Here is a 475,836-nt window from a genome sequence, read left to right on the forward strand (position 1 = left end):
ATATCTCCATTAGCAATTACTAAATCCTATAGAAAGAGGTAATCTTTAGGAAGTATTCATCGTGTTAAGTCTCATTTTTATAACACAATTTTACAGAAAGAAGGATTATGTATTCAGCTTATTAGTGATCTGTCATTCATAAGTTGGTGATAGTTACCTAGAAATAAGAAAATGAAATGGTATATACATACCATTCTTAATTCACCATCCGTTGGTGAATTAAGAACATCAAGAAGAAATCTTGTTGCACAGAATATATTCATTTTCTTATTTTTACAAAGTGCATTGTGATCAATTTTATTTTTCATCTGCAACATTACAATGTCAACATGTTAGCGGGTTCAGGAAAGCAAAGCACATGGGCATATACTTTTTTGTGTTCTTACAATTTTAGTAACTTAGAAATTTAATTCCAATGTAGCATTTGCTTTACATGTCACTTCTGCAGCGACAAAATGAATTTTGCAAATAGAGAAAAGTTACTGAAGATAGGTTTTCTCAACAACTTTATATTTTAACTTTCTTGCACGGAGGCTGAGCAATATAAACTGATACTATTATTCTTCTGAATTTATGACTAGTCTGCCTTCAGTGAGAGCAGTTGACAGAAAACTGGACTTTCCCTTTCTCAAATGACTTATTTAAATAATGTAATTGCTCTTCACATTTGTTAACTCACTGTGCTTATAGCACAGTCATAGCAGGGTACTTCCTTATGATAATGGCTACATTAATACAACTTTGAAGGATTTTGTCGTTGTTGTTATTTTTTAATGGTTTTTGGTTGGTTGGTTAGTTGGTTGCTTTGGTTTGGCTTTTGTTTGTTTTAAGCTAAAGAATGTTGCTTGGAAAAGAGAAGAAAAAAAAGAACACTGACATTAAATCAAATGATCGGGAGTATTCTTTTGTATTTCTGTAGAACTATTGTGAAGCAATAATAAATTAAACTACAATTTTCACAAATTAAAAGAAGAATGGAAATAAGTATTTCCCTTTAAAAATAATTTTGATGTTGACTTTCTGTTAAACTATTGTCTTTGATCATCAACAATAAATAGTTCAGAGAAGAAATTTAACTAATTTTGTTTGCTTTTCTGTAGTTTGTCTTTCTGTAACTGTTATGGAGCAAACAAACTTAAAATATTCTACTTATATTATTATCATGAAGCTTTAGTGAAAAGATCACATTCTGTCTTTGCAAAAGAAGAATACATTCTAGACACATTTGTAGACAATTCTATATAAAATGTTGAATGCATTTGTTTCCTGTTACTTTTCAAGTAAATGTTTAATTTATTAATAAATGACTTTTTAAAAACATCTTCTAATTAGTATTTCAAATATTTAGGACTAATTCTTAAGAAATAACCATTGGTCTAGTGTGTCTTGTAGAAAATTTCCCATGTGCTTAGCCATGAAATTTCAACTGCATCTTTTATGTTTCTGTATTTCATTACAGAACTGGCTCTCCAAACGTCCTTGAGATTTCTGTTTCTGTTCTCATTAACGAAGTATAAACTCTTCAGAATTTGAAAGAAGGTAGAATGTTACAAGAATTCTAAGCACACAGCTTGTCAGTGGTCTAGACACTGGGGATAATCTCAATCAGCAGCACTCTCTTTTCAATTACTAGTCAACTATTCCCCTCAGTTGCTGAGTAAACTATGTCCTATCACCACATCGAGACACATGTGATGCCTGATAAATAAAATATTTTAAGGCTTTCAGATTTTCAGTACTATCTTTCCCTCTGAGATCCAAGAAAGATTTTTCTAATCATTCATTTCATGGTGCTTTCCTATGTTTATCTGTGAGAAATGAATAAATAAAGCTAATAGCAACAAATTCATACCTACCTGTATACTTAATTTGTCTTTAGGGTGACAAAATCTCCCTACTCATTCTACCTCCAGGTAAAAGGAATGCACTGTAGTCACTGAAACACTCTGTTGTTCTAAGGGCTTCCAAACTGAACTGGAATACCACCAATATTATCTGGGGACATTACTATAATAATACTCAGTCTTCTGAAAACAAGCGTCTTTTAGCCTTCACTCCTTCATTTCAAAGCTTTCACTACTGTTTGACTCTTGGAGGATGGATTATGCGCTGATAAAGAGCTCACCAGCAGTGAAATTTCAAGTTAACAAAAGGCACAGCTAGTAACTACCCACTTCTGGTGCTTTCTAGCCTTTTCTTTAGTCTTTTCTTTCTGGAATGCTTTTCTCTGACTGTATGCAAAAGCACATAAGACACAAGAAAAATCCAGTTCTCTCTTTTTTCAAGACAAAACATTCTAGTTTTCCATTACAGCTCCATTAAACTAGTTGCAAGAGTTTACTGTTTCAGGTGTCTGCCACCCTTTTTTAGAAATTTCTGTACCAGTAGCAGAGAGAGCAGAGTAAAATGTACACACTTTAGTGGTTCAGGTTCCTGGGCTAGGACACCTGCTTAAAGCACTATTGCAGATGGATTTACAGAAGTTTATAGGCACATGCATACATTTTGTTCTTCATAAGGTAAATGCAGGCACTTAGCAGGGAGGTCAGGCAAACCATGGGAAATGACAGCATCTCAAAACACTACCACTCAATCTGTCGAACACATCTGACAGAACTTGTGTAATGGCTGTGTTGTAAGTACTGTTTCATGACTTACAGGAACACAAAGCCCAATTGGTCATGTTGTTTTGTATGTGACTGACAAAAACTGACTTCATATTGATTCTAGGTAGATATTTTGAAACTTTCCAGGGGGGGAGAGGGGGATACATGTAATGGAAACATTAATTTTCCCTTGGAAAGGAATGGGCGTTGTCTGTGTTAAATCAACGTGAACACAGAACTCTTTGTTCAAGTACTGCTTATATTAAAGAAGAACATCTTAGCCATTGATGTTTTCTGATTAAACAAGGACAGTTTCCCTTGGAAAACAGGCAATGGAAGAACAGTTGAGTTTGTTCTTAGGTGATCATATGAGGATAAAAAGAGTAAGGAGACCATTCCCCAAATGACTACCAAGCGTCACATAAGACCCCCAAGCAATGCAATGAAAGCACAGATGGCCAGGAAAGCCAAAAGGAGTCAGACTGCCATGACTGCTTAGCCTTGTGAATATGTAGGTAGTAGATGTTTCTTCTGTATTAGAAAGGCAGAATACTTGAGAATTTAATGTTTAAAATGTGGTGTAGAAACTTGTATTATTGTGCTTGTTTTTTTGGAAACTTCCTCTGGCACCTGGGCTCAAATAAATAGCAGCATTTCTCCTGCTGGGAACGCGTGGGAATTTGCTCATTGCGCACTTGGTAATGAATCTACTTTTCAGACAATGGTATTTAGCATACTCTTGAAGCAGATATGTCAGGATGCCATTTTTCAGTGTCTGTTTCGTATGTTCAGTAGGAACGATGGCAGTGTTATGGTGTTAACAAAGAGGAAATGGAATACTCCATTGCAGTTAGCAGGTGACTAATACTTGAGTCTCCACACTAGATTAGCACAGGCAGTATGTAAGCATTTATTATGAAAACACTCGATGTTTTATGACATCCTTGTACCTATCTGAGGATAGAGCCACCATTTTTTCTGCCAGAACTGAAGAGTGCCTTGAGGGACAGATGAGCTATCGACAACAGTCATTTCTGCCGTTAGCTACAGCACAAAACGTGCCAAGTCATAGCTCAGGTAAAAGTATGTTCCAAGCCTTCCTTCCCTCCCGTCCACAGCCCTCAGCTAGAAAGGGAGGGCAGGTGGGAAATGGAAATGGCCGCTTATACTTTTGACCCATGTATTACCTCAGATATTCTGTGTGCCTTAGACCTGCTCAAAGTACAGCCAAACAGTTTGGTTTCTTGGCACACTGGAAACACAAAGTTAGTTACACACACACACACACACACAAAAGCCAACAGCCTCTATCATTTCTTGAGGTGCTGCCTGTCATAGAGAAAGCTCGAAGTTGCTCTGCTGACAACCCAGTAACTGGACAGGAGGAGCTGTAGGGAACACACACATACAGAGCTGATAACGCAGGTTATTTTCAGAGTTGCCCAGCAAGCTTCAGAAAAGACTTCTCAGGTGCCAGAGTGCACTGTACAGCCCATGGCTGCCCGAGGCAGGAAGCCAAAAGAAGGACGAAGGAGAGAGAAGGCGGGAGGAGAAGGGAGAAGAAGGGGAAAGGAGAAAAGGGGGGAAAGGTGAGCGCTGAGGCCGTTGCCCTCAGCTTCACCACACCGACCCCTGGCGGCAACGGCTGCGGGGCGCCCCTCATTCCAGAGCACGACCGCGAAATAACCGTCTGCCACTACCCAGGGGGCGGAGCCACGCGCTCATTTAAATATATCGGAGACTCATTTGCATGCTGCGAGGATGACCGGCCCCGGGATTGGCCGGCTCCGTGGCAGCCCCACTGCCGGCCACGGAAGGGGCGGGGCCAACAGAGAGAGGGGAGGGGACACGAGAGCGATTTGCATAACGGCCCGGCGCGTGCGAGGGGAGGAGGCGGCGCTGGTGCCGGGAGCGGGTTCCGATTTTGAATCTACGGCGGCAGCACGGAAGAGGCGGGAGCGGCGGCTGCCTGGCGCTGAGGGAAGAGTTGGGCGGGCACGGCGAGTCAGGTACTGAGAGAGCCCGGCGGGCGGCGTTCGGTATTCGGCATTCCACCGCTGCCGGGCAGTGGCAGCGCTCTATGTGGAGCGCTGCCCTGCGCGGCGGCGGCGGCAGTGCGCATGCTCCGGGGCTGCAGCTTTGCACACGCGCCGCGCGCGCACACACGCAGTAGCGCAGCTACGCACATACTGCATGGGAGCACGTGACTCGGCTCCAGTGCAGGCGGCGGCGCGCATGCGTGGTGCTGTTTTCGTCCAGAGGTGGCAGCAGGTGGGGAGCGTGGCGCGGGGACGCGCGTTCCTCCCTCCCTCACGCGTGGAGGACCCCCTACGGCGGCAGTCCCGGCTTACAGGTAGGTCTGTGTGGCACAGGGGGCACGTGGGCGCCGTGCGGGGTCCTGGAGGCGCAGAGTGCCCTTCAGCGCCCGGCGGGCGTCCGTGTGACCGTCGAGGGTTGAGGTGAGGCGCGGGCACTGTGGCACACAGGCGCCACGCGGCTGTGAGGGTGGGATGGCAGCACCCGAGCGCTTTGCTGGGTGCTGTGTGGGGCTGGGAATGGCTGCCTGCGTGCTGCTGGCTGCTGCTTGGGAATTTTCTGCACAGTATAGAGAGCGCCAGGCCTGAGTGCTGCACTGCTTGCGTTGAGGGGGCAGCAAGGAGAAAAACGCTTGTTATTTTTTGCGCTGTTATGTGCTGGTGGGACTTCAGATGGAAGTTCTTGAAGCGCACGGGCTTGTGCGCTGAGCTAAGGAAGAAAAGGAAGAAAAGGCCCGGTTGTCCTCAGTAAGCAGTAGGCACATGAGGCTGACAGGGAGACCTGCGTCGAACATAACGAGGGATGCGTTGGTCAGGTGTTCCTGTCAAAAATACGCATGCACATTGGTACTGCTCTTTAAGTAACTAAAATATTGAAATCAAATGGTAGTTGAGCGCTACGTTTTAATTTAGGTGTACATTAGGGCCTGTCAGAGGTGGATCATTCCTCATTTCTTAACCCTCAACAGATATTCAGTGGAAATGCCTACGTGACAATGTTCTGTTGCATAACAGTGATGTTGTAATAACTCTGATGTTGTAATGACAGTGTGACCATTATCGCGAGGAGGGTTTTTGGATGGAAAAATTGAGTAGAATTGTTGAGAGAAGAGATGAGATGGGCAATGCCCAGCCCAAATGTTTTTGGCAATAAGCATTGAGATTAAAATGGTAGTCCCTGCGCAATCGCAAACAAAGAACACTTTGTGCGTCTGGCTGTCTTACTAAACAAGGTTTCTAAATAGCAGAGCTAGAACACTTAATAGCATGCTCCTGTTTGGTGAATATCCTAGATCATACAAGCAAATATAATATTGTTACAAAAAATTCATTGGGATCTGCATCTATAAGATCAGAGTACTGTGCAAGCATGCTGTTTGGCTTTCTCTTGTAAGTTGAATATATTTCGGGACATTATCTAGCATACTTTTTTTATCCGAGTTACATTTATTACCGCTACTAATTTTATATTCTTAAGAATATTGAAAGTGTGGTTAGTGTCTGATTAAGTATGAAATGAAAAAATTTGTATATGAACTTTCTACACAGGTGAGTTTACATGAACGTAAAAAATAAGTATCATGTTCTGCTTATTTACTGTGTTTTGCAGTCCCAAGGGAAGATATGAGAGTATTACTTTGAACATTAAGAATTCTTTGGGTGAATTAAGGGGAAATGCACAGAGAAAGGTACTCTTTGGTATGTGGTCATGGGTAGGTAATTTCTCAGTTTTCAGACCACTGAAGTGGGACTAATAGTGGTTGTCAGAACTAGCATAAAATGAATTCCCTAATGCGGGGACTTACACAATTCATGAATAATGGCAATTAAACCCACTATTTGTTTCTCATATCTGGTGGTTTTGCTACTATTTTATGTGCTTCACAAACACGAAGTCTAGTTTTTATGTACCTATAATGCAGAAAAGAATGTCTCTACTTATTTTGGATAGCAGTACATTTTTATAATTAATAACTGACTAAATATAGGAATTTTTTTTGTTGCTGTTTATAATTAACTGTTCATTGTGTGTTCTTTTCAAAGAATCTTGATGTTCATGTTCTCATTATTCTATTTCTAGCTTAGTAGACCTACTACATTGCTCAGAGTAAAAGTTTCCTTATCAGTTGCAACCTTGCCACCAAGTGTAGCAGTGCTGAATTGATGTTCTTGTGATTATGTGGCACAGTTCTGTATTTTGCTGTATGAATTAATTTGGCAAGATTATCTTGGCTGTTGTACAGACTTGAAATTGATCATACTTAACAGAATTGATTTGTAGTAGGATATAGGATTACATGGATCAATTAAAACAGTCATTCCAATGCTGTTTTTGAGGAACCTCTTAAAAAAAAATTGTAGTGCCATGCTAATGTAGTAATTCAACATTAATATGAGTTCGCTTTAGTGGTTTCTGGACCAAGGTATTCACAGATGAGTTATTTAAATACCAATTCTGTGTTTAATTAAACATCTGGTTTTATGTTGATATTTAGTTAATGTTAAATTATTAACACAACTGTGCAGTTGAATATATGGAAGTGAAGTCTGAGTATGTTCCTCTGATGTCTTAGCACTCTGATGGAGTTTTTTTGAGACTAGATGGCTGTATTAACACATCATTCCCTCTGTGTTCATGATGTTTTGTGATTAGGTGATTTACCGCTGCAGTCAGAGTGTGATATTGTTTCTATTCTGTCTGGGCTGATGGAAGTGATTTTTTTTATTTTTTTTTTTTCCAAATATATTATTTTTATTTAAACTAAGTAGTGACAGCTATTTAACTTACAGAATTTTCATCTACAGAGCTCTAAGACCAAATGCTAGAGAATGCAGTATTGTACAAGCGCAATTCTTGGGTTCCAGATGAAAACGTTCCAGGTTTAGGTTGAACATCTAGGACTGCAGATCAGAATTCAGGTTTTGATATAGTATTTTTGTAGGTATGGTAAATACAGATTTCTCTTCCACTTAAAATATTGTTACTACAGAAATTGAAATGAGTACTTACTTGTAGATGAAACAGCAAATCCAAGTTTAAGGGTGTTGCAAGCTACTGTAAGTTCCTGTAAGCTTGAAGGCATTTTATATATGAAGTTTAAGCTTAAGTTTAAGTTGAGGCAAAATGGAGTTTTAAGTGGTTATTCAGAAATATTTCTTTATTTTCTTGAATTTGTTGCAAAGTTGATTTTGATGGAGTAATACATTTTCACAAAGAAAAGCTTCAGTGTAGTGGGTAATTTTAAAGCATCTTGCGTGTACTGAAATCATTGTCTACTCCTCAAAAATTTCCTTAAGAGACTTGTCTTTGGGACATCTGAACTTTAAGTGTGCTTTATTGAATGCTTTGGCTACAATAATTTTTGTAGTAGTTGATTACATGTGTGACTGTTCTTTCCCTTGTTTTTGCAAACTATGCTTTTTTCCTTGTTCTTGTATTAGGCAAGTAGTCCATTTAAACATTTTAAATTTCCAGTACTAGAGCTGGTGAGTACACCAAAAATCTCTGCTGGCACGAATAATCAGTCCTGAAATAACCATCTACAACTGGCGACAGATATGTGCAGTTACGTAAGCTTAGATGCTTTCGTAAAAGAATGGATGGAGGGCATGTTCTACTTCTTTGGTAAAGGTTAGGAATAATTCAATGTTAATTTCTTTCAAAATAGCTCCATCTGTTCTTGCAGTTATTTAAAAATAGCTATATTTGGACTTTCTAGGAGGGTTACATGATGAAGCAAGGCAGATATGGCAGTGCTCCCTCCAGATCTCATGTACTGTTGCCTGGATGAGAGCAGATGATTGATGTTAATGAACAGATCTTAACGGGAACTTGTATTATATTCTATTTACATTAAAGTCATGTATTTGTGTAAGACTCCCCTGCCTGTAACCTCTCCCTCACTTCATTGCTCCTCCCTCCCCTGAATTCTTAAATCAGTTACATCTTCAGGAGCAAACTTAAAAACCAAAAACAACAGCAGCACTAATAACATGTTTGAAGGGACTCTAGATGTATCTGGAAGGGAAAAAAAAAAAATCTGTAACAGTGGTGCAGTATATTATGTAAGAATTAGGTATGTGAATTCTGGGTTTTACTGAAGTTCTTCAGTGTTCTTGATTTGTGGTTGTTTTGTTGTTGTTGTTAGCAGCTTCCTCATTTCTATCTTCCTTTTTTTTTTTTTCCTCAAGTGAAACTGTTTTATTGATCAACTAATGTTTTGAAACAGCTGGTATTGTAAAAAGATACAGATATGTTAAAAAAAAAAAAAAAAGAAAAAGAAAAAAAAGAAAAAATGAAGCTGCTCTTCAAAATTAATTCCTAATCCTTGTCAGTTCTAGCCATGATTTGGCTCTGTCTCTGGCTGTTAATGTGTGACATGGATTCTGAACTGCCTGGAGTAAGAAAGAATTTGGAGAATGTGATACAAATTCTGGATTGCAGACCTAGCAAGGCTGCACCTTTTAACATCCAGCAGATCTTCATTTATTTTTGTTTTCTTTTTGTAGCACCAGAACACCACTGGTAATGTTGCAGCCATGCATTAACCATTTTCTGCCTCAGAAACCTTTTATCTGGCCCCCCTCTGCCTTTGCAGTTTGTTGCAGTGTAGCAAACAGGGAGGTGCTCTGCTGTATAAAAGCTTTATCCACTGCTGAGTTGCCACTGAATGGCTGGTCTTGAGTGCACATTGCAGCCATCTTAATCATATTTTCAGTGTAGCTGAGACAGTGCAGTTTCAAAATGGCTGACAAAGTGTTCATTGCAGCAGTTTAGCTTGATTGTGTGCAAATGAGCAGAGCTGTTGTCATCACATGCTTCGGACCTTGGAGGTAAGCACCAGCTCTGCTTTGCTGGGAAGCAATTCTATCATTTTTGGCTGAACAAAATTTGGAATTTTAAGCTATAGAAAATACTCTGAAGAACTGTAACTTTTTTCTTGTCAGCAGGAGAGTGGTTGTCATGTTGTTGGTTTTACCCCTCTCACTGAATTAATTCATAGATCTCTATCCTTTCTCAGTTACAGGGTAGGTTGGGTAGGGCAAAAATGTCAAAGGTCATACTCATACGTATTGTTTGACAAGTGATTTAATTGTGGTTCACTTCTTTACCAGGCCAGAAGAGCTCTTACTTTATGCTGCTCATTTTTCAAAATCTTGCCTCATATTTTAACTAATATTTAAAATAAACTCTTTATCAAGTGACTAGAGTTACATTTGATATCGTATTTTCAACAAGTTATTTTTTTCCAATGTTAAAATAAAATTTCAAAACCTGCATAAATACATTGGAATAGCAACAATTATATAAGTATTAAACTATTTTGCTGGTAGCAGTTAGTTATTATTCAAGAATAACAGCAGTATAAATCTTGCAGAACTACTACAAATAATAAAATGAAAGATTCAAAGTAAATTGTTCTTTTATTATATGAAATCTGAATAGAAGTGCTAGTGGCTTCATATGACCTAGGTATTTACTGCATGTTACTTGTTGAAGGTTGCCTGGGTATCTGTCATACTTGAAACTCATTTAAATGTAGTTGATAGGTGTTGGTGTCCAAGGCCATGAAAACAGGAGAAAAGCAGTGCTCTGATTGAAGGAGTAAGAGAAAGAAGATGCTTTTCTACATTAGTACTTTATTTTCTTCTTTGCGTCTGTCTAAATTACCTAATTAAGGTCTTTATGGGGTCTTAAGCTAGATGTTAGTTAATTTTAGAGTAATTAAATGGGAAATTACTTGAAGTTCTCATGAGGCATCTCAGAAGCAGCAGAAGAGCTGAGTAACTCATCGGTACTTGAGTAACATCATGGTATTTTTCCTGTCTGAAGGTGAACTTAATGCAAAAATTGTGAAAGTCCATATTAAATGCTTAAACGTTTATTCCTTCAGTATTTTTGCATGTTGATTCATGGTGGTTTTTACATATCCTGTTCCAAAGTACTTCATGGTTAAATTAGTTTTGAGTTATCTGCTTACGTAAATGATCTTCTAGTATTAGTGGCAGTGCACCATTTTGAAAATATGAAGTATTTTGAGCAGACAGTGCATGTCAGAGACAGACAGAGACTATTTTAGAACATCACTGAAACACAGGAATTTAAGGGCAGATTGATTCTTGACTTCAACTAATTGTAAATTTTGTAAATCTAGTTATTGTAAGATTTTCCTGCTTTAAGATAACAGGTCAGTGATAAGAATAATATCAATGTATGATTGCAGGTGAAGCTGTTAGGTAGTCTTATTACTTGTTTTCGTAACTGGTGCAGGTTTTTTTCAGTCATTCTTGACTTAAATAACTGTTTAGTTTGTAGTGATCTTTCTTGATTGGATAAGGTAGTTAAAGAGACAGAAACCACTTGGGCACTTCGGAATGTCTGAGAATTTGGACAGTAAGGCTTATTTAAATCTTGCTAAGATGTGCCTTATTTATAATAAGTACATGTTAGTAGTGTAACAAGACTTGAAAATACGTGAAAATTGTCAAGCAGTATTGGCTCTGTTTTCTGCTGTTTTGTAAACCTCTCTTTCAGGGGAACATGAAAAGGGTAGGTAGTATATATATATTTTTTTTACTTTCATTTAAGGGTTGTTTCTTAATACTTGTTAGACTTTAGTACAGCAATGTATATTCACATCAGTTCTCTCATACAGTCCTTTTTGTGCTTTTTTTTTTTTTTTTTTTGGTGCTTGAAAACCAAATCTTTGTCAGTTAAGTAAGTAAGTTAACTTCTATTTTACAAAAAAAACCATGATGTACGGAGATTGCCAGGGCTTATAGGAAAGCTCTCCCTGTCTCCACAGTGTTTTCTGTTTCCTTTGTTCTTTGATTTACTTTATAACAGAATGTTTTGAAAAACATAATCATTTTTGGAATTGCTGTAGGAAATAACTGCTTCAGAAGGGAGCTACAGAGTGTTTCTGTTATAGTAAAATGTGTGATGTAGATGGATGTTTTTTTCTTCAGTAAAATGGACCTTGGAATGCATGCGATATGTTAGGTCCTGAAATCAGTGTTAACGCGGAACACATCTTCTGTTTTCAGAAGTCCAAGTATACAGTAATTGAAAAGATGACCCTTTTTCCCTTCTTCCCACATTTTCAGTATTTTTGTTTGTTCTTTAGTGGGTTAGTGGAAAAACATTGATTACCTACATGGAAGCATGGCACTCTAATGGATGCAAAGAGATACTTTTATTAAATATATAAATATATAATATAATATTTTATATTTATATAAATATAAATTAGTTGTGCATTACTTGATTTAGAAGTGGTTGTGTATAATGAATTATCAACTTCAACTTTGTTTTTAATGTGAGATAGATGTATTGTCAGACTGGGCTCTGTGTTCTTGTTTGCATTTTCTCTACTTTTGAGACCTGCTGCATTCTGGAATGATTAGTTTTGTACTTCTGGATAGGTGAGCTTGGAGGGGTAGGCTTCCAGAAGCAAATAAGTCCCTAATGGGGTAACAGTACTGCATACATATAAATTTCTAAGAGAAAAATATCCAACAATATTTCACTCTGAAGGAGCGAGTAGATTCTTATTTTTTTCTTTCTTTTTGAAAGCTGCATTTAAGAAAACACTTCTACTTTTTACTTGTTCTTCATGGAAGTGCTCATTACATTTGTTCTTTACTAAATTGTAAATGATTAGCATGGCTCGATTATTTTTATATTCCTTTTAAAACTAAGAATTGTCTCAGTTTGCACAGCTGCATCTTCTATTTCAGAAGATACACTAGGACCAAACAATTTCAGGTAGGATTCAAAACAAACTGGAATGGATTGCTCAATTAATGCAGTACTCTTTAATCCATGCAACTAATTTTCAAGCAGCTGATTTGATTGGAAATGGTAAAACTAAATGATTATGAAGCACTTAAAACTGCTTTGCATCTTGAATATTTAATCATGTTATAGTTATTTTAAAACAGTTAGTTAGTTGTAAACTTTACAATGGTTTTATCAAGAATATATTTTCAAAAGAGTTACCAGTGAAGCAAGTTAATATTTTTTTTCTTACATTGTTTTCATTTATAGGCTTAGGTCTTTCCATTTTTCAGTATTTGTTCGCTAAATAAATTCACCTCCAACAGTGTCTGATAAAGATGTTAAAGAGCACTGGTCCCAAGACTGACCCCTGAGGGATGCTGCTCGTTACCTGCTTCCACCTGGAAGTAGAGCCATTGATGACCACCCTCTTGTCTGCGGCTTTTCAACCAATTTCTTATCCATCAACTGGTCCACCCATCAAATCCACACCCCTCCTATTTGGAGATAAGGATGTAGTGGGGGACCATGACATCAGTTGCCTTTCCCTTGTCCACCGATGCCTTCACTCCATCATAGAAGGCCACCATATTGGTCAAGCATGACCTTCCTCTGGTGAAGCTGTGCTGCCTGTCTCAAATCACACGTTTATTCCTCATGTGATCAAGCATGTCATCCAGGAGGATCTGTTCCATGATCTTCCCAGGCACAGAAGTGAGACTCACTGGTCTGTAATTCCTGGAGTCCTCCTTGCTCCCTTTCTTGTAAATGGGAGTGACGTGACCCTTCTTCCAGTCATCCAGGACCTCAACTGACAGCCACGACTTTTCAAATATGATGGAGAGCAGCTCGGCAGTCATCTCAGACGGCTCCTTCAGAACCCTGGGATGCACGCCATCCAGCCCCATAGACTTGTACACATTCAGTCTTATGAGGCGGTCTCGGACCTGCTCTGTCCTCACAGTGTGGGGGAGGATTTACCACCCTGGTCCCCACCTAGAGGGATGCAGGGCTCAGGGACGTGAGAAGTACTGGAATCCTGGCAACCAGTGAAGACCGAGGCAAAGAACTTCAGTACCTCAGCCTTCTCTTCGTCCATTGAAGCAAGTTCTCCTTTTCCATTTACCAAAGGAGGTACACTCGCTTTGGCCTGTCTCTTCTGGCCAGTGCACCTGTAGAAAGTCTTCCTGTTGTTTTTCAAGTCCCTCACCAAGTTCAGTTCCGCCTGCACCTTGGAGTTCGTGATCCCACGTCTGCAAGTCCAGATGGCATCCCTGTTTTCTTCCCAGGTGACACGGCCTTGTTTCCAGAGCTTGTACGCACCTTTCTTTGCCCTCAGCATGCCCAGCAGGTCCTTACCGAGCCACGCTGGCTTCCTATCTTCTCTGCCCACTTTCTTAGTCAGAGGGACAGAGAGCTCTTGCATTCTCCTCAACATCTTTGTTTTTAAAGACAGCGTCCCAGGGGATCTTAGCCAGTAGTCCATTGAACAGCTTAAAGTTTGCTCTTCCAAAGTTCAAGCTCCTGACACTCCTCTTTGCCAGGTCCACATCCCTTAAGATCACAAACTCGACCAGGGCGTGGTCACTGCAACCCAGGCTGCCTCCAGCCATAATGCCTTTAATGATCTCAACAGGCCTCCACTAGGATGTCTGATTTGTTGGCCTTTCCCTTGATCGTACCCATAGAGACTCTACCTTACCATTCCCAGCCCCAAGCACTCTAACATAGAGAGCCATGCCACCAACCTTTCTTTCTTGCCTGCCCTTTCTGAAGATCTTACAGCTATCCATTGCAGCACTCCAGTCATGGGTGCAGACCCACCATGTTTTTGTAATTGGGAGCTACCAAGCTTGTGGCTGTTACATGAATAATTTGCTATGTTTTGTGCTTTGGAAAAGAAGCAAAGACAGAGGAGAAGGGAATGTTTGGGGCTGTATTTGTATGTATCGCCTAAAGGGGGCCCAGGGCCATAAGATTTTCTCTTGTGATTTTTTTGGGGGGGGGGGGGGGTTATTTTTCTTTTGAGCTATAAAAGACAGATTTCATCATGATTTACTTGTGAGACGAACTTTGCTGATGAAATGTTTGTGCAAATTATAAAGTTGCAGATTTTTTTGTACCTTCCTATTTTGAGATAAATCAACTGTGACATTTAAAATTTGAGGATATTTTCTACCATATGTACCAATTGAAACCATATAGCTAATAATAATTATTTGGAGTACAATTGGCCCCATTACTTTTAACTGTAACATCTGCTCTTTGAGGTCCTTTCTGATCACAGACTAGAAAATTGCATTCATGTTTGAAGGCAAAGTCCTCCCGTGGTTGCTTTGTTTTGTGTGGGATGTTTTTTTTGTTGTTGTTGTTGTCTGTATGGTTGTCTTTAACTGACAGTACTGAGTGTGGGAAATAAAGGCAGCCATTTCAGACTTTGTTTTTGGTAATGCTGCTCCCTGAAGGATAGAAAGGAATATGCTAGTGGTTGTTTGTTTGTTTACCATGTTACTCTCCCAGATAAAAAATAAATAATAACAAAAAACCCACCACCTTTTGGAAGCATTTAAAATGGTCAGTGCTAGTTTTCAGGATGGGTAAGTCTGCTTAGGCTGCAGTGCACAGATGTTGCTGCAGCTGATCTGGTGCTTAGCAAGTCCTCTCATTAATTCTCCTGTTCTTTATAATTTAATTCATGTGTTCTTGAATACTAAACGAACAACTCCTCCCGTACAGGAAAGTATTTTGCATTTGAAAACTAGCTCTGTCATAACTAAGCTGTGTACATGCTGTGACATGCAACAAGGAATGGAAAGGAACATAAAACTAAGGGAGTGTGGCTGACTTTGCAGAGAATGTTCTGGAAGCAGTGTGGTGCCTCCCCCAGACAGTCTCTGGAGAGCTCATCCTCAGGGCTGGCTGCAAACTCTGGCCTGGATTTCCCTGAGCTAGGAAATCAAATGAGTTACAGATCTTGTTTTAACTAGTACTGCTTTCTGTGATAAGAATTGTACTGCTATGCTGGTATTCGTGTACTAAGCTGTAGAGCTCGGGTGGGAGATGGGGGAACAGGTGTTTATAGGGAATGCAAAGGGCAGGGAGGGAGGGTTGTGTTTGTGCTTTTTTAAAAGCAGAATTGGTGGCCTTTATTTTCCAGTTCTGAGCATGTTCATCAAATGACTCATTCTGCAAACAACAAAAGCATCACTAAAGGGTGTATTCTGCACAGTGCTTAAATGTGTAACATACATACATCTATGTGAAAGTAAGATAAATCAAAAGATGCACATGAAATAATGGTGGAGTCCTATCAGATCACTTAAATGGTTAACGATTGTCATTCTACTGTGACAGTCGTTCTGGAAAAATTATAGTATTTGCCTTGCACGTCTCTTCAGGCTTTTGGATACAACTTTTGAGCTTGAATTGTAACAACTAATGAAAAATAATTTGCGTTGTTAAATACTTTCAGATGCAAAATCAGTATCTTTGTGACGGTGTGATAAGTAAACTGTATTATTCTTAAATAACCTAGAACCAGCCCTACAGCAAATTGTACTTCCACAGTGGAAAGGGGACATTAAAAGTAATCCAGCTATATATAGCTCTGATATTGTTAACATTTTAAAGAAAAACAGTGTAGAGAGCAAGAAGAGGTCAGGACTGCAAAGTAGGATTCTCTAATCCTGAGGTGGCTATGCTTTTGCCTGACTGGAATTGGCAAGCACTTCTGTGTCCATCACTTCTTTCTGTGTTCTGCTAAATGGTGTGATAGCATACCTAAAACAGTGCTGCAAGATGTGCAGCGCAACATTATTGTGGGCTTAGCTTTTCTTCAGGGTTCACAAATACATGTTTATATATAAATAGTGTATTTAGCTTGAGTTGTATCATACTGTAAGAGATTCTCATAAGGCTGAAAATGGAGAGGATTGCGGAAAGGTAATGCACAACTACTCACCCTTTATATAAACAGATTTAATAGTAAGCAAAGCCTGGTTTATTTTTTCTCCATCAAAATACAGTGACTGTTAGAATAGGCATCTATAAAATATCATTTATTTGTTAATGTAACAGGGCTTTGTCTGTGATGTAGGTTGTCTGATGGCAATTGGAAGAAAAAGCAAGAATTAAAACATTAACTATTTGAAGTCCGAATGAGGGCTTCTCTCTTTACCTGTCACTATATCCTTTTAGGTATTTGAAAAAAACAGCCCACAGCTCTATCTACATGATGAGGGCAGAAGAGGGGAGGGGGGAAAAAAGGAAATAGTAAATTAAACAAACTGGCCAAACATGTTACATGTCACCAGTAGGTTAAAAATGGAGCTGCTCTACTTTGATATTTATTATTGGTAGGTTGGAAATATCAGTTATATAATAGCTGATGGTATGAGCATCGAGCTACGCATTTATTCAGTGTTACTTAATTTATTACAGAATGCTTCCCAAAATTGTTCTGAACAATGCAATGTTCAGCATTCCTGCTTCAAGGTGGCATTTTTTTTTTTTGTGGAGACCATTGTCAGGTTTAATTTATATAAACAGTAGGAGCCACACTTTTGACAGGGGTCTGGATTATTAGTAAGCAGATAGGTAGCTATATATTCTAGAACCTGTAGTTGTCTCAGGTGTGGGGGTGGGGAGCTTTGCTTGGCAATATTCTGCTGCAATTTTGTCTTGAAATGAGGCCCCCTTTATGTAAATTTTTACTGGCGCCAGCTAGCTGTAACTGCAGTCTGGCTCAGCCTCGGCAGCAAGTAACATGTGTTGTGGACTTGCCTTTGCATGGATTGCAGAAGCATTCTGGTGTCTGAGTAGGAAGAGCCACGCTGATGAATTCAAAAAGGATGTACAAGAGAACCTAGGTGTAGTTAGATTGCTGGTGTCTGAAAACGTGGATGATTTTTTTTTTTTTTTTTTTTTTGCCTGCTTCTTTATTTTAAGTATGCTGTCTTCTGCTGAGCTGTAGTAAATTTATGCTTGTTGGTACTACTGTGTGGTATGTGGGAGGTACCTCACTGCACATAGTTGCTGCAGTGCTAATAGTTGGCAGCACAGAAAGCAGCACAAAGAGTTCCGGCTGTGGACACTTGTAGTTGCAACATTCAGTTGGAGGCTGTGGCATGCTCACTGAGCTGCAGTGACACATTGATTCACTTGTGTGAATAAGTGGCAGTTCCAGCGTGCTTTAACAAGCGGATGTAGGTTACTAGCAGAGAGGTACAATAGCATAGCTCAGTTTGGATAGAAAATAATACGCTGCTATATAAACAAAATAAGATCTTAGTATCAAGATGGCTGACCTGGAAGTCTACTTGTAGCTCTTGTTTCTTATGCAAATGAGCTAAATGTCAGTGGCTTATTCAGAGGAGGAAGTTCATTTTGCACGTGTCAAGTTCTCCACAGGTAAGATGAGCTACTGATTTTCTGCATTAATGTTTCAGAGGCTTTTGAAGCTATTTTTCCACTTAGGTGCCCATCCCCCCACATTGGCAAAATGCCAGCTGTATTACATTTAAATCAGGAATTTTTCTGTGAAGCCTGGAAGTCAGTTGTGCTTGCTGTAGATAATTTTGGGCCACTGTCATTACAGAGAGTGCTAACTAGAAATTATTGTAAAATGTTTGCATAAGTTAAACTGAAGACTTCTGAAAAATAATAAAATTTCTAGGAAGTACTTTTTTATTGTTGATAGTGTTTTTTGCTTGGTTCCAACCCCAACTGTCTCACTAGTGTTCTGACTCCATAGTGACACCAGTTGATGCACACAGAGCCATAGCCCTACTGTGAGCCTATCCCTGAACAGGGTGCAGAATTAAGAAGGTTGAATTGAAAGAACTAGATCTTAGTGGTCTTTTCCAACTTTAGTGATTCTATGAACATATCAGTGGTGTGAGTTTCTTTGTTTTTTTGGGGGGTGGGAGGGAGGGCAAGGGGGAGAGGGATTTTTGGCTTCATGTCTTAAGTGGTCTTAAACCACTCGCTGTGGTTTAATTATCATCTTTGTGAGGCGGTAAAGCTTATCAAACCACAGGATGCTGAATTGAGATTTATCTTTCAGTATAAATGCGCATTCACAAGTGTTATGTGAATTTTAAAAAGATGTATTTGTAAATAGCAAACGGGTCAAAATATGATATTTATCTGATCTGCCCCATCAGATGGTACCGAAAAAGACAGTAAGCTCATGTTAAAGCAGCCAATTTTAACTAAATGACAGTACTCTTAATTTCTTAAAGTACTGTGCTATAGTTAGGCACGCAGTGCATGAAAATACTGCTTTGAGCAGATGTGCTAGTTCTGCTTAAATGCATTTGTACTGTTGCCATTTTACAATTAGAAAATAGACAGGATGGGAGACAGGAAAGGGGAGAAGGTAGAAGAAAGTAACTCAATTTGAAAGTCTCTGAGGTGAAGAAGATATATATTGGAGATGCATGAAAAGGCCAAAGAAAATATGGAAAGAGTTGATTACTTATAGGTAGATGGAAGCTTAAGGTAAGGATATGGAAGTGACAGTAGACAGTTGTGTGGTCCAGATGGAAAAATATGATGACTTAAAGGAAGTGAAAAGTAGAGGGGCAAAGTAGGTGGGCAGAGTATCTGAACTTGAAATGAGGCACTGATAGAGACCAAAACTGCTAGAACTGTTCTGAAGTTGTGAATTAAGACCAAGAGAGTTGTGCGTGCTAGAAAAGAGCTACAGCTGGCTGATATTGAGAAGAATTGAATGATAATAGAAAAAGGTATACGTTTGTGTTGATATGATAATGTAAAACAAATACTGCATGTCAGCAACTTGTGCCACGTGATTTTTTTTCCTTGTATCTCATTTCATTTTAAACCTTTAATGCTTACTTTTTTAGTGAGAGAGAGAAAAATAAGTGGTAGATTTTCTGAAGTTCCCAAATTATAGTTAACCATTATTTAGGTTCTCAATGAAGGGCAAATTCTGTTAAAATCTGTCTGGATTTCATTTCAATGTGAAAGGGACAATTCAAGGGCCTTCGCTTTTTTTATCCCTTTCCCCCCCCCCCCCCCCCCTTTGTAAAGCGTAAGTGTGAGAATAGTAGAGAAAAATGGCATTGAGTAGGACATGAAAAAAATGTAGGAAATTCACACTAGTAGAGGTGACCCCGCTGATTCACAGTTGCTATAACAGTGCTGTTGCTAGGAAAATGTTCCCCACACAGTCCACTGTTTATCGACCTGAACAAATGGAAGTGAGAATGCTCCAAATGTGGACTATAGGGTAGCTATGGTAGCACAGTCCACCCAAGATTGGCAGTGTGTTCCACTGTCTTAAACTGGTGTGGGGCCTGGTGTTACCATGTTGCAAGAGAAAGATGGCTGTCTTCTCCGGGCTCAAATTTTCAGACTAATACTTTAGCTTAGTGGTTGGAACTAATGATTTGTCTTCATTCCAGGAAATCCAGAAGGATCACTCCTTTCCTATCCCAAAAGACAATGCACATCACTTTACCTGCTGAGGGCTGCATCTTGAGCTTGTTCTTCGATGGGGAATTCACGTGTTACCATTCCATGGACTCTTGTTTTGACTCTGGCTCATGATGGTGACACCACATCTAGTCACCAGTAATTATGTCAGTCCAGTGAACTGTCACCTTCAGTCTCATGTTGGTTCTGACAAACTTGCATACAGTATTCCTTCTGTTCCTTGAGTGTTTGTGAGACACAGCTTTGCAGTATTCCAACACTGCCGCCGTCAAAACATAAAGCTGTTGCAGTCTTTCCAGTGCACTGAAGCCAATAAGCTGTTAGTACACCATTCCTTGGTCATAATTTATGAGTTTGTGAGGATAAATGGATTGAGGTACTCTTCATTTCCTGATGTGACAGCTGTTCATGGTCATCTGAAATGTTGTTTGTCTTTCATTGTCTTTCATATTGTTGACATTGCTGAAAAGCACTATGGACTGCACTGCTGTGCTCACATGCACATAAATGTTAAACGAGTATTGGTCAGTCTCCATGGGTGCCATTTTTTTTTGCATGGAGGAGTTCTGTGACACACCTTTGCTTCATACGTGCTTCCACATCAGACATCGTTTTGTTAGACCACCTCTCTGCTGCCATCTGTCACATGGCAACAAAACTGAATGCAATACTGTTGGAAAGGTAAATCCTCTACTGCCATACCACCACTATTTGCCTCTCTGTGTCTATCTGGGGTTTCCTCTGTTGCAGGTTGTATCTGTTGTCAGTGTGCTATGAATTTCTGAAGAGTCTGGATTTTATCTTCTGTATAAATGCGGATTTGTCTATTGAGGAGAGCAATTAGTTCTCTTTTAGCGGTCTATTCTTCATGCTACACAAATTCAGCTCTCTACTTTAACCTTATTTGCCATGTTCTCCCGCCCTTAACCATCTTGGTGCTCCTCCAGGTTTTCGATATCTGTTGTGTTAGGGGTTTCCTTCCTCCAAAAAGACATTCCAATTTTGATTTGAAGGCAGACTGAATAGGATTGCTAACTTATGGCACTTAGATGACATAGTGCCTTGAAGCAGCTAACGTATGACGTGATTGCTCTGGCAACTCGCCATCTGCGGGATGGCACTGGCATGACATCTTTCATATAGTCTAAATTTTTCATTATTGTATGAATAAAGTTTTCCACTTGGAACCATTACAACGTTTTACTAGCCTGACTGAGACCTGGCTACCTATTTAACCAAACCTTACCATACTAATGTGGTACTTCCCAAGCTAACTGCAAAGTGAAAAAGCGCTAGTATTGCATCTGCTTTCTTCTATTGGGCAGCATCAGTCATGTACCATACTTGCCACCACAAGAGCTACATATGTATTCGAAGAAGTCTTGCTGACAATCTAAGGCAAATCTGGTAAAAGATTAAAAATTAAAAATTTTCCAGTCTAGGAGACAATCAGTCAACTCAGAAATGAAGGAGGCACTGCGAAACCACTTCAGAGTCTCTTCATTTGTCGCAGAAAATCCAGCTATCATAGAAACTCTCCAGTTAAAACTTGTCTAGCTTAAGTGGTACTACAGTTGATACAGGCTCTCAGTTGGTTTGGACATGCCATAACTATTTCTAATTTAGTAAGAAATGAACTTTCTCTAGGGAAAGATTTTGTTTCTGCCAGAAAAATGATTTTATCCAACACAAAATTAGCACTCATTTAGCAAGGGTGTTGGAACAGCCTGTGGAATAATGAAAGCACTTTAACATCTACAAACCTGGTAAAAGACTGACTAATACTTGAGCAGACAAGAGCTAAAAGTATTTCTCTCCTAGTAGATAGTGTCACTTGCACGTATGCAGAATCCTGAGTGGTTTTTGATTTTTATCACAGGGATGTTTTTTGTTTGATTATTTATTTATTTATTTATTAATCTTAAGTCTGTGAATGAGCACTATGCATTCCTGACATTAATCCCTGTTTACTGCTGACTTTCCTTAGAGGAAGATAGAAGCACTTTGGTGATCAGTACTCCACTTAAGATAAAGCAGAAAACAAACTTTTCTTCCCAAAAAGCTGTGGTAGTTAATTATTCTGTTCTAGTGCAACATATGTAGTAGTTTGAAAATTGTTGATAGCATTTTATTTTTACCCACTAAAGGCCATCTGTGATAGTGCTGTAGCCCCTGCATCCCTTCAGAATACTGTTAGCAGCAGCCTTCTTATAGAGAACTGTGCATCTTGAGAAAATGATGGAAATTTTCAAAATTCATTTACTATTTAAAAATAAATATGTATATTAGTACTTGTGCTTAAACTAGTAACTTCAGTCAGTTCTGAATTATAAAGTTAGCTTAGAATGGTGTATGGGGCTGCTGAATCATGGCCTGAACCTCTGATTAATCACCTGAGGCGAGCAATGAGTCAGCCATAGAGCACAGGTGAAGGCAATTCACCTATGCTGCAGGAAGGGGTGGAGCTTGGCTCCACCTCTCCTAGACCCATTTAAGAGCTGACTGCCAGTGGGGAAGGATCTCTCCTGGAGATCTGTTCCACTGGAGTCTTGTTACGCGAGCCCAGGTTACGGGTGAGTGTCCTTTTTTTTTTTTTCTACTTCAGTATAATAACTGTATCAGCCAAACTTCTGAATATAGTATGTCATCTGTATATTCATTGATTGTACAAATGGTTTGATTTTCTTGAGAGGAAACCATTTGGGTGCCCCCTACATGTGTCATGACGGTAAAGAAGGTTGTTCCAGACAAGATATTTGCGTAAACATTGTGTTCTCATTATTCTGAACCTGAGTGAGTACTATGAACTTGAACACACAATGCTATTGTGTTAAGCTGTGGACCTGATAGTTTGAAAATTTAGCATAAATGGTCTAGGTCTGCCCAAAAATACTACAAAATAATATTACTCAAAATTACAAGAAATCCATAAAATGAACAGATGACTTGTATACAAGAAGGCAACAGATGCTTCCCAGACCTCTTACATATTATGCTGTGCCATGAGACTAGTCAAATGCTTGTACAGAAATATGTCGTGTTCTCAGTATAATATTATTAAGAGATTTAACTAAACTCTTCACCTGGGGGCTGAAGGTTCCTGTTGGCACCAAGCCAAGATAGAAAGATACTTTATAACCCTATAGTTAGCTTATAGAATTGCTTCTTTCTTTATTTATTTTTTTACTGCGCAATTTAAAACCTAAAAAATATTTTCTTTAACTATAGAGCATTTTCAGGCTAATGTTAACTTATAGGTGGATTTCTGATACCCTTCTGCATTTATGAGTAGACTGTCATGTTATGACAAATAATGATAATGTTGTGTATTTTGAAAATGGTGAAAAGCAGCTTTTTTTTTACCCATGAAGCAGATGTTTTATTTCATGAATCATTATTACTGTTAATAAAATCATTTGTTTGGGTGAACAGTCATCAGACAGAAAGAAAAAATGTTAGGTAACTGGAGTTGGAAGTACAATATTCCAGGCAAGTCATTTCTCAATGTCAGTCAATAGGTGAAGTGATTTCTATTTTGTTTATTTTCCTTAGAAATTCTATGAAATTCCTTTAAGCCTGTTTTGGAAAAGTAGGGGATATTAACACATTCAGGATCTTTAATACAAAGTCATTTTGTAAGCTTTTGTGAGCTACTGTTGTGGTAATTAAACAGAACAACCATAGTGGTGAAGTTCATTGTCTGTGTAATCTGGACTTCCCACTTGAGACCCTAGCTGAAGCTTCCAAGAAGATGAACATGGACTTCATATTTGAGTCAAAACTGGGAAATAGTGTTGATTTGCCATCCCTCTCTGTCCTTTCAAAGGGGTTAATGAAACCTTTCCTTATGTACCTGTTTGGTTGGCCGCTGTTTGGTTGGCCGCTGTTTGGTTGGCCGCTGTTTGGTTGGCCGCTGTTTGGTTGGCCGCTGTTTGGTTGGCCGCTGTTTGGTTGGCCGCTGTTTGGTTGGCCGCTGTTTGGTTGGCCGCTGTTTGGTTGGCCGCTGTTTGGTTGGCCGCTGTTTGGTTGGCCGCTGTTTGGTTGGCCGCTGTTTGGTTGGCCGCTGTTTGGTTGGCCGCTGTTTGGTTGGCCGCTGTTTGGTTGGCCGCTGTTTGGTTGGCCGCTGTTTGGTTGGCCGCTGTTTGGTTGGCCGCTGTTTGGTTGGCCGCTGTTTGGTTGGCCGCTGTTTGGTTGGCCGCTGTTTGGTTGGCCGCTGTTTGGTTGGCCGCTGTTTGGTTGGCCGCTGTTTGGTTGGCCGCTGTTTGGTTGGCCGCTGTTTGGTTGGCCGCTGTTTGGTTGGCCGCTGTTTGGTTGGCCGCTGTTTGGTTGGCCGCTGTTTGGTTGGCCGCTGTTTGGTTGGCCGCTGTTTGGTTGGCCGCTGTTTGGTTGGCCGCTGTTTGGTTGGCCGCTGTTTGGTTGGCCGCTGTTTGGTTGGCCGCTGTTTGGTTGGCCGCTGTTTGGTTGGCCGCTGTTTGGTTGGCCGCTGTTTGGTTGGCCGCTGTTTGGTTGGCCGCTGTTTGGTTGGCCGCTGTTTGGTTGGCCGCTGTTTGGTTGGCCGCTGTTTGGTTGGCCGCTGTTTGGTTGGCCGCTGTTTGGTTGGCCGCTGTTTGGTTGGCCGCTGTTTGGTTGGCCGCTGTTTGGTTGGCCGCTGTTTGGTTGGCCGCTGTTTGGTTGGCCGCTGTTTGGTTGGCCGCTGTTTGGTTGGCCGCTGTTTGGTTGGCCGCTGTTTGGTTGGCCGCTGTTTGGTTGGCCGCTGTTTGGTTGGCCGCTGTTTGGTTGGCCGCTGTTTGGTTGGCCGCTGTTTGGTTGGCCGCTGTTTGGTTGGCCGCTGTTTGGTTGGCCGCTGTTTGGTTGGCCGCTGTTTGGTTGGCCGCTGTTTGGTTGGCCGCTGTTTGGTTGGCCGCTGTTTGGTTGGCCGCTGTTTGGTTGGCCGCTGTTTGGTTGGCCGCTGTTTGGTTGGCCGCTGTTTGGTTGGCCGCTGTTTGGTTGGCCGCTGTTTGGTTGGCCGCTGTTTGGTTGGCCGCTGTTTGGTTGGCCGCTGTTTGGTTGGCCGCTGTTTGGTTGGCCGCTGTTTGGTTGGCCGCTGTTTGGTTGGCCGCTGTTTGGTTGGCCGCTGTTTGGTTGGCCGCTGTTTGGTTGGCCGCTGTTTGGTTGGCCGCTGTTTGGTTGGCCGCTGTTTGGTTGGCCGCTGTTTGGTTGGCCGCTGTTTGGTTGGCCGCTGTTTGGTTGGCCGCTGTTTGGTTGGCCGCTGTTTGGTTGGCCGCTGTTTGGTTGGCCGCTGTTTGGTTGGCCGCTGTTTGGTTGGCCGCTGTTTGGTTGGCCGCTGTTTGGTTGGCCGCTGTTTGGTTGGCCGCTGTTTGGTTGGCCGCTGTTTGGTTGGCCGCTGTTTGGTTGGCCGCTGTTTGGTTGGCCGCTGTTTGGTTGGCCGCTGTTTGGTTGGCCGCTGTTTGGTTGGCCGCTGTTTGTCCGGTTTCCTTAACTGTTCAGCATTATTTTTCAGGTGCCATTTTTTCTGCATGGAGGAATTCAGTTCCACACTTTTGCTTCATACACACTCCCATGTCAGAGGCCATTTTGTTAGATTGCCTCTCTCTCTGCTGCCATCTGTTACACGACAACAACATGTAATGTAATGTTGTCAAGAAGGTTTAGTCTCTGCTGCCTTACCACCGCCATCCACCTGGCGGTGTGGGCCAATACAATAAAATAGGAGGCATTATTTCTGAGTAGCCCTTGTTCTTTGAGTAATACACTATTTCTGTAGTACTTTCAAAGGTGTACTTCCAATATTTTGTATCAATGTTGCTCAAGCAGTCCTTTTAACTTGCTGGTTCTAGCTACTTTTTCCTAGTCTTTGCTATTATGTTTATTATGTTGATGCACTAAGAGGCTGAATGAGAAAACTGGTCTGAAGGGTGAGCTGACAAGAAGGGGATGGGGGAAAAAATGCAAGGGGAAGGGAGTACATACTGCTGTGTTTTACGGATTTCTACTAACCGAAATGCCAGAGGGTAGAAATGAGGGACTGAGGAACATGGGTCTGGGATTTATAACTGGAAAAAAACTGTACAGGGATCCTTTACTTTCAGTGTCACTTGAATCCTGTAGTTACATACAGCAATTTTAATAGTGTAGAGGAAAGGTAGTATTTTAAAAGGATAAGGAAATATGAAAACTGTGTAGGGATGGGGTCAGGAAGGCCAAGACTCAAATGGAACTGGACTTGGTAAGGTCTGCAAAGAAGAACAGATACATCAACAAGAAAAGGAAAGTCCAGAAGGGCGTGCTCTCCCTAGTGAGCAATACAGGCAGGCAATACCTGGACAAGACTCAGGTATTGAACTTGTTTGCTTCTGTCTTCGCTAGTGACCTCTCTTCATACAGCCCTCGAGCAGATGGTTCAGAACGTGCGAACTGGGAGGATGCTCCCACTATAAGTGAATATCAGAATTGCAACCACCTGAGGAACTCGGGCATCTGTAAGTCTATGAGTCCCAGTGAGATGCATCCCAGATTCCTGAGGCAACTAGTTGATGTAGCTGCCAAGCCACTCTCATTGATATTTGAAAAATCATGGCAGTCAGGTGGTGGTGACTGGAAAAAAGGTAATGTCACATTCATTTTTAAGAAGGGTAGAAATGATGACCCAGAGAACTGCAGACATGTCAGCATCACCTTCTGGGGAAGATCACGGAGCTTGGACCATGGAGATCCTCCTGAATGCTAAGACATGTTAAGACACATGAAAGAAAAGGAGGTGATAACCACAAGCACTTCACCAAGGGCAGGTCCTGCCTGACCAACCTAGTGGACTTTATGATGGCATAACCGCATAAATGGACAAGGGAAGAACCACTGATGTCATCTGGGCTTCAGTAAGGCCTTTGACGCGGTCCCCTGTAATGTCCTCCCCTCCAAACTGAAAAGATACAGATTTGATGAGCGGACTTTTAGATGGATGAAGAACTGGCTATGAGAACATAGCCAGAAAGCGGTGGTCACTGGCTCAATGTTCTATACTGGGACCAATGCCATTTAATATCTTCATCAATGATGTTGACATTGGGATGAAGTTTACCTTCAGCAAGTTTGCAGATGGCACCAAGCTGTCTGGCGCAGTCAACACGCCTGAGGGACAGGATATCAGTACAGACCTAGGCATGCTTGCAGTGGGCCCAAGTGAGCATCATGAGATTCGGCAAAGACAAGTAGAGGGTCTGCACCTGGGTCATGGCAAACCCCATTATCAACACAAGCTTGGGGATGTAAGGATGGAGCACAGCCCTATTGAAAAGGACTTGGGGGTAGTAGTGGGATGGGAAGCTGGTAGCGTGTCCTCATATCTCAGAAAGCTGACTTGAGTTACATCAAAAGGAGAGTAGTGAACAGGGAGAGGGAAGTGATCCTGCACCCCTGCTCTGCACTGGTGAGACTTCACCAGAGTACTGTGTCCAGGTGTGGAGTCCTCAGTAGAGGAGAGACATGGACCTCTTGGAGCGTGTCCAGAGGAGAGCCACAGAAATGATCTGAGGGATGGGTCATCTCCCTAAGAGGACAGGCAGAGAGCTGGCAGTGTTCAGCGTGGAGAAGGCTCTGGGGAGGAATGGTAGTGGCCTTTCAGCATCTAAAGAGGGACTATAAGAAGAAAAGGGACAGACACTTTAGCAGACTGTTGTGACAAGACAGAGAAAATTGTTTCGAACTAAAAGAGGGGAGATTTAGGTTGGATATGAAGTTTTTGTTTTTGTTTTTTTTACAGTGAGGGTATTGAAGCACTGGAACAGGTGGTCCAGAGAGGAGGTGGAATCCTCATCCATTCACAATCAGGCCGGAGGGGCTCTGAGCAATGTGATTTAGTTGTAGGTCTCCCTGTTCGTTGTAGGGGAGCTGGACTAGGTGACTTTTAAAGGTCCCTTCCAACTCAAATGATTCTATGAAAATGAAAAATATTTTTAAGGACATTATATCCTTTTTCTTGAAGTTTTGGTTTGGTTTGATGGGGTTTGGATTCTAAGAATATTTCTTACTGATTTGCAAACTATTTTTTTTCTTATGTTGACTTGTAGAAAGCTATGTTTCCATAAAATATAAAAATGAGAAAGATGGGTAAATGCATGGAAGTCATGTCATAGTGTGAGGTGGTTCTTTATCGCACTGTTTTTTAGTCTTTCTAAACACCCTTGTATTTTTTTTCCAAGTTGAACGTCTGTTAAAATGCTTTCCTGCCTTTGGTTTCTTCCTTTCTGTTTCCTCAGCATACTCAAATACAACACAGAACGCAGCCACAGAAGGAGAGACAAACTAAATTTTATTTTTTCTTAAATTTGAACATATGTATGGTCTCTTTTTCCCCTGGAGAAATATGAAGTCATCTTAAAAAGTTCAAACTGGAGCAAAATTTTCTGCCTTTTTAAGGAAGATAGCCAGAAATGCTGGGAGATCCCTCCCTCTGTTGGAAAAACCTGTTCTACTTAAAAGAAGCAATTTTTCTTTGTGTGAGTAGGAGTTGAAATAGAAGAATTTGAACCAACTGAAACAATTTCTCAGCTCTCCTGAAGCCACCATAGCAGTGAGGCATTGCCACCACAATGTTGAGAGTAACAGGATATAGTAAGGGTTCATTGCTCACTGTTCATCAGCTTTGTGTACTTCCAAATGGAACTATAGCTATATCATGCCACCAATATCAGCAGTATTTCCTGGAGAAAGAAATCTGGTGGTGGGTTTTGGATTTCATGGTTTAGAGTCTGGTTGAGTATGCTCTTAATGTGATGGAGGACCTCCAGTAAATAAAGCAGAAGAGTCCAGGAGACCCCTTGTGAAATCAGTATTTCAGATATGAATAAAACACTCAAGTTGAAAACAAGCAAACAACTACTTCAGAGAATAAGCCCAGAGTCTTGCCATACAGGGACTTCTACCCCAAATGTTGCTCTACATATTAAGGAATATCAGGAAAGATTAATTTTTTTTATCTTGGGTGAATAAAAAAAAGTGCATCCTTAGCAAAAAGGATACACAACTGGATTGTCTGTTTCATGACCTACTCTGCAGTGAAGAATGAAAAAATCCATCAGGGTTCTGGCTGAAATTCAAAGAAGGAAGAACAGCAGAGAAAGCAGCTTTCTGTCATTCTTACGTGAGAATTTTGCTAAAACGTGCAAAGCAGAATCCTTTTCTCTTGATTAATAGTTTCGAGAGAATATCCCATGCTGTCCATCAGAAAGCGTACGTATATCTGCAATTTTTGATGTAGTTCTAGAGAGAAAAGAGAAAGGAACAACACTACTCTCCTGACCTATATGTCTTCTTCCCTTTTACTCCCATAACTTTCAGTATCCAAAAAAAATCCCAAACAAACAAAAAGCCCATAACATGGAAATCCCTTTAAAAAAAAAAAAAAAGAGAGAAAAGAAAAGAAAAAAAAAAAAAAAAGGAAAAAAACAACCTACGAAACTTTAGGTAGAATCCTTCTTTAGTCATATCACTCTTTTTAGAACAAGAACTTCATAATTAGGCTGAAAGCTTCCTTCAGGCATAACTGAAAGACTGCTGGTGTTACACTGTTGACCTAAAATTATATTCTTTATCTCTCTGTAAGGCTGATATGCTGATAAATTAATAAAGCTTATTACCAAACTACACCACAAATAGAATTAAAAAAAAAAAAATTTTTTGTATCCTTTTCTTCTCCAGTGGTTACCTGTGAATTTACTCTATTGTAGCTACTTATACTAGTGTAGCTACTTCATTTACTTCATTGGACAAATGCTAGCATACATTAGTAATCCATCCTCTGCTAGAAGACAATAAGAATCTTAAATGTTAATCTGATCTCAGAGCCAGGAAATCCTCATTTATAGTTGATGCAACACCAGTTTATTGTCATTACAATGCATGCAAATTCTTGCTATTTGAGGAAAAATATTTATGAGTATTTTAGAAAGCTGGTAGTATTTCAGTTTGATGTTTTCTTGTCATCATGTCATCCTTTGGATAGCTTACTTTTCTATGCGTCTTTAGGTTTTTTTTAAATCAAATGTCACATCTTGAAAGTAGTGTTTTTTTAATCCATTTTCTCATAAGTGGAGGGTAGGATTTTAGTGCTATATTGACACATTCAGAGTCTTAACTGCTCACAGAAAACTGTAGAAATTTGTATTCTTTCAGGGGAGAGAAAAAAATTTTTAGGAGCATCTGTCCTCTTAAAACAGTAAAGACTGATCCTTTGAGGAAATCATCCTATCTAGTGACCTTGCAAGATATGCATTTTTTTTCCGTATAATTTTTTGTGGAGTTTAGAAGGACAATCTATCTAAAATAGCTGGGATTCATGTCTGTTTTTTGAAAAGAATATTCCATAGGAGGGAAAAGAAAAAAAAAAAAAAAAAAACACCACTATTTTAAGTTTACCATGAGTGGTGTCTTTCAGAGTATTTATTGTACATATCGCATAATTGTGTCACTGCGATCCTTAGTGGAGAGCCTCTGGATTCAACAGACAACTTACAGTTCCAGAATTCTTTCTTGACCTTGATCTCATTTGAGGTTTAAAGTGCCTTTATCTAAAAGGTGTCTTTATTTGTCAGGAAGTACACCTGTGTGTTCTTCTGTTTTATTTTAAAATTCTGTCTGAGAATGCCTACACCAAAACATGTTAAGACTGTGTCAGTAGTACACACTGCATATAACTTTCTCAAAGATATATCTGTAGTGTTCTGCAGAAACACAAAGGCGAGTTTTTTCTTTATCATGCAGAAAATATGCATTTAGAGTACATGTACACACAAATTATGTATATTTAATGTGTGTATATTTGTTCAATACATATAAATTCATATACCTTTGTAATATCAGCTATAAGTCTATAATTAACAGAATCTAATTCAGGTTTTTTGAACTGTTTTACTACACTTGTGTATGCTAGGATTTGTTCTTCCCGCAACACAAAAATTGAAAGCCCTCAGCAGATAATGTGTGTTAACTCTGCAATGGCTAGTCTCGGTGAATAATCCAAGCGGCATCACTCTTGTAAGTGACCAGATTTCTTTGAATGATCTTAATGTTCTTTATGTCTTACTAGTGACATAAACCCAATCTTCGAGAGAATCTATGCCAGTAAGAATTTACAAGAAAAATGATTGGCTTGAAGTGCTTTTTAACTATGATACTACCAAAAGTATACTTCTGGTTCAGTACAGCTGGAGGAGACTACAGGACTTCAGGATCACTTTGCAGAAGTACCTACATGCAAAAATTTCTAGAGTAGATTGTATGTAGACCAGGGACACTATTAGACTATGTAAAGGGTGAACGTAACGTGAGACCCTCTCTGACCAAGAGTGAAAAAATGATGCATGTAATATCTATCAGTTAACAAGATGTATGGGAAGGATACTTCCTACTTCCATCATCTTTTAAAGTCATGGATTTTTTTTTTTCCTTGAAAATGCTTTAAAATGTTCTGGGAAGTAAAGCCATCTAATTGATCTGCTATGTAATTGTACCTTCACACGAGTGATCAGGTACTGACAACATAACACCAGTGTCTTTTAGATTCAAATAAATGGAAGAAGCGAGTCTTTGTTCTTCCAGAGAGCTGTTATGTTTAGATTCTGAAGCAAGTCAGTGTCTTCAGGTTGGTATTTTCTTAGCAGGGGATATCTAGCAATATTTTTAAAACATCTTTCCTTAAAGGCTCCAGTTCACGTGTATCTCTTTTGACAGAGAAAATCATAAGACAAAAGAAAGGTTGTAACAGAGTAGATGATGCAGTTTTTGCACACACAAACTCAGTTTGCTCCTAATTTCTCCATGTTGATACAATCTGGCAGTGTATCTCTCAGAAAGTTCTACTGTAAATCAGAAAGCCCTCAACTAGATGGGCTTATGCAAGAATTTAAAAAATAATAATTTAAAAAAAAAAATCTATTTCACTGCAGTTTTTCCTTTGGCAATTCGATACTGCTCTGAAATCTCCCTAAAAGCCCAGAGCTTTTATTTCTGATAGTGATTTGAAGCTCTCCAGTTGTCTCGTTTCACAAGGCAAGACAGTTGCAACAGCTGTGTTGCTTTTAAGTAAAAATTTTATTACTCTGCATCCTTGAGACGTCTGTGCAACATTAGGTTCATCATTTTCCACTTCAAATGTGTTACCTAAGCACTTGCTTTGTGTCCCTGATGAATTTCTAGTTATGATTTGAAGAGCTACTGCCTGTAGTGCATGCCTGATTTCACTTACTTAGTATTCATAAAAGTATAACTATTCATTGTTCTCATTCCAGAAGCCTACCCCTAATTATTACAAATTCATACCTTCCTCTCTCCCTTCCTTAATACTTAACCCAAAGAGATGTGATACAGCATATAGGTCATGTAACAGAGACCATGTTATAAGGCAATCTGGAATGCTTCTTAATGCTTACATGCTGCTTAATAATGTTAGGAGAAAGTTTATCAGAGTGGGTCTCTGTGTAAATATATTGTCTATGCTATTTAAAATTGTGCCGCAGGGCAGCGGTGGTGCTAATTCTGCTGGAGTACTAAAAGCCTCGCTGCCTTTTTTGAAGACTAACTGTATTCAATGTATGCCAGGTACCACATGGAGTACAGGGTGTTGTACTGTAAAGCAGTTTTTTTAGTGAGTCTCTCTATGTTAGATGGTAATCTGTGTGGGCAGTCAATCACAATAACAATTACCTCACGGCAATCTTATTTGCGAGTATAAATTCTCTGCATGGATTTTTGCAGTTTATTTTCCTGCCACTGTGGAATCACCTGTTTGATGACTGCATATTGGTGAAGTCACTGAAGGTTGATTAAGTCAGTACTTTTTTAGCAAGATAGAAACTGCTTATAGGCTTATGTATAGCATTTGTAGAATCTTCTCAATTTCACACATGGAGTGTATGTCTCCCAAGAGCAGAGTAAATTTAGGCAGATAATAAGGTCACAATCCTGTGGTTTGAATTTGCGTTTTTGCTCTCAAAGTCTCTTCTCTCTGTTCTTGCTTCTTGCATGGTATGTTTATTTGTCACCTTCCTTGTCTAGATTATGTGGGATATTCCTAATTAAAAACAAATTGTCTTTTCATTACTTATGCTTCGCTCTTGTGTTTTGAAATGACTGTTTTTGTTTGCATCTGAAGTATGTCAGACAACTTGAAGAATTTAAGGTCCTGCTAAATTTAGGACCTATTTTTTTTATTTTATCCGCAGCATTCACTGAAGAAATTGTTTATCTAACTGTGTCAGAATGATAAATAGTCAAAAAATGAATTCAAGATGATGATATAAACTAAACCTTTAATTTTATCAGTTAAAGAAGTGCAAGTTAAATACCTGGAATCCATATATCAGATTTGATAGAAGTCTCTGTCTTGTATCATAGAAATTACATGTTATGTCTCAGAAGCAGAAATCTCAACTTCAAGTGTATCAATTTTGTTAGCATATCTGAATAGAGACACCAAAGAAGCAGACTTTTTTTGTCTCAGAAGGAAGATGACTAAAGATAAGCTTTATCTCAGTCTGATCTTGTACTGTATGTATTTTTCAATTTAGACAAGAATTATATTAGAAAATATGTATGAAAATTTTATTTTCCATAGTTCATAATCTAATTATTAGAATGAGAAATAATAAGAAGCTAGTTGATCATATGTTTTCTAAGCATATATAAACAAAATATATAAGAAAATATAATCATATATATAATCTTACTTTATGTTATAGGTACATACATATAAGTAAGTTTATAATAGAGGACTATCTTTTGTTTGTTTTACATAGCTTAGCTTATTGATAGCAAATCATTTAGCTTGATAAGTATCTTCTCAATTCTGCAACTACAGCTTCCTTTCTTAAGATAAGCTTATACAAATCTGGAAGAATCTCTTATATTTTCTTACTGTTACTTTTTTTCATATGAAAATGTATAGAAAAAGCTTGCTGATTTTGTGTGTATGCATGTTTTTTCTGTCATCACCTTGGTTTTTTTCTTACTCGTAGAGACTTTTTAAAACTAGCCTGCAATGGTATCAATAGAAGTAAAGTGCTTTCATTTTGCCATTTATTTATCTATTTATCTATCTATCTATTTATGTAGTATTGGTACCAAAGAATGGAAGTGTTCATGATTGTGTTGCATCTTTGAGTCACCACAGTCATCTTCATACTGCTCCTCTTTGGAACTACTTAGCACTGACTTGTCCCAGAGAAGATGCTGCAAGTAGTGAAAATTAAATCTGAGCATTGGTCACATTTGCACAGATTTCTTTCCATTCTGCTAAATACGAAATTTGTTTGAAAGATAAAAGGCTATTTAGTTACCTGGATATATAATGGGAAAAAATGGACATCAATTGTTCAGGTACTTTCTACAACAGGTTTTACTCTATGAGAAACTTGTCTAGAAATGTAGTGATGATCACATACTGATCTTTTTGAATTTTATGCATTTAGTGTAGTTTGGTGGGGTGTCAGTTTTCCTTTCAATTGGAAGTTAGCTTGATCCTTCTGAAAGAGTTGCAAATATAAACAGATTTGATGTGTTGATATTACCAATTGCCATGTTGAATAATTACGAATCTTTCATCATTGTAGGGTAGTCTAGGATCTAGGCTCAAAAAAAAAAAAAAAGCCCTAACTGTAGGAATACACCTGCAGAAGTAAAAACTCCAGCAGCCATTAAAACGTTCTGGAAAGATTTTGTTCATCGCTAGTCTTCTATTGTATGTAGCTACAATCTCACAAATGTTTACAAATCAACAAATGGCACAGGAGTGTAGCCAAATGCAGTCCTTGCTGGTGCACTTAGGTTAGCTTGTTTAAGAATCATAGAATCCTTAGAGTTGGAAGGAACTTCTGAAGGCCATTTAGTCCAACTCCCCTGCAATGAACAGGGACAAGACAGCGAGATCAGGTTGCCCAGGGCCTTAACCAGCCTCACTTTGAAAGTCTCTAGGGATGCAGCATCAACCACAACACTAGGTAACCTGTTCCAATGCCTCACCACCCTCGCTGTAAAAGATTTTTTCCTCATATCTAACCTTAATCTATCCTCCCTGGACTTGAAGCTATTTCCTCTTGTTGTATCACCACAGACCCTGCTCAAAAGTCCCCTTCTTTCCTGTAGCTTCCCGTTAGATACTGAAAGGCTGCTTATCAGGTCAATTCGCAGCCTTCTCGTCTCCATCCTGAAGAACCCAGCTCTCTTAGTCTGTCCTTGTAGGAGACGTGTTCCATTTTTCTCTGGGTATGCTTCAACAGGTCCATGTCTGTTCTGTATTGAGGACTCCACATCTGGATTCAGTACTTCTGGTGAGGCCTCACTAGTGCAGAGGTGGGGGGCAGGATCACCTCCATTGACCTGCTGGTCTCGCATGTTTTGATGCAGCCCAGGATACAGATGGCTCATGTCCAGCTTTCCATCCATCTCCAGGTACCTCCAGGTTTTTTTTGGCAGGGCTGCTTTCAGTCCTTTCATCTCTGTATTGGTAACGGGGGATGCTTTGACACAGGACGTTTTTTCCTGTGTTTTTTTTTTTTTCTTCCCAATTATTTCAGAAATTATAGATGCCAGAATTAATTTTATTCTCTGAATTCATACTCCTACTTTTAAGTTTTGGAATAAACTGACTCTGTAAGAGGTTATTTCTCCCTTGTCAAAAATTAGCATTTTCATGGTTATCAACTGCAGATAATATTAATCTTCCAGATGATACTTATCTCAGATGTAATTAGTTTTCAGCTAACCACAAGCTTCATAGTTACATTTTTTTTAAGGATTCTCTTACACACCAGACATAGATGTCTCTCAGCAGTCTGAGTTTTTTTATTGATGCAGTACTCAAGTTTGTAATGATGATGCTTAGTGTCTGTTTGGGATAACTTAAGTAAAGCCATTCAAACCAGCCATGGCTCCTTAATTCTTTTTTCCTTCTATGTTTAAAATATACACCAATTCATTAAATCTTAATGAATCATCCGAGCAGATCAGTGAGTAAAGAATTTCCTCTAAAAAATAATGTTATGGGATTAAGTTTGTCACGCAATTTAAAGCACCAGAGTAATTTGTTTGGTAAAAACATACTTGACTACTAGTAGTTCAGTTGGCACAGAGCTTCATGTTGTGTGTATATTTATATGAGCTACCGAAAATCATTGTTTTTTTTTAAACAGAGAATAAAATGTTTATGCATAGTGGTGAATGTTCACTGAAATATTTTTAAAGGGATGGGATAGTACGGGTTTCCAAATTTTATGTAATAATAATCTCAGTACTGAATTCATAATATGGAGTGTAATAAACATTTGATGTTTGTAACCGAATATCTGGAAATACTTAAGTAGAATTTCACATTAGGAGCTCGGTTTTGTGAATAGAGCAGAGGCAGATATTCTCTCCATTTTTAATAATATGTGTAAAAGCTGTTATGTGTTTCAGGGCCCACTTATTGCTGTAAAATTTGGTACAATCTAAACCAGAAGTTACATCTTTAATCTGTGTATTTACACTACTTCATCTTTGAAGCTTTCAAAAAATAACTATATATTATATATGTAATTAATATTGCACACAATGCTTTTACATCTGAGATATAGTTATAAACATTTTAAAATAAATAAGACAACATCTATGTGAAGATATCCAATATATTTTTTTGTGGGAACAACCTCCATGCAGTGGCCCTAGAAAGCACAGGTAATCAGATGAAGCTGACTTAATGGGACAGCTGTAGTGCTTTTTCAACCTCCGGAAGTTTTCCCTGTCTGTCACAGTAATCCTTGATTCATACATTTACAGCCAGAAAACCCAAGGCTGTTCTGTTGCATGTTCCAGTTTGGCAGCTCTGGTGTTTCTGTGATTGTTTTGTTAGCCAGTTCAAGAAGCCGGTGAAGTACTGATCCTCCCAAATGTATAGCTGGATGTTAAGCTTCCTGACCTAGCTTGGTGCTATTTGTACAGATAATATAAATTGTGTTCAAAGGCTTTTATGTGACAAGGTCACCTTAAATCAGTTCTCTGTTCCCACTTCTGCCCACTGTCTTGTTCTGGCTTAAGCATTAAGAGTAGCCTCATGGTTATAGCATCAAACAATTGATCTGGGCTAAGACTTCTTTTACTTGCTGGGTTACTTTGTACTCGGTTAAAATAGCATCAAAAAGGTTTTAATGTGCCTGAAATCCCTAATCTGAGTTCATATGCAACCTCATGATCTCAAGTGCTTGCATCATGTTCTTGCTTCATTTCTTCATCCTTCATACAGAATTGAATACTGTGTAATGTAATATCAACAGTTTATGTGGGGTGGACATAATTTTGTTATTAAGGTTCAGTCAATAACATGGATAGGAAGAATAAATACACGTATATTTTGAAGAACCAAATCCAAAATTATTTTCATCCAACTGCAGGTGATAACTTTCCATGAAAATCGTCTCATCCTCCTCTGCTTTTGATCAGGTATTTTTGTTTCTCGGAGTATATAAATGAGTTGATATGAGTATACTAGCATTACATGCAAGTCAGCACCTCAGAAATCATAAAGTGTTGCCCATGCAGATGCATACAATTGTGCCGCTTAGGACCAACCTTATTTCAAAATTTATATGTACTCACATTGAGTTTCAGCTGTCTCAAGGAGATAGTACTAGGAGATCAGATTATTTTATACATTAAGAATGAAATGTAAGATACTCTTTGATCTCGAAAGAGCTCTAACAAATTGTATATAATGAGATTGTGAGGCTGACTGTGTAGCAACTGTGGTGAGAAAAGAAGGGGCATGGTTGAAAGCTCTAGAAAGGAAGGATGCAGCTAGAATCACTACTGTTTCAGGATACTTTTTTGCTATTAAAAATCCTTTTGAAAGTAGTTGTATTGTGCTTGACCTCTTGTTTCCATTAGTGGAATTACATAAAGAAACCACATTGTGTTTGTCTACTTTCTGCTTCCGGTTCCTTGTTCAATTTAGCAAAGTATTAATTTAAGTCAGACAACTTGTGTCTGCAGAGCTTGTTCTGAGTTAAGTTGAAGAATCACCAATGCTATGATTGCTTATATGTTTGATTATAAAACATTTGAAGTGCACTTTGTGTAATATCTTGGGTAATTTTTCTTCCAAACTCTTACAGTTTCAGGCAGAGGCCTAGCAGCAAATACAGAAAAATAATTGTCTGCCCATTGACACAAGAGAATTTAATCAATTACTGCCCACTTATACTACAACATCTTATTTTATTGCATTCTTTATTATAACAAGAAATTGTCATAGAAACTTTTGTGACTACTTATTACAAAAACTTCCATTACCTGCATTACCTGGTGTTCTTAGCATATTAATGCACTAGGTTACCAGCACTGAACACGTTTGTTTTTTTCTTCTTGAATCTAGTAGCGAATAGATTATTAGGCTGTCAGCTTTTCTTTCAGTTCCTGTCCTTCCTCAGCTTGTGGAAAAAGTTTAGCTTCTGTTGATCAATGAATGATTGTCTTGTGGTCACGACTGCCAATAAATATTATTAGCAGAGGCCAGCTAACATCTACTGAGTGAGCGACCTTTCCTGAAAGCAGGATGCTTGTGACAGATAGTTCTAACAGATGATAAGGATAGTAAAGGTTTTGTAACTTGTCGCTTTTACATGAAAAGTGATTAATTTTTCCCTCTTTTCTTTCTTCTAGTAATTTGAAGATTTATTCTATTTCATTTCCTCTTGTGACTTTTCATTAATTTTGTGATTTCATTTCATTGAATCATTCAAAAGCTGTCAGCTGTTGTCAGTGGTCAGTGTGACTGTCTGCACTGGCTACCTTTCTTTCATGTCCCTTTATTTACTACAACCTTGTAAAAAATACAGATGTTTTTATGTACCAGATATAGTCAGATGGTGCCTTTCAGGCTGCAGAAGACCATGATGAGGCAGCTGTGTTTGCACTGGGTGCATTCTAATCCTTTAAATGTGTTGCATTTGACCTGCCAGCAATCAGTTCCATGAAATAGAAACCTGCAGGCAGATGTGGTTGATAGGACAGTTCAGAAACTTCAGGAATTTCTCCTGAGTTTATGCTTACAGCTCAGCTGTGCTGAAAACTGAAGCTGTGTAGATTATACCTGTTACCTGAGTAGAAAACAATGTTTTACAGATTGATGAACATTTAAGTTACTTGTAGGATATTTATTTAGATAGCATTTTTTGTGAGTTTTACTAACCCTGTTGTTTTTTTTTTTCTTTTTTTTTTAACAAGATGATTCCTATTTATAGTTTCATTTCTCAGTTCAGCCTTCTCACCTTTCCAAGTCCAGTACTGTCCTTAGTTTGAGAGCATAAACTTTTGTGATGTACCTCTCATGATGTGTGGCACACCAAGGGATAGCACAGGAGTCCACTAAGGTCTAACTTCAGGGGTAAGAGTCCACATTTGATGAAGATTCAGATACATCCACTGCTGTGGAGTAAATGACTCAATTTCCATTTACATCACCAAAGTGACATAGCATATAAACCACAATGAGTAAGAATGAGTTTCTGTTAATGCTTGCTTTAAAAAATGAAGAATCATAAATGGTTTGGGTTAGAAGAGACCTTTAAGACCATCTCGTTGCAACCCCCCGGGTACAGGCAGGGACACTTCCCATTAGATGAGGTTGCTGAAAGCCCCATCCCGCCTGGCTTTGAACGCCTCCAGGAAAGGGGCATCCATAACCTCTCTGGGCAGTATGTTCTAGTGTGTTCCCACCCTCACAATTAAGAATTTTTTCCTAATATCTAGTTTAAATGTACTCTCAGTTTAAAATCATTCCCCCTTGTCCTATCTCTACATGCCCGTCTAAAACGTACCTCCTCAGCTTTCCTGTAGGCCCCCTTCAGGTATGGGAAGTCTGCTGTAAGGTCCCCCAGAACTTTCTCTTCTCAGGATTGAAAACCCCCCGCTCTCTCAGCCTGTCCTCATAGGGGAGGTGCTCAAGCCCTCAAGAAGAAGAAAATATGCAGACTGTAATAATTTGTTTTAATTTAAAAAGATAATGACTGCAGTACTTCTAGACTAACATTTTCTATTTAAAACGAGCAAACGAGACAAATGAACCCGAGAAGGTAAGTGTATGATATCCTCACCTAATGTCTCTGTTTTGGGCATAAGATTTTGTTGGAAATAACCAAATAATTTTCTAGGACGGTTTCTCTGATAAAGCAGATTTTATTTGCGATTGCAATGGCGGGCCTCCTGCAAGCAGGAGCGCCCCGAGAAAACAGTGCTATGTCTTTTATCCCCTATTGCCCAACGCTTAGCTCTTTCTGACCTGGTTCCTTATTGGCTGAGTACTGCAGGTTCACAACTCTTTGGCAACGCTTCTCTAATCATACAAATACCAAGTAAACGCAAATCTTTGCCGCCCAGACACAAATGTCTTAATTGATTAATTGCCTTCTAACAATTGCTTTCTTAACAAACATTTGGTCGTAACTTTCGGATGTAAATTTCGGATATGATACACATATACATAGCCTCTCAATTGTTTTATTACGCCCCCTAACACTTGTGCCCCTTTACACTGGGTCATTGTTCTAGTCATCCATCTGTCCTTGCATAGAGATAAGCTTGGAAGGAGGATGGAGGGGAGTATCTTGAAGCCTGTCTATGGCATCCTCACATTCCCACAGAGTGGGACAGCTGTGCTTTGTGTAAAGGCCCTGACTCCTTGAAAGTTTGTTAAATGTATTTCGCTTCTGCCGGTCTAATGAACAACCTTACAATATGTTTCCTAGGTCAGAATACTATACCCACATTGTTTAGAACATTTAAAATCTATTGCAGCTTTGTGAGAAAGAATTTGTTAGGTAAATTCGGAACTATGTTTCTAAAATATGTTACTAATATGTATATGGTATTCTTACTTTCCACATCAGCTAATTCTAAGGATATGTTACAGCTTAATTCTTTAGGTCAACTGCCCTTTTCAATGTTCAATGCAGAAGCAACACTTTCACTTTCCACAATTTGAAGACCATTCTCCCTTATTTCGTGTGCTTTCAGTAAGGTCATGCTTTGTCTCCCTGTGACAGTAACATCGCAGTGTAACGATTGTGAAGCGAGGCTTTCTGCACATTGTGTTTATATGTATATGATGTCACAGGCAAGAAGGCATCGCGTCACACCCAGTCTTGGTGACGTACCTTGGTTCCGGCTCTATTTTCAGCCGGTTGCCGGGCAGATTTGCACAGGCCTCCTGGTGGTGACTCAGCTACACGGTTACAGATTGGTTGATGCAAAGCGACTGTTCCGCAGCCAATCTCGAGCGGGTATGCAAATTTTCTGCTGTCAGCTGCCATCAGCTTGAGGAAGGCAAGGCTCCGCTCCTTGCTGAGCTGGTGCAGAGCAGCGCGGTTGCGGGGGTTCCGTTCTGGGTGCTTCCGGCATTGAAAGGACAGCCCATCGTTCCATGTGAAAATGAGCAAGCAGCCTTCCAGCTCCCCCAGATGGAAACATTATGGACAGTCCTTACCACTTTTTAATTAGCTGAAACTATGGAAGCTGGATCCTTCACATCTTGAAGACTTCTTCCCCTCAGTTGGATGTGATGAATTTGAGAGTTCAGCAGTGACTTCTGTTTGTAGAAGCTGTGGTTTAAATAAGTCCGTGAAGAAAACAAACAAACAAAAAAAGGCAGCACACCCATTCCTGAGAAACTATATCTTCCCTAGAGGTCATATTGATAATACTTTTTAATAACCACCAAGTTCCCACAAAGAACTGACCAGCTGTTTTTTTTTAGGTGTGTTTTATAGTATTGTTCTTTGCCACTGAGAAAAAAGAGTCTTTGCAAAGAACTTCTAAATAATGTTTGTATGTATGGAAAGCATTTAATGTCTTTTAAAATCAGCATCACTTTTTTTGTTGCTAGTTCCCTTATAGCATTTGGTAAATGACCTTTGATGTCACTTAACAGTGGTGCCCTGATTTCAGAGGATGAGACTGATGCTAAATTGCAAACTTTGAAAGCCAGGTGTATCACGTAGTTGCATATCCTTAGTCTGTCAAATTAGCACTTGAAAATTCATCTATGAAAGGACAAAAGACTGGATTAGACTGGATTTTATAATATATATAAAAACTTAAATGTAAATTGAACATTTTGCATTACTTTTATAATTTTCCCGTTTTCCTTTTTCTTCAGCCTACATGTATATGAATAATTAATCCAGATTCTTCAGGATTTCATTTTGCACTATCAGAAGTTGTGTAGATTTTACATTGTAAATGTCTTGTTGCAATTAGGGTCACTTCTGTGGAATTACTAGTTCTGCCTCGTATTTAGAATATTGTAATTGTTAGTTCTCTGCCAAAGATAACTGCTGTGTAGAGCCAGGAATTGGACTTGATGATCCTTATGGGTCCGTTTTAGCTCAGGATGTTCTCTGATTCTGTGATATATAATCAAATATTTCACAAATGTATGTGAAAATGCACAAATTAAACTTAGTATAAAATTTGAGTTCATTTTTAGAGAAACATACTTAGTGCTTTATCTTGTGCTAAAAATCAGCTCTCTTGAGAATGTTAAATTTTGATGTTACAGAAATTGAAACAGATGTACTTCTTTTGCATATGAAGTTCACACAGCTGAATCGAAAGCTGATGTTTTGAGTTGTTGATAAAAGTTGAAATCTGTAACACCTTGGTAAGAAGACAGACAGCATCTACCATTGTTGCTCTGGCTGAGTACTCAAGCAGTTTTAGTCTTAGAGAGTAATGATCAAAGTGACTCTTATAATTAGTGAAGACAACAAAATCTGTTTGTTCAGATCAGATGTTTGTCAATCTTCTTGTAGAACAAGGTTCAGAGCTTAAATTTAATGTCTTTTAAAGACTGGTGATTCTGACATAGCGAAGTCATTTGTATGAGGCTAACTGGAATATTTAACTAAAGTATTGTCTAAAAATATTCTTGTTTTTCTTTTTTTCCATTATCTAAAGTATCTACTTTTTGTGTAATAGCCATAAACTAATGAACAATATAAGGACAATTCTGAAAAATCATTTGCAATTGAAAGACTTTAGATGTGTGACCTAAGAGGGAGTTGCTCCCATGCCCAGTGGGAAAAGGGCTCTAAAAATTAATGTTAGGATGAGAAATGGGTTTATGAGCCAAAGTCAGAGGTAATGTCAATCTCTTGGATATGAAGAATGGCATAGGACAACTTTGTCCTTCATTATGGCACCAAAGTGATAAGAATGTAATTCAAGTTTGCATATGAAGCTGTCGATTTTTAAGTACATAAGACCATTCAGCTTGTCAGAAATGATACTATAGAAGGCCAAAAGTATCCTGGGTTGTATCAAGAGAAGTGTGACCAGCAAGTCAAGGGAGGTGATTCTGCCCCTCTGCTCTTGTAAGATCCCACTTGGAGTACTGTGTCCAGTTCTGGAGCTCCCAACACAAGAAGGACATCAAGCTGTGGGAGTGGGTCCAGAGGAGAGCCACAGAGATGAACAGAGGACTGGAGCACCTCCCCTATGAAGACAGGCTGAGGGGGCTGGGGCATTTCAGCCTGGAGAAGGCTCCAAGGAGACCTTATAGAGTGGCCTTCCAGTACCTGAAGGGGTCCTACAGGAAAGCTGGGGAGGGACTTTTTAGAAGGGCACATAGCAACAGGATGAGGGGAAGTGGTTTTAAACTGGAAGAGGTTAGATGTAATACTAGGAATAAATTATTTTGAGTGTAGTGAGACACTGGAACAGTGTCCAGAGGTTGCCTTGAGAAGTTGTGAATGTCCCTTCCCAATAGATATCCAAGGCTAGGCGGGGAGAGGCTTTGGGCAACCTGGTCTAGAGGGAAGTGCCCCTTCCTATAGCAGCGAGGTTGGAGCTACACGGTCTTAAAGGTCTCTTCTAACCCAAACCATTCTGTGATTCTATGATTTACTCTGGTTTACTAGACCCATAGCCTTGTTTGGGTATTTCTCTGAGTAAGCATAGATCGGTATGAACGTCACGTTTTACTGAGCTGGTTCTTCAAAGGGCAGAGTGCAAGTGCAGTCCCCAGTGCTTCCAAGGCAGAGGTCACATTAGTCATAAGGAAGAACTCCATTTTGATGCTTCTATTGGAATAATAGAGAAGTGCGAGCACTGCCCAGTGATGGAGAAGAGGTTAAAAAACTGCTAAGCTTAAAGCCAGATGGATTCCCAGCCGTTTTATGATCCAGCGCTTGGATCAGAAACTCAGCTGTCTTGTCTGAAGAAATGGACATGTTGCCCAGTGTGCAGTAGGTCAATAAGCACGTGCTCAGGAGAAACATTGCTTGTTTGTTTCAGGCCTAGGCATTCTGTGGTTTTCCGCATCATCCACTTAAAGAGCCCTTATGCATTAAAAATACCCTCTGACTCTACTCAAGGGCTAACGCTGTTGTAAACTCTAGCTCTTAAGTAGAAACTCCCTAATTTCCTATCCTGGAGTTAGTGCGCGTGGCCTCATGGGCTTTTGTTGCTGGGTAGAATGTGAAGAGTCGCTGTCTGATTGGCTGCTCCATCCAGCCAATCAGAGGCTGGTGCTCTGTCCGCGGGCTGGGCCGAGGCTGCCGCCTGGCTTCCTGTGAGGGAGGTGAGGGCGGCTGCGCGGGCGTCTCCCTCTGCGGTGTGCTGGAAAAACTACAGCTGCTGCGGTGGGAAGCGCTTCTCGGTGTCGAGACGGCCACTGATAGTCCCCTCTCTAAATACGGCTAGAAATAAGCTAGAGCCTTAATTAAAGTGAAACTCGGCTTGCTGTATGTAGACTAGGTGAAATAGGACACGGGGTGATGTCATTTCTCTCAGAAAATGGCACATTTTTCTTTAGCTCTGTTCAGCCAACACTCATGCTAGCCTAAAAGGCACAGAAATTCATTACATGTGGTGAGCAAGAAAAAATACTGCTTTCACTTACTGTATGTCCTCAGCTGCGTTTATTATGTCTTTTATATGTTAAGATACAGCTGTTTATGGATCGTAAGTGTCGTATTGTGCCTACAGTGTGATAAGCAGGCAAGCGTTAGTGGCATCAAAAGATACCATTGATGTTCTATTTCAGCACATGTTCTGGAAAAATACCAGTTTATTTTTTCTTCTTTGAAAATGGTTCTTAGATTTATGACAACTTGCATTCACTTATATTGCTAGAGATGATTTCAACTGAGAACTGCTTCTTATGAGCTGCTTTTTAAAAGGTAGGTTTTGTGCATTGCTTTGATTCTCGGGGACTCTTCCATCTAGAACAGCGTAGTCCTGATCATGAGCTGTCTCCATTTCACTGATTTTCTGTGCTACATTTTAAGTAGACTTGCATATTGAGGCACTGCTTTTCCTGATAAAAGGCTTTTCACTGCCTTTTTATATTTTTTGTGTTTTTGCAAATGTTTTATAGTTGCAGTGTTTTTGGCCAGCATTGCATAAACTAGGAATCTTGTGTAAATGCTGTTCTAGACTGATGATCTTATGCAAAGCCCATTGAGCACATCTTCAGCTTTCTTCCCCCCAGTATGTTTCCATGACCTTCTCTTTGTCCGCTGCCTGTTGCCAGGCAGGATTCAGGCAGCTGTTTGCTGATTGGCTGATATTGAGCATATCCTGTGCTGCTCCTATGAGCACTCTATTATAGGCTGGTCCATTGCGGCTAAGCTAATTCCTTTGTTGTTGTAGAACTGCAATCTCTTTGCAGACTAATAATAATAAGGTATATATAGGAGGAAGTGGGGGGAAGGCTTTCTGGTTGGCTGAAAGAGAGGCCCTTTGTGTATTAACTACTCTGGCATATTCTGGTTTTACTATGTATTGCATATTTGGTAATGGGAAATACTTGCAGATTTATTATTGGAAGGAGGTGCCTGATGGTGTGTTTTCTTGTAATCCTGAAGTACATATGACTTTCAGGATTAAAGTGAAGAATTCTTAGAGAACCAAATATTTGCGGTATTTTGTGTTTCAAAATTGATTATTTTTCTGGTGAACTTTATTTAAAAACAAAAACAAACATGCAAATTCTACCAATCTATTTACAGAATTTAACCCTTACACGCTTAGCTCTACACGCAGGACTCTTTGTGTACTGCACTAAACAAATGCCTTTTCTTGAAATAAAAGGTACCCCACCATTGGTTTGTGTCCCTCATGACAAAGTCACAAATGTGATGAGTAAAACCTGAGATTACCCAAATATTATATAAGAGAAATGTATAGCAAATATAGCTAAATTTTTAAATTGTTGAGTTTAAAGTTAAACGCAATCATTTTTTAAACAGTCAGAGTTTGAAGTGTATTTGTGCAAGTCTGAATTCATGTAACCTGCTCTGAAAAGCAACCACTTTACCACTTTGAATGGAAGGCAAGTATTTATAAAGTGATTGCTTATTGGCTTGCACATATGCAACCAAACCTGTCTGAACTGGTTACTGATTTATTTGTATCTTATTTTATTCAGCTCTCACATGAGATCTGTTATTTGGCTGCAGTGTGCTCCCTTGTGGGTACGGCTGGAAACATTTTAAGTCTGGTCTGCAGTGATACGTGATACTTAACCAGCATTTAGTTTTTATCTTTTAATCTCAGCTATGTTTATATTGTGTAGCTTTTTTGGAGTATTCTTTGGTTGCAAAAGATTGTGAGATTGAGCTGAAAATATACATGAGTTACTCAAATAATTGTCTGACAGTGGAATTTTGTAAGACTTTTTTTTTTCTACAGTGAATTTGTAAATTGTATTACAGCTTTGTCTTTTTTTTAAATGTCATTAGCTGTAAATAAAACTTTTTTTTTTTTTTTTTTTTTTGAAATGTATTAGAAACTTAAGCTTATTACCTTGGTATTTTTGTTCTAAGAGAAAAGATGCATCGATATAAAAAGGTATTGTGATGTTTGAATTTAAACTGTTACTTTTGGGAAATTTAAAAAGGAAGTGTAATTCATTATACTTTATTTTATGTTATATATATGAATGAAAGATAATTTAGATAATTAAGGAAACTATAGAGAATGGAAATACTATTTTCCTTTAAGTAACATTTTATGATTATACAAATGATGCATTTATGAACTTGATTTTAAGTTTTGTGTGAGAATTTTTATTAATCTGTTAAAATATCTTTTGATCACAGCAAGATTGTAAATTCTGTGATATGTCAAGTTTCAAAGACTTAAGATGTGTGTAGTGCTCATAAAATAAAGCATTGTATTTAGGGAAATCATATACTTCTCTCTCTTAATTTTGAGTGTGAGGCCCTATATCTTTGTAATAGATTGGCATAAGGCTTACTAGTAAGTTCACCTATCGCGAGTCCTAAGAAATGTTCAAGGCTAGCCAAGCCTGGGCATTCTTCTCCCCCCCAAATTGACTCTATGTATCTGTAACAGCATGCATCATAGAACCGCGAGTATGATGATCAGTGCTGTATTATGTGGCAGCCTGATGCATGCTTTTAAAGAGATGTCAAAAAAAAAGCTTCCTTCTGATGTTCTCGAGAAGGAAGGACATATGCCTTCAAAAATGTCATGCTTCTGAAATACGTGCTTCTGAAGCATGCATGCATCTGGAATAGGTTTTTCTACGCTTGTCCTCACTTCAAGACTGTGCTAAATTACTATTTTACTTGTATTCTCTTCTTGAGGAATATGAAGATATTGTATTAGCATGTAGGCAGCCTTGAAAAGCTCCTAACAACTTACCTGGAGGTTTTTTTTTTTGGTGTGGTAGGAAGTGGTTATGGGATGAGAGCATTTTCTAAGAATGAGTAAATTGATTTTTCAGTGTTGCATTTTGCTCCCACTAGTGGCAATAAAAGTAATAGTCATGTCCAGGAACTTGCTCAGACATGCAGAAATGCATACTTTCAAGGTATTGTTGTGAGTCTATAAGTAGCTGATAAAATTTTGAAGGTCTGTTTGATCTGTTGCCAAGGTGTGAATTCATCTGTTATTTAAGCACATCAGTTATACGAATACAAGAATTCTGGATCATCAAGAAAAGAAAAAAAATTGAAATAATGTGATAGGAGATCTCAATGCTCATAAGAAATGGAAAACAGAGGAAAAAAATACAACTTATATGTCTTATCATTTTGCCTGTGGTTTTTGACAAGTTATGGTAACTGAGGGTGATAGAAGCCCTTGCTCATATAGTACGATATGTTGTGGTTGTAAAGTCTAGAATTTTATCTTGATAGTTGAACTTTTACCTTAGACTATATATTCATCTTACATCTTAAAATATCCTAGTTTAACAACATAGAAATACTAAATAATTTCATTCATTAAAAAAAAAAAAATAAAAAAAGTTGGTTGGAGTATATAGGGAAATATGTTATGGAGGAGTACCGAAAAGATAGAAGCTGAAAGAACCTAAGAAAACATGCAGAGATTGACAACTCTTATCTGCTGAAGAGAAGGCTGAAGGCCAATCGTACAGCTATTTAATAGTTATAGACAAGCCTGCTTATAAAGAGAGCGGATCCAAACTGTTCTTGTAATGCTGTAGAATGGTACCATGGTGCAGTGGCTAAGAGTTTTATACAGCACGGGAGGTTCAGGCTGGAAAAAAATTCCCAAGAGGGATTAGTGCAACACTGGAACAGGTTACTTTTCAGCCATTACTCCTTGTGTTATCACTACTCACCACTGAGAAGAGCCTGATCTCATCCATTTGTCTCTCACCTTCCTTTATATGTTTATAAATATTTATCAGATCCCCCCTCAATCTTCCTTTCCCCGGGCTGAGCAGACCTAGGTCACTCAGTCTTTTCTCATATGGGAAATGCTTCAGGCCCTTTATTATCTTTGTGGCCCTCCGCTGGACTCCTAGGAGATGCCTGCCTTTTCAGAACCCGAAAGTAGACCCAGTAGTCTAATTGTGATCTCACCAGGGCAAAGTAGAGGAGGAGGATCACCTCCTTCAACGTTCTGGCCGCACTCTTGTTAATGTACCCCCAGGATACCATTGGCCTTCTTGGCTGCAAGAGCACAGTACTGGCTTATGGCCAACAAGATTAATCAATTAATGCTAAAGCAATATACAATCTGTTACGACTATCGCAACTGATGCAGCTTAATCTGACCCAAACACATAAGCGCTTGATTCTCAGAGGTGAAATGGTTGACTAGCTGATCTTGAGAGGTCCTTTGTAAAATAATAATAATAATAATTTATTCCATTACAAATTCTTTTAACATATTGAAATTTTCTTAGTTATTTGATATAATTATTTTTGTCAGTTATTCCAGTTATGATTGGTTTTGTTTTTAAGTTTGTCTGAAACTTCTGACATTACGTACATTTATAAAGGTAAAATAATTATCAACCAATAGGGCAAGACAGTATCTGTTTTGAAAGAAGAGTGTGCTTGCTTTTACATAGGCTCAATACCCTTTCTAGCTAGAAACTTAATTGTATCCCTGGTGTTCTGATACTGAATTGGTTAGTCTGTGTTACTATGCGTCATTAAAGTGATTGTGTCATCTCAGTGAGTTTTACATGCTTGTATTTGTTTAACATACGTAGAAATCTGCACTTGCTTTTCATGAGGAGAAACAAAATTTAATTGTTTTGTCAGTTGTTTTGGATTTTGTAGATATTATACCAGTTTGCTTCAAAGTGCACAAAAAGCAAATTTCAGCTATAGTCTTTCTTTAAAACCCCTGAAATAGTAATAATAATAAAATAATAATGGCCTTCACAAGTCTTATGGAACTTTTTTTTTTTAAGGGTCAAGATGGATATCACAGATGAACCTCAGAAAAAAGTCTTCAAAGCACGAAAAACAATGAGAGCAAGTGATCGACAACAACTTGAGGCTGTCTATAAGGCTAAGGAAGACCTGCTGAAGACAGCTGAAGTTAAACTGTTAAATGGAAAGCACGAGAATGGAGATTCTGATTTAAATTCTCCTTTAACCAGTACAGACTGTACGGAGGACAAGAGGGAAGTTAATGGCCTAGTGGATTCTAATGAAATTAGTGAAATCAGAAGACCTGAAAGTAGGGCAGAAAGTATAGTCAGTGACCTAGAACCTAAACCTCTCTCTCCAGAGAGTGTTACTCGTGAACAAGATATTGATATTACATTAGTTTGTGAGGCTGAGAATAGAGTGCTTGGTAGCAATAAAGTTAACTTCCATGAAGAAAATAACATAAAAGATCATTTGGACCAAAGACAGAGTGACACTTCATCAGAAGGTGACAATAAATCAAACTGTGATAATAGCTCCTCCGCTGAGGAGAAAGGAAAAACAAGTGACTTAACTATTATTTCTAGTTCACCTGTTGAAGAGAAAAAGAAGGCTGGAGAAGTAATTGTTGAAGATTCTGTTGGGGAAGAGGCTATCTCTAGCAGTATGGAAACTGATCAAGACCCAAAAAATCAAGGAGATGGCACTGCAGGTCTTTCAGAAACCATAGTTGAGAAGGCAGTAGATGAGTCAAGTGAAAATATCCTGGAGAATACTGACTCTATGGAAGCAGATGAAATTATTCCAATTTTGGAAAAACTAGCTCCTGCTGAGGACGAGATGAGCTGTTTTTCTAAAAGTTCTCTGCTTCCAGTGGATGACACAGCTCCAGATTTAGAAGAGAAGATAGACAACTGTTTGGGTTCACCACTGAAGCAGGAAAGCAATGAAAGTCTGCCAAAAGAGGCTTTCTTAGTGCTGTCTGATGAAGAGGATCCTTGCGATGAGAGGGAGCACACTGAAGTGGTACCACCAAATAAGTCAGGTCTTCCAGGTAGGAGTTTTTTTAATTGGTAGCTTTGATTCATCTGGAATTTTGTTCATTTCTTAAAATGACATACGTTTGACGTGTTTGTAAGTCAATTTTTAAGAACTTCAGTCTTTTGGGTATATACAGGGGGAAGTAATGAATTTTAGGAGCATGTGAAAATCATATCAGCGTCTTTGTAATTGAAGCTGATAAACCATATTTAGTGAAGTAATGAGCTTTTTAATTTTTACTAGTATTCTTCGGCATTGCTGGTGTGAGCATTTGTTCTCCCATTAGTATTGTGAGCAGCAAATGAAGAACTTGAAAGGCATTAAAATGATACTTTATCATAGAGAAACTCTTAAAAGCAAGGAAGAAGGTCTAGCCAAAACCTAACCAAAGATCAGTATTAATTTTTGCCATGTTTATGGTATTTTTCTTCCCTGTTGCCGTTTCTGAAAAGAAAGAAAAAGAAGTGTTAAGTTTGGTTATTGTCACATTCAATAAATCAAACAGTATTCCAGTTTATACCTTTTTCTCTCTCTTGTTTTTTGCATAACTATTTTTGTTAAAGGAATCTATTCTGGCAGTGTATATTCTGGTAGTGATTTTAACTCAGGCATATTCTGAATGTAGAAAACTTTCAAACTCTGCATCCAGACTTTAAATATATCAATCATATATATCATATCTACAGCTAAAAGCAGCATTTTTATATCAGAATATCGTTCTTATTTTTTCTGGAACGCGCATTCTCAAGTAATTGCAGGAAAAAGTAGATCCTATTCATCAGGTTTTTTTTTGTTTGCATGCTCATATAGGCATATTCAGAGGCCTAACAAAAGACAGTCTTAGCCACTACTTTTATGTAGTCTTGCGATTTCAGGGATGGAATTTGTGGCTGAGAAAGACTGAAATTAGCACCAAAAATTATCAGAGTCCCCCCATCACTCTTCATAAACGGGTGGGAGGAGTGGAAGAATATAAAAGGGAGTAATTGTCAGATGTGGTACAGGATTTATTGGAAAAGAAATGTACTAATATATTGTTCCTAAGGAGAAGAAGGGATTTCAACTTTCTTCAACATGCTCATAAATTTTAAGGATGAAAACATGCTTAAACCCCCATTTGTTTCAAATTTCTTTCTCCAAATACTATTAGAGAGGTTTCAGAAAAAAAACACAAATCATGTAGATTATTTTCATTCCATTTAACTTTAACTCATGGTGGTTTTATCCAACTTATATCTGGTGACTGTGGCAACTGGTTGACAATCAAAAGCATTAAGTATATGAAACTGGTACTTCAGTCTTTTCATGCAGTTAGCAGAACCAGCAGATAAATTCTTGATGTTAAACTGATGTTCTCTGCTCTCTTGTTGCTATCATTTTGGGGACATGGAGCAGTCTGTCTTACTGTCTCACTTCTGACAAATTAAAATCAATAAATAATTTATGGATATATTGTTGTTGCTCTCTACTTGTAGTTAAAGAAAGCTATAGCTTCAAGCTGCACTGTGTTAGCATTTCATGAAACAATGACCACACTAAGTCAAATCTATTCGTTCATGCTTGACTGAGTAAGATTTCAAGAGATTTATCAAGATCAAGTTGTCTTTGTTTATGGGAAGTTAGCACCCATAGTTTCTTAGCTCTGTTTTACTGACGATGAAACTGTCTTTCACTAACTTGTAATAGCAGTTTGGGTCTTGAGTAAATAACTGGAGACAGGGAAATGAGAATGAAACATGGCTAGAAAGACAGACTTTTCCTCCTTTTCTGGTACTAACCTGTGGGTTTATACCATTTAAAAGAAGAATTAATGGGTTGCATAGTCTTCTTAGAGAATTTTATTTGGGTATTAAAATCCACGTTTCTCTGGAATTGCAAAAGTGATACCACTGTTTAAGTAAGATCTTCCAGAAGATATCTGTGGGTGGGAAAGGGAAAAGAATACTGGGTGTACTTGTGTAGAAGTTGTAGTGCATTATGTGTCCCTTCTTTAAAATGCATGTAACAAATCAGTGATTGTTGTTCTTATCACAGTTTAAGGCTTCTCTCTTTGGATATGAATGAACTTAGGATAACAGAGTGGCTTTTTTTTTTTCTTCTCAATCTGAAAGAAGCACACTGTGGTCACAGAGAAATTTCAGCTCTGAAGCAAAAGGCTATAAGTGAATATTGGACTGCTATTTGCAGAAGCCTAAAATGATTGTATCCAGCAATATTTTTTTATGTTCTGGACAGAATAATTTCTTGGCTAGTAATTTTTTTTTTCTATCAACCGTATTAGTTGGAAACTTTTATAGTTGCATGAATGTAATTGCAACTATTCCTAAAAGGAATACTGGCCAGTGAAATGTATTCTGTTGTTATTGGTAACATGTTAATTTCTGCATGCTGGCTTCTTAAAGCTTCCCATTAAGTTGCCAAGAAGGGAGCTCAAATTTTTCCAAATAATAGATTCTACATTAAATATATTGAGGAAATCTTCTGGGGTCCCATTTTGTGCCAAATGTAACAGGATTTTAATACAAAAATTCAGCAGTCCTTTTATGAATTTATATGTATCAGTAATAAATATCAGAGAGGCTGTCAGGACCAGAAACAATATTGTATGAGAAACCAGGTGGATAAAGTAAATGCCCTGTAATATAGTTAATAACTTTCAGAAGGGCTCTGTTAAAATTGTATCTGTGGAGATGGCATAGAAATTATTTAAGAATACCGTCTTGGGAATATGTGGCAGCTGTTCAGTTAAGTAGTAAATCCTTTGACAGGATGCAGAGGAAAACTAGTGTGACTAAGCAGTAACGTAAAGAATGGTTTTCCTTAAAGGGAAAGATAAGTAGCGTTTCTTTTTCAAGTTGAATTAGTATATATAGTACTTAAATGACGCTTAAGATTTCTATAATGGGAGGTCATACCTTCAAAAACCTGGCAATGCAGATCTGATTGAAATATATGGACTATTTCTGATATCCAAACACAATGACTTCTTACCAAGAATGTACAGAAACTGAATTGTTTGGGGACAGGATGGAAAGTACTCATGGAGGAAATAATCTGTTGAAGGACGGAAAGTAAATCCACCGAGATCTGTTCTGAAGACTGCCTTGAGCAACAGATTGAAAATGAAGGGTCACTAATGAAGTGACAGTTTGCTGATGATATTATGAAAAGCTGCAGAGGAATTTTGCAGTAACTTGAATATAAAAATGCAAGGATCTCACTGAGGTTAACTACCAAGTGATATGTGAGTACAAAAGCGTTCATAACTTGGCAGAAAGAGCTAGCCACTCAAGAATGATTGTCCAAGATTATATTAGGTAGTTTTAGGAAGTCATTGATTTAGTAGAAGTAAATGAAAGCAAATGAAGAAATAGAGGAAAACACCAAGCGTTAATGTTTTTTGTGACTGGGCAATGTCCCTGTATTTTTTCTTACTCCACTGCAATTCTTTTCCATTGAAGCTTTATTAGAAGGTCCTTGCTTACCCACGATGGTGTTCATCCACACCGATTCTATGTTTTGCATGTTAAAATGGACTATTTGCATGCTTTGAGTTGGCTGTTCTTGAAGAACAACTAGTTCTCCTGAGCCCCTTTTCTCTTCAGGGCAGTCCTCCACTGGATACAACGAAGTACAATCTGAACAAGGTAGGAACTGCTCTCCTGAAGGCAAAGGCTAGACTTATTTCTTCTTGTGACTTCCTGCAAGATAATAAATTCCACGATCACATGGTTCTTGCAGCTGAACTTATTATTGACTTTGCTGCCCTCAACCAGTTCTTCCTTGTTTGTGAATAACAAACCTACCAGAGCATCTCCCCTAGTTTTCTCAGTAATTGCCTACATCAGTAAATTGCCTTCAGTGCACTCTAGAAAGCACCTGGATTGTGCTCAGTCTTACAGCCCTTCCAGTTAAAAGTACATCTGTGAGTCTCCAGGCCTGGTATTATGTGAGATAGCACCATTGACTTGTTCTCCTTGAACAAGTAGTTCTTGAAGTAGTTTGTGATGAGTGGCTACCACAATCCTGCATGCATTACTTTGCCATTTGTGGTCCTGAAATGCTCAACTGTCCTATTGCCTGGCCCCATGGTAAAATTCTGAGCATATGCTGCATAAAGCATTACCACTGCTAAGCCTTTACAGCCTGTCCTTCATGAAAAACATGTGTTCATCTGTTCTAACGCTGTAGTCAGCTGTTATCCCACTATGTCTCCAGTTCAATGAAATCGTGACTCTGCAACTATGTAGAGGACTAGTAATTCCTTGTGGTTTTTTCCTATGCTGCTTGTGTTACCGTAGTGTACAGATACTTTAAATGAACCCGGAGTCATGGTGTTTTTACAAGGAAAATGCAAGCGCCTTCCCTGTGATGCTGGAACATCTGTTCCCCAGATGTTTCCTTACTACCTCCCATACCTTAATTTCAGGCTATGGTAATTGTTCTCTATCATACCTGGTTTCCTTATTAGGTTAGCATGTCTGCTTGCAGAACTGTTTTACTCTGTTAAATCAATTTAGTCTATGTTCAGAAATTATGGATCCTCAAATTACCACAGTTATAGATGTGAACAGCTTTTCTGCAGCACCTGTCAGTGAAGGCAGGTGTTGATCTACTGAATGCATGCACTCTTTCCTCCCTTCCTCACCTCACTGTTCATTTGGAGGATTGGTGATCATTCTACTTGGAGATATGTGTCTCACACCTTTTCTTGAAAAGCTTTATTGTCACTCTTGTTATGCTTAGAATTAGTTCTGGTACTATCAAGGGTGCCTGTGTGGATGGGCAGTAGTAGGTAATAATTAGCTGAGTGTTGTTAGCCTCTTTACAACACTGAGGATGTGGGCTCTCAGTGAATGTAAGTCATCTGGACAGTTGTTAGATGGGTGCCTCCTGAAAGAGGGAGTTCCTGAAAACTGTCTATCATTGGTCTTTTGTTTGTGTAGGTAGTTTCATACTAGGTTGGCTCTGGTGCCAACCTTGATATAGCATGTTCGTCTTCATGTGTTCCGAAGGTACTGTAACTGCTCAGTAACTGCATTTTTGCAGGTGGAGAGGGGGGGTCTTTGTTTTGTTGCTTGACTCATAGAATCACTCAGGTTGGAAAAGACCTTAAAGATCATCAAGTCCAACCACGACCTAACCATACTACCCTAACTCTAACAACCCTCCGCTAAATCATGTCCCTGAGCACCACATCTGAGTGGTCTTTAAACACATCCAGGGATGGTGACTCAACCACCTCCCTGGGGAGCCCATTCCAGTGCTTCACAACCCTTTCTGTAAATAAATGTTTCCTAATATCCAACCTAAACTTACCCTGGCGCAACTTAAGGCCATTTCCCCTTGTTCTGTCACCAGTGAGAAGAGGTCAGCTCCCGCTCTCTCTGTAAGCACCTTTCAGATATTGGAAGAGAGTGATAAGGTTTCCCCTCAGTCCCCTTTTCCCCAGCTCCTTCAGTCTCTCCTCACAGGGCATGTTCTCCAAGCCCTTCACAAGCCTTGTTGCCCTTCTTTGCACCTGCTCCAGCATCTCAATGTCTTTTCTGTACTGAGGTGCCCAAAACTGAACGTAATACTTGAGGTGAGACCTCACCAATGCCGAGTACAGGGGCAAGATTACTTCCTTACTCCTGCTTACCACATCATTCAAGGCAGTGATACAAGGCAAGATGCCATTGGCCTTCTCGGCCATCTGGGCACATTGCTGGCTCATATTCAGCTAACTGTCCATCAGGACACCAAGGTCCCTTTCCATCAGGCAGCTTTCCAGCCACTCCTCTCCCAGCCTGTAGGTTTGCCTGGGCTTGTTGTGACCAAAATGCAGGACCCGACACTTGGCCCTATTGAAACTCACACAGTTTGCTTTGGCCCATCAATCCAGTCTATCCATGTCCCTCTGTAGTGCCCTTCTCCACTCAGGCACATCAGCACTCCCTCCCAACTTGGTGTTGTCTGCAAACTTACTGAGAGTGCACTCAATCCCCTCATCAAGATCATTAATAAATATGTTAAATAGAAGCGGCCCCAGTACGGAGCCCTGGGGGACACCACTTGTGACTGGCCACCAACTGGATTTAACTCCATTGACCACAACTCTTTTGGCTCGGCTATCCAGCCAGTGTTTCACTCAGTGGAGCATATACCCATCCAAACCATGGGCAGCCAGTTTCTCCACGAGAATGTTGTGGGTGACAGTGTCAAAGGCTGTACTGAAGTCCAGGTAGACCACATTGACAGCCTTACCTTCCACTAAGCAGGTCACCTTGTCGTAGAATTAAATCAGGTTTTGTCAGACAGGATATCCAGTCGTAAACCCATACTGTCTGGGCCTGATCCCCTGGTTGACCTTTAACTGGTCCACGAAGGCTCCCGAGATTATCCATTCAATAACCTTCCTGGGCACTGAGGTGAGACTGATGGGTCTGTAGCTACCAGGATCATCTTTCTGGCCCTTTTTGAAGATGAGTGTTACATTTGCCTGTCTCCAGTCCACCAGGACATCAATGGTTAGCCAGGACTAGCCGAAGAATGATGGAGAATGGCTTGGCAACATCCACCAACTCCTTCAGCACCCTAGGGTGCAATTCATCCAGCCCCATGGACTTGTGAGCATCCAGCTTTTGGAGCAGGTCCAAAACCATCTCATCATGGATCATGCAGGGCTTATTCTGTTTCCCATCCCTATCTACCAGCGCAGGGAGCTGTGTTCCGAGGGACTAACAAGTCTTACTATTAAAGACTGAGGCAAAGAAGGCATTAAGCACCTCAGCCTTATCCTGATCCTTGGTCACCAAGTTACCCTCAGCATCCAACAAGGGATGGAGAAGTCACAAGCTTCTGACTTCTTCTGTTTTGAAAATTTGTATTAATTACTGCTTTGAATATAGCCCCTAGCTGTCCTTATTTTGTTGCACTGTGGGGCTTGGGTTTTTATCTGTAGGGTATCCCAGTTTATCCCCTCTTTGTCCGTTCTATATAGTCAACTCTTTCTAAATGTTCTTTGCTTACTTGCTAACGGCAGATCAAAGAGACAACTTCTAGACAAGGATAAACTGTATAAAAGAGTAGGATTTTTCAGCTTGAAAGAAGAGGTGGAGGAAAAGATGGTGAAATCTTGGGTAGTATGAAAAGTATTTGCTGCCTTTTCCTCCAAAAGAAGTTTGTGTATAAAAACAGGAGAAAGGAAAAAAGTCAGGTGGGATCAAAACATGGGAAGAGAGGCACTTCTCCAATACGGAGCTTACTACTCACAGCATTGTGACTGCTAGAAGTTTACTTTTTTTTTTTTTTTGAGGGCTGCCGAACAAAAAAACCTGAAGATATGGAGGTCTTCCAGCAGCAATTTTTCAGAAATCTAACGAACCTTTCTGGGATTTGCAACTATGTTCTTTTCTCCTCCTTAGATCCTTCCTTACTTGGGCATCTGCTGTTGTCAGGAGAGGGTTGGAGGTAGCATTTTGGACTAGATAAGCTGTTATACCTAGTGCAGTTGTTGCTATGTTCCTATCTTATTTCTTGACTTTCACATTTGACTGGGTGAGGATGTTCACTAACGAAAACCCAAAGTCTTAAAATTGTTATCATTGACTACATTCTAGACACCTTCACTTATGGCTTCTCTATAGCAGTACTTTTTTGTGTCTTCTAGGGCTAGTTTGAAAGAGAGTTTACTTACTGATTTTTTATCGTTGCTAATAGTCTTAAGTAAAGCAGGGCACCCAAGTACAACTTGTTAGAAATAGAGAATGCAGTTAACATTTAGAAGAATACAGTTTATCTTCTAGAAAGTAGTATTTGAGAGAATTTCAGAGCATATGAGAGGCAGATAAACAACTAAAAATGATCCTCTGTTCCTGTATTGTAATATATATAGCTCTCAAAATTCTTGAATGTACAAACAGGAAAGTAAGTTATGCTTAGATAGCAGTTATGAAACCAATTTTTTCTTTATTTTTTTGTATTTCCAGTTCTAGTGTCTAATCCTAAAAGGGATAAAGGGATAGCAGGAAGCTTTCAGACAGCTGGTGCAATGGTAATTCAGTATTTGGCAAATGTAATACTGGAAGGCTTAAGAAACATGAGTTTCGTTCATCCAGTAGAAGATACTGGAAGTCTGTAGTATCTGCAATTGAGTATATAGTGCAGAGAGATTTCTTAAATTTGGCAGACAAAGGTACAAGTGGGATTTTACTAACCAGAAATGAGATACACTTCTGTCTGACAGACTTTGGAGGGACTGGATCAGGGATGTTGGATTTATCAGTTATAATTTTAAATCGTTCATGCATTTTTTTTCCTATTAAAAATATGTTCATAAGTAACCAAATAAAACAATATTGTGTTTTGTGCTGGAATCACTTAATAGATTTCTTCCGTGCAGGAGGAGTGATGAAATAATAGAATAGTTTTGGTTGGAAAATTCCTCAATAGGTTTCTAGTTCAAACTCCTTCTCAAAGCAAGGTCAATTGTGAGATTGGATCAGGCTGCTCAGGACTTGACCCAATTAGGTGAACCTTTCTCAGTAACCTCCTCTAGTAAATGTCTACTTGTTGGAATTCCTTCTATCACTTGGAGTATCTTTACGCTTGCAGATGTTCTCTCTTCCTTTGCCATGAACCTTTACACGGAGACTGACTCTGTCTTCTTAGAAGTCACCTTATAGGTACTGAAAAGCTATAATGGCCCACTAAGCTTTGTTTTTTGCTGAACAAGCACAGCTCTCTCAAGCTCCCTCAGCTTCCTTCCTAGACCTCAGCCCTTTCACCATCTCTTGCTCCTTGCTGAGAGCAATGGCACAATGAGTGCAAAGTAAAGGATAAAATCACTTCCGACAATATGGTGCCTATGTGTCCTGGTTTTAGGTGAGACAAATTGTTTTTATTAATAGTGTCTGATACGATGCTATGCTTTGGCTTTGGGAGAGAAGCAGTGTTGATGAATATTTTAGTTATTGCTCATCAGTGGCTGCAGAGAGCCAAGAATGTTTGAACAACTTCTACTGCCCTGCCAGCAAAGGGAAGTTGAGGGGTCACAAAAAGCTGGGAGGGGACAGAATCAGGATAGCTGATCTAAATTGGCCAAAGGGATTTTCTATACCATATAACATCATGAGGAGAGACTTCAAAAACTGTGGGGAGTCGGCTGGAGTGGCTGCCATTGCTTGAGTACTGTCTGGGCATTAGTTGGTGAGCAATAGGCAATTTCATTGTGCATCACTTGTTTTGTAAATGAAAATAGTAATGATAATAATATATCTTTTCTCTTTCTGTTCTACCTTAGTAAATAGTTTTTTATCTCAATTACTTCATGTTTTTTTTTCCTGTGATTCTCTTCTCTCCCTCATACCACTATAAGGGGAGGAATTGAATAAATGACTGTGTGGTACTTAGCTGCCTTCTGGGTAAACCACAGCGCAGTGTTTCTGTGAATACAGCTCAGGAGCTGTTGGCTTCCTTTGGTGCCAGGGCATGCTGCTGTGTCACGTTTGGCTTGCTGCCTGTGCAAATCCTCAAAGCAGAACTGTTGCCTAGCCCTGTGGGCCTCAGCCTTCATGTGCCATTGCAAGTGCTCTCCCTTCCGAGACACGTGACTTAGTAGTTGTTGAATATCATAGCGCATTTGTCAGCCCATTTCTCCAGCTTGTTTAGGTCAGTGCAGTTCCTTTGAAAATAAATAGAAAACACTCAATACAAATAACTTTTTAAAATGTACGAAAACAGTTATACTTGACGATCTTGCAGGTCTTTTCTAACCTAGATTCTGTGAATCTGAGAACACTTTGACTGTGTAAAAGGAATTGAAAGAACCTCTTGACTGTACCTTTGCTTGGAATGATGCTTTGGTTGAGGAATGTGTCATGGCGATGTGGATTTTTTGGATACTGAAACTTCTAACTTGGGAATGTACTTAGGCACATAATCACTCGTTCAGTGTGTGTGCAGCTCTGCCTTAGGAAGAGCAATGCTGATTTTCTGTGTATTAGGCAGTATTTATGATATATCCTGTAAATTAAAGTGTAAATTACTTTGTAATGAGCTTAATATTGTTGTTGGATCAAGATAGGGGTCTGACAGGCATACTGTATTAATCTGGAAGATTTCTGTGCATAAAAAATTATGTGCAGAGGGTGATGCTATGCTTAGTTTTGTGTCTTAGGAAGATATGGAATAGGAAACATAAAAATCAATATAAATTTTTTTAGTCTGTGTAATCAGGAGTTCAATAATGTTCATGCAGCACACCATTTTGAGAAGTAAATACCTAGAAACCACACTGAATGCATTTAATATACCATCAGTGTTCTTGCAGTAGCAATATGAGCTAGAGGTCCTTAGCAGTTATATAAGAGCTCACACAAACAAAACTGTACTATCTACAGTGGATCTGAGGTGGTGATTGCTGGAGAACTGTTGTGTTGACACAGTACTCTGTGTGATACAAAGCAGATAAATATCAGCAGACCTCTACCTAATATACTTCCTGCTTAAAATTCCTTTTTAAATCAGGCTTGTATCTTGCTGCCTTTAGAGATGCATGTTTTCATATGTTTTCACATTCACTGTTTCATTCACAGGTGTTGTTAAAAAGTTTGTATGGCTGTCAGATTTTTCCTTTGCATTGTAGGGAAAAACTTTCACATTTTATTTGCTAGATTCAAGACTACATGGCATACGTTAGCCAAACTCTTCATATAATGATAGTACAATCCAGGCTAGAAAGGACCTTGAAAGATCATCAGGCTTAACTTTTTGTGGGAAATGAAAACCTAGATGAGATAATCCAGTCCGGATGCATCGCAGAAACCTCCAGTGATGAGAATTCTATTATATCCTTGGTGATGTGGTACTAGTGATGAATCTCATTTAAAAAAAAACGTAATTCTTAAACCAAGTCAAAACTTCTCGCAGAACAACTTGTACCTATCTCCCTATGTCTTTTCCATGTGGCTGCTTGTGAAGAAAGAGCTGCTATTCCCTTTAGGTTACTAGAATATTGTTATGAGGTCCTCTCGTAGCATTCTCTTCTCTAGAGTGAAAAGACCTAACATCTCTACCCTTTCCTGACATGGCAGGTTTTGCAGCCCTTTGATCGTCTTTGTGGCCTTCATTTGGACCCTTTCCAATCTGGAAATTTTTTGAATTGTTGGGGCCAGAACTAGATGATACTCCACGTACAGCCTGACAAACGTTGACTAGAGTGGGTAGATGACATTTCTATCTGTGTTAGTAAATCTCCTGTGGATACTGCCCAGAATCTGACTTCCCCTGATTGCTGCAGCAGTGTACTACTGACACGTTCAGCTTGCTCACCAGTACCCCCAAGTCTTTGTCAGCAAGGCTACTCTACAGTCATACAGATCCTTGTTTGTAGTGGACTCTTGGTGAACTTCCATGCAGACCTACTCTAACCTGTCATGTCCTCATGAGTATGAAAAGTGCTGTTCTGCAAATGTATCATACTAGTAGGAGTATGTAGCATTTGGTAATTAGAATATCATTTAAAACGGTATTTCCTTTGTGTAAGAGGATTTCATCAAGGATTACCACTCCATACAAGAGGTAGATTTTTGTGCTTTCTTGTGGTTATTGTCTGAGCACATCAGTTACAGCCAGTCTGTAAGGAGAACATTTTGGTTAGAGGATTATGGCTTAGTTAGACTAGTACTATGCATTGCGGAGTATTTGCAAATACTAAGTATTTTCCTAAGCTTAAACCTACTCATTATTTTTATTTCTGTTAAGACACGGATTAGCAGAACTGGCATCCAAACATGCACTCACTCAGCTACTACAGAGATCTGAATGTTTGTAGTTGTAGGAGTTCTTAAAAGGTATTTTCAGCTGTTCGGTGACAGGAAAACATGTAGTCAGAAAAAAAAAATGAAAAACAAAAACAAAACAAACAAACAAAAAAAATCAAAGCTGTAATATTCAGTTCCACAGCAGATAAAGTCAGTTATTAAGGTGACTGTGGAAAATACGGTGATAACATGATTCTATTATCTATTTTATTTTATATTATTTTATTTTTAAGGTTTGCATTCATTACTTCTACTTGTCTACTTGTCATGATGATGAATTCTTGGCTTGACAGCAAAAAATAAACTATGATCCATTTTTAAAATTGTCCATATGAATGATTCCTAACTGTAAGAGTTTAGCTGGAATTGTGTTTAAACCACTTTTAGTCTGTGTATAGAGAGAGTGATGGAAATTCGTAAGCAGTGAGCTTTCTCAGCCTTGAAATAGCTTTGTAAAACAAAAACAACAACAAATCAAAAACAATCATAGAATCATAAAATCACAGAATGGCCTGGGTAGAAAAGGACCACAATGATCATCTAGTTTCAACCCCCCTGCTATGTGCAGGGTCGCCAACCACCAGACCAGGCTGCCCAGAGCCACATCCAGCTTGGCCTTGAATGCCTCCAGGGATGGGGCATCCACAGCCTCCTTGGGCAACCTGTTCCAGTGCATCACTGCCCTCTGTGTGAAAAACTTCCTCCTGATATCTAACCTAAACCTTTCCTGTCTCAGTTTAAGACCATTTCCCCTTGTCCTATCACTCTCCACCCTTGTAAACAGGTGTTCTCTTTCCTGTTCGTATGCTCTCTTCAAGTACTGGAAGGCCACAATGAGGTCTCCCTGGAGCCTTCTCTTCTTCAAGCTAAACAAGCCCAGTTCCCTCAACCTTTCCTCATAGGAGGGCTGCTCCAGCCCTCTGATCATTTTAGTGGCCCTCTTCTGGACCCACTCCAAGAGCTCCACGTCCTTCCTGTACTGGGAGCCCCAGTCCTGGACGCAGTACTGCAGATGGAGCCTCACAAGAGCTGAGTAGAGGGGGACAATCACTCCCTCTCCCTGCTGGCCACCCCTTCTTTAATGCAGCTCAGAACACAGTTGGCCTTCCAGGTTGCAACTGCACACTGCTGGCTCATATCCAACTTCTCATCCACCAGGGCCCGCAAGTCCTGCTTCACAGGGCTGCTCTTGAGGAGATCTTCCCCCAGTTTGTATAAAAACCTGGGATTGCCCCAACCCGAGTGCAGCACCCTGCTCTTGGCCTTATTGAACCTCATTAGGTTTTCATGGGCCCACTTCTCCAGCCTGTCCAGGTCCCTCTGGATAGCTTCCCTTCCTTCCAGTGTATTGGCTGCACCACTCAGCTTTGTGTCTTTCGCAAACTTGCTGAGGATGCACTCAATGCCATCATCTGTGTCGTTGATAAAGATGTTGAAAAGCACCAGACCCAAGACCGACCCCTGAGGGACACCGCTTGTGACTGGCCTCTACCCGACATAGAACCACTGATCACAACCCTTTGGCTGTGTCCAGCCAGCCAATTCCTAATCCACTGAACAGTCCATCCTTCAAATCCACACCTTTCCAATTGAGAGAGAAGGATGTGGTGAGGGACCATGTCAAAGGCCTTGCAGAAGTCCAGGTAGATGACATCCACTGCCCTTCCCCCATCCACCGAAGCCATCACTCTGTCATAGAAGGCCACCAGATTGGTCAGGCACAATCTGCCCTTGGTGAAGCCATGCTGGCTGTCTTGAATCACCTCTATCTCATATGTGCCTTAACACAGTTTCTAGGAGGATCTGCTCCATGATCTTTGCAGGCACTGAGGTGAAGCTCATCGGCCTGTAGTTCCCCGGGTCTTCCTTTCTCCCTTTCTTAAAAATTGGAGTAACGTTTCCCTTTTTCCAATCACCGGGGACTTCACCAGACAGCCATGATTTTTCAAATACGATGGAGAGAGGTTCGGCAACCACATCAGCCATCTCTTTCAGAACTCTACGATGGATATCGTCTGGCCCCATGGACTTATGCACGTTCAGTTTCATGAGGAGGACTTGGACTTGTTCCACCATTACAGTGGGACAGAAACCACTCCCCACATCCTCACCTACAGGCTCAAAGTCCTGGCAGACACAGGAAGACTGACCACTCATGAAGACTGAGGCAAAGCACTCATTGAGTACCTCAGCTTTTTCTATGTCTGAGAAAGCCAGCTCCCCATTATTTTTCATAAGAGGGGGAACACTGTCCTTGGCCTGTCTCTTCCTGCCTGTGTACCTGTATAACTCCTTCTTGTTCTGTTTCACATCCCTCGCCAAGTTCAGCTCCATCTGTGCTTTGGCTTTCCTAATCCTATCTGTACACACACGGACAATCAAAATCCACACATATGAAAAAAAAAAATAACCCTTCAGCTTTGAAACTAGGACGCTACTAAAAATCCTGGATATGTGAATCTTTCAATGAAATATCTGGTTTTTTGGTTGAACATTAAAAATCTGCAACTTATGGAAAAAGTACTCTTGAACTTTGAGAGTCTCCTTTATATTCTTTTGTGAATGAGTCTTGTCTCATGAATAACAATTATGTGCATGGAATTTATCTGTAGGTCTTTAAAAAGTGAGTGGTATAGCTGCTGTGATGCTTTGTTACCTTGAAAGTAAGTCATATTGGTTTTGAGAAAATTTTGTGGTTTGAATCATTATTATTTCTTCCATAGATTAATAACGTGGAAAAAAAAAAAACCCTCATAATTTCCATTTGTGGGTTTCTGATTCCTTTTGCTGATTTATTATGTAACTTTATTTTAAATCATCCAAAGAGTGTTCACAATACAAGTAGAATTTATTGTTAAAAGACTATCAGTATTATCTTTGCAGCCACAGCTTCCTCTAAAGAAGCCTACATAAGCTGTGCTGTAATAACTGAATGAAAATAGAAATTGAAGAAGTGTAGCAATCAAGTGTTGCATAACAGAGTTGACTTGTTTTGTTATATTCTGGATCTATTTTAATGTAATGCTAATAGGCAGTGTAACTTAATAGTTTTATGTTGTATCTAGCAAGCAAAGAAGGCAGCAATACAGCCTATATGAAACACTGGAAGAAGTGATGGAACATGGAGTAAAAGTTGATAGAAATTTCTCCCTTTGTGCAGCTTTTAGAAAGTACTTCCTTGTGAGCTGTGTGGATTTGAGATGTGGTTGATTTTTTTTGTTTGTCCATTGTTTAACAAACTTTCTGCAATGTAGGTTTTAAGTGAACGTTGGAAGGGACTTTATGGGTCGTTAAAGATCCTCTAGTTCTAAGCCCCTTGTCATGAGTAAGGTAGATAATTGGATTTAAATTAGGATGCTTTCTTTTAGTAACAAACATTAAAATCAATACTTAGTAAGAAAAAAGGATCTTAACTTTATCCTACCATAAATACTGTGGTTGAATTTGCCAAAGGTAAATAAACATGTTAATAATTTCCTACTTAATTTTTATATTTTTTTTCCTAAGTGTAGATTTCAGATGTAACTTTCAGGCACTGTGTTGGTTTTAAAGATAAACAAATCCAGAAGTGGACCTATGTTGTACAGTAGTTCAGACATTTTGCTCTGAAGGTATCTTCTGTTTCTTTCATCTCTTCATACTTCTCCCTCTCTCACGTTTCTTTCTCTTCCGTTTTGTAAGCATCCTAAGCTCACAAGTCAGAAGAGGATTCTGTGTGTAACTTTCTGTAAGTCAATGTAAATAACACATTTTTTTCTTGTGTTTGTAGAAGAGGTGGGAAAAAGTGAGGAAGAGGACAAAGAAAAAGAAGCGGTCCACAAAGAAGAAGAAAAACTCACAGAGAGAGGTATGTAATATCAACACTATTCTGCACTGATGACACATATTAGAAAAACGGAATCATTGAAGTGTCGAGGATAGCTGAAGAAAAGGTTTCTCGTTAAGGTCTGAACCAAAATAGCCATCAGAGATTTTTTCTATTGTATCATTTGCTACCCTGTCAGCAGTAGGGGGCATACTTTCCCTAGTTAACCTTATGCTGCTAATATACTGGTAGAAAGCCCTTACTGCTTATTGTTCATGTTCTTCACCAGGTTGAGCTGAAGGTGGCCTTTAACTTTCTTAACCCCATCCCTGCATACTTTTTAGATTTTTATGAGGTCATTCTGTCCATTGCAGATGGGAATCTCTGTTCCCTGCAGGTAGGGAATTATCCACAGTTACTGCTCTTGATTTCTGCATCATGCTGCTGAATGGCTCAGGCTCAGATAGTTCAGGCGTTTCCCTAGGCAGAACTTCCAGCAATCTGAAATGACAAGATCCAAATCTTTAGTTATCATGTGCACTTGCAGGCATATTGGGAGCCACTGTCCTGGTGCTTCCTACCTTTGTCATTGTTGGAGGAAAGATAGGAAAGAACTGTATGCTAACAGAGGCAGAGTGAAGTAGAAGTTTTAATTGGCTAATAAGTTACTGAGAAAAACATACTTTTTTCAGAAGGAGGCTTTATTTTGCTTCTGAGAAGCCATGTTACATTGCAGCATGGTGCTGGTAGGAAGAGGAAGAAATGGAGGCAGGCAAGAGGGGAATGGCTGTGTGGTCTTGCATTTGAGGTAGTAGTTTGGTGAATCACAAAGTGGAACTCTTGGCAGCAATGTATGGAGACAGAGGGACTTGTTCTCTTTTGATGTTGTCAAATACATTGTTTTTCTGAAGGCATTCTTACTGTTCTGAATGAAAAACCTTAAACGGATAAAAAATGAAACTTCATAATATTCATGCTATTCTGCAGCTATCTGTTTGAGGTCAGTTCTTCTGGTTGTTCTTATTTTGCTTTGATTTGGTTTCTGTTTGTTTGTTTGTTAAGATTCGTCATCAGCAGTTGTACCTAATTGTTTCAGGTGAAGTGTCAAGAAGAAAGCGTTCAAAATCTGAGGACATGGACAGTGTACATTCTAAACGGCGTCGATATGTTGGAGAAGAAGATTATGAAGCAGAATTCCAAGTGAAAATTACAGCCAGAAGAGATGTTGACCAAAAGTTAGAAAAGGTAAAGTGGAAATGAAGAATGAAGATGGCAAAACCGTATCTCATATCTTTATTTTCTCTTGCCACTTTACCTGTCTTTTCCCACACACTCACTAGTAACGTACACACAAGCTTTCTCTTATTTTTTGGTTTAAAATTATACATAATTAAAATAACAACAGAGGTTCAATTTACAAAGTCCTAGGTAGCCTTACTTAGACTAAATGCCATTTGGAAAGCATGTCACAAGAATTATATTTGAAATGTGTCAAGCGTTTAAATTCTTAAGTGAAATGTGACTGTAGATGGAGAATAAAAGAATCTCAGCGAAGGTGGCATTTTAGTGTGATAAATGTTTACGTGTGGTTTGCTTTTTGTACTCAGCTTTAAAGAAAGAGTGCAGTAATGAGTTATCAAACATAGTGTTTTGCAGATTTTTGTAGAGCTGTGGTGGTGCATATTGTAACTTCAGTGTAGGATTCCAGACAACTACTTTTACTGCTTGTTTATTTCTTTTTCTTATGGAGATTTTTACTTTGCAGTAGTAAAGATTTAGGAGCAGAAGGGGAAAAGATAAACGTAGTAAGTAGACTTTGCAGAAATTAGTCTCCTGCTATTTTTATCTTCTGCAACTAAAGCAACAGAGGGCATTTCTGCTTAGGGAAAAGTGTGTATCAAAAACTAAAGTTTCATTAAACATTTTTAGTTTCTGTTCTTCAAATGCTATTGTTCCTATCAAGAGTAGAAAAGAAAGGAAAAATTTAACCTGTGGAAACACAACTGTACAAAAATGTCTTCTGTTAAGATTCTTTTTATCAATTTTTAACCTGTATATATTTATCATACTACAGTGAAATTAATGTATTGAGTTAATGGCAGAAAGGGATATATGTATTTGTCAAAACAGACATAAACACCTTGTTTAGCAACGTAACCACATTCTTATTGTTGACTATGATAAATTTAATTGATTGACAAGGCACAACCAGTGTCATTCATGGCAAAATTCTTTTTGAGTTGAGAATATTTTTATAACAATCTCCCAGGTTTTAGGATTAATTTTCTTTTCCTTTTTTTTCCTGTCCTAATTTGAATAACAATTTGGCAGGTTATCCAGAGAGTGTTAGAAGAAAAACTTGCTGCTTTACAGTGTGCTGTATTTGACAAGACTCTGGCAGACTTGAAAATGCGAATAGAGAAAGTAGAATGTAACAAGAGGCATAAAACCGTGCTTACTGAACTACAGGTGAGTGTGTATTGAATTGCATACAAGAGTCAAATTTACCAAGTTCCTCAGCATTTAGTAATAAGTTTCATGTTGATGCTGTTTGGGAAGGCAATTTGATTCCACAAGGGGAGGAGAGGAGAAAAAAAAAGTGAATAAATAGATTATCTTTGTGCAGTTGTGGATAGCAGTGAAAAGTCATGCATAATGTAGAATTGCGATACACTGGTGTCTTTTTGCTGCTCCAAAGTCATACAGTAATACTGTCTTTCATGGAAAGAATATTTTCATAGAATCATAGAATCACAGAATGGCCTGGGTGGAAAAGGACCACAGTGATTCAACCCCCCTGCTATGTGCAGGGTCGCCAACCACCAGACCAGGCTGCCCAGAGCCACATCCAGCCTGGCCTTGAATGCCTCCAGGGATGGGGCATCCACAGCCTCCTTGGGCAACCTGTTCCAGTGCATCACTGCCCTCTGTGTGAAAAACTTCCTCCTGATATCTAACCTAAACCTTTCCTGTCTCAGTTTAAGACCATTTCCCCTTGTCCTATCGCTCTCCACCCTTGTAAACAGGTGTTCCCTTTCCTGTTCGTATGCTCTCTTCAAGTACTGGAAGGCCACAATGAGGTCTCCCTGGAGCCTTCTCTTCTTCAAGCTAAACAAGCCCAGTTCCCTCAACCTTTCCTCATAGGAGGGCTGCTCCAGCCCTCTGATCATTTTAGTGGCCCTCCTCTGGACCCACTCCAAGAGCTCCACGTCCTTCCTGTACTGGGAGCCCCAGTCCTGGACACAGTACTGCAGATGGGGCCTCACAAGAGCTGAGTAGAGGGGAACAATCACCTCCCTCTCCCTGCTGGCCACCCCTTCTTTAATGCAGCTCAGAACACAGTTGGCCTTCCAGAGTGTATAAACTTTTGGTTTGTGTAATTTATTTAATTGTTCTTGTGTTTGTGGTTTTGTTTACTTGTTTTTCTCTTCTTTCCATTTAGGCTAAAATCTCTCGATTGACAAAGCGGTTTGGAGCTGCCAAGGAGGACATGAAGAAAAAACAGGAAGTAAGAACTGCGTTTGCTGTATTTGTATTTCTGAGCTAACCAAAACCTTGTATTGAGGAAATTTTGTATGCAGGAATATGTGACCTGTTTCAGTGGTGTTCACAAAGTAGGTTTGTCTTATTTGACTAAAAGTGAGTTGTTCTTACAGATAGATTCTTCAACGTCTATTGAGTAGTTTTCATTTGCACAGAAGGTCCTTTATACATTGTTAGTGTGAAAGCACCTTAAATTATATGTAAGAAAAAGTAATTTACTTCAGTGTGAAGAGTAAGGATGAATATCAGCTTTTAGGGAGGGAAGGAGGGGAAGAGAGGAATGAATACAAACAAAAGCATTCCTCTGTCTAGAATAAGTATTTTGGGTTAGTTACTGTGATGAAGTGGGAGCTAAAAATTCATAATAGTTCAAAAAGAAATATTGATTTTTATGCTATAAAATCCTAAAGAGATGAGGCTTAGAGAAAGAGAGTATGTAGGATTGAGGCAGGTAGGACCAAATAGTTTCTAGAGATTTGTAAAACATCTAGTTTTGGCTCCTGAAACCTCATATAGAAAGGAATCTATATGGACTACAGTTAATCCGCAAGCTGATGTAGTTGTTTTGTTTTTCTTTGTATTTTTGTTTCTTTTCTAGAATACACCAAACCCCTCTCTGTCCTCAGGAAAAGCTGCAAGTAGCACTGCGAATGCAAACAATCTGACATACCGGTAAGCAAAGCACGTCACTACAATCATGTTAAAATTCAGAGTAGGACACTTGCAACACCTCATGTAATGGATTTGATTGTTTGTTTTTTAATTAAACTGTTCTTCCTTCATTGCTATTCAACTGTAAAATTCAATTTTTGTTCACAGAATTCACAATGGACAGTATTGAATCTATTCCTAGATAAACGATGTGTTAACAGTTGAAGGTGATAGAAGTCTTACGAGAAATTTCTCTTGACAAAAGGCAAACTCAGTGCAAACACTTGAAAATTTGTAAATAAGTAATTCTCAGAGGGTTTTTTTTGTTTCTTTGTTTTTGTTTTTTAGTAGACGAATGTACGGTGTTAATTTGTTTGTGGGGCAGAAGATAAATCAGATTATAAAATTAATGAAACTAATAGCTATGCAATATTGTTTCCCCATCATCACTATACCTGTTGAGAAGTGCTAACTGAATCTTCTTTCTATAGAAATATTACCACGGTGAGGCAGATGCTGGAATCAAAGAGGAATGTAGGAGATAGTAAACCAGCAACTCTTCAAGCCCCTGTGAATCCAGGTGGGAAACTGCCTATGGACTTTATAACTCAACTTCATGAAAGTTTTATTGCTTTACATTAATTAGGTAACTAAACAGACCAAAACTATTTTGTGGAAATTCTTTATTCCTGACATCATTACTCTTAGCTGCCTACCACATTCCCAGTTTAGAATGGAATGGAATCATTCAATTAGAAAGGACCTTTGGAAATCATCTAGGCCAACTGCCTGACCTCTTGAGGGCTAACCAAAGATTAAAGCATATTATTTAGGATGTTGTTGAAATATTTAACACTGACAGGCAAGGGACATCAACCACCTCTGCAGGTAGACTCTTCCAGTGTTTGACCACCTTCACAATGAATGCATTTTTCCTTATTTGTAGCCTGAACCTCTTCGATACAGCTTTACACCATTCCCGTACATCCTGTCCTCAGTTACCATGAAGAAGAGAGCAGCACCTTCCTCTTCACTTTTTCTTCTCAGGAAGTCTTTAAGAGCAATGAGATCACCTATTAGCCTTTTTTTCCCCAGTCTAGAGTCCCAAGTGTCCTCAGCCTCTCCTCATAGCTCATTCCTTCCAGCCTTTTTATCATCGTTGTTGCTCTCTTCTGGATGGCATTTATGTTTGTGTAATGTGCTTACTAGGCAAGGTAAAAAATATATTGACATGGCCAACCAGAACATGTGGGCAAATTAAATGCTACAGCAGACTGCTTGCCTGGGTAAGGGAGAAAAACATGAAGTTTCTCCACTGCTGAGAAGTGAAGCACATGGCTCACAGGCCATTTTTTTGCACTTGATTGTAGTAGGATGTTGATTATCATGCCCTCTGACTAGTGGCTATAAAAATTGAGTGGGGAATTAAGGGAAGTCACAAGCCTTATTTCTTAAAGGAATCACTGACAAGTGGAATTCCAATACTGGAATTTTATAAGGAATTTAGAACCAAAACCACAATTAATTATATTCGTATATCAACACTATCTTCAGTTTTAAAATTCTGTTTACTTAAAACTGATTTTTTTCTTTTTTTCGGAACCAGCGCATAATAGGAATGTAATGGCTATATTTAGTATATTATACTCCCGATCTTTAGATTTAATCCCAAAATTTTGTTGCATAAAAAGCGAATACTTTCTTTGGCACATTAATCCTTATTTCAGTAGCACCTTCTGAATACAATGTCATACCCATACAGAGCAACTTAGTCAAGTTGATTTAGTTTTTCTCTTCTTCTGTTTTCTGAAGGACTAGTTGTTCTACTATTTCTGTAGCAAGTGTTTAAAGTGATATACTTCATGTATTTTCATCATTTGAATCTCAGCTTCTCAAGCCTCTGCGTCTTTATTGTTTGTAATTTTTGTCATTTGTATTTAGTTCTTTCAAATAGAAATACAGTATACACTATCTTAAACTGGACCACTGAATTTCACAGTGTACAACAGAAAAAAGAGCACACATGGCCTTTCTTTGAAAATAAAAGTAATTATTTTTTCATTTGTTGTGTTGGAGTGGATCTACCCTCTTGGTTCAAATTCTGTTTTTGTGTTTTTGTGTAGCACCACCTTCCAGTCTTGCTGCTCCTCAGACACCTACCAGTGGACATCCTAAACCTCAGACTCCAGTGACCTCTAGCCCTTTGACAACAGCAGTTATTTCGACAGCTAACACAGCTACAGTTGTAGGCACAAGCCAAGTGCCCAGTGGCAGCACTCAGCCAATGTCTGTTTCATTGCAGTCTTTGCCTGTAATCTTGCACGTGCCTGTTGCAGTATCATCCCAGCCTCAGCTCCTTCAAGGCCCCACGGGAACTTTGGTCACTAACCAGCAGTCAGGCAGCGTTGAATTTATATCTGTACAGAGCTCATCTACAGTTGGTAGCCTTACCAAAACTGCAGTATCTTTGGCATCTACTAACACAACTAAACCAAATAACAGCCCATCTGTGTCCAGTCCTGGTGTTCAGAGAAACTCTCCAGCCAGTGCTGGGTCTGTACGGACAACATTGGCTGTACAAGCAGTTTCAACTACACATCCTGTTGCACAAACCACAAGGACTTCTTTGCCCACAGTGGGTACTTCTGGACTTCATAATTCTACCAGCAGTCGAGGTCCCATACATATGAAGATTCCCCTCTCCGCATTTAATAGTACAGCTCCTACCGAACCACCTACCATTACAGCGCCCAGAGTTGGTAAGTTATGCTTGAATGTTGACACTAGGAAAAGCGGAGAAAACCATTGTTAAAAGAAAACATAAAATTCTAGTCCTGTGGAAGTTTTGTTTTACTGAAATGTATCTTCTGGGTGGCCTTACTGTTGAAATTATCAGGATCAGAATCATCTGTCACAAATGTTTTAGCCATTGTTGAAAATCATATCTCATTAGGAGTTAACAGTTTGACTCTTTAAGCTTTGTTTTATTTAGAACTTGATTTATATTATTCCTAGCATGAAATCAGATACTTCTGTCCTAATACTAACAGTTTCATATTTATATTTTTTAATGTAGCTTCCTGAAGTAATCTGATTGTCTTTCCTAAGAAAAGAAAGTATGTTCATTGACTTAATTGTCAAAACACTTAAACAAAATGGGAGAAAAAAATCTTAATTTAAAGCACAGGAAAAGTTTAGCTATGCTATTTAGCTGAGATATTTTAAAATGCTTTCTCTCCATCTTCTGCCATGTCATGACAATTCTCTGCGCTTCTGATATTAAGTATGTTGAAATTTTTATTTGAGGTCAAGATTTACTTAGCGGTCTTGAGTGAGTTGAAATCATAGCCAAGACTTTCTAGTTGGCACAATATAATGTTAGGATTAATTGAAGTAAGGCTCAACATCACAAATGATTTTATTTCATTTCTCATTTCTAAGATACGTATGTCCGAATATGTTTTCCATCAAAGTGACAATTATACACTTTGCATTATTGTTTATCTCTAAGGCTAGTATAATATATAATACATTAGAAAAAGAGCTATGAAATTCTCTGTGCCCAGAAATATATATTGTTTTCTACAGTTCACATTGCATTTGTGTATACCAAGTGGTTTTCTCACCAGAATTGAAACACTGCTTTGGGCCAGCACAGTTGCTGCTAAGCTCTGGTTAAAATGTAAGGGAGTATGAAGGAAGAATTTTGATTTAAATGTTTATATCAAATATTCAAGCAACTTCTGCTTAAGTTGCTAGAGTAGGTATGTGTTTAGTTGAGCAAATAAGAATACTGTCCTTGCTCTGCTTGCTTCATTTACATATTTTCTACTCTAACCTTAGTTTATTTTCATGTGAATATGTTGAACAACTTTTTTTTTTTTTCAGCTTAATATCTTGTCTGTTAACATTTAGGGGCAGGAGAGATTGGAATTATGTTTTCTCCTCAGACAACTGAGGGAATTACCCATAAAATATTTGGAATACATGGTCAGACATTCAAAGAAGGGAATGAATACTACTTCTAGATTGAAAAGTGCCATTTTGCTTTTTTTTCCGTTTCCTCTGAAAAATGGTAGTAATGAAGCTTGGATACTTGCACTTGGAAATGAGGACTGAAAAATAAGGAACATTTAGTATCAAACAACTTCAAATGTTGCCTTTAAATTTGTAGAGTGAGTGGACAAGCTGTATTTAGTTTAGTATTGACTAGATACTGCAAATGAACCAATTTCTTGACCCTTCAGAAAACCAGACAAGCAGGCCACCAACAGATTCTTCAGCGAACAAGAGAACAGCTGAGGGAACAACACAGGTAGGTTGTTGATTATATTTTTGTTTAAACTTCTGAAGTTACAATCCACAGGAGATAAGTTCTTTACCCTGATTGCTCATAATGAAACAACTTCAGGCTGTGGGTGTTTTTTTGTTGTCGTGGGTTTTTTTCTGGTTTGTGTGTTTCTTCGTTGTGTTTTTTTTTTTTTTTCCCCATTCTTTTTGTTTGTGTCTATTTGTATTTCTCTTCTTCTGATCTAGAGTATTACTGGGAGCGTGAGCTCCTCATAATCTCTGCAGAAGTTTTCCAGTGTGTTTTCTATAAGTAGGTGAGTTAGTAATTCTGGAGAACACTAAAAACTGTCTGATGCAACAGAGCCAACATATGAAAGAAAACTCTACTTAGTTTTTGCCTAAAGGTCTTAAACTTGAAGCTAAAAGTATTTTGCAAACTATTGCAGCTCTCATTTTTACACTAATTCAAAAGTTTTTAAGAATAGTTCTATTTTATTGCCATGTACTTTTAAGGAAAAAAAAGAGAAAAAGAAACTTCCTTCAGGAATAACTACTTCATAATTAAGGATAACTTGCAGTACTTCTGGATTCTTCTAAAATTTGTTAGACTTTGCAATTTTAAGGTTAAATTTAAGGTATTCGAAATCATTTGTAATGAAGTTTCTATGTACAGATATTTCACAAAGCAGTTCACATGTACATTTCTGTTAACTGGAAGGTATTTTACTAAGGGGAATAAAATTAATTTTTTCTACCCAAAATTTCCACATTTAATGGTTTTTCAAGGTGCAGATAAATCTGAATTGTGTTTCAAAGCGAGAAGAAAGTATACTGGACAAGATTCTGTTTTTCACTTGCTGTATAAATAGTCTAGGAAAGATGATCAGTGTTACAGATTATAATCCATGCCTTACTCTACCTTTTATTAAAGCATTTCATAAAAAATGGTTGTCATTTTTAAAAGATACCTGTGGATTATAGCTATATAAATCTATCAGTAATTGATACGGAGGAAAAGCAATACCAGAATGATTGAGATTTATGGTTTTAAGATATATTTTCAGTGTAAGATGTATATTTAGGAATTTTTCATCTTTGGTAGAGTCTGAAACCCGGAAAAGATTTTAGCAAAAAAGTTTGTGTGTGTGAGTTAGCAATTGAAGGTGAGCAAAAAGGAAGGAATTGTAAGGAAACAAGATACAAGACGCTTTCCGGTTTTCAGTCTTTTAGTGTATGTCTCTAGGTTTACTTTCAGTTGAATCAGTTAAAGCATGTATAATGCCATGGTTAATTTAAAATAAGACCAGATGCATTCTAATTGACTAGCAGGATATGAAACTGACATGCGATGTCATTTGAAAAATCCAGTTAATGCCACCTGCTTTTTGTTACGTAACATCCAAAATATTATGTATTACTCTGCACTTCACAGCTCTCAGAACAAAAAGTAGTTCGCTGTGTGCCGTATACCTGTGGCATATTTGATGGTACAACTTTGATCAATTGTTTCGAAAAGCAATTGAAACAGGAAGAGACTTCATCAGAAAATAAAGAAGCAGTAGAAGCAGCACAGATGAATTTTAACTTCCCCGAGGATGTACTCTTTGGCTTGGAGGAAGAGGAAGAGGATGCTAAGAGCATCAAAAACACCCACAAGCAGACTGGCTGGGCAGCTAACCTATTAAAGCAATGGCTGGCCAAAAATGGCAAGGATCCTAGCTTTGAATTGGTTCCAGTAAGTGAACTCAATGATATTTTAAGAGAGTTTTATTGCAAAATAAGGAATCATGATGGAAATACCTACAGTGTGGCAAGCTACAAGTCAATGCGTGCTGGCTTAAACCGGCATCTCAAAATGCCACCTTATAATCGTCAGATTTGCTTAATGAAGGACAAAGAGTTTGCTAGTGCAAATATGGTATTTGTGAGTATGCTGAGGATGCTGCGCATCCAGGGAAAGGATGAGACTCACCACCATCCTCCTATAGCTGCTGACGACTTGCGTAAGATAAAACTGTCTGGTGTACTGGGATTGCACAGTCCTGTGGCACTCGTCAACAAGGTGTGGTTTGATTTGCAGTTGCATTTTACCAAACGAGGGAGGGAAATTTTGAGAGATCTGGCTCCAGATGCTTTTGTTGTTGAGAAGGACAAGAACGGGCGTCGTTATGCTATGTTTAGGTATCCTGGCAAAGGAAAAAATGGAGAAGATCCTCATAAAATGGGTAAAATGTATGATATGCCAGGGGACCCAAACTGTCCTGTTTTTTCCTTGGAGCTTTATTTATCTAAGTTGCCTCCGGAGCCTCCAGCCTTTTACCTGCATCCTTTAAAGCTAACAGCAGAGCAAATGAAAGAACAGCCTGTATGGTACAAAAGAGAACCAATGGGTGTGAACTACTTGGGTGCAATGATGCCCAGGATAAGTGTGGCAGCCAGGCTTTCTCAGCGATACACCAATCATTCTCTCCGAACTACCACCATCCAACTACTGTGTGAAGCAGGACTGGGGCCTGGAGAAAATTATGGCATTGGCAGGCCATCACTCTGAGTCTGCTATTCGACACTACTGGGGAGCTGCAGAAGTTCACTACAGGGCTTGGTCAGATATAATGGAGAATAACACGATCAATTACCTATACAGCAAGATTCCAAATCATAAATGAATCATTATCTGGTGTCTCCACCTCTTCGAGAAACCATGTTGTTGTAAAACAAAGCAAAATCTTATTTCCTAAGAAGTCTAGCATGCCATCTGGCACTAGTTTGGTGACTTTAGTCCCTGAGGTACATACTGCTCTCAAATCTAAAAGCTTTATTGATCCTTTTGAACTGCAATCCTTCCAGCATGTTTCCTCCCCAAGAACGTAGCCAGTGTGAGCCTAACTGCCAGTCCTCACCAAGGCTGTTGTTATTAACCTTCATAAGCACTTGATAAAAGAAGAACCAACATCTTTATGCTTTTTGTAACAGAACTGATTTCAAGTAAATCACTAAAATGGAAAAAAATATATCAAATTTGTTTTATCAGTTGGTTTACTAAGGAAATTTCTTATGATGTAGTTCAGCAAGAAGTATCTTGTTCACAGTCCTGAAGTGAGCTATGGAACAGAAACTTAGTGCAGGTCTTGCAGTTTCTGTGACTTTCATTAGCAACTGGGACTCTAAATGACTGAGCTGAGCTATTTAAATAAAAGAAATAATAATAAAAATGGGGGGATATTGGTTGCTCCTTAGCTGAAGAGCTATGCTTTGTACACTAAGTGCATGGCTTCTATATTTTGTGAAGAGTGTATTTATTACACCACTCTGTGACTATTGGCACTACTGTAGCATCTTACTAAACAAATACTTGATTGATGAGGATCTCAGAGAAAAGTACAAGCTGAGTGAAACAGACACTTGCAGTTCAAATACATACATATGCATGAAAACGGCTGGAATCACCTGATCACTGTCACATTCTTTGTTCCAGTCTTGTTAGCAGTGATTGTTACCAGTCTTTCCAAAGGATTATGCTGTGCAGCTTCTTGTTTTATTGTTTTGCTTTTGGTTTTGCTTTTGGTTTTGCTTTCGATTTTTTTTTTTTTGTTGAACATACTTTTAAATTAATTTAATCCACAAGCTACAGATTTCTGCTGCAGGTCTTTCGTTTTCCTCTTTTGTGTTTTTGACTAAGATTTCAGTCACTCCCGTCTCCAAAGACACTATCTGATACAAATGGTGCAAAAATTTCTGTGTCTTCAGTTGTTCGTGAAATGAAGAAAATGTTCTCAATAGAATTGAGAGCAGATCTGTTGTTTAAATGTAATTAAAGTTGAAGTGTTACCTGTGGAAACATTCAAGGTCAGGCTGGAGGAGCTCAGAGCAGCCTCATCCAGCTGTAGATTCCCAGTTCATTGCAGGGGATTTGGACTAGGTGAACTTTAAAAGTCTTTTCCAGCTCAGTCGGTTCTATGACTGTGTGACTTGATGTCTGATCTTTGGAGTTCTTATTGTGGCTGATGATGATTACATTTTCAAGTCTGGGTTAGGTTAGTCGTATTTACTACTTCACTTTTTCTTACTGTAGGCTAACATAGAATGTTCTATTTTCTGATCGGTTGTGTTAATGATTTAAGAGATTTCAAAATCTCTGTATGCATCTTATATACTGTTTATAGTCACTTTTCATATTACAAAGATCAAACAAGTTAATGAGACACAATCTTTAATATAAAAATTATTTCTGCCACATAATCCTATTTTGACTTAGTTGTAGCATTAACTTACGACTTTCTTGGCCATGGGAAATCACAGATTCAGTATTATTATTTTATCAAATCTAAAGTAAATCAAATGGAAATAACAAAGAGAAAGGCCTTTCTAGTGGCCATACATAAAAAATAGGGGAAAAAAATATACAAAAACAGGTGGCAGTATCTTATTCTAGGATTTTTTAGCATAGCAAATTTCCAAACTTTGTCTTCATAGAATTCATAATTGAGGTAAACTGGCAAATTTCATTTCTTGTTCAAAGAGTCTTGCTCTAAATCTTCACCAAGATGGATACGTGTTGGGTTTTTACACCTTCTCCCCCATTTCCTGTTGTTGTCTCAGATAATTCCTTGTTCTGGTGTACAAGAGTTGAACAAAGGAAACATTGAGAGAACATTGACAGGAGTTCATTCTTTTTTGTTCATCCTTGTTATATACTGTGGTCATACCAGCCACAAACCCTGCTCTGGTCCTAACTGCATCTGTGTAATTTTCTGTAACAGCATATTGCTAACAGTTTGATTCCTCAAAAATCTAGATGGTGATTTAAACTGAAAAAAAAAAAAAAGGACACTTGTGGCAAAGCTGAGCATGTCTGATTTTTTTTTTTTTTTAATTTAACTTCTAATTTGACTTTTATCTGTTGACTGCTAATTGGACATTTTTAATTTCTCATTTGTTAAATTCTAATTTTATTGACACCAACTGTGTTCTAAGTCTTCATTTTCAACCTGGTACTTCTAAGCTGCTACTAACTGCAGTATTACTAGGTGCATTCTTGGCTTGGGCTAGAAGTAGTATTATTTTAAAAGAGCTGGAGATGGTGTTAAATATTAGTGGAAAGATTAATAGAGTTAGTTATAACTAATAGAGTACATTTCTTGCCTTCTACAATTTAAAATCTTCCCTGTTTCTCCTCCCACCCAAAGTTTTATATTGATCTTCCTGCACGTGTTTCCTTTCTACAAAAGCTGAAGTAGGCAAACAGAATGTGTGTTTGGTTGCTTCTGTAAATTCAGCTTCGGCTATGTGTGTAGTAGTGTGGGGAAAGAAGTCTTTCCTTTTCCTCTGAGGAAATATCAAATAAATCCCATTTTTTATAGAACAGACTATGAACTGTGATCATGAAATCTGTTCAAAAAATTGGCATGAATTGCCACTCAGTGGCAGTGGCAGCAGAGAATCACAGCATGAGGGTTTTTTTTCCTTTCCCCTATATATGTTTATCATTATTTGTAAGACACCATTGGCTCATCATTTACATTTCAGTTAAAAAAAAAAACAATATAGCAAATTTACATTGAAATTAATGTATCATCTGTCATTCTTGACTTTTCTAATTAGATCTTCTCATAAAATTCATTTTTCATTTCAGTTGCAGAAAAATTGTACTTTGCCTTAACAAAGTCAACTAAGCTTGTATTTTCAACAAGAGCTACTCTGTGATTGATTAAATTCTGTTTTCCATATTGAAGCTGATTCTGAAAACAGTGGGAAATGACTGTGACATTTCATAAATATTTTAGTTTTACATCTCATTTTTATAGTGAGGCTTCAGTACATGTACTGGGAATGTAGAACTTCTGTACTCTGTGGGTTTTTTTTGTAAGTTTGGAAATTTCTATTTTTTAAGTAGTACCCTCATTTTTTATTTTATTATGTTAGTGCAGTATCTTTCTGACAGTGTGTTGTGGTGGTTTTTTTTTCTTTCATTGTTGTGTAAGTTATTCATCCCTGCTTTAAGATATTGTTATCTGCAATGTGGGAGATTGTAAAAGGTAAATATTCATCACTATATGCACTTCTCCTGTGTCCACACCTCTGAAGAGCTCAGTTGTGTAGAATGTCAGATATTTGAAGACAGTCCTGAACTGCAAGATTTTGATAATTACGTACTGCCTGGGTTAGTATAGTCAAGTTAGCAGGAAGCAGCTTGGATGTATAGTTTTGCTGTGCTACTACTTCTCCCTTTTCAGCCTTCCTCTCCTTATTGCTCCAAAAGGAATGGCTGCAGTGATGTAGGAGAGGGAGCATCTTACTGCGTTTGTGGTAGTCTCTGAACTTCCAACTTTCTCCTGTTTACTCAAATAAAAAGATTGTGACTTGGTCCCAGTCATTTTGCCAAAGGCCATTCCAGTGCCTCAGGTCATAGAATTGTACTTCTGAAGACATGACAAGCACTTTTAATTTATTACAGCACATGTTAGGGGCAAAAGGATTTTTAATTATATAACAAATCTTTATAATAGTTATAAAATATTTTATTATGAATCCCAATTATAGATACAGGAATTAAAAATATTCTATATCATAAATAATATAGCGCAGCATACTGAGGGAATCTATTAAAGTGACTTATTAACATTGTGATATAACAAAACAGTGAGTAAGCTTGAATGATGTTGGGTATGTTAAAAATGGTGAACATAGAATCAGTCTTTTGAGTTATATTTATTAAATCACCAAGTTGGGCACATAGTCTTTTCTTCCCTGCTCCATGCCCTGGAGTATCTTTATCCTTTTGTGGAGTACATCTTTTTTCAGTTTAAATTTAATCTGTGCATTTCACTTTTTCAGCTAACATTATAATAAATAAAAAATCCACCAGTGTCCAATCTATTGTTTGTGACATACCTTGATTTGTTTGGTTCTCTACAGTTGAAGGTATTTCTGTGACTATTGGAAATGTATCTGGTAAAATGCTATTGAAGTGCATTTATAACTTTTTTTTCCCTTTATTTGCAATGTGTAACAAACTTTGTGAAAGTCTATTGGGAAACAGTGTGAACAATGGGGACATACCAGCTTAAAAGTATTAGCAGCTATTAATTCTATGTTGTTGAACCGTTATTGATGAAAATGCATTTCATAGTTTGGTCACTGAAAATAAATGTGTAATTATATATGTAAAATGGGATACTTGATTTTTGTCTCTGAACGTACGATGATGTTTCTGCTATTTAAAATGCAACTAGCTCTCATCTATAAGGTGGAACCTTTACCTTAGACTAATTTGAACTCTAAATTCTTAAGATGTTAGAAGTTTAAAGGTCATACAAGAATGAATTAGCTAGATTTTTTTTTTCCTTAAAACAGCCATTCAGTTCAGCTATATGATGCTCTCTTGGGAATTTTTCAGATGATTTTTAAAATTAATGATTACAGAGATTGTCTTTCCTTGAGATTGTACCTGTGTTATTTAAAACAACCCCTAGCTGCTGAGAACAGCTTTCATTAAGGACTTGTAGTTGTGTTTTATAGGCTCCAATTTGTCCGTTTGGGCCAAAAAAATCAAGAAGTTTATTAAACGTTAAACTGTTGGTGTCATTGCACTGTGCACAAATAATAGCTATAAAAAGTTTTATTAAACTGAAACATGCTATAATTAAAATACATTTAATGATTAGTAATATGACTGCTATCCAAGGTGATCTTCCCACGTGATATTGTTGTGAAACTTTCAGTGGGCTTTGGGAAAAGAGGGTAGATGTTTCACCTTAAGAGAGTAAGAGCCAGTAAAGAAACGTGTGTGCAAGTATATGTTTACTATATACCCTTTAACTGTTTGATTAAAAAAGAAATCACAGGAGTACACAGATGCTTTAAGCATTACGGCAAATGGTCCTTTATAGTTTTTATTTTGGAATTATGATAACCACTAAAAAAATCTTTCTACCAAAGAGTGTTTCAGTTATGCGTCCTGATTTCTGTTTCTTACTGATGGACATAGCAGAGCTGATGTCTGATCTTTGCAAGAAAGAGTATATAACATATAGAGATTACTAAAACAGATTCCTCAGTTTTTCCATATTTGATTTGTTATGCTGTAGAAAGCATCGCACAGTACTGAATTAGAGTAAGGGGAATGGTCTGGTAAATGCAATATGTAAAATGTATACTGAGAGTATTTGAGTTACACACAATTGAGCAACCGCACACTATCAAAACAAGTATTGCAGCCCTGTGAAATTTGGTTTGTGCAAAATACAAACTAGGTAAACTGTTAGCTTATTGCATTATCACTTATATTGTGGTAAGAGATGACAAATGCATTGGACAAATAAATTTTCATGAAGTTTTGCGAGGATTGCTTAATTATTTTAATGTTGTGAGAGCTACTATACTGGAATTGATAAGTGTTAAGGGGTGAGAAGTTTGAAGCAGTCTGTAACAGAGTTGTGCTCATGAATGTATAAAAAAAAAAGTTTTCCATAGCTACTTAGCCTGTGCTTGAAATCTGTGGGTTTGTACATGGATGTGAGCTTTGTTTTTATCATACAAACTCAGTATCACCACTACACACATGCTATTTCCAGAACATATTTTTGACATCACTTTCCATAATTTCAAATCTGTTTTGCTATTATATAATGCCTTGGCGCGTCATGTACAACTGTAGTGGTGTGATGGTTCATGATACGTTAGTTCTACAACTCCCAGAATTTTTTTCAGTTTTGTTGATCTAGAAAGTATTAATGATAAAATTTTCTGCACTTTGTCAGTGTGCCACAAATAATCTTCAGGATTTTAAGTTTTACTATCCTAGAGTTGGTTTTTGTTGTTTGATAATTTTTTTCTGTTTTTCACTTTTACTTGCTGAAATGTTCCTTTATGAAAAGCAGGTGGCATTACAATATACAGCATTGTTATTTCAGTGTGATGAATTGACCCATGGCGTTATATAATATCAAAATTTTAAAAAAAAAGATCACGCATATACTGTATTTGAATAGAGAAGTTCATATGCAGAGTACCAGAATCCACATTTTGGTATGTGCATGTTTGCCTGTGTATGTGTGGTGTTATGTAAAATGATGTAACAGATAACATTTTTTGTTCAGAGATTTTCTGTTCAGAGATCTTTGTCAGTAGTTTGCTATTTACATGTATACTGTGATGTTCTAGCCACTTCTGTTTTGGTTAAATTTTATAATTGTAGTTATGATAGAAAATGTTCCATTCTTTTCTCAACATCATCTGCCATATATGCTTTGGTCTTTGACCTTTAAATTCAGGGCTCCATTCTTGTATTTGTTTTCTTTGTGGAAATGGAGTAACTTTTTTTTTCCTCTCATGATTTAACTCAGCAGGCAGCTAAGCACCCCATAGCCATTTGCTCACTCTCCCTGAAGTGGGACGGGAGAGAGAACTGGGGGAAAAAATAAAAACTACTTCTTAAGGCACAAAAGTAAGAAAGGAAAAAAAAAATTGCAGTGATGACTGTATGTATGTAGTATGTAGTGTGGCCTGTACTCTGCTGCCAGAGGAACTGAGAAAAATGCATTGGTGATACCAGTTGTGGCGTACCACTTAGCTGCTTTTCATTCCAGTTTGTGTTGAAGTTCTGGCATGTCGAGCATGGCAGCACTCAGCAGTGGTGTGACTTCATTTGGGCTGCGATAGTCCAACTGTTAGCTTCCACTTCTCCATTAGACTTTTGCTCTGGCTATATGGGCTATTAGGGGGTGAGTAAGTCTTGCAGATTACTCCTTGGTAAATTAGTTTATGGATGGGAATCAAAGAGTACTGATTAGTGCCATATTGCCACTGGTGTACTGTTGTGGTACTGATTGGCACCTGGTGTTCTACTCTTAGCAACCCAACAACAGAAGGGTCCTCTGAGAGACCAGACAAGGCAGACAGCTGCTTCATGTTCTCTGTCTCCAAGGCAGCTATACTGAAAGCCCACTATTATTCATTTGGGTCCGTGAAGTACCTTTTATAGATAATCCATACCAACGATGTACGTAGCCTCTGGGCCAGTCACAACTGGGGGCTTTTGCCACTCATTCCCAATGAAGCTAATTTGGCCTTCCAGTAATTAGCTTCTGGGATGTGCTTCTCACTCCAGAGATACAGATGCATTCTGCCCCGTTATAACTTGATGGCCTTAAGATATGCTGTGCACCAGCATCCACTTGAGCAATATGCTCTCCAGTTCTGATATGCCAGACCATCAAATCCAGTCTGATAAACCCAATTGTCCCTTTTCTCCACCTGTCTGAAGGCAGGGCCCCTCTTCTTCTGGTTATTTTGTTACTCGCTTCTTGTGAATGCAAACTTAAAGGCTCATTATCAAACTCAGAAATGAGATCAGACTATCTTCTCTGTCTGGGAAACTGCCTGCTGAAAACTGGAGTGGCCATTTTCCTGGAAAAGCAGGCTTTTTCAGTTGTTTTACTTGCAACTCACATACCCGTACCTCTAGGGTCAAAGTGGATTTTCCATTCCTCTTATATCCTCTCCATGGTCACAAAGATAAAACCACAGAGTGGCACATGGTGAGTATATACTATATTTCCTCCCCGGAACAGAACGCTTACTTCTAATAGCAGTGACACTAGTCCATACAGGTGAGGAGTAGGACATAATGTCTGAATTGCCGGTATTCCTGGGACAGTTTCTTCACAACTGAAACACTTGCCCATGGAAAGAAGAGAAATTTTCTTTATGTCATCAGAGTAGGTTGGCCACTTCATCCATTCTTGGCTTTTTGTCGTCTTTTCAGGTCAATACTGCCAGTGTGTTGGCTTGTGGTGATGGTGCACTCTGTACACATTTCTGCCACGTTAGTCATGAGCGCTTAATGTCATCTAGATCTTGGTGTAACTGTTCATTGTCTAGGTTAACAGTATAGCTCATCTTCAGCACAACTAACACCCTTGGGTACTGATTTTCTCCATGCTGGTCCACTTGCCCAGGTAACATACCAGATCTTTCTTGAAAGGGATATCTTTCATGGCTGACAGAAGTCACCTCCATAGATGAAGGCTTGTCCCCCTTTTCCAATCACTTTGACAAGCAGTATTGAGAGGTATGACAACCTCTGATTCAGGACTTAAAATGTTTAGCTAGACATTTGAAAGAAAATTTACGCTTTTGTTTTCACAAATTGTATGAAAGAGCTGCTCAGTATTAAAATAATTATCCTCCATACCTGCCAAGGAAGATGCTTGGGTGGATTATTTGGCATACAACCAAAGCTGAAGGTAATTCCATATTGTTAAATGTTGGTATAGACATAATTGCGAATTGAAGAAACCACAGCAGAGGATGTGGAATTTGAAAGATATTCTTTGAAGAACACACTTTTCAAAATGTGAGATTCCTTCTGCTTGGCTAGCTTTTTGAGGAAAAATGCACGACATTGAATAGTCATTACAGAAGACTCACACAGTCTAGTATTTGAAGCGGTTCATGCTTAGCTGCTCCTTGGCTTGTAATTCTCATTTCCTGTATTTTTTCTTCCTTCTGCTTTCTTTTTTCACCTTTGTTTCTGCTCTTAATCATACCTTGCAACCCTTTGTCATTCATTTCACCTCGTGTTTTGCTTTTGAACTCCAACGTACATTAATTTGCATGAATCTTCTTAGACAGATCTACATTGTACTGATCTATGAAGTGTTCAGTTACAGGATACATTGCTTTTATGCAAAACAGTTGCAAATGAAAGTTCAGTGACAGATGAAGAATAAAGATGTGACTATATTAAAATTACAAAGTCAGTAAGAGATGAAGTCTTGTATTTTTCTTGTTGTCTTTCTAAATTTTTGTCACATTTATCTGTGAAATCTGACATTTGATAGCAGGATTTCCTCACCTCTCCTCCCCCAAGAAATAAATTGTTGAATAATATGTTTTAAATGAAAATTCTGTTCACTTTCTAGTTACTTTTTTAGAAGTAGAGTTCCATATTTTAGTAATTGCAGAAAGATAACTGCAGAAATAAATGTATAAGAAGTATTTCAAATGTAATCAGAAAACAAATTATTGATGCAGATTTGTTACAGGTCATATAAAATCTGATTTTAAACAGACGCAAATGCTATTATTAGTTAGTTTATATTTTTATTTAAAGTTTGAAAACCATATTTGCACCTTTGAAACATACGAGTGCCAACAAATTTCTTTCACTAATTGTTTTTTCAGGCTTAATCATTTAATGTGTTGCCTGCAAACACCCACTTACTTCCATCAGTTATTATTCTACGTTTTGTTAAATTTATGTTCCTGTTTCATTGTCACTGGAAACTTAGATGGGAACTTGGTCAGTGCAGGTCTTGCAGGTCTTTGGTGTTCCGACAGCAAGCACATGGAATTAACGCTTACTGTCTTGAGGCATATAATGTTAACTTGCTTTGTGTAAAATTGCTACACTCCCAGCTGATACATATGAGCAGAAAAAGATTAAAACTAAGGCAGGTGAGATGCAGTTGTGGTTAACTGGATGTTCAGGTCTCACTCTTGGCCATTTGTGCTTGTCTTGTCAGCTCTGGATAAAACAGGTCCAAAACAGATGTGTGAATGACAGCTTTTTGGAGCACTTCCTCTTATTCACACATGAATGGCATATGTGTTAACATGCATAAACTGGTACAGATGATGGAAAAGGCAGTATGGCAATTTAAGTTTATTTTAAACCTCAGTATAAATTTCTTATGTCATGATTTCTGGAAACTACACAGATACTATTGTAAACAGATTTCTGTGCAGCTGATTTCTGTCACTTGGGAGACTAATGCTCTAGTTCTGACAAATGAGAAAAGGTGGCTTCAGAGGTTTTGGTATTGTTGGCTGTGGTTTTGTTTGCTTTAATAAAATAAAATTGTTAGTTTTACTAACATGTTCCAAGTAGATATGGATCACTTCATCTTACCTCAGTTATTTAGTTTCAGTTCCAGTTCATTCTAGGCCACTGACTGTTCTGTTACTCAGATTTGATTTGCTGTTACTCAGCAAAATGTGAAATAAGGCACAATGCATATGTTTTGGGTTCCCATTAAATGCTTTGAACTTACTACTGTGGTTGTCCTGAGGGAAAAGATGTCATAGTTGTGTCATCTTGTTCTTCTATTGAGATCAGGTGGAGCATGTTCAGGAATTCTTGATATTCCTGTGTTTGGAGAAAGCTGAAATGTCACAGCAGATCAAAATACTTTTCTGTGTTACTAGTTTCTGCCTCAGTGCTTGCTGAAGTATAGTATAAGGAGATGAAAAACTTATTTTTTTATTTCAGATTTTTACCTAAATGAGAAGGTGGTTCATACATTTTTGGAAGTGCATTGTTACACTTCCTTTCACTTCACAAGTGCCACAAACCTTATTAAGCTGGTTCATGGTTTTGCTTTGAGTGGTTTGTACAACCTTCCTTTTCTCATGTACAACAGGGCAGTCCCTTCCTCAGAATCCCCTTCCCTTCATTTTGCAGGAGTAAGAGCAGTTTTGTTTCTAGCCTTTCTTCAGATGTGGTTCTATTATAAAATAGAGCTTTTGCAAGTCCTTGTAGGAAAAAGAAAAAAAAAAATCCTGAGATAATTTCTGACTAAAAGAGTCATAATATTCAAGATTGTTACCTTTTTGGTAATTGGGCACAGGACATTATTACTTGCTTCTGGCAGGAATGATTCCAAGTGGTTCCATTCATAGCTCTTAACCATTCATGTGGTAAGCAACAGCACTCCAGAAACACCTCATAAACATAACTATGTCTGGTCATGGAGATGTCTAACTTCCCTATGAGGAAGTGTAAACCAGTCTTCCAATCCCTAATTTCCCATTCTTCCTAAATCTCTTACTGTTCTCTTTCCTGGATATGAGAGATCTACAAGAATCTGAAAACTATGTGAATCCTACAGAATGTAGAAATGGTGCCTGCTCCTCCTCTTAAATGTTGGCTGGTACTTTGAATAGCCAGAATTCTGACCTCTATGACAGGCATAATCAGCAGTCTATTCTGTGAAGGAATATCCCTGACAACCCCATACCCTTCTGCATACTTTTATTATGCGACACAACATGCATCATTTTCAGCATTTCAGGTTACCTTGCAATTTTCCCATAGCCCTAAATTACTTTCACAGGAGAGGCATGGCAGGTAAATTAGAGGAATCTAACTCTGAGGAGTGAAGTGTGGTGTGCTGTGTGTGAACTGCAACTTTCTCTTATTTTATCTTGAGTGTGTGCTCTGGAAGTGGAAGTAGGGGTTGTATAAGAGAGCACCATGCAAAACTGCCCTTTAGGTCCACAATTTTAGTACACGTTGTGGAAGGAAATGTAACAACTTTAAGATATTTCTTACTGAGGAGATTTCTGCAAGGGTTGTTCAGTAGAAAAACTTGAATAGTGTGGTTAACTCAAAGGTCTTTTCTTCTGAAAACTGCGTTCTTGAGACGGAATTGGCTGATTGGATTATTTGTTTAGCACTGCGTAACTCGAGATTCTGGCCTCCCAGACACATCAAAATCAAAGTTTCATGCAATATTGGAAATTCAAAGAACTTTCTCAGCTGACACAGATAAGTAGGACTTCAAAACACTTTCATAGAGAGTATTTTTCTCCAGGGATTTGAATTTCTTTGTAGAAGAAGAAGTGAAGGATATTACTTCAGACAAATAGATTCTGTGGTGGGGGAAGAATGAATTGTTTAGTGTTAGTTTCTTCTTTCTCCAGTTCCCCGTAGATCTCCCTCCTTTTTCAGTTTGCTTTCTCCTAGTGAAGAAAACCATCATTTAAAGTCACATCACTGACTGGGAAGATTATCAAGTTGGAATGAAATTCCTCTTGATTTTATGCTAATCAAGTAGCTATTGGTTATTTGAATGTGACGTTTATCCTAAGCTTCAAGAGGTTAAATCAGGTCATCACGTGAAGAAAACTGAAGCTGGAAGGTCTTTGAAATAGAAATCTCTCAGCAGAAGAATTCCATGATTAGATTTGAAAGATGTTTCTCTATGTAGAACAAAGACAGAATCCCTGCAGAAGTCACTTCTGTCATCTTGGAACTTAAGTACTTCACTGTTCTTCATGTTTTATATCATCCAAGTTATTAGCAGAATTTCATCAGAAAGCGTCAGAACTTCAGCAGAAATTTTATTATAATCTAAATGCATAATGATCATTCATGTCAGGCCCTCCAAATCCAATGACCACTAATCCAGAGACTGCTTTCATTTGTATTTAGTGATATCAGCCCCTCCTCAAAGCTTTACCAGTATGAGAATTGTCTTTAAGACTTCATTAAAGGCTAAATAAAGACTTCATTTACGCTAAATAAAGTTCATAGAGCAGATGATCTCAATCCTTGGGCTGTTTGCATTTGTCCCTATTAGACTACACAGTAACATCTGAATCTTCTTAGACTTTATCATGCTGGCTGTGTGTGGCTGATAACTTACACTGTTTTTCATATTAATTATTCAGTGATTTTGGTAATTGTTTTCCTAACCCCTTGTTTGTCCCAAGGAATCTGCTTTACTGCAATCCGTAAATCAGTAACAGTTCAGTCCAACAACAACAAATGATCATCTCTTCTACAAAACCAAATTCTGCATCAAGTTTAAGAAATTAGATATTCATGTCATTCCACATCTGTTCTAGAAAGCTTTTTTAAAAACCAAGACAAACCTAGGATTTTTCTTCCATTATTTATTCCTTCAGCTAGATAAAAAGTTTGGTGGTTCCTGTAAAAAGTCTAAACAGTCAAAGGATCTGTAGATCCAGAAGATAAATCTTGTTTGATGGCCCGCTGAGTTTTTGTAACATTTAGCCTTCAGAAACTACTTAATCTTCTCTGAAGACATAGACACAAATAGCTTTATATGTAGGATGACAGAATATTGAAATTTATGATGATGGATAAAATACTATAAAGAAGTTAAAAGCTGGAAACCATTGGAATTTTCTAATGGCTTTCGATGACCTGATTTATTAACATAGGGGTTGCATAAGAGGCTTTCGTACTCTGAAGTCAGTGTTACTGTAGGCATGCAGGCTGAACTATGTCAAGATGAGTAATACATTGTCCTACATTGTCCCAGTGACTATTGTGTCAAAAGATTATACTACCATAAATGAAAGCACAGATCACAATTGGATTAAAATATCACAAGGGTCATAATTGAAAGATACTCAATAATACCATTTTGTTAATGTATTTACCTGTAAAATAACAATATACTACTGGTCATTAAGTTAAGAGATAGTTCAGTATTTGATACTGAAATCCATATATTTGGTTTTTGCCTGTTTTTCCAAGTCCAGAGAAGTTTGTTTGAAATCTCCTCCTACTGCTCAATGCATCAGTTTCTTTATAATAAGTGCTTCAGTTCTGAGATCTCACTTACTCAGTGTTCAGTTCATATCCCTTTTCCATCTTTGTTCCCTGGATTTGCTTTTGCAAAATGAAGGAGTTTTGTCTTTCAGAGCGGGAAGGTCACAGGAAGCGATTCAGGAGGTGTCATTGACCTTACACTGGATGATGAGGATGATGTCTCTTCTCAAGGTAAGTGTAAAAGATTTTCCTAACAGCTGGGGCAGTTGAGCTGCAAGTATTATTTCATGCCCTTGAATGATAGAAAGGAGTTTCAGTTCGGTGTTTTTTATTCCCTGCTGTTTCTGTAAAGCAGAGCAGTTACTGGAGAATTCTGATAGGCCTTAAACAAAAGGAGTTCTGCTTAGTATCAAATACTGTCTTTAAGGTTTTTCCTTTTTCCTTTAATCTAAGAGATGTTGCTTTCTGTGCTTAAGTCTGTTAGAAATAAATAATCTGAAGTAATTTGAGAAGTTTAAATTCTTTATTACATTTTTGAAACTTCCTGTAGGCAGATTTTGTCTTTGTTGACTGAGTAATTAAAGACCTTTCTACAGTTGGTATTCAGGCATTAGATTATTAGAGCTTCTAATCCTTTTTTTCCTCCTAAATAAACAACTTTGTGTAAATACCAAATGAAGATCTGATCTGTTCTCTGCTTTGGGTCTGTGTGCCAACATTAGAGTAAATATAGTTGTGCTTTTATGTCCTTTGACAGTGTGGTTGCACCTCACTGTAGATTGCACTGCTTGGACTGCAGTGTTGCAAGCCCATTTTTTTGCATGGAAATTAGCCCCTCTTCTTTTCCATGTTGTGGTTTAGATTTTTAGTTTTGCTCTATGCCTCAGTAGTAATGATTTTCATTTTATGTTCATTTCCAGAAATCAAATTGTCCTTTCTCTCGAGTTCCACACTTTTTGTGAAGATGATATTTTGTTCATTTTGCATTGGAATAGTTCCTACATTACTTCTAACCTTAATTCTGTGCTTACTGTGTACCTAGTCTTTGTTTTTCCTTGCTGATTTTTTATTTACACCGCTAAATAACCTTTTTGCTAGTGATACCTGAATCGGTTATCTTTCATCGTTTCTGGCTGGTAGAATCCTGACCTAGTTTCCACAGCTGAAATCTCAGCAGGACTTTTGATTTGTTAGGGACAAATGATCTTGCTTCCATGTGAGATAAAAACAAAACAAGTCATGTTAGCCCAGACTGTCCTTGTTATCTAAATGACCCTTTTATGGCAGTAGTATGTCTAGATTCCTACTGGTTGGATCATGAGCACATCTCCTCTAGATCATGATGAAGAATGCACTCATTCAAATTATGCATCATTTAAATGATGCAGTGGCATTTATAATGTGTAGAAATCTGTAAGTATTCAAAGTGACTATGTGTGTACATCCCTATAGTAATCTCATCAAGGAATTTGCTGGACACTGGGAAGTCTCTCATACCGATAGGAAATACAAGAAGATTGAACAAATCGCAAGACCTGTTACTTTATGAAACAGCAGGAAATATCTCACTTTGTATTTTCAAAACAAGGATCTCTTTACTGCTTCTATATGCTGCTTTGTTCACTGAAAGAAAATTGCTTTTGTCAAATGACTTCAGCAAAGTAGCTCAACTTCAGTCCACAAACGGGACAATGCAGAAAGTCTGCAATTTATTTTGTATTACTTTTGAGGTCATGAATTGTGTTAGGTTTATCATATAAGAGTTTGTGAAGGGTACTGCTACTTTAAGCTATCAGTAGCTGGTGTTAAAGACAGTGTGATCATCAAAATACTTTCCACTTCCTCATAAATAAATAAACATCTTGAGCCACACTGCCATTAGTCCTGTTCTTGTATGTAACTTCATTAGCATACTTGATTGATAGTTTGCAAACATGTTCTTCAGTATATTGCTGTATTCTCAAGAGTGTAATATTTTTTATTTCTACATTGTGTACTCTTTTTCTGAACTAATGGTTGTTGCGTGTGCAGTTTTGTCAGGGCAAATCATTTTTGAATGTCTGCTCTTAAAACTTACTCTCTTAACTTTGTGTTTTCTAGTTTTTTGGTGGTGCCTTATCTGCCCACTGTTACTCTAATCTAGCTTAAAAATACAGCTTCTCAGTTCTCCTTGTGGACAAAAGGTCTGTTTACATACAGATTTGCACTCAAATTATTTTACGATGCCACAAATAAACTAAAGCAGGAAAAATATTGCTCTAGTGAAATGCAAATACAGGTGCTGTATTTCTCAGTTCTCCCAATCAGTGGGTAAGTCACGTTGACAATGTGAGAAAACAAAATTTGAAATCTTCTAAATTTTTTTAATAATAAAGCTATTTTCCTTCATTAAGAAAATAGTATGAAAATTCAAAACAGCAAAAAAATGGGTGACTAACATACCAAACAAAGGAAAGAGTCAGCAAAAAATAGGATATAGGCACCAGAAGAAGACAAGAACTATTACTTAAAACACGATGTTTAAGCCTTTTTTAAGGTTTAGGCCACTACTTTCTTGGTAGAAAAAATCAGGTTTTCAAATTATGCAGAAATACAAAAACTTCATAATGATAGAAGGAAACATTAGGAAGTATAGGGTGGAAAACAATTGACATGATGAAGGTGAGGAACTGAATGAAATTTTAACAGTTTGGTGTGCAGAATGAAAAGATGAAAGAAATGTTGTGCTAGAAAATATTCTTTGATAATCTGAATGACAGGAAATGAATAGATCTGTGATGTTCTAGTTTCTGTTTGCAGTTGTCATTGTTATTGTTATTGCTGTTTTAAAGCAGAGGCCAAGAAGCAGAATCAGACACCTCCTACAGCACAGAGCATTCCTGCCCAGCCTTTGTCTCGCCCCCTACAAACTTTGCAACCAAACCCTCTGCAGCAAACAGGCGTGCCAACAAGTGGACCTTCCCAGACCACTATACATGTATTACCTACAGGTAACTTCATCTTTGTTATTTTGTCTGTTAGTTTGTTATGGGTTTTTTTTCTGTAGATAATTGTTGGGCATTACAATCGTCTTACAACTGATGAGTTCTGTGGACTCTTAATTGCTTGTGTTCAGTTGTGATTTTTATCTTCTCCACAGCTATCCTTACACTCAGAACTACTTTTATTTACACAGATCAGAATATTGGACTTATTAGCAATAGAGGATTTGGGTTTGTTTCTTTTTATTCAGTCTGATTCTTTGGGATATTATTTTTATCTTTTCTGTTTGGAATTTGGATAGATGCTGACATTTTTACTGTTTCAGCTGAAAATTACCGTTACCATTTGTTTATGCTATTTGCTCCTTTCTTGCACTGTCAGAAGCAGATGGAATTTTGTGGCAGTAGCTTTTATTTTGCATGTTCTGGGATTACATTCTAGGTTTTGTTTTGTCTCTTTTTCCAGCTCCGACAACAGTGAATGTAACTCATCGACCAGTGACTCAAACAGCTGCAAAACTTCCTATACCACGAACCCCATCTAACCATCAGGTGGTCTATACTACTATTCCTGCACCACCAGCTCAGAATTCTGTAAGAGGAGCTGTCATGCCAAGTCCAAGTTTAAGGCCAGTCAACCCACAGACTGGAGGTAAGGAATTCTTTCTCCCAGGCACATTCTAGCACAGCAGAGCTTCATACATTCTGCCTAACGGATGTAGATTGTTTTGTGTTGTTGTTTTTTGTTTTGTTTTGTTTTACAATACTAGTCCAAATTAGAGGTTATTTTTTTGCCAGCCTAAAGACTTGAGAAAACTTCCAGCTATTAAGAAATATTTCACACTACAACTATTTAAGTGAGGAAAAAGTGCAATTAAGTTATTTCATACATTGCTTCTGCCAACTCTGTATCTCTGGGTGGCATTTCCAGTGCTTCACAAGGTATCAGAAAGTAATGTCATGAGCACAGCTGTTCTGGAGAATATTTTGTTATTAAGCTTGCAAGATTAAAATCTGTATCTATGTAGTAAATCATGTTTGATTTCCCATCTAAAATTCCATCATGATCTCTTATGTCCTGTGCCCAGTAAGTTTTCTTATTTCAAGTCTAGACAGGTAGAATTTCTCACCAATTCTGATGCATGATTGTTTCTTTGTCTAGGGATGTCAGCAAGTTCATCTCAACTTTGCTAGTGTAACTAGTGTGTTCCCAAAGCAGAAAAATATATGAATTGAGAACTCTGTCTTCACAATAAAAACCTTGAAGTTAAATAGTAGTTTATATTTTGCTATTAAGTGGGGGATTTTAACTGCTTTTTTAGCTCCCCACAATTTCTCTATTATGCTTTTTCAACATGTTTTAACATAAGTTTCGCTGTTCTGTTGTACAGACTGAGGTTACATTTATGTGACATCCAAGTAGAGAATTTTCTTAGACACCATCTGTATAAGTCAGACTCAGAATACTGTGCTTGAACAGTGTGAGATTATACCTCCATAAAATCCTCCAGATTTATGGTTCTGAAATACTAGTTTTTGGAAAAAAGAACGTCCATGCATATTTGTAGCCATTTAATTCTAAGCGTCTCTTACAACTAGGTTCACTTGCATTGCCTTGGGTTGTGAAAAATCAGCAGTGCTAGCTAAGCAGAACTTGATCAGACAGTTCTTGAGGTACATCTATGAAATGTCAGGGTGTGAGGAAATCAGTGTTTCTTTCAGAGTATTTGTTTGTATTTCTTAAACTCATGATACTGCTGCTCCACACGCACTTGAGTTCATATTCTTCTTTTCAGAGGTACGTCTACATCTTGTGTTCCTGGTGGCAGAAGACCATAAGAGGCAGGATAATAACCTCAATCCACCTTAGTTTTTGTCATTGTTACCCTTAGCTGCAAGTCAAGCCTGTGCAATCTATCTGCTGTTTTGGAAGGAGTTTTGAGTACTTAACAGTCTATTAATTTAATTATTTTTAGTTGCAATTTCTACTTTGTGTCAAATTTGTAATGGGCATGCAAGATTGTTAAGGTGTTGCCGAAGAACTTAGAATAGATAATATGCTATTTTAAAGCTTTCTATAGGAGAACTTTAATGAGAGGGAATTCATGTGTTTTTCAGGTGAGATCATCCAACAACAGATCTCTCTGTAGTGTTGTTCTGACCTGCTGGTCCACTGATAGAATTATCTGCTCAAAAATTCTCCAAAAGGTTTCCAATAAAAATAAATAAGATTCAGGTTGACAGAACCGTGAATAACCTAATCAAAGAGCATTCTTCCAGCTGGAGATTGGGCCAGATCATCTTCAGAGATCCCTTCAAACCTAGATCTCTTTGTAATTCTGTTACTGTTAAAGGCATTTATATGAACATGTTTTTCAAGTCAGAGTATTATACAGTATCATTGCCTGACAAGCCAAATAATACATAAGAAACTGACAGTTCTTCCCTAATATCGTGATTTCCATGTACCACAGGACAAGGGCACCTGGTGGTTGGCCTGAGCAGGTTGAAGATCAGTTTATATTGAATACGGATTATTTCAAAGCTTCACATTTGCATATCAGATATAGATGTTTCGCTTAAGTTGTAGCAAAAAAGCTATTACATTCTTTGATCTCTTTTAGCTGTCAGCAGTGTCCATCTTCTAGCCCATTCTGGATTTTTAACCATCCTTATTATACGGCGTTTTAATACAGAAATGCTCGTGATAATCCGTTTTGGTTTTTACTATAGTTGAAATTGTTTTTAGGGTCAGTAGCAGATGCTTAAGTAGTAAGATCTCTGCACTCTTTTTTCAGAAGATTGACTCATCCAGTGTGTTTTGCAGAGTTGTAGGTTTGTACTGCTACTTTAACCGAGTAGTTAGGTGTACCTGATCTTCACAAAGATGCACAGAAGCAATACTAACTGTGTACTTTATATGTTCTTAAAGTACTTCTGTCCATCTCTCTTCAGATTATTGTAATTTCTTGTGACAGAATCACGTCATGCTAAAGCAGCGTACTCGGTTAAATTTTCATACGTAAGGAATAGCTAGTTTTTGTTTATCCTGTAAGAGTTTCCAGTTTCATTAGCTTCTTAGATAGCTGTGCTAATAGGAAAAAGAGATGAAACAGCTACACTACTTATACTGCTTAATAAAAACAGTAAGATTTAGCGCTGTATTTGAGTTCACTGTCTCAGTCCTACAGTTTACCTGGATGTCTGACTCTCATCACCTCTGTTAAAGCTGGATAACTGTTTATAGAAAGAAATTATCAAAGAATCTGTAGTTTTCTGAAATGTATCACTCTGTGAGCTACTCTTTCTATTGTGAAGAATTGGAATGCTTGGATATCATACGTTTGGGAATCTGTAAAGAAGATACTGCCCAAGATCTGCTATTTCTAGATAGAAATAGAAGAATCACAGAGTCACAGAATATCAGGGGTTGGAAGGGAGCTCAAAAGGACATCTAGTCCAATCTCCCTGCCAGAGTGGGAACACCTAGATTAGGTCACACAGGAACACGTCCAGGTGGGTTTGAATGGCTCCAGAGAAGGAGACCCCACAACCTCTCTGGGCAGCGTGTTCCAGTGTTCTGTTACCCTCACCGTGAAGGAAGCTTTTTCTCATATTTATGTGGAACTTCCTATGTTTCAGCTTGTCCCATTGCCCCTTGTCCCATCATTGGATGTCACTAAGTAGAGCCTGGTTCCATCCTCCTGACACTCACCCTTCACATATTTATAAACATTAATGAAGTTACCCCTTATTCTTCTCCTCTCCAAGCTAAAAAGACCCAGCTTCGTCAGCGTTTCACTCCCTTAATCATCTTTGTGGCTATGCACTGGACTCTTTCAAGCAGTTCTCTGTCCTTCTTGAACTGAGGGGCCCAGAACTGTACACAGTATCCCAGATGCAGTCTTGCCAAGGCAGAATAGAGGGGGAGAAGAACCTCTCTCAACCTTCTAACCACACCCTTTCTAATACACTCCAAGATGCCATTAGCCCTCTCCTAGTCATCCTGCTGTCCACCAGAAGCCCTAGATCCCTTTCCCCTACGTTACTCTCCAACAGGGCAGTCCCCGACCTATACTGGTATGTGGGATTGTTCTTGCTCAGATGCAAGACTCTACGCTTACCCTTGTTATATGTCATTAAATTTCTCCCCACCCAACTCTCCAGTCTGTCTAGTCTCACTGTATGGCAGCACTGCCTTCTGGTGTGTCAGCCACTCCTCCCAGTTTTGTGTTATCAGCAAACTTTGCTGACAGTGCACTCTATTCTCTCTTCCAAGTCATTGATGAATATATTGAATAGTACTGATCCCAGTACCAAGCCTTGAGGGGCTCCGCTAGATACTGGCCTCCAAATAGACTCTGTCCCATTGGTCACAACTCTCTGGTTTCTTTCCTTTAGCCAGTTCACAATTTACCTCGCTACCCGATTGTTCAGACCATGCTACGCCAAAATAGACCACATCCACTGCTTTACTATCATCTACCCACCTGGCTAGGCAACCAATAACGAGTAGAAAAGCACTGAGCGCATAAAACCTGTATTTCCCACCAGTAAATGGGCAAAATGTTACTTAAGAGAGAGAAATGTAGTATAAAATGCGTAACTGCATGGTATTTTGCAAGAGTTCTGGATATTAGATATGAAGCTATAAAATTACCTAGTTTACTCCTGCAGACTGGTCAGTTTGCTATGGAACGCAAGGAAATGGCAATTCCTGTGAGTACATATTCATAACGGTGTCCATTCTGTGAGGGAAGACAAGCTTCTTGGACAATGACGTAATCTTTTCTGGTTTTCATGCCATCCACTACACAGCCTCCTAGCATTTGAATGCGGACTGGGTGTTATTCTGCTGCTGCAGCATTTATGTTCTCCTTGAATCCCAAAGTGATTTGATTTATTTATTTATTTTTGTAAAGCTCAAGCTGCCTGAATCTCCCCCACTTCCCCTCCCCCATTTCTTTCATATTACAAATGACAAAAACATCATTCTGTCTCTTCTGCAGACATTAGCACGTGTTTTCTTTTACAGCTTAGAGGAATGGAAAGTGGTTTTGGTTTAGTACAGTAATTAGTCTGATGGCAGTTTGAGAAGGATATGTCAGTTTCAAATTTGGTGTCGGCCAGCTGAATGAAGGAGTTTGGTTTCCAGTGTTCTATTTTGCTGATTTAAAATATTCAGTATTCAAAAATATTCATCGTGCTTCTTACAGGCATGACAGTACGAATGCCTCAAACAACTGCATATGTTGTGAACAATGGACTAACTCTTGGATCTGGAGCACCTCAGCTTACAGTGCATCATCGACCACCACAAGTGCATGCAGTGAGTATTGTCATTTTGAAATTACTTAAGGCGATTTACAGACTTGTCTCTGCAGTAGTATGTCTCAGATTGCTTCTCTGTGAACTGAAGAATAGTGAAATATCTTGTAGACACTTTCCAGTCACATGTACAACACCATAATATCACCTTCAGAAAGTTCTACCAGGAACAATGAAAACTGTGCTATCATGTTAGCTTACACAAGAGTTCTTCAAATGAGCAGTGTTGCATATTGAAAAATGATGTGAATTATCTGCAGGTGACTTGTGGAGTCAGGAGTACAAAAGAACTGCCACAAGAAGTTTTATTATGATTTGAAACTATAATTCATGGGATTGCCTATGAATTGGATGATAATACTTCTCTGTTGGGTGGGTGAGAGAACACTGGAATAGGCTGCCCAGTGGGGTTGTGGAGTCTCCTCCGTGGAGATCTTCAGAAGCTACCTTTACATGGTCCTGAGCAATCTGCCTGCAGGTGGCCCTTGCTTCAGTAGGGGTTGGACCAGATGGCCTTCAGACCATCCAACCTCAACCATCTGGTCATTTTGTGATGAGGTCTAAAGCCTTTTACATGGTATCCCACAACATCATTTTCTCCAAATTGGAAAGATATGGATTTGGTGGGCAAATTGATCAATGGATAAAGAACTGGCTGCAGGATTGAGTCTAGAGGGTGGTGGCCAGTGGCTCAATGTGTGGATGGAAATCAGTGACAAGTGGTGTCCCACAGGAGTCGATGCTGGGACCGATACTCTTTAATATCTTAGTGACCCTGCCAGTGGGATTGAGTGCACCCTCATCAAGTATGCTGATGACACCAAGCTGTGGGTTGCGGTTGACTCACCTGAGGGACAGGATGCCATCCAGAAGGACCTGGACAGGCTTGAGCAGTGGACCCAGGAGGACCTTATGAGGTTCAACAAATCCAAATGCAAGATCTTGTACCTGGGTCACAGCAATCCTCACTACCAATACAAGCTGGGGAAAGAAAGGATTGAGCACAGACCTGCTGAAAAAGACCTGGGAGTACTGGTGGATGGGAAGCTGGACGTGAGCCAGCAGTGTGCCCTTGCAGCCCAGAAAGTCAATCATATCCTGGGCTGCATCAAAAGATGCGTGGCCAGCAGGGTGGAGGAGGTGATCTTGCCCCACTGCACTGGCGAGGCATTACTTGGAGTGCTGCATCCTGATGTGGTGTCCTCAGTATAGGAGAACATGGACCTGTTGGATTGCATCCAGAGGAGGGCCACAGAAATGATCCAAGGAATGGAACACCTCTCCTACGAGGACAGGCTGAAAGAGCTAGGGCTATTCAGCTTGGAGAAGGATCTGAGGTGACCCGATAGCAACTTTTCACCATCTAAAGGGGAGCTACAGGAAAGAAGAGGACAGACTTTTTAGCAGGACCTGTGGTGATAGAACAAGGGGAAATAGCTTCAAGTTCAGGGAGGGTAGACCTAGGTTGGACATAAAGAAAAAGTCTTTTGCAGTGAGTAATGAGGCACTAGAACTGGTTGCCTAGAGATGTGGTTGTTGCTCTGTCCCTGGAGACTTTCAGGGTGAGTCTGGATCAAGCCCTGAGCAACTTGATTTAGCTGTGTGTGTCCATGTTCACTGCAGGGGAGTTGGACTAGATGACCTTTAAAGGTCCCTTCCAACTCTAAGGATTCTGTAATTTTATGATCAGTTTTTCAGTACAGATGCTTGCAAAGGTTAGGTAGAAGAAAACAGTACAGACAACATCCTTAATTGCCAAGTCTGAATTTTTGAGGTTTGGGGTCTTTGGGGATTTTTTGTTTTAATCCCTGCTTGAGTTGATTCTTTACGCCTCACCTCAAACTCTTTTTAGTAAGACAAAATTTACTTTTGACTAATTTTATATCGTTCTGTTGTTGAGACTGAAGTATGTTGCCTGCATACTCAGTTGTTACACAGTCACCTCATTTCCAATCTCCTGATTTGGTAAATATATTACCAAAGTGGCTAACAATTCTCTGAATCTAGACATCATTCAACTTTCACTGATAAATAATGAGAAGAAAGCAAGCCAATATCATGCACGCAAAACTTCAACAACAAAAACTAGATGATTCCACCATGAAAAAGTCCTTGGCATTACAATAACAAAATGTTGTGCCCATTGTAACCACATTCCTAAATTGAAATTAACTAACAAATAATAGACCTAGAAAAGTTTCTGTGATCGAAATATTTCAATGTAAAGTCACATTTTTGCCCTTATTTCCGGAAACTGAGGCTGAGGTTTGTCTTCAATTTAAGGTGATAAATATGCATGTTGTTCCATTACCAGTTCTTCCTCTTGTGACTGAAAGAGCTGCCTATTGAAAAGATGATGTTGAGTTGCCAGCTCAGTCCACTGTCTAGGATGTTTTGGGTAATGTGGGAGAAGCAGCTCAGACACAGATTAGCTCACACTCATTGTGAACCTGCCCACTCAGTCTTGGTAAATGGCCAGGTGCTCACAGTCCATTATCTCATGGGTAGGAGGCAAGCAGGATATAGAGAAGTAGCTGTGGTGACAACCTTAAGTACAGTAGTGATTTATATGTGAATAATAACTTCTGACATCCTTGGTTTGACTCCTTCTCACCCTTTGCTTCTGTTTATGCCTGGTGCTCTCTGTACACAGGACTTTGAGTTGTGATGGTTGAGTGTTTGCAGGCTGATTTCTTTCCATTTGCCTTGGGAATGATGAATTAAAACCTCTTTCCACTGCTGTAGACTTATCTTTCCCTGATTGCTCTTATATTGCATAGGAGCCACCACGCCCTGTACATCCTGCCCCACTCCCAGAGGCACCACAGCCACCACGCCTGCCCCCTGAAGCTGCCAACACTTCTCTGCCTCAAAAACCACAGCTGAAGCTGGCACGGGTACAGAGCCAGAATGGTATTGTGCTGTCATGGAGTGTCATAGAAGTGGACCGGAGTTGTGCCAGTGTGGACAGTTACCATCTCTACGCGTACCACGAGGACCCGAGTGCTACTGTGCCTTCCCAATGGAAGAAGATAGGGGAGGTGAAGGCCCTTCCACTACCTATGGCATGCACTCTTACTCAGTTTGTGTCTGGCAGTAAATACTACTTCGCAGTCCGAGCTAAGGACATTTATGGCCGTTTCGGACCATTCTGTGACCCCCAGTCTACAGATGTGATCTCCTCCCAGAGCAGTTAAACTGGAGTTCTTTGGAGCCTTTAAACCCATCCTACTTCCAAGGGTTACCCTGGTTTTGAGGGGGTTGATCCCATGCATGAAGTTCACTTTTAAAGCCACTCTCTGCAGGATTAATTTAGACGGCTGTGCGATACACTACATACATTCAGAACCAAAAGAAAAATAAAGTCTCACTTTCAGCAAGAGAACTTGTTTTTCTGGATAGGTCAAGTCATGGGCCATTCGAAAATTTCATTTTCCTTCTCATGACAGCTGTTCCACCTAGACATCTACCTACTCTTTATTCAAGGGCATGTTGGATGCCTGGGATTCTGCTTCAGAGTGGGAGCAAAAATATAAATTGCAGTTTTTTTCTGAAGCTGACCTACACCTGTAGTGCCTATCAGGGCACTAACATGAAGGCAGGAACAGATTTGCCTCTTGTACCTAGCTCTCTCTGAGCAGGCTGTGATACTAAAGGTGATTCACGGTCTTACTTGTGTGCTGGAAGATTGAGTGTTCCGTTCTTAAATTACCAACAGTAATCAGCTGTCTGAGGAGACAGAAGGGAACTTTAGTCTGGCCAGGGAACCAATGCTTGTGAATTCGGTGGTGGTGTGGTGGGAAAAAAAAATAAATCACCCCACTACTTCCTACCTCTCCTAAATAAGAGCTCTCCTCTACTGTCACCGTCCACCTTCATTCACACTTGGAGCATTCCTAGGACAGATCTGAAACTGGATTGTAGAAATCACACTCACACCTCTGTAGCTCAAATAATTTTTCTGCCTTTCCCCTTATACATCCAGCCCTGATTTTTAGATTTATTTTGTGCCTTAAACAGTAATTTCAGAAATAAATGTAGCCAGATACCTTGTGGTGTTCATTTGCTTGGAGTTACTTCTCCTTTTACCCTCCTAGCCTTTCATTACTGCTCCTCATTTTCCTGGCCCACAGTGATTGTTTCTTTCTACAAAGACCAGGAAGTATACATCTACTGATGCTGGACTCATTTTTGTCTGTACTTTCAATTAACCCTTCCCTCACTGCAATTAATGAGTTGTTGTTTCTGTCCTGTGAAGAATACTGGAGTGTACAGACAATATTTTCCACCTTTCCCTCCTGTTCTTTTGGGAAAGCTGTATGCTGCATTTCAGCCAAAGAAACCTATGTGGTGTAGCACCATGAAAGCTTCTACTTGTTTACACTCAGTTTAGATGTTCAGTTGGTAGAAAAATGTACAAAGTTGGCTTCTTAGTCCTCTATTCCAGTCACCTGCCTGCCTCTGCAGAAAAATAACACTCCCAGAGTAGTTTATCGGCCCAAAATTTGTGAGCAACTGCAGATGTTCCTAGAAGCTTTCATGATGCTTCTGAGCTGAGAAATCAAAACAGTGCATCTGCCCCACTATCTTGTTGACATGTTCTTAAACTTTTTTTTGTGCATAACCAAATTGTAACACCTGAACAAGAAAGGATATGTAAGATTTTTATTTTGGCATTTTTAAGAACAAGGACAGCATTTTGTTTCTGTCCAGCAGAACCAAATACTGGATCTAGAAGGGAAAATGTTTGGGCTTTTTTTAGATTTACTTCACCATCTGACAAAGCTGTAGATGTTACATATGTCTTAATTGCAATACTGGCTGTCTTGAAAAATTGAAATACTAAGCAAGGTTGAAAAAGTCACAGAATATGGCTAGTGAAATAATCTATGTGATAATGGATTCTTAAGTTATGTTTCCTTCAAGAAAATTATGTGAAAGAAACTCAGTTGTAGACTTTTGTCCATACTACTTTACTGCACTCCTTCATACAGCTGGGATTGTTGCTTCCGTCAGGTGAGTAACAAATACTGTCAGTATGGGAGTTCTATTGATTTGGGTAAGCAAAAATTCTGTCTAAATCCATGTATCATGAGAGAAGGTTTGCACTGAATCTCATGTATGAAAACTGTTTAACTTTTCCTTTGAATACCAGTTGTCCCCCTATTGCTGGTGCCAATGATCAATAATGCCTTGATTTTTTCTATGTGGAATTAAATGTTTTCTCTGTCTATTTCAAGGAATAATTAATAATTCATTTACACTACTTATAAAAAGTTGAGTCCTTATAAAGGAAGTTCTTTAGTAGAGGTTTAGAGCAATTTCTTCCAGTTGATGGCTGTTAAAGCATCAGTTTACTTTAATGTCTTTGAGGTGGTACCAAAGGGCTGTTGGCCATATCAGTACAATGGGGTTTTATAGTTTGAAAATTAAAATAAATATTAGAATCGAATCTGGAATTTATGCTGCTTATTGAATTTTGATTCCAGCCTCAGTTATACATGAGTTTTTCTATAGTTTGTGCTTGCTTTTAGTTCACAGTTGTTACTAGCTTTGTCTTGCTTGGGATAGGCGGGTGGTGAGAGTCCTGTGTCACAATTTGTTTTCCTTTCTCCAGTGGAGGTAATAGTTGGGATGGCCTGATACTGTTTGGAGGTTTTGTGGACTGCATCTTTAGAGAGAAGACTCATCTTTATTTAGTAAAGAAAGATGTTCTCAACAGAGTTGACACTGGATTCTTGCTTAATAGTTGTTTCTGTTATGTATGGCAGAGCACAGCTCATTTTTGTGAATATAAGCAAGTTAGCTACTGTTTGCTAAGTGAGGCCATCACAGTTGTAGAGTGAAAGCAGACATCTCTTTCATTGTAGCAGAGATGTTAAGATCCAATTTCAGGATCTTAAGCAAGTGCTGGTGGCTAAGTACATGATAAAGCATAGCTTGATTTTTCAGATGCCTTGCTCAGCTTAGAGACATTGCAGGTAGCGGTTCTTAACACTGATGTGCAGAGAACTGTGCCACTTCTGTAAAACTGTTTCACTGTGGAACAGATATCTGCAGTGAGTACTTACCCCTTATGTTAATGAATGGGAGTTTTGCTTAACTCAGATGGCACTTTTCCCAGTGTTTTTGAGTGGCTGTTTTTTATTTATCATTTAACCTCCCAGAAACAATAAAAATATTGAGAAACTGAATTTCCTCCACTAACACGTTCAGAAATAACTGGTTTCATTTAATAAAATTTATTTGAAAGTATTACCAAAATAGCTGGGAACATTCAGGACAGGTCTGTTAATACTGTGCTTTAGACTGGAGTCATCGTAAAAGTGTTGGTTACCGGAGGATTCTGGTATTTCATTTTTAAATATGCAACAAGTCCCTACACAGCTTTCAACTGGTACACTAGACTAGAACAGTTCAGTTGGAAGGGATCTACAGAGATCATGAAGTCCAAATGGCTGACCACCTCAGGGCCACAACCGAGTTAAAGCATGTTATTGGGGACATTATCTAAATGCCTCACTGTACCTAAAGCAAGTTTTTCCATATCTATTTTCAGTACCCTAGTATAAATTGTACCTGGCTAATGAGTTGTGCTGGTACCACTGGGTACATGATATATTAGCTGCACCACCTCAGATCTAGTTCTTCATGTTTTGGCAAACACTGCACTGATTCTACTACAGTTTTTATTTTCATCATGTTTCTGGTTTGGTTTAGGTTTGATTTGTGCCCACAGGCAAGAAGTAACTTAAGTTAGTTCTGTTGGAAGGAAGCCCTCCTGTGGAGTGCTGATGGCAAAATGCCATTCTTTTCCACTGAGTTCCTCCTAGTTAAAGCTTCACTGACCTTCTTTATTTCAATACAAGTCTTAAAAAGCTTTACTGGATTCAAATAGCTAAACCTTAGGAAGGGTGTAGACTGTAGATATAGCATGTGTACTGCAGCTGCAGTAACAACTCAAGAAGATGTAAGGGTGCAGAAGCAAGTTCCTTTCAGCCTATGTTTACTTTTGTACTCCAGCCTAGCTTCCCTGAGAGTGGCAGTTGTTCTCAGCTCTGCTTCTCTCAGTGTGCTTGCTACCCTTTAACATGTTAGATCACTGAGCACTAGTAGTGATGCACTCACACACCCAACATTTTTAGCACAAGGCTGGAAATGCCCATGGTGTCTTCCCTGTAAAAATAAGGGGTCTTATCCTGCTTCCTTTGAAAATAATGGCAAAACCCCCTCGTGCCTTCAGTGGGAGCTTGATTGGGCCCAATAGTAGGATCTGAGCACTGTTTTATACTATAACAAAATATCCATACACTTCTTTTATGCTATTTGTCTTAAGAGTCCACTAAATCAGAATCTGTATTATATGTAGGGACCACGTCAGATGTGTTCTTGGTCCCCAAACAGCCATTCCCCAGTTCTAGACTATTGTATACAGTGTACAAAATCAAGCTGTGATTCTGCCTTCTTACAAACTTCAGTATTTTCATTTGGTCAAAAATATCTATTCAGATTTTTTAAAATAGAAGCTTGATATATTAAATATATATTTTTTTAATTTGTTAGTTGGGGTAGGGGTGGGCATTGTATGAAAACACTGGAGAGTGGAGTTCAAATGACAGTGACTGTGCCAGCCCTGCCACCAGATCTGTGTTCCCTTCTGAATAACTTCTGAGGGGCTAAGAAATTGCTAAGAAAAAGCAAATGAATTGATCTTTTCTTTTCCTCCCTTCTGCCCACCTGTTAGAATGCATCTTTATTTCTCATTGTCATTGCACAGGCTGAGCATTCCTTTTTGTTTTGTTTTGTTCTAATATATATTATATGCACACACACACATATATTTATATATATTTGAAGTGCTGTCTTAATTTAATGGGGTGTATCTGTAAATAAGACAACTGGGTAGTAACTGTTTGGGGAGTCCTGTTCAGCTGTAGTAAGTTCTTTGCTATTGAGTCAAACATGCAAAATCCTTTGCAAGTAGCTCCATTCGACTTCTTGTTTTGCTTTGCAGCTGGACTTGTAAATACAAAAGGACTGCTTTTATGTCCAATTTAAACTGGGCAGTTGCAAGTTCTCCCCATTTTTGTATGTACTGTAGATTAGTGTGTGTGTACGTGTTAACTGTAGTGGGGTTTTGTCTGACAAGCCTGAAATTTATACTTTGAAATAAACTACTGGGTTTTTAACGTTTTGAGTCATCTGTGATTAGTTCCAGACATCTCAGGTGACAAAGCACCACGTGTGTGCTCATGCTCTCCAGCCACGCTGCCTCGTGGAGGATGGGGCAGTGCCAGCTTTTCAGTTCTGCAGTCACAGTGCAACTTTGGTCAAGTAATGTCAGCAGTGATTTGGCTCCAGGTCATTCCTAGAAAGCCAGCTCTGCGTGATGCTGCTCCTCCAGGCTTCCCACCAGAGCAGAAATTAAAGCAATATGCTAAGTTCTAGAAAACTGCAAAGCAAAGAGGGGCTACTAGACATTCCTGAGAGTTGGACATACTTACCCTGACTGAATGCCGAGCCTACACTTGAAGGGCAGCATCATTAACTTATGGTGGTAATAGTTGCCTGGCACTCAGTAAAACTTGCTTCAAGTCACTGACTGAAAGACTGTGTATGGACTCATGTTAAGTGATGGCTGAATACAATCACACTTGGAAGTCCAGACTTTCTGCCTGTTTAGAACTGACTGTTTAGAATACTGGTCTACTTTCTGCCTGTAGTTTAAACCATTAATTTCATTTTAAAATGTTAGCTTAAGCACTTTGCTCAAGCAGTGTTACAATCGCAGCTTGTGCGAGTGCTGTGCTGGGGATAGGAGCTGTATCCCAGTCACTGTGGCAGCATTCAACCTGAGCCGGGCTGTTCATGGAGGAAGAACAGGGTGCAGTACAGCAAGCATGTGGTGATCTTGAACCCAGCACACCCATTAACAGCAAAAGAGTCACATGGGTTAGTTTTATGGCTTACAAGGTCCCATTTATGTAAATACTTAATCAGAGAAAAGGGCTCTTCAAAGTAGAATTCTGTTTTCCCACCGAGTTGAAAAGCACAAGGCCATTGTTATAGGGTAGGAGGCTCATGGTGTGAGAAGGGCTCATATCCCCTTCCTTGGGAGCTTACAAAGGGGCATCTCAGCTGCTGACTGCATCCATGTCCAGCACAGGGAAGCATCAACATGTGCCCCAGCTAAAAACAGTCCAACACAGGAAGCTATGGCCAGTTCACTGGTCCCTATGGACTGACATTGAAACAATGCACTTCTATTCATGCTTTTTGTTTTTAAATATAAAAACGGGAAAAGTTGGCAGTAAATACAATCTCTCCTGTTGCTTAGGAGTAACAGAATTCCTCCAGCTGCTCTGTGCTTCCCTCCAGCACCAGCTACTTCCTCTCCTGCAGGTGGGGTCCTCTATGAGGTACAGAGCCAGTCCGGTTCCACCTGTGCTAGCTGCTTGCAGCAACCTTTGCCCACTTACAGAAGTTGGAAACGCATCTCAAGGCAGCAATCAGGAGCAAACATCTGAAGGCTGCACAGTGTTCATATTTGGTGTTTATTCTGAAAGCACCGAGCCCGCTGCCCTGTAAGGATGGAGCCTGCCCTTGTCACAGCAAGGGCTCACAGCACTGACCAACCAGGCAGAGGCTGTTGCCCTTGATCAAGGACCAGCAGGAACTACATCCAGACACTTCAAGCAAAGACAAGCTGAGTAGCACATAAGGGCATAGCATTCTCCCCAAATTGTCAATAGGGCCATCTCCTCCCCCGCCACCTCGGGGGAAAGACACCTGTACAGCACTATCTCTTGGCTCATACGTGGCATCAAGGGAACATCATGTTTATTCTCTGTCCAACAGCAGAACAGCTGAATGTACAGCAATTTTATGTGTACCCCTGCAGCCACTCAGTCCTCATGCAGTACAGATGCCCTCTGTAGCCTCAGACATACTTCCTCCTGCTCCGGCAAACAAATTATTTCATTCTCTGCACTGATTTTGAGCCTCAGCAAAATCTGCCATATTAATTTCTGGTCTCCCTTGCCCCCTGGCAGAAATCAAGCACAATGTGACAGCCAGATACTTAGGGCAAAGTGTCAGTCAAACTACAGTAACCTACTTCCTCCCTCAGCCCTTGCCAAAACTTCACACGCTTCTGCCTACACTATTTGGGGTGGTACTGTGCTCTGTTTAAATTGGACTGTCGAGGCCAAGAGGAAAGAACTGTTTATTTGTTGTGTATGTAATTAAGAAGGCTCAGTTACCTGCTATGGAGAACATGGCTGTGACTTTGACAGTAACATTCCCCGCTGATAAGCAACTTGCAGCACGTTGCCAGCACTGCTCAGACTAAAGGCAGCCATGAAGCCAGCACAGAGGTAAAGCCACGTGGCTTAGACCAGTCCTGGAGACAGCTCCTATGTCTAGACACAGATCACTTCTATGACTGCACAGCAGTTCATTCGTGCTCTGGGAACAGCTGAGATGATGCTCAGATTGACAAAGGGCAGCACGGCGCCTGTTGCTTCCCATCCATCCCAGCTGAAGGGCCACCCAGACAGCCCAGAGGAGCAGAGCACATGCTGTGCCACACAGAGGGGCAGGCAAGGTGTGGGGATGCGTACATCCAACTGGATTTATTACACACAGGAATGAAAGTTTCCATGAAAAAAAGTAAAATCCCATTTTGGAATATCAATGCTGATTTTACAAGATTGGCCTCATGGTGACAAATTTGAAGTTGTACGATTCAGGCAGGCCCTGATGGCGTGTGTTGTTGAACTGCCTCCAAGTGAAGACCGGGAGACCGCCCTGCACTGGGGGACCATTGATGGCGGCGGCTGTGAATGCTGAGGCCAGGCGGAAATCTGACACCTGCAATAAAGGACAGAAAGGTTGGCTGGTGTTTGACATGTACCCATCCCATAGCAGAAACAGCTCAGAGAGATTTGGTAACAAACACTACAGCAAAGAAACGGAGCAAGGGGAAACGTATGCTGGTCAGGCAGAATTCCTTCCCTGCACAAAGATATCTTCAGCCACAAAGGCAGTACTGAAGGGGTAGCAGAAAGCACACACAGCCCTTCACACTATCCAGGGTGAGAGCAGCACAACCACCTTCACAGCAGTCCTCTCTGTGCCTGGGCACCTCCAAAAGGCCACGAGGGCAGCCTAACATGGTCTAGCGTAAGCTCTGCTGTGTTAAGCACTTTGTCCATCCCTTGGAAACTGTCAGACAAGGGCAGCACAGTTACTGCAACTGCCTGGAGCCCCCCACCCTGTTCTTTCATTACCTCCCAGTACAGCCCAGCCCATTCCCCTTGTCTAAATGCTGTCAAAGGCACCTGCTCCCTTGCCAGACACCTCTATACAGCAGTTCTCTGGTTTCACAACCGTAACAACAGGGCGCTCCTGCTGGCCACCACAGCAAGCAGGCAGGCTAGCCTGGGCTTGAGCAAGCTGAGAGGTGACACTCAGCACTGGCAGTGCTCAAAGGGGCTCCCATTCCAGTCTTCAAACTCAACCCAGAGAAGATGGCTGGACCCCACAGGACCTATCAGAATGCCAGGGCTGGACAGCTGTACACACAGGTGTTGCCCCTCATAGTGAAAACACCACACAGGCTGCCCAGAAGAACTACAGCTTTCTCCAACACAGTGGGTCCGAGGATTTCCCCACGTTTTCTTCCTTAAAAAAAAAAAAAAGGTGACCCTTGGCAAACTTTGCTCAAAGCAGTTTTACGGAGACATGGAGCAGGGTGATTCACTGGAGAGCAAGGCTTTTATAAAGGTAAAATTAAAAGGAGGATAAAGACACATTCTTGTGGGCTCTGGAGACGCAACCAAATAGGCTCCATGACCAGGAGGCCCAGAGTGTGCAGCAGTCATTTTCTCTACCTTCCTCCAAGCAATGTAAGGACTCATTTCAACCTTCACTCAGGCTCCTCCTGCTGCAAAGCTTCAGGGCTTAACCCCTAAACAACACAGGTTCCCACGGACAACATTCTTCTGCGTATTTCCTTGTGCATCCTCTGCAACATCACTGACCAGGACTGGTGTCAGCATCAGGAGCAGTACTTGGACAGAGTGAATAGATGAAGCAGGCCTGGCCATGCCCACCCCAATGCAAGAAAATGCACCACAGGTGTGAGAAGAGCACAAAGAGACTGCAGCAAACATTCAGCAGAGACAGATATTGGCGTTATTTACCTTGGAGTCATAGCAGCCTGCAGGCACTGGGAAGGAAGGATTCAGGTCTTCTCGGCAGCAAATGGTGTTGCAGGGATTGTGTTCAGCATAGGGATCGTGCTGGTAGTCTGGGGAGAAATGGTGCAAGCAGGGAAGAAAAGGAAACAAATGAGTCCCTTTACCCAAAGTCCTCTACTTCTCAAGTCCCCAAAACCTTAGCAGGTACGCAGTTTATCACACTGCTTTCATGCTCCTCTCCAAGTTTCAGAGAGAAACCAGTGTAAGGCAAGTTCCAAATCCAAGTCAATTTAGCTATTTCTACATCCCAGGGGCACCACTGCCCACTTCTAACCACAAATACCCCTAATTCCATAGGACAAAAGCTTGCAGGAACTTTATGACTCCTCAAAAGAGCAGAACAGAAAGGGGTGGGAGGCAAGAAACGAAGAGTGCAGCAGTGAGAGCCTTCATATTCCTGTTCTGGAACAAAGTAAGCAGAAGGAGCAAAGCCTTCAAATACCCACTGCAGTAGCTGCAAGCTAAGAGGGAAGAAGGACAAGTCTCAACACTTGCGAGCATGCTGCTTGCTGCTACTCATAGACCAATCAGTAGCAATACCACACCCTGGGAGAGGCCTCTCAGTGCCCAAGCGCAGTAATCAGTGTGCTCCCTGTAATTGGGAATCAAAATATAGCATCTAAAACTATTTGTACTGAGAGACGGGCTTAGGCAGAAGTTAATTATGCTGGTTTTAATCCAGTAACAAGAACCCTGTCAGACAAAAACAGAGCAGAGCACTATCTACTGAAGACCATCCTTCCTGGACTGCGGGAGCTGAAAGGGTGGGCAGAAGCCAAACTGACTTCAAGTTTCTGCACTTACAGCAGTGTAACTAATCTCTAAGTAACACTTTTCACTACAATAAAAGTAAATTGACACTGCTCTTTTAAGATCGGCTCCAAAACACAAGAATATATTTCTTACTGTTATATCTCATGATGTACTTCATGCTTTCTAAGTTGGTCACCTTGCCCTGGTCTCGACGGAAGATTTTTGCTCGTGGTGCAAGCTCATACGAGAAATCCAGCCCATACTTCTCAACATATGACGCATAACCACTGAGATTGTAAATCTTCTGATGGAAAGGAATATTGTATGAAGGCCAGTAACCTGCAAGAGAAGCAAATAACCTGTTAGACACTTGGAAAAGCTGAACATTCTTGCTTGAATGAAAACAAAACAAAACAAAAACACATATTCCATGGTGTGTTGCCTTAACAGCATTTCGAGGAACAACATGTCAAACTGGTTTGAAAGAAACAAAATAAGGCAACAGTCAACTGGAATGACTGGGTTTGACTCCCTGCATAACACACACACAGGCAACCCGCCCCCAGACTTCCACCCTGAGGACTCATCCTGCAGAGCAGCTGAGATCAGACTTGCAGGAGCCTGAGGTAAAGACACAGATCAGCTACAGCCCTCCTGTAGAGGTTACACTCCTCTGGGGCTTTGCAAGGAAAGGTCTTATCCTGCCACCAAGCTTTGCTGCATGAGACTTCAGTGAATGTGCTCCCTTTTCTCCCTCCTTCCCAACTCACCGAGATGCAATAATGCACCGTGCAATGAAGACAGATGGCAATTAAAAAGAATAAATAAAAACTAAACAAACACACATTCGTAACAGAGCATGGGTCCCAAAACAGCAGTTAGAAAGAGAGACCTGGGGAGAAACAAACAAAACCTGGAGATGAACAGATAAATAGGAACCATGAAGCAAGCAGGGGTGAACAGGAGACAAGCCTGCAAAGAACACACAGATGTGCTACTGAGCAGTGGAGACTGGAAATCTGTGGTTGCGCAGAGGGTAAGGAGATGCAGGGGTAGATGCACACTTGCCACTTGAGAGCTAAGAAGCAGCTGACCTAAGCATAGTGAAAAGTTCTTTTGCACGCCACGCTCTGCAAGACTACAAAATCCATGTAGACAGTGCAGTATTCAGCCTAAGACAGGCTTAACCTAGGGCTGACAGTGTGGGAACGGAGGGATGCTCACACAAGGCCTTCTAACTTGAACCTCAGTACTAGTTTTCAGCAAGCCCTTTCCATGCACAAAGCACACTCAGCTAGCACCAGCTACCACAAAGACTTGGTTTTCCTAAGCCAGCAAACACTACAGGAGCTATTACCTTTCCGGAGAACATTTGTTTGATCAGAATATTCCACAAGGGTTGGGATCTGCTCAACAATGTACAACGCACCATCATCGAGGCTCTTCTGTAGCTTGACCTTCTTCAGGTCCAGCACCATGTACTGATTGTTGTAGGTCCCTAGGTACGAGAACAAAGAGTTACATGCCCTGTCTGGGAAAGAAAAGGGGTGCGAGGGGCGGAAGGAACACATTTTTTCTCTTAAGTTTCACATGAAAGTGTACTTACCAGAGTTGCATTTTGAGAAGGTTTCTGCCCAAGCTTTGCCATTGTCTGCCATCATGTTAGCAATGCGGACCCTCTGCCAAGCAAACAGGGATTCAGGCACCACTTGCTTGATGAGGGTTTGGTTGAACACACTGTTGGTGGTCTGCAACATTATCAAGCCACTGCCTAGTATGTAAAAGTCGTCCAGGGACACTAAAAAGCCTTAAATAACAATTACACAAAAATTGTTACCTCTGAACCCTTGTATTCACAGAACAAAGCAATCCAAGACAAAATGACATGAAGGAGAGTGTATGTGCAACTTTTAAATAAAGCCATAAAAATATTGGAGATGGCAATTTCTGCTAGCACTATACACCCACCGTCAGCACAGTTTCTCCCTTGTCATACTTTCAACACACACAACTTGCTTTGTTTGGAGCATTTGTTTCAGGTTTGTTTCTCATGCTTTCCCACTTGTTTCCCTTTCACATGTCAAGCAATGGCTATTTCCAGGAATTACATAGTGTACAAGTGTTTGTTTCTAACAAAGAAGTTTCTTCAAAAAAAGAAAAAAAAAAAAAAAAAAAAAAAACAACCATAACACAACTCCACAAACAAATCTTCATCAACCAGTTTTCAGAGGTTTTTGTTTGTTTTGAATGAATCTTCTCTGGACTAAATGAGCTAAGTAGAAAAGTATTTTTTCTTAATCTTTTCCAATCTAACTATTCTAAAAAATGTCTCCAAGAAACGGGGGCAACTCAAATTACAAGGCACCTCCTGCATGTGAGAGAAAGTTCTACCTACTCTTCTCTGCGATGTGTCACCATTCAACAGCTATGCCAAACTCAATGCCGCCATGACTCTCTGAGCAGGATCCCTTCCCAGGCTACATGCCAATAGAAGCATTAGGCCCAACTGCAGCAGAATTGCAAATGTCAGCTGTAAAGCCACGGGTATCATGGCAACTATTTACAAAGCAGAAATAATCTGAAATTCTCCAGAGGATACAGAGCTGGCAGTCACCAGGCTGGGAAAATGCAGTTAACTGAGCTACTGATGGAAAAGTCATCCAGAACCTGGTCTCCTGCTAGTCAGCTTTTAATGACATCACTCTTTTTCAAAGAGTACGAAATGCTAAAATTGTCTTTGTGTAATAGCCTAATACTTACGCTCCACTGCGACATCTACAGAAGGCCTCATTAATACACTCTGCAAACAAAGCAAGGCCAGTAAACTATGAGAGCCAGAAAAACAACTCAGTCCTGCCTCTTGTCCTTGGCTCTCACCAAAAGGCAGATCTCCTTCCAGCAATGTTTAAGGGCTTCACTTCAGCAAAAATTTTTTTTTAAGTCCCAAGACCTCAAATCAGAACAGGTCCAGGAAAATATACTTTATAGTCACCTGTTCTCTAAAGACACATTGGTATAGAACAGGCAGAGCACCCTGGCAGACTGTGGGTCCTAGTACTTTAATCTCAGAAACAGCGGCAAGTAAATAAAGCATACAAATAGCAAAACTATCTCAAGTAAATAAGGACAAGAAAGGAAACACTCTAAATCTGGCTCTGTCGGACTATTTTATACCAAGACACTATCTACCCCAAAGATAAGCTGTTGCATAATAAGTCATGTGCTTTTCCAAAGAGAGCAGAAATGGGAACTCGTAAACAACTGATTCCAACAGAGCACCAATGCCCATGTGGGTACCAGTGCTAAGTGACCCACTTCAAAATAAACTGAATAACTTTTTCATCTTTTTCAAACCAAATTAAACCGAGAATTTGAATCTTGAATTAACAAGTTCACTGAAGTGTGAACTCTAATGTAGACCTCTCCCAGGCATTAAGCAACAGTACATCCCACATGACCTACCTACCGTAGGTCCCATGTGAGCTACATGGGTAGGGCCCTTCCAACCCCTACAATTCTGAGATTCTGTAAATTGCAAAGCTAAACTGAGCTGAAAACAAGTGGATTTTTTTTCTAGGCCTTACTATTTACCAAGTTTCATCCTGCATTGCTTTTATAATACTATGTGCTGTCCGTGATGCATCATTACTAGTTCAATTATCCAGAGACAACGCATGTCATTATGACTTAAGGTACAGGCATTCCTGAGGCATTCCCAGGCATTCCCAGGCAACGGGAAGTTAAACACGTATGACAGATTTACTATGGACAGAGATAGCCACAAAAATAAACCCAGGTGAAGTCTACAGATATCAAGAGATATTTGATATCCTCATGTCCTTCTCATTTTTTTTCACTGTGTACAAGAATCTGCTGTAATTGAAACTGTCTTCCAGGTAAACTGTGCAAAGAGATAACAGTGACATATTTTCTCTGTAAACCCATCTCTCATTTTTATCAGCTACTCTCAATCTTAATTTTTTTTTTTCCCTCTCTCTTCCTCTTTCAATGAACCTGACTCTTCCTACACAAAAACAAATAAAAGCACTTCTGATTGCATTTTCAGGGCCCTAGTCATTTAGATGCAGTTTCTGGAATACTTAAGTTTTCTAGAGTCTGGAGCTTCATTCACAATACTATTAATTAGCAAAGCAAAACAACACTTTTTGAAATCTGAGCCATAGTGTTCCCTGGGGAGCACACTGCATAGCATGCAGGGGTGCCATGCTCCTGATAGCTATTGTTCTGAAAGAGGTAGCAGCTGCTTTGTCAACCAGATGGCATCCCTCTTTTCTGGTATTTTAAAAGGTCGTTGTGCTCATTGGTGTACAGAAAGATGCAGTATTATAGTCTGAAAGTCAGAGACAGGATGTCTAGACATCACCTCCCAGGGATGAGAGTAGCTCCTGGCCACAATGCCCACTGCTCTGCGCTACAGGCACCTTTAACAGTGGGAAAGGAGCTGCCTTCTCTGTCTGAACTTTCTTAATCCCACCAGCAGCTGCTTTTCATGCCAAGACTGCACAGCCAGTTTCATTTCACTTGAAAACTCTTCCAGGCACTAAGCAATAGTACAATACCATGCCAGAGATAACAGAGACATAAAGTGGAATAAGATACTTTTCCCTGCTCATCCCCAGGTTTTAGGTACATCTTGAAGGGAGCTGGTAAGCAAGAAATAGTTTGGCAAAATTCATGAGCAGAGGAGAATTTGCCAGTCCACTGAATACAAGGCCTACTGTCCTTTCCATGTATTGTTCCTCCTCAAAACAAGGACATCTTTCCTCTTCATCCTGCCTCAACAGCACAAAGCCATGCATCAGAATGACCTTGTCCTATCTCATGCCTGTCTCAACCAAGCAAGATCCTGACAGCAGGCCAAAGGAGCAAAGTTGCTATAAAGTTCTTCTTAATTGTTTTCTTTGAGCAGCTAGAAACAGAACAAGACTGCAGCTCATCTAGAAAAAGGGGGTCATTATCCAACCCATCGTGCTTGGGTCCAAATGGTAGGTTCCCTTTTCTAAATGGGGCTCAAGACCAACAACAAGCAGATGGGGATTTTGGAAACCTATCTTCTCTTGCTTCCCAAGGAAACCAACAACTTTCAATAGCTAATAGGGCTCATTTCTTCCTATGGCTCAGTGAGGCAGTACAGAACAGTGACTGCACAGTTGGGGCATTTTGTTTGGTCTTAGCTCTGCTGTTTTATTAGACTTGTTCTGAACATATCTACTCCGTGCCATTCCATTTGTTATTCCTCCAAATGAGCACAGTTTCACTAACAGCTGTGAACAACCATAACATGGCCTGTATCTTTCTGCTGTGCAGAAACTCACTAGCTACGTTGCGCACATATACTCAAAGTCTCAACAGGACACTGATGTCAGAGCTGAGTCATTCCTCCCTTCCAGAGGTTCACAGAGCTGTTCTGCATGTAGCTCTGTACACATGCTTTCAACAGAAAAGAAAGTTAAAAGTATGAGCAAGGGTTCAAGTGAGGTTTAGGATTAGCATGGAAATGAGCCGCAGGTAGATGAATCCTTCTCCAAAAGCAGGGATTACTACTCCCATTCCCATGTGATAGTTCCCCCCCCCAGTGCTACCGTTGCTCTGCAAGGGAGAGAGCAGCAAGGAAACAAACTGAAGCAGCACGGTTTGAGCATGCTGGCAAGAATTGCTGGGGCAGAAGGGATGGACTCTGCAGTTCGAGGCTGTTCTCCTATCTACTGTCTCAACAAAAGCAAGGAAGCACAAGGCCTTACAGCTGTAGCATAATGCATAAGTTGTTCTACATCATGTTTAGTTAATAGGTTTAGATCCTCAAAACTGAGTAATAACAAATAGATTTTTACTGTGTAATTTCACAATCTTGCCTGTCTTTTGAAAATCAGTAAGTAAACTGAAAAATTTTACTCCATGATTCCAGGAGAAATCAGGGAGTTGGCACATTCCTTCTCAGAATACAAGCATCTCCTTGAAGTGTTTCTGACACAGCTTTTGGACAGTTCTACTTCATAACCAGGCTACCAGATGACAGAAATTTATGAATTACTCAGTTGTCATTGAAAGCCCAGAAAGAAACCTGCCTCTTAACACTTTGTCTCCCTCAAAAGTCAATACTTCTGTGTTCAAGAGGATCAGGTAGAGTATTATTCAGCTGAGCTTACCAAGAACTAGTAAAAATGTCCCAAATAGTATCTGTCAGGACAGAGAAGAAGAGCAGGAACTTGCATTCAAGGAGAAGTTACAATGGCCAAGCTGAGCCATGGCCAGGGCCTGTGGATTCCATGGTCAGATGCCCTGAAAATCTACAGCTTCATCTGATTATAACATAGAGAATAGGAACCTCTCAGTCCCCTCCTTCCTGCATGATGTCCTGAGGTCACTACCAGGCCAGTGGCTTCACAGCTTGCTCACCATCTGTAGAACTGCAAGTTTGTGAGCTACACCCACAGCTAACATGATTTGCTGCAGTCAGTGGATGGTGCTCGCCTAGCTTGCGGTGCTACCTTGTAATTAGGCGGCTAGCAAGTGCACTTGTCCTACCACAGCTCTCTCAAACTCCACTGCAGCCATGGAAACTATGTTTTGCAACAGCTCTCACTAAATTCTGTTGGTAGAAGTAAACTTCACCGTATCACTGAGTCAGAGTCCAGCTGGAATAGGCAAGCTTTAAAATAAGCCCTCTCTTACAAGTCCCTGCAGATTCCAGGCTCGGGGAAGCACACTGGGATTCTGTACAGTAGCAAACAGACTCGGATCATTTTAGCACAGCAGCAGCTGATTTTCAGGTACCTTCCATACAGTGTGGTTTATTTGTCCTGTCAAAACATAAGTATTTCACTCTGCATTAAGAATCCACAAAAGGAATAATCCAATAGCATATACACCACTAACAAAACAGTAATATTAAATAATAATAAAAGTCACTCTGCATGGCTGATCCTGATCCCAATCTTGAATCTACAGCACAGCACAGTATGCTAGAAAACACAGTTACACTCTCTAGAAGAACAGCACTATGCACAGCAGTATTTTTTCTGAGAGGTACGAGATCCAGAATGACCTCTGATACTATCAGATGATGAAGAGAGCTCAGGCAGAAGCCTTTACTTCCTACCAGGTTACACATGCTCCGCAAAATTCCTTCTGAAAAGCACTGGAATTCCTCAGACACTCCATGCTTCTGAAAGGTTGTTTGTTATACAAACGTTTGCCAAAATCCTTCTAACTCCTTCCTTAAAGTGAAAATCACAGAACAAGTTATATTCCTGTGGATCAGTCAAGGAAGGTCAGAACCCCACAGGAAAAAAAAAAAAAAAAAAAAAAAAAAATCAGTATTGCTCTCACCACAAAATGAATGCAACCATTTTTCCAGTCTAAGGTGTCTGTTCTGTGAAGTATCCCTTTCCTCCACATGAAGGCAAGTACAATAATTAATCAAAGCACAATCTCAAACCATCAGCTAATACAATTTCATCAGAATCAGATAACCCCCTACTGCACACGCTTTGCTTTAAAAAGTTGAAGACTGAGTACTTGGCAATTTTTTATTTTGAAATTCTACCTTTAAAAACATATGCAGTGCTTACACATACAAAGAGTCCTAAATTTGCTCTTTTTTTTCCCCCCATGTTTCTCAGTACTATGCTAAGCTGCTTAGAGTACACGTTATACCACTCAAATATTCAGTGCTGGCAATTCCTTCAGGAAACTTGAGAATACTATTTCCTACCTATTCTTCCCAAAAGGGATTGAAAGTGTTCTTGCTGCATATATTTCTAACACGTGAAATAAGCATAAATACACTCTCTTTTGCCACAGTTAATAAAGAAGCTGAAAGAGGAGAACAAAATGACTGGAGATTTGCTCACCCAACATTAAAGAAGTCTCTACAATTCCTAACAGCTACTGTTTAATAATCTCCAAGCAACAGTCGTGCTACAGTGCTACACAGAACTGTTCAAAACTTGCACTATCACCAGACACGTGAATGCCATTGACAAGGTTAGAAGTTCAATAGTTGAAATGATTTTGCACTACACAAAGCAGGATCTAAAGTAGCTTGTCTGTGCTGCAAGTAGTAGAATATTCAACTAGTACTACTCTGACTGCTGAATGTGATTAACCAATAGCAAAAAACCAAGATGTTCCAAACAGAAAATTGGATAAGACATTTTGTCCTCTCAGTGGCTTGTGAGGTGTCTTTTTTTTGACATTACCTGGGTAACTGCTGAATGAGACACGGTTGGTGCTAGTGTATGGATCAACTATATTGAAGTTCCAATGCTTATATATTCTCAGTGTGGCTGCATATGTAAACCAGCTGGAATGGGCAAAATATATGTTCTCATATCCAGGTAAAACCTGGAAAACAAACAGAACGATGAACCATTTCAGGTCCTATTATACTTTCAGTGTTTTGTATTTGAAAGAAACTGGGAGAACAACTTGTTTTAAGTAGCTTAACAAATTGCATTGTTCAAGAAGAAGCAGATTCTTGTGCCTTTTAACTGTGCACTAAACAATGAATTTTTGACAACTTTGGAAATAATTCTTGTTCATGTGTTGTTTTCAAATAATTAGTTGCCATTGTTCAAAATTAAACAATTCAGGTCTTTTTAGGACACCTGTGTCACAAGACGTGTTTTCTTTCCCCAGTTTACTCTTGAATACTTGTGTTGATGCATTCAAATCAGCTCTCTGCAAACATATCAAATATTAACTTAGAACATTCTCCTTCTCTGCAAATACCTCTGGGAAACTTTGAAGTACAGAACGAAATGCAAGTACATTTATTTTGAAAAGGTAAATGCATATTGATAGTACATCTTAAACAGTTTCCCCGATTCTAAGATTTACTGCTAGTTCAAACCTCTTGCTATAGGCAAGTTGAATAAATGCTCCACAATTTAAGATGTATATTTTTGCTCTGGGTTACGGATCTCCATACACTGCCCAGGTTATTGATAGTTTTAGCTGAATAAATTAATTGCAGCCAAGATGTATCAGACATTTATATTCAAAGCATTTTTATCCGTCACTACTCTCATTGGAAAGCTATTCAAGAACATCACTGCTAACACTAAGAAAACTTCTTTCATGAGGGCTGTTGTGAAAGCAATGCCTCCTATTTTATCATGGTGGCCCTTAGCTTCAGGGACGGATGGTGGTGGTATGGCAGTAGAGGCTGAACCTTCCCCCAGTATTGTTACATTTTGCTGCAGTGCGACAGATGGCAGCAGAGGGGCAGTCTGACAAAATAGTGTCTAACATGGAAGTGCGTGTGAAGCAAAGGTGTGTCACTGAATTCCTCCGTGTGGAAAAATGGCATTCACTGACATTTATCACTGATTGCTGAACGGCTATAGAGACCAAACAGTGGATGTAAGCACATCAAATCAGTGGGTGGCGCATTTCAGCACTGGCAACAGTGTAGAGAAAGACAAGATGCATTCCAGATGGCCACACACAGATCTCACACCACAAAATGAAGAGAGTCTTGATCAGCTCATCTGCACAAATTAGCAGATTTCAACCAGAGAACTTGGTATGGAGCTGAATACTGGCTTCAGTGTGTCGGAAACAATGGCGGCAATGTTGGAATACCAGAAAGTTTGCACCAGGTGGGTCCCATAAATGCTCATCCAGGAACAGAAAAAACACCATGTGCAAGTTTGTCAGGACCTATTAAAACAATATGAGGCTGATGGTGACAGTTTCCTAGATCACATCACTACTGTTGATGAGACACAGTGTCACCACTGTGAGCCAGAATCAAAACAGCCCATGGAGTGTTGACGTGAATTCCCCATCTAATAAGTTCCAAGATACAGCCCTCAGCACGTAAAGTGATGTGCACTGTCTTTTGGGATAGGAAAGAGGTGGTCCTTCTGAATTTCCTTGAACAAACCATCAACTCTGAATGCTACATTGCAATGCTGACACTCAAACTTACAGAGTCAGGCCAGAGGACAACCTTCCTCTTGCAACACAGTAATGCCAGGCTCTATACCAGTTTTAAGACCATGGAGCATATAACCAGTTTGGCTGGACTGTTCTACCAGACCCACCACATAATCCAGATTTGGTGCCTTCTGACTTCCATCTGTTTGTGCCACGGAAATATTGACTGCATGGGCAACACTCTCCTAGCAATGACGCTGTTGTAGCAGCTGTCAAACAGCGGGTCACCTCTGCTGATGCTGATTTTTAAAAGCATAGCATGCAGGCTCTTGTTCATTGCTGGTGAAAATGCATAGCTAATGGCAGTGACTATGTTGAAAAATAGTGTTTCATAGCTGAGAATTTGCTCTATCATACAGTGTTACTGTGCTCTTCTTATCTGTTGTAGTTTCCATGAAAATAAATAGGAGACATTACTTTCAGAGCAACCTATATAATTTCAAGACCGTATTTACCGACCAGCACTGTCTCCCTCCCTGCTTAAAATCGCCAAGGTATTTGTAGACATTCATGGTATCCCCTTTTTGGACTTTGCTTGGCTATATAAAACAAGTTACTCTTCCAGTTTCTTCCCACTGGTAGCTCCCTATGCCCAGTAATCATACAACTTTTTACTATCAGTCTCTGGAGCTTTGAGTTCATTTGTTTTTCTTGTTTTCCTCTCCCCAAACAAAAGTGAGCAAAAGAGGACCCAAAATGCTATGCAAGTACATACCGTAACTTCATAAAAGCGGTTTAATTGACAAGGGTGTCTATTCACACACAGCGTAAACAGCGAAGATACAGAAGCACAGACTCATAACACTGTGAATCAACATAATCACTAGAAATGAAACTCTCAGTGCTCACCTTGATGAGAGCAGAGCAGTGACCCATATCCCATTGGTATTTCCCATGGCCTCCAGCTTCGACATTGCACTGTCCGCTTCGTGCAGAATACTCAAATAATGCAGGAATGAGATCCAACAGGTCTCCAACTGCGTTCAGAAACTGGACATCAAAGACACTCAGTGGCTGAAGAAAAAAGAAACCATAACAAAAGCTTTCAGATAGAAAAGTGTCAACACAATCTCACCTGTTAAGCATTTTTTCCTTTGTCAAAGGAATCTCTTATAGTTTCTACAAAATATCTTCCGTCAAGGCCCACAAGCTAAGTCTGGAATGAAGCACTCAAATATCTTTAAGGGCTTAGCCTTTTTAGTGAAAATACCAATTCTAGCATTTCCAAGGAAAAAAAAAAAGAGAAAGAAAGTAACAGTAATTTAGAAAACCTCGTGTATCTTTGTGAACAGCATATTAATTAGTCTGCTGTAACTCCAGCATAAGACTTTTTTTTTTTTTTAATGTATTTATTAAAAGCCTTTGAAAACCTTTATATTAGCACACACTCGGGTGAGCTCTGGGATTTTTCTAAAGACTGCAATTAAAAACAACTTCAGGACTGAGAAGGAGAAAACAAATGAAGGAAGTGAAATAAATTAACACTGCTAATAAACCATGGAACTAGCTGAAAAGAGGAAGTCAGTCAAAAGGCACTCCAATATTAGGCTTTCAAAAAACCCATATAGCTAGAAACAGCCATGGTTAACTATACACACCTCAATGAGCAACATGTTCCATTGCCTATTCAAAAATAAAATCTTAAGTCTGCTCTCAGCCTTCAAAGACCATTTTCTAACTCTTTCCTATTCTTTCTTGCACTGTCTTTAGTTTTCTTGCACTGTCTTTAGTTAAGGCAAGGCCTAAGGAAAAGAACATAACACAAATCAGCGTAGGGCTATGACTACTAACTGTAGAATCATATAGCAAGGAAGTATATTGCTTGCAGTATAAATCACTAATACTAAACCATGAAACTGAACTCTCTACAAATCCCAGTAAAGAAAAGGAAAGGGCAACAAAAACAACCAACCGAAAAAAAAATAATGCCAAATTCAGAGAATACTTACTTTTTATTGAGAAGGCTGAATTCTGTGTTATCCATCTATTGCTTTGGCACAGCAAATAACCAACAGGAAAACCAAAAATAATGTAAACCCGAGTGTATATATCCGGGGGGAAGGAATTAAACCTTCCCACACGCTTACCAAGACTATAATAGAAATGAGCCATTCTCACCAATAAAATCATGTACCGCTAAAGGTCCTAATAGCAGCTATAGTGTGTGAGAAAAAAAATCCAAAGCAAAATTGAAAGGATGTTACATTTCTCTAGCTCGTCATACTTTTGCTGTAAGGTCATAAACAGGGAGCAGCAGAGGTCATGACTGATAAAAATCAAGAGATGTACCTTTGGATAGTTTTAAGCAACTCAGTAGTGTGAATCATTTACAGACAAGTCCCAACAACTGCTATTTCACTGAAATCCACACAGACAGACTTGCCACAGTTCAGCACATTTTCCCCCATCCAGCCGTACTTAAAGTACAGCAAGTTAAACATGCTGTGAGAAGAAGCTGTTTTCTCATGTCCAATTTGCAACCATTACTGTAAGAGAAAAGTCAGGCAGCAAACTGATGAGCTGACATTATCACCAGGAGGCAGGAACAGGATTGCATGTAAGAGTACCACCAGCCTTCAGACTTTTGAATTGTTCTTTTCTTCCTCCTGCTACCCCCTCCATATACTCTCTTATAAAACCTGTCTTCCTTATGACATCTACTGACACTGCAACATCACTTGTAATTGCTTGTATACTTAAAAAAAAAAAAAAATCACATTTATGTGCTATCTCATGGCCATTGCAAATGAGAAATTCATTAAGTACTAGGAAGCCCATTCAAACTAGAACAAAGGTGCTACAGAAGGAAGCTATCAGCACTATGATCACAGAAAAGTGGCCAGGAAGGTAGTAGGAAAGATTCCTTTGAATAAAACAGCAAAGAATATGTAAATTCATTATGTTCCACTGAGTGAGATTGCCATCTCTCAAATTCAGCCAAAACAGAGAAGAGGAACTAGGTCATTAAGTACCCACTGGAGTTCTGTTTTCATTTCCCTTTTGAAGTGCAAGCAAGCTTCATTCCAACTTATTTCAAAGAACTCATGCCATAGCTTTGCTAGGAAAAAAATGGTTTTGTGTTTTAGACTGATGCTAGCCAGGTGAATTAGGGAAGTCTGACATGCTCAGTGCAAGAGCTTCTCATGAAAACAATGCATTCAAACAGGATACTCAGGCATCTGTGATGCATGCCAGTTGTGGGAATTTCAGGAGCAGACTGATGCAACTCTCACCAAGCTGAAAGCCCGAGCTGGGGAAGAACTAGAACTGAGTTTCCAAGCCATGTGGAGAAGTCTTCTCACTAAGATGCTAATCCAAGCCCACCAACAAGAATTAGATAAGCATACTTCGTAACAAGTGCATAATATAAGGCATACTATAACCTCTTTTCATCACCTTCTCCCATCTCTCATAGCACTGTCAGGAAAACTCCTCATATGCATCCTGAATAAGAGTGAATGAATGTGCTAAATTGATAAGCAGTGAGATGATATAGCAATGACAAGAGAAAAAGTTCTTTACCTAAAATATATTGGACATATTCTTGGTTACCATCCAGAAAAGTGAAAAAAAGTCAAATTGATTTTTCTTTCCCAATGTGAAGTTACTACCAACTGTAAGGAGGCAAACTTTGAAAAGGCAGCACACGAGAACAAGCCTTAAGTGTTTGTCTACAAGAAACAATAAATAGACTAGATATTCTGTAACAATTGCCTTTCAATGACCTCCCCATGCATGAGCATTCTCCATAATAAGTGAGCAAGTACAAATAGGGACCTGTCGCGGAGTCACTGCAGTATTTAAAACTCTTACACCTTCTTATTCAAAAATAATTTCCCTGTGTAGACCAGCCCAAGATTAATCACAGCGTTGGTAGAGCATTAGGCAGATGAAAAGGCTTAATGTTCTTTGAGTGCCCCTCCTTCAGAAATTGTCCTGACAAAAGGGTTGGGTTTGTTTACTGAATAGAAAATGTTGTCAAACCAGATGGAATAATTTCACACTTTAACATGAAAATGTATTCAGATTTTGACACAATTCTTAATGATACTGGTGAACATCAAATTCAAGATACAGAAGTTTCCAACAAGCATTGCTCTCATGCAGGTTTCAATAAAGTGCCTACCTAGAATAACCCTACAGGACACCAGGCTTTTTATGAGAGAAAACTCAAAAATTAAACAGTCCACTACAAAACTTTCTGTATGCTCCATACAGAAAGAAATAAAAACTATGTATTAGCACTACTACTAAGCAGCTCAGTGTCCAAACCAATTTTCTCTCTGAGGTAAGGTTTGGTTATCTGGGACAGATATAATGGTGCTTCACTTGGATACTGTAAAAATATTGAATTTGGGGAGAAGGGGCAGGCAGTAGAATGCTCCAGATAAATGTTATTTATCTGTACTTATAAAATCCAGCTCTCATTTATGCACAGCTATCCAAACTGTACTCAGAAGGTGGAGACCGATGTTAACGTATTGGCTCTGGCAAACAGAGGAAACTGAAGTACTGTCTGAAGTGACACACAATATTTTTGTTTTGGGAAAGAGAAGAAAGATATGGATCCCAACTTAGGTGATACTGCCTAAAGCCAAAATTGTGAGAGCAGCAAGAAGGACTGGAAATAATTCCCACCATCTGTTCCCGGCATATCTGGGAAAATAAATATATATATGCACATACCTATACATAAAATACATACACACGTAGATACATGTGTGCCTATACACACACAACATACAGCTCAAGCATAAAGGACAGTTATTTCAGACCGAGCCACATGTTTGAATTACACTTGAATGCACCATTTTATATAGGTAATGTTGATGAGATGTGCCCTGTCTGAAAGAGGATCAGAATGATTTGGTTACTTCAGAGGTCAGTGCTTTTAATACCAACTACGCAGACAAAAACAATCAATGAAAATATGCTGCAAAGTAGGATATGCCTGTTTTAAGGAATTAGCTCAGACACAAACTAACAGTTTTCTCACCCAGCTGAACCTAAAGCACTCCAAAGCAGCAAAAAAAAAATTGATAAGATTTGCAGGGCTCTGCAGCTAGTATTGTAAAAAGGAATTATTTTCCTAGAAAGTCATGGCTTCTCAATATCTTCCCTATAATCCAGACACGCCAGGATGGATATTTGCATTATTGCCAAGAATCTTTTCTTTTAGTTTGAACTGGTTCCTACTCAAGAAAGCCACTCAAGAAAGCAAGAACCATGCAAAGAAGAGATGACATGCATTTTACTAAAATCCAATTGCTTATGATTCCTTACTGTTATCTTCCCTAAATTCTCATTATGAATGAACCAAGGCAAAAGGTCAACTGTAATTACTAAGGTCCTCCTCTCACACTTAGGAACCTATTAGACACACTAGACTTAAGAAGACATTTGTAATTACTACAGCTCTATTGAATTTAAAGGAGCTCTGGTACTGCATACAAGTTTATGACCTGGAACACAATTCTAGCCAATCTTGAAAAAATAATATTAATTAAAGAAAACCCCCCATTTGCCCTGCCACAACACTGACCATACAGTTTGAAACAAGAGCCGTGGAAAACAGAAAGCAAGATGCCATCTAGCAAAAAAAAATATCCTTTAAAATCTAGAAACTTTGAGGCTTGGAAATAAAAATAAAAGTTTTTAACATGCTCCCTATTTGCTGCTTCATGCTGTTGCAGCTACTCTTCATACCGAGAGGGTCATTTGCTCAGTAACAATTGCTCAGCAAACATCTTAGAGAAGTGTCTATCTTTCCAACATTCACACTTGAGTACAAAAGCCATTCCCAACCTAATCAGCATGTGAGAGGACAGAGTTCTAAGTGCAAAGGTCTGTGGTGACACGACAGGAGAGCTCAGTAACAACCTATAGTGAGCAGTGACTGAAGCTTTTGTAGAATCACATGCAGAATGAATGCTTTTCACTAGTCTTCATATACACTTTTTCTTTTATAATATCAGATTCCCTTTTCACATCTTCATCTTCTGACATCCCAACCCCAACTACTAAAAAAGAGATGCAGTAATCTTACTGTTTGTTTGTGTAGTTTAGCCCACTCGAGGGCTCCCATGTACAGACCATCCAACTGTGCAATAATATAGCCAGCATGCCTCCAAAAGGGGTCATCCTTATTATTTCTGATTTGTTGTCTTGTCCATTGATCTTGTTTCCTGCAGAGGAACAAACAGGTTGGGGTTTTCTTGCTTTTGCTTTAGAGTATAATTGATATTGCAGGGAAGGGACAAATGCAGGCCTGCATTACAACCCAGATATCAAAACTTTCCTAGTGTTTTGAGCCAAATCGTATTTTGGAAATCCAGAGGTTGAATCCTTTGGGTGCAAGTATCCATGTAACGTACCCAACAGTTATTAGCATACACTGCTTCAGAGCTAAAGGAAGAGATGGATTCCATCTCTGTGTGGGACTCACCTATGTCAGATCCAGCATACTCTCGTAATCAGTAAAGAAAAACAAGCATTTGACACATAAGGCAAACAATTCCCTTTCAGATGCCTACTTGAGGATAAAATATGTGGATCTTTGAAGTCCCCTCATTTCTCTCCCTTGGGAATAAGTGCAATGAAGGCTTTCTGGTGGCAGTGTTTAAACACTGCTTAAGAACCACCATAATCCTCCTCATGATGAAAAGGTGGGAGGCCAAACAATCATTCCCTATGCTAAATCCAACTAAGAAGTCACTAGCCAAATAACCTAGGTTTACAGCATGACAAACAGAAGCTGAACAGACCCGAGGACAAGAGCAGTCAACACTATGCGCATTTTCCAGAGTTCCCTCTTTCACTGTGCACAAAGGGCCACAGAAAAACCTGAGTTATCAGAATAAGCCAGGACCAGAGCGGACTTCTGGGCCTCTCTCTATCCATCTGTGTATAGCCAGAAAAAAAGGGACTAAATCTGGCAAGGAAGTAAACTCTTCCAGCAGTATATGGCTGACAAAATCACCCAAGTTTAGTTGTCTGTAAATAAGAAGATGCAAGAACTATGTCAAAGGAAATGGGAATATGTTTATCAGTGCATCCTGGGGGATACAACTGCTATTCTGAGTTACACAGGCAAAACAACTTGGATATGGTACCTACGTCATCTTTCTGTCAGAGAGGATACAATTATAGGAAGGGAGTGGTAAAACTTTTTTTTCTGTTCTATTTACATACGCCAAAAACAACAAACTTGATGTAAGTGCAACAATAACAGAATTATTCAGATATGTAACCCCTTGCATCAGAAAAAAATAAATAATTAAAAAAAAAACCATAACAAGGTGAAACATAACTAATCTGCAGAAGTGACTCAAGTTTCACAGAAGTACTGTAGTACATGGAAGAAAACACAATGACGAGGAGATGCTAATCACAGTTGAGCCTTCTAGTACCTAGTGTGGCATTTCTCCCACTTCTGGTTTCCAAGCAGTGTAGCCGCATTATTATTTGAGCAGAATTACTTTCGATTTATACAGCTGAAGAGAGAAGGGAATTAGGACTTTCTTGATTAGAGGACAATTTACTTCAGTGGTAGAATATAAAAAAATCTAATCTCACAGCGGAATGAAAGAATATACAATGCTAGAAAGACTAAGGTACCAGAAGACCACACTGTTCAGTGAAGAATTCAAAATACCAGCTTTTAGGAAAGAATTTTGACTAAACTTTGGAATCAGTTGGCATTACGTACACTCGTGGTTAGAGCTTTAAATATTTCCTTGAAAGAATTAGAAAAGGGCATACGCCCTTCTTCATTTCTGTTGAGAATATTTTATTCCCCCCACACACGAATGCCACACAGTCAGAAGTAAGCATGTATTTTCTTTACCTTTTAAGAAAGAATTTTTAAAAACTCAAAAATTCACTCATACTCCAACCTTAAATCTTGATTATTGCCTTTTATGATAGCTAAATACATACGCCATGAAATTCTGAACTCCACTTCGAACTGTGGGATTTTTAATTAATTGTGGGTACATGTTTGCAGCATGGTCATACATATGCCTGAAAGAAAAAAATAAAAAACAGTTACTCTTTTCCATCTTCCTTCTCTCTTCCACACCATCCCACTTATCACCAAACGTTGGCAGACAAGCACCACAGTCCACAAAGTCAGCTTTTTTGAATTACAGAAATGACTTCATACACTCAATCCACGTTAAACAGCAAAGTTAACACAAAGGGATTGTTGAAATTTGAATCAAAATAAAAGACCTTGCCAATGCTTGCTCAAACAGCTCTATAACGGAAAAAAAAAGCAAAAATGAGAAGCAAACCTTCAGATTCGGGAAATGTTTGTAGACCAGAACCATCTTTGAGGTTCTGGCACATTAACATAAAGCACAACAGAAATGGTTTATTAGAGAGCTGTTCTATTTGGAATCAAGAAAGCCAGAGAGATCAGGAGAATATTATTTGCTGATTGAATTGAAAGAATTTCAATTGAATTGAAAGAACTTCAGCTGATATCTAGCAGAGTTTTCACTTACCGTTAATCACATTCTACCACGTAACAAGCTAAGTATCTCTATTTTAAGGTGTAAGTTGATCCTGAGCATTCCCAAACAGCAGGCTCATGCCAGCTCTAAACAAATTCATGTTTATGGAAAACAAAATTACTGTAGTGGGTTTTTTTTGTTTTTTTTTGTTTGTTTGTTTGTTTGGTTTGGCTTTTTTTTTTGTGGGGAGGTGGGGGAAGAAAAGGGGTTAAATTTGTTTTTTTGTTGTTTTTAAATTGAGTTCAGTTAGCTGTCTCATCCCTATTAACAGGCAGGAACAAAAGGTGTTTTTTTATGCTCGCTACTGTTTGTTTAGTTATTGAAGTGAAGCACTTTACACTTCCAGACAAAATTAACTGCCAAAAAGAATTCAGGAGTCCATGAGTTAAAAGTCACACTTCAAGTTTAGGTCAAGTGTAGTTGCCCAGTTCATGCATCTGATCCTTTGAATCTTTTCATTCCTTTAATTTTTCTCCCATCAACATTTCTTCATGTTGTGCAGACTGAACTAACGCTTTCTCAGCCACTGAGATAAAAAAAAAAAAAAAAGTGTAAAAAGTGTAGGGAGGAATATTTAGTTCTAAGTATAAGTCAACAGGAAATTATTTTGCTGAAGTCTGGAGTTGGTGGAACTACATTAGTCATCAGTAGAATGATGAACTTAGCTCCTACTAAGATCCAAGAGAAAACAGAACTAAGAAACAGGCACTAGCCTCAAGGAAAGCACATGCCAGCACAACAATATTCTCTGTACTAAAACTCTGAAGGGCAACTCCCTCTGGAAGCTGTGCAGACAGGTACTCTTTTTCTCCAATTTCTCTCACAGCATAATTAGAGGCCATAATTAGAGAATGCAGCCAGAGATGACTGAATGGTTTGTTGATAATTAAAGATATGATTTACTGACCTTCTTTTTGTCCCTTGCCCCATTCTCAGCTGCTTTTGACTGCATGACCCTGCTGTTTATGTCACTTCTGGTACCCTTCTGATCACTCAATCTAATTGTTCTGCACACATTCAGGTAAAACACTCACCCAGCAAAAAAATGTAAATTGATTTTCTAGCTTTTATGTAGACCGAAGTGGTACGATAAGAAAGCTTGAGGGGACTGAGCATACCCTCAGTAAGTTTGCAGAAGACAACTAAGTTGGAAGGAAGTGTCGATCTGCCTGACGTTAGGAAGGCCCTACAGAGGGACCTGGAAGGCTGGATCTCTGGGCTGAGTCAGCGGGATGAAGTTCAACATGACCAAGTGCCGGGTGCTGCACTTTGGTCACAACAGCCCCATGCAGCACTACAAACTTGGGGCAGAGTGGCTGAAAAGCTGCACCAAGGAAAAGGACCTGGGGTTGTTAGCTGACAGCTGGGTGACCATGAGGCAATTGTTTGTCCAGGTGGCCAAGAAGGCCAAACGCATCCTGGCTTGTATCAGAAATAATGCAGCCAGCTGGAGCAGGGAGGTAAGCCCCTGTACCAGGCTCTTTTGAGGCCACACCTCAAGTGCTGTGTTCACTTTTGGGCCCCTCACTACAAGAAAGACATTGAAAGCCTGGGAGCACATCCAGAGAAGGCAACAAAGCTGTGAAGGGTCTGGAGCACACATCTGATGGGGAGCAGCTGACGGAACTAGGACTGTCCAGTCTGGAGGAGACTCAGGGGAGGCTTTATTGCTCTCTACAACCTGAAGGGAGGTTGTGATGAGTTGGAGGTCAGCTTCTTCATGCAGGTAACAGGGATATGATGAGAGGTGATGGCCTCAAGTTGCCCCAGAGGAGGTTCAGGTTGGATACTAGGAAAAATTTATTTGAAAGAGCGGTGATGCATTGAAACAGGCTGCCCAGAGAAGGTGGCATCCATGGAGGCTTCCAAGAAAAGGGTGTATGTGGCATTAAGTGACGTGTTTTAGAAGCATGGTGGTGATGAGTTGACAGTTGGACTAGAAGATTTTAGTAGTCTTTCCAACCTTAATGGTTCTATGATTCTATCTTAGTAAATGAATCAATATGAAAAAGCTTGAATGTCTGGGTAGGTGCAAGTGAGAGGAGTTGGATATGCGGAAGGAGTTAAGATGAAATAAAGAAGTACTCAGCAGCCTTATACCATCACACTTTCTACGGAACTCCAGCTGTAGTATCAATTTTAGTTCTAGAGCTCTCTGTTCTCCTCCCAGACTACACGCCCTAATTCCTACCCCTTTCTTGAAGCGGACAAGAAAGTTGTAGAGCCAGATTAATATTCTGTATCTCTGCAGTCCCAACAAATTAGGCAAATAAAAATCCCAAGCAAGTTTAGTAAGGAAATCATTGCATAACATATGCCATGCAAACCTGATCCCTGATGGCACTAGAAAAGGGAAACATAGCAGGAGACAATCCATCTAACAGATAGTCTTAGGGACAAGAACCAGATTAAGAGGACAGAAACAACAAGGATGTTGCTCTGACCACTGCCTGGGCCAGGATAGATGACCAGGCTTCCAGGCTCAACCATGAGCCATAACTCTCCTTCATTTGGAGCTCTCAAAAGTTATGCAACACAAGGCAGATTTTACAGCAGTAGTATTGTTAGGCTGTGATAATTGATACAGAGTGGATTTGTTCAGAACCAGAGGAGTAAAACCAGCTTCCTTAACGGGCCTCCTTCTTGCATATACTAAGAGGCCAGATGATTCCTGGGATAATTTATTTATTTTTTATTAATGCACAAGGTTTTTGAGACTCTTTTCCCCTTAGATGCCCTGTGTTATCGTTTGGGGTTTTTTTTGTTTGGTTGTTTTTTTGCATTTTTTATTCCCTTCTAACAAAGCTTCTATACGCAAGGCCTGAAAGTTTTGTAAGAGAATTACCTTCTGAAGCAAATTGGATCGTTACAATAACATAAGGCTTTGCAGCTGTATCTAAGTCAAAAACAAGGCAATTATAAAGCTGGGACAAGAATTCAAAGTCCAAAAACAGCAAAGCAGAGCTATACTTCCTCAAATTAGAGAGGAAGATGACAGGACTCAGGTCAGCTGAGGTTATATCAGAAAAGAGTACAATTAATGTTGCTTCAAATTTAAATACTGCTCTGAGACAGCTGGCATGTCTCAGTTGGAACTGAGTAATAGCATGCACTGAATGTAACTGATCTGGATGTGCTCTGCCATTGCTTGAGTAAAGCATGCCTCAGTAACATCTCTGTAATGGGGGAAGAGAATTCATATCCAAGAAAACCACAGCAAAAAACTTTAGCTGGACAATAGGACTGGATCTTACAGAGAGACCTGAGACTAGGGATAAAAACAAATGTCTGGCTCTCCAGATACAAGAATTAGATTTATCCTGCCCCTAACTATTTTCAAAATGGACAGTCACTATCTGAATCAGGTGACTATTCTAGAAAGATGAATCATGTTCACTGGTAGATGGTATAGCTTAGCTATTGTTTTTATACCACAGACCTACAAAACAAGAGCTGAGTTGAATTCCTCCCCAGTAATTTGAGATCATACCATCCCAGCATGTCTTTTTTTTTTTTTTTTTTTTTTAAATCCATTTTTATTACATTCTCCTTGGGTTCCTAAAAAAGACAAAACATACACTTGAGAGAAATTTTTGTCACTCTTAGGCATACATAAGGCCCAGCTGAGTCTAGAAACCTTCCTTCATACCCTAAGTGTAATGAAAGAACTGGGCTAGCTGAGAATTCCTGAAGGTTTCCAAACTGCAGCCACTGTCAAACTGGAGCTGACAGCTTCTGCAGGAACCTGTACTTCAACCTGGATTAGGCTTGCAATGTATCCTTCCTATTAATACAACACAATGAGATCAGAGTGCTTCCTGGTAGGACTTCAGGGCTCCCACAAAGACGCACCTTGGGTCATTTCTGCTTTGTGGAGTCACTGCCATAAATGGATGTGTGACAGATGAGACCTTGGAGTTAGTTGTCCAGACTAAAGAAACAATATGCTACAGGACACTTCAATTAGCAAGCATACCTCATATACTCACCTTGGAGGGCTGTACCAGAGCCACCCACAGCAGTGGTGCCATAAGGCTCTTCACTCTGGCAGCTAAGTGGTAGTTGATAGAAATAAAGTCTTCAACACTGTCAAACACTTTGTTACACTCTTCCTTGCTGTAAGCAGGACAGAAAAGGCCTTCAGAGGGAAGGCTGAGCTGTGTGCAGCTACTGTGGACACAAATGCGTGCAAAAGCAGAATGACAGTGTTTAGAGACTCGTTATTTTATGAGAAGTAATGATGGTGCTAGAAAAAGCTACCTAAAAGCTGGATGCCAGGCTGTGTGATGGAACAGGGATACAGTCTGAGAGATCCTGTTTCCTAGTTCCACTGTAAAAGACTTGTGTAACCGCCCCAAGGAAAGAACATCTGCCTGCATGTCAGTTAGGATTCCAACACTTTCCAAGTAAGATAAAGAAGGAGGAATGGAGTTGTGAGAGTAAGCTTTTAACACACATCCAGTTTTGCATTTTAACTCACTGCCACACCTGTTTTAAAACTGTTCAAGTTCCCCAGTTCACTTAGAAGCCCAAGCCTCAAACCCTACTTCTTCAGTCTCTTCCTTGACGCAAACCCTCAAGCTCATTTCCACAGACTCTAAGACCTCTGTTCAGTAAAACTTCTGCTTATCTACCTCTCTATAGTCATTGGTGGAGCTCATAGCCTTGCAGTAAAAATGGTTGAGGCTGGAAAACAGTGGTAGTAAGCATCTGGTCTGGAGAAAGCAGAGGCCTTGAGCAGAGTAACTGGTGAGCACCTTCACTTCAGTGAAGCTTCCCTTAACATCTGTAGCCAAGAGGAAGGGGACGTGGAACACCACTCCCTCCCCTAAACCTAAGCATAGACTGAAACATCAGATAAAGACTTTGCAGATGCTGTTTCACACTCAATCCATTTTTAAAGGAACGGGCATATACTTAAGTCTGTTTAAAAGGACAGCCAGGAAGACTTGCAGATCTATGGATGCAGAAGGAGACCAGGAAGTGGGTTGTTGCTCCTAAAACATTTCTTGCCATCTAATTAGGCTTAGCACAGATTGGGTCGTCTATGTAGTATGACAAAACTTAAGCTTAAGGACTTAAAAATGAGTACACAAGGCCTTAGAGAAAAATCTACTGAGTAAATTCTCATATAATGCTACGATTCCCCCACATCCACATGTAGTTTATATAAACTAAGTAGTGCAAAGCTGTAACTTCTTATGCAAAATAATCTAAACAGCATATAACCAAATCTCTCATGTACTTCATTCTCTTTCCTGCCTGGGTTAAATGCTGTGCACTTAGTACTCTAGGTCTCCTTTCTTCTTTCCCTCAGAAGTGCTTTCTTAATTGACAAACACTGTTTAACTGAGTTTCCTTCATACTGTAAATCTTGTTCAGAGACCATCTAATGGATGTCCCTCCATGAGAGGGACCCTACTAGAGAGTTATAATAACATATGATATGATCAGAGAACTATCCACAAAGTCTAAAGTGATCTTAAAGTGTCTTACTACTCATTACACTAATATCTTGTTCAAAAGTCATACCAGACATTTGTTTTTCAGAAAAGCCTACTATGCTGACCTGTTAAATGCAGCTAATGGATAATTGTTTTAGAGTTGCGGAAGCCAGCACCTGTCATAAGCATCTCCCAGCTAATCCCCAGGCACACAACAGAACTTGGGAATTTTTCTTTTACCGTGACTAAGATCATAGAGGAAAAAACAAAAGAAAAAAAAAAACAACAAGCTTGTTCAGCAAGCCATGTGTCATATGCTTAATATAGTTGTATCTCCAGCTATCTCCCATCAATTCTGTCTTCCTGCTTAGTAAGGAAAAAAACTTCTCTTCTGAATTAAAAAAAAAAAAAAAAAAAAAAAAAGCTATTCTGGATTCACTGAATTTGTAACAAGCACAAAACACTGTTTCACAGATCTACACTGGGGGAGAGATTCAGTCCCTCATTTTCTCTCCACAGGGTTTTCAATGACCCTTCTAGACACACATCTGTCTATCGGTATATCAACATATTTTACTTTGACCAAGAGAGACCAAACTTCCCACATTGTAAAGTTTCAGCACCTGTTTCTCAGTAGATTTTTTGACAGTGTTTGCTGAAAAACCTCCTTACAGAAGCCCTGCAGTCTTTGTCTCTCTCTGCCTGATCATTGTCTCATCTGTTCATCAGTCACCTACCTGTATGCTGAGGAAATAACCATTCTTTCTACTGCCTCTTTTGTAATTAGTTATAACATAGTGCTTACACATTTCATTATACACGTGCTATTCTGTGATTACATTATTTAAGCAGTAACAGAGATGCAGTACTCATCGATCTCACTGACGTGTCAAGAGAGCCTGCAGGAGGAGGAGAGGGTGCAGAGCCATAACTTGACACTGTGATGATGATGCTTTACTTCATACTTGCTACTAATTAAAAAAACAGCACACTACCACAAAAATGTATGGTTAGTTTAAATTGAAAGGATATAAGGGAAAGGACAAAAATGAATAAAAAACTCACTAGCACATAAATCCACTGAAAGACTCGTAAGTTGAGAAGCTTCCTGAGGTACTTACGGAGCTGTGAGATAGCCTTCCAAAAATCCAGCTGCATACATGATATCTTCATTGCTTAAGGTCTGATGGCCATAGCCTGCTTTGATCTCCAGAACTCCCCAACCTGTTTTCTGTACAGTGTTGTTGTAGAAACCATATGCATCTCCACTCCTGTCCAGTATATTCTTGACCTGAAGTATTTTTTGAGCTTTATTCCAGTACAAAGTTGCATAGCGCATTTCTGTGGCCAAGAAGAAAGAAGGCAATGAAAACAAAAACAAGGGAAATTAGTGATGCAACACATCTGAAAAGCAACAAGCATTATAGGAACATCATTTTACTTCAATATCACTGACTCTTAAAGAGGTCTAGGAGGGTCAGAGAACTAGTTACAACACACATAAACCTATGTCTCCAGAGTCCCAAGCAGCTGTTATTAAACAATAGAGTGGAATGGGTTGGTCTACCACCTTTTCAGAAGTCTCTCACAGTATTCGTAGACTGAGAACTACTGAAGTAGCTGCTGCAAAGTAAGACTAAAACAAGGAAAGCATGTGTAAGTATTTCCTATCCAACTGTGGATTGCTGAGGCAATTTTAAAGTTCTTTGATAGCTTTCCAACAGGTTTGATTCCACTATGAAGACCAACACTAAGGTTAACATACTGAGGAGCAGTATGAGAACCAACTAGAGTTTTACAAGGACAGCAGTTTACAGATAAATATTTTCATGTTACTTGCTCAGAAATTATCAACAGCTCTTTTAGTATAAAGCTCCAACCAGCTGAGTCTTGACAAAAATAAATCATAAAAATATTTCCTTATCTGGCCCAAGAGAAAAACTATACAAATCTTATTGAAAGCAACTTTAAAAATGTCATGCCTTATCCACTGCAAATGATTATAGCTACTGCTGACCTTGTTTTCTATCTAAAGATTCAAACAGCTGCAAAAGTTGGTTTTGCCTTTTTTTTTTTTTTTCTCTCCAAACTTTCTGGGCAGCTAACCTTGGAGATGCTACTACCCAACCTGCAGAGCTCAATGGATCACAGGCTGAAAAATCAAAGCACCACACATATGCAACCCATTTTAAGGCACAAAACACCTACCACGCAACCAGAATAGAATGGACCCAAGCATTAAAAGAACACGAAAGGTGGATAAGGAGGGTGTCAGGTTGCTCCAGAATTTTTCCAGGAATTTTGTTCAGGGAACATTATTAATTAATTTGAGTTTTAATCCTGTTTCACTGAAGAACGAACAGCAAGGTAATGAGCTTTCAGAAAAACCTCTAAATGTTCAGCCTTCTCTAAAATCAGACCTGGTTACACCAGAGCAATGCAAGTGAAGAGAGTTGAGAGGCAGAAGGACAGAGTGGGAAAATCAGAGTTTCTAGAACTATTTTAAGTGATCATAAAAACAACGGGGAAATTGGTGATGTTTTTATTCTTCTGACCACTGCTGCCAGTTGATAGCAACAAATTGCTATTTGGTTACTACGTCTCACAACAATTCATTTTGTGCATCACACCCACAATACCTGCAAACAGAGAGCTAGAAGTAATTGTGGATAATTTTACACAAAATATTTAGTATGCATGTTTCGTACTGGAACCGCTAAAAAATGAAAAAAAGCAATAGGGCCAACACAATACCTAATGCTCTCCAAAAAGTTTTAAGTAAAATGCCTGTGATTAAGTAGCTCATCTGACTTCAAACTAAGTGCACCCACTTCATTCAGTACTCTTCATTAGAAAGCTGTTTTTATGAAGAGCCATGAACTGCCTGAACAAAACAGGTTTCCAAGAACTAAATTCTTTCTCCAACTAATTACTTTTGGACATAGCAGTTAATCAGCTTCTTTAAGACATTTTTAATCTATTTCACTAGATTGCTGAATAGTCAGTCTCATTCCCAGGGTTCCAGCAAGAAGAGTAAAAAGTGTTCGTAATAAGAAAGCTTGGAAGGGGACCCCTGGAAATCATCTGGACCAATACACTTGCTTAAGCAAGGTCAATTAGAGCTAGATATCCAGGCCCACAGGCAGGTGGCTTCTGAATGTCCCCAAGGAGGAGACACCACTTTGCCTGGAGTCCCCAGTACAAGAAAGATGCAGAGTTCTTGGAACAAGTCCAGAGGAGAACCACTGAGATGATCAGAGGGCTGGAGCACCTCTCCTATGAAGAAAGATTGAGGGAACTGGGATTGTTTAGCTTGGAAAAGAGAAAGCTCCACATGGACCTCTCTGTGGCTTTCCAATACCTGAAGGGAGCATATAAACAGGAGGGGGAACGGCTGTTTATGAGGGTGGATTGTGATAAGACAAGGGGGAATGGTTTTAAACTGAGACAGGGGAGGTCTAGGTTAGATATTAGGAGGAAGTTTTTCACACAGAGGGTGGTGATACACTGAACAGGTTGCCCAAGGCGGTTATGGATGCCTCATCCCTGGAGGCATTGAAGGCCAGGCTGGATGTGGCTCTGGGCAGCCTGGTCTGGTGGTTGGTGACCCTGCACTTAGCAGGGGGTTGAAACTAGATGATCACTGTGGTCCTTTTCAACCCAGGCCATTCTGTGATTCTATGATTCACTACCTCTCTGGGAAACCTGTGCCAAAGCTTCAGCACCTGTAAAGAAGATAAGCTCTTCCTGGTGTTCAGAAGGAACCTCCAGTGTTCTAGTTTGTGCACACTGCCTCTTGTCCCAGCCCTGGGCACCACTGAAAATAGCTTGATTTGTCCTTCTTGCACCCTCCATTCAGATATCTAGAGACGTTAATGAGATCCTCCTTTGACCTTCTCTAGGCTGAACAGTCCCAGCTGGCATGGCCTCTCCTCACAGGAGAGGAGCTCCAGTCCTTTCATTATGACCCCTCACCAGACTCTGCAGTACATCCAGGTCTCCCTTGGACTGGGAGACCCAGAACTGGACAAAGTATTTAAGGTGCATCCTCTCCAGGTGCTAAGGTGCTAAGAAGGGAAGAATCACATTCCTCAACCTGATGGCAATACTTGCCAAATGTCCAGGATACTATTAGCCTTCTTTGCAGGACTTTGCACTTCCTTTTGTTGAAGCTCATGACGTTCTTGTCACATCATTTCTACATCTTGCTAAGGTCCCTAAGGATGAAGAAAATCCCTCTGATCTATCAATCACCCCTCCTGGTTTTGTATCATCGGGAAACTTGCTGAGGGTAGTGTGTCCCATCATCCAGAGCATTAATGAAGACACTGAACAGTACACGGCCTTCAGCTATGGATTTGTACCACCAAGTACTCTGTCAGTATTCATAATGTACCAGACACATGCAAACAGGGGAGTGTAAACCAAAACAGCATTTTAGTACTGAAGAAAGTCTTCCCCTCCCCCCATTCTATGAATAGGAGATTTTATGTGAACTAATTTAGAGATTAATTCACTTCAGGGACTGGGCACACTATGTTTAAAAACATGCTTTTCATCTGCCAGGTACTGATGCTATTTAAAGGACTGAGACATCACAGACCTTGGATACCTTTTCAAGCAGCCATCATCAGTTTTCTGTTTTCACCTTACCTCATGTATTACTAAAAGATAGTTAATTGCTGCTTTAGTTTAAGGATAAACACAGGAATAACTCAGACTGAAAAAATCTATGAAAAGCAGTGCAGGCTAATGAAGCTGATCAGTACAGACTGCCAAAGACCATTCATAAAACTAAAGCTCACAAAAGCAAAGGGAATGGAGAAAGCTGGGTCCTGAACAGTCTGAACAGAGACAGACACGTGCCTTGAACACACATACTCTAATGTGGCAGGCCGTGTTTCTTTGTTTTACTCCCTGTCAGAGCATGAAGATTCAGAATTGTTTTAAAAAGTCAGAATGAACTTTTAAATTATCCTTGAGTTTGCCCTGCCCTTAACTTCTCAATATGAAAGTTTAACTGGAGAAAACCAGGACTGGAAGAGGAGAGAAGTGAAAGCATAACATCCTGTAGCTTCACGAAGCTGCAGAGGCGTTCAGGGGAACAGCACTGAGCCACGTGCCATAGATGTGGTTTAACAACAATGCTGGAAAGCACCATTTCCCATTACTGATTTTTGGGGTTTTCTGGCAGCTCAGATACACATTACCTGATGTCAGCTCATTCATTTTTATATCAGTTTCTGCAACTCTAATAGGCCTGGTCTAGTGTGTCAAAATACCCTCAGATTAAGTTGTTATGCCTCCTTCAGGGAACAGATATTTATGTATAATCATACAGTAACTGTTATAATTTACAAGATAAGGGTTTATGTTGCCGAAGATGGATCTAAAATCATATCTTTGAACTTTGTGTGCACTTAAGCTTGCACTTCTATGTAATTGAAGCATTTCCTATCACTCACTCTGTCACAACTGTAACTTATTCATCTGAACAAGCAGTTCTACCTTTAGCAAGAAAACCATCCAGAAACAAAACCTATCAGCAGAACACAGATATCTAAGAACAGTCTACAGAATTCCAAACAATCCCTTATGTGTCCTCTAACACCATGAACCTCGCCCTAGTATAATGCCAACATTTTTATTTTGGGAGGGTGAGGCAGAGACCTTAATATATCCCACCAGTTGTGTTGGTAATGCCTTATGTATGAATCAAGTGCAATATCTCCATGAATCTAGAAATCATCCCTTTATCATAGAACTCACTGCGTAGCAGAGAACACTGACAAGTGTCAACTTACTGCCTTCTCTCAGAGCTCTGAAGAGCAGAAATGACTCATAACTCATGGCAATTCCATATCAGTACTGCTTAGTAGGGTGAACCCAAGAAAAAAAAAACAAAAACAGACACTATTTACTGCAACAAATGACTCAATGTCACTAGAAGGGCAGGTCAACTGAGCCAGAACTGTCTGTGTAACATCAGCAACACGCAGCCCCACCACAGCTTCCAGTGCACTGCAAAATGAGGGACAGAAGTGCAGAAGAGCAGTGACAGAACAAATATGTAAATAAGTAAGTGTTCCTTCTCCTGTCTGCAGGCAGCAGGAACTGGGAAGAACCCTTCCTGAAGCTGCCTGTTCTTATAGACATATTGATGCTTTTGACAAATAAAGATCCAAAAACAGGACTACAGTTGGCAGAGAACTGGAATTTCTTCACCATGTGAGAAGTATCTGCCTTTTGCCAAGATTATACCCTGAAAAATGGACAAGATGGAAGAAAAGTGGAATATATTTCAAGTGTGGCTAGGAAACAATGGTACCTAGCAGTAATGTGTAGTGAAAGAACAGGATGGACAGACAAAAAAAAGAACAATACAGCAAGATGGCCCAAGAGCATCTAACATGCACTATTTAATAACTATCTCTTATATTTACTAAATAAATTAGTACTACAGAAATAGCACCTGACATACCTTAAGAATAGCAATAGAGTTTTTTAAGAAATAAATATTCAATAGATGTTTTTTCTTATGCTTTTGTTTTTAAAACATAGATACATCCGGACAGCCTACTGGACTGAAAATAAGAGAACTCCCTCTTTCCTGCAAGTGGAACAGCTACAAGGTTTGGAGGTCAGATTTAACATTCACGTTTGTCCTTAGTTTAAGCAACAAGCCCACTCACAAGCAACAGAGGAAGCACTGGGAATATTTTCAACCATTTCATGCATTTCAGGTTAATCTAACTAAACAAGTCAGAGTAGGAAAAGCAGTGGGTTCCTCAGCTATTAATTTTTATCTCTATTTCACAAGCTGCTTTGTTTTTTTTTCCTGCTTTTGAAAGGTGAGGAATTTTTTTTTTTTTTTTTTTTTTGGTAGAAGTATTAAGATGTACTTACTAGATTCCACCCATTCACTTTCCTTTTTCTGCTTCACTGAAAACAATTTTTGCACAACCTGGAGCCATTAAAATAAAGCAGAGTTTCACATCTCCCCTTTATTAATACAGCCTGTCCTACAACTAATGTTCAGTTCATTGTTCATCCCATGTATCAGGTCAACCATAATAAGAAGCATCTGATATTTCAGTTCAACTTTGTAATTTGATAGAATTTGCCCTATTTTCCCAAAGAAATTTTAGAACCAGCTCCTAACTGTTTAGAAAGGTTGTACACCTCTGAAGTATAAGTGAGATTTCACACTACAGTTACGACCAGAATTCATTACAAAATGAACATTAAGTACTTCAGGATTTCTTTAGAGATTAGCTTAAACCACACAGGCACTTAACATGAAAGCCAGTAATTTTCAATTAAAGAACTAAATGCATTCTTGTTCCTCTTGAACAGAAGTTATTTGTGTTTTCTATTCTACCAGACTTAATTAATCCTATTTCCTTATACATTTTAAGTAATTTTTCAATTTGCCTCCAACAAGCCTATCATTATTTGAAGCCTAATCCCCCATTTTTTGCTTTCTGGAGAAAAACAGGCAATGCTGAAATGTGTCAATCGTGATTTAGGAGTTTCAATTTTGTGTGGTTTTCACATTCACAAGCATGCTACTTGCCAAAACTGTAGGTCCCCAGCATACATCATCCACAGAAGAAGCAAAGGCAGCTGCTTCACAAGTAGTTTACTAATGTTAGTCCCTAATTTTCAGTGATTTTTACCGGAGAACATTCTCCCAAAACATTTTCCAAATTGCACAATAAGAATCCTCAAGGAGTTCAAAATACTAATGAACAACGAACAAATTTAGGGAAAAAAAAAAAAAACACAGAAAATTCACAATGTTGAAATATAAATTAGCTCTATTAAATAGCCCAAAGGCACTTCCAAATACTGCTTAACAGTCTTCTATTTGTCTACTTCAACTATGATGTGAGGAATCAGTAAGCTATTAGCTTAAACTACTTTATACCCTAAACTTCCTTTCACTTCTTTCTGCATGCTCCATGGTTGATTCTTCGTTAAGTCCTGCTAATACAGTAATGAAAGTTTTTGCAATTTCACAGAATCATAAAATAGTTTAGGTCAGAAGGGACCACAAAGCCCACCGAGTCCCAGCCAATGCCATAGGCAGGGCTGCCACCCCCAAGCTCAAGCTGCCCCATCCAACCTGGCCTTGAATCTCCAGGGACTCAGACTGAGCTTTTCTGGGCAGCCTGTGCCAGCACTTCACCACTCTCTGGGTAAATAATTTCCTCCTCTCTCCTCCTATAGCCTAAAACTGTCTCCCCCATGTCTTATCACTATCTGCCCATGTAAAAAGTCAGTCCTCCCATTAATAAGCTCCCTTCAAGTACTGGAAGGCCACAGTGAGGTCTCCCTGCAGCCTTCTCTTCTCCATACTGAATAAGCCCAGCTCCCTCAGCCTGTCTTCATAGGAAAGGTGCTCCAGCCCTCTGAGCATCTTCGTGACCTCTTCTCAACCCACTCCAACAGCTCCACATCTTTCCTGTGCTGTACTCCAGATGAGGCCTTACAAAGACAGAGCAGATGGGAACAATCCCCTCTCTCTCCCTGCTGGTGGCCTTCCAGGTCACAAGCACGCACTTCTGGCTCGTGTCCAGCTTTTCACCCATCCAGACCCCCAATTCCTTCTCTGCACCACTATCCCTGATGAGTTCTCTTCAGTCTGCATATGTATCAGGGATTACCCCAACCCAAGTGCAACACGTTGCACTTGGCCCAGTTAATCGTTAGGTTCAACATTAAGGTTTGAAAAGGTTTGAAAAACAAGTTTGCAAGATGAGATAGGACTGTCCACAAAATGAGACGCTTGTAACAACGCAGGTATGTTAAAACAACTGTCACCTGAATTTTCCCTTGTTCTGTAAGCAATTAATAAGTGAACCAGGAACCTCGTAGAAGACTTCACAGTATCACAGAATGGCTTAGATCAGAAAGGATCTCAAAGCCCACCCAGCCCCAACCCCGTGCCGTGAGCAGGGCTGCCACCCCCAGCTCAGGCTGCCCAGGGCCCCATCCAACCTAGCCTCGAACCTCCAGGGATGGGGCACCCACAGCACTCTGGACAGCTGTGCCATCGTCTCACCGCCTTCTGAGCAAAGCATTTACCCTCGCAGCCGCCTCCCGGGCGTCACGGCCGTCCCTCACAACCACACGAGGCGCGGCGGCTGCTCGGTAGACGGGCTGGGACAGCGCCCCCGGCCGCCAGGCAGCCCCGCAGTACCCCGCCCGCCCCGACGCGAAGGCTCCGGGGCGAGACCCCTCCGCCGCCCCTCGAGAGCCGCCCGCCTCACCTGCTCGGCCCCCCGCCACCGCCCATAGGAGGACGAGCCCCCAGCAGCAGCACAGCGGGCCGCCGCCGAGCCGGGCCATGCTGCTCACTCCCACGACTCTCCTCTGGGCACTAGGAGGCGGCGGGACTTTAAGAAGTTCCCTCGCTCGGGGCAGGTCTCGCCGCTGCCCCCGCCTCCTCCGGTGCCCGCCCCAGCGCCCCCGTGCTGGGGGTGGCCCCACCGGGACGATGGTAACCCCCGCAGCTCGCCGTCCTCTCCTCTCCCAGGAAGCGACGGTTGCTCGTCGCCCTGCTCTGCCCCCTCCTAAGTCGACTCGTGGTGGTCCCGGGGCTCGCGGGGGTCGCAGGGACTCCCCTTGTCCAGCTGCCTCGAGGCCTTGGCACCTACGCTGCCCTCCAGGCCCGCTGTCCCGCAGCCCGCTGGAGGGGACGGTGGAAGGTGTCGGGCTGAGACCTGGATGTCTCTCTCTGTGCCTTTCAGGGCACAGAATTTGTTTACAGAAACCCCAAAGCCAAGCCGGGAGCTGGGGTTCACTGCAAGGCAAGCTCAGGCCTCCTTTCCACACTGACCAGCCTCGAGTGGCACAATGCCATGGTGGGGCAGCCCCAGGCTGGACCCTGTCAGGCCCCCGCGCTGACCGAGCATGACTGACCTCCGGGATTTGCCAGAGAAAGCTCCAGTAAAGCAACAGGAGTTACATCGTGTCTTGTCAAACCACATCTTCTACAAAGAAGAAGGGCATCTTTTAGCCCTGTTAAGGCAAACTACTGTGCATTTCCCTGCAGAAAAAGAACAAGAGAGAATACTTTCCTTAGGGTTTACAACTATAGCCATTCCCTGTGGGTGCCCCATCCCTGGAGGTTCAAGGCCAGGTTGGATAGGGCCCTGGGCAGCCTGAGCTGATGGGGGGCAGCCCTGCCCACATTACGGGGTGGGACAGCCTGGGCAGCAGGTCACCTCCAACCCAACCATTGTATGTTTCGGTGACAGATTTCTGATGGCAGAGGGCTCTTTAATCCAACATTAAATAACAAAATGCAATGATAAGATATCAAATCTAAGACAGATTCAAACTAGAAAGTAGGTGAAAAATTTTTTAAAGAGTAGTTGTGATGTATGGGTGACAGAAATACACAAGAACCACGTGGAAAACAAACATGCCAAAAAAGTCAGTTATTTATCTGCAAAGAATTACATGGGATTTATGATCTGAAGAGTGCAGGAAAGACCTACTGAAAACTAGATAGTGTCTAAATGAACTATCCCAGTGTCTGCAGATACTTGCTAAATAATTCATATCTCAGGAGCATCATGGATGGAACCCATGTAGCTCGTCTTTAAAAACAGACTTACAAAGAGCAGAACAACTCCGCTTAAGAAATCAGGAGTTGTCTTCATGCTGGAAGAGTCCAATATTTGTCGCTGCAGTATAGCTGCATTTGCTGAGTGTATCAGATATAGCAACCAGAATAGACTTGTGGTGCCAAGTATCACCTCACCAAGGAATGTAGACATGGAGACGAAGCTTCTTGATTGGCATCTTGGGCCAGGAAATAGCAGGCATGCTGGCTTCATGGTTTTCTACTGTACTGATATTCTTTTCAGTGCATACCAGTTTTAGAATACCATTCATTTTTTTCTGTCTTCATCCCAATGAGCTATTCCATTAGTACAAAAATGGGAAAGGTAGTGGTATGTTGTTAGTGCCAGCCCAAGTTAAAGACTGCTAACACAGAATCTGAAATTGGTAGCTGTTGGTTACAGGCTGTCTGCTATTTCTGCCTATAATGTATCCCCGTCTGTAGAAATTTACATTCATCAAGCAACATTAGAAGCCCTACAGCATAACCTGATTTAATTTTATAGTTTGTACATTTACACTTTGGTTGTTCTGTTGAGTTTTATTTTTGGTGTGGAGCTTTTTGTGAGTTTGCAAAAAGCAAACTGAGGTTGACAAAGGCAAAACACAGGCGACTGGCTTGCTCTTTTGAAGATTGTTTCCTTGGACAAAATTGCTGTTCAAAACCATAAAATGGTTTGGGGGAAAATTATATACTGAAGTGTACAGTTTGAATACTGACCAGTATTTGACAGCTGTTGAAAGAAGTAGCTCTGCTTTGAAAGCCATCAGTGCGCAAAAACCTTTTGCAAAAATTCTGCTCACTACTTTGTGGGAATGTTGATTTTCTTCTACATGCACCCCCTGTTCTTTGGCTACTTTTAAAATGTGATTATTAATAAATGCCATGTTTCAGTTCATGAGTGAGTCATCTCAGCAAAATGTGAGATCTGCCTGGTTGTGAAACTTCATCCAAAAGTTGAATTGAAACTTCCAGAGGTTTAAAAAACATGGAGAAGTTTGTTTTCTTCATTTCTGTTGCACTTCTGGTTTGGAGGCATAAACAGAAGTGGAGGAAAGATATGAAAGGGTCTGCTATGCAAGATTTGCAGTTTGATTTTTCAGAATTAAGACATTCAGATAAGCTTTAGAAACCATACAGATTCTAGAGTTATCTCCCAAGGTGAAAAATGGAAATGCTTAAGAAAGACAACTTGGTTAACAAAATGTGGGAGACAGGGGAAAACTGCAGGGAAAAAAAAAAAAAAAAGGCAAAAATCCAGGACTTACACAGTATGTTTAATGTTATATTCAAATATATTACAGCAAAGCTTTCTTGAAATAAAAATTACAAATTAAATACAACATTTGAAAATCATAAGAAATTAAGGCTATGCTGTGAATATTTCAGAAGTGAATTATTGAACAGGCTATCACCTTTAAAAAACAAACCAGAACAGATAAGGTATCCTCAGGTCTCATTCCTCTCGAATCAGATTGCATGCCCCCTGCTGAAGTCATCTAACAATTTGGACATGACAGTGAAGAGAGGTTTGATGTACTACTAGCAAGTTGACTGGTAGAAAGATTGCCTTGAAAGGTATTTTCTTTCTCCTCCAGCTGAGAACATAAACTTCCAGCCTTTATATGAGGTACTCCTGGGAGCCGCTGTAGGTTTTTGACTCATCCAGTCTTAAAGATATGTAGCAGAATTCTCTGTGCTGGCCAGCTGCAAGTATTCCAGGGTACCTGTTCTATAGCTTGCTACTCGTTTAATCTCTCTGCTCCTGAAACCCTCGGTTTCTCTTTTCTGAAGAATTTTGGTTATCATATCTGCTATGTCATCTTTTAACTGCTGCTGATTCTCCCTGAAAGCAAAAGGACATAAAAAAAAAAGGTCACAGACTGACATGCTTTTAGTGATCCCTCGATCTCCAATGTTTTTTGAACATTTCTATCCCACACTTAATTGATGTCATTCACACACTTCTGAGATAAAGGTTTTAGATCCAGGTTTTTGCTTTGGGAATATAACTGAGGAATCACATGCAATTTTTCTGTATAGCACTGATTACAGAGATTTGTAGAAGTGTCATTAGCTAAAATAAATTTAGCGTCACTTGCACGAAAAAGAAAACATCAATTAAATCAGCTCCCAATTAAATCAGATTCTATTTCTCAACACCATTATTTGTACCAGTACTTCCACTACTCAGCTTCAGGTGATCTTCAGTAACAGAACTGCTACTTTTTCATAAACTTTTGCAGTCTGCCTGGTTTTTACTATAGTACCCTTCATATGAGACTTTTTAAGGGGCAATTCTGTGAGACAGCCTATCATGCGGAAGAGAAAACAAAAACATCACTGAGTACAGTGATCCAGCTCAAGAGGTATTTTCAATAGTTGAATTTCAGAACAACTGCCAATTCAATCATTCTCATAGTCTCAACTGATCATTTTAATTCAGAAAAGGAGTTCTGAGATAACAAAGAGTTGTACGAGGTAAACAGGCCTGACAGTGTTTCCTGCTGAGCACAGCAACAAACACTTGAAATGCCATTAAATAAAGCTAAGTTTATGAGATTCTGTAGTAGATTAAAAGCTTGATTATTTCTGTTTTGAAAATGTCTTGGAAAAAACTTTCTTTTTCTCTTAGTTATCTCTTTTCTTTTAGGTAGATAGGAATAAATGGGCAGGAGATAAGGTTATGTACTTATGCCTTTCACCACTAATAGATCCCAGTGTATTCAGCAAAGTACAGCAAAGTACAATTTGCAATATAATTGCTTCAAGTTGTACTAAAACACTGTTATTTCAAAGCAAATAGCAGCAAGTCCCTGTTTGGTGAAGTGACTGTACACAAGAATAGAAAGTGGAGAAATTCCATCTTCTAGTGAGTTAACAGGAAAAAATGCAGTACTCATATGCCAAATATTGATGAAATGAAGATAGTCATCCTGACTTCAATTTTGCAATATTTCTCAAAAACAATATTCCCACTATTATTATATTTTATTTAGTATTAATGCAAATTGCAGCTCAGTTCCAATACATCAGCCTCTTCTTTTTCTCTTGCTAGATATACTATAACATGTTAAGAAGTAAAATTTTGTTCAATTTCTAAACAATTTGTGCCTGTGCAATACTACAGTTGCTTTGTCTGCCTCTTCTAACAGGATACTATTCAAAATCCTGCTCAAAATAACATGATATTAGAGAGTTGCAGTTATCCTCTAGCTGTAGTGTGTAGTGTGGCACGCAGGTACAATTAAGGTTAAAGTTTTGGGGAATTGTCCTGGTTTCAGCTGGGACAGAGTTGATTTTCTTCATTCTGTCTGCTATGATACTGTGTTTTGACTTCGGGAAAAAAAACAATATTGATAACACACTGACTTTAGTTGTTGCTGTGCAGTGCCATACAGAGACAAGGACATTCCAGTTTTTCAGCTTCTCATACTGCCCTGTCAGCAAGGGGACTGAGGAGGCACAAGATGCTGAGAGGAGACAGAACCAGGACAGCTGCCCTAAACTGTCCAAAGGGATATCCCATACTACATAGTGTTACGTGAAAACTCTAAAACTATGGGAAGTAAGCCATGAGGGCAATCGCTGCTCAGGATATCAGTCAGCAAGTGGTGAGTAATTGCATTGTGCATCACTTGTATACATATATCTACAAAACAAATGCTGTCATATTGTAGGAAATACTAGTATTTTTAATTTGTATGTCCATCTCCAACATTTATCACATCAGCAAGTTGTCCTATAAGTCTTATTACCCTTCCAATGAAATGAACCTGTTAAGCATACAAACAACTTGCAGCACATGCATAGTCCCAAACCTAATACTGTCATGAATATTTACATGCTTATATCCTCAAACTCTGAAGAAGAATGGTTAAGTCTAAAGTTCAAAGACTGCAAATTTCTCTTTCCTTTCCATGTATAAAAAACAGCTTACACTGAAGGAGGTGTTGGGAGATTATATTCCTTGTCTTCAGTACCCGTCAGCCAATATGTAATCTCAGTCCCTCTGCCCTAAACGGTCATCACAAAGAAGAGAAAGCACAATTTAGGGATTAGACTGCAATTTCCTATCGTTCATTTACTTAAATAATTCTATATTGCACATTGCTGTGTTTGCCTTTGCTTACAGCAAAGGATTAAAAATCGGATGTGGAAAAAAAAATAATGGGTGAGATACAGCCGAACATTCGCTTGTTCTATGACCTGAAACCATGAGAGAGGTGAGCTGTGCTACCTGCTATCAGCTCCCAAGTACAGACATCAGTACCAACTTACATAGACTGAAATAAATACGTATGTAGGTGGACAGTCAGATATCAGAGCAAGAGCAAATTAACAATAGATTCAGCTTCTCTTCCATCAGCCCAATTCAGCATTACTATTACTCTATAACTTTCAGTCATATGTTTCATTTATTCTCTTCATCTTTATGTTATTTATTTTTTCACTTGGGCAGCTTTTGATTGCCTTCATCAACGTTATGGAAGTGTCTTCAACAACTAGAGATTATGGTTGATCTGTGACCCTTGTTTCCTTGCTGTTAATTAAGCTGCAGGGTACTCTAAGCTATATATATATATATAGTGCCTTTATACTATTCCTTTTCACTGTGTATGTGCATGGTAAAGGTTACCTTCAAGTATGTTTCTCCTCTCATTTCATACTGGAATCGACAATCTGTTCTTTTCAGGATGGCAACCGTGGAACCACTCACATGAATCCTTAAAGCTAAGAAATAGACAATGAAAGCTCAATTTGAAAATGTATCTGTAGTGTTTATATGCCAAAAGGAAAGAGAGTATTTGGGAAGAATTGCACAAAGAGAATAGCCATATGAAGACACTGGGCAGAAGGAAGATGTCGGCTCTTGGCAAAGGTCCCTAATGGTGTAGTTGAAGAAGTAATTGCTACAACTTAAAGTATATAGTCAACATATTTACACAACAAAGCTGCAATACAATTATAGCTTGAACTGAAATCCAACATTCATAAAGTAAATTAAATCCCAAGCATCAGCAATACATCTTCCAGAGAAACTCAGCCAGCAAAAACCAGCCTATATACTCCCTGTTACCAGCACTGGCGCAGGAACAAGGAACAATTCTTCACTGCCCAATAAGGCAGTGAAACAATTGGTAATTAGAACAAAGAACATCTTTAAAACATCTGTGGGCTGATTGCAAATTGTTCTCGGCTGAAAACAGATACTTTGGTCACAAACTAACCAATAGTCTTTGGCCCTATTATATGGACAGATGAATTTAAATCCTTACGCAAGCCAGTGGATTCCATCCGTGAAGCTGTGTTTACCGTATCTCCAAACAAACAGTAACGAGGCATTTTTATTCCTACCACACCAGCCGCACATGGACCTAGAAATGGGATTCATAGAATGAAAAAAAGGTTGGTCAAGAGACTACTAGCTTGAAAGGTGCCTCTCCCTGTTGCAGAAAACACTGCAGTACCTACTGGAGCAATGGTATTGCTCTCTACCACTGAACTATCTGGACATCTCCCATTCCTCTCCAAATCACGCCTCACTCTGCGTATCTTACGGAATCTAATTAGAACAAAACAGGACAGTATTAATTGCATTTAAACATAATCTCTGTGCAGGAAATAATACGGTTACTGTCAGTTTTGGAAGCAAAAGAAATGGAGAATAAGCTTTATTATAGAGGAGTTCCATATGATTGCCTCAAGGGGTATCTCAGTGCCTAGCTGCTTTCACTGTTATGTTCCTCCTTCACCAGTTGCTTAGATAATTGTTGAAACAAGCAAAAATGAAAGATGACTTCCCAAAGCCCTTGAGACTGTTGAGCAGTTTCTCTTATGGAAGAAATATTTTTCTGGTTTCATTGAAGCATGAATTCCCACATGGGCGCAATCAGAACTTTTGTCTCCAAAAGTGTAAGAGAAAGACTTGTTTTCTGTGGTGAGACAAGCATGTCTGGACATGGCTGATCTCCATCTTGTTTAGGGAGGAATTATCTGTGAAAGTTTATAATTGATCATACCAGGAGCAATGACAGTTGCTCTTACTTACTACTGATTTAAGCCATGAATGAATAGATAAGGGCTATTTCACTAGACAGGAGCAAACTAGTTGTTTATTTACTTCTGTTAACCTTCCCCCAGGAATATTATTTTCAACCTGATTTTTCACAAGGAAAGCAGTTGTGTATGATGTCCACCCACATCTTCCATGGATATCTGATCTGGTAAGTTCAAAAATAAGGCAACTATACTGTCATTGCTGATCTAGCATCATTGTGTACCAGAATGAATTCCAATGCGAATCCAAACGGGGAGACCAGGCAGGTGTCGGAGCTCAAAGGATCCTATGAAACTAAGGATGTCCAAAGCCATCATGGAGATGTCTACTGCATGTCGGTTGCCATTCCTCTTTGGTAAACCACTCACCACCATGTAAGCGTCACCAATGGTCTCTACCTGTGGAAACACAATTAGTAATCACAGTATGCAAAGAACATTCTCAGTTGAGAACAGAAAGGTTTTATATTCATATTCTCTTGCTTATGATTAAACCTGGTCTCTAGTCAATAGAATTATTTCGTTTAAGGTAGCTAGCACCTTTTTGTAAATGAGTATGACAGTACATGGCATTTCACTTAACGAATCTGTGACCACCTGGTATATAAAATTTGCTCTAAGCTGAAATGAGATAATTTTGGCCTATTAGATTTCTGCATTGCTTGGTTATTAACTGAGCAAAAGTGAGGAGCTAATCACCTTGTAAACATCATGATGGTCAAGAATGTGATCAAAGTTCTTGTAGATGTCATTCAGCATATCTACTACCTCCATAGGGGTGCTGTATTTGCAGAGCGTGGTGAAACCAACAATGTCACTGAAGTAGATAGTGACTTCTTCAAATAACTCTGGCTCTACCAGGCCAGTCTCCTTCAAAGATTTTACTACTGGCCTGTGGAAATAGAGAAGGCAGAAAGACAGAAGACAGTGTTTAACATTAAAAGTATTTTCTCACGCAACTCAACCTCATCATTGCTTTCTGGGTAGGAAACATCAAATCATTTGCTGAAAACTGCCATTGTAATAGCATTTAAGATGTCCATAATGCCTTTCAACCAAGGATCTCAACATGTACTAAAATCAATTAATGCGCTACAGTCTTGCAAAATCCTTTGCATAAAGAGACGCTGAGGAAGATAAGGGGTCCAAGTACTGCTTTGGTTTGAATCTCCACCAGAGAATGGAGACCTCAGTGATTCACTCTTCTTTCCTGCCTATCAAGATCAGATTCGAGGGAAGGAAATTTGTGACAAATAAGTCACTCCCCTTACTTCTTGTAAGTACCTCCGCCCTTTTGCCCTAGGGACTTCAGAATATCTTGGAACGGGATAATATTATAATACTTCACTTTTGTATTAATATTGAAAAAAAGATTAAAGTGAGGTTGCTGTCACATTTGACAGTCACACCAGCTCTTCAGACTGTCTGCTTCTGAATTTGCAGGATAGTTGACTCTATACTGTCAAGGAGAAAAAATTTAGTCTTCGTAAATCATTAGGATTCCAGCTATATCCTACAAGTGATTGAGGAAAATGGAGAGAGTAACCAGCCTCCATCACAGACTTGTACTGAACAAAATTGTGCATTCTAATGGTGGGAAGGCACATTTTCTCATCTTCTTTCTGGGCTATTTGTTGAGCACTTGACAGCTTTGTGCATTAAACACAATGTCACTTTGCACATTTGCATGTTTTCTGAATACCTTCCTATTAAAGAGAGCTGCTTGGGCAGACTGGCTTACCTGTCAATTAGAATTTACAATGATTATGTAGAATTGAAAGTTTTCAGTACTTCAAAATGCTGCCAACTTGTTGAACAGATCAATACACCGATAAAATGAGATGGGCTGGTAATTTTCATTTAAAAAACGCTTTTTCAGTGTCAGTAACTTTCAAGTTGGGCATGTACTTTTCTGGGCTAGGGTGGTATGCACAAGCTTGAAGGTGTTTGTCAGCTGTGATACAAATATTGTATATCTGACACTATCAGCCTTAACCAGAAATGAGTAGGGATGACCTCAATGCAATTCCACCCTTTTCCAGGCAAATGCATTTTATGAATAAATAAAGATATTCTTCCTCGGCTAAAATCATCATGCTGTAACTGTATATGAGATGTAGTTTATCTGAGCTCCCACTATTTTTCCTTATATAAGGCATTTGTTCAGTAAATCTTTTTAACTCTAACACTACATTTAAATCCTGAACTTAATCAGAGCCTTAGACAGGGGATTAACATAGGTATGGAAATTATCTTTATGGGAGATCAGACCAGGATGAAAAGTCTATAGAAAATCTATGATTTTGTCTGTGCAAAGAAAGCCACATTTTCCGTGCCTGCTACCCCCTGTCCTCAATTGAGCTGTACAGAAGAGGGGATTGATGGCAACTCTTAAATTTGGCGTTTTGTCTGTAAGGTGGGAAGAATTAGAACAGAAGAAGTAGCATTTCACTGTGTAAATTGAAGAAATGTAAGACTGATATTAATCCCACTCTCCACGAATCAGGTGATATATATAAATAAAATGCCAGTAAAAATCCTTCTGCTCAATACTAACCTTGGAAGTAACATGAAATTAAGCCTGTCTGCTCTGTCTCGCTCTGCTTTATAGAGCTCTGTCCTCTCCTCCACCAGGTGCTCCAGATTCCGGGAATACAGCTGTAGACGTCGAATCAAGGTATCCATGTAGCTTTCATTGGTCTGGCCGTGGTAATTACTGGGAATAACAACAATGCACAGGAGCCAAAAAGAAAGGGTGACGGAAGCATATTGTTGAGAGAGGCAACAAAACTTCTCCAGTGTTTAACTTCTGTACGGATAGAATGAAAGTGCTTAAAATGCACGTTTTTTTGTTGCTTGGAGGACTTATTTTTACGAATTAAAAGTCTGTGCCCCACACTTGTAACTCAGAGCTGCTAATTCTTAAAGCACTTTCAAATCATAGCCCTGATAGTACTTCCAAGTCCAGATTACCTTGAGTAATCCCTAAGCATTCATTTGTGCAAGCTCAAATCCCAAGAGGAAGCTAAAGAATATGGATAGAGAACTCCATGTAACATTTAAATGGGGATTTTAGACAGAAAGATTAAGACCATTTTGCAGCTACCTCTGTGGAAGTCAGAACAATTCAATGGAACAATTAGCATTTCAGTAGTTAGTTTTGGTCACAAGATTCAGCAGATTCCAGTCAGAAGCGTAATTGCTGGAAGCAGAAGCACAATAACATGGGCTACTCATAACCCATTTGTCTCAGCAGTCAGAAAGTAGATAGGACCAGACTGACAGGAAATGTCAGTTCCTTCTAACCAGACTTTAAAGCCACTCTTACTTGAGACAAATGTTCCTGTCACAGGTGCGCTATCTGAGACCACTCATGAGAAGAACACCTTGTTGCATGTGACAGGAAGCAGTCTCCATCCTCGCGTATCCCACAACTTTATACCTACAAAACTCCATAATTAATTTCTCTGATGAGGTACAACCCAACACCTTTAGTCAGCTCTATCTGAGACCATCTGAATGGCCATTTATGGCACAACTCAGCTCATCTAAACTTTCCCATCATCCTCCAAACATTTATGTGCCTTTATTTCCCGAAACTTAGACAACATGACTCACTATCCAACTCCTGACTAGAGACAGGAGGTCAATTATTTGAGTGGTTTGAATCTCTAATTATCCAGCTTGCTACTTTCACAATGTACCAATTTAAGGTATGGTGATCATCTCATCCTCACTCAGCTAATACATGCATAGCTGCACACGTTCACATGAGTACATACAAAAATGCATGTGCTCACCTACTTTTGTGGCAAAGAATAAATCAAAGTGAAGGCACTAATTGGACTGTATTAACATCAGCTTACATACTTAAAAATACAAGCTTTCTAGCACCCAGAAGGAGTTTGGAGCAACTTGAAAAACTCAGCCCCAGATGCTCACCTGAATATTTTAGCCAGAATATTCTCAATTTTCTTAAAGTCAGGTCTTTTCTCTGGGTCTTCCTCCCAGCAGCTCTTCACTAGTGTGTATACCTTCAAATGAAAATTTAAGGAAAGTTCAAGTGAGTAGTGGATGTAGAAAGATAATGGAGCTAAATGGCACTAGTTCATCAGGGTATTTCCAGTTATTCTTGATAAGCAACATATTGAAATGTGTGACTAACTGTTACGGATCTATGGTTGGGACATTCATTGCAAGCATCTGAAACTTAACTCTGTGTTAGCTAGTGACATGATTTGCAGTTGAATTTGCAATACGTATATGAAAGGCATGTAAATGGATCTTCTCTTGCAACTGGTGCCAGGTATGGTTACTGACATGGAAGTAAATGCTGTGGTAATTTATTTCCAGTACTCTGTGTTTGGGAATTTTCTGAAACTGGTGACTCAGCCAGAAATAATGGGGTTCATCAACTGAATATGCTGATGTCCACAATACAGACCTCTGCACCTGTGCAAGAAGTCTTAGGTGCTGTATAATACATGGAAGGAGGTACATTTGAAGTGCCATTCATCCCATCTTAGAGCTATCCAGAAGAGATCAGAAGAGTAGCACCATGTAAGTGTTGATTTTTTTTTTCCAGTGACTACAGAGTAAGTAGTTCGAATACAGATATGTGCATTGCAGATGTCTAAAACTACCTGAGGCAAATCCCACTTGTAGTTTAGTTTAAAAGCTGGCATAGCCATCCTGGGAAACATCTGTAATCAGTAGAGAGAAAGGCATCTTGATCTAAAAATATAAAATAGGTCCAAAAAGTCATATGGATGAGTATTCTCTCATCAGATGTAAAAGGGTCTATAGGGGCTAGGTCAGAATGAGATATACAGCTTCTAGATATCTGAAGATAGGTAATCTGAATCATCTCTGAAATGTGTTGTACTGCCACCAGTTCTCTCAAGATATTCTCCCTTGTGATCTCATGCATTATTTAAAGTTCATATATCAGTTCAGCACCCTGGAATAATACCAGATTTCAAAAGACACATCACTGTAATACAAAGATAAGTAAGCAATACTACTACTTGAGAGTACTTTCAAAAGATAATGATAGTCTTTCCCTGAATTATTGCAACACAGTCTCTTTGTGAGTACATCATATACAGTTTTCTGATCCATCCCAGATCCTTTCCTATGCAGGTCAGACTGCTACTTTCCCACACACAGATATACAACCCTCACTATATGATGATACGTAATTTTTCATATATAACACTCTCCTTATGGTATAGCTAGCAGTTCTCAGCCCTCGGACTATACTAAACTAAGTAAGCACATGTTCCCTTTTTATTTTAAGACCTCCTTTGACTGAGACAAACTGAATATAGTTCTTTGCGAATTCTGGAGAGAAAGGGGAGCATTGTTTGATGCATTTGCCTCTTTTCGAGCTAACCAACTTAACAAAAAGTTCAAATTCACAAGGGATGTACTTTTAACATGTTTTAGTTTTTGAAACATCACTAGAAAAAAACTAAAGAGTTGATGCACAGAATACACTTAAGGAGGAAAAATTTTCATCAGTTTTGTTTCATTTCACTAGTAACAACTACAGAATACTGTTTCTTCCCATGTGGTTAAGGCGTTTGGCAGAAAATGTGCATAGCTTTCATCCTCTTGTCATCATGAGCGCTAGTTTTGGCAAGAGTTCTACCTTACACATAGAATATGGCTGCTAATGATTAGCTTACTTCCATCTCTCTTTCTCCCACTGTTTCTAAGGATAGGTCTGGTCGGAAAGGCTTCATTCCTTTGTCATTCTCCACTCTGTAAAGTTTCTCTGAAGAAAGAAAAAAAAAGATGTAAAGTTTTAATTAAAAGGGGAAAAAAAACCATAGGAAAAACGTTCCTTTTGTATAGCATCCTAGGATGTGTTACAAGTTACTATTCGAACAAAAAGTTGAAGATGATTCCCTTCTCTTTGATGTGAATTTCAACTCTGGAGCTTTTCTAAAAATATGGCTTAAGATTGTAACAGGCTGGCTTGAATGCTCCTGAAAGCAAAATGAATAGGAATGTACTCAAGTATTTATTGGTCATGGTAGACATGGTTATGGCATCCTCCCAAATGAACATTAGGTATAATTAGTGTGCCTCTCAGCATGAGCTATAGCTATAGTAAAAAACCACATGAGAAGCCCACTAGAATATTACAACTTGATAAAAAGCATGGAGACCTACAATTCTCACCAGATAAGTTCAAATCATCAAGATGTTCAACTTCCTTAAAACTAAGCTATTAACATGTATGGTTTAAAAAATTGGAATTTGTTAGCTGATTTGTACTCATATTCATGAAATCCATTCTATGAAAGTTATCTGGATTCAGAACACATCAGAAAGCAGACTCCATTTGCAGAACAATTTAAAGAGCTAAAAAAAAAAAAAGACAGTACCAAAAAAGAGAGTACCAAAAAAGAAGAACTTTTTGATCTCTAATGAAGAGAGAGAAATTGCAAGTGTGAAACATATTTATTAATGATGTTTGATTATATTTGGAAGACAATTTTGCCAAAGGAAGCAAGTAATGAGACAAGGAAGATTTGTCATCAGGCCAGTATGTGCATGTCCAGAGTAGCAAGGAATGTCTAAGCATGCCCAGTGTGCATGTTCACTCTAAAAAAGTGAAGCAGCTTATGGTGTAGATGTTACAGACTAGAGAAGGAGTAGGAGGATTTATTTAAGGGTCACGCAGATTGGAAAGCCCAAATCCTGTGAGTGAAGAGACAGTAGAACCTGTGTTAGTCTCATGAATGCAAGAGGAATGTGATAGATTTCCAAGCTGCATGTGCACTTGAAAGAGGAAATAAAACCAACTATTAGCAGCACTGCAATTAGCCAGTGGCAAGAAATAGTAAGTAAGGAGCATGAGTTAGGTTTGCTCATGACAAAATTTCAGTCTTGAGAGTGAATGAGGTGTCTCTGCAGAAGAGTGGAGCAGCAGCTGGTCTAACAGCTGTCTCACAAAGAAGTCAGTAAAGGACTATGACCTAGTTACATTATACATTAGAATACGGTTCTGTATGCCTATCCTCTTTGTGGGATTTCTTTTAACTCAGTAATAACAGTATTATTGTACACTAAGTTGATCAATATTTGTTTGCATTTTGAAAGAATTAGTTCACTGAGTACTTGAAAATTTAGCTTAATTTTCCCAGTTGTGGATGGAGGCTAGGTGCAGGCTTTCTCAAACAACTCTTAAATCTGAACACAGTCCTTGCTGCTGCCAATGAAGACCTGGACAAGTGATTATATCAGTCGTCCTGAAATATCCATACATTCGAACTTGCAGAACTTGATTTCTGATAACCTAGCTACTGAAAGACTTTCACAGGACACTAAAATGAATGTAACATGCATCAGGAACATTTCCTTGCCCATTACCATTGACTCTAATTTTGCATTCTTTTCCCTCTTTTTAACTTAGATATTTGTAAATTAATGGTACTGCTAAGTCTGAACTACTCTTTCCCAAAACTAGATGATGACTCAAAAAAAAATCAAAGACGTTTGAGTAAGTATGATGTACTTTCTTGCTGCCTTGTCTCATCTAATGAATGAATCCTGATGTTCTGGTGATGAGCCACTTCAACAAAATATAATAACTCATTCCTTTCCATTACATTAACTCTTATGAACTGCTGAAATCAGACTGAACATATTTACAGAAGCTGCAGAATCAAAATCACAAATAATAAAAGCAGCTATTAGAACAGCAATATATAGCCCACGCACCCAATAATGATTTAGAAGAAAAAGCTTCTGGGAGAATACAGTTTCCTTAATCAATGGAAAACTCTTAGTTTGGAAAATAGGATTTTTTTTTTTTTTCTTTCAAGTTACAATGAATCCAGACTTACAGAGAACTTTCTGGGTTTCAGGCCAAGTAGCTTTATTGTTCTCTTACTAAGCTCGCTGCTGTGTGTCACCATGCCCAGCACTAGGAAGCCTACACCTAGAAGTGCTAAAAGTACTTTCATCTGGTTTATCTTAATGCTATTCTAATTGAACAGTTTTTCTAAAATGATAAGATGCAGTGTTAGGACATAGGCCAAAGTTAAAACGAGGAACCAGACTGTGGCTATGAAGCCAGTCAAACAGAGCAGTGAGGTCACCATCACATCTCAGAACAGCCAGAAAACACAAGGTAATGCTAACACACAGGCAGGCTGTAACTGCTGTGAACGATTATAAGAATGCAGTTTGCTTTGGATTTGTTTTGCAAGTCAAAATCAGGAAGAAAGAGTATTCGTCTTTCCTTTTTCCATCTGTATGGGGGATGTTTGTAAAATTATCGTATTTACGAGGATTTTGTCTCCCTCTTCCCAAAGATAAGGAGTAGATGGACTTTTATTTTCTCTACCCTGTCTTATTTGATGCAGTTCTGGGGACCATCTGTCACACAGCACAAAGACCTGAACAGTTTTGTGTAAAGGAAACAGGTATTTCTAATCTCTCCTACATCCAATTATATATTAAGGAGTTGATTATGTGAAATACTGTATTTCCTTGGATAAGAGCACAAATTTGCTATAAAGTAAGATGATGAGCCTGGCCTAGATGTTAGTCTCAAATGTTACTCGGGAAAGATGCTGTTAGGCTGGCCAGCTGCTGCTCTAGATGTTTTAGCAAATGTGAGGCAGATCTTTCAGAATGACTCAGAAAGGCAATGTTTAAACTTGGTAACTGTCACTAGGAAAATCTCAAACCTGACTGTCTTTATGGTGGTTATAACATTGCAATATAAAATAATTCATGGGATTCTGGGCACTGGTATTGTCTGTGCTGTTAGCCATTCAAAAACAATGTCACAACATGCACGAAATTGGGTTTAATGGATGCACTGTGTGAGGAGATTCTTTTTCTGACAGAAGATAAACTACTAAAGTTAATTTGACAGACTTGAACAAAGTCTGAATTGCCAACTTTTAAATATCAGTTGTTCTCATGTCACGCTGCTGAATTTTTGTTGTTCTCTTTTGAAGCTGCTGATTTGTGATGCCTAGTACAAGTGAACTACTATATGTTGTGCACAACACTTTGTAGCCTTAAGTGTCGCAATAAGTCTAGGCAGTTTTTGTATAAGGTTGACTTCTATAACACTGTGGAAGAGGTGAGAAGAAGAGGAGAAAGGGCAAGAAAACTCAATAAAAACCTGATTCACAGGAAGATTGCCTCCACATTGATATCCTTCAAACATGCTCTTTGTTCATCACACAGTGAAAAAAGCACCAGTTCAAGGACCTACCAGAGACAGCACTTTATATGAAAACCTGTGAATGTGCTACTTACAGCTACAGTATTGTAGAAGGCTGCGGTGGGGGAGAAAATTGTGGATTTACCTTTGGTGTCTTGGCAGTGTCTGGTGTAGAAGGTCTCTTTGCGTAGGATGATCTCCTGGGCAATGATCCCATAGCTATACACATCACCCTTCTGAGATACGTCAGCATGACGGAGATGCTCAGGAGCTGTCCACAGGTCTGAAAATCCAGATGACAGTAGGAAAAAAGGTAAATGGGTACAGGAGAAAAGTAATTGAAAAGGGTGATCCTTCTCAAAACTGTCCATTGGCCATTTTCCATTTACTCTTTTCATACCGAACATGGAGCTCACTGGTACTGTTTATTTCTTCATTCAGTAGTTATTTGGATAAGCTGATATCAATGGAGTTAGATAAAACTATGATGTGGTAGTCTGCAATTGTCTGGGATTTGATAACAGTGCTATTTTTCACTGTTGGTACAGTCCCTCACACCTCCAGAAAAGTTGTGTTTGTTGGCAGTGAACTTGCTTCTCTTAAACTACCTCACATGGACTTCTTAGAAATAGCCCATGCAACTGTATAAGACCAAGGAATGCCAGTGCTAAGAAAAAATAAAAACTAAAAAATGCAGAGACATAAATTCTTGAACCAGATGCATAAAGTGTGTTATTCAAGATGTCATATGAGAAGGCTGTAATATTTCCTGGTAGCCTTGGTATCATGACTGTATAGAAATAATCCCCTAGTGCTTTTGAGCTTGACATAAATACTACCCTGTGTGTAACCACTTTCTTTCTACAGAAATTATTATTCTGTACTTTTAGGTCACCAAGCCCCACTGTACTTCAAAACTAGAATACTGCTACGGTATGACTGTTTTATATGACATGCTGATGATGTATCATAACGGACAGATAGCGACCCTGAAAACAGTGTTTTGAATATCAAGCTGCAACATCAGCCACAATGAATCTGTAGATATCTTGTGAAGCAGTAAGTTTTCTCCAAGGAAAGAAGTCTAGGGGCCAGAAATTTTGAGGATGATTGCCAAAGTATTTAAGAGCAGCATGAGAAGATAAATTCATTAAAATTCAATCATAATATAAATTTAAGTGTAACATGCAAAATAATGAATTAACAGAACATTTTCATTCAGTGCACATTTCTTACTCTTCTTATGTTCTTATTGCTACTCTTGACTTTCTTTGTGTCTCAATGTCATTTCTTTCTCTCAATCCATTTGCAAGCACAGGTTCTTCTCAGATAATATACAACAGTTACTGTGCAGTATTGTGGTTATTAAACTCCAAACTCCGCTAAACAGATTCAGATGACATAATTTCAGAAAGGCTTTGCACTCAAGATCAAGAAAATAGGAGATGTGTAGAAAGGAGTGCTCTGTTCTACGGAATTGTCCTATGATTATTAGATGAAATAAAAAATGTAAACAAAAGCTGTGAAAACTAACCTGAGCTCATTGAACTGATACTGTTATATTCTGAATGAGAAACATTGTTATCATTACATATCATTACTAATTTTTAAGGATGATCAGAGTGTTAATATTTAAATTAAATTACACAGCACTGTGATAACACATATAATTGATCAATGACAAGACAAGTACCCAGTGGTACTTAACTTCTATTTCTTTTTTCACACAATTCCACCATTACTGCTTACAGGAGCTTTTTGCATGAAGTCCTATGGGAGATTTTTGCATGAAGTCTTTGGATCTTGAAAATATTTGTTGCATCTCAGTCACAAGGGAAGTCTCCTTGTTTTTCCAAGCATAATTTAAAAATTTATCTTCCATTTCCTGCTCACCAACACTGCCTAGTTTCTCTCTCTACTTGCTAATAATTTTTATTGTGTTATTTATGAAGGAGTTTTAATATATAATTTGTATGATGGCTGCTACATGAAACAAAGTTGTACTGTATGTTTTGTACTGTGTACAAAATTGGATATTGTTTTTACCTTTCCTTTGAGGCAGAATTGAATTACAGCCAAAATCAGTGATCTTCACAACCATGCGATTGTCCACTACACAGTTCGTGGATTTGAGCCGACCATGGACTTCTGTTTTGCTTGAGTGCAGGTAAGACATTCCCTGTGGTTGATAATAGGGAGAAGACAAGGCTAAACATGAGACTCTCAGCAGTTGCTAGAGTCAAAGAATATGAAATGTTAGCATAATATGTGTCTAAGCAATAAAAAATTGTTATCAACAATTCTCTGTCATGGAAGGAGAGAAGTATTTTACAGAGAAGAATTTCCAAGATCACAGAAGCAGTCAATGTTAAGAAATGAGGATGGATTATTAGAAGGATCATGTCTTAACTAATGATTATCTTTCCTATTGGTTAACAAAAGCCTGATAAAGCATCTTGAGTTTTGATGAGATCAGATTGCCACTAGGCATTAGAGGAATTTATTTCCTCCTACAGAAGTGTTGATTTCATTTGCAGTAAATATTTTTTTGTTAAATCTAGTACAGATTTGTTGGAACGTCAAACAAAAAAATGTCTCCAACTACATATCTAACCAATGGTTACTGAAGATGAGAATAATTGCTCTTTACGTCTGTATCATCTTTGAAGATTACCATTCACCAGGAACTCCATTCAGAAACATTTCAGTAGATCCTTCTCAGCAAAGCAGCAGGCAGCATAGGGTCAATGCAGATTAGGTGATACACTATCACTTACATGAGGCAAGTGGTCAGAGTAGAAACCTAAAGGTCACTTCTGATCTGACTGCTAATGGCTTTCTCTGCACTAGTGAATATGTATCAATTATCCATGAGCTAAACTAGGAAGCGAGCGCAATGAAGATTGGCCAGTATAGTTTCAGCTGTATTTCCTGATATTCAGATTCCTGACTACAACACACACATGCATACAAAGGTGTGTAGTTTGCTATTTTTTACTTACCACCTCTGAATTTTGTTCATTTAGTATTAGAGAGTCAAATGTGGTATAATACATGCCAAGTGGCCAGCACTGAGGCATAGCAGGAAAAAACATTAGTAAGTGGGTGTAAACTGAGGAAGAGTATAGGTATGCTAATTTACACTTTCTTGCTAATATTTATTCTGTTACATCTCTCTCTTCTACAATACTTCAGCTCACATCTACTTTTAGCCAATTGCTGGTGTTTTTTCTTCCTATAGTCTTCCTTTCTGTAGTTCAGTAAATAAGGCATAATCTACTTAGGTTGCTCCAAAAGTAATGCCTCCTATTTATTTGCATGGAAACTACAACAGATAAAAAGATCAGAATAACCCTATTTGATAAAACAAATTATCATCTGCAAAACAGCGCTTTTCAACATAGTCACCACCACTACCAGTGCGTTTTCACCAACATTCACAAAATGGGTGCCACTTTTCCCTATGGATGAAGTCAGTGACACACCTTTGCTTCACACGCACTTCCATGTCAGACGCCATTTTGTCAGCCAGTTCCTCTGCTGCCCTCTGCCACTTAGCAACAACATGTAACAGTGTGTTGGTGGAAAGGTTCAACCACCAACATCTGCCTCTGACACAGTGGGCCAACATAATAAAATAGGAGGCATTACTTTCAAAGCAGCTCTTGTATAATCTGTGGAAGTCAGAACAGACATGTTTTATCTGTTTAATTTCTTCTGTGAATGGTCTTCTACTGAAATTCCTACATGTGCAACTCATCCCCCTGGATGGTAACTGATTGAATTTAAACAAGATTACAGAGCTTATGTGGGCAGGCATACACTATATGACATGCTGGGTTTTCTCTCCTTCCGCACCCATCTTTTCTTGAGAATCGACCAGCAAGTGCTACAGGAGTTCACCAAGACACAAGTTGAGTTTGAAGCACAGCACATGTATGTCTGAGGCACAGGCAGCATGCAAGACATGCAATCCCTTGAGAATGTGGTTGGACTGGTTATCCTGGGCCTGTCTAGATCCTGCCAAAATTTACAGAGACTGTGCTCAGGCTATATCCAAGAAACATGCTTCTTGATTAAGCAGTTTTTATCATGCAACCCAGCTGACATTATCCAGGATGTTTTGTCTGCTTCAGAGCCTATTTCCTCCAGCTATGCCATCTTCCTTCCCTTGCTTATATCATCCAGGACATATACCCCCTTTCTATAGCAGAATTCCTAATCAGTTTCAGCATCAAATCAGAGGCAAAGGTAATTTTGATTTCCTTATACCAGAGCTTCCTTGTTAATGATTTCTGAATGAAGAAGTCTCACAGATGTGCCTGATAATATTTTCCTCTTTCCTTCTAATCATCTTCTATACCTATCTGAAAACAACAACAACAACAACAACAACAACAACAACAACAAAATAACAGCCTGGAGAGTTGTTAGAGGGCTTGAGAAGAGCATACATTGGCATGAGGGAAACAGGAGCTGAAGAGTCATGATATAATTTAAGTAAAGTGAGAAGACGTTCAAGTGGGAAGCTATATTAGTGAAAAGCAGTAAAAGAAGCGCATGATAATGTCTAGGTCCCAGAGATTGCACCACAGCATCAGGTGGAGAGGAGGCAGGAATAGGAAAAGGAGAAATTGGCAGATCATCCAAATGACCATAAATTGCCGCATATTCCTAAGTTTGAATTTTCAGGAAGGTTTTTTTGAACCAACTCTAACATTGCTAATATAATAATGCTCTGGAGCCTTTCCAGAATGGATACAGTGTTCCACCCAACCCCAGACTCCACCTCCTCATTACCAATGGTGCAGTGAACAAATGGTTCTGAAGTCCTGGTCACACCTAGTGTAGTCACTGGACATTTGGTCACTCCCTTCAGAGGGACTGCAGTTTTCCATGTCTCTCATAAACAGAGCCACTACCTATCACCATTTTCTTAGGTAGTATCTGAAGATGAACTGCAAAGGGTTAAAAAATGCCCTGCTCTTTTGATATGCTAAAAGGAAGAAGGGAAATTGCACTGCTGCTGTTTAAAACGAAGCTTAATGCTGAACACTAATTGAACCTGAAAGTCATTAACAAGGCCAACAAGCTGTGACAATTTGGGTTAAGGAGGTTCTAATAAAGAGCAAGATTTTCAGTATCTCTTTAGAACAGTGGAGTCATACATTGTGGAGACCAAGGCAGAACTGAAGTGTGTAGGGAAATGGAAAAACTTCCAATAACAGTTGTGCACTACCAAAAAGTTAGCAAAAAGTGTTGTGGATTACCTGCAGAGATATAATGTATGTGATTTACAAAGTTTTCTTAATTACCAGCTAATCAGATGCAATCTGTAGTGTAGAATAGAATTTGCTTTATTATGAATTTCTGTTTTTCCCTCTCTAGCTGACTGAAATGGCTAGTCCTAGTGAGAAATGAGAGTCTCTAGAGAGTGGGAAAATCAAAATAAAATGCAGAATAAACAGAGCTTGTTTTGAAAAAGAACTTGATCTTTGTTTTGGATACAAATTGAAATAATTCCGTCATTTTGAAAGAAAACAGTTTTCCTTTACATGTCTTACCTGAGGGCCAGACAGCACAGTCTGATTTACAGGGCTCATGACTGCCCAAGACCTACTAGTCAGAGCCACAATCATCAAATCGTAACCTTCTGATCTTTGGGTCACATGTCTTTTTGGGGCATATTTTATTACTCATATATATACCCCAAAGCCAAATCTGGTCCCCATTTACTCCTTCAGTTTGAGAGCCACAGGATTTCCTGGCCTCCTGGAGGCCAGAAGAAAGAGTGGAAGGGCATCAAGGAAAGGAAAAAACAGTAGTAGCTGCTTTTCTCCAGAGGATCCATATTGCAAGAAAGGACAGGCTGATTAATATTGCATGGTCAACAGTCCACTTACCTTGGCAATATCATACATGACAGAGATTTTAAATTCCCAGTCCATGAATGTGCCATCAGGGTAGGAGATTTTATCATTTAAAACATCCTGTAAGGGAAAAAAAATAATGATTCTAGTCTGCATCAGGGAAAAAGCAGAAGCTGAGATCTGAGTATAACATAGCCTTTCAACCAGGGACTGAGTAAGGCAGACTTGCATGTTAGGAATACATGCATTACACAAGTTGACTCAAAAGACAGAGAAAATTACATATATTTTAGGTTTACAGAGAACTAGAAAAGTGAGGACTCCAGAAAAGAAGGGTTTTGTGTAATTAAAGTAAATTGTGAATTTGCTCTTAAAGCCAAGGTAAATCTAATCAAGCTGTGACAGAAATGAGTAAGGTGTATAAGAGGAAAGGACTGTATGTGTTTTGTGCTCAATCCAGTTACTTCTAAGTAACTTATAAATTCGATGTAGACTGATCTTTTAACATAAATGGACAGTGATTTTTAGTTCCAACCACAATGATTTCCATTGCTAAAAGTCAGTCTCCATGAGTTTACAAGAAAATAACTGGATATAGACCTGCTATTTTGCTGCCTTGTTGTGAGTTTCATGTGAGTTCCAGAGCCTGCTGCTACTGATGAGAGTCTTTGTATGGTCTAAGAAGCTTGCAGAAAATCTGACACCACCATGATTAGCTCTGAAATAATACTGGTAGTAATAAAGTCTAAATCTTTCCTTCCTCTTGCCAGGTAACAATTTACTGTTTCCCTTTATAAATAAGAACGAAGGGCTTACAACACAGGATTTACTATATTCCAGTCTTAAACTGTTTGCCCCTTATTAATATTATATTATTTTCTCTGTGTTTTCAAACTCTGGGGACACTGCAGAAGCTGCAAGAGCATCAAAAGAGACAACAGCTATGTCTTGGAAAATAAAGAAAACATTATATACTATATCCTCCCAGTGGGGAAAATAATAGATATTGGCTGTTGCTGTTGTCTGGGTAGAGATCTTGCCTATATTCCCTTGCTCACACCTCACTGCATCCTCTGGCTACTGAGAACCACCAGTCTGATGGCAGCCACAGGCAGGAAATTTGGGAGAGGTGAGCAAGGGGGAAGGAATTCAATATCAGAAACTTGCCACCATTTGCTTGGTGCAGTGCTGCAGCATGAGGACCACACACAGCAAGATATCTGTTTTCTTACTACAATAATCTGGGGAACGAAAACTGCAAAATTCTTTACCCGCAGGGAACCTCTTTCGCAGTACTCGATCACTGCAAAGATCATGGTGTCCATCTTCACTGTGCCATAGAACTTTGTCAGGTTGTAATAATCAATCTGCAGGAGCTAGAACAGCAATATTACATCTATTTTTAAAAGCAGTTGTTGTTAGTGTAGAAACACAGGTCGATGACGCTTGTGTGACTTTTTATCTCAGGCTCTGATAAGATGTAGGAGTTCCCTTTGAACCAGTGTATATTAAGGCACAGAGTGAAGTACTTGAAGGCATTTGTCATTCCAGAGCCATCCAGATTAGTGAGTTAAAACTGGATGCTGCTGGATACTGCAAGATCATTCCAAAGACGACTACAATCTCTCTTATTGCTTCTCTAGTCAAATCTCACAGCTAATAAAAATAGCCATTAGGAGAGAGATAATGTTGTTAATCAATCAGCAAATAAGCAGGTAATAAAATTGTAATGATGCTGCATGATGTTATGAACTTTGTCCATATATACGAACAACTGTAGTTTACTTCAGAATATTTTTAGAGATTAGTGAATTCACATTATAGCTCTGTTGTGTAAAAAGGAAAACTTGGCATTCAAAATAATGCAGTATTGTAGCCAAGTTCATCCCTAATGTTAGAATTATCAGTATGCACTAGTCAGCAGAGAGCTACTTATATTGAAAGATCTGCATTTGGCATTCAGTAATGAGATTTAACTACAATATTCCACTACAAATGAATTAGCACATGAGCAGAGTGCATAGTCTTTCAGCACTGGCTATAAAAATGTATTTAGCAGGGTCTTATGACAGTGCATGAATTAATTCATTCACCTCAGTTTCACTGGCTTCAGCTGATGATGTGATTACACTAGCAAAGACAGAGGTCATCAAGCAATATGCTTTGATGAACACATCACCTGTCCACCTCACAAACATATATATGCATAAGCATATATATGGCTGATGGAGCTGGCAATGGAGGGCAATGACTTCACTCATTGGATTCATACCATCCTGCTGAGTCCAGTTGCTATGTACAATAATTACCTTGTTCAGTTCTATTTTTTGCTTCTCTGTGAAATTACCGTCATTGTTTTTGAGATCCTTCAGGATCACCACCTGAAGAAAAAATACCAGTGGAAAGAAATTGTAGTGATTAATTCTTCTCTTCCAAGAAATGCTAAATAAATATCTCAGAAACACCTTGCTTTGCTGTCTCAGTTAGTCAGCTAAGTAAGCAATGGGGTTAAATTTCCCTCAAAGGATTTACCATGTAGACAGGAATGGCATTCAAGGCCAGGCTGGATGTGGCTCTGGGCAGCCTGGTCTAGTGGTTGGCAACCCTGCCCACAGCAGGGGAATTGAAACTAGGTGATCACTGTGGTCCTTTTCAACCCAGGCTATTTTATGATTCTATGATTCTGTGATGCGTATTGTACCTCAACATGAACATACCTCAGTCAGGCAGAGAGCAAGCTCAACTGAGTATACAAGAAATGCACGGAAATGGCCTGTTCTCCACTGATACCTTAATCTCCATGGTATCAAACTGCATGTATTTGACTTCTGTGCTTTCTGTTTCCACTTCTGTGCTTTTGAACTAGGCCAGGGTTCATGGTGTCTAATGTTTTGCCTCCTGGCAGTAAGCAAAGTGCAAAGCACCCGATATGGCACATTCCTTGCATGAACCCAAGCCATTTTGCAAGGTCAGAGGCAGAGTTGCTTCCTGAACTCCAGAGAGGATGTCTCCCACAGAGCTTTCCTGAGCAGAGGAAGGAGCATGGACTCTCAGTTTACCTTCTTGTCATATTTGCCCTGGCGCAGTCTCTGGGTGGTGTCACGTCTCTTATCTTCATCAATCTGAGAACAAAGAAGGATCATTAACTTGCAATTATCACCTACTCCCCACTCGGGCTCAGAGAGGGAAGTCTTGCCAGTGTGTGCCATACAGAGAAGCACAAGCCTCTCTGAAGGGAGTGCCATCACATGTCGCAGGAGGTGTGGGCAGCCAGGCCGCTCCCACAACTGCCATGGCCTCCACTTGCTGCTCCTGTGCTCCTGGGAGTTAGAGGAGTGGGGCAAAGCACAGAGAAATCGTCTGTGGTGTGGAAGAGACTGGCAATCAGTCCTCAGCCTCTTTCCCCTTCATAAGACAAGCATAACTGTTGGGAAATTTATTCTATTAGGGAGTGGTAAAAGGGGGAATAATCAATATAGCAAGTGAGAGTTAAAAAAATAAACCACAATAATGTTAACAGATCCCATTCCTATCACAGCCATAGCCTGTGTTTTAGTCAGAGAAAGCCAGTGTCCCAGCATTGATGGTCCTCAGGAGACAAAATCCAAGATCCATCTTTGGTTATCACACTTCTCTTACCTTCAGACTGACATGGTTTGTCTCACTGGTCTCCAGAGGCAAGATTTTCTCAGGCGATATATGGGACCATTTCTTCCGCCGACGCTCATTATCTCTCCTGTACTTCCTGCAAAACAAGCAAACTTCAGGATATCCTCCCAGAGAACTGAAACTCATGACAGAAGATTAGGACAGGGAAGCTTTGGGATGATGCAAGGATGGAGTGTCAGGGTGACAAGGCTTTAGCACATGCCCCATGTCTCTCATAGTCTTCCAGTTTGAGGCTGCTCTTATTCCCATAACTTTGGGAGAGAATAAATGCTGTCTCAATTCCATAGACAAAGTAAAAGAATAGAAAAGATTTAGCAGAACAACTGCTAGGCCATTACCAGAGATTAAGAGAGGTCAGAACAATTTAAGGTGCAAATGGCTTTCTTCATTCTATACGGTTTTCTTCTGTAGGTTATTGAATGTACTATAAAGGGAGGTGCCTCAAACAACTATTAGCCAAATGAAGTCCTGGCATCAAGACTGGATGTTAATAATATATGTGAGTACAGTGCCAGGAGAAGAGACAACAACAGTAGTGGATAAGACCCCTTTTTGTGGACATCTCTTATTTCTGCATATTTTGAAAGAGCCCTTGGAACTGGAAAAAAAGGAAACTGCTGTCTCTCTTCTAGAATTTCAGAGAAAACACTACCTTCCCTTATAGAAAAGCTGCAATTAGACTTGTACTCATCAAATTATCTGTTTACCCATGCAAGTACTTCCTCTATTTAAAAAAAAAAAAAAGAAGAAGAAGAAGAAAGAAAACACATGATTTAAGAATGTCTGGAGAGACAGTGTGTTGGGAATCCCAACACATGATGACTGCTGGCAAGTGCTCCAAATGGGAGAAATTATTGTATTAACTAATAACAAAATATTCTCTTTTCTGACTCATTTTTACTTATATGTGTATATGAAAGGGAGTACTGATAATTGCTGTAAGAACAATATTTCTCAGTTCAATCTCTAAAACTGTTGTCATTACTCATCAGAATGCACTGCAATTCCAACTGTTACCAGTTAGTGATTAAGGATGCATCAAATTGAACTAAAATCTACTGAGTCTAATAATTAGTTATGTGGGGTTTTTTGCTATTTTCCTCAGCACTCAGAACTATAAAGGGAAGTGTGTAGTTCTGACTATGAAGCATCCTAGAAACCTGGGAGATAAACAGACTAATGAGGCATTTTCTTCATTTTCATAATTGAGTCTCTCTTATTACCTTGTTAGGGGACAATCTGCTGGAGCACTTCTAGTTGAGATGGTTGCTATTATTTCTATACTAAGAAGGTAAGTTCTCTAGAAGTAAACACGAAGAAATTATTCTAAAATATCCTCAGAAATTTCTATATTTGATGGTCGAGGATATTACAATGATATGTATACAGTAAGAATCTAAAAATATGAACAGAATGTTTAGTTTTTATACATCTGCAAATATAGAAGAGTACAGAACCTTTATAACATGCTCAAACTGTGTCCAGGCAAAATTTGGTTAATTTTCATGACCATATACTAACAACTTTACTTTTCTGTTTATGTCAGTGCTTATGTGGGAATAGTCAGCTCTTCCATTTCTTGAGCACAATTGCCTGTGTAAGAGTTGTATACCTTCATCTTTGAGTTTTCAGCATGAAAAGCTTTAGTCCACAAGGCAGATTGGTCCACTTCAAATAAGTGAACCTGAGCATCTGTTTCTAATCAGGTTTTGTTAGGACCTGATTTTCTCACTTTGTCTGAAGTTCTCTACTGTGTAAATAAGAGGGGTCCTGAGCTACCAAAACCAGATGCAAAGTTAAGACAATTTCTTTGAATATGAAAGAAGACTATATAATTTGGAAATGTACTGAAATTTTTTCCAGCAACAGGAGATTCCACTGGTTTCTATTTCTGCATTTTCCATCACAATTAAGATGAACTGTGTTATATTTGAAAAATTACATCTGTTAGAAAAGTCTGTATGTGAAGAGTTGGACTGAGTCAGAGGAACTGAGAGAGAGAATGGATGCATGAAATGAAAACATTTGAACCTTATGGAGTTTTGTTTCCCATAAGACAGAAAACTCCTTCTGAACTGAACTTCTCTATCACCAAGAGGTCAAAGAAACATAAAGAAACCCCAAGTGGGCTAATGGTTGACAGTAAGTGCAAAAAATCTGAAGAGTGGTCTGAGACATGAGATTCTGTGTTGAGTGGGAATCAGAACTTTTGCAGATGCAGAAACTTTAAACCTGCTTGTATCTTCTCCCTTGAGTATTAATCTTACATTACAATGCTACAGACACAAACCTGGCTAAACAGTTTACATCAAGGGCAACTACCCAGGTAGTTGTAAGGAACGGTCATGAATAGCTCTTCAAGGAGACATCAGAGGCACTGCCCTAGGAGGAAAATTCTTCTAGGATAAACAGAGGGACAAAGGGAGTGGTACCTCAGGACAAGCAAAGAGATGATCAGAACCAGAATCACAACTCCTGCGAGTGTGAAGACAGCAATAGTCAGTATGTGTGGGCCTGCAGAAAAGAAAAAAATAGAAAGTAAACAACTTGATGAAAGACACTGAAAAACAATATTCTATTTAAGAAACTACCTTCACCCACATATGCAAGTCACAGTAGCCAAGCAGGGATATTCTTTGGTCACATTCCAATTAGAGGCTTTGCTAAAGCTCAGTGCTCCCGGAAGATGACATGTGCCTGCTCCCTTTCCAAACAGGATAAAGTGTGGCCCTGAGCAGTGCCCTTATGTCCCCACCTGAGGCATGGGCACTCTGTAGGCACAGCCAGGTGGGAGGTGAATTCAATAGCACTAACTGTCACATCAGCTCAGGGCTTCCAGTGTTTCACTTCTTCTTTAAAAAGAAACTAAGAAAGGTCTGGAATAAAAATAACTGTTTCTTGGTAACCATATTCTAAAAAATGAAGCAGACAAATGAGTTCATGAGAATAGAGAGTGGCAACAAACCCTGGATACAACAGTCTGTGTGGTGGGGATGTACATGCATTAAGTAGTTGAAAGCCATGAAAAGTAAAATAAGAATAATAAAAATAATACAAATTAATAAAAATAACATCCAAAAGCAACAAGACACACACTAGCTACCTCCAAAATCAGGCAATAACTAAGCACAGATTTTAAGCACGCTAATGTAAGTGTTTGCATCCAACATGGAACTCTATTTAGAACTTCTCTGCACTTTGGACCCAGCTTTCTAGCTTTGGTTTTGTTGTTCTGTGTATCACATCTCCCTGCCTTCCATGCTCTCATGCCAGCCTCTGTTGAAAACTATCTGTAATACCATTTCCCTTCACCAGGGAAGGATATTGTCAACTCCTCATAAGACATATGCACAGGATTTTGAAAGCATTTTCCTAAGAATTCTCTAAAACCTCAGCTTTGTGAGTAGTGGTTTATCATCAGGTTGAAGTTTCCCATGGAAGGCCGGTTGAACCGCATTTTCCTGTTCCTGAGACTCTGCTTCCACCTTCTGGCTGCTGGTGTTACAACACACCGAAGCACTCCCATCCAGAATCGCACTGGAGGAACGTGTATTTTTACAAATGGGAAAACAAAATAATCAAGCGCTTGTGAGAGGCAATTTTACTTTGTTTATATGTAGCTTGGCCATGAAGTCCAGCTTCATTATGTACTCCATGTTAAGATACCACTTCATAGACACAACGGTTCTGCAATTCCCAAACATTTTTCTTTTGCCCTTGTGCAGCCACTTCAAACAAGGACATCTACAAGGGAATGTATTGAAGATAATGAAGTCCTCTGATAACATAGTGCATGTAGTGCACGAGGGGAGGATGAGAATGGGACTGGAGCAGCACTGCAAATGCTGGGGCCAGACAGCACAGCTCTCACAACACAAGCTGGTGCAGGGTTGACACATGCCCTGTTTTCTTTACTGAAGAATAAAAGTGTCCACCCTACTGTGAATGACTTTTAGTCTGCAGATGGTGCTTGTTCCTCCAGTTATCACTTTGCATTATAGCATTCCCTAATGGAGGTCAATAGCACAGCAAACTAACGGAGCCTTAGGTTATAACTCTGGCACCTTTGGACACTCGCTCATCAGTGGGAATGACTCAGGTGAACACCAACCAACCCACAGTGCACTAACCCTTGCAACCACTGCCACAGCAGGAATTTTCATCTTGCATATTATACCTAGAAAAATATGCCTTCATATTGCCAATTGCCATGTAGCAAATGGCAAAACAACACCTGCTGGCTCTGACCAGAAGAGCTGTACTCTGCCATGCTGAATAACACAGACAGTTAATAATTTTATCCAGGAGTCACCAAAAACTTGAAAGCAGGTGGTGGTTTCTGGGATGTCAGGTTCAATGTTTGGGCAGAGATAGAGCTGGATATTAGGTGTGAGAGCTTTGTAAACTCTCTTGAAAGAAGAGGTACGTTTAATGGATATCTCACCAGTGCTTGGAATATCACTAGGCAGCCTGTGGTTCTTCCAGATGAAATCCGGACTGGTAGATACCACATACGTCTTGTTCTCCTGAGTGTTGAAATACATAAGAGTTCTGTACTGCGGCTGTTGGAGTAAAAGAAATGCAGTCAGCAGCAGTTCTGCCTTTTTTTTGTTTTGTTTTGTTTTTTTGACCCTTGTTTCTAACTACCCTTAAAAATGCACAGCTCAAACTTCAACAGAGTAATTCTTGCTCTTTCTGCCACACTGGTGTGTTTCTCTTCAGCTTAGCCATATGTTTGGCTGCCATATGCTTCCTTACTCCTCCTTTCTGCCTAAAAATAAACGTATCAGAGTCACTAGCTGTACTTCACTTAGCGAACCACTGGATGACATCGATCCTGCCCATGTCTAGCACGCCATTTATGACCCCCTCCCAGCATGCCCAGTATGACTTGACGTCCCATCACTTCAGGTTATTTACACTGTTCTTATGTGATAGTGCATGGCATTTTGTTTCTCCTTTCATATACAAGGCCAAGCAGTTGCTTCCTGGACATACATACATCACTTGCAGACTGTGTCGTGTACAGCAGGGTCAAATTGTTATCAATATCTCCGAATGCATCTAGAGTCACAGGACCCTGTGCACCTGTGGACACACAGAATTAGTTAGATGGCTTGTATTATCCAAGAAATAAATATGTGATAGGAATGATGGGACAAATAAAAGATTTCTGTTGCTCAGAATCTTTTTCTTCTTCATCTACTTGCTACAGCACATATTAGTTTAGCGTAGCACTGCTTTTCCCTTTATAATGCCCCACATTTTCTCTGGAAAACTCAAAAAAAGGTGTTGAACTAACTGCACAGAAAGGAAAAGTCTCCCTCTAGCCATAGAAAAGATATATATGTCAGGTTTCTTCAGCATACCAAGAATGGCAGAGTAAACTCCTCTGAAGGGATCATTTTAGAGGTGAGAAGGGAAATTGCTCATTTCCCTCTGCAGTTTGAGTCTGTCAGCAAGAAAGGAAATGTGGAGGTACTTTCATTCCTCTAACTCTTTTGATAGCTATGTGCTTGACTCTAACAACATTATTTTAACCAAGTTCTTTTTGCCTTTAATCTCTTGACTCCTAATGTCAGCAGATGTGTACACTGAGAAACTGCCTATGGAAAACATTCCAAGGATTTTAGGGTGGAACCTTCTACATCCCTCAGCACTGGCTTGACTTTGTTCTCATAAGGCCAGGAAAATCAACAAGAGCAAGTATTGCCAATATCCACCCCTCTTGAAAATCTCACCACCATTTTCTCCTTTCTTTTTGTTCGGGAAAGTCTCTTTGGTCAGTTTCAGATTGTTCTTTTGCTGCGGTTGCTAATGATTTATTTTATTTTTTCTAAAGTTCAGCATCATTATTTTTGCTTGGAAATGACATTTTGTGTATGTGTGTGTTAATTTTTACACACTTCACCTTCTACGTATCAAAATATTATTATTTGAACTCTCTACTCAGCCAGCACCTACACAAGGAAGACTGAAGGTGATTCAACACCTCTTACTTCTGGAAGTTTTTTTAAAAAAAGAAACCTATAACAAATATGCAAGATTAATTTGAGACAAGAAAAAAAAAGTCCATGTAACTTATCTTTCAAACTAAATTAAACCAAAGAGATGACTTCAACAATATAAAAAAGGATGCAGACTTCAGGAGGAATTCATAGAATCACAGACTCACAGAATGGCTTAGGTTGGAGGGGACCTTAAAGATCATCTAATTCCAACCCCCTGCTGTGGCCAGGGCTGCCACCCACCAGCTCAGGCTGCCCAGGGACCCATCCAACCTGGTCTTGAATGCTTCCAGGGATGAGGTACCATCAGCTTCTCTGGGCAGCTGTGCCAGTGCCTCACTGCCTTTTGAGTAAATAATTTCTTCCTAATATCTAACCTAAATTTCCCTTCTTTTAGCTTAAACCAATTCCCCCATGTTCTATCACTATCAGACCATATAAAAAATAGGTCCCCCTCCTGTTCATAAGCTCCCTTCAAGTACTGGAAGGTCACAATGAGGTCTTCCTGGAGAGACCTCCAAGCTAACCAAGCCCAGCTCCCGCAGTCTTTATTCATAGGAGAGATGTTCCAGCCCTTTGATCATCCTTGTGGCCTCCTCTGGACACGTTCATCAGCTCCAGATCCCTCCTGTACTGGGAGCCCTAGGTTTGGACACAGTACTCCAGATGGGGCCTGACAAGGGCAGAGTAGAGGGAGATAATCCTCTCCGTTGCATTACTGGATACACCTCTTTTGATGCAGCCCAGAAATTAGCATAAGCAAACTTTTTTTTTTTTGCTGGGATGCTATGGTTAAAACAAGGATAAGCACAAAATCTGTTAGGCCATATCAGGAAACTCTGGGAAACTTCTAGCCGTGTTTTGTGAAAGTAGGTGAGACAATAAATACAGAGATTTGAGTAGTCACTTTGGTACAGATCTCTGACGTGAAGTGACAGATGGCACTTTGCGTTCCGACAGATACTGTTGTGATTTTGTTGTGTATGTGCTGTCTCTGTCTTTTCCTAATGATCAATTTCTGTGATTTTTAAGTACAAAAGTCCACTGGTACTAGACAACCTGTAAGAGGAAAAAGAACACTATGAGGACCCATTGTGTTGCCAGCTGGATTATGCTCTCAGCAGAGACACCCAGGCCTACAGTGCCTTGGTAAACTAAAAACAGTTCGAAACTAATTGATTAAAGCTTTGCTAAGTGGACTTCAGAGATGTTTTGAACATTAACCATATTTCATAAGCATTTCTCTCAAGCCAAAACTAGGTCTCTGGTACAAAGCATAGAAAAGACATTGCCACAATTTAACAACCCATGGAGAACTGAAAATGAAACCTGAATGCCAGGTTGTCTCTAGAGGAAGCGCAGACTCTGAAACTCTTTGCTCTCCTAGCACCTTTTTCATTCTCTGAAAAGTCTCCTTACAGAGAGTTCATCTCTTTTTCAAAGTAATGGCACCAGCTTCAGGGCCTCATCCCTGTCCTCCAACTCTGCCCAGGAAGCTCTCTCTCCATTCCTCCCATCCCTCTTTTGACAGCAGTATTCTTCAAATACAATTTTGATCTTCTCTACAGATTACAGAAATATTTATTGGGCTGGGCTACTACTATTTCTGAATTTTGAACCTGAACACAAATTTATCTCACCCAGAATCTTGTTGCAAACAAAGGATAACCAAAGATGCTTTTGTAGCACTGAGGGACATGGTCAGTGAGCATGGTGGGGATGGGCTGATGGTTGGACTAGATGACCTAAGAGGCCTTCTTCAACCTTAATGAGTCTATAATCCTGTGATTCTTTGAAAAGGCCATGACCTAGAAAGGAATCTGCTTCTCAAACAGGCTATTGCTAACTGCAGTGGCACTGAGGTGATTCTGCACGACTGCTATGTAGTGCTTTTGTTAATACTGAAGATAACATATGTGATAAAAATGATAGAAAAGTAAAAGAAAAATTACAGTAATAATAAAACTCACTGAAATGCTTGGACTTTTTTTAGTGTAGAAGGGACTTATCATAAGAGTACTTTAAAACAAATCTCTTTCCTCTCTTCAATTCAGTGAATCCTGCTCAGGACCACACATTTTTACCTTCAAAAGTGATATTTCGGAATTCATTGATGAAACTGAGAGGTAACACAGGGCTTTGGGAGAAGATAAATTTCTTTAGAATATGTCCAAACAGCAAGACGGCATTATAATAGCCAATAATAAAGTCATCTTCCACCTAGAAGAGGAGGGGAAAAAAAAGCAATTTGAGAGTTCATATTTCTGCTTTAAAGCTACAGTAACTTTGGTAATCTGGATAGGCAAAATTTCCAGCATGGAAGGCCAGCATCTGCATGCTGAGTGATTACACGGGCAATGCTACATCGGTGTTCTCTCTTGGAAGTCTAAAGTTGTAAACAATATGTTTTTGGTGTCTTAAGACAGAAAAGTAGGGAAAAACATAGAAGAGGCCCATGTAAAGCATTGGCATGCTGATTCTGAAGCAAACGATTCAAGAAATCCTACATAGTGGGTTCTAAGCAGGTGTGCTCAGTGGGACACTAAGCTCTTGGCTTTGGATTAGACTCTCAGTGCAGATCATCTGGTGTGGTGCCAGCAAGTCTGGGCTTCCAGATGGCCACAGCTCAAGGGCAAGAAGCTGTGCCAAAATTCCCAGCTGCCTGCCACAGAGCTGGCACCCAAAAAAGGTTGAACCCAGGCTGAGGGATCTGGAAACTCAGGAAAGCCAGCCAAAAGCTGGAGAGCTGGAGCTCAAAGCCAAAAATCCTGGGAGGAACTCTCTTGTAGAGTTTGGTTCCTGCACAGACTGCAAGAGTATCAGTATCAGTAAGCAGATACAGGGTTTGCACAGTTTCAGCTTTCCAGGAAATTTAAGAAGACATGTATGCATTTCCTACAGAAAAGAAAAGGGAAAAAAAAAAAAACTGCTTCTTGAAAATTAGAAAAACAGGAACATCTCTGGTCAGAAACAGCAATGGTTGTGATTACCACCACTTATACATATCTGCACACAGAAATCTTATCTTTCCATGCTTGCATCCCTATTACACTTATAGATCTTCCTTCATTGATGTTCTGCAGCTACACTGAAAACGTAAGATTGTCAGTCAACCAGAAGTGGAGTCAGAAAGCCTTGATTTATGAGTCTCCCCCAGTCCCATGGACATGATTACTTGCAGAAAAAAAGAAAAGGTTGAGTTGAACTTCACAAAGTAGGAATACGATATCATGGATGTTTGCCTTACGACACTGCATTTTCACATCATTACAGCAGAATGAAAAGTCACCTTGCATGAATGTAAGAAAATGTTGACATAAAAGCATGACAGGGGATGATTATCACTCTGTTTTCAGTTTTCATTTCCTAGTGCAGGAGCGTGTGTGAGCTGAATGTGATGATCAGATATAAAACAGAATGGTTACCAGGCTGGTGTCAGCAGTCCTTGTGCTGAAGTTGTTATTAGCTGGTGGTAGAGTCAGGACGAGTACATTCTGCATGTAACGGGCTGAGGTAGTATTCCTGAAGTATGTGTTCCTGCAAAGCAAAGTGAAAAACCTCATGAAGAGTCAGCAACAGGGGTGACAGCAACAGAGCATTCTCCCCTCCCCAGTGGAGCTGTTACTTAACAGGCTAAAACTAATAGTTATATAAATAAAAACTAATCATAGACAAAACCCTTTATGCTGTTCATTCCCTCATGCCAGCTTTTGTGCTTAACTATATTAAAAGGTAGTATCAAATAGATTGGCAATCTGAAACAGTGTTATTATTAACGTAACTGGTTTCTGTCCTATTTTCTCCTCTTCAAAGCAGGAATTTGCATTTATTAAAATGGAGTCTCTTCCTGGAATAGGTAGTACTGGAATCTGTCACTTTTTTCATGTTTTGTGCACATTTCTGGCCTCTTTAGTACTCTTTTACATGTTCCTCTAATTCTGATATCTCTTGCTAGAATTGATAACAGCAGGAATTGCCCTGAAAACATGTAATAGGAGGGCATAAACAATCGGAGAGGTCAAAGAGCATCCTACTGATTTATTTTTTTAATTCACTGATCTGGGAAAATCAAAAGAAACTGTGTGAACTGAAAAGCATGTTAAAACAAGCAGGAACATTTGTAGCTTTCAGGCGTTTTTGGTTTCATCATCCTGACAGGCCATCTGGAAGAGCTTCCCAGACTGGCAAAAACATATTGATTCATGTACCACAGAGGAATTTAGCAATTGCTATAGCTAGACTGATTAAAAACTCATTTTGTAGGAACCTTCTCTTATTAAACATTTTTTATCATCCTTTTAAAGGTTTGTTTGTTTGTTTGTTTGTTCCAGTAAGTACAGTATTAAGGGCTTTTGGAGACCACAAGCTCCGCTCCTCAGACATCAGATGAGATCCCAACTCCACAACCCTGTTCCTGCCTTTCTCTGAATCTTACAACTTTTACATCACACTTTTAACCCCAGATAATTTCAAATTGCTTTTCATTGAGGCTTGAACTGAACTAACCAGATGGAAATGAAACTTCATTAGACTCCACCAGACTGGATAATTCTAGAGCACACCCCTTCCCTTGAGGGAGACTTGAACACTCCATGTGTCCTGGATGCAACAGGACTCAGAGTTGAAGGAGATTTAAACCCATCGCTTTGTGTGAGGACCGTGATGCTTGTAGAAGCATAGACTTTAACTTCTCTTATGGCTTATGTTTAGATCTAACATAGTATCTGTATTTCTGTTTTAGGATCAAAATGGTTTGAGATCAGAGGGATATGTAGCAGAATTAAGGAGGGCAGTGTATAAGATAGTCTCTGAGGCAGCTGGGTGTACCAGAAGGACAAACAGAAGTCCTAGACATAGTTTCAGTCTAGATCAACTAGCTTTCTCCCAGACCATGACTTACCAGGGTGACAGGAACTAATCCCAAGAGTTTGGGCATGGTTTAGCCATATGGCTGTGAACTGTGCTTTGTCACTTCAGCTTAGGGCCAGAGATCAGCTCTTGGTCCACTTATTTACTAATTCAAAGCTTGTGAAGCTACAACTGATAAAGTTAGTCAATGTCTGTCCTCAGCTACAAGGTTTTTGTAATTAGTAATAGGAAGATTAAATCGAACAACAGAATACTTAGGCTGAGTACTAAGGAACATCTCTGAAAAGTTAGATTTCTGTAGTTATAAAGTTGTTGCTTCTTGGAGGAAACAATTGTACCTCCCTTTTAAGTCATTTAATAATGAGTGTGTGGATCCTAAAAAAATATACTGTAATCCATATTTCCACAGCTGCCTTGGTTGGAAGAGTGTATGAAAAGTTTACAGTCCTCATGTGAAGAGCTTATGACCAACTTTGGACTCTGATTCTTTCAGAGCTTCCTGCCCTGAGGAGTCCACAGGACGAAGTTAACCATCTGTGCTCTGGTCACTGCCTTAGAAAAATCTCTCGTGGACTAAATGGGATGCTGTAAAAGATGTGCCATGACTCCTACACCAAACAAGTTATATAAAGAGCAAGACAAGAGGAGAGAAGCAATGGAAAACATTTTGTGATAAAGCATTTCTTCAACAGAACAGTTCCACACTGACTATGTCCAGTATCTGTATCTTTCAGCAAAGTGCAGAGAAAATAGGAAAAGCAAAGGTGATACTTTACTTGAAGAGATCTATCAGGATGATAACAATGTCCTTATCCACTGTCTCCGTCCCTAGGTCTTGGCTGATGTCAGCTGGAGTGCCACACATGATGATCACTACAGATTGGGCGAAAACGGAGGTGAGAAGTACAGATAAGGAAAGGGCATTTGCTTGCTCCCTGGTGCCTGAGTGGCAGGCAGTGTAGCAGTGCTGGACTAAGGCACATTACCTGCATTATGCTGGGACCGTCTGCACAGGATATCTGAGGGATGGGGATATCTAAGGGAAAATCAGCTGGTAGAAAATGCTTCAATGCCTTTTCTATGTTTGACTGCACCAGAGCACCACCATTATCTCACTCAAGTAAGCAGCAGCAGTTCTGATGCAATCCAGGCTACAGAATATGAAAGTTTATAAGTCATATGGAGTTCAGATAATAGTTTAAGTGGTTTACTTATCATTCTTGTGCTCCCTTGGCCTGCTGATGCCAGGTGCTTAGTCTTTGCAGAAAATGAGGTATTACTCATCTCTTTTTCAGGTTTAGGTGGATCACTTCCAGAAGAAGTGCCCTTTGATGGCACAAATGAGGACTATTTATATATCAGAGTTGCAAACACAGGAATGGTAGAGAAATAAGCATTCTTGTAATATCTAGGGCCTTGATTAGGAAGACTTGTGATTCCTGGATTTCTGAATCTTTCACAAATCAGAGTATGTAGGAGGATAACATTATATCTAGACAGGACAAATCATCCCAAAAGGCTTTTGGAACAAGGATATTCCCCCATATTTTATGGGGATAGGGAGAGGAATCTGAGAGGTTTGTGCCATCTTCTATTTGCATCCATGTGAAATGATGTCTGTGCTTCACTGTGGAAAGACTACTCCTAAAATGTAGCTAAGAGAATAGTCTGATTTCAATGAAAAAATAACTTACCTGCAGAGAAGAGTGCACCCTCAGCCCCTCCTTACCATTGCTTTTCCGTTTGGGATTTTTCACAAGTTTTCTAAACTGATCTTGTGTCCTCACAATGTCCTTGAACTTCAGTTTTTCAGAGAATTGTGTGACTCCAGCATCTAATGCATTCATGTACCTGGCAGAAGGGAGGGAGCACAGATAGAGTAAAAAAATGGCTAAATCTTCACATGTGCACTGTTCAATTTCTCCTAAAAATCAAAACGCTACAGTACATGAAAAGCAGAATGGAATATTTTTTTTCTGCACCAGAGGAAATCAATACAGATCACGAAAGAATTAGAACTGTTGAAAAGTCATCCAGGCATATTTGAGCCTGGTTGTACTAAGGATGGGTTTAGAGAATATAATCATGCAATAAGACATTAACAGTTAAGAAAAAAAAATCAGGGTTGTGGGGAAATTAGAGTAAGTGAGACTAATCGGAAACAGAGCTGAGAAGCTCTGCTGTAGAAGGCTCCACTTGGAGTCTTAGAAGGAGTATCTGAAGATTCAAAGGAGTAAATGAGAGCTGCAGAAAGATCTCAGATAAAAAATACAGGAACCGTGAGAGGAAAAGGAAGGGAAGGAAGGAGCAAAAAGAGTTATACTAAGTCACTTAAAACTTGAAGGGGAAAAATGAAAATGGTAAGAAACAACCAAGTGAGTAAAAGCCAGATAAAAGATTAAGCAAAAACAGCCAACTCTTAAATCTTCTAGCCTAAGCCTATTGAGAAGAGACATTCTGTTTGAAGTAAAGTTAATGCAGAGGGAGAAGGAAAAGGATTTTCTTTGCTTTCAAACTTTTGATTTAGCAACACTGAGATCCCTGTGCTATAATCTACAAAATATCTTTTGCTCCCCTCTGTTTTCAAGAACTGAGTTGTTAATCATTAACTTACAGGACCATATGCATAGTTGGAGACATAGCTTGCTGTTGCTATCACTGTATCAATGTGCTTTTATACATACATGGGGAAAACAATTGTCCCATGTAGTACAATTTATGTGTTAGCAAAAACAGATTTTTAAAATTAGGCAATTGAAAAAATTCAAGATGACAGTTTCCAGAATGAGGTGCTTCTCACAGCTATATTAGGATGAATAATGACAATCAAATGGGAAGAAACAGAAAATTAGTTTTAATTTTTTTATTAATTCAGTATTAAAGAAAAGGAGCTTTAACATTTCAGAAATTATAAAGAAGGTCTGAAGCGAATAGATTTGTGAATTCTGCTTAAAATTCTGTAACATCCTCAGGACATGAACTAGAAATAAAAATAATAGCTATCTTCTACGAATATAGAAGCTATCCAAGAGATGGAAACACTTCCCCTACGAGGACAGGCTGAGAGAGTTGGAGCTGTTCAGACTGGAGAAGAGCAGGCTCCAGGGAGACCTGAGAGTGGCCTTTCAGTATCTAAAAGGGGCTGAAAGAAAAAAGAGGACAGATTCTTTAGCAGGATCTGCTGTGATTGGACAAGGGGAAATGGTTTCAAAATAAAAGAGGGGAGATTTAGATTGGATATAAGAAAAAACTTAACAGCAAGTATAGTGAGGCACTGGCACAGATTGCCCAGAGAGGTCATGGGTGTTCCATGCTTGGAGACATTCAAGGTCAGGCTGGAGGGGCTCTGAGCAGCTTGATTGAGCTGTGAGTGTCCCTGTTCATTGCAGGAGCAATGACCGGATGGCCTTTAAGGGTCCTTTCCAACTCAAACAATTCTACGATTCTATGATTCCACATCTGTATAACTTTGGTAGGAGAAGCAAAGAAGAAAGCTAAGTATAGCATAGCTGATGGCTTTTGGTTTGTTTTTAAATTAACCCGTATTTTGGAAAAAAATAATTCAAAAGAGCATAGAGACATTCACATGAACTGAAAGGCAAGAGTCAAAAAAGGAAGAGTAAGTGTAAGTGTCAGTACATGAAAGCATCTACTTGACTGAAACAGTGTTGGGTATCTGGAGAGGAGAAAATCCAGCTTTTTCAAGAAATATCAGAGGCTGATGCTTCAGGTCGCAACGTAAATACTGCCTCCTTTTCTTCAAAACTGGTGAGTCTATAGATTCAACTCTGCAAGCACTGGGGGTAATGCTGAACAGAGAAAGATCCAGTTTGAACTTTGAAATGTTCTAGAGTAATAATTGTGCACTCAGATTGAATCAGTTAGTGTGTAGAGCTTGATAAGATCCCTGACCTAAAAAGGCATTTATGGAGACTATGATGGAGGATACTCTTGTGTCACAGGATTTACATCAAGAATGGTGTAAACAGGTATTTGCAGCAGGAACAACTTCTGTGCTATGCTGACCATAGGAAGAGAAAAGGATTGAAAATACTTAGATATATTCCAATATTCAGTACAGCTGAGGGGTGTAGTTCTTTTCCTTCTCTCACTCCTTAGTAGCAGTAAGGCATCTCCCAGTATGCAGGGCACTTAGAACAGCCTATAGGAAGCATGCCTGACGATGGAGATGGAGCTTATTAGGTCAACAGCTGAGACAGAATTGGATCTGGATCTTACCAGAGGCATTGCTCCGAGTTGTCATTCTTCTTGTAAATGTAGACAGATTCCCAAGTGCCAGTTTTGAATGGCTGCTGGATTTCATTCCAAAAATAATAGAAGAAGTCATTCACTTTCCTAGCTGGGGTCAGAAGACGGGTTAGGTTTTCTTTGTAGTCACAGGACAGACCAAAACTCCCTACAGAGATCAGAGGCAGGCTCAGTATTGTGTCAACTCTGAGGGGAGAGACAAGAGGACACGTCTGAATGGATTGCTGTAGCACCAAGGCTGCTGCTACATGATTTCTATCCCAGCTCCCTCTCGTTGCATCCTGCATGAGTTTAACCTGAAACAGAAGGTTCCTAAAGAACACAAGCAAATTTCAATGTATTGGCACTGCAGAGACAGTTTTTGAATGGATCTGGGTGTCTTCTTCCACTGGCTCCAATTCCCTGCACAGCACAGACATTCTTCATCCAGTCTCTTTGGGTACCAAGCATCATTTCTGCCCATGGACTACAGTGGGACTCAAGGGGCTCTCGTACCCATCCAGTTCTGCTGCTGGGTCATCATCAAGGACAAGATGCTGTTGTCTGTCTCAGGAGCTAGTTAGTAAGCAGTGTCTGTTTGTAACAACCTACCGAACATCTAGGAGATGATGGCATCTATATAGCATATTCTAGGGGCCAGGCTGGAAAAACAAATTACAAAAAGGGGGCATAGAAGTTACTTTAAGGAAAACTCCCCACTTATTGTGTCATTCTATTGACACAATAAACTACATCCTTCTAACAGGTTTTCAACTCTTTTTTTGCCAACCTATGTGTGGTAAGTTAATCTTTGGTGACTGTAGTCACACCTGTAGACTGGTCACAAAATATATTTACAAATTGAGCTGCATCCTCAATATAAAGAAACCCAACAGCCTTGGCAATGTTGCGATATTAGTTTTGAATGAACAAAGGGATTTGGTCTCTTCTCTGATCTGTGATGAGTGCTGGATGATTTTCTGCCCACCAATATAATTTTTAATGTGGTATGTATTCTATCTCTTTATTACGATCGTGCTGAAGGTGAGGGTTTTGTTGCCATCTTCTCCTACAAATCAAAAGAAAAGTCTTTCACTGTATTTTAGGAGCTGAGCAACACTATCAGTCAGAGAGACCAAAAAATGATATCCTCTGCTAGCAGCAGATTTGTAAAGCAATGATATTTTTTGTCCAGAAACTAAAAGTTGGATAAAAACATTTGCCTAGATGCTGCAGATTATCAGACTAGACTGAAAGTATTTTTGTTCCCTTATTGTGAAGTATCTTTTGTTTGCATGCTTGTTTTTTTTATGAGAGGGTATTATATCCGCAAAAAAAAACCATGCTCATCAGCACTGTTAGCATTATTATGACAAAATGTTATTTTCCAGGTTAAGTGCCACTTCATAAACTACAGGTTTTAAAGCTGTCACAACAGAGATAGACATAGATGATGTAATGTCAAGGAAAGTTTTTCATAATGAAATGGACCTTCTTCTCTCTGACTTAAGGTGTTATAAAGCGAATCACTTGTTCTGATTTATAGATCTGTTGCACTATGGGCAAATCCAGCTACCTGATAGTATTATTTGCACAAACGTCCACTACTCATACTTTTTACTGTATACTGTTGTAACTTCACCAGAGTCTGAGAAAAAAACTTTGGCATATTCTGGGCAGCTCTATATCCAGCAGACAGAAAGACAAAGAAAGTTAGGAGTCACAATGAATAAAATGGGGCACTTTGAACAATATTTTATCGTAGTTTTATACATAAGAATTTATTATTTTTATTCTTCTATAAATCAATCACATTTTTTCACTGGAAATATTGGACTAACTTCTGGTCATCCCATCTGAAGAAAAGTATAGAGCTGATAAAGCTTGAAGTAAAAGTACCCCAATCTTATCTCTATGTCTTAGTGAAACCACAAGGCTACCAAAGTTTAAAGCAGGGAGAATGATTCACATGGGCAACAGTATTGATATGTACTCATGACTGATGTGTTTGGTTTTTTTTAAATCGGTTATGCTAAAGCAACACTGATTTAGCTCATGTTTTCCTAATATCTGAGAATGACATATTAATGTATAATGCAATACAGAATTACACAGATTTATGTATAATACTATAGTAGAGAGACTGATTGTTCAGAAATGCTTTCACAAGCAGAAGAGTTACGATGAAATTGGCTGTTCCCTATCTAAACACTCCTTACTGAAGATAACTGGGGCTTTTTATCTTCTCATGCCACATCGAACTCAGGCTCCTCTCAGTAACTGAAAGCCCACTTAGAAGGACCCTAATTTCTGCAGTTCTTCAATGTCTAGTGCCTTAAGCTATCATCCCTCTTTCATTCTGTGGTTGTTGATAAATCATGTCTTCTGAGCCCAATATCAATCCGTCATGAGCAATTAGAAACACTTAGCTAATAGTAATGAAACTGCATCAATAGGCTCTTGAAGGGGATTTTCTTTTCCCTTCCAAACTTAAGTGGCTATGCACAACAGCCTTACTGCCTTGACTATTGACATCAAAGTGCCTGATGTATCCCAAAAACCAATGTCTCTGCTGGTTTGCTGCACTCAGAACAACTTTGTTCAACACTTGATATCTTTAACAACACAATATTGCATGGAGAGGGTGGTACTTACGAGACCATCTGGTAGGTAGCGTAAGTGCAAGCAGGTCCTATGACAGCACAGCCAAGAGTGCCATTATCCTGCAAGAGATCAGAGAGGGTCTGTAGGTGGCACAGTGAGAAGGATGGAAGATTGAAGAGAATTTTAAGATTTGAAAAGGAGTCCCAGAATTTACTCAGCAAAAGCAAAGACAGAATACAAAAGGAGACATAGAAAGATTAAAAGAACAAACCTAGAGTGAAGGAGGGAGGAAATCACAAGGAGCTACAAAAAGGCAGAGTATGACCTTACTGGGGGAGAGAGAGGGAGAGTGCAGGTTAGGATTAAAATGTTGCAACAGCATACATGAAAGTACAGACCAAAGCAGTTTTGTGTGCCATGAGGGACTTCTTAGCAAAGACTACAGCATGCAACCACAAATTGTTAGATGTGAGAATTCACAGTTGATTGACAAAGCCTCACTGTGAGGTGACAGTGATTAGACATGAGAAAGTCCACTGCAACACAGCTTCTTGAACCTCTTGCAAGGCACCAGTTCTAACTGAAACTTTTTCCATCATTTGGAGATTCACAGATTTTCTCCCATACAACATATCTCATTTCCAGGGAGAAACAAGCACGCAGTTCATCTTTGCCCTCTGGGCACAGTCACATGTTATGCTTTGTTATCAGTGCCAGGCCCTCTGCCTGCCTGTTCCCAGCTCACACTGCTCCCTCCTTTGTGCCAGCACATGTACTTCTGTAAGCCGACGGATCAGGGAACTGAACCAGCTGGAAATGGACATTCTTTGTTCCACTTGGGCTGTTGGAATATTTGGGTAGTTTGTTGTTTGTTGGATTTTTTTGTTGCTGTTTATTTGTTTTTATTATTATTTGATTACTTTGATTATGTGGCCCCACAAAGATCTGTGCAGATATGACAGAAGGGATAACCTGAAGATGCAAAAAGTAGTTTGAAGCATGTGGCTGCTTCAGCTGGCACTGCTACCAAATGACAGCCTCTATGAAGCATTAGTAAGGTCTCTGAGTTTGACTGCTTGTCTTCACAAAACCCATGGGAATGTCTTTGACAACTTCACCTACCTCTCAAGTTAGTTTGGAATTGAACAACAGGCTCAAAAATCAATATAGAAAGACAGACATAGAACCACAGATGCATGCATACTTACATACACGTGCACAAACATATAAGAAAGAAAGTATTTTCTTCTTAGGAAATTAACCTAGAGAAACCAAATACTCACAAAAATTTGCTTGATGAGCTCTACACCTTCACAGGTGCTGGTGCGACAGCCTTGTGAGACATATAGTGATGATCTGAAGTGGTGGAAGGAGGCATTGACTGTAACCTTTACTCCTGCAACGCAACATAAAAGTGAACAGCCTCAAGAGCTGGAGATAATCACTAACACACCATATCCCTCTTCTTCCAACACATGTGAGTTGTCTTGTGCAAAGATGTCTGCTATCCTATTCCACCAGGAAACTCACCTACCTGGATCCCACTATTTAGGATGAGATGAAGAATTTGCTCTGGTGTTGATTGCTGGGTGCGAGTGCTCTCAGTACAAAGCATTTTTAGTGTTGGTCTTTGTTAGAGACACCACTTTTAAACAAAATTCAACTAGGGGGCAGAATGTGAATCATTTCTTTGGAACCTTTGTCCCAAGGTACTCTATATAGTGACGATGAGAGTGGCAGACTCGTCACATTTTTAGACAGAGTGTGATCAACAGATGAAATTATTATTATGAAATTATTCTCAGAGAGTAGAACCTAATCTGGCCAGGAGAAGAAAGGGTCTCACTTTTCCCATCATAATCAATTGTGAAATCAGATGAATAAGAGTTCTAAGTTTTCAAACAAGGGCATCTCATTTTGTTCACTAGATGGATCACTGGTCTGAACTGATCCAGTTTAGTAATATCCACGTTCTCAATCCCAACTAAAAAGCACGCATAAAGACTCTGCCCAGTTACTGTAAAAGCAAAACTAGCTCTTTCTATCTCTAGAGCACCTCTTTTCTCACAGAGAGAGACCATTATTTCTGTAAGATCTATACAAGGTGAACAGAAAACAAATGAGCCTGTGTGAGAAGCAGTTTGATGAACGCCAGATGAGTAGAAAGCTATTGCAAGAGGTGAGAAGAAACCACTTTTGGAGGGATCACCAACACCCATTGCCTTACCTTCTGTCTCTAATTCATTTTGTATTGTTGACAAGGCTTCCTCCACAGCTGATGTCAAATTTTCAGAAGTTGATGGGAAGTCCGAGTCAGGCATGAGCATCACATTGATCACATAATTGTTGTCGCTACACCTACTTGAACCAACTTGCTGCAACAGCTGCAGAAAGAGGAATAAAAGCCAAAGGGCCAGACCCAACATCCGCTGCTTCATTATTGTTCAATTTAGATCCATTGTGTGTGTTCTCTCTTTTCTTTTCCTCGTCAAGTCTTCCTCCTTCTTCCAGATACCTTACACAGACTTTATTTCTGGCAAGCACAAAAAAGATTTCTGCACTGTAGATTCAAGGACAGGCTGTACAATCCTTCTCAGGCACTTCCCCGTCCTCTTTCCTTCCTTCACTTCTGCCCATCCCTCTGGTGTCCTAGGTGGCACTTCGGTTTGTGAAAAACTAACAACAGCAAAACTCAGGAAAGGAGAGAGGCTAAAGGTTGATGTGAATGTTTGCTCATGGAAAGGCTGAAGCAGTAAAACTGAAGCATTACCTGAAACCTTGCCTGATAAGGGCACTAACATTTCATCACGGTAATGAGCGGAGAGAACTAAGGGGAGGGAACAAATGGACTGTAAAAAAGACTCTTTAAAATGGAAATAAAATAAAAGGTACATTAAAACCTAAAGGAAAACAGTTGATTACTTCATGTTTGCATTGCCCAACATCTCTAGTTATGTTGCTATACCATCTCTGCTGGCTGGGCTCATAAATCAAGGATATATTTTCTCCTGTGATAAGCAATCAATTTCATTCCTATAGCTTTTACCATCAGAGTAATGTTGGCAGAAATGTCTGCTTCGCAGTCCTCCAGATTGAAGCCTTCATTTCCATTTATAGAGTAGACTCAGCACAAAGCTTGTCCTTTAGTACTCACGGAGCACTGCATACTAGAATGCCCAAGGTCTGCTCCCAGGCAGCACAGGCCCATCAGGTCCTGTGGGACCAAAACCCGTATTGTAAATGGCATCATTAAAAGGCACCCTCTAAAGAACACTGGGGCAATTTTCAGAGTACGTCTCTTAGGATTTCCTAAGCATTCATACTGAGAGAGGTACATAGAATGAAGGGGAGACAAAAACATAAATACTACAAGCCTTATGGATGGGGCTGTGCACAGACGAGAAGTCCAAGATAAAAGGAATCAACAAGCAAATTTAAATAAAGTACTGAGTGTGATTGGTGCAAATTTGGGCTTTTTGTTCACAACTACAGCAGTTTCTGCTTTTCTGAAATCTGAGGCTGTCAGATAATATATCAGTTTACTTGTCTACTTTTATTACCTTCCTGATAATTTTAAAACAAAAAGAAAAAAAAAAAAAAAAAGGAAAATAATCAATTGCCATTGCTTTTGACACAAAACAACAGAGCTGCAACTCCATGGTTTCTTTCCAAGCCTGTTTTAAAAGATGATGAATACACTTCAAATGTACCTCCATTAACTTTCTACACAATCATTTTTTTAATAGCAAATTACTATTGCATGAATGTTTCTTACACCTAACAACAGGGAAAACCACAAAACATCATTTAAGAGTAGAGCTTGAACACTGCAGCGCTTCTAATCTAGCATTTCTAGTAGAGTAATTCTAAATCATTATTCATGTAAAGATCTGGACTGTATGTGAACAGAGCCACATACGGAGAATAGAATATAGCTTTTCATGTTGAGACCATCTGCTTACCACTGGCCCATTTTATGGGTATTTACAAAGTACCTGAAGCTTAACCCACACAAGTCAATAGAAGTTTTGTCTTTAACTTCAGCAGAACAAGATCACTGCATTTTATACTCTTCATCTATCTGAGAGAAACAATTAACTCATATAGTTAATGCAAGTAGAAATAAGTATGTAATAGCAATGAGGTTTTCCTACCTATCTTATCATGTATTTGTTCAGTTTTCATAGCAGCTTTAAAATGTTCTTTAAAAACAAAAGGTAAAATCGGCTATAACCTTAGAACAGCATCACTTTTTACACCCTCTCTTGCTCCTTGCCTTCACAGTGCCATAGGTCCCAGTCAGAAGAAGTTAAATGAACTGTTAACTTCTCAGTTTCTTAATTGCCCAGTGTGTGCGCATAATCTCTCAGTGTCAAGTTCCACCATGTGAGGATGCCTTCATTTTCAGGTGGCATGGAGCACAAGGGAGTGCTGCAGGAGAGTGCAACTGAGGTGAGGCACGTGACCCTCAGTACATGGTTGAACACCACACTTTCCCCTGTTACACGATCCCAAAGTACTTGGCAGCTGATCAATAGCATCTGGTTCATGGGGTAAAAAAGACAAAAAAAAAGGTGTGGCACCGTGCTGTAAATGTGAGAGTTTCTGATACTGTAGATCATGAGGGTGGACAGAAAACAAATAGACAACTGAGTCTTATATGTAAAGCACAAAGTTTGATGGGCCTGCCACAAATAAAAACAAAATCTTCTGTACTTTGGTGTTAGTTGTTGTCTGTGCCTGAGGGATCTTTAATCCCAGGGAATAAGAGGGGAAGATAACCTCTCCTGAGCCCCCAGGTTAATCCAGAAAATGTATACTAAAAACTTCATTAATGCGCATCTTCTAGAGCTATTTATTCTCTGTTAATCAGTTTCTAAGGAATAAAGTACTAAGTAACTGCATCTAACTTCCCTGATGAATTATTCCATTATTCTGTGGCATCTAGGCATCAGCTATTGTTATTATCTTGTCAGAAAGGTGAAAAGCACTCTGGCATTAAATATGTTTACCTTGTGCAAGTACCTCTACAATAAGTCAGTTGTATGTACATCAGTTTGAGCACCTCATCTTTGTTATCCTAGCATTATTAACAGGTGATGGAGGTCTCCTCTTGAATCACTGAGTATAAACCCTGAAGCTTATCACATACTCTGTCTTCAAAAGCACAAGGACAATTAACATTCAATAGCAAGGTCCTGTATTTATTTGTCTGAATAAATAAACACTATTCAGCCTCTCACCAATAACAATTACAAAACATCATAAGAGACATGTGGGTGTTAGATTAGAAATACCAGCTCAAATTAACACTACAAAGAACTTTATCACAGAACTTAGTGAAAAGTTTTTGGTTCCTGAATCTATGGCGCTTTGTTTGTTCTGACCTCTCTTTCATTGGATAATAAACAACTAGATTTTAACAGGTGTATTTGAAACAGATAATCAGCACCAACTTCCTGATTGAAATCTATTCTCAATCTTCTTGAATGCTAAAAGATACTCAGAGGAATAGAAACCAGAAGAGCAAAAATATCCACAAAGTTGTTCCTTGAGCTCCCTCAACCTTTGTAAGATCTTTCTAGTCCTTTTTCAGTGATTGACTTTTCATTGTTTAAATAGCGTCTATTCTGTATAAAGTACAAGAGTACTGAAAAATGGCAATGGTAGTTCAGCCAAGGTACTCTCGAGTCCCTTTCTCTAGTGAGTTCATCCAGTAAAAGTGCAATTTTATTCGGAATGTGTAACTCTGATACCTTTGCCAAGCTTATTTTTTTTTACCTTTTCATTGTCATGTAGGCTAATTTAATTTTTGCTTAATTATAAATCATTATTTCCACTTGATGACTCAGAGAGGAGAAAATAAAAAGATATGGAATGGAAATCTCAGAAAACTCTAAAGAAACAAAAAGCCACATGAAAGTATCAGCTACCACCAGACACTCAAACTATTACTACAGAAGCTGGCACCTAGCAAAATCAAAGATACAGTAGACAGATTGTCAGTTCATCTTCCTATTTTTTTCTCATCCCAAAGACAACCAACATAGCATTTTTCAACCAACTATTTTGTGAAGAAACATGCATTGTGGTAAATTGTGTTCTTTCGCAGAATAAAATATCTTGACAGTGTCCTTTAACTTTTTTTTTTAACTTTGCTGCAATTATTTATAATCTTAGAGTCACTTAATTATGATTGTTATGATCATTTTCTGACCACTATTACCTATCTAAATTATTTTGACTGTCTGCAGGTTTAGCAGCTTTTAGCCTCACTTTAAAAAGATTTAGAAGATTGTGTTGAAGAAAATAGAAATGTTTTTTTTTTCAATTTTGCTAGAGGTTCAAATAAGAAAAAGAAGTGATCAGAGACAAAAAAGAAAACAAAACAGTACCATCTGTGTTTATTTAATATCAGTATGCTACAAGTCTAGTAGAAGGATATCATCTTTAACTTTGAATGTTACCGAGAATACCCAGGACATTTTTTTTCTATCTTTCAAACAATCATTGTCAATTTTTCTACTACCCAGATTTCAAAGAAAGTAAATGATGAGAAACATGGCTGTAGAGCAGCTGGATTGACTTATTGGAACGATTTTTTTTTTCTCATTGTCTACAAAGAACATCTTAAAAACAAACCAGAAATATTACTCTTTGGGACTGAAGCTATCTCCTGATAAACAGCAAATATGCGGGTCACATGTTGTGTTATCCTGATAGATCAGCATGATCCTGATCTAGAACAAACCCTGATAAAGTAGAAGTCCTTGTTATATTGCCATTTCCATGGTTTATCACAAGCTTATCACTCTGTCCTTGGAGTTCATAGCTGTTACTATAGATTAGAGTGGAATTACACTCCAGCTGCAAAGCACCGTTGTTCTTGTCAGAAATTAACAAACCAGTTAGGGGAAATCTACAGACAAGGATAACAACAGTTGTAACTCGCATTACAGGACTTTGGGTGGTGGCCCCATTTTCCCATTGCTCTGTGTTGCCGCATACCAGAATATGAAGCTAAATGTGTGATGGATCATAAACATGTAGCTCAATGGAGAAAGGTTCTTCCTTTTAACCCTTTCCCAATTCATACAGTTTGAAATGAATATTACTCAGCCATGTGACTTGTCTACTACTTAAACAAATAGTAAGAAGTCTTCCCTCTCAACTTCTGGTTTTATACTCTTTCTCTAAAGGACTGACCATCTCCTTACAGTGAGTACAAGGCCCAAGTGAATCTTGAGACTTTTGTAGCTTCAAATCTGAATTATTCCAATCAATAGCAAGGGAGAAGAAAAATCAGATCTTGTGCAGAGATACAGCTGCAACTGGCATTAACTCAAGCTAACAACCTCTATGTTCAATTATGGTATCAGGGAGAGGAAAATGTTCTGTGATATCAGCTAATATAAGTCATCAAACACAGAGAAAACATGCCTTTATTTAAGAGTAGAAAAGAAAGGATCTCTGCTGACTCAATCCAGGACCAAACCCTATTAGATAAAGACAGGCTGAGGGAATTTCCCACTATCCATAAAAGAATGGCGCTCCTTGTGAAAAGTTCAACTTGACTACGACTTGACAGTAGAACTGAGCCTGTAAAAAAACATTGGTAGACGGCACTTGGAGAGCTATACAGTATTTACTGCAGATGTAGGGGTAGTAAGTTAATAAGGTGAATGGTTGTTTCATGTGAAGTTAAAAATATATATATGTATTAAGTCTAACTGTTTCAGAGAGGCTTCAGGCTCCTAACCTGTATTCAGGGTGGTGGTTAGGGATTACAGTGTCTTTGATATAGTACATAAGGTCTCATCAGCTAATCCTAGCATAATGGAGGGTGATGAGCGACACTGAGACGATAGTTTGGTGAGGAAGGCAAGTACAAGAACATCAATGCAGCTAAAGGAAGCATCAAGGCTTCTGCTTGGGACCATTTTACCATGCTAGCTGAAGCCTCAAAAATGCAGCAATGAGATGGAGGACAGATTTAAAATCCACAGTTCAATAGAGTCAAACAATTTTCTAATATGCTAATTTCACCATACCGGAGTAGGCAGCCAAATGCAACCACAGAGCTGATCTTCAATGCAGAATTTTGTTTCCAGAGTGACAGGACATAGTTTAGTATACGAGTTAGATACTTTTTTAGACTCAGCAGGGTACAGCTTTGTCAAGAGACAAATGGGAGCTATCTGTAAAGTGCACACATCTGTCCTGTTTTACCTTACAAAGGTAAGAGGCTCGTGTAATAATCTGTGTCTTGGACATGGACTTCAGTCTCCTCAAATCCTTTTTTTTCAAATGTTAACCAGGTCTACACTGTGTGATGGGATGCAGTTATGAGATCTTCAACATAGCGCATGCTTACAAATCCATTTGGCAGTGGAATACTGTGCAGATATTTCAGCCCAAGTCCTGGATCAATACAACTGCATTCTCCAGTCCATAGCAATTGCAATGATATGGCTTTCTGACTCAGGCAAGTTTATGTGGGTCCAGCTAAGCATGCATTGCATTTTCAGCTCTGAGACTGTCTTGCTGGATTTGCAAAATTTGCTGGTTGTCTTGCCTCCCATCCCTGGATATCACATATATAAACTTCCAAAACTGCTGATGCTGAAATCCAATACAAGAGCAGCTTGAAGTTACATTTACTAACTTCACTGAATCTTAATGATGTGCTGGAAGTTTCAGGAAGTTTCTGAAGTGCAGTTGCCACAAAGCCATACAATCATCGGCAGACACCAGTGTAGAAATTACATATTTTTGCTTAATTGTTCAGGGCCTTTTTTCACAAGACTGTTGTTTGCTGCTTTGAAGTGGACAATAGTGGCTTGACAAGAGTATTAAATGCATACATGATATGTCACCTCTCTGCAGACTGGTTTTTGCTATCAACTTAGATGTTTCACCTTCTCTCATCATTGGCAGTCTACACAGGGCAGATTAAGGCTCAGATGTTGCTGACTCCATTGAAAAAAATAAGCAAATATTCTTCAAGATCTTCGCTTTATGGGAATCATTTCCCATTTACTCATATCAAGGGGTTGCCTTTGTAGTTTCAGCAGGGGAATATTTCATTTCTTTCACTTCTGCAGATCAATTTTCCTGAGAGGCTGTCAGACGTACTTTCAGTGGTACAAGAGGCAGAACATTGTGACGCATCATTATTGAAAAATCATCATTTTAGCCAGACATTGTGGAAACTGAAACATGTGATTGTTGCTAGAGAAAAGATCACTTTACAACCTCTTGCTTTGTTTATATGATGACTTTTTCCCATTTCTTGTCTTTCCTTTCTGTCCATTTTAGCTTTACTTCCCTCCTTCCTCTTCTTTCCTTAAACCATACTTTCTATTCTCTGAAATTCTTTTACTTAAAGCCATTACAGTCTCCCGTGCTTATCTTGGTGTTTAGTCACAGGTGTATGACTTCCCTTTTGCTGCTGTCAGTATAGGCCAATTCCCTCTCTGTGTGGGAACAAACATGATCATTAATCATCCTACAGCTCACAGTCTCAAAGATAATGTCACTAGCTAATAGAATGGTGATGGTAAGAATGGCAGCAGTTTTCCAGCATTGTTAATAGAGTAGTTGAACTTCTCAACTTAGCTTTAAAATTATGAAGTGTCATTTTGGCATTTCATATGAGGAAAAGATCATTAACATCTCTACCCACTTTGATCTGCACCTTCACAGTAATATCTACACCAGACTTTCTAGAAAGACGTAGGTTAGTTTGTTGAGAATACAGGTTAGTTTGGTGAGAATACAGGACTAAATTACATCAGTCCTCCTCCACAATTTAGCATACACTAGATTTAAATAGAGACTTATACTGCTTTGAACAAGTTTTAGACCAGTCCTGTATGCAGAGAGCCCACACCAAATGTCACAATGCCAAATTCTAGCATTTCACTCCCAATTTCTGTTGCTCACACATTATGTATAGATAGCATCTCAAGAAATTAGGAGATAACTTGATTTTTAGGTCTTCAACCCATAGCCTACCTGTTGAAATGTGCAGTTCAAACAGGAATCCTTCTGACGTCAAAGTCTGTTACTTTGATTGACAGCTGGTTACGATTAGACTGGAAAATCAACAGTGATTTGGATATCATCTTTCTGTATACACCTCATTGTGTAAGTCAGCAAGGCTGGATGTGAAGTCATATACTGCATAGACCTCACACATGAGAGAATGATCTGACAGAGTCACAGTTTCACCTGCCGAGAACACTCCAGAAAAACTGAGTTTGAGTCATGCAGAAGCAGCTAAGAATAGTCTGTGCTATTAAATGTAACCTACGCTTCTGCTTTATGTATGAATGTCTCCACTTTTCTAACTGAAAAACAGACCATTATGTTCAATTAGAAAAAAAGTTTACCTTCTAAAGTTGCAAGTAAGTTGAAGTTGAGCTGGAGCTCACCAATGTGGAATACACTTTTTTTTGAGGCAACGAAATTAAACAAGGTATGTGTATAGGCTAAGAACTGCCTTAATTAAAGCACAGCTAAGGTTAGAAGGTCTCCCATCTGATTTTGCATTTCACATAAAATTCTTCACACAGTGAGATTTCCGCTTCTTCTGTTTCTTTAATCAGTTTTCTTAGGCATCTGCATGCTAAAAACCCCTTAAAACCTTAAATCTTAATTTATCCTAGTGTCTGTGCAGAGTCAGAATATTCCATGGCAGTATTGAAAAGTGCTGTGAGGTATTTACAAAAAAGTTATTATTTTCTTTTAGTTAGGAATGAAGCACTTCTGAGGCATCGTTTCAGATCCAAGAGGAAGAAGGAATCTTACAGTACCCCTGTCAATCTATATGGGTTTTGTGATTTCATAGGGTTTTGATAAGGAGGCTCTTACAACTGCTAAGCTTTCTGGCATGCAGAACAATTTTTTTCTGTTAGATAATAGAAAATCCTACACATCTGATAAGAGAACAGATATGCGTATTGTATTAGTTTATATATAAAAACTGAACACCATTAAAAAAAGACAAAATCCAATCGCTGAAAAGACAAATACTTTTGTAACTATTTATAGAAAATGAATTTTCTCCTAACAAATGTAATAGCTTACTTAATTGGAAAGAAAGAGAGAAAGAAAGAAAGAGAGAAGGAAAGAGAGAAAGAAAGAGAGAAGAGAGAAGAGAGAAAGAGAGAAAGAGAGAAGAGAGAAGAAAGAAAGAAAGAAGAAAGAAAGAAAGAAAGAAAGAAAGAAAGAAAGAAAGAAAGAAAGAAAGAAAAAGAAAGAAAGAAAGAAAGAAAGAAGAAAGAAAGAAAGAAAGAAAGAAAGAAAGAAAGAAAGAAAGAAAGAAAGAAAGAAAGAAAGAGAAGAAAGAAAGAAAGAAAGAGAAGAAAGGAAGGAAAGAAGGAGGGAGGAAGGGAGGAAGGGAGGAAGGGAGGAAGGAGGAAGGAAGGAAGGAAGGAAGGAAGGAAGGAAAGGAGAAGGAAGGAAGGAAGGAAGGAAGGAAGAAACTGGTAAAGAAGGCCAAATCACTGGCACACACTCCTTATCACTTTGATTGACTAACTTGAAATTAATTGCTTGCAGATAAAGATGGGAGTGTAGATTACTTCCCGTTCTTTATGGCCTATTGTATGAAAGCACATTCATAAACAAGGCGCATTGTCACAGTTCTGTTGTGCTCCCAAGGTTCCTCGTTGCAGTGTAACCTCAGGGACACCTGCAAACACTCTGAGTTGTTCCAGGGCCAAGTTGGCTTGAAGTGACCAGGAGAATGTGAACATGGGTTCCATCCTCTGAGGAACTGAGCAGTTTATTCTTTATTGCTGAATAATGTTACAAACAGGCCTATTTATTTGTAGCAAAACAAACAAATGGCAACAAAAGCCCTCTCTCTGAGGAAATGCAAAATATTTTTTATTCTCAAGGAAGCATAAATGCCAAGAGTACAGGTGCTTCATTAAATCTCCTGTGGACAGGTGTTTTCAGGGTAGTTGTCAACATTAGTGTAATGTATTGCTTCTCTTTACTCGAATTGCTAGTGGGGCAATTAAGACAGCATAAAAATTAATGTTTTGGAAATTCTATTGTGTGGAGTTCTTCTCTAAGTAGAAAGGATTTGTTCTGTTTGCAGCAAACTGCAACGTCAGAGTTGCCACAAGAAACAAGATCACAACTGTACTTGAAAATTACCCAGGATTTGCCAAAGGGATCAGCGATCAGCTATTGTATGCCTTTAAAACGTACACAACATGCTTATCTAACATTTAATGTTATACTCTTCATGTTTGTGTTTAGAGTAATATAGATGGAGTGGCTATGTTTACCAGGAAACTATAAACACCTACGCAGTATCATCTGCTGACTATGCAGCATCCTAACAGCAGTACACTACAAGCAGCAATCCAGCAGAGTGATTACTAATTGGAGGACATGAAAAGACCTTCTGGGTGAGTCCGAAGCTCCATCTATGCTGGTGTCCCACCTTGGGACCTCCTGCTCAGTGTCTCCCTGACTGGTGAAGCTGATCAGGTGGGAGAATTTTAGCAACAGAAAAGTATTTTTTTCTGATTCCTTTATCCTTTCCTATCTACACAGGTTGCTCTGAAAGTAAGGCCTACTATTTATTTGCATGGAAACTACAACAGATACAAAGACCATAATGACACTATTTGATAGAGCAAATTCTCATCTACAACACTATTTTTCAACATAGTCACTGCCATAGAATATAAATTCTTAGGATTGAATAAGAACTCATCATCCAGTTCAACCATCAATCTATCCCCACCATACCCACTAAACCACATCCACATGGTTCTGAAACACCTCCAGGGATAGTGATTCCACCAGCTTCCTGGGAAATGCATCATCATTCTTTCTGACAACAAATTTTTCCTATTATCCAACCTGAACCTCCCCGGGTGCAACTTTTAAGTCATTACCTCTTGTCCTATTGCTAGTTACCTGGGAGAATAGGCCAACCCACCTCATTACAACCTCCTTGCACGTCACTGTAGGGAGTAATAAGGTCTTCCCTGAGCCTCCTCTTCTCCAGACTGAACAATCCCAGTAACCTCAGCCGCTCCTTTTAAGATCTGTGCTCCAGATTCTCCACCAGCTTTAAAGCCCTTCTTTGGACAGTTGCTTATCAGATGCTTCATCTGTCTCTTCATCCTGGTTGGGAGGTCTGTAACAGACTCCCACCAGGATGCTGGTTTTGTTGGCCTTCCCTCTAATCCTCACCCATAAGGACTCAGTATTATCATTCCCAGCATTGAGCTCTACAACATCAAAACACATAGAGAGCCATTCTACCACCCTTCCTTCATTGCGTATTTCTCCTAAAGAGCCATCCATTGTAGCACTCCAGTCATGAGAATCTTTTCAATAATAATGACTAAGTCATAGTACTCCAGTCACACCATGGCTTCTAGCACCTCCTATTTGTTGCCCACACTGCATGCATTAGAGTAAATGCACCATTAGTGATGCATTTTCACCAGAGATGAACAAGAGCCTCTATGCTGTGGTCATTAAAATCTGCATGTCCATCCAAACTTGGCTTGTCTTTCATATTGCTGATGAAATGCACCACCCACTGCCTTGCTATGCTCACATGCACTGTTTGGTCTCCATAAATGTTCAGCATGCATATATTGATAAATATCAGTAAGTGCCATTTTTTCTGTGTGGAAGAATTCAGTAACACACCTTTGCTTCATACATGCTTCCATGTCAGACACCATTTTGTCAGACTACGCCTCTACTGTCTTTCATTGCCTAGCAACAAAATGCAATGGAATATTGGCGGGAAGGTTCAGCCCCTACTGCCATACCACGATCATTTGCCTCTGATGTCGTGGGCCAACATAATAAAATAGGAAGTGTTACTTTTGGATCAGCCCTCATACAAGCATCACAGAGAAGCAGACATCAGCCTCTCGCATCACCACTGGGGAAAGGCTGGTGTAAGGTTATGTGATGAAAGCACAAAACCGAAGAAGCAAAGAGGAACCAGTGAACAACCCCAATAACCCCACCACCTTAACAAAGCTCCTCCCAGGCTGCCCTAGGAGAGTCATCAGCCCATCAAGATCCATGAGAGAAGTTCTCTGGAGCACCTACAGATTACAAGCATATGAAACTCATCATGGGATGTCATGGAAGAACATGTGAGGATTGCACAAGATTTGTTATGCCAGGCATGCCCAACCCGTGGGCTGCATGTGGGCATGCACCTATTGCTCAGCAGCAAAGAAACAGCTGCGTGCCATCCATATATGTGGCCCAAAGCAACTCTTCTTCACTCATTACGGCCCAGGTGAACCAAAAGGTTGGACACCCATGCATTACAGGAGGTTGTGGAGAAAGACCAGACGTTGGGAAAAGGTAGGGATCAAAGTGGTTTGGTGAGAAACCAATATGGGAACCAGAAGGCCAGTACACTTCTCTGGCCGTGCCCTGCACCTCGTCAATCTGGCCCGCGGGAGGTCGGAGCGGGGAGCTCCAAGCTCGGGGAGCTGGACAACCAAGAGACATCCAGAAGCGCCTCCTCTCGCCTGTGACGATTGGAGCCCACGGGCGCTCAGCGGAGCCAAAGGCCAGCCCTTCCGGGGGACGGCGCCCGTCTCCGCGCGGCGCCTATTGGCCGCATCGCTGGGCTCTGCGCCTTCTTCCGCCGTCCCGCAGTTACCGCGGCAACGGCGCCATCGGCGGCGCGGGGAGCGCGGGCCCTGCGGCAGGATGGTGAGAGGGGCCGGGCGGGGGGCGCGGGCCGGACGGGCGCTCCTTCCCCGCTCTCTCCCGCTCCGGGCGGGGCGGCCTCGCTCCGGGGCCCCGCTCTGAGCCGGCTCCGCTCTGCTCTCTGCCCAGATGCTCTCCCGGGCCAAGCCGGCTGTGGGAAGCACCCCGCCGCAGGGAGACAGACGGAGGAAGAAAGGGAAGAAGGTGCCACAGCTGGAGGAGCTGCTGGCCGGGAGGGACTTCACCGGCGCCATCGCCTTGTTGGAGGTAACGGAAGCGGGCCGGGGCCTGCTGCTTCCCTGGGAACCGAGAGCGGCTTCACCCAGCGGCATCCGCAGCCGTCAGACTGCCCGCGGTATTAATGGGCATGGTGTTGCTTTACTGGTGTTTATAAACTGTGCGTGACTGCTGACAGCGGTCTCACATTCGCTCTTCCTTCCGAAGTTTCAGCGGCACGCGGGTGAGCAGCAGGAGGATGCTGACCTCTGGATCGGATACTCTGCCTTCCATCTGGGTGACTACAAGAGAGCTCTGGAGGTGAGATGGGGAACTGGGGCTCTGCCAGAGGGATGGCAACAGCGGGAAAGTGTTCTGTGGTAGGGAACGCTTCTGCCAGCCAGTCCAATTATAGACGTGATAATGACAACATCATTAAGGTTGGAAAAGACCACTAAGATCACCACATCCTCAGTGCCACATCCATACGGTTCTGGAACACCTCCAGGGATGGTGACTCCACCACCTCCCTGGCCAGCCTGTGCCACTGCAGCACTGCTCTTCCTGAGAAGTTTTTCCATTCCATTCTTGCAGTTAACTTTCCACAGTTTCAGATTTTCAGTTTTTCAGATTTCATTATGGTTTAGTCTTCATTGTATTCCTAATACATAATATGCATGCTTTTTGACCCTCTTTAGAGGTTGATGACCCTGACCATTTAATGTACTTTATTATTTTTCTGTGTTCTCTTATATTAGATAATTCCGTGCAATAAGACATTCTCCAAATGTTTTAAGTCACTAAGAAGCACACTGATTATTCAAGTATGCCTAAGTTATCAATATTTGCACCATACAGTGCTGTTGTGTCACTTTTTCGTGCTGTGTCACTTTTTGTGTATGACTTCATATGTAAGTCTTTCTCTTGTGTCCATTTATGTCTCCTGTGAAACTCAGTTTGTTGCCAATCAGTTTATTGCCAGTGTCACTGGATTTCTTTTCTCAGTTGTGCTAACATATTCTACTGTAGAAATCTGAACCACAAACTACTTTGCTGTGTACTTCCGAGGGATGGAATCATTGTGCACTCCTGATCAAAGAGTAATGTGGAGACTTGTTTGGTGATATTCACAAGGCTGCAGATAAGCAAGTGAAGATTTGGAAAAACTCAGTCTGCCTAAGTAGTGTTTTTTCCATTGCTGCATTCCTACTGATGTGAATTGCAGGATCCTTAGAATGCTGTATTACACCATTTAAGGCTTATTAGTTTCAGTCAATGTCATCTGGGGGGAGAACTACATCACAACTTGCTGTGAAGTGCAGTTGTAATCTGAGAAAACATTTCAGTCTTTTAACTTGCCTACTCTGGGAGAAATTATCTTTTTTTAAAAAAATATATACAAGGTCTACTCTGAAAGTAATGCCTCCCATTTTATTATGTTGGCCCACAATGTTAGAGTCAGATGGAGGTGGTATGGCAGTAGAGATTGAACCTTCCTGCCACTCTTCCATTAGATTTTGTCACTGTGGGACGGATGGCAGCATAGAGGTAGTTTAACAAAATAATGTCTGACATGGAAGTTCTTATGAAGAAAAGACGTGTCACTGAATTCCTCTATGCAGAAAAAAATGGCACCTATTGACATTTATTGATGCTTGCTGAACATTTATGAAGATCAAACAGTGGATGTGAGCACAGCAAGGCAGTGGGTGGTGCAGCAGTGGCAGCCGTGACATGAAAGACAGGACATGTTCCAGATGACTACACACAAATCTCACACCACAAAATGAAGAGCATCTCGATCAGCTCATCCAGGTGAATCAGCGGATCACAACCAGGGAACTGTGTATGGAGCTGCATATCAACTTCAGTGTGTTGGAAACAAAGGTGACAATGTTGGAATAGCAGACAGTTTCTTCCAGATGGGTTCCATGAATGTTGCACAGGAAGAGAAGAAACACCACATGCATGTTTGTCAGGACCTATTGAACCAATACGAGGCTGTTGGTGACAGTTTCCTGGATCACATCACTACTGGTGATGAGACATGGTGTCACCACTATAACACTGTGAGTCAGAGTCAAAACAGTCCATGGAGTGGTGACATGAATTCCCCATCAAACAACAAGTTCCAAGATGCAGCCCTCATCAGGTAAAGTGATATGCACTGTCTTTTGGGATAGGAAAGAGATGATCGTCCTAAATTTCCTGGAGCTTGAACAAACCATGAACTCTGAATGCTACATTGCAATGCTGACTAAGCTGAAGGCTTGTACTTAGAATCAGGTCAGAGAGGAAGACAACCTTCCTCTTGCAACACAGTGATGCTAGGTCCCATACCAGTTTGAAGACCAGGGAGCACTGTCGTGGTTTTGTGATTTTCGTAATTGATATTCTACATCATAACATCATGTAGTGTGCTGGGAGTTAAAGAGTTAATGCTGCAGTTCCACAGATTGTCAGTAGTTCTGGGAACCTAATCCCAGAAGAGAAGAATGAACTACAGCTCCCAGAAGACTTCGTTATTCTGTTTCAATTTTGTGTTCAGAGGGAAAGATAAAACTGCCTGGGAGTCATGGGGCTGTCTCTTTCTGCTTATCTCTGCAGTGTGCTCCCTCACTGTCTCACCTACAGCATTAGAGTAAGGCACAAAAATGATGTGAAATAGAAACAGAATTTCTCAGGCCTCCAAGTAAGTTCAAAAGACATATTCCCCTTGCCTAAAAATTAAACAGCCGTCTGTTGGGGGAAGTTAGAGCTGTTTGGTGTCATCAGCTTGACAATACACATCACACAAAGTGGAGAACAGCGGTTTAGAACATTGTGGTAACTTAATATTCACATTTAGAGTTGTGTCATTTAAAGATTATGAATGTAACCATCAGTAGCTTCACTAAGTTTATGTCTGGATGTCAAGGTGTTAATAAGGAGTGAAAGTTTAAAAAGAAGAAAAAATGTTTGTATAAAACAAATAATAGGATTAATTATGAAATAAGTTCTGCTCTTTGGAATGTCCAGTAGGTGCTTATATGGCCAGAGTAGGTTTTCAGAGTTTCAGTAAAAGAATAACAGTGTTGTTTTTATAGATATTAGATTTTGTCAGTTGCATTCAGTTCACCACTAGATGATGCTGTTACGCTGTTGATTCAGGCTTTTAAAATCTACAACCCAATCTGTTTTTCTGTCGTTCTGCTCTGGTAGGGAAAAAAAAAAAAAGAAACAACCGCCAACCATGTATAGACACCTTTTAAAGTGAGAGATCACAGTTTTCCACTTTAAGACTGATTTTTGGCAGAGTAATGAATCCTGATATCTTTGTTGCTCTGGTAGCATGTGGGAAATGAGCCTGTGTATCTTAGCCTAGTTTCTTTTGGGTCAGAACACTGTGTTTGTAATTCCAAACATTGTAGTGATCAAGGGAAAGCATTGACTATACTATGTAAATTGAATTCCCTTTCAGTTATCAGCTCCAAGGATGAAGTGCATGCAGCATTTATCTTCACTGCTGTATTACAGAAGTGTTGTTGGTATATTCTCAAGGACAAATTCTAGATTCTCTATAATCTCTAGATCTCTTTGGAATGTGCTGAGACCATGATAAATGAAATACTGTGGGTAGAAAATTCTCCAGAATTATACAGGGTGACATTACACAAAATCTAAATGACCCGCAGTCCTAAGTGCCTGCAAGTGGCAATGTATCTGTTGTCTCTGTCACTATATTCCTAATTTGTGGTTGGTATTCTTTATACCTGATAAAATTCTGCTGTTCAGTAATCCTTTCATTTATGATGAGATCTTCATGTTGAGTTAGGCATGCTGGCTGCATGCCACCTCTTGGAGAGTCTTGGGAATTGAGGTGACGTAGCCATCATCATCCACAAGGAGAGGTGGGGAAAAAGTGAAAATCAGATAGACCCGCAACTCCAAGAGTGTCTTTAGGAGAATTACAGCAATATAATCAGCACATTCAAGTTCTCTTACTGTAGACATACCAACAGTCTCTAGGCAGAGCTCTACCCTGACTAGATTCACACTTCTTAGTAGGTAGATGCCTTTCTCAAAGGATATATACCACCGACACTGGTCTGGGATCATCACTGCTGCTGTGTACTAATTTACAAGTGGCACCGCTCTGAAACCTTCCAGCAGTCACAGTGGCAGTCCCTGAGGGCTTCCTACTCGCTTATAAATCAATTTCTATTAACAGTAGGCAGATAAGCGTCTTCTTGGCACTGTATGGCAACTCGGACTCCCCAAGTTGATGGAAGGATCTAATTAGTTTTGTGGAGATTTCATCCTTTTTTACCAACTTCTACCCCCCCACACCTATCTGTCCGCCATCACTCACCACCCAGGGATTCTGGCAGGCTCTCCTGCCTGCTGCCTTCCTTTCAGCAGAGAATCAGGAACTGCTTTACCTCTTGGATAAGGGTGAAGACCTCCTACCTACCCTGATCTGCCTGAATAGTGAAGTGTGAAAGGAACAGAGCTATACCAGGGTAATGGTTTGTGCATGAGCAATATTTAGTCTTGAGAGTATGAGAATATATGAATGCTCCAGCTTCTGACAGCCGAAGCTAGAAAGAAAAATATGGAATTTTGGCTCTCAGTTTTCTGTGCTTCTTTGTCATGACTGTAGTCAGGAATCAAGTATCTCCACGCTTCCTTTGAACACTTGTGAGGCTGCCCTATATGTTGGCCCCTTTGGCATCTTTGCAGAACCTTTGTTTATGAGCTTGGAGAATCTTGACAAGTAATGAGGTCAGCAGGATTCTATTCAGTGCCCTCAGTGTTGTCGGTAGGTGCAGTCAGTAGGTGTCCGTAGCCTTAGGCAATGAACCTATCAGCCTGCTTCTTTGGAAAGCTGTATGCATGCCTTTAAATAGGATGAGAGGTGGAGGAGAGTGAAAAAGCATGAAGCTGTCAAACCCTTGGTTAGCAAAAGTATGCCACTGGATGGCTATTGGGAAGACTTGTATTTTGTTTTTGGGGTTTTTTTTTTTTTGTGGGTTTGTTGCATGTTTTGTTTGGTTTTGGGTGAAGAAGGGGAAAAGCTCCTGTGAAAAGTCTTTGAGAGACTGTAATGCTGAATGCCATTTCAGCATTACATAATGAGTGAAGGGGCAACAGCCCCACTTAGCTTGAGCTCATGGCTCAGAACTATGTGGTAGGACGGGCTAACAGTCCTTATTTTTATTTACTGTGTATCCACAGATTCGCATTAGTAATGCTACAGCACTCCTTATTTATTGCATGTCTTGAATGGCCAAGCCAGAACATGACTTGTGTTTATGCACTTTGTCCTTTCTAATTAATCTGCCTGAAGCCATAGCCGAAAGAGACCTTTGGGTGCACTTAATTTGAATGAATTTTTAAGGATTCCAGATGGTCCCAAAAAAGAGCAGTAGCCTGTCTCAGAGCTCCATCACAGGCCCGTGTCAAGACTGAACTGGCCTCAGTAGGGAATGTCAGCCTATATGTAAATGTTTTCTTTGTTGCTGGTGGTTGCTTGTTGTTTTTTGTTGTTGTTTTTTTAATCAATCAAGTTATTATTTTTTAAAAGGGCAGTTTTTGAGGACAGTTAGTCACTAGAATACTAGCAAGACTGGGCTGGCTTTCAAAAGCACACATTACCAATAGCTTCTGTGGTTGAGAGTGCAATTTGCTTTCATGTGGCAGGAGAAAAAGTTATTTTTACTAGCAACTGTAAACTTTGTTGTTGCCAGCATGTGTCTGTTCTTGGAATTTGCTGCCCTTTGGACATAGTTTCTCTAGTGATTGATACCTATATCTGTGCCTTTCCCCAATGGGAAGAAGACCTCCATGCACAGTGGTGCAATGTGGTAAATTCACCAGGAAGGGAGAAATTCCAATTAATACGGTTGGAGGAAGAAGACTGAGTTGGCAATGGGGTATGTTGAGAGAGATGAGAGGCTTCTGGTGGTTGAGAATTATAGGGATAGTGTTCATTGAGCAAGTCCTATGAGAAATTTGAATAAGCTGGCCTGCTTTTTGCCTTATGCTGGAGGTTGGACATGGGATGGGGAGGAGGAATGCAAGAAGGGGGCACCTTCACTGGGAAGATCCTTCTGAGTAATTTAATAGAGCCTCAAAGGGGGAAAAAATGGCATTGAGGGATCTCCTCCATGCATGTGTTTTAATTAGCTAATGTTGTGCAGAGCAAAGATGTACATCTTCAAGAAAATTGCTGTTGAATATAGCTGCAGAGTTTCTTGCTTCATTAAAAGAACAGATTGAAAGTTTTGTCTGTTGGGTTTCACTTTTTTCCCCTCACAAATAACAAGAGATAGAATACTTTATGTATTATTATTATTAAGGGTTATGTAATGAATGTGGAAGTGTGCAAAATATCAGAATGTGGTGCTCAGTGGCTTTTTATAGCTGTTGGGTGTAAATCTTAACATGAGAAACAGTGAAGTTAGGCACAATTTAGTAATATTTGCTATAGTTCTATTTTTGTGTATACGGCAGACTTGAACATGACCAAGACTGACTTCTGGGCTTGTATTTTAATACAGCGGTCTCAAAACATTTGTAAGAGTTGTAAGAGTGATGATGAACTTGGCAATAATTGGGTGAGCTAAATAATTTGTATGCTATTAAAAGAAGGAAAAAAAAACCACCACAAAAACACTTCTTTTCCAGGAGTATGAGGCCTTGACCAAACAACCATCTTGCAGTCCTGATGTTTGGGTGAACCTTGCGTGTACCTACTTCTTTCTGGGAATGTATACACAAGCTGAACAAGCAGCCTTGAAAGGTGAGATGTATGTCTTTGATTGATGAAATGAACTGTTTGACTTGAACACCTAAAATGATTTCCAGAAAAAGTATAAAAAGTATATGGTGCTTTTTTTTCAGAGTAATAAAGGATACTTTTGAACAAAGAGGGTTATTTCTTTTTTTTTCTCTCTTTTTTTTTCTTTTTTTTTCCTTCTTCTTTTCATTCAGGGCAAAATTTATAATGTTATTTGCTCCCTAAAAATACTTTAGGCAGGTGGAACAGCTGCATCTAGAAAATAATTTCTCTTACTCATTTCTAAATACAAAACCTAGCATATGCTGATCAGCAGCAAAAATTTACTGTTCTTTTGGCTGACTACATATCTCTGAGCCATTGCAGATGAAGCTAATGAGGATAGTGAGATAATCAATAAATAACATGAGAGAATTCAGCAGTTTGAGTGACTTAGTAGATGGTCTTACTGCCTTTTTAGTTAGACGTTAGGGATCTGGTTATAAGGTGTGCACTTTGCTGCACCACATTATTAAGTTTCCATGTTAATTTGAACATGCATGGAATCTAATTTAAAGAAAAAGAATGGAAGTTAGATTCCAAGGCACTTTTTTACGGCCTAAAAATGTTTCTTCAGTTTGATTTTGTTACCCATCACTTTCTGTTTATCTTAGTGACTTATACTGTTTCTCATCACTATGTATCTCAGTGCTTTCTAAGTACAATTAATAGCAGTGGTGTTCTCAGTCAGCTTTTGACTCTCACTTTTTTAGGATAAGACTCTTATGGAGTCTTTTTTGTTTGTTTGTTTCATTCTTTATTTCTTTAATCCTAGGCTGAAAATAGGAAAGGGAAAAAATTACTGTGCATTTTCTGCTACTGTGTTAGAACATCTCCAAAGAGAACAGTTTTGCAGTATTTTTTAGAGATAATTAGATTCTGGTAACCCTTTAAAATTCCCTGAACAATCATACTGAACTTGATTCCCACAACTAAAAATGTTTTGTTTCCAACTACAAAAGGTTTCCTGCAGAAATGTGTATTCCATATTCTTGATTAGTGATCCATATTGTTCAAGAAGTGTGTAAAATTCCAGTATTCACAGGTGATAATGTCATCCTTAAAGTACTATAAGCTTGAGTTTAGTTTTACAATCTAGGACATGAACTTGAAATCTAAAAATAATTGGGCAATAGATCTGAGGTGTCACTATATCTAAACCACAGAGGAAGCAAGTGGCTGCATCCTGTACCAGTTGGAGACTGCTTGTTGTCATCAGCTTCACATAGGGTAAATTACAGTTATCCATCCTAGAGATGACAGATACACAGCTGGGCATGCATCTTTAGAGCTGTGAGCTGAAACTGAGGGAAGGTTAATTCTTTCTTGCTCCCCAGATCATTTCTTGGTAGCATGGCAAGGGGTAGGGTAGGTGGTGTGGTGAACAGTGCTCAAGTGCCAGAAAAAAAAGGCAGGAACATTAAGAAAGGAGTGCATGACATTGGGAATGTAGCTGAGGGACGAAAAAGAAAATCGCTAAGCAGTAATGTTACTTCCTGATCTTTATGTAATTGTGCAAGTAAGGCAGCATGCCTGATTTTATACTGAGATGCTAGGCCTTTGTTGTGAATATTGTAATACTGATGATTCCTAGCTGCTTAAGCTTGGTGGGGAGGCAGTCACAGCTGAAGATTTGTAACACTTGGGAGCTTTCAGTGGCGAAAGGAGAAGTGTTGTAGATTCTTCTTTCCACATCCATCATTTTGACCTGAAGTTGAATCACCTTATTTTCACTCAAAGTGTATCCTCTTTTGGTTTATTTTAGTGTCTTTCAATAGCATCAGTGACTATTTTTCTCAGTACATTAATAGAGGAACCTACAGCATCTTATGATTTCTTCCGTAGTTTTGCAGAGATCCGGAAGCAGCAAAATACTTCATTGAGCTGTAAGCACAACAGGGTAAAGTCTGTAAAATGCCACCATTTATCCACTACCTTTAACTCTGCTGTAAGAGTGATAGACACCATTAGTGTTGGGCTGCTTACCATTACTATTTTGGGAATACACTGCCAGACTTTTTTGCATACTGTTTGATGTTTATTGATTATTGCTGCAGTTGTCATGCCCTTGAAAGCAGCATAGCACTAAAACAAATGAAGGAGAAATAATTTATTTTCATTTATAATTCTAAATTCCTATGCAGAGACTCCAATGCCATGAAAGGGAATGTGAATGTCAGCTAGCTTTCTGGAATAGCTTGTCTGCACAAAACTATAAATATCTGGAAATTAAATAGAAGTTCCTTCTTGTCGTTTACTGTTGCCATTGCTTAAGAAAATTGTTAACTGAGGAAAAAATATGAAGAATGTTTAAAAATCAGGAAATGAGAGTTAAAGGCCATGAGGTAAGTATTGCATTTCATAAAAGATCGCTTGCATTCTATTCTGGAGCAAGACTTTATTTTTTAATAGATGCTTGTCATTACTTAAATAAAACTTAATTGGATATTCTCTCAGGAAATAATACATCTGTGCATCAAAGTCATATAAAACAGATTTACTACAAACATAACCTATGAAGTGGAACAAAAAGTTAGTAGAGGAGAATCCTTTTTTTGAAGGTTCTTCATGATAGATGTACTTTATCTCCTCTAGGCTTTCTGCCAAATTCCTTTTAGATATTTCTGGCCACTTTTTACTGCTGTCCTCTTATAGAATCATAAAATCACAAGGTTGGAAAGGACTTACAAGATCATCTAGTCCAACTGTCCTCCCATTACCACTGCTACCACAAGCTACTAAACCATATCTCGTAGCTCCTCATCCAGATGCCTCTTGAACGCTGCCAGGGATGGCAACTCCACCACCTCCCTGGGCAGCCATTCCAGTGCCTGACCACTCTCCGAGAGAAAAAGTTTTTCCTTATGTCTAATCTAAGCCTCCTCTGGTACAACTTGTGGCCATTTTTTCGGGTCCTGTTTGTTGCCTGGGAGAAGAGGCCAAACCCCTCCTCATCACAACCTCCTTTCAGGAAGTTGTAGAGTGCAGTGAGGTCTCCCTGAGCCTCCTCTTCTCCAGACTGAACGATTCCAGCTCCCTCAGCCACTCCTCATAAGATCTGTGCTCCAGACCCCTCACCAGTTTCGCTGCCCTTCTCTGGACACACTCCAGGGCCTCAATGTCTTTCTTGTGGTGATGGGGCCCAAAACTGGACACAGTACTTGAGGTGTGGCCTCATCAGTGCTGAGTACAGGGGGATGATTAACTCTCTGCTCCTGCTGGCCACGCTATTTCTAATGCAGGCCAGGATGCATTGGCCCTTTTGGCCACCTGGGGATGTTATAGTTCCTGAACCTGCAGTGAAAGTAGCACTACTTAAGTCAGCAACTGTTGTTCCATAGTCATCCCATATGACATTCCATAGTCATCAACATATATTTTCCTTAGTGTATATCATCCCATCTTGCTTTGTAAGAATGCAGCCAAGTTTTCCTCTTGACTTAATACATAATAATACATGTATTATTTTTTCATTATAAAACCAAGTAGTCTTATGTTGCATTCCCAATACTGTGCCTTCAAGAAATAAATGACAAGGACCAGAAACTGAACCTGCCGCATTTGCACAGAAATGCTGGCAACTAAACCTGGTGTTCAGAAGCCTATACAGTGCTCTCAGAAGCCTTTGGCTAGCACTGCATTAAGAAAAATACAAGAACCAACAGTATTCTAAACCACAAAATACATGCCAGCAAATATGATTTGCACATAAGTGAGGCTGCAAAAAAAAAAACAAAAAAAAAACAGTCTTTTTATTTTAAATGTGGAGATTTACAATTAAGTGTAAGCTTCATGCACAGATAGGGTTGTATTAACTTGTCATTAGAGGTTTTTTTCCTTCTATTTTTTGCTGGGCAGCGCTTTATAATTAAATTGCTTCTTCACAGCACTTCGTGTGTCAGCTCAGAATGTGGTTTAACTGAACAGATACTTCTCATTTCAGCCTATGCAGGAAGGAGCAATATTGCACAAAAGCAAAACAGAGATGAATTAATAAGAATGGTGGCATTTTCCAAACCAGTTTTGCTTATTCATGCACAAATGCCAGGTGTCAGATAGTTGTCGCCAATGAAAATGTGCAGTTACAAGAGAGCATGGAAACATTGCTGGATTTTCTTTTCCCTTAGGCTGCATCTTTCCCAACATGCAAAATTATTGGCTGTCTTCTTGTACTGTATTTCTTGAGAACAGAAGTTCATTTTCATTGCATTTTAGCTGTTGTTTTTAAAACAGCTTGGTTTGAACTTTCAAAGCGCACACAAGAAAGTATCAAATTATAGATCTTTAAAAACTACTAGCTGTATTTTGGTTTGGTGGTGCTTGGTTGCTTTTGTTTGGTTTGTGTGCTGTTTTTTTTTTTTATTTGCTTTTTAAAGTATAGTAGAATCCACATAACAGAAAGAACTGTTTTGCTTCAGTCATCTTCAAGTTACTGTGCTCAGGCATGCCTGAAATGAAACGCATGTGTACTGCAAGGAACCGAACACAGTTGTACTGACTTTTAAGTATAAGAGAAAATAAAAGTATTTGAGGAAAGTGAAAATTTCAGTGAATTACCTCTGCAGGTTTTGTGTGAGAAAATTCTCAACAGTTGAGCTATTTAAGTGTGCATAAGTATGAACCTCAGTGTTGGACTCTCTTTTTTCCTGACATTTTTCCCTTACTGTTGCACTTTCCCTCCACCAAAGAGACTGTGGTTCTGAGGCACAGAGGGCTTCATTCAGCTGTGTTCAGGTGAGCAGGGTGTTGTTTCTCAGGGACAGCATAATAGGGTTTTCTTTGGTCATATTTTCCGTGTTACCTGAATGAAGCCTTCTCATCCCTGTTCCACACTTACCGCCTCCCAGCTCTGGCAGTTTCATATGTATTTATACCTGTCAGCATGTGAAGTGCTCTATAGATCCATGTCAACTATGACTATAGTCCCTGAAACATCAGCACTGATAATTACAAAAATTCTAGCTTAGAGATGTTGTTGCATTTCTTAGGTGGAAAGAGATATGTCCAGTCCGACTATCTCAGTGATTTCTTCAGTACAAGGCCAATACTAGACACAGGAGCAGGGTCCAGTTTATCGCAGTGCAGCACTATCATTGTGATCCCTACATTTCTAAATGCTAATACAGATAGACAAATAAAACACAAAAGAAAGCAGTCTTCTTGAAAAAGTAGGACAGGAAAAGAAACTTGTGCTTTCTTGTGGTGTTGATAGCTCAGTGACAATGACATTTGATAATGGAGAGTAGTAAAAGAGCAAGTCTAGCGTTTCTCAAAAGATGGTTCTTTGATGATGAGGCACTTTCACCCCTTCCTGCCCCAGTGATTAACAGCAGCTTTATTTAATATTTATTATTTGATTGTATCTGGAAATTAATCTGACTTTGTTCATAGGTCTCTCAAAAAATGAATTCAGCACTGGGAAAAAACAAACTGCTGTTATTGAATGTTTCCATGGTTTTGCTTATAATGTCGACAGGACTACACTTTTTTTGTTGTTTTTGACCTTCCTCTACCTTGCCTGACATCATGTAAAAAGGCTGTATTTTAAAGAATATAAGATGGATTCTATTAGGTAATACTGTATCTTACGAAGTGGGAGGTTTTTTCCTATTCCATATGTCTAAGCAAACCATCAGAACTTGGGTTTCATCTTTTGCCTGGTTTTAGGCGTAGAATAATGTGGACTAACCCTCCAGCTCTTGCCAACGAGTGAATAACAATTTCAATGTCAGATCAAATGCCAGATTTGTGAGTGCAGCACTAGCATCATTGGTTGACCAGTGAAACAATAATTGCTCAGTTTAGGTTCTTGAGGGAATACTGCTTGCAAGTCACTTACAGAGGAATTAATGCTAAAGCTACTAAAAAAAAATACAAAATCTATGCAAAAAAAAGAACGTTGGTGTCTTTGTTTGCTGGACTGTGGTTATACAATATGTTATTTTCAGTGTAAATCCCACAAATTTTCCTGCTTGTATTTCTGGAGTCTTTGATGACCAAATGTTTTGAATTGCAAAGAGTGGTTGCGGTTGGTTAAAGTTTTGCATGAAAGCACATGTGGGGTCCATGTGCAACCTTTGTAAACTTTGATACAGGAAGCTATCAATTAATGCTAAGGTGTGTGCAGAGCTAACCATGGCATCACTGCAGGCAGCACATCGAAGAACTTGCTTTAAGTCAAAGTACTCCAGCTTTCTAATTCAGTGGATGAAATAGTCTCTGGAACATACTGCGATGTCAATAATAATGCTACTGCTGCTTACACAATATTGATTGCAGATCAGAAAAGCTTTCCTTTCATTTATTAGGCCAATGAGAATTCCCTAATAGATCCTAGACTGAAGACCATGTAGCTTTGTAACTACTTGATCCTTGGATAATAATACTTGGCAAGATATTTTGGTTTTGTGAGAACTCTTGTACCACCTTTTCCTTTTGGTACTGCTCTATACTAGAAAGTCTTTAGAGAGAAAATTTGCTGTCTTTTTTTTTTCTAGACACAGTTGGAGAGAGTACATAGAGTTTTACAGTGCCCTTCTGATGACAGTGGCCTGGTTCGTTTCTGGCATTATTATGAATTACAGTTTCCTTATTATAAGAGTAGAGAAAAAGTAAGTAGTATGGAAATCTGTCCCTAAATTGCCGTTTAAAATAAATCTAATTTATTGCTAGAAATTTCCATCTTTGAGAGGGAAGAGAAAGAGGTTTTGGTGGTTTAAGCTCTCTTTCATGGCTTAGGATGTCAGAAGAATTGTAGTGTTGTGTTACAGGCCACTGCTTTGCTAACTCTGCATTTTCTTGGCCCTGTAAACACAGTAAGTAATTCTGTTCTTTGTAAAAATTCCATGTAAATCCTGGGTTGCCAGCTGGTTGGTCTGAGCAAAAATGAGAGTGCTCATTAGCTGAGTAGGCTGAAGAAAACACAGGAAACAAGGAAAGGCTTTTTGGAAGATTGCTCCCAGAAGAAGTTAATAGCTTGTTGACTAAGAACCGTCGTCAATCTCAGTGAACAGCAAGGCTTCTGTAGTCACTTAAATCTCTGCAGTTAACAGTTTGTACAATATGAAATGTGTTAAATGCAATTCCTAACCCTGTTAGAGCCAGAAGTTTTGAGGAGTTCGGTGGCTTCAGAAAGCCACTCTTCTCTCTTCAGTCTTAGTTTGAATCTTATCTGCTCTGAGTACAGGAGTACATTAATGTACATCTGAGTACATTAATGTGCCTTTTGTTCCTCTGGACTGAAGAAATATTAGAACTATGTATGATATCATCACATAAACAAATGGTAGCAGCACTGGAATTTGCAGTATACTGAAAGTTGACAAGATTCCTAGAAATATGAATCACAATTTATTTCAAATATTACACATTGTAGAAAGAACCTTGATTATGAGCTTGTCTGTTGCTGCTTTTTTTAATTCTGTGAGAGATGTGCTGCGTGGCATCAGAAAGAAACACTTTAACCAGAAGGACCAGCAGAGAAATGGCAGTGCAGTTATTCACAGTTTTAAGACTCATGGAAGGAAGAGGCCAATTAAAAAGAATTTTCAGCAGGGATTTCAAAAGAAACAGACAGGGAATGAAGATGGGAAGCAGGAAGGCTTTAAAACCAATTAAAATTGCTAAAGTGAAGTACAGTGAAGAACTGTATTTGGGCTAGTTAATGAAAAAATTCATGTGTATGCATGTCTGTTGAGAAAGTTAAAATAAAAACTAGATGTCCTGAATTGTTCTTTGCAGAAATACTTACTGAATTTTCCTTTCAGCACCTAAGAGTCGTCTTCAGAACCGTTTACTCTTTCACCTGGCACATAAGGTACAATGTCTTTTCTTCACTCGTGCTTTGCTTTGTTTTCTTTTCAATTTGGTAATTTGTAATGTGTTCTGGCAATCTGGGCAAATAATTAAAATGTCTGTGGTGGAAGGAGAACAAAGATTTTCTGCAACCACTCTCCTATAATAAAATGTGGTGGAGAAAGCAAGTGTGAAAACCGGATCTTGGAATAGATGCCCTCAGCAAGTATCTACAAAAAGCCTTACCAACCAGCTTCATGCAAGTCATACAGTAAGAACATGGTGGTATATTTTATCATGAAGAACCTGAGATTTTGAACAGAATCAGAAATGCGTACACCATTGTTTTCTTTTTCTTTGAAGTTATCAAAGTTTCCTAATTTGCAGCTGTACTATACTTAGCAGTTTGACCAAGAAGGTTCATAAGGTATTTCTCATCCTCATAAGTCATTCACTGTCCAAAAAGTAATCATGTTTATGGCATGAGACTTAATTAAATTTCAGCAACAGTTAAATGACTGTTTCAGTTACCACACGCAGCTGTCTTCCCTTCCATTTGCTTTTGTACCATCCTTCCTGTATGACCCAGCCAGTATTGTGCTACTGGAGAGACTGAGTTTTGGGCAAAATAAAATACAAGTCCTGCATGTTAGCTTTGATGCTAGATTCACTTCTTTACATTTCTGTTGTTCAGAAGAGTAATCTTAAAATGTTTCTACACGGGTACTTAAAAGATGTCCATGATAAAAAGCACTGGAATAACTGATTTGAATAAAATGATTGCTGGATAGCCTCAACTTTACTACTTATACAAGTATAAGATGATTGTTGAACTCTGTTGCTTTTTTATACCCTAATGCGTTTGTTACGTGCTTAACAGCAATGCTTTTTAGAATCAGTGCTTTAACAGGAATTTTGAAGGAACGATGAAAGAGAATTTGCTAATGTTGTAAAGAAGGATTGTGAAAGTTAGTGCTTGAGTGTTAGCAGGACTTCCATTTTTCTGCTATCCATGAGAAATAAGATTTCATTTGTTAACAAAAAAAAATCTGCCAAATTGAATAGTAAATTAAATTCTGTGTTGCAGAATTATATTTGTGAAATAACTTAACTGATTAATTAAGCTCTCTTATCCAGCAAAACACACAATGTGTAATTATGTCTAAATCACAACTTAAAGGAAAATTCATGCTTAGTTTTATCTGTTTACAACTGGTCTGTTTCTTAATGTTTGGCTTTCTCCTCTGTTCAAATTAACTTTGAAGTAACATCCAGATGTTAAAAATGAATCACTTGCTGCTTGCCAGCATATTAACTTAAAATGTGTTTCTCATTGAACTCTTCTGAGAATGTCTCACTTTCTGTTCTAGTTCAATGATGAGAAGAAACTGATGAGCTCTCACCAAAATCTGCAAGACATTACAGAGGATCAGCTTAGCTTGGCATCTATCCACTACATGCGGTCCCACTACCAAGAAGCTATTGATATCTACAAATGCATTCTTCTTGAAAATCGGTGGGCATTTCTACTCTAAACCTTACTTTGCTGTCTCTGATATTGTTGTAATTGAATTACAATTCTGATGATCAATCTGGTGAGCCCTGCTTTTGATCACTGATTTCTGCTTCACCTGTTACCCTTTGTAAGAAGTGACTCAGCTCTTAGTGGTTGTGTAGAAAGCTCTTTGCATTTCTTTAAGTATTATGTTTTTTCTATCATACTCTACTTCTTAGTTCATAATTTAAAAAGGAACAAAATGAATTCTTAAGCCGCTGGAAAAACAGTTTGATAAAATAGAAATTGCAACCCCATAATACGTAGCTGTCTTTTGGCACTGTCTCCTCTTGAGTGCTTCAGAGAAAGCTGAGTGTCCTTCATAATGTACATATGTAATTTAATGCTCAGGAAAGAGTTCTTGAAATTCTAAATCTGTAGAAGCAATCATGCAAAGCTAAGCGAGTAAGCTTTGTAACAATTATCTTTTTACTTACTGCTACCACAAAGATCCGTCTTATTTCTGTGCCCAGTTCTTCTGTTTTATAGCTTGCAGTAGCCTGTTTTGTTTTCTAAAAAAAAAAAAAATTGTATTTCTAAGATAATAAGATCTGTTGAAATGTTTTCAAAGTTTTCAGTGCATTTAAATGTTTTCACACGCGTTGCACAGAAAATCTATTCTGCCAGGACAAAAGTTCTTATTTTCAGTGGATTTCCTTAGCATAAATTACCACATTTTTAAAGATTTGCAAACCAACGATTTTGTCAGTAATTTTGTTGGAATAGCTGCCATTGAAAAAAACTTGTTCATGTCTGTTAATGAATCTGTGCAACTTATATCACAAACCAGAGATATAAAGATACCTAACAAGTAATTAGAAATCCCAAATTTGATGTGTTTGTTGAAGATATAGGGCTTCATCACTGATTTTAATATTCTGTAATATAACTATCTGGTGGATTGAAATATTATCTTAAATGCTCTTTTCTTCCATTCTGTAGGGAGTACTTGGCTCTGAATGTGTATGTGGCTTTATGCTATTATAAACTGGATTACTATGATGTATCACAAGAAGTGCTAGCTGTTTATCTTCAGCAAGTTCCTGACAGCACCATTGCTCTGAACCTCAAGGCTTGTAACCATTTCCGACTATACAATGGAAAGGCTGCTGAGGTATCTATTTGACAGCCCTTCAGTTTGCTTTCATTTTAGTTCAAGACATCCCTTAGGCATTTCTTTTCCTTGTTATCTTTCTTAGCCAGTTAATCATGTAGATAATGGCCTAGTATCACATCATTGTGTCCTCTTAGGAGTTTAACCTACTTCAGTTACTCTAGTATTAAGCCATCTGTACACATGGGTGCACGCACAGTGGTTTTACTGTTTTCCTGGTCCACTTTTGACCTTTGTCTGTAGATTATTCTGTTTGTAAAAATCATCATATAAAAGTGGGAAGGCACAACCCTTCCAGTGACCCAGCACTGGTGGAGATGTTTCTGTCAATTTTGGGACAAATATGAACCTCCGTTAATGTCTGTGTGCTTTTTTGTGTGTTATTATTAAACTTTTTGAATATATTTAATTCCAGGCAGAACTCAAGAACTTGACGGACAGTGCCTCATCATCTTTTGAGTTTGGGAAGGAGCTCATTAAACATAATCTGGTAAGTAATGTGCTTCTTGAGTTTCATGGGGTCTGCAGTCGTTTGTAGAGCTTTTTTTTGAAGACTTATGAAAGGGAATATTTTGGGATCTGCAAACATCTGAATCTCGGCTGCCCTGTAAGTCCCATTCCAGAAAACTGGCCTGTATAATCAATGTACCATCAAGTTTGTTGCTGTTGTTTTTTTTTTTTTACCCTGGCATTTTCTCTGACAGTTTGAGACTGTATCACGAAAATAATAATGTGGTTGCTTTTACACAAAAGGCATATCAAAATAATTCATAGCCTGTAAGAATACCCTAGCAAGATATTCTGTAAAGACTAGTCAACTAGGGTAGTATAGAAGCAAGCCAGAATGCATGACCTTGAACTGTCAACTCAATGTTGTCTACAATTGACTACGATGTCAGTGGAATTAAGATAACTCAGGAAAATGGTCTTTATCAAAACAGTACTTGACAAGCAGTGCATGGGGAAAAAGATTCCGACACTAGCCAAAGTATTTATGTATTGTGCAGTAGAAGAGTCACTGAGTACCTGTTAATGCTCCCTACAGTCGTATTACTTTGCTGAACAATTGTCAGTAGCTATTATTTATCAGGCAGTCGTTGATCACAAAACTTAACAGTGATTTCAGACTGGACTTTATAAGTTAAAATTCTTTATTTTGAATGTTGTTCTTTTTGCCAGGAGTCTATTGAGTCAGTATATTAGGTATTTATTTTTTTTTCTGGAGGAACTGTCATGTAACACTGAAGTATAAAGCATTGAATCCTTTATAGATCTAATTGCATTCTAAACAGTTGTATAATATTTATCCTATTTTTTTCTCAAATGCATAATCATAAGGAAACTAATTTTGTACTTGTTCTCACTTTTATTCTGGGCCATATTCTTTAAAACGTTTGGTATGTAATGTGTCACAGCTTTGAGCTGCTAAAGTCTGAGATCAGTCAATCTCTGCTGATGAATTATGTACTTAATGTTCTTTAGAATAAAGATTGTCATACATATAATTTTATTGTTATATTAAAGCAGGAATTACACTAAAGACAGTAGTGTTGACCTCTTCTAACTGTTAACATAGGAATTAAAGAGATCATAAGGAAGATTATAATATACAGTTATCAATATGCTGCTTTTATTTGCAGGTGGTGTTCCGAGGAGGAGAAGGGGCTTTGCAGGTGCTGCCTCCTCTGGTTGATGTTATTCCTGAGGCAAGACTGAATCTTGTGATTTACTATCTCCGGCAAGGTAAATATGCCTTCCTCTGGCTCTTTCATAGCTTCAGGGATGATTTTTATTTATCTGCTCTCAACTGATTACTCCCGAAAATGCTTTTTATTTTGCAGCAGCGTATAATATACTTCCTTTTCAGTATCTCTGAGAAATAGTGGTGTAAACAAATTCCCATAGCTTTTAGAGAAGGGCTGTAATTGTATGCCTTCAAATAAATCTATTTTCACAGAGAATTGGAGGTTCTTGGGTTTGTAGAGATAGCTAAACTGGTGAGATAGGAATTGGCTGTGACAATATTATAGGGACTGTGTCAAAAGTCCTTGCTAAAGTCAAGCGTGTGCTACTATTTCCTTATCCATACAAGCAGGCATCCATTGGGTCAGTCGGTATGCTGTGACATTGGTAACTCTGCATTTGCTGCTCCTAGCAAACATTGTGTCCACTATTATTGTAATCAATATTATTGAAAGCTACATGAGTATTGTTATCAATTACATTATTATTAACAACATTATTGAAGAAGAAATGTTTCAGATTGATCTCTGCTTATACAGAAGCAAAGCAAATCTGCATCACTTAAAAAACAGTCCATTTACTCATTTGCTGCCAAATTTGCAATAATTTCAGTCAGGTTCCATTCTTTGTTATTCAAATAACATGCATACTGACAAAGGAGTGCTATAGAGTTAGGACAAAAGTGTGCTTATGCTGTGTCTTCATTTAAAAATCTGCATAGTGCAGCAGCATCAGTTAAGAATGCTTCCAGTGACTCAAGCCATCTCTCTGAAACTTACAAGGTTTCTGATAAAGGCATGCTTTGAAGTGGAGAGACTGAAGCACAAATGTGCTTCCCATTTTCTTCTGTTTAAGGTAGTGAGCTTTAGGGTATTGGGCCAGGAATTCCAATCTTAATTTCCTATATTTATTAGGGAACTTCTTCAGAGCCCGAAGAGCAGAATTCTGTGTTGATGGTCCACACTGATAAGAAAGCAGGACTGCTGTAGTTTCTTTTTCTCCTCATGCCCTGCTGACAAACTTGAATGACGATCTTGTCTCTTGCTTTGTGCCAACACTGTTGAGCTAAGCTAGTCAAAGAAAAAAAACCAAAAAACTATTTCTAGTTTTTTTATAAAAAGTGATTACTTTTGTACAGTATGTACTGGCTTATTATGTGGCTGCTCTAGGGAATGGGTAGAAAAGCAGAGTTGTTGGTCAGGGATGAGTTGGAGCTTGAAATCTCCAATGCATATTGCCTTAAGTCACCCTGGAGTACTGTCACTGTGCTGTCTGGATGGTAGTACTGTCCAAAAGGAAGCTTTGTTTGATAAGGTTTATTCTTATAGGCAGCTGGTATAATGCTGTATTAACAACATTTTGTCACTTCAAAGGGCATCTTCATTAGGTTTAGGATATTTTCAGTTACTATTTCTCAAGAAGATCCAAAGTTGCCTATTGAATCCAAACTTTATATTTAAACTTCTATGCTAGTTGTGTTTTTGCTTGTTAGAAGTAGGATCAGGTAAGAGGTGCTGGACAGATTTTGAAATATTGATAAGAAAAAATGAAGTTTCTCTTCAGAAACATCTTACCTTATCCTGGATATGGAGTAAATAAATACGAAAAGAGATACAACAAGAAAGTAATGGATTTATTATCTTGACCTTGTACTGTTGGAAAGTCAGCCACTAGATTACGAACAAGGGACCGAGTCATCTCTACTAGGAAAACTGTAGTAATAAAGAAGCTATTACTCACACTATGTTTGTTATTCGAGTTCTAGAAAACCATCACCATTGTGATATAAATTCACAGTGATTTATAGACACCTTTCTCTTCCTGTCTAAATGCTTTATTTCTTCATCTGTGACTATAGGGGAATGTTGTAGAGAATGAGTGATTTGTTCTAATACAGCATGCCATGATTTGTCATGCATTCTAACATCTGGTATTTCAGATGATGTGCAGGAGGCTTATAACCTGATTAAAGACTTGGAACCTACAGCTCCACAGGTAATTGGAAAATGATGTCATGGTACATAGACAGGTTATAAATTAGTATGAATTCTGCCACATACAAAACTGGTATCCTGCAGATAGCTTGCTCCATTTCCACTCTTAAAACTCTCATGTTTTATCCTTTTATCAATGATAGATTTAGCAGTCATCCACAAAATATTATATGTACATACATGAGTACCTAGCATGTTTAGTACTATACTGCCCAGGGTCGATTGAAAATGCAACTCTTTGTGCAGATTTGATTCTAGGGAGCGGACCATTACTGTATAGATAAAAGCTTTCTTCCAACTGCAGCAGCTTGTCACTTCTCCCTCGGTGGTGGTTATTACCATCCCTCAAGATCTGCTAGCTCAGGCACTCATGTGGTTTGTCCTGAAGCCATCTCAATAAAAATGAGCTAGATTAGATTCAATGTGTTAAATAATAGGTCTGTTCTAATCCCATCTCACTTTGTCTGCCATGAGTGAAAACTGCAATATCCCTTGACTGCTACTGTCATTTTCTTTTGTGGCTGTTCCAGCATCTCTAGTCTCTGATTTATTCCTCTTTGCAGTTTAGTTTCCAAAGATCACATAACTGGGCATGAAAGAGACCTTTCATGAGTGTGTGTGAGGGATGGATGGAGGGAGGGGGGGAACATTAAAAACAGATCTGGTAATTCTGTGCTGAGGAGTGCCTCCTGCTGTTTCTTTTTGCTTTTTATTTCTTGCATTTTTCAGTATACTTAATACTTAAGCAGCTATATATGCCCTCCTTAAACAGTTTTATACTAGTATTGCTTCTTTGGCCCCTATTTTCTCCCTGCATTTTCCCCATATACAAGCTTAGTATGTATACCATGATGTCACCCACTTATACATTTTAAATTGAGAATCTTTATGGATTTTTTCTCCATTTTCTTACCCACACTCGGAAGGAACTCCTCATTAAGACTGCAAAACTATAGTTCTGTAGTTCACCTATAGTTCTTACAAAATTTCTTCTTTGTCATGGAGTCTATAGGATTTAATTTTGCATCTGTAAGAGTTGATGTACTGAAATGATTACTTAGCATTCTGGCTATTACTGTCAGATTGCTTCCTTACATTTTGTTCATCTGCGTACAGTCTTTTTTTCCCCTCCTTTCCTGTGTTTATATCTGAGGGATCTATCCAAGTTTGTCAGGAGAACCTACTACAGCACATTTATAGCTAGAACGCTGAATCATAAGATTTAAACAAGATAAATGAATCTGTTGCATGCTAAGAAAATTTTGCTCAGTGGAGAATAGAACTGCCTTTGGTAGAGATTACTCTGTTCCAGTTCCTAGTATCAGTAGAATAGCGTGAGCACAAATCTCTTGACATTTTTACCCTGATGAGAAACACTGCCTTTTGGAGCATGGATGGTGGTGGTGATGGTTAACCAGTGTGTGTACTAGAAGTTGGATCTTTGCATTAATAGAACAATATTGCACTTTTAGCCAGATGGTGGTACTATGTTATGGTATAACTTCTGGTGCATAATCTTTGAATATTAAGTCTTATCAGAAAACACTCTACCTCTTTGCAGCCCAAATATTTAGCAGAAGTGACTAGCTAACAAGTAGTATAGATTTTTTGGGGGTGACTTGGTGATGCTGTACTGAAACACTTGCTCTGGTAATAACCAGCTATCAGTTAAACTGGTTTGGGATAGAGTTAACTTTAGAAAGAAAAATATATGTGAGTACACTGTTCTGTCTCCTGAAATCTTCACGTTGCCTTTTTTGATCCTCTTTACTCTTTTTTTTCCAGGAGTATATCCTCAAAGGAGTAGTAAATGCAGCTCTTGGACAAGAAATGGATTCGGTGAGTTAAATCCATGAGGTTCTCCAGCTTCTTCAACAGTAGGATATGAACAGATCTGTAGGGACTGGAACGGAGTGAAAGTCATCTCGCATTTACATTGCAGGTTCTCTGAGTCTCTTCATATTACTCCATACAATTCTTAGTCTATAATGAATAAACTGCAAGTTTCTGTTACTAGTCCTGAAAATAAATCAAGCTAAATCTGACTTCCCTGTCATGCTTTCAAATTCTGTTTGCTTTTACAGTATTCCAGTGTATCTAGACCTATACAGTGGCATAGTTTATCTTTTCTGGTTTTACTTCAACCCCAGTTTGCCTGCATGTTGTTCTTCATTTCTCCCATCTGTTCCTCAAAAACATTTTCAGTTTGTATTGTAACAACTTATGCTGAATTTTTTTTTCCTCTCCTAGAGAGATCATCTGAAAATTGCTCAGCAGTTCTTCCAGTTGGTGGGTGAATCAGCCAGTGAATGTGGTACGTTTGAAACGCTCTTTCTCTATTATGTAATCCCTCTTATGATAGTATATGTTTGTATTTCATATCCTCATCTAAATGCTGACCATTAGCTTGACTAGTGCTAGGCATTTTGTTGCTATCATATGAAAGTTTAATTTATGGTTAAAAAAAAAATTAGAAGTTTAAATTAGAAGGCTCAATTTATTCCAAAACTTTGGCCAGAATTCAACGGGAAAAGAGGCTATACTTCAAACTGCCAGTCTTCACTTAGAGATTCAGCTTGTCTTATATTCATAATCCTCTTGGTAGAAACAGGACAGCAACATAACTAAATGTGTTGCTGAAACCTTTGTCACTTTTAAAAAATCTCATGGAAAAAAAAGCTGACAGAAAAGAGCACATAGTTCAGAGTAATTCCTCCTTTCAATGCAAAATAGTGTGGGTTTTGTATCCTCAAATGAAGGCTGCATGGAGGACAACAAACTGTAAGAGTTCAGCTAAGATAGCAGAAAGCATACACATGAAAATCAAATATGTGGGTTTTTTTAACAAATATTAGATGTTTTTAAAATGGATGAGTAAAGTGGAATGCCTTTTCTTAGAAGAGGTTGTAAACCTAAAATCATTTTTTAAACACGATAGGAAGAAGGTAATATACAGCATATTGTTCACACTTAATTTGCAGCAGGGCATTACAAAGTAGATGATGCCAGTGAATAAATGTTTCTAAGCAATACAGAAACCTTGTCCAAAATAAAGTAAATGTGTTTTCTTTATCAGTGAGTATCACAAACCTGTTTATGCTCAGATAATATGAAATGCATAGTACTGACCAGAGTAGATGGCAGCAGTGGCTGGCATATTAAAGAGGTTAGAGATTTTATATAGCTAGATAATTAAATAATAGTTCAAATTTTATTCTGCCCATGCTAGCCTGGTAAATGACATAGCATGAAACAGAAGAAAAATTTGGAATGACAACTTTTCTTCTTTCTTAGAAAGAGAGCACACAAGTGAACAGGTGATTCCTGACCAATACAGAGATTATTACATAGAACTTGATTTGAAATATTATGATCAAAATTCAATTCTGTTATAGTAATCTGAGTATAATCAAATTCAGAATCCATTTGCTAACAAAAACCTCAAGTATTTCTCCAGTACTAAATTTCAAGAAGAAAAGCTATATAACATTTCACTACAACTTTTCTGTTTCAAATGAGAAGTAGCAGTGAAAAGGATAAAACAAACCTGATAAGAACACTTGAAAGAACCTTTTTTCTTCCTAAATAAAGGGTTCATATTCATAATTAATTAGCTGTAGGAGACAAACAAAGACATGACTAGGTTTGCCAGTGGTAAAAATTACTCATAGCAGGAGCCTCCACAATGATGAAAGCTGTGGGAGAATAAATGAAGCTGGGTAGTAATATGCAAATTAAATTTAGCTTTGATAAATACTAAGTATTACTTATTGGGGATAAGAGCTTTACCTATGTTTTCAACATTGTAAGAAGCGCTAGAAAAACTGAAGAGACTCTTAGGAACTGATGAGGAAAGAGAGAACAAAATAGAAGTAATTACTGTGTAATTGTACACAGTTGTAGTTCCATTTCTTGAATATTGTCTGCAATTCTGATTCTTATATTTCCAATCAGTATGGTAGAACAAGAAAGTATACATAAGCCCAACAAGGATAAAAGAAAGGGGACAGATTGTTGAACAAGGAGAGAGAAAATAAGAGGGTACAGAGCCCGAAAAAGTGATGTCTGAGTTTATTATGCTCATGATACAGAACATTGTACATCCATAGCAAAGATGTATAGATACATGTACTCTGCCATTCAAAGCCTAAAGAACATTGAAATAAATCAGCAGCAAGATAGTTAAATTAAAAAGCACAAATTGCTTTTTCACATAAGACAACTTCTTAGATATTGAATCTTGCAAGAACTAAAAGGTATGAAGAACATCGTAAAAGAAAAGTACATCAGCTATTGCAAAATTTTCGGTTGCAGTTAAGAAGTCTGTCAGATCAGATTGTTGGAAGTTGGGAAAAGCTTCAAAGGAAGTAGCACTGTTTACCATATCATATATTGTATGTGAAATCAGAATATATTCTTTCTATAGCCATATATTCCTACTACACAAGCTTCTGAACAAGACAGACTTTGGAATCCATCCAATATGATCATTTTTATGATCTTATGTTACTTAGCATATTAACCATTACGTTGTATATTTTGCTCATTTTTAATATGCTGCCTTTGTCTAGCTGCATTTTGAAATGGAGAACAGAATTCTCACCTGTTTGTACACTTGGGCTTCTAGCCAGCCAGGCTATTCAAGCATGTAAGTCACGCTTCAGTGCTTCCCACTGCCAATCTAGCAAAGAGTTAGAACCACCAGATAGTCTGTTTGAGATCTTTATCAAGTTACTTAACTGGTTTGCAGACTACAAAGGAAAAGAAGGTTGTGCTGATTACAGTGAGGAAATCCTGTGCTTCTTCTTTTCTTGGAATTGGAACTGCAAGGCTCTCGACGTTTTGCTTGGGTTATCAAAAAATGAATGTACTGAAGCAAAGATTTGTGGTGAGGCAGGGGTTGGCCTTTTCTCCCATGTAGCTAGCAGTAGGACTAGAGGGAATGGCCTGAAGTTGCACAGTTGCGCCAGGGGGGATTCAAGACAGGAAACACTAATTCTCCAAAAGAGTGGTCATGCACAAGAATGGGCTACCCAGAGAGGTGGTGGAGACAACAACCCTGGAGATGTTCAAGGAACATTTAGATGTTGTACTGAGGAACATGGTTTAGTGGAAAATTGGTGATAGGTGGACAGTTGGGCTGGATGATCTTAGAGGTCTTTTCCAACCTTGGCAATTTTATGATTCTATGTGAAATATTTTCTCAAAACAACTTCCTGTGTTTCTGACTTGCTCTCGTTTCATGACTAGATGAAGAGAAAAGCAGTAAGAAGTTAGTTTATGAAGAATACAGTATTGTGTATTTGCAAGGTCATTTGAAGTCAGCAATTGAATCTGTTATTTTTAATTACGTTTGTGACACAAAGGTTTGAGAAACAGAGCAAGCAGAGTCCTTTTCAGTGTGAGATAAAATTCTTAGATTTATGAGAAGTTATGTAATACAAGAGGAGTGGGGACATCCAAAAGCAAAAAATCAGGAAGCACTTAAAGCATAGCAGTCAGTACTCGACTGTTAGATAGAATAAATGACACCCAGAACAGCAGCTCTATTTTACTATTTAATAAAGAATTTGTAATCCTGAGTGACTCTTGAAATAGAATTGCCATAATGAAAGGGGATATAACTAGATTTTTGCAGGTAATTCTCATTCTGTAAGTGATCTAATTGCAGTGTCTCAGCTTGATAGAAAACAGAACCAAGATCGTATTTCTGAGATAATTTAAGGAGAAAAATGTGAGAGAGGAATATTAGTGAAAGTAAGTGAGCATTAAAATTTCCATTAAATACAGTGTTTGTGGTGCTGAACATAAGTCTTACCAACTACCATATTTATACTGCCGACACAATGGAGAACAGCACCCCATTTGTTTTCTGTGGTCCTCTTATGACCAAGGCAGGCACCTCTGCTGTTAAGTGGAAAGAAGGAAGTATTTCTTCTGGGCTTGGTGTAGTCTTTTACTTATTTGGGCTTCGTTTGGTTGTTTTTTTTTTCAGTACAAGTATATGGGGGATAGCGTGCTGGGATAATAGAATTTCTTGCCACAGTGTGGATATGAGACTAGATACTAACACTTAGACATCACCCATATAGGGGAAAAAAAATGCATGGTTCTATTAACTCCTTCTTAGTGGGAAATATATTCGCAGTTTTAAGTCTTTCAATGTTCATTTGCATTTTCTTGGACTTTATTTAAATTACTGAGAATTTGAGCCTTAAAAATTGAGTGTGACAGGAAAAAGTGGATTCTTGAGGTACTTTCATTCTCATTACAAATAAAAAAAAAAAAAGTAGAGAGACGCTGAGGAAAAAGTGTTTCTCTTACTGTTCTTTCCAGGCATGTATTTATCACAGTATGTATGCCTGCACGTGAAAAAGGGCTGATAAGTTTACAGGCCAGTTTCTGCTCCCAGATGAACACTGTTTAAGTAACTAAATGATTTCCTTAAATTGGAGAACTGAAACATGTTGTTCAGCCATTGATAGGATTACCGTTTCTTCATGGAAATGACAAGACATCCAAGCCCAGTATCTCCTCATGCAACAAGATAAAAAATAAGAATATTTTGCTTTCCTTTACAATACATTTTGAGATCTTCTATAATGCTTTCTAGCAATAGTTAGTACCTTTCCTCAGAAAGCAAAATTTACAGTGGAATTCTAGTGGAATGCTGTGTTTAGTGCTGTGGTGCAGTCAAAGTATTGTTCTTCAGGTACAATTTTCTAGTGTGGATGGATTGATGATAACTAACCTAAAAGAGCAATTACTTCAGGGCTGTTGGTAATCTTAGGATTTTAGTTTCTGTCACTTCACCAACCACTACAGAACAGCATGCTCTCTAACGACCTTGGAATATTGCCTTCGTGGCAGCTACTTGGATCCATCCATCTCTGAACACTCTCTACTGGCTGAGTAGAGAGGAAAAAAATTTTTTTGAGGAAAAAAAAATTGTCCTAGTAAGTTCTTGAAAAAAGATCCCACTGGCACTCACTTGCACTTATCTGCCTAACTTATTTATGACATTATCACTTGTGAGCAATGTAATAACCCAACTGCATGAAAAATAACGTTCATGCTGTATTTTAACTTATACATATATTGAAACTTTTTGGTAATGTTCTTGGTGTCTGAAGTTTGCTCTCTTACTGAAACTAAAATCAGAATATATAGAGTGCTTTGTCTGGGATAACTGAAGAGTGTAATTCTAAAGCAAAAGAGTATGAGGTCAGAATAACAAACTCAGACCTTGTATCAAATATTGTTTCCTAAAAGTAAGAATAATTCATGGTAAAATAACGCTGCATAGATTTTGTCATGGAAAACGTCCTGTTACTTTAGCAATTTATTTCTGTAGAATGTGCTGTTGAATACAATCTTGTGATAGTTATTGTATGCTGTAGAGAAAGTTGACAAGATGATCTAATAGCTTTTCTAACCTCCAGTGTACTCCTTTGCCTGAAAAGGCAAGTTACGTTATTTTTAGAAGTTAGTTGCTTTCATAGCTGCCAGCAATCTTGGCAGTGACCTCCATTACCACATAATTTTTAAATTCTACTAATCCGTGTTTCTCTTTTGAATTTTAGATACCATTCCAGGGAGACAGTGCATGGCCTCCTGCTTCTTTCTTCTTAGACAGTTTGCTAATGTCCTGATTTACCTCAACTCAGTCAAGGTTAGTATTACTGTGTAGCATTGGTAGTACTATAATACATAGAATCACTGCCTATGGAATTATGCTGTACTGTGTGAGACAGAAGAAGATACAGAAACATAATAGAAACACAGGGAACAACAGTGCTACATAGTTGGTCAATACAGGAAATGGATCCAAATGTATGGGAGCAGTTCGTAAGGTAGCATTGTGCAGCATGGTGGACATGGTGGTCTCAACCTGCAATTTAATCAGTATCAGACTTTCTGGTGGCATCACAAGAGAAGAGAAAGATAGCTAAAGAAAGACAACTAATTTGTAGCAGTGTGGAACTAAAAAACAAATGTTTGTTTAAATATTTATCAAATGAGTGATGGAGATTTTTGTCACTAGTTAAGAACTGGGAAAACAACTATGATGAGCGTGAGTGTGTAAGGAAGATAAGACAAGAAGAATCGTGGAAGTAATAACTTAAATTTTAAAGAGAAAGCAGTCACTGATGGGTTAAGATAGGGCAGTATTACCAAAACAGAAAGCTAAGAGTGCTATTTTTACAGAAGCAATCTGAGTGGTATCCTATAGGTAGTATTGCATTTTTCAAAGTGAGAGGAGTTTACAGTTACCAAAATGCAATGCTGTCATATCTCTTGCATTCAATGGATTGAAATGACTGTAACTTACAGTTATTTACTTGTAAATCAGATGTGAGGATCCAGAGATACGTTGTAGTCTGATCACAGAATCATCATAGAATCATAGAATGGCCTGGGTTGAAAAGGACCACAGTGATCATCTAGTTTCAACCCCCTGCTCTGTGCAGGGTCACCAACCAGCAGACCAGGCTGCCCAGAGCCACATCCAGCCTGGCCTTGAATGCCTCCAGGGATGGGGCATCCACAACCTCCTTGGGCATCCTGTTCCAGTGCGTCTGTGTGAAAAACTTCCTCCTAATATCTAACCTAGACCTCCCCTGTCTCATTTAAAAGCATTCCCTCTTGTCCTATCACAATTCATTCTTGTAAACACCCGTTCTCCTTCCTGTTTATATGTTCCCTTCAAGTATTGGAAGGCCACAATGAGATCTCCTCAGATTCCAATCTTGTTCCAGTGATTGTATACAAGAGTAGTAAGAAATCTGTATTTGATAAGAAGAGGAATGAGAATCTGAAAAGAAACAATGTGGGAGATGCACTAGATGGGAAGAGAGCTATGATGTTCTAAGGGAGGGGAGACATAAGGAATATACATGTGGTTGTAATCATGCCAAAGCATGGATGAAGTATGACAGAAGTGTAATGTTTTTAAACTATATCAGGGGAGAGGTCAATGATGAAATCCCAAGTGGCTGTAGCAACTGGAATGGTTCCACTATAGTGGGATGAAAAGATACCTATTACCCTAAACTGAAGTGTGTATTTAACTGAAGAAAAGGAGCAGTAGAAACTACCAGTGAGATTTGTTTTGCTTAACTTAGGCGATCTAAGAGTTAGACTTCCAGTTAAAACTGATCGTCTTGTGTCAGCATATAGCCAATATGGACATATGACAACTTTAAGAGGAGAATTCATCTCGTGTATTTCTTACAGTTATCTTAAATGGAATGAGTCACCACAAAGATATGCACAGCTCTTTAACAACTAGTTCTAACCTGGAAAGGCCAAAGTTAAATGAGATTAATCATCACTGTCAATGTATATGGGAAAGCTTAGAAAAAAGAGAGTATACTAGCATCTGGGGAGGCAAAAGGAGTAATCATTAATATTGGAAGTAAAGCGTGGTTAGCATTTGTAAAGGAAAGTGTCAGAAGTGAGCAAGACACTAAACAGAAATTAAGAGGGTGAAAGTGGGCAATAGGGTGATGAATAGATAGGACATAGTCATGAGATAAGAGAACTACTAAACTGAGGGGATTTGGTGAGACAATTCTGGTTGTGAGGGTATAAAGGAAAATGGTGTAGAAAAGGTTGGAAAGAAAGTCTGAAGGGGAAAAAAAGAACAGAACATTCAGTGTTTTTGGTTTGTTTTTTGTTTTAAATTAGCTGTTCTACTGAAAGTATGAACACTACTGTTACATGTTATATGTAAGTGGATCTTTGTTTGCAACTGAACTTTTCCATTCGTAATAGTAGTTTGCCAGAATCAATCATCAAGAAGAAGAGTGTACAGCAGTGTATTCCACATACAGCAAACAGTGTTGTATATGCCTATTTTTAACCATATACCTGTTTTGATACATTTTTAGGCAAAGATGACCTTTCTTAGCATTCCCTCAGTTTTCACGGTTGTAAAGTGAATGTGTTATAAGAGTTAAACAAAATATTAAGCTAAGTAAAGAAAGGTCAATAGAAAAACAATTGATGCATTTCATTGCATAGTGGTATATGGTTTACTCTTATTTGAAATATTTGAAATATGGGACCCTCCCTTCTGCAATACAGAAAGAAAAGTAATTCAGGGAATTCTTAGAAATTGAAATTCTGTCTTAAGAGATTTAGAAGATAGGTATTATTTGCTATAGAAAGGTAAGAAACTAAAATTAGTCATAATGAAGATTGGTAAGAAACCAAAGTGATACAAAATGAAGATTAGAATAAACCAGGTAGATTTGAAACCTATATTTCATTTGTATTGAAAACAATATATGGCTTGCTGGAATTACAGTAAAATCACAACATCTTTTCTAAGCAAATTAATTTTGTCCCTTAAAGCACATGGTTTATCAAACTTATTGTCATGGTTCATCCTTGAGTTGCAAGTTTTTGGAAGGTTTTATAGATTGTATCAAAATGATCAAGGCTAGTAAAAAATGTATCATTAAATTCTTGGAAGGGTTTATAGATACTGGCTCTCTGAGACATATGGTGCTGATAAAAAGCAAGGACTAAGGACAGATGTCTTCGCCTACTATTGCTTTCCTTGCATGGTCCATTTGAGGGTAGATGATACTCATCAATTCTAGCAGAATCTAATCACTGGTCAGATTTAGTTAGGCCATGGGAATGCAAGTAGTTCTTCTTGTACCATTTTACAGAGCAGGATTAGGTGGCTTTTCCGTCACCTTTGTGTTTTCTCATTGACAGAAATAAACTTCAGTACAATCTCTGCAATTCTTTATGTAGAGCACTCTCTGAAGACATGTTTGCACCATAGTTATAGGACATACCACCTTCATCTATGATTGATTAAAAAACCTTAAGGCATAAGAATGTCTCAAAGGACACTTATTATAAATGTATGACCAGCTGCTCTGGGAATGACATAGCACTGAAGATCATCTGAGAAGACAAGATAATTCAAGCTCAGCTGAGTTCTGGCCACAACGAATGCTTCATTGTTCAACTGAGTATCTGAGCGTCTCTCTGAAATAAATGTCACTCAGAGAGAGCACAGTTTAATGCAAAGACTGAAGGCCAGTAAGAAGACCACAAAAGAGTGAAGTCCAGTGACTGAAAAAACCACACATAGCTGCCCTGAATATCTTGCAATACGGGTCCATTTCTACTAGTCTTGTTTTTGCAGCAGTTCTGGTCTCTGGCATTAATACAGCCAGGATAGAATGACAGTTTTTGAGTTTGGTTGCTGACAGAGCTTCTTTTCAGTTTTAATTCAAAAATACAATGGAGGGTATTTGAACAGAAGGAGCTATTCATGCAGTAAAATCAGCATCTTGCTTACCAGTTTTGCTTAACCTGAGACTTGTGCTGATTCACACAAAACTATCATTGAGGAAGAATACAGTAAAGTGTTGTAATTCTCATTTGGTAAAACTAGTTAATTCACCCTAAGGTACTGAAACGTTTGCACAACTTAGTTTGAGATTCCCCCATTTGGTTCATTCTCGTGCTTTCACATAGCTTGCTGTATTTGCCAGCTTCTTTGGACTTTAGCATAGATTATTTAGGCGAAAGCTAGACATCTGGCAACTGCTGACAACTTCTCACCTCTTCTCTCAAGGTGGTGGCTAGATATATGTGGGTGAGCTGGGTCTTTGTGACTGCCTGTAACAGAGAAGGGATGAGGTTCCTCAAGCGTCTCTACATAATGAAAGAAGACAGAGAGCCCTGGCAAATGGTCTTGTCCCTTGCTTTACATATCTTTATACAGTCCTAGCTATGCTTTTCACTTCCTCCTCACTCTTAATGAGGGAGCAAACCGAAGTTAGCTAAAAACCAGTCTTCCTAATACACGCTGTTTCTCTTATAGATGCTATATAAGGAAAAACATTATTTTTCCACGCAATTTGCTATTGTGTACCCAGAAAGCTTTCCTTGTGATAACTATGGACACTGGATAAACCATCCTCATTTTTTCCTAGGTTCTTTCACAAGCACTGTACTTCTGCTTGGCAGAGATCCACAGTCTCATTCATGCTTGTTGCTATGGTATTGTGATCTAGTTTACCTGTACCAGATCTGCCTGTGAGGCAGTGTGGTGACAGTACTGAATGCAGAATATCCTCAGCTAACTTTGGTCATTTTAATTATACTTTAATCTGGACATCTGACTATGATCAAATCTAAGCTCTTTGGGTCAAATCCAAACATCAGGCTAATCTGTATCTAGAATTTTATTTCCTGCTTTGGCCCATGCAGTGTTTCAGAAGAGGTGCAACCTGATCTCTCATTAACCAAGTGTGTCCTGTCTGATACCACAGGATAGAACAGCTTAGTATCGCACTAAGAGAAGGGTGCCCTGTAAGCAAGTCTTGAGCTTAGGAAAGCCCTATTACAACGTATGCTCTCTGGCTACAGCCCGGCACTGCAGCTCCACCTCTTTCATGTGATCCAGTGTTTCAGATTAGCATCTGTCACATAACCAGATCCACAGGATGTCTTGTTGAACTTCTTGAGTAGTCTTGGAAAAACAAACTGTTCATCTCCGTAAGCCTTTAGGGAGCCAGCTACCTATTTACTGCTCTTGTGGTGAAGTAAGTGCTTGGGAGGTGAAAGAGAGCATGGCAGCACAGCATGTCTTCACATGACCAAAGTGAAAATTACGCCCATAAAAGCTGCCACTGCAATTTAGAGCATGGAGTATTTTCCAGATATCTCATGGTTAATACTGTGGAATGTTCCGGCTATGTTTGTAGTCACAAATATAGGATGGAAATCCAGTCCATAATTTTGTACCCACTGCTTATGTTGTATGTTCATAATGTGGGTTTTTCTTTTTCCTTCCTGTTGTTCTTGATTGTTGTTGACTCAGAGTTGGGGTGGGATGTTATTTTTAATCTTATTACACTATTTGAGTTTTTTTCTTTCTTTCTGTGTGGCTTTTTTTTCCCAGAGTTACTTTTACAATGATGACACTTTTAACTTCAACTACGCCCAAGCCAAAGCTTCCATGGGCCTTTTTAGTGAAGCTGAAGAGGTATGTTTTTACTTTCTTTAAGAAACAACAATAGAAATGTTTCCCACGTACTCCTGTTTTCTTCCTTTTTTTCCTTCTTTTTTTTTTCCATCTACATCTTAATTTTGGTTGACAATAATTAGACTGTGTGGAACATTCATAAAGGAACTGAAACTCACAGTGAACATTATTCAAAAAAGATTATCTTGCTAATCTTGTAATACGAGGAGAGTCATGGAGAGTCGTGCTGCTTGTCGTGCGTCATAAGAGTGCTTGCAGCTCTCTCTAATTGATCAAAGAATGTCTTTTTAATCAGATTTCCTACACTTTGTCTGGGATCTCAGGCAGTCCTATTGTTCTTGACAAGAGCATGCTGAGTAAAAGACACTGTATAAGCAGCAGTTAAGAGCTGCTAGGTGTCCCTAGAATTTTTTTTTTTTAAAAAGCATGCAACAACAGAAAAAACACATTTTCTTCCTTGGGGAGATGTGGGAGGAGAAGAGGAAGTACTCACTATCTTATTCAGCAGCATCCAGATACAGCTGGAAGAGATTAACTTCTACACAGAGCACTTTTTTTATCTATGTGCTGTAGAAACTTAATTACAGCTAAAATATATGCAGAAGCAAATAGCTATTATGAAGATGGAAGCTATGTTTTCCACAAGGCTATCAGAATACAAACTAGAAAAAATAAAACAAATAGTCTGGAGTGAATCATACAGGTTTAGTTTTGTTTTGTTTTTTGGTTTTTTCCTTTCTAATTTTTTCTAACTCTCTGAGTCTCTTCACAACAGAGCTCTTTATGTCTGTGGAACTCACAATTTCAGTATATACATCTGTTCCTTTAAAGATATTTCGATTTTTTTTTTTTTTTCAAAAGCATCACCAGTATAGTCACAGATACACCTGCAGAGAGGCATACGTAGTTGTTTTTTTTTCTTCTGTGAATAAAGCCAGAGTACATCTTAAAATGCATCACTTCTCCCACACACACCCCTTTAGATGCAGAATGTAATAAGCCTGTGTTTGCATGTAAATAAGTTACAAAAGACTAATGTTTTGCCTCAGAACCTTACTGAAACCAAAAGGGTAAGAAAAGGCTTCTTGCTCACCTAAAATGAACTCTGACACATATGGGGAAGAGAGACTCATATATATATAGTGAAACTTCTGGTATTTCAGGATGATGCTAATTAAATTGCATGCATTGCTTTCTAAACAAACAAGTTCCAAATACTTTCTCCCACTGGCCCAGTGTTCCTTTGTGCTTTTTGAGTTTCATGGCCACTTACTGGCACTTGTTCAGAGTAATCCACACCCTCTGCACAGCTTGGCATTTCAAAGCTGCAGCAGTCCCTTGACAAGCATTGCACTATTTCAGTCCTCCACCTACCCAACATAGCAATATGCCCCTGCACTACAGTTGCAAACTCAGTCTTCTCATGAAGCCATTGTTGCACGGCTTAAGCCTTACCTGCATGTTGAAACTAGGCAGGTCTGCTTTGTGTTTGTTTAAAAGTATGTGCATATATATAATCTTTTATTTTCCTTCTTCCTGCAGGTGTTCCTTTTGATCCAGAGTGAGAAGATAAAGAATGATTTTGTTTACCTTAGCTGGCTGGCTCGCTGCTGTGAGTCACTTTACTCTCAACAGAATACAGATCCTCCTCTATTGCATCAGTCTTGGCAATCCGCTTTCCTAATTGAATGTAATGTTGTAGGTGGATTCAGGACTTTAAAAGTGAAAAGCTGATTGTGCACTCATTATAGTGTGGGTGGTTATTACACTTTTCATATGTCTGGCTTCACTAAGCAGTTACAACTTCAATGCTGTTATGGTTCCATCCATGCAGTTTTGTCCTAACCAGCAAACATTTTTCTTCTCAGTTGTCTACTCAGTTGCTTGAGTGAGGATTTCCTGTCTTGAAAGACTGGATTAAAACTTTAAAATATTGATAGTAAAACATAAAATAGAAGCAGCAATACTGGGTCAGACACAAGGGTCTGTACAATTCCAGTTTTGTTGACAGTACTCCCATGGCTAAGGGAATTCATGCTTGTTCAGTAGACTGTTCGTGCCTTTGATTTTGTGCTACAGTAGTTCTTTGACATACCTCTGGAAGTGTAGTACTCTGATACACAAACTTTTCTACAAGAGGTAGAATTAACACTATAATATCAATTATAAATTTTGTGGCAATTTCATAAAAGTTGCTATTTACTCTCAGGTGTGCCTCAGCATTCTGAATTCCTTCTGAAGTTTCAGTAGAGGTGCTATATTCTTTGTAACTATCTTAAAATTTTCATTTTTCATTCCAAACAGCTTCTAGAATTTTTTGCAGAAGGAACTGTTCATTGATGAGTATACTGATCTTTTTGTGTCAAGTTTATAAATTACTATTATATCCTTCTGGATAAAAGCTGAAAGGAAATTACAGAGCATTCTAATTCATTTATGTCAGAGTACGATTAGGTCTTGAATCATACACAATTCAATCCTGAAATATCTCCAAAGGAATGAAAGCATTGAAGATGTTCCTTTTTTGGAAGGTAGACAATAATTTTTTTGTTGTTTGAAGTTGTTGTTCCATTTACATTAAATTCTTCCTGAAGAGGAGGTAAAGAGCCATTGAATGAGCACAGTAGTCCATTTCTCCAGGTAGATGGGTTTGTATGTGGAAATTAAGGCCTGGCTGTTTGCTGTTGCCTATGTTATCCAGAGCTGATGAAACTTTATACTGCTTCCTAAATAAGAACATCCTGTGTTTTTATATTGGCTTTATTGTTGATGATTCCTACTCATTCTACTGCAACATATGTATTGGCACAGTGGGAACAAATATGAAAAGCTAAACAGTCCCTCTTTTGAAAAAGCATCAAAGTTCTCCATGTACAAGCAACCATCTACTCTGTGAGTAGCTGGTAAGACACAAAAAAGAAAGAAATACTTCCTTTTCTTTTCTCCTAGTACTTGAATGTGTCTAGAAGTAACAATATAAGCCTCACATTAACAGCATGGTCCTTATCTTTATAAAATCAATTTTTAGAATTCTTTATATTCAAATGTACTAATAGACATTTTCAATAGCTGAGATGGAAGATTTGGTTTCTTTTATTTCAAATTGCGTATGAACAGTTATGCTTGAAAGCCAATGAAAATTCCCAGTCATAAATTAAAATTTAAAACTAGGATGAAATCTCAGGAATTTGGAGACATTTTTTTTCTAGTAGATGCATAATGACACGTTTTATTATGCCTGTAGGCATAGAAGCTTTTATTTTATTCTATCTATCAGTCTTTTGGTTTTCCATGAACTGTGGGAATTCATTGTTAGATTGAGGTGGGCACCAATTATCAAAGACCTTATTTCAGCACCAATTAAAATCTTTATGTGCATACGAACACAAAATTCTAGATTTCAACATATAAATTGATTGCCCAGTTAATTGTCCTGCATAAAAATCTTCTACTTAATAATACTTTCTGTTTTATTACTTATTCACTTCTGAAATCATACGAGCTGTGCTTGTTGCCATACCTATGAAATACAAAGTGAGATGTATACTCCATAATTATTTGTGTTCTCTGATGAATTGCTGTTATCACTAGGAAGGCAGAAGATAAGGATGCATTTCCCTTCCCAACTTCATGCTTACAGGGTGAGGCATGCATTTACATTGAGAATGAAATTCAGAAATATTTATTCCACCTTTTCACTGAGTATTGTGCATGGCATATTCTTTTAATGATCCCAAGCTTCTGTCATTATTACAGATATTATGAATAAGAAACCACAGTTGGCCTGGAAGCTCTATCTGAAGATGGAGACCTCAGGGGAGTCCTTTAATCTACTGCAGCTCATTGCAAATGATTGCTACAAAGTGAGTCTTCTTTTTTTTAAAAAAAAAAAAGCTGGATCGGAGCTTTTCCATGATTTTGCATCTGGATGCTTTGGAATTTATTGTACAGCATGTTAATTAGGCAATTGCATTAACAGCATTTTTTTTTTTTTAATTAATTCTTCTCATCTTTGTCATTAGTATTGAACTTCCACTTATAACAGGGGTATGGTTATTAATGTAGGTAAATAGTCAGCATTTTAACCTATGGGTCTTCTTGGTAGATAATCCAGTAACTAAAATATCAGCAAACTACTGCATGATCTATTGATAACAATAGTTTATTCCACACTTTCTAGTTCATAAAATGCTATGTTAGTAGTGAAGAGAACATGGGAGGCTGATTACAAGTCTGTCTCAATTCCTAATATCTAATTCTTCAGATGGTGTTTCTACACAAGGAGACTTAGCTCGGATTCAAGTTTGAGCCTGTTCTGCAAAATGTGTAATAGAAAATGTGAGCTTTGTCTGCAGGATAAATGTGGAGATGTTAAAGACCTGCTGGTTTGAGAGGGTTGTAAATGGTGCTATAGAAGAAAGAAAAAATTATCTGTGATTGAAAACAGAATAATTCACTGCTTTAAGGCAGATGTGAGAATAGCAGAACAGATGCAATTCTTGAGGAATTGGTTCAATGAAGACTCCTAATTTAAGTGAGTGAACAAGAGTTAGTTGCTATTAGTGTAGGCTTATTAGAAATACAGTGACCAAACTTGCTGTCATGGAGGACAGTGAACTGAGTCTTGTTGAAAACCTTTCAAAAATTCTCAGTTCAGCCAAGCTTTCCAAAGAGCAGCAATACCTGCGTACTCTCTATAACATTCTTTTTTGCAGTTTTGTTTCATCTGACAAAGTAACATTTCTCAAAATCCTAAACAAGTCATAACTGTAAATCAGAAAATCTACCTTGTGATCTTGAAAGCATTCCTCTAAAACAGAAAGGATCCTCTCTTAACACATCTTTTAAGTATTTCATTCACCATAGAATGGCTTAGATAGAAGGGACCTTAAGGATCATCTGTTCCAACCTAGCTGTGCTAACTGTGGGCAGAGCTGCTGCTATCCACCAGCTCAGGCTGCCCAGGACACCATCCAGCCTGGCCTTGAATGCTTCCAGGGATGGGACACCCTCAGCTTCTCTGGGCAGCCTGTGCCAGTGCCTCTCCACTGTCTGAGTAAAGAATTTCTGCCTAACTGCTAACCTAAATCTCCTCTCTTTTAGTTAAAAGCCATTCCCCCTTGTCCTATTGCTATCAGACCATGTAAAAAGTCAGTCTCTAAGTTCCCCTCACGTACTGGAAAGCCACAGTGAGGTGTCCATGGATCCTTCTCTTCTCCAGGCTAAATAAGCCATCTTCCTCAACCTTTCTTTATAAGAGAGATGTTCCAACCTTCTGAGCATCAGCAGTTTGCACTTGGCCTTGTGGTAGGTTGAACCTTGTCAAAGACCAAGACAGGGATACATCAGTTCCCTTCTTTTGTCTACCAGTGCTGTCACTCCATTGTAGAAAGCCACCAGATCGGTCATGCACAATCTGCTCCTTTTTTGCTCAAACAGGTGGCTGTCACCTCTGGTATCTCCCCTGGCTGCAATTTATCAATGCAAGTTTACAATCATATCTTACGTAAAACTTGTCTGTAGGCCATATTAAGTCTCACTTTTATCAGTTGATTACTTCTACTTAATTCTTCTCAAAACCATATTGTGTACTATAGAAGAGGCAGCTCCATGCTTTGGATTTATCTAGAGCTCTTAAAAATTGCCTAAATTTTTTCAGGGTATTTATGGCTACACATGGCCACAAATGACCAAGGAATTTCATTTCAAAGGCTATGTAATTAATGCAGTATAACTTGTCTTTCTATAATATTAGCTGTGTCCACTTCTCCCACTAATTGGCAATTGCAATATATTGTTGAATTTATGTAACATTCTCCAGTTGTTTCTGAAATATCATATTTACTGGAGGTCGGTCTGCAAACAGCATCATAGCTGTAACTTAAGCAGTCATGCAAGGCTTCATTCAACAGAATGCTGAAAGAATATGGTTTAGCAAGGCTAACAGCTATGTGAGACTAGATATAGCTAGATGCCCAACTGCTGTCTGTTTTGATAGCAGTTGCTTGAGGAATCTAGCGTGCAAGACTTCTGGCTAATTTCTAGCTTTTTTTTTCATAGAATATACCATTCTATCCATTCATATAGGAAGCAGCACAGAATTTGGAAGAATTGAAGCAATTCTTGCTTTTATGTGAGGTAGAAAATAGGACTTTAAATTGGTATCTGCTTAATGGAACTACATCAGATGCCACTTTGCAGAGATCACTGTTCAGTGTATTCTGAGCTGTCTGTTTATACTCACTATCTTTATTCCCATTCATTTAAGTGCTTGCCAGTCACCTGTGGTTAACATTACCATGTGCCTGAAAAAAAGGAATTATTACTCATTCTGCAGTACCTATAGTTCTCTAAGTATCCCAATGTAACTCCCACAGCCTGCGTCTGCTGAGAAAAAAAGACAGGCTTCCACCCACCAAAGGATGGGAGATCGTACTCTGTTTATCTTCCGTGTTCTCCTCTTGAAAGATGCTAGCCATAAACAACATTGCTACTCTGGCTTGCTGAACTGAAAAATATTCACAGTCACAGATAAGGCTCACATGAGTTATAATGACTTGACAAGCTGCAATTACTGCAATCGTTCCTTTATTACTGATTATTACAAACCAACTTGCTTCTTGTTCCCACTTACAAGCAGAGAGTCTAAGGCAGAAAAGATAGGGTACATAGTCAGTTTTCCTATGCTTAAGAAAATTTTCTTGTATAGAATCACCAAATCTTAATTCATACTGTACTGTAACAGTGAAATGTAAAATTTAGCTCTGAGTTTAACCCAAAACACATACAGATCCATCTTTGTGACCATCTCTGTGTGAGAAAAACAGGTTGTGTTTTAAAATAGTAGGACTGTTTTGGACTAGTGGTGGTTGGACTTGATTAATTTAGAGGTCTTTTTCAATCTTAATGATTCTGTTATTCTAATTTGAGTCGATGTTGTATCAAGGACTTTGGTACAGTAGATATTACTGTATATAGGGCAACTCATACTTTAAAGTTAATGCTGATTTGGAGGGAAAAAGTTAAAGTGGGTAAGAAGTTCCATTAGCTTTTGTTAAATGTATATGATCGAAAGAAGAACAGTGCTGATCATAACCAATTAATAGAAGTTCACAGTGCAATTTGTCTATATTTTCAAAGACGTAGCAATACTGTTAATACCATCCATTTCCATACATAGAACTGAAACGTACCTGTTCTGTCACTTGCTGTGAGAAGAAAAATGGAAGAATAAATGCACATTGCTTCTATGGCTTACTGCTGATTTCAGAAAGCTGAACTCAAAAGTTTTAATCCTCTTCCAAAAGATGGTCATATAGTCAGGAATATGCAGTGATTCTCTTCTTGTGCAGATGCGTCAGTTTTACTATGCAGCCAAAGCATTTGATGTCCTGGAGAGACTGGACAGTAATCCTGAATACTGGGAAGGCAAGAGAGGTGCTTGTGTTGGTGTCTTTCAAATGATCTTAGCTGGCCGAGAGGCAAAGTAAGTGTTCTTTTTTTTTTTTTGCAATTTTCCTATTTCCAATTAGCTATAAGCTAAAATCTTAATCTTAGTTTTGGGAGCAGTTATTTATTCCAAATACTTATTGACCTGTTGGAGAATAGAAACTCTGGCCAGTGGTTCCATATAAAATTATTAATATGAATTGCATCTTCCACAACAACAGTTAGAAAATATATGGTAGAGAATGTCTTATCAGTGAATGCCTAATTGCCGGCAACCGAAGTATACTGGTCATTATAATAGTAAGAGCTAAGTTATAAATGTAATATATTTGTCCTGAGGGAAAAGTCCTCATTTCATGCTGATGGCCTAAGAATGGAAAACTATCCCGTGAAAGTTTAAGGTTCATACAACAGAAATAAGAGCAGTTACTCAGCACTTGAGGAAGGATGTGGTTTCTCTAAACAATGACTAAGTGAGAGACAGTCAAGAATACTTATTTGATGAAAGCTTAAAGGAAACAATCTGTGTTATTGATAATTTTGCTTTTGGTCCATTTCACTGAATGGAAGAAAGAGAGCAGCGAGGCTGTATTTAAGAACTGTTCTCTTGTGGATATTCTGCTGTGTTGCTAGATGGCCGTTCTCCCCTGGCCAAAGTTGCCATTTTGTACATGACTGGAAGGTGTGTATCTTGGCTTCTACACATTCCTTGTATTTCCTTCTGTGCTGGAATAATTTCATTAACCAGTACACCCTTGAAGTGTCCTTTTGGCAAGTGCTGCAATAGATGCAGTGGAATATACATAGCTTGCCTGTTTTACTTTATGAACACAAGTTCTTGTTGTAAAGTAGCTAGCAAACTGCAGCTTCATACCGATTTGTCCTATTGGTAATGTTTGTTTCCACGCTATTTACGTATTAGTAAGTTGTAAGGTGCTTTGGTAGCATTAGACTAGATGTTGCCTTACTCAGACTAGCAAGTTAGAAGCATTAAGGAAAATGCTTTGTTTCTAGAGAACTATTTTGTAAGAGTAGGGATTTATATATGAAAAGTCTCACTGTTGCAACTGCATACACAACTTTGGGTTTTTTCCCTCAGTATCTAAACTATTGTGCATTTTTGCCTGTTTCTACTCTGCAGATAAATGGATCTCTCTGCCTACAAACCACCTTGTACAAAACAGTTTGGATGTGAGTGCTTGTACATTTTATCAGTTTATTCTTACCTGCATTTAAAATTTTTGCTTTTCACCTTTGTAGAGAGACTCTGCGGGAAGTACTGCATCTCCTGAGAAGCACTGGTAATTCTCAAGTGGAGTACATTATCCGCATCATGAAAAAGTGGGCCAAGGAGAACCGAGTCCCTGTCTAAACCAATGCCACAAAATGAACACAGTCAGTTACTGCTTTCTGTGTGACTATAATACGTGGGGTTTGTTTTCTCCCATGCATTCTGAGTATTTCCTTCTTTGCAGGACTTTCAGACATGAAGCAGGTTGACCAAGCTGAGCAACAGTGTCGTTCAATGAAGCTGCAAAACAGCCAGCAATTTTGGGTTTTGTTTGTTTTTGTGTTGGATTTTTTTTGTTTGCTTCTTGTTTTTGTTCATTAAAGCATTATTGATATTTTTTTCTATGTAAAGAGTTCTATATACTACCAGCTTAGGGTAAAAATACAACTACATTCTGAACACTGTCCTTTTCTGGATAAATTGTCTCTTACTTATATCTGAAAGAGCTGTTATCTCTCTAAACGCTAATTCTGAAGATGAGGGTTAATCAGTCCCAAATACTGAGATTCAAATTGGCTTATTTGCTCTCTAGGTTAGTAACAAAGCATGACGATAGCATCAATTTCAGTGCATGGAGGTTTGACTGACTTGAGTATTTAATCTTGCTTTGTTGATGTTCAAAGGAACCAGAGCTGAATCTTTAGAATAATTTTCTTCAGCACTTACTACCCTAGTTGTAAATAAATTTATTATACTTTTGAGGTAATTACTCTAATATATTCTGAGGAGAACAATTCAGGACACATGATTCTAAAAGAAGACAATAGTTATAACACAGAAATGTATTATATGGTTTGCAGTGAAAAACATTTGTATATTACTTGTAAAAGTAAAATTTACAATTTGTAAATTTGTAAATTACTTCTGAAGTATTTTTGTATCTTTTTTTTGGAGGGAGGGGAGTCTGGATGCGGTATTCACTGCTGTCTGTGCTTTGATTAAAGCTCTTAATTGAATCTACAATTGAATGTCGATCTGTGTTGCTTCACGCTGAAGGAATTCAAATAGTATATTCATTTAGCTGTGGAAAAGGATAGATCTATGTCTGGTTGTTAAATGCATGTTCAGTAGTCATACAAAGGCAAGCCAGTGGCCTTGGCCATGATTTTGAAGCTGAAAATTAGGAAGCTGGGTTTCTATGAAACATACATGGTTCTCGGCCATATAACATCAGTGTCTTTTACCACTTAAAGCAAAAACTGTGGTTATCATCGTTCAGATATCTGGAAATACACTGATCATTGTGGTTATCTGCATTTACTTGGAATCCAGAGAATAGATAAGCAACAATAATAGAGGCTTTCACAAGAGTCATGGCAACAATACACTGATTCAAAAGAGAAGGTGTGAAAAGAGCATGAAGTATTTTCCCTGAAAGCAGTTACAAAACACATTTCACTTGGAAAAGGCATTTTTGTCTTCCCTCACAATTTAATTAACTTGGAAACAGATCAGGAATACTACTTTAAGTCTTGATACAAAGCTTCAAAAAATCATGTTGGTGGCTTTGTAACAGATGTTAAATGCATCTAATTACTCTCTTTATTGAAAGTTAACCTGCAGGAGAGCTGAAGAGCATCCAAATCCATTGCAGACCATTGTACATGTTGGATGAAACTTCTGAAGGAAGTGTGTTGGCATTGTTGCATATGAGCTCAGGGATTCATTTAAAATTCTTTGTCTGTGATCAGTGGAGAAGTTTTTGAAAATGTTGCCTTTGTTCATTATAATTATAAAGTTATATTTAATATGCTAAAGAATGTGTTTTTTTAGCACAGTACATTTTATTGACTGATAATATTTATCATTTAAGTTGTAAGGAACTGGGGACTGGAGGCTTTTGCTTTGTGTGGTGAGAAAATAGGACAATACATTAAGGTATTGTCCTACCACTTAAAACTACTAGTAATGGAACAGAAATGTAGGTACTACTAAAATGCAGAAGAAAGGTGCTGAAATATTGATGTTTTGTTTACCACAGAAGTATGTTCAGGAACAAAAATGTGATAGAAGTTGCCTTAGTTGATACAGAGAGAGAATGGAAAACATCTAAAGCTGTTTCTGTAGTAGTTAGCAGAACTTGATCTCTGCCCATTTCCAAATTCCCTGAAATGTAGGAATTTAAGGAGTCACTAAATAGGAAAGCTGGGAGCAAAGGGAGATGTGCAAAAAAACCATAACAACAAAAGGGACCTACATTAAACTAGCAGGCAGTGAAGAATGTGTGTGCAGAGTCAGGGAAACTGGTAAGTTTAATGGGTCAGTAACAAGTGAACATAAAATTGAAAACAGCTGTATTTCAGATAAAGTAGTTGGAGAGTGACTAAGTCAAAAAGAAATGGTTGCATCATTAGAATTACAAGGAAGAATGTGGAAAATACAGCTATTTCTTTGTACTCTCAGTAACCATCTCATTATGGAAAATATGATATAGAGATTGGAAAGAAGGTACAGCATTAGCAATGATAGCATTAACAACGACAGAGAAAAAACATTGTAACTGCTTTCAGTTGGGCGCTGACCCATTCTTGATAAATAAAGATTATGATCATAAGCTTGATAATACCTCAACACTCATGCCAGTAACATCCAAGTATTCTACAGGGGAGGACAGCTATGCTTTTTATTACTGCAGTGTAGTTATAGAGGGTTGCTGGGCGTCAGTCAGTGGGGAGTTGGTTGTTGGTTAGTTGTGTTGTTGCCAGGTGTGGGTTTTCAAGTAGAGAGTAATGGCACTGTGGCTATATATATATACATATAAACTTGTAAATATGTATATATTGCTATAATTGCATTTTTGTTTCCATTTTCCTTTTCTGTCTTATTAAATAGCTTTTATCTCATCTGACAACTTCTATTTTGTTTCCAGTTATCCCACTTGGGAGGCAGTGAGCTCAGGGCCATGTGGTGCTGAGTTGCTGCCAGGTTATACCACAACATCCTCATACTACATGGTGGTAAATCTCATCTGCTAATCCTTGTATTGAATCCCATAACTTGACTTTCCATGAAAATATTTGCCAGCAATGTTGTCAGTAAGAACTAGCCTTTGTACAAGTTTTTGTACGTTATCCTTGAATATAGCAAATACGTGTTTCTATCTAATTCAGGATGACCAACCTTGAAACTGCTGAAGTGATTGAGTGGAGGAACTCTTAATCTCAGTGTAATGACTAAAAAAGATAGAAGCGTCTTGAGAAAACATAGTTAATGACCATGTCTAGCTAGCCTGCAGGTAGGGAGATCAGCCCTATCTTTAACTGACCAATTGTACCCCTACCTGTATAGGGTTAGTGGTCAAGTGATTAAAAAAAAATGTAAAAATAATTTTTAAGGATATTTTCCAGCCTGGAAAGCTGGCAGAGTTTGTCAACTTTTTTTTTTTTCAAAATGGTTTTGTGGCACTTTTTTTTTAAGTGCTGTTGTGGCTCTTAGTTTATCACTGGATGAGATATTAAATATGTTGGGGGATGAACTGCTGGAGAGGAGCTCTGCAGAGAGGGACCTGGGCGTCCTGGTGGACGACAGGTTGGCCATGAGCCAGCAGTGTGCCCTCGTGGCCAAAAAGGCCAATGGCATTCTGGGGTGCATTAAAAAGAGCGTGTCCAGCAGGTCGAGGGAGGTGATCCTCCCCCTCTACTCTGCCCTGGTAAGGCCTCATCTGGAGTACTGTGTCCAGTTCTGGGCTCCCCAGTACAAAAAAGACAGGGATCTCTTGGAAAGAGTCCAGCGGAGGGCCACAAAGATGGTGAAGGGCCTGGAGCATCTCCCCTATGAAGAAAGGCTAAGTGAACTGGGTCTGTTTAGCCTTGAGAAAAGAAGACTGAGAGGGGACCTGATCCAGGTTTACAAATATCTGAGGTGTGGCGGCCATAGTGGTGAGGCCAGTCTCTTTTCAGTGGTACGTGGAGACAGGACGAGGGGAAACGGACATAAGCTGCAGCATAGGAAGTTTCGCACGAATGTGCGTAAGAACTTCTTCACGGTGAGGGTGACGGAGCACTGGAACAGGCTGCCCAGGGAGGTTGTGGAGTCTCCTCTGGAGATATTCAAGTCTCGCCTGGACGCCTACCTGTGCGACCTGGTGTAGGGAACCTGCTTTGGCAGGGGGGTTGGTCTCGATGATCTCTAGAGGTCCCTTCCAACCCCTACAATTCTGTGATTCTGTGATTGTGTGATTCTATGTTCTTTCATACTGTTGCTCACTATTCTCCTAAATTGTACTCAAAAATTGTATTCACACTTTTTTGCTGATACTGTATTACTGTATTCTTTTAAATGAGTGACATGACATTAGTAATGCATAAATTGTTTTTGTATAACTGCTGCACAGCTAAACTTGTAAAAAATCCATGCCATTAATCACGTATCTTCCCATTCGTTCTTTGTTACACTAATTTTACAGCATTCTAGAAAAGCTGGTAGATCCCGAGTCCCATTGGTTAAGGCTGCTTGCAGAATTTGAAGGATATTACTTGTTTTCTTTGCACTCAACCACAAAATAGTCTTCCTTCTGAGTTTTGTAGGTATTAAAGTTTTGTTTTCATTATGAGCAGGTAAAGCAGGTATTTGACACCTCTGGGCAATAGTCAGATCCTAAATTCCCTATAGGAACTTGCTTAATTGTTGAATTTTACTACCACCTATTTATGGATTCAAAAATAAAAGTCTATCTTTTGTAAAAGCTTTGTCTTTTAAGAAAACTCAGTTTATTCTTCAAGTAAAAAGAGAACTTCTGCTTCAGATCATATTTGTACACTATTGTGCTTAGCTGTTCCACATTATTTTTCAAGATAGTTAAATATAACAAATATAGTGAAGTAAGTAATGGTCTTTAAAATGCTTTTACAACTAACTCTTCAAAAACTGGATCTTAGCATATTTCCTGTCAAAATAATGTACAGGATGGATTGAACACTTCTCAGATACAGCTAAATTTTAACTGAAAAGTGGCATAGTGCCTATGTCATCATCTCCAAGCTGAATGTGTATGGACCTAGGAGTTGTATGCCTGTTTTGGAGTCCTTAAACCACACTTAAGCTGCCCTGTAACTACAGAAGAGTGATGAGCCTCAGACCTCACCATCTGTTCCTTGATCACAGTAAGCAACTTTCACGTGGTCAGTTCTGCAAAAAACTACACACAGCAACGCAAAGTTACACAGTATGCAATAACATTCTAATAATACATGTATTAACGTAGAGATGGCTTAAGTCATCCAGAAAAGAAGCATGCTTCAGTTCCAACAGTCACATTCCACATTGTAATGCTACAGCTCTGAATTTCTTATCTGATTTTTTGTTTCTTAAGAATGGTGGGATCATTATGCACATCTGCTTCAAAGCTGCTGGTAATCTTGCTTCTCACCAGCGGGTGTACACTCAGGTTGAGGCTGTTACGTGGTTAGCCATTATGTGATGAAGCACGTCTTTTTCAAGCCAGTCAAATAATTTATTTACCATGACTTAAATATTTCTCATTAATCTATATGTGATAGCTTTTTCTAAGAAAACTTCAGAAAAATTAAATTACAAAATCTGTTATACCAGGTCTTAAGCTGTCAGGCATATTCCTGTTATTGATGGTTATCATAGTAATAGTATTCTGTAAGTTAAATCATACTTTTGTCTGACTCATTCATGAGGTCACAAGTTCTGAACTTGAGTCATTGCTAAACAGACTGGGAATAATTCAGTTATATAAAACTATCGTGATTTTCCCCACTACAAGAGCTGTTTTCAGGTCAGAGCAAAACCATTTCCAAAGCCCGTTTTACACGATTTTGCAGTCGATTCAGCTAGCTGTTCTCAAACAGGTCCTGCTGCTGCATCCACTTTTCATTTCTGCATGTTCTCCTTCCCTATCAAGTGTTTTCCCTTTCCATTGAGCCGCTACCATGTGACTTACAGCACAGTCATAAAGCTTTCCACATATCTCCTCTTCCCCTCACCCCACCTCTGAACACTGCTTTCCTTGCCCTACTTCCAGGGAACATTCAACGTTTGTTCTGATTTGTGAAATATGCTAAGTCCTATGGATAACTCCAAATGAGTATGACTCTGAGAAGTAACTTTAAAATCTCTTAGAACCATGACAAAGTAATCAGATAAGTACTCAGAGTAAGTTACATCTGACTGTATAATTACTTAGCAGTGTAAGGAGGAATACTGTTTAGGCCAGGAAAATGACATTTGAAATGTAGCTTGTTTTCACAAGCATTTCTGGTATGTATCTGCTGCTCTGATCTTAAACTTCTCACTGCTATTGCCGTTGTTGTCCTAATATTCTAAAAAGTCTTTAAATTTCACACATCTTCTCAAAATACAGCTTGAGGTGGTAAGAAAACAGACTTTAATAAAATTCCATTTGTCCATTTAAATTATTCATGTATGGAAAATCACTTTTCACAAGTAATTTTTCAGATGCTATTTTTAATGCTGTGGCAACTCAAAAGCAGCTTTGTGTTGAATCTGCAAGCTTGGTATGTCGTTAATTCCCGCAGATGAAAATGTGCTTTGCTTTTTAAATGCAATTTGGCTTGGAAATAAAATCATGGAAGTATGAAAATGCTGAACCACGCATGCAAAGAATACTTCTGGCTTGTATGAATGTTAAAAATGGTAATTTGTTTATGCAATCATCTTCAGCTGTCTGCAATAATGTGCACTTATTTAGATGTAGAATTTGATGTAAGGCAAAGCAGTTTCCAAAGTGCTGAGAGGCACCAAAAGAGGTGGTAAGGATGTTGGAATTTTTGTAAAATCAGTCCGAAAGCCAAAGGAGAAACTAAAGAAGAAAAAAATCCTCCAGGGTCACAGCCAAATATTACTGCCTATGTCAAACAATTCCTAGAAAGTTACTTTGTGATCTACAGAGAATGTCATCTTGCTTTTTGGGGAAGTGAACATTGATTGATAGTTGTCTCCAGAACATAGACAGTACTTTTAAAACAACGTTTTACAATATTTATAAATGTTTTATAAATGAAACATTTTCTGATAATCAATAAAATATTAATATTTCACAAAAACAGGAAAATGCAACGCTGGTGAGTAGGCAAGGCCAGGCTGCCTGTGGTGTGACTGAGTCCACTTCTATGGGCACTGTGAGGGTATTTGTCTCATCCAAGGTCAGCTCTTGGAAGAGCAAATCTATGGCACATTACTTTTCCTACTGCTGGGAATTACTTCCAGAGCCTTTTAACTCATTAAACAGTATTACTACTGCTTTGAGTGTAAAACCACCATTTCAGTTGAGAATTCTATGAAAAGCCAATTGTTCTTATTTGCTTTACAGGTGGGTGCTGTAGCTACTTAAAATAGTGACTCATAGATACTTGTGTGTTTTTAATTACTACTGAAAGAACAGAACCAGCAGACAATAACAGAAGGTAAAACAATTACCTGACTCCCGAGTTTCGGCCAGGCTGGTAATCTTCCGCTGCCTCCAGGGGGGCTGGCCTGATGGAACAGGCTTTTCACTGCAGATAAGTATCCCATTCAGCAAGCATCTTTAACTCTGGGGGTGGAAGGGTGGGAGGGGGGGGAGGATGAGACAACTCTGAGCACATAATCCCTCTCAATCTCAGTAAATATGTGGGTGTTTTTACACCGTGAAATGAGCAGGTATGAATCATGAAAGACTTACTGCTATTAAGGAAATCTTTCTAAAAGCAGTGTACTTTCTTAAAGATGAAAGGTGCTTGCTTGTTCTAGCAAGGAGTTTTAACAGCAGAAGTAGAAACAATTATTAACTATTACATAAAAAAAATAAGAACATTTCTCTTGTTACATCTTATAATACTAGCTAGAATTGACTTTGCTACTGTTATCTGAGGAAAAAAATTACCAGCTTTTGCTTGGTAAAAACACACTTAAGAGCTGATGCTTAACATTAGGTAGAAAACTTAATATCTCACCACCCCTTCAGGAGGAGTTTGCTCTTCCTCGTCCAAGATACAGTTCTTCTTTCTGTTTTCTCTCACTCTTTTTTCTTCCTAACATGGTTCATGCTGCTATTCCATGTAAATTCAGCTTTTGAAGCTTTCAATTTTTTCTGAAGTTCCTCTAAGTTAACAATTTTTTTTTAATTATCTATTTTATTACAATATTCTGTAGATGATAAAAATCACAAATCATACAGCAGCAATGTCAGTTTGCAGTTCATCTTGAGAAATTACATGTGAACAGTACAGACAATCAGTGTAGGTAGGACTCTCCCTTTGACTGGCTGGGAAAACCACAACACTATTTACATACAGTCCTGTAAATCCTGTTGTTTTTCTAACTTGAAGACTTGTCCTGGTGAGATAACTGCCAATATCATGTTTTCGTCAGAGAATCACAGTATCTTTTGAGCTGGAAGGGACCCTTAAAGACCATTCGGTCCAACCTCCCTGCAATGAACAGGGACACCCACAGCTTGATCAGGATGCTCAGAGCCCCTCCAGCCTGACCTTGGATGTCTCCAAGGATGGGGCATCCACCACCTCTCTGGACAATTTGTTCCAGTGCCTCACTACACTTACCATAAAATTTTTTCTTATATTCAATCTAAATCTCCCCTCTTTTATTTTGAAACCATTTCCCCTTGTACTTTCACAAGTGACTCTGATAAAGAGTCTGTTCCCTTTTTTTCTTCTTTCTGCCCCCGTTCAGATACTGAAAGGCCACTTTCAGGTCTCCCCAGAGCTTTCTCTTCCTCAGCTCTTTCAGCCTGTCCTCACAGGGAGGTATTCCATCTCTTGGATCATTTACATGGCCCTCCTCTGGATGCACTCCATTCTCGTGTACTGAGGATTGGACATCTGGGTTGAGATCTCACAAGAGCAGAGCAGAGCAGAGGGGTAGGATCACCTTCGTCTTCTGCTGACCATGTTCCTTTTGATGCAGCCCAGGACACAGATGGCTTTCTGGACTGTGAGGGCACATTGCTGGTTCATGTCCAGCTGCCAAGTACTCCCAAGTCCTTTTTGGCACAGCTGCGCTCGGTCCTTTCATCCCCCAGCTTGTACTCATAGTGAGGGTTGTCATGATCCAATGGCAGACCTTGCACTTGGCTTCGTTGAACCTCATGAGGTTCACCTAGGCCCACTGCTCAAGGTGACCAGGTATTAGCCATCCTTCGGGTGTGTCAGTTACACCACACAGCTTGGCATAATCCACAAGTGCTAAGGGTGCACTAAATCCCACTCTCGATGTCATTGATGAAGATCATCTACCTAATAGACAGCCAGTCCTGGTACACAACACAGTTTTAAAAGACCATGATTGATGGCAGGAAATGGATGTATCTAAATCCAAGTCTGAAGGAAAAGAGCATTTTCAGGGTGAGACCTCTAGCTCCAGGAGCAATTTGAATGTAGCCTTTTGAATACCTTTTGAATATAAGCTGTTGCTACTTTAAAAGGAAAACAAAAGTCCCGTTGCCACTAAAAATTTGAATTTTTGACTAAGTTTGTTCAAAACTTTTCTTAAAGTTCTTGAAAGATTTTGAGTGTCTCATAGGTTCAAACCTTTATTCTCCAAGAAGTAAGATTTGACCAGTTCATAGGGTGCAATATACCAATGTGTGGGATAAAGTTCACCACCATTCCTCTATCTTGAAATTGTTATAAATTCCCTTGTAAAGCATTTCCTAATTACCTGAAGCCAATGAGCTTTTCTTAACCCTCAACATCTGGTATTCGTCCACCTGCCTACTGTCCTTCTAAAGTACTGTTTACCTCATTAAATAAGAGAACTTTGGACCTTTTAAAAGTGTGGTATCTGGTAACAACTCTGAACACATGTGCCTGATTCCTGCCTGGCAGAATTAAATAGGATTTTTCTCCTAAAGGAGAGAAAGCTTGAGGTATGTTCTGCAAGATTTTTGTATTTTTAATTAAAGGAAAAACACTTTTCTCCAAATGGTTTGCATGACATTGACGCTTCCTTTGGAGAAGCAAAGAGGTTTATTACTCCCTGGGCTGTGTTATATCCATTTTCCTGCATTTATTGAAAGTCTCTTGATCAAATTTTATATTCCATTGGTTGTGGCATTTGTTTTCTGGATCAGCCAGGAGACAACTTAGAAAAAATGTAGGAAGAAAAGACAAGTGGAAAAAAAAAAAAACATGCAAATTCAGAAAGCCCTCTTACGTGTAAAAACAGCAAGGCCAGCCCCATTGCTGCTGCAGTGGATTCTTGTGATGCAGAAGCGGCTCTAGCAAAAGCTACACAAATGTCATCCTACCTGCAGCTACAGTATCTCCTTACACAGCATCTCCTTACACAGCTGCACAGATAGTTGCAGCTGTGGTGGCAGCAGTTTCAGTGAAGGGACGATGGCAATCAACATGATGCTTGGTTGGACTATAAGAAACCAAGACCTCAGGAAGAGATGGTGAGGAAACAACCTGTGAAAAATGAAGATACTGTCACAAAAACAAAGCCCCAGATGAACAGAGGTGTCCCTTGGTGAATTCTGAGTGGCTGAGTTCTGTCTGGCTCCTACTTCACTGGGGAATCCAGTGTTCACCTTAAACAAAGTAGAAGTTCTTAAAGCTGCCACTCCATGCCACACAAACTTAAGCAAGAAAAGTTACACAGGTTGTTCCAAAAGTAAGGCCTCCTATATTTCCTTCATGGAAACAACAACAGATACAAACAGCACAATAGCACTATTTGATAGAGCAAATTCTCAGATACAAAACGCTATTTTTCAACACAGTCACCGCTATTAGCTATTTCAACTGCAGTGAACAACAGCCTGCATGCTGTGCTCATAGAAAATCTGCATCAGTGGAGGTGACCCACGGTATCACAACTGCTTTGACAGCATAATTGCTACAAAAACATTGTTCATGCAGTCCACCTTTCACTGGCCCAAACAGATGGAGGTTAGAAGGCACCAAATCCACATTATATGGTGGGTGTGGCAATGTGCTCCATGGTCTTCAAAGTGGTGTGAGGCCTGGCGTTATTGTATTGCAAGAAAAAGATTCTGGAAGATTCTGATTCTGGAAGTTCGAGCCTTCAGCTTAGTCAGCATTGCAACATAGTGGTCAGAATTGATGGTTTGTCTGGGTTTCAGGAAATCCAGAAGGACCATCCCTTTTCCATCCCAAAACACAATGCACATCATTTTACCCACTGAGAACTCTTGAACTTTTTTCTTCAATGGAAATTCACATGTTGCCACTCCATGGAATACTGCTTTGACTCTGGCTCATAGTGGTGACACCACATCTCGTAACAGGTAAAAATGTGATTCAGGAAACGTCACCTTCAAACTCATATTATTTCAATAGGTCCTGACAAACTTGCATAGTGTTCTTTCTATCCCTATGTGAGCATTCATAGGATTCATCTGGTGCAAATTTTGCAATATTCCAATGTCGCCACCATCAATTCCAACACATTAAAGCCAATTCTCATTTCTGTACACAAGTCTCTGGATGTAATCCACCGATGGGTACTTCATTCCAGTGTCTGCTACACTTGGATCTGCTGCCAAGATTCTTTATGATTTAGTTCAAGATATTAAGATCTAGAGCAAGTTTGCTTTGGTCACTTCACTTTAAATTCAGACATACAGAACCACTATTTGTCTAGCCATGTAAACAAATGTTCAGCCTCATAAAAAAGAGGTGTGCTCCAAGATGCTCAGATGTTAGATGAAACAGGTCTCCGAGGATTTATTTATCTAGCTAATCTCCCAGAAGAGAGGAGGAAGAGGGCATAATATAAATGAAACAGTAAGTATCCACAAAAACCTTATATGTGAGAAAGGCTGCTACTTATATCAAAGTCTGTATTGTCTTAACTTAGAATAAATGACTGCCTGCTGCTTCCAAGAACTAGCACTATTTTCCTCTGTAACCCCATCGAAGATCAATTATTGCTCTTTTTTTTTTTTTTTTAAAGCACGTTACACATCTGACGAAGATGTGGTTTCAAGTGTATATACACAATAATCAACAGAATTCTAAGTACTGGTTCCAGATAACTGCAAGCTTAATTTTCTTGTGGAGTACATGTCCTACATTCATTACATCTTAATATGTATCTTACAGGACTGAAAGTCAGAGTCAACTTTTAAGTTGGATTCTTCTAGTGCACAGCTTATCTTCACCCCTTTCCAGAATACATGCAAACATTACCTATGAACATAAATTGTTATATTCCTGTTACTACACTGTACTTCAAGCTCTCATCTCCCATACTGTATTTGAAAACAAGCATTCAGCAGAGTCACAAAAGAGCCCAGTATTTCCCAGTTACACTTCTGTTTGCTCAGCGCTAAATTGCTCTTTTGACAAGGAAAGGTCTCCTTCTACCATCACAAGGCTTAATAGCACGGACTATGTAGAAACTTTGATGAAGACTAGAATCTGCAGAGCAGGATCTGCAGGTCTGGAACTTAGTGACACTGAGTCCAGCAGTAGTTATTGTGTGCCTCGTCTGATAAATGTATGAAATTTGCAACAGAAAAACAGGTGGGATTTACAAATAGTTTTATGATATTGAAAGTTGAAATGTATGTGAGGAATACCTGTGCCACACTTGCCAGCTCATCAAATCATAGACTATCCTGAGTTGGAAGGGACTCATAAGGATAATCGAGACCAACTCCTGGTGACCCAAAAATCAGATCCTATTGTCTGAGACCATTCTTCTTGAACTCCAGCAGCTCGGGGCTGTGCCAACTGCCCTGGGCAGACCCGTTCCATGTCCTCTACCCTCTGGTGCAGACCCTGTCCCCAACCCCAGCTGCCCCTCCCCTGACACAGCTCATGCCGTTCCCTCGGGCCCTGTGGCTGTCACACAGAGCAGAGCTCAGCGCTGCCCCTCCACTCCCTGTGAGGACTGCAGCCGCCATCAGGCCTCCCCTCAGCTCCTCTGCTCTGTGCTGAGCAAACCCAGGGACCTCAATCACTCCTTATATATCTTCCCCTCTGGATCCTTTACCACCTTTGTAGACCTAGTTGTACTGGAACATGAAAGGTTTTAAGACAAAAGAAATCTCTTTGATTACAGCATTCAACAAAGACTTTCAGAAGGACTTCAGGGCAATGTTCCCTAGACCTGGTCAGGCACTCCATGACTTCCTGCTGCAAGTAAGATTCTTAAGCATTCTCATTCCCTTTAGTGAAATTGCAGTGTTCAGGAACAGCATTCCAGTTTTGTGAATATTCTCTGCAGCATAGAGTAGACAAGTCAAAAAACTTCACGTGCAGGGAGACGAAAACATTACAGAGCTGTGCTGAAGGCAGACTGGGTAATGGGCTGTGTGGAATGTTTGTTGTAAATATCAAAATAGATATAGAAATTTCACTCATCTTGCATAATGTGAGTACATTTTAAATTAAAAGGAGAACACAGCTGCCTCAGAAACACTGAAGCCAAGGAAGAACAAAAGATGGTGACATCTTCCTCCTGCCCGCTCCAGTGCGGGTGAATATATGTTATGGGGATGCTCATGGTTTCCTGAGATTCCTCAGTGCTTTCTTTGTCGACATACCCTGCTTGGTAGCGCCAGCCTAAGTCTATCAGGTAGGCGGTGGCAGACTGAGGCACCCTGCTTGCAGGCAGCTCAAGCTCCTAGATGAGGAAGTATGCTGCTCACACTCTGCCTTCTTCGTATGTGCGGAGAGCAGTTCTTCTCACCAACCTACTGCCACCAGCACCTCACACCAGCAGAGCCCGCTTTCCTCACAGGACCGCCAGGGCGGGACCTCAAGGAGGTCAGCTCCACGAGGAGCCATTTCGAGCCCTACACAGGCCCAGGCCCGTCGGCGGTGGGGGCTGCCTCCACGGACATCACAGATGGCACCTCACCCCGTCCCGCGCTATCCCCCTCTCCCTTCCCGCCTCAGCGGAGCCTTCCCTCAGGGCGGCCGCTCCCCTCCCGCGCGCGATCCCCGAGTGCCAACGGTCCGACGCGAGGCGGGGGGTGGGGACGGCAGCGGTTCGGCCGCCATTGTCCCGCGCGGCGCGGCGCGTGCGGGCGGTCCCTTTAAGCTTCCGACGGCGGCAGCGTGCACATCGCCATGGCAACCGAGGGCGGGCGCCGTCGGGCGCGCTGACGTCGAGGGGAAGCTGAGCAATAACAGCCGCGACGCGGGGCGGTGCGACGGCGTCGGCGGCCTTGGGGCGCGTGCGCGGCCTCGGGGCCTGCTTCTATTTATGTGGGGGGGCGCCAAGATGGCGGAGGCGGCGAGGAGAACGTAGGGGGCAGCTCAGACCGGGCGGCGGAGGGGGGAGGGGAGAGGGAGGAGCCGGGGGGAGGGAACGCGGAGAGCGGTGTCACCGTTCGCGCGAGGCGGGGGCCGGTGAGGGGGCGGGGGGCGGCGGAGGATGGCGGAGCCGCGCCGGGTGCCGTTCATTAGCCTGTCACCCGTGAGGCGCCGCGAGGCCGAGAGTCCGGCGCTGGAGCGGGAGCCGGGGGGCCGCGAGCCGGAGCCGCCGCCGGCGGGCCGCGAGGTGCCGCTGCCGGAGCCGCCGCCGGCGCCCCGGGAGAGCGCCGCCCGCCTGGAGCCGCCCCGCGAGCCCGGCCGGCCCGAGCCGCCGCCGCAGCGGGAACCCCCCCGGCCCGAGCCGCCGCCGCCGCGCCAGGGCAGCCGGCAGGAGCCGCCGCCGCCGCAGGAGGCGCTCCCGCTCCGCCAGACGGTCCGCCTGGAGGTGGTGCTGAAGGACCCCACCGAGGAGGGCTGCGTGGAGTTCAGCTACCCGGAGCTGCTGCTCTGCAGGGAGGCGCGGGTACGGGACCTCCCCTTCCCTCCCTTCTTCCTCCTCTCCCCTTCCGCCTCCTCCACCGCAGCGTTATCGGCGGCCTCGTCCTGCCGGGATGTTTGTCCCGGCGCTGAGACCGCGTTCGGGGGAGGGGGTCGCTTCGTCGAGTAGAGCGCCTCGCATCCCGGCTCTCTGTCCTCTTTCTGCCTGGGTTGTGGTGCGGTGTGCCCTCTAGGACCGGGAGGCTTTTCTGGCAGAGGATGGAGCTGTCCCGTGTGGGGCTGTTGTCTGTGGGCTCTCTGCAGGTGAAGGAGTTGTTAGCCCGGCTCTATTGCCGGTCTTGCGGAGCAGTGGGGTGAGCGTCAGTCCTGGAGGTGCGTTACTGAGTGGGAGTTAACCTCGTTATAACTGACACCTCACCCATAACTATCAGAGCCTTCGCTCAGGGAAAGAAGTTCTTCCTCTTTTTCTTCCAAACAGAAAATACTTAGTACTTGGGCTGTTGTATTTACCCTGCAGACAGTTTTGAGGAGTGAGCGGTATTACCAATCAGCAGGACAGAGTGCTCAGTTAGGAAGGAGCCAGTCACTCTGTGGGATACAGATACTGATGAAGTTGCAGTGTGTGGTTGTTGCTTCTCTTAATTTCTGTTTGATTTTAGAGGAAAAGAGCAGGGGCAGCTGCTACAGAGGCAGTTAGCTTTGGTGAAATCTAAGGGCAAACTTCAGGTAGTGGTGCTGATACTGACGTTGGCTTTTCAAGTCCAGCATAACCACAAGAGTGTTTAAAGGAGCAAAGTATTTATTTTTCTAACAGAACTTAGTGGCCTGTTTACTTCTTGCACTGTACGGGAGGGGTGTAGAAGTGTGTTGTATTCAAATGCTGAATACCTCTGTGACTTTCTGAGTTAAAAACTCCTTGTGTTCTGTCCTACAGCTGCTGTGGGCAAACAGTGCCAGTGATGACTGCTCTGGATTGTAGCAGCAGCCTGGTGCTCTGTGGAGTGCCATCCTTCTGAGCAGTTCCTGTGTGAGGATGGAAGTTGTGGTAGTGTTTCAGAGTGGGCCTGCACATAGAGGCTGACTTTGTCCCCTGATAATCCCCACATTAATAACTGCTTTTTTTTTTTTGTAGGTTGTTAATATGTTAATCACATAGGGGGGAAAAAAGTATGTTTATGCTTCTGATGAAAACTGCATGTTTTCTGGAGGAAAGTGGGGCAGAAAAAACACTGATGTAGAGAAGTTTTGTTACAACTAAGATCAGATTGATAGAAATAGCGATAGAATTGCTTCATAAGGAATCTCTGACAGTACAGATTGAAGATCAATGGATTGTAATATTGTCTCTTTCTGGACTATGTGGAACAAACCGTGATTTGTAAAACTGTGTCATAAATTGTGATCCTTTAAAAGCAGTTCTGAACTGTTCAAAATCTATTGTGTAGATGTCCTGTCAGTTTAACTTCTTCCTGGTTACAAAGCAGAAACTGAAAAGGCTTCTCTAATATAGCAGAGGGGACTTAAAATCTTGCTTCAGTCAACATGCAAAGATGAGGAGCATGTTTTGTCTAGGAGTAAAACAGGTATCCCACTTCCTTCATGGTTATAGGAAACATAAGAGGAGAACTTGCTCTGCACAAATCAGCCTCTCACTTAATCCCTGGTCATTCTCAGACCAAGAAATGTTGTAACCTGTTCAGAATCCTAAAATAGAAGCAATTATGAAAGGAAGACCGATTCTGCTTGTAGAGTAGAATAACTACGGTGATGTGTAGTAGTTAAGGCAGCAGAGAAAACTGCCTTGTTAAAACAACTTGAGGAAGAATCTTCTGCCCTCTGTCATTGTTCTGCTGATTCTGAGATTTGCTGTGCGTTAGTGGTAAGTAGGTAGCAGTTAATGCTGTAGTTTTAAATGGAGTTTAAGCTTTCAGAACTTAGTTTTGTTAAAGTCAAAATGAACAGTTCATACGAACTTAGTTATCCAAACTGTTTTTGTAGGGTGAAGATTGATGGGGTTTTCTGAAGACTATTGTTTACTACTTATCCCTTATAAGTTACTCAGTTTCCTTGAAGCCATTCCCATTAAAGTTCAACATGACATAATTCAAAACATGTCTTTATCCTGTAGTGTTGCTTGGGGCTGGAGTAGCCAAGAATGGATCTCCAGAGGCTCGCTGTTTTGGAGGGGGAGAGATGTGTAGAAATCTCATCAGTGTACGGGAATAACTGGAAGCATTGATTTAATAGGTCTCTTAAACAGTTAATAAAGAATCCCAAAATTTACTTGACAGATTGAATGCTACCTTTTTTTTTTTTTGTCCAATTTGAAAATTGGATTTACAGCCTGAATGAGAAGCTGATGAAAATGTTTCTGATAAACTTATGGTGTTCTTCTCCTTTGCTTTTTTTAATGCCAGTGAAGAAAGCATCCTTTGGTTGGGTTGTTTGTACATCTTCTGGTAGGAATAACCACATAACATTTTTGTGTAAAACAACATGAAATGGGCGAGCCAGAAACCCAAGTTGGCTTGTGTCAGGCAGGCTGTGAATGTGCTGAAGTAGTAATGTCTTGAAGTTAATGTGAAGTTCAAAAGACTTGACTGCCTGAGTTCTTACATACTGTCAAAACTGAAATTTGCTAATTACTATTTAAAACATAAAACAAAGTAGTCCAGCTGCACCTTTGATGGTTTGGTGAAGAGATGAGAATTAACACTAATTTTTCTTGACCTGTGTTGGAGAATGGCAGTAGAGGCTGAACCTTCCCACCAACATTCTGTTACATATTGTTGCTGTGTGACAGAGGGCAGCAGAGGGGCAGTCTGACAAAATGGTGTCTGACATGGAAATGCATATGAAGCAAAGGTGCATCATCAAATTCCTCCATGCAGAAAAATGGCATCTTTTGACATTCATGAACGCTTATTGAACGTTCCAAACAGTGGATGTGAGCACAGTGAGATGATGGGAGATGTTTCAGTAGTGGTGAAGACAAGCCATGTTCTGGACAGCATTGCTGACAAAAATGCATCACTAATGAAGAAAACTGCTGTTCTGTCACTGAATTTCTCTTATCAGTGTTTGTGTGCTCTTTGTATCTGTTGTATTTCTCCTGGAAATAAATAGGAGGTGTTACTTTTGGAGTGATCTACATAGAATGTGTTTCCCCTGCTAAAAGGAGGAAAAAAAGGTTTCATGAATTGAGCAGTATTTATGTTAATATGTAGCATGCAGGAAATGCATATGTAACTTAGTAGATGTTGTAGGGTTAGCCATAACCCTCTTCTTTTTCTTGTAAGTACTCAATTTCTCTTACTGTGGGGAGAGAATCTTGCTTTTCAGAGCATTGCATGTCGCTTTTTGTTCCATCATTGTCTGCTGTAAAACTTAATTTATTCACTGAGTGGTTCATGTGAAGTAAAGTTAGAGAGGCATCCATAAAGGCCTGCCTATGTTCTGCCATGTTTTAGAACTGTTACCACTCCCACCTCTTTTACTGTATTTTATATAGAAAATTGACAAATGCAGTCATAGGTTTTTTTTTTCTGGGAAAAAGAAAAAAAAAAACACCTTTTCATACTCTTGATTACTATTCATTGACTTCTTGTCAGTGGAAACTCAGAAGTGGATGCTTCCTGCTTATTTATACAGCTGGAATATTAAATTATGTTATTCTAGCTGCTGTAGTGGCAGTATTCTAGTATTTGTGCTGTGAATTCTGAAGTTATCCAAACAAGAATGTAGCAGTAAGGAAGTTTGGGGTGGTAAGCTACTTGTTACAGTGTGACTCTGCTTTGTAATTTTTCAATTGTTTTTTTGCTGGTTAGCATACTAGGTACATCTTGTGCGTGGTACTTGAGGATCACAGCACCAATAGGGTAGGCTCCATCGTAAGTTATATTTGGATATATATTTCTCTTTGGATCTCTAGTTCAGCCAACGTTCTCTTCTGCTTATGCTTTTGGTTGAGGTTGCACTGGAATACTTAGATAAATGTGAAGCTGAATCTTTAGTTTTTCGTTTGTCTCTTCACTAGGAGGAGACAAGTAAATGATAACTGAATGGGTTACACTCTTTTGTAGAGCATGAGGTAAGCATTTGGACCGTCTTAGTATAGATTCCCACTACTTAGTCGTTAGAATATACTTTATTCGCTTTTAATAGGTTTTTATTAGACATCTTATGTTTCTCTTGTAATTGAATGAATGCTTCTGCCTTTTTCAGAAGAAATCTGTTCACTCAGAAGATCCTGTTAATGATGAACAACGTGAGCGGCATGAAGTGGAAGCACTAGCCAAGAAGTTTGAGGCAAAATATGTGAGTTTCTGTGCCTTTGTTAAAATATACAATTGTTTAGTTGTGACGGTGCGGCATTAACACCAGGTTTTTGTTGCTCAATAGAGATGTTGATGTAATGTCAAATGACTTCTGTATATGTCAGGGCTGGCCATCTCATTTATATTTCATCTAAGTAGCTTGAAGCTGCTACAAGATTATTAGACAAGTCTGCTAAATAGATTTCTCCATAGGATATTATTGCCTGTGAAGCTATTCTTGGGAAAGCTTCCTATGTAAGGGCAACTGAGTAATAAATGCAGGTCGATATTAGTGATAAATACTGTTGTGCACTACTGAGCAGCTCTTCTCTTAAGGCTGTATACTGACGAATCTTGATGAATTTCTGACTAGTTTGGAATGCTTCCATAGGAAGCTATTATTTAGTAAGTCATCGCTTGATGAGTTTATCTTGTAGCTGCCAGCTGCCTAAAGTTAACTCTGCTGACTCCTGAAAATGTATCGTGAATGACTTGAACAACTTTATATAATATATAAATAATATAAAGAGGCTTTCACTAATAAATGAAGGTAGAAATCAGAAAGTGTTGTCTAAAACCACACCCAAACAAGCCTTTAAGAATTCATATGGGTAGGGTTGGGTGATTAATTCTGAGCTGGCAATCAGAACCTCATCATCGTGCTTCGACATGTTGATATTCTGAATTACTAATAGAGAAGGGAAACAAGAACAGTTCTTTGTATTTTTGCTATTAATATGCATATTGAAATGTTACTTGTTTGATTTTCTTTTTTTTTTTCCTGGCAAAGGCACACTTTTAGGAGTATCTGGTCTAAATATTCAGTAGAAGCAATTAGTATTTCAGAGTATGTTAGATGTGATATATCACAAAAGAAATCCTTAAACTGAAAAGAATCATTTTCTTCTTTTTGAAGGGATTGACAGAAACTCAATATAGCCAGTGTACCTGAGAAGGCAGTTCCATAATAGTGTTTAGTTTTCATTTGAATGATAAATTACTTTTTGAACTTCAGAGAGAAATATTTCAATTGTACTTTCTAGAAACTCATTTCCATAAAACAAGTTAAGGATTTTAATAATGTTCTAAAACAAGCAGCTTAACTGTAGGAAATGAAAGTCAGTGGAGAGCATGTAAAGCAATGTATGTAGGAGGGATGGGAGTGGTGGAAGCAATCTAATACACATGCAGTGTAGTATGCATGCATATAGATTCATTCATCAAAGCTAAACATGTACATTTATGGACAATGTTTATTATTAAAAATATGAAAACTTAATTCCAGTGCTCAGTAGCATAAATAAGAGGCAAATAGATATTTGTAATCATTAGAAAAGCAGTAAATAACGAACTACTGTTTTACCAGGGTATGAATTCAGGCATGCTTGTGTTTGACTATTTGTGCTTCTAAGGTCCTGCCTTTCCTTATTCTCTGCCATATCTTATGCCCCCCACTGCCACAAAATTCTCAGAAGGCGAATGTCTTCTAGGAACAATTTATTAGAGTAGGACGACTGAGGGTGGAAGGTGCTGGGAGATTGATAGTTCTTGTGTTAGATAGTCGCTATCCTTTCTCTCTTCCAATGCAAGAGCCATCAGTCTCTACTTACACTTCACGGTAGGAAGAATTGCATGTCTGCATGCTGACCCAGTGCAATTGCTCCTGTTCTGACAATATCCAGCCAGCTTCTGAATCTTGAGGTGAGACATTTACTCCCTAGCTTAAACTAGGATAGATATCCCTTGATGTAGATGCTGATTCTCTTTATCTCTCTAATACTTCAGTGTAGAAGTAATCTCATACTGGTTGTACGAGAATGAATGTTTTCTCATGTTTGTAGAAAGGACTATTTCTTTCTTAAACTGATAACGTTTTACTTTCCTATATCCGTTTAAAATTGAGTCAGGTGATCTTCTTTACACAGCAATGATGATGTAGTAGTTGTGGGGAAAAAAAATAATGTGATCTGTGGAAAATAATCTTCCTTAAAGACCTTTTTTTACTTTTTTTTCGTGTAAATATCTGTGCTCATAATTGGTACAGTTTTGGATACATACTGATACCAACATAAACTCTTTTAATAAACTTTTCTGAGTCTGGGTGTGTAAAGTTAATGCACTATTTGTTTACTTGATTATTTATAACTTTATTGTGATGGCTGCAAGTTTTAAAGTGCCAGCATAGAAATCTCTTCCAAATTGCAATTTTCAGTCCTGTTTTCTTATTCTTTAGTAAAATTAAACATCATATGTTGTATGTTGTGAAAACATTATGTTAATCTCAGGTAATATTATACAAAATGTTAAAAATAATAATCCTAAAATAAAATCAGTAGTGGTCAGTTGTAACAGTTCTCTTACACCATAGTAACCTCATGCTTGAAAGTGTAACAGAGCAAGTGTATGCTGATGTTGCCTTTCTATCAGTTTGTGGCTTAATTTCTTCCCTAAGCAGAGGGCTGTGTTTAGCCACTATTCATGTAGTTTTCTGCCATAAATCTGCTAGGCCATCTCCTGAGCTTACTGGTATTTAACGTTGTGTTCCACGGCACTGAGTGGTGTGATGATTGTTACACAAAAACATATTCTGTATAAAATTGTTGGCTAATAAGTTCATGTGGTGCTCCATAATTCACGTATTGTGAGAAAAAGTGAATGGTTTCCTGTTCTTCTCCATGCTGCGTGTGATTCTGATGCTATCATCTAGTCTGTCGTTTCATTCTCCAGCTGAACTCTGATAGTGTACAGTAGCAGCTTTTTACCTTTAAAATCTTTGTTGGCTCACTGTTCCCTTTTTTTGTTCCAATTTCTTTTTTTAAATGAAAGAATATTAGCAGTAGGATGCCCTGATTTATCGGTGATATAATCATGACTTCTGGTTTTGTTCTCTCTTCCTTTTTTTTTTTTTTCCTGTAAGTCCTAATTCTTTCCTTTTTTGACCACTGCTGATTGTCGGGCAAATGTCATAGAACTCCATGTAATGACTCCAGCACTTCCTGAGCAGCATAACAAATTGGGAGCACACTGTATTTGTTGTTAGAGCTGTACTTCCTTTGTGTGGATTACCTTCCTTTTATTATCATAGAATTCAATTTACTATTCAAGTACTGAGAACTGAGTGGTCTCAGTGCTCCTTCAGCTGCCTCTCATATTTACTACACTGAGTAATTTCTGTCATCTATCTCTTTCTCCCCGCCCCCAGCTGTTAGCCTTCTTTGTTGCTTCTACAGATGGATATGTGTTCCTTGGTGACCCATTCATTCCTACCCTTTGGATACAGGCCTTAAACCAGTCATTAATTTGAGTGGACTTTCTCTCTTATCCAGTGATAGTTTACTGTCTTTAAGCACCTTGGGGTCTTTTTTCAAATTCTGAAGTACTGTTTCCTTCGAGCAAAATTATTTTCTGCCCTGGAATGTGTATTCTTGTATCTCCTGGTTTTGTTTTTTAACTTTTATTAATGTGCCCAATACAGAGATGAAATTGACTCATTTCTGAATAGTCTTCCAGGGGCATTGTATTTGCCACTTTCTGTTGTGTGAAGGTTGTTTAAACTTCAGTTATGCTCTATCGTTAAATTAATATTTGAGCTTCTGAACAATTGCATGAGTGCTATCTGCAGCTTCAGGAATTCTCAGTTTGCTCTGGTGTCATGGCTGCTTGTGCTTTGGGACAGAAAGGCTGGAGAAGCTCTTTAAGAAGAGAGGTGAAAGACATCAGTAGTAAAACTTCCCTTAATTATTGTGTAGTAAGCATTGATGCAGGAGATCTCTTCAGTTTTGCCTGTAACATCTAGAGAGACGAACCTATAGACTTTTAACACGCTACCTTAAAAACAGCTTGGTAGAGTCAGGCCTGAAGAAAATTCTCTAACAGTAGGTATGGTGGTTCAGATATTATCATATCTGTTTCTGTCTGAAGAAAGCTTACTGTTTTAATCCTACCTTTACTCACTCTGCTCTTAGAAGACTTTCATTTATTATGCTTGTCCCGTATCTGCGCTGTACTTCCATGAATAACATGCAGTAAAAATGCATTGGGAAATAGCTTTTAAATGCTTGTATGTACTGAAGTAGGCATTACTGCAAAAAGATTTGGAACCCATGAACAAGAACCTCTGTGTTCTTAGTTACTTGGCCTTAAGAGAAGTAATACAGAGGTGGATTGCACTATACTATACTAATGGGATTGCAGAGGTAAAATGCCATAGTGTTCATTAACTTATAGTTGCTGCAGAATCATGAGAATTACAAACTTGCATGAAATGCACTGGAATTTAAAACAGAACACTTAAATTTTACCTCTGCTTTTCTAACAATTTCTTCTTTCATCCAAGTTTTTTTTTTTTTTTTAAACAAAAACCTACTGTATGTCTGCATGGCTGTGTATTCCCAAAACATCAGATGAGTAACTTGACTGTAGGGGATAACAGAGCTGATAGAAAAGGTTAGGGGTACTATTAGATTGGAAACCTGAATTAGAAATGGAACTCACCTTTGTGGTTTTTTTCTTGTACAATTGTGTTTATTGGTTTAGTTACACCTGTTTGTTTGCCAAGAGTATATACTTTGCTTATAGTTAACAAACTATTCATGGAAGAGCCTGATACTGTTTTAGTAAAGATGGTGCCCTTAGGCACTTAGCTTTAATAATTTTATATTGACAATTTCCACAGTATGCAGGAGTCAGAAAACTAGGCCTGACATCTTAAGCACTCCTTGTTTGTGTAGCCATAAGTTCAGTTACCCTGCAGTTCGTTTGAGCTTGATTCGACTTTTTACTTAACAGTTACACTTTCATATTAGAAGAGTACTTACAGGTTAAACTAGAGTTTACTTTCTCTTGGAGGTAAGTGAATGCACAATCTACAATGTAGTTTATGGCTTTAAGATTACTCAAGTAACCATTTCATGTCTGGTCCTATCAATTGCAATGACAGCTCTTGTATTTCAAGGTATTTTATCTTACTGTGTTCTTCTTCAGTTATGTTAAATAAATGCTGTAACTTTTTGGAAACTTATACGCTCCATATCTGCAAGCACCAGATCAGTATTTTTCTCTTTTGGCTTAGGTTTCACACTCCTGTAGAAAGGCAATCCATCTCATGTGGGAAAATGTGTTAACAAATGCAAGGCTATTTGTGTTCTCCTTTGTGATGGCCCTGTAGCATACTGAAAGACTTAATGCTACCTATATTATCTCAGTTGTTCTATCACTAACAAAGTTTTTAAAACAGAGCAACGAAACGCATCTCAGCAGAAAATGCTAGGAATACTTCAGTCACCCAGAAACCAGGCGGCTAATGAATAACTTTCAGAAATGATTCTGATAAGGCATTTATACAGCATGTCAGCATGTTTGTAGGAACTCATTCCTACGTGAAAGTTATGCCTTCTGGTTTTTATTTACTTAGACAGTCTTCAAAGGCACATCAAAGCAAAGTAAAACTCTGCTAATTCCCTAAATGACTATCACGCCAGTGTTCTATGTTTTGTAGGCTCTAGTCCTTTGTTTACTTTTTTCCCAACTGGTATAACTTTCTTTTCTTTTCCAGAGTGGAAAGCCCCACAAACATCGGAAGGATCGCCTGCAGGATCTAATTGATATAGGTTATGGCTATGATGAAACAGACCCTTTCATTGATAATTCTGAAGCAGTAAGTAAGCTTTATTAATACAGCAACAAGAAATAAAGTGATCTTTCTTTTTTTCTTTTTGATAAAAAGAAGGATAGTGGCAAATACTTTGTACTCAAGTGTAATTAGTGTGAATCCAAACGGTAAGTTACTGTGGGCATCCAATAAATGGTTGTATTTGTAGTCTGAGATCATTTTGTACTGCAGGAGCTAAGAAAGCTGTGACTGTATCACATATTCCAGTTCTAGAAATTGATTTTATTTACAGTGGTCTGAAATTACACTGGGCTTTGTTTAGTTTCTTGTACTAGCCATCTGGATTATGAATTGATTACTGGTGGTAGGTTTCCTGTATAAATTTCGAATACTAGTCTTTTCTCCAGAACCCATAGGGATGCTGAACACCTGAAAATTGAGATAAAATAGGTTTGAGATAAAGCAAGGTTTTACAGCTTTGAGGTTTTCAAAAATCATCTCAGATGAGGTAAGAGAAAAATGCATTAATTCGATGCAGGCAGTACCTATTTGGAGGCTTATAAGAAGGCACTTGAAGATATCGTAAAGGTTATATAGAAAATCGTGAAGGAAAGAGCTTGGAAGAAAGAGTAGATGATAAAAGCTTTGGGAACATCCTATAGTTCTCCTCTGTTAGATGCCAGAAAGGAGTAGATGTTCATTCTTCATTTTTACTTGACTAAACAGTACAAAACCACTAAAAAGCACCACCTGACATGTTAGTCAGCCTTCAGTCTTCTCTAGTGAGTGGCACAGGACCAAGCAGCAACGATGAAGAGGGGAGAGCTGAAAGTTTAAGTCAGAAAGATGAGAGAAGAGGAAATGTAAAGGAAAAAAAACACCATGAAAATGAAGTGTATTATTTAACATTTATTATGCTGAGCTAATGAGATAGGAGTCCTGAAAGTTAGAAGACCATTTTGAGAACTCTGTGAACACTGAGCTGTGAGTTTTCTAGTGTATGGCAGTTACTCTGAATACTGCTGAGAACAGTGTGGGTACACAAGGTATGCTGAAGAACTGGTACCTTCTTGAGCAAGAGAAGTCCAGCCATTTACCACAGTGGGTAGCAGGCTGAGCTCATCTCTGTGGATTATTTTGGTGAATGCAATCTGAAGGTGCATGAGCAAGTTGTGTGAAAAGTTTGCTGTAGAAGCTCACCATAACCTTTGTCATCTTTTTTCTTGGCCCAGATTAATATTGACAATGTCATCTAATAACATTTTAAACTATCTTATATCCCTTGGCTTTTGATTGTGCAGCTGGGACCATACTGGGGCCTAAGATGGTATAATTTGCAAAGGTCAGATTCTGATCTTCAGCTCAGTAAGAACAGATGTTTCATTCTTGCTAAGAAAGCAGTTTAGTCTGTGTAGGCTTACCTGGGTATTCACTGTTGCTGAAGACAATCACCCTCACTTCTGAAATATTGTGATAACAATGCCCAAGTTATATTTTGATTTTTTTTTCCAATATTTATTTCATTCTATCATAGATCTTATTTATGCATTGAGTACTTGTAGTACAGATCCCTGTCAAAGCTGAATGGGAGTTCCTGAGATTTGAACACTACTGAGTATTTCTCACACTTTGCCTCCTTCAAGTGCAGTTCTTGTTACCAGTAGCACATCATTAGCTTTGCAAAACCATTTGCTTCAGGTATCTCCCGCAAGAACATAGAAAAGGTAGTTGTTCAAGCACCAGAGGGTTATATCATGTGGAAGCTACTGGGGGAGAATGGTATATTCTCTGAAGGCTGCTCTCCTGAACAAATCATTATGCCTTGTCTGAATTCATAATACAGACTAGTGAAATGCCATCTCTGTATGCCAGCTGCAGTCTTAACTCCCTGTTGCTGAGCTTAAGGGCTCTGTAGTGTGGAATCTTAGTTCAGCAGAATCTCTTGTTCATTCTCTGTCAGATGCAAATGGAAATTGTGTAGAAGGGAAGCCTGGATGTTGAGTTTGTTCATCTTCTCTGGACAGCTATTAAATCACTGAGAAACAGCAGAGCTAGGTCCAGCCTAGACATATTTCCTTTTGAAATACATGCTTTCTTAAAAATAAAAAGCTATAATGTCTAGGGTACGTATGCTTGGAAACAAGTATGAGTACCTCTTCAATTGTTCCAGGATTGGAATCCTTTCATGTCTTTCTGTATCCCAGGCAGGATAAGCTTCCTTAGAATGGTAGTCCTTGTCACAGAAGTGAAAGAAATGCTGAACTCTTTGGCAATGAAACAGGTTTATTCTGTACCTTTAGAGAGGTCTTCCTTTTAAAAACAAATGTTGAGATAATGCTATCAAATGCTATTGAAAAAATCAAACCAGTAGAACTAAACCTCTTTTTTTAGTAGACACTCTGAGTTAATGACTCCTGCTTTCTTTGAATCTGTTTGCAAATGAAGCAGTTTTTTACGTGCAGTGAAGAGGCGTATATAACAAGTGGCATGTATAACTGCATTTGGTTTCTGCAGGAATCAAGTTGGTCATCATTTTATTCCTTGAGAGGGGAGGAAACAGGGTCAGTTTCAGGGACTCTACTAATGACATGATTGTCAAGCAACAGACTTCAATAGGGCTGGAGTACAAACAGCTACAGGGCATGTGTTTCTAGAGGAAGACTCTTGGAAAGCACTGATTAAAGTGGACTTCCTCTAAGCAAAGAGGGTTTTTCCAGTCACGTTCCCTAAAGGGCACTGATACTTGCCCTGATAGAGTAGGTTGGGCTTGGGGCTGTTTGGCTAGGCCTCTAGTGCCCCATCTTCAACTGAAAAGAAAGTTGCCTGAGATTCTTACTGATCTTACAAATCTACTTTGATTGTTCTCTCTGGAAAGAATCAATTCTTGCCTACTGAGTATCACAGAATTGTAGGGGCTGGAAGGTACCTCCAGAGATCATGGAGTCCAGCTCCCCTGCAGAGCAGGTTCTCTACAGCTCTCTGCACAGGTAGGTGCCCAGGCAGGTCTTGTATATCTCCAGAGAACAAGAATCCATAACCCCCCTGAGCAGCCTGTTCCAGTGCTCCATCACCTTACTGTGAAGACATTTCTTCACATATTGGTGCAGAACTTTCTATGATCAAGTTTATGGCTGTTTCTCCTGTTCCTACAGACCACTGAAAAGAGGTTGGCCATGTCTCTTTGATTCCCTCACTTAAGACATTTATAAACATGAATCAGATCCCGTCTGAGTCATCTTTTCTCAAGGCTGAACAGAATCACAGAATCGTAGGGGTTGGAAAGGACCTCCAGAGATAGAGTCCAACCCCCCAGCCAAAGCAGTTCCCTACACCAGGTCGCACAAGTAGGCGTCCAGGCGGGTCTTGAATATCTCCAGAGAAGGAGACTCCATAATCTCCCTGGGCAGCCTGTTCCAGTGTTCCGTCACCCTCACCGTAAAGAAGTCCTTGTGCACACTTGTGCAGAACTTCCTATGCTTCAGTTTCTGTCCATTCCCCCTTGTCCTGTCTCCAGACACTGCTGAAAACAGTCTGACCTCACCACTCTGCCCTCCACACCTTAGATATTTATAGACCTGGATCAGGTCCCCTCTCAGTCGTCTTTTCTCAAGGCTAAACAGACCCAGTTCACTTAGACTTTCTTTATAGGGGAGATGCTCCAGGCCCTCCGCCGGACTCTTTCCAAGAGATCCCTGCCTTTTTTGTTTTGGGGAGCCCAGAACTGGACACAGTACTCCAGATGAGGCCTTACCAGGGCAGAGTAAAGGGGGAAGATCACCACCTCGACCTGCTGGCCATGCTCTTTTTCATGCACCCCAGAATGCCATTGGCCTTTTTGGCCACAAGGGCACACTGCTGGCTCATGGCCAACCTGTCATCCACCAGGACACCCAGGTCCCTCTCCAGCAGGTCATCCCCCAACTTGTACCGGTGCATGCAATTATTCCTCCCTAGGTGTAAGACTCTACGCTCGCTTTTGTTGAACCTCATCCAGTTTCTTACTGCCCAGCTCTCCAGCCTGTCCAGGTCTCGCTGAATGGCAGCACAGCCTTCAGGCATGTCAGCCAATCCAGTTCGCTCAGACTTTCCTCATGAGAGAGATGTTCCAGGCCCTTAGTCATCTTTGTGGCCCTCTACTGGACTTTCTCCGGGAGATCCTGGTCTTTCTTGTACCAGGGAGTCCAGAACTGGATACAGTACTTCAGGTGAGGCCTGACCAGGGCAGAGCAGAGGGGGAGGATCACCTCCTGGCCACCAGGGGACACTGCTGGCTCACTGCCAACCTGTCATCCACCAGGACCCCCAGGTCCTCCACAGAGCTCCTCTCAGCAGGTCACGTCCCACCCTGCACTGATACTTGCTGTTATTCTTCCCAGGTGCAAGACTCTGCGCTTGCTCTTGTTAAACCTCATTTGGTTTAACAAAGCATTTCCCTAAGTGACAATAATATTTACACCACATCTTCCTTCAGACTCATCTCCTCTTACAGAATAAGAACATAGTTACAGATTGCTATATGCTTTGGATGTATCTAGTATACCTGTTGTTTGAATTTTTTGTCTTCACCCTTGCTGTCCTTCTCCTTGGATAATTTTGTTAGCTTCTAAAGTTCATTTTGAAGAATTGGTTTTCTCTTCATAATACAGCTGAGACAAGTGGGAAATCTGTGCTTCAGGGGATATTTCTGGATTGAGTGTTTTGATTGTAGTAAGTGGATGCTGAAGTTTTCATTCTAGATAAAATTTTCATTAAGGCAGTCTTCCTTTTTTTTTTTTTTTTTCTAACTGCTCCATATCAGCTTGTTCTAACCTTTAACAGTTGATTTCTGCAGTAGTAATGCAGTATTTATAACCTGCAAGGAAAGCTGTTCCTCCTCAGTTTTTCCACTGCTTCAGTGTCTAAAATGAGTATTGCTGTAGTGTAAATTACCAGGCTACATTACTTGTAGAATGGTGTTTCTGTACACTTTTGCTTTCCCTCAGTTCTTCCTGCATGTGCTTGCATGTGCTTGTTTTTGGCTGGTCTCCTTGTTTTTGTGATGGAATATTTGGTCAGTTGCATGCCTTCCTGATAGTGTAAGCTTTATATGCGTGGAGGATCCATGAAATGCTCTTAATTTTCTGCCGTGCCATATAGAATGGGAATCTGAAGGAAGACATGGTGTTCAGAGAACAAGTATGCTATTACCTCTTACTTACACCTGCATGTCCAAAAACAAGGACCACTTAGCCCTTCATAAGTTGGACAGATGAACACAGAGGGGAGAACAGCCTACCTAGAAATCTGTAAGCATTTAAGTTGTCTTGGAACAGTGATGCTCCGTAACCCAGCTGACAGTAATTGAAACAAAACATAAATGCCAAGTGTAACAGAGATGCTGATTGATGGTCAGCACTTCAGGACATTCAAGGCCTTAACTATTAACCTGCTAATGCTATAGGTGCTTGTACAGAAAAAATGTTGCGTAGGACCCATTATTAAACATTTTCATTTTAAATTGAGAGATAAACTTAACAGTATTGCTGCATTCTCATGTGGAAAAAGCTGCCCTTGTAAGCCTCTGTAACCTCATCCTTGCTAAATATATGAGGGTGTTTTAAAGTTTTGTTTTTATTTTTTATTGTTAAGATATTTGCTTACTGGCTGTTTCTTTGGATATGGATTTGTTATTACTGACCTGCCTTCCTTGTTCACTGTCACTTTGCCCAGTGGTTGGGCACCAGTGCATGGTGTCACCTCTAATAAAAGATATCTTGCATGCTTCCCAGGTGTCTTCAGGGTAGATCTGCTGGCTGACAGCTGACATGTCATATACATTCTAATGAATTCAAGTGCAAATCTCAAATCTTTCTTTGCTTTTTTGCCCCTTCTTCCTCCAAGATAAAATAAGGCTGTAAAATGGAGTACCAAACAAATAAAGCAGATACTGTTCCACATGTGGAATAGTTGTGTTTAAACTATGTACTATACTGGTTTAACACCATAGGTAGCCAACTATTACACAGCTGCTCTCGCTATCCCTCCTCTGAAGAACTTGTCTGTTTGGTAGGGACAAGGGGATTGGTCACCAATTGTTGCAGGCATAACGGGAAGATTTGTTGCCAATTAATAAGTCTAGAATAATAAGAACTAAAAGCAAATTAAAAACCCTTTTCCCTTCATCTATCTTGTACCTCCCACCCTGTACCCAGGGTCTCAGGGGAATGCAGATTGTATTCTGTCCGTAGTAATGCTTTGTTGTTGCCACTCCTTCATGCTCATTCTGCCTGTGCTCCATGTAGGAGCATCGTCCCATAGGATGCCATCCTTCCCAAACTGATCGTGCGTGGATTGGCTTCCCATGAGCTGCAGCTTTTCAAGGACATCATGGGCCTTTACTATAGGGCCCAGCCTTCAGGAGTACACCACTCCAGCATAGGTCCCCACCGGTGACAGCTCCCCTGCAGGCTCCTCTCCATGGGCTGCAGCTCTGGCCCATGGTCTCCTTCTGTGGGGGCTTGCTGTGGACTGTGGCCTCCTTCAGGTATCACCCACTGCTGCACAGTGGGCTCCTGCATGGGTTGCATGTGGAGATCTGCCTGGGGCACCTTCTGCCCTTCTTCACTGACCTTGTTGTCTCTGGGATTGTTCCTCTCTATATTTTTTTCACTCGTCTCCAACTGTTTCCCCACAGCAACTTCTACCCTTTCTTGAGTATCCTGTTGCAGGCACCACCAAGTGTTGTTCAGTGGCTCAGCTCTGGCCAGCAGCTGGTCCCTGTAGGAGCTGGGTGGAGCTGGCTCTTATCTAACTTGGGGCCTCTCACAGAGGCCACCCGTGCAGCCTCCCTGATAGCAAAACATTGCTGTAAAAGCCCAGTGAAGTACCAAGCAGTCTTAAGTACAAGTTTCATTATGGCTATATGAATTAAATTGAATGTACAGAATGAATCTGATGTTTGTTAAAATGTTTTTTCTGCGAAATATATAATTTTTTAGGAAGGAATAAATGAGTAGCTTTTTTAATCTCACGTTCTGACTTCCTTTTAAATCAGATACTTTAAGACTGTTCATTTACTTCAAGACCTCATTGAGACAGTTCAGAAACAGAAAGCTCAAACAGCTTCTCAGATACTAAAAAAGAAAACAGATGTTTATCTGGCCTTTGTAGTATATTCTTAAATTGGTGTATGTCAAGACTTCTGTAGCAAGAAATAAGTATATAATATTGATAGTAACTGCAGCACTATTTTTTACTTCTTCCCTCTCAATTTTTATTTTTTTTGGAAAGCACAAAGTTACTTTTCAAAGTAGTCAGAGCCACTGGAGGAGTAGATGTAATCTGGGGTCAGTTAAACTTCATGAGTAGAGAAATATACTTTAGTACCAGGAACTTAAGTGTTTTCCAAAAAATATTCAGACATAGTTATTACTGCAATATAAAGGGGCTTAAAACTAGCCAAAATCAGGGTCTTGGATAACAGCATTTATCTGAAGTGTCGTAAGTGACAGTTCTCATTAAAATGAATGGAAAAGGAAAACATAACTTTTTTTCAGTAGTGTTATTCTGAAACATGAAAGCTGGAAGGATTAAGCACTACATAAAAAATACAGTTCAGTATTTTATTACTATTATTTACTCAGCGTGGATCAGAGTACGATCTCTGAAAGAATGGAGTTGAACAGATAACAAGTCACATGAGTGATCATACACTCTATAAATTAAGCTGAAATGCAAATACTGCTGTGGAAGTAATGCCTCCTGTTTTTTGTTATGTTGGCTCATGATGTCAGAAGAGAGGGTCGGTGGTACTTCCTGCCAGTGTTCTGTTACATTTTGTTGCCACGTGACAGATGGTAGCAGAGGGACAAAGGTTGTCTGGCATGGAAGTGCCAATGAAGTAAAGGTGTGTCATTGAATTCCTGCATGTGGAAAACTTACATTCATTGATACTTGCTGAACATTTATGGAAACCAAACAGTGGAAGTGAGCACAGGGAGGCAGTGGATGGTGCATTTCAGCAGTGGTGACAGCAATGTGAAAGACAAGCCATGCATATTTTTGTGTGCAAGGTATGCAGGCCTTTGTTCATCACTGGTGAAAATGCATAGCTAATGGTGGTACCTATGTTAAAAATATTGTTTAGTAGTTGAGAATTTTATCAAATAGGGTTGTTGTTGTTTTCATGGAAATAAATAGGAGGCATTATTTTCAAAGCAACCTACTTAAATAAAAGGCACCACAAAACTTACCTATACATTGTGGAAGTGGATCCTTTAGCATTACAAAGCTTTCTGCTTAGTTTTCTATGTAATCCTGGATTAGAAAAGCAGTGGATTGTTTACTCTTAACCTTGTCTGAGATAACATTGTGCATCACAACGGGGTAGGAACTAGATCATCTTTAAAGTCTCTTTCAACCTAAGCCATTCTGTCATTCCATTATTGCTGGCCCAGTGAATGATCTCCCTGCTTCCTACTGCTGCTGGCTAGAGCCATCTCAGAAATGTGCTGAACGAGGCACAAAAATGGTCTCTACTTGTTTTTATCCAAATAAAGCTAGTTTCACAACGAATACTATTTTATTTTTTGTAAACACTTGTATGTATTTACAGCAAATCTCATTTCTAGGAATTAATGCAGAAATACTGAAAAGCCTTTTTATGTGTGTACTTCTGTTATACAGCTTGTTCTCTGGCAAAGAACTGAACAAACAGAATTGTAACCAGAATATCTGAACACAGAAGCAGACAAGATGTGTACTGTGGGTTTGGGTTTCAGAACTAAATTGGTTATAATGCATGTAATTGTGCAGTTCTTCTTAGTGTAAGAACAAAAAAGAAACTGGCTAACTTAATTAGAAATAAAAACCAGTTAATTTATTTAAAAAACATTTAGGCTACCTTTCACATGAAACAAATCTAGAAGGATAATACTGTAGTTCAAGGACAATAGAAAATAAGAGAATAGTTGAAAATAACTTCCATATTGATGTACTTTTAAGAGTTTCAGTCTTTCTTTGCAGAATCTTTCCATAACCTGAGACAAACCTCTGTTCACAGGAACCAATGCATAAATCCTGTTTGTGTATCTGGTGATTCTAATTCTCAGTCTTTGAATGTATAAGGAAGATTAGAGCATTATAAAGGAGTTTAACAAATTTCATTCAGTAATAGACAAGAGCTCTGATTCGATATGCAGAAAAAGCTAATGAAAAGCAAAATCTTGAAAAGACTTCATTGGAAGATTCAGAAGTTGCAAGAGGTGTATGCCTTTTGAGTGTCCTGGAGGAACTTCAGAATTAAGCTGAATCCAGCTGTTGCCAGTATATTATAAAAATCTTATTCAAGTTTTATGTTGGATTAGAGCACTAGTCAGCAGTGATCTTACGTTGGAGGATGAGAGACACTAGTTATGCTTTAGTTTGTAGAACTCGGCTTTAGATTTATTCCTTGTTCAGTAGGCTGAGGACAAAACAAATTTTTGGGGGGAAAAATAAAATTCCATCAAGAGTTAAGAAGATCTGAATGTCAAAAAGGTCTTCGGAAGTCAGACTGAATTCATAGTCCTTGGGAGAAGCTGTTGAAGCCTTAACTGATCAGCTCCACTTCCCCATCTTGCTGACATTGCTGCTGAGTGTATGAAAGTCTGTTCATCACTATATTGAATAAAGTGTGCCTTCCTGGTCAATTTGTTTCCATGGGTTTGTGCCATGTGTCATGTCGATCATACTAATCATCTGCTGTAACTCATGGTTTTCTCACTTGTGGACTGTCTTTAATTGTTACTTTGTTCTCTAGGGCTTCCTTTACTGCTCTGCAGCCAAGTTTTCCCAGTGTTTCCCTTTTCTTGTTCTTTACTTCTTATAATAATAGTCTCAGCTTTAACTGTGTACTTTCTCCTCTAAACTTGGCAACTACTCTGTGCTTCTGTTTTGATCCCATACGGCCCTAACCTCACCAATTCAGTTCACACCCTGTCAGCTCAAAAGGGAAATGCCTAGTCTGTCTATTAAGTACTGTGGATAATCATTTATTTTCTTTTCCTTTCATCTCCTTGTACTTAAAGAAGCTGGTTCTGAGGGCCTGTGGAAAAACATCAGGCTTCTCTGGAGCTTTTACCCAGCCTCCACTCTTCAGTTCACTTTGCATGATTGCCCTGGTCTTTTAAGGTGAATGACAAGTCCATAACTAAATCACTTTGCTTTCAGTTTGTCTATTTAATAGTCTCCTGCTTTCTTTCACTAGTCTTACATGCGATCTCAGAGTATTTCATAGATCCTGTCACTGCTTTTTTTTTTTTTTTTTGTGCTCCTGTACTGCATGTTAAACCTTCCGTTCCAAGAAGATAAAGATGATGACTCAGTGAAATTTCTAACTGTTTACTCAGATCAAATCCATGTATAGTTCCAAGTTCAGGCTGTTCCATGCAACTTACTGGTCTAAGTGCTTGTTAATTGTTTTCCTCTTATGGATATAACTCTTCTGTCTTCATGCTTTTGGTGGTGCAAATTTTGTAGTTCTTAAACTGTCTCCAATTGTATCTTCAGTATATATTACATATATACATATACATTCAGTATATATTACATCTGTGCAGGGGGAATGGACTAACCTGGTAACTGACTGCGTTGCCCTGTGTGTGTTCCCTTCCTGTGAGTGATCTCAGATCTCCATTTACTGGCGTGGCAGTTAAAAATGTGTGTACTTGCCCTAGTAATTTTTTCAACCTGTTGAATTCTGGGATGTATCAGCTCTTAGCAGGCAAGCAGTGAAAGGCCTACTGGCTCACTATTCAAAATAGCAAACACGTTGTTTCCCTCTTCACTGTCCTACTTAATCATTTGGTCTTGCTAGTAAACATTTATTGCTTACAGCTGTAACTCAGAGTAGACTTTTTTTTCTGCCAGAGTACGTACCTCTAGGATGTGTCAAAATCTCACACCATTCCCTTCAGAAGAAGGGAAGAAACCAACTCTCAGTCATTTAAATGTCACTGTATCTTTTTGGTACTTTGTAAGACTTAGGCATTTTGGTTTTATGCCTCTAAACAGGCTATTGCTTCTATTTGTTGTTGATCAAGCTCACCACCTTTGATTTTTTACTATTTGTTGTTAACAAGATGTATCATAGAAATTAACAGATGTTTGAAAATACTTTGTGGAACGTGTCGTAGCAATTTTAGCAAATGAACAGAGAACCTAGTAAGAAAAGGTTTTTTTTTTTAATGCAGGTACTGTGAGTTGTTAAGGAATAGAAAGTTTGTTGGAACAGTCTGAGCATGCCAAGTGCACTGCAGAGTTCTGTATTAATGAAAACTAATCAGGAAGAAGAAGAGCGTTGCTGTGCCTATTTCCATTAAACAAAGCGTATAATCCAGGAAGTTCTTTATGCTTGTTTTACAAAAACAAGTATGTCTATTGTTTCAGTTCTATTTCCTGGGTATAACAATATCCAGTTTTGCAAAATTCTGAAATAGTTTAGACTTCTTCCTTTGCAGAGTGAGGCTGTTCAGATTGTTATCTTTTTTCAAAACATGCAAGAAATGAGCTCTGAAAATAACTTTGTAGTTATCACTTGCAGATAACTAAAGGACCAATTACAAATGTTTGAGTAACAGGAAGTGTTATTAGAAAACATTGTTAGTTTGAAGTATGCATTCTCTGATAAAATTGAAGGATATTCAGTGAACATATGACACAATGTGAAATCAGTAGAGGCAGTATTTTTACAAAATGCGTTTTAAATTGGTGACGTTGCTGCTATGGATGTAAGGCTGTTGTAGACAAAAACAATTCACAATGTGCTTAGCTATTGCAAGGACAAAATCAACTTGTAAACAGTGAAACTGCTCCTAGGCAGGTGGTGCATAGTCGTCCGTATAGTTTATGTATCATGAGATTTTACCTTCTAGCATAAGGTAACATGCTGTCAAAGATAAGAAATTGGAAATATTCTCTCTAAAGGGAGAAAAGGCCTGTCTTCACTTCCTTCAGAAAGCAAAGCTGTTTCTTTTTTTAATGTTGTAATCTTTTTTTCCAAGATCAAGGTGTGATTTTAAAAGTACAGAGGTGATTCTGTGATATTAGTATTCTGTTCCCTGTCCAGTAAGCTTTTCAATAGTATTACTATCCTGATTTATGCTAGCAGGCAGTGCTTATGTAATTCTGTACAGATATTCATGTATAGGGAGTGGTAAGTGAACTACATACACATTTGAAGTGATGATGATAAACTCTTTTTTTTTTTTTTTTTTTGTGCCAGTATGATGAATTGGTTCCTGCATCCCTGACAACCAAATATGGAGGGTTTTATATCAACACTGGTACCCTGCAGTTCCGCCAGGCATCTGACTCAGAGGATGATGACTTTGCAGAGGACAAAAAGCATAGGCCACCGAAAGTGAGTGGTATTAATTGTGCTTTTTATACAGTGGGCAATGAATTAGGTGGGCATCAAAAAAGATTTGGTATGCTTAAATGCCTTAGATGAAGAGACTGAAAGCAGAGTGATATATGGTACTGCCTTACTGCAGTCTCTGTTTTGTGGCTATTGCATAAGCATTTAGGAAATAAGTCAGGATGCCCAGATGCCCATAGACTGTCCAGTCTTGGAAGATTAATCACCTGTTCAGGCAGGCTTACAATTTGTGTCCATCCATCTTAAGTAAGTGACACATAACTACTTAGTTATATAAGAATTTTATTCCTAAAATGAAAACATAATTTTTCCAACATTACTTTTGTAATTCTGTAGAAAATAGGATTTTAAATGTTCTTGATACTCAGAATAGCAGTTAAAAGAAAATGGCTGATAAAATAAATCCACAACATAGAAATAGCTATATTAAAAGATGTATGTGTATGTCTGTATGTATATGCTGCATGTTTCACAAAAAGCGTACTGTACTGTGTGCTGAAAATTTTTTCGTACAAGCCCTTATGGTGTTAGGATTTGTATTTGTAACTTATTGCTGTGCTGATAAAACAGCAGTGTTTTGACTGTTGCTGCATAACAACAGCGCAGTATGAAGATTTTTTTTCACCCCCTCCCTTCCCTTCCACCATTCAGCTTTCCCAGCCAGCCTCAGAAAGTAAGCTAGGGATGGCCAAGAAATTTGGAGAGGCCACTGATCTGAATAGCCAGAAAAATATGCCATATTGCATTATATAGGAATGGAGAATTTGGTCTTCCAAATTCTACACAGAGAGGCTATGTGACAGTCTACTTGTACCTCAAAAAAAGTAATGTTGGAGAATTATCAGTAACTGGTATTATTGCTGTGAATCCAGTTGTACTGTTTGCTTTCACACGCATCAAGATATTTTTTATGGTTCCCAATTGGAAAGAGTAAGGAAAATTAGATGTTTCTTGCTATAAAAATGTTTTTTGATGGAAGAATTATTAAATAATCCTGTATTTAATTTGTTTTGTAGATAGCAAAGTTAAAAGAAAGTGAAGATCGTGGAATGAAGAAGCGCAAGCGGAAAGATGAAGGGATGGAAAAGGAGAAGAAGCCTCGGAAAATGAAAGTTCCTAAGCAGTTGGGGTAGGTTTCTTTCTTTAAATAAAATACTGAATTGTATACAAAGTATGTTTCTGAGATTTTCATGCCATGGTGAGATTATTGCAGCTGTTTAGGATTTGGTATTGTTAATTCATATTTAATAGCTAATAGATTTTGGTCTGGAATGTTTTCGGGGTTTTTTTGCATAAACATCCTCCAGATTAACTTTCAAAATTTTGGGGGATGAGAATGAGGGAAAAAATCAATTATGGAAAATACAGAAATTTTGAGTCTGTGAATAGTATTATCAATCATTCTTCTACACAGAGTTTTCTGATAGTAAGAATTACATCTTTGTTTTCTACCTTCTAATGAAAAATAGCTTCCTATCCCTAGATTTCTATTCTGGGAAACTGTAAATATAGCTTCATTATTTTACATATTTCTTATTAATTTTTGTGTACTTTCCTGTGTTTTGAGGCTAGCATGGAAGGTTGATAGCCTTGTAAGATGATAGGATTTTTAATTGGATTCTGGAAAACTCTCCTTGAGTGAACATAGTCTTATTGTAGATATTCAGTTGGTATTGAAAACCTGTTTTGGTTGTTTTTTTTTTAATCAAGTACAAGGACTGGGGGTTAAACGTTCAGTTTGAGTGGCATGTAAATGTTGAGCCTGCATGTAAAAATACTTAGTGGAGTGAATTTTTTACATATATGTGGCGTGCCTAAACTTTAAGTAACCTGCTACTGTTCTGGAGTCTGATAGGCAAGTTTGTGTTCTAGCAGTGTCCATCTCACTGTAAGTCTAACTTCAAGTTGAGAAGTGTAGATGAGAAGTGTAGTGTAAATGAACTTTTTCTTGAGGTATATGTAACATAGTTAAAAACAACGACAACAACAAAACAGAGCTTCAGTTGAAGATTGTGAAATCATATGACAAGCAGGGGTTTGAGGTAGCTGGTGGAAGAGCCTGAAGATGGAATAGTTCTAAACTCCCAGTGTTTTTTTTTTTTTAATAGTTCTAAACTCCCAGTTTTTTCAAGGCCTTAGTCACCTTTGACAAAGTCATTTGCCATTCTAATGAAATATTTCTTTCCTCCACAGAGTAATGGCCTTAAATTCACACAAGTCTGAAAAGAAGAAAAAGAAATTTTATAAAGATTCGCTCTCTCTGGCTGCCATGATCCGTAAATTTCAAAAGGAGAAGGAAGCCATGAGGAAGAAGGAATCTAGTCCAAAACCTCCAGTGACTATTGCGACCTCTACCCCTAGTAAAATTCCTTCTTCCTCTCTCAGTGCAGGAAATGATATCTCTGACTTGAATCTTAAGATCAGCGATCCTGTCCTCTCCATTTTTGGTAGCACAAATGAACGTGATCTCCTGCAAGAAACTGAAAGTGCCCTGGAGATGTTGGGAGACATTGACTTTGACAAGTTGCTTGATGGCACTTCTGATGGCAGCCCAGTATCTGAGCTGTCAGGAGAAAATGGAAATGTCACTCATGCAACCTACACCTCTCAGGTCATGACACCCAAGCAGGTGCCTGCCCTCCCAGAAGGTCTGCCTATGCTACTTGAAAAGCGCATTGGAGATCTTCGAACAGTAAGTATGAACTCAGTAGTGACGGCTTGCAGTCAAGAATCTGAGAGAAGGAGGAAGAATATTTAGGATCTGAGTTGTCATCCTTGAATTGCTGGTTGAAATGCTAAAAATGTAGAATTAATGTCAGTGGTTTTATTTATACTCAGATAAAAATGGACCTAGAGGTGATGCACCTCAATAGTTGAGACGGTGTTTGTTTCACAGTGGAGACAAGGTTTTCTACTGAATCTTAACATGTTCAACAAATTGTAATGTTTTATTCCATAATGGGAATATCACTGTTAATTTTGACTTGAATTAGTTACTTAAATTATTAATATTTATGAGTTTATGCTTCCCCACCAGTTTAAAGAGGAAGCCTCAAATACTATTGTAGTTTACAATCTAATGTCAGTCTGGAATTCTCCCTTTGTAACACAAATTACATGAACTTCCCAGTTTGAAAGGTGGGGTTGGAGGGGTGGGAACTGAGTGGTTTCTTCTGAAAGGTTGCAATGGAGTCTCAAAAAATATTAATGAAAAACGATAAGTTCCCAGCTTACAAACATCCCCATAGCTTACTGAAAGGGCTCAGAGCTGTTAAGATATTATATGCTCCTTGTTTCAGTTGTGGATGTTATGTGAATGTGGAGAAGAAAATTGTTATTTGATTGTTCAGATTCTGATCTTACCTGTGCAGTTTTTCCTTACTCAGAATAAAGTGCAGTTTTTCCTTACTCAGAATAAATTGCAGCTTTTCCTTACTCTAGAGTAAGTTTTATAGTAGTAGTTAAACTGCAGTTTTCTTCATAGTGACAGCAGCAGAGCTTGCTCTGCTGTTACTTAAACATCATAGTTATCATTACTCAATCTTAGCTGTATATAAACATTATAGAATATTCTTAGTTGTTTTAAGATGTCCATAGCTAAATATGAATGAGGATTTGATTGTCACTAAAGTGAGTGAGAGGATTGTCAGCCTTCAAAATTTCAGGTTAATTTTTCAATAAGTTTCTAGCAAAACAGCAGTAGAACTGGATTAGGCCAAAATTAAGGAAGTGTTAGCTGCCTGTCCCAACTTCACGCTATTTCATTAAAAAGCCCCATCCAGTTGGAAGAGAGGTTTTCCAACAGAAAACTGAATTAAAGTTAATTCTACGGTCGTCTATTTCTGGTCATGTTTTCTGGAAGTTTGGTGCTGGCTGAGCAGAGCAATACTACATGTAGACTCGGGGAAGAACTAGACTGTGTAGTGACTTAAAGACTGCAGCTTCCTTGCCTTCTACAAATTGCCTTCAACTGGCATGTTATCAGTGACAAATGAATTAAAAAAAAAAAGCTCCTATGCAGTTTTTTTCCAGGCATTTATCAGATTCACATCTTTAGTGCTCTTTAATGCAAAGAAAGGTAAGCTATGTTCCATGAATGGAGTTATGATATATCTAGGTAAGAGATTAAAAAAAATTTAGGAAGACGCTGTCTATATACAATGAAAGCTTCCTGATCTTCTTGTGTAAATTAATGTCTTCTAGTTTCCTAATTGTGTAATTCTGAATTACTGTGACAGAGGACAATACTGCACACAAAGCAGGGAGGCAATAAAATGCCTGTTCTCTGTTGTGATGGTAACTGTCAAGACAGTCCATCTCTGGAACCAAAAATCCCAACATTGATAGCAGTGTTTCTTGAGTCTGCTGATTTCATCCTTTTCAAAGACCAGAAGCACTGTTAAGTATGATAACGTAACGATGAAATTGTTTTAAGATCTCCCGGGACTGGAAAGCCAAAATATCTTTCCTTCCACTTTATATAGACTAAAAGCTAATAACCCTTGTGTTAATTGTTCTTAAAGATACTGGATCTAAGACTTTCAGACTTGTCTTGTTGGTATCTTATCACTTGTAAACATCTATAACTTTTCTTGTTTTTTTAGCAGAGAAACTGCTTCAGTAATCTTAAAACAGATAGTGCCATCCCCCCAGCAGATGACATTACAGTAGAAGGTAGTGAGCGGAGTGCAGTCCTTACAGGAACTAAAAAGCCTACAGTATATGTTCTGAAATGGTAAACGATCAAAGACAGTTGTCTGCTTTACAGTTTCTGATGGAGTAACAGACTCCTATTTTACTGTGCAATATAGAGTTCACAATCTCAGAAAGTATTTTTTCTAACATAAGTTACAAAAAGGAAAAACAGTAAGTATTTAATAATAATGGAAGAATTTTGTCAAGTTAACACTTGCATTTATTTATAATATTGACCTATGTTGTCAGAAATTGCTAACTAAAATTCTTTAAAGACAAATTAGAGCTTTTCTCATTTGGCTGCTCAGCCACATAGTTGACTGCCCACAGTATTTGTCAGACAGTATGATGATAACATTTTTACGTAAATTTCTGTAAGGATATACTTTTTCAGCTTCTTCAGATACTCACTCTCAGGTCCCATTGCTAGAATGTCTGAGACTGTAAGCGTTAGAAGTTTTTTTTTTTTTTTTTCCCTCTTCCGTGGATCTCTAGAGTGGAAGAAGAGTAGACAGTTTTTACTGATTTTTTTTGTCTTTTTGTTTTTTTATTATTTGTTTGTTTGTTTTTGTTGAACAGTGCAAGGAATTGAGTTGGCATTTTTGTGGCTGTTTGTGGACAGTAAGAATCGAGGCGAAAGAAACAAGGATAAAGGAATTCTACACAGGCATTCCTGAGAGACTAGTAAAAACTTCTAATAAAAGGAAATGCACACATGAGTTAACTTGCTTTTTTCCTTCCTTCCCAGACAAAAATACTGAAGAGTTAGTGGGGAAGATTTTCCTGTTTTCATGCCCCAAAGTTGGAGACAGTGCTCAACGGCACCAGAAAATGGGGATGAGACATACTCATAGCATACACAGTTCCATTGTAGAAATCACATGGAAAGGTTTAGATGCATCCAAGAAAGGCTAGAAAACTGTAACTGGGCAAGGTACATAAACAGAGGAAGAAACTGAGCCTTTTATACTTGGAGAATGGTGATATGTTGACAAGTTATACAGGGAGGAGCATCAAGCAATGCTGCTTTTTTTAAAGCCGTCAGTACTACTGAGATAATAAAACTGCACTCCCTGTGTGGTTTTTTTTTTTTAGGGTTATTGAAAAAACATCAGCAATCCAGGCAGATTCTAAATAGAGTGATTGTGTGCACTAGAACAAAGAGTTATTTGAGTATGATTGTAACCTGCACCTTTTCTAAGTAGTTAAGAATAGCGGACTTTTTTTCCTAGCAATGCTGTTCACTGAAAAATAAGAGTATGATATAGCTGTAAAAGTAAAGCTGCAAATGTTGAGATTAAAATGACATCCGTGAACTTCTGAATATTTTTTTTTGCTGTATTTTCAGGCTGCCAAGATGTTTGATGAAGAAGGCAGGAAGAAGTTTTTCACACAAGACATGAATAATATTCTGCTGGAGTAAGTGCTTATCTGTACAACCTTTCCTTTTTGGAAATGGGGTGAAAGGAAAAGTACAGAAGAGGAAGTATTGTTGAGTTTGTTCCAACAAAGCCCTTAAAACTCAATGAAGGTAGATCAGTCTGAGCTAGTAATTAGGTAAAGAGACTTATATATGAATACAATTCCTGTCATGACTATCTGTCTGTCTTTCTCCACTGTAAAGTGTTTTGTAGTGCCCTGTGTCCTTGACTTCATGTGTAAAATTCAACAAATTTGCCATTTTTTCTTGCTGTCCCACATCTTCATAAATCAAAACACCTTTAGCTTTCATGAAGAAAAATGCTGACTCTTCCTATTCTATAATCCTTCAGCTAAGCATTTAACATGTAAGGTTTTATGTCTTTAGTAATATTAAGTAATAAAAAGAAGTAATCTCTAGAAGACTAGCAGCCAAAATATTACCAATATTGATGTGAAACTGCAGGAATAAATAAAATTCGGATAGCAGCATTCAGTGTTGCTGGGGAAGTATGCATCTGAAAGTCTTTTTTTGGAATGGTTTCTTACCATTAAGACTACTTTTTTTCTAAAAAGTTCGTTTAACAAATCTGACAATATATCCCAGGCTGCTATTTGAAGTATGCATAGCTAGAATGTTATGCATACGAAGCTTCATTAGGTTTTTGTTCAGTAGTCATCTTCATCTTGGAGTACCTCACTGGTTGGCTGTCTCTTGTTTGTTTGTCAGTATTGAGCTACAGTTACAGGAGATAAATCCTGCCATCCGCAATGGAGTGTACTCTCACCTTGAGGCTTTTGTGCCATGCAATAAGGACACACTGATAAAGCGTCTGAAGAAGTTACACCTCAATGTCCAGGTAACGGGGGGGAGAGTAGCTCCAGTGTGAGTCAAATATGTAACAGTAAGGATAGAATGCAGCAGAGTAGAGCAACAGCCATTGTCTCAAGTAAAGGAAAAGATTCTGTATCAATTGCTAGATCAGCATAAATGCTTTTTTGTCTGCTCTTGTCACTACTTTAAGGACAAATATTTTAAGTATTTTAGTCTTTCCTGTTCTGGGAATTAAATGCTTTTGTATTGAAAGCTGGATAGTTTTACAGAGTAGATAAAAAGCAAGAGAACTAGAGAGCCACAATTACTGTGGTTATGACAGACTAAAAATTACTGTTGCATTCGTTTTTGTGTTAGGAAAAAAAATGAGTATATGGATTATAGATGACCAGCCTGTAATATTTGTGCATGTATGCTGCTTCTAAATCTTACAAGTACTTTGCTTCATTTGCAGCTTCCTTCCTCTTAAAGATTGTGTGTTTCAGTTCAAAATTAAAAAAGGTTTCTATGATCTGAAGGGTCCTTAAATGGTTCTTTAGATGAGATTCAGAACTAGATCTTGCAGAGGATCTGAGGGTGTGAGAATTCAGAACCTGCTGAGTAGGAAATCAATTTCATATGCTATTTCTACACTAAGCATTAAGATATAATACAGGATATAAAACAGGACTGAGAACACAAAGTTGGAAGATCATAGAATCATAGAATGGTTTGAGTTGGAAGGGACCTTAAATATAATCTACTTCCAACCAGGATGTGGTTCCAAGGTATGGAAGAGAATTTAAAATGCAAGGAAGTACATATTTTTATTTCAGCTTAATTTTTGGAATTCTTAATATCTGGAGACTAATTTAAATTCATAGTCCTTGCCTTTGAAGCACGTAAAAAAATTATTTCTAGTAATAATCTAATACATAGGCAATTGAATACATAGGTTTTGATCATTACTGAAGATACTATTACACTACAGAGTTTTTGGAGACTTCATTCATCATATACTTTTTTAAAAATATAAGTGTTCATCAGTCAAGTCTTTTTGCTTTTTCCCTGAGGTTTTATTCCATATTTTGATTTGGAAGGATTATTAAATGAGATTGTTATAATGTTTTGGGATGTTCATGACTTGTTTCCTTGTGACTATCTTTCATCGTTTCTGGTCTCAAGACTGTATTAATTGTATGAGAAATTTCAAATGCATGCATTAATATTTCCAGTGCTAACTATTGCCTGCAGCAGTACTTTCTATGTGATGTTTGAATCCTGTTCAGTACAACAGTATAGCCTATTGGGAGTGAGAGAGAAATAATTTCAGAGCAATTATCTTATTTTTATATTGCATCTGATAGGACTAATTTGGTGTTTCTTTTATCGCAGGATGACCGCTTGAGAGAACCACTGCAGAAGTTGAAACTAGCTGTCAGTAACGTCATGCCTGAACAGTTATGCAAATATCAAGAGGATTGTCAGGCCCGTAACCTAGCTAAGAATGCCAAGTAAGTATTTCTGGGATCTGCATGTTCACATTTTAGAGTTTACCTGTAATCATGCTTCCATGTCCTTCATTCTCTGAGCTCAGCAAAGCATTGAGCTCTAGTTGAGTTGTACAAAGTATATGGTATTGTTTCAGTGATGTCATCACCTGACTATAGAAAGAAATTTCATTAACTGAATGAAATAGATTTTGAGAGAAAGAAATTGTGAATTGTGAGAAGGAGATTGGGCATAATCAATGTGCTGGACTAATGAAAATAGGAGCATGTGTTCAAATTCATAATTCTTCTGGTTTTTTTTATATTTTAGTTGTTTCCCGCATGGTTAACTGATTTAGTCTCAGAGAAGCATTAGTAGATTAATCAGCATCTTTGCATTTCCCAGGAGAAAGCACTACATTAAACTTAGAGTCAGCATCCTTGGGATCCATACAGTGTGTCGTCTTTATCTATATTGGAAGATTGTGGAGCAGTGAGGAGAGGGAGTAGATAAAATGTGCCCTTTCAGGGAGGGTATAGCTAGAGTGTGAAGATGGATCCTCTTTTTACTTAACATCTAACACAGTACTTCTTCAATGAAACATTTTATATGTTGTATATCTATAAAGAAAGCAATTGTTTTAAATGTAGGTTGCAAACAGAAGATGAACGAGAGAAAAATGGATCAGAGGAAGATGATGATGAGAAACCTGGAAAGAGGATTGTGGGGCCCAGAAAGAAGTTTCATTGGGATGACACAGTAAGGTGAGAAACTACATTTTCCACCAACATTTTTTCCTGATCTCGTGTTAAAGTCTTGGCAGAGAGTGTTGTTACATAGTATTGTTTAATAAATAATCATTATCAGAAGTACATGTGTTTAGAAGTTTGGGGAAATGTTAAGAGGCAAAATAGGCAAGCTAAAATGCTGCAGTGTAAACATGCTTTTCTTTAACTTGAAAGGCAAGATCATCCCATGCCCAACCCTTTTTTCATTGCTTGCTCATGTACTTTATCCAAATACAGGAGAATTTTCCTGGACACAGAACCATGGGCTTTTTGAAGCAAAGAATAGAGGTGTAAGCAGAGTTGCACCTGCTTCACACCATTCTGGGGATGTCACAAAAAGCTGTCACTTAGTGAGTGGTAAAACTTGGGCTACAATAGAATAGAGAACCAAAATCGGGTGTGCTGTTTGGGCAAGTTTCCCAGTCCTTGGGAAAGCCAGCATCCAGACTGCATGAATCTTAACCCATCCTGTTACCTTAGAACACAAATTCTGTTGTCTCTTAGGAACAACACACCCATCTGAAATGCTGAATTCTCCTTTTTGTTTCCCAGAGTAGCTTTTACTGAAAAATTAGATTATTTAGATTATTTGAAGAATATCAGGCTTTTAACCAGACAGATCCCTCTAATTTAGTACTTGCTTATGCAAGTTCTAAATTGATTTTTGAACAGGTATAAATATTAGTAAAAGGGGCTGCTGAACTTCTCACTTTGAATCTTTTTTTTTATCTATAATGTGTTAAGAGAACAGGGAAGCAAGTTTCATGGAATATATCATGTATACTATATATTTTTATGGCTACATTTTGTATTATATATGCTGATTACATATATATAAATACAGCTTTAGCTGACCTGGTGTTTTGGTTTAACCAGGATACTTGAAGAGATATTTAAAAATGAGTATTTTAATCTGTTTTTAATTTCATGAGGCTCAGAAGAGTCGATGTTACTTAGCTCTGTCCACTTTTATATTTTTAAAGACAATATCCATGCCAGAAAGTGTTCTGTTGAAATAATAATTCAGCGTAGAACAGATTTCACATGCCTTCAGACATTATCTGTCTTGAATGAGATCAAGATTATTGTGAGCAAAGTGAGAAGATTTTTCAGTTAAAAGGAAACAAAGATGTAAAACTAATTACAAAATCATAAAAGAAATGAGCTATATGGTCTGCTGAGAACAGGAGAACAGTTGTAGTAGCAACTTGTGTGATTGTTGATTTTTTTTAATTGAAGTTAGTTGTTTCTATGGGAAAAAGAATTGCTTGTCAATGAACAGCAGCTGTACAGTATCAGTGTTCCTCATTCTATTTGTGCTGAGCTTTTGAAAAGTTGGTATCAATATATTCATTGTATTCTCCTCTGCAGATCTTTGTTGTGTAATCTTGTCAAGATCAAGCTAGGATGCTATGAACTAGAGCCAAACAGAAGTCAGTCTGCTGAAGATTACCTCAAGACCTTTATGGAAACAGAAGTGAAACCACTTTGGCCTAAAGGCTGGATGCAGGCAAGGTAAGATACCTGCTTTTTACATCCATTCCTTTCAGTGTTATTTTATGAACCTTATTTATTGTGATGGGTTTAACTCAAAAGTGTATTTTTAATACTTCAAAATTGTCCATGGAACTGGCATATTTTAAAAGAATGAGTTTTTTTAGAAATGAAGTTTCTATTCTTTTTTTAGCTCTCAGGCTTGCAAAGATTTTTTTTTTTCCATGGAGATCTGTTTACTTTTGTCATCTGCTGGAAACTGTATTTGCTGAAGTTTGTAGTCCCTGATGCTCCTTTTTCTGGAGAAATATTGAGAGAAGAAAGAACAACTGTTTGGGAAGCTTTACCTGTGACGTAAAATGATAGAAAAAGCAGTGTTGCCTGTATGTTTTAAGCAGTCTGATGAAGCAGTGTTACAAAAACGTTATAAGTTGGAATTTCAACATCAGATTTTTAGAAGACACTTAAGTTGTTGTGCTCTTATTTCTTGTATGCTATTGGGATGCTTTATGATGATGCATTTCAAAACGTACCAATTTCTTGATCCATATGACTTGAGAGAACAATTATGTAAAGGGATAGAAATGAGATGAGAGCAGTACCAGTTATTGTCAAATTTGACAAAGTTCTCAGGCATTATGAAGTGCAAGAGGAGAGACAAACACAGATGAGATATTCTTTTCTTCTGAAGCACACATTGCAGAAGACAATCTTCCCTCAAATCTAGACCTAATTTTAAAACCTAAATAATAGAACAATACTAACAGTTTTGCTGAGTAATACTTCAATTGCAGATTAGTCAAATCAGCATTGAGTTGTGAAAACTACTTAGGTGGTTTGTAGAATAGTCAGTGTAGAGGATAAGGATGCAATAAGCTGCTTGCTAAGTACTGCTGAAAGGAACAAATGAAATTTTACACTCCATGGCATACAGCTGTTTTATTTCTGCTCAGGATTTTAACTTTGTGTGCTAAATTTGCTGATAAATATACTGATGAGAAGTCATCTGTTCTGAGATTTTATTCAGTTGAGATGTGGAATCCTGGTTTAGATCAGGACAAGATACAGAGAGATCAGTTGTGGTAGTAGTGAAGTAGTCAGATGATAGTGTGAGGTAATCCCAGAATACAGTGAAGCATGTCAGAATTGTTAATTTGAAAGCCATAAATGGTTCTCTCCTATTCATGGAATAAGTGTGCTGTAAAGTTTCATAAGGTTTTAAACCAACTGTAAAAGTGGTTTCAGTAATAAAACAAACTGTCATCCCTTCCAAACAAACAAAAACAGCAGAAAACACAAGAGCTGCCTTAACACCATCAAGAGTTACCAGCAACAGTTCATTTACCAACTGTACTGTTTGGATACCATAATTTTTGTGTTTACACACTGTTTTTGCTGTATTTGAATTGAGAGATTGCTTTAAACACTGGAAGAGCTTGAGCAAGCATATTTTTTTAAGTTTTACCTTTAAGTCATTGATTTTTTTAGATCTAAATGTAATTTGTATATTACCTTCATGATTCTGCTTGATGTCTGAAGGAGGTATTACTTCTAGTTTTCAATCTTTGTATGTATATTCCCTACTTTGATCATAATGATAAAATCTTAATTCCAGGAAGGTACTTTCTGTTATTTGAAATCTTTATCTCGCTGCCTAAATGCCATAGACGGTGACTAAACTGCACCAGTCTCAAAGCACAAATGTCAGCCATCTTGTTAAAACATATTAAGCGTAATGGTTAGAATTGGAAGAGGTTGTATCATCGCTTTCAGTACTTCTGTCAGAAAGCTGCATGTTCTTACATGCCACGGAAAGCAAAACGACTGCTTTTATTCTGTCAGTTCTTAAGAAAAATAAAAAATAAAAAACAACAATGATGTGTGTGATGTGCACCCAGCGCACAAGCTCTTACAATGGCACAATGGCTTCTGACAAGCTTAAAATAAGTGTTTGCATAATGTGTGTGTTTATATCCTTATGTATATGCATATATCCACACAGAATGGCTTTTACCTTCTAAAATTGAAGTTGCTTTCATGGAATGGCTGAAGTGAGAAGGGACTTATGGTGCTCATTTTGTCCAACTCTCCTCCTCAGATTGAACAAGCTAGAGCCCAGGATCACGTTCAGATGACCTTTCCACTGCCTTTCTGGGCAGTTATGCATGGAAAAAGGAAAAGCAAATATTTCTTGTAGCATTCAGTAATAGTTCATAATGCAGCATCTCTTGTTTGTATGCTGTATGAACATCTGGGATGTTAGGATAGGGATTCTCATGCTGAAGTTTTAATATTTTTGAATCTTTATATCTGGCCTTGAGTGAGAAGGATCTGTGTAAAATAGATAGGGGGAAGGTATGTCATGTTAAAAATGACCTACTATGTATTTTATAAGAAATGCTTATTAATCAGGGTAGGGCTATAGCATTTTGTGGGCTTAAAATGAAGGAAACTTTTAATTTGCAAAGTCAACCATATTAAGTAGTTTGCTCTGAAAGTAATGCCTCCTATTCATTTCCATGGGAAGTACAACAGATGCAAAGACCACAATATCTCTATTTGATAGAACAAATTCTCAACTACAGAGCAGTATTTTTCAACATAGTCACCACTATTAGCCAATCTGTGCAGATGAGCTGGTCAAGATATTCTTCATTTTATGGTGTGACAGCTGGGTATGGCCATCTACAATGTGGCTAGTCCTTCATGTTGGTGTTGTCACTGCTGAAACGCCATCCACTGCTTCACCATGCTCACATCCATTGTTTGGTCTCCATAAATGTTCAACAAGTGTCTATGAATGTCAGTGGGTGCAGTTTTTTCTGCATGGAGGAATTCAGTGACACACCTTTGCTTGATAGACACTTCTGTGTCAGACGCCATTTTGTCAGCCTGTCTCCCTGGTGCCACCTGCCACATGGCAGCAACATGTAACAGAATGTTGGTGGGAAGGTTCAGCTTCTACTGCCGTACCAAAGGCATCTGCTTCTAGTGTCATGAGCCAACATAATATAACAAGGAACATTTGTTTCGGAGCAGCCCTCATATGTTCCCCATTGTTCATTGTAGAAGTATGAGGTAAGGTATCAAATATAACTTTAAACTGCACCATGTTCATCTGTTGATGTGTGTCGTAACTACAGTGGTTCTTTGTCATATTATTTTTCTGTGTGTAAAACTTCCATTCTCTACCCAATGAGACTGTTTTACTGATATTCATGGATTTAGAGAAATTCTTTTTATCCTTAAGGACTTCAGAGCCTTTTCACATAATGTTGATGTAGTCTGCCTAGACTTCAGCAAAGTCTTTGACACTGTCTCCTACAGTATTCTCTTGGAGAAGTTGGTGGCTCATGGCTTGTGCATGTACTCTCTTTGCCGGGTAAAGAACTGGCTGGATGGCCAGGCCCAGCGAGTAGTGATGAATGGTGACTGATTATGAATGGTATGTCAATACCTTTATTGATGAACTGGATGAGGGGATTGAGTGCACCTTCAGTAAATTTGCAGATGACACAAGTTGGGAGGAACTGTCAATCTGGCAGGGGGTAAGAAGGCCCTACAGAGGGATCTGGATAGCTGGACTGAGGCCAGTGGTATGAAGTTTAGACATGAGGAAAAACTTTTTCTCTCGGAGAGTGGTCAGGCACTGGAATGGCTGCCCAGGGAAGTGGTGGAGTCGCCGTCCCTGGCAGTGTTCAAGAGGCGTCTGGATGAGGAGCTGCGAGATATGGTTCAGTAGCTTGTGGTAGCAGTGGTAATGAGAAGACGGTCGGACTAGATGATCTTGTAGGTCGTTTCCAACCTTGTGATTCTGTGATTCTGTGAAGTTCAACAAGACCAAGTTCTGAGTCCTGCACTTTGGCAATGCTACAGGCTTGGGGCAGAGTGGATGGAAGACTGTGTAGAGGAAACAGACATGGGGATATTGATTAGTGCTTGGCTGGACATGAGCCAACAGTGTGGCCAAGAAGGTTAATGGCATCCTGGCTTGTATCACAAATAGTGTTGCCGGCAGGAGTAGGGAAGAGATCATCCCCCTGTACTCAGCTCTGGTGAAGTCACACCTTGAGTACTGTGTTCAGTTTTGGGCCCCTCACTACACAGAAGACATGGAGGCCCTGGAGTGTGTCCAAAGAGGGGCAACAGAGCTGTAAGTGGTCTGGAGCACAAGACTTATGGGGAGTGGCTGAGGGAACTGGGATTGTTCAGTCTGGAGAAAAGAAGGCACAGGGGAGATGTTATCGCTCTCTACAACTACCTGAAGGGAGGTTGTGATAAGGTGAGGGTCAGCCTCTTCTCCCACATAACTAGCAATAGGACTAGCGGGAATGGCCTCAAGTTATGCCAGGACAGGTTCAGGATGGATGTTGGAAAAGCTTCTCTGAAAGAGTGATCAGGCGCTGGAACAGGATGCCCAGGGGGGCAGTGGGTTCACTGACCCTACTAAGTGTTCAAGAAACACTTGGATTCCGAGGGACATTATTTAGTGGGAGATGGTGGTGATAGCTGGACAGTTGGACTGAATAATCTTGGAGGTCTTTTCCAACCTTGGTGATTCTGTGATAATTTCTTTGTAAATGGATTGCATGCTGATTCCATGCCCTTTTAAAAATGCCTGTAATATAAATATGTGCATGCTTAAAGGAAGCAAAAAGAACAGAAGGTCTTTCTTGAAATTCCCAGAGTTTCATCTTCTGAGGGATGGTCTTGCAAGTAGTCTTGCAGCCCACTTATTTCTCACAGGTCAAGCAGCACAGTTGAAGATGTGTCAGAGAGGCAATGTCATACTGACCTCTCTCATCAGTTGTTATAGCTAAATATATGAATGTAATGGACAAATTGTTTTCTAAGCATGTTCTTGCTGCCTTTATTTGTACTGGATCCTGGACTTCTGTTCCAGTGGTAGTTAAACTTTGTCTTGAGCCTTTAAGGATAACACTGCAAATTAATCGTGTCTCACATGCCCCAAAATGAAAAAGATCAAGGAGTAATCAAAGCAATGGGCAGGAGACACAAGGGGAAATGCTCTGGAGAAGCCGGATAAGTCAGTGAAGCATTGAATAGGGAATGTTCCTTTTGTTTCCTGATGTTCTTCATAGACGGTGCTGTACAGATTTGGAGGTTGGTATGGTGAATGAAATGTGAAAACTGAATCTGAAAAATAAGCCATTGGAAATGTAACAAGATTGTGTTAATGCCTTCTTGCCACATTGCATGAGATTTGTGGATGCTTGGATTTTTCATAACCATTGCAGCTCTACAGGATGTTTTCAGTGGTGAAAAGCTCTTGTTTAGACAGCTGTTCATGTTGTTAGTGATAACATGATGACAGTGATGTAGGAAAACTAGTTCAGTATGTCTACCTGGAAGCAGAGAGGAAGGAGTTTTCATTAACTGTCTGTTTATAGCTGCATTTAGATCGTATAGGTATAGGTATAGGTACAGGTAAGGAATTGTTCTCACATCACTGAGCAGGAGTCGATCATGTGGGAATAAAACCACATAAAATGTTAAGATTATCATAGCAACTCTAACCTTTCATGAAGCTTTGTCAATGGCTCTGTGGTAAAATATGAGAGTAAATGCAGAAGTCACAGGAGTGGTACACAATGGCCAGTACAAAATATTGAAGGCTAGTAGACATAAGCTAGTCTTGTGTTCTGACTTCTTTCTACATTAAAACAAAACAAACAAACAAAAAAAACCAACCAAACAAAGAAACATTAAAAAAAAAAAAAAAAGCAAATACAAAACTCATGCCTGTGATCAGTTTGTGAAGAGTTTAAAATAATCCTTTATTTGATATTTGAAGTAGTCTGCTTGCTTTTGAGGTCTGAGAAGTCAGGACTTCCTTCCTGCTGAAGGACATAGTACTCCATTACACACACTTCTACTTGGCCATTGAACGAAGTATTTTGAATATAAACATAACCATTTTTTTATTTAGCATTCGTTTTTTTATGGCTGCCAGCAGCTGCATTTTGATAGCAGTACAGATAAAATCTACCAACCAGCTGCTTTAGAAACAAATAAAAGATTTCTCTGAGAATTCAGAGGTACTTGAGTATTAGCTGATCATGTTCTGTCTGTCCCTATAGAGTCATCTTATGTTTCTTTTCTCACCACTCTTGCAGGATGCTTTTTAAGGAAAGCCGGAGTGTTCACAATCATCTCACTTCTGCTCCGTGAGTATTGATAGCTCATTAATAGCTTCAGTACATAGTATCTCTTTATGCTACCTCTTTTTGGGGAGAAAGCGGAGATATTTTGGGATTTGTTTGAAGACATTTATGATGTTCATAAATGTTTGATTGTTTAATTCAGGTTTACACCTGAAATACAGTATCACAAGAATGTTATAACTTGGTTTTGAAGTGGCTGAATGACTTATGTGGATATTTGTGGACTAACACTTTTTCCTTAAATTATTCCAAAGCACTCTACCAAGCAAAATTTAGACAGTGTAGCGTAATATATTGAATCCAGTAATTCTTGTTCTTTTCCTCATAAATCTTTGTAAACACAGTAGGTTTTGTATCTTAGTGAAATTTTACTTTCAGCGTTTTCGGACAGTGCTGTGTCCTTCTTAGGAGTTGCCCTCATTCAATAAGAGTTCAACCAATTATGGCTTTGCATACTACCCAAACTATAACTCTCATAATATATATGATTATGTAGAAAATATACAGTGTTAATGACAAAACTGAGTCAAAGTCCACTTACAAAATGATTTTTTTTTTTATTATTTATATTGCTTATAATAGGAGAATAAGAGCTGTGAAGCGTTAATCTGTTAATCCTTTTGAGGAAATAGAAATTAGACACAATTTGAAATGTTGAAACAGGCAACTGATAGTCCTCAGTACTGTCTTTGCATACATAAACTGCCACTGGTGCTATAATGTTCATTTGCACTTAAAAACAAACAAACAATCAAAAAAACAAAAACCTGAGAGCTCGTTAAATGGCTCATTACAACAAAGAGTAGTTAGAACTATTTCACAGTGGACAAGCAATGAAAGCCTTGGAGGAGAAGAAAACTGGTTTTGTGGTTTGAAATACAAATGGGAACATAAAGTATACTACTGCTTTGGTGACAAAAAAAAAAAAAACAACAGCAATATAAAGTGAAATTACATAACCTTTATCCTTTATTGGTGATTTTCGTTTAGAGAATCTCTGCTGAAAGAAGCTCCTAAGACTGTGAGGGACTGAAATGTCTTAAATTGAAAAATTACAAAAAAAACATCTCTTAACTTGATATACATCAGGCTGTATCAGTAATTCAGTGAGTTTTGCATCTAATTTACATATAAAAGACAACAACAGTAGTTTAAAGATATTCTTGTTCTTTCCCCAAGTATGTTTTTAGAGATTTTCTATTTCAAGAGTGCTCTATTAAAAAAGCTGGAGCCCAGTAGTCATCCTCTTAGTTTATTGGAATACAATCAGGGTGGCACTAAAACTGTTTGCCTTTCTGTCTTCTGACGTGTGTTTATCTCTCCTCTTTAGGGCAAAGAAGAAAGTGATTCTGGCACCTAAAGCCAAAGTGAAGGTAAACACCTTTTTACATATCTGACTTATATATGACCTTTTGGTACAGCCAGTTTTCTGCCTCTGATCCAGAAAAAAAATCTATCAAAAGGGTTCAATCAGAAAATCCTACCTTAGGGAAATGCTGTTAGAGCTTATTGGCTGGTAATCATATGGGCTTTAAACCATATAATACAAGAGATTATCTGCATAGCCTCATAATATTAAGCTATATAGCTTTTTGAAAATTGATTATGAAGAAAGTAATAGTTCTGTTAAAGTTCTAGCAATTTCTACCCAGTGATCAAATTAACTATCCTGTTCTTTGCAGCATAGATTGTTCTTAACCTTGTAAAGCAACAGTGTAAGATTTTAAAATACAAATATTAAATTCACACACAGGACATCAACATATCATAGATATCCTAATATGGAAACTTCAGTAGTAGGTTTTAGGTTCCTCTGAATGTATAGAATAACAGTATTAATTTAAAGAAGACTTTGAATCTACTCTAGAAAGGCTGTTAAACTTCTCTTTTACTTACTTTTTTGTTCTTAGGACTCTAGTCCAAAGAAAGAACAGAAAACCTGTATATCTTCAGTTAATTCAAGTTGTGTTACTGCATTGAGTACCGGTGCACCTGTCTGCACCCCATCCAGCTCTAGCTGCACACCAGCTCCAGAGACTATCTGCTTGGACGACTCACTGGATGAAGACCTTTCTTTCCACCCGCCCTCACTGGACTCTATTTCTGATGCTCTTGCAGTTATCAATAATGGTGCCAAGGGATCTCCTCTTGGGTCCACTATAGAGACACCAACATCCAGACCTCGCCCTGGGCTGAGGGAAGAGAAACTGGCAAGCATTATGAGTAAGTTGCCTTTGGCAACTTCTAAGAAAGTAGAGCCCGCTCAAACACCCCACTCATCAAGTCTTATTGCTGGTCACACAGGGCCAGTACCAAAGAAACCCCAGGACTTAGTTCACACTGGTATCTCTTCAGGCCTTATTGCTGGATCTTCAATTCAAAATCCTAAAGTTTCCTTAGAGCCTTTGCCAGCCAAGCTACTTCAGCAAGGACTACAGAGATCAAGCCAGATCCAAGCTGCTGCTGCTTCTTCACAGACTCATGTTTCTTCCTCTAAAACCCAAGCAGCTATTTCTACCACCTCTCAAAGACCCAAGGATGCTAACTTCTTGGTATCATCTTCTGAGGTTCAAGGTGGTTCTTCAACGTCGCAAATGACAAAGGTGCACCAGCATTCAGCTATACAGCAGAAATATGTATCTCCTTTACAAGCAACTATTAGTAAATCACAGACCAATCCAGTGGTGAAGTTGAGTAGTAATCCTAAACTGTCTTGCTCATCACCAGTCATCAAAGCTCAAGAGAAGTCTGTAGTGTATCGCCTGCCTTTGTCTAATCCCTCATCTGGAAGTGGCTCTCAAGTATCTCACCCACTGGTTTCTCGGACAACATCCAGCACCTCTACCTCTAGTAACTATTTAGCTAAGGCTATGGTGTCGCAGGTTTCTTCCCAGGGTTTCAAGCCTCCCTTCTCCATGGCTGCCTCTCCCAAACCTGCTGCCTCTCCCAAACCCACTGCATCAAAGCCCTCTGTGACACCTAAGCCCAATGCATCCCCTAAGTTTTCATCTAAGTCCACCTCATCCCCCAGGCCTGCAGCAACACCCAGTTCTTCCAGTTCAAGTGCACTAGTTTCCCAGAGTAGTCACTCCAGCAACACTCCCCTACATAAACAGACCAGTGGTGTAAATATCAGTAGGCAGTCTCCCACAATGAATTTGCTGCCCTCTAATCGCACCTCAGGCCTTCAGCCTGCAAAGAACCCTCAGGCTTCTTCAAAATTGCCCAACTCTTCTCCTTCTGGAACTGTTGGTAAAACTAATTTGGGTGGAGTTGGAATGAATGTACCTGCCAGCAGAGGCAGTAACCTTAACTCAAGTGGAGCTAGTAGGACTAGTCTGTCTGGGGGAGCAGGAAGTGGAACACAGGGTGCTACTAAACAATTGTCAACTCCACACAGACCATCTTCTGCCTCAGGGTCTCCAGTTGTAGCAGCCAGTGTGCAGGTATGCATCTGAGTTTACATTTAAATCTGACATTAATATTTATCACACATTGTAAACATTCTTTCTTACAATATCTTGTTTTGAAAATGAATCAAACTTAATGCTGACACTTCACTAAGTGTAAATGCTAATATGGATGAAGCACTTTCACAACAGTGAATAGGTATTTCCAACTGATGTAAAATTCAGGGATGGGATGGAAGGAATCCTCAGTAAAAAAAACAGTTGGTCTGCAGTATGAAATAATTTTTTTTTTTTCTTTAAGAGAGCCCTATAAAAGGTGAGCTTTGTGTGGCCATATTTTCAGGGTGTGCAGTTTTGTCTTGCATTATTGAATTTCTGTACTGTTGCCTACTTACCTGTAAAGAATGCTTATATAAAAAGTCTTCTTAGACAAGCTTTGTGATTGGTTTACAAAGCTGGAGGTTAGAGTATAATGCAAGGCATGTATTTAACAATGTAGAACCTTTTTAGGCATTTGTGATTATTAAATATGTATTTTACTTTGTAGGATCTAATCAAACTGAATTAGAGGTTTATCTATATGTAAAGATAATAGAAAAGACTTGAGAAAATTTGTGCAAAACTTTTACACTGAAGATTAAAAAAAGAAATCATATAATACAAATGTTTTGAAAACACAATCTTCTAAAACCCATGCAAATCTATTATTTGCCCAGAAAACAACCTACTTTATGCATTCTTCTTACTGGGAACAATTTAATTAGTGAGATGATTTGAAGTATTCCTCTCTTTTTATAGTGCTCTCTCTATTGTGAAGTCTGTGCTACTTAAGTTGAGAAAGACTATATCAATGTAAATTAGAGTCTTGGTCTGTAGCAAGCTAGAAAAATGATGTATTTTTCTGAATGATGTACATAGCTATTGCGTGGTAGTGATATATACTCAGGTTTTCATAATACTTTATAATAATCTTTTAGCCTGTTAATTTTTCTTAATGCAGCTGAAAAACAAGAAGAAAATGATCTTCATGAGGTATTTCTGTGGTCTTTCACCCTGCCATATCTTGGAGCAAACAGGGTGTTTGACAGATTCTGATACAGCTTTCTCCTTATTTGTGGGTACTCTGAATGGAGGAAAAAGAAAGAAAACCCAGCCATACATGCCCTGTATAATGTCCACAGAGGTACCACAAGCAGTTTAGAGAAGAGCTAAGCTTAAATGTGGTGCAGTTTGGGTACTCTGGAAAGTGCCTGGACACAAACAAGGCTGCAGTGTATGGTCTGGAGATGATTTTTTTGGTGGAATCCACAATATCCACTGGATTCAGTTGTTGTGATGTGGAAGAAATTGTGAAATGGTTGTAGTAGTTCTTAAAGTTGATGGATGTAAGAAATGAGTAGTGTGATGTAAATTATGAGATCAGTTCCTGCAAACCTTGTGCAGTTATAGGGAAATCATTATTTTTGTAGAGACATTGATCACTTGGATAATGAAAAATGCATCTTGGCAGACTGATGTTGAAGAGAGATGCTGCTGAGATTGTGGTGGATAATCAATTAACATGAGCACATACTGTAATACAACAAAATAAAGTGTTCTGGCATATGGAAGGAGGAAATCAGCTAGAGGAACTGAATTACATATGGCATTACAAAGTTAATAATTGTGACTTCACATGTTTTGTTTTTTTCTTGACACTTTAGAAGGTACTTTGGTAATGTAAAAGACTTCAAGAGAGTTTTCAGAGGAGGATAAAACATTCACTAAGAGTTCCTTCAGTGCAGACTGAGGCTCAGTCAGTGTAGTATATTCAAGAGAAGATGATAATCAAATAACTACCCAGTCAAAGTGCACTGAAGGAAGAAAGATCTGTGATAATAGGACTTGTTTGGCCTTAAAGACTTGCTGGGTAATATGTAGTAAGAGCTTAGTTACCCTTAATACATTGCGAAAGACTGAAAGTGAATTTCCTTTCCATTAAATGTTTAGGTATTTCATTCCTGTTTAAATCAGATGCTACTGATCTGTCAGATAAGGATAGTACAGATGTTGCTTTTTAGAATATCCTGGTCTACTTGCATGGAAGATCAAACTAATATGATTTCATGTGATGACAAAAAGGTGTTTGTAACTAGGAAGAGTTTCCAATAAGCATTTCCCTCCTTTCCTACTTGATTGGTACAGTTGCTAACTTGGATATAAACTTGCACCTGCTGTAGCTCCTCAAAATTTTAACAAAGTATATTATGTTGTATTTTGAGAACATAAAACCAAAATAATGTGGAATTGAGCAATTTTCTTATTTCCTTAAGCTCTACCTATCATTGATACGCTTGAGCAGAATACCACTTAGATTTCTAAGGATATTAATGACTCGAATTTACATGACCGAGTTGAACCTTTTGTGAGGTGCTGACATAGTTGAGATGGCACTTCAACTGCAGCTCCTTTATGGCACTCTCTGTGAGTACTTTCCCTCAAGTAAATAGGTTCTTGACAGAGCACACTAAAAAGCTTCTTTCTGGTTTGAAGCTTTTGCAAAGGCAGAACTGTAAGAGATTGCTGCATGGCTTTTATTTTGTTGTACAGTGAAGATTACATAGTGAACAGTTGCCATTTTGTTGTACATGGGCTTAGTGTGAAATTAATACATCCAGAGTGACCAAACATGTATGTTCTTACAGTGTTTTCATCCACCGTTTTCTACTTGTGAAATGAAGTCTTAGCAACTGTCACTCTTAAGATGGCCAATGGAAACATTTCTTATGAGAGTCTGCTTTGTACTTGCTTGCGTTCACAGGGATACGATCTTAAAATGTTGTCTTAAGCAGCACTAACCTTTCTTTAGCAGGTTTCATGTAAACATCTTAAGACCCAAATGATAATAGAAAATGTTTCTCTTTTAGGAGTTTTTATCACTTTGCTGTTGATATAAGTTGATATTACACAACTCAGGGAGATAAGTTTTGGGTTTAGTTAAGACTTACTTGTCCAAATGCACAAATTTTGAGCCTTGTTCAGTCTCTGAATCTTGATAGCTCAAACATCTAAATACATGAGTTTGAGTCTAAGTCAAAATGCTTCTCTCTGTACTTACTGTTTTTTAATAGCTAACTTGAGAACTGAACATTACTTTATGAAATTATTGTAAGTTTAGTGAATGAAAGATTGTTAAATAAGAACAAACCAAACAGCTTCTAAATTCAGAGGAATTAATGTAATTTGGGAAAAGTTGTATCTAAAATATTCTGGCTAATCATGCATTTTCATTTTTAAACTGAGGTGAATTTAACTTGTGACGTATGTGGCATGGAGAGAGTTTTCATTTCTTGCCTCTTGCTTTGAAATATTCACTTGTGTGTTTGTGTATAAACATCAATATGTATATATTTGTGTGTATATGTCTGCATCCTGGTAACCTGACTTGAAGTGTGGTGGTTCTTAAGTATGGATTTGAGTTTTCAGAAATTCTCGCTTCGAAGAAGTCTCTTTAGAAATATGGTTAGCATTGTGTTAAGACCTGTATTTGGAAAGGGGAGAGGAATAATGTGCTTCTAAAGATCTTCAGACATGTGTGATAATTTAAAGGAAATTATCTGCAAAGCTGGCAAGAAAAACAAGATGTGAACCTTGCATGTGTAAATCTGACATATGTTTGTGCTTGTTTGTACAAGTAGGTGAATAGTGGGAATTGCTCCTACATGGCTAAGGGGATATCTATTAATAGCTTAATGTCCTTTTTAACCAGAGCACACTTAGCAGTAAGCAGTTTTTATCTCCCTAGAGGGCACAACTCAAAGCTTTTAAATGTTGAAGTACTACTTTTCTTTGTACAGTCAACAGCAGGAGCATCATTACTGGCTAACGCCTCACCTCTGACTCTCATGGCATCACCCCTGTCTGTAACCAGTCAGAACGTGACATCTGCACCATTAACTCCTTTTGGGATGCTGGGTGGCCTTGTTCCTGTGACTGTGCCCTTCCAGTTTCCCTTGGAGCTGCTTGGCTTTGGGACGGACACAGCTGGAGTGACAACCACCTCGGGATCTACCTCAGCGGCTTTCCACCACAGCCTAACTCAAAGTGAGTGCAATTCCTTATCACACTGCTGTATGGAAAGAGGCATCCTGAAAACAGAAGTTAAGAAGGGAAGTGCTGTAGTTCTGAGATAATGAGTACAAGAGAAGAAATGTGATTTCTTCTCTGGTAAAACTTTTTTATGTGATTATCCGAATATTATGAACCACCTTTGATAGGTGATAATAACTTCACTGTTATAGTATAGTTGTTTTTTATCATGCATTTTTGAGTTAACTTGTTCTCTTGTCTTTAGAAAGAAATGTCTTAATATTCTCTTTATTTCGCAATACAAAGATGAGACCTGAAATAATGATTCATTGAAATATCCCTAGCTTAGACCCTCTGGTGCCAAACCGCTTTCTTACAAGAAAGCATGAACTAAGATAGGATTTACTATTTCGGATTGTTTAAAAGAAATTATTTAAGCTTTTAATCTGTATCAGTTTTGGCCTTTCTGCCAAAGGAAATAGTATGAAGAATTGCATCCCAGTAGTGAGGTATGAGCCTTGCTCTGACTTTGATTAACTAGTTCTGAACAGGTATGTTTTATTGGCTTGTATACCAGCCATCAGAATACTAGCATGTATTTATTTTTGTTTTTGAGATGTCTTCAGAAATCTATGCAAATTATCACACTACTACATTAATGTCTGTTTCACAAATGCAAAGCTGGTCTTTTAGTTTTATTTTTCATCCTTGCTTTTCTCCTGTTTTTTTTCCTCAGACTTACTGAAGGGTTTACAGCCAGGTGCTCAGCACGCAGCAGCGTTATCTCACTCACCTCTACCTGCTCACTTGCAGCAAGCTTACACAGGTAAAGATAATATTTCTCTTGCTACTTTTTATAACTTAAAAAAACAAGTTATATTTCTGCTCTGGACTGAAATAAAATGTACACTATTTTAAATTGGTTTGGAGAAGACAGGAAGAAGAACAAGCTTTGGTAACAGCAGGTAGTGCACTTTCTGTTACAGCAGTAGTTTTAGAAATTGAGCAGTTTTTTTTCTGTTTATGTTCAATGCCAGAAACAAAAAAACTCTCAAAAATATCAATAATACTTTATCATAGCAGTTGTAGAAACATAAGCCTCCAAATTTCACCAGTAGAAAAAGCTACTACTACTTACTGGATGTTCTCATGATTGTTTACAGGCTGTGTAGTCTACACTGGAAGGGGATTGTTTTTTCCACTACTTCTTAATTTCTCCTTTGGAGGACAAACTGTCCTTCAAGCTTAGAATCTTTTTGATGTTTCTTGCAGTTCGTGTGCACATGTGAACAGTGTGATACGTTCTTAATGGAACATTAATCTTCCCTTAGAATTTTAACATTGATAATAATGTTACATGTTTTGAGAGGAGTAGCTTGAAGTAGAATATTTTTTTATGCTTGTCAAGCCTAGTACTGAAAGGTCTCAGTAGTGCACTCGTAGGTATTATTTTGAGCTAGGAAGGGGAACATGAAAGGTACCAGTGTCTCTGTGGATTCATCGTCCTGTTTTTTGGAGTTCTTGGCTCCAAAAACTGGGCAGTGTTGTGTCAGGGCTCTGAAAATAGACCAATCACCTGCATGTTGTACTAACTTCAACTTTCTTGTCACCACAAGGGCTTTGGAGTGACCTACAATTCTTAGAAAGTAAAGAAAAGCTTGATTTTTCTTGGTTTATTTTTGTTTTTTTTTGGTATTCAGAGCTGCAGCTTACCTTTAGTGAGGTGGTATCTTGAGGTATATGGCTTGATGTCTTGGGTTTCAACAGTGCTATTTAAACCAAAATAATAAAAGATCTATAGAAAATATATGAAGTCCTCTACACTATAAAGAATACACTTTTTGGTGATGTTATAGATGAATATTCCAAATATGTTGTAAGTTATAAATTTTGTTCATGCTTTTATTATTCTTCCACTTCTTTTCCTGTCTTTTAAACTACAGATGGAGGCCAAAGTAAAGGGGACACTAAGTTACAGCGGAAAAACCAGTGACTTCTGGACAAGCAAGGGAGCTGAAGCAGTTCTGGTTGGCTGACAGAATCTGCCCAGTTGGGGAAGTGCTTATTTGTCACAGGGCTGCTGTTTCTGTCAATGTTTACATATTCTGATCCCAAGCACTGTGGTGAGAGGAAGAAGAAAAAGAAAACAATACTTGATCAAAGAGAGAAGGAAAAAAGGGGGACTGGTCCTCCTCCTGGTCATGCAGACTGGTCGTAGTTTGATCTCGCCTAAAGAAACAAACTTTTTTTCATTGTTCTGATTGGCTTTTAAAAGAAATTGATTGTCAAACCCACAGCAGCACAAACATTTTTTTTTTCTGGGTAATCTTCAATAAAGAGTTGAAATAATGAGAGGAGCTAGAATAGGTTTCTCCATCTATTGCATGAGGTGAAGTCATCTACTTTATTAGTTCCTGAAGTGCCCGCTATAAGATTGTATGTAGGTCCTGAGTGTACCATATGGTTTTGGGCCAAAGGTTGTGTAGAGTAGAGGTGGTGCTGGGATACTTTGCATTGTATTTAAAAACTTACAGAAATGCAGGTTCTGATGTAGGCATTCTTCCAGCTTTACAAGGCTGTTTGGCTGTAGAGAGCCTACATTAATCCCAAGGAGCTGTCTTCAAAAACAGATCTCCTGGTACATGAGATGTGAGAGACTACTAGGAAACCATTTGATCCTTGCTTTTTTTTTTTTTTCTTTTTTCTTTTTTCTTGATCTTACTCAAGGGAGGAAAGATGTTTGGAAATTTTTCATCTTACAGAAAAGGAAAAGCCACATATTATTAGTCAGCTAGCGTTTCTTTCCTACATCTGTTTTTTAAAGGCATTCTATGATTTTTTTCTGTCTCTGTTAAATTTTGTTTTCCCTTCCCTTTTGTTTATCCTACTAAAATTAAGTAGTGTTCTATCGCATCTTTACCCATTTTAGATCTTTCTCATCTTTCGGGCAACTGCTCCCAAAAGCCATGCATTATCATGATTTGCTAGTAAAGGAAAGCGGAATGTGACTTACTTACTCCAGAGCCAAGTTGATATTGCTTCAGGCATTAGCCAAAGAGGAGTCGTTCAAGAGCGACCAGAGGTGCCTTCTCTTCCGGGGGCTGATTGGGTTGCCTCCAGCATTTCTAGCCCCTGCTGGCCTGAAGAGTTTCCAACCTGAACTCTTCCTTACATGGTAGCACAAGATGGCAAAGCTGGCTTTTTTTTTTTTTTTTTTAATAGCAATACATGGACTGGTTCATTTGTAAGATTAGGAAGTATCCAGCACATGTTGCACTTTTGCCACTAGAACAGAACTATGCTGTTGAGTCCCTTGTGCTGTCAGATAAAAGGTGAGAATAGCAGAAACTAAAATAAACCATAAGGAGAAAGAAGCAACTAAAATGGCATTATGTCCTTCTCCTTCAACCCTGAAACATTCCTTTGATCAGAGATGCTGAAATTCTTAATACCTAGTCTTTCCAGTAGTTTGAGGTGAGTTTGAGCCAATGACTACAGGTTGTCTCACCTTCCAGAGATACTTTGACTTACGGATAAGGAATCTTCAGTGTTTTTTGCTAGATTAACTTATAGCTTTCAGGTTACTTTTACATGTGACTTATTTTTCTTAGACCAGAGAACAATTTCTTTTCTATTTAGAGCTCATTTTAATTTTATATAAAAATATATATATACATGAATCTAAAATAATATATATTGTGTATTTAGTATAAAAATGTTGGGTTGAGCTCAGCAATAAATGTTTTTGCACAACACTTCTGTAAAAGACACATTGAATTAAAATAAGATACATTAGTTCTTGAATTTCACTCAGTAGCGTCAGCCAGTTAGATGCTTTTTAGATAATGCTAATGTTTTGTATGTGGCATGTTGATTAGATGAGCTTGCATCTCAGTCAAGGTTATTTAGAGTTGAAACATACAGCTACACAGACTCTTGCATTCCTAATAATATGCGTATTCTGTTGAACATTAAATCCCACAAGCTATGTAGAGTACAACTTTATCTGATTTTCTTTCTTTTCTCCAGGAAGGGTTGAAGGAAGAGAAGTTTTTGGAAGCCTAACAATGTTAATTCTCTGAATTCTGTCAAACCTGGTACATTTTTAATAATGCAAGTAGCTAAGGGAGTTGCAGCAGTGAGCCATCAAGCAGCAATATATTAAAAACAAATAAAACACCATCACAACAACAAACCACACTAAAAACCAAAAACAAAAACAAACAAACAAAAAAAAAAACAACCAAACAACCCTGTCCTAAGAGTTCTACCTCTTCTGTGTTTTCTTCATCAAGGCATCTCATTCAAATTGGCATCTTTTGTCTTCGTAGTTGCTTCATGAAATTTTCTACTGGGAGACTTACAGTAACAGCACAAATTTCCTTTCAGTATCCCTCTCTTCCTGGAAGTATGCCTCACCTTCAATTGAGGGGTATCTACTCCAAATCTTGAGGGTAGGACGTCATCCTGTCTGTGTGGCCTGTTGAGTCTTGAGGAATGAGTGAGCTGGTGAAAATAGGTAGGAAGGTGGCAAGCATGAAGATGACCATACATTCTTCCTGAAGCAAGTTCAGACAGTCCACTGGAGGCTAGCTGTTTTCAGTTGTTATATTCCTGAGCTGCTTGGAATCAGCAGCATAGTAATGAACGGATCTGCATTGCCTTTTCCCTATTCATCTGTGTTAAGTCAAGCAAGGCCAAATTAAAGGAAATAACAGAGTGGTTCTGAATGACCTTTGCAGGTTGCACAAACAGGATGGGGAAGTGAAAAATTTCTGCAATGTCCAGATGCAAAATTAATTTGATATTTTACTATTTTCTTCACAGCAGCTCTCCTACGGTCATTTACCCCCAGATTTTTACTCCTTTTTAAGGGCCTTTGGTAATAAATACACTGTAGTTGTACTTATTAAATAACCCTCAGTATTCACAAGCAATAAGAAAGCCAAGTAGAGCTGTCTTTTCCAGGCAGCAGGGCTGAACTCAGTTTGGGGTCTGTACATGAGCTACCACGTCAAGCTCACTGAAAGCCCTAAACAAATGCAAGCAATAATTTCAGACACAGGCTTTAGATGTTAAAACTCTCCAGGTAATGTTTTCTGCAACATGATCCAAAGTCCCAAAAGCCACGGTAGCTATTTTAAATCCTTTTGAGACATTTGCAAAGTAAAAAGAAGGTGGCAGGCTAGATGAAAAATGGGCTGCAAAATTTCTGATACCTTGGACTATTACTTCGGTATTCTCTTACTCCAAGATGCTAACGGCCTAAATCACTTTGTCCAGCCTTGTCAGTTGATTCAAGACATGACTATTACTGAATTAGTAAGTCACAAGTGTGGATGCTGTGGGTTTCACATCTGTTTTCTGCTAATCAGAAGTAACTTTTAATTGCCTGGGTTCTGCTTCTTGTTTGAATCCAATCAGAATTGTCTGATGCACAGATCTGGGGGTGGGACAGGTGCCAAGAGCCTGTTTCAGTCCCTCAGTTTCATTACCTGACCCTTCCTCCACACTCCTTCTCCACTTGGTGCAAGATCCTTGAGGACATGAAAACAGAGAAATCCTGCAATCTCCCAGTCTGACAACAGTTGTGTGAACCATTAACCCTCTTGGAGTCGTCTTGGACCCCAACTAACCTTATCACATTTGCTGCTACATTCATAAAATGAACTTTTTGGCTGTATTTATTAGCAAAATTTAATCTAGTTTACAGTTTGTTTTCTTTTGAGTAGTTTTTGCCCACAGATGGATTAGAGGTGTTGGGGTATTTGGGTTGTGGTTGTTTTTGTGTTGTTTTTTTTTTAGTGGGTTGTTGTGGTTTTTGTTTGTTTTTTGTTGTTGTTGTTGTTGTTTTTGAGTGAATTGTTAAAGGCACAGTAGTCCCTCTCCTGTTTTTGTTCTGGAAGTTGGTTTTTTGTTTTTTTTGCAGATGGCGTTGCAGGAAAGCCTGCTGTTAGGCCAAGCCATGGAAGGATTCCTCCCACACCTAGCTTTCATCTTTTGCTGAACTGGGGGGAAATCACTAAAGGGACACTGGTTTTTTTCTTTCATAAAATGATGCAGAAAGTTAAAGCAGTAGGTAAATGACTGATTAATTAACACTTTATGCAATTTTAATTTTGAAAAAACTTTAAGTTGGTAGCTTTTTTGATTGGCCCGAGCTCTGGTGAAGTGGCTGTTACCCTCCATGACTTACTTGATTCAGGCCTTTGTCCTTTGTTTAAGTGCCTTTTTTTATTTTATTCCCCTACCCTCTTTAAACTGTTCTCAGAGATCCTGAAGTGCTGGAAGGCATTTTGGAGGAAAATCTTAAGCTTGCCAAGATGGCTTTATGCTGTTATACTATTTTTCCCTTTTGTAAAAAAAAAAAAAAAAAAAAAGAAAAAGAAAAAAAAAAGAAAAAAAGAAAAGAAGGAAAAAAGTGTGTAACGTATGTGACTCATAGCTGCTGTACCATGGCGTTGGTTCTGTATGTTTGTCCTTTCTTTTCTCTCACACCTGCACACATTCACACACAGCAGTTTTCCTTAGGCTCCTGTAACGTATAGTGCGCCATTCTGCTGTCTCTATTAATGTTTGCATACATGTGAAGAATGAATGCTTGGGCAAAGGTGGCAGTACAGTAAAGGGGGGTGTGTGTGAGTGTGTAAATGTGTGTGAGAGAAAGGAAGAAGTGGCTAATGGGAAAGGAACTTCTTGCATTTTTCTCTGAAGGTTTTAAGTTTGGGTCTTAATTAGTTTACAAATACAACAGACAACTTTAAATACTGGACCACTTCACACTATTACTGAATTTGAAGCAAATGTGTGGCTAACATAACTGTAAGGAGTGGGGGAAGAAGGTTAAAATAGCTTTCAACAAGTTTGAGTGGAGATGAATCTCAAGGAATCCTGTGTACAGCTTGTCATGTCTTTTGACACTGAATTGTGCAAGGATTCTTACATTTACTAAAACTGTCCCTTCCTACCATGTGTTATGTGTAAGAAGGAACTTGTTACAACTGCAAGAGTGCAACTACTCTGAAGTTTAACTTGACTGTACTTTGCAAGCTGCCTAAATCATTGACATCAAGTACTTGTCTTGTAATTTTTCTTGCTGAGATTTCATTTGTTCTCTTAAAATAACAGTAAGATCATGTATTGTTAGGTGCAGAACTCTAAAAACAGTGTCTGCTTGTTTCCTTGTCTCTGACAAAATTAGCAATCTGTAGTGGAACTTCTAGTAATTTTAATAATTCTGTGCTGAGGATACATGTAACTTACTATTGTTGCAATCACATGTACCTGAAATTAGCAATTCATTTGTTGATCAAGTGCTAAACATACATAAGCATCACTAGACTGCTAGTTCTGTGATGTGTTTCCACTGAGGAAGATACAGTTTTGAGCTGCAGTATGAAAAGGGTCTGTTTACCTTCTCTTTTCAGAAACCAGAGTGAGAATGGCTAGAAGAGTCCTTCATACTGAGGTTGACAACCCATCTAGAGGGCTAAAAGTAGGATATCAAATACAACCTGTTCCTGTGGCTGAAAGCAGCCTAACTGCTATATCACGTTCAAGTGAACCTGCTTAAACTAGGCCATAGTTTTTCGTTTCTTTTCCTGTTGTTGTGTTGTTTTTTTTTTTAATCTTTACCATTCTAATGGTGCCAGTCAGAAAAAATGCTATTGCTGGTAGCTTGTTCAGATGGAGTTAGAGTGCTTCCTTATCTGCCTTATGTAAGCTGCTGAGATCAACTTCAGTAGTTGGCCAAATTCAGCCATGGCAGTGAATTGCTCCTACTTGTCTCTTCTGCTGTTAGTTGCTTAAGGCACGTCTGCTCTTCATCCTAGCCTGATTGAGACATCAGGTATCCACAGCTGGTGCTGCTAGTTGCAGTGCTTTTCACACGTGGCTGTTCAAAAATCAGTGTCTGCTTACTCTAGAAATCACTGCCTAAGTAAGTAGGCTGACTTGGCAATGTGAAAGATTAGCATTGCATTGGGGAGTGCTCTGGCTGTGGAAACTTCTGGTATGGCTTCATTGTCCGTGTTCTCTGACCCAGTGATACCCTGCTGCTGTAATAGCCTTTGGGGGCTGTGGGATGCCCTTCTGCTGCTGTGTTACGCTGAGAGATCTCAGCATGGCAAAACTGGGGAAGCACAAAGGACAAAGGTTCCCCTAGGGCCTTTTTTTTTTTTTTTTTCCACACCCCTTGTAGATGATACTGTGCTAATCTTGTCAGTAGTCAAGGACATAGTTCTGTTATTTTGTAGCCATTTTTTGACAGCTATAGTTCTACAGAGAGCAATTCTAGAAGAATGACGTTTTTGTGTTTTGTATCTAGAAGTGAATTTCATTCTCTCCCCTTGCCCTCAGCTCCGGCTAATATAATAACCATTAACTAACAAGTTTTTCTTCATAGTGAAGTAATCCAAAACAAGCAATGCACACTAACTCCTATCACGCTCCAGGATGTGCAAATATATTCTAGGAACAGGTACAATTACATTTGTTACTGTTCACTGCCAAGAGAAAAAGGTGAGAGAATTGACCCAAATCTCCCAGCTGGGAGATAACACTGCTGCAGACCAGGCCAAGTAGCTGCTGACACAGCCAGCGCTCCTTTGAGACTTCTTAGATTTCACCAGTGGAGTAGGAGGTGGGAGAAGAAACATTCTTGTGTTCTCAACTTTCTCCAGATAAGGCCTTAGTTTGATTAGTAGTCACTAATATCAACTATGCAGATAAGTATTCATTACATATTTAAGTGTTACGTGTGTTCCTTCCCCCAGCTACCCTGTTAATACATGTTCAAGTTTTACCCAAAGAAAATGGAATATTTTTTGAATGTCTTTAAAACTCGTTTTGTTAAAGTGAAGAAAGAAATTTGTATATTGAAAAAGAAACCCTCTTGCTGGTGCAACACCTACTGTCAAGCCTCATGAAGTTGCTTCATGAGGGAATCTAAAATCGCCTCTTGTGACATGTTTCAGTCTGAGAGCTTTTGGAGTAGTCAGCTCTCAAAATTGGTTTTAAGAAGCTGTAGTGATGTTGTTTATTAATGTGCAGATTGGATACGGGGAGAAGATAACAAGATTCTGTGTTTCCTTCCACTATCAGAAGTGAATTAAATCAGTTTCTCAGTTAAATGAAGTTGTCTCTAAACAAGGGCAGGTATGAGCTACACAGTAGCTGGATCTTCAAATAAAAGCAAAGTTGTGATTCCCCTGCTATTCCTGACTGATCTTTTAGTCTTGTTTGTAACTACAAATAACAGTTTAGCTCAGAGGTGAGAACTGTAGTGTGTGTATTATGGCCGGTAATTCTATCATGTAGCAATTAGTACCATGTTCTCGCATAGTTCTCAAGATCCCTGTTGAAAATAGATGGAGAAATACTATTTTTGGACTACTATTTAAAAAAAAATACGAAATTCATTACTACTATTTTCTCCAAAAAGTCTACTGAGCAGTTATATTTTAGCTGTTAAATTAGTACCCTTGTTCTGTGATTTGTCTTTTGTAGTCTTCTTACCGAGGGTTAGAAGCATTTCACAAGTAATCCGTAAAAATGTTGGTATTTTCTAGCTTAAAGTCAGGTTGCTTGTAGTAAAAGGGCATCTGTGATTATAATTTCTGGTGATACAAAAGTATGATGTTCAGAATGTTTCATTGAAGATACAGGTGTGGATGCAAGTCCCTGCAGTTCTGCCTGGTGATGAGGCTGAATCAAGAGCAGAGCTTTCAAATAAACCCCTGCCTATCCAACTAGTGGCAGCAGGGTCCTCCCACTGACAGAAGTCTAGCCTCTACTCCTTGTTGTCACATGTAGGATATGTACTGTTAGCAAGTTTAAATATAATCAGCTTAACCCCACCTGACTTGCTGATCCCCAGCTGAATGAAGGAAGCTATGTAAAGTCAACAGCAGAGAAAATGGTGGGCAAAGCATTTTCCTGCCTTTCTTGGTGTAGCTTGAAACAGTTGGCCACTTGTCTTACAAACGAAACTGGCATTCTTCATAGGCCTCTGCCCTAAGCAAAGTGGTGCAAGATGGTAGACCTCTTCGAATTGGTGATTCCTGTGATGTTCTACTCAGTTTAGTGTGAATTTGCATCTGATCACCTTCCTGCTTTTTAATACTTGCCTATTTCAGACTGTAAGGCTTAGTATCAGAGAATCCTCACGGCTAGGTGCTTACCTGGCTTGCTCTCCAGAGAAACTCCCCTGTGAAATGCTCCCCTCTTGTGACCGCAAGCCTGAACAACCAAACACAGCTACGGCTGGGTGATTAGCACCACTTTCTTTTGGATTTTTAGAGAGGTGTGTTCCACTAACGTCAAGGAATACTGTGTTTTAAATGTGTGATTTCCTTCCTCTGTCCTTATAAAACTGGACCTGAACACAAGTTTTGAGTTGTTGCTTTTTTTTTTTTTTTTTTGGTAATAATCTCAGGACCTGAAAGATTGTAGCATTTAGTGTGTCTTAAAAATGATGTACTGTACCAGCCATGGATTTTGTAAATACACCTGTCTCCCTTTTTTGTATTTTAATTTTTTAAAAATGTGTAAGGCTCTTTGCCAGAGGAACTCGTGCCTGCTTTATTTCCATCCTGAACTGAAGAGGGAGAAGGAAGAAGCTGCTGCCACAAAAGCCTGCATTGGTTCCAAGCGTGTACAGTTCTGGTCAGCTCAGTGACTATTAGTTTTTTAATTGGGAAGCTGGTTTGTTCTCTTGCACATTCCCAGCTGTGACGGGCAAAGCCCTATCAGGGAGACTAATTAAATCTCTTGTGACTACTCTGTGTTTTCACTCCTTCCAGATGCTCAGGTTTCCATCCCTGAGACAGGTGGCGTTTTCAGAAGTCAGGGTTATTGGGCTTCTGCAAGAAGAGCTGCAGAACTTTCTTCTCTTATTGCTTTGGTCCAAACAGGTAGCAGTGTTTGTGTCCTACAAGAAGCCTTGCAGGTGCCACCTGCTTCACCTATTCCTGGAGGGATTTTCCCTCTTTCTTTTTTTTTCCTTCTCCTTTTTGGCAGCAGTTTTGCTCTGGGCTCCACGTTTAGGCAGCAGGCCCTGTTCTGCAGTAGGAGCCTTACGCAGTTGGGTGTAGCTGTGCCCTGTCCTTGATGGCGACAGGCTTTTTCATGAGTGTTTTCTTTTTTATCTGTTATGTGTCTGTGCTGTATTAAATAAAGAGGAATGTACATATGAGCCCTGTCTGTGTGATTTCTCACAAAAGATGAAAAGTGCACCGCGTAAAAGGCCATTAGTCTGGGCTTATTGTGGGATTTTCCTTTGTTGTGAATTCGAGCGGGGAGCAGTTGTTAAGGCTTTCTTGAGCCGACCAACCACAGAGGGAAAGGCAGCCATTCAGAATCGCTGCCCGGCCACATCCCTGAGCCGCCGGCGAACGAAGGCCTAACGGCTCCCAGAAGGCTCCGTGGCAGGGAGGTGGGACCGGAGATGCTGGCCAATCAGCGCCCGCCAGACAGTGTCTAAAAAAGGAAGAGGGGAGGCGATAGGGCACAAGTAGGCGCCGGAAAAGACACTTTTTCGTAGCAGCCCCAGTGGCCTAATGGATAAGGCATTGGCCTCCTAAGCCAGGGATTGTGGGTTCGAGTCCCATCTGGGGTGGACTTCTTTTTTTTCCTTCTTTCCCGCTAGCTGTAGCATTGCTGTTTTCTGATGCGCGGTCGCGGCGGGGCGCCTCGACGCTGAACAGGTGGTGGGTAGGAGCTGTTCTAATAACGACCTGAATGCGGCTTTCGCGACCCTACTATAGGCCCCTGGACAAGGTGGATGCCCACTGTCTGCGGCTGATCCTCTTTCATTACGCAGCGCTTACACCACGCGCTTCGACATCCACCCTCGTGACGCAGCGGGTGGGCGGTGACTGCTTTGGCTCCGGCGCCCCTCAACCCCGTGAGTGCGCGTCGCTCCGCCCAACGGCCGACGGGGGCGCTCGACCTTCGGCATCTGACCTCTGCAGACGGGCGGAAAACTGTGCGAGCTGCCCGCTCTCTGATTGGTCGCTGCGGCGCGTAGCCGGCGGCTGATTGGCGGAGGGAGAGGAGCGGGAAGATGGCGACGCTGGGCTCTCCTCTGCGGACGTTGCGCGGGTTGCTCCGCGAACTGCGGCACGTCAGTGGGCGCGCCTATCGCGACACGGCCGCCTACCGGCACATCCTCGCCGCCTTCCGCGCTCACCGGGTACGGCGCGGGCGGAGAGGCGGCCTCCGGGCCCTTCTCCCGCCGCCCTTTTCCCGCTGCCATCTCCGGGCTTTTGCTCCTTCTCCCCGCAGGTGACCAGCGAGAAGCTGTGCCGGGCCCAGCAGGAGCTGCACTTCCAGGCCGCCACCTACCTGTGCCTGCTGCGCAGCGTGCGGCAGCACCAGGCCCTGCATCGCGAGTACCACGGCCGCGGGGAGCGATCCCCCGAGGAGGTGGCGGGGCTGGTGGGCTTCAGGCTGCCCCGGCAGCCGGGGGGGAAGGGCTGAGGCCGCCCCGTGCCGCCCGCTGCTCGGCACCAAATAAACGCCCTCGGCTCTGAAGCTGCCTTCTAGCTCGTGTGTTCTGTCCGCTTCGGGTTGGGGGTATCAGAGCCGCAGCCCGGACTCGCCACCAACTGTTTAAGGAGGTATAAATTTGTTTCTTTTCTTCCCCTTAACTTGTAGGTAGGAGGACTAAAGAGTTTCCCAGTGCACGAGGAATTCTGTACTCCTCCGAGAGCAAAGGCCCTATCTTTACAGTGTTGGAGGGTGAGCACTGCTGCAGCAAAAACATTCAGTTTGAAGACTTTTGACCCACAGCTGCTGGTTGTAAGTTAGAGAGGATGCAGCTGAATGAATTCCTTGTCAGTGTCCTGGACTTGGATTACTGAGACTGCAGGTCTTCTGTGTTTCATTAAATGGAGACCTGATGGCTGCTGGTTGTACCAAATATAATAGGTACTAAAGTACTGCTCCCTATTTATTTCCATGGAAACAGCAGATACAAAGAGCACAATAATACTGTTTGATAGAGCAAATTCTCGGATACAAAACACCATTTTTCAACATAAGCATATGCGATAGAGTTTTGCCAGCAATGAGCAAGAGCCTGTGTGCCATGCTCATAAAAATCTGCATGGTCATTTGGAACGTGGCTGGTCTTTCACATCACTGTTGCCTCTGCTGAAACACAGCACTCACCTCATTACTGTGCTGTTTGGTCTCCATAAACTTTCAGCAAAGATGAGTGAATGTTACTGCATGCCATTTTTTGCACATGGAGGAATTCAATGACACACCTTTGCTCATGCTCTCTTCCACGTTAGATGCCATTTTCTCTGATTGCCCTTCTGTCTCAAAGCAACCAAATTTAATGGAATGCTTGTGGGAAGGTACAACTTCTACTGCCATACCACCAATATCTGCTCTGACATCATGGGCCAACATAATAAAATAGGAGGCATTACTTTCAAGCAGCCCTCGTATAAATCATGTAACAATGAGCTATAGTCACAATAATACCACTATTCTCTCTTCTCACTATCTGGAACAGTGAATCATTTTTTTATCAGAAGAGAAATAGTAGCTCCAATTGTTGCTCCCCACTTCTCAGAAGAGGCTCAAATTCTGTGCAGTATGCGTAAGAAATCTGTAATCAGGGTAATTTACAGTGGATAAGAATGTGAGGCTTGTTTGTAATTGGGGAGGAGCTTAAAATAACACTAACAAAAGAGTGCTTCTTTTGGCTTTACTACCAGGGAAAACAAAGTATGCTATCAGGAAGCACTGCACACAAAATAGCTTTGTCTAATAAAATCAGAATAATTTGAATTGGAAGGAATCTTTAAAGGCCACTCAGTCCAAATCTCCTGCAATGAACAGGGACAACTACAGGTTGCTCAGAGCGCCCCCACCCTGATGCTTGAATATCTCCAGGGATGGGGCAACCACCACCCCTCTGGGCAACCTGCCCCAGTGCCACTACCCTGCTCAAGAGTCTGTCCCTTTCTTACAGCCCCCTGTTGGATTCTGAAAGGCCACTCTCAGGTCTCCCCAGAGCCTTCTCTTCTCCAGTCTGAACAGCCCCAGCTCTCTCAACCTGTCCTCAGAGGGAGGCATTCTATCCCTTGGATCACTTACACAGCCCTCCTCTGGATGTGTTCCCATAAATCCACGTCATTTTTGTAATGAGGACTTCCTGTCTGGCCGCAGCACTCCAGGTGGGATCTCACAGTGCAGAGCAGAGGGCAGGATCACCTCTCTCTCCCTACTGACCATACTCCATTTGATGCAGCTTTCGTTTGGCTTTCTGGGCTGTGAGGCCACTCTGCTGACTCATGTCCATTACTTCCAAGTCCTTTTCACACAGGCTGTGCTCCATTCTTATATCCTCCAGCTTGTACCTGTAGCGGGGGTTGGCACAACCCACATGCAGACCTCACACTTGGCTTTGTTGAACCTCATGAGGTTCTCCTGGGCCCACTGCTCGAGCATATCTTTGGTAGAATCCTCAGGTGTGTCAACCACACTACACAACTCGGTGTCATCTGCAAACTGCTGAGGATACACTCGATCCAACTACCTAAATCCACATACTATCCTTTTTTCTTAACACCAGCCCAGCCCCAGGCACAGGAGACGGGTACAGCAGATGGCCGGGGAGATCTGGGTGATGTGGGTCAGATAAGGCGCACGCTGTAAACCGTAAGGCTTTGTAGGCTATAAATTGCATTGGCAATTCTGCAGTCTCACCTGCTGAATAAGGGGAAAGCTTTTGGTTTTTGGTTTGTTTTACTTTCTGAGTGGATTGAGGATTCACCCCATCCAACACCTCCCGTATACCATAATGACGACCAAAACCAAATGTGACAAAGGAAACAATAAATCCAGGGCATGTTCAGACTTCGTGAGAAGCTGCGAACCAGGAATTTTTCCACAAACGCATTGTAAGGACTACTTTCGTGGGGATTCATTGCATCTTCCCCACAGTTCGTGTTGAATCCCGACTGGGGCGGGGCGGCTTTTTGTGTCGCCTTTTCTTTCGGTTGCACCGAGCAAAGCCTGACAGTGTAACGCGTCCCCTGGCTGCGGGCGGCAGATTCATAGCTGGGCCGGTCCCTGTACCAGTCGGCGGCTGCGGCCTGGCGCTAGAGGGCAACACGGCAGCCGAAGGCACAACAAAGCACCCGCCGCCGCCAGGCCCAACGCCGCGCACCCGCTGACGGGGCGGGCTCCCCTCGGGGCCGCCCGCCGAGCCCGTGCCTCACGGCGCCTGCGCGGAGCCTCCCGCCCAATCACCGCGTGAGAAGCCTCCCAGCCCAATCGCCGGCCTCGCCGCGCCGCGCGTCACCACGCACGGCGACCAATCAGAGGGTGCCAAAGGCTCCGTCCGCGATGACGTCGAGGAGCGGGTGAAGGGGGGGTGCACGACGCGTGCGCGCGGGTTTCCGTTAGCGCTGGCGCGCGCGCGTGGCAGGCGTGAGAGGAAGCGGGCGGCCAGGCGGGGGGAGGGGAGGCGAGGCCAGGCGGCGGCAGCGGCGGGTCCGGCGCGGGGCGGGCTTCGCGCTCCGTCCTCCGTCCGCTGCACGGCCACGGGCAGCGCCCGCTTCGTCCCAGGCGGCGGCGTCGCCGCGCGAATCCGCGAGTGACGCGAGGGGGAGGGCCGAGAGCCTCAGGCCTTGTAGGCCGCAGGGAGTCGGCGTGACTCGGCCGGGCCGGGCCGCCCCCGCGCACTCAAGATGTCGGCGCAGGCCCAGATGCGCGCCATGCTGGACCAGCTCATGGGCACGTCCCGGGACGGTAAGCGGCTCCGCCGGGACCGGGGGGGGGAGGTAGGGGGAAGGGAGCGGGGGTAGCGGGGCGGGGCCGCCGGAGCCCTCGAGGTCGCGGCGGCAGCGGGCGGTGATTGGCGGCGCCGTGGGGCGGAGCTGCGTTCGGCCGCCGCCGCTCCGGCGGAGGCGCTTCCCGCGGACCCCGCCCAGAGCGGGGCTTTCCTCCGGGCGGGGCGGGGGGGCGAGCGAGAAAATGGCCCCCGGGGCCAGGGCCGCCACTGTAGCATCGGCCTGTCGCGTTATTTTTTGACTGAAGTGTGACCCAAATTCTCATTGTAGTCAGCAGGTGGGACTGCTGTTGCCTCCTGAAAGGGGGTTTAGTTACCCAAGCGGGCGAACCCCTCTTGCTCTTAGTTTTGTTTTTCTTTTTTTTTTTCCCCCGCAAAAACCTTTTCTCACAGCTTGATATTTGAGGCAGCAATTCCGAGAGAGATGCTTTAGGCACAGCCAGGCTTCTAGTCGATGGAAGATTCGATGGCAGTGGTCTGTAATCCAGAGAGCCTGGGGACTGCTTGAGAACAGGGGGTCCCAATAAGCTATGCAGTATTTCATTTATAAATGAGAGAATACCGCACCTGAAGGCAAGCTGTAATTAGAGGTTACGTGGGTATTCTGCATGCTGTAGTTCTTTCTGCAGGCATGCTGCGTGTTTGTTGAAGCTTTGTGTGGAGTTAATGATTATTATCTGTTTCCTCATGCATTTGCTGGGCAGGCCGCATGTGCTGGTGCTCAGTTATTGGGTCTGGGGCAGCACCACCTTCCTGACAGTTCTTTTAATGTAGAGTTTTAAATATAATAAACCTCCTAACGAAAAGCATTCGTGATGCATTGCATAAGGGTGTCCTGTGTGAAGACAGGAGTTGTACTCAGGGCCCTTTATGGGTTCCTTCCAATTCAGGGAGTTTCATTCTTTGGTAAATGCATTGGAAAACTACAGTTAAGCAGAAGTTGCCTTCTAGAGCAGTGCTGGATGTTGAGTTGTCAGCATGCAGGACCTAATGGAGCACATTGTTCTTGTCCCTGAAGATTTTGAGTGCTTCCTGTTGCAGCTGTGTGTGGCTGCACACTCAGCATGGCAGGATAGCACAGTGCTTGTGCAATTCAGCTCATTCCGGTGTCAGCACCCCAATGGCTGTGTCTGAGAGCTTTCAAGGGCTGGATGAAAGATATAAATGCAGGAGATTCTCTTGCAGTTTTTGAATATGTTTTCCGTTGGGCCATGGGAGAAGAATGTGATTTACCTCAGAGAACTGCTGGAAAGTGAAAATGACAGTTAGGTTTAAGATCTAAAGTGGGAAAAACAATGTCATACTAATTTCCTTTGCTTTTGTGAGAAAGCAGTTATTTTGCTGATAACAGGACTCCCCCTTCCCACTCACCTTCTAAATCTAGAACAGCGTCTGCTGAACTGAAACTGACTGGTGGGACGGGAAGCTTCTAAATAGCAGTCAGAATGAGGAAAGATAAGGAGAAAAGGCTGTTTGTAATCCTGGCTGCCATTATTGAATTAAGTAGGGAATTGAGGATCTCAGCGTAACACCACTCTGGTTCTTAAAAAATAGAAAGTGTAGTGGAACATCGCTTAATCTAAAATGCTTCCAGGGACTGATCATCATCCTTTTGAGTGAAGCTGGTACTTAATAAATTCAAGGCCACACTCAAGGTCATTGAAATACTGCTAACTCTGAGAGTAAAGGGGTTTTAATATTTTTTTTTTCCCCCCATTTCCTCCATTATCTTTGATCAATCCTCTGTTTCTAGCAATGTGCAAATCACAGCTTTCAGTGAAATGGGGCTGTTCATCTCCTGGATAAGTCTGGATAGGTCAAAGTTCATGATTCCCCTTGCATCTGTCCCCACTGCCTTTCATTTTCCTCTGCCTGGCCATAGAACTGACTTGAAAATGCTTCTAAAAATCGTGTATGAGTGGGATTTATGTCTGATGTTGTTCAGAATGACCAAAATGTGTTTGAACGCCCCCATTAATAGAATGTTGTACTCACTGCAGTCTGGTGGTGTTTTTTTTTTTTGGTGAGGGAAGGTACCTAGAATGTGCAGGCTTAACATTCTCACCCATGGGGAAATTGGAAATCTGGTGTCTTCTGTGAGAATAGTGCTAACTCAGAGGTGAACTCAGATCAAATGATGTTGCCTGAATATGTGGCCTACGTTGCTTTTTCAGAGCTATTCTCTGTAGAGGATACGAATGTACTCCAAAAGTGAAGTATTCAAGCAGTGTAGTTACTAAATGCTGTTAAGTCTTGTTGAGCTCCGAGAACGCCTAAAGTCACTCTTCTGTGCTGGTCAAAGAGAATACCCACGTTGCTGTAGGAATACTTACAAGGACCAAGCTCAGCGAGGAGCTTCTCTCTTTCAAACAGAATTAATTGCCCAGCGTGTGGCTTCCCAGAGCTGTGCCATGCTGGGCCTGCCCCTGTGCTGTATCCTTTCCCCGGGGGCCCTACGCATGTGGGCAGGGAGAGCTGAGAGCTGTGTTCTTTGGTAGCCTGCTCCTTCTGTCTGAGTTCTGGCAGTGGGAGAGATGCGCTTGGGGTCAAACTGCTCTCTCCACGTTTGCTGCCTGGTACCTGCTGGCAGAGGCTTAAGTACAAACTGTTGAATAGATACTGTGGGTTCCCCAAATATTGGAAAATAACGAGCGCGGAAGATAAGGTACTGACCCTATGTACTTACATCCAAGTGTTATATCAGTCTTGTTTTTTCAGTGCTAGCAGTTAAGCAAAATGATTTTGTCACACCTGACAGTTAAGAGATGATTTGGAGGTGAATTTAGTGCTGATGACCAAGGCTGTGTGAATTTGTCACTCAGATATATGGAGTAAGCTGAGAGACTGAAAAGTATGAATTTTTAAATTACTTTAAGTGACTTTTCATCTCTGAGATTCATGAAATAGTTTTAATAGCATAGTTAGGTAATGTCTTTCTCTATGATCTAGAAAATGGGAATGATCTTTACATATAGGTTTGCAGCTGTTAGAAGTTGTGACTGTGCTTCTCAAGTGAAATCTTCGCATCGTACCATCAGTACCCCAGGAGTACTCACTGTTATTTTTATGGTGGCACAGCACGGTCACTGCTTTGGAGAGCAGTGCAGGCCCAGGTGAGATTAGGACACACCTTGAAACAGCCAGTACTTGACTTTTGTATAACTAGCACTACACCAAAGCTGTGTTCTAGTCTAAGAACATGACCAACTAGCAAAGTTGATGAGTTTCTGTATAGATAAATACAGACAGATAAATGGTGTGCTTTTGAAGTTTACCTGCAGTCATGAAGATGTTCTCCCAAGCTTCCTAACAAATACTGCACTGTGTGACTAGGAGGAACTTGTTAATCTTTGGAGCCTTTAAATGTTTGGAGCACATATATAAGTGTCAGTCAGCCCCTCTTTGCTTTACCTGCTCTTTATTTGAGCTGTATATGGAGACCTTAATCAGAATCTGTAGCTGTGACTAGCAAAGCATTTCCTTGTTCTCTGTGTTGTTCTTACACTGAAAGTTTTAAAGTGCAGCACAGATCTTTGCACACAAAGAACTTCAAATAACGTGAATTTATCTTGTGTAAATTTTGCATGAAACTTTTATCAAGAGACCTTTAGAGCAAGCCCTCAGGAAATGTAAATTGGCTGCTAACACAGAGGCACCCGTGTGACTGTGCAAATCTAACCTCTTCATGAGGAGAGGGAAGTAATGGCTTTTGTGTCACCGCCAAGTGAGTGCAAATACCTTCCCAGCAAAGGAAAAGCAGCAAAAAGCATCTTGAATATGTGAATTTCAGCAGAACCTACCCCAAGTGTGGAACTGATAGCGACTCAGAAATCTGTCAGTAATAGCCACGCATACTCTGTGAAAAGATCAATCCAGTCAGATGGCTTGAGAGAAATGTTTGTGCTTAGTGAGTTGTGCCTATTTGCTGGCTTTGTTAGTAAGTTTTAGTAGCTCAGCCCTTAGAGAGGTGTGTCAGGTATTAGCAACACTAAGTCAGAATTAGCTTCCCATGTGCAACAGCAGCAGTACCTCCTGCAACTGTGTGAGGTTCTGCTAAGGAAAGATGCTGAGTGTTTGTTATACGATGCTTGCTTTGCTGATAAAATTTGATACACAGTCTTTAACATGATATTACACGATCAGTGGATTCATATTTGTTCTGCTGGACTGTGATGAAAATCTCCGAGGGCTGCTCCAAAAGCAATGCCTGCTATTTGATTATGTTGGCTGACGATATTAGAGGTGGATGCTGGTGGTATGGCAGCAGGGGGGCAGGCTGGCAAAATGGCGTCTGATGTGGAAGTGCGTATGAAGGAAGGGACATTGCATTTCCCATGTGGAAAAAATGGCACCCATTGATGTTTGCTGCAGGTTTGTGGAGACCAAACAGTGGGTGTGAGAGCAGTGAGGTGGTGCATGGTGCATTCCAGCAGCAGGGACAACAACAGATTTTACAAGTGCAGCATGTTCCTCGTTGGTGAAAACGCATGGCTAATAACGACGGCTGTGTTGAAAACTAGTGTTTTGTAATGAGGATTTCTTCTATCAAGAAGTGTTACTGTGCTCTGTGTTGTAGTTTCCATGAAAATAAATGGGAAGCATTACTTTTGGAGCAACCTATGCAGTATGGCATAGAAATGTGCCTTGCCCAAATCATACTGCGTAAAACTAGAGCTGTTTCTTGAGCAAAAATAGTGATTTTTTTCTGTTACTTTTATATACATTTTACCAATGATGGTTTTCTTCAGTGGAAAAAAAAAAAAATCACTGGAAACACCGGAGTGGCTTACAGTAATAGATATTGTCTTCTTTGATTTCTTAGTGAGCACAAGTGCTAAAGATCAAGGGTTAAATAAGTTGCTATTCTGAGCTAATTTAATGATTTACCTATTAAAGTAGAATTTAGGAGATCTGAAATATTAGTGGTGGTGTCGTCTTTAGCAGCGTTTAAGGCCGCTTCTAAAACTTAGATGACTGCAACTACTTGATCCTCGGATCTGTTTTCTTTTTACAGAATATATAAAGCCTTTAAGTACTCCTAACAGTTCTTTAGCGTTGGCCGTATGAAGAGTGCCCCAGCTTAAGTATAATTTGCTGCAGATAAGTGCGGTGTGGGCTGCGTGACCTCTGAAACCCTGGGTTTAGGAACAATTGCGTTCACACTTCTGTGAGTGCCTCTGAGAAGCTCTTCTGACTCTGCAGTATGCTGAGTGTTGGGTGTAGTGTCATTTACCCCCTCCAGCAGCTCGTGTAGACCCCAGAGGTCACGACCCTCTGCAGATGACTGATGTGTAGGCTGGCAGCAGGCTGCATCTTCTGCATTGCCAGCAGTTCTGCGCCGTTCTGGGGGTACAGAGCTTACAAAAGTCACGAGAAAAATAAAATATATTTTCTTAGGAGGCAGTTGGGGTTTGGAAGGAGTTCTAAGAGGGATATACAATTCAGTTATCGGTAGGAGGTTGGACGCAGCGCCTTTTCTTTCTTTCAAAATCAGAAACGGCATAGATTAGAAAGAATGGGGAATGTAGATAGGAAAATGTATGCATCAGAGCGTTCTGTGTGCAGGAACCTCTCTGAAGGTCTGAAATGCCAGACCAAAGGCACCGTGCAGAAATGTGAATGTCAGTTGCAGTGTAAATGTGGAATACATTTATAAGGATGCCATTTGATCTGTTCTTGGTACCTCTTTATTTTCTCTGTTGTCTCATCCCAGCTTGGTGATTGTGATTATCACGCTAGCCCCTTAGAGGGAAAAAGCCCACGTTGCAGAGTCAGTCACTAATTGCGTTAGAGATACAAACACAGCGGCCTCTGGGCGTTGAGGTAATGTCTGTGAAAATACTTCTTTCCAGCTTTACCTAGGGAACCTTCAGTCCCTCAGCAATTTCCTAGTCTTGGGACCTCCTTAACTGCTGCTAGGTTAGTGCCTAATAGCTGTCAGCTGCCTTTTTTTCAACAGTTCTCTTGATTTTGTTCATTTGTCTTTATGTAGAAGAATCTTTACAGTCAACGTGTATTTCTAGATGCTGTATTAAAATTGCTGGCAGAGTCGATTATTCTATACAAACTGAACAATCTGGCCCCTTGTTTTATTTATAAAGGTTCAATGTATCTTTGCCTGTCTACATCAATCTGCAAGGGAGTGTCAGAAAGGCCCCGCATTCGCCGAGCCGTGAGTTATCGCTAACTTTTCAGATGTGTTAATGAATGTGGAACAAACGCAGTTGTGTTTTAAAACAAACAAACAACAACGAACTATGGATCCACCTCCTAAAAAGCAAAACAAAACATGGAATTCTTTACTGCAGTAGCAGGCATGATTACAAAGGGATTGCTCTAAATTTTTAGTGGTGTGAGTAACAGTGGTAAGTTTAACCTCCAGAAAACCTATTGCTGAACTGCTTTGAAGCTGCCTTCAGCCTGTGGATTACTGGGTTTAGCTGTTGTATCCCTGCAGTCAAATTAAGCACGTGGTGTTCTGGGGAACTTTTGTTTGCTTAATAATCTGAAACTGGGCCCAGCTGAAAATGCTATATTAGCATCCTATGCATGGAGCATAAATGTGATTGTATCATGAGAAAGGCTGAACGTGTTGGTTTTTTTTTAATTCCCCTCTGTCGTATTTACCTAAGTAATGGATTTGACTTTTTGAATTGTTTAATAAATTCAAAATTCTCAGCATTTCCAATCGAGTCATAAAAATGTAGTAACTGCAAAATGCATCCATGTTCTTTATAGTACTTGAAGAAATGGATAAGATTGCTATATGAACTCATTGTATGTCTCTTTTCACTCAGCAACCCTTCTTGCTTCAGTAATTCACCAGTAGGTTTTCAATGATTAAACATTTGAACACGTTTTTATTTTTTTATGAATAAATAGATGAATACTGAAAGAGATTAAGGTGTTTGTTTCATCATGCCTGTATCTTAACAGCAAGAGAGCCTTAGCAGCAACCTCTCTTCTGAATCTCTGTGACAATGACGTTATGACTTGAAGGAAAGCATATTTCCCCACCCCCTCTCCGTCCCCCCAAATACCAGCTAGTGACTTTGATTTGGAGACTTCAGGTCTTGCTCCCAGATGGGGTTCTTTAAACTTGCAATTGGATGTCAGAGCGTGCACAGGTTGATGCCTCTGCTGATGCTGGAACTGCAACCTGCCATGACGAAGATGCAATTAAGATGTTCCCATCCCAACAAACAGCATGTAGGAAAAACGATGTATTATGGCTTATGATGCAGTTATATGCAAACATCTGTAAAATAATTTTGCATATAGGCTAAGTCCATATGTTTGACTGACTTTTTTTCAGGTTTTTAAGCATTTAAATTCATTCCTCTGCCAACCCTTTATGCTACTCCTGTCAGAAGTAAGAGGGTGCTTTACATCAAAAAGCAAAACAATAAAATGAGTATCAGGTGGGATTCAGTGAAGACTCACTATGTATCATTTTGTTTATGAAGCTGCTTTTATTTGCTAATTGTTGCATAGAAGTACATTGCTATTTCATACAAAACATGAATAGAGCTTGTTTAACAAATGCTGTTGTAGCAAAGTATTTTAAAGCTAATACTGCCCTTCTGGTTTCAAGCACTTCTCACACTACATATTTGTAGGGGAAGTATGAGAGTATCCTTCAATAGCACTGTAGAGCATTAAAATATGTATTTGTGGTTTTGGCTTTATTTGGCAACGAAGCATAGAGTGTTTTAAGTTCTAGTCTCTGTAGGTCTTCACTACGTGACAGGACAGTGTTAATGCTTTGCATGTAACTTGCAGAATGTGTCTGGCTTCCCCAGATTTCTAACCTGATTGTGTTGGTTTCTATGTTGCAGGTGACACGACCCGCCAGCGAATCAAGTTCAGTGATGACAGAGTGTGCAAGAGTCACCTCCTCAACTGCTGCCCTCATGATGTCCTCTCTGGAACTGTACGTAACTGAGTGTCTTGCTTCATTTAGTTAAGAATGGCAAAATTGAATTACGTTTGATCTTTTTTAATATCTGTTGACTTTGTGGTTTTCAACCACAGGTTGGATTCGTGCCAACTTTCATACAAAAACTGAATTTTGTATTACGGAGGCTTTTTTCTCTCCATTTCTGGCACTGTATGTTAATTATTACTTAGAAATTCATATTTGTTCGCTATAGCATACAAAACCTAAAACAGATAAGACTACCTACGTAAATTATGCTGTAACAAAGTGTTTATACACTGGTAGTGTTGCAACTAGCAGAAATACTCCTATAAAATTCTATACAAATGCATGAAGTTACTTCCTTAAAACTTCCTGTTGGCATCTGAAGGGGAAGAGAAGTTTTTCTTTTTTAATTCAGTTGCATTTTTGTGACAGCAGTTGAAAGTACCAATAACTGTATTTCTAGAAGTGAAATATATTGCACATAAGTGACAAAGTGCATGATATCCAGTTACTGTCCTATTTTTACAGATTTAAGGCAATTTAAAAATCTCTAGTTGTAGTATATTAATAACTTGTCTTGGATTTTTGATTCTGTATCAGAGGTTCCTATGTAGGAACAAAGTGCTCTGACATGTGCCAGTGACTTTTCTAGAGCAGTGGTGCTTCGCTCTGGGGTGCCTTTGTGAAAGGCAGGGAAGTTGTTATGCTGATTATGGAAAAAGAATGTACATGTGGGCAGTTACCTCAAAACAGCTGATAGATGAGTGTGTTGATGTACTGGATCTCGTTTGCCTACTATTCTTAATGCAGCACTTCAGTAGGTTTTCTTATTTGTGTTGGCATTTTTTCTTACCCTATGGCAGAGGAGAGAATAAGCACTGGAAAATATGTCTTAAGGGCTATTTGAAGTATTAATAATAAGCATTGTTAGTTCTCTGTACCTTACTCTTTGAAATGGCTGACTTGATTGGAGTCTTCAGTGAAATACAGAATTAAGTCCATTTCCAAGATGAAAAACTGAAATATGTAGACTTGGTAACTGGTTTACCTATGTCTTATCCTTCAATATGAATAGCTGTCATCTTAAATAACCGTGATATTTCTGGTAAATCAAAGGGCTTCAAAGACTCACGGCTGTACTAAATTTGTTTGCTTTACTTATTTTGTCGTTTCTTCTACTGATAGACCAATAACTACAGTTTCTCCTTGCCTTCTATGAGAAGTCCCTAGAAAAGTGGATGCAACTTTAATTATCATGAAACACATCGTCAGGAGGCAAAACGAGTAGGAGAACGGAACTAGAGAATTTAAGATTTGTCTTAATAAAAAAGGCAGTGGAATAGAAAAGCTCCCCTTGTTCAGCCCCTTCTTAAGGCTTGTGCCTCCTTTGCCTTGTTCTTGTGTGTTGTGTTAGGTATCAACTGAACATAATGCATGCTGAAGCTAGGGCCGTGTAAGTGATAACAACTTGATAACAATGCATTATGTATCATTACTGTGTATGTATAGTGTGCATGTGTAGTTCTATTTTTCAACTATTTTATGTGTAACTCTGAAGCGGAGGGGAAAAGGAACATGTTCCTCTTTTCCCATCTGTTATGTTGTCTGGCGCTTTGGTTGCGTGGTGAACAAAAGACCTCATGGCTGGGGACATAAATGCATGCTACAAAAATGTCTGAGGTCATTGAACAGAATTCACAGGGTCCTTTTCGAATGTTAGTTTGACAGCTTTCCACTGTGGTATAATTTCCATAAACAAATACTTTTAGAATGGCTGTTGTTAGCAAGTAAGTGTTGTTTATAGTTCTAAAGGTTCTAGGTAGCATCCAGTAATACCTCTTACAGTGCAAATCAGGCATGTAGGCTGGGCCTGTCTATGAGTATGTTGGTTCTTGCTTAAAGCTCTCTTCTGTCTCATTCTGAGTTCTGCTGCTGCTCTTGGAGTATTTATTCAGTGAGTATATGTCACTTGCTTTCTTCCTCAAAATTCAAGTAGGCATCAGATGACAAAATGTGATCCATGATGTCATTCTAGGTTCAGAAGAGCAGTGACTAGCCAAATACTGTCAGTGGGAGTAGCAGCAGGGGACTCATCAGAAGCAGGCATTCTATATTACCCATCCAGTGTTGTGCTGTTCAGTGTTCTTAAGAAACATGCTTCTTACCTTAACAGCACAGCTCTTACAAGAGCAGAAAGCAAATAGCGTGTCTGACAGGTTATTGACGATTTGGGAAATGAAGATTTGTTGGGATTTGTTTCCTGAGTTTTGAGAGGAAAATTGTAATGTATCTTAATGTTCAAGATTGATATGTGATGAGGATTGTGTGACTTTGAATTCAATATTAGAATTTTATGCTTATCCAAAAAAATAGGTTCTGTTGATCTGGTTTATAATGCAGTCAATGAAGAGACTTAACCATATCAATAAAATACTAGGTGTGAATTGCCAATTTTTTGGGGCTATATCTGCCTTCCTTTGAAATGCACTCTACTGCTCCCCTCTGCAAAATGCAGACTTTTGTGCTACTCCATTCTGCCCACTTCTTCAGAAGCACTTGGGGAAGACACACGGATGTATGAAACAAGTAAAACTGCTGCTACCAGTAGAATATGTTAATTCCATTTGTTCTTTAATGGCAGAATACCCAAAACTCCACTAAGGAACGCATGCTGACATCCCTTGATGATAAAATCACGTTCCCCAGACTGCAGTGTGTATCAGCAACAGTAGTGCACACGTACATTTAGTAGAAGATTGGAAAGTTTGTTTTGTCCAGATTTCTGTGAATCTCATCTCTTCTGTCTTTAGGTGTAGTGTCTGTTTCTTTCTTTTTAACAATACTGTATGAGTTCTTCCGTCACTTCTGGGCTTCTCAAGAACATTTAGAGTTGTTATTTTTGTCAGATGACTTCGATCAGATTTATCTTTTGGTTATCATTAGAAGTGTTTATTGGGGGGAAAAAGGCCACAAAACAATAACAAGCAAACTCACAAATGATTAAAGGTTTGAATTTTTAGTTTAATAGGAGATTTCCAATGTCTAGATGGGCAACAATGCCCAGATTCTGACTCCTTAGAGCTTCCTTTTGTACTCCTCTGTCTTACTTCCTTGAAGTAGCTTTCATGGTAAAATAGTCCTTCCTGGAAACCTAAATATTTGACTGAGGGCTGTAAGTCATAAATACTAACTCTGTTTCAAATTTAAATTTTCTTCTGGGTGCTTTGCCACCAGAACAGTTCCTTCTGGTTCAGTTACCCTTCTCTTTCATGGAAATAATGGGCTGTGTTGAAGGTATTGGAAGACTGTTGAATCCTAACACTAGAAATGTAAAAAAAAAAAAAAAAACAAAAAAAAACAGAGGATGTTATAATTCTGAATGTATTGTGCCCTGTGATTGTCTTGTACATTGTGTTGTTAAGTTAGCTTAGGATCTGCCTGATGCAAGTCAGTAAGATGGCAGAAATGACTTTGTATTCAAGATTATAAAATGCTGTCTGTTCAGAACCTACTTTTAACATTGCTCACAAATGCTTTTCTGTTTTTAATTGACACTTGTTCATGCTTTGGTGTTCTGCTTTTTGAAGTTGATCACGCTGGCACTGGTTCTTACATATAAGTTAGTAGTTCAAATGTTTGCTCATTCAAACACTTTTTCAAGATGAGAATTTTATGATGAGATTAACTCTTTGAGTCCTGTCTTTTAGGACACAGAAATTGAAATAAAAATTGCTAAGTGATAAAGATTTAGCACTTACTTTACCTTTTTAGCCTCAGTAAATGCTGATAGTCTTGTGATGGTTGATATTTTTGTTGGTTGTTTTTGTTTTTCATGGTTTTTGAGTTCTTTTTCATCAGTGTTAGAAAAAGGTTTTTGCATATCTGTATACACATACATACGTGTGTGTATTATGGCATTGGGACTAAAACTGCATATGTAGAAGTCAAATGACTCCTCCTTAATGGTGTGGCCCTCTCAAGTAACAGTCTCTGGATGAAAATGCTATGCTGTCTTCCACAGGTTTTACAAGGTGGGCAAGAATGTGTTTTTTCTATCTTTGTGAGTATGTGTCCGAGTTGTGGTTGAAGTGATAATGTAGTGACATTTAAAGCAAATACCTTCAGTAAGTTTAAAAGTAATCAAGTCCTGAACACTTGCAGTAGTAACTGGCAGGTTGCCTCCCCAGCAGGTCAGTGCTTCTGCAGTGACCTTTGTTTGGTTGTTTTATTATGTTGATTGTCCTTTCCTGTTGAGAGGTAAATGTCACAAGTATTTTATGTAATCTTGCAAATTGTAGTTGAGAAATTTCTTTCTACTGGGTGAACTTTATCTGCTTTTGTGTGCGTTTGTTGAGGTAGGTTCCTTTTTGCTTTTTGCATTTTGTTTTTAAAGTCCTCAAAGTATGCTATTGGTGCAGTCCTACAGTTAAGTGCATGGTTAGGCACTCATAAGTCCCTTGCATCCAGCCCTTCAGGACTCACGCTGGCTAAAACAACACTGACTGGGACATGCAACATGCTTTGAGACGTGATTATCTTTAAGCTTATTAGGGTGGAATTCTGTTCCAGATAAAGACACCTAAATTTAGGTTCCATCTGGGGAGCTCAATGTCCAAGATCTATTTCACATGCCACTGGGTGTCCCTCTGAAGGTGGGCTCAGTGCATCTGGTCTCATTGCACTGTACTGCTCAGATCTTTTTACTGTGGAAGAGCAGTTGGGTTAGTCCTCACATCTGCAAATAGATGTGATTAAGTACTTGTATTTATGTATCTTCTTCTGGAGCTGATATCTTTGTCAGTAGTTCCATAGGCTTGATGGAAGTATAGAAGTATTCCATGCTTAAGATTCAGTTGTGCTGATGTGATTATTTCATGTTCTGCTAGAGGTTATCAGCATATCAGTTTAGGTCTGATTGATCACGTGAACTGCTTTAACCTTTGCAAATGAAATTAGGCTTGCATAAGCCACCTCGATTCATAGTCTTCAACCTAGTGGTGATGAATTTCTGTATGCTCTGTTGAGTCAGTAAGTGATCACATCGATCTCTTTAGACGTATTCTTAATTAGTTTGACCAGTGCTTAAAGAACAACCTGATTTTACCACGTTCCGTTTTAATGAGCGTAATTTATATAGAAGAAGGGTTGGGTTGTTCATTTTTTATCATTGCTCTTCAGTATGGTTATCTGACTTTAGCATTTTATAGCCTGATTATAAATTAACATTAAAGAAACAGATATCTCATTTAAAAGTGAGGCATTGCTGCCAGCTTTAGCTTTCAGTGAAAATCTATTCTAAGATACTAAAGCCTTCAGAAGTAGGTAAAATTAAAGAAGGGAACATTTTTCTTGACACTCTTGGTAAAGGGAGAGGTGTGGTACCTCTAGTACACAATGTTTCCCCTCAGATCAGAATTTTGTAAACAAATTCTCTTGCTGAACATGAGCTGTTTTGGTGGGGGTACCTTTTTAACTAGAAAGAATTCTCTACAGAAATGCTGTTCAGAGTATCACCTCTCAGAACACATCAAAGATGCATACTGTTTTTAGAAACTTTAATAGTGTGTGATACTCTCTCACACCTCTCAACATCAGTCCTTTGCGTTTTAAGTAGGTTTGGCTTTTATATGCTTCTCCTGCAGACCTTACTGTGTGCATCCAGTAATCTAATCAGAAGAATATAGTAGTCATAAAAGCATGAAGATGAGAAGCTTCTCGTAGATTGCTCAAGACCTGAAAACAAAACCTTATGTTCATGGTTTCAAGAATAGCACCGCGTCTGATGTTTTAGTCTCTGTTCGGCTACTGTCAGCTCCTTTGAGTACACATTTATTTTTCATAAAAGCTCTTCAGCTTCTGTGTTGCTTATTTTCTGGACACTTCTTTCTTGCCTATACATACTGAACCAGGGTAGTGATCTTTCTGTACCTGATTTGATTGACGTGGTGCCAAGCATCAATAGGAAGCTAACATTTTCCTGTGTTAATAGAGTTCTATCCATTTTCATGGATGGGATGACAAAAATAATTACTGAATCATTTCAGTATGAGGTTTATGGGGGTTAAAAATGAGTTATCTAAACCTCAGCTCTAGGAAATCAAGCATCTTTAATTGCCCATTTACAGTGAACGAAAGAAGAAAAAAATGTTATGGCGAACAGCAAGTTGTAGCAAGTCACTTTTTTCTCAAATAGAGCTCTGCAGCAGCAGCAGATGTGCATGTGGTTGCTAGACTATTTTCTGGACTAAATTTTCAGCAGTAACCTTCCTTTGTGATAAAGATCCTCAGGATAGGAATTTTTCTGAAGTTAACGCTCAGTAAAAATGCAGTAGCTGCAAAAAGTCCTGATGGTGTGTATGGCTTCTCATATTCAATAAACCAGTTATGTATAGCCTGAGGACTTAATTTTTCCCCCCTTTCATTGCTTTGCTCATTAGGATTCCTCTGTAAGTCACTTTAAGTAGCATGAGTCTGTCTAAAACTTCACTGCTGATGCGATGATTTTATGTGCATGCTATTTAAGCCTTCCGCAGTAGTTTGAAACCTGAACATCCCTTATAGCCACCTTCTGTTTCAAATATGATTGATCTTGAATGGTTGGCTGTTTTTGCCTTGATCTTGATCTTGAATGGCTGTTCTTTGCCTTTGGGGTAAGGCACATCTTGGCGTCAGATTGCAACGTGGACATGTGGAACATGAAAATAATATCCTGCTGTATCTTCTGGCCTTCATCTCCTGTCCATCTATTTTGCAGATGGTCATATGAGCCAAACTACGTGAGCTTCTCTGTGGTTAGCAAGATCCTCAGCAGTTCCAATCCAGTGTAGACTTTTGAAAGTAATGAATCATCCCTGATATGAACCAACTTTGCCTAACTTAGCTTAACATATACCAGAAGTGCTTTTTAATCTGATCTTATGTGTAACGTGTAAATTGGCCAAACTTTTAAACTTTTGTCTGTTTCTGAGCTTAGTTTTACTAACAGTTTTTAAGATAAACATTTAGTAGTAATACTTCTGTTTAAGTATTTTCAAAGCAGCAGCCAGAGCTACTACAGGCTGCACTACAGAGCTGTTCTAACAATGATAGAATTTCTTCAGCAGCAAAGCCAACAAAAAGGAATCCAGTTTCACTTGTATATGCTTGTTGTTCCTCTGTTATGTCCCATGAGCATTTAGAAGGCTGTGCTCAAAGCTGGATTGAAGAGAAGGAAGCAATTCAACACTGTTTCTTCTCATTGTGAATGCTAACAAAAGAAAATGCTACATTACCTCCCTCCTACAGCCCCCTAAAAATTGCAGCTAATTTTATTGACGCTACTCAGGAGTTTGTGAAATGACATCTTGGTACTGTAAGAGATCCTAGCTACTCAGGTCCCCTATTATGCTTCCCCCTGTATTTTGTCAACACCTCTGTTTGCGTGGCTGCCTGACATGTTGGCCAAAGGTACTCTGCCGAAAAATTACCTCAATTTTTTGCTTTCTAAGCTGTTTTTTCCCAGTTGATACTCCAGTGTGCTGGTACGGGGGGAGGCACAGAGTGGTGATAAAGAGAGACCAGAATTGTTTTTCAGTGGTAGTGCTGGCTCAAAATAATTTCCAGGCTACACGATGGAATAAGAAGGAAACAGATTTCATCAAAATTCCTTTTGCTGCACAGTGTGCGAATTTCAATTTTAAGCCAGTATTTGTTATACCAAATAAAATTGAGTGCTCTTCTTGGTGATATTCTACATTAGATTAAAGATTAGTGATATAATAAATGAATTTGCTTTAGTTATGCTTCCTTCCTGTACCGTTGTAGACCAGTTTTAGATTACATGTAAAATATCTATACTTTCTCTTCTCTGATTCACAAGGACAGTGTGACACTCAGCTTATCTCTACTCATCAGCAAAATATTTTGGAGAGATTTGATTTTTTTTTTTTTTTTTTTTTTTTTTTTTTTTTTTTTTTTTTGCTACATGTGCTCTGAGAATATTTTTATAAGTAGCACTTAACAGTGATGCTGTGGTTGCAGCTATTCCAGATAATGATTATAGCCAGAACATTTATATCGTGAGCTGTGTGGAAAGATCAGATCAAGCACTTGACCATTTAATTGCTAATTGTTTGTAAGAATCTTGGTTCTCTTGTTTTAGTTCAAGACAGAATGTTCTACTTCAGTGACTTTTTTTGAACTTTCAGTAAAAATAACTTGTGCAGAACAGTAACGTTACGCTGTCACGTGAACAGCTATCATAGAATAAGCTGTCTACTCTGTCTTTATATTTTTTCATCATTAATGCATCTTTAATAGAAATCTGGGTTTGTCTTCAAAGCTTTATTAAGTTAAACTTATCCCAGTAAGGGAGATTATTTGCTTCAGCATGATTTCCTTTAACAGTCTAATATTAAACTTTATTCTTGCATATACTACTTGTTATACTACTTTCCCTATGTCTCTTTTCAGCGGATGGACCTTGGAGAATGTCTGAAGGTGCATGACCTGGCATTAAGGGCAGACTATGAAATAGCATCCAAAGATCAAGATTTCTTCTTTGAACTTGATGTATGTATTTTGTCATAATGGTGGAGAGAAAGTGTAACTTGCATGCCCTGGGCGAAATAAACTGAGCAACAAACAGTAATCTTTGGTGCACAAGGAAGGAAAACTTTTGGAAAGTAATTTTTAAATATTTGTTTACATGGCTCATCATGATCATGTGCAAGCACTTGAATTTCTAGTCATCTCAAGGTAGGATTGTTAATAACCTTTCAAAAGCAGATAAGTATGAACCTGCATGCTGCCTTAGCAGTAACAATTACTGAGCCAATGCTGTATAATTTGGTGTATAATTTGAAGAAAGGCTTCTATTCTTGTTGGGGGAAGAAAAGATCATTTTGTGCTGGGAGTAACAAATGATATGCTGTGTCTCAGTACATTGTTTGAGTAATACAGTTATGAACTCCCTGCTAGGAAGTTGGTCTTGAGCACAGATAAAAGGTTTGGGTTTGTTGTTGCTGGGGGTGGATGATGTTAATATACCTCATAGCTTAAAACCCTGCTGGAACAATGTTTTAGTATTGCATGTATTAGTGAGGTGAAGTGAATATATCTCTCCTTTCAGGAATTTTAATGTATGTTATAAATGCTGGCTGCTTCTTAGAGAATAAGAGTTGAGACAGAATCCCTTCCAAATTTCTGCAAGTACTTATGCATTTTGACAATGTGTAGACAGGTTTTTAAAATGTTAATGTGATTATGCACCATAAGCTGTTATGTTATTGTTTTATAAGTTTCACCAAGAAAGCCTTTTAAAAGTTAATCTTAAACCAGGAATTTGTTAAGGGTAATGAAGTACTAGTGTTCTTTGCAGTGTTAATTAGTATTCTGTTGGTGTTTTAGGCAATGGACCACCTGCAGTCATTTATTGCGGACTGTGACAGGAGAACAGAAGTTGCTAAGAAGAGATTAGCAGAAACCCAAGAAGAGATCAGTGCTGAAGTTGCAGCTAAAGTAAGCACATAAAAACTAATGGCTGAAGTTATTTTGGAGGTCTGTTGTTTTAAAAGAAACCAACTTCAGACTACTCAAACTGAGAACTCATGCTGATGAATCTATAAACAAAACACTTCATGTGGTTGTCTTCTAACTGAAAAAAAAGTTCTGTCATTTTTCTGCAAATATATACGTGTTCCAGGAGGGATGGTTGTATAAATAGTAATTTTGCAAGTTGCATTGGCAACAGTGTGAATTACTTGACATTTCTGAACAAGATCCTGTTCCAGAGCTGCTTTGTTTCTAAGCCTTTATCTGTGTTTTGATGTGAGCCAATTGTTTCCCTTTTATTTGGAGAAGTTCTCTGCATGCTTCCTTTTAATTTTATCCTGTGTATTTTGAATATAAGAATAGTTCAGTATTGGCTCAAGTTATTTTCCATAATTAAGACTGTTTCCTTTGTTGAGTCTTTCTTCCTCTTTCAAGGCTGAACGAGTTCATGAATTGAATGAAGAAATTGGGAAACTACTGGCCAAAGTAGAACAGCTAGGAGCTGATGGAAATGTGGAAGAATCTCAAAAAGTAATGGATGAAGTGGAGAAGGCTCGGGTAAAGAAGAGAGAAGCTGAAGTGAGTTGATTATTTAAAGCTTGTGGGATAGAGAGACAAAATTTAGTCAGTAACTGTAGTGCAAGATGTCTTAGCTATAGGTGCTTCCTTAGCTTTATATAAAACGAAGGGATTTGCTTTGTGTATAGGAGAAGTTTCTGCATTAAAATACACTCCTGTGCTCCTAGAGTTACGCTTATTTCCTCTGGTGATGCGTTTAGCTGTACTGGCTGCTAACATCTCTTGTGTTTGTGGGGACTTAACCATCTTGTTGGGTCTCACAGCTCTTGCTGTGGTAACCCCCCTGTTGATTGTGATGGGCTGGGGTGTGACTCGCATGGGAGACCTTCCAGACCCTACTAAGTTTGTCTTCATTGAAAGATGGCTAATGGCTTCTGTATCAGGCAATTCTAAGCAATTGCTGTAATGTTAAGGTGGCAAACATCACTGGGAGCTGTTCCATATCGTGTCTCACCAAGGCACTTAAATTTGGAGAAAGAAACATTTATGGTTGTTTAATGGTACCAGAGGGGTTGCTGGTAGTCTCACCAGTCTGTGATCAGTGTTTGTAGGTAAATGTTGCAAGGATAACATGATGTTTAATTTGTGTCTAAAATATGTGTAGATTTCTTGTTTTTAAATTGGGTTCAGAATAAATATATGTAATGTTTCATAGTGTGGCAAAATATAGTAACTATAGTGTTAAGATATATTCATTGTGCTGTCTAGGATAGTAACTTCTCCTTATAAGTAGTATGATCTGAAATAAAGACAGTAATCACTCTACTTTGTTTAATTTGCAAAACCAATTACTAATATCCCCATTGTAATACATCTGTCTTCAAAGTAAGGAACCTGCAGTGTGTCTTAGTAAGACAGTTAATTCACACCATGAATCGGCATCTACTGATTGGCTTTGAGTTATGTTATCAAAAGTAATATACTTGTTTGGAAAACTATATTTCTATGAATTGAAAAGAAAAAGTTAACTTTTTTATTTTCTAGGAAGTGTACAGGAATTCTATGCCTGCCTCTAGCTTTCAACAGCAGAAGCTACGTGTTTGTGAAGTGTGTTCAGCTTATCTTGGTCTTCATGACAATGACCGACGTCTTGCTGACCACTTTGGAGGAAAACTACACTTAGGATTTATTGAAATAAGAGAGAAACTTGAGGAACTCAGGGTAAATCATTTCTCTGTTTTGTTTGTGCTCTTAATTACTTGTCGGACAATCTTAATGGAATCTCTGTGTCTGTGAATTCTTTCATGTTACCTTAAGATATTTCATTAGTCTGTAAACACCGAACGCAGTCGTTAAACACCAAACATGCTTACTAAATAGCAGTTATCTAAATAATTTGCTAAGATGGCCTCTTTTGCACTAGGTAGATTAAAATTGGCTCAAAGAATGCATCCTGGGAATGGAGAGTGCAGTTCCACTTGTACGCTTGAGAACTGAAACATTATTCTGAAACATGTTTAGCAGTCATAGAAGATAGGCAAATGAACTTTTCATTTAGCCAGTTTATTAGATTAATGTAATAATGAGGCTCTGAAAAGTACAGGAACATGTAGCAAATTTAAGGCAGTGGTGTTTCATTCCATTAAGAATAAAATAGAGCTATTGTTGATAGTTTTGCTTAGCTTTGGTACCAGTGAAAAAGATGTACATAAAGAGGAAATTGATAGCAATCTGCAGAAGTGTTTGAAGCACCTACAGTATGATGAAAGACCACAAACTCATTTTATCCAGTCATATAGATGAGATTTTAAGTTATTTGGAAGCTTTTAAGCTTGACTTGACAATAATTGAAGTGAGTTCAGACAACTTAAGGCTGTAGATATCCAGATCAAAATAGAAGAAGGTGTATGTCTTGAAGTGGGACTAACTTAAAGTAATTGTTATGGGAAGGCTGCATGTTCTCCATAGCTTTCAGTTTTGAAATCCAGTTGGAATATTTTTCTAAAGAAATCTACCTTGGACCAGAAATTGTGTATTTGAAGAAGGACTTACTGGAATTATATTCTAGACTTTTGGTATTCAAGTGTATGGACTTGGATGCTTACCCTATTTATGATCTTAATATGTTAATTATGGAGTTTAAGGCTCATTTAAGCATGTTACTATAGAAATTACTGAAGATGACTGCTAAATGAATTGAAACCCTAAAAGCAGAGATGTTACTGCTGAATTTGAGTAACTTACCTTGGGTTTCTTTGGATATTCCAGCTGTCTTGCATGGATACTGTTACTTAACCTTTGGAAAGCCCAACTCTTTCCCCTGACTATATTGGCAATGTAGGCTTCAAAATAAATTGCTGTAATTCAGACCTTAGATACCTAGAGGAGATCATGTGTGTTCCCTTTCGTCTCTCTGTGAAACTGTGCAAAGATTCACTTGAACATGAAACCTTGCTTGTAGTTAAATTGCTGATATTTTGCAAGGCAATATAGAAATAGTTTGACATAAAGAAGCTAATTAACTGAGTATTACAACATTTGGAGAAAAATATGCATGGATGATAATTTCACATTCCCAAAGCATCAATAAAATAATCTTTTGAAGTACTTCACTAACAAAAAAAGAAAACAATAATTATCCCCTCCTTCCTCAGAGCTCTCCTCAGAGATCTAATCAAGATGCTGCTGGGGCAATTCCACATCTCAGAAGAAGGTCTTTACAAAGAGTTGAATTTCTTGCATCATGTCCAGAAGGTGGCGAGACTTGGGTTTGGCCAGATCTCCAGTTGTGAGTTCCACATCTGAGGGCCCTCTACTGAGCGTGCCTTGTCCCCAGTAGTAGTGAGTTCAACCTGGGGGCTATTAGCTGAAACATCCTTTCTAATTACATGTATAATGTTCACAACTCAAACAGCTAGCCTCAAAACTAGATATCAGCCCAACCAAATCCTTTTAAGACCAAGAGTTTCTTTATTTCACAGCATAGCTGATGGAGTTAATAACATTCTTAACTCTTCCTGTTCCGATTACCTTTTGCCTTTCCCCAGTGGCCAAAATAGGATAGGATTGGCATGAAAGCTCTCACATTAAGGCATGACTTACTGTTCTGAATTCCCTTCATGAAAAACTTACATTTAAGTTTACGTCTTTCAGGTCTTGGTGTAACACCCATCTGTTTATAGCAGCTCTTCTGCGATAACCTGTGTTTCCTGAAAAAGATAAAATATACTGAGGAAGAGAGAGGGACTAATACTCAAAAGTGAATATTCATGAGGGAAGGAACTGAATATTAACTGTATAGATTGCTTTTGTAGTTTTTTACCTTCATTTGAAAAATATCGAATTGTAACTTAACCAGTGTATTCTGTTGCTTCTAGAGGATTGTGGCTGATAAACAAGAGAAACGAAATCAGGAGCGCCTGAAACGCAGAGAGGAGAGGGAAAGGGAAGAAAGGGAGAAACTAAGGAGGTAAGGATCTATTTCAGTTGCATCTACGTAGCGATCAATTTAAGTTAAATAGAAAAACTATGATGTTGTTCATGAACATTTGTTTTATAAAATCTGCAGAATCATGTTAGTTTCCCTTCCTTCAACACTTAGGAAGTGAATATAGTACTTAGCTCTTAAAACCTGAATTATTTTCATAGAAAACCTTTTCTTTAAAAAAAAAAAAAAGCAAATACTAGTAGTTTTTCCTACATATTTGAACAAATGCACTTGAAATGAGGTATTCTGACATGTGACGTATGATGCATAGATGTTAATTTTTTTCTTATTGGAAGTAGTTGAATGTATGACTAAGGAAAATAATTCCCTATTTTTCTATGAAATGGTTGCTTTCATGCTTTGTGGGGATAGGATTGAATGGCGTCTCAACTGCAGCTCTCTTGACATACTGGCTCCCGAGGCCAACATGGAAATGTTCAAATCTGTTTCAGACTAATAATGTCTCACAAGAAATAAAGGAGTACTGACTACTTAACTGTAATCTTTTGTTATTGAAGACGGGGTGTGAATTAAAAAGTGCAGTAGTATCCACGTCCCCGCTACCTCACAAAAAAAAAAGCCACAACAACCACCTACAACAAAAAAAAATCCAAGACAGTTGTTGAGGGGTTTTGTAATAAATAATAAATAAATGCTACGAAGATGTAATTGAAATGTCTTATTTGAGGTTAACATGCTAGTAAAATGAAGAAGCTCTGATAGTTTGACTTCAGATTACTAAACTGTACTTTATATTTTATATTAAGATTAGGAAAGTAAAATTAATTTACCATTTTCCTTTTGTTTCAGGTCCAGATCTCACAGCAAGCATACCAAAAGGTACTTAAGTCTGCAGACAAGGAATGCCGTCATTAATGCCAGCCTTTCACAAGCTGAAGTTTTCTACGTTTGTCTGGCCTTATTAAGACCTCTTTCTTTACAGACGAAACATTCTATTGCACAGCCATCTCTGTGTGCTTATACAGTATTTGGTATTATGCTCCTGACTTATTTATCCACGTATATCTATTTTGTGGCTATTACAATGCCATAAAATGTTGTATCCCTGGTAACACTTGGAACACAGAGTATTACTTCCTTCAAAACAGAAGCTCGTGTTCAGTACCCTTTAATTTACATCTGGAGTAGTAGTTCTCTTCTTAACCTGCAGTTGAAAGTCACCAATGAAGTGTTGTTGCAGGGTGATATAGAGAAAGAAAATCATGAATTTGTATAGTGTTTAGAACCTTCCAGACCCGTATTTACGGGGAAGCTTATAGTCCTCTGTTCTCAAAACACTGCAAGCTTCTGGCCAGATAATTCCCACCACTTCATCACAGACTTCTAAAACTTGGCCTGGTAAACACAAGATTTTAAGCATCATCTTTTCCTTTCTGTTGTCTGAATTGACTATGCTGTAAATACATGCATAGTCACAAACACTGAGAGACTGTTGGAGTCATATAGCACTTCTGACGTTGCTCTCCCCTCTTTGTTTGCCTGTGGTAAGACGAGGCAGTAGCTCTGAATACTGCAGACTGTTCTCTATACGGCTTATACAGTGCAGCATCCCAAGTCCTTTCTGTTTCTAGATCTAGGTCCCGAGACCGTCGCAGACATCGCTCTCGCTCAGCCTCCAGGGAACGGAAAAGAAGAACTCGCTCTAAATCCCGCGAGAAGCGCCATCGCCACAGGTCTCGCTCCAACAGCCGCAGCCGGAGTCGCAGCCATCATAGAAGCAGGCACAGCTCCAGGGAGAGGAGCCGAGAGCGCAGCTCCAAAAAGAGGTCAGTGTTGATCTGGAAATGGCTTTTCCTACATGCATAATCAGATTGGTTTTTTGTTTTTTTGTTTTTTTTTGCACTACATGAAGTTTACGTTCATCACTGAGTAATTTAAACTTGTTTTGAGGCTGTCACAGACTTCAGTTATGCTCTTTGCATATTTATGATTTAACATATAGTAGTGATTTTTTTTTTCTTTTTTTAATAGTAGGATTATGTATTACTTCTATTGTGGAGGAGTGATACAGGATATTGTTGTTAAGTTGAGAATCTTGATAGTTTTTTGCAGCGTAGGAAGTGAAATGATTGATCTCCATTTGAACTTAGGGATATGAGCAGTCTTCTTAACTTTCCTCTTGGGTTCTTGCTCCCAGTGGTGGAATGTATCTGTTGTGTGCTCTCCCAGATAATGGCAAGTTTAGATATATCCGAAAATGAACTTCTTGCATCAAATCTGAAGATAGCACTTTGCATGCAAAGTGCTTTGATCCCTTTCTTAAGGATTACTGTAAAGTCTGGGGCTGCTGCCTTTGTGTGACTCAGTTGCTGTCTGCTCCTGAGGGTTGCTGGCTTATTTTAGATGAGTGAGGTAAGCGTAATTTAGAAAAGAGTTGGAATTGCAAAGCAAGGCTTCTGGTAGAGAGGTCTGCTCATAACCTGGATTCCATTCAGGATTCCATTCCTCAGTGACTGAGGCAGAGATTTGAGAGCAATATGAAGAATAGGGTGCTGAGTCTTAAAACATTGACAGGCTGTCAGCATACAAGAAGAGAAGAGGTCCAGTTTGAAGTGTCAAAAACATGGATTTTAGAGTTCAAATTATTTTAATTTTATCACCAAGGATGATAAAACTATTGAGCGGTTGTTGAATGTGTTCACGTGTGCTCTTTCTCTTAAAGATGAGCTTTCTTCCTGGGTTAGATGATTCTAGTCACGCTGCTCAGCTAAGAGCATAGAAAGCAGAGTTGGGTTAAGTCTTCTGTTTTCTTCTCTTTGTGGCAAGTGAATAAAACCTGAGTGTTCAGCACTCTAGCTGATACTGTCAGTAGTGTCTGGTACTTAAAATTCTTCAGGGTGTTCTGTAGTGTCCTGAAGTCAATGCTTCAGAATCAGCAGTTTCTATGTTGATGTTAGCTTGTCATCAGTTATTCTCTAGAGCATGTCTTTTCAAGGCATTCACAATGACAGATTACCAGACTTCAAACTTGTAGTTTTTCAGTCTTGAAATAGAAATTTTCATTTGAATCAACGTGTTTGTTCACTCAGGTGAACCAATGCATAAAGTATATACTCAAATTGCTTTTGGTACTTCAGCCTTGAAGTCTAGCCTTGCAAGACTGAATTTCAGAGAAAGTTGATTGTTGTAAGATTCTCATCATAGTTGTTCAAACTCTCTAATTTGAGCAAATGATGCGTTACTTCTCTGCCAGCAGGCAGAGGATATGTAAGAACAAGGAAATAGCATGGAAATGTTCAACTGTTGGTGCTATCTTTGTAACACTAAACCTATCAGCTGCTATAGATGAATTGTAAGAACACAAAGTAATTTGAAGATGAAGTCATTGTCATTTTGCAAGATGCTATCAAAGGTTAAGTTCTTCAAGCTATGTTTTCTATGAATGAGGAAAAATACAGGATTTCTTGGTGCAGGATTTCAACTTTATGAACCTCAGTACTGGAAATACTTTCCTTGGTGCCAGTTTCTGCCGCAAATGAAAAAGACTGATCTATGTTGGAATAATCTTTGGCACAAATAAAAGCTTGGGACTATAGCTAACTTGGAAGAAAAAATGTTTTGCGATCATCTCTCTTAATTCTCTAATGAAACTGCATTTTTGCTCTTGAAGTATACAAGTTGTGATTACAAGAGACTAACTAATCTATACAGCTACAGACTTGCTTCTCTGGAACCAGGACACCTTTCTAAATAGGTCAGACTAGATACCTCCTTCTTAGAAGTGCTCTTCAAGCAATCAGATCTACTTTTTGTATGAATGTGGGAGAATTCTTCCTATTGAATACAATGCAACTATTGATTCTGGAATCCAAACTAAACCTGAACTTGAAGGTTAGGTTCAAACACATCGTGCTTCTTGTCTTCTAAGAACTCTTTTTCTAGTCAGGGGGAACTGCTCATTGTCAAATCCTCTTGTTTATAATTTTGTGAGGAATTTCTTAAAGTCCAGATACAAAGTACCTTTATTCAAATTCACCTTCCTTAATCTCAAAACATCTAGTCATCCAAAGGATTCTGGCCAAAAATACTTTGAAGAAGATACACTGCAGCATGTTACCAGCTTCAGGAAGGAGTCCTAGCCTTTTGTTTTTGAGAGGCATAAGCACATGAATTCAGATCTGAGGAATGTGATGCTTTTTGAAGCCTTTTCCAAAAGACCAGAGTGACATCAGTAACATTGGAGGACTGCTGAAATCTGTAGCAGTGGCAGCACGTGGTGCCATCAACTTTAAAGTCATTGAGGGAAATGTGGAGTTGTAATTTCTCTGTGGGAAGAGTGGCATTTTACACTAATATAAAGCCTTCCGTGTGATTTTTTTTTGGGGGGGGGGGGGGGGGGGGCTTGGCTGGAGTGTAGTAAAAGGCATAGTAGCATCATTGAAGTTTTTGCAAACTACTGAGTTCTGTTCTTAAAGCTATTTTTTTCTTGTTCTTTGGATGCTTTTGGATTTATTTTTTTTTTTCTTCTCAGGAATGCTGGGGAGGGGCTTTTTACAAAAACATGTAGTAACAGGACAATGGGAAATGGCTTAAACTGGAAAAGGTTAGATTTGGACTAGATATTAGGAAAAAATTCCTCACTGTGAGGGTGGGGAGACACTGGAACAGGTTGCCCAGGGAAGTTATGGACACCCTCTCCCTGGGGGCATTCAAGACCAGGCTGGATGGGACTTTGAGCAACCTGGTCTAGAGGGAGATGTCCCTGCCTATGCAGGGGGTTGGAACTAGATGATCTTAAGGGTCTCTTCCAACCCAAACCATTCTATGACCGTATCTAGTATGGCTTCAACATGTAAATGTGCTAGGCAGCTGAACTACTTACTAGATAAACTCTTCTCTGGAAGTCACGCTCCCATTTTGATAGGTATAACACCACATACAAGTATGCTGGGATTAGCATTTGTTGCAACCATAATTTACTTCCTTTGAATTTTTATGTCTGCTTTTCTTCAGAAAACATTTTCTGAAGAGCCTCTCACAAAAAATGAAGAGCTGCCACCTCTTAGATGCTTCTTCATTCTAAAAGCAGTGGGATGTTTGTGTGCTATTTGAGAAAATTTTACAAATGTAGAAATTTGTCTTGAGATAAATGTTTTCTTTAATCTGTATCATTCACCCTACAAATGTGGATAGATTTAAATCATGTAATAGCTAGAATTTCATTTCAAATTTATCATTGTAAGGAGCAGACTTCTGCATGGTAGGACGTGTCTGAAGTGCAGTAGAAATGTATCAAAAGATGGAAACCTGTTTGACAGTCACATGTGCCTGAGATAGTAGGAGCCCTACACCTCCCCAGGTGTGATTACAGGCTTACCAGGAGCAGGTCTAAATACAGTGCTATGTTTCTTAACTGTTAGCTGTAAGGTCCCACTAACTAAATGGATCATCATTCCTCTCCCTAGAAGCAAACTATAGGCATTTTGCTTTCTTGTTACAAAGAAATGCTAATGTTAGATGTTCTTATTCATACTCAGTGATAAGACCAATCAGGAAGCAGACTCAGGTGTGTGTGAACTGAGATGCCTGTGTCTGTGTGCTTGAGCTTGCTTGCAGGAGCTCTTGTGACAAAGGCTAATGTCCTTTGTGGACACAGTATGGTCAAGTAAAGTATCTGAAATCATACAATTGGATTCCTTTTCTCCTGCTTTTAGTTGACTGGATCAGATGTAAATCTTGTGACTCCCATTGCAGACTCATCTGACACACTTCTGTATGAAGATAGACAGTTCAGATATGATTGGTCACACTTCTTTGTTAGTTGGTAAAGGATTCTGGGTGATTAGCTTAGATGTCTATACTGCAGGCATCTAAAGCTGGGTGAGATAAATCCCACTCTCACCATTTAGGAAAATGTATTTTTAAAATATTCTTAAGATCCTGGTGGACAACAGAATATTATAGCCCTGTGCTTACTCTCCATGGTGGTGGGAGGTGCAGGCTTAGTTTTCTCATTTCCTGTCTTTTGAGGAAAGAGAAAGATGAGAGGAAAAGAGGAGGGGGGGGGAAATAAAGCAAACAACATAGACCTTGCACTTAGTCACCCCTTAGAAGTTTTGAAACCACAGCTACCCTGCTTTCTTAGATCTGATACCAGATTGCCAAAGCTACTTAGAATTTTTGTCCAGGGCTTCTTACAGTTTTTTTTACCTTGGACTTTATGTAGGTGTTTACAAACACTGCCCTCAAACCAGTATTATGTATTTATAACACAATTCATAGCTGGTGAGCGTGACAGTAGATGCTACCTGTGTGTCTTGTGAAGGTAGGGGGAGTTTATTGTGAAGTACCTACTTGATTGCTTGGGAAGTGATTGTTCCTGAGCAATTGAGGCAATACAATCTAACAGAGGTTCAAATTCTAAAGGCAATATCTTGTCCTTGAAAAAGATAGGAATGGTACCTGAGTTCTAAATCTTCTGGTAATAATATTGTTTGCTAATTGTTGTGAGCTTTCATATTGTTATGCTGTGACTTATTATTATTATTATTATTATTATTATTATTATTTAATCACTACAGTTAGTCTGAGACAGTTGGCTTAGGAGCATTTTTGTTTCTGCAGTTACTTGTGCAAAATCCTTGGGAACTGTGGTATTGATTACAATATTAACTTCTTATGTGATGCATAGTTTGGCTTCTTATTTCTCATGTACTTTGTGGTATAGGATTGTTGTCTGTGAGCTTCACCGTTTGCAAATACTGCATTTTGCAAAACACTGCGTGAAAGTAATCATTTTTAGCTTGAAAACTGAAACAAAAGGTAACTTCTCAGTAAACTCATAAAAGAAAGTTTAGTGCAAAAGTAACTGCAAAATTCTGTTTTGAAGGTTTGAGGTAACAACAGTAACACTTTTGGTGTAGAGAGAGCACAGTTTACTGTCCAGTATACTAGATATGTTGACTAAGGAATTAGTGACTAGCTTTATAGTGTATAACTGAGATTGTTCTGTGAAAGTATGAGTTTGATTTATTTATTTACAATTGCAAGGCATCTTGGAGAGAAAATACGTTTTTCAGTGATGAGTTTAGGTGCACCCTGCAAGGGAGGGCTATACCTAATCAAGTGTCTTCAATACAGGCAGCTCACTTAATTTTAAGCTGTGTGGAATGTTTAACAAAACAGTTCTTGCTTCTTTGTAAAGGTTTTGGAAATGCCTACAACTACAGCAAAAATATCTGTAGATAACACTGTGCTGATGTTCTAAAATCACTCAAGGAATGATTCTTCTAAAAACAAACACCCAACAGGTTGGAGCACAGGGTCCAGATGCGTTCTTTTCTTCGTTATGCAATAGGAGACAAAGTCCAGAATCAGTACAAGTTAATTTCTCTTCTTTTAACTAAATTCTCATTTTTAAACACAGTAATTTTTTAAAAAATTTGTAGCCTAGATGTGTGAGAGATGCTAGACAATTCTTCTCAAGCTAAAGGCAACATGACAAATTCTAGCAAAATGTGCTAATACAAGATTGAGAGTGAGGGTTGAAAATGAAAGATGCTGACCCTCTGAACTCAGTAATAAGTGTAGATGAAATTTTGTCTCTGTCAGTATTTGTATTTTGAAATTGAAAGGAGGGAAAGGAGGAAAGTGCAATGAACTCCGCTGTCATCTCATGCGTTTCTGTTCATGTAAATCTAATGTTGGGCTGGAATAAGGAGAAAATTCTAAGATCAAAATGCTGTTTGGGATTTATGAATTGGTGACTAACTAGAGTTCTCAAATGTACTGCACTTTCAGGTCCTCAAAAGAGAGATCTTCCCGGGACAAAGAACGCTCAAGAGATCGTGATAGAACATCACGCGATAAAGATAGAAGCCCGAGAGAGAGATCGCCGCGAGATTTCAAAGACAAGAAACGTTCTTATGAAAGTGCTAATGGCCGATCAGAAGACCCAAGGAGCTCAGAGGAGCGTGAAGCAGGGGAGATATAACTGGCTGTATATTCACCCGATTTCTAGCTTCCTATGGAGTTGCATACTATGGTTTAGTTTACAGTTGTTCAAAGGGACACCAGTGAGCAGTTTGAGATACTGATCCAACTAGGGTAGATGTACAGTATATAAAAATGGTTAAAACTAAGTCAGAATTAAACCCCATTGATTTAACGATGCCTAAAGCTGGGTCCTGGACTTCCACCAAGTTGTAAAACTTTTCTGAAAGATTTCTCTTTATTCAGGACAACAGTTTTATGTACAAAGACGCAGATCTCAATGTTTTTAATCTCCTTTCCAATACAAGTTAGTGAACAAATTACGTTGTACTACTTGCCTTGGGTGCTTCTGAACCTTTATAAATTCTCCAATTCTGCTCCACTCAAAACAGCAGCATTGAAAGGTTGTACTTCTTGGGAATTATTTTTTTTGTTTGCTTTTTTTGTAAGAGGGTGGGTGGATGGATATTAACTTTTATTCTAAAGTTATGTTCCCAGTGATTTTTTTGTTGTTGTTGTTGTTTGGGAACCTAGGAATTGATTACAGTGGGAGCGTTTAGACAGGAATGTGTGCTGGAGAAAGCTGAAATGTCTTTTTACAGTGCCTATTTAGACTTGGAAATTGAACAGCTGTTGCATTACATCTTTTTTTATTTCTACTTAAATTTTGAAATCAAAGCCAGTCCCGTATCTGTACCATTTGATTGGTATGTGTTCAATATATTTGTTTTTTTCCATAAGGACTCTTTCTGCTTTTTCTTGTGGGGTGTAAATGGCACATCTTTAATTGTATTAAAACAAACAAAAAACAGCTACAAACAGCGCAACAAACAAAACCTTAAGAACAAAAATAAAAAAAATAAAGAGGAAATCACACTGTCCAATAACGAGAATATATTGGTCTCTTAAGGTGATTCATGATCTAGCAGAAGCAGTCTTTCTTTCTAAGATCATTAGAGGTAAAACCGTGGAATTAAAATGATCGTGGCATAGCCACTAACTGCTTGATGACTTCATTTTCAAAAAGCAGGATTTATTCAGTCTGGAGCACAAGTCTTACGAGGAGCAGCTGAGGGAACTGGGATTGTTCAGTCTGGAGAAGAGGAGGCTCAGAGGAAGCCTTACAGTTCTCTACAGTGACCTGAAAGGAGGTTGTGGTGAGGTGGGTTGGGCTCTTTTCCCACATAACTAGGAGTAGGACTAGAGGGGATGGCCTCAGGTTGGCAGCAGGGAAGATTCAGGTTGGGTGTTAGGAAAAATGTTTCTGAAAGGATGGTCAGGCACCGGAATGGGCTGCCCTGGGAGGTGGTGGAGTCACCATCCCCTGTTGGTATTCAAGAAGTACTGAGGGAACTTCTAGTAGAACTAGATGATCTTGAAGGTCTTTTCCAACCTTGGTGATTCTATGATTCTGTGATTTAGGTATAAACTCTCTTTATACCTAAAGGACTCGGCTTTGGATTCTGTCAGACTGAAAGGGCTTTGGATCAAATGAATTACTCAGGCAGCTTCTACCTTCACACTGAAGAAATTAGAATTTAGTATATTCTCCTTGAGGTGGCACCACTGAGTTACATAACAGCAGCAACATTTGTAATATATTGGCATTTTCAGCTAGTTTAACAATATATGCCCTAATCAAAGGGCCTCTGGAGGCCAGCTAATCATAGCTATACAATGCAGCTATAAATTCACTGTGTGCACTTCCTCCTCAGAATCTTCTTCACTGTGATCAGAACACATAGGTCATAATTCTCAAGCAGTAGATGATTGTGCAGCATTTTGGTGGCATTGAGCTAGAGCAGGGCTTTTACATCTCTGCAAGGACTTGTATCCAACATAGTTCATACTCGACCACTGCATATTTGTGTCTTTTTAAGCTCCTGTAGAAACAGTATAATAACAATGGCTGCCTACTTACCACATTTTTATTCACTCACTTGAAATCTGAGTGTGAATTTCCTTCCTAGGAATGTTTTGTGACATCTTGTGTTGCCCAGCTGCATGATAAGTGTGAGTTACCAGTGTTCATCCCTCTGATAAACGTTTGCTAAAATCTGTTATCACACCATTATAATGGAGTTCTCACTGCTAGTGTGACAAAAGCAAAGTCATTTCTAAATGCATCTCGTATAGCAGAATTGCAGGTGAGTGGATTGCCAACTCCTGCAATAAAAACATTCCAGAAATATTGAGGACCTGTCTCCCCATGCAGACCAAAGATGCTGTGTTTAAGCAGGAAAGAAAAAAATCATACTGCAATTAAAAATACCACTCCTCACTACCAAGTTCTGGATAATATGCCACCGATTTTACAAATGCTTTTTTTTTTACTTGTTTATTTGTTTGTTTATTAAAGAAGGGTGTTTGGAGCTGAGCCTATCGTTATTTATAGGATCTCCTGGGGTGGGGAGCTTCATGATATTGAAGTGCCACACAAACATCAGGCAGATAAAAGGTAGGTCTCACCACTTGTTCTGATTGGCACGTGGAAATGTGCTTTCTCTTGGAAACGACTGAAGTGTGGTTCAGAATAGAACTGAGTTAAGGTGACTGATGGTTCCCTCTTCTGATGTAGTGGAACTGGAACATCTGTCAGTGAGACTGCTTTGTTAACTGCACCTGTGCAGATCATGGTTTAAAACCCTTCTGTGAGAACTGAGCTACCTTCATATCCAGGAAGGAGAAGCCCCGAGCTTTTTATTATTTCTCTATTCTGCTGGACATTTGAGGGGTGGTGTTGACTTACTTTAGTCTGGAAGATCAAAATGATTATGGAAGGGAACTACTACATCATGTAATTGAGAGTTTTGACAGCAGTAGTGGTGTACTTCGGATAAAAAGGGAGGAGGGGGGCTACTTGTCTTTAAGTATACCCTGGGTCCCATCTGTTTTGCACCAGTTCAGCCCCAGGGACATGGCAAACTTTCAGTATTGCAGCAAGGTGTTTCTGCAAGGCAGGAAATGTCACCATGTGTATTACTCCATAACTGGGAGGGTTCTGTAATGGATGAAGTTGCAGTGAGCATAAAGGAAGTGTAAGTGCAAAATGAGCCTTGTGCCAGAGGTGATGGCAGTGTGCAGCCCCAGGTAGGGTGGTGCAGCACCAACAGCCTGTCTGTTCCACTGCTCTCCACCCCATGTTTCACAGGACACCTTCATTTACAGGCTGTCCTTAGTTTGGCAAGCAGGACAGGTTAGAGCTGCTCTGGAAGCAGTAGCTTAAAAAAACACTTGTCTGACTTTCCATTGGTTTTGTATGGTTCTTTATTTTTGGTTTTGATCCTTTTTTTTTTTTTTCCTCTACTTGCTTCTTGATTCATTTTTGCACTGTAACTGGTGAAGCAATTCTTGAATATTTTTCAGTAGAAACTGGAACCTTGACTTGTGCTCCAGCCCACAGAAACAGGAAACTGTTGTGTGGGAGCTGGAAATACAGGGGAAGAGAGGAAGAAATGTTGGCGTGTCCCCCCCCTTTCCCTACCCCCACCTTGCTCTCCTCTTTCTCCTGTGTAGGCAGACAGGGAACATCAGCTGGCAATTAAGAAGTTCTCCTGTGGCTTTGCCTCTGTGGGCTCTCTCTGCCTCATGTTGCTGAAGTGACAGTGGTCCCCAGTTGTACTGGGAGAGGCATCAGCAGGGAGACTGACATGGGGGTGGCAAGCACAAAACGTTCTTATTTCTGCTGTTTGTTGAGGAATCGAGTGGTTCAGCCTGGAGTGCTGCTGGCTCACATGGGGAAAAAAATCATTGCTATCCAACCACTGCTTGTTAGATGCTGACTGTGTGCAGTTTAAATGCTGTAACCGTGCTATGGACAGGCTCAAATCCACTCTGCTGCACAGGCTGGAAGTGCTGTGATGTGGCAGATCAGGTTAACCAAGCATCAGTGATAGTCTGACAGCAAATTATCTCAGTATTAACTTCAGAAACATTAAGGAGAAAAGGTCTTCTTTGACATCGCTCTCTTCTAAGGCAGGATGTTGCCTGTATTGATTTGCCTGTGTTTCCTCCTATTTCCTGAGTTTCACCAAAGCTGTCCCTGCCACAGGCCTTAAGGGCAGCACTGGAAGGTCAAGGCCAAGCTGGATGGGGATTTGAGCAATTTGAGAGGGAGGTGCCCCTGCCTATAGCAGGGGATTGGAACTGGGTGATCTTAAAGGTCCCTTCCAACTAAAACCATTCTGTGATTCTGTGTTTGCTCAGCAAAGCTGAACTGAACTGTAGCATGTGTGTTTCTACATTGCTGAGGTAATAATTTAAATCAGAAAGTGTTTTCTTGGCTCTACAAGATTGAATTTCCTTTCTACGGGTGTTTTATTCCTTGGTAACTCCCCTATCCCCCCACCCCTGCACTGTACTACCAGCAGCCCCTCACTGTACCAGGTGACACTCCGGCAGGGCCTGAATGAGAGAACGCAGCAGCTTTCCTTTTGTTTATTGTGTTACAGTAAAGCAGAATGGCCTGTGATTATTTGCAGTTATCAGCTGATGATTTCACCATGTCTAAGGAAAAGCAGTTAAACAGTTCTGGACTTGGTCACTGCTGGAGTGTCAGGAGAAGCTGTGCAAGAGCTTTATGTTGTTGCCCTCCCCTGGGTGCATGGCCAGAGCAATCTTCTGGGAGTCACAGTGCAAAATCCAGGTGCTGGAGACATTCACCCCTGCCCAGGGGGATCCAGTAGTGACCACGTTCAGTGTCAGAATCCTCTGTGCTGGAAGCTCCTCCAAGGCACCTCTCCCTGTGCTGGGGGACTGTTGCCTTGTCCAGGATGGGGCTTTCCCTGTGTCTTCTTCAGATATTACTCTTCCCCACGCTCAATGCGTCGCCCACTTCTCCCACCATGGTAGTTCAAAACCGAACCAACTCCTTTGTCTCTCAAATAATGACCTCTGCAAAGTCCATGACCCAGGAGATGCTTGAAAGCAGTTTCCCTCTCAAAATTGATGAGGATGGCAAGGTAGAGGCTGCTGGTTCCTCTCTGGGCTGATGCTGCTGAAAGGAGCAAGTCTTTCAGAAACAGCAAGCTTTATGTCTTGGTCTTCAAATGTGGTTTTCAGAGCCCATCCCCAGAGGAACCCACCTGGAGCAGTGCAGCTGCGAAGCTCATCAGGATGCTGGCTTTGATGCATCTGTGGCTTTCATTTAACCATGGAAACTCAATCTTCTAAAGAAATTATTGGCGTTAACATCTATGTTACATAAGCCTTTTTTTAATTATTTTTTTACTTTTTCATTCTCCAACTGTGGCTGGAGGGCCAAAAACAGCAAATCAGTGCTGGTGAGAAGTCTGAAGAGCCTGAAGGTTACCTGCCCTCACCAACCTGCTTCTTTGTAGATGTTGGTCAGGTGAGTGCAGATTTCATTGGTCACCTTCTCAAAGGAAGTTTTGCAGTCTCCACCAAATTTCTCCTCCATCAGTTGCAAGATAATGTCACAGATGATCTAAACAGGGAGAAGGGAAGAAACGGTATGAACTTTCCTCCATATTAGAGGGAAATATATATATGTATATTGAGATTTTTGGAGGACAGAGAAGGAGAACAAAATTCAGGAGTGTATAGCATTAGAAAATAAGTTGTGGAAAATTAGGTGCGTTATAGAATTCATCCCAAATTGCAGTCACTTCTGTATTTTTTATCTACTCTGTTTCTATGTTTTTTGGCTGCACCCATACACACAGCCGCATAAAGACTGCTTTACAAGACTGGTTCACTCAGTCCCTCCAATACAATCCTTCTGGTGGTAGAGCTGCCCAACTGTTGAGGAGCACTGTGCTGAACACCTATGTAATAGGTGACTTATGGGGTAATCTATCCTGCTCATTTACTGCCTGGTGCTCTGCAACAATGAGCATTTATGTGTCTTGATAGTTTCTGGATAGGTGGTATCATGGGAAGTGGCAATTCCTTTTCTGTGTTGCATTTATTGTTTTGTATACATCTTTATCCTCAGTAAGTCTTTTCTGCATCTTTCTAGGCAGAAATCTTCATTTAGTCTCTCATTCAATAAAAATTGGATCTGCTGCTTTGGAAACCACCTCCTTGTGCCTGAGTGACCTCTGATGGAAAGTGCCTCTTTTTGCACTTTCTGCACTGTAGGGCAGATAACACAGAGACCTATCTACTCTGCTAGTGACTTAAGTTGGACTTGGGTAAACCATTTGGTCCTGTATGTATAATTTGGGTTGCTTCAGTGATGGCAGTGCCCTTCGGCCGTTGTTGATCAGCAGTCATCAAATCATAGAATGGCTTGGGTTGGAAGCAACCTCAAGGATCAACAAGTTCTAAGCCACCAACCTCCAAATCGGTACTAAAACCAGGCTGCCCAGGGCCCCATCCAACCTGGTCTTGAACACCTTCAGGGACAGAGCATCTACAGCCTCTCTGGGCAGCCTGTGCCAGCACCTCAACACTGTCTCTGTGAAGTACTTCCCTCTGACATCCAATCTAAACCTTGAGCTTAAAACAGTAACTGCTGTCTTAGTTGACCTGGGAAAGCTCAGTTCCTGTTACTAGAGAAAAACAGACATCATGGACTGAACTTCAGTGTAAGCTGCTTTTTTTTATGTCGTGTGTGTGGGACAAATGCCAAGTGTGTGGGAATTCTGTTGTGCTGAGTAAACCTGCTACAATTCATGGACAGTTCTGTAGCTCCCAGCAGAGCTGACCTGCCTGCACAGCACCTGCTGCATGGCCTTCTTACCTACAGATACATGCCTGCAGTCTTCCTCCATCTTCCTCCACCGGTGCTCTGAACTGTATATTACACTTACAAATACAAAGCCTGTTTTCCCCAGTTCTCCTCCTCTAAAGGAAGGACACCATCCCATCACAACTACATTCCCCGAGAAAATGACTCATAGCTCACCCTGAAATTTTTGGGGTCAATCTTGAGCTGGGTGGCATGTTTCTGGCCGAGTGGGTTCAGTATCCCAAGAAAAGCCTCAGTGTTGTCCAGATGTTGCACCATGTCGTTGATGGCAGTGAAAACCCTCTTGCCATGGCCTCTGACCTGATCCGACTGTTTCATCTCTTCGGCGCTGTCCATGCCTTTGAAATGTGTGAAATAGGACTTGGTGTCTGGGTGCTCAGTAAACATCCTGTTGAGAAATGAGATTTGGCCTAACTTTCAGACTGAGGCATCAATGCAGATATGAATTCACATTCCAGGCCTTGTCTTATGTATTTACTGGCCTTTTCTCTTCTGTATTAGAATCTTCTGTATTAGAACAGACCTGTCTTTCCCATGCATTTCTATTCCCTTCCCATCCATGCATGATTCTTGTACTCACAGAAGCCTGTCCTTGTGCCTTCCCAGGGTACCTTTCTCCTCTCCCCATTTTAATACCTGCTTCTAGTCTCTGGTCTGCTGGCAGGTTCACTCACAGCAGTTTGGCCAACTATATTTTGGCTCCCATCAGAGTTTCACTTTTTCATAAGGATGTGTAACTGATACTTTACATCCTAATACCAGGAAGAACACGGGAACTGTGTTATCTGCTTGAGAAAGCAGTTGAAGCTGTGCTATCTGCCCAAGAAAGCCAGCCTCGCCTGCCCTGCATTTATTCTGCTGTTTTGGAAGTGGACATCTCAGAGTCAGATGGCGATACAACCGACAGGGACATGGGAGCTCATTTGGGCAGGGTAAATGCAACAGTGCACAGTCATAAGGATGTTCTGGACAGCAGATAGTTCCACTTTTGTCTCAGTATCTATTTTCAAGGAGAAACCCAACTATCACTTTTCTTAGTTAATCACTTCCCGAAATCTGTCCCTGAGAATTTTTCTGCCAGTAATAGATTATTGTTTAAGTTCTCAGCAATGCTTATTTTGTTTATTGTAAGGTAACAGTTCAGTGCCACTCATAAAGGAATTGACTTTTACAGTATGTCAACTAGAGTTATCTTGATCAAACCATTAAGAAATCAGTTTACTTTGTCGAGTAATCTAGGCATCCACCTGAAACAGCAATAGTAAATTCCCTATTGTATTTCATGGAATCAAAGGATGATTGAGGTGATCACACATCCGTGGGTCCATCTGCCCCAACTGCTACTCATCAGAGACACCCAGAGCAGAGTGCCCAGGGCCATGTCCAAGAGGCTCTTGGAGATCTCCAAGGAGGAAACCCTACAAATTCTGAGCAGCCCATGCCAGTGCTCTCATCACTAGCACGATACAGAAGTGCCTGATGCTCAGAAGGAACGTCTGTGCTCCAATTTGTGTCTACTACCTCTTGTCCACCTCTGGCACCAGGCACCACTCTCCCTTCAGGTACTTGTACACACTGATAAGGTCTCCCTTGAGCCCTCTCCAGGCTGAACAGCCCCAGCTCTTTCAGCCTGTCCTTGCAGAAGCAATGCTCCAGCCCCTTCATCATCTTCATGGTCCTTTGCTAGATTCTCTCCAGTAGCTCCATCTCTCTCCTGTACTGGAGTGCCCAGAACTTCTGTAAAGGCAGAGCTGGGCCTATAGAGAAACTAGAGCAAAACCTTCTACAGCAAATGACCCTGGGCTGCCGAATGACTGGATGCTGCTAACATTTCTAGCTGCATTTCTGAGGCTAACCCTCCTCGGGTTGTGTTGACAACAGTGGGAAGGAGCAGTGTATCACATCTGTTGAGGCTTAGCTGGGTACAAGATGTGACATACGAGGCAATGATAGAAGTGTGCTAATAGGATTATTTGGCATGACCATTGTGTATGGAGGTAATCTGAGTCCTTGTTGAGTGAAGGGTATGTGAAAGGTGAATAGCAGAAATGTGTTTATTATGGAAGAAGAGAAGAAAAGAAGGTGAAGACTAAAGGTAGAAAGACCACAGGAAGGATACAATACAATGAAACAGATGAGCTCTGACTGGAAAGGCTGAAAAAGAATGAAAAGAGAAATATTGAGAACATACAACTAAAAAAAATAATCATTAAAGTCATTCAGAGATAAAGGAAAATAGGGAAATAGGGTCCACGTTATTTCCTGTTCTATTTTATACCATGCATTATTTTATTAATCATAAATACATCACTCTTTATTGGGGGTTGGGAGGGAGGAGTGAAGAAATTGTTCCAGTCTCTCCTTCCTTTACCAGACCCCTCCTCCCTTCCTCTTACTTCTCTTTGTATGGATCACTCCTCTGCACCGTTTCCTCCTTGAAGTTGCACAATCCACAGCAAACCAAAATGTTCCCTGTGAGGCTGTGTCAAACACATTGAGATGTGCTTCAAGGTGGCAGCTCCATCCTTCTTACTAGCCCCTGGGCTAGCAGTTAGATGGGCTCTTTTCTTACCTGATCAGCACTGCTGTCCCGTTGTCTTCAGCATCCACATAGATCTTTTCCCAGGCCCCACGGGCGCTCTGCACCTCTGCTTCAGAGAAGGACATAGTGGAGGAAGGGAGGAGAACACGGAGGCAGTGATGGGATGGTTCTGCTCCAGGTCTCTCTTCAGGGCTCTCTAAATACTGCCTGGGGGATTTAAGAGATCATGAATGGACTGTTTGTCTCTGTTCCCATCGGTCACATTTCTGTCGGCTTTAGGGCTGCCTAATCGCCTTTAATCAGGAAAGAAATTAACCACATGAGGAGGGAGGCACAGCACTCCTGCCTGGAGTCTGAGGCCAGAGCAAAGAGCTTGATGTCCAGGAGAGAAGGGAAAATAGGGGATTTTCAGTGGGGAAGAAAAAGATTGACTCTCCTCCCTTCCTACCCCCTACCCAAGCCAGTGCTCAGCCTCTCTTTCTTTGATTTTTCTTCTTTGTTCCTGAGAATGTTGCTGTGCTCAGGGCACCCTGGTGCCCTGCCGTCCCAGCTTCCAGCCATTCTGGCTCCTAAAGATCCCCTTTCCAGCTCTGGCAACTCACTCCAGTCCTACTCTCATGCCATGGCCACTTCTTTCCTTACAATCCTCTGCTCTGCTGTGGCTCACACTTTGGCTTTGGGACCAGGCAGATGACAGACACCACTGAGGCTGAATGATATACATTGATGGTGATGACAAAGTACCCATGACAGCCAGGCTGTGGTACATTGAAGGGCTGTGGCATTCTAAGGCAGCAGATGAACCAGTACAGGATGCTGGGCCTGCAGCAGAGCCTTTCCTCCTGTTGGCCACCCTAATTCTCCTGCCTTGTACCTATGATCCTGTTCTGTCCCTGAGCCCTACAGGCTTGGAAGAGAGGAAGAGATAAGGGGCAGGTTGACACACATGGGCTCATTATCATGACTGTCACTGGGAGAAGGAGGCCAAAAAACCTCGGATTATCCACATGGTGCCCAGGCTTAACCTCTGGCAGGAATGTGCTGGTTAAGCTCAGAGCACGCACACAAAATAGGGCTTAGGGGCCTAAGGAACCACTGCTGCTGGATGTGTGTGAAGACAAAGGCTCATTGTTTGGGATGGTGTGGGAGAGGGAAAGAGTGGGTACAATGAGCAAGGCCAGCCCGGTGCCTGGGGCAGATGGAAAGGGATGGTTGCTACCCTACAGAGACCTGAAGGTATGTAATAGAATTATCAAATAATCATTTGAGTTGGAAGGTAAAGGCCATCCAGTCCAACTCCCCTGCAATGAACAGGGACACCCACAGCTCAATCAGGGTGCACAGAGCCCCTCCAGCCTGACCTTGGGTGTCTCCAGGGACAGGGCATCCACCACCTGTCTGTGCAACCTCTTCCAGTGCCTCACTGCCCCATTGCAGCTCTGCTGGGGGGGGTGGAATTTGAAATGCTGAGAGAATGTAGAAGTGCTTAGCTCAGGGACAAGATAGTGTATGTGGCCTATTTCTGGACTCTTTCATCTCACACCCTGTGCTTTTCCTTTTCTCTTTCCTAGTAGAGGTGAGAGCAATGCACTGAGGTCCTTACAAATTCACAGCTGTGTGGCGGTGGGGCAGAAGGCACGGGTCGCTTCAGCTCCACCTCATAACCTCATCTATGTCAGCGTGCTCTGCTACTGCATGCTGGGTCACCACATCTGCTCTTTCAGAAACTCAGGTATTACTTGCCTCCAAGGGCTTCGCTAGAGTCAAACACCCTCTTGTCAATGGTTTTTGGGCTGGTTTGGTCCGGTTCCGTGACTAGCCAGGTAGGGGGACCCACAGACCAAGGCCCCAGGAAAGGGAAAAAGGGAGAACGGGGAAAAAGGGTAGGGAGATGGGCCTAAAAACAAAACAGAGGCAATGATTTGAAAATAAACAAATTTACTAAGATTTCAGAATGTAAGATGACACACTATAATATAACAGATTAGAATTGAAGCTAATAAAACAATTAAATTAAAGTGTCTGAAAGAAGCCAAAGTCCTTACTCTAGTGCTGAAGTGAGACGTCTAGTTGGGCCGAGCAAAAGAGAATAAGGGAAGGTCAAATAATCTGAATGGTTTTTATCTCTCCCTCTGAGCGGAAACAGTAACAGAACAGTGAACAGTCCTCTAGTGGATGTAGTTCTTCTGTTCTGGGGCAGGAATGGAACTGGAGCATTAACTCTTTGACTCCCAGTAGACTACATGATGTTATGATGTGGAATACTAATAACCAAAAATCATAAAACCATGACATTCCACCCCTATTCCACATCACTACATCATGCTTAATATATACAAACAAAAAATAACCAACAAGCATTAAACACATGCACATACACACACATACATATATATACATGAAATTACTGACTGTACTCCCCCAGTATCAAATTCCCTTATGGTACACACTGAACATCCCCAATTTTCTGCATCACCCACCAAGTGGACCCAAGCTCCTGAGCAAAAACAGTCCTACAGAGAGGTTTGCCCTTTCCAGAAACTGGAAAGACCCAAACCATTTCCCCCAGCATGCTCTTTACATGTACATCAGGGACTTTATCTTCCTCTACAGTAGAGAGCTGAACTGGGGAGGACCATTGCGATTGATAGATCCTCGGGTATTGACAAACTAGATGTTTCCCAACACTCCACCAAATGTTTCCCACTCACTGCTTTCAACATAGTTTTTAACAATCATTGTATCACTCGATTTTACCAGAAACTGGTGCATGATAGGGAATATGATAAATCCACTCAATGCCATGATCAAGTATCATGCCCAAGTATTTACAAGGGAATTTCTGAAATGAGTCCCATTATTTGATTCAATTCTTTCTGGAGTGCCACGTTGCCAAAGGACTTGTTTCTCAAGACCTAATATGGTGTTTCGGGTGGTAGAATGGGATACTACATATGTTTCAAGCCACACAGTGGTTGCTTCCATCATGGTAAGCACATAACACTTACCATTGCGAGATCATGGCAAGGTGATATAATCAACCTGCCACACCTCTCCATATTTATACTTTTGCCATCACCTTTCCCCCTAGAGAGGTTTCATCCTCTTGGCTTGTTTAAATGTGGTACATATGTCACAGTCATGAATAACCTGTGCAGTCGTGTCCATAATTAAATCCACTCCTTGGTCTCTAACACACTTATATGTTGCATCTCTTCCTTCATGGCCCAAGGTCTCATGGGCCCACCAAGCTAGAAATAGTTCACCTTTGTGTTGCCAGTCCAACTTTATTTGGGATGCCTCAATTCTGGCAGCTTGGTCTACTTGCTGTTCTTCAGTAGCCCGACTCTTGGGCACATGAGCATCTACATGACACACCTTTTCTGCCATATTCTTTATTCAAGCAGCAATGCCTTTCCACAGTTCAGCAGCCAAAATAGATTTATTCCTTCCTTGCCAGTTGTTTTGTTCCCACTGCTGTAACCACCCCTATAAGGCATTTGCCACCATCCATGAGTCAGTATAAATATAAAGTACTGGCCACCTCTCCCATTGAGCTACATCTAAGACCAGCTGGGCAGCCTTTACCTCTACAAATTGGCTTGATTGTCCTTTTCCTTCAGTGGCCTCTGCAACTTGTCATGTAGAGCTCCACACCGCAGATTTCCATCTGCAATGCTTCCTCACAATATGACATGATCCATTAGTGAACACGGCAGATTTCTTTTTATTTTCTGATAATTCATTGTATGGTGGGGCCTCTTTGGCATGTGGTATCTCTTCTGATGACGTTTCAAACTTTTTACCTTCAGGCTAGTCCGTGATTGCTTCTAAGATTCCTGGAGAGTATCCAAAACCAAAGGCCTTACTCTAATGCTGAAGGCGAAATAGCTAGGGAGCACGCACCACATAGATAAGCAGTAAAAGAAGGCAATCTTGTGACTTGTGAGCAGTTTTATCTTTCTCTCTAAACAGACAACAGAAATGGAACAGTGAAAGTTTTCTGGGGTATGTAGTTCTTCTCTTCTGAGAACCAAGTACCCAGAAAAATCAACAGTAATTCTTTAACTCCCAGTCTACTACATGATGTTATGATCATATTATAATCATTTATGGTTATAATCAGAATAGGGGTTGCCAGAGGGACAGGGAGGTGATTGTCCCTCTCTACTCTGCCCTTGTGAGGCCCCATTTGGAGCACTGAGTCCAGGTCTGGGGCCCCCAGTACAGGAAAGATGTGAAATTGTTGGAGACGGTGCAGAGGAGGCCACAAAGATGATGAGAGGGATGGAGCACCTCCACTACAAAGACAGGCTAAGGAAGCTGAGCTTGCTCAGCCTGGAGAAAAGAAGGCTGCGTGGAGACCTTGTTGCAGCCTTCCAGTATTCAAAAGGGGATTATAAACAGGAGGGGAATCAACTTTTTACAAGGGTAGACAGTGATAGGACAAGGAGAAATGGTTTTAAGCTTAAGGAGAGAAGGTTTAGTTTGGATGTCAGGAGGAATGTCAGGAGGATTCTACTGGTAGTACGGCAGAATGGAAGGAACCAGGGAATCAAAATTGGAAAGAGTCTTACTTGTGTGAGAAGAAGGACAGATGATGGACTTCATGGTCCATTTGCCTTTCCATTGTAGCAGCTGGCACCTCCCATGTAGGTCGTGCTGCTCTAAGACTCAAGTATTTACACTGATAAAAAATTTATTGTAATTGTCCGACTTTCTTTGGAAGTAATGTCAGTAGCTGTGGCTTTAAATTCAGTAAGCCCAAACTTAATATGCAGAATCAGTTTGCGTTTCCGCCCTAACTTTGTGTCTGGCATTGGTACTCTGCATGAACCAAGCAGTTCGAGCCCTTCCTCATCTACATACTGAGCATCCTGCTTTTCTGTGGAATAAAAAGAAAACAATGCACTTGTCTGACATGGATTTGTTGGTGTGTAAATATATTGGGCAGCTTCATTTATACGCACTGACTCCCCAGCTCCCACCAATTTCTGGAAGAGATCTTTGCAATAGACATAGCCATCAGCTTTTGAGACTCTTCGTTTACGAATATCATGGATAGCTGCATCAAAGTCCGCAGTTACACACAGACCATATGTCCGAGCACTGATTCTTGAGGTAACAATTTTTTGATTGATTCCAAATAAAACAGCCCCTTTTGCAATGGCAAGCTGGGCCTCTAGTGGACAAAATATATGATAATTCCTACTAAAAGCCTGCCTGACCTCATGTCTCAGAATGACACTAGATGCGAAGCCTCCCACAAGCAAAATGTACTGGACCTTGGCCATCTCAGGCTTGGCAAGGATTTCTCTCAAAGCAGCAATAATTTTTTTGATGCTATATTCAAAAAAGCTTTTCATTTTCTCATATGTAATCATGATCATCCCATCACACCACACAGCTCCTGTTGCTTTTTTGAAGAAGTGGGAGATATCCTTCTTTCTTTCTGCAAGTTTGGTCAAATTGTAGTAGCAATGCAAATAGACTGCCTCCCTGTCAGCAGAGCATTTCTGGAAACTGAAGTCGTTCATCATCCGTTGCAATTCGATAGGGTAGCTCTTTACATATTCATCCCATACACCATCATCAAATACCTCCCTGAGGAATATATTTAAGTTTTCATCCACTCTGTTGCCTCCCCATCCACCTCCACACGCCTTGTGTAACTCTTTCAGGCAACGGTTTTCTTGGATCTCGTGTACTGTGATGTCCACTGTGCCACCTATACAAACACATGCACACACATGAATGAAGTCAGATCTTTTCTCTAAATTACAGAAGATCCAGCCTTTAGAAGACCCATCCTCTCCTCCCATTTTTCTGCTTTTCCACGAGATTTCATTAAATGAGAAATAAAAATAAAAATCCTGTGACAAGCATGGAAGTGGAGTCCATGCCCTGGGACTGCACTGCACTGCAGTCCTTTTGGGCCCCCTGCATTCAGCACTGCAAAGCATCCATGCTCTGCACCCAGCAGATTTGTACTCATTGAGAAGGGAGAACATTACCTCCACAGTCAACGACAATATACTGGATCCCAGGAGAGTCTTCAAACTTTCTCTTGTCACTGCCCTCTGCAAGAAACCCTTGCCGTGGAAGCTGTTTGCACCAGAGTGATGCAGCCTCTGGCTCCAGGGCAATAATCAGTTTCTCAGAAATCATGTCAGAGATAAGTCCTGCCTGAAATCACAAGAGAAGTGTCAATTCAGGAAAGGTGGCAAGATCCTGCTGCATGGACACCATCTGCTAGTGAAGCTGCTTTCACCCGCCCTGAGGTAATGGTTCTTACTCTTCTGATTTCTGTGGGCTCAGTTCTGCACAGCCACAGGGGAAAGGGCAAAGCTGTTGTTACTGCCAGTTTGGGACATTTTCCTCCATACACATCATGGGAGTTATCTTTCTGATAGACAAAAACTCAAAATACAGACTAAGTAATGAGAAATTCCTCTTCCTTAATGACTAAAGAAATCTCAGAAGAGAATGTGAGAAGTGGGTTAACTACTGCTTTTACCTCTTTTGCTGCCAGCCGCATGAACTGCTTGGCAGCTGTGCTCCATATGGCTGGGACAGTAATAACCCAGGTGATTTCCTCGAGGTCACAGACGGTATTGGAAGAGGCCTCCTGGATAGTGTTCAGGGCATGTTGCTCCATGTAGCGCAGGCTTTCAGCAAAGACCAATAGGGCAGGAAGGGTGTTTCCATTGCTTGCTTCCAGCCTCATGTCAGAAGTGACTTTCTACAATTGAGAGAAAACAGTTAAAATGTCTTTGGGTTTATATGTGGCAGCCTCGGGAACTGTCCTGTCCCCTGTACATGAACAATGCACAAAGTGTGTTACAGAACAACGTCCTGATTCCGTATCTCAGTAAATTCCCCAAAGTGACTTCAGTACATGGCTAACTGAAATCTAACTGACACAGGTTGCCATCAAACCGTGTAACATTTCAATAGGCAAAATACCAGTGTAGTTGATTAGTTGACTGTTTCTCCTATTCCAGGTTGTATACAGGCCCTGTAGGCCAACTTGAACAGTGGTGGGGAGAATTATTCTTTCTGTGTGACATCATCCCACATTTCCCAGCATGTGCATAGAGCCTTCAGGTTGCTCATTTCTTTCTGTGTGTGGAGTTAAAAAAGTATACACAGGAAAAATATATATACAAATATCCATCTGTTCTGATTCAGTTTCTCTATAATATAATAGCTTGGTTATGGCCTTATGTGTCCATCTGGGTGTACCCGAATCCTGAGGCAGATGGCTGCTCTAAACTCCCTCCATCAGTTCCTGGTTGCTGGTTCTGTCTAGAAAGAGTGGAAATATTTGCCTGCATCCAAAGACATTTCGGGAGCTAGCTTTCACCACATGTGTTTCTCTGTTCTGCTTTGGCAGTGATAAAGTTGGCCCTACAGCACAAGGATCATAAATGAGATCACCAAATCCATCAACCTGGGATCTTTTACAGCCATACGTAGGCAGGTGAGGGGGCTGCTCAGCTAAAATAAGAAAGAACTGTGAGGTGAAGTCTTTTCCAGAGGTGCAGCCACTGCAGAGAAAGGGAATCTGTTTATTTTTGCTTGTAAACTCATTTCCTGTCACTGTTCCTGACTCGGTTAACAGAAAAGGATGTGTTCTCCATGGATGCTTTCTGTGGAGATTCAGAAATAACTAACTGGATTAGGTGTCTGGGAACTGTTGTTTCCCTTTCTTGTTGTTGGGTTATTCTTTTATTTATTTATTTATTTATTTATTTATTTATTGAGGGGGTGGGGGGGGATGGGGGAAGGGGTGAACTAAAATCTCTCTGAAGTCCTTCTGCCCTAAACGTGGATAGGAGCCCATCACTCCACAGGTAACAACACTGCAGCAGATCACATCATTTGCACCTTTCCTGAAGAGGGAAGTCTTCACAGATGCCTCCCATCTCCTCCCAAATCCAGTTCAGAGCTCATTGCTTAGCACTGGGAAATGCAGAGAGCAGATGAGACTTTCATCTGGGGCTCACTCTGTGCTCGGGGCTATTCCATCCTAACAAGCACACACAGAAAGACTTTGTGCAAACTCTCACAGTGGAGAAACACCAATGTAGAGGATATCTACAGTAAAATAAAAAACAGATCGAAAAAGAACCAATGAAGGTAGACAGTGGCACTTAGAAAGCGAAAACTTCAATAGGCAAAAAGCAGGAAGAGGTGAAAGACCCGTGGAGCCCTGGAGCACAGACAAGGAAGCTCTAGAGTAGCATTATATTATTGTGAAGGTGATGAGACACAGGCACAGGTTGCCCAGCAAGGTTGTGGATGCCCCCTCCCTGGAAACATTTAAGGCCAGGCTGGATGGGACTTTGAGCAAGCTGGTCTAAAGGGAGGTGTCCCTGCCTATAACAGGGGGGTTGGAACTGGATGGTCTTAAAGCTCCCTTCCAACCCAAACCATTCTGTGATTCTATGTTTGACTGAACAAATCAACACAGAAATGCTGTGAACAATTCTGAGAGAGCACAGAGCCTTCTGAGAAAAATGACAGCTGGACACCCATAAATTGGCTTCAGCATATCCATTCAGGGGAGGGAGAGAGAGGCCAGCAGAAGTGTATAACGTGGAAGGAGCCCTGTCTACCTAGAGGCTGTCAAACTTCAAATCGTAGAACACTTCTATGGTTCCCTGTAGAAGACAATGAATATCACACAAAGAAGGAGCCCATAATGTTTTTAGCTTATGAAGAATGTGTATCATTTCTTCTTTCATTTAACAAAGTGCTCTTTGACTTCTCTGATCCTCACCAGATAGATTGCTCAGCTCCCTTCACCACTTCCTTTCACCCACATCCCTCCAACAAACAAACAACCTTGACTCCCGTGAGCAGGAACGGCTCTACATACCCTGTTGTACAGGCTCATCTTGAAGTTCTGGAAGAAGTACCACTTGTGAGCTTCGCTGGCTGGCAAGCTCTTATACTTTATCACAGCATCATAGCCAAATTTTGCAAACTCCTGATTCTCGTTGAACAGGATGCAGGTGGGTGTCTTCAAGGAATTGTACCCATGCTCCATTCCCCAGAACACCTGGCAAATTTGGTCTGTGCCTGAAGCAAGGGAAAAACAGTATCCACTGTAGGACGTGCCAAAATCTATAGCAACAACAAAGAGTGAACTGCTGGCCATAGCTGACAGCAGCTCAGAGGTGCACAAATCTAGAGTTATGAAGGAATATAGCTATTCAACTGGAATGAAAGTGATACTGCTCTGGCAGCAGCAAGAAGCCAGCCCACACCTGTCCCGATTGGCTGGGAAGAGATTGGAGTGTGACTGCAATTACAAGAATAACCACTATTTTCTGTAAAAAGGAGGAGCTGAAGCTCACTGTGTGAAACCAAGTGCCTGATACTTGCAGTAGTTTCCTGTGCACTCAGCAGCACTGTCTCTTGTGCTTCTGCTTATTTGGACAAACATTTCCTCCTGCTGTAAGTACATGGATGGATTTTTGTATAACTACAGCCAACATGAGATGCCTGAAGGAGAGTGTACAGATGCTGATGCTAGAGAGGCAACTTCAGAAGATGTCAGGTATGTTGCATTGGGGTTGTCTCTGGGTAAACTTACCATGTTTAACCCTAAGAGATCTGGGGGCTTGCAAAAAAATGATCTGCAAAGACTTCTTGGCCATGAAATATTTCAGTAAAAGCTTGATTTTCTACTTCATATCCGGTGGAACTTCCCTGTGGAATCACAGGGCCAGTTAGTCCTGCAATAGCATTCAGCTTCAAAGGTAAGGCAGACGTTATACAGATGTGAGAGAAAAAGAAACTGGAAAGAATCTTATGAGCAGCCTAACAGAACTAAGATTTTCAGGGGCTCCCTGTCCTTTGTTGTGAGAGAAAAGATTGATTTAAATGCAGATTTTATCCTGAACTTCTGAACTCAGTGAAAAACAGGTGTCCTCAATTAAAGTCTGGAGATCAGGTGATTTAGCTGAAAACCAACTCATTCAAGTAAACGAAACCGAAATCCATTTCAGCGAGAGAGTAATAGGAAAGTCATGGCAGAGATGGGCACAACAGCCCCTTGTAGCAGTCACGCAGATGTGGATTTGCATAAATTGATGCTTAGGCTCTCCCTGATGCTGCCTTGCAGTGGGAGGGAGCTTGCTGTGTTCTCTACCTGTACCTGAGCTGCAGGAGCATCGGAGCTTGAAACTGTGTTTACTATAGTTAGTTGATGTTTGGGATTTTCATTACAAAACAGGGTACAGAAAAAGTTAGAAACTGCCTGTTTCTGTATTGCATCCAGAGGTGTGCTGAACCATTGTGTGCCCTGGAGCCTGTACCGTGGCTCTGATCTATTCACCAGCGTGGATGATGCCATGGAGTATCTGCTCGTGGGGCTGGGTGCCTTTTAGAAGGTGCATCTTCAGAATATGTCATCTTTTTTTATTCTTCATTTTCAGAATTCTCTTTTATTTTACTTCTTATTTTTTTCAGAAGAGAAACATTTAGTATCCCACATCAAATATCAATCTATGGAAGCAATACTTTAGAGAAGGAGACATTAAAACCTGATCTGCCAGAAAGGCTGGAATGGTTGGAAAAAGAAGTTTGGTGAGTTTGGCGACCAGAAATTATCTTTTAAATACTCATTCTGATGGTCTGAAGTGATGGACTCCTGCAGTTTCACCATTGTCCTTTGTGCTCCCAGCCTTTATGGCAAGGGCTATTAGAACAGTAGGTACCTCTGCAAAGAAAACTCAAGGGCTCTTTCCAGAGACAAAAGCAGATGCTTTTTGATTGTCACCTACCCTGAGACATAACTTGCTGAGGCTGCCAATAAAAATACAACCCGGCTCATGCCTGGCCTGGTGCAGCCCTAGGACAGCCCTACTGTGGCATGCGTGGGCCAGATCAGATGCGTGATTAACCCTGCAAGCAAACAAAGCAAACAGGCAAGCAAGAAAACTGAGCAAGCAACAGACAAGCAAACAAGAAAAAACTGTGCTGTGTGGCAGCAGGGTCTTAGTCACAAGTTGCAGATAAGTGGTGCAGAGAAGGCAGAGTTGCAGATGGCGTTGCTACTCTAGATGTGTTTTCAACCATGTTGCAAAGTTGTGTTGATTGTAATGTGTTTTATCATTTCATTCTTCCTTGATGGACTGATGGACGGTGTGAATAGTTCTTGGAGTGATTATTTTGTGGCGCAACTACAACTTCTGCAGAAGTTCTGCAGGTACTGTGATTATATGTATTAAGAATTTATATGAAGAGAAAAGCATAATGTTGTTGTGACTTTTACTAAAACATATTCAAACTTTGGTTATCAGAGCTCTGTTCTCCAAGGCACATCAAACTAACTTTCTTCTATTTGACTCTATTTGCATGGCCAGGCATAAGCTCCAAGACAGGTTTGTCTTGGAGTGCAGAGAACATTGCCATGACATGTAAAAGGAAATGATCATGTTGTAATATAAACTTTAGATTCCATATAACGACATTGCTGAATAGGTAATGGCTGAAGAAGCTCCCCAAAGGTAAAGGCATGCATCCCAAAGGATGGGGAGGTGGTAAAGGCAACGCTGAAAACACTTTGAGTAGATATGCAGAGTCAGACATGGGAATTTTTGGTGAAAGCTGCCCTCCAAGGCTATGAGCTAAGAACACACTGATGGAAGACATTGGTGCTGGAATGGTGGGAAGAAAGAGGGATGCAGTTATTCAGGAAGAAAAAATTAAAAAGAAATAATTAATGAATGATATTTAGAGTATAAAATGCAAACATAAATAATCCTCAATAACTACAGCCAGGAGGGAATAACTTCAATTGGTGTAGTTGGATTTCCAAACAATTCCTGAACACTGCACAGCTTTGTGGAGAAGAGGCTTTCCTGTTGGGATTTCAGTGAGGACAACTTGTGGTACTCTAAAGTTTCTGAACATGGTTGGAGTATCTTTAGCGTCATGAGAGGCTTTCTGATGTGCAGCTCTGTATAGCCTGATAGTGAGGACAGTAAGAAAGAGAAACATTCACATATTCTGAAACTTAGGAGATTTCTTCAGGAGTGTCTCAAAGTTTGAGACTTAAGTTGATGTCAGGCAAAGGTTCCCAGACCGTGGACATAGACTCAAATAATGGCCAAGTTTAGTTATTCTTGTCTCTAATTCAGTTTGCCTAATTAAAGAAAGTTGTCAGCAAATCCATGTAGATTCAGATTACACCCCCTGCATTCAGATCCCCATTCTTCATTTGTTCTCAAGTCTGTTGATTAACATTGATAGCTTCTCCCATCTTTAGGTAGATTGCTGCATCTGACCTTTCTATGAGGCAGGAGGCAAACAGCTCTGACCCTCCCCACAACCAGAAACATGGGAGCTCTCAGGAGTTAACACTGGGTGTTTCTGAATTTGCTCATCCCTGTTTTGTCCTTTCACCTAGAGCCAGTCATTTTTCTCCAGTAAACGTACTGCATTTAACACTTCCAAATTTAGACAGACTCCAAAAACAATATTTCTGCATGCAGTAATGAAGGTAATTTAATTGGCAGCTCATAGACTTGATGGGATAATCCACAAGATCAAAATATTAATATGAGACGGTATAGCGTACTGTGAAAGGAGTGGAAAGAAACATGGGAGAAGTCTCCTTTAAATTAGAACTGTATGAGATCTACAACGCAAAAATAAATATAACTTCTAAAAAACGCCAGTGAATGATAAGAAAAAAAAACGAAGAATCACTTTCATGGTGTGAGTATGCCACAGACCAAATACCTAGGCAAGTTTTCTTGCTGCCACTACCTGACCTGGGTTCATTCTTTCAAAAGAGCATTCTCTGACTCTTTAGACTCATCCACTGGAGGAAAAGTTGATTGAAATTACCCAGATATCTGTAGAGAAACAAATCCAAGAAAACAGAAAAACTCTGACAGGTTTGGGATGTTTGATGATAATGTTTTGAAGTTAAAGAAGAAAACTGAGAAGAGATGAGATTCCAACCAGAGGAGAATACCTGTGTTTTTCTGGAGCCCATTGATGTCTTCTTGTGTCACCTCTAATCCTTGTAACCCCACCTCCCTTTTTTCTACTCGAGGTAGCTCTCCCCTTGTTCTAAATCCTAGGTGGGAGCTTCAGGGGAGGTTATTTAGCTGGTTACGTGATGTGTTTCCTGGGTGCTCTACGCCTTCCCATCTGACAGCATTTTTATTGAAATTTGGGGGATTCCATGGGGACAAGTCTACCATTGTACCAGTATCCTAATACAAAGAAACACATCTCAAACTAAACTTGTTGCAGTGCATCTTCTCAAAGCATCATCCAAAAAGAGGTTCCAGAGAAAGAAGAATATGAGAAGCTCAAAGAGCGGGTGAGAGATCTAGAGGCACGGTAAGGCATTTGTTCACATTCCTGATGCAGTGTGTGTTCTTACACCGAAGAGCCAGGCACTTCTTGTTTCCCCCAGTCCACAGAGACTCTTTTTTTTTTTTTTTTTTTTTGCTTTGTTTTGTTTGAGAAGGTAGCCTAGGCACCCTTTCCCCAGACTTTGGATTCTGATTGCTGGAAGATAGTTTGCTCTGTCCTGAAAAGGAGATGTTCCCAGGGTGAACGTGTTAATAAAAGGAATCAGCTGACAATGACATAAATACTGCTCTTTGATCATATTCTACTGTGACCATGCAAAACTGAGCTGGTAAAGCAGTATTTCCCACGCGAAAGCTGCTTGTTCTCCAGTATGGTACTGTTAGGAACTACACTGTAGAAAATATGGTATTTATGCTGTAAAATAGTTACATTAATCCACTGTTTTGTCTTATCTTAGCTAACTTTTTTCATACCTTCCTCATTCTAGAAACCAAAAGCTCTTGTCTAAAGTAGTGAGCATGCACAAGCACTCAGAGAACATAAATGACCCTTTCCACTTGTCTGCTGTGCTGGATATGTATAGGATGCTTAAGCTACAAGAATGGGGAAAATGCTGGAGCAGCTCAGATCGTTTGTCCTATCCAAAGGCCAGCAACATAATTAAGGTTTGTTCATGTCCACTTTATCAATCTGAATCATACCAAGTTGATATTCTATAGACAATATAGCAGGCTTTGAGCATTTAGTCATTCTGTATCAGACAAGATTGGACAATAATGAGACTACACCTCTGTTGTTCCAGTCCAGCAGGGCCTGTGTAATGCTATAGAGAGAAAAGTGACTGAGACTTGCTTCCTCCTGCCTTTCAGAAGAACACGTTCAAATCCCAGTCCCATATCTCACCCATGTTAAGGAAAACATAGTCCAGTTTCCTTATGGTTGACACTTTAGGTACTGTATGGGAGATCCCAGTTGATGGATGACTCTTTTCTCTGATCCCGAGAGTGTTTAAAGGAAAGTACCAAAATGGTAGAATTTGAAGGACAAGGGTGAGGTGAAGCATTTATTAGCACATGGATACTGAAAAATGGCCTTCAACATGCAAACAGCTCACAGAAATATTTATTTCCCAGGTATTAAAGAAGTATTTGAGTCAATTAGGGATCCCACAGTTTACTGATCAGGTGTTCTCTATACATTACAGAAGCTGTTTGATGCGTGTGAGAGAGATATTGAGAAGAGAAAAACTGGCATACTTGAAATCCTTGGCTTTCCATCTTCATATGATGCTGCGAATACCTGCAAACAAGTACTTCATATCTTTGTGTAACTGTGCCCAGGCTGTGGGATTACAGGGTTACCTTTATTTAGAGCTCAGCTTCTGCTAGGGAGGCTGTTCAAAATATACTGGCAAGGACAGCAGGGAGAAGTGTCCCACAGACACATGCAGTCCTGCATGTTTGAATTGTACCTTAGGCACATTTACAAATGCAGAAAGCATTTCTGCATGTTGCTTTTATGGGATCTTCCTCCACAGCCTGAAGCTGGAGGCTTCTCTGTTTCTAACCGACGTGATCTGAAAAACACAAACTCCCAGTGCTCAGGGAGTGAACTGCTGGTGTCACATGCTAACAGTCTGCTTCGTGCTGTGCTTGGTTTTTAGGAGCTGATGCCAGACATAACGAAACTCTTAAGATACGGCTATTATCATAACGACTCAGGCATTAAAAAAATTACTAAGGTAAGTTAAGATAGATGCCAGGATTAAGGAGAGGGATTCAAGTTTCTGGCATGTCTGTGCAGTTTGTTACAAAATGGAATATGTCTCACTTCTGTTTGGAGGTTTTTTCCACTTGTAAGAGGGTCTTCCTGCCCAGATACTCCCCTATATTCCCACAGACAAGGCCAGAGCTACACATAACATTTTACCTCCCCAGAGCTGCATCAGGAGCAGTGGGGAGCGGCAAGACAGGCAGGGCAGGGTGCCCTCATCAGCAAGGGTACAGTCCTACCAGACCAAAGCAAGGTGAGCAGAGCAGGTCTGGTGACAGTGATCAGGGTCAGCCACAGAGAGGTGATCGCCAACCAGGTAAGCCCACAGTGACAAGGCAAACTGAGGCTGAGATGAGAAGTTGGTCTATGGGTCAGATGAAACAATATAAAGCTGGGCACAGGCACCCTTCTGATCCTGAAGCAGCTCCTGTGCTGGGGGTGGGGTGCATGTGGGTTGAGGCCCCTGATGAGGCTTCCCATAACTTCTCATGTCACTCCTGCAAGCTTTTTTGCAGCAGTCTCATCCAAAGTTGTACAGCCATGCTGTATCAGAGCTGACACTGTGCACAAGCAGTCAAACCCCTGGAGAGGCAGGGGAAAGCTTGCAGAAGCTGTTGGTGTGTTCAGAGCCTAGTTGCTATCCAAGTGAACTACAGTCCAGTTTTTTTCCCCCCAAGAAATACAACTATATGAAGTTTCCAGAGAGCAGCTTCATTCTTTTGCATCTTGCTGGGCCCTTTCCAAATTTCAGCCTTGACAAGCTCTTTGTGAAGCTCTCTTGTATATGAGGAAATATAGACATCCAGGCAGCTGCTGGATGTTGTTATGGTCTAGAAGCCAAGACTTAGTAAACAGAAGGTCCTTTGGGTGACACTGGGACCCCTGTCTGGCCCACTTAAAGAGTACTATCAGCTTTGACAAATGAACTTTAACACTTGGATCATGTGGGGCACATCTGCACAGAATGTGAGTAGGGAGGCAAGGTCTGCTTATCAAAGTCATACCATAAAGCTGTGAAAATGTTCTTGATTTTCAGCAAGCTGATGGTCCTCTGAAAAGTATCAATCATGAGCAATTTGCACTGAAGTGCTGTAGAGTTTTCTGTTTGCTGCTTCTTCAGGACTCACCAGTTAAGGCTGTATGGAACATACATGAAAGCTTTCTTCAATATTTAGAGCACGTGGACCAGCAAGACTTAAAGTACTGTGAAAGAACAGAGCTTCGAATTCTATGGCCCATGCTGATGAATGGGGTAAATGTCATTGAGAGAGGTGTAGTGTGGAATGAAAAGTAACAAGGCTTTAATGTCAAGCTTATCCTTACATGATCATAAGAAGATTAAATAGCTGTTGTGCAATTTGTTGCTTTTCTTTCTCCTGTGAGCAGCCTGCTTTTCATATCTAGTTAAATGTTTCTGGTTTGGAACACCAAGAATAAACTAATATCAAACACCTACTGAAAAGTGAAAGTGTTTCCCTTGGTGGAGTGCATACATTTTATCTAACTCTGATTGTCATTATCTCTAGATAGCACTTGTGTGGAAACAGAACCTGTGTTTCTAGCCTATCTCACTTCTGCAGATTCTTTTATGGCCTCAAATTCCACCAGAGGAGATTCAGGTTGGATATTAGGAAAACTTCTCCAAAAGAGTGGTCAGGCACTGGAACAGGCTGCCCAGGGAGGTGGTGGAGGGTGGGACAAAGAAAGGCATTATGAACAAAAGACCTTGCAAATGAGTTAACAAGCTTAGTAGCTTCTTGCACCATACACATCCACAGACAGAAATACGGTTGCATTTTTCATTTATTTTCTCTGTATCCTCTTTAGAAACCAGTGAGATAACACTGGTGGGGCAACCACAGCGGCCTAATTTTGAAATATATAAGCCTACTCAGTAGGAAAGCTTAGAATGTAAAATACTTTGAAAAGATACTTTTTTTAATGAGGCATTAAATAAAAGTAACAGATTATAATAAACACAGCTAAAAAAGCAGTGTGCTCAACCAGAGCTGGATACGCAAGAAGCATCTCAAAATCACTGCCCCATATTAACATGGTGGTAGACACTTTCAAGGAATTTGCTTTTTCAGAAGGAAGTGGACAGGCCTGAACCCTCACAGCCAGCATCCCACAGTGACTTTATAGTTGGGTTTTTAATAGCAATGTGTTATCTGAAACAACCCTGGGAACACAATTGCCACCCTGCCAAAGAACGCCCAGGGGAGAGCTGAGGCACAACAAGGCTTGGTGGCTGCACTCCTCAGAAGAGCTGACCCTGTGATGAAGAGAGGTGATGAGCTGGCACTGTGCAAACAGGGCCTCTTAGGAAGGACTGGCAGGCTTTCTACACAAAGCCTTCCCAATTTGCAGGTTTCATTGAAAAGTCTGCAAACAGGATCATACTACTTGGTCAATCTAATCCTCCAGGATTTCTCAAAGCTTTTGAAAAAAATCTTTCACCACAGGCTCTCAAAGTATCTAAGCCGTCATGGGGCAAGAGAAGGCCTATAATGAATAAATGATTGGCTAAAACACAGGGAAAAGAGGGTAAGGGTAAATGGAGAAAAACCACCTATGGCATCTGGCAGAGTCTTTGTAGTTTAACATGGTGGAGAGTGGCCTTTAAAAGGATGAGCAAGGAGGTTACAGTTTTCTAATGATATGAAATGATTTGGGATTATGAAGATGATCATAGTATCACAGAATGGTGGGGTTGGAAGAGACCTCAGAGCCCACCCAGTCCCACCCCGTGCCATGGGCAGGGCTGCCATCTCCCCAGCTCAGGCTGCCCAGAGCCCCATCCAACCTGGCCTTGAACCTCCAGGGATGGGGCACCCACAGCACTCTGGGCCAGCACCTCGCTGCCCTCTGAATAAAGAATTTCCACCTAACTTCTAATGTAAATCTTTCCTCTTTCAATTTAAAGCCATTTCCCCTTGTTCACTATTAGATTTTGTAAAAAATCATGTACTTCATGTACTGGAAGGCTGCAATGAGGTCCCCCTGCAGCCTTCTCTTCTCCATACTGAACAGGCCCATCTCCCTCATCCTGTCTTCATAGGAAAAGTTCTTCAGCCCTCTGTGACCTCCTCTGGACCCACTCCAACAGCCCCACATCTTTCCTGTGCTGAGGCCCCAGGCCTGGATGCTGTACTCCAGCTGGGGCCTTACAAAGGCAGAGCAGAGGGGGACAATCACCTCACTCACCCTGCTGGCCACACTTCTTTTGGTGCAGCCCAGGATACTGTTGGCCCTCTGGGCTGCAAGTGCTCACTGTTGGCTCATGTCCATGATGAGAGGACAGCAGAAGATTTCACACACTGAGTGACTGAGTGGCAATAAAATAGCAGAATTTTGGTGTGTATAAATGCAGCAATGCTTCTGAGGGAAAGAAATTCTCACTGCACAGACAAAAGACAAGCAGCAAAATGATGTGGCTTTGATAGATAGCTGCCTGAAATCATCAAGAGTGACTGAAAAATTAAATCCAGTATTAGGAAACATTGGCAAATGAGCAGGCAACAAGACAGAACACATCTGGATTTGCTATTTGTCTCTTCTGATACCCCGACACTGGAAACTGGAAAAGGACTCCTCACGTGGAAGAGGAGTGACTTGGGGAGTGGCAAATGGAAGAGAAAGTGGGCTGAAGCTGGGTGCACACCGCCTTTGATTCCAAGAGCGAGACTGGCAGATGGAAGGGAAGCCAGCAAGACGAGGTGGCTATCCATGCCAGTGGGCTGCACTCTGCCAGAGGACATTGCAGTCGTGCAGCTGTCACTGGGATCAAGGAGCCCCGCCGGGTGTCTGGGGGGATGAGCTCCACTGAGGTGATGAACCAGACATGAGCAGCTGGCAGCGCACAATGAGGAAGTGCTGTAAATGCCCATTCTGATTTGATTCTCCCTGTTTGTGGATGCTGTTCTGGTTAACCCAGATTTTCACGTGATCCATAAATGATGCAGTTGGGCTTCTCATGGGGTTCAGCACAGGGGGGCAAGGAGCCTCACACTCAACCCTCCTGACTGCGCTGTCTCCCTGCAAGTAGGAAGCAAGACACAGGGGAGACGCAGCTTGAATCTGAGCCGCTTGGGCCGCTTTTTATGCTCAGAGGGATTCGATGAAAGGAAGATAGGCTTGAACTGTTTGGGCCGCACCGCATCAGAGCGGAGAAGAGAGGCTGCAGCCACACTCAGCACGTTGCTCCGGGACAACGAACGCCACACGGCGGCGTGCACACGGGGCAGCTCCCAGCCCCGCCCCGCAGCATAGAGCAGCTCCGCCTCAGGAGCCGCCCTACGGGCTCTGTCCTTCGAACTCTACGCACAAAGGGTCGGGCAGATCATTGCACCTGGGCATCCCGCGAAGTAAGCGGGTCACCCGGGGACGACCTGTACCCGCGCAAAAATTCCTCTCACATCAGTAGTGAGGACCCGGGCGTCACCCCGGGTCGTTATTTTCCTTACTCATAAGTTTAAGGCATAAACTACCTTTCTAGGTCTTGTCAGGAGGGCCCTACGCTTGGCCTCTCGTGGTCAGGGCGAGCGGCCCTCCCTGCTCCCTTAAGATTCCCCGGCTGTGCCCTCACTCCCTCCACCCTTTCGTCCGTTTCTCTCGCTGCTCTGAGCAGCCGCGGGCCGGAACGCGCCGGTACCGGTATGCAAATAAGAGCTGAAGCGCCGCGCGGGGTTGTGGGAGTGTCGAGCTCGCGCGCGTCCTCCCCCACCCCCTACGCGCTCGGGTGGGGCGGGGGCGGGAACCGCCCGCCTTCAGAGCGGCGGAAGCGCCGTGATGTCACGTCCGCGGTTCGCTGGCTGCGTCTCATCGCTGGGCCCCGCAACAAGATGGCGGACCTGTCGTTAGACGAGCTCATACGGAAGCGCGGTGTGACGGTGAAGGGGAGGTGAGCGGCCGGGGGGCGGCGCCCCGGGCCCGGCGGCTGCAGGGTTTTCATCTCTTTTCCCTTCGGGCCGTCCCGCTCCGGAGGCCGCTGGCGATAGCCCGCCTCGGCGCGGCCCGGCCCTGCCCCGCACTTCGCCTTCCCATTGGCTTAGGCGTCGCTGTGCGGGGCGGCGGCGGCCGTCGCTCAGGACTGGGCCGGGCCCGATCCCACCCTGGCCGGGCCCGCTCAGCGGCGCGGTGGATGGGGCGGTGTGGGAGGTGCCGCACGGGTTGTGTCCGTTGGGATCAGCACGGGGAAGGCCTCGGGTTGCGATGGCTCCGGCGAGGTTGAGGTGTCTGCCCCTCGGCTCTCTGTGGCTTGGCCGGAATTCCTTGCCTCATTGCTTCAATGCTTGTGTGGATGTAGGGAGCGTTACGTCTTCAGTCTGGAGGAGGCTCGGGGGAGACCTTATTGCTCTCTATAACTACCTGAAGGGAGCTTGTAGTGAGCTGGAGATTGGCCTCTTCTCTCTTGTAACTGGTGATAGAACTAGAGGGAATGGGGAGATTTAGGCTGGACTTTAGGAAATACTACTTTTCTGAAAGAGTGGTCAAGCACTGGAATGGGCTGCCCAGGGAGGTGTGGAGTCACCAACCCTGAAGGCGTTCAAGGAACGTTTGGACGTTTTGTTGAGGGACATGGTTTAATGAGAACTGTTGGTGATAAGTGGGTGGTCAGACTGGGTGATCTTGAAGGTCTTTTCCAACCTTGGTGATTCTGTGATTCTGTATGGCTCCGCACTCTTTTGTATGGCAGATGTCCTCCGTGTAGCCCAGACCGTTTAGAGCAGCAGTTGCAGTTCTTACCTGCTTTCCATCCTCTTGCAGACTGTAGTTTTCTCCCATCTATGTTAGTTCTGATTTTGTTTTGTTTATTTAATGATCACTGAGGGGCAACCATTTATTTAACAGGTCTGCACTTACATGTCTGCAATAGTATTTCGAAAGGCTTATGGTATAAAATGCCTCTAATTGGGCTGTAAACGAGGCCTTAACTTTGTGCTTTCATTCATGTTATCCTCCATGTTTGGAACAGTCTTACACTGCTTAATGTGCAGAACGCCGCCTTTCTTCTTTTTCACATCCTCCTTCACTTTCGTTTCTCAAAGGAAATTTCTCTGCTTTTTTTTCTGTGGAACAGAAATCTCTCAGTAGCACTATAAGAACTTTTGTACCTTGCATTTCACTTGTTTTACATATTTGGCTTAACTCATTAGATTTCTGAGGCAGCCAAGTTGCATTTGGAAGGTTAGGCAAGCAGAATAGACTTGTCGAATTGTATTACATGCTCTTTAGTAGTCTACACAAAATGATAATTCAAAAATCTTCAGCTATAAAATATGCTAGCCTGTAAAATGTTGTATGATGCAGTAAGTCAGAGCTTGTAGTAGTTGAAAGGGATGTTTGAAATTCCCTTGTATTTCAGGTGAGTGGCACAAAATGGGTACAGATCCCAGAACAGTTTGTGCTGTTCCAGGGTAAGTAATTCTTCACAGAGAAGAATTGCTTATTAGGATAAACAAAACATTCAGAGAAGGTATAATCTTCAGTACAGAGTTTCCTAACTGAACACATTATTAACAGTCTAACTAATTCTGGCTTAAATGCTGGTACATGGATTTCTGGTTTTGCTTTGCCCTTTATGTTTATTAAGAAGAACCATTCATCAAGCTTTACTCTAACTAAAAATACTTTCAACTTTGCCGAATTAATGCTTTTTAAAATAGCAAGGGAAGCATTGCTTAGTGGTTGTTAGCTTTATTGATTAAATATGAGTATTTATTGTTTCGTATTCTTCTGGAAATATTTTAATAAACAGTCTTAGTAATACTCCTGTCTTGTATATCTGGTGAGCTCTGATTGTGTGACAGAGCAGCTGTAGGATTCTTACCTCTTAGGATTCTGAGGTAATACTGTGGCACCTCAGGCCTAGCTTTCCAGTTCTGGATGCAGCATGTCTTTGAGTAGAGACATGGCAGTGCGTGTTCAGTCTTTTTTATCTTTTCCACAGATCTCTCCACTGTTAATGTGATGGTAAATAACGTTCAGGTTGTAGAGTTAGCTGAGTAAACGCTGCAATTCAGTCCCTAAAGGGAGCCTATAAAACAGGAGTCAACTTTTTAAAAGGGTAGATAACTATGATTCTATAACAGCAGGACAAGAGGAAATAGTTTTAATTTGAGGGAGGGAAGATGTAGGTTGGATGTCAGGGGGAAGCTCTTTACTGTGAGAGTGGTGAGGTGCTGGAACAGGCTGCCCAAAGAGGTTGTGGATGCCCTGTCCCTGGAGGTGTTCAAGGCCAGGTTGGATGGGGCCCTGAGCAGCCTGGTCTAGCATTAAATGTGGAGGTTGGTGGCCCTGCATGTGGCAGAGGGGTTGGAGCTTTGTGATCCTTGAGTTCCCTTCCAACCCTGGCCGTTGTGTGATTCCATATGAAAAATTGTATCATCATTTGAATATGTGGTATTAGTCTTTTAGATATTAAATAAATTCTAGATAACTAATTTTAGGCTAAAGTACTGTGTGATGTGTTTCAGAAAGCAGATAAGCACTATAGCACCATATCTTATTTTGAATTTTTAGAAAAGCTGACCTAAGAATATTCAGTTTCTTGCAACTTTGTTACCTGCTTACAAGAAAGAAACTTAATGAAAAGAAACAGTCCTAAAACTTAACAAGGTATTTAAGGGAGGACATGCCTTAATAATTAGATAATCTCCCTCCTAGGAGGAGTTTGGGAAAAGTAAAGCAGACCTGTAACAGGAAGCTAGTTCCTGCTTCACTACACAATGGGCTGCTGCTTAGTAATACTTGTGTACAAACATTGTTTGTCCTGTGGACTGTTACAGTCTGTGTTCAGTTTTGTGATGAAAATGGTGTACTTAAAAAGTACAGGTAGCAGTTCTGTCAGTAGTTGAAGGGAGAGGCAGTGATGTTGAAAGATGGTTTTCCTGGTGTGTATTCTTGCTAGGAGTGAAACAATTTTGGGACTGCTTTGGACTGAGGTTGGTGCTTTTGCTTGTGCATTCTAAAATCCAAGCCTTCTACCATCCCAGAAATCTGAGTTTGCTGCCCAGAAATCTTGAAATCGAATATAGTTCCATGTTTTCTTCGTATTAAGGCGTATTGTTGTATTACAGGAGATGTTTAGCAGAGCTGCTCACTCCTAAGATTAGAAAATCTCTTTCTGTTCCTCCTTGTCTTCATAGGATTCCCCAAAGTGCTTAAGTTTTTGATGAATTTTATTTAAATCTAGTGTGTTTTTAGCATGTCTATAGTCAGGCCCTTAAGTTTGTAAACGTGAGCTTAAGGATTTTGGAAAACAGTTCCTTAGCTATTTACATGTGGAGCAAGATCTGGCATGAAACAGCTTAGGAGCCGTGCTGCTGTGTTTGGTTGTCAGACCTTGGTTGGAGCTGTGTGCAGTAATAATGAGCTTTTGTTAGCAATAGCACAAATACTTCTGTGGATACTGTATCACGTCTTACAATGTCTGAAACCTTTTTTTGTTTGTTTTCAGGCTTAACACAAGGCCAGTATTTGGAGGTATTAGATCTCGCGTTGGGATCCAGCAAAATATTTTAAGTAGATCACCACCAGCTGTCAACTTCCAGCGGACATTTGATGCTCGACAGAAGATTGGCCTCACTGATGCCCGGCACAAACTGGGAGTTAAAGATGCTCGTGAAAAACTGATTCAAAGGGACGCTCGGTTCAAAATAAAAGGGAAGGTGCAGGATGCTCGAGAGATGCTGAATTCCCGTAAGCAGCAAAGTGTTGCTGCTGAAAAGGTGACCAAAGTGGTAGACGCCAGAGAGAAGATCAGTTTAAAAAGGAACACTCCAGCTGCTATCAGCCCAACTATGGGGACAGTAAATCCAGCTGTGAAAATCACCAAGACTATCCAAGTAGGTCATGCAAGCCAGCTTTGAGCTTCTCAGTCATTCTGCAGCAGCCCACTGAAAATAATAACACTTGTGTGAAAGCGTTCCCTTGTTTACAGCAGAAGTGATGGTGATGCAGTTCAACCCAGTCTGTAGAGCAGGATTCAGAATCTTTCTGGTGTCCTTGTGGCTGCTTAGGGTTTTTTGAAGAATCCAAGCTTTCATTTGAATTTTTTGGCCCAATAAAATTGAAAGGAGTGCTCTTTTCAGCAGTAAAGTAGTTATTTTAGACTGTTATGTCTGTTCCCCCACATAAAATCCAAAGAAATTTGCATTTTTTTGTCATACTGCTGTTCTTTGCAAGAGTCTGGTGTGGTAGATTGCCCTGTCTAGACAGCTAATTCATCTTAGTGGTGAGATAACAGTTTAGAATATACAACCGTGTTTGTATCTTGAAGCAGCTTGAAAAGTGTGTGTGCCTTTCTGCGGTTTATGTTTCCACTCACCCACTTATCAGGAAAATCCTGGCTTCCAGGGAATTCCTTGGTTATGTGATGCAGTCCTGCTGAGGTTTGGGTTTTCTTCCAGCTGCAGAATAACTATTTGGTCCCTGTGAGCTGCTGGTTTCCTTTGACTGATTTGAAAGTTCTGTGCTATATGCGCAGTAACTTGCTTCTTACTTGATTTCTCAGGCTAACATCTATTAAACAGCGTGTGTTAAATACAGAGAGCAGAGGCAGAAGAGAAGTTTCCAGAATGTCAGGATTGCTGTTGGAGGAGTGGCTGTGTTCCTCACCTCTTCAAGCATGTTGCAAGGATGTATCTCTAGTTCCTAGTCCACCTTTTCTTTTCCCTCCTCCTGAAGATCAGCAGTGTGCTTGCACATACCAGAACATCTCTGTCCTCATCAGTTTGAAAGCCCAGATGAGTTTTTCTGCTCTGCAGAAAACTACCCGTTGCCTCTTCAGATTTTACTGCTCAGGTGGGAACAAAAGTTCTGGCCAAAGGAGGAGAGAGAACAGTTGTGGTAGTAGGAAGGGCTGATCACGGACCAATAGAGCAGTCTGCTCAATAGCCTCAAATTAGCAGGGTAATTAATACTTGTACTGTCCAGATCCCTTCCATTGGGAGTTGAACGTTGTTAGAAAGTATCTAGGTGTTAAAATAGTTTGTGGAGACTTGCTTCTGCAGCAACCTGCTCTGGCCTGACTGAGCTGCTGCTTTTCTTAATTTTTTGTTTAAATCACATGGTTTGATCTGCGGTGCTTATTAGCATATTGTTATAAAAATGCTGTAGAATGATGTGATGACTGGGGCTATAGACAAAACCATGCACATAAGCAGTTACCTTAGAATTTATTTTTTTTAAAAGATTTATATTGAAATTCCAATTGGCCTTCTTATGTTCCCAAATGTGGGAGCAGAATCAAACTGACGTGTCTTGATCCAAGACGCAATCTGAAATTTTTACTGATTGTACAAAGTATTTTTGTAGGACGTTATTCTCTGTAATTGGTAACTTCCAAGGTTTTCAAAAACACAGAGGGTATTTTTGAGGTAACTGCAGGTTGTTTTCGGTTGCTGAGTGCAGCTGTGTTCCATGACTACTTCTGTTGCAATTTCCCTGTTTTCACAAGGTAGCAGATGAGACAGCCAAAGGGTCAGGTACACAGTCTCATGCATCATTTTATTCTAGCACTAGTCTTATTCCAGCTCTAGTGTGAAGTGGCAGTATGTGCTTCTCCTTTGAAATGGATCTGAACAAATAAGCTATGTTGCATCCCAACTTGTTGAACTTAATGGAAATGGATATCTTTTCATTTATGTAGCATGGTAGAAACGTTGCTTATTGATTTTACCCTCCTCCTGGTTTTGTATTTACAGCAGTAAAAACTGATCAGTGCTGTCAGAGCTGGAAATAAATCCTCTTCTGATTTAACTTAGACTAACATGCAAGTAATTTGAATGAAAAGTTACCTATGTGGCTGTGGATTTTTATTTCTTCAAGTGCAGGCATCTCGTATTTAACATTACAGCAGGCATTTCACAATATTACATAACATCTAAAAGATGTTTGAAGAATGAGAAGGTAAATCTCATTTATGTGATATCAGGTTATCAGTGACAGCTTCAGTCTCCTGAAATGAGGATTTGGTGGACTGCAGTGTTTAATACTTTGGTTCTTTCTCTTTGATTGTAGCAGAAAGCTCCCGTTGTTCCTGGACATCATCCAGCAGGAATGAGGATCAATGTGGTGAACAACCACACACATAAACAGGTGTGTGCTCTCTCTGTGCTGTTTTTAACCTTTTATTTTTGGGGATAGAGGTGAATAGAGAAAGCAGGAAGGTATCCATAAACGTTGGCAGATAAGGTAGGAAAGAAAAGAGAGTTTGGATGTTCTCTGACAGCTTGATGGTTATAGGCTGAAAACCTGGTGGTGATTTAACTGTTCTTTTTATAAGCTCTCTGTGCTGCTATATCAAGCAGATTTTGTGTGAGGAAAACCCTAGAATTTGTGCTGTTTCTCCTGAGATCAGTTTTGAAGGACTTTGCCACAGCCCTCAAGCATTCAGCTGCCTTACCCCACCTTGGGTTCTTTCACAGGGATTATATTTATGTTGCATATTTTGTGTATGTGCATTCATAAACTATGACATATTGACAAGCTGACATTGACAGTATCATGTCATTGCTTATTTTTTGCCTCAATTATGGTAACTTTATCTGTTTATCTCTGCATTGACCTGTTGCCATGACAGTTCCCAGATGCTGTCACTTACTGCCTTTACTATTTGGACCTCGTTACAATAAATCTTGAGTGTATTTCACTTTGTCTCTAATTCAAGTATATTGTCCAGATGGCTAGCATTTTTCCTAGTTTTCTGCACAACTCTCCTATGTTATTATTATTTTTACTTGTTTGTTTTTCTTCAAACAAGCAAAAATAATGGTTTTAACTACTTTTCTGTTTGTAAACCAGAATCTTGCTGACCATGAAACCCACTTATTTTTCAAGTTATCACTGCTATTCCATCAATTTTTTTCTTCACCGTTCTGCTGAATTAATGAAAAACTTTTAAGCTATAACTTTCAATGTTCTGGACAGTGCCATGTACGTCTAGACTTTTTTCTTAGACTTTTCTTAGCAACATCATTATTCAGAGTATACCAAAAAATATTTATGTAGGTGTTAGACTCAGTATTTTAAGCAGGGCTGTGGGCATTAAGTAGAAGTGAGAAGTGAATTACTCATTCAGTAAACCTCGTAGTACAGTGTTTCTAGTGCCAGACAGGCGTGTGCTGTGCTGAGGAAAGCATACTGTTCAAAAGGAATGTTCAGTTCAGATTCAGCAAGCACCTGCTTAAACAAAATTAAAAAATCATACGTACAAGCTTCAACTCTAGAGCTAGCAAGGAGTTAAAATGTAAGATGTTAAGACTTTATTCTAGCATTGTAGTTTCATGAGTGCTGAAGAGGTCTAGAGATTAAAGAACTCTCTATGTGGCTTCAATACAGCTGGGGAAACAGCATTTCTAAGAAGGAAGTTTGATAGTACTTAAACTGATGCTATGAAATGGACTTGTGTATACTTCAGGCTCTGTCCTGTAGTTTTGAGGACAGAAGTGAAGTCCAAAGAAGTTGTGGAATTCTGAGCATGCAAACATTGTGTTTGCAGTCCTAAACATGAATACAAGTTGAGTGTTGGTAGAGAGCAGCCCAGCAGAGAAGGACTTCAGGGTACTGATGAATGAAAAGCTCAAAATTAGCTACCAGTGTGTGCTTGTAGCCCAGACAGTGAACTGTATCCTAGGCTGCATCAAAAGAAATGTGAGCAGCAGGTCAAGGGAGGTGACTGACCTACTCTACTCCATTCATGTGATATCCCACCTGGAGCACTGCATTCAGCTCTGAGACCTGCTGTGTGAGAAGGACATGGACCTGCTGGACCTGGTCTAGAAGGGGACCATAAGAACGAGCAGAGGACTGGAGCACCTCTCCTAGGCAGGCTGGGAAAGTTGAGGTGGTTCAGCCTGGAGAACAGAAGGCTCTAGGGAGACACTGTTGCAGCCTTTCAGTATTTAAGCGGGTCCTGTAGGAAAAGTGGAGAGGGACTCTTCTGGGGAGTTTAGTGTTAGGACAAGGTTTAACAGTTCTAAGGTAAAACGGGGTAAATACAGGATAGATACAAGGAAGCAATTCTTTGTGGTGAGAACACGATGAGAGTAGCGAGGCACTGGAACAAGCTGCCCAGAGAATTTGTTGGTGCCTCATCCTTGGATGCGTGCAAGGCCAAGCTGGATGGGGCTTTGATCAACCTGATGTAGTGGGAGGTAGTTTCATCCCCTGCCATGGGTGAGAACAACCAGATGGTCTTTAAGATCCTTTCTAACCGAAAACGGTTCTGCGTTCACTTCCTCATGTTACCACCTGTCTTTTGAAAGTGATAAAGGCAGCAGAAAATTGTTTATTTTGGAAATGATGTCTAAACTAACCTGCCTGTTTGTGAACTGTTACCTTGCTTCTTTTCAGGGTCTGTATGATGTGGAAGATGATGATGAAAGTGTCTCCACTCTTCCTAGCAAACAGATGAAGATCACCACCACAAACAGTTTCCTTCACAACGTGGTAAGGGATGATCTGAACAGTCCCCACCACACCATACTCATATGGAGTAGATGCATAGGCTGCAGTTTTACAGGGTTTATGCTCTTTTGAAGTATGTCAACAGTGCTTCACCCTGAGATGTTTATTCCTCACCCCGCCCTTCTCTTTGTGCCAGTGCTTCCAGTGCTATTTTGGGAACAGATTCCCTTTTAGGCTAACTGATTCTATAGGCCTTTTGCAGCAAGAATGTGTGCTGTCTCCCTTTATGGTAGGCTCCTGCATGTTAGCTTTTGACTTTCTTGTTGGGAAAGTGCAAGGGAGGTTTTCTACTGCTTTTATAGACTGGGCATCAGAGCAGGAAATCACTTGCCATGCAAAATCAGAGTTGGCAGCTTGATGTTTCTGAAGAATTACTGCTGTTTGTCCTAGGGTAGCTCACTTTTTTTGTATGTGTAAATGAATGGTCTTTGTTACATTTTGTTAAATACTTGACGATCACTGGGCACATTTGAAAAAAGGTGTTTTTCCGAATTTGAACTGCACTGGTAATGTTCATTTAAAGAGGATGTGAGATTTAAGCATGGTGTTCTTTTGCAAGGGAAGTGCTCTTTTGAGGTAAACATGCTAAAAAAAACCTCTCAGCTTTGAGACAAAATCAACTAAAGTCTTCAGCACTGCAGTAGTTTTGAAACTGTGGAGGACATGTAGTTTTCAGTGCTATCCTGTTGTTGGTGCTTGAGAAAGAGGGCCTGCTTTTGCAGCCTACAGCTCTCATGGCTATTTTGTTCTCTTCTCCCATAGGCTGGGCTGAGTGGCAATAAGTTCTCTCTGTCCAAGACTGTTCCCCTGACTAAAGTGGTCCAGAATGATACATACACAGCTCCTCCTGCACCTCCTTCCCCAATGAGGACAAAGGCCTTGACAAACATGTCTCGAACTTTGGTGACAAAGGAGGAGCCTCCAAAAGAGCCAGCACCTGTTGAGGTGAGCTCAGGAAAGTGGGATGTGCTAGTTAACATAAGTCTTTGAAACATCTGAACTTTGCTGTTTGTTGGTTTTTTGAGTAATTTGCTTCTGCCAGGCACCCACTGCTACCTGTGGGGCTAAAAGCTGATAGCTACAACCTGTCCACCAAGAATTTAAAACTTGTCTGTACATCATCCTCTCTGGTGCTTGAGAGACTGGGAATTCTCAGACAGTGTTATCATAGTTCATTCTTCTGTCTAGCATGTGAGCGTGTGGCATGAGAGGAGACAGGGAAGATGCTACAGGCAGATGGCAGTTATTATTTGGGCACCCTTCGGTGAATTCCATGTTCCTAGGAATAATGTCGTAACGCTATTAGTAACACAGCCTTCTACCTTCTGCTGTTAGCAAAGAGAAGAACAAGATTCTTCCAGACGTAGCTTCTTGCTGTCTGTGCAAGAACCTCTCAGGTACTTTGTAGACAACCTGCCTGGAATTGCTTTGCCAGACTTCCTGGTGCTGGGTACAGGTGTTCTCAGGTTAAGTTCAGCAAGCTCTCCAGAGGCTGGAGCCGTACCTGAGATTTGCTAGCTGGTTCAGAGTGTAGCTTAGATATGCTCTTAAAATGAAGGGGAGTCTGGCATAACTCGTGTATATAGGTAGATTAAGTTCATGTTACACTTGGAAATGAGAGAGAAGAGTTACTTCAGAAACAAGTTAGCATTAAAAAGTAGCTTGCTTTCATTCTAGATGGTCTGGGCTTTTTCAAGCATCAATATTTCCCATTGCTAGCTCTAGTTTTCTCCTTTATGTATGTATACCAACTTTCATAGGCATCCTTGTAGTGATTTTTATCTGCTGTGATGTCTGCTGCATTTCTGACTTGTGTTTATTGTGTTGGCAGCTGGCCTTCAGTCCTTTGGAAGGCACAAAGATGACTGTAAACAATCTGCATCCTCGAGTCACTGAGGAAGACATTGTTGTGAGTATTGCTTACTGTGTTAAATCCCTTTATGGTGAATGCAGTGAGGAAAGATATGATATGACTTTGCTTTACTTGTACAAGCTGAGAGTTTCCTGTTTTGGCAGTGGGGTGGGCTGGGTTTTCCACTAAAAAAAAAAAAAAAAAATCTGGACTCAAGAAGGTGGTAGAAAAGGCCATTTCTAGGGCGTACTGAGGTACCTGATATCACTTAGACTTCGTCAGCCAAGTGATGTTTAGTGTTTTCCTTGAACTTATACACAGGTGCAAATTACCGAAGTTCTTCTGTTCTCAGCAGACAGAGAACAAACATGGTGTTTAAGGCTCTGTACTCGGGCTCACAAACATTTTTGCTCGTGTTGGTGCCATTATAGAGGTTTGTCCAGCCTGCATTACTTACTAATGCCCAGTACTTAGTCATAGCAACCACATGAAGACAAGTTGCAGTGGTCAGATTCTGCCATGTATTTACTGAGGAGGAGTGGGAATGTAATTGGGAAACTGAGCCTTTCTCACCCATTGTTCCAGTGTACTTCTTTTGTGACCACAGTCGTGACTAACACTCTGTCCTCAGGAGTTGTTCTGTGTGTGCGGTGCTCTGAAGCGAGCCCGGCTGGTGCACCCAGGAGTGGCTGAGGTAGTCTTTGTGAAGAAAGAAGATGCAATCACAGCATATAAGAAATACAACAACAGATGCTTAGATGGTAAGTTTGAGCAGGGTTACATTGAAGATGGATAAATCAACAAAAAAAAAACAAACGTTTTCTACTTCAGGAGAGAGTTTAAAAAGCATTTCAGTGCTCCTTGTGCTGCCAAGAGAGGAAATGCCAGAAAATTGATTCAATAGCTGGACAACGTAATGCATGTTGGATACGTGGATAATTCATTTACGTAACGTTTAGAGAAAATCTTTTCCCAAAAAGAGAATGCGCAGAGATAGAGGCAGGCTTCCAGTGATTCCATTGTTTTGACCTCCAGATCAAATTTCTGTTATTTCTAACCCAGTGCCAAGAGCTAGATTGTCTTTAGGAAGGAATTAATGCTTAGAGAGTAGCTGCTTGCAAAGTACAAGTAAAACTAGTATCTGCAAAAGTCTCGAGGTGTAGTCAGGGACATTTTGAATGAGGCTTCTATAACAATTGCTGTCAGCTTCTCTGTAAACCTTGAACAATGCACTTCTTAGTCTGCATGTATCTGCATTTTGTTATAGACTGAAAATAGCTGTTAATTTCTAGCTGGAAATGGGTGCTGCTGCTTTCTCTGGATGAGTGGCAAGTTATGAATATCAAATGAAGAACAGACAGCTGAGAATATTAGATCACTGTGCATCTATAAGGGCTTTTCACCAATATGTACTTTGTTAATTGGTGCAATTCTTCATACAGCACTGAGTGTTTCAGTGGCTCTTTTGCCTCTGATTTTGTAAGAAAAGATATCAGCTATTCCTTCTTGTGTGTCCTCCATGTGTGGAATCTGTTGCTTGCACTACTGCACGATGTACCTGGTGTTTTCCAAAACTGGGATCTTAAGATGAGGACTCTGTTTTTGTCTAGGTCAGCCAATGAAATGTAACCTTCATATGAATGGAAATGTCATCACCTCAGACCAGCCTATATTGCTGTAAGTGCCCTTTGGATACGGGAAAGAACCAAATGTATTTTCACATTCTGTTTGAGGAGAATCTGAAGGGATGGTAGAAAAACTGTTGGCAAACTGTCCTCGGAATATTCTCTTAATCTGTGGCTCTTCATTGAGTTGAGCGCAATATTGTTTCACTACATAATGTTCTCAGCACTGGGATTCTTATAATGTGAAGGGTGAATACTGAGAACAGCAAATACAGGCATTGTGTTAAATTTTATTTTATAATGAGAGGTTAAATGCTGTCTGTATATTTGTTTAATCCTCCAGCCGATTGAGTGATACCCCTTCTGTGAAGAAGGAAGGGGAACCCCGCCGGTCAAGTGCAAGTGCTGCATCAAATCCCACAGCTGAGGTGGACCCTGATACCATCTTGAAGGCACTCTTCAAATCCTCAGGGGTCTCTGCATCTGTGCAGCCCACAGAATTCAAAATCAAACTCTGAGAAGGGGCAGTGAGCAGTGGACTGGAAAACTCGTTTAAGTTGTGAATGAGAAAACTGCAGGAGTGCAGATTTTTGCATTTGCCTGCCTTGAAGATCTTTTTGTTTTCTATGATTGCTACCTTACTGTACAGTAGTGTTTCCTTTTGTGTGTGTACTTTCTGTTTTCATAGTTGGAGTTTTCTTCCACGATTTTTTTTCCAAGAGAATAACCTCCCCCTTCTGCCAGTAATAATATTACTAAGCATATACCATGTAACTCCCTCCTTTACTCCAAAGCCCCTAGTGGCCATTAAAAGTGCACATAGACTTTGAAGGAAGGGTTGGCAATCTCTTCTCTTCTGACCTACCTTTAACTAAAAGATGCATTCTCTTGATTTTCATCGTGCAAGAACAGCGCATAGGTTCAGAAATTTCTGCACCAGGTACCAAATCAGGTGTGGTTGCATATAGGAATTGTGCCATCTTGCATCTTGGACTTAAATGCATTTAATTGCATACAGTTTAATTCTGACTGCTGAATATTTTTCTGCTCGGCAGCTGTGACGTTGAGAAAACACATGAAAAACTGAGTTTCCCACTGTGTATGCCAGCCCATGGAAGCTTTGGGCAGAATGGACATAAGCATGAGTGCGGCACCCATTTTGCACCTCTTGTGCTATGGGAGGGATCCTTCAAGTCTGGTAATACTGAAGGTGGGGGGGAAAAAAGGCTCTGGCATTTGTATAATGAATTTATTAGCCCTTTAGGGTGAGTGGAGTTGCTCTCTCCTTTCTGGTCTGAAAAACAACCAGGATTGTGTTTGGAGCTAGAGGACATCCTGGTGTTTTGTTCCCAATATATTATCTTGCATCTTCCTGCTAATGCAGGGATTTTTTTTTTTTTTTTTCTTACCTTCTGATTTAACCAGTCTCCTTTTATGAAAAGGAAGGAGCTGGGGCCTTTTTCCAGTACTAACATGTAAGCAGTCTTCACTTGCTTAAGAGAAATCACTTTTTTGAGAGGCATATATATTTGGGCAATGTTTGGCTGCTGTGCAGGCCTGCAGCTTACGTAGGTGGGTTTGGAGGATGATCGATGTGCTTCCTTGCTGCAAGGAGAGATTTTGGAGGTGAGCAGGCAGTGCCCTGTAAGAGAAGACACTGGAGAAGAGTGTTACACATGTGCTGTGTGAGCAACAAGGACACAACTTTGGCCCATGAACATCCATGATGCGCTACAGGCCACGAGGTGGCACTTCAGTACTTTGTCAGTACAGCATTTGTGTCATGGATGTTTGAAGCCCCAGTAGCTCCATTTGTATTAGTTCAAATTATAAGAGAGGAAAAGATGCCACTGCCACAATCTGGTTGGGATTTGAATTTGAGCCTTTGAGCTAGAAGACGGACCTAATCCATTCTTTTCAGGTCTGCTGAACTTCAGTGAGCTTTCTGTAATCATTGTAGGTCCAGATCCCAATTCTTGGTCAAATCGGTGTTTCTTTTGCTTTTTTATTCTCTAGTAACTCTTTGCTCTATCTAGCTGGTGCAAACCATTCCTTATCTCACACTGATCCTCTTAGCCATGGAAAATAACTGGGGACTTGACAGGACTTGTTTTTTCAGATTATTCTCTTTGGTTTGGAAATCTAGTAAAACACTAGTATGGTGGGGTGCTTCATGTGACCTGCAGATGTTTGTAAGGGAGGGGTCTTAAGACAGCTGTTGTTCCCCTTTCTTAGATCACCCACCAAACAATTGTGTTTTAATAAAAATTGGGGGGAGGGGAAGAAATGTTAGGGCTGGAGAAGATTATGTATTATCTGTTTCTGAATAAACATTTGTTATACGGAGATTGGATTCTAAGCCTTTGTAGATGATGTAAAGCAACTGAAAATCAGTAGGTAAGAGTTCAATATTGAATCAAGCATGCTTTTTAAAAAATTTCAAATCTCTGATCTTGCTCCTGGTTCAGTAATAAATACCATAGGTAGCTGGTAGTGTGAAGGAAGAGCAAGAGTATATGAATAAGAAAATTGACACTTTACTAATTTTGGTGATCCGGATTAGCTGATTGTTGTTGATAGGTATGATTTGTCCCCCCCCCACTTAGTTCTAATTTCTTTGTCACATGAAAGGAATGTCAATTTGTTATTGACAGTCTAAAAGTAATTTAAAAAAATATTGCAGCTCTGAAGTCAGAGTACCTATTCCAGATAAAGTAGGGTACTTTCCTTATCAGCCAGATAATTAAAAAATTAAGGCTGTGAAAATGTGAAGACTTCCACTGTAATTGCATATCTTGTCTATTCTGAAAGAATGGGGAGACTGAAGCATATTTTTCATTAATTGACATATGTCCATTGCAAAAGCCAAATAGCAAGAAAATGCACCATAACTCACTGTTCAGTCATGCATTATTTGACTTACCCGTGATAAATTATGATGATATTAACATGCTTCCTTGGAAGAACTTGTGTTCTGATCTGTGCAGTAAATATTTTCTTTTAATTCTTCAAGTCAGAGATTGTCTAAACACCTCTCTATGGCTTATCCTACAGTAGTGTCCTGGTGTGCATTGCTCTCCTGTTCCTACAGTCAGTTAACTCTCTGAAGTCACCCAAGCCTTCTAGCTCTTCATAGAGTGGCTTGATTCAGAAGGAACTGAAAGAGTAACCTGCAGTTAATTCTAGGCTTGTTCGATCAGTTCACCTTGCAGCTGTCAAATTTCTTCTTGCTGTCCTGGAATTATGCTACTCTTGTTCATGTTCTGTGAGCTCACCTACCACCTTCTGACCTAACATCTGTGCATATTTGCCTTGATGCAGCATGGTTTTATATATATACACATATAAAATTTAATTTTATCATTTCTAGGCTGTTAAGAGATTGTAAGCTTGTGTGTGAAATACTGACTGCTTGTACTAACACAATATGCTAACAGGACATGTAGGTGGTAGGTAATTTGTAATAGTGTTTCTCTATTTTCCTTCGCTTTTCAAGTATGCTGCCTTCTAAAGCGACTTACAAGTTTGCCTGGCATAGCTCTTGCATTTACCATTTCCTCTGATAACGTTCATTAACTTGGATATCTGTTTGAGTCAGCTGTCCGTATTATTTCTTATTTTCACTAGCCTTTCACCTCATACATACGTCTTGATTCAAGATCTTTTGGAGTGTGCTCTCTTCCATTCCCATGATAAATACAGCTTCTTCTGTAAAGGTTGTCTTTTATGTTTCCTGATTGACAAGAGTCTTTAAGAACAGTTGTTCCTACTGTTCTCTTTTTAGTGTTTTCATGTGTCTTTTTAATATTTCTTCTTTTACTTGCCTTGCTAGGATTAAGCAAATTTGCTGCTTTATGCTGCTTTTGAGGTCTTCGTTTCAGAACTGCTAAAAATAATGACTGTGTGTAATAATCTTCCTGTCAGAGCACATCATAATGCAGGGACTCTAGGTGTTATTCTTCTATATAAAATAATACTATATTTCCGTAGTCCTTCACCAAGGATTTCTAGAGGAACTTAAGTATAGAAATACCTTTGTCACCAAACTGTTGGGCAATATAACCCCTCCAGACAGATACTACTTTTGCCCAGATTACTGCCTCCTTTTAATCTTTTGTGCCTGGCTCAGTTATTTCCCATATCTGTGTCCCATTGCCACATAGAGAAGAAGAAAGAAAGGGGCAGGGAGGGAAGTTGAACTAGAACAGTTTTCCACAATTGTAGACAGTGCTAAGGAAAACTTCACTTTTCCTCGTCTGCTGGTGCATCACTGGTTGTTTGCTTAGCACAATACAATTGCATTCCTTCTGCAAGTCTTTTCATGCACTACTGTTGGTTGCCATTTCCATTACCATCTTTTGGTGGGCTTTCTGTGATGCTTGGCATGCACTTCTTCCAGCATGTGCACAGTATTGTTCTCAGTTCAAGGTTCCTGTAAATTGCCTGCCACCTTATGAAGCAAGTTGAAGTTGGAGTCAATGCCTCCCAGCCCTGGTGGAGGTCACAGCTTTCTTCTGGAGATCAGAGTGGGTGTCTGACTTAATTAAAGGCTGTGTAGTCTGCAGATACAAGGAACCTCTTGTCCTACTTGGGTTGTATGCCTCCTTACATTTGGATTAGGATAGTAGCTACCTTCCTCCTACGTTTGTTTTCATCCAGTACATGCGTCCCTCTGATCCTGGTGACATCTGTCTTCTTACCATCAGAAAACCTGAGCCAGTGGGTTTGTTGTTGATTTTAAATCTCCTGAAACACATTCAAAAAGACAAGTGTTTAGAGAGGAGATGTCGATTTATTCTGTACAGGGTGGGAAATCTCCACAAACCAAGCATACACACCATCTACACTGGCTTTTTGTAGTCCAAAAAGTTTCATTACGCTCTACCTAGGTCACACCTACCTATTATATATTCACAGGATTATGCAAGTAGAAAGTTACGTAACATTTTAATCTTCTGCACTTGTGGGGGTCTTCAGTGGTCTTTGGTTGTTTGGGGAGGTATCCTCCTTGCCTTAGTCATGTCTGGTCACAAGGACATCTCATTTTCTCTCGGGTGCTGTTTTGGACCTGTGCCTCATCTCAAGGATCTTCAAAGTGTCCGTCCTTGTTTCTAATTTATGGCAGTCTCGGATCTTTGAAGAGAAATGCTTCATCACAGGAAGGTTGTTTTCCCTAGATAAGCAGGGCTAATGTAACTTAGAGTGGAGTTTCAACCTTGGACCTATAGCTGTGCCAGACAAAAACGTTTAACAATTAGCTTTGGAGGCATCAAGTTGGCTTTACCTTGAGGCTTTACCTTGATACGGACTTTGGAAAGCTCCTAGTGAGCTGTGCAGTGCTGAGGGCTCATGGGGTCCTCAATGGGTGCCCTATGGAAAGACGTCCATCACTCCAGTGATGGATTTTCTTCACCACCGCCGAGCTATTTCCCCGTTCCCCCTCCTTGTGCTTGCCGAGAAAAAAAAAAAAAAGGGAATACAGCCAGTGGAGTGCATTGCACGCTGCCCTCCATCTGCGCTGGCGGCATTAGGTGACCAAGCCGTGGCTCTGGGTGATGAGCGGGTACGCGCTGATGCTTCGGGTTGCACCTGAGGAGAGATGGGGGCGCTATAGCGAACGGGAGAGGCTCGGCGCGCTGACGGCGCCGCAGCCGCCGCCATTAGCAGCGCCGCAGACTACAGCTCCCGGCAGCACCCTGGGCCGCCGCTTCCCCCGCGCTAAGATGGCGGCCGCCGAGCAGAGCGTGGCAGTGACCGCGCCGCCGGGATACACGGGTGAGGAGCGGCGGAGCGGGGGGGGGGGAGGCAGATAAAAGGCGCGGCGGCGGCGTGTTTAACCTGTTTGTCGTCCGTAGCGCTGGCGGTGAAGTTCAGTGCGCGGCAGCGCTCACCTCACTGCCTCTTGGTGAAGGAGCACCGGGTGCGGGAAGGGCCCGGAGACACGCACCCGCCGCAGCGCACCCTATTCGTCCTCAACGTCCCCCCGTACTGCAGCCCGGTGAGCGGGGTGGGGGGGCTGCGAGGGGCTCGGCTGGGAGCCCCCGGCGCGGGGATTGGTGCGCTGGGAAGGCTCGGAGGGGAATCATTCCTGTTCTCTGCCGATCGTTGTCCCCCTGCGTGAAGGATGCGCTGTCCCAGCTGTTCTCCTGCTGTGGGGCCGTGCAGTCTGTGGACCTCCGTGACAAACCGGGACCGGGAGAGAAGGCAGAAAAACGCACGTCCAAGTTCTTCACCAACAGAACGGCAACGGTAAAGCTTGGCGGGGATAGTGGTGCTTTAGTGGTCAGAATGGGAAGAAATACCAAGTATTGAGTGGTGGTGGTGGGTGGAGCATGAGTTACGGGAAAGCCGCTTGAGGTGGGTATAGAGTCCAAAGTTGGAAGAGATCCTTAAAAGCACCCAGGCCAACTCCCCTGCAGTGAACGGGGACACCTACAGGTAGATCAGGGTGCTCAGAGCCCCTCCAGCCTGACCTTGGGATGAGGAACCGCCACCTCTCTGAGCAGCCTCTGCCTCACCACTCTGACTGTAAAACGCTTTCTTCTTATACCCAATCTAAATGTTCTCTTTTTAGTTTGAAACCATTTCTCCTTGTCTTATCCCAACCGACTCTGATACTAGAGTCTGTCTCCTTTCCTCTGTCTCCCTTTGGATACTGAAAGGCTGCTATCGGGTCTCATCAATGTGGTAGTAGGGTTTAAATTTGTTACTTTTTTTTTTTTTTGTCATCCTACTGGAACTTGTGATTTGACCTCTTTATGTGTCTCCAACTCCCACAGTATATCTGATCATCCTGGGGGTGTTGTCTTCTTTTAGGGATTTCAAGTTGCGTATGTGGTGTTCAAGAAACCAGATGGTGTCCAGGCAGCCAAGGCCCTGTCACAGAAAGGTCCCTTGTTGATATCAACAGAGAGTCACCCTGTGAAAACTGGCATTAGCAGTAAGTAAGCACCGGCTGCGCTCCCCTTAACCAGAGCAGGGGAAGCATTTCCTCGCTGAATTCTTCCTGACACATTCCAAGTTGTTCACCATTTTGTATTAAGCCTGGGCTGGGGAGATGTCCAGTATTTTATTGTCCTGTTTTTCTTATTGTCTTTTAGAATCATAGAATAATTAAAGTTGGAAGAGATTGCTAATATCATTGCATCCAACCATCAACCCATCACCACTATACCTGCTAAACACATCATCTTGTTGATAGCTTATTCTGTAAGATGTTGTAGGCCCTGGCTGAGTGACCCTGCAGGAAGATAAGGCTCTTAGTACATTGGAAGGGCAGTTTTTCCCCGCATCTCTTCATGTAGATTCAGAGAGACTGGCTGTGTTTTGCTATGAAAACTGAAGCCAGGCACCACATGGCTGTCAAGGTGTCAACACTTTGCATGTTACCATTGGTGGAAACACAACATTGAATGTTGCATTTCTTGGGTTTCAGGATAGTCTGCTTCTTCTTGAAAAGTTGCAAGCTCTTCTCATTACTTAATGCTTTTCTTCTGGAAGTCAAATCATGCATAAGCTAAGGTAGTGGGGAGGCTGAATGGAAGTGGGAACCAAGGGTGTTCTTTCCCACAGCAGTTCTCTCTGGAGCTGCTGAAAGACATTACACCAAAATTTGCTTCTAGCAGAGGCTACAACTGACTTCTGCTCTCTGTTTCAGAGTGGATCGCCAGATATGCAGAGTCAGTAGTGGATCGAGAAGAACTGAAGGCTGAGGTGGATGCCTACATGCAAGACTATGACAAAAAGATAGCAGAGGTGAGGCCAGGCTGGGGAGGGAACCTAGCTAAGCAGTTTGTTTGTGGAGAGAAAGGCAGAGGGAGAGGATCTCTCAGTGCCTGGGTCCTAATGGAAATGGCAGAGGGGAAGCACTGGCTGGCAGGATTGCTGGTTTGGTTCATTACAGCTGGCCCGTCCATCCAGGGCTCCCAGTAGGCACCCACAAATAAAACAGGTCCTGTCTGGCATGCAGTGTTGTGATTTGAGTGCCTGGTCCCGTGCGTTCCTTCAAATCTTGTACTAGGTACTGTAACTGTGTGTCAGAGTGGGACCCTGGAGGAGCCTGCATCAGACTGGCTGGCAGTCCAGCTGTACTAAACTGCCTCACCTTTCTGTCTCTGTAGGAAGAAGCTAAAGCAGCCAAGGAGGAGGGTTTACCAGATGAGGAGGGCTGGGTGAAGGTAACACGGAAGGGCCGCAAGCCTGGCCTGCCCCGGACAGAGGCTGCCAACCTGCGGGTGCTGGAGAGGGAGAAGCGGAAAAAGGCCCGCAAAGAGCTGCTCAACTTCTATGCCTGGCAGCATCGTGAGACCAAGAGAGAGCGTGAGTGTCTGAATCGCCTTCTACCCTTCTTTGTCTCATACTGTAGCCCAAAGAACATCTTTTTTTCTTTCAGTGGAACTACATCCAGCCGCAGTTGAACAGCTGGCTGGGAGGCTGAGCAAATGGTCTAGCCAGTTCCTGGGGGTCCCTTGCCACTACCTGGCCTAGCAAAGGCTGTTGGAATATTCTTTGAGAGAGTGGGCAAATAGTACCTTTCTGATTGTTTCTGTCAGTCTGCACAGAGGCAGCCACGGGAAGGGAGAACTAGCGAGTTCCTTCCCCAAGAGGGAGCTGCAGCACTGCAAAGCAGCTGGAGCCTCAGCTCTGCACTTAGCCCTGACGCAAAAGGACCTGTTCTGAGCAATGTGTGCTTCTAGCTGTCTGAACTGAACATCTTCCAGTGCAGAAGTGAAACTCCACAGGGAGAGGGAGGCCTGCTGCTCCCCTGTGACCTATCTTTCTTTTTTTGTGTGTTTCAGATATTGCCCAGTTGAGGAAGAAATTTGAGGAGGACAAGCAGAGAATTGCACTGATGCGAGCCCAGCGCAAGTTTAGGCCATACTGAGCTGCGCTGTTTCTTCTGATGCCTGTGCTGGAGAGGGCAGGAGAGATGCTTACAGACTCATGTGCCATAGGGTTTCAAGGAACTGAGGCAGTTTCGTATCCCTGCCATTGGATCTCATGTGGGAGCGTTGGCTTCAGTTGCGCTGCATCTTCCTGCTTTCCTGGCCGTGCCTGCACTAACATTATCCTAGGTGCGTGGGCCAGGGGGGCTGAGGCGTGTCTTCTGACAGCCTGTATCTCTGTGCCAGCCAAGGCCCTCTTAAGTTTGGTAAGAGACAGTATTGGCCCAACACAGCCTCTGCAGAGGCAGGGAATGGCTGAAGAATTGTAAATAAACTGGTGCTGTTCCTCAAAGGCAGGAATGCCCCTTTCTCCATTGCTGTGTTGTGGGGAACAGTGTCTTCTGTATTGGACTAGGTTGGTGATAAAAGCCGTGGCTTATGTGCCACTGGTCCTTTAGGTGTTTATCTGGGGGCGATGAAGAATGGGAGAGAAAGCCTTGGATACAAACAACTGGAAAGTTCCCAGACCTGCTGTCACAGGGAGAGATCAATGGTTTGGTACAGAGCCCCACCTTTTCTCTTGATGCTTCCCTCCCAGGCAGTTCCCTCTCAGCTGGGTGTTGAAATGCCCTTCCAGCTGTATTTGGATCTCTGCAGCTAGGTGTGGCCTGGGCAGTGGTGGGAACCGCTGCCATTCAGCACTGTCATTAGACAAGCTGAGAGGACAGCCTAGCTTTGGAGGGATAAACCAGACTCCAAGGTGTTTCCACAAAATCTGCTACCAGCCCACAGGAGGGCAGGTAAGGATGGGAACATGCACACCCAGTTGCTGGGCAGTGCTTTTGCTGCTGATCACATAACTTGCAACTTGATGCTAGCAGCCTGTGACAGTTGCTGTGATATGAAAGGAGGCACCCCTAACATGCAACATTTATTTTACTGCCTGCAGCCTCAGTAAGGGAGTGACCATGATCATAAGGAGGAAATGCTGATAAAATGCTGATTAAAAAAGTAGATTTGCTGTCCTCTAGAAAATCCACTGTATGTGCAGCTTCCATTGCATGAGGAGATTGCCAGGCTTGCTTGCTTCACATGGCTTTTTGCATCTATTTAAGTAGGAGGCAGATGGATACTTAACATGAAATATCCAAAGCAGAATGCATGCAAAAGTCACTGCTTCATAAGATTGGCATTTGAACTGCTTGGGTGAGCATCCTGCAAGAAAGGTTCAGTCTTCTGTAAAGTCAAAGACGACAGTGTTAACAGTGGAAGATCAATCTTTATTTAGAAGGACAGAAATCACCTCTGCCAACTTTTCCATTACTAATAGTTCTCCCAGCTGCTTCAGCTAGAGGATTAATGACTCATTTCCCAGCAGTTCATTGAAGTGGCCTTCTGTACCCAGGTGAGCTCTCATTTAAGCTGATTATTAAAAAAAGCAGCAGCCCTCACAGTAAAACTGAGAGGTTGAGGCTGTCTGAGCTCAGGCAATCATGGAAATAAGCAGAGAAGCTGAACTCCTTCCTGTTTTTTCAACTGACTTAGCCCTGGGAGAAGACTTGTCACTTCAAGCTGAGAGAGAAGGAAAGAATGAGCTACCTATCTCTTGCACTGTTACAGCTGGTGGTGCTGCTGCTCCCTGAGGAGCCTCTGCAGTAGTATTCCTGCTCCATTTTAGGATGCAGAAGTTAGGAAGAAGAAAGGGGAAAGCCACTGTGTGTCTAACTTTGCAGATCTGCATTCACTGCTTTAGAGAGCTCAGCTTAGGAATAAATATCATGAAACTGACGTTGGATGTGAGGTAGGAATGGTGACAATTTCTCCAGAGCCAGATTTTTAGCTACTTCTTGTCCTGGACTGCTGTTGCAGTGACTGCTTAGAGCCTTGCTCTGGTGTTCTGCGCTGTCAGGAAGTTGCTGATGATCCCAGATACCACCTCGGGTTCATTCAGGTGCACAAAATGACTCCCAGGCACCTCTACCAGCTGAATGTCCTAAAGGGAGAAGACAAGTAGAAATAAAACAGGAAAGTGTTCCTAAAGTGTTCCTTCAGGCAAGCTGTACTCGCTGTGTGGTACCCACTGGGAAGGAAGCCAGAGGAAACAATGCAAAAATGGTGTCTCAAAGAAAGGTTGGATTTTACATTTCCATAGCTAACTGCAGATACACCAGCCCCTGACAAACCCATCACATAAAATTGACAGTCCAACAGGGAGGCAGGACAAGGGTGGGAGGAACTGGGAAGAGCTACATCTGGAAGGCAGTACTGACTAGGATTTTGGCAGTAAGGGCAAAGCTGGCCTTCCGTCCCCTCATGTGAGGACTGGGTTGTATAAAACAAATCCCCTGCTGTGGATGTCCTTTAAGGTAAGTTATTTCCTAGCTGCTTTCAGGTTGGTGCCTAGTGAAGTGGATGGAGATGCAAAGATGGAGATCGCTCCCACCTCTTTGAGGGTATGCTCAAATGCCTCCCGTAAGGATTTCACAAACTGATTTCTGCTCTCCAGCTTGTGTGGTATCAAGAGTCCATCTTGTGCTCTGAAAAGAAAAAGTAAGGCTCAGTAAAGTACACGGTGTGCCTCCGTCTTTGTGGCTGTCTCCTGGGCAGAAGCAGTGTCCCCAGGACAGACTGGGATGGCAGACCCAGCTGCTCTGCAGGCTGCCTGTAAGCAGCATGGTTACAGGTTTGTGCATGGTAGTCAGAGGAGCAAGGCACAGCTTGGCTAAGCAGCTATTATCTGTCAAGCTATCTGTTTAATACTTGGAGTACTGCCTAGCAGTATCACAGAGAGACAGGTTAAATATTATCCCCCCAGGACTGGCTCTTTAACTTGTCTCAGTATATAATTCCCTGCCCCTACCCTATCTTCTGCTCTTGGCTTTATTCCTTCCAGCCAGCTTCTGCTCTCACCTCTGTCCTTTTCCCTCCTCCACACTGCTGCTTGAACACTATAATCACAGTTCCTGCCCTACTTGGAGCAGGAGGCACCAGGGCAGTTCCCCTGAAGAAGCCAGTGTTAGACTCCCTGTGGAATTAAGATTGTGCTGCAGGTAACTAGATGAAGAGATGTCTGAAGCTTGAGAGGATGTGTTTTCTGTATGGCCTAGAGGATCTGTCCTCACCATGATGTTCCATTTTTCTGCTCTGGTCAAATAGGAAAGGTCTTAAACACAAAGCAGTGCTCTCATGATTTGAACATCCTAGAAAAGCCAAAACTGAATCTCGTTTCTCAGCTCCCAGCACCTCCTTATTCTCCCCTGGACAGTATGGGCCAACATCACCAGAACCTTGCACACCTTGCCCTTTAAGGAGACAGCAAAAAAAGCAGGAGGACAAACGGCACCCAGACCAGACAGATGGCTTGTGGGGCTCCAGGTAAGACCAGACAGATGGCTTGCGGGGCTCCAGGTAAGACATCGGTTGCCTTCCCAGAATCTCCTCCCTGCCCTGGGGCTGAGTCAGGCTCCAGAACCAGCTGAAACAGGTGAATGCTGCAGTGGCTTTACCGTTTGTACAGCAAGAGCAGTAGAGGGCAGATGAGTTGTTGCCATTGAAGGAAGAGAGTCAGACCATAAGGGAAATATGCAGGAATGATGATGGAAAGGCTCATGTGTCTGCCAGGATGTTCCCTTTGCTCAAAGCCAGGGTGAACAGATGGGGAAGAGCCCTTCAAGCCATCACCCCTTCACACAGGCTGGCACTGAAGGCTGGTTTTGCTTGTGTCTCACTCACAGTATGATGAGAACACGGTCCTTGATCTTCTGCAGGAGCTTCACGCACTGTTCCACAGTGAGGTACTCTCGACTCTGCTGCAGGTGCAAAAACAGGGAGAGCAACAAAAGTCAGGGACAGCAGCTGAGGATAGAAGGTGTCCCCGAGCCCTGTACAGGAGAGGCTGAGGCCCCACAGCCGCTGTGCTGAGACAGGACAGGCTGCCAGGCTGCACACAAGAGTGCCTGGCTCTGCAACTGCTCCTTCTATCCAGATGTGTTTCAGGGCTGCCAACAGCACTGCCTGCTGGGTTGCAGCACATATGGGAATGATCTCACAGCAGAGAAAAAGCTTAAAAAAATCTTTTTAGTAAAAAGGAGATAATACAATACTCTGGTTTTCATAACCTGGCAGTAGCGCAGGTAGAGGAGGCCCTTCTTACACAATAGTGGCACAGTGCTATCAACATATCATATGTAAAGACTTTGTTCCACTCCCTCCCCCTTTCCTGTAAGGGTGACCTGACAAAGAAGCTGACCTAAAACATCCATCCATCTGCTGCCTTAAGAGTTACAACAGCAGGAAAATGTGGCCAGGAGGCCCTGGGGCTCAGGAACTGCTAAAAAAATCAGTAACATTTTCCAGTGACTCTAAGCTGAGTCAGTTAATGATCAAGTGCAGGCTCTTTTAAAAGCAGCATTTAAAAGAGGTGTGGGAATTAGGAAAGCAGTAAGTAAATGGTTGGGTGGAGGCAGAGCCTGGGCTCAGTAAGTGGGCCTCCACTACCTCTTTTTTCTGTAAGCTCAGGGCTCAGAAGCAGCAGGGGGCAAGTCAGAACAGCAATGCTCACCGTACGGACTCTCATGTCTCTGTTATACACCAGCCCTGCAAAGAAAACAAGAGAAGGTTTTCATGTCTCTAAAGAAACAGGAGTTGCTCTGCTCCTCGCCTCTGGGGTCTGCCCAAGACTTTCTGAGGTAAGAGGAGTAGGATTAACTCAAATATGTCATTTTTATTATTTTTTTTCTTCCTTTACCCATTCTAGGACTCAAGCTCCAATGTCAGTTGCTGGGAAATGAGAGCTTTGCCTGCAGATTTAATTGATCCCATTCAGGCTATGTAAATTCATAGCTCGGGCACCCTGGACCCTGTGGAAGACAATGGCTGTTGGCGCTGCTCCCTTCCCACAGCCGGTGTTGGGCCAGCCCTAAGATGAGCCCTGTCTCCAAGCAGCCCCTTACCAGTGGGTGTCTCAGTTGCTCCTCGCTGCAGCAGGATTGCCCCACCCTCTGCTGTCAGATGTCTGTTTGCTTCTAAGAGCCTGGAGGAGACATGGCAGAGACATTGTGCTGCTGAAAAAAGGAGGAAGCGAAGCGAAAATGGCATGACAAGGTGACAGCAAGCTCTCAGGCTGCTTCAGAGAAGAGCAGGAAGCTGACTGCAGAAGCAAAAAGTCTTGCTGAGATACTAGAAGAGAACCTGAATGGGCAGAACCGTGACAGTTTCCCGTTACGGTTCATGCAGCCACAACTGCCCAAGGTGAGGATGCACAGCAAATGAAGAGACAGGTGGGAACCCACCTCTGCAATGCTGCTTCAGGGCTACGTGCTTTGGGAGCTTGCTGCTTTGCTTCTAGACTCAGTAATCTATCGATAGCCAGCCGCTTTGATTTCAGCCATGCCTCAGTGTCCTAAAACAAAAAGATGTACAGTGCGGGAATAACCTCCCGTTTCTGCCTTATCAGAGGGCAGAAGAGGGTATTTTACCCATCAGCATCTCTCAGAGCTAATACCAGTTATGGACACGTTAAAAATGCCCACTTCTTGAGGACAGAGAACAGCAATACATAAGAGGCAAGATGGGAGCAGAAAACTAAGCACTGTTGTATAGAAGTTATTAACTTTTCACTCTTGTAATCTCTTTTACCTCCTCCCACTTCACTTTTGAATTGAAGACAACTCTCTAAAAGAACAAGGTAAATCTGGGATCTTTTTCCTCTCTGACCCTGGGCTTCCATCCCATTTCTGTCTACCAAACCCCCCAGCACCTGGTAGTGATAATGGCAGTCTGGGAATGTAGTTTTATGTCCTGCCAGGAGCAGGAAAAATCTGCCAGCCTTGCCCTCGGGTCACCAACAAGCTGTTGGCAAGAAAACAGCCTTGGCAGGCAGTTAGCTGTTTGGACAGAGGTTCCAGTTCCTTTTGCACATGGGCATGGCATAGACAAGTGAATTTCAGTGCTACAGGACTGCAGGATGGTCCCCAAGGGCCATGCTAAGCAGGGTCTCACTTCATGCAACAAGGAGCAGATCTGTGCTTGCCAAAGAAGTTTCAAGAATTGTGTGACCTGCCAGGAACTGGGCACATCAATGTTTTCCTTGAACAAATGAGGGAAAGACAAAAACATTTATTTTTATTTTAAAAAAGAGAGGGGAAGGACACATGAAGTCTAACCTCTGGAGCTAGCAGAAAGCCAAGATTTTCCAGCAAGATCAGCTTGTCCACCATCTCAGGATAAATGAAAGCAAACTGAAGAAAGACGAAACGTTATGAGACAAAGAGGAAAGCTACACATTGAGTGCTGTTTTACATCCTGCTGTACTGGAGAGGGGGTTAGAAAAGGGCCTCTCCTTCCCCAGAATCCAAGACCCGCATAATCTGTCTCTTCATTCCTCTCCCATTTGTTGTTCCAGCTGCAAAAGTCACAAACCCCATGAAGAAAGTATGCTTTACTCACCATTCCTGCCACAGACCCACCTGTAAAGGAAAGGAGGGTGCTCAGTTATGCCCAGGCCACCCCTTGGTAACAGGAGCATCTGTTCCCCGAAGCAGGAGCTGTCTTAGAAGCACAAATGCATGCTGGTACAAAGGGACAACGCCCAAGCTACACAGTAAAGCTCTCTTAGCAGAGAGGATGCAAGTAGAGAACAGGACTGGTAAGCTGGACTCTGTGTCCTGCCCCATCTCCCCCTCAGGCAGCAAAGACAAAGGAAGAGTTATCAGTTAAAACACTATGGTGTGCAGGTACTGTGAGCTGTGTCCAGAGAAGCCCTGGGCAAGAAAGGCAAGGCCATAAAGCCTGGGGAGAGCAGGAAGGCCTGCTGTGAATATTCCTGCCTTAGACCATCACTTTTTGTTCATCATGGTTCCCTCCTGGGAGCTCAGGAAATGCCCACAGGGACAGTCAGTGCCCTTTGTACTACAGTGTTGTGAAAACAGAAGCATTTAGACAAGGATGTAGATTTTTGAATCACCCAAGCAAGAACTTAGTACTTGACACAATATAATAAATATTCCAACCCAGCTTCTAGCAGCATGCTTTGTAAATTAATCATCTACTCATATTTCCGTGAATCTCACAGCTTACAAGGAAAAGAACCACTTACCCATACTGTGACCCATCAGGGTGAACCGTCTCCACCGCAATGCTAAGTGGCAACAGACAAAAACAGACAGTGATGCATTAGAAACCAGAGCTGTGGCATCTTGCTGCTTCCCCACTAAGACAGGCCTCTTCTCCCAAGAGGGCTTCTGCAATGCTTAATTTGTTTCCTAATCCAGAAATGAGGTGGCTAAGTAGGCCCGTTTTAAAGAAAAAGAACATCCACCACCTCATTTCTTTGGTAGTTATCTCACACAGCTCTCAAGTACACTCTGCACTGCAAACAAGCTACTGCAAATTCCCATTTATTGCCAGACATGAGACTGGCAACTAAAAAAGGAGCCTCACTGTGCAGCACCCACTGAAAGGGGGAAACCTTGACAGAGCACCCTCCTACAAGGATGCAGCACGAGCTGCAAGGACACAGCCAGCTCTGCTGCCCTAGGGAACGTATCATTATCCCAAGTGAAAGCTCTTTGCACCAGGAAGCATATCAGTGTTTCAGCTCTGGGAGACTTATAGGAAAATACTGCTTCATCAATGCTGCCATCTGAAACATATCACACTGAAAGGCATGTTTTACATTCTGAAACACTGAAGAGCTCCCACAGGCTCCCTTACAATCAGCACACAAATATGTAGTCAGATCAGGTATTACTAGGGCCCAGCACACGCTGGCTTTCAGATTTCTTTGCATGGCCCTAAAGCAAGCACCAACCTGTGAATGGGGAGAACCAGAAGACTCTCCGGTTAACCTCTAACTCTGATTGGAGATTGCTGCCTGCTTAGAAAATGTCAGTCCGGGGGAACTACTTAGTTGCATCCACCACTCAGCCACTACCACTGCTTTTCAGTACAGAAACATTTCCTTCCCAGGGTTTACTGTTGCAGTTAAAAACAAACAAACAAATCAAAAACCCACAGAGGAGGAGTCGATTTAACAAAGCACGAGCTAAGGTTAGCCTGGAGAGAAGCAGAGGGTGCTCCCTCCCAGCAGTTGATGCTGCCGACTTGTTCCAAAGAGCAGGAGTGATACAGCACCCCCTGCACAGTCATCTCCGCAAGGGCCCTTTCAGCTACTCACCTGCTGCCACGCGGCGCACATCGCTCACATAATCTAGGAAATGATAAGGGGAGCCTGCAGGTCGGTGAGATGACAAGCCATGGCCAGAAAAATCCATCGCCACGTACCGGCAATCTGAAAAGCAGAGAGCATCAGACACACAGCCTTGCCACACAATAAAAACCAGGCCAGGGAGCCAGACCCACCTCTGGGGAGCAGTGGAATAAGCCTGTCAAAGGTGTTGGCATTGTCCAGCCAGCCATGCAAGCACAGCACAGGGTGTCCCTCCGGGGGTCCCCAGGCCTTGGCTGCCACATGGCCCCAGGGCACGGGGAACTTTACCTCCGAGAACATGCCCAAAATAAAGCACTCTCAAGCAATGTCCCCTGAGAGCCACGTGCTCAGAACACGTCCCAGGGAGCTTGTTAACAGCCTAGAGTTCTGAAAAGAGTAATACAGATCTTTAGTAACTCACTAGCTTTCTGTAGTCTTAATTAGCAGCTTCCTGATTTACAGCTCCCCATTCAACATCCCTAGCCACTACGCCTGCTAGCCTGTTTGGGGACTCCTCCTCCCAGCACGTACTAGTGATGCTCCTAGGAAAAGAGGGAGTCTTTTCTTCCTGGGAATAAGGATGCTGCCTCCTGTACTAGATTACTGCCTCCTTCTCCTCTTTTAACCTGTGATTTCTCCTCTTCCAGAGCCTGGCATCTCCTACTAGATGCTCCTAGAGTATGTCACACAGCAGATCCCCTGCTGCCACCCTCCCACATGCTCCTCTGGGCCACATGAGATGAGCCCACAACCCACCAGGCACCTGCTGGCACACGCACCTGTCTCACTGCTGCCAATCTGCCTGTTAATTGCTGAGCTTCATCAATATACAGAATTGGTTGGGTTGGAAGGGACCTTTAACCCTAAGCTCTCAAGTAAACCCCCTCCAGCACAGACCGGCCTCTGGGGCTCTGTCAGGGCTGTCCTGAACATCCCTCCATTACCCCTAACCCTTCTAGCTCCCCGAGACCCACAGGTAGCCTGAATCCCCACACACACAACCAGCCCCATCTCTCACACTGTGCCCCCTTCCCAGTCGCTTAAGCTACCCACCCTACTGTAATGACTACAGCAGGTCCCTCTGTCACATCCAAGAACAAACTGAAGGACACTGCCGTCGGGGTCCCGAGGGAACCTGCAGGCCCTAGAGGACCTCACCAGCTGCACCTAAGGCCTCCCCCCGCATCCTCCCTCCCACCCACCCACCCACCGCTCAGAAGCTCCATTAAGCTCAGCACGGGGCCACCTCCCCTAGCCCACGGGCTGGTCTCATCACAGCGCCTCAGCCCTCTCCTACCGTTCCGTCCGCTCGCACGGCGCAGCCAGGCCGCAGGACGGAGCCCGGAGGCGGCGGGGCGGGCACCGCGGCAGCACCTCCCCGCGGCCCTGCCGCTCCTTCCCTGCGCCTGCCCGGGGCGGCCGCGGCGCTGCCTGGAGGGGCTGGGGCCGCCATTTTGGTGCTCCCTCACCACCACCCTGCTGGGGTGCGCAGCTAGTGCGTGAGGTCTCTCTAAATGCATTCACTGCCATCAGGTTCACAGCCTGTAACGGGAGTAACGAAGGGTCTGAAGCTGTAATCCGCCTGAGGGGGTCCTGCTGCATCCTTGGCTGCCTCCTGAAGAAATGTTGCTGATGGTGGAAGCTGTTTGTATGGCAGTGAGATGTCGTATGTGTGACCCAGGAGCATCGTAGGGACACCAAACAAGCTCTGTGCTTCACACCAGTGCTGGATTGTATCCCTTTTTGATGGAGGAAGTGTTCTGAGCTCTGACATCTGCTGTAACAGTACTGCTCTGGGGATGAAAGCCACTTATACACTGCTGACTGCACTGCAGGGCTGAGCTGTGGGCAGATGAACAGCAGACAGAACTGCGAGTAACTCCTTCATCTATGAAACATGAGTCCTCTCAGCCATGAATGATGAGGGGCTTGGAGCACCTCGCATAGGAGGAGAGACTGAGAGCCCTGGGACTCTTCTGTCTGGGGAAGGGAAAAGACTGAGAGGAGATCTTGTCAGTGCTTAAAAATACCTACAGTGCGGGATTCAAATGGATGGAGTTAGACTCTTTTCAGTTGTGTTCAGCAATAGACCAAGGGGCAGTGGACACACATTGGAACACAGAAAGCTCCATACAAACATGAGGAAAAAATTCTTTACAGTAAAGGTGACGGAGCACTGAAACAGACTGCCCAGGGAGGCTATAGAGTCTCACTCTCTGTTCAAGATATTCAAGACCCACCCAGATGTTGTCTTGTCTGTAGGAGCCTCCTTTAGCGGGGAGTTGAACTTGTTGACTTCCAGAGGTCCTTTCCAGTCCCAACAATTCTGTGATTCTGCACAGTTACTATTTGCCCCAAAATGGGGTGGTATATAGTCCAGGCTTCAAAAAAGAGAACATGCTACAGTCAATCCCTGATAATCCGCATGAATGCTGCTTAGTGGTTCCCAGTATTCCCTTTGTGGTCAGAGCCTATAACCAGACCCAGCAACAGCTCAGCACTGCATGGCCAGGGGCTCATTCTCCCCCAGGTGTGATGAGGGAGAGAATTGGAAGCAGAATAAAACTCATGGGTTGAGATAAAAACTGTTTACTAAAGAGAGAAGAGGAACATGGAAACAAATATACAATGATAACAATATACATACATGCATATATGTATAGCTGCAATGCAGTCACTCACCACCTGCCAACTGACACCCCGTAACAACACAACTGCCTACCAGCCATAGCCCACCAGCAATGCAAGGCCTCACCTCCTGCTGTTAGAACTCTCAGCAACCCCCAAGCAGCAGCTGCCCATCAGTCAATTCCCCACAACTTTACAGACTTCTGCATAACGTCACATGGCATAGAACAACCTTTTGCCAGTCTCCTGGCTCTGCCCTTTCCTCTGCTGCTGCACCGTAGAGGCCAGGTCAAGCCTGGTCCCAGGTCCTGAGTCATCACTCAGTTTTAATGTTCTTCAGTGGCATGGCTTGGGTATGTGGGTATCTACATAACATGCCTTTACAACCATGTTCTCTGCCTCAGATACAGTAACTTTCCACAGCACAGTGGTCCAAATGGATTTGCCTCTGCCCTGCCAGTTGTTCTGCTTCTATTGTTGCAGCCACCCCCTTCAGGCTTTTGCCACCATCAGTGAGTCAGTGCAGAGGTGGAGCACTGGTTTCTTTCGTTCAGCAACATCTAAAACCAGCTGGATGGCCTTCACTTCTGCAAATTGGCTTAATTCACCTTCTGCTTAAGCAGTTTCTGCAACTTGTTGTGTAGGGCTCCATACAGCAACTTTCCACCTCTGATGTTTTCCAGCTCCTTTCATATGCTGCCAGTATCTCTTTTCCTGTTGGAAAAGGAAGGCCAGGCTTTTGAAGCAAGGCTTCGGATCTTCTGTATTCCTGACTCCAGAACCCCAGGGGTTGATATCGAATAAGATTCTGTCAGAGTCCCCAAGTAGGACCATTCTCCTCAGCTTCAGTGTAGAGCGTGCTTTTTACATCTTGTCCTCCTCGGTCTGGCTCAATGGCTACTTCATGAGCCCTCCTGTTTAAACTGTTAAAAGGTTTGTTATTCAGGGACCTATGTGAAATCATTTTTCCTCCAGGTCGCTTGATAGAGAGTGTTTACAACCAGACTGTAGTTTGGAATATGCCTTCAAAAACAAATAGCCTAAGACAGTTTGTTTCCTTTTTGCTCATTGGTGGGCACATAGTAGTCACTTTGTTAATCACATCCATAGGGATCTGATAATGTTCATCTGCCATTTTATTCCTAAGAATGGGATCTCCTGTGCAGGTTCCTTGACCTTACTTTGCCTTATGGCAAGACTGGCTCTCAGAAGCACTTAGATTGTTTTCTTCCCTTTTCTCAAAAACATCATGTTGCCCCACACGATGATTTCATCAATGTATTTCAGGTGCTCCCACTTTTCCAGTGCATTCTGGATCAGCCCATGACAAATGCTAGGGCTTTTTCCGCTCCTGGGAGAGTCAATTCCGGTTGTACTGGACGCCCCTCCAAGTGAAAGCAAATTGTGGCCTGCATTCTGCCGCCAGAGGGACTGAGAAAAATGCACTGGCTTATCATTTGTGGCATACCACTTGGCTGCCTTTGATTCCAGTTTGTGTTGAAGCATGTCCAGCACAGCAGCATTCAGTGATGGCGTGACTTCATCCAGGCCACAATAGCCCACTGTTAGCCTCCACTCTCCATTGTACTTTCACATTGGCCATATGGGACTGTTAAAGGGTGAGCGAGTCTTGCTGACTACTTGCTTCTCCATCTCCAAGGCAACTATGCCAAAAGCACACTGGTACCCTTTTAGGTCCTTGAAGTACCCTCTCCTGCAGTAATCTATACCAAGGATGCACAGAGTCTCTGGGCTAGTCACAATGGGGTGCTTTTGCCACATATTCCCTGTTAGGCTTACTCTGGCTTCCAACACAGCACTTGGGATACCCTTGTCACTCCAGAAAGACAGATACACCTATGGTTCTGATGTGCCAGGCCACTGAATTTGCACAGTCCAATAAAACCAGTTGTCCATTTTTTCCACTTGGCTGGAGGCAGGGCCCTTCAAGTCCTGGTTATTGTATTCGTGACTCGCTTCTCATGAATGCAAATTAAAATGCTAATTATCAGTGTCAGAAGCAGAATCAGACCATCTTCTTTGACTCAAAGACAGCCCACTGGAAAATGCAGCAGCCGTTTTCCTGGAAGAATCTTTTCTTTTTCCAGTTGTTGTTTCTTGCAGCTCTCATACCTGTGCCTCTAGGGTTGAGGTGGATTTTCTACCCCACTTCCTCATGTCCTCTCCAGGGTCACATGGCTGAAACCACAGGATAGCTCATGGTGTGTACCCACTACATTCCCTCCCTCAAGCAGAGGAACACTTACTTCTAATAGTTGAGACACTGGTCCATACAAATGGGGATTAGGACATAATGTCTTTGAATTACTGGAACTCCAAGGACAGTTTTTCCACAGCTGAGTCATAGGCCCATAGGGAAGAAGAGAAATTTTATTTGTATTGTTGAAGTAGGCTGGCCACTTCATCCACTGTTGGATTTTAATTATCTTTCCAGACCATTGATGCGAGTGTGCTGGCATATGATGATGGTGTACTCCATACAATATTCTACCACATAGATCATGGGCACTTGATATCATTTAGATCTTGGAATAACTTCTCATTGTCCAGGTTAATTTTATACATCACCTCCAGCACAGCTGATTCCCTCAGGTACTGCATACCTTTCTTCATGGCGGTCCACACGCCTGGGAAACATACCAGATCTTCCTTGAAGGGATATTTTTCCTTCACAGCTGGCACATATCACCTCCATAGGGTGATGGCTTGTGTCTCTTTTCATATTGCTTTGTCAATGCTCCTTTCCCTAGACAGGAATCCCAGCTGCATGGCTTCACTACCTATTAAGTCCAGTCTACTGGCCCCATTATCACAGCACTGGAGCAATCAGGTGACAATATGTTCAGCTGGATGACAGCTGAAATCTTTTCACCTATCTTGCAGCTTACTCCAAGTTAGGGATTGAAGGGTTATGAGTTCAGAATCTTCCTCCTCCTGTGCTCCTGATGGCCCTGCTTCATCTTCTCCTTCCATCCTCATTTTAGTAGGAATTTTTGTCCTTAATAAGCAAGCCTTAGGCCAGATTTGTGGGGGATATTCATAAGTAGTCGCTTAACCTTAAATAAAACCTGAAGCACATTCAGTAGGCATAGCAATAGTAACATGCTGGTTTGAACATTCCTGCTTATCTCCCCCATAGCCTGGCTCCCCAAGGAGACAAAGTAAAGAGTGAAATTATTAATAATTTCCAAGATATGATTCCCATAATATGAAGATGACTGCAACATCAAATACAACTACCAGATTAGTTTCCCAAACAGTGTTACACTGTACAGAAAAATGATAACCTTAATCCAGTCCCTGGAAATGGTAAACAGCACAACAGGAATCATATACAGCAAGTAATACGGTTCCACGGAGAAACTCTGAAAGATCTCCAAAAACAGAAAAAAGAGCATTGTGACCAATGACCATCAAATTACCATAACACTCATGACAATTTTAATGACTCTGGTCAGATCTCAACCTTTTGAGCCCCACGTTGGGTGCCAAGGGACTGTTATGATGTGTCCCAGCAGCAGTTCAGCATAACATGGCCCCCAGGTGAGATAAGGGAGAGAACTGGAAACAAAGTAGAACTCATGGGTTGGGATAAAAGCTATTTACAAAGACAGAAGAGACAAAATGGAAACAAATATGTGATGATAAATATAAATAAATAAATGTATATATCTGCCCACAATGCAATTACTCACTGCCTGCCAGCTAACAACACAACTGCCCACCAGCAATCCCCAAACAGTGGCTGCCCTCCAGGCAACTCCGCACAGCTTTACAGCCCTCTGTATGAGGTCACTTAGTAGGGAACGACCCTGTGCCTAATTCAGGCCACTTGTCTTTGCTCCATCCCACTCCCTGCTAGTGCATCATAAAGGCAGAGGCTCTTTCCCACTGAGCAGCCCAGCCCAGCCCATCACTCAGCAGCTACCAAAACATTGGTGTGCTTTCAACACTGTTTCAGCAGACACCAGAACACAGGCTTAGCACTCACTTTCTGTCAAGGACTCTGGGCAACCAAACGAAGCAAAGTCAAACTGTGCTGTGAGCAGTGATACACCTTGCTGGAACAGTTGGAGAAAGCAGAATGGATGTCTGCTCTGAGGAAATTGTTTTTAGTGTTGCAATTGAAAACTGTGCTCGGTTCAGCGCATTAGTTTCCTAAACTGCACAACACATTTTTCAAACAGCCTGTGAAGCCTGAAAGAAAGTAGCACGGCAGCTCACAGCCTTGTTTCTCCTGCCCATCTCAAAGTGGGCTCTGTACCACAGCAGAAAGGTAACAGCTTGGGATACCATCACGCAGAAGAAATGAGAGTGCCATTCTGCTTGCAGCCTCCTCCCCAGATGATCAGGAATCCATATAGGCTTGAAGTCTAATGCTTTGCTTTTTCTTAGGCCTTCTGCGTCAAGAAGGAGGATGAGTAAAGCAGACCACAAGCACTGAGGAACCATGCAGAGGGAGAGAACACAGTACTATCTGCAGTTTCTTTCCTACAACTGTCAGCAGTGGATGTCTGATTACAGAGGGAGAAAAGCAAGAAGCTGCTTGGTAGAACAGATTTGTAAAATGTACTCAGTCACTGCTGCTGCTGTTAGAGAGAGCAGGGCCTTACTGCCAGTTGCTAAGATTTGATGGTAAGAAGCCATGCAAAAGCACTGTAACTCTTAGGCAGAGGCTGCAGAGGGGGCTGCACACAGGCAGTGGCTGCTAGGCTTGCTGTTCTGTGTACATCTCCTCCTTAGGAAAGCGGACCTTGTCAGGTAGGTGTAGTTAACAAATTCACTTATCTGGCAGCCCTGACCTCTGCTTAATACCAGTTTTCAGGCACAAGCCTCCTTTGGGATAACCCTGAGATTGTGCTGTAAATGCTTACTTTACTGTTATGCATGTCACTATCCACAGGTCTTCGATCCTTTCCCCCATCATCCTGCAGCCAGAAGTCATCTGGCATCAAGCAGTCAGAAGAATTTGGCCTTTTTGCTTTGATTCACAGAGACAACCTCTGGACTTTAGATGGGAAGGATGCCTCTAGTGAATTCCAACTCCTGTGTCTTGCATCCCAAGTTACTTCTTATAGGAGCTGCATCAACAGAAACCCCATGGGAAAGAGAAAATTCCCCACAGAAACTACCAGAAATAGGTGATGTGAAGATGTTTTCCATGAACAAAGACAGCTGCTCCAGAGGGGATCTTCTCTCAGAGCTGGAGCTTAAAGTGGAGGTTTTACAACACTGGCACGCAGCCCTGGACCCAACTTCAGAAGCAGCAGCATCATGCTGTAAGCCAAAGGCAGACTGTCAAGGTCTTCTCCAGTTCCGTCTTGTCCTCTCTTCTCAAACCCAAGTAATACTGCATAGCCACTCTGAAAGAGCAGCCCAGCATCCTGCAAGACTATTTATTTCCCTGCTGACCCTGCCTGGCAAACCACTCCTTGCGGGCTATGAGGGCCCTATTGAGGATGCATGGCAACATTTGGATAGCTCACAGAATTTGTTCTGTTGCCATCTACTTCAGAGAAGTGCCACAGGCTACAGAAGTGGAATTGCTGCCGGCAGGGGACCAAGTTAGACTCCACCTGGCAAGGTGCTGGGGTGTTGGCTGGGATGCTGGTAGGAAAGGCTGCTTTTGCCTCAGTTAGTTGGAGATCTCCCATGCACTTAGCAAAGGATAATTTAACCTCTGTGTCCTTGCGGAGGAGGAGGAAACTTGCAAGTGTGAACACTGAGACATGCAGAGCTGTTACGCTCTGCCGGCTTGGAACTGCATTGATCAGTTTGTACTAGCTGTGGGTCTGGTGAGGAAACTTTAAGTACAGCAGATTGATTGCTACCAAGGGACAAATTCCCCATTGCTAGTCGGATTCAAGCTCTAAAGTACTGGCATATTGATCTCTTTATTGTGATTTATTAGTAGTAGCCCTGTACCCCAAACTCTCTTGTGCAGTTATATGAGTGAAAAAGCATACTATTGCTAGCTTAACTCATTATTTTTCAGAGTACTGCACAACCTCTACATAAAGCCCCACACTGACAGGGCAGCTCACAGTGGAGTTGGAGGAAGCAGAGAGGCACTTAATGAGCACAAGGCTGCCCCTGCGTCTTCAGTCCACGGATCCCAAATGGGCCCTCTGCCTTTTGTCACGCACACTGGTGTCCCCCTGGCTGTGGAATGCTGCCCTCTGCACAAGGTAGCAGGGGTAAGGACCCCATCCCCCAATCTGACTTGTTCAGCAAAAGACTGAACCACAGATCTGCATGTTGTGAATGTTTTGCTGTGGACATCTTCCTCCCCTGAGTCCCATCCATAAACTGTGCTTGCCTTGGAGGCAGTTCTAGGGAGTTAAAGGGTTTAAATGAGCTGCCCAAATGGGAAGAGTTGAGAAAGGCTATGAACATCCTGCAGCCCAAGATGTTCTGCCACCTCTGGGCCCTGCTTGAGTTTTGCTATGTATTTTTCCTTTAGTTTTCCCTAATTTTCTATTTAATTTTGCTGATGTGAATGGATTTCTGATGCCTGAAGTAGCTGCTGATGTATTAAGCTCAAAAAAAGCTGAGATGTTGTAGGTTGATTTCTCTCCCCTGGCTCCACCAGAGCTCTCCAGACCTGAAGAAGGCAGGAAAGACAAATACGCGCTGGCTCTTTACCCGCCACAGTCTGGTGATAGTGTAAAGGGAAATCTTTGGCAGTTGAAGTTAATAGCCAAGATATGAGTGGTTGAAAAAGTAGCAAGCATCTGCTCCAGGGATTAACCTGCAGCAGAATTTGGATAGTGGGACGCTGGAGTGTTAAATCATCCCCACGTGAATCATTGCTGTTCAGCTGGCAGCAGCCTCAGGCACACACCGTGCATCAGCAGAAAGTGGCACACATTTGTATTACTTTATTTGCAACTAATGAAATAGCTGGAAACATTTATTGCATATAAATTATATATGAGCACCCATCATACAAATAAACTCTCTCCCGTCTCAGCTTTCCACTTCCTCTTTAATCAGAAAGTCTTTTATATTTGGGGTTCAGATGCAAGAGTCTCTGCTGGTTGCCATCCCTTGGGCCTGTTCTGGTTAACTTGTGAGGAGAGTTGCTCTCCAGTTCTCTACGAAACCTGTATATGCCATTAGATTAAGCAGCTATTTTGATATATTTAATGGAGTGGGAAGGGCAGGAGTTTCTATCCTGCTCTTGTCTAGGCTTTACCTCCCTTCACTTTGAAAATCTGGCAGATTCCCCGTAAGTTGAGGCAAAATAATAGCGAGAACCCAAAGTAACCTGACACTTATTATTACAGGCCTACCAGCTCCTTACTGACCTCAGACAAAATAAGGAAATGGTGCATACATAAGAATCATTAAAAGCAAGAGAAGAGTTGTAGCTAACGCCAAGTCTCCTGTTTATGGAAAAGAATCCGTAAAACTGAGCTGGTAACTGTTGGAGCTGAAGGTTTGGGGCTAGGGATTTGGTTGATAAAAACAAAAGCTGTTGATGAAGTAGGGCTCCAGTAAGGAATGTGATATGGTCTCACTTTGTGTTTTGATTAAAACAAAACAAAACAAAACAACACAACAACAAAAAAAATGATATCAAATTTACAACATTTGTTGTAATTGAATCAAAAATTGGCTAGCTAACATGTCCAGATGTTACAGCAGGTATAAGCACATCACATGTGTTTTTGAAACAGCCCAGTGGTAAGTTACCCAGCGTGGGCCCCACTTGTGGACTGGCAGCTCTGTCCATGGGAGAAGGGACTCAGCAAAGGCTTGGCTCTTGGTGTAGGAACAGTTGAACAGGAGCTCACTGTGCTGCATTTGCAAAGGCTGATTTGATCCTCAGGTGTGTGAATGGGGAATGCAGAGCAGGTGAAGTGTGATTATATTGCATCTGCTAATTCCGTGGTTGTGACTGTTGGTGTGAAACAATTTGACATCTACAACTAAGGGAGGAAATTAAGAACCTGGTGAGGCTTCTGCAGGTTGGAAGACATCTGGGGGAGGCTAATATGATCAAAGCCTAAATATACCTATGTGAGGATTGAATTTTTGCTTCTCTAATAGCTACCCCTGCCAACAATTGCACAAGAATAGGGCCTAGACACAAGATATACATTTTATAATGGTGAAAGTAGTTAAATACTTGAACTTGTGATGCTGTCAGCTTCCCTATCACTGGCAATTTTTGAATCAAGATGGGATGTTTAACAAAACAGTTGCAATGAGACAGTCCTTTGTCAGGTAACCATCAGGAAAGCAGACCAGTCTGAAACAGACACCACTGTCAGATGGTAGCAGACTGCAATATCTTTGCTACAAATACCCTTATAATTACAGTCCATAGCTATATTTCTTTTTGTTTTCCACATTATTATTCTTCAGTTAGAGGCTCAGAAAATCCCCCTGCTTCTAGGTCCAGCAACCATACAGGACCTTTTTTCTATGTCTTGGCTAGCTCCTTCCGGATGGCTCTTGTGGCTGTTTTTATCTTTGGATAACGGAGCACTGGCACAAGTTGCCCAAAGAGGCTGTGGAGACTCCTCCTTGGAGATCTCCAAAAGCTGTCTGGATGTGGTCCTGGGCACCCTGCTCCAGGAGTCCCTGATGAGCAGGGCTTACAGCAGATGGATCCAGAGGTGCCTGCCAACATCAGCCAACATTCTGATTCAGTGAAAGCCCTGAATGAGGTGAGCACAGGTGAGGACTTGGTGCCGGTCTCCTGTGAATGGGGTTCAGCATCACCTCTCAATGTGGGGTAGCAAACATGGGGAAGCAAGGGCAGAGATGGGGCCACACTGGCAGCCAGCAAGAAGTGCCCTCCCTTTCCCCTCCTCTGCAGAACAGCAGAGGGTGTTGCAGCCCAGACTGAACACCCAGGTCTCCCACTGGCCACAGCTCCCCAGCCTCCAGCCCAGCTGCCAGCAGGTGTGGGAGGCCAGCAGCCTGCGAGCTGCCTTTAGGCCTCCCCGCAGCCTCGCTGGGTCACGGCGCGTCGGGCAGCGTGTACCTTCACTTTCCTGGAAAGCAACTTCTCGTCGATACTGAGAAGAGCCTTGTTCTTGGAGGGGGAGGGGGAGAGGGAAGGGGGGGGCCGGCCACTGCTTCATGCAAAGGGGCCACTACTTGTGCTAATTTTTCTTATAGGGCTGAACTAATGCAGCCTGCACTCACTCTAAACCACAAAAAGGTGTTTTTGTTTGTTTTTTTCTTTTTCTTTTTCTTTTTCTTTTTTTTTTTCTGGGGGGAAGGGGAAGGGAAGCAAGGGGCTGGGAGATTTTTTGTGTGTGTGTTGATTTTGTCCTCCCAGCTTTCTCTTTCTGTGCTGGTTTTTTTTTTTTGTTTGTTTGTTTATTTGTTTGTTTTTTGCTCTTCTTCTTAATGCTTTGCTGTTTGCATCCACCAAAAGGAAGCCTTTAGAAAGTACCACCTAGAAAGGTGAAGAGAAAAGGATATTTGCAGTAAAAGGCTGTACATTCTGTGCTCAGTCTGCAGGCTGGACACACACCATCAGGAGGTCATGGCAACCATTGCCTACCTACGCCCCAAGCATCCTTCGCCCTCCTCTCTATGTGTTGTCGCTTATGCTGTGGGGTCCTTGCCTGCCACATCCTTGCTTCTCTCCATTCCCGTTCTTCCACGTGGCAGGAACTCCACATGCAGGCTCTGGGCCACTCTGATCAATCACCACCAGGGTAGGCTATGTGCAGAATAGTTCATCTCCCACCCGTGTTCCACCTGCAAGCCCAGTTTGCACACCTTGGAGGACAGCAGCTTTGGGTCTGCCTGGAGGCCCAGTAAATCACTGAGCCTCTGGATCTAATGATCCAGAGACCATGCTTCAGTCCCATCTGAGCTTCTACACACAGGTTTGCTGGCAGAAGGGCAAAGCAGCACTAACACTTAGCATCATAGAATCATACAAGCTGGGAAAGACCTCTAAGATCATCTAGTCTAACTGCTCATCCAGCCACCAATATTGCCTGCTAAACCAGATCCCTAAGTACTACATCTACCCTTGAACACCTTCAGGGATGGTGACTCCACCACCTCCACAGGCAGCCTGTTCCAATTCATTGCCACTCTTTCAGAGAATAAATTTTTCCTAATGCCCAACTTGAACTTCTTTGGTGCAGCTTGACGCCATTCCCTCTTGTCCTATCACTGTTACCTTGGAGGCCGACCTCCCCTTTTGATACCACCTCCTTTTAGGTCGCTGTAGAGAGCGATAAGGTCTCCCCTGAGTCCCCTCTTCTTCAGACTGAACAACCCCAGTTCCCTCAGCTGTTCCCCATCAGACTCGTGCTCCAGACCCCTCACAGCTCTGTTGCCCTTCTCTAGATACACTCCATGGCCTCCATGTCTTTCTTGTAGTGAAGGGCTCAGAACTGAGCACTTGAGTTGCAATCTCATTAGTGCCAAGTACAGAGGGACAATCACTTCCCTGCTCCTCCTGCCTATCCTTTCTGATACAAGCCAGGATGCCATTGGCCTTCTTGGTCACCTGGGCACACTGCTGGCTCATGTTCAGCCAAGCATCAACTAATATCTCCAGGTCCATTTCCTCTACACAGTCTTCCAGCCACTCTGCCCCAAGCCTGTAGCATTGCCTGGGGTTGTTGTGACCAAAGTGCAGGATCCAGTGCTTGGTCCTGTTGAACTTCATCCCCATTGTCCTCAGCCCAGTGATCTACCCTGTCCGTGTTCCTCTGTAGGGCCTTCCTACCTCTAGGCAGGTCAACACTTTCCCCCAACTTGGTGTAATCTACAAACTCACTGAGGGTGCACTCAATTCCCTCATCCAGGTCATTAATAAAGATATTAAACAGGATGGTCCCCAAGTCTTATCCCTAGGGAACAGCACTTACGAACAGTCGCCAGCTGGATTTAACTTCATTCACTACTGATCTCTGGGCTCAGCCATTCAGCCAGTACTTTAACCGGCAGAGTGTACCAGCCCAGGCCATGGGCTGCAGCTGCCCCAGGAGAATGTTGTGAGTAACAGCATCAAAGGCTATGACGAAGTCTAGATAAACTACATCAACAGCCTTTCCCTCATCTACCAGGTGGGTCACCAATCACAGAAAGAGATAAGGTTGGTCAGGCAGGACCTGCCTTTCATGAACCCATGCTGGCTGGGCCTGATCCCCCAGTTGTCTTGCACCTGCTGTGTCGTCACACACAAGATCTATCTGTTCCATAACCTTCCCTGGCACTGAGGTTAGGTTGACAGGTCTGCAGTTCTCCAGATCTTTCTTACAACCCTTCTTCTAGATGAGAGTCATACTGTCAAGTCTTCAGACACCTAGGACCTCTCCAACACACCCCCTGCCCTCCATGTTCTTCTCATGTTGCTTTTCTGCACCTCTCTTCCTCTCTTCTCCAGATTTTCAGTGCTTCATTTTCCCTGCCTCGGTCCTTTTTCTCACCATCTTACTGTTCCCTTCCTGCAGGGCAATGCATGCTGTCACTTTCCTAAAAAACTATCCTCATTTGCTACTTCCTTTGGGTCGGCAGACACGAAGCTACTTCGGCATCCCTGTCCTTGTGAGTCAAGTCTGAGTTTTGGAAAACTGTGGTCAGTGGTGCCCCGGCGCCACGTCTCACCAGCTTTTATTGCTGGAGAGGATTGCTGCAACACACTGCGGCTGTAACCACTGCAAGGTCGCCGTTCCAAGTGGATGAGGGAGGAAAGGGCAAGACCCACGGGTATGTTGTTACTTTCTAAAGCAAAGACAGAGAGGAAGAATAAAAGGAAGAATTAGAGCAGTCCGCTTACTGTTAAGGCAAGGTGGCTGGTAGAGCCTATGAAGTCACCCAATAAATGCTATAAATACACACAGAGGGAAACTGGCTCCCTACTAGGCAACTGTTAAGCAAACCACAGGATATTTTTGAAGCCGCCATCCAAAAATACAAAGAAAAGTGTGACAAGCCTCCTCGTAAACCGAAAATGGAACGGATGAGCATTTTGGCTCTGCTGTGATTTAGGGCTCCAGCGGGCAGGTCCTCCCTGAAAAAGAATTACCGCTTTGCGCCGGCTCTTCTGGAAGCTCAGAAATTCTTCTGTGGTCAGCAGCATCTTCATGCTCGGTTGAAAGGAAAAACAAGGACTGATGTCTCAATACTTAGTGGAACTTCTGGCAAGGCTGCAGGTTGGATTCAGTGTGCTTCTGACTGCTTCATGATCCCCAGCAATGCAAAGCAGCTGTAAAACTCTTGCAGTCAGCTGTATAACCCAGAGTTACAGCTGCTTTGCATCACTGGACTGGTGCAAAACAACCATAGCACGTCTACATTCTGCATTTGTGCATGGCTTTTGCAACACAGCAATCCACCTGGCATGCATGGAACAGCCACGGTGGGACTAGGCTGCCCAGAGAAGCTGTGGTGCCCCATCCCTGGAGGTTCAAGGACAGGTTGGATGGGGCCCTGTGCAGCCTGAGCTGGTGAGTGGCAGCCCTGTTCACAGCACGGGATGGGACTGGGTGGGCTTTGAGATCCCTTCCGACCCAACCGTTCTGTGATTCTATGACCCGGACCTGGTTGCAGCATATCAATGAATCAGAGCTCCAATGGTGCAAGCACTGCCCAACTGCGAGCTGGGCCTTTGGCAGTTGTGGGGTTTGTACAGAATTGTGGAGATTGCCTTTTCTTCTGCTCTTTTTCACCACAATATGAACACACTACGCACAATGTGCTGTATCGTTTTATCTCCCGAAGTTTTTTGCGAGCTCTCCCGTCTTTCCGAGGTCTCCGATCGTTTCATCCGGCACACCGAGACAACGGCGCACATCTTCAGGCGCCTGAAAGTCCGGAGGGCTCCGCGCAGCCCCAGCCCCCTCGCAGCCCGGGGGCGGTGCAAGCAGAGCCGGGGAGGCCGCCGTGCCCGGTGCCGCAGGGGGGGCCCGGCGCGTGGTCCTTGGGGGGCGGATGCTGAGGAGCTGAGCCCGCAGCGGAGGGACGTTCTGTACCACTTTTCTTTTTTTTTTCTTTCTTTCTTTCTTTCTTTTTCCGCTCTTTCTCCCAGTCTGGCCAACTTTTTTTCTTCTTCTGCACTGTTTTTTTTCTTTTCCCCACTCGGAGAAGCCACGCCGTGGAAAGACGGGGTGGCGGTGGAGGAGGGAGAAACCCCTCCCCTTCCCCTCCCCCGTGGCTCCTTCCTCGGAAAAGCCACACTTGGGGGGTTTCCTCCCTTCCCTCCCCCCTCCCCGCCGCTCCCAGCGGCCGAGCAGCGCCCGCCGGGCACCTCCCGGCCCGGTAAGGCGCGCCTCGGCCTCGGGCCGGCGTTGAGGGTGAGGGCGGGGGGATGCGCGGCGCGGGGCCGCCTCGGTTTCGCTTCGGGGCGGGAGAGCGGCGGGGGAGGGCCGGGCAGCGCGGCTGTCGCCCCGGCGCCGAGCGCTCGCTCGCACCGACGGCAGCGCGACCCTTCACCGGGAGATGCGGAGAGTAAGCGGGGCTCGGGGGAGGGGAAGAAAAGGGACTTTTTGCTTCTGGCTCGAGGAAGCCCGGAGGCAGCCGGAGCCGGGAGAGGGGCGTGCGGTCCGACGGAGAGCGGGACGAGCGGCTCTCCGCGCTTCTTCGCCCGCCGCAGCGCCGCGTTCCGCGCAGGGCTCGGCGATGCGGGGTCGGGCGGACCGCCCCGCACCTGCGCTCCTCCGCATGTGGCTGCTCCGCTCGGCGCTCCCGCAGGGTCGGCTCTTCGCTTCTTCCCAGCGGTGGGTGCCCTTTCGGAGAGTTTTTGTGCAAGCTCAGCCTGTGCTTCACTTAGGACTTCTCTCTCCCCCCGCTTCGTTTTTCTTTTGTTTGGTTGGTTTTTTTTGTTGTTGTTGTTGTTTGTTTTTTTTTTGTTTTTAATTTTTTTTTTTATTATTATTCATTTAATTTAAGCTTGGAAACGGGATCTGAACGAACCCTGAAGGTAACTGAGAGGAACTCGAGAATGTTAAATTTGTATCTGTGGCTTTTTCTTGTCCTTTGGTATGAGGGAAGGATGGGGATGTGGCTCGACCATTGCTTTGGGAAATTTGGGGTAAAGGGTACATCTTCAGGCTGTGCTCTACCTGTAACTCTCCAGGTCGGGGCTGTGTGGTCCCGGCAGCAGAGTTTGCATTCAGAGAACGTTAATGCAAAACCCAGCCACATGCTGACCGTGCTTAATTCTGCAAAACGGGGTGGGATGAGAAGCAGCTGCAGCTTCCTGATGCTTCGTTTGGTGGTGACCGGGCGGGCCCGCATGGGGCCGTGCAGCCCTGTTTCATTCTCCAAGCAGCACAGCCTGTGGAGTTTCAGCAGACTGCAGCCATGTGCTTGAGATGATGCTCGTGCCCAGGCTGCACTGAGCCGCAGGTAACTACCAATGGGTGTAAGGGCGCACAGGGGCACTGTGGGCTGGTGCAGCCCCCTCGGCCTCTGTTTGGAGAGGGCTGAGTTAGGTTTCCAGATGACAGCTTTGAATAGCAGCTGGTGCCTCCGTCTGTAATCCAGCTGGAATGCCTCTGGAGCTGGTGGGCAGTCTGTGCAATGGTAGATTCCTTGCTGCTGTCACTAATGCTGTGGTTGTGCTGCTGAGAAACAAACGGGAGAGGTTTCTTCCCTGGCTTCTCCTTCTCTCTGTCCCTGCTGGAGTTTTGTTCCTCTTCCATTCCGCAAGGTGCTCCCATAGGGCATCCATTGGCCTCAGTCGGAGGCTGATGCAGAACAGGGCTGGCCATGCCCCAAAGCCTGTGGTGTGGTTCAGTGGGAGTGTGGGTGGTCGTAGGGGGTGGTGGGTTTGTAAGCTAGGTGCTAAGTGTGTGTGATGTTGGAGGCATGGTGTGTTTGTTGCAAAGAAGGCAACTAATTGTTACTTTAATTACATCCCTGCTGGTGTGTTCTGAGAAGCAGGAATTGAAGACAGGCATGATACCAGCTTACACCCTGACACTATCTGGCCTTCCGTTTGGCATCCATGCACATCCTCCAGCCCCACTGAGGCACTCATTAGCTGAGTGTTTTGCCGACTTTGGCCTCAGTGCCTTTATCTAAGCAGGTCAGTGGTGCTTGGGGCAACAGGACTTGGTGGATTTGCATTAGGGAATGAGCAGTCAAAACGAGCCAGGTGAAGTTCATTTCCCCTCTGACCAAGATTTCATGTTAAGATGGGGAAGGGAGGTGTTGAATGCCCTATATTTTAGCCCCTGGGAATCTCAGGCTGAGCTCAGCAGTCAGCTAATAGTACAGCAATATCGACTCAGCTTTAGTAAAAAGGCTAAATGCTGGTTTCCGTGTTGTCTTTGGAGCTCTTAGAGCTGCCCCTTATTTTCGTCCTCTTCAGTGGAGAAATGAAAAGGCCTGTGTGCACTTCACAGGAAATGAATGTCTGATACACGCTCGCAGGCTGCTCATTTCCAAGAACTGCTCTCAAGGTATTTTGATAATGCACATTCTCTCTGCCTTCTCCCTTCCTGCTCCCCTCGTGCTCTCTGTGCTGCTGCATGTTCACAGATGTGTGTGAGCCGAGGTGGGCTGTGCGGGTAGTGGCCTCACGCACAGGCTGTGGGGCTGTGGGAGCTCAGCATTGGCCCTGCCTGAGAGGTCGCAGGCAAAGCCATACGGAGCTGGCAGTGCTCAGCTGCCTTTGTCTGAGCACCCCCTGCAAATGCTGAAGGAAAACGTTGACTTGGGTAACAGTCCTCGTGGCTCTGCAGCTCAGCAATGGTGCACGTCTGCTTCCTTACTTCTTTGGGAGCAAACTTGGGCTAAGGGATGTCTGTGCCTTTGGCTGGGCTCCCTTTAGCTGTGTGTAAAGTCGGAGCAGTTTTTAAAGGCAATGCTTAATATGAATGTTAAAACAAGCCCTTTGCTGCTGGATTCCTCTGCTGGAGCGTGGAGGGGTGGGTGCTTCACAGAGACGGAGCAGAGAAGTTTGAGAAAGAAGAGAAATGAGCACTCTCAGATCAGCTCTCTCACTTTCCCCAGCAGCATTTTAACATGTGTGTGATTGGAGTTTTTCCCTTTTATGAGTTTTAAAATTACTTACTTTTCAATCTCGGTTACCTTTGAACTTCCTCTCTTCTTGTTTTATGAAAGAGCATAAAAAGAGCTGATTATAGGGGTGTTCCTGCTGCACCCCCTGTGTCTCTCTGCTCCATCTGAAAGCTTGCAGGTGGCTTCCTACCACCCATCCTCAGGCCCATCCCTGCTGTCTCAATTCTGCCTTTGTATTTCAGGTGTGCCAGGTGGTGGCATTGCCATCACCTTCCCACCCTGAGTATGGTCTGCTGCACACCACAGACTTCCTGCTGTTTCAGTTTTCCACATCTCTTCTGATCACTCCCTGCAGGTAAAATAGCTTTAAGTACGGCACACAGGAGGAAGAAAGCCAAAACTCTGCTTGCTTGCTTAGCTCCTCAGCAGCTCCTTCAGCCCCCTTGCTGGTGGTATCCCGGTGAGCTGAAGAATGGATTCCCCCGGAGGCTTTCTGGTTTTGACAAACTCAAAACGCCATTTGTTTTCGTTCTGTTTATCTTGGCTACCTGCTGTCCCGTTTTCATGACAGCCATCCTCATGGAAATTTGTTCCCCACTGACACTAATTCATATTCCTTTATATTTGGCTCCGCCAGCACTAACATTTCATCTTTGCAAGCTGTAGAGGTTCAGGCGGGCACTGCCATTGCTGCATTTTTGTACAGTGCCTCTGACTGTGGCCACTGCTTGCAGGGGTCATCACGCTCTGTCCCTTTAAGCTTTCTTAAATTGCTTCTAATGGCTCAAGTCTTTTCTTGCCCACTTCTGACTCTCGGGACTAGTTTCTTTATTTTGTTTGTTGGAAATTCGCGTTGCTGTGTAGCTCTGCTCTGTACCCCTCATTCCTGCTGCCGACAGCACAGGGATGGATTTGGGTCCCTCGCGTCTGCTGGGGCCTGAGAGCAAAGGGAGCAGCCCTCCCCTGCCCCCTCAAACCTGTGGTGTTGAGCCAGTTTTCCCTGTGGATGCTGTTCATATCCAAGGGCTGGTGCCTTCCCTGAATTCCTTTCCTGCTGAATATGATGGTTTTGAGGAGAGGCAGCTGGCATTGTGGGGATCAGTGACAGCTGTTGTGTCTCAGCATTTACTCGTGTCTCTGACAGGGTGCTGGAACAGCCCAAACCAGTCAGTTCAGCCCAGCGTGATTGGAAGAAGCCTCCCCAAACCAGTGCCCTCTTGGGCAGAAGTGGGCAGCAGCACATCTGTGCCTCTCAGCTTCAGCAGGACAGCCTGAGCTGCGGCTTTGAAGCTGGGCGCACTGATTTCCTGTTTCTAACAATTTTTATATTTGAATTCCCTTTTTGCCAGTGATGTGGAGGGGGAAAGCCTCAGAGCCCAAACCCAGACTCACATGGGTCAGCCAGTTGGGTGCAAGACAGGGTTATGGTTTGTTGCGGGGCTGAGACTGCTGGGAAAAGGCTGTTTGGTTTGGAAGGAGTTGTTCTGAGTTCACAGAGTGTTTCAGAGGTGTGAGGAAGGGATCGTGAAAGCCACGTTTCTTCCAGCTGTTGCAGTTAAGCGAGCAAAAGCAATTAGCTTTCCCTATGAACTGCCACTGTCGTTATTTATTTTTTTGAGCAAACATGCATGCAGGCTGCCCTGCCCTGGGGAATACTTGGAGCACGTCGAACTATCCCATGGGTTTTCTCCTGTGTAAAAACCTTTCAGCCTGTATCAGCAGAGCATCACATTGAAGCAGAAGGCATGTCATAGAAAAGTGTATAAGAAACACAAAAACAAAGCAACAAATCCACGGAGAGGTGGAATTATTTGTGGGTTTTGGGATATGCTCTCCAACCCAAACACTATCACAGGGGTTTGATAAGAGCAATCCTTCTGGAAGATCTGTAGAAGGGTTTCCAAAGCTCTGCATGCACTCCATGTATACGTGGAAACAGGAAATGTCACAGCATGTGTAGTGCTGTGCTGCCTTGTAGGAGATAACAAACTTACAGAGTTTTTCATATTGCATCCTGGTTGAATGCTGGTTTTATAGGGAAACATGGTTTTGGTTTGGGGTGAGTTTGTGTGTGTCACATTCTTTTTATCTGTGCATTCCTTCGTGTCAGACACGGTGTCACTCTTGCACCAGACTCTAATTTATGGCCATGGCATAAAAGTTAGCGGGAGCTGCAGTTTCCCCATGGCCACACTGTGCTGGAGTAGCTATGATTGACATTGGAATGGCCCCGTGCACCCTTCTTGTACCAGGGGTTGTGATGAGGATTGGCTGCATGCTTTCAGATGGGTTGTTCTAACTGTTATGCCTTCTGTTGAGTGCAAGTTTGAGCTTGCTATTACAAATCCTAAAGCTTTTTTCTGTTGCCATCATCTCTTCACATTTGGTTTTTATGGGTTCTGCTTCCTACAGACAATGACAATGGTAAGATCTTTGCATTTGTCCTTAGGGCATCTGTGAGCTGTCTGGTAGTTAAACACATGGTGGCTTTGGTAGTAGCAGTAATAATAATAACACCAATAATGTGTTTGTTGCTATCTGAAGTGCTATATAAAGCCTTCTACAGTCATACAGGGTGAGGAGGTTGAGGCGGAGCAACCATCTCCAGATTTGTTGCATTTCACACCCATATTACGGCCAACTAAAGGGTCAGTCATCTGTTTGATGGGCATCTCTTTCTTTCCAAAGGATGGATGCACTCTCAGGGAAAGCTTTGCAAAAACTCAGCACTGCTGCATCAAGGCTCCTGACTTGGGACCAATTGCAGGCCTGACATCTAGCAGCTCTTCCCTATGGACAGTAAATTTCAAGAGGTAAGTGAGCCCTTCAAGAAAGAAAAGCGCAGGAGTGAGTCCTCTCCAAGTGCCTGCAGCCACCATTGAGTGTGCCAGCTGTATCCAGTCCCAGGGCTGGCTTACACAGCAGCTGCACACAGCTGCCTGCTTCACCGTCTCCATACATGAAATGCGTGTCTTTGCCTGGATAGTGAGTCAGGAGGAAGGCAGAATGCCCTGTGTCAAGAGCACTTGTTTTGAAAAGCTCTTGAACTTGCAGCAGATCATAAGGCCTGGGGAAACTTGTCCATCTTTTCAACCAGTGGGACACCGTTGTTTCGGAGATGTTGCTTTGGATGTAAGTGCTGTTCCTATAGTATGGAGGCAGCGATGGTCTTAGGTGTTGGGGATTTGGGGGGCTGTTTGGCAGTAGGGAAAGAAAACAAATCTTGGTATGGTAAATCAGATGAACCTTAAAAGTGATACCAATAAGTATTTGTAGCGGGCTAACTAACACTACCCTGCCAGCCAGTCATCTGTGGAGTTGGGACACTGAAGCTAAACAAACTCGTGCTGTCTGAAGATATGAACCACGTGTAGATTTCAAACCAAGTCAGTGCGCTGTGAGGGTGCTATTTTTGCACTTACTTTGAATTTGAAATGATGACACAGTCTCGGTTCTTAGTCAGCCAGACTTCTAGTAGCAGTGGATTTTTCTTAAAGGACTTGGGAGAGTGACTCAAGGTTGAAAACTGGGACAAACAGTTGTTTTCCTGTTTTGTCAAACAGTGTCTGCAGCCTTAAACAAGTCATACAATCACAGAATCGTTTGAGTTAGAAGGGTCTCTTAAAGGCTATATGATCCAACTCCCCTGCAGTGAACAGAGACACCTACAGTTACATCAGGGTGTTCCAGCATCACTTTATCATCTGTTTATTTGTTTTTTTTTAAAGTAGTCTGAAAATGAAAGACATCTGCCCACTTCTATTTTCCTGTTGGGATTTATTGTCCTATCTAGACCTAAAGCTTTGGTTTGGACCCAAGAGAAGTTGCCCTTTGGGAGGAGTGGCTGCTGGTGAGTGGGGCTCCTTGGTCCCATCACAGCTGAAGCCTTTGAAGGCTCTTAGCAGGAGTGCTACCTTTTTTCCCCTTTTCTTAACTAATGTAAAATGCTCTATAGCTTCCTCAGCCATCAGAGAGGAAAAGGAAAGGGACGGAGATGCTGCAGCTTCTTGTGGCGCCTGCAGTGCTGAGTCTTTGGTGGTGACAGATTGCCCTATGGGCTGCATGTGTTGCCTTGCTTGTGTTCTGCTCACCAAATCAGATTCCCCTAAGCATTCTGACTGGTTGAACCCTCTGAGAAGCTTTTAGCTGGCTTTTTCTTTTTTTTCTTTTTTTTTTTTTTTTTAATGGAAAAGAAAAAACCCAGCTTGATTAACACCTTCCTCCCCCTCCCACCTTTCTCAGGGTGGAATTTCCCTCCCACAGCAACACGTGGCTTAAGAGCAGGATCAGCAGTGTTCAGAGCAGTGCCAGGGATGTTGTGGTCTGCAAATCACAGGGTAGAAAACAGAGTGTCACTGAAGAGGCTTCCCAGGCTTGGACAGGGTGTATGCAGGCCAGAGTGCATGGCCCTGTAATAGAGGCATGCCTGACAGTGGCATTATTGATACCACTGCTGAGCACTGCAAGAGGAATGAGGAGGGAAAAGATGACCCCAGGCAAGGTGCTGCTGGGCACCTCTGGGTCCTGTGTTCCCTAGTGAGCCCATGGCCACAGTGGGGCCCACTGGGGAAAGGGCACAGGCTGCTGGGCCGCAGTGTTGGGTCTGCTCTGAGCATGGCTTGCTGCCAGCAACTGTGACTGGGTTAATGGAGTGTGTCAAGGGACTGAGGGCAGGGCTTGGCAGTGAGCGACTGACTTGTCAGGCCTGGGGAAGTGGTATGTGACAGCTCCGCTTCTCACACAGAGCGAGCCTCTGGCTTGGGGCTGTGGTTTCTATGTTTATGTATATATATATATACTCACACACACACAGAGAAAACGTATTTTTTTAATAATTGAAATGACTTGGATGGATGGCTGATGGCAACACTGGGTACAGGGCTCTGTTTTCCAAAAGCAGACAGTCTGGTGTCAACATGAGGCACAGGAGATGAGCAGGGTTGAGACAGCGAGGGAGGGCACCTGCCTGAATCATAGAATCATAGCCATAGAATGGTGTGGGCTGGAAGGCACCTCAAATCCTACCCAGCTTCAAACCCTGCTGTGGGCAGGGCTGCCACCCACCAAGTCTGGCTGCCCTGGGCCCCATCCAACCTGGCCTTGAGTGTCTCCAGTGATGGAGAAAAGGCAGCACGGGAGCTGAGGACGATGGCTGTGAGAGGGCAGCAGCACCTGCAGGCAGTGGGGAGATATCCCTGCAGCACAAGCAGAGTGGATGGTCCTGAGCAGAAATGCTCCTTGGGCATCAACAGAGCCTAGTATCAGCACAAGTACTCTCACTTGTGGCAGCTTTAAAGCTGATGGGGATGCATTTCATAGAATCATAGAATTATTAGGTTGGAAAGACCAATAAAATCATTGAGTCCAGCCACAAGCCCATCTCTGTGACTGCTCTAGACCACGTCCCTCAGTGTGACATCTTTCCTTTTCGTGAACACCTCCAGAGACAGTGACTCAACCACTTCCCTGGACAGCCTGTTCCAATGCACATTACTTCTTCTGAGAAGAAATTGTTCCTAATGTCCAACCAGAACCTCCCCTGGTGCAATTTGAGGCCATTCCATCTTGTCCTATTGCTGTTTCCCAGGGGAAAAGGCCAACCTCCCCTTTGCTACAGCCTCCTTTCAGGTCATTGTAGAGAGTGAGGTCTCCCCTGAACCTCCTCTTCTCCACACTGAGCAATCCCAGTCCCCTCAGCTGCTCCCCATCAGACTTGTGCTACAGACCCTTTACAGCTCCACTGCCATTCTCTGGACGTGCTCTGGGGCCTCAGTTTCTTGTAGTCAGGGGCTCAAAACTGAACACAGCACTTGAGGTATGGACCTGGATTTCTTGCAGACTGGATCTGGGAGCATCTTGATATAAGGGAATGGTTCCTGGGCTTTGGTGGGAAGGGCTTGTTCCGTCTGTTGTTGCTTGTGCTGTCTGTTCTGTCTGAGGGGTTGCTGAATGCCAAAATGAAAGATACCCTCCTGCTTGGAAAATTCTTCTCACTTGGGAACTGTTTTCCTCTTGCCAGACTCAAGGCCACTCTGAAAAGCCCCTCGCCACCCAAAAGAGGGAAATCACAAAATAACGAGATCTACTAGATACAAGCCAGCCTAAAGGATGTGCTGAGAAGCCCTTAGATGTGAAATGTATGAACCCAATGGATGCAGCACTGTAACCTGGTCCCTTGCACTGGTGTGGCCCAGCTGGAGTCTCTCCTGTTTGTATTTGCTTGGTGTATCTACAGCTGTGGGTTGGTGGCACACCACGGCTTTCCTCCCTGTGAAATGTCCTCACTTGCTCAGTGCGAGGATGTAGGGATTTGCCTCACTCTGCTTCTCTCCTGCAGGCTGGAGGTGACGGGAAAAGCATGGTAAATGCAGCGTCTCCCTGGGATCCATGGGCTCTTTGAGAGATGATCAGAGGGAGGCCAGATGATCTGCAAAACACACGCACCACTGTTGCTTGTCTGCAAAGGCAGCATCGGAGCGTTCTCCCTAGCCCCGCGCCACCCGGCTTGCCCGATCGCTTCCGGATGTTTCGCAGTTGCGAGTGGGAGGTCCTGGAGCGATCCCTCAACATCCTCCAGGCCAGTGACTTCTACTGGGGCCCGCTGTCCGTCGGGGAGGCCCACGCCAAGCTGCAGCGGGAGCCCGTCGGCACCTACCTGGTGCGGGACAGCTCGCAGGGGAATTGCTTGTTCAGCCTGAGCGTGCGGATGCCGACCGGGCCCGTCAGCCTCCGCATCTCTTTCCAAGAGGGCTATTTCCGTCTGAAGAACTGGTTTTCGGACTGTGTGGTCCGGCTGCTGGAGCTGGTGGTGGCGGGGACCCGCAACAACCCCTTGCACTTTGATGAAATGGGGGGAACTCCTCTGGTCTTTTCCGAGCCCTTGTGTCGGAGCCGCCGGACTGTGCCCACGCTGCGAGAACTGTGCCAGCGGCACCTGCCCGGTTCCACCGCTGCCATGCGGACGTGCCCACGGGAGGCGGTGATGTCACCCCTGGATGGGAGCGTGGTCTCCAACCCCTCTGCAACTGGCACTAGGAGATGATGTCGGGCATGTGGAGGCGAAGGGATGTACACGGCCACACTGGAGGGGCAGGGCTGACTGCTCAGAGGGGCAGGGTGCCTGCACCCACTGGCTGCAAAAGCTGTGTCTTCAAACATGCACAACATGCCTGACCTTCCCCCATGTGGATGGGGTGAAGCCAAGCCTGAAGAGCAGCTCTTCCCACCCCCAAGTCTTGCTCTTGGCTCCAGTCATGACTAATAAGCTTGAGAACAGGGCGAGCTGCCTGTCCTGCCAGGTCAGCCCCACTACCCAAAGTGCCTAAGCTAGTTTATGCTGCCAACGTGCCTTCGTGAAGCCATATGGCCCCACAGTGCTGCATCCCAGGTATCGGTGGGCACGGGCCACAAGCTAACTGGAGGCCACATGTTAACAGGAGACCACGTGGCTGTGCTTGAGCACAAATGCAAAACCTGTCCCTTCAGAGATAAGCACTTTCAGGGAAAAAACATTGCAGCTGTGTACAATACGTGCAGCTTGAGTGGCTTCTGCATTGCTTTATTTGAACAGGTTTTTGGGAGTGCAGATGAGTTACTTTATACTACGGGCATCATGCTCCTGGGAGGCAGGTCTGAGGTCGGTTCTGCCTTGCAGGGTGTGAGCAGACCCAGTCCAGAGCCTCTTGTCCTCATCTGATAGTATGCTGCTGCCACCTATGGGTTACAAAAAGGTATTTGTCTTGCCTCAAGACGAGGTAAAGAATTTTTTATACATCTCCTAAATTTTAATAAACGTGTTTTTCTACTTATTTTTAAAAGCCGAAAGGTACACAGTGATGTTTTCATTCCCTTGCATTGCTGGAAACCCCATTGGTCTAGTGCAGTGGCATGGTATTCAAACTGTACCTGAACAACCGAATTTCTTTTGAAGAGCAGAGCAGTACGTAAAGGAATGGTCCTAGCTGGGAACAGTAGGTGTTCATTACAGTGCAATGAAATAAGAATTTTATGAACATAAGATAATTCCTAAAAACATAGGGGTGAAATTTTTAGAAGTATTTTTAGTGTCTCTAGACCTGAACTGAGTGTTTGAAGGAAAGACTGGTGCTTTGAGATCCTAGAGCATGGCACAGCATCAGTGAGCTGTAACTGCAGAGAGCGTGTGGGACAGAGAGGGATTAAATAGGGGTAGGAAAAATCTTAGCATTGTTGATTCATTTTAGGGTTCAGGTGGGTTTGATATCCTTGAAAACACACAACTAAAAGCAGCTACATGGAAGGAGTTCAGTGTGTTTGGATACTGTAAAAGAGGACACCTGAATGGGATCAGGGAGGAATTGGCTTCCACAAGCATGCTGTGTGAGCAGACTGCTGTGCTCACTCTGCCTTTCCCCTTCAGACCTGCACAGGGAAAAAATAGAAAAAATAGCAAATGCAGAGAGACGTGACCCTGAATTTGCTCTCTTGGCTTTAGGTGTCTTATCTGAGGAACCACTGTGTGCAGCCAGTGCAGTGAGAGATACGGCGCATTATTCGTGGCAGGAGCTCTTTGGACGCTGAATTAATCTCAAGAGACTTCTGCCGTGCTGCCGGCAGCGAGGTCCTGCCCTCCTCCCGAGGCTCTGCGTTGTGATCCAAGGCTGCTGAATTAGTGCTGTGGGGGAATCCATCCCCTTGCCAGCCCTAGAGAGGAATGGGGCAGCCCGGTGGCACCACAGCTGTGGGTGAGGGAGTGATTATCTCACTGTACTGGCTGCTCATTAGACCCCGTTTAGAATATTACATCTAGTTTGGGGTTTCTGTTGCAACAAAAATATCATAAATTGGAGTGAGCTCAGAGGTATGACCCCAAGATGCTCAGGACTGCAGCACTTGCTTTGTGAGGAGAGGCTGAGGGAGCTGGGTTTGTTCAGCCTGGGGAGTAGATGGCTTTGGAGAACGTAAGAGCAACTTGCCTATACCTGCGAGGAGGTCATCAAGGAGTGATGCTCGCCACAGCATTGCCTGGTGGGAGAAGGAGACACAAGGATGGAAACAAGTCCAGGCTGGATAGGGTGGAGGGATCCATTTGAGGGCAGGTTGCCCAGAGAGACTGCGCAGTCTCCATGCTTGGAAGTCTTCAAGGCCCAACTAGATGCACTCGTTACTCCTTGCTGCCCACCCTGCCAGCCCCTCGGGTGGCTTTGGGCAATGCGCTGGCTTTCAGGGGAAGTCCTGATAGGTCAGCTCAGCGTGTTCCCCTCCCTCTGCCCACCCAAGGGTTGAAAGCCATGTCTCCTGCCCTTCTTCTCTCTCATTTCATATATGGGGCTTGCTGGCTGCCTTCCCTCCCTCCCTTCCTAAACTGGGGGTGGTGGGAAAGCGTTTGGCTCATTTCTTCACCATTTACAGCCGAACACAGAAATGCTTCTGTTTTATGGCAGCAGTTATAACTCGCTGAGGGAAGAGCTTTCTGACTGGATCGCGCTGACCTGGTGATGAACTGCTCTCATTTGGCCTGAAATGAGCATCTTGGGCTGCGCGGCTGAGGGCTACGGAACAGCCGCGTTTGTGGCCAGGGCTGTGCTTGAGGAAAATCACACCAAGAGAGGAAGATGTAGTTTGGGTTTTAATAAAATCTACTTCTTTTTTTTTTTTTTTTTTTTTAATTGCGCAGCAAGTACTTGTCTGTGTCTTACAAGTAAGTCAATTCCATGCAGGGCTGTAGCAAATTGATTTGAGATCTGAGGATGAAAAGCAGTGAAGGACTGCCAAGTATTGTTACATTATGAAAGTTTAAAGCACATTATGATGCCTACCCTCATTATCCCAGAGGAGAGGGCACGTCTTGGATCAGGATTGGTGCAAGAAAAGAAACCAATTTGGGAAGAACAAGAATGTGAGAAATGCATCAGATGTGGCCAGCTTTACGGAGGGGGCAAGAAGCCCTTTTACTTATACTCTGGATGCAAAAAAAGGTACACAGAATAAAATCAGAAGAGGTTGCATCCGAGGAATGACTGCTGGTGACATCCGTGGGCTCCCAGCAGTGGGTGGGATATGTTGGCTGCAGCCACCCTGCCCCTGAACCACACAGAGCAGCATATCGTGGCCCACATCCAAGCACTGTGTTTGGTGGCTCCTAAAGGAGCTTATAAAGAAATTACAAACTTCCTCACAACCCCGCAAGCACCGTTTGGGGACTAGAAGAAAATTGTTTGCATTTTTATATGCTGTGTTACACATTTCTCCAGCTGACTCGGTTCAGTTTGCTGAGGAAGCTTACACGGCCCTGCAGATGGTTTCCTTCAACCACTCGCCTTCACAGCCCGAATGGAGAGGTCTGGCCCCTTTGCCAGGCTGCCCGGGGCCGGATCAGTCCCAGTGGGAAGCTGCTCCTCATCTGCTGCCTGCCAGCACTGCTCTGGGGTCGCAAGGGTTAATTTCCCAAAATCCTCCGCTCAAACTTGTTAATGATTTCCATATGTACCCCTGTGTGCACACAGGAGGGGCCCCACGGCCAGCAGCTCTTGTAATAACACTTGATTACCTCTGACATAAGGGTCTGTATTGCATTAGGGCTCTGCCTCAGAGCATCAAAATTCACCCAAACACACAAGTTTTGTGCAAACACGTTTCAAAAAATGCATTAACATTTCAGCATATTCACTGTCTGGAAATGAGCACTCCTATGCAGGCAAGCTTCAGAACAAAACCTCCTGCATACCCACAGCAGTGCCTTGGTTAGGGCTCTTGCCCTGACATCCTGCATAAAATATGTATGTCCATCATTATCATAGAATCATGGAATTAAAGTTTGAGCTGGAAGAGACCATTAAAGTCTGTCTGGTCCAACCCCACTACAATGAACAGAGACACCCATAGCTTGATCAGGATGCTCAGAGGTCCTCCAGCCCGACCTTGGGTGTCTCCAGGGACAGGGATCCACCAATTCTCCAGGCTGCCTTTGCCAGAGCTTTACCCCCATGATGGTAAAACACTTCTTCCAGTGTAAACCTCCCCTTGTTTAGTTTGAAACCATTTCTCCGTGTCCTATCACAACAGACTCTGCTAAAGTGTCTTTCCCCTGGTCTCTTATAGCCCTCCTTTAGACATTGACCTATAAATGTGCTAGAAGTCTCAATTTGCAAGGATACCTTGGTTAGGGGAATCTGACTATTTTGTCTGAGTTCATTTTGCAGCAATCCCTTAGACGTTTGGCATTTGCAAAGTGCTGTGCACAGCAGAGCTTTCTGCCATTACCTGGCACAAAGGCAGGGCTGCAGAGGGCAGACGGCCATCAAAGGGAGAGCAGGTGTCAAAGGAGACCGGCAGCATCCTCAGCTGCCTCCCTGCAGAGCTGCCGGGTCCCAGCGTGCTCTCTGCTCCTGTGATCTCAGCTGGGGCAGCAGTACTGCCATTTTGATGCAGGCAGAGCAGAGCACTTCCAACTGCCTCCCCGTAGTGGCTGGCTCTGTCAACTCGGACTTCTCATCAGGAAGGTCTGGGCCATAGGTCTGCAAAGCATAAGTGACATGGAGGAGGAGGCTGAGTGTGTTTTCTTAAAAAACAAAACAAAACAAAACAAAACAAAAAAAAAAGGAAGCAGCCAATCAGATACTTGAATGTCAGCGTGAAACAAAAGGAGGTATTTGTTCAAGTGATGTCTGATAGTGACAGGACAAGAGGGAATTGCTTTAAACTGAAAGAGGGGAGGTTTAGGTTAGATACTGGGAGGTGAGTTTTTACTCAGAGGGCAGTGAGGCACTCCGCTCAGTGCACAAGCTGCCCAGAGAGCTGTGGGTGCCCCATCCCCAGAGGTTAAAGGCCAGGTTGGATGGGGCCCTGGGCAGCCTGAGCTGGGGGGTGGCAGCCCTGCACACGGCACGGGGTGGGACTGGGTGGGCTTTGAAGTCTCTTCCAACCCCACCATTCTGTGAATCTATGATTCTGTGATTCTCTGGGTAGGAAGGTCAGAAGCAGAGGACACCCTCAGACCCAAGTGACAGCTGGAACAGCTCTGCCCAGTGCACAGGTTGTGTTGGAAAGGAGCTTCAAATATGTTGTGCAATGAGGAAGAAGAAAATACCACACAGCATTGGCAGCCTCCTAGATCTGCATCCCACTCTGAGCAAACAGCTAAAGGAAGATCAGTGTGGTTCCTGGGCAACCTCCTTCTCTGCAATGCCACTCTTGCTGGCAGAGCTGCAGACCTTCCAGCCGCTCCCAGATGCCATTGAAATCAGTGACCAGATTGCTGTTTGCCTCAGAAGATTTTGGATGAGACCCCCTCGTTTTATGAGGCTGGTGTGAACAAACATGGGTTTTCTGCAGGAAACGTAATCACAACAAACCATGCTCCCACTGGCTTGTGCATCAAATCATGCTGGGGGAATTGCTGGCATTCGGCATGATTAGCCTAAGCGTAGATACCTTCCAGCTCATAAACAATAGCCTCAAGGACTGGAAAGGATCACAAATAAAGCACTTACAGACAAGACAGTGTTTTCAGAAGTGACTTGAGAGCTTATGTCCATTGGGGGTTTGTCTTTTAAAAATAAACCAGAAGTAAACAAATTGAGAAAGACGTCTCTGAAGAATCTAAGAGAATGACAGCAAGGATGTACTACTTCAAAATGGAAAAATGAAGGTGGGGAAAAGCTTCAGGCAGGGCTGGCAATTCCGTTTAAGATGCTTAAGACAATGTGCCCACAGCCTTGAGAATGGATGGGCTTTGGAAATATCACCTGTCTGGGCAGATATGGAGATACAGGGTGGGTGGGAGGAAGGACATGGGCTGCATCCAACTTGCCTCCAGTTGGTCAGCAGGGAGAAGTCTTTGCTCCAGTTCACAGAAGGAAAAAATATCCCTGGAAAGCACTAAAAGCAGAGGAATAATGAAGCAACATGTTTTGTTAAGTTTTATGGGGACACAATCTGCAAGGCGCATTCCCTGCGCTGTAAGCTAGTGACAAACAGCTGCAAATTTCAGGCTGAAAGCAGATCTGTTTATGTAAACCATATTTTTTTGTTTCACATTTTTATTCATTTTTTAAACTCTCATTTCTTTATAATAATATTTCTAATCTTGGGCCAAATTATATAGAATTTCATCTGTTTTCTCCTGGTCCTGGAGCAATCAATTATCAAGTGTCCTGCTTCACACCCAAGAACTTCTGCAGTGGCTGCATTCTTAGATGTGATGTAGTTTCTTGCTTGTTTGAATGCCACGGGAATGGTTTCATTGCTTGTTCTGGAGTACTGGATTGGGTGGAGAAGGATTGAGGGCTTCTCTGAACCTTGGACTGCAAAGAGCTCTCCAAGACATTGGGGTGATATCGCTTGCTGCTCTTAGCCGCTGTGCAGGGGATGGGCCAGACATAAAGGCAGTTCCAATGTGTGTGCTGAAATACCTAAAATAAGCCATGCAAACAAATCAGTCGTATGCTATCCAGATGGGAATGTTCAAATCCAATAATAGCAGTAAAGTGCTCCTGAACTCTGCAGAGAGAGAGATTATAGAAAGATCAGGTATAATTATAGTGCCTTATTATTACCATTCTCATCATTCTTTCTAACAAAGATTTTCAATAGGATGAAACAACTTCTTGCAGAAGAACATAATGTGTTTGCTGGCATTTTTTTTTCTTCATTTTTCCTTCCAAGGCTACACAAGTCAGGCCTTGTAAATGGTATTAATAAATACCATAATGGTCTTGGATTGTATCATCTCCCAGACAATGCCCTCTTTAGTATCCCTCTTTGGCCTTGACCACAGCAGACACTTCTCCTGAAATTTCTCTGTTGTCACCACTAACAAAAACACCTACAAAAATACTCACCTGCTGCTCTCATCCTTGCTTTGATGCACACACTTTCAAGCAGGATGGAGAAGCATCTTTAAAATATTAGTGGTTGCTAGTGGTTTGTCTGTATACTGCTCTGTAGCTGAAGTAGGTGGAATCACTTAGAAGATATTTTTTACTTCAGACAAGGTCACAGCTGCAGGTGTGTATCTGTGAGCAGCTGGGACCACAGAGAGAAGGAAAATGACCTCTAGCATTTTGTCAGCGGTATCCCCTCCCTGGGTACTGCAGGATCCTGAAAGCCTTACCCTCAGCTAGTAACTGATGGTGTGGTGTAGCAATGCTCTGTAACTGAGTGTGGACTTCCCAGAAGGGGATTTCTCACAGGAGGGAAGTCCCAGGCCCACTCCACTTCTGTGGCTTCCCACTGCGCCACTGAGTATATGGATGGTAAAACTTTTGGTGATACATCACACTTAACCTGCTGCACTCCCTGCCTCATCCCACTCCTGGTTTGATGAACACCATCCATGCCCTGAGCTCAGCTTGGAGAGATGGTGATGCACCACAGCCTCCTGCTCAGCCACCATGTCCCTGGGCAGCTTTGCGCTGCTCACTTCTGCTGCCTGGAGGCCCCAAGGCAGCCAGGAGGAGCGGGCAGGGTGGTTTGAACAGATGCAGCAGGTTTTTTGGCGGGGGAACTTGTTTCAGGAAGGAGGGAGGGAAGGGGCGGTTTGCTGAGGTGGATCTTTCTCTTTTCTCCTCCTCTCCCCAAGCACCTCAGCAGAGCCTTGCTCTTAGCTCAATGAAAGTAGGGCAGAGCCTAACCACATTTCAAGCTGTCTGCGTTTTTGGATTCTGGGTAATTGTGATCTCTTATCTGTTCCTAGAAAAGATTTAAACAACTTATAAACCACAGCTGGGCAGAGGTAATAAAGGAAACAGTGGCAGGGTGGGGAAGGCTCTCCCCAGCACAAGCAGAGTGGGGAGGGGACAGTGGGAGAAGTGATGGGCCCAGCCACAGTGCAGAGGCTCCCACATGACTGCTGGGGCTATAGGGGGCCAAGGGGACTGGCTCAGGCAAACCAAAGCCACAGGTTTGGTTGGGCTGCACCAAAATGTGTGTGTGCACCAAAATGTGTGTGTGAATGTATGTGCAAATACATACGTAAAGAGTAAGTGGAGATATATTTAGCCATAAAAGGAGTCTGAGCCCTGCGATGGTATCCATGTACCCACCTCCATGCACACGTTCATGTTGATGCCATTTCCCCACACAGACAGGACTTTCATATTTCCTCTTTTTTCTCACTCTTGGTCTACAGCTGCCATTGCAGGGTTTGCTATGGAGCTGCACCCCTTCCACTAGAGGGGCTGAGGTGGGCTTAGAGCCAGCCTTCAAACTCCAAGTACACAGAGAAGTTCATAACTTACTTCTCAGACTTCCCCTGCCACATGCTTGATGCTTCACCTGGCCATTAGGTTGTTCTCTGCTCTGCCTTTTTCTCCTCAGACAGACAGCTTGCTGTGCCTGCTGGGGAAAAGCTTTGTCAGCAATTACGTTTTAATGCTTTTAAGCTTTATTCTCATCACCTGTCTCCAACTGCATGCAGAAATTTTGAGAAGGGTTTAAAAAAGCCTTGATGATGATCCTCTTGCATTAGGCCAAATCTGTGTCCTGTAGTCCTGTCAGTTCAGGATGTTGATGGTGGATGGGAATCTGAATTGGGGTGTGGGGAAAAATTGAGAATGAAAAACAATTCTGTGTTGGCAAAAGTCCTAGCAAAGAGACAGTTCTTCCAGCATTTGCTGGAATGCTCTTGCCAGAATGGTTTATTTAGTTTGGATAGCCAGACTAGGGTCTGGTGGCTTAAAGATGTTTTTCTACCCTAGGAGAGTTTGCTAGAACAGCTGCATTAGCCTGTGTATTCTGCACAGTTCACAATAAGAGCAAAGCTGAGGAATTAACAGAAAAGAAAGCCATCTTCATTTGCCAGTGAGATACTTAGCTACTTAATCCTTCCCCAGCCATCCTCCCAGGAGCTGGTGGAAGCCTGATGCATATGAGGAGAGCAGTGCTGACCCAATGCAGAGTGTGACTGCATACACATTTGCTGCTGGGTGGCTGCTGGCTCAGAGGTGGTGTTGGTTGCTGCAGGTCCCTTGGTTGGAAAGCCGCTAGATGCTGAGCAGCAAGAATGGGGCCCTTTCTAAGAAAAAAAAAAAAAAAAAAAAAAAAAAGGAGAGAGAAAGAAAGACATTAAAAGACACTGGAACTAGATGATCTTTGAGATCCCTTCCAACCCAAGCCATTCTATGATTCTCTGATTCTCAAAGGAAGGGAAAAAAAAAAAAAAAAAGAAAAAAAGAAGGAGCTGGGGGGGAATGATGTTGGCTAGGCACAGGGGAGCACAGAGAGACTTCATGGAAGGGAATGAGCTTGGAGTGTGATGCAGCTGCAGGCACACCACGGGGCATGGCAAGGTAGAGGCTGCAGCTTGCCAAGGCCTGGGGAGCCGGGCTTGGCACAGCCATAAGGGCCACCTGGCGAGGCAGTGGCTGTCAGGGACAGGTCTTGTGGCCATTGGCTGCCCCATCACCTTGCTCTACATAACCCTCCCTGTGCCTGCCCTGCGGCATCACCGATAGTGCTTGGTAGCATTTTGATTTGGGTGGAAAGTATGTAAGAAGCTTTCCCAGGAAAAATCAGAGTACAGATCATCTCTGTTTTCTCACCTAGCGCCCAGCTGGGGGCCCACACTTGCTGTCAGAAGCCTCTGGAGGTTGAGAAATCTCATTCATAATAAAACTTCTCCCCCACCAATGCTGGCAAGAGTTTCCAACGTGCCCACGGCGTAGGAGGGACGGCTTCCGAGGGCGACTGACAAACCGTGCCGGGGTGAAATGAGTTTTGGCCCCTACACCTCACCCCATGTGCCAGGGGGCTGCCACCCCCAAGGCCACTCCGAGCACGCGGGACTGGGACAGCAGCAAGAGCCATGTGGGGGGAATTGAGGGCTCCCAAGGCTGCTGTGATGAGGGAGGGAGGTGAGAAGGGAGGGCGGCAGGACAGGTTTGGCTTCCAGCACTGCAGCTGTGCCGGAGCCCCGGGTAAAATTTGTTTTCCTTTCCTGCATCCTGTCGTCTGCTCACCTTTGCCTCACGGGTGAACCACTACGGTGATAGCTGCAGCGTGCCGAATAAACGTTGTGCTGCAAGTTGTTGGTTACAGTTAATTAGCATTAATTTCGCCTTAAATGAATCCTAGTTGTGCTCATTTTCTCTGGGGCTGCAGCTGGGAAGGCGCTGAGCAGAGAGCTCGTGATGGGGAGTACCCAGGGCACTGCCTGGGTGTGTGGAAGGGACAGGGCAGGACGGGGTGAAACCAGCACGATATTTGCTTTTTGCACACTCTGCCTTTTCAGCGACCTGCGTGAGGCCGCCGCGGCACCTGCATCCGTGACACCACAGGGCAGGGCGCGGGGCTGAGGGCGGCGCGAGCCGGGGCGACGGCGCCATCTTGTGGGTGAGGGCGCGGGCAGCGGGCAACGGCGCCGCCCTCCAGGGCTTTCCTGTGTGGCTGTGGGCGTACAGGGAGCTGTGCTGCGTTCGGAGAGGCAGGGGCTGGCCCCGTTGCTTCAATGCAGAGCATTCAGCTGCTTCAGAGCGCGTGGGAGCCTGCGAGCAGCGCTTGTGGTCACTTTGTTGTGTCCCGCCCGGGGCGAGGGTTGTGGCATCCAGGCATTCTCTTGCCCGTGTTTCCCACAGCCCGGACGGCTCTGGGGCTGAGCCAGGTGGAATTTATTTATTTTTTTCCGGGAAGATGTCAAAGGACTCCTTGGAGGTGAAATCCCGCTCGCCCCGCCGCTTGTCACGCAGGCTACAAAAGGAGGGCTGCGGAGGGGAGCTGCAGGGGAGCGCCGCCAGGTTGAAGCGAGAGCCCCTGCGAGCGCATCAGGCGCCTGGCGATAATTCAGTCCCCAGGAATCTTTCCAGTAAAGCAACAGAAAAAGAGCAGAAGCAGGATGATTTGCGAGGCAGACTCATTTTGTTGGTGAAAGAGAATCATAAAAGCATCCCCTCCTTTCCCTACGGTGGTGTCAACACCTTTCTTTTTCTGGTTTCCCTTCTAGTTGCTGATTGTTCTCTTCCCTGGAGCAGTTCAACTGGTAGAATCTAGCGAGAGCATTGGCAGCTTTTACTTCAGCATCATCCAGCCCTGCTGAGAGGCACTCGACACAGAGCGGTGGTAAAATGCTGGCAGAGGTATGGCCCTGCTTGTTCTAGCTCTCCTATCGCTCTTACCACCAGCCAGAGGGAAACTGTAAGCCACAGAGGCCGGGGTTAGAGGAGTCAAAGAGATTGCGAATCCTCCGAGGTGTGTGTCTGCATTGCCGCTGGCTGGGTTTGCGGCGGTGGGGGATTGAGCCAGTCTCTGACAAGGCAGCGAATCCAGAGCTGCCGTGCTGGGGAAGGCTCTGAAACGCTCTCAAGCAGGCGCTGCAGTCAGGCTTGTTGAATTGCTGCAGCTCATCTCGGCGCCAGGCGGTGTTTCTCCTACGGCTGGTTGTGGTGTTAAACACTACGGCAATAAAGAGGCTTTGTTGTGGTCTCTGCAACGTTGCTTTTGCCTTGGCTAGCAGCAGTCTTTTTGTTGGAATAAATACTTTCCCTGAAATTGGCTGTGGGGGCATGTGTAGGCACATGTGTGTGCCGCTGCTTGTGGGTATACATTGGACACAGCTGTGAACAGGCAATTCTGGTAGGTTCAGCACTTGCCCAAACTTGTTGCTCGCGAGAGCCAGAATGATGTGTTCTTCCTCACTGTTGGGAATGCTGGCCGCTGTCATGAGCTTTTGAAAGTGCTTGAGTGAAATTAATAGATGCTTTCCAGCCACATGCAGAAATTGTTGCTTGCATCTGGCCCAATGCTGTAGTCTCAGGAAATGGTCAACTTTTGGTGCATTGAAGGAGGGACCAAACTTACAGAACCTGACCAATCTGGAGTGGGACAAACAGTTCCCTTCTCAGCAGCAGGGACCAGCTCACATGCAGCAGTGTACAGTGTAATGTATGGGTGCAAATCCTACAATGGCCCATTCCTTAGGAGCCTTGTAATTTTTTTCCTTTGGCACAGTTATCCTGGCTTGTTCCACCTAAGTTTCAGGAGGATCAGTCCTGCTCCGGGCTGGTTATAGAAACACACAATACCCCCACTTTCCCTCATCTTCCTCCCATTTATGTCTCCAGTCCAGAATCCCCAAAAGCAATGGAATTGCAATTTAATATTCAAAGATTCAGGCTCCCTTTAGGCTCTAGGGAATAGAATGCTACCCTGTTAGTGGTTGCTGGGTAGTAATCTCAAAACCATCTCTTTTCAGCAGGCACTACCATAGCAAATTCCAGCAGAGAATGTGTTTCTTGCCTGCCTTGCCAGTAATCCTAAAGCGGAGTCTTACGTGTGACCTCTTCTGAAATGCCAAAACTATATATTTCTTAAAATTCCAGACAGCAGTATTTCTAGGACTTGGCATTTAGAGTGGTAACAGGGTTGTTTATAGGAAGAGAAGGGAAAGGACAGAAGGAGGATGTTGACCCAGCAGCCCTACAAACCTACCGCACTTAATCCACTTATCACTCTGAATTCCTGAAGCAGATAAATGCTGATAACAGTTAAAACACATCACTGACAGGAGCAGCACGTTCTGTCCTCTAGAAATACATCATTGCTGGAAATTGCAAAGCTGTGCTACCATGGGGATAAGTGCGATATAAGAGCTCAGGAGGCCCTCACTGTTCAGCAGAACTCTTCTTTAGGAAGGTAGCTATTCCCTCCCTCCCCCAGCTATCTAGAAGATGCAGTTCAGGCCTGAGAAGTGTTGCTGAGCATGGTTGTGACCCCACATCCCCCCAGAGCCACAGCTGCCTGATCTGTGCCTACATATCTGAAATACCAAGTAGGCCCCCAGTGTCTTGTTACCGCTCTTGATTGTCCTTGCTGCTCAGCGTTAAGACCTGTGAGGAGCAATTTGCAGCTGAGACCAGCCCTGTGCAGCTCATATCGTTGTGTCTTGGGGAGAGGAGTTCCTTTTGGCTAATCTGAGCTAAACCTTCCCTGGAGGAGTGCAGCTGCTGCACCAGCCTTGCAAAGCCACATAGAGCCACTTGCTCCTCTCCCCATCTGTCAGGGCTCTCGTTGAGGTACTGGAGCTGGCCCTGGGCTCAGGAGAATAGAGCAGCCACAGCTGTGCACATCCCCCCTGTGTCAAGACCCCTTCCTCCTAAGAACCTGTCCCAGGTTGAACAGGGGGAAAAACGCTATGAACTGAAGGTTGTTTTTGGAGCAAGTCTTGCTCATACAAACTCAACAGACAGGGTGATTTTGAATGTGCACAATCTACAGGCTTATCCAGATCTTAGAACAGACAGCATAGCCATCCTTCACCACTTTCCACAGTGCAGGACCCAGTGTGAGTGGGAACCCCTGAAGTTGCAGCAAAGAGGTTTCTTGTGGTCAGTGCAAATGTCTCTCAAGAAGTCTGAAAGGACTTCTCTAGAGAGAAGCAAAGACCTCTCAGACATCAGGGTTTTTTGACTCAGACACTGCTCAGCTGTTGCATTGCAGATGTCTTAGCTAAAAACAAGCTTTCATTGAAATCAAAGACTCTTCGTGAGTGTAGGCGGCAGGATCCTCCCACAAAGAGAGGGTTTTCTTCTTCAAAGGGCTCTCCTTACATTTCCCTACAATAGATTTTTTTTTAAGGTTTGCCTGCAGTGCGAAGCCGATTCAGAGCCAGCATCGTGTGAATCTGAAACATCACAGCTGTTACAGATGAATGCACTGTCTGGTTGTTCTCACTTCTGCAATACAAATGCCTCTCTCTGAAGTAACCTAACCTGTGGAGGGAAGTGTTGGGCTGTAGGGAGGACAGCAGGACTGTTTTTCTGTGCTGACTGCTGGTTCAGGTACTTGTTTTCCATTTTGAAGGCTAAACAGGTGATCTCATGCTGAAGTGGTCGTATAAAGAATTAGTTTGATAGTGCTCCTCTGCTGTGAACCCATGTGCTGTGGCACTGCATGGTAGCCACTTGAGTAAGAGAATTTGAAGTGCCCTTATTCAAAAATCTGGGTAGTCAGTGCAGTGAGGTAGTCAGGGATAGCTGTTCCAAAACAACTGTATAAACAAATTCCTACAAAATTATGGTAAAAACCCTGATGTGCCACTTTTAAGCTTGTCCATTGCTCTAGAATCATTTGACTTGTTCAATGAATTTGACTACATTTACCTCAAATGACCTCAAGCTGCATCAGTCAAAGCATGTTTTTCTCTGTATTCCAACCTGGGGCTTTGGTCACTACAGAAGGTGACAAAGTTTGCTTTAAATGCGTGTGATGTTTTATGGTCATTGGAAGACAAAGCTCTGTGTGTTAAAGAGCTTACAGTCTAGTCTTTTGTTACCTGCTGATAGATATAACACCGTGATAATAGTACAGAGAAATGAACCACAGTGCAGGGAGGAGTCTGACAGAAAAGCAGAAGAGGTTGCATCTGCCAGGAACAGCTTGCCAAAAGCAGTGTGTGTCTGCCCGCCTGTCCCTGCACAAACGGGAGGGGATCAAACGGCCTTTCAGATGCAGGAAGACCTCATGAAATACAATTTCTTTTTGCCTTCTGGATCTTCATATCTGGTTGCTTTCTTACAGCCTTTTGACCTTACCATGGGCTCTAACCTAAAAGTCATCTTCCTGTTTCTTTGGTTGCTTCACTACGGAGGTAAAAAAGTTGTTTTTTTTTTTTTTCCCTTCTGTTTACTCTCACGTTTGTTCATATTAGAGCATTTCCAGCTGCTATCTTCTGCTAATTTCCAGAGCTCCCCTCTAGGAATTTGCACACTGCTGCTATTTCTGTCTTTTAAGCATTTCAAAGCTCAGAGAGAGAATCCTTAAGAAAGGGGGAACATGGGAGAAGGGTTATATAACCTAAATAAAATGGTTTGGCTTTTTCCCTGGCATGTTCTTCTCAAACTAATGGCTCCTGGGATAATGTAAGAAGATGGATCTCTCCTCTGCTTTTTTACAGCGGTGCTTTACAATGCCTTGTATAAAAACTGCATTCATGTGTGTTCTGCTGGTAGAAATGACGAGAAGGATGGTGATTTATTTTAGAAAATAAGGCCCAGAAGAGACTACTCAGGTTATCATTCCCACTGTGGCTGCAGGATTTTCTGTTGCCTTCTTTCCACAACATTATATCTAGTGCACACAGGACTGTGCACTCACAAAGACCATGTCCCTTAGGATTTCATTGTATCATAGTTGCTTTTAAAGCCAAGAATCCTTTTCTAATGATGCAACCTAAGCTCTTGCTTACTCTTGGGCTGTTGTACTTGGCTATGTTGTCTGTAGAGGATTTTCCTTAACTGATGTTACTTCCCTGATGTCTTTTCTGGACAGTGGTTGTGCCCTCCTTCTGTCATTCCACCCCTCAATTCTCTTTAGTGGTCTGCATTCAGTAGCATTGTCAGGGTTGCCTCTTCTGATGCTGGGTCCCTTCAGACAGAGATGGATACTGCTGTTCCGATGCAGCATTACTGCATGATGACAGGAAAGCAAGTTTGGCTGTGTTCGGGGACCACTTTATTAATGCCTTGTTATAATCCTATTCATAGATGTTGAACCCCAAGAGAGTGCCATCAAAACCACAAATGGAAAAGCTCTACTTTACCTCTCTATATTTTTTCTCCTTTCATTTTCACGTCTGTGAAAGAATTCTGACTCCATCATTTTGTGACAAAACTTGAATGCAAGTTTCCAGTTCCCTTGCCTTTTTTAAGTACAATAGTGCTTTGCACAGGCCTCCTCTTAAAGGGCTTATTTGTGGTATTCTATCAGCTAGCAAATAAATGGATCCAGAGTCTGATGTTAAACCCAGTTTTGGCTGGGATGCCAAATGATCCTGTATCCCAGGCTCCTTACTAGACTCACTCTTAGCTTTTTTTTCCTTTTATTTTATGAAATAGAGAGCAAACTCTGGTGTGGTTCCCCATCTGTGCTTATTCATCCTCTCCTGTAACTCCCTACACCATTGCCTACTGAGTTGCAGTGAAAGATTGCTTTCAACAGACCTAAATAAGGAGGAAGCACATGAAGGGCATGATCTCCCATCTCTGCATGAGATACTGTCACATGTAGATATTTAAGATCTGCAGTCTTCCGCACATAGTTCCTCTATCTAGCAACCATTCTTGTGCTTTGCTGCCCATTTACAGCAGCAAAAGTTGGGAGTGATGAAGCTGTGTCTTATTTCTCATGGCCCTGGCGCTGGGCCCCATGCACAATATGCAATTTCCTTCCTCACTCATGTTTCAGAGACGCACTGTTCCACAGATGCACCTGCTTGCACACAGCACCTTGCTGGTGTAGAGTGGTCACGTGCAGGTGTATGCACCTGAGCAGAGGATTGTAACTCAGGAGTTATAGAAAACATCCAGCCTGTGTTTGTCATGGAAAATTGCTTTCCTTTTTCATAATTTGTAAGTAGTCTCACACCAGTGCAAAATCAGTTCACTTCCTGCTTCATTTCCTGTCTTTCTGTACGCTGGCGTTGTGCAGAGGAGCTCACAAGGGAAAAAGGGAAGCCTGTGATTGCAACAGGCTATCTCAAATCACACAGCAATTACCTAAGAGATGTGGCAGATCACAAGGAGCACGTGCTCTGCATCACTCAGTTCCTGACAAGAGCCAACACTGCTTGCTCTAGACATGCTTCTCGGCATACATTTATTTTCATCATGTGATCGTGTCTTTGGGGCAGCAATTTTCTCCTGACTTACAGATGACTGCTAACAATTATCACCCTTACAGGAGGAGATGTCAGTGTACAGCAGAAACCTCTAATCCAGGTTGCACTGCTTAAGGAAAAAGTATCCATCCCCTGTGAAGTCATCTTCCCGTACACACTGAAATACACCAGATTTACAATCTTCTATTACTGGATTAATGCATGGGACCAGGAAGTATCCATCTATAATAAGAAAGAACAAGTAGATATCCCTCCTGGAAAAGAGAATAGGACTGCAATCAAATCTTACAATCATGAAACAAAGCCACTTGAGAGCACCTCTTCTACTGGCACATACTACTGCAAAGTCCAATGGAATGACATCCAGATAAAGGGAAAGGGAGTGTTTGTCCTTGTAAGAGGTAAGTGAACAACCAGAAAGGAAGGGTGTACAGTTAAAAATCAGCTGGATTTTATTATGAAAATATGGTCTTTATAGCTTGCTTGGGTAGAGGAAGAAAAGAGTAAAGTCAGATAAGAGTAATGCTTAATACCTGATATTTAATGCCATCACAGTCGAATGTGTTTTACACAGGTTACCTGTGCCATTGTTCCCAATTCACAGGTGGTAATATGAATATGCAGTAATTTTTACCTACCCTCCATAGCACTTGGGAGCACCAGCCTTAAAATCAAGCTCTAAACAGGGACCGGGTAGGGTGTTTTTAGTGTCAGTGTCCAGGACACAGCATGGTTTGGCCTTTATCAGTGTGACAGAGATGGATGAAAATGAGGTCGGTGCTTACGGTGCTCACTGTAATCAGATGTACAGGTTAGGTGCTGACTGTTGAGGGCTCGTAGTCAGTCTAGGGGCTCAGCCTAATCCCTCCCCTTTTTCCATGTGGTTACAAGGTTTCAGTCGTTCCACTGATGCACATACTGGAAAACAAGGGAGACCTTCAGAGAAAGATAAGAGCAAATGCTTTAGAAATGTGGTAAGAAAGTGCATGCTGCTGATTGGCTGGATTTGCATTACTGAATGCTGGATATGAAGAATTACTTAGGGTAAATGTGAAGAGCCACGACGAAAAAGCTTTGCTACACCGGTCAAGGGATGTTTGCAATACGCACTCTGTTCTTTCATGTAGCCTGTGTGCTTTCCACAATCTGCCTTTCTCCCCCATCACTCAAGACCTTTCCCAGCCTCTAACTAGCTACCAGCCTTTTTGGCTGCCATATATGTGTCACCTCCCTCTAATCTGTTAAAAACACAAGAAACATAATTTCTGCTCACAGGATGAATCTTTTGCCTTCTTTCCCACAGGTACAGGGTATGCACAGACCTCTTATGGGCGAGAAATCCTCATTACCCTTACCATTCTTCTGGCTGCACTGAGCATCACTGCAACAGCTCTGCTAGTGTGGAAAAGAAAGGCAAGTTATTACCAAATAAAAACCAATACCTGACACGACCCATTCTAGGAATTTATTTCACCTGCTTCTAACTTGGCTGGATTGGAACTCCCCGTGCTGAAATTCTCCGTGCTGAGTGTCTGCCTCAGGTTTATTTTCTTTTTCTAAGTTCAGTCATTCTGAGAAAAAAGATTACAGAAAAGATAAAGCGAGTCATTGATTTGTCCATTAAATAAATTCTAATAACCATTTTGACTTTGGCATGCTCTGCTTTAGAGCAGGGATCTGACATGGGGCGAGAAGTCACACCAGCAGTATGCTGGCCCTGAGAATATTCAAGCAGATGTAGCCTTGTGATGGGTCCTTGGAAAACTGCAGTTTGTGCATGCTTAGTTTGTGGCTCTTGTCAATTTAGCAGCTCAGTTGTCTAAGGGATCCTGTGCAAGGCTGTCTCCCCACACAGCATGTCTTGTGCGTCTGTTGCAGTCCCAATGGTGGAAGGAGAGCAGGGCTTTCCCTGTTTCTAATCCTTTTTCAAGATGGGGCCTACTCTGGTGCAAAGGCACGACCTGATGAAAGGAAACTGTGCAACTGCATTCCTGAGCCATAGGTTGGGTACTGTAGAAAACAACAGTCTGCAGTGTGGAGGGGATGGGGACCAGAATATCGAGCATATGCTTGGCAGAGCAAACATTAGGAGACAGTGTTAAAAGGGAAGGTCAGGGCAAGATCCCAAGGAAGCCTGTGTAGAGGTCACAGCTGACTGGGAAAAAAGAGTGAGACAAAATTCTGAACAGCCTGTCTAAGCTGACCCTGAGCGGGCTGCAGATTAAACTAGACAAACTCCAGAGGCATCTTCCAATGTCAGCGGTTCTGTGAGGCTGAAATGAAGAGACTTGGGAGGGAAATTGGGAGTGGGAGCCGGAGTGAGAAAGCACTACAGCCTGGAGGAGGGTATTAAGACTGAGCTCACAGGGACCTTTGGTTGAGAAGGCCAGTAGCACAGGCTGGAACCGTCTGGGTGAGAAAGAACAGAGGGTAAAGGGGAACCCACAAGTGGGGAATAAAAGAGGTGCAGAGCAGGAGAAGAAGAGCTGGAAGTAGGACTGAAAGGTCTAAATGAGTCAGGAGCCATGTGGAATAAACTTTGAAGTTTTAATACTGGAATCTCTGTTGGCCAGGCAAAATCTACTGTTCCTATTACTGCTACCCTCAGATGTTCCTTTGCAATCCTTTGGATATCTTAAGGCTGGCTTGAATAGACTTGATGTATTTTAGAACTGAATTTGGGGAATGATGTTTTTTTAGGTATTGTATCCACCCATATTTACTCTGTCAAGCTGCCCTCTGCCATTACAGCAGCAGAGTGTGCACATGTTTTTATGTGAAAGCTACATTGCTGATGCAGACCTTTGGCTCCAAGGAGCATCAGGCTTCAGCATGCACATTCAGAGATAGTGAGATTGAACACTGAGTGGCAGCAGTTGGCAGACCTGCAAATCTCGTGAGATTTACCTTGCAGGCAGGCAGATGGAGGGGGAAGGAGTTAGAGGCAGAGTGACTAGGCTGGAGATGAACCCCCACCTCTGCCTGCCTAGACAGCATCTCCATGGGGATAGGAGGGAGGCACTCTCACAGCTTGCCAGTTGGCATCTCTAGACTTTGAGGCAGGCCAGCAAGTCTCAGACCTACAGGCTCTCTTTGGGGCCTGAAGAGATCGTGCAGTCATTACATTTGCCCTCCTGCTGAACACAGACCATATTTCTCACCACAGCTTGCTCAGACCTGCTGGTTTAAAAATGTTTATCTTTAAGAGAAGCTATTTAGCATCCTCCTTAGTTACTAATGGACTGGAAAGCAGTTCATCGTTTTCATGTGATGTGAATATAATCATCCCACTTCTTTCTGAATTAAAACAGAGATACTTAGCAAAGCTTTCTGCCTTCTCTGCCTCTTTCTTTTGCTTGCTGAGCAGTGCTAACCCTTACCTGTGCATGAATGAAACATATTCAAGGAGAAGCCATCCAATGCGAGAAACAATTCAGAGGAAAAGACTTTCTTCTTTCAACTCCATAACTCCGTGCTGGACCTGCCTGTTAGTGTATCAATGACTATATGTCATCATTAATGCCTGCCTGGTGCTTTTCTCTAGACTCTGTGTGTTAGCTACATCTTCCCAGCCAAATCCTCACAAAAATCACTGCATTCTGCCTCTCTGAAATTCCACTTGCACTGAACAGGGCTCTGCTTTATTCCCCATCCTTCAGCATTGTCATGTGCTGTTAAATACCTATTCCCTCCATCCTGCTGTCAGTGGTAGAGCTGATTTCTATATACAGACAGAGCCCAGTTTTGCTTTCCAGTGCTTCAGTGTCAGTTGTCAGACTCCTTCCTTTCACTCAGTGGTGAGAAAAGTGACTGGCCTGTGTTGTGCAAAAATGCCATCATTCCATACTGTGCAAGTACTAGGAAGGTGTGTAGGCAGCTGGCTTTGATGTGACACTGGCATTCACTCCATCCTTGGGGAAATTATGTTTTTTCCAAATGTATAATTCTGTGTTTTGTCCTGAGCAGATATTGTGTCCTAAAAAGAACCAACTAAATATCAGGAGATATCAGAAGACAGAAACTCAGCCTCCTTCAGCAAGCCCACCACCAGCTTCTCCTGTTTATGATGTGAGTATCAGAATCACCCTCCATCTCAACAGAAGTAATACCTATATACCTGGCAGCCCCATTTCTGTGCTCTGCCCTGGCCAGCTCCTCTCAGTACTGTGCACATCTCCATCCTGTTCCCAGTGCCAAAGCCTTGCGCCATGCCCTGTGCTGGTGGGCAGCACCCTTCCCTCTGCTAGCAGCATATAACTGAGCAGCGAGCGTGGAGCCACAGAGAGCTCCTGGCACTGGAGGTGGAAGGGCCTTCAGAAGTCAGAAGGAAAGACTGGACCTCAGCCTCACTTGTACTGCAAAGTGTCTCAATGACATGCTTTTCTCAGATGGAGATTGATGGCTCAGGGAAGTGGCAGAGAGAGAAACACTCCCGCCAACAACTTTTTAGAGGCTTTGCTGGTGTGAGTGGCATGGACCACTGCAGTCCTGAGCTGGCTGACTAGCAGTCTGGGGAAAAGAACAGGGAGAAAGTGAAAAGAGACTTTTTTGGAGCATTTCCCCTTTTCAACTGCATAAAATGCAGCCAATTTCCTTTCTCTATTCCCCAGAATGGAGAACTCTGACTGCTGCCACTCTTTGAGCCCAGTAGTGGCAGTGTCATAGGTAATAGGATTGGAGTGGCTCTCCTGAAACGTCAAGCCCAGACCTTGACTACCTCAAGAAACCATGACTCCTAATCACATTTGCAGCCCATCCAGTTCCATTTAAAATGTATTCCTTTTTTTTTTTTTTTTTTTTTTTTTTCCCCTTTAACTCCCATGGGAGGGCTGCTTTGCTAAGATGGGAATGATTTATTTCATTTATTTTTTTTCCACATGGTCTGTGGGACAAATGAGGAGGAATGAAATGAAAGTGAGTAGAGGATGTTGCCTGAATATTAGGAAACCTTTCTGACTGTGAGGTCTGTAAGGGCTGGAAAAGTCTCTCCAAGGAAAACCTGTAAGCTCAGCTGCATGAATCATTTAAACTAAACAAAGCAGAGCTCTGGAGAATGTACTGCCGAGAAGAGCAAAGCCCTGCCAAAGAGGCATGGAAATCTGATAGGGGGGCAGATGTGAAAGCAAGGGCAGGCCTGCCCCCTTCTTGTTCACACTTCTCTGAGTGGGGGGCACTGCTTTGTGGCCCTTCAGTTTCTGGAATGGAGGTTTAAAAGAAAGCACTGTATATTGTATGTGATATGTTTATTCTGGGTAAAAAGAAATGCTTTGGGTAAAGGATGTTGCAGGTTATAAACCTTTTCATTTGTATCAAGTAATTTCTTTTTAATTCTGTCTTTTAAAAATCCAAACGGGTAGTTTCCTGCTGAAGTGGATGATTTCTGCAAGGAGACAAAAAAAAATTCAAATCCATTTCTCGCTCAGTCGGCCTCGTCATGCATCCTTAGCTCCATCTTAATTACATGTTTCATCATGTTGTTCTGTTCAGGAGGCCCCACTAAGGCTAATGCAGCAAGCCAGCAGAGCCAGCCTTAGGCACAGGCAGTCCCGGTAGCTGGCTGGGCTCTTGTGCTTCCAGGAGCCCTATGGACCTGGCCCATCCAGCCTTCCCCCATAGCCCATTAGCTGCACACCAGCTGTGCAGGGCTTGCAGCCAGCCCAGTGTGCAGGGCAGGCAGCTCAGCCCTCTTTGGCAGAGCTGCAGGCAGCCTCAAATCATGTCATGTATGCCATGGGGTGTGAGCCTGCCCCACAGAGCAGATGCTGTGACTCGTTCAGGCATGAGGCAGCAACTCCTGCAGCAGACACAGCGCACGGTGAGAGCAGGGCTCTGAGATGTTATGGGAAAGATAATTGGGAGGAGACGGTGAGCCCTGGGATGGAGAACATGCTCTGCGAAATCCTGTTGGTGCTTAACCGGGTTGCTGAACACACAGTGCTTAATTCCTGGGGAAGGGAGGGATAGATTTCTATCTGTGGTCAACTCTGGGGGAAGCTAAGGCAAGGAAATGGTATGGTTGACTGGAAAGTCACTTCTACTGATGAAACAAAGAGGGAGATCAGGGACTAGGTGAAGGGACAGGAGGCCAGCATGTGCCAGATGTGCTGTCTGTGAGGGAAAGCAGAAGGTTCAAGTCTGGAAAAAAGTCAGGGAGCCACAGTGTTCTAGCAGGCCTGGAGCTTGGAGCAGACACAACAGACAGCAGGACTGGACATACAGGCAAGGACTTGGAACTGGCTGGTGCAGCTTGTTAAATGGTCTGTGCTATCTACCCTGGCAGCAAGGCTTGCCCCTGGCACAGAAAGGCTCCCAGCACACCTTCTGCAAAGCCATTCTGCTGCACGTCGCTAGGAGCAAACACTCTCCCCACCATCTATTCCAGGTGACACCTTATGGTCCCTAAGGGAAAATGTATGCAGTGGAAAGCAGCCTGAGATTGTACAAAGTCCCTGTAGTGGGGGCAGCTGGACTCCTGCTTTGTTCCACTACACTGCCAAGCACTGCAAGGCGTCTTCACTCTCCTGTGGCCCCAGAGGAGTTCATTGCACGACCCAGACCAAAACCTGTATTTCCCTCTATCTTCCAGCTTAGCTGCCTAGTTAATGAGCAGCTTGGAAATAACAATCCAAGGGCCTTGCTTCGCCTGCTTTACACTTCAAACAAGCTTTTTTTTTTTCAGCAGCAAACAGAGCTCCTGCAGTGCAGGCGAGTTCCAGAGCACAGGAGCTTTTTGAGAAGGCATCTGCCAGCAGGGAGGAGAGGCTTGCATGCTACCACTGTGACTGTAGCAGGTGCTCAGTGACCGTGTACAAGTAATTGATTTGCAAATGGCAGTTGGAGACATAGCCTTCCAACTGGTCAGCAAAGCATTGTCAGGAGCCTCCGTGGGAAGGAGGGCTTGCAAAAAGAGGGAATCTCTTTGGGGGTTTAAGCACTAAAAGGATACATATTGCTCCTGGACTGCTTCGGACTAGAGCAATGAAAAAGGCTGCCTGTCATGTCAATGGGATGCAGAGCCAGGCTGCTGGGAGCACAGCACACAGGACAAGGTCCTCACTGCGAGCATCACAAAGAGAATTGAAAATGAGGAAAGGGAAATGAGATTTTCTGTGCACGCTTGTGCACACAGAAGTAGTTGTGAATGTGTGCTCCATGCAAGTGGGATCTTGGGAGAGAGACATGGACAAGTGAAGTACTTTGACTTCTTACAGAGGAGGAGGAGTGGAAACGGGAGAGCCTCATGGAGCTTCTTTCACTGTGGCCCTTCCTGATGGGGGCTTGCTCCCAGCCCCATTTCCAAATGCTGTTCCGCTATAATCTTGTCCTGTTCTAACCACAGTCCTGCTGGCCATGATCCAGAAAGATGCTGAAGTCCCAATGAAACGATGGGGGTCAGATGACTGGCAGTGCCAGGAGAAAGCCCCTGTATTTTGCTGGTTCCCTTTGCTGTATTGCAGGGCGCCTTGCTCCCTCCACAGTCTCTCCTCTAATACCATCTGCCCCTCTTATGGCTGAGCTCCTCCCATCTTCCTGTTGCCAGAGAAACAGCCACCTTGGCAACCTGCTGTCATCCTTGAAACACACATGGAAAAGTCCTCCTGATTGTTATGTTTGATCCTTCAGGCAGATCTGGAACATCACTCAAACTGACATGCATCTCTTGTGACATGATTACCTGGGGGACCAACGGGTGCATACACATGTAGAACGTGTGTGTGTTTCTCTGTATCCGTGTGGGACCGTGGATATATCTGTGGGCCTGCAAGTGTATTGATTTTTTTTATTATTATTATTCTTTACTCACTCTAAGAAGAAAAGACAGTTCTAGCTTGGAAAAAAAAACCAAACAGGCAATAAACAGAAATCGTGCCTATTGTAGGATTTCCTGTTTTCAATAGCCCTGTACTTCAGGACCCCAGACTAGCCTCCCTTCTCATCATTGTGTGCCCAGAACAACCAAGAGCAAGAACCTCTGGCTGTTAGGCATCCAAACAGTCTTGAGATATGCAGCTTGCTGCCTGTTACCTGTGGTTCCCTTTGTGCACCACAGACAGAGAGGTCTTTCTTATGCATTCTGTGACAATTTGGAGGGAAGCAGGGACATTGGCGTTGTTCTCTTCTGCCTTACATTGGATAGGTAATGTCATAACCTTTGTCTATCAGCCTGAAAAAGAAAGGTGATGAAACTGCACTGTAGAAGTTTTAGACAAAAAATTATCTTATTTTTGTGCAAGACAGAAACTTCAGAATTTTGGAGGTTAGGTGTTGCTCAGAAACGGCAAGCACGAGATGAGGAATCAGGTGTGCTTAAACCTAAGTATTTTATGTCAACCTTACCCTTTCTTTCTTCCAGTGCCTGGATTCGCAGCAAGTTGAGGTCTACTCTGTCCTCGAGAACAACACAAAGATCCCAGAACACAGAAAGAGTCTTCCAGGCAAGGTAAAGGCTGGGGCTGGGGCTGTGTTCATTCTTAGAGAATTCCCTTAGATGCTGGAAAGCTCAGAGACACCACGGCCCTAGCAGGTAGTAAACGTGTCTGCTATTTCCCCACTTCCAGCCCCACTGAAAGAGGAAAATGGGACGTGACATCCACTTGCCAGCTGGGCTGCACATGTAGTGTATCTTCCTGCTTGCTGCACATGTAGTGTATCTTCCTGCTTCTGACAGAACCCCTGCTCCTTCAGTGTTACTGATTCTGGCAGTCCTGGCTTCATGCAGATGCTTTGCTGAAAGATGCTGAGAAGTTTGGCATTGCTCCCTCTAAATGGCCCAGATATTCATGGAGAGTTGGCCAGATGCTGCCCTCCACTATTACCTTCTCCAGATTGTTTAGGCAGCCAAGAAGTCCCCCAGCACAGAGGAATCTGTGTGCTAGGGGCGGACCCAGGACACAATTTTACTCTGGCTGGCATTAAGCACCTGAGAGCTTAAGCACCTGGTAAAAGAAGGTAAGATGGCTTGAACAGAGGCAAAAAAAGGCAGTGTGGCTATGTCTTGGATCTTCTTGCTTGGCTGAGTTACTATTTAGAGACAGGGAACTGAATCCACTCATAATGAAAGTAGCTGCAACTTGGAATATGCAGGCATGGATCAATTGTGGGGGCCATATGGTGTAGACTAGAGGCCCACACAGCCCTGCACCCTGCCCTTAGCACAAATATCAGATGTTTCTAGGGACAAAACCCCAGGGAACGCTTCCTTCCTGCCCTCAGATCTTTGTTGTTCATTTCCCCTCCAGAACTCTTATCTACTTAAAAAGTATATTCACTCTTCTAACACTGGAAAATTTTTCTGAAAAACGTCTCCTGCTTCTCTCTCTGATGTCCTGCTGCAGAGAGTTCTCCAGGTTAACTATGCATTGTGGAGCCTGCAGCCAGCTTCAGCTGGCACCATCCCTCTGTTTCGTGAAGGACAGTATTTTCCAGTGTCTGAAGCACTGTCAAATCCAGTGGTATAGAACCAAGTGCCTTCTTCCATGTCAGAACTAGTTGCAGAACTAGTGTTCTGCTTCCAGCACCGGTGGTATCCTGCAGTTAGTGCTGTGGCTTTAAAGCGGTGGTAGCAGAGGCAGTGGCAGGTATCTGATTACTGCAATTGATTACTGAAGGGAAGAATAGGTTCTTTTATATAAGCTGTCTTCTACTACAGTGCATCTTACGTACTGGAAGAGACAGCATCCCTATTCTTGTGTTCTTGCATTTTGAACTAATTGGGTAGGAAGATCAGTCAGTCCAGATTCCTCTTCTCTGTCCTATTTATTCATCTGTATACCTTTATCAGCTGCCTCCTTCTAAATGATTTGGTGTGAATGAGGAGATGCAGTACATGTCTTTTTTCCTACCATGGAGTTGTCTGTGCTGTGCTGAATCACCTGTGTGTGGCCCACACCACTGAACTGCTGCTTTAGGGGCCAGCAGGCTTGTAAAACAGGTGGGAACAAAGCAACGAAGCAAGAGCAAAGGAGTATCTGTGTGCAAATGGGTCTGGCTCCTGTGGTCTCAGCGGGGGAGAGGTAAAGATCGAAAAAGAGATGGGAGAAACAAAGGAGAAGAGGGCAAAGAAAGGTGATGGGATGAGTTCTCACTGTCATGAGCAGACACACTTCTGAGTGTGTTCAGTCTTCATGCTGGTCAGAAAAAGAGAAATGTGAGCGGCAGGGCTCCATCACCCCCACTGCTGTGTCCCACCTCAGGGTTCTGCTTATTCTCTCCAAGTGAGGAGAGTAGAAAGGAGTTTCTGCAGTAGGAGCAACTGTGAGGATTGGAAGAGAATGCCGAGGCCTTGGACTCTTAGTGCAGTGAATAATGATTTAAAATGGAAAAGGTGGGAGAATTGTATTAATCTCTGAGGTTGTTTCACAAAAGCCAGGAATGAGTTTGGTTCTCCTCAAAGGGATATGGCCTTCTCTGCGCTGGTGAATTTGACTATGCTTCTCACTGCAGTGACAAAACCTCTTGATCGGCTTCCCGCTCCATCATCCTGGGCTCTGGCCATCTGGGATGTTCATCCTCTAGCTGGCCATGTCAGAACCTAATAGGGTGTTTTTCTAAGAGCAAACCTTGTGGGTCAGCAGGTTTGGGCTAGAGCAGGAAGCTTGGGTTGCTGAACTGTGGCTGAGAGTCACTGCAGAGGATCACAGCTAGCCCTTGGTGCAGGATGGTGCATGTAAAGTGAAGCAGCGCAGAGAGCACTTGAAACAAGAGCATTTGCAAGCTCTTGCATTGCGCTGACAGCCAGCCTGGGTGGTGACGGGTTAATCCTCTAGTGTCTGTTTCTGCTGTGGAAGTGCCCGCACTCAGATTTTGTAGAACATTTCCCTTTGGTGGTGGCAACAGAGAAGAAGCTAGTGTAGGTAGGGCTCCATTCACCCTCTGGCATTCCAGCTACTCGCTGTATAACCTTGCTTACAGCAGGCCTGTGCCATGCGGCGCTTAAAATATCAGTCTGTCAGCGCCTTGTCTACACAGGGAACAGTTGTGAGGAATAGACTCAACTGTTGAAGAAACAGGAGTGGGGAGGTCAGGGAATTCCTCCTTCACAGAATCCAAAGTGATTTATTTTTTTACCGAGTCCAATTTTCCCTCCCCTCCTTGTCTGACGGCTTTTTGGGCGAAAAGTGACAAGTAAAGGAGGCATCTTTATCCCTTGGGCTGGATTAGTCACGTTCGTCTCTTTTGGAGCAACATTTCTCAGCATAGCGGCTTCCGTTTCAGCAGATCACTTATAGCCATTTCTAACAGAACAAACGTCAGTGTCTGCTGATTAAGAATTAATTCATCTTCTTTTGAATAATTTTCCTCCATTTCTTTTTTCTCCTTTTCATCATTCTGCAGACACCTAAGAAGGAAGAAACTCTAGAAGAATACAGTGATACACTGTATGAGAATATCTAAGGGAAAAACTGACCCTGTGTGGATCAGACATCTTCCTGCGCGACAGAGCTACTTTCTACACCCTCAGTTCTCTGTGAAGACCCACGGTGACTTCACGGCACAGCCATGGGGAACTCATGAACCTTGGGCTCCCTCCAGACTGCCCTTCATTAGCAGCAGAATACATCTGTTCAGATCCCACGGGGGCTCAGTCTGTATTTATGCAGCAAAGCTATTTTGCAGCAAAGCTGTTTGATGCAAAAGAAAAGCTGCTGTGAGAAGCAGTCACACATATCTTAAAAATGGTGCAGATGGGATCTGTGCAGGTTTCTCTCACCTGGCCTGGCTGAAATACTTGAATCTTGATCCTCTGGAAGTGGTATCACACTCCAAAAACCTCCTTGCTTGCTGGCCTGATCTTTGAATCTTGACCTGTAGCAATCCATCTGATCCTGTGCCTATGGCTTTCCTGACACAGCCATCAGGACTTCATGCATAGTTTAACGAAGATCCAAGCATCCACCTGCCCATTTTTCCTTTCTCAGGACCCCCACAGTGAAACACGCTTTCTCATAATCTGCTAATCCCATCAAGTAGTCACAAATACCTGCTGTGACCATACTCAACTGACTCAAATCAGTGTCTTGGAAGAAATGCTTTCCCTTCAGCAATATCAGCAGTATTGGTCGAGGGATGGATGCATGAAAAGAAATAAAAATGGAGTTGAGGAAGACAGAGAAAATATCCGTGCCTGCCAAGATGTCCCAGTGGCAGTGACTCCTCCAGAACAAGGAAAAGGAAAAGTTGGGAATCTGAGGAAACTCCCTTGCTGGGCAGTGTAATCCAAATGGTTCTGGGGCCACGTCCCAGCCTGAGAAGTTCAAGCTGATCTCCCCAGTTTGCTTTTCTTTTTGGCAATGGGCATTCTTACTGTTTGGGATTTTGAATTTCTGTGGGAGGAGATTTGGTATCTGTGCCTCACAAAAATCCGTAGGTTTGCCTTTGTTTCAGCTAGCCATTACTTCCCAACAAAGATACAAGTTTTGTTTTGCTTTGTTTTCCCTCATAGATTATTTGGGCAGATGGACCAGTTCTCAAACTTAAAATGACCGGAGTGAGGAGAGAGACCCTCAAGGTGAATTTTCTATCCAAGCTCTTCTCTCTCCTGTCAGCTGGAACTTGCCTACCTTTTGTGCTGATGCATATTCTAGTTCTGGTAGAGAAAAGGTTACATTTAATATCCATATAACACGATCAAGCCAGTGGATCAAAAAGCTGAGGCCGTTTTATCTCAGATTAAAAAACAACAACAAAATAACAACCCAACAAAACCAACCCAAAATAAGAATATGTAGCATAACTTGAGAGGAATCATAGAAACCTCTTTAAAGAAGAAGATCAAATTAAAACGGAGCTTCAGGGTCATAGGACCCTCTCTAGTTGAAGATAATGTTGCTATGCATCAGAGATAGAGGCTATGGAAAATGTCTCCAGGGCCTCCAACCTTCCTATACTATGTTTAAAGAGATAATCCGCTTATTGCTTTGCTCTTTTTATTAGAAGAGATTTCAGACATGCAATTTGGACTTTCTTTAACCACAGGAAAATGCTTTTTCTCTTCCCAGTGTTGAGGAATTCATTTCAGAAAGAGCAATAAATAGACAGTAAGTCTCACTAGACTTGTCTTCCGGTTGTTAAGAGATCACAATAATTAGAAATAAAATTTTTTGAACTCAGCAGTTTTAGTATTTATTAATGTGACCAGAAATAGCAATTGGAATAAAAACATTTCTCAGAAAAAAAAGCCAACAAAAACAAACAACAACAGCAAAACAAAAACGGAAACAGGGGATTGTGCAGGTGAAGTATTTCCTTTCCTTAACAAATTTGAAGAAATGATGAGATGAAATATAAATACATTGTAATGTGGCAGTAAAATATTCTAAAGAAGCTGGTGGTTGAGATGAAAAGTGTAAGCTTTCAAAATAATGCTGCTTGTTGTTTTTTTGTGTGTGTGTGTTTTGCTTTTTAAATTTTATACATGCTAAAAATAATAGTGCTGCAAATTTCCTGGCAAAGATCTCACTTTGCAGTGAAGTGTTTTGCTTTGCTTTTCTATTAAATAGTGTTCCTTACATTTATGTCTGAACAATTCTATATATTAAGTAGCAGAAGGTGTTTAAAACGAAACATAAGAAAAAGAATATTTGGAATAGAAAGGCTATTTTAGAACAGTCAGTGCTCAAGTACTGAACGAATCCCAACCGGTTCTGATCAATCAAGTGAAAAAGTAAAAATGTCCAAGAAACGCTGAAAGTCTGGGGATTTGGGCTGTGTGCCAGAGCCTGTCAAAGTCAGGAGGAGTTGCTGTGTTGATTTCAATGGATTTGGGATTGGTTCTGCAAGGCTATAAGACTGCTGCTTGAGAAAAAGGAAGCTTGGAAGCCGCGTAGCCTGAAGCTAGTATCACTTCTCCAGCGTTGTGCACTGTGGGCAGCCACCCAGAGTGTGTGAGAGAGAAAGGTGTAAAGTAGAAGATGGTGAGAGAAGAGTTGTTTTTAAATGGTACAGAATTTTCCAAGGAGGTATGAGGAAATGCCCTCTGGCATAGGTAGGAGAAACCAGTGAATATAATTTATATAATATTGATTCAGTTTCTTTATAGCAAAGGTGCAAAGGTTTGTTTAGGAAAAAAAAAAAAGGCAGTCGTTTGCTCTTGTCTGTATGGTCCTTGAGAAAAGAGATTGTTTTTAAGTGTGGAACAATACAAATAATAATAATAATGGAACATAATAATAAGAAGAGAAGTTAAGGATTATCTACCCCTGCTCCACACAAGTGAGACTTGATGACGGACTTATTGTGTTATTCCTAAATTGAATGCTGAGAATGGATTCCTTTTGAAAACGATGTCCCTGAGGGCCACGGCTCTGCTCGCTTTCCCCAGCGTGGTGCTGTTACACACAGAACATGCTCTCAGGTTGCAGAGCTGTAATCTTTGATTCCCAGGCGGTGGGAAAGCTAAGAGAAATTACCCCTTTGTATTGACAGGATTTCAGGAAGTGGAGACGTTATCAAAATAAGCAGTGGTGCAAAGTGGAAAATGCACTGTTTTCTTGTAAAGGAGATGCCATATTAACACAGGGCCCTTTATCCTCTGTACCAAGAGTGAGCTTTTGGTCCTAACATACAACCTCTCACTGTGATGATCCTCTCCGTATTGTCTTAGCTGGCACTGCTCTAAGGGGTGTTGGTGGCACCGAGGTCATCTAGTCCCTTTCAAACAATCCCTTCACAACGCTTTCCAGCAAATTCTACTTTCAGAAGGCAAAATGCTGAGTGCATATGAGTGGTTTGCTGTTTTCATCCTTTTTGGTAGAGAACAAACTCTTGCATGGGTGCTGTTTTCTGGTATGAAAAAACCAACCACGTTTTGCCTTTTATCTGTAGACAACAGAGAGCTTGTTGTGATAGGTGATTGAAACAAAATGCATTACCAAGGTGTTGTCCATTGTGTTCTCTTTCATTGCTTTTGTCTTCCGATCGTCTTCTTTTCCCTTCTCAGGGGTATCATTGACATGAAACAGTTCTATGGCAGGTGTCTAAAGACCTAGCTTGGGCTGAGTCTTTTTATAAAAGGAGGCACTTACTTGAAAAGCACCCAAGTGGAATGGCTACTGCAGCTCTACTTGGATCCCTCTCCCACCCAGCAATACCCAAAGGGCCAAGGGCAGGGGTCCCATCTTCCTGCTGGGTGGTCTCTCGGCAGAGTCTGGTGTTTCGCCAGTCCTCAGCCATGCAAGGGCTATGACCTTGTGTCAGGGATTTAGGGAAGGCAGTGAGTGAAGCCACCAGATGGTGCCCTAGGTCCTCTCTGCTCCCTCTCTTGTCCCCTGCCTGCTCACATGCCCCTGGAGGACCCCAGCCCCCCGAGGTGGGCGCCTAGAGCCACGCAGAGCCGCCCCAGCCAGGGCTGCCTTTTGCCTGTATGGATGGTGCTTCTGGCCCCGCACTGCAGCCCAAGTGCCACCAGCCTCTGAGAGGTGATGAAGACAGGGCAGGCTTCCCTCCTTTGCACCCATGACATAAGTGCATCTCTTGGAGCTCCACTTTTCTTTCTGAAATAGGTGGCTTGTGTTCCATAGCTCTTGGCCACATAAAGATTAGGATATACAGCTGGTAGGGCCAGGTGGGTCGGCTCCCCTGCTTTAAGCAGTCAGAATGTAATTGCCCAAATTGGAACAGCATGAACATGAAAAAGCTAACATATGGGCTTCTTTGAAACGTGTCTTTAGGTAACTAGTTAGAGCCTCTGTTTTCTATCCCATCCGAAAGACTGTTAGGCCTGCCATTTGGGGCAAGGATTTCTGAGCACTCCTGGGGGTAATAATTATACCCAAAATACCTGTACTGCAGTTGCGAGGGAATTAGCCTTGTAATGCCACCAGCGGTGCTTTATGCTGACACATGTCATTAAAATCAAAGATGTCAAGTGTCCTTGCAAGGCTCAGTATGATATTTCAGCTTCATACATGAGGAAACAGAGACTCAGGAGGTTAAACGACTTTTCCAAAATTGCAGAGGGTCAGAAGTAAAGTCAGGAGCAAAATTCAGCTTCCTACGTTCTTATTCAGATCAGGCTGTCAAGGTAGGAGCCAGTAGCTGGGTAAGCAGGAATTATTGAGCTCTTTTCAGTCTTATAAAGTATAAGGGAAAAAGGTCTCTTCCTGGGTCTCCAGCACTTGTTTCAGCAGCATTCTTCTTTCATTGCTGGTTTCTTATGCAGGTATTGATCAGGGCTCCCATTTGCCTGGCTGAGGTCTGCTCACAGAGGTCACTGAGCTGCAGAAGTTACTGCTCTCTCTTATGGAGGTATCCACCATTTTGGCAATAAGGAGAGCTCGTAAAAGCCAAATTACCATGGAAAGCCCAATTACTTATGCTGTAATTCCCCAAATAAATGTTTATGGAGGGGACGTGATGAGTTACTGCACATCCATCCCAGAAGGTCTTAACTGCTGAAGAATCTCCTGGGCTGGTGGAGAGGGCTTAGGGCAGGCAGAGCAAATAGCTGTGGCTCGTCACAGCACTCTGCTCAGGGAAGAGAAGATGGGGAAGCCCTCAGCCGAGTTCCCGGGGAAGACAGAGGTGCAAGGAGAGGAGCTGTGATCATACTGTGAATGGGAATGCTTGCCATTCTTTTGAATATTCGAAAGAAACCACAGCCGTGACATGATGTAATTCCTGCTTGGTTGGGTTATTTATTCAAACAGGGCTCTGCTGTGTGAGCACGTGGGGAAGAGAAAGTAAAACTTCAGCTCAGCTTTTGCTCCCTCAGGATTTCTGTAGGCTTTCAGACTCACTGAGGTCAAGGCAGGGTCTGAGCCTGGAGCACAGCGGCTCTTCAGAACAGCTCTGTGCAGCCCTTCTCTGCTAGGCAGTGTGTGAAACACAGGTGTGGGTTTTGGAGAAATCAGTTTAATAAGGGAGCTGTAGCTCTTCTTCTCCTCCCCAATAGATTTAAAATAATCTCGCTGTCCATAAAAATCAGGTTAGCTATTTTGGGTTCATGGTAGAGCTAAAATGAATGCAGCATCTCTCATTTCTAGTCATGATAAGTCACTAGATATCAATTCTTAATTGCTTGATTAATCTTGAATTTTCAGAGCTGACACAGCCTGTCCTACCTCCAGAGAAAAGCTACATTTAAAAGAAAGAAGAAAACACTTTCCTCTTGATCAGAAACAAAAAACAAACACCAACCTTGCAAGGTAAGTGCATGAAATAAGAGAGGTTTGTGGCGCGTTGTCCTGAGACAGCCATTAGGCAGAGTGTGAGTGAAGCAGCCAGAGGTCCCCGAGATACGGGGGTGGACTCATTTCATTGTGTACTTCAGCAGTTAATTACAGGACAACCTCAAACCCAGATATTAGTGCACTTGTGTTTGCTTGTGTGTGTTAGGCCATCATGTTCATTTTAATAAATGAGTAGAGAGGTTTCCTTCACAGAGATCATTACATTTCTACGTATAGAAAAGCTGTTTAAGGTCAACAAATACAGGAGATGATGCCTTTGTATGCTTTGTGTATGCTTGGTCTGATAATTATCACTGCAATGCCTCCCTAAGGGTGTTGTTAAAAAAACATAGACCCAGAAAGGAAAGGAAAGATGTTCAAACTCATTTTAGAACATTTATAAAATTGTCTGGGCGCTTTTCTTTTTTTTTCTTTTTCTTTTTTTTTTTAAAGCATTGTGTATGTGGCACATTCAGGATGAACAGCACCATGGTGCATCAGCCCTTGCTTGGCCACACTATGCTGTTGGTCTCCTATCTTGTGGTGGCACAACGTGATATAAAGGTAGCATGGTGGCATGGGTGCAAGCTCAGGCTGGCTTTCCTACCGTGTTAGAAAAGGAGATACTTTGATCTCCTTACTCTAATTAAGGAATAATAAAGGGCTCTGATTCTTTATTAGTTTTTTCATCTCAATTAGCTGCCATCTATGGATGCTACAGACTTCTTGGAAGAGGTAGCTGCTGTCTGGGACAGCTCCTGAAAGGTCTGTGTGATCCAAGAAAATGTCATGACAACAACATTAAACAAAGGAGTGCTGTCATTGTTGTCATTACTGGATGATGAAGCAGGGACATCTCCAGAAAATCACAGTGGTGTAAAGGAAATCTTCTGAGGATACAATCACCCCTTAGATCCCTTTGAGTACAGCACACCCTCCATGGCTACCTGATGGAACCAAGCATGATTATTTTGGTCTACAGCAATGCTGTAGAAAAAGTTTCCCCCATGTACAGGGTTGAGACCTCCTGCTCTGCAAATGTTGCAGTTAGCAAGCAGTTAGACGGTCAAAAGTGAGACATCCCCAAGGCGCGCTGTCCCCATCTAATCCCTTCCTGCAGTCACTGCTTCTTGATCATTTTCCATGAATCGGGCGATGGGGACTCCTCTGGGATGTTGTCATGCAGATTTGCAGATTAATACTTCCTTTGCTTAATTTCATTTACACTGATGGTTTACACTCCTTCAGACAACCCTACGCAGTCTTACTCGCTCCCTGGTGCTTCTGCACCCCTGAAGTTCGCATACGCAATTCCCATGATGCTCTTCACAGTTGTTATTTGGCCAACCTACACACACTGTAATCCCTTCCAGCTTTTTTATCATTTTATGTTCTTTTTTTTTTATTTTTTATTTCCCTCCAAGTCGTTGACATCTAGCTTGTACTGAGCTGTCCAGATCTAAACATGTCTTCAAACTGTGGTCTCACTGCTATATTAAAAAATGGGACTATTGCCTATATCTCTGAGAAGAGGTCTCTGCCTTTACAACCCCAAATTAAATTAACTGCATGATTTTTGCTGCCATATAACATTGCAAAAACATATTAAATCTGCTGTCTGCTGTCTCCCTGAGGTCTTCTGGTATTTCTGCTTTCAGTACTTGAGCACAAATGATTCCTTTCTTCACCTCAGTTCCTGTCTTTCAGAAGCTCGCATGTTGTACCTCTGCCTCTCAGACACGTGGGATTGCTCAGAGTTCCTCTTTGAGGAACAGTGGTGTGACTCCTTATGTAGGAGCAAATGCTCTGTGTTTTCACATGAAATAGTTTATTTCCACTGTTTCCCTCCAAGCTGTCCTATGACGGTCTGTTTCAATGCTATCAGTAGATACATTACTCCTTTTGGTTTCCAGATATTCCTATTTATAGCTGTGTAGAGCACTGCCCTGTATGTTAATAATCTACCTCAAACTGCTGGAGCCTTAGGACCTTCAACAAAAGGTTGAAACTCCTTTTCTGGAAGAAGAGAAATGCTGTTCTCTTTTTTCGGATGTTTCTGTCCCAGGTGTCAAGAATACAGATTAGCTTTTCTTTGGATGGGTAAAACATATTTTAACATTCCTTTGTGCAGGAGACATCTTTCTATGGGTGCCTCAACACTCTGAAATTAACTTTCCTGGGAAATAAAGTCTAGCACAGAAATTGCCGTTGTCCTCATTTTCCCTGGTATGAATACAGAGCAACAAGAATAGAGGAGAAAAAAAAAACAACAAACAACAACTCACAAAACCAAAACACTGCCCTGCACATCATTTTCTTCCTGGGGAGAGAACGAGACAAAGAAAACCAAGCCCCACATGTGACAGATGTTACTTGGATCAGTTAATGTAGTCCTAGATCGTACTTGAATATTATGATTATGAAAACAGCATAAGAATCGATACAAAACAAAATACATTTTATCATATTTCATAGATAAGAGAATCTGGAAGAATCAGTTAGAGAAGGCGAGACAGTGTTGTTGTCGTAGCTGTGATGGTCTGAAGATCCCAGGGAAGCCAGGTTTGTGGAGAAAGGTAATATCTTTTATTAGATTAGCTGATATGGCTGGAAAAAGCAAACAAGCTATTGGGCTCAGGGTCTCTTTATCAGATCTGACAGAAAGCAGCAAAATTCAGGCTAACTACAGGATAGATGCAATTGTTCTTAGTTTAATCTAATTATATTAATCAATTTGACCACTTGAGAGAAAAAAAAAAAAGGAACACCTATGGAGCACAGAGGCGTGTGAGCAGGAGTGAGTGACAAGCTGACAGCTCCCTGCTGGACCACAAGCAAAGAGAGGGTCAAGATTTATTTTCGGGGAGTCTTCTGCTGATCTCCTTTGGGATAAGGATGAGGGGCCTGGGTTGTTATTTTCCAGCACATTTTGCTAATGATGAGTATGCGCTCCTCTGTCTGTATGCACCCGTTCTCAGATGGCAATTAGTTGGTTTCACTCACATGGCTTCTGTGGGGGTATCTCATTTGCCAGATGAAGTGATGAACTGTAGATTTAGGACAACTCTGTGCAGGAACAAAGAATTTCGGTGGTTTTGCTGTGGGAAGAAGGGCATTGATTATGCTGTCTGTGGAGTGGCGCTGGCATATTTCATGTTTGATGCTCTGGCGGGATCTGGTTCTATTTCATGTGTTTTCATCTGCAGATTTGCTTCTTGTAATGAGCTGGGAAAGGGAGAGGTGGAAGGTTAGGGGGAGAGGCAGTAGGAAAAAAAAGTCTTTCAAATTGAGATAGTCATTTAAAAGATTAATTTATGTGTGGATTTTAGCATGGGGTATTATTGCTATGGGGTGCACGTGATCAAGGGAGGGGAAATGCTGTGTTAGAGACTCTAGACTTAAAGAGCAAAAAAATAAATTGCCAGAAAACTGATGTGGTCAGAGACTTTGCCAGCCCTTTCTAATGCTGGCTGCACTGTACAACCACCAGATGAACCTGATCCCTTGAAAAGTGATTGTCTAAAATTGCTCTTGTTGACATTGCATCGGTATTGCAGTCAACATGCCTGCATGCTGCTGCTGTGTGGCAGCCTTGCAGGGCAGGAGCCTTCCCCTCAGGTGGGCACAGCAGTACCCACAGGGCCAGCCAAGCTCCTCAGTGTGCTTTGGGCGGCTGCTGGGCACACACTAGCTTTGCAGAGGCAGTTTTAGGCCCTGTAGGTTGCTGGTTCATGGGTGCTATGTTTCTGTTCCAGTTATGGTGCCACTGAAACCAATGCTGGTGTAGGAGCAATCTCAGGAGCATTGGAGGGGCTGCTTCTCAGAATCACAAAATCACAAAATCATTAAGAGTGGAAAAAACTGCTACGATCATTGAGTCCAATGGTCAGCCCATCCCCACCATGCCCACTGACCACGTCCTCAGTGCAACATCCACATGGTTCTGGAACACCTCCAGGACTACACTACCTCCCTGGGCAGCCTGTGCCACTGCAGCACCGCTCTTTCTCAAAAGAGATTTTTCCTCATATCCAACCTGGTGCAATTTGAGGCCATTCCCTCTCATCCTATCACTGTTATCTGGGAGCAGAGGCCGGCCCTCACCTCGCTACAACTTCCCTTCAGGTCGCTGTAGAGAGCTCCCCTGAGTTTCTCTTCTCCAGCTTGAACAACCCGAGTCCCCCCAGCTGCTCCCCATCAGACTTGTGCTCCAACCCCTCACAGCTCTGGACACACTCCAGGGCCTCCACGTCTTTCTGGTAGTGAGGGGCCCAGAACTGAA

The 475,836-nt window shown here is 41.1% G+C and overlaps 15 protein-coding genes, 2 long non-coding RNA genes and 2 other non-coding genes across 48 annotated transcripts; 13 read left to right on the top strand and 6 right to left on the bottom strand.

The window, feature by feature from the left end:
- The first annotated feature begins 4,428 nt into the window (after positions 1-4,428).
- Positions 4,429-107,508, top strand: ATF7IP (activating transcription factor 7 interacting protein). Of its 7 annotated transcripts, XM_085224922.1 has the most exons (16): positions 4,440-4,615; positions 49,609-50,624; positions 66,185-66,262; positions 67,317-67,465; positions 68,552-68,689; positions 69,663-69,728; positions 70,362-70,435; positions 70,906-70,994; positions 72,538-73,173; positions 74,662-74,729; positions 76,137-76,439; positions 91,163-91,241; positions 93,842-94,000; positions 94,458-94,643; positions 99,208-99,320; positions 102,100-107,508. In XM_085224922.1, the coding sequence occupies exons 2-16, from the start codon at positions 49,616-49,618 to the stop codon at positions 102,514-102,516; spliced, it is 3,564 nt and encodes a 1,187-aa protein (XP_085081048.1). In that variant the 5' UTR covers positions 4,440-4,615; positions 49,609-49,615; the 3' UTR covers positions 102,517-107,508. The 7 variants fall into 7 exon arrangements, with proteins under 7 accessions (XP_085081002.1, XP_085081048.1, XP_003202388.3 ...); XM_003202340.5 differs by lacking the exon at positions 76,137-76,439 and having other exon boundaries at positions 4,441-4,615; XM_019614378.3 differs by lacking the exon at positions 76,137-76,439 and having other exon boundaries at positions 4,441-4,615; positions 93,845-94,000.
- Positions 107,509-109,525: 2,017 nt separating this feature from the next.
- Positions 109,526-145,695, bottom strand: PLBD1 (phospholipase B domain containing 1). Its single transcript, XM_085224938.1, has 11 exons — positions 145,537-145,695; positions 137,383-137,602; positions 130,240-130,323; positions 128,348-128,486; positions 123,151-123,315; positions 120,558-120,702; positions 113,942-114,142; positions 113,693-113,833; positions 112,489-112,674; positions 111,526-111,632; positions 109,526-110,191 (listed from the first exon to the last, which is right to left on the bottom strand). Exons 1-11 carry the CDS (start codon positions 145,613-145,615, stop codon positions 110,024-110,026), a joined length of 1,635 nt encoding a protein of 544 aa, XP_085081064.1. The 5' UTR covers positions 145,616-145,695; the 3' UTR covers positions 109,526-110,023.
- On the top strand, positions 142,029-153,191 carry LOC146545296 (uncharacterized). Its single transcript, XR_014883549.1, has 3 exons — positions 142,029-142,339; positions 142,823-142,901; positions 153,042-153,191. It is a non-coding gene; the product is annotated as an uncharacterized LOC146545296 (long non-coding RNA).
- On the bottom strand, positions 148,154-192,113 carry GUCY2C (guanylate cyclase 2C). The gene is made up of 27 exons (XM_010710096.4): positions 191,649-192,113; positions 190,705-190,817; positions 189,473-189,540; positions 186,809-187,024; positions 184,299-184,420; positions 183,346-183,442; positions 181,126-181,237; positions 179,785-179,920; positions 176,695-176,780; positions 176,137-176,254; positions 174,125-174,206; positions 171,663-171,768; positions 171,083-171,145; positions 170,333-170,404; positions 169,295-169,399; positions 168,057-168,143; positions 164,200-164,332; positions 162,299-162,436; positions 158,648-158,736; positions 156,900-156,991; positions 155,515-155,673; positions 153,657-153,849; positions 153,182-153,356; positions 152,177-152,275; positions 151,537-151,631; positions 150,838-150,914; positions 148,154-148,743 (listed from the first exon to the last, which is right to left on the bottom strand). The coding sequence occupies exons 1-27, from the start codon at positions 191,857-191,859 to the stop codon at positions 148,569-148,571; spliced, it is 3,219 nt and encodes a 1,072-aa protein (XP_010708398.1). The 5' UTR covers positions 191,860-192,113; the 3' UTR covers positions 148,154-148,568.
- A 4,347-nt stretch (positions 192,114-196,460) lies between these two features.
- On the top strand, positions 196,461-202,847 carry LOC146545297 (uncharacterized). The gene is made up of 3 exons (XR_014881238.1): positions 196,461-196,639; positions 201,698-201,849; positions 201,998-202,847. It is a non-coding gene; the product is annotated as an uncharacterized LOC146545297 (long non-coding RNA).
- Positions 202,848-204,011: 1,164 nt separating this feature from the next.
- Positions 204,012-248,105, top strand: IFT56 (intraflagellar transport 56). 3 transcript variants are annotated; one of them, XM_085225184.1, is made up of 19 exons: positions 204,012-204,148; positions 204,275-204,412; positions 204,590-204,682; positions 211,031-211,145; positions 218,948-218,997; positions 220,346-220,491; positions 221,473-221,644; positions 222,060-222,134; positions 223,285-223,387; positions 225,327-225,382; positions 227,167-227,220; positions 227,632-227,695; positions 232,965-233,053; positions 238,319-238,402; positions 239,945-240,014; positions 242,159-242,265; positions 245,755-245,888; positions 247,112-247,246; positions 247,327-248,105. In XM_085225184.1, the coding sequence occupies exons 1-18, from the start codon at positions 204,146-204,148 to the stop codon at positions 247,221-247,223; spliced, it is 1,665 nt and encodes a 554-aa protein (XP_085081310.1). In that variant the 5' UTR covers positions 204,012-204,145; the 3' UTR covers positions 247,224-247,246; positions 247,327-248,105. The 3 variants fall into 3 exon arrangements, with proteins under 3 accessions (XP_085081310.1, XP_085081300.1, XP_019469945.1); XM_085225174.1 differs by having other exon boundaries at positions 247,112-248,105; XM_019614400.3 differs by lacking the exons at positions 204,012-204,148; positions 204,275-204,412 and adding an exon at positions 204,450-204,500 and having other exon boundaries at positions 247,112-248,105.
- Positions 248,106-261,388: 13,283 nt separating this feature from the next.
- Positions 261,389-319,741, top strand: UBN2 (ubinuclein 2). Its single transcript, XM_031552086.2, has 17 exons — positions 261,389-261,884; positions 266,084-266,176; positions 271,730-271,831; positions 284,028-284,165; positions 285,200-285,312; positions 286,377-286,875; positions 290,227-290,297; positions 291,028-291,157; positions 292,507-292,625; positions 293,253-293,366; positions 294,762-294,905; positions 301,022-301,072; positions 302,400-302,442; positions 302,980-304,515; positions 308,316-308,562; positions 309,284-309,373; positions 310,491-319,741. The coding sequence occupies exons 1-17, from the start codon at positions 261,483-261,485 to the stop codon at positions 310,538-310,540; spliced, it is 3,942 nt and encodes a 1,313-aa protein (XP_031407946.2). The 5' UTR covers positions 261,389-261,482; the 3' UTR covers positions 310,541-319,741.
- A 350-nt stretch (positions 319,742-320,091) lies between these two features.
- On the top strand, positions 320,092-320,164 carry TRNAR-CCU (transfer RNA arginine (anticodon CCU)). The gene has a single exon. It is a non-coding gene; the product is annotated as a tRNA-Arg (tRNA).
- A 275-nt stretch (positions 320,165-320,439) lies between these two features.
- On the top strand, positions 320,440-321,081 carry FMC1 (formation of mitochondrial complex V assembly factor 1). Its single transcript, XM_010710137.4, has 2 exons — positions 320,440-320,740; positions 320,833-321,081. Exons 1-2 carry the CDS (start codon positions 320,612-320,614, stop codon positions 321,025-321,027), a joined length of 324 nt encoding a protein of 107 aa, XP_010708439.2. The 5' UTR covers positions 320,440-320,611; the 3' UTR covers positions 321,028-321,081.
- Positions 321,082-323,941: 2,860 nt separating this feature from the next.
- Positions 323,942-354,512, top strand: LUC7L2 (LUC7 like 2, pre-mRNA splicing factor). Of its 2 annotated transcripts, none has more exons than XM_085225224.1 (10): positions 323,942-324,318; positions 332,197-332,291; positions 340,734-340,832; positions 341,670-341,780; positions 342,249-342,392; positions 343,377-343,553; positions 345,710-345,801; positions 346,630-346,659; positions 347,412-347,606; positions 353,581-354,512. In XM_085225224.1, the coding sequence occupies exons 1-10, from the start codon at positions 324,258-324,260 to the stop codon at positions 353,771-353,773; spliced, it is 1,197 nt and encodes a 398-aa protein (XP_085081350.1). In that variant the 5' UTR covers positions 323,942-324,257; the 3' UTR covers positions 353,774-354,512. The 2 variants fall into 2 exon arrangements, with proteins under 2 accessions (XP_085081350.1, XP_010708423.2); XM_010710121.4 differs by lacking the exon at positions 323,942-324,318 and adding an exon at positions 330,573-331,567.
- Positions 354,513-358,668: 4,156 nt separating this feature from the next.
- LOC100549708 (cytoglobin-1-like) lies at positions 358,669-364,337 on the bottom strand. Its single transcript, XM_003202331.5, has 3 exons — positions 363,060-364,337; positions 360,644-360,875; positions 358,669-359,218 (listed from the first exon to the last, which is right to left on the bottom strand). Exons 1-3 carry the CDS (start codon positions 363,152-363,154, stop codon positions 359,090-359,092), a joined length of 456 nt encoding a protein of 151 aa, XP_003202379.1. The 5' UTR covers positions 363,155-364,337; the 3' UTR covers positions 358,669-359,089.
- A 654-nt stretch (positions 364,338-364,991) lies between these two features.
- On the bottom strand, positions 364,992-372,302 carry LOC100550016 (heat shock 70 kDa protein 12A-like). Its single transcript, XM_003202333.5, has 4 exons — positions 371,914-372,302; positions 369,547-369,771; positions 369,044-369,215; positions 364,992-368,757 (listed from the first exon to the last, which is right to left on the bottom strand). Exons 1-4 carry the CDS (start codon positions 372,193-372,195, stop codon positions 367,712-367,714), a joined length of 1,725 nt encoding a protein of 574 aa, XP_003202381.1. The 5' UTR covers positions 372,196-372,302; the 3' UTR covers positions 364,992-367,711.
- Positions 372,303-372,375: 73 nt separating this feature from the next.
- LOC104910765 (uncharacterized) lies at positions 372,376-379,611 on the top strand. Of its 4 annotated transcripts, none has more exons than XM_010710167.4 (8): positions 372,380-372,597; positions 373,512-373,628; positions 374,197-374,250; positions 376,311-376,400; positions 376,864-377,041; positions 377,581-377,685; positions 378,040-378,117; positions 379,186-379,611. In XM_010710167.4, the coding sequence occupies exons 1-8, from the start codon at positions 372,503-372,505 to the stop codon at positions 379,441-379,443; spliced, it is 975 nt and encodes a 324-aa protein (XP_010708469.1). In that variant the 5' UTR covers positions 372,380-372,502; the 3' UTR covers positions 379,444-379,611. The 4 variants fall into 4 exon arrangements, with proteins under 4 accessions (XP_085081420.1, XP_010708475.1, XP_010708469.1 ...); XM_085225278.1 differs by lacking the exon at positions 372,380-372,597 and adding an exon at positions 373,230-373,432; XM_085225294.1 differs by lacking the exon at positions 376,311-376,400 and having other exon boundaries at positions 372,376-372,597.
- Positions 379,612-382,483: 2,872 nt separating this feature from the next.
- Positions 382,484-382,632, bottom strand: LOC116216219 (U12 minor spliceosomal RNA). The gene has a single exon (XR_004158678.1). It is a non-coding gene; the product is annotated as a U12 minor spliceosomal RNA (small nuclear RNA).
- A 262-nt stretch (positions 382,633-382,894) lies between these two features.
- Positions 382,895-395,930, top strand: POLDIP3 (DNA polymerase delta interacting protein 3). Of its 4 annotated transcripts, none has more exons than XM_085224958.1 (9): positions 382,895-383,052; positions 386,611-386,998; positions 389,175-389,252; positions 391,509-391,604; positions 392,385-392,567; positions 393,454-393,531; positions 394,106-394,235; positions 395,085-395,151; positions 395,443-395,930. In XM_085224958.1, the coding sequence occupies exons 1-9, from the start codon at positions 382,994-382,996 to the stop codon at positions 395,615-395,617; spliced, it is 1,254 nt and encodes a 417-aa protein (XP_085081084.1). In that variant the 5' UTR covers positions 382,895-382,993; the 3' UTR covers positions 395,618-395,930. The 4 variants fall into 4 exon arrangements, with proteins under 4 accessions (XP_085081084.1, XP_085081089.1, XP_010708491.1 ...); XM_085224963.1 differs by having other exon boundaries at positions 389,178-389,252; XM_010710189.4 differs by lacking the exon at positions 382,895-383,052 and adding an exon at positions 383,075-383,383.
- Positions 395,931-400,729: 4,799 nt separating this feature from the next.
- RRP7A (ribosomal RNA processing 7 homolog A) lies at positions 400,730-404,340 on the top strand. Its single transcript, XM_085224980.1, has 7 exons — positions 400,730-400,874; positions 400,955-401,097; positions 401,223-401,348; positions 401,916-402,039; positions 402,757-402,854; positions 403,220-403,418; positions 403,898-404,340. The coding sequence occupies exons 1-7, from the start codon at positions 400,823-400,825 to the stop codon at positions 403,981-403,983; spliced, it is 828 nt and encodes a 275-aa protein (XP_085081106.1). The 5' UTR covers positions 400,730-400,822; the 3' UTR covers positions 403,984-404,340.
- A 903-nt stretch (positions 404,341-405,243) lies between these two features.
- On the bottom strand, positions 405,244-413,728 carry SERHL2 (serine hydrolase like 2). Of its 3 annotated transcripts, XM_010710214.4 has the most exons (12): positions 413,491-413,620; positions 412,346-412,580; positions 412,161-412,274; positions 411,081-411,122; positions 410,432-410,451; positions 410,149-410,223; positions 409,276-409,385; positions 408,937-409,016; positions 408,546-408,580; positions 407,717-407,793; positions 406,428-406,521; positions 405,244-405,977 (listed from the first exon to the last, which is right to left on the bottom strand). In XM_010710214.4, exons 2-12 carry the CDS (start codon positions 412,491-412,493, stop codon positions 405,861-405,863), a joined length of 912 nt encoding a protein of 303 aa, XP_010708516.2. In that variant the 5' UTR covers positions 412,494-412,580; positions 413,491-413,620; the 3' UTR covers positions 405,244-405,860. The 3 variants fall into 3 exon arrangements, with proteins under 3 accessions (XP_010708516.2, XP_085081117.1, XP_085081132.1); XM_085224991.1 differs by lacking the exon at positions 412,346-412,580 and having other exon boundaries at positions 413,491-413,728; XM_085225006.1 differs by lacking the exons at positions 410,149-410,223; positions 412,346-412,580 and having other exon boundaries at positions 413,491-413,728.
- Positions 413,729-427,703: 13,975 nt separating this feature from the next.
- LOC104910786 (suppressor of cytokine signaling 1-like) lies at positions 427,704-438,623 on the top strand. Of its 11 annotated transcripts, none has more exons than XM_085225042.1 (4): positions 428,120-428,279; positions 431,042-431,154; positions 433,488-433,612; positions 436,819-438,623. In XM_085225042.1, the coding sequence occupies exon 4, from the start codon at positions 437,203-437,205 to the stop codon at positions 437,839-437,841; it is 639 nt and encodes a 212-aa protein (XP_085081168.1). In that variant the 5' UTR covers positions 428,120-428,279; positions 431,042-431,154; positions 433,488-433,612; positions 436,819-437,202; the 3' UTR covers positions 437,842-438,623. The 11 variants fall into 11 exon arrangements, with proteins under 11 accessions (XP_085081187.1, XP_085081168.1, XP_085081203.1 ...); XM_085225077.1 differs by lacking the exon at positions 431,042-431,154 and having other exon boundaries at positions 436,819-437,040; positions 437,137-438,623; XM_085225087.1 differs by lacking the exon at positions 431,042-431,154 and having other exon boundaries at positions 436,819-437,007; positions 437,137-438,623.
- A 9,474-nt stretch (positions 438,624-448,097) lies between these two features.
- Positions 448,098-467,896, top strand: NFAM1 (NFAT activating protein with ITAM motif 1). Of its 3 annotated transcripts, XM_085225253.1 has the most exons (8): positions 448,098-448,427; positions 448,717-448,849; positions 452,289-452,358; positions 454,449-454,787; positions 455,690-455,799; positions 458,353-458,454; positions 462,740-462,826; positions 465,721-467,896. In XM_085225253.1, the coding sequence occupies exons 2-8, from the start codon at positions 448,838-448,840 to the stop codon at positions 465,778-465,780; spliced, it is 780 nt and encodes a 259-aa protein (XP_085081379.1). In that variant the 5' UTR covers positions 448,098-448,427; positions 448,717-448,837; the 3' UTR covers positions 465,781-467,896. The 3 variants fall into 3 exon arrangements, with proteins under 3 accessions (XP_085081379.1, XP_010708595.1, XP_019469996.1); XM_010710293.4 differs by having other exon boundaries at positions 448,098-448,849; XM_019614451.3 differs by lacking the exons at positions 448,098-448,427; positions 448,717-448,849 and having other exon boundaries at positions 448,878-452,358.
- The last annotated feature ends 7,940 nt before the right edge of the window (positions 467,897-475,836 follow it).

Source organism: Meleagris gallopavo, chromosome 1 (assembly GCF_905368555.1).
Source record: "Meleagris gallopavo chromosome 1, MGAL_WU_HG_1.1, whole genome shotgun sequence".
NCBI classification, from domain to species: Eukaryota; Metazoa; Chordata; class Aves; order Galliformes; family Phasianidae; genus Meleagris; species Meleagris gallopavo.

Coding starts and splice junctions, on each gene's coding strand:
- ATF7IP (XM_085224922.1), top strand. CDS start 49,616: ATGGATATCACAGATGAACCTCAGAAAAAAGTCTTCAAAGCACGAAAA. Junction 69,729..70,361: donor ACATGAAGAAAAAACAGGAA/GTAAGAACTGCG, acceptor TTTCTTTTCTAG/AATACACCAAACCCCTCTCT. Junction 76,440..91,162: donor CTAGCTTTGAATTGGTTCCA/GTAAGTGAACTC, acceptor TTTGTCTTTCAG/AGCGGGAAGGTCACAGGAAG.
- PLBD1 (XM_085224938.1), bottom strand. CDS start 145,615: ATGGCCCGGCTCGGCGGCGGCCCGCTGTGCTGCTGCTGGGGGCTCGTC. Junction 128,487..130,239: donor GGAGTTCAGAATTTCATGGC/GTATGTATTTAG, acceptor GTTCCTCTGCAG/GAAACAAGATCAATGGACAA. Junction 111,633..112,488: donor GTACATCATGAGATATAACA/GTAAGAAATATA, acceptor ATTTCTCCCCAG/ACTACCAGCACGATCCCTAT.
- GUCY2C (XM_010710096.4), bottom strand. CDS start 191,859: ATGAAGCAGCGGATGTTGGGTCTGGCCCTTTGGCTTTTATTCCTCTTT. Junction 158,737..162,298: donor ACACTGCCAAGACACCAAAG/GTAAATCCACAA, acceptor TTCTTTCTTCAG/AGAAACTTTACAGAGTGGAG. Junction 148,744..150,837: donor CTCCCAACACCTCCTTCAGT/GTAAGCTGTTTT, acceptor TTTTGCTTTCAG/GGAGAATCAGCAGCAGTTAA.
- IFT56 (XM_085225174.1), top strand. Junction 227,221..227,631: donor TTGGACAAGAAATGGATTCG/GTGAGTTAAATC, acceptor TTCCTCTCCTAG/AGAGATCATCTGAAAATTGC. Junction 238,403..239,944: donor TTTTTAGTGAAGCTGAAGAG/GTATGTTTTTAC, acceptor TTCTTCCTGCAG/GTGTTCCTTTTGATCCAGAG.
- UBN2 (XM_031552086.2), top strand. CDS start 261,483: ATGGCGGAGCCGCGCCGGGTGCCGTTCATTAGCCTGTCACCCGTGAGG. Junction 292,626..293,252: donor AACCTAGCTAAGAATGCCAA/GTAAGTATTTCT, acceptor TTTTAAATGTAG/GTTGCAAACAGAAGATGAAC. Junction 304,516..308,315: donor TTGTAGCAGCCAGTGTGCAG/GTATGCATCTGA, acceptor TTCTTTGTACAG/TCAACAGCAGGAGCATCATT.
- FMC1 (XM_010710137.4), top strand. CDS start 320,612: ATGGCGACGCTGGGCTCTCCTCTGCGGACGTTGCGCGGGTTGCTCCGC. Junction 320,741..320,832: donor CCGCCTTCCGCGCTCACCGG/GTACGGCGCGGG, acceptor TTCTCCCCGCAG/GTGACCAGCGAGAAGCTGTG.
- LUC7L2 (XM_010710121.4), top strand. CDS start 331,468: ATGTCAGAGCGTGCACAGGTTGATGCCTCTGCTGATGCTGGAACTGCA. Junction 345,802..346,629: donor GAAAGGGAGAAACTAAGGAG/GTAAGGATCTAT, acceptor CTTTTGTTTCAG/GTCCAGATCTCACAGCAAGC. Junction 346,660..347,411: donor CACAGCAAGCATACCAAAAG/GTACTTAAGTCT, acceptor TTCTGTTTCTAG/ATCTAGGTCCCGAGACCGTC.
- LOC100549708 (XM_003202331.5), bottom strand. CDS start 363,154: ATGTCCTTCTCTGAAGCAGAGGTGCAGAGCGCCCGTGGGGCCTGGGAA. Junction 360,876..363,059: donor GGGACAGCAGTGCTGATCAG/GTAAGAAAAGAG, acceptor ATTTCTCAACAG/GATGTTTACTGAGCACCCAG. Junction 359,219..360,643: donor TTGACCCCAAAAATTTCAGG/GTGAGCTATGAG, acceptor CTCCCTGTTTAG/ATCATCTGTGACATTATCTT.
- LOC100550016 (XM_003202333.5), bottom strand. CDS start 372,195: ATGGCCAGCAGTTCACTCTTTGTTGTTGCTATAGATTTTGGCACGTCC. Junction 369,216..369,546: donor TGCGGCTGGCAGCAAAAGAG/GTAAAAGCAGTA, acceptor TTGTGATTTCAG/GCAGGACTTATCTCTGACAT. Junction 368,758..369,043: donor TATTGTCGTTGACTGTGGAG/GTAATGTTCTCC, acceptor GTGTTTGTATAG/GTGGCACAGTGGACATCACA.
- LOC104910765 (XM_010710167.4), top strand. CDS start 372,503: ATGGATGGATTTTTGTATAACTACAGCCAACATGAGATGCCTGAAGGA. Junction 376,401..376,863: donor GTGAGAGATCTAGAGGCACG/GTAAGGCATTTG, acceptor TCCTCATTCTAG/AAACCAAAAGCTCTTGTCTA. Junction 377,042..377,580: donor AGGCCAGCAACATAATTAAG/GTTTGTTCATGT, acceptor TATACATTACAG/AAGCTGTTTGATGCGTGTGA.
- POLDIP3 (XM_085224958.1), top strand. CDS start 382,994: ATGGCGGACCTGTCGTTAGACGAGCTCATACGGAAGCGCGGTGTGACG. Junction 386,999..389,174: donor AAATCACCAAGACTATCCAA/GTAGGTCATGCA, acceptor CTTTGATTGTAG/CAGAAAGCTCCCGTTGTTCC. Junction 395,152..395,442: donor TCAGACCAGCCTATATTGCT/GTAAGTGCCCTT, acceptor TTAATCCTCCAG/CCGATTGAGTGATACCCCTT.
- RRP7A (XM_085224980.1), top strand. CDS start 400,823: ATGGCGGCCGCCGAGCAGAGCGTGGCAGTGACCGCGCCGCCGGGATAC. Junction 401,098..401,222: donor TCCCCCCGTACTGCAGCCCG/GTGAGCGGGGTG, acceptor CCCTGCGTGAAG/GATGCGCTGTCCCAGCTGTT. Junction 402,040..402,756: donor TGTGAAAACTGGCATTAGCA/GTAAGTAAGCAC, acceptor TCTCTGTTTCAG/AGTGGATCGCCAGATATGCA.
- SERHL2 (XM_085224991.1), bottom strand. CDS start 413,713: ATGCATTTAGAGAGACCTCACGCACTAGCTGCGCACCCCAGCAGGGTG. Junction 412,275..413,490: donor CCGTGCGAGCGGACGGAACG/GTAGGAGAGGGC, acceptor TCTGCTTTTCAG/ATTGCCGGTACGTGGCGATG. Junction 410,224..410,431: donor GTGGGTCTGTGGCAGGAATG/GTGAGTAAAGCA, acceptor GTCTTTCTTCAG/TTTGCTTTCATTTATCCTGA.
- LOC104910786 (XM_085225061.1), top strand. CDS start 437,203: ATGATCAGAGGGAGGCCAGATGATCTGCAAAACACACGCACCACTGTT.
- NFAM1 (XM_019614451.3), top strand. CDS start 451,968: ATGCGTGTGATGTTTTATGGTCATTGGAAGACAAAGCTCTGTGTGTTA. Junction 458,455..462,739: donor CAGCTTCTCCTGTTTATGAT/GTGAGTATCAGA, acceptor TCTTTCTTCCAG/TGCCTGGATTCGCAGCAAGT. Junction 462,827..465,720: donor GAAAGAGTCTTCCAGGCAAG/GTAAAGGCTGGG, acceptor ATCATTCTGCAG/ACACCTAAGAAGGAAGAAAC.